A 531999-nucleotide genomic window follows, 5' to 3' on the forward strand; every position below is an offset into this window, starting at 1 on the left:
AACCTGTGTGTTCGGGACACAAGTGTTTGGGACATGCCGTGTGCAGTTTCAGTCGAGACTAAAATCCAAGGTCTCTCGAAGAGAAAAAGGTTGTCCACCACTGGCAATGTCGAGTAAAAGCAAATAAGGTAAAGAATTCCTTTAAGGCACTCAATTGCAGTCTTTTGACATTTTTTAAAAACGAAATCTGATTTCATTCTGTTGATAATGCTGTCTCGAATACAATATCATCAATATTAAATGGATGTTTGTGAATTCCAATGAGGTATATTGGCATTGCATTTCATGAATTTATTTCTCTTTATCTGATTTATGGAATCTCAATTTATTTCACATGCAATGTCTGTAATAATGTTATTGATAAGTTAATATTTAAGCAAAAAGCCACTCAATTCACAACATTTTCTATGTCTGAAGTGTCAAAGTCAATTACTTTGGCAATATTGAATCATAATTTTGTGTTCGGAAATTTGAAAGGAAGGATCATACAAAATTTATTGAATTCAATAAGCATCCTTGACTATGGATATAAGATGCATGACTATACAATCTGTCTATAAAATCTACAGAATAGACTCATTGTTTAAAGTCAATTCACATGAACTAACACTTAGTCATGTCATCAAATTAAAGTAATCAGACATGCCAATTTATGTCCAAAATTATTTCAATTGCTGCTTGTTGTTAGAGTCTAGTTTGGGTTATTGACATTTTATTGGGATGTCTGAAGTCAGTATTTTATTGCTTTGACTTTTGTTAGAGACGATAAGAAGGAGAAATGTCTTCTAATTTATATGATGATGAGAATTTTGGGACTATATAAAGTTATAAAATGTTTTTTATGATAAAATGAAGTCATTTGAGTAAATTTGTAGAACAAAATGTTTGGTGATGACTTTATTGATATCAAAGCTATGAAAGGTTACTTAGAATTGATGCTTCAGGGAAGTTAGGTATGGCTTAGAAGGCGGACAACTTAAGTGATTAAGTTTGTCACTTTTGTCATCTTTTTGTCACTTGTCATCTTAGTTGAATGCCCCTTGGTTCAACCAAAAACTGCAAATCTGAATTTACTGAGTTATGGATGCGCAGGCTTGCTGTATCTTATTATATAATCACCAATACTCAGAAATACATGTATCTATTGAATCTACACAATGATTAACCATTGATTCCAATTAAACATACCAAAACATACAAGAATCCAACATAATGCATAAAATTCAATCAAATAACAATAGACTCCAATCAGTCTGCATTAAAATTGTCACCAAACATAGTCAATTCTCACAAATTAAATCAAATAAATTTAACCTCCAGTTCAATGCCATTTCAATTGAAGAAAAAAGCGCAATTATAGTTCATCATCCAGCAAATCTTGAAAGAAGTAAAAAAAATAAAAGAATAACTTTAGCGATTTAAGATTTGATTCCATCTCCAATCTCTGTACAAAAGTTATACAACGTTCGCAGTATTTATTTATTTATATTTCTCGTCTTCTTCTGCTGCTGCTGCTGCTATTGAATCAAGTGAGTATTTACTCAATTGAGGTTTTGCAAAAAAAAAGAAGAAATGAAAATAATCTCAAGATAAAAAAAACAATAAAAGAAGATATTGATGACTTCATTCTGCAACTCAAAAAAGAAACTTCTATTCTTCAATTTTTTAATCCAAATCAATCAAGATTTCCTTCTCGCTCGATTCTTTAATATTTAATTTTCCGCTCATCTCTTGTTGTTTGTTGTTTTCTTTATTGCCATAAAAAAGAAGAAGTTTTATTCCACACATATATCTTCTCCTTTATGCTGTTTTTGTTTGAATTAGAAGTTGAATTGCATTTGTTACGCTCTTACTTGAAAAAGCATTCATGAAACCGCATTAAAAATATTTTCTTCATTTTACCTCATCATCAGCATCATCATCATATGTTTTCTTGCTACATACTCGCGCTGTATCAAATTTGTTTGTACAGAAACAAAAAATGTTGATGAGATGGTTGGAAATTTTGGGATGTAAAGTGTGATTGTGGCGCATTTTTAATGACTCAGATGCAGGAAATTTTACTGAATGCGATAAAGATGCAGAAATGTTACTGAATACACTAAAGATGCAGAGTGTTACTGAATACACTAGAGATGCAGACAATGTTACTGAATACACTAGAGATGCAAAAAAATGTTATTGAATACACTTAAGATGCAGAAAGTGTTACTGAATACACTAAAGATGCAGAAAATGTTACTGAATACACTTAAGATGCAAAAAATATTACTGAATACACTTAAGATGCAAAAGCACTTCCTAAATACATTTAAGATGCAAAAAGTATTACTGAATACACTAAAGATGCAAAAAGTGTTACTGAATACACCAAAGATGCTAAAATTTAATGAATAATTTATTGAACTGAAATTAATTTTACTATAAGAAACTTGCTGTTGTATCCAATTTCTATCAACTTATTTGCATAGTCACATAGTAATACCATAAGAATCTACAAAGTCAACAAAAATTCTTCATCATGTTCAGTCAGCATTATCTAGCAAAATTCCTTAATTAATTCTGTCAAAATGACACAACTAAAGCACTTTATACTTTGAGGATAAATGAGCTATGTACAAAAAAAATTTCGGGAAAAAGTAAATCCGAAGCGAAGTGATATGTGGATGTATGCAATATATATATTGAGACATACGTCTTTACTCACTCCTTCTAAAAAGTAAAGCAAAGAGTTCATCAACAGAATAAATAAAGAGGTTGATGATGATGATAATGTAAGCAAACAGGTTCAGGTATAAATTTTTTTGTTCTCTCCTCTTCCTTAGCATTATTAATGCTTCTTGTTCCTAACTATTTATTCTGTCGACAATAATATATGCTGATTTTCATGATTCCTTACTTTTCTTGTTGATTGAACAATTGACATGGCAATGTGAATTAAATTAAATTGACTTCATGTTTTATGGATGTATATTCTCAAATTTAGTTAAATTTTTACTTCTCTTTATGTCTCTATCATGTTGTCATTAGACTTATTTATATATTCCCTTTATATCTAATCTTAAGATCACTCATTCTAAAAATGGCATAGATACACACTTGTGAGTTCAACACTTGTGGATGGAAATTTTATTATAATTTTATCACAAAATATAAATTTTATGTGCATTTTGAATATAGGCAAGGATTGTTTAACGATATAAAATTTAAATATATTCAGGAGGCATCAATTTTAATAATTTGCACGTTTTATGTTTTTGATAGAGGTTCTAGACATGTGATTATGATATTGAAACTTATTTTGGGTTATTTTTTAAGTGCGTATTCTAGCAAGTCATTGGGTCAGAAAATTCGAGCATGAAAATAATTTTTAAATGTAGGAAATTTGCATAGCCATAAAAAATATGTGGATTATAGCTCAATTTTGAGACTTGTTTACTGAACGCGTTTTGAGGCAGAAATTGTTACTGAACAAACTTTTGATGCAGAAATTTTTTTACTGAACGCACTTTTTGAGGCAGAACTTTTTATTTACTAAACGCACTTTTGATGCAGAAATTATTTTTTACTGAACACACTTTTGAGGAGAAATTTTTTACTGAACGCACTTTTGAGGCAGAAATTTGTTTTACTGAACGAACTTTTGAGGCAAAAAATTGTTTTACTGAACGTACTTTTGAGGCAGAAATCAGTTCAACCATTTAGGAAACCCCAATAAATCGGTTTTTGAGCACCAAAAAAATTTTCATAACCCAAAAGGCCAACCGTCCAAAAATATAAAACACAGATCTCCACAAATGGACAAAAGTTGCCCTTTACACTTCCATCCTCAACATTAATTCTCTTCATCTCCATCTTCGATAGTTGAAGGAGAGAAAAAAATCTTTTCTTTCATATTTTTTTTCTATCTCACGATAAAAGCAGACCCTCATTGTTGATGTTGCTGCTTGCCCAATTGCCAAATACCAAAAAGGGACTGTCTTAATTTGCATATCATCTGAGATTTAAGATGTGGCAAATACCTGAAATTTGCTTACGAAATGTAAAAAAAAAAAGTTATTTTAAGGCCTATGAGGGAATGTATGAAAAAGCAAAACATTTTCTGTGTCTATGGACGTTGGAATTATTTATTAAAATCTCAGGGAATCGTAATATAATTGAAATTGGAACTGAAATATTAAAAATATGTAAAATGAAATTTCATCTTTACCCTCGTGCAGTAATAACAATTATAGCCAATACCCGAAAAGATGATTTAAATTTTGTGTACAGACATGGACCCGATTGTAATTTGTACCATAAGCCTTTAAAGTGTGCTCCAAATTTTGTTTCATAAATTACCGTCCCCATCGGCTATGCCGATCCCCTTTCAATTTACATTTTCTTCTTTTGTGGCAAGCTTGCTGGCTGTTACTTCACACAAGAATGTCGGGTAATACTTGCGAGGCGAGAAGTAATGGCTTTTGTTAATAGTTTTGTTGTTTTATGATTCCTTAATATTCCTTCATGTATTTTTAAATAGCTTACAGTCAGGTTATATGGTCTTGTTTATAATAGCGACGATGCCTTCATTTCTTGTTATTCTTTATTCTTATTGCAGATTTTTTGCCACAGCTTCTTCTTATTTTCTTATTAGAAGATTTTTTTCTCCTTCTTTTCGTTATTCTTCGAGGCTTTAAGATGCAAAAATAATTTTCTATGCGGAGGGGATTTATAAAAAAAGTTATGGAATTAAGTTGATGACATGAAAATTTTTTTCGAAAAAATTATCACAGCAACAGTAAAAGAATCTTATTACTTGACAACTTGATGGTGAAGACTCGCTTTTTATTGAGTGTCTGAAAATACAATAAAAATTTTAGCTTTAACGTTTGATTCATAATCTATAATTACGATCTCGTGCAGATGTGTGTAAACTTTTTTGCTTTTTTTGGAAGTTTTTTTCTTGTGTTTTTGGAGTTTGTTTTGATTTAAAATTTGTTTTGTGGCTTAAAATGAATTTTACAAATTCACCACGGTTAAGCTAACTTACCATAGTTCAGCAAATTATCTTCAATTTAGCTATTTTACCAAAAATCAGCAAATTGACCTCAGTTTAGCAAATTCACCTCAATTCAGCTAACTTGCCACAATTCAACATATTCACCTCGATTTATCAAATTGACCCGAATTCAATAAATTTACTTTAATTCAATAAATTCATCACAATTCAACATTCTCACCGCAATTCAGCATTCTCACCACAATTCAGCAAGTTCACCACAAGTCAGCAAAATCATTTCATCTCAGACTTGCCACAGACTCGTCGTTCATGAACTAGAACTGTTAATGAAAACACCAAACTTGGCAGAGTTCAGCGCTTTTAGTTCAACTCAATAAATTCATATCCATAAAGAAGATTCAGTTCAATGCATGAAATTCAACCTGCCAAAAATCACAGACGCTCATACACACCTGATTCAACATTCCAAAAATTTTATATCGTCAATGTTACAAAACCAAAAATAATTGAATTTTTACTTTCAAATGCAATTATTGGATTTAAAAAAGTAACAGATCAGCTACTCAAGCACTGATCATGGCGAAAAAACAAGATTAGATACCATAAAATAACTGCAAATAGGATTAACCAGTCAATATCATTATGTGAAATTGAAAAAAGTCTTCTAAAATTGATACTTTGTTGCCCAAACAAATATTCATGAATAAAATGCGTGAATGCAAAGTCAATTTCTTATTCATAGCAACGGTAAATTCTTTATAAGCCATTAAAATTGAATGCTAATGCTGATATGGAGTTGTTGAAAACTGTTATTGATATGTATGTGGGATTGCTGATGCTGTAACTGTCATGGATACAATGTAATATGTCTACTGTAGTTTTTATGCTGATAAATTAATTAAAATTTATGTAAATTTTATGAATTCAATCCAAATTCATGCCTGGGAAGTGAAGAACTGCTTGATTACTTGAAAAAGTATGTCCAATTCTCAGAATTTATAAATTAATTACCAATCAATAAACTCACAGGAACTCATACAGACAACATGATTTCCAAGAAGCTATTGTCAACAAAACAATTAATTTCTCGGAACTGCCAAATTTGAAACTTTTACAAGCTCAACCTGAATTTTTTATCCACATTAATTCAAATGTTTACGGCTGCTTGAGTGATTCAATATTTTTATGCGGACATTTTTTTACGACTGAGGAGATTTGTGACTCTAATGTAAAATGCGTAGCTTAAGGTAGGAGTACTGCCTCGGCAATGATTATTAATTTTCTTGTAACTTGAGAGTTAGTGACTGAAATCATTAATTAAAGAATAGAAATGGAGCAGTTTTGTCTTGAGATATAAATCGTGTGAATAAGGTGAAATCAAGGTTGAGGAAATAAAAGCTTGAAATTAATATTTTGAGACTTAATCAAGCCTTTTTTGGGTGAATTAATTTTTGTTAAAATTTTTAAGCTTGATTTTAACAAATTATGTAAGATTAGATTCAATAGGTGGAGGCAGTAAAGCTTTATCAGTTGACAAGGCTGTGAGGCTGCTTAGTATGTTCAAGGTTATACTTTGCATCGAAGAAGGCTAGTTTATACTCTAGATAAGGCAACATATTAGGTACTTTCGAAGTCACACTTTTAGAGTACCTCTAGAATAAGAATACTCATTGAATTTATGTGACTTATACCGATAAATCTGCGGTCGATTCTCTCCGAAGATGGTTTGATGAGGAACGAATGTTTTGATCCATCACGGATGCGGCACTGTACATATGGTTTGGCAAAGTGGTATGATAGTCCTGGATTAAGATGCATTTCATTGTATATACACTAGATGCTTCCTTACTACCCAACAACATAGAATCAACCATCGTTGAATACCCCAACATAGACCATACCCAAAAGTCTTCCAACCTCCCCGTCCTCAACTATGCAAAAACTGTAAATTTCTATTTTTACTGTTCCTTAATTAACATTAAAATAGAGTCCATAAACATTAAATTTAAAATTCACCGACACTCCTCAGAACATAACATGAAAATAACTACAGCAGTAAGAATCTCATTTAATTCTATTCATAAATTACTTTTTTAACAAAAACAAACTTTGTTTCTTTATGTCGCCAAATTAGTTTCTAGTCTAGGCACTATCAAATCAAAAAATCATTAAGCTATAAAATATAATTTTTTATGACATCTTCGATTTTACTAAACTACTTCAAGACATGCAAAAGTTTTGGAATAAGAAACAGCCGCAATCAAATCGACGTTAAATTTTGTTCCACCTGCCGTTGCCTTCTTATTTTGCGTTGGCTTGCAAAAATTTCATGGTTCCAATACGAATCATCAGCAACACCTTGCGAAAGAGTTGCAAGAAAATCCACTTAGCTGTGTACAGCAACAAAAAGTAAACATTCGTTGTGGATTTAACGCGCACCAAAAAAAAAATCCACAAGAATCTCGGAAAGCATCACAAAATTAAAACCCAATCTTCAATCTCCATCAATTTTAAGGCTAAAGAATTCAGGTTACACCTTTTACAGATTCATCCTAATCGATCTACATGTGAAATGAAGAGTAAGAAGAGATTGAGACAGCAAGAATGGATAATAACAAGAAAGAAAAAAATAAATTTCATGCATACATATGTGTATATGCCATGGTTATACATATATGCAATGTAACGAATATAGTTAGAAAGAAATAAGAAGAAATTAAAAAAGTTTTTTTCTTTTTGTTTTCTTATTGACTTAGACCATATGAAGCCTGAGCGGAGCGAGGAAGATGTGATGGTAAGAGAGTGTGAGAGGGAATCAAACAGGTAGACGAAGACTTGATAAACGATTTTTTTTTTTCTCTTTTGAGAAAGAATGGGTCTGTGTGTTGATGATGTCGAGTCTTTCGGTCCATATCTGTTTGATACTCTCAAAATCAAGTTAATAGGAGTGCGGGCGGAACTGATCTGTTCCGCATCCTTAATAAAAATGAACATATTGTTCCAAATATTCCAATTTGTAGCCTGAATAACACAAAATAGGTGAAAGAATTAAAAATGGAAGTGTCATGAATCATATGCTCAGTTGTGGCTAACCACAATGCTGATCCGTGGCACAAAATAGGTTGCCCACCACTAAAATTGATCCTTCCTACCTCCCAAAACATCATTTCTAAAAATCTCCCAAAGAAATTTCATAAACATCTTCCGTCTCTCCAGCCTTCAACATCCAGCCACTCCTCGTCATCGCTTCTGTTGTTAATGCCTTTTCATTCTGAAAGTGCAACAAGAAGAAAATGAATTTATAAAAATAAAAGAATTGAGAGAGTTTTTCGATATGTTCGAGATATTTATATTTTCATTCCTCCTTTTAAATCGCTGTACTAACTTACAAAACTAAAGAAAAAGTTTTATTCTTATCCCTGCGGATGGAATTTGTGAGGATGTTTATTGGACATTATTGACCGTTATTCTGATTTAATGGATTTTTTGATAAGAATGGAATGTTTTTGAGGTTAAGAAGAGGTAGGCTGGCTGAATGAATGCAGGAATTGTGTCAATTGGGACTGTATAGCAGAAGTTGGTGCTTGGGTATTTACTTGGGTGTTTTTCAGTCATATTTGAGTATTTGTTGAGTTTTCAGAGCAAATATTAAAGATGTGACTAACGAATACTATAGGCTCTATACCCGAGGTAATAAATACCAACTAAATAGCATAAATCAGGTAATCGATCCTAAATCCAAGCTAGAGTCACACAGGCTTGGTGTTGGATTTGAATTGAGTCTAACTCAATTTGAATACAATTTAAATCCGACATCAAGTCAGAGTCACGTCGACCTAATGCTGGATTTTTGATTATTTTACTGTCTTGTGCTTGCTTCGAGTCTCCTTTCTTCAAATTCCTCCAACCACATTAATCAATCCTGACAAAATCACCACAATATCATCAACAATCCAGAAAACGTATTCATAAGATGTTGGTAAAGTTTTGCATCTTTTGTGTTTTAAAGTAGAACTTCCAACTTTGCATGCTTTCGAAGAAGAAAAAAGTAAGAAATTCTGCTCTTCACTGTTTTTTTCATCAACTTGTTCTTGCTTTTCATTTTTTATTGTTCTTAAAATGCCAAAAAAACACAAGTCGCTCTTGCCATGACCACCTGCTCAAATATATTTTTTTCTCAATTTCTTTCTCTTATTCATTCGCTTTTTTTTATGTCTTATATTATCGCATCAAAATAATGTTGAAGAAGAAGTAAAGAATTGTATGAAGCGGAGTGGATGAAAACATAATTTCGTAGTTCTTTTTTTTAATTTTTGCAGACGGTTATAATGGCGAATGTTTGTCGTATATGTTTTATACATATACACACGACTACGACAACGGCAATGATGATGTGCAGAAGGCACCTCACTTAATTCTCATTTCATTTTTTTCTCTTCCTTATATGCTTTTTTTGTTGTTGTTGGCGAAAAGAAGCAAAAAACCTGAATTGTTTGCCATCTGAGACGTTGTACGAAATCTAAATTACATATTCTTGTCCCAATACTTAATTTATGCAAGAACGAACGTTTTTTCCGTTTACAATTTTTCTGCTCTTGATATGGAAAAAGAGACCCGAAATTCTTTTTTTTTGGTAGTTCTTTTATAGGCAGGAATGTTGGCAAAAAAAAGTAACTATTAAGTTTTTAAATTGGTTCGATGGAGTTTCTGATTAGATTTGGAATGGGCTGACAATTTTGGGGAAATTTGGTATGGATGTTAAGCATGGCTTTCAAGCTTTGCTGATCTGAGGCTTCATGGGTGGCTAAGTAGGGTTTGAAGTGTTGAGTCTTATATGTGTGATTCTGTCGATGTAAGATTATAGCATATATTGTTAAAAATCTAGGCAAGAGACTGGAAATTCAATGTTTTCTCTATGTCCTGTGTATGTTCGATTCCTACTAATTAGCTTGCTTTCTTACTTTATTAGCCATACAGATCAATTGTGAAACAAGCCTTAAACTAGTCTTTATCGCTGGTTACGCATGTCTATTCCCGATTCCAAGTTTAATACTCGCTCTATCGACAGCTTCCTTGAGTTCTTGCTTCCAACACAATATAATTGAACCTCATTAGCTCTTCAAACACAAATACTAATCAAAATTACTCAAAAAAAGTCAAAATCCCTTTAAATCACATCTTACATAACATTAAGGCATCCCGATCAGGTACCAAAGAAAAAAAAATCACAACAAATATTCCAGTCCCTCCTTCCTGCCCCCAAAAAAATATCAGTAAATTTATGATAAAAACGTGTTGAAAAGATTTTTTTTCACATATTTGATTCAAATTGGAATAAATTTACTGTCGAAAGGTATTAATTTAATTCCAGTCCACCTCTCTTTCACAATTCAAATTTTTTATATCATTTTTTTTTCTTATGTGCCTTTTCATGCATACCAATTTCAGGTCTCATATTTATTTATTTATACATTTTTTTCATGATGAAACATAAAAATATATTTCTCTGTTGAATTTGAAATTAAATTGAAATCAAGAAAAGAAATTCTTATAAGTTTTAATATAAACAGTCACCCGAAAATTACAGTTACATTTGATTATGTGCTGCGAGCGAATAAAAAACTATATATTGTAAAAAAAGAGAGAGGCTTGATTTAATAGAACAAGTTTTCTTGCGTTAATTTTGTTTTGTTCTCTTGATGATGTTGACTTGCCATTAAATCATAAAATATGTTGTGTGAACTTGAAAGTCACTGATCGCACTAAACGCAGTTTTTATAAAGCATTTTTAAATCAAAATTTTTGAACCGGATCTAAATGATTGATCCGGATCAAAATTATTGAACTAGTTCAAAATTATTGAACTGGTTCAAAAGGATTGAACTGGTTCAAAAGGATTGAACTGGTTCAAAATGATTGAACTGGTTCAAAATGATTGAACTGTTTCAAAACAATTGAACTGGATCAAAACTATTGAACCGGTTCAAACGTATTGATCCGGATCAAAATTATTGAACCGATTCTTACAAAGTCAAATCAGACAAATTTGCTTAGCCATCTTTAAAAACATAGAGACAAAGTGCATCCTCACCGCTCTCATTAAAGATGCGCAAATTAAGTAACCAGAAATGAGAAGAAATAAATTAATGATATTTTAAGAAGCGAAGCGAGATGTACTTTCCTTGTACGTTTGATGATAAAAATCTCATTCGTCACAGTCATCCACCAAAAGAGCATATTATAAAATTTTATTATGTCCATTGTCCCATTCTCCTAAAAGATTCAAAATAAAAAAAAGAATGCGTTAGTTGGCCTTTTGGTCTCTTTTTTCCATATAAGTATGTACACACATATTCTGTTTGCCCTGATAATCTGACATGTTTGGAGGCTACCAGTTTTTATGTTCCAAAAAACTCTTTTCCTTTATTCTTTTCTATATCTTCTCGCTCTTTTATAATGTGGCAGCTGATGAAAAAAAAAGGTTCATAATTATATGCGTGCGCCCTCCTTTTTTAATACTTCTTATTATTAATAATATGTATGGGTCCCTCAACAAGTTGTTGGCTGCTACAAATAAAAGCTCTTTACTCAAACATTAATAAACATTCTCAGTATGTTTTAAGTCTTAAGCCTATTTCGGCTATTATTCATCGCTTTTAAATGTAGTTCAAAATATTTTCACTCATTTTTTGGGTCTTTTGTGTCTCGTGTGACTCTTCCCGCTTTATAATTAACGATGGTATCAACATTTTTTGGGGGTTCTTGGAAGATGCGAGGTGCGAGATGCTAAGTTGACTCATTTATCATAGTTTTGAGATTTTTGGGCTGAATGCTTGAAGTTTTTTGTCATTTTGGTGTCATATTATTAATTGGGATTCGAACCCATGTTTTAGAATTTTGGAACAAGCTTACTTGACTAAGCTACGGAGGTATAAAAGACATGATCGGCAATTCTCAATACAATTTCTAAGTTGACAGCTTAAATGAATAGAATTCCAATCTAGAAACGATTATATCAGCTACATTCCCATAGAATCTAGTCCACTCAAGCATGATGATCCCATCCCGAATCATGAGAACCCCGAAAAAGGCACCCAAATGAATAAAATGTCATAAAATGATATTATAATAATAAATTTTCTCTATCTCTCATTCTCAAACATATTTAATAAATTGATATTCAATCAAAAACACTTTGCCGCTTCGATGAAATGAAATTGACATTCTCTATAGCATTTATTACATACCATTTGTGCATTGTGAAGACTCTTCACCTAACAAAAGGGAGTGTATAGATATATTATACATAAAAGTCATAACACATAGTTGTTTAATTCATTTCCATATGGTTGGAATATTTAAAATAATGATAGTTTTCTATTATGAGAGTGTTATAAGAGGAAACAAGTGCAATAGCTCCTGTGTTCCCCCCATACACAAAAAAATTTATATATTTTATATTCTTCACTGAGAAATAAATTTATTGCATTTTGTGTATGGTTGAATAGAACTCTTTCTGTTGCTTACATTACAACTAAATGTGTAAGTTAAATGTAGGAGAGTAAGAAGACAAGAGAGCATTAGACATTGTAATTTAAATTGCTTTCTTCTCGAAAATTGCCTTGTCTGCCAACATTATCTGCGATTTTGCTTCCTCTGCAATAAAATGGATTTTAAATAGATCATCAAGTGGTGGTTAACTTTATGGGTTTATAAATTCTTACAAGAATTTTAAGTGTTTTTTGCTGTTTTGCATGTTCTGGAATTTCGAAATTAAAAGATTGAGAAATTTGAAATTTTCGAAAAGTAAAATTTTCAAATTTCGAATTTCAAAAATGAATATTTTAAATTTTGAAAGTTAAATTTTTGAACTTTGAAATTGAAATTTCTTTGAAATGTTGAATCTTGATATTAGATTTCGAATTTCGAAAATGTTAAATTTTCGAACTTCGAAATAAAAATTGAATTTCGAAATTTTCGAACTTTAAATTCTCATCCCTAGAAAAGGAAGTAAAAAATTGTAAAATGTAACTTTTTCGATGTATCAGCTGAATAAATGAATAGTAAATGTGATGATCTAATTTTCTTGTTCCTAACTTTCTCATTTAAACGACAAAATCATTTGTTCCTAAGTAGTAAAGTGTTGAATAAAACTCAAAACAGCAAATATATTAAATATATAATAAGCAATAGTTAGAGGATTGTACAACGAAATTAGCCCGCAAATGCCTTAATTATTGAAACCTTAATCAAAGAGCAAAACGAGAGACGAGAAATTATGAGAACTTGTTGAATCAGTAATATAATTTATTACCAACATTAATTCCTTCTTACGCTTTTAGTTTCGTAATTATTGAATAATCAACCGTCTTGAAAATGAATAATTGATGTTTATATCAAGTTCGAATGAGTAAGAGGAACAGAAATAGAAAATTGCTTTAAAAATAATTTCGTGATATAAATCAATAAATTTAAATAGAATTGATATCTCGGGGCTATTTTATTACTTCCAAGGAATTCCTCTTCAGAAGCCACATTGATATCCATTCCATCATGTCCAATCAATTTCCTTCTTCTTATTCTTACCTCATCTTCATCATTTTGTTCTATCCATAGCTGGATATCATAGGTCAAATTATAGAAATTTTAAAAGCATTTTGTCTTGCGGTTAACCTGTTAAGGTAGCATGTTACTTCCCATTTTATTGCACATTCATGAACACATTTTGATATAACGAACAAATGTTCAGTTATAAATTAAAGTAAATTGACTTCTAATATAAGAATGTGCAGAATATTATTGGTGCCGCACCTGTCAAAACGATATGAAATTGCCCTTTGTTTTCTTGTATGTTGATTGACTAATAAGACCAATTGGTGGTCGTTCAGAGGGGATCAATAAATTTAATTCTTTTGTTATTTTTAAAGGTGTTTCTTTATAAGGGTTTTGGGATGTTGAGCATGAATGTCACTTTTAAAGTGAATTGAAAGTATTTTTCTGCCTTTTAAAATGTCTAAGCTGTATCAAGTTATGGCATGTTGAGGCATTTCTGTTTCTAATCATTATCTATCACTTGTCTCAACTGTAATGGAATAAGGCACAACATTGTAATGATTTTATCCACGAGTATGCTTCGTTAGTATAATTGAGTAAGCCTAGAGCATACTCATTGCCTTTCAATGCAGTATCAACATACTAGTAAAGCACATTGAGCCAATATAATCAATAATCTGAAATATTGCTGGTTTAAGGCCAATTCAGCTTAGACTGACTATTCGCTAGTGTTGTTATGCATTCAATATGATGCTCTATAGCATTTGGTAAAGCTACTAAACTACGGCAAAGTAAATCCATAATGAGCATACTCACATAAATGAGCTTGTGAGCATACTCAATTAAGTATAATTAGGATGCTCAATGTTATCAGTGTACCATTTATGCTCATTGTAGCCAGAATACTAGAATAATAGATCCTAACATATACTAAATGATTCCAAACATATTGAGCCAATATAATCAATAATCTGAAATATTGCTGGTTTAAGGCCTAAATTCCCTTCAGAGACAATCCAAAATTCAATACCAATCCGCAAATGCGTCCAGAGCACTCAACTCCAATCCCAAACCTTACTTAATCCCCAAAAAAATGTTAAAACTATCCTACCTTTAAAACAACAACAACCATTGATTCAACAATGAGAATCTTTCCTCTGTTGTATCGTTAGAACAAATTAATCATGATAATGGATTGGATCTAGTGAGATAGTATGTAGTTATGACTATGATGAGCATCCATTGTTTAAATTAATTATTCTGTAACGAATTTTCATTCTCACTCTTTATTTATTACCTTTTTTTATGAATGTAGATGCTGATATGCTTCTTCATAATTTTCACTTTTTTCGACTGTTGCGCACATTCGGATTGTTCTACACTCGCTTAGTTCCAATTCTTAATTACTTCATAATATGGCTTGAAACTTTTTTTTATTTTAGTAGTTCTCGCGGCTGCTATGTGTGAAATGGAAGAAATGTTCAAGTTCTTTTTTCACTTTACGGTTAATTAAGACGGCAAGTTTTAAGTTTCCCAAAAGATTTTTTGTTCATTATCATTATCATCATAATCAGAAGTGCGAAGGTATGAAGTTCTTTCTCGTACTTTTTTTGGTTCGAAAGAATGATTGTTGGTGGTTCATAAAGTACACACTTTAAATCCATTAAGCAGGGAACATCTTCATCTCTGATAACAAGACCTCACTTATAGCACATAAAAGTTGTTCACTTATAAGAGCAATGAGCTACTTATGTACCTTTCTCTCTCTCTCTCTTTTTTAGTTGATTATCTTAATTTTTCTCTTCATTGAGCTAGGCACAATTATTTTCACGTTATGCATGAATGGAAGGAATTAAATGAAAAAAATAATTTTATTCAATTTTTCCATTAATTTGAGCACTTTTTGCAGCTAGCTAGAGCAATTTAAAGAAATCTCTCAAATGTCTTTCAATTTTCACTACAAAAATCGATTATTGTAATTGCTTTTTAAGCATAGAGATAGAGTAATCACTTCCATTATTTCAAGACTTAGCACTATACCAGCAACATCATTATTCAGCCATAAGCACAATAGAAGCTGCATTTTCAGCTCCACTTTTATGCTTATCGCTGTGCGATACAATTAATATCACATTATGGATAAATGGTGAAATTTATTCATTTTTGGACGGAGTTTAATGAATTGTCGCTGGCTTTTGAGTGCTTGACTGCTTGTTGGATACTATGTTGTGAAAACAATTGGATTATGGAGCATTCAACTTGAAAATTGAGCTGAATATTGATTTTCCCTCAATTATAATGGATTATGGTGATTGCAAGACTTAGCAAGACACTGCTTAGGCACTAGATTCCAAAAAGTATACACAGAACCTTACATAACCTCAAAATATTGGCGCCTTATCACCTCAATCCAAATAGTCAACCATAAAACTTTCAATTTCAAACTTAAAAACTACAATTTTGCAGCTAAATTGTTCCTCAATAATTCGAACAAAAAGAAATAGGAAGGAGTCTATAAAAGCACCAGAGGGTCGAACAATTGAATGTGAAATTATTTCTTTCTTTTTCTTTTCCAACTGCAATTCATTTACCTTATCTCATTTTTATCTGCTTGTGCTTCAAACAATCTTTACCATTTTTGTTTCTATATATATTTTATACTACTTCTTTTGCTCCATTTCTTTACCTTTAAACAACTTCCAATTGCATTTATGTACTTTCGAGACATGCGAAACCGTCAGTCATTGCATTCGAAATCTACAATTGCAATAAAGTCGAACGTGCCTCAATATGACTCAGCCAAAAAAAATTGTATATAATACATAAGAAATGCTCAATTTCAATGCATTTTAAGGAAAGGAGTCAGAGTTGCTGTCGTGGATGGCTAGGTGTGTATGGCTAGGTGTGTATGGCTAGGTGTGCATTGCTAGGTGTGTATGGCTAGATTTCAATGAATGTGATTTTGGCATAGATGAGTTGAGATTAGGCAAATTTTTGATCTTAACTTGGATACTCCGATGGCGTCTATTACTTGAGACTATGAGGTTCAGAGACTAAGAGTATGCTAAGCAACTTACTCCTGAACACACAAGTGTCTAGATCTTGTCTATGCCTAGAAACCTAGACGTTCCGAAGTTCTGACACGGGATCAAGATCGATATACATCGGGACTATTTCAGAAGGTATTCCCAGGACTCTTTCGATTACAATACTGCCTTGATCTTTAGTCTATTTCTGAGTGCTAATCCTTCGAAACCATGTCTAATACTAGTATCTAGTTTAGTGCAAAAGATACATTTTATTTAGCCTGAACATCAGAAAGCTCTAGACATCTATCCACAATCTACGTCTATCAAAGACATCCAATCTCCCAACCCTGATCAGAAAAAAATATGTTTTGATTGTCAGAAAGCAAACGAGAGTAAAAAAAAGTATAAAGTTGCAGCTTATCCATGTTGTTCTACAATAACTAATAAAATGAACAAAGAAAGAGCAAGAATTGAATTGAAAGTCCAATTACAAGCAAGTCATAATAGTTAGTTACACAAAAAAAAACTCAATTCCTTGCTATTTTTTTTTTTATTCTTATTGCTTCCACAACAGAAAGTTAATCGACATTATGGCTGGAAATTTTTATTACAATTCCATTATTTGAAGGCCTCGAATTTTCATTGTTTGAAAAAATTATATTAAAGCTGAAACTTGCACGTGCTTTATGCTAATATATGGATCAAGGAGAAGTCTACCATACTGTTCAATCAATTTCATAATAATGGGCACGTTAAGCAGTTCAGTACGACGCCCTTAGTCTTATCTACTATATTGCTTTTTTTACGATTGATCAAAATCTTTTACTACATTTTTGCTTCGTACTCAATTCATTTTATTTGCTTGATACATCTTGATATGAATTAGATAGATTGAGCATTGAAATGGACTTCTTTTATTCTTTATTTCTTGCCTCTACACAGATCCTGAGGAAGCTAAAAAGAAGCTCATGAAATTCAATTCTTTCTTCTGCTTATTCATTTCATATTGAAATGTGTTTGAATATTGATTCTAGTCTGTGCATTTTTTTTTATGCTTGCCGTTTTTGTGCATTAGGAAAAAAAGAGAAATAAGAATAGATTTAAACGAATGCCTGTATGCTACGAGTTTTGAATTTTAATGAGTGCTAGTTTCTTATTACGATTCAATTCAATTGAATTCAAGACTTTTTTCTTAGGTATGTGAGTTGAGACATGATTGATAGTGAATGCAAATTGATATGTAACTTATGTAGGTATCCAAGATAAATCTAATTAAATTTTAACTCGAAATTTTGAGAAACCTTAATAAATTTGAATTTATGGAAACCGTTAAAAAAATTTGAATTTTTAAAATTCTTTACATTCAAAATTTTGAAAACCGGTTTCAGATTCAAATTTTTTAAAACCGGTAAAAATTTGATTTTTTGAAATTTGTTAATAGTTGAAAAATTTTGAAAATCATTGACATTTTCAAAATTTTGAAAACCGTTAGCAAATTTGAATTTTTAAAATCCACTAAAAATTTGAATTTTTCAAAACCATTAAAAATTTGAATTTTTAAAGCCCGTTACAAATGTAAGCTTTCTAAAATTTACATAATTTTAATCTGTTGACGCTAAGTTGACGCTTATCATTAACGATAAATACAGACAAATGTCTTACTGATTGTCGCTTTGAGACTGCTATGACAAAACTAATTCTCTTGAGCATCTTAAGTTAGTCTTAACATTATCGATCACTATTGTTACCTCAAAAAACAACTTCTTTGCCCAGTAAAAAAACCCATAAATTATCTCACATTACAAAAAAAGAGAAGCTTTAAAGCTCATTTTAAACACTTATGAATCTTTTATTATCTGTTACCTTTTATTACATCTAGCAAACTAATCTCATAAATATTACAATACTATATTGTATTCTCCTCATTTACCTCATCTATCTACAAAAACAAGCAGTAAGCAAAATAGAAAAGAATATAAAAAAAAATTGTTTCCTTCCAGTTATTATTACCAGCACATTATGATCATTTTATACAGTATAAAAAAATCTCTCTTGTTACTAAGATAAATAATGGTTAAATCATAATAATCATATCTCTTTGTCTCAATGAGAATTTATACTAAGGTATAAAAAAAAGTATAAAAAATTGTATTTTCCTTTTTTAATATCGCCCATTGTGTCATGATGATTATTCAACTCCATTAATTTCTGTCCCCTCAAAGTATAGGATGAAAAAAGGAGATAGAAAATGGTAAAAAATGAATTTTCAGCTTTTCATTTCCTTCATCCGATTAGGAGCTGGATGAGGTGGAAGAAGAATAAATTCACCCATTTCTTCATCTTCCTTCTTTCTTGTCCTTGCTCCATTCTTCTGAGACTAGGAACAGGTACTTGAAAGCAGGGGAAATAACATGATAATCAATTGAATGTTTAGGGGGGAACTGGTTGAAATAAAAAGGGTTTTAAGTGATGCAAGGAAGTGGAAGAAATTCTAATTAAGGAGATACAATCACCCCAAAAGTCACAATGCTCCTGCATTTATTGGAAGTTGGAGATTTTCATGTTATACGTGTCTAACAACCGAATTTACTTGTTTTAGGAGTTGAGGGATTATTTTGTTAAGTATATGGAGATTAATGATTCAGAATGCTTGACCGAGAGGATTAATCTCAGTTTTTAACTGAGAGGATCTAACCCAATATGATCTAATCTAGTTCTCAGAGAAACTAATTTAGCTCGACCCTAGAGGAGCTAATAGATCTAACCCAGTCTTAATCTGAGATAAACTTACTTCAGCTCACCCAAGAGGATCTAATTTGGCTCGACCCGAGAGGATCTAACTTGTCTCAATCTGAGCTGAACTAATTCAGCTCGACCCGAGTTGAACTTAACTTGCTCGACCCGAGAGAATCTAACTTGGTCAGAACTGAGAGGATCTAATTTGACCTAGTCTGAGAGGACTTGGCTCGACCATAAATAATCGAAAACTACTCTTCCCGAGAGGATCTAATTCAGCTCGACCCGAGAGTATTGAAAATTTCCCATTTAATCTCCATTTCTATAAGCATAGACTCCCATTTCCTTAACTGATAGAATTAGATATAAACAGAAAATAAAGAAAAGCGAAAAGGTCTCTCCTTTTTTCCGAAGACAAGTTGAAGTTTTTCAAGGTAAAATGGAAAACGAAGGAAAGTGCTTATAGCTAGCATCTTACACCAAAAAAAGGGTCATCTGTGAATTTAATAATAATAATCTATATTAGAGAGAATCTGAGATACATCTTCAAAAATTCCACCCTCCATTTTCGCCTGATGCTACGCTCTATGTTCATTTAGCTTTCATCCAGCTTCCCATTTATTCAGTTTCTAGTTTTTAACACGCGCGAGTAGATAAGCTGTACGCCATCCTTTTCAATGTATCTTTTGCTAACAGAATTGCGGATAATCTTTTAAATGGATACTTTTTTATGTTACTGACGACTCGTTGTCTTCTTCCTTTTCTGACTGCTCTTTGATAGAATAAAGGAAGACCATAACATTGAACTTTTCACCTTTTCTATGGATTGCTGATTTTAATTTTCATAGATTAGTGGACTAAGTCAGTGTCTTAACATGTTTGTGATATGGCACACCTTGGTGGTAAGTCACGGCAGGAACTGCACATGGAATTCGATATATGGCTGACACTGGTGTGCTACGCCATATACTTTAGACAACACTGGTCTAACAAGACAGAATTGTAGATTTTCTGGACATTGAACTGGCAATAGAGATTTCATAGATAAACACCCCTACCCAAATATTCAAGTATGTCCACTGAATGACTTTATAAAATCTGAATAAATTTAATATAAAAAACCTTTTCTAATTTTTGCTCCATTGGATATAATAACCTCTTATCCTTTTTTGCAGATTAATTTGTTTATTTTCTACTCAAAAAAAAAAAAAATAATTTCCCCTTATCTGCACGATTTAATTAAAACTCATTAAGGATGCATACAGGTTGGGGTGAATACATTTAATGGATTTAAATCTCAATGAAAATATTTTTATTTTTCAATTACAATTTTTTCTTCCCCAAAACATTTTTATTTCTGCTCGAATAAGTTTCATTGTCTTAATTAAAATAATAAACTACATGAGTAGGGTAGCATGCTCCCTTCATTCCTAATTAAATATATCTGATGTGTAAGTTTATTTAATTTTTTTTATTATTTCGTGCATGTAAGCCTACACTTTGCTTTTGTAAAATATTTATTTATTTATATGAAGACATTTAAAAGGGCTTTTTATCTTTACCATCTTTTATTCGGGGGTGAATTTGTGGCGGAAGTAAGTTGCTCTGGCGTTTTTGCTGTGATTTTAAGTCTGATTTTTTTAAAATGAATGATTTTTTGAATTCAAATTTTTGAAAATTCGTTAAATTTTGAATCAAATTGCTTGTCGAAATTTGAATTTTGAAAATCCGTTGAATTTTGAATCACATAAAAGTCGTTAAATTTTGAATTTTGAACCTCAAAAAGTCGTTAAACTTTGGATCTTAAAAAGTCGTTTAATTTAAATCCTCAAAAGCCGTTTAAATTTGAATTTTTAAAAATCGTTAAATTTTGAATCAAAAAATTCATCAAAATTTGAATTTCCAAAATCCGTTAAATTTTCTTACATCCCAAAAAATGCGCTTAATCCAAGTTTCCCACAAACTTTTCACAACAATCTTCAGATTCCTAGCCAACTTTCCCTTTTCATTCCATACCTTTTAAATTATTCTTATCGTTACAATAAAAATATGTTGGATAGAAAGCTTTCATGGTAGTTTAAATATAGCCAAATCCGGATATTCAAGTTTCTTCTTTGTTCTGTGCCTATCTTTTGTGCAGAAAAAATAAATAAAATAAAATCCCCATAAGCTACTGCTACTTATTTTAACATATATTTCTATCCTCACTCCAATCCATATCTATGAAATTTTTTTCTCAATGTTCCTTAACATGTAGGTATTATTTTATGTACATAAAATAGATTGGTAAGAATGAAAAAAGCTTTCATGTAGGTCTACAGTCTACAAATTGAAAGAGCAATTAAGTTCATCTGTTTCACATAATTGGCATCAATTTATTATGCACGCACGTACATGACCAACAAAATACCTTTTCTTGGCTATCTCACTTGCTCTATCTTCACCTAAAACTATATAAATGTCCAATATATTATCATGTTGAAAATCATACTCAACATAATTTGGATCTTTAGTGTATCAAATTCAATTCACTTTATTCCTACATTTATGTGTTGTTATTGAATGTTTTTCTTATTTTAAGGTTAATTGCTGATAAGATCGGATTACGAGATTGCTTGATATCAAGAGTTAATGTAAATAATCTTACTTGGAATAGATTTTTGTAATATTCTGAACATTTTCATGAGCTTTTATTGCTTTTCATAGGAAATTGTCCAAAAATTCAATTAATTCAGCTGTATTCAGCATTAAGTTGCGTAATTCAGATATTTTTTGCTCAATTTAGAAATGTTCAACTCAAAATTACTTAATTCAGCAGTAATCAGTTCAATTTTTCTCAATTCAGAAGTATTCAGCACTAAATCATCGAACTCAGAAGGATTCACCACAATATTCCTCAATTCAGCACTATTCAGCTTGAAAATACTCAATTCAGCACTTTTCAGACACATTTCTATTAAATTCAGCAGCACTCTACACAATTTCCATTCACTTCAGCTGAATTCAAATGCAAATAAATCAAAGTCATCTATACCCAACTCTAAATTCCTCAATAAACTTGATTGCAGCACAAATTTTAATCCAATTTCAAAACTTTACAAAAATAATCAGGTAAAAGCCTACTGAAATAAGTTACTGAGTAAAATAAATAAATAAATCGACACAAGCCAAATTGAAGGACATAAATCAAGCACTACCTACACTCAACAACTTCCATTTAAGGCATTGTCCATTGTGAACTACATATCAATTACTTAATTAACCTCCTAATCCGACAAAGTGTTTACATAACCTAAAAAAACCTCTTTTTTATTTCCTCCGAAAAATTCAGCCTAAAACACAAGACATCAGCACTAACATGATTTTTAGTATAAATGTATCTCCATCCGCATCTATATGTTGATACATGAAAGCCATTTGCCTTGTTAGTTAGCATGTTGTTTACTGTTTTCATCGCATCTACATGCTCTACATGCTTTTCATGTAGGTGGAATGATAAGAAAGAAAATGGAATGAATCTCGGACTATTTTGTGTATGTGTGGGATGCTTCCGAAAAATCAACACATAACATGTAAAACAATAATAAAGTTGACAATTTCCGAACTTGAGTGCATAGAAGTGATATTATTACAGAATCTGAGTTATGTAGACTGTTACTATCTAACGACTGCAGATGACAGCCTAAGAAGATGATAGTATTGGGTATGGGGAAGAAGGCAATGATAAGATTAAGTGATCAAGTTTAACAGCATCTAATGAATGTTTTCATACAATATCCGTACTTGATGCCTTCCATCCCTTGCTTCATATTTTCCTCATAATCGTACAAAGACACAAAAAATCTTAATATATGTGCTTATGTGCATTGCAATAAATTAAAATTAAAAAGAAAATTGTTAGGGATGTTGTAAACATAAGCATTAAGCGCATTAAGCTACGAGAGTAAAAACGGATGAAGATGATGATAATGAATGAAGAATCTAGTAAAGGGAAATAGGATAAAATAGCAAGAAACATTGTAGACGAGTGTTTAATTAACGATAAGAGATGATACTTTGAGACATAAAACATAATTTTAAGAATCACTGTCAGACAAGTGGGGAAGATATGGAAAAGGAAGAGAGCAATGAATGAGGATCTGGGTGAATTTTATACTAAGGAAAACTTTTGTTGCTGTTATGACATTCTATGTAACATAAGAAGATGTATGCTTGTGATGGGACTATGACATTCTGGTAAAGTTTTATAGTTTCATAGTATTTTCGGATATTAATAGATTGCAGCTTATTGGTAGTGACGGGATTTTGTGGTTTAATGAAATTATTAAAGATTATTTCCTGGTTTTTGGAAGCTTACTTGGAAGTTTAATAGCTTGAGAAATTGTTGCGTCTCAATTAACGGAATATTTAATACTTGAAATTGACAAAAAATGTAACGATTTTTAAAAATTTGAATTTCTTATACTGAAAGTCAAAAATTAAAATTTTGACAAAATTTTTTCATAACGGCTGTCAAAAATTCAAATTTTAACCAAATGTCTCTGTAAAAGCTGTCAAAAATTCAAATATTTCTGTAACGTTTGTCAAAAATTCAAAACTTTAACCAATTTTTGACATAACAGTTGTCAAAAATTCAAATTTTAACTGAATTTGTCAAAATCTAAGTTCAAAAGTTTGTCAATTTTTACAAAAATTTAAACTTTTTTGACACAATTTTTAAAATTTGAATCTCAAAAATCCGTTAAAAATTTAGAAAATTAAATTTTATTCAAAATTGCTTTAATTATCGTTCTTTTATCAAAAAATAAACTCTTCTTAACATTTATCTCAGTCATTGAACCAAATCAGTGTCATTCAAATTCAAATTTGCAAAGAAGTCTTTCAAAAAGTCCCACAAAATCTTCCAACGTCTAGATAACGACCACACGTCAGTCAAATCAAAAGGCAAAAAGTATAAAGTCTTCAAAATCTTCTATCCATACCCTTAAAAAACAAAATCCATATCCAACTATATCTTCTTATTAATCAAACAAAAACAAATCACATAAACTAGACATTCATAGCTTATCTCAGAAATTTAATTAATTAAAATAGTTTATTAATATCAGCATTGAATTTCAAAACTTTCTTGCTTGTTCTTCTTCCACATTCCGTCTCTCATTCTGCCTCCCTTTTTCACATTTTTCAAATTAAATAATCTTTTATAAAATTTATGGTGCTTTAGATTAATGTCATTTTGGAGATGGAGATGGATTCATCCCTCATCAAGCGAAACTTTTTTTCAACGTAAAGATAAATTTTGTGTCTCTTAAAATTAATCAATAATTGATCCATGATCTCTCCCATTTAATATTATTAAATAAATTGTTATGGATTAAAGTGAGAAATGTGAGATGATATACATCAATTATTGCATGCATTCATACACATTGTGAGAACCGAAAGTAGATTTGTTGTGTATATTTTTAATCCTCATCTCCCTAAAATTTTTCTATATTTTTATAAACCAATTATTCACATGAATAGGAACAAAAAATTCAATTTAGAATATAAAAATAAAACTTCATCCAGTCCACAAATGCCACAAAACGAGAGACGTAGATGAACAAAAAAAAAAATTCAAATTTCTCATCACAGGAATGGAACTAAAGTACAGAAAACTTTCTACCCATGACTCATGGTCGAGTGTGTGTGTGTGTTTGAGGGAAAGCCATAAATGACATTATTAACTTTATAAAACTGTCCATTTAATTCAATTTTACCCATCATCAAACTCAAATTTCTAAAGGAATTAGCATTATTTTGTTACTATTACTGTTCTTAATGTGTTTTATTGTTATGGAATTTCTGACTAGTTATTCACTTTTTGGGTACTGATGGGATAACTAGTTAATGATAATGGACTTTTTTTTTGGGTTCTATTTTATATTGGAATTTATTGTAAATTTACAGTTAATGAGATTAAATTTAACTTTAATATTGAATTTTGAAATTGAAATTTGAATTTATATGAATTAATTTGAATGTTCGATCAAATTTTGAAATTTAAAATTTTAACGGTCAAATCATTTTTGAAAATTCGAATTTAAGCGTTCAAAAAATTACAAATTCCGACATTTTCAAATTACAAATGGTCAAAAAATTTCTTTAATTCCAAAATTTAAATGTTAAAGTTCAAAAAATTTAATTTTCAAAAATTCAAAATTTCAAAATTTCAAAAATTAAAAATTCAAAATTTAAAATTTCAAAAATTCAAAATTTTAAAATTCGAATGGTAAATTCAATCGAAGCAACCATTGAAAATTTCATTGTTATTTCTTTCAAAAATTCAAATTTCAACCGTCAAAAAACTCAAAATTTGCAAATTCAAATTCAAATCTTCAATTCTATCAAAGCAACCTTTGAAAATTTCATAAATATTCCCATTTTCCTTCAAAATGTCACTGAAAAATTTCAATATATTGAATAATTAATCGAACAATCTCCAACTACCATCCAAAACTTCAAACAATTTTCACATCCAATCCCACAAAATCTGTCAAACAAATCTCAATTCCGCTTAAAACTTAATTGAAAATTTGACCACAGTGCCAACAAATTTTGCACAAAAACTCTCCATTCATCTTCATATAAGCTCCAAAAAAGAAATGTGTTGATATCAAAATCCTTTTTAAACTCTATCTCCATCAACATTTTGGACAGCAGCACTTTTTATAGCGTTAGCCTTTGCTATCATCATCATGTGGAAGATTCAATTAACATTAATTTTTGATGACGATGATGTGGGGAGGAGAAGAAAAAAAAGGCAAAAAAAGGTTCGACGTCTATTACTATTTTCAAGTCAAATTCTATCCACATACACACTCGACCCTCAATTATGATATAAAAAAAAAATTAATTCACTTTATGAATAGTCGGTAACAAATTGATCCCTTAGTTACTTGATAATAGCGTTAAGGACAAAATTGCTATCATTACGTCTTTGTTTGATTTTTTTTTTCCTTACTTACTTACTTCTCCTATTTCTATTTTAATAATTGTTTTGCTTCTATCGTTTCCAACCCTAAAGGAAATATTTTCATATATTTATAGGATATTAATGGAATAAAAAAATTTCTACTGCATTTATTGGCCTTTTGCAACCCCTCCATGTGCTGCAGCTATTAGATAGAGAATGCATTTTATTACTGCATCCCTATTTACACCTTTAAATTATAGCTTTCAACAGCGAACTTGACTTCGCCTTTTGTTTGTTCCTTATTTTTTTATGAACATAAAAATGAGAGAGAATATTTTTTTAGCCTTAAGGATCTTTTTAGGGTTTTTATGGCGCATATTGCATCATTAGTAGTAATGGGTTAATGAGTTTTGCTAATTGAGTACAGGCAAATGTAGTTTATACAGCATAACGGTCTTGATTTAAATTTACTTGTTGAATTAAGTTGAACAAAGCTGAATTAGGCTGAATTAGCTGAATTGAACTGAATAAGCTGAATTGGAATTTTGTTAAATAAACATAATTGAGCTGAACTAAGCTGAGTTGAGCTAAACAAGCTGAACTAGGCTGAATTGAACTGAATTTCCTGAATTGAGCTAAATATGGTTAATAAGTTAAATTGAACTAAATCAGCTGAATAAGCTTTAAATTATACTGAATAAGAATTGAATAAGCTGAATAAGCTGAATGTGCTGAATTTTGCTGAATGTTCTGAATAAGCCAAATCACCCAAATGAGATACTGAATTTGTAAGAATTCAGCAAAGCTAAGCTGAAATAAACTGAATAAGCTGAATTGAGCTGAATAAGCTTAGCTGTCGAAAGTTTAGCTAAGTATGAAGGAAATATAAAGACATACCGTCAATCCTTTAATTCTGACCCAACTATCAAGGAAATCTAAGCATTTTAAAAAAGGTGAGCATCAACTCGTCTACATAAAAGGCCTTTTTTTTCTCTTCCTTATATCCGTATATATGAATGATAATTTTTTTATGCACCGACTTGTGAAAAATAAGAAAGAATAGAAATTATAATCCTGCAGAACACGGAGCAAAGTAAAGTAAAGGAGTGACTAACATAATGTATGTGCATATCAAAGAAGAATGAACAGTTGTTGAGGCACAGATTGCAGATGCAATTTAAAATTCTCCACCAGTTCTCATCCTCGTCTTCTTCTTGTTTCAAGTTTCGAGAAGCACAGAAAAAAAAAGATTTTTTTAGCTTGGTTCTTTTTTTTGCCTTATTTCCACCGACAGTAGTAAGTAAGTAAGACAATGCATATATATGTACATTACGATTCATGTTGTACATTACGATACACCAGCTTTTGCTGATTAAAGATCCCTTTCAGCTTAACCACAAAATTTATGCCTCAAAGGATTTATTTATGCCTTTGCCTGCTATTCCTTCAGAACATTCAAGCAGAGCATAAGAGGAGAAATTCTTTTTTTTTTATTCCTGTTCATGTCGGTACACAGATCCATTTGAAAAAGGTAAAATGCAAAAAAAAGGCATATACATACATTCATAACACGAAGCATGGATGCATAAATTTAAATGATTTTTTTTCTCTTTCTCTTTAGTGCTGCAAAAAAAGCCATTTTTATGTATTTTTATGCAAAAAAGATGCAAAAGAGAAGTCTAAAAACACGTTTTTCAGGTTCTTTTTTTTTGCTTCCATCAGGTACTTTAGCAATGCTATTTTGTGGATTTGCAAATCTACATAAACACATCACACATATTGCCTGATATCTTCTCCTTAATATAAAACTCAATTTCTCTCTTGAATGATCATCATGCTCTGATCAAAAGAGATCTTATGACTGTATATGTGTATAAGTATCATGAGAAGTGCATAAAAACATTAAGGTAGAGAGTAAGTTAGTCCATAAAAACGAGTTTTTGTCTCACCTTAAGACACACAAGACTTAACCGTTTTTTTCTTCAATTCCTTCATCCACATCCATCTCACACGCACACAATCATAGATTTAAAGTCAAAATTGAGAGTAATTGTCTTGACTAGTCAGCGACACAAGATGTATGTATATAAAAAAATTGAGAATTATTTAGGAGGGGGAATGGAAGGTAAGACAGAAGAGAGAGTATGAGAAGCGGGAAAACCATCGAACGAGACGGACGTACATGTGCAAGTTTATTCGAATTATTTTTTGTGTTTATTAAGAAAAAAAAAATTTTTTTTTGGTGCAGTTTCGGTTGAGCAAATTTTTTTAATGCCATAAAAGGTAGACAAGACAAAAAAAATATTTTTTGTGTACCTGCAAAAAAAAAATAAATTTACGAGACGCGCGCGTAAAAAAATAAGTGAAATTAAATTAATTTCCAAATTAGCAGAAAATTAGATCAAGTCGATAAAGTGTGAAAGATTGCATACGTAGAGAAAATAATTTTTGTATGTGGAACCGTGCGGTGGATATAATAAGAAGTGCGACCGCATGAGATAAAATTTGTATTAAATTAATTAAGTTCCACCTGAAGTGAAATTGCATCGATGACATAAAAAAAATAGTGAAATTTTACGATCGGTGCTTAACAAAAAAATAATAAGCAATGCTTTTGATAAGCAAGTGGATGTGATAGATGAAAATGTGGAAATATTTTTGTGTATTTTATTCTATATTCAGTTGTACAATGATGCAATAAAGTTTTGAGATTATTATTTGATATGTATAGATCCACGCTTGCTCAATTCTTATGGTGAAGCTTGAGATTAAAGTTTATATATATTTTGTGTTATGTCTGTTGAGGATGACAAAAAGAAAATGAAATAAATCTCGGTAAAAAGTTGAAAAAAATAAGAAAAACAAAAAAGTACAAGACAGACGTCGACAACGACGAACTATACACAAAACATAAAACAAAAGTTGTGAAAACATTAAAAATTTTGAGATTAGAATAGGAAAATATAGCACAAAATGGATTTACTCAAACGGATTAAATTTTTCTTTATTTTATTAAATGGTAAGCAAATCATAACAAATAATAATAGATTAATAGATGTATATTCACTGACACCGTGACTGACTGATGTCCATTGTTCGGTGCCTCATAACTAATGTTTATTATGGATGGGATATGCGAATATTTTTTGTGCTTTGTTTTCGCATCAACAAATCTCCATTGAAGCACATATAGACAATATTTCTATTGTCTTGATGCTGCTGCTATTGCTGATATTTCTAGCATAAAGGAAAAAGTTTTTTCATCCGCAAGAATTTAATTTGATTTAGTATTTTTTTGCTGCTCCTCTTTGCTGCATCCTTCGATTTAATATTTCACAATATATATCCAAAAACATATTATTTCGGTTCCAAAAAAGCTGCTGCTGGAAGCGATGAATGAAAAGTTTTATTTTGTTTAGACAATTTCCTTGGTTTTTTATCTTTAAAGTCCTTGATCTGGATGATTTAGATTTTCATGCTTATTAATCTCATAAGTCAGAGTTGCCTAAGGTATGTCAAGCAATAAACTCATGGAACTTACATACATTACAAATTCGCTGGAAATACAGATCAACTGTGATAAATGGCTCTCTCAGATGACGAACCAGTGAGCATTTAGCTATGCCAACTGTAAATGGCTAGTTTGGGGTTAATTTCTGGCATATCCACTCTCCTTCAACAAGTTAAATCTTGAAGCATTGATAAAAGTATCAAAAAAACCTGAAATCATGCACTAGAGCTAACCTAGAAAGGCATCTAGAATCCCTAACAGACAAAGAGCGATTTCTCAAGATCAGAGTAAGCTGAGAGCAACTCACACAAGCATGATCACTTTGTATATTTAAGACAAGCAAGCTTATGAGAGCATTCTCTTTACCTGTTAAGTTTCAAATCCCAAATCGATGATTATCCACTCTAGTAAAATCTGGTAAAATCATCCCCGCTTGAGATTCAAACTCCTCAAATTTCATAGAAATTCCAACAATCCATCAACAATCTGCAATAAAATTCATAAACTTTTCTCATATATCAAAAAACCTGAAATTTAGCAGAACACTTTCCATTTAAATCCAAAACATCCTGTAAACAAATCAGACAAATTTTCACCACCAGCACTTCCTCATATGAATGAAAGTCATGCTGAAAAAAATATATATATATATCCATGCGATTCATTAATCATCAGGGGAAAAATTGTTTACAAATTTGTTTAGCATTTTTACTCTCGTCTTCCTCAATGTTCTCCATAGAGATGTAAGAAAAACAAAAAATAAAGGAACAGAACTGCTATAGAAATTTCTCTCACTCACTTGTGTGTCTTGAAAGGAACAGAAAAAAAATTATAAACAAATAAAAGCTGAACTATTCAATTTTAATAATAATATCAGATGGTCTGCATTTATGAACAGACCGTAAAAATAATAAGAATCTCTTATGTAAACAGACTTTCTCGTTTTGATTTTGTTGTGTATATTCTACATATTTTTTATTCATTTCCTTTTTTCTTCCATTCCTTTTTAAATAATGAACATGCCATGAAGTTTATAGAGCAATCTATACACAAATCTTTCCACGAGTATGCCAATCGTATTGAGTATTATATCCAAAAAAAAATGTAAAAAAGGAACTGAAATCAGTATAACAGGGCAAAAATGAATACTTTATGTTGTGTTATCGCGAATAGATGTATAACAGACACACACTCGCATGTATCGAGAAGTCTTGTTGATTCTGTTTGAAACTCAATTTACCTCTCTCTTTTACTCGTTCTTGGCAATTCTTCTCTGCATGTATATAAAGTATAAAAAAAAATGAAATAAGAAATTCATCCAGGTGCACATATATTTGACTGTGGATATATATATCTCTTCCAATACAGAACGAAACTTCTATTTGAAAACATTTTCACCGCTCCACATGGAGTCTCGATAAAGAATAAGAAGAAGTAGGAAGAGAAAAAAAATAAAGAGAATTGATTGAAATCCAAGGCTTAAGGTTCGAGTATATAAGTCTATAATGTAGGTAAATGTACACATTCGAGAGTACCTTTGAGATCATATCAGAAATTGTATTTTATTCTTCCATTCACTGACTCTCTACATCTTTACATATGCCTTAGTTTTTCATTCTTTTCTTTCGCTTAAAATGTATGCTTGATATCATCGTTGAGCTACGGGGATAATAAAAAAAGAGAGCACAGCCATAGGGAAAATTTACAGCAAATGAAGAATTTTAATAGCCGCCCTATGCTGCTTCCCCCTTTTATCAAATGTTCTTTCTTTATGGCTTGTCTTAGTTGGATGTCGATGGTATGAGCATGCATAAACTCTTCCGTCAATATTGATTGATTTGTTAGGGAACGTGGCGATAAATAGTTCTACTTCTAGCAATAATTTACCTCCACCTGCTTGCCCTTTATTTTACTAATGATTTCTATAATTACATATCAGTTAAAATTCGTTACATTATATATTTTACGATCTAGAGCCATGGGGGTGCACCGTGTAAATTAATTGAATTTTATGGTCGAGCAACAAAATTATTTTCCATGCATTCAACGAGTTAATTAAGAAAATTTTGTTGGGAATATGCTTTTTTATCCAGCTGATTGAATTTTTCATGGGTAATTTTTTCACTGAATACACTTTTGATGCGAAACTTTCGCGTCTTTTTTCACTGAATGCACTTTTGATGCGAAACTATTTCGCATCTTTTTTTATCACTGAATGCACTTTTGATGCGAAACTATTTTGCGACAAATAAAATGTATCCAAACTTTGTACATAATTAAGTTAAAAATTTAATGAATAAAAAGTTTATTTAAAAAAAAAAAAAAAAAAGGTATGAGCCATTAAACAAAATTATTCCACTAAATTCTATCTCAAATTCTCAATCAAATCAACTAAGTAGTTGCCATATCCATCAAAACAAACCAATCTCATTCCTCATCCTCAAATAAAATCAATCTCATCAGCCACAAAATTGCGCTAAAAATACCGAGAAAAAAAAATCGATTCAATTGCATTTAAAATTCAAAAGCAATTTTGATGGGGGTCATATGATGATGATGATGATGATGAGAACGACGAAGAAGCAGCAAAAAAAAATTCCAGTCTGATAAATAAACAAAACATATGCCGGTATCAATTTATGTATGACATTCACTCACTCCACACACACAAAAAAAGAGGAATCTACTTGCTTGCTTTTCTCTATCGATAACATAAAATATTTAAAATCATTTTCCTCATTCTCACATGCTTTTTTATGAGGACTGCTGTATATGGATTGAGTTTGGACGTATGAATTGAGCTAGGACAGCATAAAATTAAGAGCAAACAAATTCCAAATTGATTTCCTTATCAGAGGACACAGAAAAAATTGAAACGGGACATATACAAGCATATTGGATATTGAATGTGCCATAATATGTATGACGGTATGAAGGAATGGTGGAAGATATACATTATACAGGAAAAGGTCGCTAATTAAATTAAGCTTAATTAAAACATTTTTGTGTGTGTATATTGTGTGAGGAATCGATTTTCTGTGATTGTACAAACATAACATAAAATTTCCTCTACATTGAATATAGCAATGAATTAACAAGACCACAAACAAATGTGATGCTGCCTGTTTGCTTGTCTCATACATACTCATTTCCTCCCTCATAACGATTTAATAAAAACGACATACGAAGAGGTGCATTTCTTCCTTCTTTTTTTTCTATCAGTTCTCATTTTCATTTCGTTTTGTTCAATTTTACCATAATATGAAGAGAATTGCTCTATATGGTAGATATACAGAACAGCATAGAAATGAAAAGAAAATCATTTAAGTACACACATGAGTCGATGATTACTTGGAAACAATTTTTACGTTCTCCTTCTATGCCGAACCACAGAATTTTTTATCATGAGTATGAACATGGTACGGTATTTTTCTAATTTTATTAATGGAAATGGCAAATATTTACATGAACAATTTTTGTGGATTAAAAGAGATTTTTTTTATACTGTGTGTATCTTTCGCATACGCTACTGTTAACTTTAAAAGTGCTGAAAATATTCTCCATTTACTGACAGGATGTATATTGTATGATGAAAGAAGCAGGATCTACAGGCATAAATAAGTTCATTAAATTTATTACATAAAAGGTCGCTGTAAATTGTCAATAACGATGATGATAAAATCAAACGGCAATTGATGATGATAATATGTGGGTGATTTAGGAGAAGTACTCTGTATGTAAATATCATCGACTGTTAAATTAAATTATATATAAGGAATTAGGGAAAATCTTCTTCCTCGAAATTTCTCTGTTTGACTTTATGGATCGACGGATTGGATCTTAAAGAAAAAAAATTTATAAATAGAATATTAATGAAGTTGATTTAATCTGTAAATGAGAGCAATTTAGGAAAATTAAGAGAATGTGAATGGATGTATACATACTTAGGCTTGGGTGGTAGATAAATTGATGTTTAAACTTGAATTGGATATATTTCTGTGATGATAATTTGGGTTTTTCAAAAGATTGTCTAAATATAGATATTTTGTTGCTGAATTTGTGATTATTAGCTGAAATATACTGTTAATAATGAGATACTAACATTTTATAGCCACTAATCCTTTGATTTGTCACTGAATTTTATGGATGAACACAATTTTGTCTGAAACACGTGAAATTTTCTACTGAAACTATAAACAAGAATTTCAAATAAATTTTGTCCGTTAAATTCAAAATTTAATCATTCAGCAGCTAACCTTATTGAAAATTGAGGAATTTAAATCATATTTGTCCGTTCAACATAAAAATTCAAACAAATTCAACATTTAAAGCAAATTCTATCATGCTATAAAGCAAATTTGCATAAAACTTGATTTAAAGCAAATTCTATCATGCTATAAAGCAAATTTGCATAAAACTTGAAATCTCAATCCAGAAAACCTTGATATCATTTTTTCTCAAAGCCATCACACTCCTTCGCGTATCGAAAATTGTCAATTTGTTGAAATGTATATAGTCGCATGAATATGATATAAAATAAAAAAAAAATCTATCAGAAAATGGCAAAAAATGTAAACGATAATATAATTTTTTGCTCTCTCTCACTCTCTCGCTTCATTCGCTCGAATTCATCGTGTGAGCGAACTGAAAAACCAGATTTTAATGTGTTTCTTGCTTTAAGAAATCGCATAGAAATTGAGATGAAATGAGATGAGATAAAGCACAAAAAAAGCAAAATGAAAAAGAATAAAAAGGCGATTATCATGATTTCAAAAAAAATAAAATAAAAATGTCGAAGAACTTAACGAACAAAAAATGCTAATGAGACGGGCTAGATGTGATTTGAAGATTTTTTGCTATTTGCTCGTACGCTCGATCATTCGTTATTAACTGTTATTGGATTTATATCAGTTTTGATATTGCTATGATTTCGGATGAAAACGTTTGTTATTGACAATAATTGGATATCTCTGAATAAAATCAAGTTTTCATGTTTTTGCGTCAACTGAGTCCATGGACGAGAACTTAAAATATGAGTTTTTTAAAAACATAAAAAAGCTTATTTATTGCTCCATACGAAGTCCACATCACGTCCAGAATCAGAATTTTAATGAACAATCCTTCGGGCACATTTCAACAGTCCATAAAAGTTGAATATGTGAGATGAAAGAAATCCTTTTTATGTAAAATGTAAATATTTTTATTCCTTTTTCTTCTCCTCGATGTGTGTTCTGGCTTTTAATTTAAAAATAGAGAGCACAACACATGTCACATTTTAAAGGCAAAAAGGATGATTGAATAAAAATATTCTATCCCTTTTTTCTAACAGCCACAAGTTGTGTCTTTGTTGTTTTTATTTTTACAAAACTGAAATTTGAGATGAAAATGTAGCAACATGTTTCATTCTATTCATTAACAACCGATGCATCGACATAAAAAGGCAATTTTGTATCCATTTCAATACATAGACGCACTTGGAGCTGAATATCATTTGATACGATTTGTTGCATGAGGTTTTTTGATAGGAATTACGATTTAATTCCATGCGTGAAATTTTGGGGAAGGTGAAAATTGACAGTTATGGGAATTATTGGGCCTTTAGTTGAAGGAATATTAGGCATTCATTGGAGAATTGAGAGAATTTTGTAAATTTAATGTCATTTAAGCTGAAGTGGTTCTCATCATTGACTTTTGAGGTTATTGCATCATTTGAAGCAGAAATTTGGATCTTTTGAAGCCAAAATAAGCATTAAGTTGCATCTTTCGATGTTTCTTTTGATGTAATACTTCGCATCTTTTGATGCAAAAGTTTGCATCTTCTAACCATTTTAAAACACATGCCTTAACCAAAAAATCATCTCAAAAGTCAGAAATTCTTAACAAAAACTCTTAAAAAAGCATCATTAGCGCGGTAGTAAGCATATCTCGTAACCTAATCCCAATCTAAAACTTCTATTTTGTTTTATTGGCTTCCTCATTTACATTATTCATGCTAGCAATGAATATTCTCATCCCAGCATTAACCCAACGAGAGAAAAAAAAGATCGATTTTATGTATTAAAATAACTTCTTTTATTTCATTAGGCAATAGATGATGGCTATGGCTAGCTTAAAAGGATGATATTAATCTATAAAACATTAATACATATTAAAGCACAATAAATATACATTCAAAACATTTTTTATGTTAATAAAATAGAGTCGAGAAGGCATCGCATTCAAAATATATGACAACAAACATAAGGCAGGGGTGTGCAACCTTATAACCGCGGCACATATTGGTGATAAGCCTCGATACGGAATACGGTTCATGGCATGTCCAAACAATGTGTGCCGCGGACCACAGGTTGCCCACCACTGACACAAGGAGAGAAATTTATTTTATTATTTGGGATTTTTAACAGCAGGGCTCAATAAGTGGATATAACAACAACAACAAAAAGATGGAGGAAAATTAATCAAGTAGAATAAAAGAATTTTTTTTGTTGGATGTTGGATCTATCGTAACACAATTTATATCTCTTCTGTTCTCATCTCCTTCTTCTTATTCTTCATTAAATTTATGTTTTTTTGGGATGCTTAAAAATATTTTTTTAGTCACCATAAATATGTCCATGCTATACAATAATATTTTTTTCTATTTGGTGTCCCGCAGGAAATACCTGATAAAAAATCGTATAGATGCATTTCTTTCTTTTTTTCACTAATTTTATGTTTATTGCCCCTGTCGAATGAATCTTTTGTTAGCCATTAACGATTTTTTTGTGTCTTTTGACTTTTTTTTGTCTTTTATTCTATTTTCAACATAAAAAAATTGTCCAAAAGTTGAAAGACACAATTAAATTTTTGTTTTTATTTCATTCCTTTTTTGGGTATTTATAGAAGAAAGAAGTAAAATTATTGTTGAAAGAGAAATTTATTTGAAATCAACAAATGTATTATATTATTTATTTTGATAGTTTCTTTCACTGTCTCGGTCGTTAACAAGGTATGAACTTTTATGCTTTCGTTTTGTTTGATCCGCTTGACAGGATGTGATAACAATGATTTTTATTTTGAACCTGAATTTAATTTGAAATTTTGCTGGATCTTTATTGGATTTTGAAGTATTTTAAGAGGAATTTTTTCGCATCTTTTGTGAAACATAAACAAAAGTTCGCATCTTGAGAAGCTGAAATAGAATTTCTCATCATTTGACGCGAGATTTGCAACTGTAATTCAATTTTGAATCTTTTGATTCTCATTTGCATCATTTAATGCAACAAAATGGATGCAAATTGTCTGCATCTTCAATCTCAAATTTTGCATCATCTGATGCAGTTCAACAACATCTTCAAATTAAAAATATTACAAAAAACTCAAAACTTTTCATAATTTATTACAAAAACTTCATCTAAAGCACTCAATTCTCATCTTTAGCAGCAAAAAACTTTCACATAAAATTCAATAAAATACAATAATATTTCAAATTGAAACTTAAAAGTGTCTAAACCTTAATCGTCATCATGAAATCCTCATAAAATTTATTGTAAAATATTTTTCTGATCGCTAACGAGAGGAAAGAGTAGTAGTCGAGAAGATGTACAAAATGGCAAAAGTTTATCTTTAGTAGAAATGAAGTGCATGAGAGTTTTAAAAGTTATAGTGCAATACACTTTGACATATTGAGGTTTATTGGTGTGTCTGTACAATGATATTGAATTTAATATAGCAGAAAGGAATAAAATACCATTTTCATATTTGCCAATAAGATTGTAAATAGACATGTCTGAGATGCTCAAAATCAAATAAGTCAATTAGACTGAAAAATTCTTAGGAATTTAATTGAATTTTGGGGATGCAAACAAAGCATTTTCGATTAGATTCGAGTGTATGTTGAAGTTTTGCATTGGATATCCAATTGAATTTAGTTATCTCGACATTGAAATGCTGAGGACGAAAGTTTTCTAATATTTTAGGGAAATCAATTTCAAATGGACACATTTAGCATAAGAAATTGGATTGTACAAGTCAAGACAGACTTCCGTAGCTATTTTAATACATCAAAGACTAGGAATGTCGACAAATAATGACAAATCGATATTGGAACTCCAGCAAGAATCTCTTAAAGCCAAAGAAAAAACAATCCATTAAGAAAAATTCAATCAAATTTCTAAAAATAAACATTTCAGACTTCTTTTATACCTCCAGAATTCCGTAATATTAAACCGTACTATCAAGTAAAAGAACTGATATTTTTCAAACAATAGAAGTGATTGGTGATTTTCATTTTGAATTCATGTGCACAATCTATTTCACATGAATTTTTTGTTCCTTCTATCTCTTTAATAAAAAAAAGAATTTTATGATGCTTGAATGGCCTTTGTCGAAAAATTAGGTGTGCTCAAAATTCTTTTCATTTCATCTCGAATGAAATATGTTGCAATAACCGTAGAATGGAGCAAAAAAAAAAGGAACATAAAAATCTTTGTATGGCATACAAAAGGTACATGCATAGATCCTTGTTCTGTATTTTTCCTTTCAAATTGCTTTACAGCATTCATTTTTCGGACATGTATTCTTTATACCTGCTCAATTCTATGTATGCACCTAGTGTAGGAGTCCGTACCATAGGTATATTGAACATTATTGTTTGCTATTTTTTCTATAAATGAAAAATTGAAGGGCAAAATGTATCATTTGTTATGTTTATGCTCGTTATATGTTGATTCCTCTATTTTTTTTCTATTCCCGTAGCATCATCCATTTTTTATTTAGGACTGAGAGAAGAGAGATGTTGAAAAATTCCCGTTTCGATCAGTTCAAAAAAATCTTCATCATCCTTTTCTCTCGTTTTTTGTTTTCATTACGTCAGAGTTGCTACCTGAGCAACTGTTTTGGGGTTTTTCAAGATATTTCTGTGGAATTTCTGGCAATTAAGTGTTTTGTGATGATCTTGATGTGATTTGCAAATTCAATTTAGCTAAATAAGCGACAAAACTGAATTCAGCTAATTCAGCAGTGCTGAATTCAGCTAGTTCAGCAATGCTGAATTCAGAAAGTTCGGCCATACTGACATTCAGCAAATTAAATGATTTTAAATTCAGTAAATTCAGCTGTACTGAATTCAGTTAGTTCAGCAATGCTGAATTCAGCAAGTGAATATGCAAAACTGACAAACTCTGCTTCTACCTTAAAGCAATCTTAAAAGAACAAACCCGTTCAACATTTCTTTGCTATTGAAACAATATTCTACAGCTACTCTCTTTTTGCCATTTCTTTTGCTTACTAAAAGGTTCGTACATTTTTATTTATCTTTATTGAAAAGTGCTGCTCACTATTTTTCTCATTTGTTTCACATATTCTATCCTTCAATTTCTTCGTATTGAGGAATCTCATGTGTGAGAATTGAATAAAGTACAGTAAAATATCCTTTCCGTCTTGATGAACAATTGAAATTGCAATATTTCTTTTCCTTCTATTTCCAATATAAATGTTAGAGTATATATGAACTATAAAAATAAATATGTACCTGCAGTCACTGCATTAAAACAATATAATACTTAGAAAAAAGTGTTTCATGCATTTGCAAAGCGAGAAACTTTATTTTTTTTTTTGCTCCATTCCTTTCCTTCACTTCGTAGCTGCTTTCGGCAAATACTTACCTCCATTGAAACTCTCATGTTTGAAGAAGTAAAATCTCAATGCAACAATGACGATATTGTATTTAAGTAAAGTCAAATTGAAATATGTTGTTGCATTGCATTGGCTTGAAAGGATTCCTTTTTTTCTCTTCATGCCATTCTCATCATACCGGAGATATTTTCTATAGAGAAAAAAATATTTTACTGCACTTTTCTACGGATTATAGAAAGTGTAAAATAAAGAACTTTTTTTGTGCTGAAATTTATCGCTGTTTGTAATAGAATGGAGGGCAAGACATTTGTTGTGATTATGTTTGAATGCTATGGCAATCTTTTAAATGGAAGTTCAGTAAACTGTTTAGATGTAGTTTAAAGAGCTATTAGAGTTATTTAGTGATATATGTTGCTGATTTAGAGGTTTATTCAATTCATTCAGCTAAATTGGAAGTGAATTGAGATAGTTTATCAATGAATTTAGCTATTTCAGCACTGAATTCAGATAATTCAGCACTGATTTAGAACTATTCAGCACTGAATTCAGTCAATTCAGCATTTATTTCGGTCGATTTAGCACTTAATTCAGTCAATTCAGCATTGGTTTTAGCATTGAACCCAGCTAACTCAGCACTTAGTTCAGCTAATTCAACACTGAATTCAGCTAACTCAGAACTGAATTCAGCCAATTCAGCACTGAATTCAGCTAATTCAGCAAATTTCAAAATGAATTCAAATTAAGAATTCTTATGAATTGCTTCAAAATTAAGAAATCCTGTAAATCCTTGAGTCCAGACACCCTCAAAACTTTGCAAATAAATTGATAATTCTAAAAAATAGCACAAAATCCTTATAAAATTTTCAACAAATTTTAAAGTGCTTCCGAGGAACATTAAATTCATTCCTCGACTGTCTCTATAACTAGAAGCATTCATTCCTCAAATAACTAGGATAAGATAAATAAAAATAGCTCATACAGACAATCATCCACATGAAATGTGCTTCAGACATTTCGCATGAGCTAGCAACATATTGTAATAATGTAATACACAAAAGTAATATAAAAAAAAGGAAAAACAAATATTGAAAAAGCAGAAGAAATAAAACTTTCGAAGCTCATTATGAGCATTACGTTTCAGATTATTTCACTCGTGCTCATGCAAATATACATTCATAATGTATGTGATGGTGTAAATTGCTGTATATATTGCTATGCAATTTACATCGAGATGAACTTTTTTTATTTTTTTGTTTAAAAAGTGCAATTGTAAGTATCTCTCGTTATGTCATTTTCTTTGTGTATTCCTGCTTAATTTAAAGCATGTGTGCATGTTGAATGCGCATTTTACTTCTCACAAAAGAGCGAGTATGCTGCAGAAAAACTTTTTTTGCGCGTTATTATGAGCATTTTAGAAGTAAGTGTGATGATGAATAAGTTGAAAAGATTCCGAGCCCTCTCAGTTAGCTCTACATACATACAAAAATGTATAGAATAAAGGAAGCAAGAATTTTTTTGCTGTTGAATAGAAATCTCGTCCATTTTTGAACCATTTAACACATCTCGAGATTATCCTGTTATTGTATTCTCTCCTATTTTCCTTTTATTCGTACTATTCTTATTCATTCTTGGAATATAATATATATTGCAACATCACACCTTCGGGGCAAATATATATGTATCATGATTATGTTGATGGTGATGTCTGAATTATTTTTTTGAATAGAATGGAATGTCTTGAGCCTCATGTAGATGTGTCTAAACATGCGAATAATGGATGTGAATATATTTTCTCAGAAATTAATCGAAGGCAATATTAAAGACGGAAACAAAAGATTTATATTACCTTCTTTTTTTGTGCCTTTAAATTTAGATGAGGTTGTGGATGGATAAAAACATTTAAGCTACTCAACTTACCTTGTCTAAAGTTCATTAATTATAAATTTTGATGAGCTTCAGAAAATCAGCAAAAATTTTGGTTCTGCTGTTGTTTTTTTTTTGTGTCTGTGCCTATAAAAGCTGAATCTCACATTTTCATCACTACCTCAAATCCTATCTATATTCGTCTATGCTTTTGGCGTGTACAATAAATTGCCATGATATTTCATGATTTCAGGGGGCAACAAAAAAGAAAGAATCCTATCTCCTCATACTTTTTTTCATATTCACCGTTCAAGTCTATATCTCATTCACTATATATTTATCTCTCATACTGCCTAGATTGAAAGATGGAAGGCGAATAATAAGACAATAAATCTACCCCACATTCATCCTTAAATTTAACCCATTTTCTTCAGCTTTCTTCTCTTTATGTTTATCTCGTTCGTTTTGCTTGCTTTTAGGCATTTCAGTTTTCTCACACAAATGCTAATTTACACGATGAAGGATGAAAAAATAAAGCTATAGAACAATTTTATTTGCTTCTATTGTTGTTGATAATGTTCTTTGTTTTTGCTTATTTTTCGAGAAATTCCCTCCTCTTCATTAGGCTTTTTCTGTTTGTCATGTAAAGTTGAATTATGTAGAATGCTGTTAATTGCGATCTGCGCGAAATTTATTTCCTTCATGAATTCGTGAAAATTTAATGAGAAATTTGCTAACGGTTAAATTTTATTTGAATTATTTAAAGGAAAATGAGGCACATTTTAAATTGAGTTAGGTAGTTGATTGCCCCTTGTTGTTGTTTTTAGTTAGAAATTTCAAAGTTTCGCATTTAATTCTTCTTTTTAGTGAGTTTCTAGTACAGTTATCAACATATTCAAGCTCTACTTACAACATACAGCAAGAATATTATTGAATATACTTGGAATTTACAGCAAAAATGGCAATTTAGTCAAATTTTTCATCAAAATATATTACAACCTACAAATTTTGAATATTTCAAGCTACATCCACTTCAATTCACATCAAAACCTCAATCCATCACCAAATCACAGCATAACATGTGACATTTCAAGGTTACATTTTATCCAAGCTAGTCAAAAAGTCATTTTTTTCTCATGATTCACCAAATTGCTGATAAGAACGAATTACAGTACGAATAAAAAAAAAGTCACAGCAAAATAGAATGAGAATGGAAGCTTGTATAATGAATGAGAATTTAAAGAGATATTGCCTCAAACGAGTGTCAAAAACGAGAAAACACACAGAAAAAGGAGGTTTCCGGTTTTTAGTGTGATAAATATAGAACGCAAAAATAAATGAATTAAATTAAGACTTGATAAGTTATTAAATTAAACTTTTTGACAATCTCGTTCATTCAAGGCACAAAAAATAAAATAGAACTTTACAGCACAAGAAAAAAAAAAGTTTTTTTTTTGAGAAGTACCGAAGAGATTTTTGTTAATTGACTGACTGACTGTGGGAGAATTTATTCAGTCTATTGTTTTATTTCTCTCGAGTTTATATAAAATTAAAATTTATAATTCCTTGTGGATGAAACACAACCTTCAAGTCTCATTAAAAGTCCATCTTGAGAAAAATTTAAAATTCATGTCAAAAAAGTTTTGGAATTCTTTTTTTGTTCTTGAAGATGGCAGCTGAAAAGGTGGTTAAAAGTTACTTATTAATCTACAGAAGTTGATCATTTCGACCAAGACACAGAAGAACTTCCTTAACAACTCTTGTGTTAAAAACTTCATCACATTCTTTAATTCTCAAGTCCATTTTTGGATGCGATAAGAAAATTTCACACAATTTCAAGTGCCATACACACAGCACATAATAATAATGATAATAAAAAGTAATAATGTAGTTTGTAGAAGGAGTTCAAAAATTGTTTTTAAATTGACTCAATATTACATTGCCAATGGTAAAAAAAAGGCAAGAATGGCAAAAAAGGGCAAAAAGTGAACAAACGCACACATTCGATCGACAACCATTGATAGATATACTTACATATAGCCAAAAGACCATTTTATGGTCCCATCTATTGTATAAATATTTTTCTTTTACTCCATCCTTTATATTATTTCTTTAAATTCAATTCCAATTCAATCTAGCACTTCTGCGATGGGTTATAGAAATACAAACAAGTATAAAAATCTCTCAATTTGGATCCTTTCCTTTCCTATCCCTATTCAACATTTGGCAATGGCACATATACATAATATATATGCAAGAAATCCTTTAACTTTATAGCCGATGGTCATCATTCAATTCGGGAAATGAAAATCCATTAAAATCATGATCCATTTTCAAGAGATTGAACAGTAAAGCAACAGTCTATCCAATATTTTAAATGGATTTGAAGTCATTTCAATCTGCCGCCCCAATATCCGCCCACAATAAAATATATTTGAAGGAAGCACGACCAAAAAAAGACAAACTGATTTCATATTAATACCCATTTGCTATCAAAACAAATGAATACTTTTCATGACATGTGACAATCCGATCGATTTACTTTTCCTATCCTTTCTTTGTTGATTTTAGACATTTTTTTTTACTCTTCTACTTCCATCTAATTCTAGATAGATACATACATATACACATGCTACTGCTCCATCTCATTTTGAAATGTTATTCTAGTTTCTCTTATTGAAAGCCATATCTAATGGCTTAAATGAATTTGATGTATGGATGAGGCCTTACTCCGTTGAAAATTTGTTTGACGAAATGAAATATAAAGCAAATCGGATTCAATTTATGTCCATATATTTAGTTATTTGTTTAGTTTACTAACCATTTATTTATTTGGATATGAATAATTTTTTTTCTACACTGAATATCCAATGTGATGATACATGTAGAGTGGGGAATATATAGAGTAGGACTATTTGTTGTTATTGATAATATTTTCATAATAAAAATTGCCAATTCGTGTGTAGATATTTACTTATGTTTTATACATCAGCTCAATTTACTTTTCTTTTAATGTATTTATACATTTTGGCTGGATTTTGTTATTGTTTGCCTTATCTTATTTGGCAGTGTTTGCCAATGTGTTCTGAGTGTCTTAATTGATCTTATCGGTTTTTGCTGTATTCAGCTTAGTTGGCTTTATTCAATTCAATGTGCTGAATTCAGCTCGTTCAGTTCAATTTGCTAAATTCAGCTTGTTCAGATAATTTTGCTGAGTTCAGTTTGTTCAGCTGAATGTGCTGAATTCAGCGTGTTCAGCTGAATGTGCTGAATTCAGCTAAATTACCTATGAATGCTAGAGTTGCTGAATTGAACGAAATGCATTTCCTCCACATTCATCTCATCAATATCATCTCCAACTCGTGCAATGCCTTTTTAACGTCAACATACCGTATTAAATTTTTTTGTATATGGCAGTAAACATTCGCTTTCATTTATTTTTATGTCAAACAAGGCATCAATGTAGAAAGGCTCACATTTATACCTTTAATAATATTGACATACGTAAATACATTTATATACGATGATGAGTTTTAGTATTTATGGATGGGTTTGGTGGTGGGGTGAGTAAGAATAAATGTCAGATTTAGATAATGGATCTGGAAAAAAAACAGTATAGCAATATTCGCATCCCGTATGACTGCTACATTATTCGATAAAAATTTCTTTTGACATGAATTATTTGTTCATTATCAGCTTAGAATAATAATAAGAAGACATGTGAGAGGAAACTTTTTCCTTTCCTTTAGATGGCACATCCATTATACTCATAATGGCAATATATAGTAGGAGAAATCAAATAAAACAGTTCAAGATGATGATAACATTGAGGACAATGTTCTTGATGATGATGATGAGTACTTACAAAACTTTGCTTCCCTTCCATCCTACACGACATCCACTTCTTGTTCACATCATCAATAATAATAAAAATAATTGTAACGATAAGTCATCTCCTCCAGTATCGTGCAAATCAAAATGAAATTTAAGTAAAGAAGACAATGACATTTCAACATTAGAATCTTTTCCTTTCAATTTCATCCACATCATTCGTGATAATACGTGGGGTGATCATTGTTTACATTAGTTGATGGTTTGATGATGCCTTTTTTCCATTCAGAACAGCTTTTTCAGACTAACAAATGTTTTCTTTTCATGTATCATGCATTATTACTTTTTATTGTTTTCTTACTTCAACATCACTTTTATTCCACCATCGAGTTAAAGAATTGATGGAGATAAGTGAGAGAGACGGAGGAAATATGTTCGTCGTATGAGCAATTTTCGATATATTTTGTTTGTTCTTTGTTGAATTTTAGGGATGCTGAAGTGTCGCGAAGGATTTTTGATGGAAAAAAATATTTTTTGGTTTATTCAGCGGTGCTGAATTCAGCCAATTCAGCAGTGCTGAACTCTGTCAATTCAGCAAAACTAAATTGAATCATTTTTGCAAATTCAGCACTTTTCTTAAGTTATTCAGTCAATTTAGAATTTTATTCAGTCAATTCAGCACTTTATTCAGCCAATTCAGCACTATTCAGCCAATTCAGCGCTTTATTCAACAAATTCACCATTGATTATCGACACTTATACCTGACAAATTACCCGATCAGAACCCCCATTTAACCTCACTTTCATCTCAATTTATCCATTTCCATTCTTTTACTTTCTTGTTTTTTGTGAGTAAATGGCAATACTAAGAAAAAAAGAATGTTTCCATGTCACACAATTTTTTTGTTTTCTTTTTGCCTTATTTTCAAGCAAAAAGAATAAAAACACACAAAAAAAATTTTTTTGTTCCATTTCATCCGTGAACGAAAAAGTTGTCATCAGCTTAAAGTCTTTTTCTTCTCTCCACTCGCATTTATTTTTTGTGTTCATATTTTATGCTTCGAATGATGATGTGCTGACATATAGAGAATGAAATATTCGGTTTTTTGAAGAAGGATGAAGAAGTAAGCGATGAAAAAAAAAATTGGTTCATTTTCTACACGAATTGTTTATTTTTACAGCACTGTCAATTTCGAAATAGTCGAAAATTAGAGTTGTGTATGTGCTTGGATGTATACATTATCATTAAATACACCATGACTTGACGATGGAATGAATGTAGAACTAAAGAAAATAATCAACAAACGAATTGTTGATGATGCGAAGAGTAAAAAAAGTAAAAGAAGAAGGAACGTATGAAGACAGAAAATAGAAAAATTAAGATAAAAAAATAAACATGACTCGACACTCGACATCATAAAAAAAGAGTAAAGGCGAGAAGTTAATAAGAAAGATTTAAAGGATATACCTTGAGTTATGTATAGAGCTATAAAAATTTAAAAAAAAAATCATTCAATAGGGAATTTTTTGTTAGATAATTAATGAGATACAGCGGAACATTTTTCCTCATTATAACTTCGTTTCCAACGACAACATCACAGCACAGCTATCAAAATGTCGTAATTAAATCAAAATGTCTCATCCGAAATTCATTCATAAAAATTAAAACGCGATCGATGCCTTTCGGTCTTCTTATTATTACTTTTAAAGGTATCTTCAGTCCACAAAATTGTTGACTCAGTTTCGTGCACTTAATAGTTTACTTCCTTAAGACAGAAGACCTGAATCATGAAAATTAAAATCGTATTTTTGGGAATTAATATTTTATGAATTAATATTTGATCCATAATATTCGTGTACGGTCATGCACGTAGCAATCGTAATAATTCGGAAGAAATCAAAAGGCTATGGGTTGAGAATATAAAGCACTGAACTGACTTGACATGAATTTATATTGCTGTAAGCAAGACGATTCTTGAATTGAAGATTTAATGCACTTTTATGATGTATGAAACTTTAACGGAAATATTAATTTTGAAACTAGTTGCAAACCCCTCTCAATCAAAAGGAAAACAATCAAAAGTTTCAGTCTCCGCTATAAATTTCAATCAAATCAAAATCAAATCACAGTAAACTCGATTAAAATAACTTCAAAAAGTCACAAATCATCCATAATTACCGTTTTCTCATTCCAAAAGAGTCAAAAAACAGCAAAGTTCAACAGCACAAGAAATAAATTCCATTGTATCATCTGATTTCATCAAGTTACAGGTGCCTAATTTATAAAAAAATATTTTAAGTCATTCGTGGCAAATATTTTCACAACATCGCGTTTCTACGGTATTGTTATTATTAAGCTACTACCAATGTCTCGTGATTCCCCTTGACTAAGTTCAATAAAATTAAAAAACTTCCAAATTCAATGAGCAAATCATAACTTAATATAAAGAAAATTGAAAGTTTTCGTGGAAGAAGAACTTCACGTTTAGACAATAAAGTGTTTTCGGCTTATTGTTGTGAAATTATAGACAGGCTAAGGTGCTTTAGTAAATGAGATTTGTAGCTTTAATGTTCCGACATGATAGAAAGGTGAGAGTTTGTAATTAGCGGGATTTGACAGTGCTTATTTCAGAAGCATGAAAGTTGAAGAGTCTTTTGAACAAAACATAGTTTATGGTTAGTCAGAGGATTGAGTTTTGGAGGCTATTCATGTGAATAGATTAATGATTCATAATGAATAATGTCAGGAATTTTATAAACAGCTAAATGATTCACAGATATTTCATAAACAGATGTAAATACTTGAGAATGTCTTAAGTTGTGGTTGTAGATGCTCAGACATTCAAGTCCTTCAAACTATGTCCGCATCTACCTTTATCGATGGAATGAAAGATTCTATAATCTACAATTCATATTGAATGTATATCCTGTAAACAAGTCAACAAAATAACTGACAGCAAATGTTGTCAACCACAAAATCCAATTCATTTCTTGTTATTCTTTGATACTAGAAGCTTTGCTCGTCGAGTTTGAGAAAATATTTGAATATTGATGATTTTAACGGTCATTTGAAGTTTGAAAATTTCAAATTTTTGTAGTTTTAACGGAATTTTTGAGTGTAATAATTCAAATTTTAACGGTTTTTAGGGAGAAAAATTGACAGACAGACATTTAATAAATTATATAACAAGATTATTGAAAAAGACTTAAACTGATTTAGAATCATTGAAATAAAAGAGTTAAAAGAACAAGAAAAGACGCAGAATGTACACATAAGAAAAAATATCATGTTGTTTGCTTTTTTCTCCTTCTAAAATGATCTCCATCAGTAAGAACCAGAAAAAAACCATTATTTATTCTATTCGAACAAATATATTGACTTGGGTGTAAGAAAAAAAAAACCAGTTTAGTTCCTTCTCACTCACTCGACTCAATCTTGGAACGTAACGAGAAGAAAACAAAAAAAAAAATATAAATTTTTCTCGAGTATATGTTGAGTCAGACATGGTGATTTTTATTTTTATTCTTTAAATCTATTCAATGGCTCAATAGAGATAAATCTACATACATGTGGCAACCTCAATTCCAATCTATTAAAACACATAAGCATTTGACTCTTGATCGATTGGGTATTAAGAAAAGGCGATTGAAGAGAAAATAAAATAAAAGAAGGGTTTTTCAATGCATCCTCATTTATGCTACGTACGTACATTCTATGCTTGGGTCGATCAAGCAAATAGTTGAAGCCATCAATTTTCATTTAGTCTTGTTTCTTATATGAAAATAAAATGAATATTTTTTCAATACTGAACTTTTAGATGAGAAAAGTTGTCGGGGACGCTTAAGTAATGGCCAATTTGCTTTAATAGTTATGGCAATTTGCGAGGACATGCAGTCATATACATTTGAAAATTGAGGGATTTTGCTGATGTTGAGGTTATTTCTTGCATTAGCAATGATTTGATTCCATTAAATATAATTTTGGAGCAAATAATTGTTTGCATCTTTTTTTCACTGAATACAGTTTAGATGCGAAACTTTTTGCATCTTTTTTCACTGAATACACTTAAGATGCGAAATTTTTTTCACTGAATACACTCTTGAAGCAAAACATTTTTTCATTCCTGTTGACCATTTTGATCAAGTGAAGAAGTAGTACTTCAACAATACCATTCTTAACCTGTCAAATAGAATCAAGCATCCATAGTTCATGGACTATAGAAATATAAATCCGATGAGTCATGACACTTTCAGGAAATCTTCTCTCAATATTTCAACATTTCTTGTCAGATCAAATCTTAAGATGTACAGAAATCGGACAATGTCACTTCCCAACATAGACATCCAATCTTATCTCGAAAGAGAAAGTCATAAGGGAGCACCGCACACAAATGTGATATTAAATTTCATTCAAAGTGCAAGCAAAAAAACATTTCAAAGCATTAAGTGGCATACATTTGCTCGTTACTTACATTTATAAACTGAATACAAATGATTCTCAACAAGCATTTGCCATGGTTTATGCTATTTCTGAAAATGTGCACATGCATAAGAAGTTTTCTGCTTTTTTCTCCGTCTCCCTTTACAGTCGACTACAACTGCTGTTTCAATTCCGAGTGTTATGGGAAATGAAGAGGAAAAACTTTCATAGCGATATGACACTTTCGTGACATTTAACTCTCAAAATAAAAATATATTTATTCATAAAGATCTTTCATCGTTATGTCTGAATATTATTCCCAACTACGGGTTCCATTTTTATTATTTTACTCCTTAATGGGAAACTTATTCATGCCCTAAATACACTCTGACGCTTCAATGCACTTTTAAGAATTAGATTCGAATCGGTGATGAAATTTTTCAATGGGATTTTCTAGGATTTCGATTAGTTGAGGTGATTAAGCAAGGAATTGCTGGAAATTTTTGAATTTATTTAAATTTGATGCTTAAATTTATCGACTGATATTCAAATTAAGTATGGGGAATTAGCATCAAAACACTTTTTGAATGAAAATTAAGAAAATTTTTCGCATCTTAAGTGTATTCAGTAAAAAAAGATGCAAAAAATTTCGCATCAAAAGTGCGTTCAGTAAAAAAGATGCAAAAATTTTTTACATGAAAAATGCATTCAGTGACAAAATTCTCACAATTTTTTCCATTCTCATGACTAACAAGTTGCAAAATCCACCAAAAAAAATCGACATCGCTTGCAATTCTTCGAAAAATTTCAACATTCAGTACGAAAAAAAATATCGTATTTGCATTCATGCTTTTTAATGTTCTACATGCGGTGCAAAAACAAAAAATTTCTTTTCCAATGAATATGCTGACCATCATGCAAAAAATAATTTTCTTCCTTCAACTCAGCTTGAAATTTTGTATTTTTTATTAAGGTCTCGCACATCGCACATAGTACCGTTAAATTTGTATGACTATAAAATATTCTCATATTTATTATTTTACGAAGCCATACAAGAACAGATAAAAGAAGAAGAAGTTGAGCCATAAAAATGCATTTTTTGTGTGCGAGAGGAATGAAAAGGAAATGAAAAAATATTAAAAAAAGGTTATTAATCCATCATGATTTTTAAGAATATGGCGAAAATAAATGAGAAGATTAACAGCCGAGCAATTTTATGACTGCCATTTCCAAAGAATATTTCTTAATCTCCCCAGTTGGTATGATTCTCCATGGCTAAATGGAGCTCATATCTTAAGCTGTTATGAATGAATACAATGTAAGCGATTTGCTCGAAAACTTTACTACTGCTACCTACGCCATAAACTGTTTCGAGACACAAGACAAATTTGCATATTCAGAAGTGCAGTGGCCTTTAATTTTGTTGCTGTTTCTCTTTCTTTTGTTCCAAAAAAATTGTTTAACTTTTGAGTTTATGTTTATAATTGAGTTATACGTTCGGAATCAGCACAAATTGTTCTTATAATAAGTATAAAGTTGGCATTTCTGTTTCAATCATTCATGCATTGCTTGACTGCAATTAAGTGGATTTTTTTCTGAATAAATTCCAATAGATTATGAAAGCAATTTATGTATATCTATAAAAACAATTCAAACTACCCATTTTTTTCAATTTTGTATATATTTTATTTCAATACCTTTTGCATCGCTGAACTGCAAATTGAATTAAATAAAGCTCGTTTGAATGAAATGCAGAACAGAGTATGAGTGGCGAGAATGAGCAGCAACCACTTGCAATTGCATTTTATATTCGAGAATTGGGTTTTATTTTTAAAAAAAATTCTTTCATTCATCCAGTCTGAACAAATAATACACAAAAAAAATGAAATTGAATGTGGATTTTCTGTGTTGGTTTCGGGATTTTAACTTTATTGCTTTCTGTACTCACTCTATACTTACTTCAATAACTCTGTATATATACTTTTTTGCACACAAAATACAGGCATGTACAGCAATGGCAAACTCACAATAATAATAATAAAAAATACGAGAAAAAGAAATGATAAATTACACAAAATCCCAGGCAGTTTCATCCCTTTTTTCTCATCTTCCTTTAAAATTCAACATATTTGACTCTCTTTTTTTTTCAACCGTGCCACGAGTTTCAACTAAATTAAAATATTCTACCATTGACTGTGTATAATTCTCACTCAAACAGCATGATACCGATTCTATGTTTATAATTTTGATTATTTGCGTCTTTTGATGCGAAATGTTTGCGTCTTTTGATGCGAAATATTTGCGTCTTTTGATGCGAAATATTTGCGTCTTTTGATGCGAAAATTTTGCATCATCTAAATCAATAGAAAAGCAATTCGTTATTTGATGCAAAAGTTCGCATCTTTGTTGGCAAAAATGAGTTTGCATCATTCATGCGAAAGTCTTTTGCTTCTTTTATGTCAAAACATCAATTCTTTTCCACGAAAATGATGCAATTTTATAAAAAGATGCAAAAAATTACATAAAACTTGAAAAAGATGCAAAACATGCAAAAGAATCGAGCTTAACACTGACTTTAAAAATAAAGTCAAGACATATTGACAATAACATTATCACAGCACCAATGACACGATGGAGTTGTAAACATTCACAGCATAGCACTCTCTAAGCATCCCACAAATAAATGTCAAAAGCAAACAAACATCATTATCAAGTTTGATAAATCCTTTCCTCTAGTTATTTCTTCTATGACTTTCTTATTCCACTCGCAATATTTTTTGTGTATGATAGCTTAAAGGAAATTAAAATCATGTTCCAGTGCTGTATACACACAAAAAAAAAACGTAAAGAAATTGTCTGCAAAATAAGAAACGTGAATGGTTAAATAAGAGCAACGGCAGCAACGAGTTAGGTAGGAGGATGAAATCCGCCAAAAAAAAAAGTGAGTGTGTGTAGGGGTGTAAAAAAGGAATAAGAAGGGAATTACAAGCAATTCTCAACGGCTGGCGTCGTGAAACATATTTAATCTCCTGCAATATGCGAAATGCTCTAAAAAGCCATTAATTAAAATAAGCAACACTTTTTTTGTTGCTCTTCCGTTCCAACATCCCTAAATACTACAAAACTGCCTTTAACTTTTTTTGTTGTTCACTTGACGCGCGCACACACGGCATTATAGCTAGAATATCTTTATAGCTTCTAGGCATTTTTCATCCTTTTTTTTTGCCTTGCTGCTATTGCTGCTGCTTCTGTTATCATCAAATTATGTTAGGGTATAACATACAATTTATGCTGTATGCTCTACATTCATGAGTGAAAAATCACTTCGCACAATCCCTTTGCCGTCATCAGACTTACCAAATAAATAAATATGAAAAAAAAAATGTTAAGGAAGAACAAAAAAGAATTAAAATTATTATCACATCAGCTACGGCAGAGAAGCTAATTTAATGAGAATGAGAGATAGTCAGGCTGTATATATGTGGTGAATTTGAAATTTATTACACTTAAGGGTGCCGTCGCTGTACACACAAAAAAAAATTGAACCCTCCTCAAACTGTCACTCAAAACTGGCTGCTACTGGTTTAATTTTCTTCGACGCCTTTACTGCCAACATCAAGAGATGATGAAAAATTCCCGTGAAAATTGCACATACAGTGAATTGTCCTGAAAGCCCTTTAATAACACTTGATGTCTAAATTTCGCTCAAATTTCGTCACCCCTCCGCAATATTTCGAATGCGGGATGGGAACTGAAAAAAAAGGCAATAAAATATGGAAATAATGACAGAAGAACGCTTAAAATAAATATTTTATTTCATCTTTTGTCGTGATAGGAGCGCAAATAATGATCATCATATAAGGTCGTGCTGTGCACGACTGTCTCTCGGCACGAGATGCAATTTAGTGAATTATAATAAAAAATTTACTTCTTTTCACTCTTCACAGTCGCTACACCAGACACTTTTTAAAAGTACTTCAATCCACTTGTCTAATGGCTTTTGATAATGAAAAAAAATATTTCATATTTCAACGCACTTGTGGATTTAATTTGTAGAATGGCTGGCTGGATATCTTTCAGGGTCAAAATCTCAATGGTATTTCATTGACATTTGATGTTTCGAGTGCATTGGCTGTTGAGATTATGAGGATTTAATTGTACATCATTCAATTTAAATAGTTTTAATGATTATAGTCAATTTTCAACGGATTTTGAAAATTCAAATTTTAACGGACTTTAAAAATTCAAATTTTGACAAATTTCAAATTTGCCACTTAAATTTCAAATTATTAAAATCCGTTAAATTCTTCACATCATTAAATGCGTCTCAATCCCATCGCAATACTCACAAATCCCTCGTCACATTAATAAAAATGCAAGAGTCAAGTAACCCGGGCCATCAAATTTTAATAAGAGTACAAAGCAGATACTCAACATGGCTTGGTAATTGTCAAAAATTAGAAAGAACATTTTATTCATTTCCCAACGGAGTCATTTGATAAGGCATGGGATAATATTCCTTCAGCTGTGTCTGTCATTGCATCAATTAATGTCTTGATGCAGCAGCCAACAGCATTAACTTAATATAATGAGAACATGAACCTCCGCTTATGTTATGAATAAATGAAAATTTACATGAATGATTAACTTTGAGTCTATGTGTCTAAAAATAAATAGAGTCGTTGCACGATATGAGAGAAAATTAAAAATCTTCGTCCCCCTTCCAGCAGTAAGAATCTGCCAATAAATCATAAATGCATGGACATAAAACAGTAGAATACACGCAATACATGAAATAAACTTATGATTGCCGGGCGGCAAGAAGGGAATGTGAAAAAAATTATGTTCATGCTTAGAAAAAACAAAACGAAATCCCATTAGTGTGAAGGAGAGATGGAGATATAGATTCACATACACAACAGGATGAGCACTTCAAAAAGTTGAGTCATTTTGAACATGAAAATGTAATTATCAGACAGAACATAAATGAGAAGATGTAGACAACATCTAGAAAGGGTTTTTCAGTTATACTTATAATATTCTAATGGTATTTTTTGTCTCAAGTACCTTAAGAACATGCATAAGAGGCACTGACTGTTGATGTGAATGTTAGAAATTCTTGTTCTTTAAATTAGAATATTGGGAATATTTTTGGTGCTGGAATATTTGGAAAATATCACAAAATCACATTTGAAGCAGAAATGTTTCGCATCTTTTTTCACTGAATGCACTTAAGATGCAAAAATTTCGCATCTTTTTTCACTGAATGCACTAAAGACGCAGAAATTTTGCATCTTTTTTCACTGAATGCACTTAGGATGCAGAAAAGTTTCGCATCTATTTTGCGCTTCAGAAGCAAAATGTCAAATTTGGACATAAAATTCATCCTTCCTAAAAAAGCAAAATTCACATTCTACGCAAAAAGTCTCCCAAAATCCCAAAAGTATAAGCATAGAAACATAAATATATCCAAAATGTAAATGAAGCATACGCAAAGAAACAAGCTGAAATTGTAGCTTCTGTTCCATGACATAACAAAGTAGATAATCTTTACGAAATTAAAAAGCCTTAAATTGATTCAGTCCGAAAGGACTTTTTTCATAATTTTTGTTGTCTGTGTAACACGTTATGGATATACACAGGAACAGAATTATTATTAAAAAAAAGCCACAAAAGACAATTTGCATGTAAATGGAAATTTATAAAAGGTAAATAAATTTTCCCATATTTTTCTGTGTTATTCTCACAAAAAAATAATAAAAACAGTCGAGAACAATGAACAGAGACTGTATGTGCGAAGAGCCCATTGAGGTTACATTATGAACAAATTAAGGTTATTTCTTCGATTTTAATCCAATTTTTTTCTCTTCATTGTTTCTGTTTTTTTTTTCGTGGCATTATTAGCTCTTAATTCGACAAAATCACGCACATAGTAAATATATCTGCATATATCTGACGATATTACAGCAACCGCTGTGTTAGCTTATTAAGCCATGAAGTGCACACAAATATTTCATTTCTCACTCTCGTTACGAGACCTTGATTAGAGACTATATTGAAAAATTGTATATACCAAAACAATAGGATTGGCTTATTACACGAAATCCGCGACGGCATCAAGAGAGCCAAAGACACAAAAATTTAGATTTAATACTCGCACGCCGTAGCTGTCTGTTTCTTAATCTATTTCATAAATAGAAGTGAACAAATGGTGTCAAATTAACCTTACAGCATGTCACCATGTGTCTCATTACATGCGTATGTATATACCTACTTTAGAAGAACGATATTTATGACTTTAAATAAGCATGTTCCATGACATGACAAATTTTCGGCCTTGAAAGTAATTCGAGAGTATTTTAATTTATTTACATCTCTCCCTTTACGGATATCGACTTCAATTTCATGGATATAAATTTCTTCTATTCCTAATTTCGAATGGAACTAAACTAATGAGATTCTTGTTTGTTTTCACCGCACATAATTATGTGATTTTTTTTGTTCTTGTTGTTGTTGCTCAACATGACCCCGCCGTGAGCCATACACAACCGCAAATACATATTGCATTCATCTATGCTATTCCAAGAACCTTAGTTCTGAAAAATTTGATTCCAGTGCTCAGACAAATGTGTAATTTTGAAGAATATAATAATTGCTGTGTGCTGCTTCTTCTCCTTTAATTCTTTTAACATTCTTATGCTCTTATGTTTAACTCTTTTCCTAAAAAACACAACACTTTTATAGCATCATCATCGCATCTTATGCCGCATTAAAGAAGAATCGAAGAAAAAAACATAAACTTTTTTATTTTGTTTTTCTGTGAAAATTAAAAGCATTTCCAATTTCTAAGTAAAGTAATTTTCGTTAAAAAGCAAACTCCAATTTTGTGTAGATTGCAATTTTATGTGTTTTATAAGCAATTTTCCTTTCTGTTTTTTGGGTTGCATTTGTTTACTGGAAATATTTTGGATGATAGGAAAGCAGATTGCCTTGGTTAATGGAATTAAGAGGATTTTAAGTGAAGAAGTTTGATTAGGTTTTGTAATTTTGATGGATTTTGATTGGTTTGGACTAGAAAATTAATCAATTTAGGTTAACTGATGTTGGAATTGAGGAATTCTGATATGTTGTGCTGAATTCAGCTGAATTGGACTTGATTCAGATGATTTTGTGCTAAATTCAATTGATTTGTACTAAATTTTGATGATTTTGTGCTGAATTCAGCTGATTTGAACTAAATTTTGATCATTTTTGCTGAATTGAACAAGTTATTGCTGACTTGCTTATTTCTGCTGAACCAAGTACATATTATGCTGAATTTAGCTTGATTGTGCTTAATTTAGCTTCTTTTATACTGAACTAAGCTATTCTGTGCTGAATTTACCAGTTTTGTGCTAAATTCAGCTGAATTATGCTGAATAGCACTAAATTAAACATAATTTCATTAATTTGGTTTTAAAACCAACTCCTCAAAGCTGAATTGAGTCCAAACTACCTAAAAATATCGCTCTATACCAATCCTATCCATCTGCATTCCCAACTTATCGTGTACACGTTAAAATCAAGAAACCAAAAAAGAACAAAAGCGCAAAGATATGGAATAATTCCAAATGCATCCATCGCATGCATGTTTTGATCTCTGATTGCATAATTGCAGCTTCGTTTTCCTCTTTTTCTCAGTTCCTCTCAATCATCATAAGGTGGAAGAGAGAATTGCGCTATTAAATGTGATTGCGTGATCAGAAAACCTTCTACACCGCTGCTTTTTACAAAATATATCACGATAAAAATTCCACTTTTCATCGTTCTTTTCTTCCCTTGACTACCACCGCGAGATGCTTAAATTGCTAGTAAGAAAAGAAGAAAGAAGAAAAAGCATTGCAAGCGATGCCGAAGTTCAACCGCAATTTATTCTGTACATACACTTCTCAAACTATGAATGAGTGTATCATTGAGAAAATTGCGAATTGCAATCGTTAGTAATAAGTACCTGCTTCTCACCTCATCACCACTATCATCAACATGAGCATCATGGTTGCGAATATGATGCCATTTCTATCACACTCAAAACGTCTTGTGGAAATGACACACTAAAAATGTCTTATTTCATCTTGTTATTACTTTTAAATAGAGATTCGAGTAGTTGTTACGTTGTGAGTAAGTGCAATGAAAACTTCAGCAATATAAAGTTGGTAAAAAACTTTTCAATTTTACGAAAAAAAAGAAGAGTCGGAAATGAATTTCTTTCTCTGCTATCACTTACAAAATGAAAGAAAAGAAATAAAAAAATTGTTAATAATGAGATGAATATCTTCTATCTATCTACTTGAAGAAATAACTTTAACAACGGCAATGAATGGCTGAAAAGTATTTCTTTTTTTTTGTATATAAAGAGAAAGGAAGAAAGCAAGTGGAATCGTTTGGTTGACTTTCGTTCGTCACTCTTGACTTATTCAGAACATTTTTAGCTCTCTTCAGAGTTTCTTCCTTCTTTTATTATTTTCATTAGTTAAGAAAAGAAAATTGGTAGTTCGGAAGAATATCTGAGAATTGAACTAAAACGCATTTTTGGTCAATTCAGCTATTTTTGCTGAATTCAGCATATTTTGCTGAATTCCAATTATTCAGCTGAATTTGCTGCGTTTTTCATGTTCGACTAATTTTGCTGAATTCAGCATATTCAGTTAATTTTGCTCAATTCAGCATATCTAGCAAATTTTACTGAATTAAGCATATTCAGACAATTTTGCTGAACTTCAAATATTCAGCTGACTTTGCTTAATTTGACTCATAAATCTGAAATCAGAATGTTTTGCTGAATTCAGCAAATTATATTGAGTCAAGCTTATTCAGCTAGATTTTATTTCTTATTCAGCATTGCAATCTGCTGAACTTGTCTAATTCAATTCTGTAAAAATTTACTTAAAATTCCTTAAGATAATCAAATAATTTCACGAATGTCCATAATTTAATCCATCAACTAACTTAGCCTTCTACCCAGCAATCCAAATGTCTAAAATGAATAATTAAGCACATTACTTTCAAGAAAAGCAAGAGAAATATTGCTAAAAAGTAGAAAATTTTCATTAATTAGACGACACAAGATGAAAATAAAGTTGACGATTGTGGATGGGTTGGATGAAATGAAAAGAAAAGAAGTTAAAGTTGACTTGTACATCGTTGATATGAAACTTAAGTAGTAGTAATAATAATGTTATTTCATCAAATTAAATATAATAACTACACAAGAGAAAATAAACTTTTGCTTCATCTTCTTAATGCCATCCACATCTCCCTTCTTACTGTCTTATTTTATATTTTAAGAGGCCGCTTATTAGACTCTCTACAGCTCTAGAGAATTCATTCAGGACAGACAGTGTCTCATTATTATTATTTTCATTCTACTGTACACAATTTTTCTTCTCTAATAATGATGATATTAAGCGAGTCTATGAGACAGTCAGAATGAAATGAAAAAATATATATATTTTTTATTTACATTTCGAATTATAATTTCATGGAGCATTGAATGGTTGATATTTAATTATGTTGGAAATAATATAAATTGTTATTATTGTTTTGTGTCGGTTTGAGTGCGGTTGACATAGTTTATGGGGAAATATCATTGATTTTTAGGAATTGTGGATTTAATGTGAGTTTGAATTAGATTTTACTGAATTCAGCATATTAAGCTAATCTTGCTGAATTCAGCATATTTAGCTGATTTTATACATGATTCTGGATTTTGCTGAATTCAGCTAATTTGACTGAATTCAACATATTAAGCTGAATTTTTTGAATTCCATTATTTATCATGATTCAATTTAGCTGAATTCAGTTTAATTTCAAGCTAATTCAGCATGATTATTAAGCTGAATTTGAAAATCTTAGGAATTTACACTCAAAACTGTCAATTTGCATTTCTAAAGCATTTAGTACGGCACCCAGCACTCACAGACAATCCCCATTCAAAAAATTCCATAATTTCCTATCCAATGTATCCCAATAAAAGCCAAACAACCTTAAAATTAACCCATATACAGTACAACCGCAGAATATCATCCAAAAATAAAACGATTTGTTCTTCTTCCGCCCCAACTGACCTCGTAAGGATGATTTTCGGTCATTATAAAAACAAGACACAAAAAACCTTTTTTTTTGTATTCACGAATCATAAAAATTTACCACTAAAATTCTATTTTTGAGACTTAATTCCCCTATAAATTGCCAAACAGTCTAATGTTAAAGTTTCATTAATTCCTTTAAATTGTTTCATATATATTTTTTGTATGGAAAATTGTCTCAGGAAATTTCCATCATTTCCACAAACAAAATTGCTTGTCGTAATTGAAAAGCACAAAACGAATCCTAAGTGTGACACACAAAAGAAAGTTTTTTGTCGAACAAGTCCTATAATTACAAGCAATTTGCCACGAATGTAATTCCTTCTTTTTTTGTTTTCTTCATTCAAATTTCCTCTCCTATCAATGACATTAACAACCACCCCGCAACAACCGTTTCTCATCATTCAAAGTTAATTGACGGAAGTGATTACATCAGGTTTCTTCATAGAGTTACACACATACCCATAAAGCCTTTACTTTTTTTTTCAAAAATGAAAGGATAATGTTACAGTATAATGATGGCAGTCAATGGCAATCACATTATAATTTGGAGCGCACTCCTTTTTTCCATTTTTAAAGTTGCGGCTCACTATGTAGACACACAAATAAAAAAATGTATTTGATCATTGAGCGTATTATGATGTGGTTGATGTTGTTCTTTCATTTACATTTGAAACAAGAAGCGCTATATCATTAAGCCGGTAGAAATGAGAGGAAATTTATAATATATTTCTACTGCTATGACTCTCATCATGTCGACGAGGATGAATGGTTGAATAGGAGACAAAAACAGTCGTCATAATTGAAAGGATTAAATGCTCTGACTGCGAGTTTTAATGAATAGGATCAGAGTGATTATCATAATAGGATGACAGTGAAGAAAAAGAGAAAGACAGAGATAAAAATGCGAAATAATGACAAGAATCTTTGTAGGATGAATATTTTTCTATTGTGTCTTTTAAAATTGACATTAAGGTTCTTTTGTTTTTAATCCTGTCTGCATGATTTGAGATTTTTTTATGAAGAGAAATGTGATTAAAGTTGTAAAAAAATTGAAATGTCATTGAACTCGCTGAATTGAGCTGAATTAAGGTGACTGTTTTAAATTACAGTGATTGCTGAACAAGCTGAATATGCTGAATTGAGCTGAATTTGCTTAATTGCATTAAAATTGAGCTAAACTGCTGAACTCGCTGAACTTAGCCGAATATGCTGAATTGAGCTGAATTTGCTGAATTGAACTGAATGTGCTGGATTGAACTGAATTCGCTGAATTAAGCTTAATAATGCTTGTTTTGCTGAATTGGGCAAAATTCACTGAATTGAGCTAAATATGCTGAATTGAGTAGACTTGCGCTGAATAAATTTGAGCAAGCTGAATTCAGCAAAGCACGTAATTTACTGAATTCAGCCAAAGAATGCTTAAATTCGACTAAATTAAATCAACCACAATCCTCAAATTATGCACTTAATTACCCAGATTCCACTAATTTCATTCAGTTCCCATCAACCTAACCTCACTGTTAATTAGCAACAAATGCGTCCAATTTCCATCAAAATATTTTTTTTGTTGACATCAAAAAAATTACTTTCTATCCATCATTTTTGTGATAGTTTTCATAATCAACATAAATCATTGTGTACATCATAAAAATGAGAACAAAAGGCAGCAAAACCGAAAGGTAAAGCATAAGAAGAGGAAGAAAAAAAAAGTATAAAAATTGGGCAATCATTTCATATGAATATCGGCCACAGAAAAGTGCTCATTAGAAACGCTAATAAGCGGATATGAATCGTTACCTGCACACAATTTAGTTGAAATATGATACACATATACAGTCAGTCAGTCCATGTTTGTAGAACAGATTAGTGAATAAAAATGAAAATTAAACTTTGCTTTTTTTATTATTGAACAATAAAGAGTGAAAATTAGAATCGATATGCTCATGAAAGTTGCTGTGGTAAATAATTGTAGCATATAAATTTCAGTTCTCAGCTATTGAAACTTGTGGACCATATGCTGATGATGTCACTTTTGCATTCAAAAACTAGTAACTTAATAGCCAAAGGATCTAGTTTGACGTCATCAATGAACAACTCCCATGTGGAAAAATGCTCATATGCATGCAACTTTCCACGTATATTTATGTAGCATAAAAAAAAGGCAATAAAAAAAAAGAGTTCAAAAACTGAACAAAGAATCACCGAATGAAAATTGCACATAAAAAGCAATTGCTGTGCGAAATGAAAATATATATAAAAAAATTAAATGTTTGCGGCTATTGATTGGAAATTTGTTTGCATGTTGCAAGCAGCAGCAACATAGACAAATAGCAATTGCAATTTTCATGAAAATTGTGTAAATATTAACTCAAAGTGAGGATTGAGGGGTAAATAAATTACGCAAATATACATTGAATGATTTTATTTATTAAAGTGTCGCAGACAGCTTCGAGTGCTGTGTCGTGCATTGCATTTTAAATATTCAATTGATTAAAAAAAATGATGAAAAGAAAAGGACTTAATTTAGTGAGTAATTTATGAACAAGTTGGGGTTGACGACGACGACGACAAAAAAATCCAATTTTGTTCCAAAAAGTCCATAAAAATTCCAATTTGGAATGTCTGATGATGTCGGTCTAATGGACTTTGCAAACTTTAATGCTGTAATTTTGCATAAATTTTGAATTTTGATGATTCATCAGAGATGCTCGGTCTAGAAATTGAGACATAAAATTACTCTGTACCTAGTTAGTAACATTGGCCCATAAAAAGCTGATCTAGTGCCCCTAGTGAACCACTTATCAGTCCATTCATCCATTAACTCAATCATCTGTAAAATCTGTAGTCGTAAAATCTCCAATTATTTCCATTTACCCGGTTACCTCAAACCCCCAACACTTCTGTATTGATCCACTTACTCCTTATTTTATATTAATCCACATACAACATCGTGCACACATGTAGTAGCTGTATGTGAATGCCACTACTAAACAATCTCAATTTTTTATTATATTTATGTGCGTTTTTTCAATTTATTTTTTAAATAATTGAATCAGGACGATGTTGTATGAAGTTGAGTGGAAGTAAAAGCAATTTTCAGGATTCATGACAAACGGTTATCGGCCGTGAGTGCAATTTTTCCTCTCAATGGACTACCTAGGCAGCAAACATGAACCATATTGAGTGTTTTCGAAAGATGAATTATAATGCATTTGGCTCAGAATGGCTGTTGTGCTATTGTTGGATATAAAAATAGCAAACATAAGCTTCAGTTACTGTTTATTATGTATTTTTGATATCAAATAAAGTCCTTTATTATGCTCACTGCCACTTTTTTTATCGATAAACTTTTAGAATAAAAAGAGAGAAATTCACGTTGATACATTATTATAAGGCAGGCAGCAACCAAATGACTTCATGACACAATTTCACGTACAAACTATAAATATATTTCTGCTGCTAATACAATTTTTTTTACCTCCTCTTCCCTAATTTTTCTTTTCCTACTTTTATGCTCTGCGTGAGGTAAATACAATTTTTCCTTTTTTGGACGTCCTTTGGTAGACAGAGTTGGTACCTAGTACTTCTCAAGTTCCCTAAAAACCAATGTGCAAGTAAAGCGTTCCCTCTCCTAAGCCTTAACACTGCCAAGTCATGATCTGAGTCTAATGTCCAGCACCATTGCACCAACTCTGTCAACATCCCCAACGTACGTTAAGGAAATTCACAGCAATCAATCGAAATAGAGAATAATTTTTATGTTGCATAAATTCCCACTGGAAATGACTGATCTCAGCAATATAAAGGCATAATTTTTATGAGTTGCTGTTAAAATCAAGTAGATTTTCTTGTACTTTGTTGCAGTAATTTATTTTTTGGTATGCTGTGCGAGACAGGATTAATGTTTATGAAGTTTTGCCAATGATTTGTAAATTGAATATTGATTATTAGTTGGTCAGAGGCAGGGTGGGGTGGGATTTGATTTGATGTAATCTGGCCGGCAAAGGTTCGAATCCTGGAGGCAATTTTAAGAAATTTTTAAAAATAGTGTTAATATTTCTGTGCTTTTTTTGAACTTAAAGCCTCAAAATATACTTTTTTGCATCCATCCATCCATCAACGAATATCGATTAGACTTCTTGGCTCGATTCAGCATCTCAAACATTTGGCTTCATCATCATATAGATTTTCAGCATCATAAATACCTTCAAAATAAGCTCATATACAAAATATATATGTCTAACATTCCATGCACAGCCTCCGCAAAATATTTCCAATTTATGTACATAAACATGACTTCCATATAATATGAAAATAATAGCAAACAATAACAAAAAAAAATATAATAATTCACGAGATTTCATGAAAAATGCGAATAGTTGTCGGTGAGTCGGCACATTACGTAATCATGAGCTAGGAATTTCATATTCTCGCAAGCTTGCAGGACAGGTGTAGATGGAATTTTTTTGTTTGTTATTACATTGGATGGAAGAAGAGAGAAAATAATATTGAATATAAAATCCAGCGGCACTACTTCTCTACATTTACATTGTTATTTGAATGATTATATGCTTGAGAAATAAAAAAAAAATCCATTTATATCCAACTCGTGCCTCAAACCACTCAAAGATTATAATGTGATTGCGAAAAAGCTGCAGATCTACGGTACTTATGAAATTTCATGCATTTCACTTTAGACATGGAAATTTTCATTTTCAATCTCTTTTTTTCTTCGCTTTATCATATTCCCTGCTATATCCATATATCTAGACATTTTTTATGCCATTTATATTGTTATTTACCATAAAATACATGCTTCTACATAACAATAGAGGAGTCTCAAATACTACTAATGTGCGCCGTACTACATACATATATATTATGGCTTTAGAGTAATGTTCATTCCTTTTACTTCTTCTTTTTTCGGATATTAAAGCTAACACACCGAGAGGTTTAATTTAATGTGAAATGAGAGGAATCAACAGCAACATTGTATGGCAAAAAAAGAGAATCTCAGTATTGCAATTTAATTTAATAAGCCAGAAGCATTTAATGTTTAAAAAAAGGAATGTAATTTCGTACATTAGAGTAGGAATGAATTCTATGCCGACTTAACTGCTGGAAAGGAATCTGATAATTGATGGAATTTTCATCTTCAATGCCATTTTAGACATTTAATGAGTTTTTTGGAGAAAGAAATTATTTGGAATTTAATTTTTGGCAATTTTGATTGATATTGGGCATTGAATTATTAAGTAGCTTGATGTTTCGGGATTATATTTGTCAAAAATCATCATTATTTGATGATTTAGGTCAAATTAAGTCGTTTTCATCAATAATTTGGTTAATTTTCAATTTTTTCAATTAAATATTCAGCTATGAAGCATAAAATTGAGTTTTCAGCTTTGAATTGAACCGTTAAGTGCTGAATATTGAATTTGAAGCGCTGAAAGAATTTTATCGGTTAATTGACATTTAAAGTGCGAATTGAATTAAAGCGCAATAAATCTAAAGCGCTGAATTGAAATTTAAATGCTGAAATTCAAGCTAAATTCTGAATTTAAGAACTAAATATTTAACCTTAAAGCGCTGAATTAAAGTTCGGATCGCTGAATTTGACTTTAATGTCACGAGACACAGTTGATTCATAAGGAACTACAATGAAACAATAAAGCATTACTCAATCAAGTTCATCAAACAAAAAACATATGTCCATGATGACAATTTCCATAAAAGTTCCTCATTAATATTTCCGATACAGTAAAAATCGATTACATTTTCTCCCACGTTCTGCCACTTCCTCATTAATTGATGGGAAATTGAATCTTGTAAAAAAAAATTTCATTTGCAATAAATATTTTAATGAATTTCCATGGCACACAACTGTAATCAGTGTTAAATATTTAACCTATAAGGTCTGTTATAAAATGTATTCGAATTAATTGAAGGCAAGCATCAAGTTGGTGATGTAGACAAATGTCATTCCTGATTTATGGTAAATTATTGCATAAATTTTCATTTCTTATTACCATCAATGGTCGTTTATGTTTTCCTTACTTAATTTCTTTAATGGATGCTCAGGTAGTTCCACTTCCTTATTATTCACAGTTCTCTCATCCCTCTCGAACATTGTCGAGATTGTTGTTCCGGATGCACAGCACTAAAAGGATCGTTGAAGTATAAAGCAATTAGTGAAATTGAAATAAGAAGCTTTCTGAACACTGCTCTATTCCATTTCTTCTTCTTCCTGTTTGCATCACGAGAGTGCAATTGTAAATTTTTTACCCCGGTTTTGCCTTCCGACTTGCAACAGTTGAATGGAAGCATGAAAAAAAAATATTCTGTTGAGTGGAAAAAAAAGTCATTTTCGCTATTTAGCATAATGACATTCATACAAGTTGGCACAGGAGATGGAGAGTAATAAGAAGAAGAAGATGAAAAGTTATTACAATTGTGTACCATTTTTCCGCGTGATGATTCTCAATGAGCATTTTCTGCAAGCAGTCATGAAAAACTTTTTTTTTTTTTTATTCCTCACTTGATAATAAATTGAAAATAATTTTTTATTTTTTAATTTTTCATTCTTTTAGTTGTTATTTAAGAGGAAAGTTTTATTAGAACGACAGAGACTGTGAGGAGAAAAATTCATTACGCAAAGTAGTTTTTGCTAAGACATCGGACGATATTTTTCATTATAATCTTAAGCAAACAAATGTTTAAAGATAAACAAAAGTTTGATAATTTTTAAAATTGAAAAATCTTGAGATTTTTTTTTTATTCCTTTCGACTATAATTTATCTTTACTGTTGAGATTTGTTCTTTGTATTCTGATTTTATAAAGTTGGCAAATTTAAATTGGAGCAGATTATGCTGATTTAGGGATGCATGAGTTGAAATTGGAAAAGTTGCGACATTTTGTCTTCAAAGCATTTTAACGGTTTTCTAAAATTCAAACTTTAACGGTTTTCAAAAATTCAAATATTTACAAATTTAGTTCATTTTAACGGTTTTCAAAAATTCAAATATTTACAATTAAAATTTTATCAAATTTTTGCAGTTCAAATTCAAACGGTTTTCAAAAATTTAAAATTCAACAAATTCAAATTTTAACGGTTTTCAAAAATTCAAAATTCAACGAATTCAATTTATAAATTTTTTCAAAAAAATCAAATCGAACTTAATTGAATTAAGACCCAATCAAGCCTCACAATCTCTTATGCACAGCTAAACTCCATAACAACTCCACAATAGCTTGCATAAACCAACGAACAATTTCCTCAAAAATTAAAAAAAAAAACAAAACGTTCAGCTCCACATGGAAATAAACATTTACATAAATGTTCACTTTAATGGAAATTTCACTTTTTTCAACTAAAATAATTGTTAATTAAAATTAAATTAACAAGAATTTCAATTACTGAACATTATTGCCCGCAAATATGTGCAAAAAAAGAAAGCATAAAGCATATTATTTGACAAATTACAAAGTATGGTCAGTGGTGGACAACATGTGTGACATGACACATTAAAGTGTCGCTATAAGTGTGTGATAACGTCATGAAACGTATGTCACATGTGGCTTCGGTAGTGGTATATCATCAAGATGTGACATGTCACACAGGTCACGCAACACTGCTTTAGTTTGAGCAAAATTGCAATAGTGAACAATAATTTAAATTAATTAATTTCTGAGAATTTTTTTTCTGAAATTTTCCATACAAATTCTCTCACTCATTATTAGTCATTATAACCATGATACTCTTCATTTCAATTTCGTGGTAACATAATTTTCGGTATTAATTAGCAATTGTATTGTTGCTTGTGTCTCGAGACATGGCGCTCACATCGCTTCACTTTATTATATTCTTTTGTTCATTTACTATTCAAGACAGTCGTCGTTTCATTTTTTCGAAGACATAAAACGGCATTCAATTTCAATTGTTACACACAATAAAGTCTTTTTGCTTCTTTTCCTCCTCGGGAATTTGTTTCTTAACTTAATATCTCATTCAAGCATTTTCGTTATGTCTCAGAACTAGCTGAGCTTTTGTCTTTTTTTTTTGGGTGGGAAAAAAAAATTATTTTATAATGCAGAAAAATTCACAAAAATTTTTTTATTATCTCATCCACACTATTTTTTATAACTTAATTTTAAGTAACTATTTTACGACATAAAATAATATAAAATTTGAAGCTAATTTTGTACTTTACGATTCTATTTTTCTTTACAGTGCTAGCAATTGTGACGACAGCAAATGGCGACGATATCTCGATAGACACAAGAGATGGTGAAGATCTTGTGCTTGAATGTCACTTTAGTTCAGATTACTCGAGTAGAGATTTTATTTACTATTGGGCGAGGAGTTCGAAGCAACGATTTGAGAATGTGGCGGTCGATGGAAAATCACTGAGTGCAACATACAAGTAAGTAACCAAGAAAATTATGTAATTTAGGAGTGCCAATGCATGCATAATTTAAACAAAGGATGGACAATGGTCTAAGCATAAGCGGTTGATGATGTCATACTAAATTTTTTATGCTCGAAACAATTAGCAACTAATTGCATTTTTCAAGTGAAACTTAATGAGAGCTCTTTGGAATTTTTGTTTAGATTTGCTGTACATACGTAATGAAATATTCAGAACAAACAGAAAATTTGCAATAATTCATCGAATGATTTAGTAAACAAAAAAAAAAGAATCAAATATGCTGATTGAGTAGAACAGGCTGAATTTGTTATGATTGTTGCTGCTAAGTTTGTGGAAAAATTTAGAATCGTTTATTTGCATTTGCATTTGTTGAAATTGCTTAATTATGCTCAATCGACTTGATTTGTATTTGATTTTTTTGGTAAACCATTTGCTGAAGTTTTAATTAATTTATTCTAATTCAATAAAATGGGATTGGAAAGGTTGTAAAATTCTGTGTGATTAGCTGAATTGTCAAATTCGGGTGACAATCACGTAATATTGAGCTACTGAGAGAATTAGAAATTAATTTACTGATTTCATTGAATTTATCAGGTTTTGTGTCAAATTCAGTTCTATTCAGCAAATTAAAGATGCTGTCATCAGATAAATTCAGTCAAATAGCTGAATTCGATTATGCTAGTTGAATTCAGCTTCAGTTGCTGAATTCAGTCATATTAGCTGAATTCGGTCGTATTAGCTGAATTCAGCTTCAAATGCTTAATTCATCAAATTAGCTGAATTCAGCTTAAATTGCTGAATTTGATCGACTTGGCTGAATTCAGCTTCAGTTGATGAATTCTGTCATAATAGCTGAATTCAGTTTCAGTAGCTGAATTTGACAAATTCAATTATATCAGTTTAATTTGCGAAATTGGACAATTTTCAATTAGTTAGCTGAATTAAACTAAACTTGCTAAAAATTCAGCTAAATAGACTAAATTAAGCACAAACAGACATTAATGAACATAATGCAACATAATTTAATTTCAGTTCATTAACTTGACCATCAAAACTTAAGCAACACAAAAAGTCACTCCAAAAAAATATTTCATAACGTCATTCAAATTACAAACCATATTTAATCGCATTTCCACGAGTACTCAAGATTGACATTACACTGTGTGTCCAAAAAATAATAAAAAGTTGTGCCTAAATCTCTCACGAAACATGATTGTGCAATAACAATAATGCTTTAAAGCAAGACATTAGCATCGGATAGAGAAAAAAAAGCAATAATTACAACCAATTGTCGATTATCACAAATTGCAATGTCATTATTCTGATGATTTGCCACTAAAAATTCATTTTCGCGCTTATTACAGCAACTAATGCTAATATTCATGCCAATTTTCGCTTTCACCAGCGAGAATACTCTTGCATAAAAAAAGTCTCGCTTAATGTTTTCATTTTTAAGCATTTTTCGCCAACATTAATCCCAAATCATTGACTGAATAAGAGATTTTTATCATCAGCAACAGCACGTTCAGTCTATATAGAATAATAATGCTCGTTATTGTGGATAATGTTCATTCAAATATGAAGCAAATGAGCGCTGTAATTATATAATTACACTTAGTTTAACATCAACCACTGGATAGACCGAAAACCAAAAAAAAATCGCTGATAGAAAATTAAAATTGACAATTTTTGTTCTATCCATCTCCCATGAGTCCATGCCATCCTGATATGTAAAATTGAAATATTTTCCACAATGAATAATTAATAACTAAATTCACTTCCCATACTCGTTTTATATTTACAGAGTCGATTTTCGACCGGAGAAAGGAATTTACGATTTGCGCATTACAAATGCATCATATGACCGTGATAATGGACGTTTTGAGTGTCGTATCAAGGCACAAGGAACGGGAGATGATGTTCATCAACAATATTACAATTTGACTGTTCTCACACCACCTCAACCGCCTTTAGTTGCGCCCGGAAATATTGTTGTCGCAACGGAAGAAAAGAAGCAAGAATTGACATGTAGCAGCATCGGTGGATCACCTGACCCAACCATCACGTAAGTTCAAATAGCAATTTTTTTTTAATTTACTAGAAATGAATGCCCAAGCATGTACATATTGTATAGGGACATCATTTTTATGGTGTGCTAGAAGATAGATTCCAATATCCATTAATAAATATTCTGTCACAATCAATTACGCATTACAGTTGGTATCGTGAAGGCAATCAATCGCCATTACAAGCAATCGTAAATCGTGGTGGTACCAAGGATCATCAGACAACAAGCACATTGACCATCACACCATCAAAGGATGACGATGGTGCACGTTATCGATGTGTTGTATATAATCGTGCCATGAAGGACGGTGAAAAATACGAGACAACCGTTACACTCAGCGTTAACTGTAAGTCTTGCAGAAATTTTTCTTATTTAATTATATAGATAAATATAGAATTCTATAGATTGTAACTTCCTCTACGTATGCCATTTAATGATTCAAACTAGTTTTTTTTATTTTCTTGTGAGAAGTTCAATCAATTCTTGACATGATACATGAAAATATTTATTGATGCCAAGTAATTGTAACAACGGAGCTTGAAATATGAGAGAATTCTTACTTCACACATTCAATTCATAATAATAATATAATTACGATTTTTCATCTCTGTCGCTCCTTTACTTGTTTGTTAACTAACGGGAATTGCTACATTAAGTCAGCATTAAAGACAATCTCCTCCCCGCGTGGCTCACTTTAATATATTCCACATTCATTCTTGTAGCATGTTAAGTACATGAAATAAGTAAGGAATTTAATGAGAAGTATGCGGCATAATTAGCGCACAATCGTGTCCTTGGATTTTTTTTGGCAAGCTTCTTGGGTGTGGATTAATATTCATGATTTCACGCCAATATGCATCATTATTCAATTCTATAAAGAGAAACTTATTGCTATATTTTAATGATCTTATTAATGAGTTATTGTAACTTATACAATAGAAACTGCATGATGCTTGAAATTAATTGGTGATAAAATTTAAATACTTTTTTCCATTTCAAAAATTAATATGCTATGATAAATATAGCGTTAATAATGACTCATTTTATTGTAGAAAATTAATTAAATTTTTATTTGAAAAATTTTTTTGAATTTTTAAACTTTTGCAATGAAATTGGAGTCGAATATAATTAATTAAATATAATAATACGGGCTAAGTAGATGCAGAAATGGAGACAGGATCGAGTTTTGGTGTCATTGAACGGTTAACTGCCTTTTGGCTGTAATGAATTGCTTTATTAATCTACAGTAAATTGATTTTAGTAAATTTGACATTAATTGAGTGGTCAACGACTAGTTTCCCGCCAAAAGTACTACAATAGGATCAATCTATACTCTTGTGTGTAACTCAATCTTTCAGAAGTTGATGTGTAACCCAAATTAAAGCTCAAGACTCTCATATTCTTAAGGTTTCAGTAGCCATACCACATTCTATCCTACATTCCCAAATAGATTAAGCCACATCAATTATAAAATACTTTAAGTTCCTACATTACCTCAATTAAATGACTCATTACAACAGTAAATTGGGTCAAAGTGAGTAAATAAGCCAACTTGAACTTCCTCAACAAAAAAAAATTGCGTTTAAAGACATGAGCAAAATAAATTGCGAGAAATGTTTAAATTGCACAATGGACAGAATTTACTTTCTTTATATATATTTTTAACCGAACACTCGCCTCGAAGGTATAAATGGAGGTCAATTAGAAAACGAAATAAAATTGTATACAATATTAAAGAATAGGCCACAAAAGAGGGCAATTGTTGTCTGGAGCAATGCAGAAATAATAATAATTTTTATATATATATATTATGAAAGCTTTTTTTTGGCCATTAAGTTAGATACAAATAGGAAATTGCTATTTAAGCACAAAATCAATTAATCATCAGGAGAGAGAAAAATTATTATTTGTTATTTAATGCTCTCTACTCAGGGGAGTAGCCTTGGCAGTGGGGGCACGGACCCCCCTCTAAGAGATGTAAATCCGTTTATTTTATAACGTATTTTTTTATTTTAAAAATTTTCATAATAAAACAGTCGAAGACCATTTAGTAAAATTTTCTGATTACGTCCCTGCCTCTACCCTCACTCCACGAGTCAAAGTTTCATTCCATCAGTGAAAAATTGTCCTCATTTAAAATTAAATTTGATGATAAATTTTTCTGAATTATAATTCATTAGAATTTTATACAGCAATTTATTTTCAATTTTGGGTGGATTGAAAATGTAAAAAAAAGACGAAAATATTTTGTATCGAGTCGAAAAGTTTTTTGATGAATTATTGATGAATTTTATTCGATGTCATAAAATTTTTATCATTCAGTGACGATGTTATCACGTTTCAGTATAAAAAAAGAGTTCAATCAAAATTATTTGTGAATATTTTTCAATATTCATGACGGTTAAATAGATATTGAGAATGTTTTAAATCATGAAACACTCCTAGGAAGCACTGCCCAGTATTGGCAATAGCAACTAGTATTATACACGCAATCACGACAGTGAATACCAATTCAAATTGTTTCGCAAAAAAGGTCTCGTTTGAGGTGATTAATACATTCCTGGAGTATTATGAATAGCAATAATATTGCAATAAATGGCAAAAACGAGTTTTTTTTTCTTTCCTCATAAACGACACAGTCACAAACACAGTTGAGAGTTGTTTATCGTTGCATGTATGGTGCTGACATACGAGATTTAGCTAAAGCTAGGCAGAAAAAGAGTGCGCTTAATGAAATTATAATTAACTTTTCAACGGAGCAATAAAAGAAATTGCGAATGAAGCCTTTTGGCATTTTTTTGTGCTGCTTCTGTGTTTTTTTCAGCTCAGATTTTTCAAAGGCATCACTAGAGAAATTATCATTAGATGTATATTCATCATCTCTCATCACATTTTTTACCTTCCCTTTTGTATTCTTTTCCCTCTCATAAGCAATGCCTTTAAGTGGCATAAAATTAAAAATTAAATTAAGTCTTAAGGCATGGCTAGATGTAGACATAAAGAGCCTTTTTTCTGTTAATGATAAAAAAGATTCTTTCTCTTTTAAACGTTATTGTCCATGACAAATTCAATGGACATTCATTTAGACTTTTAAATTTCATGAAATGTGAAACAAACGTTCTTGATGCCTTTTCAAAGCCTTTTTTTATAATTTTTTTCCCTTTTTTAGAAATACCCTTTTCTATTAAAACATGCATGCTCATAGTCGTAACTAAACAACGGTCATTTGCGCAATGAGATTTTAAAATTTGTTATGTTAGACATAATGAAATGGGAAGAAAAAATACTAAACATACATAAAAGATCATTAGATGCGGCCATTGTATAATTCTTTCATTCCTATCATAAATATATCTCCGCGTGTGAGTAAATATTCCTCTATCTACAGGTTTTATGATGATTTTTAATGAGATTCACTTTGTCTGAAAAACAATTTTATTATTAATTAGCAAATTGGCAATTATAAACGTCATATCTTATCGAATCTCAATCTTACTAACCTTATCTTGATGATTAATGTATAATCTTCATAATTATCCAATTAGATACCAATTAATTAAATAATTTTTACACAATTTAATGAAAACTGAAAAATAAACAAACTGAGATGACTAAATTTGAATTTCAAATTTAAAATATCCGTTAAAAGTTTCATCATCTCAGAAACACTTTGAAGAAAATCAATTTTCAAAGCTTTAGGCTGAATTTAATGAATAATGAAGTAAACGATAAATGTGTAGCAAATGTGCCCTTTAACCATCCACCCACATAGACTTTTCCAACTGATTTCCCATCGACAAATCGATTTCATCTGTTTAGTAATGTAACAATATATCTCATTGCCATCTCATTCGTTCTTACTTGTTATGGCAGGCATACAGTCAACTGTTATGCGGAACATTAAAATTATGTATCTTCATTCCCAGCATCATCATCGTCGTCATAATATTAATGGTAATATTGAATTGAGTCCGTGATTAAGTCGTTTAGATTTTTTTCTCAATTCAATAATTCTTCGATGCCTCGTTTTGTATCTTCATCAATACAATTCGAAATACTATATGGATATACAATACAGCACACAAACGGCTACGGTTGATTTCTATAAAAAAATTTATTCTCAAATAAGAAGAAAATAATATTTTGGCAGGAAATTCATCGACCAACTCTCAAAATGTGTTAAATGAATTGATGAATAATAAAAAAGAGCATTCAATACATTTTAATTCTTTATGTCTCCATCTTTCTCACTTCTTCTTTATTTGGCTCAATTCATTTATTATAATATCAAAATCATATAAAAATAAAATAAATGATTAAACGATTTCATAAAGAATATTTTCTTTTCTTTTGCATTTGGTGTAGCTTATAGTACCGCTTATAATAATAATAACAAGAGGAGTATGAATGAATGAATAGCATTATTGGGTAATGAGACGCGAAGAATTTCTGGCTCGTTGGAGTCTCATTCAGTTTCTTTTTTGTTTATTCCATTTTCGCTATTTTGTTCCCAATCCTCACACCTACACACAATAATGATGATAAAAAAAGTTCTTTCCGTATTATCCCCACCCCAATTATTATTCAAGTCGACTGAATGACTGCCTTATATCTAGAAAATGCCCCTCTCAAAAATGGCGTGAAAATGAATCAATCAACTTAACAGACATCAATTTCTTCGTTGTGAGAAAGAAAAATATTGAAGGAAAATTTGAAGAGACGTTGAGACTTAACGTTTGAAAGCTTTTCTTATGGAGCTGTCTTGTTATGATGTCTAGTGATTGGGGATATTCAGAGAAATTTAGTTTTTGGTATCTAACATTTTTGCTTTCTCATTTTGTGGTCTGGAAGAGGATTTTGGGAAGTAGTGGGCTACTATATGCGGTTTCAGTCGGAGCTAACTACCTAGGTGTGCCTAGGGTGTGTCGCATAACATGAAAGCTTGCCCTCGACTATTTTAACGTTAGATCGAATAATACAGGCAATGACAACATTTAGAACACCGAACCAATGAGCTCAGAGGCTATAAGCCACATTAGACGTCACTAACGAATGCCCCCCAATATAGATTGAAAGGAAAAAGATACAAAATAACACACAAAAAATAAGAATGCCTTTTTTTCTGCGGTATTCACGAAGACTAAGTGTGAGCATCAAAATAGCAATATTTCAAATTCTGTTATATTATTTTTTGCGGCTGCTTCCATATTCTCTCACAGCTCACACTCTCTACAAGAAGTAGGAAAAGAAGAAAGAAAACAAAAAAAAAGTAATTGAATTGAAAAAATAAACTCAAACGGCTAATGTTGTAAAATATAAAATAACTCGCCAAGGTTAACCGCATTTTCATTTTCTATCTATTTCGCGCGCTTTTAAATGTGTATATCTACATCAGAGATTTAAATGTACTTCATGTACAATTGTTTTGTAATACCCATATAGGCAATAGATATTAATATATAGATACACATATTATGAACAACCGCAGGTATTTATAAATAAATATTGTATATATTTTTATAGTCTTTTTTGAGATAGATTGTATGGCAAAACGAGATGCGGGCCTCTAAACGTGATTCCAAAATATGAAGTTCATTATTACTGAACAACTAATCAGCATGAAAATCAAATGTGCTTATTTGTTTTCATAACTTTTTTAACGTTAAATCATAAAGTTAAAGATCGAATTTGGGCAGTGTCTGAGTGTTTTTTTCTTTTTTTATTAAGTGGATATTGAATTACGTTAGGTATTGCGCATGAGGTTGAGTAATGATCAAGTTTATTGGCTTGTTATTCACATTGATGCATCTTTTCGTGTGACTGAGTCAGTTTAAAAAACTTTTATTCAAAGAATTGTCATTTTGCATCATTTGATCAATTATTTGGTTTATTGATGCGAAAGTTTTGCATCAATGAAGCAAATTTTGCTTCAGTTCACAAACTTATGTCAATTTTTGCTTCAATGATTCAAACTTTTGCTTTAAAGGTGCATACTCTCGCATCAATGATGCAAACTTTCACATTAATGATGCAAATAATTGGATCTATGATGCAAAATGTCGTATTTATGATGCTGACTCTAAATATCAATGAAACAAACTTCCGCATCATTGACGCAAACATTAACATTATGCAAAAAACAGCATGTATGATGCAACAATTCTTAAATCATGAAACAAAATATCCAAAAAAGCAGCACAACATAAAATTCACAAAACCAAAACAAACACATGTTATAAATTATTAAAACCCCACGAAAGAAATAACCACAGCTGCCCAAAAGCCTTGAACTCATGGCTGGCTGTTGTACCGTAATACTTTAAGCTGTACACCTTTACAGTACATAACTCAGAGCGTACACAATGAATTGTAACTCTTTGAAAAACGGGCAAAAACAACATTTAATCTACCAAAAATCCTTTCTATTTAAATTAAAATGCTTTTTTTTGTTGTTGTCTCGATATTCACGAAACCAAACACAATCAACGTTTGAATTAAACGAAAGGAAATCCAATAAGTGAGAGAACAAGCAATAAAAAAACAAAGTTTTCTAGCTTTTTTAATGAAAGTTCACCCTGTTCCACATACCGCAGCACTATTTTATATTTTTGTTTTTCATTCTCTCTCTTTTTTGCATCAATTCAATTGCATTTCATTACAATTTAGCTCCTGCTAGTGAAACTATACATTTTGTTGTTGTGGATAGATATTTGTAGGAGTTGGGGATAGTAATGGCAATTTATTTTACAAGCACAACAATGCTAAAAGCTACAAAAGTTTTATTTCAATAATTTTTTTTTGGGGAGAAAAAAAAGTCGCTCAAAATGAAAACAGCAGCAGCAGTAGCTACATCATCATCATGATTACTTGCAGAATGGCATGATTATGCAACATTTTTCAGCAATTTAAAATGAAAATTTACTAAGTGCGACAATGCAAACTTTTTTTTTTTTGTGTGTACTAAAAAAATCCAATTTTGGATATTACCATTTCCAACAAAGAATGTTCGGGGGATAGTAAGTAACGACTATCATCATATTCTATGACGTACAAGCTGATATCCGCAGATACATGGAAATAAAAATGCAATACAATGTAAATATCCATAAAGCTGACCATTTTACATGAGGCTGTGTCATTTATTCATCCTTTCGTACACAAACACGATATGGATGGCAGGAAAAAAGCCATTCAATCAGATTACTATTGGGATTAGAAATTGACAGAATGAGAAAGTTCATTTGATGCTGTACGGTCAGTCGATATTCAATCAGCAAAATGTACAGACACAAAAAAAAATGCAATATCGTGAGGGTTAAGGCATGGGAAATGTGTACAAATTCAGCTTGTTTGTACAAAGGCTGTTAAATGTATCCTCTAAAAAAAATATACACAAAGCTTATGTGCCCATTCATCAATGGAATTATGATGGTATAAACATTGAAAAAAAAAGAATCTCAATTCATAGTCATCAAAGCCTGACAATATCACTGGATATGATTTTTATTCATACTTAAATGAATTTTTTTCCCGCCTATAAGGGTGGCAGTAAACGTATATCCATAAAATAATGTTCATTAAATTAAATTACGTCAATTTTTTTGTGCAATTGTTGTCGCTTCTTTTTTGACAATCAACACCTCTCTTGGTCTCATCGCATCACATCACATCTTTATGTCACATAAATATGTATAGACATTTTCACGTACATTTGGTGAGTGCCATCGTTCAGTGCCTCATCAGACACTCTCTTTCTATATCACTCTTCTTCATGCATATTTGACTAAGTGCCGAAGGCATCCATAAAAGCCAGATCATTCATATTTATGTTGATGCTATGAGTATTTCATGAGAATAAAAAACAAAATTGCTGTTTCATATGTGATGCGTTTTTTATGTCATAGTCTCATACCTTATCCATTTATCTATTCCCATCAAACTCCCTCGATGATTCTCATGACGATAATGATTGTACACAAATAGATGATAAAGGTATGAAAGAATTTTCATATAATTTTTTTGTGTTGTGTTGTGTCTCATAAGTACATATGAATTGTGTGTTGAGCTCACAAGGGGTATGAGGACTATAGATATAGAATCCATTTGATGCGAACATAAATCATATAAAGCATCATAAAAATATACACGAATGAGCGCGCCAAAATATATACATGAAAAAAAAGCTCAAACATTCTTTTTTTTTCTCAATAGCCATATGATGTATGAGATGGAATTTGTTCATGTTCAGATGTGCTCACTATACTGTACAACATGTATAAGTTTATGGTTGTTCACTACATGATGAAACAATAGACTCACTGACTCTAGTGTCGAAAAATGTGATGAAGCCGTAAAAATACTTTTTTTTTCGGTAGTCTGTAAGGAAGAATTGATGAATTTGGTTAGTCATTTTGTCTGAAATGCTCTTGTAAAGTGATATCGTTGCGAGAGATGTATTTTGTAGCTTAGAACAACTGTAGATTATGATGAAATTTATGTCGCTATTAATTTCAGTTTTATTATAGAGAATTAATCAATATGTTACGTATATTGCACTTGCTATCAATTCTATGAATATAAAATTGCACAAATAATTCGCTTGAAGGCTAAAGTTTATTTGATATTCACTGGTTTTCACGAATTTCCGCTTAATTCTCAATTTTCACGTTGTTTCTGAAAAATATAAACAAAGGGTACTAAACTATGAAAAGAAAGTTTTCAATCAAAGGGTGTGCAAGAATTTTCAAATTTCAAAAATACGTTAAAAACAATTTTGTAATTTTACGCACAAATGCACATCATACACAACATTTTCAGTCTTCATTCATAAAATTGAGAAGCGCAGCCAATAGAAAAATTTATTCAGCCATAGAAAAAAAGACAAATAGAAAGTGATACTCAACATTAAATGTCATAACAACACCTAACAAAAGAGAAATGTCTATCTTTAAACGCTTGTTGTTGCTACGTCTATATCGTAGAAGAGAGAAAAAAATTTAAATATGCTTTAAAAGAGATAATTCAATGATAATCGCATGAATGATGATGGTCACAGACGTTGTCAATATGTGCTTCGATGAGATAAAGATTCTCTTTTTTTATGCTTCACAGCGATAAACTTTTTTACCCTCCCGCGCTTATTTCAATTGAATTGTGTACGATATGCGATAGAAATACAATTTTTTTTATATATCTCCACTATTTAGATATACAATATTCTTTCACAATTGTCATCAACGTTCATGATGTGCACGACGAACCACTAAAAAAACCTGAGAATCAATTTCAATCAAAATCAGTTGAGTGCATTCGAATGCAGGAAAGGCAAATATTTACGGTGTGCGTTTTTTTCTTTTTTTGTTGATTGCATGAAATGCGTGTGTGGCTTGAAACAAATTCCACATCAGGAATATAAAAAAATATGGAAACAATATGCTGAAGGTGTATCATCACACAGACCGGCAATGACTGAAAGTTTTCGGACGTGAAAAATCAATGGAAAGCGATAGGAATTTTTGATTTTAAGCCTTTTTTGCTTATGTCCAAAAATAGTTTTACTTTTTTCCATTTTCTAAACATGAATGAAAATTGGGTTGGATAAAGGAACACGTCTAATGTATCAAAGCATGAGCATTTCTCAAATTAACAAGCCAAACGAATAGTAATTGGAGTTCAATTTAAATTTTTTTACATCTGTTCGATGGATGGATTATGTAGTTGTGTAACTTCTGTGATTCCAATGAACTTTGGCGCTTTTCATCGACTATTCATTGAATATTCTCAAATAACGAACTTTTTAGATTTGAATTCTCATAAATTCCTTGTTTTGACAACAAATGACAGTTGTTTTTCCCCTGTTAGATCAAATTGCCGTGAAAATCATAAAATTATTGAATTTAGAATCATAAATCATAGTAATCATTTGAAATTTATGGAATATCCATAAATCACAAAGCATAGAAATCAAAAATTGTCAATAACTCTTCAAATTTCAAAGGCTAACCAGTAAAATTCATCACAATTCACCGCATAAACAATCCATTTTCAATTTCAATGCCAAAATTGCGTCCAAAAAAAGAAGGAATTATCGTTGACATTACAGATATGTACAGAATAAATGAGATATTCACATAAAATACATATCTAGCCACAGGGCCAATTCGCGGTTATACTCTGTTGATGACCAGAAAATAAATATTAATAAAAGTCTGAATGGGCATGTGAGAGAAACAAGCGAGAAGGACAGAGCGAGAGGAAGGCAGGCACTGATACAATATGAAAGGATTATTGTGATATGCAAACAACAATATTTAATTCATTTCCGCGAGGGGTCATCAACGGTTCTTGTTAACCATGTAGTGAGAGTTTTAAAGGGTGTTATGCTGGTGCTGATGATGGGCATTGAATAAAGGATAATATTAATGTACTTGACATAGCACTCGGTCGCATGTAATTCGAGTCATTCGAATAATATAATGAAATGATTTTTTAATGTTTATTCATAGCTATGTACACTGAAGAATGGCATTTTAATGCATTTTCAATTCCTTTTTTTATACTCTCGCAACCGCACATATTTTAATGCCTTTTTCCGCTCATTCTCGAGATGGAATGCGACAATGCAACAAAAGTAGTAGCAATATCACTAAAAAATTAATGCAATTCTTTCATTTTTAATAATTCTGTGGACATAAACACCCACACATATGTGTATGGCTGAAATAACAAAGATATCACATTCATGTGAACACGACCATATCGGAAAAGGAGAAATTTTTGTATTTTTTCAAGATAGCAAATGACACTTTTCGCACACATAAAAATATGTGAATATTTTTAGTAAAAACCATCAAGTTTGGTATGTCCTGAACCTATAGCGCATTTTTATAAATTATTGGACCACCGCAAGATCCCAAAAACCACTCAATTAGCCCACCCAAAATGACCACACACCACAAAAAATAAAAAGCAATTTGCAAGGCAACCGGCATGGCATCATCGTCACAATTTTGTATTTCATATCAAATTTAATCTTAATGCACCAAAAATAAAAACTACATTTTCATGCACGACAGAATGAAAGAAATTCAGGAAAATGAGAGAGAATGCAAAAAAATATTCAGCGTACTGCACAGTTGTTCAGTCCAATGAAACAAATTATGAGATGAAGGATGGAGTAGAGAACAAAAATTTAAATGAAGTATGAAATTGCATCGCATAAAAAATGATATATTGAGTAGTTCATGTGACATGAAAAAAAGCTGAATATCGAGGCACGGCTTCTGATTTCGCCGGATCAAATGACTGGAATTTTTTCAAATGCCACACACAAGCTGTGAACTGTAATGAAGGGCTTCAAGGATTGCATCTTCAAAATAATTAGGTTTTGGACTAATATTGATGCTGCTCTTGTGCTGCAGGCATCAAAAATGATGGAAATTGGAGGTGCTTCATATGTTTTCCATATTGGAACATCCAATAATGGCTGAAAATTCAGTAAATATAAAGCACTCAAAATACATCAAAAAATTGAAAGCATTTCATACAAAACTGACTAACTTCCTTCAAGTTCCGAGAGATATTTTTCCATATTTTGCTCGAAATCATCCACAAGGCACAAACTACCAAAACTATTTTGTATATACAAAAAAATAAAATCATGATGGTTTTTGAGGCTTCTCCATACAAAAAGGCTAGAGAATAAAACTTTTGTGGAGTTCTTGACATGATACAATAACAGCACCAGAGAAGGAACTCTTGAGGAGGCACAAATAAACCACGACTTTATGAGTTTCTCATAATATGATGATCATTGAAGTCACCAGATAGAAAATTTACCCCATACACAATGCATTACTTCCGGAATTTTTTTCAGTTCTTATTGTGATGTTGATGCCAGCAGATATGAATATGAAGAAGAAGAAGTAAAGGCGATGAACTTTTTTTCCCTTCAACCCACAAAATTTGCCTCTAACCGCACAAAGAAAAACGATATCTCTCCATTGTTTGGATGAGGCATTCATGGTCGTTTTGGAGTAAACTTTATTCTATGTAGCTATGATACACTAAAAAATCATGAAGAAGACTTTGAAGCTGTTGTTGTTAAAGTCGATGATAGGCCACAAACAAAATTACCCATCAGCATCAGTCGACGTCGTCCATTGTCCAAATAATGTTATGGAATTTTCTATACTCTATATTTATACATGTATATGATGATAAATTATGAGAATCGTTGCTACCATCATGCAAACTATTGCTTTTTTTTCTTGTCTATTGTCTTATCACGTCTGCTCCTTACTACACTACTGATACATACATATAAATTGATGGTAATGATTCTCTATACATGTACATGTGATAAAAAGCTGATGCTGCTTTGGCAAATTATCAACAGCTACAAAAAAGAGAACATTTTTCGGTATGGGTATGGGATGTATGGAAGTAAAATTGACTGAAATAATTCAATCTTAATGAATGGATATGAGATTGTTAATGAAGGTATGAGATTTTGATGGGAATATTGATTCAGGTGTGCTGAATGTTTTTTTGATGCCAATTTTTTTTTACTGAATGTACTTGAGATGCGAAAGTTTTGCATCTTTTTTCACTGAATACATTTGTGATGCGAAAATTTTTGCATCTTTTTTCACTGAATGCACTTGAGATGCGAAAAATTTGCATCCTTTTCACTGAATACATTTAAGATGCGAAAAATTTTGCATCTTTTTTCACTGAATACACTTGTGACGCAAAACTACAGCATCTTTAATGGATGAAAAGAACAAGAATCTTTATAGCTTTAAAATTCTTCTTACTTTCCATCCACGAAACATTCTAAAAATATTCTTACACCCAAATAGCCACACTGTAATGGTTTTACAACCTCATCTCATTTGCTATATTGAAAAAATCAATTTATTGAACTTTAAAGATCCCCTTTAAAAAAAAATATTCTTTATTTCCATCTCAACTTACACTCTGCCTTTTCCACATCTAATACATTGATGATGATGGTTGTTGGTTAAACTTTTACTTCATCCTGCCAAAGCCGAAGGCAAACTACAAGCAAAATAGCAATAGAAAAAAAGGAAAATGATTAAGTGGGCATCATCAATCATAAGCTTGAAGAGAGGGAGAGAGAGATAGAGATAGAAAGGGAAAATGAGGAAGAAAAACTTTTTTATTTCTGCGTTGAAAGCGAAAATTCCTGAATTTTTTATGAACACAAAGCAGCTCTCATGCAGCTGATTTTTTTCTGTTTTAAGAAGAACAACTGGAAATGAGCTTTTAAACATGAAAATAGTTGAGGAAATAAAAATGATGATCAGATGAATGTACGCACAATCAGAATAAAAAAAGGCCCCTCATCAACCTAAATGTTCGCATAGTACATTATTCATTGCCTCATAATGATCTCTCACTTAAAAATCATAATGATCTCTCGAAAGAGAAATGAATATACAAGAAATAATATAAAAGAAGAAAAAAAAATGGTTAAGTGAGGCACAAGAGAAAAATTATTGGGTTAATAAGCTCGAGCACGGCTGGAGGGCTTTGAAGATGAATGAATTGTGAGGTTTGAAATGTGCTTGTTATGTGCAGAACATTATACAGTGAAAACAGAGAGGATTAAATCGCTGTTTATCAATTATGTTGGCATGAGCGCTTTTGAAGGCACTGAATGCTCTTATTTTGGTGAAATTTTTCACTGAACGCACTTTAGATGCGAGTTTTTTTTACTGAATACACTATGGATGCGAGATTTTTTTACTGAACTCACTAATGATGCGAGATTTTTTTCACTGAACGCACTAAAGATGCGAATATTTTTTCACTGAATGCACTAAAGATGCGAAATATTTTAACTGAACGCTCTAAAGAAGCGAAAATTTTGATGCAAAACCAAATTTCCTCTCATTTTCACATTAATTCCTCAACATCAAGCCTAATTAAGCATTAAGTGAACAGAATTAGAATCCATTAGCTCATCTGCAGCCTTGATATAACCAGCATTCCATAGAATTTAGGCTACATAAGCCTCTTTCCTTACAGTCAAAATAAAACATTCATCAAATTAGTTAAACATAAAAAAATCGCAAAAAAAACTGTTAAATTGAATGAGATAATGAAGTTCCTCAGCAAGCATGAGTATTGTCTTAATAGCAAAAGTTGTAAAGCCGCAACCCAACCTTTCCTTACACGTATTTTTGCCTTTTTTTCTACTCTGATTAAATTACACAACATCTATCTCCATATACACGTATGTACAAATCCCATCATGGTGTACTGCTGCTGCTGCCGCTGTTGCCGTTAATGAAATAAGTAATTGACTTGTTCAATTCCAATCATTTTGAACTTTCCATACTCAAACAAAGCCAATAAAGTTGATTACATCAAAACTATCTATCAATGTAACAAGTTAGCTTTTAAAGGGAAAGAAGAAAAAAAAAGGCAGCAAGTTCCAATGGAGAAAATACTGCAAATAAAATCTTATTAACATTATTGAAAAGGAAAGGAAAAAAAAGAAATAAAAAATCACGTAAGCAGTAATTTCCATCAAAACATTGACCAAACACTCGTCATCCATAATAGCCATTGATAATTTAACATTTCCTTCCAATAATTTCTTTATTAGTCGTTAAGACAATTTGAATAGATTATGGGCAGAAAAATTGTCAAAAATGCGGACCACTTAAATATGAAACTTTCTAAAAAAAATATATAGGCACGATAAGTGGTCGATTCATTAAAGAAATCTACTGTATGATTAAAATAAGCAAGTAAATAAATAGCTTTAAGCATAAACAAATAATCACTTTATAAATGCATATAATGGAAAATAACTTAATGATTCCGAAAAATTTTATTATACGCAAGCACCTGATCGAATCTCTTATAAGAGATCAATTTTCTACTCTTATGTGAGAGCATGCTTGAGGTATTTTTTGATGATTTAACTTTTTTGGGGGTTCTTGAGTATCGGCATGAGTTTGCAATTTTTTTTAGAGTTGTCTCAAAAGTTTTGTCAAATGTGAGCAACAATTGCTCAGTTTTGAGCAACAATTGCTCAGTTTTGAGCAACAGTTGCTCAGCCTAAAGCTTCGATTGGTCAGTTTTGAGCAACAATTGCTCAGTCTAAAGCTATAATTGCTCAATCTTAAAACTCAGTTGTTCAGTCTTAAGCAACAGTTGCTCAGTCTTAAGCAACAGTTGTTTAGTCTTAAGCAACAGTTGCTCAGTCTTAAACAACAGTTGTTTAGTCTCAAGCAACAATTTCTCAGTCTCATGCAACAGTTACACAATCTTGATCAACAGTTGCTCAGTCTCAAGCAACAGTTGCTCAATCCCAATCAACAGTTGCTCAGTTTCAAGCTCTTTTGTTCAATTCTGAGCAACAAAAGCAAAAAACAATGAAAATTTTTAATTAAAATAAATCAGAATCGCTATTTCTTTAGTTTTAAACTGTCAATTTTAAAAGAATTCCAATTATAGCTACACACCGCAAACAGGGAACAGAAGAATTGAATGAAATTAAAACTGTAAAAAGAAATCTCATCAATATCATTTTAAAAAAAATTAAATTGAAATAAAAAAATCTGAAAATCACTTCTGAGCCATCGCCAATAATTTTATTTTAAAGTACATACTCACATGTATGGAAAATTAAGCATTAAATAAGTGATTTCATCATATCGACATCAACAGAAAAAATAAGTGATGATGATAATTACAGTAGCTGAAAATTTACTCTTGAAATTGTTTTATGATGATGCGAGTGATTCATCCACAATGGCTGCTTTATAGATAATCGGGTGTCTCTCTGCAGGGGTTTCTTATTGAAAAAAAAAGAGTGAAAGCTCTTAAAATTGGCGGAGGTTATCTGAAGTAGAAAGTCAACAATGGGAGGGAAAGAAGGTAAAATGAATAGGGAATTATATCGGTGCGAAATTCAGTTCCATTATTAGAGATGATAACGTAAATAAAGAGAGACAATATAGGAAGAAGGAATGAAATTCCACATCAAGGGATTTTCGATCAATGGAAAATTGAATCAGAATAGACATCCTAATATAACACGAAATAGACAAGATCATGCTCCGGATTATTTCATTCACTTCCTTCATGCTGTGTAGATTTTTCATTTTGATCTTTAAATCACTTAAGTGCGTTTTTCCTTCATTTCCATTTTTTGCCTCAACTTAATGAAAATCCCATCGGCATTATCTCCTGTTTACTTTTGCCTCCTCATCTTTCATTCCATACAACAAGCAAGCACGCTAGAAAAGAAAAATGGACTTACGGATGTACTAAGTAATATCCAATAATAATAATTTAACCTCTCCGGCTCTTCCTTTTTTCCTTACTTTATTCCATTTTCATTCTCATGACTCATGGCCTTTCCACTAGCTACTATATATACAAGATTACCTAGCAATGACTTTGAGGATTAAAGTCAAGACAGAATAAAGAATGAAAATATGAATCTACGGAAGTTGGTTATAATGAAAAAAATATATATATACACATGAACACAAAGGAAGGACGCATCAACACGTGGTGGTTGTTGGTTTGGGAAAATATTATTATTACATGAAAATCCATAAAAGGCATGGAACAACAGAATGTGTGTGCGTTATGAATTTCCTTCATCATTTTTCATTGTATATACTCTAACTCATATATGAACTATCATCATTGTCATTATTGAATTCCATAAGAATTACTCTTCTTCATTGTCATCAGTCCCTTATTCTTGCCTTATCATGTGCGTGGGTTGAAATAATGTAAATCTTGTGCGGAATGTGACTTCTTGTTGTTGACCGCTAATGTATCATGGGAAACAAAAAAAAATAATAATATTTGGTTAGCGGAAAATTGGAATTCCATTCTTATCGTCTGTTCATTTTGTTTTTGTGGCTTGATGAATGCGAAATAAGTTTGGAATTTATAGATTGGACCTTGATTTGAGGATTGAATATTAATGGAGTTGTGTGATTTTGAGGCATAGAATGATTATTAGTAAGTGTATGGCAGGGTCTTTGGATATGTACTTAAATAGTATTCAGTACTAAAATAGTATTCTGTACTAAAACAGTATTCAGTACTAAAATAGTATTTCAGTACTAGAATCCTGAAAGGATGCATAATCGATAATCAGCATCAGTTGCTCATCCGTAATGATACCAAAAATCTTAGTCCATAGCCAATACCATAATCAATGCCACCCAGACAATAAACAACTTCTAAGGTCAAAAAACTACTTTCTTACCCCAAAACACATCCTCCTTTATTCCATCCTCAATTTCCTTTAGCCTTTCAAAGTCGAGACATCAATGCAGGTTTTCTTTGTATTCCTTCCTTCCCTTTTAGCATGTCGCAGTCCATTAATGTGACAGCATTTATTTTCTTTTACAATATTCATTGATATCATTGTAATGCATACATGTAACATCAACAATAATGCCGGCAAATAAACACATATTCACTTGTCACAGCTTAAAAAAAAGGCACGAAAGGAAAAACTGGGTGGTGGCACAATGTTATGTCAAGATTCAAGAAGTCTACATATATGTTCATTTTCTTGTGTATAATACAAAGCAGTGCTAGCAACACCCTATGATATTTTTAATGATACTGTCACATAATAATGTAGAGCCAAGTTGAGGATGATAGAAAAAAAAAACATCCAACAATGCCAACCTGAACCAACCCGTAATGAATGTTTATTCTTTAGCTTAAGTTTACAGTACAAAAAAAAGCACGCTGCCAAAATAAAGGCAGGGAATAAAAGAAAGCAACAAACAACACACAAAAAAGTATGGCAATTGTTGTTATGTTGTTTGTCATTTGAAAAGAGAGCACTGCTCATTTTCCGTGGAACAATATACATTTCAGTATGGCAATATATTTAACAATGGCATTGCTATTGAGGTTCCAAATGCTCTGATTTTTCATTTCTCATAATGGTTATTTATATCTTATGACTTGAGTCAGAAGCCCTAATCCTCCTCAGTAGCTGATATTTGGAAATGTTTAGTCTCATGCTAGATTGTTTCCACTTTATTGTGCACATCTCTTGCTGGATTGTCAAGACAATTTTTTATTTTTTACTAGCTTTTTTGTTGACAAAAATTTTAACGAATTTGTAGCTTTTTGTAAGTCGAAATGAAGAGAAATAGAACAGAAATGATGGCAAATAATGAAATGAATTAAATTTTATATAGAAAATTTCGTGCTTTTTTATTTTATGCTCCTCTCATCTTCTGTGTATACATATTTTGTCATCGCTTTTTAAATTGCAGAATAATGGAGACCATAAAAATGTATTTTTTCGTGAATATTCTTTGAAATTTCTTTTAAGTTAGCTGACTTTTTGGGAAAAATTCTGTCTTAGTTTACTGAGATTTGGACTAAAATTCAACATTTTTAACGAATTTTGATTCAAATTTAAATTTAACGGAAATTGTAGAATTTCAAATTTTGTGCGGGAAAACTTTGTTTACAATCATGAATTTGAGAATATTTGAAGAATTACTTCCTTCTGCTGATAGTTTTAAATCATATAAGCTGTCTATACAATCTATGTGCTATAAACTTCAAGAATTTGTAGTTCCAGATCAGCAAAAGCAGCTTAAATTTAGAAAATTCAAGAAATTTTACAAATTTGCATTCAAATGTTCTTAAATCTTCATTAAGAAGTTTACAGAAGTCTGATTTTTGCAGTCTCAGTGCAACACAACCTTCATCCGTCACCTAGTCTACATGTTGCCATAAGATTTATTTCAAAAAGGTACTTAATCCTTTTCAATATTCAAAATAATCCACTGAGAATCTCCTTAATCTTAATCAAATTCACCACAAAATGCACTTCAGTCACCAACTTCCGACAACATCTCCAACATTTCTCTTACATCTTCTACTTATTTCTTCTAAAGAACGAAATGTGACAACAGAAAAATAAAAATAAAGCAGAAAAAAACGAGATTCTTTTTTTTGTGTGATTTTCCTTACAAGAAATTACTCGGGTGGTGGTGGTTTATGTCAATCCATCCTTAATGGTTTTTCTGTGGCGTGGTAATATGAATTTACGTTACACTGTGTATCTATTTCTCCTTCTTTATTATACTTTTTTTTTCTCATTGCGACGATTGTAAATCACTGTGTGAGTCGCCACTTACCGTCACGTTTCAACATTAAAAAGAATATGGACCATGAAAAATGATTCGAGTGAGATGATTCTATACAGAATGAACGATGTGAGACAAAGATAGACAATGGAGATCCTCAATCAAAGTTAATGTTGTGAAAATAAAAGCCACACCGAAAGTCATTTGCTTTTTATTCCATTCTGTTCTATTCTTTTATATTTAAGATTTTTTTTTATTTGCGTCACTATGTGAAATGTTTTTTAAGCTTCCTTAACATTTATTCATTTTCCTACTCCTACTTATGACGTTGACGGCTTACACGACATTGCGTACATTCATACTCTTGATATAAATAGAAAATCGGATGATACTGAAGAATTATCTCAGATTTAAACTTTATTCATCATTTTTTTGGGATTTCTGAGAAGCTTTTAGCCTGAAACATTTGTGAGCAGAGCTTCATTGACCTAGACAAACCTGAATTCATCCAAATTTTGAAATTTTCATTAATTTTCTGACTTTTAATTGATCAATTAATTAAATATTTAATTTGAATATTGCAGTACCAACTCATTAAACATCAATTGAAATTCACAATGAATTTGACTAATTTCCAATTGCAATCGAGTCCAATCAATTGAAATTTTTCCACAAATATTGAATTTTCTCTCCGAAAAGAAACACAAAGAAATATTGAAAAAAGTGAACTTTTCAGCATAAGAAAATTGATTTTTATTTTCTGCTGCACTAGAAATTAATTTTGCAAAACAGGAGGAATTCCTTTTTAAATTTTCAATAGAAATCAATTCTAATAATTTTTCTGAAGAGAAAAAAATCTTTTTCTGATTCAAAAAGTCTCGCTCATTAGAAAAGGAAATTAAATTATTTTAGTAGAACTTGTTCCGTCTATCTTCTCATTATTTAACTAGCTTGATAGAGTTGGGAAGTGTTATGTTGAGAGAATCGAAGGATTGAGCGCAAAATTTGAGAAAATTTCTTGTAAATCACAAAAATTCTTAAATTTCAATTTAATAAACTAAATTTTGCAACTTACCAAGTCCTTTGGATACTCTAAACTACAATTTAGAGCCTGTTTTGTGATTTAAAAGCTGTTAATCACTTCAAAAACTATTAAATAAGTCAAAATTGAACGAAATTTTCAATTGTTTACAATCTTTAAGTTGATTTTCCCCTAAATTTTGTAGAATTTTTCATTTTGTTGCAAACTTCCAGTTTACAATCCCCTTGTAAATAACCAAAACTTAGAAATCAAATGCATTTTAAAATTAGTTGAATCTGGTTAATCCAAACTCAAAATGTCCACAAATTCCTTCAATTTCAAACTTAAACTAACAAGAACTCCAATTATCATCCATAAATTCTCCTCGATTCTTCACATTTATCTAAAATTAAATAAAGAAGAACAGATTGAGAAATCTAGTTGCTGTACAGAAATGCAGTCACTATGCTTATTTCCTGAATTGAAATTATATATATTTTATTCTCCCTTTATCTATACTGTAAAAGAAAAGTCCATTCAATTGATTTTTCTTTCCATTTCCCTTCCTTTTCTTATAATGACTTTTCAATACAGACTGCAACTCGTCTCAAAGCAGTATTTTTTTTTTTGTGTAAACAAGTTTTAATTAAGAAAATTGTGCAAAAATCTTCAAATGCAGAAGAATATTGAGAGATAGAAAGTGTGGTGAATGAGCACAACATCAAAGACGATTCCGAACTGATATAGAAAAAAAAAGTTAAATAAAATTTCCACAATCTTTCGTTCGATTTCAATTGGAAAATGCAATTTAAGTAAAGAGAGATTTGACTTTATAGAAACGTGCGGTGGAATCTTTTGAGTTTAAAAATCAGCAAATGCGATTATCAGTTCTATATATTATTATAATGGAATGAACTTGTTTCGAATTTACAGACTTAATCTGATGTTGTTGAAAGTTCTCATTTCTAAGAAATCATGCTGAGAAGTTCAGAAGTGGATTATTTGTTATAAATAAGGATATTAAGGATGATATGAGCTTAAAATTGTTCCAGTTTTGATTCTTTAATTAAATTCGATTCCGAAATTAAAATTATTTGGTTCAAAAAATTTCAAAGCCTTCTACAATTTGTTAAAATTCCAATTACATTTGCGAACATAGTAAACAATGTGAAAACTTTGAAAACATTTTGAATTATTTTTAATTCTCTAATTCAAATTTTGTTCCAAGTTTTAATTAAAATATTCGAAATTCACTAATTAATTACGAATAAAATGCAATCATTGCAAAATGAATTAGTTTCGTGTGTAAACTAAACTTTTTTTGTGCTATTTAAATAGAGTTTATTGAAATTCAAATAAAATGAAATTAATTTAATGTTGATTTTCGGAATTTTAGTGATTTTGCAATGTTGCAATTCTGAGAAGCACTTTGTAAGCATTCGATTATGATAGTGACAGTCTATGCGGTTGCTATGGTCATATTCTGACTTCCAGGCGGTGTAACGCTTGACTCTTAAGCATCAAACTACAAATCTCAACTCATAACCTTCAAACTAAGAAATAATTGCTGATCAGCATTCCAAAAATATCACATTCATCTTCTATAGCATAGCACTTCCCTTACCTCGACGTAACATAAGAACCTGCAATGTTCTTCTTGTTCCTCTGTCTCATAAATAATAAAATGAAAAGTGTACATGAAATTTCTGAAAGATAATGTTCTCAATTTCCTTTTAATAAATTTTTTTGCTGCTCTTGTGTAATACGTAAAGTGTGGGAAGCAATTCCACTAACTTGTTTATCCTCAAAGCGTATTTATTCTGTTGGGAACTGAGATTTTTAGAGGTGTTTTTATGTTTTTGTGGTGTCAGATTGGTTGGGAATGGAGAATAAGCATAGATTTAGGAGATTAGATTAGATTTTGATGGAAGCTTGTGCTAGTCGGTGCTGTAAATTGAAATTTAGTGCCAGGGGAACTGAAACCTGGAATATTTTGAGAATTTCAAGTGAATAGGAACACTAGAAACTCTAAATTGGAGTTTCTACTTAAAATTAATGACCTGAAGACTCAAAGCAAGCTGCATACCTTTAGCGACAACATTCCCAACCCTAACCTCAATTCCACATAGAATCACTCCAACCAAGACACTTTCAATCCAAATTCTCACAGTAAATGCATCACAAACCCAAAGAATCCCACCAACTTACTTTTATATAAAGCATTAGAGCTGCAGTAAAGATATTAATGGATTTCCGTTTCGCCTTATGCTGAGAGAGTTTAAAACTTGCACAGAACAGACGTCGAAAAAAGAAATCATAAAATTTGCGACAAATATAAATTTCAGTATATCCAATTTATAAAGTAAGAATGGCAAAAAAAAAAGCAGTAAGCGAGTTGAAGCGGTCATTGGACAACCACTGGTCATCGAGTATTTTATTACCCATACGGTCAACAGTCTTTGGCCCAAACTTAACTATAAATATTCACCAACGATTATAGAAGAGCAGGCGAAAGGGAAGCAAGCTAATATAAACAATCTACCTAATGATTTATGTCCAAATGCCGAGACAATTCTGTTGAAAAATATAAAAATACGTTGCATACATACCATACAGTTTAAATGCCAGAAACCCGTACGTATAGCTTTAAAGCTAAAGTGATTTAGTTACATACCAGTTGTTGGATGTTTGTGTGCGGTTTTTGTTTTCCATTTTTATGATAAAGAAAAAATCGAGCGAATTGCGATACTTTTTTTTGCCGCTGCAATGTCCTGATGATAAACAATATTCAAAGGTATGTGTATGCGCAGGGTTGGAGTCAAGTTGGAGCCAAGAGGGAATTTTAGGTTAGAATCTGAAATTTTCAGCATTTTGGGTTGGATTCTATGGTTATTAGGGATAGTCAAGGTAGAATATGCCTTAATAAGTCTGCATCCTGTGGGTAAGGCAGGAGATACCTTTTAGAGCTTACCAAGGGAAAGCTAGAATAGGCTAAAGTACCATAAGAACCTAAATACACCTTCCCTTAAGACAACATCCCTAAATCCACACCAGACACTAATTTATAGGCACACAATATGGATAGAGATTGCAGTTAATCTCCTCCTCCTTCATCGTACTTGTCACAAACATAAAAATAAAGTTTGTTGCAAAAAGAATTATTGCCTCGCAATAGTTATAGAAACAATTCCAAACGGTATATAAAACAATAAAAATAAATGAATAGAGGAACGAATTTGTGAGGCTTGTAAATCACAGATAAATGTCGAGGCGGTTAAAAGTTGTTTTTTTTTCTAAGGATGAATGGTAAATCACGAGGAAACAAACAAGAAAAAAAAGTGGTCAAAAAGTAGTAAAAATTCTCGACATTCCATTCATGACTCAATTAACATAAATGGGGGAGCGATTAGGGCCAATAACAATAGAGCACACTCAAAAAAAGTATATATCTAATGATCACAATAGGGACGGGGATGCATGCAATAAGCTGATAATGAAAAAGCAGTCTGGACGTAATTGCATTTACATTCAACCTTATTTTTATTATACACAATTTCCTATTCCAATATATTCACACACTTTTTTTGTTCCTTCCTTATTTTATTTTGATTTGCAAATTAAACGAAAAGCTTCCTCTAACACAATACTCATGCCAATTTGTCTAAGGAGATAGGAAGGAAATGTGAAGAATACGTTTGAATTAAAAACTCGTTCATTTTCCATCGACGAATATTTTTTTTTTGTATAAATATCTATAAGTAGACAAAGTAAGCTTTGGAATTTGAAGGTTAAACGCATTTTTGGGTGAAATTCAAATTTTTTAACGGTTTTGTAAGATTCAAATTTTTAACAGTTTTGTACAATTCAAATTTTGAAACGGTTTTGTTAATTTCAAATTTCTAACGGTTTTGCAAAATTCAAATTTTAAAAGATTTTGAAAAATTCAAATTTTCTAGCGGTTTTTCAAAATTCAAATTCTCAACGGTTTTATAAAATTCAAATTTTAAACGCAATTCAATTCTCAACTTCAAGTTTAAATTCAAACCTTTTTCAAAATCAATTTCTCAAATCAACCCCTAACCTTTACAGAACTAATTTTCAATTATCCATCTCGTAAGTATGTCAAACCACAAAACAAAAACCCACACTTTCCCTACGAAAACAAGCTAAAAACTTTAGAAGAAAAAAATAAGGAAGAGAGAGAATAAAAACATTGAATAAGGAAAAAGCTCGTAAAAAAGTAAGAAGTATCGTGGTCTGAAGGGTCATAAATTTGTTTTCCCTCTCGCATTTCGACATTCCATCGTGGTAGGTTGGCGTACGTCTTACATATTGAAAGGAAAAAAAGCAATAGAAGAAGAAGGACAACAAATAGGCTACAACACATAGAAGGGAAGCAAAAAAAAGTCATCAGGCATACAAGGAGGGGAAGCAAGAAAAAAAAGTTTCACTTGGCATATTATTAATTACACTTTCTTAATGGTTTTTGATGGTTTTATTTCTTTTCTCCCTTTTTACGCTTTTGCAATCAGTCTCATGCCATTCTCGGTTGATGCTCCATTTATTTATGTCGAACAGAAATTTTTTTGTTTTGAAAAATTACATTTTTTTTTTGCTTCTTTCCACTTTAGCTGATCATCAAGATTGAAAGGGAAGAAAAAAATAAAAAAAAAACTTCTTGTTCCTTTTTCATTTCCGGAAGGATGGTAATTCCATTTCATGTTCCTTTATGTGAATATGTGTTGTCCTTTTCTTGTCAGTAATTTAATGAACTTTTCTTCTTCGTTGTCTTTGTGAAAGAATCATGTTAATGATGAAAGGAAATTGCTACATTATTACTTGATAAATTGTTATTGGAAGGAATTTTTGCTTTCTATCCTACGATGGATGCTGGAGGATTTGTTGTAATTTATTGTGGGAATTTAGGAATTTTTCCAAAATTTAACGGTTTTGTAGAATTTGAATTTTTAACGGTATTGTAATTTGAATCTTTTAACGGTTTTGTAAGATTTGAATTTCTCAACGGTTTTGAAAAATTTGAATTTCTACAATTTTGTATATTTTTGAATTCATTAGGAAATCAAAATTCTTTAAAATATTTAAAGCACATTTACGACTGCAATTTGTATTAAACCACTAAACTGAACAGAACATAAATACGAATTAAATTAACTGCATCATGTCAAACAAAATCCAATTTCACAATACATCAAATCTAAAGTCACAAAGTTAAAAAATTCAAAACACAATTTCCATCCACATTAAAACTGCATTCCTAAATTCAACAATTCATTAAAATTTAACAAACTCAGAATTTTTTCGTGATTCATCAACGAATGTAATCTAATTAAGGCAAAATGCTCATAAAAAATACATTTTTCATCTCACTGAAAAGCTAAATCAACTCAATTGGAATGTAAATTTATGTGAATGAATTTTATTTCAGGAAAAACAAAAGGAAAATTTTTTTTGTGAACTAAAAAAAAATCTCTAAATATTTTTGTTACAAATTACACATTTTGAGAAATGCTTTTAACTGTGAGTCATTGAAGGCATGTAAAATGCGAAGAGCAATAAACCAAATAAAAACATAACACGATTTTTTTTTTGTTTGAAAATTAAATTTCAATTTGTTTTATGGCATTTTTATCACATACTCGCGCCTTTGCTGGTGCTTTTTTAAGCAGAGACTGGTGGGAAAATTTGGATGATTTCAGAATTGAACGCATTTTTGTGAGAATTTATAGAAATTGAGAATTTAACGGTTTTGTAAAATTTGAATTTGAATTTGTAAAGATTTCAACGGTTTTGTAAAATTCAAAATTCTCAACAATTTTAAAAAATTTGAATTTTTAAAAATTTCATCAGTTTTGTAAAATTTTGTAGATTTTAACGGTTTTGTAAGATTTAAAAATTCAAATCATAGCATTCTTTGAAAGTTTTAAGAAATTAAATTAACATAAAATCCTAAACTGCACCAAAAATACTCATTTAAGCCAGACACAGCTCTTCAAAATTAACTTTACATTCTCATTTTAAAATGAAAACAGGAACAAATAAAAAAAAATGCGAAATAAATGTTAAATGGGGATTATAGATTTTTTCGTTGAATTCGTTAACCTAATTAAAAGTTTTATTCTGTATCTGAAACAGCAGAGAATGTACAAAAAAAACCTCAGAAAATGAAAGAATTTTTCTTCTATTTTTCAATATAAAAAAACCAACCTCTTTTGTCTGCCTTTTGTTTTACATTCTTTTTCACATTTATTTGTATTTTCAATACACTGCAGTAAACTACATTATAAAAAAATTTAAAAATAAGAATACAACATAAACAGCTCTGCTGTTTTGTTAATGGAAATCAAAACCAGTAAAGTTTTTATATTTAGAAATGAATGAAAAATGCGGAAATTGAAAATTCTTTATTTTTTGAACTTAGCAGCCTTTGAGTTGATGTCCTTAAGTCAAAAATTGTGCAATAATTCAAATTTTAATGAACCAGTTCTTCAGAACTTAATTCATGCAATTTTAACCTTAATTAAAAGAAATTTTCCCATTCATCAAAAAATATACAGCATTCAGCATGTAAGGTACCAACAAAGAATATTTTTAAATTCCATTCATAATTGTGGATTTTAATTAACCCAATTTTTCCCACTATGATGGATTCCTACAACAAAAATAAAAAGTCATCCTTAAAACCAAGCAGCCACCGACTCCTCCTCACACATTAACAATGACTCTCGAGCGAGACGAGAGAAAAAAATTGCAAGTGCCAGATGATTTTAATTGCCAAGTTTTTCCTCATTTTACCATCCACAACCACCGTCACCCAGCTATGCTCAACACTCTGTTTTTTTTTATAATGACAACAATGGACATTTTATTTCATCCACTTTAGTATATGCTTATCCTTTTTTTTTTATTTTCATTCTACAGCCATTCAAGATGACATCGTTAGTTTTATCATGGCCCCATCCACCATTTACATTTTAACTCTCGAGAATAGCCGCAGATTTTCATTACATTTTTTTTTTTTTTGCTATTATTATTATCTGCTTTATAAATATATTGCACATCCAGTTGAAAAGGCTGGGGCCGATGGTACAATTAAAATTATTACTATTCACTTTACAAACATACACAACTTTTCATCTCTCATTCCTTTGTGTGTATCTCTCGATAGTACACATTGGGGGATATAATTTAATTAAAATGTAGATGTGGATAAATATATTAACACAAGATAATATTGTGACTGTGTGGGTTTTGGCTTATTTGTTTGCATATCTCGGAATATTAAAATTTCATCATTTTTTTGGCACAAATTTGCGTGCAGGAAGGGATGTCAATTTTTGGGATTTGAACTTTGATTTTTCACTTTTAAAAAGGAATTTTAGAATTTTGAGCAAAAAAAAGAGAGTCAATATCATGTAAAATTTTCTCAATTTTTTTAAGGATTCGAAACCTTCGACTAATACATTTCTGAAGATTTTGATCTAATTTCTAAACATTTACTCCACAAAACCATTTCAAAATACAATAAAAAATTGAATTTTTCCCCAATTTAAACTGCAAATTCAGTCACAACTCAAATATGCGCACATGCCAGTCAACAATCCAAATTTCCAACTTCCAGTCACAGAAATAAAATTTGCTGCAATAAATTTTTTAATGACTTTGTAGATATCAAAGTGAAAAGAAGAAAATATTGCATATGGAAATATGCTGAAGAGTTCCACAAAAGCACAAACTGTAAATGCATTGGAAATCAACATCAAAGGGGAATTTTCAATCGTTCTGTCTTTTTCAATGTATGGAATTTTTAAAATAATTTCTATTCGAGCATATCTCACTCAATGCAACGATAATGTTAATAGAATTTTAATGGCAGATGTATTGGAAATAGATATGTTGAATGTTTTCAGCATACGATTTTACAAGCATGTAAATGTCAGTGTAAAAAAGCATTTTAAACCGCAATATTGACATGAATGATTTGCTCGTGAAATAATCGAGCTTAGCTTTTTCATGGAAAAATTCTCTTTTGAAATTTGAAAAATATTTTTTCCATCCATAAATCATCTCATTCTAGTATCTGATTATTCTAATATAAAACATGCATGCTCAATATTGCGAAAAATATTTTATCGAAAAGTTTTCTTGTATTCCACAAAAAAGCCACTTCAAATAAAACCTCTGTGTTTCTTCTTCTATCCTCATTTTTCCTTCCATTTCTCATCATCATCATCATCGTCTCTTATGAATCAATATTAATTAAATACGATACAACGAAAAGTGGTTTTTGAACTATAAAATATTTGAATATATGTAAAATATATTCTCTGATACGAGAATTGATTGGAGAATTTAAGAGAAAAAACATTTGAGAAAAGTTTCATTTTGGAGTAAGTCAGGGATTAGATTGAGTATAGAGCGCATTTACAATGTATATTTGCAATTTTAAAGTTAAAAATAGAATTTGAACCTCAGAAATCATTGAAAAATTGAAAAATTATCATTTTTGTATGAAATTCTTATACTTCACAAGAAGAATATTCCAAAATTTTATCAAAAAAAAAAAGATGAATATAGTTTAATAATGAAAATTAGTAAAAAATACATAGGATTCGAACCCTTAGCAATCTCTATTATAACTACACTTTACAACTGTAACATTTGAACAACAATTAAATCAATGACAATTTCCCATACAAAAAGCCTGATAACATCCAAAATCCAATTAAACCTCCAAAATGTAACAACTTCCTGCGTACAAAAAGTTCATGTTAAAAATGTTTCTTGTAAATTTTCCTCAAAAAAAAGGGGGGAGAGAGAAAAGACAAGAAAAATATTTAGATATCATGAATAAATAACATTTCATGTCGAAATCACTTAAGAGCTGAGGCCATGTGGCATAAGTAAGAGCTGAAAATAAAAATCTCTTGTTATTCAAGTATTGAGGCAATTTTAAGAGTATTTTTTGAATCATCATATCATGAAAATTTTAAGCATTTAGTCTGTGTGTGTGTGTGTGGATGTGAAGGATGAAAATTGCAAGTACATGCCATTTGAGAATAAAGAAATTTTAGAAGCATTAATAAATAATAATTTTCCATTCTTCGCATATATATCATCATCGTGCATACCAAACAACAACTAAATTAAGATTATAACTTGCCATTGCCATGATGATGTATAAAGTTCTTATTTCTCGTGCTTGCTTCTCCCGGTTTCTGATTCCAATTTTAAATGGTGCTGCTGCTGATGCTGATGCTTCTGCTCGCTTTATGCTGTTTCATCCACTACACACTGCTGTGTATACATGTTATTTATTCTTTAAATAATAATCTCATCTGAGAATTATGACGAATGATGATTAAAATTTTAAAGGCGCATTCGACGCAGTGATTTAAAGAGAAATGAAAAATATTTATATAATTTTTTTTTGTGTTCTGTAAGTATATATATATGTGGATGCAGAGGGACTGAAAAACACAGAGAACAACACAAAAAAAAGATATAAAAGAGTATTTTCAGATATTGTAATTTATTTTCTTTAGTAGCGATAAAAAGGCAATACGAGATGCCATGTTACTTCGCTTGAACAATGTAACAAGCTTGAAAGAAAATGTAGAAGTTAAGCATCAGGCTTTGAGTGGGATTGAAGCGCATACAAGAAGCTATTGTTGTGATTCAGCTAAATATAGAAATTTGATTCATTTTTGAGTATTTTTAAGTATATTAAGCACTCTTGCTGAATTCAGCATATTCAGCCGTTTTTGCTGAATTCAGCATATTATCAACATATTCAGCACTTTTGCTGAATTCAGCGTAATTAGAATGTTTGCTGAATTCAGCTAGACTAAGTGATTCCAGCACTTTGAGCTGAATTCAGCATTTATATAAATTTAAGATGAATTCAGCAGTTTCAGCTAATTCAAATATCACCTCATTCCAATCAGCTCAGACAGCAAGCATTAACATCAATTTTCACTCCCAAAAATAGAATTAAAGACAAACATTGCTCTCTCACCTTAAAAGTAATCTCTTAAATCTCAACATTAAGAACAAAGTTTTCTTGTTATTCTTGGAACATACGCAACATGTATAAATAATCCAAGTCCAATGATTAATTTAGAAGTAAGGAAAAGATGAAAATGAAAGAATAATAATGCCGTTGTTGTTGATCAATATTTTCGGAACAGACAGTCTCGCTCACGTCGTGCTGAAACAAAAGGAATAGAGAAAATTCTTAGCATTACCAAATGAGAATTAATGATCATTTCAGTAGTATTTAGTAATGAAGCTATTATCGTGAATACCTTAAATTGTCTCAGAAGAAAGAAATCTTCGATATTTCTTCAGTAGGAAGCGACGTAAAGAATTTACTTACTTTTTTTTTTAATCCCCAAGAGAAAAATTTTTCATCTCCTCTCGCTGTTGCTTCATATTTCTTTGGATTTATTAAATTGCGGAAATATTTAGATGTGATTTTCATAAATAAGTTTAAAAGAGCATAATGAAGCTTCCTTGTCACGTGGGAGTGCTGACTGGTAGAATTATCCTTATTAATATACTAAATCTTCCTCAATGTCTTACGGTTAACATTTCCATGATTACAATTATGATGTGATTTACATTAATAATGCTGTTGCTATTTATAGGCATGATTTATAATTTATGATGTTTAGCTGCGACCGTCATCATCATCTTAATTGAAATTTTTAATTTAAAAATGACACAAAAAATTTCCATTTAATTTTCATTAGCAGCCCAAACTCATCTAAAATCAATAATCAAGCTACAAATAAATATAAAATAAATATTGATACAGTAAGAGAAGATAGAATGAGACTTGAAAAATGTGTTTTTTTGTTATCTTTTCGTTTTGAAGAAAACACATCAATTTACTGCTTAAAATTCATTTCATACTCTCTCTCTCTGCATGGCTCATGTACAATGAAAAATTGATTTCCAAGTCGATAAAATTTATTTTCATTTGAAACGATTATTGGCCTTTAATTCTATTCCATTCTCACTTTCTGATGTGAACTATGGAGGAGGAACTAGATGGTGATCTGAATATTGAAAAGAGTTCTCTTAAAGGTTATGAGTGGAGGTTGGTTAAGGCAGTAAAAATAAGTAATTGCTTTAATATTTGATTGTTTTCTGTAGAATTTTAGATGTTGAGAATAAACTTCAAGTTTATTATGAATAGTTAAACGTTACTTGTTGCCAGCAAGCAATACTCTGCTCTATATGGAGCTAAAATGTAAGAATATGGTTGAATTTGAAAGAATATTGCAATATTTAATGTTTCTAAACTGAATTTTGCATTATTTAGCGCTTTAAAGCTGAATTCAGCATTACTCAGTGTTTTATTGTTGAACTCAGCATTATGCAGTGTTTTGTTGTAGAATTCAGCATTATTCAGTGTTTTATTGTCGAATTCAGCATTATTTAGTGTTTTATTGTTGAATTAAGCATTATTCAATGTTTTATTGTTGAATTCAGCTTTATTCAATGTTTTAAAGATGAAATTAGCATTATTCAGCGCTTTAAAGATGAATTCAGCTCTTTTTATTGCTTCATTGCTGAATTCAGCGCCTTGCATCAAACTAAATCATTTCAAAATGCAACTGTGTTACAAAATAAGCATCTCAAGTCAAAAAGTTGATTAAATTTGACATTTTAAATGAGTTTATTTTACATCTAGTCTAGAATATTTTTAAACAAAATTGTTCACAGCAGTTAAAACTGTCAAATCCACAAAAATATCAAATTATTTTTTTGAAAAGTTTCTTCAACTTTCAGAATTACTATTAAAAATATATTTCTCTTAATTTTCATCAGTCTCCCATTTGTACATCAGCAAATTCCATCATTTGACTGTGATTTGATGTTATTTAAGTTTTAAGTAATAAAAATAGTAGAAGCAGGAGATAGAAAAAATGGAAAATTAGTCGAAACAACAATAACGACGACGACGACAGATCACCAAAGTCAATTAATTAATTCCCTTCTGTTTTAATACCCACGAAAGAAACATAAAAAAAATTAACAATTTTTGTGGCTTTGTAAACAGATTAATTCCGCTCATGGCGCAGAGATGAAAAATTTTACTTTTCTTCTTTTCATTAGTGATGTATTCATCGTATTTTTTGCTGTGCTATGTGCTGTATATTCCCATTTCTCATTAAATGATCATTTCTAAAATTGTTCATTAAAGGATTAATTGCTGAAAAAATGATTTCTTAACTGTTTCGAATACCTAAATTAATAACAAGCCAAAGAGACACCGAGACTCGAGACTTAAAATTCTCTCAGTCGTAAGAAGAATAAGAAAAATGAATCAAGTCAAAATGCCGAAGTCAATTAATAAATCTCCCATCCAGAACAAAATAGTACTTATTTTTCTTCGTCTTCTGTCATTTACATAAGAACAGCCAGTAGTCAGCAGATGAGAGATTCCACAATGAATTTTAAACGAGATGAGAAATTTTTATCATCATTTCTCTGAATTAATGTCAAAAATCTTTTATAATAAGAATTGACGATGTAGGAAGTCGGTTGAGCTTTAAAATTAGAGCGCATTTGTTGATTGTTTGGATAGCTGAATTCAGCATAATTTGCTTTGAATTGATCGAAATTAGCTGAATTAAGCAGAAACTTGAATTGTTTATATTTAGCTGAATTCAGCATATTCAGCATTTTTGCTGAATTCAGCATTTTCAGCCATCACTTATTGAATCCTATAAATCTTATCAAATCTACAAATCATCACTTAGTCAAACAAGACAAGATAAAACTCTTCCAAATCATTCCTCAAATTAAGCTTCAACTGTCCCACAAATATGGTCCGAATTCCAGCCAAACAACTTCATATCTACGATTCTTTAATAAAATAAGATGAAAAATGGAAGACATAAAAATTCAGATCGCATTTTTCTCAGTCATAAAGATTCCGATATGAAAAATGAAGGAAGTACATAGAGCAAATGGTAAAAGATGACACTTAGAATATGTGGCACTGCCAATGCATTCATACAATATTGCATAGAACAGCATTTTTCCTTTCTTCTACCCCATTTCCTCCATGTACTAAAGTGAATTTATGATCAAAGTGCATGATTGTGCCTCGAATGGTTCATAGAAGTGTAATAAGTAATCATTGTATAAATAACCATTAAGTGCTGCAAATCAACAAAAGGAGAAATTTCCAATTATCGACAAGTAACAATTAAATGAGAATGAAATAAAAGTCGTACATTCATACATTCATTCATGATCATACATATATTAGCTTAAACTCTTTTTCTTCATGTCCGCTACAAATGGCAATCGTTATATGTATAATGATTACTGTGAACGTGTGTAAACGTATGGAGAAAGTAGGACTTTTCACTTCCATTTCATCTCATACGTATATATGCATCTCGCCGGCAATATGCATAGCACATAGTTGTTGTAATTTGATTACATAGAGATGTGATAAAAATAAATTCATGACGAATTATTGTTGATGTTGGAGCTGTGCTGGAAATTTTTTTTTCTTTTAGTCTTTTCTCTTTTTTATTTTCTTTTCTTACGTATGAAAATAATCGTAAAAATGAGCTTGAAGAAAAAAAAGTTTTATTTATGAAAAAGAAATGAGTTTTTTCTCACATTGTAAAAGAAAAGTTAATAATATTTGTGAACTTGTGCAGTAAATGATAAGAGAAATACTTTTATTTTTTAAATGTAATATTTTTTAATGATGGATTTTTAAACTCATGTTGAGATTTAAAATGAGCAATTAGAAAATTTTCACAATAAAAAAAAGTTTGGGAAATGTTGACGAGTTTTTGTGGATTAAAAAGTTTAAGACTTAAAGCTGACAAATCAGATAAAATCGAATATTCAGCTGAATTCAGCTTTATTTATCTGAATTTAACAAAACTCAGCCTATTTAGCTTAATTCAGCTCATTTAATAGAATTCAAGTCAATTTACAATTTAGCGAAATTCAGCTTATACAGCACAATTCAGTTTGTTTAGCTGATTTCAGCCCAATTTAGCTTATGCAGTACAATTTACCTCATTCAGCACAATTCAACTTATTCAGTACAATTCAGCTTATTCAACAAAGTTGAGCTCAATCAGCTCCTTTCAAGTTGAATTCAACACAATTCAGCTTTTTTAATACAGCTCGACCATTCAGCAAGTTCAGCTTTTAGTTGAACTCAACACATTTCAGCTCATTCATTCTAATTCAGCCAATTTAGCACAATTCAACTCATTCAGTCCAATTCAGCTCATTTAGTACAACTCATTTAGCTTATTCACTAGGAGCTTATTCACTTCTAGCTTATCACACTTCAGCTCATTCAGCTCATTTCGGCATTTTCATCATAGTCCAGTTCCCTTTGGCTCATTCAGTAATATTCAGCAATAACTTTAACCAAATCAAAAACATCTTTAAATTCATTTCATATCTTCCAGTCTACTGCATCCATTTCACTAATGCGAATTCCTTCAACTTCAAATTATTGTAAAAAAATACAAAAATATTTTTGGTCCGCAAAAAGCATCATCAAAATTAATCTCTCGAATTCACATAAGCAATCACATAAAAAATAAAAGTTTTGGCCATTTAGTTTAGATTTCTTTTAAATTTATGTCGATTCTTATATTTTTTTGGATTCCTTTTCATGCTTCTTTCTCTTGATGATGCTTAAAGTCTATTTTTTTATTCCTTTTATTTGATTTCTACGAAAACCATTTTTTGAGATAATAATGAGCAAGTTGTGTGGACTGGAAACAAGCCAAAATTAACCGAAAAAAAAAATAATATAAAACTAGAAAAACCTCAAGCCATCATCACATCATGGGTTTCTTCTTAGTCTAATAGATACACAAAAGAGATATAGAGAATAAAATAAGAGAGAGAATGAAAAGGCACCATCATGATAAAGTAGCATAATTTAAATTTTCTCTGAATAGCTCAGTCGAAGAAATAATGGAAAGAAAGGTTGAAAATGACCGGTTGTCTCATATTATCTACTACAGGCCATGGAAGTCCACTCACTGAATTATCTCTACATCTCATTTACTATACATATATACAGCATTAGCAATAACAGTCTATATGGCATGTCAAAATATTTTTTCTAGTTCTTACAATACCTTTAACTCTATCCTAACCCGAAAAAAGCATCATTATTATCATTATTAAAATTATATAGTCAAGTCATCAGTATTGTTAAAGGAGGGCTTTCTATAGCAATTTAAAAAAAATATAGAATTGAATTTTTATAAAGCTTAGATATAACATTCCCGATAACCTCAACTAGCTACAACATCAACTACAAAAGAGGCTGAACAAGAATAAAAGGGAAAAAAGAGCATCGGAAGCATTAACATAAGGTTAAAGAAAATAAAAAACCAATTTTCAAGCCAAATGAATTATCATTTTACTTCTATTGGCATTTGAAATAAAATAGATATTCATCCTTTATCGCATACACAAAAAAATAACTAAGGGAAAAACCAATTTTCGTATTGAAAAGTGAGCACAGCCTCATCTATTGATACACATCTTAGACATGCCTCACACTCAACATTTATTTTTATCTTAAGCTTCATTTCTTATGGTTAGCTGAGTTTTTGAGACTGTTGAGCTTGATAGTTTGTCTTGTTGTCTATTGTGGTTCAACATATAGAAATATAACCTCAAATTGTGGTAAAACATACATAACCTCAAAGTTCTCCATTATAACCTCAAAGTGGCTCATCATAACCTCCAAATTCTTGCCAAAATTCTGCCATAACCCTAAAAATCATCAAACATAACAGAGTTTAGGACATAACCTCAAAAACTCATGACATAACCTAAAAAAAAATCAACATAACCTAAAAATCTCAAAATTCTGCGCCTTATTCCTCCTAAAATCATAATCAAATCCACCTGACACACAAAAAAGTTTGCTCTCCTTTTTTTAAATGCCTGAACAAAGTGAGAATATCCAATGCCTACTTAAATGAGATTAAGATAAATAGACTTGTATGAATGTGTGGGGTGTGGACTGGTATGGCTTCTCTTCAATATTACCGATTTACTTATAAATTGGTTTTGCCTGTCTTCTCACTTTCCTACATCTCTTCCAAAACCACAATCATCATCATCATCATCATCATCGTCAATAGCAAGTGTAGTGAAAAGCAGATCAGCACAAGAAATGGATGATGAGAAATTTTTTTGGAGTTTCACACATATTTTCACTACAGTAGGCATTGAGAAAAAAAAAGAGTGAAACCGAAAGACAAGAAATAAATATCAAAAAAAAAAAGGGAAAATGAGATAAAAAGAGCTGCTAATGACTAGTCGATAATCTATTTTTCAAATGGTTGTTGTTACCTCTCAAGATGAAAAATAGAATTTACTCGACTGCTACACATATTGAATACATATATAAGCATAAAAAACCTATCCGTCATTCATTACACTTCGTTTTTTTCTCATTCCATTCCGTCTCTTTTGAAATGGACATTTCTATGGCAAATGACCGTTGGTCATATGGAGATATTTTTCTAATTTACGAAATAAATGAGTAACTTTCATGATTTCAGGCTTGAGATGGATTCATTATGAAGTAAATGTATCATTCAGAGTTGAATTCAATTCAAGAATTTTGTTTGGATTCGAAGTCGACTTTTCCATACAAAAATCCAAGTTTGCTTTGATCTCTGGATTAAATCTGAATTTTCCAGCCAATTTAAATTCAAATTATCAAAGCAACCATTAAGAGTCAATCAAACGATGTGATGAAAATTTCTCATATCACGGATTAAAATTCCCAAAATACCGTACGATTTAATTTAAAGTCCATAAACATCAATAATCAAAAATTATTCATAAATCATCAAAAAAAAGCTCATTTAAATTTTCCAGATTAGCATTTGTAATCCGAATAGCTGCTTAAGAATCTCAAGCTCAATCAACAACTCTGCAATCGATTGAACGATGGCAATGATCTGAAAGTCGCGCAAACATTGATTGATTGAAAATAAAAGCAATAAAAAGAGCCAATAAAAATATATTTATAGTGAAACCATTAGGGTCTGATTTTCAATTTGGATTCTCTTTTCTTCTCTTGCCGTGGAGCTCAAAGCATGTCTATCACCTCAAAAAATGTGGCCGTGTGCAAGAGAAATGTGAAAAGATAGCGCGAATGTGAAATGAGAAATAAAAACATGAATAAAACATGTCCAGTTAATGAATAGTGACTTGGAGAAAAAAAAAGTATTTTAATTAAGGTTGGGTAACAATCAACTCTTATTTTTGTATGAAATACTGCTAATGAACATCAATTAAAATGAGTTTAGTCTGTAGCACAATATTGCATGTTTTACATGAATTTACACCTGACATGACTTTTGACACTCTTAAGTGATTGAAATTTTCTCTCTTAATTGAATGTTGAACATTAAGTGCGCCCCTCCCATTGGATGCATCAACTCTTCTCTTTTTTTGTTGTTGAATAAACTTTATTTGATTAATGAAAATAATTTAATACAATTTTAATATAAACAACACTATAAAATGAGATATGATGCAAAGTGAAGTCGTTCGTTCACATTAATCGCTGACATTTTGAATAAATTAAAGTAGGAGAAAATGCATCTGACAAGTTTCGTCTCGTACCTTGAACGTAAGCGAGTTGAGGAGGAAGGAAAGAAATTTAAATCAAGTTTAATCAAATTAAGAAAGAAAAAAGTTTCTTTTTTGTGCATTTTTCTGCGTAAAAATGCAGTTTTTAATCATTTTGACGTAACTGCTGTGCCTGGTTAGTGTAAACATGCTGCAAACTCTCAATTTGTTTTTATGAAATGATGTAAATAAATAAAATTATTGAATTTACTGTTTACTTCATCATATTCAATGAAAATTGCAGTAAACATTGAGAAAATTGAAAATTTTGAGTAATAATTGAGTTAGCACGAACTATAAAGTTCTGTAAAATGTCTAATAATTAAATTAAAGTATTTTTGTTGATGTTTACTGTTTGACTTACAAAATCAAAACAAAGGGCATGCAACTATGATTTCTATTAAAAAAATCAAAATCAATTTGACCGTTTCAAACCCTTTCAAGATGAAAAAAAAACTATAACAAAACTTTCCGATTATTTTCAACAAAAGCATCTCCTCAATTCAGCCCGAAGTGACTTTTTAACAAGTTTCCTGTTAGTTTCTTTTGTATAAATTATTTCACAAGTTCAAGTGAGAGAGAAAATTAAACTTTTATTTTATATTCTGAGGTGAAAAACAAAAGCGCAGAGCTGTCAAATCAGAGTAAAAATTTTTCTTTCCTTTTTTTTATACCTGTCACTAGCACGAATCTTCCTTCCTATACTACTTTATAGTGTTTCTGTCTTTAGATTTTTAAAACTGTTTCCTTTAACGAAACACTTCAACCTTATTTCACATGCATAAATTGCAGAAATTCAATTAAAAAAACACAAGATTCTCAAAGTTAAAAAAGAGAGCATCAGCAGACATTGTAGAAGTAACTGATGGGCAGAAAAAATGTATTTTTTTCAATAACATAAAGGAAAAATTAATTAAGCTTTCTTCTAAGTCATTATTATTTCCCCTTTAACGCTTCTTTTGTTCTTATAACTTCACTTATACCTATGAGAGTTGCCTTTGATTTCATTAAAATACAGCATAGATGTAAAAGAATTAATTGTCTTCTATCGCATAAGCGAGATGATGCTTTATTGTCTCTCGTGTAGATATATAGAAAATAATAATAATAATAAAACTAACATCCATTGTCGCTTCCTTCACTACTCAACTCATCTATCCCATCCATTATTATAGTGTTGGAAATATAGTCAAGTCAAGTCAAAAAGGCAGTTAAAAAGCGATGATGATGAAAATTCTCTTTAAACTTTTACTCTTTGCTATATCCATTCAATCATTTATTCATCCATTATTGTCTTACAAGAACTTCCATTTTCATAAATATATTGTTGGATATTCCTTCATTCTCATTCTTCTACAACATCAGAAGTTCTTGTGTTTTTTAAGTGAAATTGCCATCACACTGTGCCATTCTCCTTCCTAACTTTTTTATACTATAGAGTTAGAGTAAAGTATTTATATCCACACTTGAAACGTAGCACAGGGCACAAGTACTTATTATGAGCAATTTAAAATTTCAATTACATAAATGACGGAACAGTTAAAAGCGGAAATTCAAATGAGTTATCATCAACAAAATAAAAAAGAATGCTGTAAGAGAGAGATGAAGAAGTGTAGCACACAGAGGGATGGAAGAGAGAATAACTGCTCCACAATAATAATCATAATAATAACGAGGATGCATTATATTTTTATGACATCAAGTGGCACTTTTGTCATCAGCACTCTCGTCACTTTTACATCCACTCTTCTATTCATTCGATTCAGTCATTTGATGATGCTAATTTTCCACTAACCAAATAGTGTTGAACTCAAAACCAAACGTATATACGTTTGGGGTTGTAGTCAAGTTTCCTGGTAGGCAAATGAATGAAAAAGGCATGAATTGTGGTTTGGAATTGATGTTTGATGCTAGTTTTTGGGTTCTTATAGATTCTTGGAAGTATAGCTACATGCATAACCAACTGGATGTGAATGTTTCCATCAAATCAATGCAAATCTAGCTGCTAAATCCATAAAATTCAAAAATTCACATAAATCAGTATTAAACAAATTTATTGATTCCATTTTTACATACAGCATGAGAACTATGACATGCCATGAAGCACAAAATCCATTAAAAAAATGCAGTGGATTAATGCAAGAATTTTGTCATATCAACATGCTACCACAACTTGCTGTTTTCCCATAAAATTCCTTTAAAAAATTCAAATCTCGTTTCTCGAATGAAAAACTTTCATGCATACACAGCTTAAGGAATGGAACTGAGTATGACGAAAACAAATTAAAAGTGTGGGCTTTAAAAGAATAAAATTTTATTCTTCAAATATTAAGTCTTAAATTGTGCAACAATGAAGAGAGGAGAACCTTAATTTTGATCATGGCAGCAACATGGCAGAGACGAGATCTCCACCATGCGATAGTTTATTTCTTCATTTAAACGTCTCGCGCTGTGTAGAATATTTAACAATAGAAATTTTTGCTTTATTGCCACACTGATTACGCTGTCTATCTCTATCTCTCTCACTTGCTCTCTACGTTCTCTCATATTTTTTTATTACACAAGTATCCATTAGACGATGCTGCGTGCAAAATTATTGCTTACATTTTCATTTCCACTCCTGTTATTTGAGTTTGAATGTCATCACATTTAAAATTTTGATTAAGGTTGTAAAAATGGAATGGAATGAAGAAATTTAATTCGGTAAAAATCACCTTTTTCCTTTGTACACGTGCAAAATGCTATAATCCTCAATTTATTTACGTTTCTTCTTCTTGTTCTCGTTGAAATGGGTTTGAAATATAAATGAGGGGACTAAAGTCAAACTCATCGATTTACTTTTTGTCATGAATATCATGAAGAAAAATTTGTGAAACGACATTTCTGAATCTAATTGACCATTTATGCTTTAAAATAAGAGGAAGTTCCTTTGATGTATTCGACGAAGACCTTGTTGATATAATTATGTAAGCTTGTTGATTGATTTTTGTTTAGATTTCTTACATTTGCAAAATTTAACGGATTTATTGAATTTAAATCAAAGTAAACATACTTGAAGTTAGCTGCAGTTTTCAAATTGAAAGTTCAAAATCTTTAAATTAAATTTATCTAGTCTAGACTGGTTTAAAAATGTTCAAGATCATTCAAAACAGCACAATTACAATAGCTGATTACATCAAACTTCAACATTGCTGCAGGTATTTCTTGTAAATTTCAAATTTTCATTAATTAAAATCCAGCAAAATTCATTGAACTCAAAATTTAAACAATTAGCAAGAATCAATCCTCTGGCATTAAATTTCATGTACTTTTAGGGCAACAAGTCACTATTAGTAACTTATTTACACAAAAGGCACTCATGAACGCTCAAAAATGCACAATAAGAATCATTTTTCTTTAAACATTGTAATGCCATGTAATTTAAAAATAAGTAATGAAAAGAACTGAGGGAATCTCATTTTTAATGTAAATATTATTCTTTTCTGATGCGGTCTAACAAGAGCTACAGAGAGAAAGATTTCATTGTATGCCATAAAGAATAAGGAAAACTGATCTGATTAATAAATTTCATTTCATATTTTTATTCTCAATATGAAGCGAAAATAATTTATGTTGAGTTATTCTGGATATCCAACACATGAACATAAAATAAATGAACTTAATACTCATTCTTTTTAGGTATTATACATTCTTGTTTTTTTCGAGCACAATATTTACATAAAAATAAACATCTCTCGCATACACTCCAGAGCGTGTCATCTTCACTGTGATTTTTTTTGATAATATGCAGATTAAGTTTCTTTTTTTTATAATTTCATTATAATTTTATTCTACATATTTGAACTAAGAGTCCATCTACAAAACATTATCATTATTATTCTCATCTCTTTTTCACGTTTCCTATCAAATCAAAAATCGTATGTGAAACTGCCACGCTATTACCATTTCAGAGTCTCTTTTTTAGATGACTATGTATGATGATGTTAATTAAGTGCCCAATTTCGATTCTTTAGAGTTTGGGATGATAGGTAGAAGGAGAAGTCGTTAAAAAATGTTATGGAGATTGTGTCAAGATTCTGTTTGGAGGAGGATGCGAGATAGGTTTGCTGGGATTTTAAATTAATTTGGTATGAATTGTTCTGAATAGTGCTGAATTCAGATGAAATACGCTGAATAGTGCTGAACAGAGTCAGATGAAATGAGCTAAATAAAGCTGAATTCAGATAAAATTAGGTAAAAATCGCTGAATTCAGCTAAAACGCGCTGAATAATGTAAAAAACCCATGAAATCAGCTGAATCTACCTTTAAATTCTTGCCAAAGAAGCTTCAAATTAAGAAAAGAAGTAATTTTTGCCTGTTACCTTCCACCATCTCATAATAAGAACGTCTTCATGTCATTAAGAAATTCTTTTATGTATGAAATTTTCTGTTGATAAAAATTTCAAGATAACGACCACAAAATGACAATGAAAAAGCAATTCTTATTTCCCCATTTCGTGACAATGATGATGCTTGTAAAGTTTTGTAAGAATCTTTTCCTATCTATTTATCTCTCCAAAAAAATATTCTTTAATAACATTATCCAAAATAAGAATGTGAATATATAAAGAGAATCTCACATATATGTACATATACATGTGATGATGACGATGATAAAAATGAGACCACGAAAATGGAGGTTTTGAAAGGCATTATAATTATTACCTTGTCATTTTGTATCATTATTAAACATCATTAAACTTCTTCTTAATGATATTCCAACAAAAGAGCTCGATTGAAGAATAAGAAAATGAGCAAAAGAAACAACAAGAACAAGAACTTAAAAAAAATGTAATATAAAAGAGCCCCAAAGTGCGGCCTATGATAATGATGACGATCATGTGTGTGTATGCGTCGATATTTTATGTCGTAGTCATTGCCGTAATGCCTTTTTATTGTACAACATTATATTGATGAGAGTTAGGGCCCGGTGTGTAACAAGTTCTTTCTCTTCCACTATTTCATTGTTGTTATGTCTTCAGCACAACAACATTCGACCGCGGAAAGAGAAGCGAATACATAAGAAAAGAAGCGAGAATGAAATGGGCATCATGGATGGGGTTCATTGAACTGTTACACTGTTAAAAGGAAAAAAGACATACAACAACAAACAATAACCCAGCGATTGCCTTTACATTGATATCATACAAAAAAAAATACAATTTGAATGTTTTTTAAAGACATAAGAATTGTGTGTAGGAAGAAAGCGCGCGTAAAAGAAGCAAGATATTCTAAGTGCGTCGCAACATTGACGATTCCTATAATAGAAAAGTATATATAAAAATCCATTAGAATGATATTTCAGAAATGTACATTGAGAATCGAAAATGAGATGAAAATTGAAAAAAATTCGAGTAGCCATTCTATTCTTAAGGCACGTCGTAATGAACAGTCAGCAGAGAAGAAAAAATACATGATGAAATAACAGAATAGTGAAGAAAGAATTAAAGTTCCTTCTGACATTTCTACCGTATCATCATCATAATTAAATGTCCATCTTGTTGCTGCTGGCTATGCTGCTTATTTTTTTCCCTTCGACTCAATTCAAAATCTACATTGAATAGAATGTGCCCCCGGTGTAACGAAAACAAAATAAGAAGTAAATTAAATTTATAAAGTAAACAGTAACTGAAAGGAAGTGGCATGTTTGTGTATCTAGGTTGAAATGAAGTATTTTTTTGCATTATTTTTGACTTTAACATCTTTTTGATGTTTGAAATTTTTTGAGAATTTCGCCGGCAAAATGTTTGTTGATCAACAAATAATGCGTTTTTAAGCTTCCAATAAATATCCATTGAATCGCTGTTAGATATACAGTCAATTTATTTATATCCAAGATGACATTTAACAGCCAAGTTGTGGAAGCATCAAGATTAACCTCAATTCTTCTAATCAGTTGTGGACAACTTGTTGTTTTTCATGGCACACTTAGACTGAAACCCAACACAGCATTAGGTTCATGGCATTCTGTTGTTTTATTTTGGTGTCGCAGCACAAAGGTTGTCCACAACTGCTTCAAATCGACAAGCAAAAGTGTAAATTTATAGACTGTCGAATGCTGCCTTTTAGACGAAGTCTCATGAAAATTTAATTTCATTTATCTTTAATTTAATGTATTTGCTTTCAATACTGAATCTTTTTATCATGTCAGTTGAGAGTTCAACTGCAGCCATTAAGTTCAAGTGAAGTCTTAAAAACAAATAGAATGGAATGAGAATCAAAATAAATAAAATTGTAGGAAGTAAAGGAAATAAGAAAAAGGGAGAGGAAATTCACATCTGGTCAACCAAGCGTAGTTATCGTCGTAGGTTGATTTCAGGAATAACAATGGAAAGGAAGTTTGAAGACGGTCAATTTTGCTTGCTACTTTTTTTTGTGTTAAGCAACAAAACAAATAAATAAGAACTGAAAAAAACGGTGAAACAAATAATTACAAACGAATCGACCGAAACAAATAGAGAATGAACAATAATTCCCTCCTTGATACACAGCGTGAATAACACTGGCTTGTATAGACATCAAGAGAGATACATTTTTTTTATTTCAATTTCTTGAGATTCGGACAGAATTTATTGTAATAACAATAAGAAGCATAGCATAATGGAAAGGAACAATTCTCTGAAGAGAAACAAAGCAACAAAACAAAAGGCGAAGAATCGCTTCACCACCTCTCATTGCACCCGGGCAATGGCAATTCAACTAAAAGAATTAAAAAAAAAAATTCTCGGCGAGCTTGTCATCGCTTTAATGTGATGTGTGTTTTTTGCTTTGGTCACAGCCACAGACATCAAGATACAATTCGTAATGATTATTATTGAGTTCCATTGTTCATTTCGTTCGTAGATCTATTGCTAGCCTTTTCTTGTTTGTCTTAATCACAGACGTTTTCTACTCTCAGTTTTTATGTTCTTAATGTGGCGGAACTGAAGAGCACGTTTCAAGCCATCATTTGCTATCTGATGATTTTCGATTATGTACATACGTTAAGAAACATAAAAAGAAATCAACATCAACCATCCATTTAAATGTGCAGAAGAAATCGATTATCGGATGAAGATAAACTGGCACATTGCGATTCATTTAACAATTGGAGATGATGCTGATGATGCTCATGATGGTTTGCAATTATTCGCGTGAAATTCTTTCTTCTTATCAACATTAAAGTAAATAAACTTTCGGCGATCAGTTACTCTCTGACATCATCCAAACGAGTGTAATTCTAGTCGGGGAGTCTTGGATGTTTATGCCTTTAATTCAACACCAATGACTGGTCACGATTTTTCCATAAAATTAATGGCTTTCACATTACTTACTAGATTCTCGACAGAAAATGTACACAAAACATACCGAATGGATCTTGTGCTGCTTAAAAATTTATTTTTTTTTGCTTCTCTCTCTTTTGAATAGCCTCAACTTTATTGATTCATGCCTGAAAGTTTTTTTTTTCTGTTCCTCAATTTTTGATATTGTTTGCTGCAAATTGTGACAAAATTCCCAACGACCCTTACTGCAATTGTTTACTTATGGATCTTGCGGGTATTTCAAGCAATTCTTAAAGGTTTTGAAGCTGACCTAAATTGAATTAAAGTAAAATTTGATTTTAAGATCCAGTCGACCTTCCAGCGAATTCAACACAAAATCCCTCGAAGGGTACTTTCCATAAAAAATATTTCCCAAATGATTTCCTTTTGGAAAAAGCTTTTTATTAACTTTTTGGTGCCCCTCATTTTTATTATTTCTCAAGAATGAATATCCCTTCTATTGACAGGAAGATTGAAAGAATTGAAAAGTTTCAAGAGTAAAAAAAAGTTTGACATTTTCGTCAGAAGGAGAGAAATGCTGAAAATTATCATTAAAGATTGAATGGGAAAGGAAAAGTCTTCGGGACGGTCAAATTAAATAAACATCAGAGTAAGGAACGAGAAATTTGCTTTTGGCGCGGGGGGTGAAAAAGGTGATGTAAGGAAATTGAGGTGACGTATTGGAATGTAATGTTGACAAGTATTGTTCTCTGAGATTCAGGGGTGGAGCTGGGGGTGGTATTGTGGTACTGGGATGGTATTGTCGTATAGCTGCAACCCTCCCAGAGAGTACACGGTGTAGAAATGATCAAAAATCCAGCATTAGACTAGTGAAACTCTTGTTTTAGGCCATATTTGACTCAAGTTGTCCTGAAACCAAATATCCAGCCATTTCTGCACCGTGCGCCTTCCGGGCTTATCCTACCAGTACAAGAATTCTGAAATTCTATCCAATATTGTCAAATCTCATGAATATTTCAAATTGTCGTCGGTTCCATAAGATTCAACTCAATTTAACAAAATTCTCAATTTAAAAATTTACGACTCAATCCATAAAATCTGCTCCAGAATTCAAGTCATATTCTCCCAAACCCCATCCATTAATCAGAATACAATAAGCATGCAGATCTCATTTAAAAGGGGTAGCCAAAAAGAGGGATCCATTGTCAAACAATGAATATTAAACTTCAGATTGGAATCATCAGCAAAAAGTAAATGACTGATGGGCATTTTAACGAAATTTTTATTTGCTTCTTCATTGCTTCTTTCTCCGAAAGATGACAAGAACGCGCGTAGTAAAAATAATAATATGGAAAAAGATGGGGAGAAGGCAATGATGAGAATAAAGAAGTTTTACAAGTTTTTTTTTTTACTTCATCTCAAATTTCTTCTTGGAAGATATTTACAAGCTTTAACTCTTTCTCGCTTCCTCCTTCTACGCACAGTAACCGAATGCTATGCTCGATGAACCAGAATTGTAGGTTTTTTTTCTGTTAATGTCGCTGTTGTCGTTTTACAAGACGAATAGAGTCGATGATCATATAAAATAATAAACATAACGGCACATCCGGCAGTTTGATTTTTACTCATTCTCTTTTGCTTGTAACTTCTTGTCACATCTTTCTTCACTTTACATGTGCCTATGTGCTTACCAAAAAAAAAAAGTACACAAATTCAAATTCATTTTTATCAAGTAATGGAAATTGAAAATGATTTTACTGGTTGAGTGCTTACAATATCTTGTGATTGTAAAACAGCATAAAAAAATTGGAGAATTTTTGAACTCGTTCACATTCTGATTTGCTTGATGATGATGTTATTTTCTTAACATACATAGAGAGGCCAAAAATGAAAATAATGTGTATAAACATACAGAATGTATATCAAGAAACATAGCAAATAAAGCAAGCGCGAGCGAAACGAACATGACATTTATTTATTTTATCTCAATATTCGTTGACTTTTTGATCAATTTTGTGAATTTCCATTTTCCTCATTCATCTTATTTTTATGTATGTACCATAGAAACTTCTCAATCGTCGTCATTGTTGTTATTGTCATTTCTATTCTTTTTCATTTTTTTCCACTCTTATTTCGAGTGAAATGAAAAAACAATCTCGCACTATAAACATAAGAAATGTGAGATAAAATTGTCATGCATATTGTCAGAAAATTGATATAATGTAGAGCGATATATTTCCATTTTCGAGTAGTAGAGTTGAATAGTTTTCTGTAAATAATATACGAAGGAATTTCAACAACAAAAAAGAAGAATTTTTCACTAGAGAGCATTTCCTGAATCAATAAAATATGTAGCGAGTGTGGATTTACTAGTGGATTTGCTCGTTTGTTTAATTGGTTGATAAGCTTGGCTGAACTTGCTGAGTTGGCTGAATTCAGATAGATTTGTAGAGTTCGTTGAATTCAACTCAATTTACTTGAACATGCTGAATTTACTTAATTCATTAAAAATTGCTGAATTCAGTTGAATTTGCTGAAGTTAGCTTAAGTTTCTATATTCGCTGAATTCAGAAAAACTCAAAAATATTTGGTGAATTTAGCATTAGTTGCTGAAATCGCTGAATTCAGATAAGCTCAGAAATTTAGCGAATCAAGATTTTGTTGCTGAGTTTGCTGAATTCAGATAAATTTGCTGAATTTACTCAAAAATGATTTATTGAATTTAGCATTGAATTTGCTGAATTTGGAATTGCTGAATTCAGCTAAACTAATTGAATGAAATTAAACCTTCTGAATTTATCAAAAATAAACAAATATTCTCACACTTTCTTAACCATACTTACCAAACTACAGAAGCATTCTATATATACATCCTCACATTTCTAAAGATAACCCACGTAAACCAGAACAATAAACATTAAAAATTATACAACACAGAAATTCTCTTACAAAAATTTTGAGAAACAAGAAACAATTTTTGGAGTCGAATTTCAACCCAAAAAATATTCTCAGTCGCGTAATGCTTACAAATGAAACGCTATAAAATAACACAAGATTGCAAAATCAGACAATAATCAAAAAGATGCTTGAAGGAAGCTGCGCAAGAAGATGAAAATTTTCATTTTCATCAGATGAAATTAAGAAAATAAGCAGAAAACCCAGAAGCAATCAAGAGAAGGGAAAAAAAATTTTCAGATGTGGAAATTCTTTAGTGTGTGGAGGAAAAAAGAGTTGTGTGAAAAATGTTATTGCCGTTTATCTTTATGGGTAGAGCATAACATGTATACACAAATTATATATTGCATAGTGATAAAACATCCAAGTGAGAAAAAGAAGAGAACATCATTCAAATCCATTTATTTCAGTTGCATCAAAGTTGATTTTTCATTTTCATTTTTCCCATTCCGAAATGTATCGAGCATGTATAGCATAGAGAAGAAAAAAAAAGAGATAAAAATGATGGTTCTGGGATGTTGTAGCAATTATGTCATGTTCACATTTTAAAATCGACATTTCCTCTAAACCGAGTTCAGTCTATGTCTATAGAAAATGATTTAGATTCTGCTATGTTTATGACATAAATCATGAATCCATCCAAACATTATGTAGACAGATATCGTTGCATTTACTATAACTATTATTTACTATCTCGTTGAATGATTGTTTATATTCTACATCTACAAAATATTCTTCATCTTTACCAAACCTACTCACACGGGGTGGCATTTTTAGTTCATTTCCATTTTTCTCCTTGCACATTCACATATGCTCCCATATAAATTTTTTTTCATTATTTACTTAAATTTGTATGTTCATGATGATGATGATGATTATAGCTCGAAAATCAGTTTTCATTGCACAATTTTCATGTGTAAACATTCATTTAGTCAAAATATGAAATCTCTCTCATTCACTCACTCATTTCCCAATTTTAAAAATGTAAATTAATGCATAAAAATTAAGCCAGATGTAATTACAACGAATGTATATTCATTTCAGGATGTATAAATTGAATAAAGGTATGAGAACAGAATAAAGACGTAAAATTCTGTAAAATTAAAATGTTCAACTTTACCTTTTTAAATTCATTTGATTACATCAGCATTTTAAATTAGCAAATCTATTTGATTTTGATTAAAAATTCTTCGTTTTGCGTATATTAATTAGTTTATTTCGTACATTTTAAACGATTGCCATAAATAATTTTAAAGAGCTAAGAAGCTGCTTACTCATCTCAATTCTCAAACACATTTATTATGATTAATCCTAATTTCTATGGAACATTAAGTACGCGTCAAATTAATTGATTTCATTGGAAGCAGCTATAAACTCTGTATTTCCGTAATATAATTATTGATATTAAGATTATTTATTGATTTTTTCTTCTAACTGATACGGAAATTCATGAAATGAGGCAGAATTGAAGAGTTTTGATGCAAAATATTCAATTTGTCATAAATTTTGATGCAAAAATGATAAAACATTCGGAAAATGATGCAAAAATGATCATTTCAATCAAAAATTGATGCAAAAATGTTAATTTTGTCCTTAAATGATGCAAAACTTCAAATTAAAGATCCAAAAGTGATGCAAATAATCAATTATGATGCAATTTAACCTCAAATTACTTTCAATTGCCCTAGGAAAGCTCACTAGCTAGTTGATAAATTGAATTTTATAAACATAAATGCGAATTAGCAAGAGAATTGAACCAGAACTGTAGAAGCAATTATTCAAGAATGTCAATGTTCTCTTCCTGTTTTTTTGCTAAAGTAGCACCACATACGTGACTTTATTTGATAACGAAATAAAAGCAGAAAAAAATGAAGAAAAAACTTGAAAAATAAATAAAAGGCAAAGAAGAAAGAAGTGTAAAGGAGGAGGAAAAAAACGAGTTCAGAAAACGGTTAAAACCAGATCATAAGAAAGTTCCTCACTATATATGAACATGTGTGCATAAATGTATATATACTGGATATATTTTAAAATCAAATATATAAACATACATTTATATATATGCACATATTCGATAATGTTTATTGCTATATCGATGTGAATAATGGCAGTGCCTTTGAGAGTGCTGGCGGCTGCCTCTCGTTAACAAATAAAGTAACTCGCATATATATACAATTTCTTTCCATGCACATTTAAGATCTCAAAAAAAGGCGAGCAAATAAGATGAAAGTAAAGTAATGAAAAACATATAACAGAAATTGTAAGAAGAAGTCGAAGTAATTTCATAAAGGAACTTTAAATACATAAAAATCATGTGGTGTGAGTTGATACAAATAAGTACAAGAACTAAAAAATATAGCAGCAAATGCAATAGACGTCATATTTTATCCATTTACAAAAAAAGCTTTATTAAATTATTTATGATAGTTCAAAGCAACTGACCCGACAACGACACTGATTATGATGTCACAATGTCACATAAAAAGCACAGTCTAATTCAATACTCTATTAACATCATTGACACATAAACCCTCCCCATCAAACCTTTGCAAATAAACTTGTATAGGAAAAAAACAGCATAAAAAAGGAAAAAGAAAAGAAATGTTATGAAGTTTCACATTTCGCAATATTTTTTTTTGTGCTGCTGCTGTTTTTTACGATAACGAGAAAAATACACCCTTGGAAAATGAGAAATGATTTCGTTTCAAAAAAAAAATATATACAAGCTTCAATATGTATAAATACATAAAACAAGCTAAAGTAAAAAGAAACGCATAAATCGAATTTCACAAAAGAATGAGTCGAGACTTTATAAAAAGCATGAAAAGAACTGGTAGAAAAGTCTTTTTGGGATTTGTGAGAATTTTAAGATTTTTTAAGAAAGAAAAGGTACAAATTTGAGCTTTAAAGTACGTTATTGATGCGAAATTTGAATGAAGAGATGCAAAGGGGTGTGAAACTGTGATTTAAACTCAAATGTGAGTTGCAAGTGATGCAAGAATCATAAAAAAGATGCAGAACTGGGTCAAATTTAATTTAAATTGAAGCAAACATTGACAATAATAATAAACTGATGCAAACATCAATAAAAGATACATAAACGTTACAATTTCAATTTAAATTGATGCAAACATCAATAAAAATGATGCAAAAGCCATAAAAAGCTGCTAAAGCTCATAACTTTTACAATTATGTCAATCCAATAAACTAGCAAAACATCAACAATATCTCATAAAGCACACAAAACAATGAAAATTCCCGGAATAATTCTTCTTCATTTTACAACAACCCAAGAAACAAAAAAGGAATTCCTTAACATTTTCCTCCGTTTGATGTAAATGAAATTGCCAAATGAGCACACATTTCACTTGAATCATTCAAAAAACAGAGATTGAGCAAGAGCGACATTTTACCTTTTGTGTGTGTTTGAGCCTTCCGCTGCTATAACATTAACTTTAAGCTCTGTTTTCCGTTTATGACATATGTATGCCTCTGAGACTTTCAACCCAACAGAACACAAAAAAAAGAGCAAATATAAGTTATAACTAAGCATCTCTCTCCTTTTTTTTCTACCTGCCATACCTTCATTTCCGCCATCATCAAATTTGTCATCAAGCTCTTTCTATCATTCTCATTCCTCATCAGAGTTACCTTTTTTTATGCTCTACAAATGTAAAATTGTCCCGAGGATATAGCCAAGCAACAAGGAATGAAAAAAGTTTCATTGTGAATTTGTCGCTTCTCCTTTGTTGTTGCGGATATTTGCTGTGATTGCGATTAACATTATACATTATATTTTTTTGAGTGAAATGAGGAAGAAAGTTTGAAGGCGTTTGGGGACATTCTGTTGAAATGATAATAGTCCACTGTTGCTGACTGTCCCATCTAACCGCACGATTTATGCTGTAAAATGACTAATGATTCATATAGGGATAGATACATGTGTACATAATCATTTGTCTCGATACATTTTTTTGACCTTTTTATATCCACACAGCAGTTACTTTTTTTATCAAGAGGGGTAGCCAAAAGTGGAAAGATTTCAGGTCATTGTCATTAGGCAGTTAATCTAAACATCGTGTTTAACATGAACTAAAACACATGTTGAAAGTATTTTGGGGTCATTCCGTTCTCCCCCAGTTCCATTCTCGCCAGTTGAATCACTGACAATTTTTCTTTAATATTTTATAATCCAGAGAGTCGGTCCACATAAAAAAGGCAAGCAGCAGCAACAACAGCAATATGAGAATTAATGTATTGGGATATAACTGCAATGAACTAGTTATCTGCAGATATAAAAAAGGAACGGAAATTTATATGAGATTTCTTTTTTGTTCAGTGTTAAGGGAGTATTTTATTGCATATAGCACATAGAAGTGATTTTTTATGACAATTCTGTCCATTGAAAGTATCTCATAAATGCGCTGAAAGTTTAAAGTTTTTTTGTGGCTTTACATCCAAAAAAATTATTTTTTAAATGACATTGCGTCGACAATTTGTCTCATTTTTTTATACAGCAGCATAATACCACTAAAGCCAAAAGCTGTAAACCCCAAAATGAACATTAAAGTGACATTAAAAAATTATCATTCACTTCGTTTCATATCATAACAACAGGCTGATAACAATAATAATAACAACAACAAGCATGAATGGCAAACGTGGAAAGAGTTTTTCCCAAAAGTCATGGAAATGCCTTTTCATTCATTCACAATTTTCTTGTTTCTTGTTTTTTTGGTTCTGAAATCTCGCTTTCTTTTGGGGATAAGAGATAAGAATGTCAGGCAAGATGACTTGAGGAGATGAAATTGTTGAACTTTAAAAGTATATCCAAAAAAAGATCAAAATTTTGGTAAATGTTACTGAATGACCTATGACGTCATTGATTGTATTTTTTAAACATACGTCAGTATGTCATGAATTTTTAATGTGTTGGGAGTGGTTCCAGAAATGTCTTCCAATAAACAGACGTCAGTTCCATCTAGGATTACCGAAAGTCCCAATTGTATTTGGAACCACCAATTCTCATCATCGTCATTCACGTTATGCTGCCTTTTTATCATTTATATTTCTTGTTTTGCAACATGTCAAGTCACAACAAAACAGAAGGATATTCAGTCATATCTTATCTCACATTTTCTCTCTTTTTATTATGTTGGATGTTCATTTGTGATGTTCAGACATAAAATTAAATATTCTGACATCCAATGACTCATTTGACATCACTTCCATACGACCCCTATATGAATTCTATATTTACCAAATGTCACATAAAGATAAAAGTGCTGGAACAGAAAAATTAATTGCATTTTTTTATGTTTTATTTCATTGCAGATTATCCACGTGTTGAAGTCGGTCCAGAGAATCCATTACGTGTTGAACGTGATGGAACGGCAAAATTGGAATGTAATGTCGATGCAAAGCCAAAAGTGACAAATGTAAGATGGACAAGAGGTGGACGATTCATTAGTTCATCATTTACGCACACAATTCATCGTGTATCGGTACAAGATGCTGGCGAATATGAGTGTACGGCTGATAATGGATTAGGACGTACTGGAACACAAAAGGTACAAGTTGATGTCCTTTTTGCACCTGTCGTTGTGATTGAAACGAAAACAAGAGAAGCTGAGGAACGTGAAGGCATTAGTATTAAATGTAATGTCACATCAAATCCACCACCTGTTGAAATTGAATGGGTTAAAGAAGGAAATCCCGATTTTCGTCAATCTGGTGATGTATTATCAATGACTGACATAAGAGCTGAACATGCTGGTACATATATTTGTCGCGGTATCAATAATATGCGTCCATATGGATCGAAAGCAATGGAACGAGTTGGAAATTCAACAGTTGCTGTTTTAATTCGTCATCGTCCGGGTAAAGCTGTTATCACACCAAATAAGCCTGTTGTTCACGTTGGAAATAGTGTGACATTTACATGTTCAGCTAATCCACCCGGTTGGCCAGTTCCACAATATCGTTGGTTCCGCGATGTCGAGGGTGAAATTTCAACACAAAAAGTATTATCACAAGGATCACAGTATGTCATTCCACGTGCACATTTAGGAAGTGAAGGACGTTATCATTGTCATGCAGCAAATGAATTGGGACATGGTGAAATGGCAACAATTACATTGGAAGTTCATCAACCTCCACAATTTTTAGCAAAACTTCAACAGCATTTAACTCGTCGCGTTGGCGATAGTGATTTTAGTGTATCATGTAGTGCAAAAGGTAAACCAAAGCCATCTGTGAAATGGTTTAAAGACGGACGCGAATTAACAAGCGAAGCAAATTTCTATGAAATTACAACGTCGCCAAATGAAGGCCCCAATGGTATGGTTACCGTACAAAGCAATTTAAAATTCTACGGAAAAATGCGTCCAAATTCAAATCAGCTCTTGCCAAACGACCGTGGAACTTATTCATGTGTTTACCAAAACGAAGTTAATTCAGCAAATTCAACAATGCACCTGAAAATTGAACACGAGCCAATTATTTTGCATCAATATAATAAAGTTGCCGCCGATCTTCGTGAAACGGCAGTTGTTATTTGTAAAGTTCAAGCATATCCAAAGCCAGAATTTCAATGGACATATGGAACAAACACGGCACCAATATCAATGAGCTCCGACGCCCATTATGAAATTAATACACAAAGTGATAACAATGATGTCTATACAAGTGTCCTAAAAATCCATAATGTACGTCATAATGATTATGGTGAATACAATTGTCGTGCATCTAATTCATTAGAGACAATTAGAGCACCAATTAGATTACAGCCAAAAGGACAACCAGAAAAGCCAACAAACCTTGACGCATCAGATATCGGATCGAATTTTATCGCATTAAATTGGACACCTGGATTTGATGGTGGATTGAGCAATACAAAATTCTTTGTCTTATACCGTAAAGTGTCAATTCCAAGTAATGAAGTGAATGGAGATTGTGGATCATATTACACATCATCACCGGACTGGTCTGAATTTGACTGTCATCGAAATCATCCATGTAATATAACACCATTAGATCAACATTCCAGTTATGTCTTTAAAGTAAAGGCAATGAATACGAAAGGAAATTCCGAATATTCAAGTGAAATAACGAAAACGACTAAAGTTAGTAAGATTCCATCAGCATTACGTGTCTCATATGATCCATCAACAAAAATGTTGGGCATTAATGTCGGTCAAACTTGTTTAGCCCTTACGGCAGTTGTGGAAACTCTCTTACATGCTGAAACACATGTACCTGAATGGCACATTGTCGGACAAATTCAATTGCAAGCTTCAGGCAATGCACCAACATTTAAGGAATCGATTGTTGAGAATATCATAATGCCAAGACGTAGTGCTGCTCGATCATTAGAGGATGAAGAAGACTTTACAATGGCATTAGAAGATGAAAATCAACCACGCGTACGTGTTAAATTGTGCCTTAGAGGCAATCCTGAACATTGCGGTGAATATATTGGTGCTGAAAGTAAGTATAGAACTGTCCTCTTAGTAAATTTTTTATTGAGTAATTAACTATGTTGATCACTTAAGTGTTGTCATCTACTTTGAGTGCTGCTTTGTGCTTCCTTTTTTCATCCATGTTGATGGGAAAAGTTTTAATATCTGGAAAAAAGTGGCAACATCTAGATATGATAAAGTTATCACTCAAAACCCTGAACAAATTTATATTTATTCATAAGTACACAGCAGCCATCGTGTACCATTATCATCATGAATTATGGCTTTTGATATTGTGCACCATTAAATTAATTATTTATGAAAATTTAATGAATTAATTAATTTCTCATTAATTCATCTCTTCTGTTTTCCTGTTATTTCCATCAATTCAGTTGGTCCATCATATATTCAGGACGTGGCATCAATTAACATGCCAACATTGGTTGCAATTGTCGTATCGTGCATCGTATTCGCTCTCTTTATTGGACTCTTACTCATGTTCTGTCGATGCAAAAAGAAGCAAACAAAGAAGAGTGTACAGGCAAAGGATTATGAAATGGATTCCGTACGGCCATCAATTGTTGCACAACAGAATCAAGCACCACCACCATACTATCCAGCAAGTGGACTTGAAAATAAGGCACTCGAACATTCAATGGATCTGGCATTAGCAATGGAGGATCAGAAGACTGCAATTTATGCAACACAAAATGGATATGGATACAATACAGGACTTCAAGTTCCATCACATAACATACCAGCAGAATGTAAGTAACTTAATTAAAATATTTTTCTATTGGCTTTATGTCATTCATTCATCTCGTTTTACGTGTGTATTGTATGACTGTGAGTATTTTACATTAGATTCGTGTATATCATGTAGACTATAGCTATAAAGGGACATGTAACATCTAAGTGCTGTTGAAAATTAACATTGTGAATTTTTCTTTTCTTCTCTTTTTCTTCATTCCTTTTTGTTTTGATTCCCTCAAATAATAACAATATGCTTACCATAAAAAACCATATAAATGCAAAAAAGGACTAGAAAAACCCATTAAATCATCATCAGGTAACTTGGGCTGTAGGGAAATTGCGAAAATACTTAAATGGCTTAACATCGCTTATACTTTTTTTTGTTTCTCATTTTATTTCCACACCTTTTCAATTCCATCTTATGTTTTGGAATGATGGAGACACACAATCAGACAAGGTCCTTAAAGCTTGAACGTGAATTGACTTCTTGTTCGTTAATCACCTTGAATGTAATTCCGACAGTGATTTTGAATTTATTCTTCATAAGAATTCCAACCAACAGAATCAAAACGGATGTTCAGCGAGTCAAATCCGTCTTTAAATTTCCTTTTTGCAACCACCGAAGCCGAATTCGCTTCACTCATTTTTTTCGGTTAAAGCTCTTTTCCAAAGAAATAAAAATGAAAATTGACGTTAATCTGTGAAACGTGTGGCAATTTACTTCTTTTTTTTCCTCCTCCTTCACGTCCAACACCATCGGTCGCAGTCATCAGGAAAATACCTCGCTCATTGTGTGACTCCACATTCATTCATTCATTTATTCGCATTTATTCACACAATTATAACAGCAGCACCACCGAGTAGCCCTCACCTTTAAGTCCTTTAATCCTTTTTATGCTGAACTTTTTTATTTCCTCGTATGAATTTGATTTCATTATGCTTTATGTGCTTTCGCAGATGTGTCTTTTAATTTTCATTTCCCACACATTTCCGCTCTAGTCCTTCCTTCCTTCTCGCTCACTCTCGCTCTCTATTGTGTGTCCATGTGATGGCGACTTATATCATAGTAGACACAGAGAACTATTTTATTTAAACTATTTTGTCGTCCTTAATATGGATAGAGAGATGAATGGGAATGAGGAAGAACCGGTTGAAATGTGAATTATGAGTTTTATGTATACAGTTTAAGTTTAAATTCCATATACTGGAGAGTATTACCACACATTTAAGCTATAGACAGAACTTTTTCGTTTACAATTTTTTTTTGGTATTAAAAAAATTTCTCTTTATGTAAATAAAAATATGGAAAATTGATTAAAGAATCCTTTGAACAGCAACAGCTATTGAAGTTAGGGAAATTCTCTACCTTTTTAGGTTTTTCAATATTAATTTTGAAAATTCATTAATTACTTTGGATTAATTTGTCGGTTTTCTCATGGATCTTCCATATCGCATTTTTGACTGTTGATTATTCATTAAATATAGAACCATTTGTTGACAATCATGGATGAAAGTATAGAATAGTTAGGAGCAAACGTGATTTTACATAAATTTTCCATTTTCCAGATTGATTTTCATGCAATTTTCATTTAAATGTTTCTTCACACTAGGGGAAAAACAACTTAAATTTAATAAAAATCAGATATTCATTATTAAGTCATTATTCAGCCTCCTACCTCAACATTTTCACAATACATGTACTATATTTCCAACTAATTCTTTCACAATTTCTTCCACTAACTCAATAGTAAAGTACTTCATTTTTGAATAATGAAAAAATGATTTAAAATTTTCATGAGAAAGTCAAAGTTCTTTTTAATGAATGGAAAAAAGCAGCATAGAGATTGGAAAACAAAAGAAGAATTTTTCACAGGCAATGCCTTGTGTTCATAGAAAAAGTTGATGGCAACTTATGGCAGAAAAAGTACTTTTTTTTTGTGAAATATGTATATAAATTATGCTTATAACGGCAGAAAAAAAAAAGATTTCTCCACAAAGTATATAGACAAAAGTTTCCCATGAAAAATTTACATTTTTCTCAATGTGAAACATAAAAAAAGACAAGTGGAAAAAATCTTTTTTTTCGCTCTTTCAACTTTCATTCATCTTTTCAACTTATGTGCGATGTAAAGAAATTATTACAGAGCTTAAAAACATTCAAAGATTGCAAATATTGAACTAAATGTGATGTGAAGTAGCTGGGTAGAGGCAGTAGTTGTGTTGTGTTTGAGAAAAACATTGTAAACAGAGTTGCAAAATGCAAATTTTATAATTTTTATAATTTTGCTATAAAATTTGCTATAATTCTGCTATAAAATATCCTATATTGTACATTTGCTTTGAATTTTGCTATAAATTTCCTCAAATTGCTATAAAATGATGCTATAATTTTGTCATAAAAATTAAAAATTCAAATTTAAATAATCCGTTAGAAAAGTAACACTATAAAATAATTCTCAGTATCTTCCTCAATTGTGAGAACCTAATTATACAATCTCAACTTCTAAAGAATCCATTACAAAGTCAAATTAAGCACGCAACCAACTCTGACGGAAAGTAATGATGAAAAGTGCTGAAAAAAGCATAAAGAGAAAGTTTATTTAATTACCATTTTACATAATATATGTTTTTCAATTCATAATTATTTCCTTCTGTTCGTTCTTTGCGTTTCCATTCCATAGCAAGTTAAGCAACCACTTTACCATTACACTTTTATACTTACTTGCACAGCAAGCATAAAAGAATTAAAAGAAAAGAAAAACTAATTTTAAACTTTTTTTTATTCCTTTTTTTTCAACATTATTATAGGGGTTAATATGGGCTACATGGAAAATAGTTACTCAAATTCAAACAATGGCGGCAGTGTAAATTCCCAGGATTCACTTTATCAAATGAAAATGTCAGCAGCACCAAGTAATTCCGGTAATCTAATTTCACATCAATATGTTGAACGACAACCGTCATATGGTTATGATCCATTGACACATGGAGGTTATGGTACTGTAGATGATTACGCAACGTATCCACATTTAGCGACGACACCATCACAACAGATGATTGCAGATGATTATCATAATCAAATGATGATGGCACAACAGCCACCATCAAGACAAGACTACTGTACAGATCCATATGCGGCTGTACATAAACCAAACAAGAAACGATTAGACTCACATATGGGTAAGATAGCCATATAATTATTTTAATTATTATGTATACAACATGGAGCAAAAAAGTCAAGTACAGTCTCATTAATTTATGTTACTTTTTTTTATACCTCCCCTGTACCTATAGAATCACCGTATCATGATGTTAGTGGCCTCCCCGATCCATATATGGAACAAATGAGTATGGGCGAAGATCAATTAGATCATCCAAAGCCACCACAGCAGCACATGCAACTTGGCGGATATGATGAGAATCTCGAAAGTGGCTACTCAACACCAAATTCACGAAATCGTCGTGTCATACGTGAGATAATTGTCTGAGATCAGCCTCGGGTACGTTTCGCTGACAGTGGGACGTGCCAATAACAAAAATATTAAATTAAAAGTATAACAAAAGTTTTCACGCGCACGTTGATTAGAGAGATAAAAAATAAATTAAAATTAAAATAAGTGTAAATTAGGCTAGAAGGGTAACAAAAATTGTGTGTGGTTTGAGGACGGGTGGAAACGGAAATTATCATTAGTGTAAATTCATTAAATTATAATGAAGCATAATCCAACCTAAAAAAAAGAAAATCAAAATCAAATTTTAAAACATCCCCAAAACTCATCATTATTGCTTATAATTTGATTATCGTCATCATCATCATCATCATCGTGCGGTTGTCCTACTCCACAATCAATCAAGGCATTGATTGTTGTGCAATATTAAATTCAATTTAAAGAACATACACGCGCGCGACATGAATGCAACACTTCTAATTATGAATGACATCCAGTTTGCCTCAAAAGAATCCGCACATCAGATAACAATAACGTTGGCATTATCAGACACAGAATGAATGTGTGGATGTATATTTTATAAAAATTGATGAACTTCCATGTACCACATAATGAAATAATAAATTGATGAGTATGAGACAGATAAAATAGGATATGAGACTGGGGGATGAGAGATATTAAATTAAATACGGAATAAATACAGTATTTTGTATGATATATCCAAAAATGAGCTTAAATTTCATACACTCTTGCTATAATTTTTTTGTAAATTGTTGGATGATGCTTTTATAATAAAATGGATTTTCACTGTTTTTACGTCGTACGCTTTGTGTATTATGAGAAATTATGAGAAAGGAGAGATATATAGACAGCATTGATATACACACAATGTTACTATTCGTATTTAACAGGGTAGCTAGATGAACGCTCATTATCTCTTCTGGAATTTGTTAGGAAATTTTTGAAATTTGATGGAACTGGAACTAAGTTCTGTGCTGGAAACTTGTGATAATCCATAGGAGTCTATGGGGCACTTGTCTTGCACATTTTAGTGCCATTTTCCTCAAATTTTGAAACCATCAATGAATTTTGGCGGGAAAATCAAAGCATCAAGTAAATTCTCATCACTAACGACGTATTCCATCCACCCCACAACCTCCAACACAATCGCCCTCTAGCTACACTTAAGAATCTCCATAAAAAATCTACTTAAGAACAAAAAAGTATCTACTTAAAAGTATAAATATTGCATAAACTTGAATGTCGATGCACTCACAAATTAAGCAAAAAAAAAAATGAAAATTGTTAGGCAAAAAAGAAAATTTGAAGAAAATTCTCATTCACACTTAAAAAATGTGATAATTTTTTTATTAAAAAAAATGTAATGCAAAAAAAAAAATATTTAAAAAAAAATCGCAAGAAAAAAAAATTATGAGTAGCAAAATAGATATGTGTAGTCGCCCTGACATGTGTCACTTAGTTTTCCATAAGGAAGTGAGAGAAAAAAAAGAAATTTTTCTCGAAGAAAAATTCAATTTTAATGACGTGATGGAGAAAATTAAATTAGATTGATTGAATTTTCCCATCATTTCATCACATCACATTATTAAATGTACAACTTAGATAACTAAACAAAATGATATTAATGTAGGACGGATGGATGATAATGATGATTCGAGGAAAATTTTTATCACTAAACGAGGAAGTAACTTTTATTTTAAATGTATAAAAATTATCGTTCAGGTTGAGTTCTTGGAAGATTTTTTGGAAATTTAACGAACTTTTGAAAAATTTGAATTTTTACTGCAATTTTTGCAAACAAAATTACTAAAAATCAAATATTCTCACTTTTTGAGCCTTAAAAGCTCTTATGTTAAGGAATAGATGCAATAAAAAGCTTTGCTCACACTTGTTTAACAATTTGTAAGCACTAAAAATTCTCAAAAATATAAATTCAAGTTGAAATTAAAGAACAAAGTCTTCAAGTGAGAATGTAAACAAACTATTTTTAAATTTTTCAAAGGTAAATTTGTTTTTAATTCCTTACCAGGAAGTTTTAACTAAAAACAAATTCTCAGATATCAAACAAAACAAGCTATTTATTGCTTTGATAAAAAACTCAAAAAATTCCAAGAAATCTTTCAATTATTCATGCCTTTATGACATGAATGAAATTATTTTGTGTAAATAATACGGAAAAAATTCTTGTAAAATCCTCAAAAAAATCCCCCAAACCCCCCGCGATATACATATACTTGCACAATATTGTAAAAGAGGAGATAAAAATATGAAAAATCAACCACCCACCCATTATTATTAATATTATTATAAGTATTTTACTTACATACCTTAATGTTGTGAACGAACAAAAGAATGAACAAGGAAGAGAATCGCAGTAAACAAGAAATTATTATGAGATTCATACATTATAAACAGTAATAACAAACAAAACAAAAAAATGCTACTTGAAAATATTGTACTGCCGGAAGCGGACATGATATAAATATTGTAAGAAAAAAGGTCATTGGAGATAGGCCGGGCCGCGCGATCATATTGAAAACAAAGTAACAAACAAAAGTATTTTACTCACTGACCGTTTCGCTTCGGCCTCTTCGTTGCCATATACTAATTAAATTTTAATTAAAGAAAAAAAAATTATTAAATGAATTGATAAGGACGAAAATGAACGGAGGAAGTAGGAAAATATATTAACGTGCCCTTAATAATTATTGGAGAAAGATAATTTAAATGAAAAAAATTTTAAAAAAATAATTAAAGAAACCCAGGAACGGGGTGGGGTTCAATTTTTTGGCGGGAAATGAATTTTTCCCGCCAAAAAAAAGCTCCTTACCCTGCCCTAAATAAAACTGATGTCATTAATTTTCAACATTTTAATTTTTTTATGATTTTATTTACATAAATGTAAATTATGACTGTACAGCATGGTGGATATAAGAATGAATATATAAATTTTATATAGGAACAAAAGAAAATGAAAATTCGTTGCACAAAAAAAAGGCCATTTAAGATAAACATTAACAGAAGAAGAACAGGAACAAAAAAAATATATTTCAATTTAACTGCAGACAGTATGTTTCATATTCTTACTTCCCCCCTTTGTTCTTTTTTTGTTTAAACACTTTTTCAATTGTTTTAAATGAGAAAGGAATGAGGGAAAATCTGTTACTGAATTATTTACAGGATAAACTCTCACATTACGCACAGTATTTAACTTCTTTTATTATTGTCTGTAATTATCGTTTATTCAATATTTTATTGGTGTTATTAAAATGAGATTTTGAACCTTGAATGTGAATGATCTACACTAATTAAATTGCTCAAATTTTATTCTCTGTTGTTGTGTCTTTATTATTCATTATTCCCGAGTAGCAGAAGGTGGTTGATCGATCCGAAAGTCGACATCAGATCTGCGTGACTTTAGTATGATCTCGGATTTTAATCGATTAATATCCAGAACCAAGACGGAGTCACATCAGCCTTGAGCCGACTATTGGATCGATTAACCAATTTGTGCTATTCAGGATTGTATTTTATTTTGTGTACTTATATCATCCTTTGTTTTCCATAATCAAAACCTATAAAAGGTGCTTATTTTGTTTAAATTTCATATTTTTACCGCACCATGAGATTATCACAAAGCAATCTTAGATTCTTAAATTTCAATTTTATGTTTAAAAATGACACAAATTCTTAAAATATTTTACTTTAAAGCAATTATCTTTATATTATTCTGTTATATGAGCTGATTTGTAATACTATAAGATGAAGTACATACCTTAAAGCATGTCTCATCACTTCCATAAAATGAAGAATTCCATTCAGAGTTGGATATTCTTTTAATTATAGAAATTTGCTCTTTTTTATATTATTAAATCTCTTTGCATCTTCCTGCTAAGCATCCTACTCAGAGAGTCTATACGTCTAGGGTGAAAATTAACTTCTTTTTCATTAGAAATCATCAAATAAAATTTATTTAAATGGGCAGCAACAAAAAAAATGATTTTCTTTGTAAAAAAAAGCTCTTTGAAGAAAATTTCCACTTTACTTTTTTTTTATTATTAAGCTAGAATGTCGAACGGACGACAAAATCTTCCGTCGTTTACGACGAATAAGAATGAATGTACATAGAACGTTTTTTTTAGAATGGAAATAAAAAATAAGATGAAAAATTTTTTGATTTTTTTTTTCTCTCGGATTTGCATGCTGCTAACAAATTGTATATTTTAGATACGACGAAGGAACAAGAAAAACAAAATTATTAAAAAGTTTAATTAAAATTAATCTTTACCTCACCCATCGAACAACAGGAAAAAGAGGAGGAAATAATTTTTTTTTTTTTTTGTGTTGAATCAAATCATATTTTTTGTATTTTTTAAGGCAAATGGGGAAGCACGAATTCAACCAAATGAGAAAAACAGAAAATGTTGTGTTGTTCTTTTAAAAAGAATAAAATTTATGGATATTTAAGAAGAAAACTAAGCGAAATTGTTTGCGAGCTTTAGAGGATTTGACGCTGTGATTTTTATAGACGAGATGTCTGGGATTGAACATTCTTGAGCTTTTCTCAAGGAATGCATTTAATTTTGCAGAAATTTCATTGAAAATGAGTTGAAATTGAATTTTTTTACAGCGTTGCTTTAAGAATTTTCAAATTCAAATTTAGAAAAACCGTTAAAAATTTAAATTCAATTTTTAAAAACAATTGCTTTTGAAAATGAAATTTCCTTCATTGTCCATCCCTTGCCACCTTTTACGGTGGGAAAATTAAAATTTCCTTCCTTCTAGGCTCCGCTACCGGGCTATTTAAAGCATCCGTAACAAAAAACGAAGTGAGAATTTTAGACGCATGAAGGAAAATGAGATTTCCACTCCACATGACATTTCTTTTCATTTTCATTTCATGACAGCTAACAATAGCTGAGCAGCGTCAAAGAAAAGCTCGTGTGACCTTCAATGTGCAATTTTCCAAGTGTATAAAATGAAATTAGAAAAGGACTCGTTCGTGTTAAGTCATTTCAGCGCATTTTTGGTCATAGCGATCAGTAATTGGTTAATAAATGAATGTGAATCCATTCGTAAATCTTCAAGATGAATACTTCAAGTTGTACCCAATAATAGCTGTATTTGATAAGTTTTGGCATGAAAAAGCAAGATACAGTATTCAAGTCACTTTTTTCGCTTAAAAATAATATCCAGTAAACTTCAAGTCACTTCCCCGACCTAAAAAACAAGATCCAGTAAGATTCCAAGTCACTTCCTAATCTAAAAACAAGATCCAGTAAGGTTCCAAGTCACCAATCAACAATTTTTGCGCAAGAAGCATTGTAAAAACATTGTTGAAACATTGAAAACATCAAAACAAGTTTTAAAACTTTAAACTTCATTCAGTGTAAAAAATTTTTTCCATTGCGATCACGAGGCCATCTATAAGTAACAACATTAAGCCGCTTAGTTGAATTTTTAATCAAAATAAAAAATTAATTTAACTAGTAAAATTAGTGAAAATGGCTGGTATAGAAACACAGCAGGAAACAGAACAGCATTATTTGCTGAAACAAGAATTAGTGGCTTTGGTTAGTACATTTTAATTGAAAGATTAGGGAAAATATTTTGGCGGGAAACTTGGCTTCATTTTTTTCGAAGTTATTTACTTTATTTGCGTGGCAATTTAGATTGTCTCCTAGATATTTGAGTTCCTTTAATGGATATCAAGTATTAGAGAAAATGGAACTAGATTCCAAGCGCACAATTGAATGAAAAATTCAAAAATTCAATAACCTCGATTTTAGGACATAACAAAGTTGACACAGCAATCAATGGAAGTCATTTCTCGTCAGGCAATCAACAATATTGGAACAATCGGTCATGTCGCACACGAAGAATCAGCTGAACCGTACACAATTTCAAGTATCCATCCTTTCAGAGTTAAGGATGAATTAGACAGCAATATTAACATCAAATTAGGTGAGTTATAGCTGCTTAGTCCTTTAGTTATGTTCATGTCATTATTTCAAAGCATTATTTCTGTTTTGTTTACTTTAAATTATGATTTATTAACTTGATTCAAATCCAAAACTCATGATCATAATGCACAAAACTGTTTAAAAATGCAATAGAACGACATTAGCTTAATATAGTAATAATTTGGTACTCGGGGATAACAAAACATAACGCGTTGATAGCAAAAGGTTTAATTTTAGGGCAATAGATATATGTCTTGAAATAATGATGATGATGACTATGTTTTTGGACATAATTCTGGATCTGTCAATTGATATCTGCAGATAAACCGGATGATGAACTCATGATGGATGATCAGAAGTCAAATGAGGAACTTGATCCAGTAAATAATGATCTTCTTACTGCATTAGAACCTAATAATAACATCAATAAGACTATACCAATGGGAATTGAAGATTTCCTTCCTGTAGTTAAGCTAGAGAAAATCACGAAGAAACAAATTTATTACTTAACTAAGCACCGTGATCGTCAACAAAATTTGAAAACATTTATTAGACAGAAGAGAAATGAGAAGCTATTATCACGCGATTCTTCACGATATAAGAAAAGTCGACAACATGTTAATGATATCCAGGCTAAATCGCAAGCAATTATTCAATTTCTGGACTATAAATCAGACTCCAACTTTTATCATCTTAAAAGTCCTCGAGAATTTGAATTTTACAAGCCAACTAGACGACGATACTCAGAAATAATCAGTCGTTATTCGACAGATCGTAGCGAAACATCAAGTATAAGTGGAAGTTCTGTCAGCAATGAAAGCTTTCGTCCTCGAAGAAGTCTTTGTTCTCCCAAAAGATTCAAATTTGAAGAATTTGGGAATAAAGAACCTAAATCAAGACGTAAATTGACTGATCTTAGTGCCTCGTACACAGTTGAGAAGATTTGTGGCATAAACATAGCCAACAGTGATATCTTATTCCTTGTTAAATGGGAAAATTATCCTTCACATTCTAATACTTGGGAACCAATGAGTAATATTCGTGATTGTGAGGAACTAGCATTAGAGTTTGTGAATGCAGAATTGGATAGTTTACAAGAAGATTATCAAAAAGTTATTCAGGATTACTTAAATGAACAACAGGATGTCATAGAATCTTATAAGAACAAACCAAAATCTGAAATTATGCAGGACATTGCCAACAAATTTGATGCCTTTGAGTTCCACTGTTCTCAGTTACTTTATATGTATATTTTGAATCAACCTGGCTATTATTTGAACTTTAGAAAGCGATTCCGAGAACTCGTCATTTTGAATCACTTTTTGGAACTAGATAAGCAACAAAAAATAGCTCACGATGCAATCAGTGCTGATATTATGGATAAAGAAAGGAATGAATTTCCAATTTATATTGAAAATAATGTCGACTTTACTGTTTTCGAGCCATTTAGCTATACACGTGAGAATATTCTGCCAATGAATGTCAGGTCAACAGTTGATCAACAAAAGAGTGGCTGCAAATGCTATAAATCATGCAGTCGAACAACAAAATGTTGCCCTAAAATTATGAATGGAAACTTTGCTTATAACGAGTATGTTGATGGCAATCGACTGCGACTGTACAATAGTCAAATGATCTATGAATGCAATGATTACTGTAGTTGCAATAAGAATTGTCTAAATCGTTTAACACAGCAACCAAGAAAGATTCCATTCACAATTTTCTTGACCAAAAATGGTCGAGGATGGGGATTAAAAGCTGTAAAGTCAATTCCACGTGGATCCTACATTATTGAATATACTGGCGAAATTATTGATCAAGAAGAGTCAGTACGACGTGGCGAGAAGTATGATGCAATCGGAAAGTCATATTTATTTGATTTGGACTTTAATGAGAAGCGAGAAGCAGTTTATACCATTGATGCTGCTCATTATGGGAACTTGGCACGTTTAATAAATCACAGTTGTGAACCAAATTGCCGGATCTGGCCAGTTACTACATGTAATCATGATGCATCAATATACAGGATGTGCATTTTTTCAATAAGAAAAATTAAAGCTGGAGAGGAACTGACTATAGATTATAGTGGTGGAACGATAATTAGTGATTATAGTTCTGATGAGGATGAGAAGGTTGAGAATGGCGAGTTTGTTGATGTCACTCATGCTGTTAACAACATTTCTCATACGCACAGAACACTGGATGTGTGCAAATGTGGAAGTAAATTTTGCAAAGGAACAATTTTTGCTTGAATTACGCTTACATACTTTACTCAGCATTTACGCTTAAAAGTTATTTCTACACAAATTAGACTTTAAATTTTTGAATCGTTAAGCTTTAATGGATTTATAGAACAGTTAACGCGAATATAGTTAAGTTTTGCATTGTATTTTTTGAGATATGTACCCAAGATGAATCATGAGTTTTGGATTCTTAAACGTTCGATTCCTAAATAAATAGCTAAGACAATAAATTAGAATTCTTTAAATTACCTTTACAGATTATGCTGTCGTGCTGCATGTAATATCCGTATTCAGCTAATTCATCATGTCCCAATTGTTGATTGTCCTGGTCGCGACACTCATATGACTTCCATGTTGAACGATGCAGCTGTAATTAACGCTGCATTGCTTCTGATTGCTGGTATGTAGTTTCGTACATTTTAATGGTCAAAATGTCCTAACGACCAATAAATTGATGGAACGGAACAGATCCGAGCTAGGTTAGCAGCCTATTGACCGCGCGAACAAAGTGAATCAGTAAGCTCAATTTTCAAAAATCCGCTAACAGCAGCAAGACTTTTCCAGCTAAGAAGAAAATTTGTGCCATTATTTTATATGATTATTAGTACTTTTTTCGTTATTTTGTGATTCTCGTCATGAAAACTGCGCTGCTCTCATTTACGCGTTGCTTATTAATTGATTTAATTAGTAGTCCAAAGCCTGCGTATCGAAGAAGCAAGATAGATATAAAAATTATTATATTTTGCATAAAACATTAAATTAATGCTCATTTTACGAGTGAATGGAAAAGATTCATTACAATTAGTATGGAAATTTGCTATGCCTAGATTAATTAAATCATAAATTTTTCCATCTTCTTTGAATCTTCCAAGTAGAAAGTATGAAAATATTTAGATTGTCGACGGAAAGATGACCTTTGTGATCCAAGAAGGTTTTAAAGCTCAAGGCTGATAAAATGACCATAATGAACCTCACGAACCCACCAACTCATAAGATATTTAAAGTCCATTAAGGCCTCAAGTCTATTTACAATTACTTTATCGTTCCAAGAAGTGCCAGTCAATGTTTTATTTTATCCTCATCCATATCCATAACGTTCTTAAATGGTTGTTTGTTTTTTCCATTTCCATTTCGCTCACTCCCTTGTGGCTATGAACGATTTTCATTAATTCCACATATATAACGTAAACACAGATTTCATTGCTGCTTCATAGTTCCATTTTTTTGTTCTCTGTTGCCATATGACGTTGATGTTGTGAAATCGGAATCATAAAATCACATAGATAAGTGAAAGAGAGAGAATAAGGAAGATAATAGAAAGCAATAGATGGCAAAAATTAAGGCTAAATGGAATTTATCGCCAGTTTCTGTTTGTTTTTCTACATTTTTACTCCGCAATTTTCCTTCCATCGTCGCTTTAATTACACTTGTTCTTGCCAAGTTTTCCTCTCTTTTCTCATACTATCTCCTTTGTTTGCTCACTGCAGCCACTACACAATTTTTTGGGCTGCTCATTCACAGATATGCCAACAGCAGTAATAGCAATAGAACACTCATCAACCATTTAAATGCTGTTTTTTAAGCACTTTTAAATAGGAATTTTAATGCTGTGTTTGTCTTGTCTGATTTGTAAACTGTCTGGGTAGCTTTTCGTACTAAACCTGTTTATTTTGGTGATATTCCAGCAGATTATTATAATTACAAATGTAAACAAGTGATTTCTCAGAGTTTCTGACTTATTCGTCGAATGCTGAATAGATATTTCTGTTAATTAATTGGCAATAAGCTTTAATTGATGTTTACTGATCGAATTATCAAAGAACACTGAGATTTAAAGAAAATTGACTGTAACAAAAAATCAAAGTAAACTGAAAGGGGCACGCAACTAATTGAAAATTGATAAAATTCAAAAATAAATCAACCGTTGAAATTCGCTTTAAGCTAAAATCGCTAAGGACTTTCCATCCTTGAGCTTTTATTTGTGCTTTTTTGTGTCTTCCACTCCCATATCATCATGCCCACCACCATTTTAACGATTCAAGTATATATTTGTCTTGCAGAAAATGTTTGGCATTCATTCACTCATTCATTCATATTTTTTCTGCCTCACTTTCCACTAGATAAATATACAGAGATGAACATATATAGAGCAAACCATATATTTATGTTATTTTCATCATCAGGCAATTGTGTACTGAGAAAAAGATGAAGAATAAAAATTGTGTATTTAAACACAAATATTCAGCCAGCCATCTCCCACATAAATATATCTCTATGCACATCTACAGGAAAGGAAGAGCAAAAAAAAGAATAAATAAATAGGAAGCCACCGAAAAGAGGGCAAAAATATTTTTTAGTTCTATGTTTTGAGGGTTGAAAGGAAGGAAAAACTTTCTTTTTTTTTAGTCAAAACTTTTATCCCTCATCGTATTTTCCGAAATTTTCCCATACTTCAACATAAAGCCAGCAACAAAAAAAAAACAGATGGAAAAAGTTTGCGGTAGCCTTCTTATCTCCTTCCCATCATCTGGTCCATCAATTTTATCTCGTGTTGTTATTGTTGTATCTGGTACCAACATCTTTCTATTCATATATAGACTCAGTCCGCAAATCCATTGGGTAAAATTAAGCTTAATTTCTTTTCTTTCTACACTCACTTGCCCATTCCATCTTATGTATGGATATGGCTATATAAATACTTACTAAACAATCTTTTTTATAAACGAGGGAAAATGAAGAAAGTTTTAAAGTTTCTTGCTTTACCTTACATCCATCCATTTCCCTTTTTCTCGTTAAAAACCATTATGTCATGCTTTTATAGACCATAGAATCTTCTACCTTAGCCGCAATCCACATAAGTAAGAAAGTATTATAGTGTAAGAATGTAAAGTCTATCCACAAAATAACAAAAACTTAAAATTAAATTAAATTGTGAGCGAATGACTGAACATACTTCTGTTCAGAAATTGTCATCGGCTCGTACTCGACTGATTGTGCTTTTAAGAAGGGATTTTCTCTCGATTTAAAAGGTGAATTTCTATGAAATTTTCTTATAACCCACAAATATAACAAGGCATGAAAAGAAATGAAACGTAATTCATTTTCTATAATGAGAATAAGGTCGTCCTTATTCTTCAATGGAAGGGATTTATGCTCGACTTCTCGAGAAATGAAGAATTTAAATAAATCCTTTTTAGAAATGTTACTTTACTTCTAATTTACCTGAGAGACTTCTTTGTGGTTTTTATCAAAATTCCAACATGAAGGGAAAAATTTTAATCTCTAATTATTTTGAGGTTAGGAAAATTATAATCTTACTGTCTTTTAACAGAGCACACTTTATGTTATTACTGTTTATGGCTTAGTTCTGGAGAAATTGTAATTTTGCTTCAAATTTGTTACTGAAGTCACTTTTGAAGCAAAAAAATTTTTTTTTACTGAAGTCACTTTTGATGCAAAAAGATTCGCATCATTTTCAATATCAATTTAATTTACTGCTTCAATTTTGTTACTGAATACACTTTTGAAGCAAAAAAACTTTTTTTACTGAAGTCACTTTTGATGCAAAAAATTACTGCTTCAATTTTGTTACTGAATACTCTTTTGAAGCAAAAATAAAACATTTTTCACTGAAGTCACTTTTGATGCAAAATTATCGCATCATTTCGAGTTTATCGACCTTTAAACCCTAAAATCAACCTCATAGAAATCTCTTTACTTCAAAATCCCATCAATTTCCACAATAGAATGAAAGGGACGAACAGAACAAGAAGTAAATCTATAAATAACAACTCAATAATCGATTCAATCGAGCACTAATCCCTCGAAATCAATGCATAATCAAAAGAAAAACTTTTTCCCTTTGAAATCTTTGTCCATTGATCCTCTTTTTCGCACCCTTTACAATTCCATCACCTGCTATTGCCATTTCCTTCAAAGTCTATTGTGCATTTGCCTATAGGCATTGTATCTTTTTCAATTACAAGCAGGGGATTTTTCGGGATTTTCATTTGTGGTTGAATTGAAAGAATATTGAACTTTCCTTGATTGGTGGACGAAAAGTTAGTTTTGTTGGACATAGAAGGAAAACTTTTTCCATCCTCACAAGAGGGAAAAAAAGGTAGAGCAAGAATGACAAACAACTTTTTTTTGTGCTGCTTCCCTATTAACTTAAATACTTCAAAAAAGGTTCGTTTTACAATTGGAATGTGCGTGTTTCCTCAAAATTGAAAATTCCATTATTTTACTCAACAGAATTTAATTTTTTTGTGTTGTTTATTGTTTGTGTGTCGCCTTATATACAGCAGTACTCTTTTTTGTTGGTTGTGAAATATTGCGGCAGGCAGGAGGAAAAAAACTTAATTAATTTTTTAAGCTCTCTCATCTGGAGCTTTTTTTTGTTCCCTTGCATCTTTAAGCCATTCAGACGAAAATATGATGAGGGCGAGAAACCCTTAACCTTAGCTATTAATTGAATCGTGTACACTCTTTTTTCAATTAATTTCTTTGCCTTAATACTCTCACTTCTCACTCTCGGTCGGTTAATATTTAAAGGATGCGAATAAAATTTAAATGAATATTAAAATGGGGGTAATATTTTTTTTAGATGAAGCAGAAAGTGAGAGACGTGCTGATTTGCATTGCAAATTTATCATTTTTCTGCTCTACTTCAGTCTTTTTAATTTTACTATCATCATATTAGCATTGAAAATGCAAAAGAGATTTAATGCAATTTTCTATCAAACTTATGAATTCTGTACTTAAAGTAATTGTCTATTCTGTCTATCTATACATTGAGCAAGTGGTTATTGTTTGTTGCCATTTTGTTTGTTTTGTATGCTGAATTCAATTATTTTTATTGAATTCAACTCTTTTTAAGTTATTCAGCAAATTTAACTGAATTAAGCCAGTTCAGCAGTTTTTGCTAAATTCAGTCAATTCAGCTTTATTTGGTAAATTCAGCAAATTTTGCTCAATTCAGCTAGTTCAGCATATTTTGCTGGATTCAACTAGTTTAGTAAATTTAGTTGAATTCAGCTAATTTTACTAAATTTAGTCATCTTTATTGAATTCAGCAACTTGAATTGAATTCAACTAGTTTAGCTATTTTTTGCTGAATTAAGCTGTTTAAACTTAATTTGCTGAATTCAGCTTGTTTAGCAAAATTCGGTCATTTATGTAAAATTCAGCTAATAACATTGAATTCAGCAATATGAGTTGAATTCAACTAATTCAGCAATTTGAGTTGAATTCTGTAAATTAAGCGTTATTAAAGCCATCAAGAACTTGTGCTGTTCAGAGTTCATCCTAGTAAAGTAATAACAAAATTGAAAATAAACAAAAAAACTTTCTCCAAATATGAAAATACGAATTGAAAAACTAGAAAAATAAAGAAAAAAAAAACAAATATTTTCCGATGGAAAATGTGTAAGAAAATTGAAGAAAATTTCATTTGATTTGTAAAAATTTGCTTTAAAAGAAAAGTCTTTTTTATAAAAAAACACACACACATAGGGAAACTTACTTAAGCTTAAAAGGAAGAAAGATGAAATAAAAGGAAAAGAACTCATTGTTTTAGAGATAATTAAATGTATTTTATAAAGTATATATATAGATAGGAGATTTTATGAAACACAAGAAAAGTTTTAAGACAAAAAAATTATTGTGCAACAGAAACTGCATTAATGCAGTGCAATGAAGAGAATGGAACTAAAGGGAAGAAATTAAACGTAAAAAAAGAGAAAGAAAAATTGCAAAACTTTCATCCTTAATTATAGCATTTTTCTTTCTCTTTCGCGTCTATCTCTACCCCGGGTACCCTCTTCGGAATTTATGAACATGAAAATTTATGTAAAACTTAAGCACAGACAACAACAAAAAAAGAAAGAAAGAAAGTTATTTTTATTGTAAATATTATTTTAAAATGATAAGCTTTTTATTACGAACAACAAAATGTGGAGAATTTAATCATTAAATTAAATGAAATTGGAATCTCTCAGCAAAAAAAGAAGCTGCTTCTTCCATTACTAATTTTAAGTGAAACAATTATTCAAACCTGAACTTACAAAAAAAGAACAAAAAAAACGAAATTCTTTAATTTTAATCCTTTATATTAAAATGTTCTTAATTAAATACACCTTAGGGATCGTCCGCAAGTGACGTTAAGCATTCAGATCAAGGAGAAGAGGTCTAAGATTTGAGTCAAATGAGAGATTTGAGGTAAAACTCGAGTTTTATGGTTCAACTTTTATGATGCTATGGACTTTCTCATAACCTCAAAAAATGCTACTCATCACTTGCGTACAACCCCTAATTATATATTTTTTTGCATATTCTATTTAAGGAATATTATTTTTTTGCGAGAGATTCTCAATGACTTCAATGTACAGAACTAAATCTTAGTAAGAAATAAGTATAATTAAATTTGTATGTTAAGTATAGTAAACAGCAAAATTATATACATAAGGAAACAAAAAAAAAGTATGAAAAATCGTGAACACAAGAGAAACTGAAGAGAAATCTTGAATAAAAATTTTAAAAAATTAAAAATTCATTGTCTTTTGATCCTTTTAAACTTTTTCAGGTCTAGCAAATTCATTATACACTGGAAATTCCACCTAACGAGAAATTAATGCTGAATATCCGTCAAAGGACCACTCGTGGGGCAATTCAGTCGAAGTTAAACAAAAAGTTCAGAAATTTAATGAGTTAATTTGAATTTTTGCATAAAATATGCATCAGGTTGAGAGCTTTATGGTTGAAGAGAGTTACAGGTAGTTAATTTTCAATGTCTACTTTGAAGTAAGGGTTATTGAGAATTATTTCGTGGTACTTACATCTGTTAATGAGTATGGGTTTTGATGAAATTTTGAGTTGTTTTACTTTTAGGCTTTTTGGGAATGGGAATTGTAAGTAAATGACATTTAAGAGAAGTCCTGAAGCTCTCCGAGTAACCCGAACAGTACAACGTGTTTGTTAAGGTACAGCTTGGGTAGACACAGTAAGTCAAAGCGAATACACGGTATGCAACGGTTGATTTCGACCCACCCAAGTTGTGTCGCTTTGATAATTTGGTTGAATGTAATACTTTAATCAGGCTATTCTATTTTATTTGTTCTCAAATACATATTAAAGCATCCAGTAAATAACATTTTGTTTTTGTGGTTTGTGCATTTTTTTCAAGATAAGTATACTGTTTCTGTGCTCAAAAATACTCACATTTGCTTATCTAAGTGATTAATTCGTCAATAAAAATTTATTTCAGTTCAAGAAAGTTCAATTTCATCTGGTTTTGATCGTGTTCGTTCAGTTCAAAACAGTTCAATTTGGTTCAGTTCAGTTCGATTTAGTCCAATTCAGCTCTCCAAAGTCCGTATTTATTTCAATTCAATCCAATTCAGTTCAGTTTCATTAATTTCAATGCAATCGAATTTATGCACGATTTCCTTCATGAATGTTACATAGAAAGGCACTTTCGGTCCAAAAAACTTTCCTTTCATCATAAATCGAAAGGTTATTAAAACATGAATTTACTTTCAGCAAGTTTCTAAGAAGTAAATTTCATATATCCAAAAGCTCAAGTTTTGACGAACATAAAGTTTGACTATAAAATAAAATGCATATGATGAATATTCCTAGAAGTGTCTGAAAAATAAGAGACGTGAGTAAATACAACAAAATACCCAAAAAACGATTTAATATTAAAACGTTGAGTGTAATTCAAAAGATTTTTAATGTATTTCTTCCATGCTGACTTGAATTAACGATTACAAATGACAAAATTGATTTAATTTGAATCTATGGATGATGATGTACCGTTCATGGTTCCGTTTTGTTGAATTTTTTCTGACGTCGTTCCTTCGGGTGTATTTTTAAGATTCTTTTGGAGTACGTATGCATCGGCAGGCTCGATTCTCTTATAGTAATTTTGTTTCTTGTCCACAACTTCAAAGCCGAATTTCTTATAGAATGCAATTGCTCCTTCGTTATTAACTTGTACGTGTCTAAAAAGAATAAGAAGACATTGTAATGATACAAACGGTACTTATGGTTTAACCATGACTTACAGAAATATATTATCAAAATTTCCATCATTTTCAACATAATTAAGTATATGATTAAGCATAACTGTGCCAATTCCAAGACGTCGGTATGGTGATAAACATCCAAGAGTCATAATGTATAGTCGTCTCTGATGACCTAAGGTATCAATTCGACAACAAACGGCACCGACAACAATGTCATTGTAAAAAGCTAGTTTACACAATTCACCAGATTCTAAGACATCAAGATAGAATCGATCATTATAAGATACAGGAAAGACGACAGAATTGATCTTTTTCAGTTGTTTTAGATTATGATGTGTACAATCTCCTAATTCTATTGCGGCTGTTCTAAAATGTTGATAAAACATAAAAACAAAACAATTAAAGATAGTTTGACAATATAGTGTTAATAAAGCTTAATTAATTTTACAGTAAAAATACGTCCATAAAATTTTGTTAACGATTTACATATTGAATATTTAATTGTACAACATTGACACCACGACCTATGCATAATTTATTTATGAAGAATGCAGCGTTATTACTCATTCACTTAATTAAATACACTTGATTTTCTTTTGAAATTAAATGTGCGAAAACATTTTTATGCTTTTAAGCCGTTATTTCACAGAAATTAATGATTCATTTCAACTGACACTGTAGAACTTCACTTTACCTCGTCATTTTCCTTGTTTAATGTAATTAACTAGAGCTCCAAATGTTGATAAAATCCAGAAAATTAATTTTTTTGCAGGATATTTGTGTTACAGAGAAATGCACGGAAATTTGAATCGGTTACCAGATTTGAATATTTTTTGACCGTTATGCTATTTTCTTACTGGAAACACCGGGTCATTTGCGGCCAAATCTGAGCGTTGTGATTTCTGTTCTGTAATAGTTGACTAAATATCAAGACATTGATTTGAAATTCGTCTGGAAAATCAGGAAAAATGCTTGAAACACCCACACACTCACAGAAACCGGACAAACACAATCACACATAATTTTTAAATTTCAAAAGACCGTTATAAATTTCAATAAAATTAATTATTTTATTCCTAAAATAGCAAAATTTCTTGGAGAAATAACACTATCAAAAAGTTTTACAAGATAAACATGCTCAACATCATTCTCTAAAAGATAAAGATATCTATCTAAATGAATTATAGTTTCAATAGTTTTTGCCGATAAAAGTCTGATAAAATAATGGAAAGTTATTGCTTCCTTATCAAATTTGTGGTCTTCTTCAAGTTGCCTAATCTCCTCCTCTGTCAAGTCATATGTTATGTTTAATCGTTGACATGCTTTCTTGATATATTCCTCTAAACTTTTAACACGCTTGATTTTACCTAATCGGAACACGTGAGGCTTTAAGCCTTTACGGAATCGCTCTCTAAGTAGCTTTTCAAATATAGAACGATAGAACAGTGACTCATCAGGATTGCTAATTCCATTCAAGATTCTCTCAAAACTCTGTGTACCAAGCATGCGAGCATTTCGACCAATTCTATACTTGCGTTCTTTAAGATAATTTGATAATGGAAATCCATAGTCATCTGGATGGTCAATTACTCGTTCCTGATCATTAAAATAGTCAATCTCGAACTCCTCAAACAGTAAGTTATAGCAACATGGAACATTCATAATCATTTTAATCCTATCGTTACTAACAAAATGCTTTAATGAATTGGCTGACAAGTTTCCGCAGGTATGAAGACCAATTAGGCAGATCTCGTCCATTTTCTCATCTGGATATGCTTGATCTATTAAAGTATTTAAGTCTGTATCACCATAAATATAAGATGCAATTGTCTTGTACTTTTTATCATCCTGGACTTCGTCAGGTGAATTTAATTCAGGTGTCTCAATATTCATCCTTGATGCTTCCTTCTTAACTAAATGAGGCCACAATTTTGTCAACTTTGCATTTCGTAACTCAGCTTCACGAGCATTCTGATCGCTAGCATCAATGCCAAGAGTCTTGAGATTGAATTCTAGAGACACACGTGTGGATAAGTATCCTTTACCGTCACCAAAATCGAGAATCAGCGGTTTCTTGTCACGAGTTCTGGATAGAATTCCAACAATTTTTGAAGCAACACTAACTTCATGAGACTTTTTATCCTTCATAAATTCCTTAACATGAACATTTAGGCCTAAGTCAGTTGGCACTTTTAGAGCCTTAAATTCGTCAATCATTTCATCGTGAGTCAAATAAAGCTTGTCAGTTAAATTTTCAAGATAGAATGTTTTTTCCAACTGGATCTTGTTGTGGAGATTTTGATGCTTCTTAATTAAATCAATTGAAGGATTATCTTTCTGGAAAAATAGATCCATTGCTGACCTAACATCCTCAATTGTGTTAATTTCACTTCTAATGTTCTCTGGGACATGCTTAACATACAAATTCTCACAAATCCATGCTACCATATGCATATTAACAAATTCTCTTGACGGTTCCATATGAGTGACTATTCGGTCCAGATGTTTTTGGACAATTGCTATTAATTCTAGCTTATTAACCATTTTTTTTTAAAAACTTAAGTCTGATTTTTGAGGATAAACTAAATTTGTAATTTTTAAAAGTGCTGTAAGCTTCTTAAACTGTGCTCTAATTGTATTAAGGGATTCAAATAGGTCGAATGTATCGCAATTTATCTGTGGGAACTGCTCAATTATTCCTTTTAATTGTGTTATTAAATTAAGGACTTTCTGATCAATTGGTGCTGGAATTTTATGATTCTCTAATACAGCTAAATAAAAACCAAGTTCTGCTCCAATCTCTGCGCCTCTATGAAATCCTAAAATGTTTCAAAATTATGCACGATCTATGGAAAATAGCACAAGATTATTACCGATATGATAAGCCTCCAAATTTCCTTCACTAACTCCTTTCTCGAATCCCTTCTTGTAGCTTTCCTCAGCGATCCGCTCCTCACTTAGAAGAATCTGCTCAAAAGCATCATTAATATCCATAAGTATACTGAAATAATATAATTAATTGAGACGAAAATTATGTGAGAAAGTTCATACTTCGTTGTTTACAAAATGTCAGGGTTGTCCCAACTGTGGATGTAGAATGTTTCAAATCTCCTGTTTTCGCTATTCACAAATGTCTGGTAGCCTTAATAATTTTCTCAGTGTTTTAATTGAACAATAGCTGACTATAGAATACAGTATAATTAACTAAATCAATCAAATTTCATCAAATTAAAAACAACTACTTGGATCAACAACCCTGGAAAAATTCAAAAAATCTTGAGCCGTTTCATGAAAATATTCTAATTTTTTGAGGTTAAGAAAAAAGAAAACAAAAAATTTTCAATTTTCAATAAATTAATTTTTCTCACTTTTCCTGGCATTTATTCATCACTTTCTCACTAAGAAACAATTTCAATCATGTTGAAGACAAGAGCAATGTTAAATTTAATCAAAATCAGCACTCGTTCAATGAGAACGACAACAATTTATAGAAATGTGGAAGCAGCCACAGCAACATCAGAAAAACTCCAGATTCCCGTCCCAGAAGGAAGTGACAAACCAATCAATCCAAAGCTTGACAACATCGTAAATCAAATCGCCAGTCTTAATATCTTAGAAGTTAGTGAGCTAAGTACTTTATTAAAGAGAAAATTAAACCTTCCCGACACAGCAATGATGCCAATGGGAGGATTTGTTGCACAAGCAGCCCCAGCCCAAGCTGCTGAGGAGGAAGAAGAAGCAGCACCAAAAACAGTCAAGACCTCATTCAAAGTAAAAATGACTAAATTCGATGAAAAACAAAAAGTCGCATTAATTAAGGAAATTAAGAGCTTATTCGATGGAATGAATTTAGTGCAGGCCAAGAAGTTTGTCGAGAGTGTTCCAACAATTGTAAAGGAAGATGTCTCTAAAGAGGAAGCTGAGAAATTAAAAGAGGCTCTCACGAAAATCGGTGCAGTCATTGAAGTTGAATAAATTACATTATTTGATTTAAACATAAATACCTAATAAGATTGTATAATAGGCAATTTCGCAACAAATTCTTAGAAATAAAAAGTATGGATTACAGTACTATGACTTTCAATTGATACTTAAACCATTCATTTTTAGGCCGGTAAAGTGAATTAAGTCAAACTGGATGTTATTTTGTGAGTTTGGGAAGTGATTATGATGTCGCTGGATCTTGTTGTTTTGAATCTACAGTGACATTTTTGATATCTTGTTGGAAGCAAATTCATATAAACCAATTTGCACTTAAAGAATCACAATAAAAATGTTTGATGCTCCAAAAAAGAGATTTGATCCAAAAACCTGCATTAATAATTACATGGATGGGGCGAAAACACAATACGAAACAAGCAATCACCTGCTACATCATACTACTCAACTCATCTCATCCAGAAAATAATGTTGATTAACTTATGTTGTTGAAATTCTTGCAACATTAGTCAAAACAAAGCAACATCATTTTTTGATGAAACTTTTAAATGTTTTCCCCAGCCTACCTGATATATCAAAAAAATTAAGCCAAAAACATTTGAAACATAAAAATATTAAATTTTTTTGAACGTGGTTGAATATTATCAAAAAATATTAATTTCCCTGAGTGATATGAGAACTTAATTTGTGCCGCTGGATATAAAAAAAAATAACTGTAAAAAATTCGAAAACAAATGTGACGTGCAACAAAAACACTAACACAATCAACATTGAAGCTTCACTTTTGAGAAATTAATAAAAAAAATTGTTGAAAAATCGAATTAACGTGATAAATTCTGTTCAAAACTATAATTAACTAATGTTAAACGGTAAATAAGTGGTTGAACTATTAAAATAAAATAAGGAACATCAAAAAAAGTTGTAAAAACAACGAAAAACTTTAAAGAAAAACATAGTAGCCAACATAAAAGAAATGCACAACGTTACTGCTGATCAAATTGAGAAAAATAAGCATCTAATAAGACTTGTCAAGCAATATCCTCAAATTTATAATCATGATCCGACCCAACAAACTAATGCTGATTCCATTGAGGAGGTATGGCATAAAATTGGAGCTGATATAGGCGAACCAGGTAAATATACATGAAGTAACATCCAGTGAATGTTTGTTAATGTGCGATTTTTATGATGTTTAGCGGACGTTTGCAAGAAAAAGTGGCGGTTACTGAGAAGCTCATTAATTCGGTATATAAAAGTATTTAAGGATAAATCTACGTCAAAAGGTAATCGCTATCGTCCATATTATCTACTAGAGCATATGGACTTTTTGCTTCCTCATATCGACGATAAGAGTATCATACGAAAGGTAAAACCGATTATCAAATCCCCCACTCAAACACCTACTACATCTACGACTGTGACTTTAGTCAAAAAGGATCGCGACGATGATACTATCTTATATGCTAATACTACACCTAATACAACTATAACTTACAATGTAGTAGCTACAAAAGATAGTTCTCCGCAGGACATTAAAGCTGATCCTCAACAAGACATCCAGCAATATTATGCAGGTACATTACTCACTTACAATTTTAGCTGCTAAAGTGAATTTAAAAATCACTTGTCAAATGCTGACTGGATCTTAATACAATCATTATTGTTTCTCGGTTAGGAGCAGGCGTTAAGATTATAGGTGAAGATTATATTACAACATATCAACCGGGTGAACAGTTGATTTATCAAACAACAAGCAGTGGAGCGGAAGAGCAACAAATTCAACATTCAGAATGTATTCAGGAACAGCATGAGCAACAGCAACAAGAATGCATTCAACAAGAATCGCCATCAAAATCTCAAGTTATGGCATCAACAACATTGATTCCGCTACCAAACATGAGTAATATGTTTTCCAGCACCAATCCTAGTGAGGTGAGGATTTACATTAATTAAACTTATTTTAATAACTGGACTAATGAATTATTTTGATTAATTCCAGGCAAGCGATTTATACTTCTTGATTGGACTTTTGCCTGATTTCAAGAACTTGAATAATGATCAAAAGCGTAAAGTCAAGATTGGAATATTGAAGCTTATCGATGATGTCGTATCTAATTAAATCAGTCCAACTTCCTTAATTTTTTTTAATTTTATGAATTCATTATTTTTAAATATAATTTTTTGAGCAAATTCTGTTCAATTTGATGGAAGTAAGTGACATGCTGAAGTACACATATTTTGATGCATTATTATTGTTTTGTTCATTTTCCCTCCTTTTTGACGATTTTTTTTTTTTTAAATATATATAAACTTGTAGGTCGAGAGAAACATATAAACGTCAAGCATTATACATACTAGTGAGCATAAGCAAGCAAAAAGAGTGTTGTTATTGTTTCCAAAAAAAAAATCGTTCCTACAGTTTTGTTTTGTGTCTGTAAACAACATTATAAAAAGGGAATAACTATATATATGAAATTATACATATATTTTACGTATTGTAATTTTCAAAACAAAAATTAACTAAATTTAAATAAAAGAGAAAAATTCTATTGAAAGTGTAAAATCAGGATGTCTATAAAGAATCATTATTATTCGATTATTAGTGGATTATGTGGAAGTCTAGCTTCAACTTTTGGAAAACTTATGAATTATAATTTTATAAAAACAAACAATTCCAATGTCGATGAGGTAATGTTGTATGTTTTGATTTTTGTGTTATTAATGTTGCACGGACAACTTACTACTTCCAATATTATCAGTCAAGAAATTACAACTTTAAGTTTGAAAAAGTTTAATTTTTACCGATTTTCAAAAATTCAAAATTTAACGATTTTTGAAAATTCAAATTTGGCAAAGTTTTCAAATTTTTTGACAAATTTATCGTTTTTTGGAAAGTTTGTCAAAAATTGATTAATTTACCTATGAATGAGTTCTCGAAAGTGTCTTAAAGTGTCTCAAAACAAATGTTTCAGTGTATTTGAATGTTGCAAGAGTTTTGAATGTGTTAGTCATGTTGTATGGTGCTTCTTCAATGTGTTATGTCGCCATTATGTTTTTCATTTGTCGCTCACAAAAATATTTATAAAAACGCGAAAAATCATTAATTATAGTGAGTTTTAAGAACTAAAAACAGTGCTAATTGATAAAATGTATCAAGTAACAGCATCGCAAACTGAGCAGAATATAAAACTCGTAAGTATTATTGGAGTTTTGAGTAAAATTCAAATTTTATAATTTTTTGTGGGATTTTTTTGCAGATTTCGTGCGTTAAGCAGCACAGATGCCTGTTTGACCATTCTGATCAGAATTATAAAAACTCTGTCCATGTTGATCGTTCATGGCAATCCGTTTCAAAGGATTTTGGAGAGAGTATCTCAGATTGTAAGAAAAAATGGAGACATCTACGATCAAGCTTGTCTCGATACCTGAAAAGTTCAAAAGATCAGGCCAAGAATAAAAATAACAAACTAAAACCGTATTATTTGTTACAACATATGGACTTTTTAGTTCCATACACAAAAACATTAGAGACGAAATCAGAAAATGTTATAACTAAATATGAGTCCAATGATGAGCAGGACAATTTTACAGAGATGAAGGAAGACCCGTCGGCATATGACCATGAAATCATACAGGAAGAATCGCAATCGATGGAAGATGAAGAGGATATTGTCTATGAGGCGTATGAAATACAGGAACAGATCCCAACATCATCTACAGCAGTGACACCGAATTGTGATCGAAAGTCTCAAATCACTTTAGTCCGTTCACATGCAAATAATCAACAAAATGGTTCAATTCCTCAATTGCAACCATTAATGAATACAATGTCAACACCCCCAAAACCGTCGCCGCAAACATTGCAAATAAATGCAGCACAGATCTCACAAATAAATCAACAACAACAATCATCAGGACAGTCTGTAAATATGCATAATCAACAGTCGATTCCTGTTCAAAATACAATCATCCCCATAGCCGATGATCAAGGTAGCGCAGATTTGAATTTCTTCCTTGCATTACTTCCGGATGTACGAAATATGAATCAAGATCAAAAGCGACGACTTCGTATCGGTACCCTTAAATTAATTGATGAGATTCTCGGATCATCGCATTAAAAATGTTTATTATTATTGTTTCAAGTACTGATCATTATGTAAAAAAACAAAGATTTAATAAAAAGTGAAATATTAAATATAGGATAAATTCATTAGGTGCTTGCTAATTTGTCACTAAGCTCTGTTAATGATTGATATCCTTCCAGGAAACATCATGGCTGCAAAAAGGAATATTCTTATGCTTAGTGATCATTTCAAATGCCTTAGTATGGAGATTCTTCGTGAAAGGTCTGCACAACAACGATGAAAGTGCGTTAGTTCCAACAATGGTATCAACAGCTGCAAACTTTCTGCCTATCTGGACTTTTTGGATTCATCATATTTAGTGAAAAAGCAAATCCACTGTGGTGGCTGGGACTCATAATGGTACTCGCTGGATTGTACCTGATCGTGTCTGATAAGAGTTTATCGGAAGTAAAGGATGAGAATAAAAAGGATTAATTAAATAATATCTCTTTTTTATTGATAATTCTACATAGTTTTCATGATTTTGGCAAATTATTAGGATCCAGCTCACTAAATGCCTCAATTATAATCGTATCAAGAAGGCAATAAGCCAAATTTTTATTAAATACAGGATTTTGTAAGAGCACAAGATTATTTGATAATCCATCTTTAATTTTATCCAGTCGTTCCATAGCTAAATTTTTTCTATCCATCAATTCCTTTTTGGTCGGCTGATGTTTTGATTTCTGTTCGAAAATTTTCTCTTCTAGTTCCTTTATGAGATGTGCAACTATTGCTTGATTAATGAGCTTTTTGGCTATTTTTCTAATTGAAAGACAAATCAGCATGTCTGAATTTGGCAAGAAATTTAAGAATCCAGTAGCTATCCTGAGAATAATGTCATTAAATTTTATAATTTCAGCTAAAAAGTACAACAGGCTTTGTGTTGGAGTCTTGATGAATGATGAAATGGTTATTGGAGTTGTCGTCGATTGTCCAGTAATATTAAATAAATTATGATAAAGTTCTATATTTCCAAATTTAATTCTACTACGTTGCCTCTCATGCTTAGTTTGCGTTTTTACAATGTCCTCGCCCATGTCCGCTTCCGATTCTATTGAGTGATATAATGTTTTCATAAAATTGTCTAAATCTTGTCCTTTTTCCTTTCTTAGTCTAACTGCCATGGAATTGAATGGACTTATTGGATTCACAATGTCAAGAGCATCAAAAACTTGAATGTCACCTGAGAAAAAAAATTAAAAAATAACGGTCAAAAAATATTTGAAAAATAGCGGTCAAAAAATATTTGAAATTTTCAAAAAATAACGGATTTTTACCTTCTTCAATGCCGTCAACAGCAATTTTCATAGACATTGCATTTTTGATTCTAGCTGCAAGCTTTTGGCTTGAAATATCTGAAGATCCAGCGACATCTTCAGTTTCTTGTTTATATGTATTAAATAGTTCCCGATCACCATAAATATACTTGTAGTATTCGGCACTTTTATAGAAATCATATTTCCATTTATATTCCAAATATTTTCTAGCATGTCGATAGCAATGAAACAAGTCTTTTGGCTTAGTTCCTTCATCCCCATCGAATAAATTATCTCTATATAGCAGCAATAATTTTTCAGACATTTGTTGAAGATTTGACAGCTTTATTGGATCACTTTCGAGATTTCTCTTGTATAGTTCCGTATTCATGTGCTCTACATCTAGCACAAATTTAAGCACCTCAACATCCTTGCAGTTTTTACTCTTTAAGAACTGCATAAAATTGTACAATTTCTCTTGATCATTAAAAAAGTTGCCGTCCATGCGCTGCTCACTGTTACTCTCGTCCGATTCAATAAGTTTACTAAAATTTGCTAAAAGTTCAACCTCTGTCTTATCATTCAGTTCATTAATAGAATTTGTCTTCGAATTAGTTGCTAATATCACAAGCATATTTATAATATCTGGTTCCGCAATAATATCTGTTATAGGCAAAAATATCCAATTTGCAAAAAGTTCACGGACAATTGTAAAAGAGGATTTACAGTTGAGATTGCTAGTTGAAAAAAGGTACGGGATTAATGATTCTGATAATGCACGCAAATATTTGATTTCAGCTTTTCTACTTGTTGTTGCTGGATGAATTTGATGACTGTCAGTGACATATGACCTTATTTGTTCGCTGATATCACCAGCATTTATGGAATGCTTTATTTCATTAATATGTGTATACACAACAGGTAGCAGTTTTGTTGTAATCACCATTGAGTAATCGATCTGCATGAAAAGAAAGGAAACAATGAATCAATATTGATAGCACTTTGTGTGTTCTCGATAATGTTAGGACATTTATGAGTCATTTTGACTTGCTAGTTGTTGGTAGATCAAAATATTATTTTATAACGGAAATTTAAAATTTGAATTTTTGATCTACAATTTTTTTGGAATTTTTGGAATCGATAAATTTTGAATTTTTGAAAACCGTTAAATTTTGAATTTTAAAAATCCTTTGAAGAAGTTATGAAACAATAATATGCGCCTCAAACATGCATTGCTTAACGTCTTCAAGCAATTTTTAATGTCAATAACACTTACATCTTTGCATCTTATTGCCAAGTTCCGCACAGCATGAGCAATCTCGAATTTGATATTACACAAAAAGGATCTATCATTTGATATATTTGAGTACCAGCTATTAATGAATTGATTTAGTAATCTATTGAAGAAATTCTCTAAAGTTGCGTCAAGGTCTTTTGCGATGAAAATTTTTGCGTTTTTGCTTGCATCGTCGATATCTCGGGCATTTTGATTTGTTTTTAATAAATTAAGTAAAATATCTTGAAATTGCTTCTTAATTGTTGGACTTTGAACTATGTAGAGTACGAGCGATAATGATATGATGAATGCAACAATTAAATATATTCCCATAAAAATACTGCAAAATAGAAAGTTATGAATTCCTTAAATAGAGTTATGCTGGATATTGCGTATGATTTTTACCTGTACATAAAAGTTAATAAACATATTGTCACGGCTACAATAAACGTTTTTAACGCTAAATCATCATTAAATATATTTTTTAGTTGCACTAAACTATCCATTCTTAAAATTTATGCTGCTTTGCATGTCTGATATTTAAAAAATAATTAATCACACTAAATATATATAATAAAACTCTTTGTTATTCACAATAAATAGGAATTTATGTTGACTTTTTAATACTAAAAAAAATAATATTTTATTTGTTGTTGGACGAAATCAAGGTGTGGACACTTTTGCAGTTGTATTCATCTATATAAAATGTTAATTAACTTTGTTTCTGTCAAGTCATTTGATCCATCAGTTACCAGCATTTTACAAACTATTTAATCAATCTCATAAATTAAGCAATCTTAGAAAATACAGAAAAAACCAATAAATTTGAAAAGTTTCCACACCTTGAGCACAACGTAAACAAAACAGATGAGCAACCGTTGCTCAAAGAAAAATTCAAATTATTTTCTGTAACGGAATTTTAACAAGTGCATGCACGTGACATAGGAATTTCTCAAACGACATCCAACAATTTTTGACAATATAAAAAACATTTATTTTTTCTTAAAAAATTTAACAATCCCAGCAATCATATACACAGCTCCAAGTATAAAAAAGTAAATACTAAATACGAAAAATTGTTCTTTTGGAGTCAATTTAAAGCTTGCGGTTTCTGTCACGAATATGATCGTGGATAAAGTTTGTACTGCAAGTGCTACAAGAGTATTTATTCCGAATATCAAGGCAAATGAGTCGTCGGATAGAAATTTGGCAACAAATGCTGTGACGAGGGTGATGATAAAATTATAAACAATGCCTACTAGGACATACATGATGTACGCTATCCAAATATTGGATGTCCATATTGAAACTAATGTTAAGCCACCTTGAAGGAATGAACAGACTGTGAGGAGTAAGATGTCATACTTTTGGAATGAGTCTTGGAGGATGTGACCGCCCTAAAAGATTGATTGATGTAAGTTTTGAGGTTAAGTGACTTTTTGAGGTTAGCATCAAAATCCAATGTACTTACCAAACTAGCACTAAGTGCCCCGAACAGCGTCAATGAAGCCTCAACACCTCCATTATAAAAATTTTCCTGATCGGGATCAATTTCCTGCCATAGTAGCTGAACATAGCTAATAATCTGTAAGTACCCAGCCGTAGATAATGCCCACCATATACTATAAATAAGAACTGTGCGATTTGAATATGACACAATGAAGTGACTCCAAAGAAGTTTTGATGCACGATCCCATGAGAATTTTGGCTTAATATCTTTAGACGACACTTCAACTTCCCTTCCATCTTTTGATTCCACATCCTCTATTTTCCACATATAAAGGCTGACTCCCACAGCAGGAAGCATTAGTGAGACGCCAAATGATATAATTTGTGCTGTGAAAGGAGTCAAAAATGTAATAAAGACACTCCTTAATAGTTACAGCACTTACTTCCAAAAGAGATATAATTCAATTCCCTAACATTCATCAGACTAAATGATACAAGGATTTGAGCAAGAACACCTGCGAGAAATCTTCCAGTTAATAAAGAAGCCCTTGTATATCCAGTAACACGTTGATACTTTTCTTTTGGCACTTTTGCGTAGATGTACGTATAGTCTATAAATTGGAATTAATTAGATTTTTACTGGATATAAGATTTAGGATTTACATACACGCAACTTCTGATGCCATAAAAAAGCCATAACAAATCTGAACGACATAAAGCCATGCTAATGTTTTCGTCCACAATAGCAATGCCCACATAACAATACCAACACATGCTGATGCTATAATGATTGGCTTGTATCTGTAAAGATATAAATACTTGTCATTTTTCATATTGGACAGTTGACATCTAACAATAGACTGACCTTAAAATATCAGTTACCATGAATACAACACATAATTGAATAAGATAGCTGTAGGTCCCAAAAGGATAAATTTCCCTATTGAGCTGTTCCGATGTCACATTTCTCCATACACCATTTGATAGAAATTCTACCACAAATGGCTCGTTCGGCCTCATTTCTCGAAAGAAGCCAAATGTGCAGAGAATTAATGATATCGATATCCATTCCTTCATGTTTGAGTCTATACAGGAATCTATGGAAAGAGAGGGCATTTTGAATGTTTTTTAATATTGTGGTTAGTTAAATCTTTATGAAGTGAAAGGTTAAATGAAGTTGAACGGAATTTACATCAACAGACATCAAGTTGAGTCTTAAGACAGTGTTAAATGTTCGAATGATGAAAATGAAGGTTGCGTAGATCAAAACAATACAATTTGTATGGTTTCATATAAACATTTGTATGGTTTTCTATTTTCGCTGTTGTAGAACTCCCAAAAATTCAAATAAATTCCGTTATAAAAATGCCAATTTTTCAGAATCTCTTCATCAATAAAAACACAAGGCCTATTTTTAATCACTAATAAGTACCTTTAAGTTATCAGCAATTGAATTAATCAAACCAAAATCCATATGACAGAATTTAAAAATTAATATCAAAGAAATTGATAAGACTCGACATTCCAAAAATGTAAACAGAGACAACCTTGAATGTTTTCGCACTATTTTATCGTAGTAAGAGATCATTTTCAGTCATAACTCTCAAAATTTATTCTCATCCGACGATTATTTGATATGTCTGCATTCTTATACACAATAGAATTCACGTTTTAAGTGAAAAAATCTAATTTTAAACGAAATCAAATCCGAGAATGTCTAAAAATAAGTCATGCGACATTAATTTGAGTCAATGCAGCAGGCACTTACCTGCCTATGTATCTATATTATTATTAGACTATTAAAATATATTATCGCAGCAATAATAATCAGAAAACCATTACACGCCGCTTTATGAAACAAAAATAATGCAGCATGTACGTATTCCTTCAATGAATGAAATTGAACTGAGTAAAAATACTTGAGTCAAAACTCTCGTGGAAATAGCTTCCAATAACTCATTCATTCTCTTCATTCTCACATTATAAGATTATGTCGCTTACAACAGGAGTAAAAGTAAAAAAAAGCAGCGTAAAGTCGACAACAAAAATAAAAAGGTTTTATCAGTTCCGTAAACCTTGATCATGTGTTTCTCACGTTAATGATAAACTTTTACCAAATTAATTAACGATCGAGCCCCAATTTTGCAAATCGCGGTGATTAAGGTATAAAGATAATGATGATAATGAACTTGTAAATTAAGTCATTTGATTTTATGAGAAGTAATTATGGACTTGATTGGGTTGTACTGAAATATTTTGAGATTGTTGGACACAGTTGGACATTGAACTTCGGTAAAACCCTTGACTGCTAATTTTAGAGTATCGATATGGCTTTATTACTTCTGTTACAGACGTTCTTCTCACATTACTTGATTCAGCATAACAGGTGAACGACCGATGTAGTGGTAGAATACATCTTAAAATGTACTTGAAGTCTCTTTTGAACCAACCGTCGTCTAATAGAATAAATTAGTAATATCTTTTAATTGACTTCAATTTCTTTTATCTTTCTGTTATCTGGTTGTCAATTTATGAGTATTAAGTCAGTTTACACTTGCTTTGAATGTATATAAACAACAGAAAAGTCGCAATTTTTAAAATAATTCAACTAGGCTGAATTCAGCTGGCATTTTGCTCAATTCAGCTTTATAATTCACTGAATTCAGCTGGTTATTTTGTATAATCTGCTGCATTGAATCTTTAGATTAATTCAGCAGCGAATTCGCTGAATTCAGCTAATCTTTTGTCAAACTAGCAGTCCTTTTCAAATGAAACTTTTGCTGAATTCAGCTGAGCAATTCATTGAGTTCAGCTAATCTTTTGTCGAATTTAGCAGGTCCTTTTGCTGAATTCAGCTTAAAAGCTGGAAAACTTGATATTTGCAAAATTCACATGCAATATTCCCGTACAATTCATTAACTAAAACAGTAATTCCTTTGTGTTTATGCATGTTTAATGCGTTAATTTTCATGTCAAATTTATTCATCTAATCTCTTGTTCATTTCTTTCATTATTTCTCACAGACATTGTAATTATCAAGGTATATTATTTAGGATTTATATTTACATACACATTTAATATAATGAAAATAATATCATATGCCACTTGTCTCATGAGCTTCCATTAATTTATCAAAAAATATCTCATTGTCTGTTTGTCTCTACATTAATTAACATATATTGATCAAGTCATGGAAACTCGTGTGACGATTAATTAATTCATCCATAGTAATATTAATTTGTCTTTTTTTTCTTCCTTCACATTTTGTCACAATTTACATGACTGACTGCTTATATAGTTATTTGAATAATATAAATTCTTTTTGTCATCGTATATATCCATAAAGTAGTTCAAATTTTAATGCACATTAACAGTGGATGTTGACAATGAGAGACTTATATTTGACGGGATTGTTGATGTAAAGTCTATTGAGGAAATATCAGATGTTTGTGGAAATAATGTTGAAAGGATTGTAATCAGTTGCGTTGTTGTAGATGCTGTTGTGGATGTTGTCGATAAAAATGTTGTAGATCCAATTGTTGTTGTATCAATTTCATCAGGATTTTTTGGTATGAATGGATATTGTGGACATGGAAAAGCAAGTGGAGGTCCAAGCATATTTTCAAAAACATATCCGACCATAGATCCAACAGTTAATCCAGACATGTAGGATATTGTCATTATATTACCCGTCATTTCCTTCAATGGAGTTGAGACTTTCTCAGATGCTAACATCATTGGTAATGATCCAGCTAATCCATTAGATAATCCTAATGCTACAGTAAACATAAATGCAGGCAATTCGCCGCCAATTGTTGGATTCTTACGCGGAGCCACGCATAGCAATAAGAGTGGAATTAATAATGCACGAAGTGTTGACATTAAAACCAATTGTCGTCGCGACCACGAATATCGTACAGCTGCCAAAAGTTTTCCAACTACATCTGCTGCATTGAATGTGAACATGAGTAAGACAGGCATCCATGACTTGAGATTGCATGATATGATTTCCGATTCTAATCCCGGATATAAACTTAATGTGACACAGTATGCTAAGGCAATACAAATCATGTATGGGAAAATTGATCGTGCAACTTTAATTCTATCATTGAATCCTTCCTTAATTCTTCTCAAGTTGCTCAAACGAGGCGGTCCCGGTGCCAAAATATGCTCAACTTTATATGCTGTTCCTGAATAATTTCCAGTTGGCGACGATAACGAGTCTTGATTTAATGTTGCAGTAACGGCACTATTAGCTCTACTCGACACCATAGACGATTCACCGGATCTTATTAATGAAGATTCTATGTTAATATCAGCACCACATGTTGGATTAGATAGTTCATAAACGGGATTACTAAAGCTTAATGTTGGAGCGGAATGTGATTGAGCTGTAACGGGTGGAGTATTTTCAAGATTAAGAACACCATAAAGTGATGAGCCATCAGCCTCTTCATCAGGTCTTAAAATTATCTTCGTACATGACTTTAAATGGTATCGTATGTATGGAGAGTCGATTGTTATAACATGTAAAATATAGCTACACACTACGTATGCTATTGAAAGTAGGAAGAAAATCAATGTCGAAATTTTGTCATCTTCAATAAGCAGTTTTGTTATGACTCTATAGAAAAGAATAGAAGCACAATAGAGAGGGGGAGAAAGGAAGGTGTGTTGAAAATAAATTAATTAACGGAATTGAAACTTGATACTTACCTATTTGACGAGACCAATAGTCCGGCAACACTTTCGCCGGTCATTAATGCTTGAGTAAATTTCTTCTTTGGCAATAAAGCAGCAAATCCATAGAAGGAACTTTGCTGAACTGTACATCCGAGTGCGACAAGACTCACAGCTGCCAAGTTGACATTGTATGCTATCTGTGTTGAGAATACATGCCATGCCACTTCGCAGAGCGCGATGAAACTTAGGGTAACGAGTGCAACTAAATAACCTGTGAAATATTCATAAGCATGTAATCCAACTTGCTAAATGTTGACATACTGGATGTGGGATTTGTGGAAAATTTAGGGATTTTCTTTTTATCGTGAGTATTCTCAGAAATATAAGGAAGTGCTTAAAAGTAAAGATCTTCGAAGAATTTATTGTATCTAAATTGTTCAAGTATCATCCTAAAGATTGACTTGTAATATAATCTTTTAATTCCTTATAATATGGCATTTGAATCAATTTCAAATAAGAATCATTCAATTTACAGTAAGAACAGTTTCAAGAGGATTATTTATTCCAATAATAAGAAAACTTTATAAGCATTAATATTTATTTGACTTGAAATTACACTACATATGAGCTTCTTAGCTGTATTTTAATTAATTTATAATTTTTGATCAAAATTTGAAAAGTCAAAAACTGAAAATTATGGAATTTGAATTTTTGAAAACCGTTATTTTTTGAATTTTTGAAAACCGTTAAAAACTCATGATTGTCAATTTTCGTAGAAAAATGACTTCAACTAAGCCTCAAACGAAAATCAGCAACTCCACACACAAAAGAAAAGTGTACAATTAAGGAACATAAAAGTGTAACATTAGTGCTTACCAAATAATATCCTTATACGAAGTGGAGCAATGGATATGAAAACATTATTCAACAAAACAGATGCGAATGCTACCACAATGTACGTAGTCGATAAGTCTAGTTCAACTGTCCGCGATGGAAATCTTTCGATCCAATAATCGCTAGCAATAATGAAACTATTATAAGGCAGGACGAAACCTATTCCAGCTACGACTAAACTAAAGTATACAGTATTTCGATGGTCTTTTGGTGGGTTTGGATTGTGTTCGGGACTTGTGTCGACAAAATTTCTTGCCGTACTACCAAGTGGCTCATAAGTTCGAGCCTCATCATTTAAATCTATTCCTTCCATCATCATTTTGTCATACACAATATGTCTTTTAATATTTTTGTGCTACAGCTAAGTCTTCTTTATTATTATTAGCAAATCTCTTTTTGCTACTTAGGACTGATGTATATGCTGTGTGTATATAGCTTATTATGCCTCTTCTTGTATTTCAGAATAAAATGAGCTATATGAATTATTATTGTATTGTTGTTGTTGTATTATTGAATTTTTTTTTTCTCTTCCTTAGTATGCTAAAAATTTACATATTTTTCACATTAACAACATCAATTGACTACATTAATAATGATCTAGTATTCTTTGGACAAACTAAAAAGTGATGAGTATCCTTTGGCTATTAAATTTATCCCGTTTTATCTACTTATTCCGACTTAAAATTTGCACTGAAAAAATTTTCATTGAATGAATCAATGATGACATGTTTACTGTACGGATTTTCACTTGACTATGTTCGAGAATAGAGAAAATTTGAGAAGAAAGTGAACTTTTTGTGCATTGGAAGTGACGCATGCGCTATGCAATCATTTCCAATTGTTTACATTTTTTCTTTTACATAGAGAGCTGCACTGAAGATTATGAAAATGTTTGTAAACATGCGACTTGGAAGATAAGATTTTTGGAAAGTTGTCATTTTTTTCTTCATTAAATATTAATAATGCCGCACACGTGGTTGTCGGTATTTCAACGGAAATTTTTTAAAATTGTGTAGATCTCGCGGGTAGAACTTGTAGAATTTAAAGTCAGAGTTGGTTTTTCGCAATTTACTCTGTGTAATTACTAACTTAGTCAGGCAGTCATAATACCTTCAAAGTGATCAGGAAAGAGACTAGACCATACTTAACTCAAGCATCCAAATCATCTAAAATTGTGATCATATTAACCGCATTCACAACACGTGTTTGACAACTCTGGCAGTAGACTTTTATATAAAAAATACAATTTTGTTGCCATTTAATTTTTATCATTTTTAAAGTGAATTCATATCATTTTGAGACAATTGACACAACAATCATTAAATATACAATATAAGGTAACTAAAAAATATGAAGTCATTGTAAATATTAAGCTAAATATTGAAAGAAATGAAGATTGAAATTTTTCAAGTTCATATAAAATCAGTCACTTTCTAATCATTTCTTATAAAGTCAAGGGCATTGTAAAGAAGAATATATAGGCGGTATTGCAAAAAGACTATAATCTATTATCGATTGGTAATCAGTTCAAAAGTTAAATTAGCTTATGTGATATTGCATAACAATCTTTTCATAAGAAAAATAATAGGCACTAATTTTTTTGCAAATATTATTTAGCGCATATTTATTCATTAGATGCGGCCGTGAACATCAAGTTCTCAGTCTGACTGTTTCTGTGATTCATTAGTGACTCATTTCTGGATGTTAGATAATTATTATTTAGAATCTGAACTTTCCGGATCTAAAATATACATTGTATTCCATAATTAATTGTTAAGACAGTTGATTTAATCATTTGGCATGCATCCAATAACTTGCAGATGGCTAAATCTGCATTAAAATTAGTGAAATTAAGTGCTTAATTGTTATAGGTTAGGATAAAAACCGGTAAAAATTGACCGCTTAATTTTCAAAATTTAAAAAACCGGTAAAAATTCAAAATTGAATTGACCGGTAAAAAGCAACTGACAACATATACAAAATTACATAAAAGAAAATCGCGTGCAGCTATAAAAATCGCTACGACCACCCATCCGTATGGTCTTCTTGTTACTTGTTTTCCTCGCGCCAATGACATAAAGCACACTAAAAATAGTTCTGTGACTTACATTTTCATATTTCTATTTCATTTCGTCATTCATTAAGATTAATTGTTGTGCCTGCTTTTTATATCTTAATTTATTATTTACCAGTCATGAAGTCTGTGTTGCCGATAGCTGCTGGAATTATAGGTGTAAGCGCCTTAATATATATCTACATAAGGCAGCGTGATAAGGATAAAAAGAAGAAACCCGACAATGATAATAGCAACGGAACATCTAACAAAAATGATACGGCTGTAGAGTCACTAGAATTTAAAGTTGATAATAATTTGGTGCCTTTGATTGTTGGAAGGAATTCGGTGAATTTAAAATTGATTGAAGAGAAGACAAAAACACAAATTAAATTCCGTTCGTGTGATGACGATAATCAGATGTGTACAATAAATGGAAAGATTAATGACGTAAAGACTGCAAAACAATTAATTGATGCTGAAGCACAAAAGCAACCGATAATAACTGACGAAATCTTAGTTCCGACATCATCATGTGGTAAAATTGAAGGATATAGTGGATCTGTATTACATGATATTTGCCAGAAATCATCAGCTAAAGTATGGGTCGATCCAGCAACTAGAAAAGTACAAGGAGAGAATCGTCGTGTATTGATTACTGGAACTAAGGAACAAGTTGCAATGGCCAGGGCATTGATTGAAGAAAAAATGAACGAACCGGCTGTTGAACAATCATTGCAAGTCGATGACAAGAAGGAAAAAACAAAATCTCCAAGTCCATTCGCAAGCAACTCAAGCATTACGACAACGGAAACACCTCGTGAAGTTATGTTGCCTTCACCAGAAAAGTTTAAGACGAATGACGGACAGCTTGAAGTCTATGTTAGTGCGGTTGCATCACCTTCACGGTAATTTATGCCTATATTTTTAGCTAAATCTGTTTCATAACAATTATTATTATTTCGAGCAGCTTTTGGGTTCAAATTTCTGGTCCACAAAATTCAGAATTGGATTTCCTTGTCGATGCTATGACTGAATATTACAATCAAAAAGAAAACCAAGCATTGCATGCAATTCGAGAACCATACCTTGGTCAAATTGTAGCAGCAATGTTTCTCGCTGATAACAAATGGTATGTAGTCACAAAGTATATATTAAGATACGTCCGAACATGCAATTATTTGAAGCGTAATTACAAGAGAATTTGTTATTATTGACTTGGAACATGAGATTCTCAAGGGACATATTTAATTTAACGGTCTGATAAATTTTAAATTTTGCTACCAATATTTTTGAATTCCAAAAAGCCGTTAAATTTTCAATAATTTAAAAGCATCTAACGCCGCAAAATTCTCAAATAAATTACGCTTCTAATAAATTGTTCCTTTATTAAGTCATTCCATTTGACATTCATTGATTATATACTTTTTTTTTTATTTTATATATTTCCTGATAAAAAGGTATCGTGCTGAAATAGTAGCAATTCAACCAAATAGCGATGATTTAGTGCTTGATGTTTACTTTTTGGATTATGGTGATCAACAGTTTGTTGGACGTAAAGAAATTTTGGAATTGAGAGCTGACTTTTTATCGTTGAGATTTCAAGCCATTGAATGCTTTTTAGCTCACGTTCAGCCAACAAATACAGGCAGTAAATTTGAAGAATGGGATCGTCAAGCAATCGATAAATTTGAGGAAATTGTTCAAGCTGGAAAATGGAAGAAAATGATAAGCAAAGTCGTAACTTACAAGGATAAAAAGTCATTTGCTTTGCAACGCCCATCAAATAAGCGTGAAAGCTCACCAGTTCCCGGCGTGGAATTGTATGAAGAGAATTCAGATCGCAATATTGCTTTAGAATTAGTTGATAATGGATTTGCTGAAATGTCTGATCGCTTTGGTGATTTAGCAAAGAGTTCGGTACTTAAAATTGCTGATGATGTCAAGGAAATCTCGCCAGAACCAATGGAAATTGTTGAAAAATCGTCAGAAGTAAAGGATGATTCTAAAAAATCTTCAGACGTTACTCCCGAGTCTATAGAATTTATCTCAGATCCAATTGACATTATTTCGGAACCAGAAGAACTTTTTCCTGAGCCCGAAGATATGTTGCTTGAACCTGAAGAAAAATTTGAAGAAATTTCACCGAAAGGTGAAGAAACTACAAATAATAATGTCGAAGACTCTCCACAATCCTTAGTTCCTGAAAAACCCAAGACTATACCCGAAAAAATCTCATCCGAATCTAATCAGAATACAGTCATAGAATCTAAAGTTCCAGAGCCAACAATCGAAGAAACAAAGCCACTAGCTGATCACAATAAGAATAACATTGATCCACAATCCTTCTCAAATGGTGCCCAGTCACAAAAAGCTAAACCAGAATCAAATTTCTTCGGAGGCAGCAACAGCAGTCAAGTGCCACAAAAGAAGAAGAAAAAGCTCACAACAGCTGATTTTTTGAAAAATGAACAAGAAAATGCAGCAAAAAAGTACAAAACTGATGACTGGAATTCTATGATGGACGAATAAAAAAGTCATATTAAGCAGATTAAGCAACAAAATTTGAAATTGAACGTGCCTTTTTTCGGATGTAATAATTATTTTTATCATCAAACTTTATTGTTTTATGGACGTTAAGCAGCTTCGACGTTCATTTATAACCCTGTACTTTAATGATAACATATGATGTTACTGAGAATCTTTGAGATTTATTAATCGTTTAGTAATTTTAAGTTTTTTTTTCCTACAAACAGAAAAAGTTTATAAAAAAAATTGTTGAAGGTAATGAATAGAACTTTATGAACAGTTAAGATGCATTTTGCAAAGAAAGATTGAATCGAACAATAATAAAAAGTAAAATTGAGAAGCTTATGAACATTAGGATGAGCTTTTTATTTGTTTGTTAGAGCTAGAGATGAATCATAATCGTTGATTCTAATTTTGTTACAGCTTCAACAGGAACGGAAAACTGATAAAACCTTTCAACGGCCAAAAATTAGAATTAATTGCTTAAACCACACAACAGCAAAAGCGGAAACGATATATTTTACAACTCAAATTTAAAACCTTACAAAAGCCAAAACGATCATTTGTATGGTTCTAATGAGATATTTTGATTTAAATGAAAACCGTTTAACAGTTTTAATGAAATGCATTTGTAAGGTTCTCAAACACAATCGAAGATTTTCACATCAGGTAAATATCCTGAAATAAATACAAAATACTCAGTCCATTTACCCTGAAAATGAATATCCAATAATTCTCTTAAAAGACAAAAAGCTCATTAAATATTATCAAGTTAGCGTGCTTCCTATCCATTAGAGAATAATGGCAGTAAATAAAAAAGCCGGCAATATTTTTTCAAATATTTTATTTTTCAAGTTTTTAATTTTTCTTTCCAGTTTTAACTTAAATTAACTTTTCTTTTTTATTTTAAAAAAAAATTCTGTTTTTTAACTCAAAGTTCTTGTTCAGTTGCTTAACAGATATTTTTTTTTTCATATACGTTTTTGCTTGTTTAACTTCCTGCATATATAACGGCTAATCTCGTAAGCGTTTCTGAGGCGCCTTTTTATATTTACTTTATCATCTTTATATTTTTTTCATTTCTCTTCATTGTTTATATTCAAAAAAGTGCATTTTATCCCGAGCTGCACACCAAAATTAATCGGTCGTCTAACAAGCGACTATGCGCATATAATGTCAGCGTAATTCTACCGATAATTTTGTGTAACTGCTCAGGCTTATATTAAGTAAAAAGAAGGAGGCAATGGTAGGAAAATAGGATAATAATATTAATAATAATAATAAGTAAGTAAGCTGATGAAGAGCAGAAAGATACATAGAGAGTAAAAATTGAATTGAATGGAGAGTAAATATTGTGTATGCTAATTGATCAGCATGGAAAATCAAATACTTTGCTTTGTGTTCATTGCAGATAATTGAACGTTGTAAAATACAAAAGATAATGTACATATTTGTGTCTCATATGCCAAGAGAGTATTCGGATGGAGGGTTCAGTCCTCTAATAATTCCTTAAATACCCCCATTGGTCTCATCTCAGTTCATTTCGTATGTATTAATTATTTTTTCTTATTTTTTGCAATATAGTGATTTTTGTAAAGCAAAAAGTCAGATTTTTACGGAAAAAAATTCTTCTATGACATTGTTTGGAGGTGCTGAGGCAGTCAGTCGTCGTCCATCCGAAATTACTCGTCAATATTGAATAAAAAATAAGTAATAATAATTAGCACGATAAGAACACAAAAAGATAGCGCAATTATGATAATTTTGGATGCACGACAATCACGCGTCAACACCTTAATAGCTTAATTTTCACTTTATTCATTACAAATGTTTTTTTTTTTTCATTATATCAAAAAGACGCATTTATTTTTTTCATATAAAACTCCAGATTTTCATATCAAGATTTTCCTTTTGCAGAAAAAAATCTCATAAAGTATAAAGTAGTTTATCATTAAAGTCTGTAAAACTTTATATTATTAATAAATTCAGCGGGAAATGTTCGTCATTTAATTGCGATTTTTAACGGAAATTTTCAATTCAAATTTTTAACGGTTTTCCAACTCTTTTTTTGAGTTCAAAATTTTCAACTGTCATTTAAAATTCAAATTTTAACCGAAAATTTCAAGTTCAAAAAATTCAAATCTAAACTATCCGTTATTTTTCAAATTTAAATTTTCCGTTAAAAATCATAATCAAACTCACAACTCATTATTCATCGAAACTAATGAAAAATAAGAGCAAGTCGTATGCGTTGGGTGAGGAAACTACAGTTATTTAATCATTAATTAATTCACATCTGAGGAGATAGGGGAGAAAGGAGAGCGAATCACGAGAGAAAATTTTGACAGGGAAGAAATTGGCGAGTGTAGACGGTGAAATTTTTTTTCATTCATGAACTAAGAACTCGTTATATCCACTTTTTAATGCATTTGCACTAATCATTTTTCAAAATTTATTTTAAGATTATGATATTTTTTTATTATTTTTTTTTCGCATTTAGCATTTTTATTTAAATAATTTTGCTGTGTTCTCGAAGAATTTCATCATCCATTGTATTTATATTGTTATTAAATTTGTATCCATAATGTATTTCAACTATTTTGATCTCAAAACGATTTTTTTTTTGTGATTAATTTTTTCTTCATTTAACATGCGATTGTGATAAATCAAAGGATTACAATCATTAATCGCGAGCTATGCTTGGATATTTTCATTTTTTCTAAATTTATTGTGAGGTTATAAAAGTATTGTGTCTTTGATTAGACAAGACACAATCCGACAAGTTCAAATAATTTATATTGGGTCATTGATTAGTCGAGACATAATCATAATATTAAAATTGCTTTTGCAATGTGTCTTTGATTAGCCAAAACGCAACGTTTACAAATTTTAAGCTATATTATAACCTCAAAAAGTCATAAAAATCATGATTTATTTAATTTAACTTCATTTCAAATTGAATTATAAGGAAAATATGAGAATATCCAAGCCAAGCTCGCGAACAAAGAGAATTAAAGTAGTTTTTTTCCATATATAATTTGTGAAACACTTTTTAATCATAATAAAGTTGAACTTTAGATTTCCTTCAGTAGAAAAAAATGACAAAACAATTTTACTTCTTGTAATAATAACAGAAAAATTTCTATTTTTTTCGTTTCATTCTATATAAAATCAATAATGAGCGACGCAGAATTTTTAAGAAACTAATAAAAGATCCTAATATAATTTTTATGTATCTCTTTCCCATCTATCTCTAACATTATTACATCATATTTTTTTTACGTTTTTTTCATCATATTTTAATAATAATTTCACTTTGATTACTCAAAAAAGTGTAGAGACAGGATTAATTTTTTTTTGTTGTATCTGAATATGTTATTGTTATTTCTTTCTGTAATGCTTGCGTCTTATTTAACTCTCTTTATTGTGAGAAAATGAAAAGAACTAATAAAAATATACGAGTTCTTGTAAAACTGTAATCTGTGTATCTTCTCTTGTGTGTGTGTATGTGTAAATGTGAAATATTTTTTTTACTTTTTTTTATGACGATGAGTAGAGAATAATAACAACGAACTTAGAGGAAGTAGTCTGGTGTTCTTCTAGTAACGTGTGGCTCTCCACGACGTGGTGCCGGATCGAATTGGAGGCTGCAAAATAAGAATAAAAGGCATTAGTATATTTTGAATATTTAACGGATCTCTAAAGGATTTGAATTTTTGTTCCAATATTTTAAAAATCGTTGAAAAATTTAAATGGACTTTTCAATGCAACAGAATCGAGTTACAACCCATAATAAAACAATTTAAAACAATTATGTTGTTTCTCAAGAACAAACAATTTTAAATAAAACGCGTCGCAGACTTAATTAATTAAATAAAATAAAAGAACAAACAGAAACGATACTCACAATGAAAACTTCAATGAATCGTCTAATTCCATTAATGCTGCTTGATTACCGCATCGATAACAGTAGTTTGGCGCTGAGAAAATTGTGACAACATGACGTTCGTGACACCAATTGTAGCCTTCCATAACTAGCTGGTGAGCGCGGGATACTAAAGTCAATCCATTTGTATGATTAAATATTTCGGAAATGTCCTACAAAAAAAGCCACAACAATAATTGAGCGGTTAGTAAACAATGTTTTTAAATAAACATAAATATGAATGATTGACGTACCTGACCAAAAGTATAGCCAGCTCCTCTTGGGGAAATACCCCAGCCACCTCGGTCATCTGGATCGCTCCACAAAAGATCACACATTGGGCCTTCATGTGGTACTTCTTGCAGTCTATCAAGAGCCCTAATATGGTCTAATGTATCAATTGATGGCGATAATCCGCCGTGCAAGCAAAATATTTGTCCATCAACAAGAGCGGTGAGGGGTAAATAGTCAAATAAATCAGTAAAGTACTTCCACACATTCGGATTTCCATATTTACGCAGACATTCATCATAGAAACCATAAACTTGAGTAATCTGTCTGGATTCATGGTTACCACGCAAAATTGTAATTCTTTCACGGTAGCGAACTTTAAGTGCAACGAGGAGAGTGACTGTTTCAACGCTATAGTAGCCACGATCAACATAATCGCCCATAAACAAGTAGTTAGTGTCGGGCGAACGTCCTCCTATCCGAAATAGTTCCATCAAGTCGTGAAACTGACCGTGAACATCTCCACATACTGTCACTGGACATTTTACTTCCTGAACATTTGATTCTTTTGCCAAGATTTCCTTTGCCTACAAATAGATCAAATAAAATTTATTAATAATACTGTAAAGAACTATGCTTAACGTGAACATCCTATGCATTTGAATGAGTTTTTCATAATTGCTGAAATTCGTTCCTGTTTTGATTATTTTAGCTGGATACAAGTTACAGAATAGAAATTGACACATCAAAGCTTATTTCTAGATTATCCATCTACGACACTTGACTTTTAAAGACGATCATCTATGCCAGACTTTAGAAAATGTACAAAAATAGATTCGTAAAAAATCAATGACGTAGAAAATTTCGCACATCGCCCAAAAACTGGATTAAATCTGGTTTATCTAAACTTACACATTAGCGCGATAAGGTGAGGAAGAAGAAAAGCATTTACTTAAGGTATTTTCCTGATTCGCATTAAAATAAATAGCAAAGACCTCTTGTCTGATCATCAGGGCACTGAACTTGATTCTGTTTTGTTGCATTAATATTTTTATATTTCTGTACAAGAATAACCAGACTACGACAAAAAAAATGGATGCATAGATATTTTTAAACGTTAATTGAATTACAGTAACAAACAAGATTAAAATGCCGGTCAATGTCTCGTTTTAATAAATGACTCAGCAGTGTACATCCTAACAATAAGTTCAGGTGCATACCTGAGTAAATAGAGCAATTCTATACAAGATAAAAATGGGACATAAAAATAGATTCACAGTGAACAGTATTATAACATCCATGAGTTACATCCTCATTACCGCTAATATTCTTAAAACTTTAATTAAACGCCCTCCTTCACTTTCCCTTAATTAATTATCGCACATCGATAAATTATTGTGCTTTCTATTTATTTAATGCTCTGATCCAATAAAAGTTGCATGATAGGAGGAGGAAGGCAGCCATTTGTGCGTAAACAATTAACGCTTTGATTGCGAGTTTTTTTGATATTTTTAGCGCATTTATTCTTGAACATTTTCAGGCATTTCTTTCCTTTATATAAAGATATGCAGCATATAAATAATTATGGATGATATAGTTACTGCTGGATGTCTGTTATGACTATGAATTAAGGATTCAATTTGATCAAATTGCTCAAAAAATCTAATTTTGTGAATTCGTTAAATATTCAAAAATTTGAAAACCGTTAAATTTTCAAAATATAAAAAACGGTTAAAAATTCCGGGTAAAATTAAAAGAAAGGGAGACTCTCGCAATGCTTGCCATCCCTCAGCGATAGTACAATAGATTAAAAACTCAACGACTTTATAAATATTTTTATTTCCATTGCCGTACGAAAATATTTGAAGGAAAATTGCGAAAAAAAAAAATTTCTTCCTATTTAAAAACCTCAATTTTTCATTCGGCGCTGAGAATAGCGTGCAGATGTATAAAAATTAGTAAATAAACCCATTAAGATAATCAAAGTCATATTATTAAAAAGCCATCGTTGCCTTATTTAGTGCAGTTTCTTCATGACATATACGATCGACCGAGAGATTTACTTCTTTGTCTGGGCGGTTATCTATGGATATGGAATGAAATCGCAATAAATCGAAGATAAAATATTACAGCAATGACTTGATATTTTTTTCTTTTTAAGAATGGATTGACATAAAATCTTCAGCTTTTGACTTTTTCATAAATAACTCTAAATTGTCTTATTAAATCAAATTTTCTCAATCCATAAGCTTGCCCTAAAAAATATCTGACATGGAAAAAGCATAGAAAGCTACAAATTTAATGGCAATTGACATAAAGCTACCACCATTCAGTCGTGTGTATTGTTTAACCTTATCTTCCACAGTCATGTGCAAATTTCTACTTTATCATCCTTTATTCAAATGAAAACAAAGACTAACCACATTTATGGTGGATACATACTTATTGCTCAATTGAAAGCAATTTCTGAAATGTATTTGGATCATCGTGGATTTGAAATAGGCTATAAATTGAAGCGCACTTGTTAACGGAAGTTCAAGCTTTCTTGGCGGGAAACTCTTTTGTTTACAAACATTTGAAAAACTATTTTCAAATTTATGAAAAAAGAATTTGGCATAAAACCAATCTATTTCTGTCATAATGTTTGTCTATACGCCTTTCATAAGACTTTGATTCTCCTTTTGTACGATTTTGTTTGGTCTATGGCTGCATGATGGATATTTTTAAGGATTTTGAATCAAAAAGTTCAAAATTTTGAAAAATTAAAATTCAAATTTTTGAAAACCGTTAAAAATTCAAAACTTTAAAAAACCGTTAGAAATTCAAAATTTTAAAAGCCATTAAAATCTCAATTTTCGCAAAACTAGTCCACGTCCAATTCATAATTCAAATAAATTTTCCATAAAGCGAAGGCTACATCTGCCCGTCCAATAGACATAAATTAGCAGTTTTACTTATTCAAAGCGACGTGCAAAGGATGAATATTCATCACTCGACGTGTGCTTCTTATAAACATTAAGATGAATGAATTAAAATTGTTGGTAATTTTAGTACATACAAGGAGTAGAGACACATTAACGACAGTCTTAATTTATTCAATTATAATAGATTAATCATCATCATTATATACTTAATTCATTTCCACTTTATGTATAAAGTCCAATGTAAGACAAAGTGTCTAATGAATGAATGAAAAATACGTCATAAAGGAAGGAATGCTCTTATTTTGTTGTTAAGCAAGTGCAAATAAATAAAAAAAAAAGAAAGAAATTCTCTTCTATTATTTTATCAAGTGCGATAATAAAAGTAAATTGTTTGCGTCAATGACATTAAAGGCACCTTTTGTCGAATGTCAAAAATCCAGCTGAATTATGTTTATGCATGATGTGATGGAATGGAAGGAAAAATCATTATCGATTAAACATTCATAATAGTCAATGCATGGGGAAATGGAACTTAATGAGAGGAACAAGAAAAGTTATATCTTGAATTAATCATTAACCGAGGTAGTATATAAGGCACACGTAACATTGCGCTTGTATTTGCATGTTAAGAAGAGGAAATTATGCAGAAATCTTGCTCATTTTCACAATGACTTTTCTATTGTTTATTTTATTTCATTCAGTCAACTCTTGGAATTTTTTCGAGCATTTGCATGTGCTTTACTATGTCATTGAACGACTGTTAACTGATATGGTTAAATTAGATTTAGAATAATGCAATATAACAAGTTATAATTCTGAAAAACCGTTAAATATTTGAAAACTGGTAAAAATTCAAAATTTTGAAAATCGTTAAAAATTAAATTTTGAAATCCGTTAAAATTCAAATTTTTGTAAACCGTTAACCTTCAAAAATCTAAAAATCTCAATTTCTCATTTTCAATTAAATACAAATCTCAATCATGTAATTTGGCCATGTTACACTTTAAACAATGTGTTGGCGAAGATTATGAAGGAAATTTCAATTTGATTAGAGCCTCAAAACAATTCACTTGGCAACATACGCCTACATATTTTTGCTACCGAATTCTTACACATTTTTAATATAAAACGGAATTAATGTAATGTTTATTTTCATTCAGCAGGTAAGCTTTCTAATACCACAATTATTCCAAGAAAAATTCAATTTATTTTCATCGACCTTGAACTTATGCATGTATTACCGAATTCCGAGAGTAGAGAAAAAAAAAAGTTTTATTTTTACACTTTTCTTTCACTTTAGGTCGCAAAGGATGTTCACGTCAGCGATACGTCAAAAAAATTCTCATATACGTGATATATACATCGAAAGAAATCACATTTGATCCTCGTCACTAACGATCAAGACATAAATTGTTAATAATGTCAAAAATATCAAGCAATTTAAAGCCTTAAATTATTGAAGGTTCTTTTCATTATACGAGTATCAATCAACATCGATTGCTCTTTACGATATTGCATATATGTTGTGCTGTCTATCTATATTCCCTCATTTTCATTTTCTTAAAGCAAATACAAAATTTGTTCATATATCATGAATCAAGTATCGATTTTCTTTATCAATTTATCGTCAAGAGGAAGAACCAAAATCAAGATTTACATATGAGAAGCTCTTTGGATTCCATTCATATTATTCATATGGATTACGATATTCAATTTTAGTTTTCTATAAATTATTCAATATGTTCTATCCAATACCAATACCAAGACCTTGGATTTGAGCATGAATCCTTATAAATGCTTCTACATTATGGCACTTTTTTATTGACATTTAAAACAATGCAATTATACAATCTATCAAAATTAAATTTTATGAATAGAATTAAAATTGATTGCTGTTACCAAAGACCTTTTGCTTCATGCTTCTCTCATGATTGAAAGTCACGCTATGAACGGAAAATATTTTTGATTCTCTCAATAATAACAAAAAATTTACGCAAAAAATAAAGAAAAACACAAAAAATTTACCGTTTTACAGTGCGTAACACAATAAAAGGTAATTTGCAGCATAAGGCAAATGAGATATTTTTTCGTGGTGGGTAGGGGGTATGAACTGTTATGAATTTACGTGGGTCTGCAACTGGTTTCTTGATTGTTTGTCTTTAATCATGGATAACAACTTGGATATTCACTTAATGTCCATAATACTTAGGTTCTAATTATGTCTCCCATGTACAATAAGCTACAATCAGCTACACAAAGGTGCATCCATAACAAATACTATTCTAATCCTGTTTATACTAAATATAACAACTCGTTGCAAATCGATCGAATTTGCCTATATTCATTTAAATCAAGCTTTTTTTCACTTCCTTTGCATTATGCACACATATTATGCTAAAAAATACAATCACTTAGCACTAAGCTGATAAATAACATGACATCATTCTATTTGTTCATTGTAACATCCAATAAACAATTCTCTGAACATTTAAACACTCGGAATTTCCAAGAACTACGGTCAAACTACTGAACCGACAAAATGACCAAAAAAAATATATCCGCTCAGTACAAAAAGAGATGTGAATGAATACAAAATTATATTTTGTTGATATACGGAACAAAAAAATCAAATCACAGACAATTTCAATGCATTGCAACAGCAAAATAATGAAAACAACGGCATTTAACTGAAGGTGATAAAAAGATGTTTGACATATTGCAGTTTTCATTCCTAAGATGATGATGCTGCAATGTTGCCAACTTTGTTCCGCTCATACACTACATTAGTATAAGCCCATACATACATACAGACGACGAGAGATGCTGACGAGGAGGAAGTGAAAAGAAGAGGAAAGAGATTATTTTGAAAATAGTAAATCTTATAGAAGGTAGTGAGAGTTAGACATATTAAAAATGAAAATTTCTCTACGGCTTTTTATTCTGCATGAATAAAGAAAATTTACATTAATATCCTCATAAATTCAATTGTCAGTTCATGCATAAATCCCTCTCTCGATATAATTTCATAACTCACTATTTTGCAAATGAACGAGTTATAAATAATTACGTCTAATTAATAAAGCTGTTTGTCACTTAGATATTATCCTTAGTGTGATTTTATGCACGATTTAAGGCACTCAAAGAAAGCTGTTCATGTGAGGAGAATATGGTTAAATAGACGTAGCTTTTGACTGACAGAATTGGCATAGCTATATATAGCTTAAAATTAGATTTCTGGACCAAAGTTATCCAAATGTTTAAGTAACTAATCGTTAAAGTATGTTTAAAATTTAACGGTCAAAATATATTTGAAATTTAACGGTCATAATGTATTTGAAAATTACGGCAAAAATTTTTTCACTCAAAAATTCAAATTTTTCACCAACAAATGCAAGTCCTCAACCAATCAACCCAAATTTCAGCACAAGGGCACTTAAGACTTATTATTTCTTCTCACCCCATAAATTCAAATTGAAATAATTTTGATTAAAAGAAAATACACACATAATAAAAGAAGAAAAATGTAAGAAAAATATTTTGAGGAAGCTAAATGATTCATCAGAAAGCAGTGAGGATATCCTTGACGCTCATTTTTCCTCTTTATTATTATAACGCTTGGGAGAAATTGTTCATATTATGATTATTATTAGGATCATTTCTAGCTTTAATGCAACAAAAAAAAAAGCATCAATGACGGGGACGACAATGTCTGTCTTAAAAGGTTGATTGGAATTTTGCAAGAATGAAAATAAGAGTAGGTTTGTGTACATTTCATTTTCATAATGCTGTTAAATGTAGGTTGAATCTACCGTTTAGATATTAACAGCCTTAAGCCATGATACTCTTACTTTGTGTATATCTACATCTAATATTATTTTGTATACATTCAAATTGTCTTCGAGTCAAAATTAAAAGCTATGAAATGGCAAATATAAACAAATAGAAATTGATTAATATTAATGGAATATAAAATGGAGAATGAGCAGTAATGTAAAGAGACCCAAAAAACAACAACAACAATAAGAAGTGATCTGCCCAAGGTCAAGAATTTATTTATATTTAAAATACAATTCAATAAATGATGTCATCGTTTTCGCAGTTTTCTTATTTCTCCTTCTTTACACCTTACTCTTTATATATTATGTGTATGGATCGTATATACGATTTTTAATTTTTAATGAATGCCGCTTAATAGCCTTATACAACTGACTGTTTTGTGAGTGAGTAAGGAAATTACATGGTAAATAGTAAACATATGAGGATAATGACGTCATTTAAATGATTAAATAATAAATGAGCGACATGTTACCTTCACTTTTTGTTGTTGTATTACCTTACAATGATCAACGGACAGTAAGGTTCATGGTCAATAATAAATAAATGATAAAAATGCCATTTTTTGATGGTTAATGATGATAAAATAAAAACAGGTTCATGTTTGGCTGTGCCGATACGTGTGAGAGAAATTCAGTTGCTTTTTTTCAGGTTGACCGGCACGTGCTACTTGTTATAGATATATATACAACACTGTTGTGACACAAATTCGCAATTCTTTCAAGTCTCACTAAAAAATTTCTTAAGCAGAAAATAGTAATAATAATAATGAGCAGCAGATAATGGAGGAAAATTTTCCGAGCTATTTATAAAAATTCATATGTGATCTAAATGATGAGACTGATAATGTTAGGAATTTTGCAATGTAGAACATAAACATTGAGTGAAAAACTACGAGTCTGTTTTCCAAGCTAGACTTATCAGTCAGCACTTGACAAATGTTGATTAAATATTTATACTCGATGATTAATGATAAATTTTCTATTTCGATATTGACGACAGACTTTTTTTTATCGCATTTTACAAATAACAATGAGTTGCATTATGTCCTGAACTTTGATTACCTATCATACTCATTGAAAAGGTCAGTTTTTATTGCAATTCTTTTAGCCTAAAATTTTGAAAAACTGTTAAGGTTCGTGTCTTAACTAAATTTCTACTTTAACTTAATTTGAAAACAGAAAACCCGTTAGAAATCTATAATTTTGCACAGAATATCCAGTTGCAAAAATTGAATGCGCACTTGACAATTTCGGCTGCATTGATACCTTTAATATTCCTCTTTCTTATCACCTCTCTATCTTATTTACAATTTTTAAGTCGTGTTTTGTGTGCTGTTAAGATCACGCGCTATCGACCGACCTTGAGGTGTGAGTAATAGTAACAATAATAGTAATAAAAATGAATTAATACAGTTAAAGTGAATGAATGAAATATTAATTATGCACTTTGCTGTATATCCGAGTTAGCATTGGAATATATGCGATTCTGGCATTTTCAGTGAAAGCAAGCGTCGTTTAATGGCATATAAATAAATATGTTAGAACATGCAATTTTACGCTAGAGCACGGGTCACATATATCGATTTAAAAATGAAATTTATAAAGTACAGAGAAAGAAATTGAAAATTATTTTAAAGCACATATGCACGAGACTTTTTTTCATATTAGGTCATTAAAATGATTCAGCCCTCTCTGTGCATGTTTTTTGCCTTTCTTTTTGTTATCAAATATTTATTTATTATTTTTCCTCGTTTCCAACGCACTAATTGAAGCCCGTCATTATTATGAAATTTATAATCATTAATTTATAATGACTGAGTGAGTGAGTCATAAGTTGATGCGTAGATAATTAGAATTTTGGATAATATATAGGCCGTGTATCAACAAATACACGAAGAAAATTACGTAAAATTTCACTGATGATGATTTTCCACCACAAAAAAAAAGTTTTTCTCACATTTTTTTTCACAATGGTTATGGTTCCGATATGATGATTTCATTTCTGACTGCTCTGTACGATTACAAGATTTTGTGAAAAACTTTACATCACTAAATATTTATTATTTTGTTTTGGAAAATTTAAATCCGGAATTCTGAATGAAAACGTTAGCAATAATACTATTTTGGTGATAAATCGCTTCTTTTTGAGATTCTAAAATGTATTTCTCCTTTTTTTCTCGTCAGGTCCGCATTTATATTCGCACACTATGTATAATCGCTCCCTTAAAATTTTCATTCGCAATTTTTCCTATCATTTTGTCTTTTTTAACAACTTTTAACACTTTATTATCCTTTATGGCTATATTAAGCAACCAATTTCACGAAATTACTCAACTTTTGCATAGATTTTCACGTATAAAATGCTGATGTAAAATGTCACTCTTACCTTTTCGCATAAAATTTTAACTTGACTTTCTGTAAGCTGTTTGCATTCATTTAACTGCTCAATCCACGAATCTAGATCCTTTAGTGTTGTCTTATCTTCCATTATTTGTTATTTAGTTATACTTTAAACAATTAATTACTATTGAAAAAATGAAAAATTAAAGTTTCTATCAATTCAATCCGAAATTTTTTTAATGGCGACTAGTAAAAGATCTGTCGTAGTGACGACCTTTCTAATTTTAACGATTTTGCGCGTAGTTTTGATCCCTTCATTTAATCCGAACATAAAGTTTCCAACAAACAACATTAATTCTCAAAATATTTACGAAAATATCAACAAACTTATAGAAAACTTAATAATATTATAAAGTTATCATCATAATCGTACTTGATCGCTCATAATAAGCAGTGAAACAGTGAAAGCAACTGAATTAGTTGTGAATTTTCATTTGGCGGAATTATTTTTCGAACTAAACGACAAAGCATAACAATCCAACGGATTTTTTGTTTATAAAAATCATAAAAACATTAATAAAAGTACAAATTTGGAAGAAATGGCTTCGTCAATACCGTCAAAGATATTCATTCAAGTTGAATCACCTGCTGAACAGCAGGAAAACCTTAAAACTACACGAAAAGTTTTCAATAACCTACAGAAACTTGGATCTCAAGTTGGAACTGACAAAGAAAATTTGGTCGGAAGATCACCAGCGTACATCGCCAAAGAATCATTAGCCAAAAAAGCCAGTCTTGACATGTAAGTACAATACAGTGCTATTTTAATTTATTCTACTAAAATTTATTCTTTTCTCATGCAACATACAGTGATCAGGAAGTTAAGAGGAAATTACCAGCACCAACGACTTCAAAATCATCACAAACAAGCCCAGCACTGGAACCAGGCAAGCAAATTACAACGGACGATCTCACATCTGACAAACCGGTAAATGAACATTACTGGGAAGTGCTTGCTGAGAAAAGACGCGAGGCTTTACAAGAGACGCTATCCGAAAATCAGGAATTATACGAAAGAATTGCTAATTTGGAAGACGAATTGAATCATTCAAAGAGTATGCTAGAGGAAGCACGTGATTTAGTGACTGTTCTTACGGAAATGCTTGAAGAAAAGGAATCACCGAATGGACCTGCTGACAATTCTGTCGAAACTGAAGAACCTAGTGACACCAGTGGATTAGACTTTACCATATAAGCAATGCATTTAGAAGCCCATTGATTAGACTAAGTTCTTTGTTGTTTTTTGGCTTTATTTTTTACATACCTCACGATTTATGATCCTTCTTTATGTATTTCTTTGAATTCATGAAAATCTATTAAATAAAATATTTTTGATCATCCCGTTTACATTGGAACTAACTGTTGTAACTGTTTTTAAATATTTAAACTCTTGCTAGAATTTCAGTCCGTCAATTATGACGCAATTTTATTTTTCAATGAATACTACGATTAATTTTGATACAAAATTGGGAAGTCATTGAACTCTTATCATTCCCGCTTATTTACCAAACATCAAACAAAAAGGGTACGACAGACTGAACGTGATAATTATATATTAGAAAAATCAAGCATCCAGTGCACTACCCTTCGAGCATCAAAGGAAAAATGAACCAAAAAACGGAAGGTCCAAAAGTTGAGGAAAATGTCAGCGAACCTGAAGAGGTTTCTGACCAAAATGTTGCGGAAGTAGACACAAAGACAACAGCCAATAAGAAGAAAAATAAGAAAAAGAAAAACAAAGGTGAGAAATTGTGAAATTTAGAGTTTCAGTGATTTTTGCGCAAAAAAATGTGCACAGAGTATAGTTGCTGACCTCATTGTTATTTTTTCTTTAATTCAATAATGATTGACTTACTGTGTAGCAAATATACATTGCAAACAAGTTTATCTTTATTGGAATATCGACTGAATTGAGGTTATTGATTGTCATTAATATTTTTCAGCAAAACAATCTGAAAATAAAGATCCGGAACAAAATGATACCAAGGAAGAACAACAACCACCTAAGGATAAGGAAGAATCATCTGATGAAGAGGAAAATGCTGCCGATGGAACTGAAAAAAAGAAAAAAAAGCGTAAGCGAAATAAGAAAAAGGGAAATGCCGCAAATGGTAATTTAGGTATTGGAACTAAACCAGCAACTGCTGGATCTCAGTATGGTCAAACCAGTCCACCGTCAATTCCAATTATTGATCTGTTCAAAGATGGCAAATATCCAGTCGGTGAAATCATGAAATATCCAGTTGATGATCGTACTGCTGTCGATAGATTTACTTCCGAAGAAAAAAAGGCAATCGATGCAACACAGGAAGACGTTTATAATGAATTACGCTTAGCTGCTGAGGCTCATCGTGAAACTCGTCAATATATGCAAAATTATATCCGTCCCGGTATGACAATGATTGAAATTTGCGAGGAATTAGAGAAAACGGCTCGATGCTTAATTAAAGAGAAAGGATTAGATGCCGGTTTAGCATTTCCAACTGGTGTATCTAGAAATCATTGTGCTGCGCATTATACACCAAATGCTGGTGATCCAACAGTTTTGGAATACGACGATGTTGTAAAAATTGATTTCGGAACTCATATTAAAGGACGAATTATCGATTGTGCATTCACATTGGCTTATAATCCACGTTATCAGAAACTTTTGGATGCCGTTAAAGATGCCACAAATACTGGAATTAAGGAAGCTGGTATTGATGTAAGATTATGTGACGTTGGTGCTGCAATTCAGGAAGTTATGGAATCATATGAAATTGAATTAGATGGAAAAACCTATCAAGTTAAAAGTATCAGAAATCTTAATGGACATTCAATTGCACCATATAGAATTCATGCCGGAAAAACAGTTCCAATTGTCAAGGGAGGTGACTCAACATTAATGGAAGAGGGTGAATTTTATGCAATTGAGACTTTCGGTTCGACTGGAAAAGGCGTCGTTCATGATGATATGGAATGTTCACATTATATGAAGAGCTTTGAATCATCTTATCAACCATTACGCTTACAATCATCTAAACAATTATTAGGAACGATTACAAAGAATTTCAGTACATTAGCATTCTGTAAAAGATGGCTTGATCGTTTAGGCGCAACCAAATATCAAATGGCATTAAAGGATTTGTGTGATAAAGGAATTGTCGAAGCTTATCCTCCATTATGTGACATTAAGGGATGTTACACAGCTCAATATGAACATACAATTTTATTGAGACCGACATGTAAGGAAGTCGTTTCACGCGGAGATGATTTCTAAGCCATGTACAAAATTGCTGCTGAGTTTTTCATCGAAAATTGTTTCGATTTCATTTTTTGTTTCCTTTTCGTACTCTCCGAAATGTCCTTAATGCAACATAATTTTGAATTAATTCATTTAAAAGTTTAAATAACAAATTATCATGTTAACAATTAAATTTGAAGAAATAAAACAAAATATGCTCGGAAAAGCGTAATTAAATGATGTTTTTACTTACCTTTTTTAACGGTCATTTTGAATTCAAATATAGAACCCTACAAATGATGTAAAAAAAACTGTTGTATTGCTCTGAAAATTTAAATTTAACGACTTTTTGAACAGTTTTCACATTTCCCACAATAAATTGAAAAAGTTCAGTCATTGGCTGAATAATTTGCTTCAATATTGTCAAAATCAGTTCCTTTATGTTCAATTGCATATGCGAAATACCACGAAAATGCAATTATTCACATGGTAATGCGCATAAAGCCTTATTGGAAGCATGATAAAAGCGAGAGAAGAATATAAAATGCATTAAATGCTGCACATTTGTTCATTGGCAATGAGCTTTGTCATACTCAACGCGACTTTATTTGATTCTATTCAACATCATTAACATGTTTTCGACACACAGTTTCGTTTACTTGTAAAAATTATAGTTTTCATATCACTTTTTATATAATAATTAATTAATATATATCTATATATATACTATACTTTTTTGAGGACTTGACAATAATTAACATTTTGTTTTGTATTCTTATCGAGAGCAATAGTGAATGCTTATTTTCCCTTGGGGGTCGTACATAAATGACGTCATCTGATCTCCTTTCACAAAATTGTTTACTCATTCAGTTCCACAGACATACTGCAGACTCCTAGAAACATCAGACGTCATTGATGAATGACCCCATTTGCATTATGCACAACACTTCATATTTATTTTCATTTATAAAAGAGTGAATTCACATGAGTTAGATTAGAATTCGCGAGGTCACAATCAATATCCAATACGTGATCGGCAGGCATATACATTATACATATTCTAAGCGTTAAAAAAGGTTGTAATTTACAAAAAGAGAGTGAGTGAGAGAGAGATACTAATACTTTATAAAAATAAATAATCATTATTATCATGTTTAGGTTTGAGAGCATAAATTACAAGTTCATGGTGGCTTGCTCTTTATATTTGGACTAGATGAGTTTGTGGAATTTTCTGTATCATTTTCTATATTATTAATTATTTGTAAATGAACACAATCCTCCTGATTTTCCGGATCATCCTGATTCTCGTCATCCATTTGAACACTCGAATCAGGTGCTGATGGAATTGTCGGTAAGAATCGGACATTAAGACGTGGTGATGTTGGTTCTTGTGTTTCATCATGAAATGCTGATTGACGTACTAAACGCGGCTTATTGCCTGATATTGATTGACGACTAGAATCTGTGGATTAACATGAAAAGTTTTATGACAATCGCAGTAATCTTAGTTGATGTTATACTTACTACAAGTAGAGAATGTTGGGATACTTAAGCCAGGAATTACGATATTTGATCCACTTGATCTTGAAATTCTCCATGTTGATCCACTCGCTGTTGTTGCTGTTGTATTATTAGAGCCAGATGAATCATTTCGAGAACTTGACAAGTTTGAGTCTTGTGATGTTTTTCGTGTTATCAACCACGATGTATGCCTTCGTCTTGGATCTAATAATCTTAATGGTACACCACAATGATGTGGCGTTCCATGCTTCCACGAATCAGAACGTGATGAGCTGAAATTCCCGTCACTTGATGACATTGACCCAGCTCGCTTGTGATTCTTTTGTTGAACTTCAGCAATGTGATAAGAATAATCCATATGACGATGATTACGTCGTACATTGAGATTTTTAGAATCACTGCAAAATAGGCGTTTCCAAAACCTTGCAAACAAACTTGGTTGTGCTTTTTTCAATTGACGTTTAACTTCCTCATGATCAATAACTTTTCCCCGATTACAGTTACAAGCGTGAGCAGGAAGTAGGGGCGGTATTGCACCGTCTCGAGATGAACGCTCATTTAATGAGTTTGTATTGCCGGGCGTCTGTCGATTCGAAAAATTGGAACTATGTCGACACCTCCCGATACCACGTGTCACCCGTGACTCCTCAATTGCCTTACATAACATTACACAATCTTTTTTAAATTGCTTCGTAAGAATTGCATAGAGAAATGGATTACAACAAGAGTTTAATGGCAGTATGAAGACAGTAAAAACTTTTGCTTGTTCCAATGTAATTAATTGCCATCCGAGGACTGCGGCGATTGAGAAAAAGGCAATGGGTGACCAACATAAAAAGTCTGTAAATACTAATAAAGCCATACGTTTAGCAATCCTTGAGTCATTAGAATTCCATGCCTGTGAGCCACGAATTGCACAATACATTTTTAAGTAGCATCCCATCAATGTGAGGAACGCGACTCCATTTATAAACATTAAAAATATGACGTAGGTTAAACTCCCATAGCCTTTATAAACTTCCATTGGCAAACATACGGAATATTTCCGATAATCGGAAACACCGAATAGAGGTAATACGGCCATGGTCAAGGCAAATAACCAGCCGATACTCATAATATAGCTTGCATGTCGTAATGATAATCTCTTATTCAAGTGCATTGCATGCGTAATTGCATAATTTCTTTCTAAAGTAATTACTGCTAATGTATATACTGACAATTCTGATGAGAGCACAGCCAAAAAGCCACTTAATTGACATCCAACACTCATTTGCCATCTTATAGCAAACATCCTAAATTCACCTAATGTTGATGCATCAACCACAGCCAAAAATCCTAAATAGACTCCCATAAAAAAGTCAGCAGCAGCTAAATTACATACTAAAAATCTCGGCACATCCATTTTTGATCGTGAAAAGATTAACACAAATACAACAATTCCATTTCCTAATAATGCTAATAGAAATACAACCCAGACACCACATCGTAATGTCCACCAGTCAAATAAATCTTCACATGGTAAGAATGGTCCGGGAGTTGGTAGACACTTTACTAATGTTGAACTTGACTCGTAGACATTATGAATCCTTGTATCCTCTCCACTATACAGCTCATTGTCATCTGGAAAATTTGTAATGCTTGGATATCCAAAATCCGCATAGGGATTAGAATATGACTGTAAAATGTCATTCATTTGGGACTGAAATGCATTAGTAACATTTCCATTCAAGTCTGGCCATATATCATTAATTGAGTTATTCCACATAGACATGTCAAATTTCTCGTCTGTTGGAAAGAACACTTCTTCTTTATAAGGACTTTCGATTACCTTCGAGTTGCTCGTCAGCAAAGGTAAGAATGCACAACAATGGTAGGCGTATGATAAAATTAGTGTCCGTATCCTTGGGAAAGCTTTAATGGGTGGAAAAATTCTCAATCGTGGATTATTAAAAGTTTTCAAATGTAACAGACGCTCAAGGCCGCTTGTCGGTAATGAGGAAAAGATGTTGTTTCCAAGATTTCTATTTAATATAAAAACGGAACCAAAGAAAGGAAGAAGAAATAATACTTAAATCTTAAGAAAACGCCAACTGCCGTGATTTTTTCTGCTATACTTACAAATCTTCCAACTGAGTGAAGCCTGAGAATGCTTGTTCATGAATGAAATTGATGTTATTTCCTTCTAGACTTCTATTAAGGAACGTGCAAATAGAATGGAATAAGATAAATATTACTCAAAAAATATTAGCCGATTCCGTAATGGAAGGGAAATATTGAATTAGTTATGGAAATTGATAATGGCTATGGATAATGGAATGGGACGGAACGGAAGTAAACTTACAATGTCTGCAATTTTTTCATACCGCTAAATGCGTCATGTGGAATTGTCTCAATTTGATTATATGGTAATAGAAGATCATGTAGTTGACCTAAATTCTCAAATGGCTTATTATGTATGGACGAAATTCTATTCGATGCCAAATTCAATAGCCTCAATTCGTGACACTGCCTTAAATTTGGGACATGTCTCAACTTGTTGAATTTTAATTCTCTGAATAAACAGAAAAAGGAAGAAGGACAAAATTAAATAAAAGAGAGATAAATAAGGTCAGTTGGAACTGATATTAATTGAAATAGCTTGAAGAACTTACAAACTTTTTAAACGTGGTGAGTGAGTACACAAGCTATCTGGAATATGAGTCAAGTCAGAATGATCAACTCGAAGTATTTCCAAGGAAATGCAACCCTCAAACGATGGCAATTCATTTAAATTGCGAGCATCCGATAAAACTCTGTTGATGGGAAAATAAGTACACATAGAAATTAATACAAGAGCTTAATAATGATGTCGTGCATACTTACAACTTTTTCAATTTTTTTAAATTTCTTATGGCACTTTCATGGATGTTCTTCAATGGATTGGCTCGCAATTCAAGAGTCACCAGACTTGATGGCAAGCTTCCATGTGAGATGGTCATTATCTTATTATTTGAAAGCATTCTGTTTTCATTTTTAAATATCGTTCAAGGAAAGAAAATGAAAATGAAGGAATTTTAATTAATTGAAAGTAGAAATTCATGCATTAAGATATGAATATGGATCTAAGTACTCTCGATAGCATTTTCGTGCGTCAGCAAACAGAGTAAACTGTGCAAAAAATGGTACAAATTTTTAATTTTAAATCTTTGTTTACAAACAATCTGAAAATTGAGATTTTAGATCAAATAATGCCTAATTGACATCATATTATTGATCTTTCTATGCTTATCAACATGATAGTTGGTAATTAAAAGATCCAGTGCTGACCAAATGAACCAAATCAACATAAAAACAAAAAAGCAATATTTTAAGGTTACATTGTGTTGAAATTGAAAAACAATATGTGTAAATTGTACAGAAAAGTAATCAAGAGTACTTAGAATGCAGAAATTATGAGGCAAGTCAAGTAAATGTGTATAAAAATTAAAAGGAAAAAAGTAATAATAAAATGCAATTTACAGCTCTTGTAACTGGGTCAAATTTTTCAATCCACTTGATAAGGACTCGAGTTTATTGTCATCCAGATCTCTGCATTCATATTTGTGGCATATGTTTATCCATGGCAATAGAATATATGCAGATGAAAGAAAAGCAGAAAGCCATTAATTTACAATTCTCTCTAATATACAATTCAAAGAAATAACACTGAATATGAAACTCAATGTATTAATGTTACTGTTTGAGAAGTACGTGTGCATACTTACAGTACTTTTAACTTGGACAGATTTCTGAAAACACCCGATGAAATTTCTCGTATTTGATTACGTTTGAGGAACCTATTAAAAATGCACAAAATCAAATTTCATAACATATATGAACAAAAACTCAATTAGTATGCATACAAAGCCATACATTTGAGTTCGTAGAATAGTTTCCAAGGTACTTACAAATATTGCAAATTTGCTATCACCGGAAAATCTTCGTCATCGAGTCGAGTCAGACGATTATTAGCCAGATTTCTGAAAATGGAAATTCAAAATTGCTTACATTTATTCTCGACATTTTAATGTCTAGTTCTAATTCTAATTCTCTTTGTCTCGGTCATATTTAATATTCACATGCAATAAACTATTAAAAACTGATCATTTTATCCAGATTAATGCAGCAGTCACTAATATTCTTGTTAATTTTTTAAGCTCTATTGTTTCTAGTTAAAAGCAAAAATAAAGTTGTTGTTATTGTAAGCGGAAGTTAAGTCAAGTTAACAATAAATTTCTCAGTGTTATTTGTATATCTTTAAATGCAATGCCAATTGAGTTAAGCAACGAAAAAATAATATTAATGATGTTTTTCTCGTTAATTTTGTTTTGTTTTTGGAACAAAAGGAAATGACTAGGAAAAGCTAGTAACAAAAGAAAATAAAGTAAAACTAGTAACATGGTCATCGGAAGTGGATGACTATGACGCATTTTTGCTTATTTTAATGTCATTATACTCTGATCAACAAAGAGTTAGATCTGTGATTGAGGTTTAAGGAACTGTCAATCACAGATCTAGATGGAGATTAGGGTTGAGTAATGATTCTAGAAGTGCAGATGACGTAACCTCTCAGCATGTTGGGTATGATTATTCTTAGTAATCATCTGGACCCCATCCTAACTCTTGTCATGGTGCGTAACTCTACTCTAATCAAACACGACATGAGGTTCATACTATTCATGGTATTTCCTACACATAGATTGTCCAACACTGTCATAAATTGAATTTTCAAGGCAGAGTTAAACTATCCTAATGTTTTTATTGATTATTTTAACTACTTTGGCTTGAAACAGCTGCGGTTTACCACCTTATCATCATAGCTTCTCTAACCGCGTGTCTTAAATATAGAATACTGTTCATTGGAATCAAATCAACCAAAATCAAACAAAGTCTCCAAGATACACAAAAGTAAAGCTTTTATGGATCTTGAAACATTGATCTATAGCAAATAGAAATGACAGATAATTGGTCAACCGTCAAATTAAGCGCCCGGATGAACAATCGATGCTCCAGAATAAACAATCTATCATTTTCTTGGCACTATGCTGCTTGAATTTCTCGCATTGCCGCCTTCGATTTACAAAAAAAAATCCCATTTGAAGCCTCAATTATCCTTACTCATAACCTCAAAATAGCTTTAGGATCAAAAATAACCTCAAAAAAGCTTTAGGATCAAAATGAATACATAAGCGCATCACGTTATCATGTCGTTGCAAAAATGCGCCAAAATTAAAGAAACAGAGGAAAGGAAAGTTTTGTTCTCATAGCTTCACACTTTCTTTTTATGTAATCATCACATTACTTACAAAGCTTCCAAAGTTGCTGATAAACCAATTGTTAAAAGTTTTGTTGGAACACGTTTCAATAAATTTCCTTCTAAACGTAAATTTTGCAAACTATGAAGATGACTTAGTGTAATGTTATCAAAAGTTTCAATTGCATTGTAGTCTAAATGTCTGTTGAAAATGAGAATGAAAGTGGATTTTTTTTTTTGCATATCTCAAAATTAGATTATGAATGGCTCTTAATGGTTGGGTTGGTATTTTGGTGCAAGTGAGGGGATGAGAATGGTGATGATAATGATGACGATAAAGCTAAAGTGCTCTTTTACTTATATATTAAATAGAGTTAAGCAGAAAAAAGTGTTGTAAGTGCAAAATTTGTATGTGATATCAGAAATAAACTCAAACATACAGTCACAAAACAATCTTCATTCTCATTCATTTCATATACAATTTCTTTGCTCTTTTGTGAGCTGTTAATGATAAAAATGAAAATGAAAATGGAGCTTTTAAAATGTTCCCACAATGGACCAATTTCAAGGGTATGTATATGCTTTTCGTTTGGTGACGAGAAACAATTTATTTTACTGATAAGTAACAAACATGTGCGAGTAAGCGACGATAAACGCATTTTTCCCTGTATAACAAAGTAATCTTCTAATTTTTGTGAATAACTGTCAAAAATTATTTGAAATTTACAATTTCGAAAAATAAGGATTGTTCAAAATTTAAAATTTAACGGTGTTTTGTGAATAACGATCAAAAATTATTTAAAGTTTACCATTTTGAAAAAGAAGAGTTCAAAATTCAAAATTTAACGGATTTTTAGACAAAAAAAAAATTGAATTCAGGTTTCATTCCATCACGGACAGACAGACAACAGAGGAAAATGCGCTTATCAAGGAAAATAAGCTTCTCACATTCCTGATATGTTTATGGTGAGAAGAAGGAAAATGGATATAAAAAAAACAATATTTAAAGGAAGAAAAGAAGAAGGAATAAAAGAATTTTGGATATAAAATCACATGCTACTTACAACGATGTTAGACTTTTGATATTTTCAAATGCTTCAGCCGGAAGACTTGTAAATCCGCAACCTTGTAGCACCAAGCGCTTCAAATTTTTCATACCCAAAAAGGCATTCGATTCTATTGTGTGTAATTTATTATCTGACAATATTCTGTGGGAAAAAATATTATATACAGCAATCATAAATATATTGGAAATGAGAAATGGGAAAAAATTTATTATGATGTTTAATTCATGAGAGAATAGCCTTTTTGCTACATCTCATAGCTCATTTTTAAAAATTGATGGATACATTTATTGATGAGATTTTCATCTAAGCTGTTAGGAAGGTTCCCAACTGATAAATTGGATTTACAGCTTTTGTTGATTTACAAAATGATTCTCGGAAAAAGAGTTTGGATGATATGATAAGTGGCTTGATTCTCAGTAGGCGCAAGGTTGTGAATAATATAGAGCTGCAAGATTCTTGGTATTAAGATACTATGAAGGTCTTTAAATACAGCAGTGGTGGGCAACCTTCGTTTTTTCACGGGACATCTTGGTAGAAAGCTTCGACCAAAACCGTACATATTGTACGGTTCATAGCATTTTGGAAAAATTTTATCGCGGCACACAGGTTGCCCACCACTGAAACAGAGCAAGCTATATTTTCAGCGTATCTATGTTAATTAAAAATCAATTTTGTGATCAAAAATTAGAAATACGCTGATGCAGCTAATAAATATCACTTCCATAACTTAAGTATCGATATTGGAAATGAGATAGGAAGTTCAAAATTCACCTTCCTTCCCTTCCGTCAATCTTATTCAATCACAGGATCTACACAGACACAAGAAATTCTTAGTGGCGATGATAAAACTCACAGCAGTCTATAAACTAGTTCAAGATGAACAGCTCAACATTCTTTTACAAAGGAATTCTATTCCTTTATTCAAACTTAATAATGGAATCTTTTTATAATCACAAAAAAACTTAACAAACTTCTTTGTCGCTTTCAGTTTTCAGTCACTCCTGCCTGAACCTATCACAAATCGTATTTCCCAAACAAAAAAAGCAGCTTTCAACTATAAATCTAAGTTTATGAAAAACTTTCTTGTTCTTATTATTGGCACAAAAACTTCTTTAAGGAGATAAAAATGTGCTCAAAAATTACACTCTGATCTATCCTACTGAGAAGAACAAGATGTATACCAAAACTTTGAACCTTTTATCTTTCATTAGCAATACATGTATAGTTTTTTAAATGAAATATCTTAATACTTACAGTTCCTCTAGCATCGGTAGCATTGTAAACGAATGATTTTTTAATACTGTTATGTTGTTACTTCCCAAATCTCTGTGGATATAATGAAAATGTAAGTAAAAAATGGATAAATTTAATATGGACATGAAGGAATGAAGAACAAGTATAAGTTAACATGCATTGTTAAAGCTTAAGAATAAGAAAAAAATTGTATTTGAATACTAAAATATTCATACTTTTCAGCAGCATAATGCAGGATGGATAAGCTTGTGCTCAAACCAGAGCTGGATGTTGACTTGAATTTTCAATAAAGTCAAATTGACTTGAATCTAGAATGCAGTCAAGTTGACTTGCATTTTAAAATGAAGTCAAGTTGACTTGAATTTAACATGAACTCAAGTTGACATTTTCATCCTGAATCATAGTCAACTATGAGCTCTGGATCAGACAAAATCTTGCTCAAACAAGTAAAATTGAGAATAAGAGAAATTGCTGGATCCGAGTTAAACAGGCAGTGATTAGTCTAGCCTTACAACTAAACTTCCAGTCGATTCATCGAAATCGGATCCATTCAAATAAGAAATCCAATAGAATTCCTCTCAGCTATTTTCATATTCAAACTTGGTTCAAACTAAGTACCAATCATAGTAGACATATCTGACACAAGAACAACAACCCTGTCAAGATGTACATCTTATGGCGAGCGAATGAATTAAAATGAATGGACATGAATAACTTTCTTCATATTCTAACGTTCTGTGCTTTATTGCACATATATGAAATTGCAGCAACAGCAGCAGCACAACTAGAAATATAAATTTTTATATTTACAATGCCTCGGAATGCTTTATCGTGCAGATGACACAAGAACTGTGCATTTCTAAGTTTCTTTTTTTGAAAAAAATCATTGACACAATTTTTCAAATCCTTTGCCTGACTCCATCGACTCATTCTTATTTAAATTTTTTTCTGTGTACTTTACCACAAACACTCCCATTCATGTCTCCATTTTTCATCATTTTAATAACTTGGTCGCATTTGTGGAATCATAAAGATCTAACCAGATGGACTCCTTTTTTTTCTAGTTGACAACCACATGTCAAGCTTGTTTCGTCTTCAATTTCCATAATATTTCTCATATCTGAATAAATTTCAGTTCAAGGAAATGAATAGTCTTAAAGGAACATAAACTAGATGTATATATCATGACAAGAGCTTTCGATCAGACCAATTGCAATGTTATCACACGAATCGGAATCGATGGCAACGAAGCAAAACAAAAAAAAAAGTTTCGATGAAGACACAAAGTATTTATTTTGGATATGAATATTTGGTGTGCAATGAGGCAACGAGCAAGTAACGAAAACAAACTTTCGCCATCATACATTGCTTTTTTGCACATTGTAAACTGCATTTAACCTAAATTAAATGTCGTAAAATGCACAAATTTGCAAAACTTTCATTTTTTTTTGTGTGCTGTGCTGCTTCCTTATTTTTTTGTTCTACTTGAATGATATGAAAAATTTTGATTGGAAAATTTTTCTGTTCTGGTTTGTGCAACTAACTCATGCTGCATGATAAAAATATATATGTGTATATCTGTTCCATACTCTCATTCTCACAATGAGCTTTTTTATTCCTTTACGTTTATTTTCGCTTTATTTTTTTGTGTGGCAGGAGATGTGAGTGAGACTTTTATAGATATAGGAGTGAGGATCATATCTTCAGTCGTGCGATTATAGGTCGTGACTCTGACTTCAACCCCTGAACCCACCACTGCCTTCCAAAATTGAAACTCAAAATGATTCATCTCAAATTGTACAGTTTAGCTTCCTCATTTTATGAAAGCAGAAAAATTTATTGCTTTATGTCAGTGCTGTCCAACCTTTTTCTGCACGACGGCACACCTTCGACTTAAACCATACGCAGCATACGGTTCATGACATTTCTAATGGTTTAATTTTTGCGGCGCCCTAGTGTGCCGAGGTACACAGTATAGACAGCACTACTCTATGTACATCCTCAATCCACTGGATTTTAATGGTGAGCACCCAAATCTCTGTGGATATAATGAAAATGTAAGTAAAAAATGGATAAATTTAATATGGACATGAAGGAATGAAGAACAAGTATAAGTTAACACCGTGGCACATCTTTCAGCAGCATAATGCTTAGCCTCGACTGAATTTTCAATAAAGTCAAATTGACTTGAATCTAGAACAGTCAGTTGACTTGCATGAAGTCAAACTTGCATCAAGACATTTTCATCCTGAATCATAGTCAACTTCTGGATAATCTTGCTCAATTTAGAAAACACACTAGTGTGCCGCGGAAAATAGTTTGAACAGCACTGCTCTATGTACACTCCTCGATCCACTAGAAGAAGAATAATAAGGAAAAAGATATATTGCATGATACCCATTTCAAACTAGAGATATGTGAAATAGATTTTGATGGTATATAGATGAGCTTTTTTTTTCTCTTCCTTCATTTCAACGACAAGGATGCTGTATTCGATTCACCACAGAAACGAGTAATCTCGAATTAAACTAAATTAAAGTGACAAGTCGTGATGTAAATTGAACATGAAAAGATTAAATTAAATTTGTTGTGAATTTCTTATAAATATTTTGTTTGGAACTAACTTTTCTCACTCAGAAAATAGTTAGCGTGTTATTTGTGAATTATGCTTTAGTTCCTTCATTAATGCTGTTGGTCTATATATTGAGATAATAAATTGTAAATTGACCAGTTAATTGACATGTGTTGGTATTATCCATTAAACTTCAATGGAAATTTATAACAATGTGTTATTTTGTTGAATTGATATCTTAAGGAACTAATGTTTGGGGCAGTGGGAATGGAAGCTTTTCGCTACATATTTGAACATCTTTTATGGTATACACAGTTGTGTTCCGCGGAGCACAGATTAACTACTTTTCAGGAAGTAAAGATAGTAAATTATTTACTGTCCACGATCATATTGAGCTAGCGGAAAGAATGATTAAGAACCAAATCAATAGGCTCACATTGAAAGGCATTAGCAGATAATTTAATTAGAATAAAGCGGAGATTCCGCTTGACAGTTAATTTGATTGCCTATCAACTGAATTTGATTGGCTGTCAACTGTCCATAACTACAGTATAATTAGATTGGAGAAGTGTCCATTTAGCAGTGGTTTCCAAGTGGATGTCAATGCAAAACAGACGCTGCTTAGTTTTAATTGGTGAAATGCCTGCTTGACTGTCGTGCGTATCAGTGCATATATTTCAATGTTTAACAGTCAGACAACAAAACTCTAACAAAAGAGTGTATCCAGTGGCCTCATCTCAGAGCAGTACAATGTGTTAACGTCGCTGCTCTGTCACTTTAACTGTAAGACATAAAGTTGCCCTCGAGTTTGCCTCATTGTGCCACTCGAGATCCCGCTCCTCACAAACAACAATCATGCTCTAACTCATTTTTCTAACATTTTTCAAAGCACACTTAGTTTTTCTCAGAAAGTTTACTCATTAGTATGATCACTGCAATGAAAATGTCCTTTGGATGTTAGTACGCATTGCTAGATCCACTAAAACAAGGCCAGCTACCAAAAGTTTCACTCCTTTCTAGCAACACTTCTTTGAATCTCAATTAGATTCTCAAGATGCTTCAGAATAATTCAATTCTAAAGAGAACAAAAAGTGAACTTCAAAGCCTATCATTCTTTCAAATCATGATCAGAAAAATTCATCACGTAATACTCATTTATTCATTCATTGGAACTTGCTCTATAAAAGTGCGCTAAATTCATCATGCTCATTATTAAAGAAATTTCCTACATTCATTATTTATACTTATCCGACGTAGGAGTGTGAAAACAGATACAATATGAGTTAAGAAATGAAATGAATAGGAGAGAAATATGTAATTGGGGTGAAGGATGCAGGAATTAAAAGTTTCTCTTATTTTTTTTTTACTTCCATAAAAAAGGAAAGAAACTTTATCTTTTACAGCATTTATTATTTTATTATTGTTGCTGTTTCTGCCTTATTATTTTGTGTCGATGAATTTACGGCTCTAAAGCATTTATATTTTGCAAAACCATATTCCGAGACGACTAGGCAGGGAAAAAATTTTTCAAGGACTTTACACAACACAGCATCCTCTTTTGTTCTTTTGAGTTTAGGACAAACTAATAAAAACACATCAAGCGTATAAAAGGATTTTGGCTGCTCTATTCAGTCTCTTAAGAAGGATATCCACTCGTGAAGGACAAAAACCTCATATTTAATGATCAAATTAAGCTCTTGTTTCGTTAATAGCTTATCGTCTGTATAAAATAGGATGAAATTTATGAAGCTCATTTGAAATTGGTCATTTGAATATAAAGCTATGGATGTGTCAGGCATTGAAATTTATTGCTGTTGTATGGACAATCTAAGCCATGTTGTAGCTCATGAAATGTCGATAATAAAGTCGAGATGACCATGTCTGAATGATCCTCTAAATGTAAACACTCTATCAGGATTGATGTAAATACTGTAATGTAACATTCAGCATATCCACATCGTATGTATGTGAATTGCTTGTAGCTATAATACCCAGAAAGTGTTCAACAAATATCCTTCAATGATACAGCAATACAGCCATATTGATTTCATCACGCATTTCCTTTATTATAGCACTAGATACATACTTCACAGCTCGTAATCTTTCTCTTTTTGTTTTTATTCCTTTACTTCGCACCCGGACGACATAAAATAGTGTATAGAAGAGCATCAATTCTATTACTGGATGCACACATAGCTACATAAACAGCCATGATATGGTGTTGGAAAATAACAATAAATAAACAGTAGAATGTTCTGCTGTAATAGAGCAGCAAGCACTGGATCGTATGTATGGGAACTTTTCATGGTAAACCAAATTAAGTTGCAAACAATAAGTGAGATGTGAAGAAATTTTTTGTTGCTCACAATCAGGAAAGGAAAGACAAAAAAGAAAACCGTACGTGATCTGTCGTCAGTATGTGTGCTCAGATAATAAGCAGAAGCAGTCAATTTTTAAGATGTTTATAATCATAAAAATTCAATATAGAATAAGGGGTTTTTAAATTTTAATGAAAAATTTTGAGCTTGTCATGTCTGAAAAGCATATTTTTAATGGTACAAAACTTTATAGACTTTAAGGTAGAACAGTTTGAAGATAAACAGTCTATTCCGAACAGCACATCGTGTTTGCACGGGAATCATTATGTCTTCATATTAAAAGGTAAGACAAGAAGTTGTCGTGATGATACTCCGAGTGGACAGAAGTACATTATAACTAGTTAAAGGCAAGTTTCTGTCTAGTTCTAACAGTTTTTTGTTTACTCGGGCACAGTGACGGCTTACTTTGACCCATTTCAACAGTAATAAATGTAGTTCGCCGAAATCAGAACCGGAAGGTACCGCCCGGAGTAATGCTTGCATTATGAGGTATTTTAAGAAACTTGATGAAAATTTTGATGAGACAACGAAGAAAACTTTGGGATATTTCGTAATTCTTGTATATAATACTAACGATAGTGACGCAAGTGATTCACAGTCAACAACAGACGAAGGATTTGCATTTGTAAACATCCCAAATCTATTATGGAATCATCAAATATTGATCAAATATGAAGTGTTTGTCTTCATCCAAATGCAATCTTCAGATTTGTCTCTAAATCTACTGATTCTTCATCATATCATACTCAGTAGTTATCTTTTAATAGTCATCCCCAAGACAAACGAAAATCTTAAGAAAAAAATTAAGAAAAAATCGTAAAAAATGAGATTTAAATCCATACATAGCTTTCGGAATTAAGATCCACATTAATGTGTTTTTAACCCACCATGCGGTATCAATAATGATGGAAAAGCAGTGGAGAGCAATGAAAGCTTCTTGTTTATCTTTTTTGTGTTATAGTATTGTGTGTGACAGAAGTACTTCATAGGATAATAATCGTAAAGCAAATACACAACAAGCAAACTATGGATTTTTGTACAATTTAATCCTCCTAGAAAAAGAAATAGACGATGAACGATTCAGTTGGATGTTAATACCATGAGAAAATGCTATATTATGCGTATAATCCCACCATTGCATTTTGTCAAACTGTTCCCAGACAAATAAAACTTCAAGCATCCATAAAAAATACTCTATCGTCGCTTAAAATTTTTTCATTCCTTCCATTTCCAACATTCAACTTGAAAATCATGATTTTCTTCATTTTTTTCGGATCGCAAATAATGATAATAAAAGAATTTATCGCACTTGAATTCACTTTAAGGAGATTCTTCCACAGCATTTATGATTTTCACGTTTTTACATTCCCAAGATTGCCTTTTTTTTTCAGAGTCTCAAGATAGACAGAAAACTTTTCAACGGTGTGTGTTGCCATGAGGAAGAAAGTGGGAGAGATAGCGACTTGAAATGTCTCACTAAAGGTATACAAATGTTGTATGTAAAGCTATTAAGATGCATCTAGGTGGAAAAGATGCTAATATGACACAAAATTTCCTTTTTTATTCGCGCAATTTTCACTCTCGGGTGTGTAATTTTTCATAAATGCCAGTAAGTGAGGTAAATTTGCTTTTATTGTCATTTTGACTTGATGAACTTAATGTTGATGGAATAAAGTGTGTCTTGAGGGAGAATATCATTGTAGTTATTGACATTTATAAGTTTATTGATGCTTGATAGAAATTATTGTCAATTTTGAATGAATTGTCAAGGATCATAAATGTATATTATGACTTTTTATCTTCTATTTCTAAAAAAATATAATTAACTTTTATTTTACATTACTTCCTTTGACATATTTTAAAGCTTTTATAGCTTTTATAGACTAAATTTGGTCATTAAACTTGATAAAAAAATTAATTGATTTCAATTTTTCAAAGATTGCTATTCAAAATATAAATCAGAGGTGAACAACCTTTAATGTGCCATGGCACATCTTAGTGGTAAGGCTCGATCAAAACCTTATACGGTATACGGATCATAGAATTTCCCAAACAATTGGCAACAAACCAGTGTGCCACGTCACACAGCTTGCCCACCATTGCTCTAAACAATCATAGCAATCTAAGTAATTAATCAAAGTAAGCTTAATTTAACATATCAGAATGCGTTGCTAACTTATACCTTTATCATACTTAATATTCCCAATCTCCCTTTATGAACTCGACTTGCTTATTCACATAGTACATGACTTGACAGGAGTGTCATCAGGGGTCAGGGTGTCGTATATTTGAAATTTTAATGGGTTTTGGGATGCTTTTTGGAAAAACTCTAACAAACTGAAGAATTTTTCTCAAAAAAGGAGTTTGAACCCCAAACCCGCTCCCACCCTGACTACACCCCTGCTAAGTGAACAATCAAGAAGTAGATTTTGTTATTTTAAAATATTCACAAGTCACTTACAGTTTTATGAGCTCTTCAGGAAGATCCTCTGGTACTGTTGTAAATCGAGTGTGTCGACAAATGAGCGACACTTCCTCCGATGTTCCAGTACATGTACAGCCTTTTGCCTTCCATGGATCACAAATTTCTTTGAGTGTTTTTCCCAAGTCACCATATTGTTTGAGAGCTTCATTATACAATCGTTTGGCCTCTTCTTCTGCATTATTTGATGGAATTACAACAGACTCTTTTAGTAGAAATGTGTCTGATAATTTTGTCGAATGCAATTTGGATGATGTCTCATTGCATTTGGTAAAAATAAGTAAAATTGTAAAAATTAGAAGCAGATGCCATCTCGGTACATTATTTTTTGATAGACGTGTAACATGAGCCATTTATAATTATTCTAGGCTTCATAAAATTATGTTGTGCTTAAACTTTTTAATTTATATATTTACACAAAGTTTCACTAATCAACCATCATCAATTATTTTTTAAATCTCATTTTGTCTTGTAACTTAATATATGCATATTTCATAGTAGGAATTATGTCAAGTCACTTCTTATTCTGCACATTATTTCTCACTTTTCAAAAACTGGATGTATTCAAATGAATATCAAATCACTCAAGTGTAAACTTTCTGTCCACAAATCATAAATAACAATCAAATCAACATTTATGAAATTGAACTGGATCTGCTGGTCTCGTACTCGACGTCTTGTGTTGGTGGGTGCTCGAAAAAATGTCTGTAATGAGAAGAAAAGTTTGACAAATTGTTAGAAATGAGAATGAAATGCCAAAAATTGAATGGATTATATCCATAATAGGTTTTATAGTATCATTGACAGGGGGTTGATCGTAAATGACGTCTATTTTTTGATTTTGAGGATTTTTGACTCTTTTTTCCAAATTCTCATGATCAAAATAATTTGGATGACAGGAAGCTTTACCGCCGGTCTTCCAAAATTAGTGGACGTCACTTACGGACGACTCCAAAAGCCATTCTCATAAATTATTGATGAAAAATGGTGATTTGGTTTTGAATGCGAAAGTTTATACCCGAAATATTGTTTGACAAATTTACGTTTTCCTTTACGAATCGGAATTTAGCGCCTGACGGTACTCAAAAAATATAAAAAATCAATTTATTACTAATGTTCAAAGTTTTCTATGCTTTTGACACAATTTCTTTAATAGAACAATTGCTGTAAGGGAGGAAGAAAGTAATGTATTTTTATTGCGGCTTTCGTTCTTATCAATCTATAACTTTTCATGTCATGAATGACTTCTTTATTTTCATTTATAAAAAGAAATTCTCACTCCGTCATGTACTTCCACCCTCTATCCAATTTTCATTCTATATTTTTTTTTTGCTTTCCTATCTACAAAACTTATTTCTTGTCTATGAAGAAGTTTGCAGCCAATTTTCTCAAAAAATAAATTCGCTTATGTTTTCACTTCGCACGGTCGACTGAGTCGGAAGATTATTAGGATCTAGAAGTATTTATTGGATTGATTTGAAAATGAAACCAAAGATTGCTTTGACAAATTAGATTTTTATTTTGGTTAAAAAAAGATTGGTGAACGGAAGTCCGCAAACTTTCGATAATTAACTTTGTTTTTGAATCTGTAATCCTATTCTGTTACAAATGGATACGGAGCTTTAGAATGAGGTTGATTTGAATTTAATTTAAGTTAACGGACGTCGATTACACGAAAAAAGTTATTTTTCCAATCTGGATCTCAAAATTCAATTAGAATTGTTTGTTAGTTGATAATTACTTAGTGCCTGACCTACAGTAACATCAGTTTTACGTTGCAATTACTTGCTATTTCAGCTTTGAATGCCAAAGCCTAGTAAACCCCTAATTTGATAAGCAAGCTTTAGATATGAACAAAATTCTTTATGAATTTTTCGATCTAAAGTTTAAATTGTTTACAATTGTTGTGTGAACAATTCTATAGATCAAAGTCGAGTCAACCTGGGAGTTCCATATCACTGTACCGCTGCACACAGCTTCTCATCACTTCTATATGCAACGATAAAATTCACAACTGTTTTTGGAATCTGCAGATAATCCAAAGAAACCAACCATGAATCTAACAAATATTAACAAACAAGACAACCTTATTGGCTTTCAAATGACAAGTTATGAGACATCCTGTCTATCCTTCCTGCATTACACAGCACAAAATCCCAAACAATTTACAAAATTTAATTTGAAAGCTCAAATAAAAATTTATCGGATATTCAAGAGTAAATCCAAATGAAAGTGAAAATAGCATGTAATGCCTCCTTCTTACAATTTACTCTTCCATTCACCCCTTCCTTCACTTCCTTAAATGTAATATTCTATTTAATAGCTTTTCTCATATTTCTCTTCATTTATTCCCTATTAAATCCACAAAGAAGCGCAATATTTTGATAAAACTTTAATCTCATTCACATAAATCTTAAATTTTTATTTTATGGCACGCGCTCATTTCTTCTGGCATGTATGTAAATGTTATTTTAATGTCAACATTTACATATTAGCATCCATTTATCATATTCGGATAGAAATAATAAAGCTATTTTCACACACGAGACTAAGTTTAATTCATTATCACATGCTGAATGACACTAACAATTTTTTACCGCCTTAACAGCACTTGCTGTTCACTTAATTTCAGTGTTTATGCATTCACTATTCAACTGGTACTGAAAGTGAATCTAAACAGAAATATTATATTTGCAAAGAAATTCACATGTGGCTGCTGAGAGAGTAATACCAAGAGAGAGAGTGACTGACTGGCTCTCGATGTAAACTTATGATGAGAGCAAGGAGACCGCCTGGAGAGAGTGAGAGAATGAAATATATGAGAACCAGCAAAAAAAGCAATAAAATTAATAACTTCATATCATACGCCGCGAATTAATTTTCTCAACACCAAAAATGATTGCATTTTGGACGTCTACGTATGGAATCTCACATTAATAACAATAAAAGTGACGATGAGAATAAATAAATTTGTTTATACTTGCCAAGTAATGAAGGAAAATAGGATTTTATTGTTGTGTATTTAATGTAATGTGGATGTAGAACGAGCAACCTAGATATTTTGCATCTGAACTATTTTTATTGCATCAACACGGTCATGCACGGCTGTCTACACACTTGTTTATAATGTGATCATTAATCACATTAAAAATTCTACTGAATTTCATTATAAAAATGCGTTAAAAATGTCAACTAGCATTCGCCTTCTCATTTTTTTTCGTCCTACGACTATGAAATTTTTATAATTTATGACAGATGACTTTTAATGAATTCCATAAGATCACTCTTTTTTCGTCTACGACTGCAATTCATCGTGCACACATATGTGTGTGCAATTAAAAATGAATTTATTTATTCATCGATGTCATTCACATTAACATTGACCAGCTTAAACTTTACACTCAAGTCGTGAGAGGCTCAATAACGTGCGATGTATTTTAACGCCAAAAAACATAGTAACGAGTTATCTCATGTATGTTTCGTTCCGTAATTGAAATATATGATGTTGACTATACGCTTACATTGCCAACTAAGGTGAGATTATTTTGTGTTTTTTGCGAATTCTTTTATGTGAAAGTTAATTGTTGTGCTTCATATTGGATGGCTTGTTGGATTTTTGGCTATTTTGCTTGCTGGATCTTTTAGAAAATTGAAATTTTGGTGATTTTTCATTTTGTTGGCAACGTTCCTGTATTCTATTAGATTCAGACTGAAGAGTATTTAAATTCCAAGTGATTAAATTAGTTTCTATGTCCTTAATCTTCCTATATAACACTTTTGGACAGAATTTAGAAAAACTGCAAATTTTTGCAATGAAAACAAATTGAAATTTTCACCAAAAATTTCAAATTTCAAAAAGCCGTTACAAATATTCTTCAAAATCTTTCTGGAACCTTCAAAGCCTCTATAAGTCCATGACCCACGATCTCAATTATATCATCTATTGATCAAAAATAGTAAGCGCCGTCATCACCTGATCACTCATTGTCCCTCAATGTCTTTCATGTCAGATTTTTCTATATGCTGCATGCAGTGAAGCTTTTTGAGATTTTTTTATTAATAAAATAAAAATACACAATGACTCATGACAATTTGTGAGTCGACCATAATTGATTACAGTTGGTAATTCATATTACAGTAACAAACACATTTCATTTTGCTGCCATACATCTACAGATTTTACATGCCAACCGAGAGGTGTCATGGTAGGGTAACAAAATGAAATGGCTTTTTTTTCGGAATGGATATACGTATATTTTTTATAGTACAAAATTCAAGTTTTGTAATTTATGATGCGACAGGAAAGGGAAGACGACAACGACCATGAATCACATTTTCACCTAGATTTAGACAATGAAGGACTTCTAATTTATCTCATCAGAAATTAAACCGCAGTAGCCGCAAGAAAATGTGAAATGAAATCATGTTAGGAAGTGAAAATGGCATTGATGATGCTAAGGAATTTGTGGAAAAGACATGTGATAGACATCTTGCGTTATTTTTGATGAAACTCATCTGGATGCACTCAAAATCCGAATATAAACAAATGCATGTAAAATCATCACATTTCAGTCACATCGTCAGAGATAATTAATTATACGAGAAAGTTGCTAATAATAATATTTGCTTACATTAATTCGAATATTTCTGTGTAAATTAAAAGTGCACACGAATCATGAGAGTAAATTGCTTATTAATTTATGTAGCTAATTAAATTCAATTTGTCAATAATGATCAAATTAGCCACATTGGCAACGCTAATTACAACGATTATTGGGTGAAGGTTTAATAACTCTTATTTTATTGCAAATTAATTTATTTACGGTATATGCCCTCAAAACTACTGAAATTTAATTATTATTGGATTCATATTTTAAACTAGCTGCTGTATTGCGAGGATTTATAGGAAGATGTGGGATTTGTGAAGCTTTAATGAAGCATGCAATTGTAACGTGTATTTGAGATTTGAATAATATTTATTGTATGTAGTTGAATACCCCTTTTCATACACATCAGTCTGAATTTTAATTCGGATAAATAAACACATCAGATTTGTAATTAAACTAAATCTACCGCAATTCCAAAACAACCAGTAGCAGAAGATGCGTTTACAATGTTTAGTAAACTGATTAACATTGTAATACATTGTGTAATGATTGTGCGTTCAATAATCCCTATATGCCGAACGATCAAAGTCCCTATTTTGTCATGTTTACTCAGAAAACAGATGCAATTCCTAAATGAACAAATGGAAATTCATTTACATTAAATTTGCATTAATCAAGTTCAAACTCAGAATAAAAGCTTCAATCAACAACATCCAGCATACTTCTAAAGAATTATTCCAACAAACCATAACACAAACAAAGACAACAATCAAGCTATTCCACTCAGACATACTTCACAACAGTATTTATTTCATTCATCTCTCTCAATAAAAATATGTGTGTGAGAAGATAAACAGAGAAGATCAAAAAAGTAAAAATATTTTAGAATGTACATCCATTTTAGCCGAAACCTTATCAGCTTGCATTTGACAGAAACTAATATGATGAATAAATTTGATACGTACTGTTTGAGATTGACAAATAAATTCTCTCGGTGATACTAAATTTTGTAAAATTCTCTGAATTTTTGAAATGTTTCTATTTTTTTGATTGAAAATTAATTTAATTAAATTTAGATGGAAAATGAACTTTTTTTGCTCTTTTTGTGTTGAATCAGTAGATTCAAGGTTCAAGTCCTAGTAAAATTATTATTTTTTCTAGTAAACTTTTTAATTAATTTTAATCAAAGCTTACTTGTTATTTTTTCTTGAAAATGATGTCAACAGTTAATTAAATCAAAGTATATGAAGCACCTGTAAGGATTGTTAATCTCAATAAAAACACATCAGATCCTTGAAACTTTCAATATTATTAGAAAATAGTACATCCAACTTAATATAAACAAATCAATGTAATCAAGTCGATAGCTATAGCGTTATCGGTTATTAAAATCACATCTATAGAATATTTGTTATTATATTTGCACTAGATTGCCTGAATGCTCCATTACAATACAGATATTCATGCACAATACTCCACTCAACTGTTTCTTAAGGACATGAAATTGAATAAAAAATGCTAAACAATATGTATGTTTTCCTGTATCCTCATCGCTCCTTTATATCCATTATTGAGGGCAGGGAAAATGGAGAAAAATTGAATTTGGATTCCAATGCTATGTCAATTGAATTATCTATTGTTTACGAGACATAAGCAGCACAGCTAGAAAATGTTTTTTTCTCTCCATTCATACACAAATTATTGCAAACAATTTCATTCATTCACGAGTTGTCATCAAATTCACGCGACATTTGTTTCTCATTCTTCTTCCATCTCCCCGACCTCACAAGACACGTCATTTCAATAGAACCAGCGGGAAAATGGAATTTATAACAAAATAAGTAAATTGCCATACAAGCTATCACATTTTGTTTACATGTAATGGTGGAGAGAGTAAAGCGTCGGTGATTTGTAGTTTTTAAAATTTTGAGAGAGTTAGCTTATGATGTTTCCACTTTGGTATCGATGATGTCTGAATTTTTGAGGATTAGGGTTCAAAACCCGACATTCTCAAATATCATTGATTACAAAATTCCTAACTGAAGCGCCTTTTTTAATTCTCTTTTAACTGAGAATGCTTGCTTTACTGCTCTTTTTCATGTTTTTTATATAGCACATCCTACAAGTCTCCTCACGTTCTGCTTGACATAATTAATTGTGATTTTTAACTACATGAGGACTTTTATAGTAATTGAGGTACATGGGCAGGGGGACAACTGCTTTTGAAAATTAATTGTAAATTTATTAAAGATTGACAAATTTTGGAGTAGAAACTGAAGGTCGTGGGTTCGAGCCTTGTTCAGTGCAATAACTTTTTTGATATTTTCAACTTTTTTAATTGTTTTTTAATTGAAATTAAGGAATTTTTGAAAAAAATTTAAATTTTTAGTAAAATTAAGCTAAATTATTCAAAACAAAAAAAAATAAACTATCTCAACTTGAAATCCTGTTTCGAATTTTAAACTACGTAAGGTAAGGGGATTCGAACCTCAACTTCTATCGTATTTTTAATAATATTTCAATTTCTGTTGAGTCAGTAAGTCACGAATTGTCAATATATTTACCTTAACACTCAATAAAACAGGCATTATAAATATGAAAGTCATGGACCAATCCTTACAGTCTTGGCATGAAAACTGCAATTTAATATTAAATTCTAAATCAAACTTTCCATTCCCCTATTAGATATCCAGCATAACGAGAACAAGGTACAACCATCTATATGAGAAGAAAATTCCCTTCTCATTTCGAATGCATAACCGTCTCGTGATTCTAAATTGCACTTAACTAGAGCATTGAATAATGTAAAAAAATATATATATGAAGAAAAAATATTGTGCATGCATAAGCTCAAGGACTACTTTTAAATACTACAAAAAAATATAAAAGTAGATAAGAAGCAATTTTGAATAAATTTCTCAGTCCATTTTCAAGTTTGTTCTCGTTCTGTAATTAGCTTCGCTCTCTATGAGTCTATAGATTATCAACATCACAAAATCATCGTCTACTGCTCTTTTTAAATGAAAACAAGTAACTTTTTGTGTTTTCATATAACGTTGTTGCGTTAGATAAATACCCCGACGTGCTTTCACTCCTTCGCATCATCTTACTTTCATTCTTCAGCTTCTAATTGTCCTATTTGTCTGATTGCATGAAATATGACATGAATTATGCATGAGGATGAAAAAGGCTTCATCTTCATATGCTTGTTAGCGAGGATTTATGAGAGGTTTGGTAAATTTTGTGTCTGGTTGTCCAATTTTTGGAACTTACTTGCTATGGAAGAAGCAGTACAGATCAATTGTGATCCATGTCGCCCAAAACCAGCTACCGCTTGCAAATTCCAGATTTCAAATGCAATGCTATCTCGATCAAAAGCTAGACTTAAATTTTTAACGGCATTTTCAATTTTAAATGGTTTTCTTCAATCCAACGTCACTAATTCATCATTTAAAGTCTTATTTTACAAAAATCTGATTAAATTTCTTTTAAAAACACCGACTACAATGATTTTACAATAACTATTTACATCCCAGACACAAAGACGCTCACGCTCTAAAGAGAAAAAAACCTCAAAATTTACCAAATGTTTTAGTCGTGACTTATCCGATGAAAAATTGCACTCTCATCAAATCAACATAGATTTTTTGATTCTTAATACATTTCACGAATAATCAATCCTCTCACTCTCTTCCTTCGCACACACTTAATATTACATGGAAATTTCTACTCGTCGCATTTATTTTCTTCTGTTTGTACACATCGCTTCTCGATACATTTTCCTCTTGTCTAAAAATAAAAATAATGTCTAATTTCTTTATATTATTATTTTTTTCTTTCGAAGGTTGCTGCTTTTTTTATTTTAATTCAACGCAAGTTGAACGACACTGAAAAAATGTTCATTCATTCATTCATTTACGTTTTTGATGATAAAAAGACACCTCACATCCATTCAATAGATACTTTGTAATACTTCAATTCATTTTAGTGACTTTACGTGAATAGAAACGTCATGTTGAAAAGTGGAGCATGTTAAAATATTAAGTATCTAGCGAGACCTTTTGTATCCATCAATTTTGGACGACAATTTGTGTTGAGGCTTTTTATGGCTATTTTTACATCATCAGCTTATTGCTTTTTCAGCATTGAATTACATTTTTTTATTATTTTTATTTCATTCCTTGATTCTGACACATTAATAATAATTAATTGCTAGCATGTAAATATTTTCCATCTGATGTTCCTTTATACAACCTATATGAAAATTAATTTTCGCACCCTTTTCTCTCATCAATGTGATATTTCTATTTTCATATAAATTTTTAACACAGCAATAATGAGTTTTGGCTTAGGCATTTTATTTCACACGAGAATTACCGACACAATTTTCATGTGAAGTCATTTTGTGCGACAAAAATCGTAAAAAATGTGAATTAATCGAGGTTTTATTTAATTTGATGGCAGAATTAAGCGTAATTAAGGACAATGGATATAAAAACGATCAAAAAACATTTGATTTGGCGCCAAATCTTGCCACATAAAGTCATTTCCGTTTGATATTATTAAAGATTAATGATCTCTGCATCAAAAGTTCAGAGAAAACCGTTAATTATTCAATTCAAAAGGGTCTTCAACTACAAGAAACATGGTAACAAAGGGCATCCAACTATAAACAGTCAACAAAAGGATAATTGTTTATTTTGCCAACAGTTCAGATATCCAAGCAATAAAGAAACTAGCTGATTCACGAGAATAAAGCTGAAATGATCTATAGATATAAATTTAGCCATATCACCATACAAATTGACAATACACGACCAAGTTTAGGATTTTTTTTCCTTTTCCTCAATTAATTAATCTCTTGCACTGATTGTTACTGAAAGCGTCAAAAGTACTTAGTCATTTACTCGCTTTTGTTCAACTTTTTACCATTCAGGCAAGCTTACAACAAAAAAGTTGCTGCTTTTATTGAAAACGATCCATGTGAAAAAAGTTTCAATCTCCTTAATTTCATTAATAATCTTGAATGTCATCAGATTCAGTGATCCTTTATAAATCGAATTGTTTAATATCTTTCCAATATAATCGATAATTTCCTTTGTTTCCCATGTCATTCTCAATAATGAAAGATATAAACATGTTCACAATAATGAAAATACTTAGCAATTCCATGGCGTAGGCGATTTTAAATTGTGTACAATAGAACATTAAACTTGAAGCTTAATGATAACTGCTATAAGTAATGAGTCCTTCAAGTTTAACCTGTTTACTTGTGCAAAAACTGAGCATCAATAGAATTCTTAATGATTCTCTATTTACATCATGAATTTTAATGAACAGCAAAATAATCTTTTGAACCTCAAGTTGGGGAAATTTTGAATAAATAAATATAAAAACAGCAACAGTAATTTGAGGTTATTTAAAAATGATTAATTATAGTAAAAAAAACTATATTCAATTTAATGATCTTTTTATATTGTATATAAACAACATTTGAGCAACGAGCACTTAAGTGCGTTGAAATTGAGTGTGAAATGAAAAGTACGATTAGCTGCTCAAAATACGTAATCAAATAATATTACTCATCGACATTTATGCCAGCTATGTATGTGCTGATTGATTTAATAGATTTATAATGTGAATACTTGCATATCTAGCTGGCAATAAAGTTGGCGGACATACGTTGAATTGAAATTTATTCGAAATGAATACTACGATCAAAGAAGGCATGTCTATTTGAACTAGAAGATTTGATATTGAGACGCACGAACGAAAGGATTTGATTGCAAATATTGACATAAAATGAAGCTCTTTGTAAGATTTTTCTATCTTTGCTCCAGGCAAATATGTTTGTATTTTGTTTTCATACGGAATCTAAGGATATATACTTTTAATTCAAAGAATATTTAACTTGCAAACTGGATGTAAACAATATGCAATATTTGAATGATTTAATGAATTTAAAGCTCTATGGGATTTCAAGTGTTACTTTGGTATTGGCTGGTGTCTAAATATTATGACAGGAACAGATTATCATGAAGTTGATTTTTGAAGGAATTTTCAGAATTTGTAAACAAAACATTTAGATTTAGATTTTAATTACTACTAAGCATTCCAAAGTTTCAAGTGTTTTGAGTAAATCCACAAATTAAAATACTTCAAAATCTCTTGATGGAAGAAATCTGTCCAAACGAATCTCATCCACTTGTCTCAGTTACAATTGTCTAATTCCAAAAGAATTTCAAGACATTCTATCCAATCTCAATTTCATCCAATTAAGATTCTTTCCCGTAAATTCAAATTAGACAATTTCTTTAATTAAAACTTTCTCTGAGGTCTCGTGTGAATTAAAATATTCCATAAGATTCGGTCAGATCCAATTAGTACAAAGTTGTAATACAAGTTACTAGCCGCCTACGATTTGTTAATATTTTTCGGGTGTGAATTTTTGTTTGTTTGCGTAAATAAAAGCAGTGAAAATAAAAAATCGAGAACAAATTAGCTCATAAATTATTTCGAAATAACTTAAATAAATCACATCTCATTTCCACTTCATGATCATATTTTATTTTATATTATTTTCGCACAGTTCAAAAGAAAGGAATAACTAAAAATAAAATATCGGCAAATGGTGCTGATTTAGATTGTCGACTGAAATGCCATAAACCAATACAAATTATTTAATGTTGATGTTTGTTCTTTTTGGAAAAGGAATCAGAGCAGATTTTAATTGCTTAGCTTCTGTCATCATTATTCCGACTACTAATGCTGCACTAATGTTTTCTTTCCAATTCATAAATTTTCTCGTCCCCCAAAATAAATGTCAGCCAAGAATACCCTAAGAATAGACGACGATGATGTCAAAACAACAAAAAAGGGGAATTTTTGCATAAATTTTCTTTTTTTTCTTCGAACACAGATCATTCTTGAATTCAGTGATGCAAACTTTTGTATCGATTTGTGACTTGGTATAAAAAAAAAGTCGTAGGATGCGAGAGTAATGTTGTTTATGCGATAAATAATATCGCTTCTTCTTGTTCCTATACATCCATAATATAAGTGTTATATTTTCGTAATGTACTGACAGCTTTTCATGATGTATATATTTCTGTTACATCATAGACTCCTTATATAAATTGTAACATGATAAATGGATAATGTAAACGACTTGAATGGTAATCTGCTGATGCGAGGTGAATTTTCTTTTCTAAAAGATAATTTAATTTAATTAAGTTTTTTTATGGGAGCTAACTCCATGAGGAAAACTCTATTTTCTACTCAGTTTTGCTAAATTGATGTGATGAGAAGCTAATAGACTTGATTTATTGCTAATTTAATTGAATTGATTTGAGAAAATTGAATTGTTTACTATAATTGGAAAATCGTGCTTCTTATAAAACAATGAGTAGAATTCAAATAGTAAAAATCCGTTAGAATATTTTTTCTTATCAAACTATGATTTAAATTACAAAAATCCGTTAGAATATTCATTCATTTGATGAATCTAAACATTTCATTTATAAATTGAATCAGCACAAGTTCATTCAAGCCATCAACCCCCCAGAGACATTTAAACTATAGTCAATGGTCGTTTTGAATTAAATTTGTATTAAATTATGGACGAGCAATTTCCAAGAGAAGCTATAGAACATGAAAAGTTCTTTTTATTAATCCATTGCATACTGACGACCATTCATTCACTATACCCAACAAATTACTCATGCTCAGAGGATGAATGGCGTCAAATTTTGCAATACTCATCAAATAACTGATGGCAAAAATATTCTGAATATTATGCAAAATTCTGTAAAGGCATATCGGCTATCAGCAAGTTGTCATCATCATTCAATTTAAATGTCACTAATCACGATAACATGAGAAAAAAATGTGCTTTTTTTTCCTTTCCCTTTTTTCTGTGCTTGTGCTGTTTATACGATATTAAGCACTTACTTATAGTCCTTCACAAGGGATCAATGGCCTCAAAGTGACGAAAAGAAAGCACTCGAGTTGCTCTTCTTCTTCTTTCTATTATGTGTGAGAAAATTTTTATGATAGGATTACAAAATATCCCTCGTAATGAAAGCCATTTCAGTAAAGGCATGAGCAGTAAAAATGTCGACATTAAAGACCATACCAAAAAAAATTAATTAAAACCATCGTGATGAATGATTTTTTGGTTTATTATATCGCATCATTCTCATCACTTTGGCATATTAAATGTTGCCGTTTCTATATATGTCTGTATAGGAACGAAACTTTTTTCTCATCATCCTTTCATGTCTCGCAGCAGGAAAAATAAAAATAACAAAACTTTCTTCATTTTACTTATGAACAATTCATATATATTTATCTTTTTGCTGCTGTGATAACAGCGAGAACGAACAAAAAACGGAATTCGGGTGGATATCGGAGCTTATGATGGGAAAATAAATAGCTAAAGATAAATTCATTTAAGAAAATAGAAAAAACATCTATAACATATATGCAGATATACATTAGGCGATACGAGAATGAGAATAAAAGCACCAAATTAAGCTTAATTTGATGATAAGAAGGCGGCTAATAGTTGAATAATACATGTTGAGTTGAGTTGTTGAGATTGCAGAAATAAATTCTGATTGGATATTCAGATTTTGACGCGATTTTCTCAGAATTTCTTCAATATTTCAGTTTTTGTTGTTCTAACGGAAATTTAGAATTTGAATTTTCAACTGAAATTTTGCAAAATTTGCAGCAAATTTGAATTTTTAGTGCAATAAAGTGCAATAAAGTGCAACAAAGTGCAATAAAGTTCTAACGGAAATTTAGAATTTAAATTTTTTACAGAAATTTTGAAATTCAAACTTTTAACGGACATTTACCTAAAGTTGTTGAATCCTTAAATTCAATTATCTAGATCACATAAAACAGTTGCACCATAATTTAAATATTCCAACCTCTAACTTTGTTGCACGCTAACTTTATTGCATTAACTGCACTTTACTTTACTTTATTGCATTTAACTGCATTTTGTTGCTACATGAAGCATGTAGATGCAAAATTTTTCCTCATAATTCAGAAAACCTGTATTTGGCCTAAATTTTGCAATATTAGAGTAAAAAACCTTTAAAAAAACCAAATTTCTCCTATATCATGTTGAAAAATCCTCGAAAAAACCAAATTTTGCCATTATTTTCCTATGTTATGGTGAAAAACCTTAAGAAATTTCTAATTCCGTCTCAATTTTTCTATATTAGGGTGACAAACATTTGGAAAAGTCGGAAATGCGTATATCTATTTCCCACCTTGGTTTCCCAATATTAGAAAATACTGCTTGGTTTCTCGGCCAGGGACGAAGTGCAATAAAATGCAACAAAGTAGAATAAAGTGCCAAAGTAAAGCAAAGTACAACAAAATTGAGAAAAGTGCAACAAATTATGCAATAAAGATAGAGAAAAGTGCAATAAAGTGCAATAAAGTGCAACAAAGTGCAATAAAGTGCAGCAAAGTGCAACAAAGCTCAAAGTGCAACAAAGTGCAATAAAGCAATAAAGTGCAACAAAGTGCAATAAAGTAGTGCAATTGCAACAAAGTGCAATAAAGTGCAACAAAGTGCAATAAAGTGCAATAAATTTCGCTAAAGTAGAGAAAAGTGCTGAATTTGCAAGAAAGTGCAGTGAAATCACGGTCAAGTGCAATAAATTGCAATGAGTAGAGTAGAGCTCTCACCCCTTGTCTAGATCACTAAAACAGTTGCACCATAATTTAAATCCCCCAACCTCTAACCTATCGATTAAGCTACATGAAGCATGTAGATGCAATTAATTTCACAATTGCTCTAAAAAATTCAAACCAAAAAAGAATATTAGGATGAAAATCTATAAATTTTAAGCAGCTCGTTCATAGCATGCTAGGATTATCTAAGCTTCTTTTTAGCAATAAGAAAGGTAAAATTGCAGTAGAAAAAATATTCTTATTGGAAGCATCAGCAGAAGCTACTAGATTCCAAACACGTTTTGCAAGTTGTACTTTTTGCTCTCCTTTTCATTTCTTCGTAGTTCTATGAAGAATACACATGGAACAGATTGTTGGCTATTACAATTACACAACAGATTTCATTCCAGACTTGTTCATCATCATCATCATCATCATACTTTCAAATATGTCGATATAATTCTAATAATAAATGGATCATTGAACTTTCATTCTCTTTCGTTCCTTTTTCATCCGTTTTTATTTCCATTAATCAATCGAAGATATGCCAAAATAAATAGATTTATTCATTTTCGGCGACATTCCTTCTTAACATATGTATACTGTACACTATTATAGATTATATATATATGGACGAAAATGAAATGAAATGAGAGAATGTAAAATAATAAAAAGAAAGCACAAATTTTTCTTTTATTCGGTGGATGGGTCAGTATTTTGTTTCTTTATAGCTGCCATTCTCATTTTCTTATTCCTCCTTTTAAGATACTATCAATAGACTTTTCAGCATTTTACGCAAAAAAAAAAAGTTGAATACACAATGGAAATGATATACAGCAACAGTAAGTGGTTGAAATAAGAAATGGAATTTAATATAAAGGAATGAATAAGTTTCTTTAGTGCTGAATGAAATAAATGTATCCCCGAGTTGTGCATTAGTCTTTTGGGAAATAAATTTGCAATTTAAGCCTTTCAACGGTTTTCAAAAATTCAAATTCGATTAATTTTGAACAAATTTTCGTAGTTTTAGCCCTGCAAGCTAAGAAAAATCTCTAATTAAATTTTATTGCATTTTTTAGTAGTTTCTCATAGCATAAACAGCTTAAAACAAGCAAAATACAACTCAGAAATCATTGCTAAATGTCAATGTCATCACAGTAAACAGAAACAAATCGTATGTATACTTGCAAATCTTTGAAGAATTCTTCATTGCATTTAATTGATCTTAATAAACTTTCCAGTCACAATTCATTACCAAAAAAAGAAGAAGATAGCCACGAGACAATCATAAAGTGCAGTTCGGGTTTTTAAAAGGCGAACGATACTTTTTGGCGATGATTTTGAGATTTATGTCGCCAATAAAAGAAAATTAAAAGCAGAAATGAATGAATCAGTCTCGGAGGTCCACACACAAAGAGTAACAGAATCAGTAGCATCAGGAAAAAAAAACGTAATGAGAATTGGATGAGAAAAAAAGAGATTTTTTGGTTGTGTCTCAGTCTAGTCTCGGGTCATTTTCAATGACGTTATTAACTCGCTCGAGACATAAGTGCAAAAAAGGCACTCAACTTGTGCAATGAGCATCTGGATTTTGCTAATGATTACAATTGCACAATTCAATTGAATGACGAAAAGTAAGAGATGTAATATAATATTTTTCGTCTGTACAAATAACGGACTAACAAAAATCAACAATATCAAATTTCATTATACTCTTTTTTCATACTCTACAGACATCATTTGTTGCAAAATTGCTTTTAAATCGTCTTGTAATAAATTTTATGTCCTTCAATTATTTTTTTTTCTTTCTCTCTGAGTATATGGAATTATATTGTTTGAAATTTATGAGTAGATTTTAAAAACTTACTTTTTTTTTGTACTGTGCAAATTCTGTAGTTATTTTTTGTTATGCTTTGAGCGCATTTACACCTTGAGCAATAAACTTCAAGTCAATTAAATGGTTATGAGTTTGTTAAATCCGGTAGACAAATAAATCATAGCTTTAAATATATTTCAACTGTGGACTGCTGTGCTCTATAGATAACTAATGCTGTGTTGTGCTGTATTTTGTTGGATACTCATAAATAATTGAGTTTGGTTTGTGTGGCTTTGTAAAAAAAAAGTTCTAACCTCAAATTTCCACTTGACAAATTAAAATGAAAATTTCATAGACTACTAAGATGAGTAAACAAAAAGTTGAAGTACCCGAACTTGTACGCCGTTTGACAGAACAAACAAATAAAAGTTTTTGAATAAAACAAGCGAAGTTAATGAAGCCAAAAATAATAAAACATAAATAAAAATTAAAATTTCTCGTAGTGAGCCATAAAAAGTGCTTAAAGTTGATCCGACAATCATAGAAAAGCGATGTATTTGACATTCGTAAAAATTTATTGTGTAAAAAATGAGATTGATGAATGAGTAAACTTTATTATAAACTTGTTTTATAGCTGAAATTCGCCACATCTTTTATAGGAGCATTAATAAAAAAAAACAAAAAGTCGAGAAAACAGTTTTTTTGTCTTATTGTAAGGACACAAGTCGCTAATTAATTTCAAATGACATTTCTTAAAAAAACAAAAAGTGAAAATTTATCATAATCGATGAAACTTTTATGATATATAATGAATTAAGGTCATTTAGTAGTATTTGAATAAAAGCTTTAAATAAACTTAATAATAATTACTCTTTATCAACACAACATTTACTAAATGATATTTCCATCATCACTCGATGGGATTAATATTAATATCATTATACTTGAAAGATAATCGTATGACTTTTGGCACAGTTTTGTTGAGAAGAAAGGGTGTCTAGATCAGTTTGGTTCAAGATTTGGATTTTAACGGATATTTTAGATTTGAATTTTTAAAAAATTTCGTAGTTTCAACCCCTTTTTGTTAATTTTTCATAGTTTCAGACCCTTTCGATGAAAATTTCTTTGAATATTTGCTTAATGCCGGTATTTTGTTGGATAAGAGCTTGATTCCAACCACAAACTGGCACTACAATGAATTCTTTACTACAATGTTCATTTACGTTCCTTTTGGGAGCATAATTCATTGAATATTTCAACCAGTTCTGTAAATGCCCCTATTCCTCTCACAAAAAAATTCCAACCAATTACCACAGAATAACATTACAAAAAAATGCACTTTATTAAGCGACGACCGGCGACCGACCTTATAAACATTCTTCTCTCCATTATTGTTTAACTTGATTTTCAATCAGAGAATGAGATTATCGTCATTAAGATAAAGTTTATATATGGATAAAGTATACATAATTGTAAATTTTACTTACTTCAACTCAAGAGCTGGAATTTCACATTGGCATTAAGTATTTTTTATTAATTTACAGTATGCACTCGACAAGACACAGTTTTTCACTTTATTTCACTATGTGATCATAAAATATATTTTTTTTCACTATGAATCCCTTCATCAGACCTCAATAAAGGCCACAAGACAGTTCCAGCACCGTAAGTTCTTTATGTCTTACGAAAAAATAAGAAATATTCTCGATTATTTTTCTTTTCTCGCCTCTTTTCTTATGTTTCTCTTCTTTTTTTTCTTCTGAATTACATTTTGGTATGGCAGAAAGGGCATCGACACGGAGCAAGCAGCAGTAGCATAAGAAATATACACACAGTAATCGTGAATAAAAGAAATTATAGATGGAGGGGGAGGAGGAGATGTGGAAAAAAGGGAGGCTGACGTCAAAAAATATATATATCTATAGATGTATATTTATTTTGGTTGAGGAAGGAAGGATGCCGTTAAAGTAGCAATTCAGATATTTTGGGTCAAAATAAACACACTCGAATAATATAATAGTGCCTCGTTTTTAGTTGTATCGCAAACACGTCCCACTATTAAGCAAATTTACATTGTTTTTTCGTACATTTGTACATATCATAATAAAATTTGACGACGCACGTTTTCACCTTAAATAGGTCAGCACACGTTAATTATCTGTCATTTGTAACTCATAAATTGTAATAAAATATTATACATTTCATATTTCACTAAAGCGCGTCTAACAAATGTTACATTTCAGAAATCACTTTTTTGTGCCTTTTTTTGTTCCTCCTCTCACTTCACTTCGGTTCACACGCTAAATCACCGTGGTTGTTCTTGTAAAATGCTATTGTCCTATGGCTAGGACAATTTGTATAAAAAGTCAAACGATTTGCAATCGTAAACTCTATATTCAATCACCATATGCCTTTATAACTTATTGCTGTTGTTGAATATACCGTAAAAATCCTTGAAAGCACTTTTTTTGTTGATGTATGAACATTGAAAACTTGCCTATAATTGACTATAAATTTCATATATATGAACACCGCACTGTTTTCGAGACTAAATTAAATCATACGACCATTCACCGACAATGATTTTTTACAACTGACTGAAGAGACTCTTTTACTCAATTTCTACTCGGTCTATCTATCTATCTGCTTACTTGCTAGCTACTCTCTGCTGTATTACATTCACATTTTCATTTTTAATGTGAGGAACAAAAAAAAAGAGAAGTTTTGCAAAGGAAAGTAAGAAGAGTGGGCAATTCAGTAAATGCGAGTAAACAAGCTTCGCTTTCGCGTATGGAACAAAAAAAAACACATGGGACATGATTCGCGCAAACGCCGATGTGAATTTCCTCTCAACTCTCATTATTTTTTACTTCTCGCATCATATGGAAATGTAACTCAATTAACATTTAATTCATTCATCCTCACTGCCTTTTTACTGTTCCATACAGGTTGACTTACTCTCTTTCTAGTTTCTGTAGCTTTTTTTGCGGCATCCAGATTCTCTAGCTTTTTTTGTTTACGTCATGAGAGAATGAAAAAATGAAATTTTTGGTAACATGTAATCAAGATTTTTTTATAAATGCAAAGCAGCCGGAACATTAAATTTAATGGTTTTTACAGACTTTATCTTGTTTATTGTAGATGAATTCTATTTGTTTCTTTTATAATGATGCTTTTTATTGAAAAAACTTTTGCTGGATTGTTGATTCTGGATTGTTTTAATTATGTAAGGGGGAGATAATCGCAGAAACGTCTGCAAAAAGGCTGAATTCCAGAATATTGATTCTGAAATGTCGCCAGGATATGTTACTTGAGCATTTGAATGTATGTCAGCAAATCTGTATCTAGAAAGCAATGCTACTGTGATTTAAAAAGTAAATTTGATCAAAATTTCATTTTTTTGAATAATTTGTTTACATTTTGAAAATTGATTCTTACCGATATTTAGTTTATGTTAATTAAAATTCTATGATCACTTTGATAATTTGCAATTTTTATTTCATGAAATTCGACAAGATCTTTACTCTTTGACGTTTCAAAACCGAATGAAAATTATTTTAAAAAATTTTGAGCTTTTATAGAAATTTTTGGCGCCAAAATGTTTTCAGCATCTTTCGTGTTTTTCCTCAATTAATTCCTTCTTAAAGCCTTTAAAAGCATTCAATTCAAAGTCACAAATAATGTCAAAGCCAGAAATAGCCTTCCAATAGCTTGATTTAATCTATTTCTATAGAAATTCTTGAAAATTCAATTTCATAACAAAAGGCAATGAAAATATTATTAAGGATTCAAGCTTGCAATTGTATAATTTCAAAATATGATAGTAACATGATGCCTTTCATGAAATTTAATAAGCATCCCATTCACCTGAAATGAATATAATAGAATACTTGTTATTCAAAAGCTGCAATGAACGAGAACATTAAGTGATGTGTTTGGTACGCAAAAAAAAACTTATTTATTTTGGCACCATTTTGTGGGGGGAAATGAGATAAATTATGAGTAATTTAGTTGAATGAATTAAGATACTTTGTCACTGTTAAAATGTGATTATGAAGAGGAAAAAAAATTGAAATTTATTGTTCATGAAAGCGGAAATTAAATTTTGATAAAAAGCTTTTCATTTCTCATTATTTATTTGTCAAAATATAAGGAAAGATGAAAATGCCGGTAACATGTGATGAAAAGCTTCATTTTCGTTAGTGTCGGCATGAAGAATTGATAATAAAAATTGAAGATGAGACTCGGATGATGTGATCATCAATCACATAATTTTTTGAGCTTCTCTCATTCTCTCACATTCTCAATTTCGTATTTTTTTTCCTTTTCGTCATATATATGCACGCTATGATGATGATGCTATATCACATACATGTGATGATAAATCATTTTTCTTTTCTTTTTTCGTCATCAGCTTTAAGGCATTCGAGATGAGATAAAAAGCGTCGAGAATTAGAGCTTTAAAAGTTAATACCCACGCAGCTTTTGTTCCTTAATTGTTATCATTTATTTTTGTCTCATGTTCAACAAAATACATTTCACATTGCTATTCTGATTCAATAAAATTGCTATATAGTTCCTCATGTAATGTGAATATCATTTTAAAATCATTTAGGTATTAATACTTGGTATTTTCTGTTTTTCTTCATTTTGGCAAGCTATGATTGATTGGATTAAAACCGTACAAAGTCACAGAAATTCAAAACCTTGACAATTTTTGAAAGCCTTTTAAATGTTTCACAGATCAATCTTTTCAGAACCATACAAATGTTTTTATTCTCAAAACCATACAAATGTTTTAATTGAACTATTCAAATTCTCCTCGTAGAGTTAATTACATAATTCACTTGCTGTACCCAAGTTTCTAATTATAGTTACAACAAAAGGCTCCCCATCTGACTCTGTTACCGAGTTGTCTAAATTCGCTGACCGCACGTCATCTATCTAAGATAATCTTTCAAACCATACAAATACTGCCCATAGAACCACACAAATACCAATTTATAATCAATTAATTATAAAACCATACAATTCCGGCTGAATAATTTAGAAATTGTATGGTTTACGTCCTAACCTAATTTCAAAATTGTAAGGTTTTTATCAACAACACTACTAATTTTTGTACGATTTCCCAAAAAAGCAGCATTACCAATCAATCATAGCTTCCTAATTAGTTCATAAAAAATAAGCATCAAGTTTATAGATGCTCATCGGGTAGGAAAAAGTGATCAATTTGACTGTCTGTAAGTCCCTCGTTCCGTCCAAAGAGGAAAAATTCTTTTTTGGCTGATGAAGAGGATGATTCCACCTCGGACTCAGAATTGCGTCGTTCACTTGAACGTCCAAATTTACCGAATAATGTACTTTGAGCAAAAACATCTTCAAGACTTTGTCGTCGAAATGACGAATTTGAAAGCCACTCACTTAGGCCGCCTGACTTTTTATCGTCATCCTTAATGTTGTCTTTATTGTTATTACTTGATGTTGCCGGTTCCTTATTCTTAACTGTCTCATCACCATCGGAATTTTGTGAATAGTTTGAACTTGACGTGCTGTTTGATGCTGACATTGCTCCGGAATTTAATGGGATTTCTGACCAAATGTCTTCTTTCGGCTGATTCTTTCCATCCTCATCGTCTTCATCATCGTCATCGTCAACAAGCTCATAATCATCAGACAAGCTATTTTGATAGCACAGATATGTTTTGTTGTTGCTTGATTGTGGCTTCACTTGTGGAAAGTCCTGGGAAAATAAAATGTAATTATGGCCATACATGATAAGAATGTCAGCCTTACTTCCTCATGATAACTGTTTAGTTTCTGGTCCTCTCGCAGCTTATGAATCTCATCTGATATTTTCTCTAAATTCTGTAAAGCTTCGTTGTATGCTGCTTTCGTCTTTTGCACCTCTGTTTCCATTTCCATAATTTTAAGCTTTAGGTTCCTTAATTTGGCATTGTAATTAGCACGCGTTTCATAATACGGTCTGAAAATTAAGAATTTATTATTCAGATAGCTTTGGGGAACATGAGCATGCATGCAGAATGTATCAGAACTGAATATATAAGAAATAAGCTTGAACAATACTTACAAAAGCAAAATAATTCAAAAAAGATAAATTAAAGGTAGGAAGAGAACTAATGAGAGATAACAGCAATAAATTATGACTCAAAAAAGGGCATTTAAATCACAGAATGTAGTTATAGTCACCTCGACACTTTTATGGAAGCTTTCAGTTGTGACTGTACTTTTGTTACATGAATGTTTGCCATCTCATGTTTCAGTTCTATTATCCTCATGCGATTTTGAACTCTGAAATAGTTTTGTACAAAAATAGAGTTGACGTCAGGATTAAATTAATTAATGACATGAAATTATTCATACTTATTGCACTCGTCTGTGTACTGATTTACACGGCTTGTAGCGTGACTAATCATCTCTTGTAAAGCTATGTCTAATCCGCCCATTCCCTGTGAATTCTTAATGAGAGTAATAGCCATTTAATTAATTAATTAGAAACTCATAATTAACGAATAAAAATTATTTAAAATTTAACGATTTTTTAAAATTTAAATTTTCGATGAATTTACAAAGTTTAACGGTAATTTATTTAGAAAAAATAAAAATCAGTTGCAACTGTGTAATTAAGCACATTTATCTCGCTGGATGAACTCAATTATAATAATTGAATTACTCTTACACAAACGGAAAAGGAAAATGCACTTCCAGAGCAATAAATCACAAAAAAACAGCGATTGCCTTACTTGCGTGACACTTTGTTCAGCAAGATACACCATTTCCTTTGCTGCAGCTAAATTTGTCTTTGCCTTTTCATAATTAACTTGTTCGACCTTCAGTTCCTTCAATAACTCGTTTGCCTGTTTCCTTGCCTCATAAAATGGTCTCGCTATATCTATTGCATTCTTAATCTTACAACTTATCAATCGAATTTCTTCCTGACTTATTTCCTGCAGTTCCTGATAATTACGCTTCAGTTCATCTAGAAAAGTCAAAATATTTTGTGTGTGTGTGGGTGGATGTAAAATAGGAATTTCCATGTTGACATAAGAAAAATTTATGATTTTACCCAAATTCACTTCCAAATTATTGATTTTTTCGCATGAATTGTTCAATTTCTCTAATTCTAAAGCTATTCTAGGATCTACTGTTTGAACAGACATGACTTTATTGCAATAATGAAATCTTTAAAGCACTAAATAACACAAAACAATTGCTTTTATTTACAACCTAAATGGAATTGTGTAACAATATCTATAACGATAGGGTGACAAAGGATGTTATATCCTTCATACTATTACTGTCGTGCTTTGGAATGTGAAAATTCGCCTGATTTTCGTACATTTAGTCACCCATAGAAAATTTATCCAAGACACAAACCATCCAAGGAAAATTGTTTACTATAAAAACAGATGATAAAAGTGGATATAAAGGAACTAAAAAAAGCCTGAAAAATCCTTTGGTGGTAAAAATAAAAACAGAAAAAAATTTATCAATGAAAAATGCTGTTTTTATTTTTCATTATTCACACACATGTTCATTTCTTCTTATTTATAGATTATAAGATGGAATTAAGCAATTTATCGTTTGCCTCCGACTCTTGGGGCTGCCTTTTGTTGTTTCTGGGCTGGTTTTGCCTTTTGTTTCGATGGGGCAACCTTGGCCTTCTTCTCAAGGGTCTTTGCCTTCTTTTGCTCCTTAGCAGCTCTAGAAAATTAATAAATAAACATCCAGCAATTAGATCCAGTGCTGTCAATTTAGTTGAATTAATACTCACTTGATGGCTTGGTCACGTTGAGCCTTGCGAACTTCTGGTTTCATGTTTCTCTTGGCCATAATATCAGCCATTGTGGCACCGACAATAGCTCTTGTGTGTTTCACCGTACGACGTGTTCTTTTTCTGGCTTGTTCTTCCTCAATACCCTTCTTGTGCTTACGACGGTAGAGGACGGTCCATTTAACTTTACGTGGGTTACGCTTCATTAAGAATGATCTCTCACACTTCTTGTTGATGAATGTGAAAGTCTATAGATGATAAAATTTAGTTCCAGTTAGAAATTTGCGCAACTTTTTTGTTCCTCGCATTAAAAACTCACCTTTCCATCAGCTTTAACTAATGTTTTACCCATACCTGGGTAGATTTTGTATCCACTGAAGACGCAAAGGCCGATCCTACAATGAAATTGAATGTTATTAATCAGTTATAATGAGACTATAGTGTAATTAACTTACTTCATTTTGACTTCTTATGAGAATTATATGTCCTATGAAAAGAAAACATTGGAAAAAAGGTTAGAAAATTTGTTTAGATTTCAATTTTTCACTAAAATTGCGTTTAAAGTAATTAAATTGTTGCTAATCATGTTCATCACATAGTTATGTATTGTTTTAAGCACAAATTAATTAAATTAAGCAAGAATTTACTAGTTTAATAAATAAATTTAATTTTACACGAGCAGTACCTCGAAAAAGTGACAGCAAAAAGAACGAATAACGCGTAGCAATCCGAAGGGCTGAAAAATTTGAAATTTTTTTGACCGTTAATTTTTGACAGCATTTTCAATTCTGCCATGTGACAAAAGTTAATGAAACAATATGTTTTACATCTTGCGGTGACAATATTAAATGTTGAATTATGTTTTTAACATACATCTAGCAGAGAAAATAGGAATTTTTATTGCTGCCTTCAAAATGCGATCCAAAGTTATTTTTATGGATTTTTAAATAACAAACCAGCAAACAAAAAACCGCAATTGCATCTACAAACGCCTTAAAAAGTGAATGCCACCCGTATTTTACTGTTTGCAAAAGGCAGGAACGAGTAAATTACGTGTCTATGCGAAATAAACTTGCAAATTTAGAAAATATTCCCATTTAAAATTCATCGAAATCAATTAATTGCTTCTCTACTTCCTTTCTCGCGTGAACTATTAATGCTTGCCTATTTAGATAAAAAGTTCACGTATTGTATTCCATTTCGTCATGTTCCTCTAGTTTCTAGCAAAAAGTTCTCATGCAAAATTATTTTCCAATTCATTCAACTAGAGTACAATGACTTAAATAAAAAGCCACAAAAACCGAAAGCAACAAGTGTCTAAAAAAAATTTTCTTTGGAAAATTGTTTTCGTGAACGAGACAGCATCATTATTTTCTAGCATCTGATTGGTTAGAAATCTCGAGCTTTTGTAAAATGTAAAAATTCATGCGTTATTGCTTCATAGAGAAATTTTTTTCTTACTAATCTAGTGTTCATTTACATCACAACTGCTTTGCATTTCATATAATTTTGTGCAAAATTCAGTTTTAAGAAAGTGACTTGTTATGTCCTGATTTATATTTTTTTGATGATTCATGACGTAAAAATTATCGAAAATTCAGCAATTCTTTATTTTGTTCTACACAAAAGAACTCCGTCGGTATTGTCATAACAAGGGTATTGGAGACCTATGGATTATGAATATTTAATCAGCATTAGAAATATGAGTCAATGTGTCAATGATTTGCTGTTATTTTGGAAATATGAACTAATCAATTTTAACAGAACTTTAAATTTTGAAAATTTTATCTGAATTCAGCAAAACCGCTGAATTGTTCAAAATTCAAATTATATTTATCCGTTAAAAAATAATTTTTTCTTCAAGCTGGAATTAAACAAATGTGTCGAATAAAGTGTCATTTATTTAAGGCATAATTGAATGATAAAGTAATGATTAACTTAAATATGAGAAAATATTATTGAATTTGAAGATATCAGTAGCGAAAACCACACTAACCGCGATTCCACTATATTTTCTTTCAACAACCTTTACTTAATTTAAAGTACTCATTGGATCAATACTCATCCAAATGGAAATTAGTAACTGAAAAGGGAAGAAAAATTAAACATTAATAGTTATATATTTTGTATTTTATCCAACATTAAACAATAGGCACATCATGTCATGAATAGCGTCTTTGATCATTTTTTAAGAGGTGTCGAACATGTAATAGCCATAAAATATATTTAATGTGTAGACACATTGAAGAATGAACGCTTATAAATTAGTTTAAGAATATGCATCTTTCTAAAAGCTTTAAATTAGGGAGATAAATCATATTGTTGTATACAATGTAGTGCCATAATTATTCATTGCAACAAATCTAAATTCTACACACGGCAACATCTTTTTGAGCGTATTTTCCATGTGAAAATAATAGAGTATGTGCGTCATATTGTCTGGGGAGATGCTGTATTTTGATTTTCAGGTGGAAATTAAAGCAATGATCGATAAATTAGCTTTAATATAATCTTGAACAAATAAAACTGTTGTACGGTTCAAAAACCGTTAAAATTCAAAACAACAGCTGTTATAAGGTTTTGAACTTAAAAATTCAAATTCTAAATTACCGTTAAATTTCAATGTTTTAAAATAAACTCCCATCATGTTAAATAATAATATTCTCGCTCAATGCTCACATAAATTTTCATTACTACAAACATAAAGGCAAGAAAAAGGGATAGGAGAAGAGAATAAATTTTAATATGACGTTTTTAAGTGTTCATTGATTGATTTAAATGGTGTTAAGTCTCAGTTTTGCAAAGAAAAAACGCAATTTTCAATAAGTTTATGAGTCTTCTTTGACTCTTCATCCTATATCCACGATGTACATTGCTTTCAGAAAAAAATCACTTCCTTTTGTCGTTGAAAAGAAGAGAAAAAAAGAAGTTCATTCATGAATTTCTAAGGTTTTGTTGCTTTAATTTATTGCACATTATACAAATTAGCTTCAAATGAGTGAATTACTGCACAAGCCACAAAAAGCTAAGTTTCATAGATGTCATTTGATGTAATTAAATAATATGTGTATCACATAACGAAGGATGTCTGTTTTATACTTACATACAAGTCATTAGATTACCAATAAGATGCAGAAAAAAATATGAAATAAAGTTGTTGAGAAACTGCATAACATCCTCAAGTCATATTATTTTACATTCAACTTATACCTCCTCTCTGATGCTCATGATTATAACATGTTCAATGTTCAATCAAACGAGAAATTATTTCTTGAATATTCTTGCTTACTTTATACTTACTTGTTGCATCAAATTATCTCTTTATACATAGATATAGAGAATTTTCAATGAATATAATATTTCATTGACTTACTGCTCTCATATTTGTGTGTGCTGGAGATGGATACTTAACGGACTATCATAATGAGACATTCTAAAGAATGTGAAAGTGTTGAAATGAGTGCCAGTGAAATAAGTTTTGCATCTTTTTTTTACTGAATACACTTTTGAAGCAGAAAAGTTTGCATCACTTTTACTAAATACAGAACAAACTTCTGGATATTTTAATGACGCGAAATTTTTGCGTCTTTTTTACTGAATATTTTAAGGATGCGAAATTTTTGCGTCTTTTTTACTGAATAAATTAAGGATGCGAAGCTTTTTAACCAATACTAACAAATTATGCAACTATAAGCAATCAACAAATACTTTAAATGTCCACTAATGTCACCATGCCATTTAAACAGCTCTATAGTCTAGAAGAAATCAATCAATAATGCAATTAATAAATATCAAATTACCAACATGAAAAAAATCACCACAACTATGGTGCTAAAAGTGTGTCAAAATTCACAATAATAACTACATACTCTATCAAAAATATTTCTATTGTGTGGATTCTTGCCAATTCTGAATTTTCCTCCTTTCTTATATTCTACCTGATTTATGGCCAGACATAATCTATTTCAATCAATCTTGATTCTTTCGATGAAAGGTACGATAATGACGAAACGAGATCAGAGTTCGTAAAGGAATGAAATTGTTTTGGGTGCGAAATTGATGAATAATTTTGTGATGATCTACTTTTGGATGTTTATGGGTTATGATGGTGATTTTCGCACTTGGATGTTATGAGTATTGATGAACATTGTACATATATTAAGGATAATTCATTTAATCAATCCAAAATTTGAATTTAAGCTACAAAACACTCGAAATTTCAATCACAGCAAACTCAAAGATCCAGTATGCCAATTTTTTCACATGAGCACAGAAAACGTGTACAAAAAAGCAGCTTGAAACATTTTCTCATAGGCTTCTGACTCGGTAAAGGGACAAAAACATTAAAGAACCTTTAAAAATCTATTTTTAATACATATTTTCTCCTATCAACCGCCATGTTTTTGTTAAAAAAAATAAAGTCTTTGCGGTTGAATGGAACAATATTAAGAGTCAGGGAAAGAAAGATAAAAAAATATAAGAGACATGAATGAGTGAAGAAGTTGTGCCACGATATGATTCTTTTCTTTTTTCCATGCTTAACCACAATATGCTTTTTTGTGCTCATCATTCAATATGTATTCATAAAATACCGTTTTGTTTCTTCATTTCAAATAAAATGGGTTTTAATTTTTTGTTTTTGAGGGAAATGTGTTGGAAATGGAAGGAATAAGGTGCTTTACGCAATTTTCTTTAGTCTTTTAAAATTTTCTCTTTTTATTTTCTTCAATAAAAGGTAAAAATTCATTTCCTACTTAAAACATAACATAAGGAAAAATATTTAAGTGTGCATTACGGCTTGATGCATGTGCTACTATGCTGACTGACTTGGATACACATCTCAATAGACTTAATTTCAATATTATTTATTTTCAATTTACAAAACTATTCAGTAAGTCAATTAAACTTCATTTCATTTCAGTTCAATTCATTTAAATTTCCAAAAGCCGTTAAAAATTTACAAATTTGCACATCATTTGCTAATTAAGTTTTTTGATCAATATGCTACATAATATATAGTTTGAGAATCTTTACAAGAGTTTCAACTTAATTAATGGAACGTTTGGTAGTTTCTACAAAAAACATAAAATTTCAATAAGGTCGCCAAACACTTTGATCATTGACATCTTGATCGACTGTTTGTTCTTGAAGCTTAACATCTTCCGCTTGCGTAATCATCGGAAGTTCCAGACCTCCAATCGTTCGCTGATTATGATTTATATTATTTGCTATCACACCACTACCGCCTAATGCAAATGCACTACCATCCGATGGCATTGTATTTGTGGCATTACCGAGATACTGTTCAACAAGTTTATCACTTCCGTGTAAATGTAGATGAATTTGATTTTGATTTACAGTTGAATAAACTTGTGGATATAAAAGCATTGTTGTTTGAGCTGATGCAGGAGGTGGAGGTGGTGGATATTGTGGCTGTGCAGCAGGTTGACAAGAGTACGGCTGATAACTATTATATCCATAATTATATTGATCTACTTCATTCGTCCACGGTGTTAGAGATGTAAATTGACCAGCACTAGCATATGATGCTGTATTTTGTCCACCACTTGATGCACAATGATAATCAGATGGATTGTATGTAATTCCATCATTCGGAAGAACTGCCGGCAACATACTTGATTGATCATATGATGTTTGAAATGTTGTAGGATAAGATGAGGCGACAGTTGGCGATGAATATCCCGTCCATTCAGCCGCTCCCATTAAGTTATTTTCTGTGAATGAGGAAAAAATAAAATCAATGAATTTTTTTTTTGTTATTTAAAGTCACACACACACATTTTTTCAGCATGGTAGGTAAGTAAATTATTGGTTCGGCAATAATCGTAAAATTTTAATGAGGAAGGAAAATTTATATTTTGTGAGTCATCTGATGTCGATAAACTAGTATGCCATTTTAATAGCGAGAGATAATAATATCGTTAATTTATGAAAATATAAACAAGGAATGAAGTCATCAGTGCGTCGGAACAAAGGGGTTTTATGTTATTATGTGCGAATATGGAACGATGACTCTATGCCTGTTGCTTTGATTTTGATATTAATAATTGAAGGCAATAGAATTTTTAGCGAACTTTTCTAATTCAAATATTTTGATAGTTCAAAATTATAGCAACTTTGCTCAAAAATTGAGCAAACGTTGCTCAGTTGAATTTTATTTGTTTTGGTGAAAATTCTTTCAAGAGACAAAAAGTTTTAATTAAATTAAGCAATTTACAGCAGTCAAACGAAGGTATGTAGTGCATAAAACTCAGAATAACATCTTAAAGGATCATAACATACAGAAACATTCTAGAAAATCTAAAATATCAACATTTCCTAATGAATTTAAAGAATTCATTGAAAAAAGATTCCAACATTTTAATAGCTGTGCATCATAATGCCAAAAAACTATCGTATGTCCGGAAATATCTCCTAATTTGTCATAATAAAAAAAATACTCAAAAAATCCTTAATAAAATCAAGTAGGTAGTTCGAAAGACGAAAAATCTCGTGCGGAGGTCCGCAATATATAATCATTGATAATGATGTGAGACCGATTATTTACTCATCATCATTAAATTCCTTTCTTTCAAAGCATCACACGTCATCAAAATAAAATTTCGTCTTTCTTCCACTGTTAAATGCTTTTTTGCGGAAATATTTTGGGTCTTCAAAGCGACATGAGACAGCGCGCGAGTTGCTCTTAAACCGATTAACAAGATGATTAACGCTCTAATGTCTGTGGGGTCTGTGTTGATAACTATTTCTATGTAAAAGAAGGCTGTTTTCATTGAGCATAAGCCGTAAATTTGTTGTCACGTTTTAATTCCATTTCATTCTCGCGAATGTGAGATTTTGTCGGTGCGAGAATTTGCATAAATTTTAAAGTCTATTAGTTCCCACCGATTAATCGCTTCTTAGGAATCACGTCTCAATTTTTATGGCACACATAGTTTAGTAAGCGTTTGAAAATAAATTTAGAGATTCGACGAGGATCTAACAAGTTGATTATTAATTGATTGAGAAATTTAACTTTTTTGATTCTCTGAAAATATCTTTTAAAGTTCAAGGAATCAAATTTCATATGTTTTTACAGCATATTGAGAACATTTCAAACTTGATTAATTTTAGAACGCACTTTAGATATAAAATTACATTATGTGTGTGCTTGCTGTAACTGATACATTTTGATAATATTAAAAAATATTCTTATTATGCCTCAACTTCATCTTTCGTTCTTGCACCAACTCAATCATTCATGCGGAAAATAATTTTTTTATATCGATATATTTTAATAAAAAAATATTCTTGGATTATTTTCAATGAATGCACTTCTCTATGCACATTGTGGATTGAATGAACGACTGCACCAATTTTCTTCCATTCATGTAACTACCTAAGAAGTTTATTTCATGGATATGATGGGGGAAAATTGCATAATTTTGCTAACGGCGATTGCTGTGCAGTGTTGAATTTCCTTGATATGGTATTTAGCTTTTATGGTGCAGACAGTTTTGATGGGAAGGTTTGGTTTAGAAAATTTAGACTCTATTGTTGAGTATTTAGCTTAGAATATAATATTTTGTGCTCAAATTCAGAAAATAATTTGTCATTTTCAGCGCTGAATAGTGCTGAATTTTTCTTTAAAGCGCAGAATACGATTTATAGCGCTGAATTCGTCCCTAAAGCGCTGAATTTGTATTAAAAGAGCTAAATTTAGAACATACTTTTAAAATTTAGAGCTTAATAGTGCTGAATAAATTCAATTCAGCTTGGAATACATTTTCAAAACGCTGAATAATGCTTAATACTTCTGAATACGCGCTGAACTGTGCTGAATATCTCAAAAATTCTCAAGTTATTCAGCAATAACTTATATTTGTGCTCAACACAGCATATTAAAGCTACTAATAATCCAAATACCAAACAAAATCACTTGCATACAATCAAATAAAATTGCTCTGTTCATCTGTATTTGTAAATGCACAAAGAAATCATATTAAAGAACTGAATGAACGAATATGAAATATTGAAGGAAAATCAATCAAGTGTTAAATGAAAAAGTCAATAAATAAATTCAAGCACAACTCCATCTTGCTCTCTCAAAATAAAATTACAATCGAACTAATTAGCAATTTTGATCAAAATATATTTCTCATGAACATTACATCCATGCCCAAATTATCTTTCCTCCAAAAAAAAAAAAAAAGGTTTAAGGAACATGATTTAAATTCAATCGATTTACTACATGATACACTTATTACTATCATTATTATTGTTGCTGCTATTGAGGAGGCATGTAAAGGCGAAAAATGTTCATTCATTTCCCTTTACATTCCGTCCATCCATTTCAATTGATGTACATGAATTACGAATGCATGGTGCAATATTGAACGTGTGCAATATGAAAATAACAACAATCATTAATCGACACACGTATAAGAAATGAGTTCCTACATATATGTTCCTTATGCACTTTTCGGAATAAGAGAATCGAAAAACTAATTTTTTTGGGAAGAGAAGGAAGAAGACGAAAACCAAAAAAAGATTGCAGTCGTGTGAATGATGGATATTATAAATTTCTTGGGGTGTGTTGAGTAGTGTGCAGGTAGCTGACCACCGATCAGTTTAAGATAATTTTTCCGAAACCAACCTTTTAACCCAAATTATATGCTTCAATCTTCTGTATGTGCATACATAGTCATATATTAATGTATTCCGATGTCTAAGATAAATGAGAATCTTTACCTTGAATTTGTGGTGCATTTGGCTTATAGCCACACTCAATAGCAGGAATATTTGTATTTGATGTCTGCATTGATGTATTGTTGTTCAATTGTGACAATGACTTTCTTCTATATGGCTCGAGTTCTCTTAGATATGGTGTTGTTTCTAATAGACGTGAATTCAAACTAAATGTCCTTAAATGACTTCCAGGTGATGGAGCTGTAATGAAAGCAAAGTCATTTATTAAGTATTTATTACTTGTATAACAGCATATAAAGAAGATTGTGTACATTAGGAACTGATTGAAGATAAATTGTACTTGGACTTTCCCATCTATTTATAATTGCCAAATATTTTAGCCTTAAAATTGTGCATTTATATTTTTACAAGCCGCATGTATTACATTATTATATTCGTACTTAATAGATTTCGATTTTTGATGAATATTTTGCAATTTATTCAAAAGAGAAATTGAGTATGAGAAATTTTAACGCATTTTTGAGGTTTGAAAATCAACTGTCATAATAAATTTGAAACTAATTTTTGCATCTTGTGAATTTAATTTCGCATCTTTAAAATGCGTCATTCTCGAACGAAAAAAATCAAACAATTTTCAATAATTGTGTTCTTTAATTTAAGAAGAAGCCAGGCAGTAAATTGCAAGTATTTCATTTATTTAGTCGTAATAATTCTTTTACAGACTGGTCATCATGAAAAATTCATTAATTTACATTTAAATATCACAAAAAATTAAAAATGAATTGCAGCCAAATAAACAATTGTGTGATTAATATTTAGTTCCAAGAAAACAAGTACAAGCAATGCAATCTCCCATTTTAAAGTAATATGTACAGTACATATAAAATTATCACATAAAATTAAGAAAATGGAGAAAAGCGCAGCGATTTCATTATATGATGTAAATATTTACTCTATTTTAAATGAATGCTGACATCATGTTGATTATTTGGGTCAGAAAAGATTTAGTTCAAGGATTAAGAAGATAAACTTAAATAAATAATGGCTTATTGAATTCCCATTAAAAATTATCTTAAAAATTTATTATTCAGAAATTAAAATGTACAGCACAATTGATAATAGAATATTTTTACATGTGTGACTTATTTGTTTCTTCCATTCTCACGGTGTTGACGCTTATCATAATTGAGACGTAGTTTAAAAAATATACATTTTAAAATAATTATTATTTATTCTTGCGATAAAACGAAATACATTAGCATTATGGGAATCTGAATCTGAATGAGACTGAGATAAAAAGGCAGAAAAGATTAAAATTTCAAACAAAAATTGACTGGATGCAAAACATACATGTGAGAATGACTTTTTGCAGATTAGAAGAATTGGATATACATATTTTTTGGTCTATTTTATACCTCTTGATGTTTATTATTGCATCAACAACATTTCTACTAACAATTTCATTTCATTTTATTAAGAGTGTTTGTAATTTGAAGATAAATGATTGGAACTAACGTTCAAAATGTATTCAACGTAAAATTGCAGTTGTAATTTTCTCATCCCCAATATTTTTTTTTCTATATATGACATGAGGACCTGAAAAATTCCCATGCGAGAATGGGAATATTTTTGAGGAAAATATAAAAGGTAGAGAGTCATCATCTATCCTCAAATGCACACACAAATTGTACACATATTTATTTTTGCATATGGACATGAAAATTGCACATTTTTCGGTAGGAATGGTTGGGAAAATTAAAAGATAGAGAAATTATTTTTGAACATTAGTTACTCATGCACCGGGAAATTGGATAGATGGACAATACTAAAATCTATTCGGGTTGATTCACAGATATAAAAATTGAAAATGCACAAGAAAACATCAAAAATTGAGAATGGATGGAGAAATTCAGGAAAAAGGATTTTTAATCCGATTTTAAATGTTCCCTCAAACACACAGCAGTGATTATTGTCAAAAACAGATAACGACATTAGAAGAATGGGTGAGAGTTAAATGTACAATTACAGTCAATGAATGTAAACATGATTTTAAATGGAAAATTGTCTCATAAAGATTCACAATTCCATTTCCATCACATCTCTTGCATTTGTTTTGACTTTTAATCAAAAAAATATGAAATAAATGTAGCACAGTGGGGAATTGTATTGAGCAACATGATGGCTATTTTCATCATCATTGCAATATGCTATTTCTATTACTCCTGTTCTCCAAAGTCAATTAGTAAATTTGACTTGACGAAGTGCATTTGGCATCAGATCATTTTACAACAGTCTTTGTTTTGCATGCATTTTTCTTGTCATGAAAGGCAAAGCATTTAATTCTAATATTTCTTAAGGAAAGAGTGGTTTTGGTCATAATTTATCGGGCTGCGATTCGATACTTTAATGAAGGAATTGACTTGAAGTTTGGGATTTAGGTTAAAAAGCTTAAATTTTTGAAGATTGTAAACTTTTCGATTTTCATTTTATAACGTTCATTTGAGATTTGAATAATATTTATTGTACATAGTTGAACACCCCTTTTCATACAAAAATTAAGTCTGATTTTGAACTCCTAAGAATAAACATAATTGTGAAGTTGCTTCGTTTGAAAGTCAACATTCAGTGCTGAAACTGAGTAATAATCCATATCTATGCCAAAATATTGCCAACTTTATATTTTTCCTTATATCTCGTAGAATTATGCGCTCTAGTCCGTATACTAATCCCCATTAAAATCCCTAAGCTCTTCAATCTTCCATACTGATAACAGATGTTAAAATTGCATCGCGTGACAGTAACAAAAGGAACAAATTACTTACCATTCTTACTTCTCGGCTCCCTTGGTCCGTCAACTGTTACTTTTATTGCCTTCGTATAAGTAGCAACTTGTGGCGGTGAAGTTGAAACTGTTATAGTTATTGTAAAGCTTTTACCTATAGCCCAGAAAAAAATAGAGAAAGAAATAGGAAAATAATAAATAAATTTTGTTTATGAGCATTTCATTTTCTTGTGATTCTTCAGCATGACGATGAAAGAAAGAAAATTATTCAAATGAGATGTAACATTGATAAATTTGCTTCAATAATTTATCGTCACTATTCATTTGAATTTTATTTTACTTTACAAAGTGTTAAACGTATTATAATGAGACAATCTCGTGTCAAAAGGTTGAAAAATGTGTACATATCAATGATTACAATGAAATCGAGCACAACGCGTCGAGTATTTCATATTTTTTATAGCGTTGAAATCACTTTGTAAGCTTCCATATGAACCATACGTACAGAAATGAATTATTAGAAGAAATTTTTCATAAATACGAGATTTCTTTTAAACTCCTTTTTGAGATATTTCAAAGTACGTATTTCTCTATTGTTTCGGCTCAGTTCCATTGTCTTTTGACGAATTAATCTTGTTTTGATGATGTTGGACCATAGTCATACATAGTTTAAATATACTCGTATCAAAGAAGAATAAGGAACAAAAAAAATATGAAAAATTTAGGTCTTTCTAGTTCTTTTCTCTTTTTATACACTTGTAAATGAGCGGTAATAATGATTTTATGTACAAAGGTAAAACTTTTTTTTGTTTTTCATAGAAAATAAGACTATAAAGGGTCATTAAAACTTATCATTTTCATCAATCGTTGCAGCATAAAATAATATTCTGGTTCCCCCTTTAAATTAACTCTTTCTTCAAAGTATGTATTTATATAGTCACGTGCTGCGAAAAATAATTAAATTAATCATCCTAAAATTTCACAATTTCCTTAGTTCTTTCAAAAACATCACCTTAACACCATTTAAATCAATCAGTGAGAGATTCAACTTGTCGATTTTATGCTCATCATAAGATTTATGCTTGCTTTCGGCAATTCTTTTCTTCATCTTCTTTGGACGGTAGATTTACAAAAGAATTTATCGACTTTTCAATATTGTTGCACGTTTTTTTGAACGATTTTGTTTAGATTTATTTGCAATTTTGTATGCAGTTAATTTTGGTGTTTTTGGATCATCTGTTTATTGAGGAAATTGAAAGATTTGGCTTTGAAAACGTGACTTTCGATATTATTGCGTCTTTATATGTACTAAATGTAGTGGTTTAGATAATGAAGAACGAAAAATAATTGTTCAAGTTCTGGGAAATGATAAGACTTAAAAACGCGTTAGAATTTACGTAGAACTCGAAGTCGACTTTTCCTTTTAAAATCCCAGTTTACTTCGAGCAGTTAGTTTGAGGATCCTTACGACTTGTATACAAATGAGAATCAGAAGTTTGTTTAAAATCCTTATTTCTTAGATTAAAATTGGTTTTAGATCGGTTAAGCATATTAATAAAAATTATTACCATAACGTTCATTTGAGATTTGAATAATATTTATTGAACATAGTTGAAAACCCCTTTTCATACAAAAGTTCAGTCTATTTTTGAACTCCAAAGAATAAACATTGTGAATTTATAAAATTCGATAAAAGCTTTTAATTACATTTACAATTTACAAAAGTCATTTAAGAATCATTCTGCAAAGGATACAAGTTCTCAGAAGATTTAAAGTTATTTAAAGGATATGATTAAAACAAATTCTATTTCAATTCTTTTGCAAAACGAAATTTTAAATTCACAAGTTGCAAATTGCTGTTTGTATCATGAATTGCTGCAAATTTGAGTGTATTATGAGTAAACAGCAAACAAATTTCATGATAAAGGATCAAACAAAGAAGAAGAATTCATTCTCAAATGTACAATCAAATGTATTAAATTGCTCCATATTTTTTATCAAATATTTTTTTTTAAAATACATCTGAAATTGAAGTTTAGACTAGATTCCCAGAAAACTTCTCATTCCTCTTTAAAACTAGATTTTACTTTTATCTAGAAAAGTAATGACTGATTTCAGATTAATACTTTTTATCACAATTCTTTTTCTTTTTATAAAGTCTAAGAACACTTAAAAGATTTCCACAGATGGAATGATATTGATATTTAATAAAGTCACAATCAGAAGTTACAAAAAGGATTCATCTCGGTGGTTTCGTTCTGTGGTTGCTACTGTATGTTAAAGGTTCATATTTTTTTACGAATGACTCAAATATGATATGAATATTTTACATACATCTGGAGCTGATATTAACTTTGCAAAAGGTCACAAAGTAAATAAGTATGTTTAAGCTAGAACTTTGATATGAGACGTGATTCACATTTTTCACACATTTCCTTCGATTAAAATTTCATCACTATATGACTTTATAAAATATACTGTATTATCATAACCTAATCCGTCGGCTCATTCACATTACACCACAATAATCAAGAATATTCTACTAACCTCGTCCACTTCGTCCCACAAATCTAAGATCATTGAATTTAGCCACTTGATTTTTCATCGTTGCCGTTGAGTTCCTTAATTCACCATGGAAATTTTCATCATTTCCAGCACGAATTGATACAATTGTACCATCATGAACATCACCTAATGCCACAACTTTAAATGCAACTGGAAGTGTCTTATTTGATCGCCAATGATTTGGCAATGCCGAACATAGGAAGTATGGACTTCCCGTTCGAACTAATTCACCTGGATATTCTTCCTGTGCACGAATAACCATTCGATCTGTCCACCAATAATCATTTGTGACTAGTGATTTTGGTGGCGATGCACCACTGCTATTTGTCGTATTTGAACTTTCTTCCACCAACATTTCACTATTTTTCCAATTCCTCTCGATTGCTTTTTGAGGCTCTGCCGTTGGCAGATGCATAAAATTGATATTTTTTGGCGCTATTTTGAATTATTTTTCACTATCTTGAGCACTTGCGATCCACTAAAATGTCACAATTCGTTTGCTTTTAGTTGATTTTTAGTCTTAAAATATTGTGTGATTAATTTGATTCACTTGAAGTCTGCGATAGAAATTGTTTTTTGCTTAATGATAAAAACTCTTATTTGTATGAATTGTATGAAATTTACAATTAAAACACTGTAATACACAACACAATTATCAAAAATTCTATTTTTATTTCATTAAAATGTGTGTTTTAAGTCACATTAAGTGCTCTAATTTTGTATAAAAATTTTAAATTTTTTTTTAATTTTTTTTCCTTCACATTTAATTTTTAATCCTTTTAACTTATTAATTTTCGTCCAATAATGATTCCTTTAACGTTTACCAAAAAGACAATTTTTTGTTCTTAGACCACTCTTTAAAACCACACCGACCGCGAAGACCAACAGACGTAGAGTGAATGAAACTTGAATGAACAAAAAAAAAAAAGTTTTTTTATTGAATGAAGCTCAGCATGCGAGAGTCGCTGTGTATGTATATATTTGTATCAACACTCATACACATCATTGCTTGTGTAGATTTGCTGCTTTGAGAGCAACTTGCAAGTGAGAAAGAAAATTTCCACAGACGATCGTTGCGAATTTTTACAAGATTTTCTCCTCTCATTTTTGTTTTTTGCTGCGTATAGCTATGCTTATTAAAATCAGTAGTTCGTGAATATGATGAAATAAAATTTTCTAGTTTTTTGATGTAGAAAATTACAAAATTGGCATTCGATATTGCTGTTAATAAGAAATAGTGAATAAAATCATAAGAAATAATGCATAATTTCATTTCACACATGATTGATCTCATTCCTTATCTCTTTTATGATCGGAAAAATGCACAAAGTGCATTACAAGAAGTAAAAAAAAATTGTTTCATTAAATTGCACCTTCAATTTTACTTATTTTGGAGCAAAAAGTGCAGAAATGATTATTTATCCATTATTTTTGTACTTTTTTTTAATGTTAAATCTAGAACGGAGAAACTTCTTTTCAGCACATTGTCCTCGATGCTTCATAAAGAACTTTTTCTTTGCAGCATAACGCGTGTTGTTATAACAAGCGCAACATTTTTTATATGATACTTTTTAAAATGTATAATTTCTATGGTCTGATATCAAAGTCAGCTTATGTCATAATCAAGCTTATGAAAATTTATTAAATATGAGATGCACAGAAAATTTTATTCAACATTTACTCTCATTTCTCTCTTTAAAGTTATCGCTCGGATTATGGCTGCCTTTATTTGTTCTCTATTTGTGAAAATTTATTGTAAATGCTTCAAGTTTAAAATTTCCGTTACGATTTTTTTTTTAATTTAAAATTTCAATTTTTTTTAAAAATTTTCAATAAGAACACAAATTTAATATTGACTGGCACATTTTAGTGGCAAGCCTGAACCGAAACCGCACACGACTTACGGCTCATTGCGGCACACAGGTTGTCCATCACTGAAATAGACACAGGATAACTGCTGCAAAGATAATGAATACTGCTGCTTGTTCTTTTAAGATAAGGACGAAGTTTGGGAAACATTAAGACCAAAAGTTGTTAGTATATAATCCTTATAAGGATAATATTAAGGATCAATATCGAATTAAGTAACATCTATCAATGTGTCACTTCGTATTGCTCCTTTTTGTTTAGGATAGTCCTTTTTTCAAACCTTATAAATTTATACTTAATATCCTTTTGTATCCTTGAAAAAGTAACTTTTCATAAAGCACATGGTGTATAAATGGTTGAAAATGCAGATTCAGGCCTACTTGACTCTAGTCTGAGAAAGGACTTCATCGAATCTAGGTGTGTCAAACTAACCTGGTAGTGTTACACTAACCTGGTGTTAAATTTATCTGGTGTCACACCTGCCTGGTGCCACATCAGCCTGATATCTCACATTGCCCTGGTGCCACACCTACTCGGTGCCCCACCATCATGGTGTTACATCATTAAACATATAACTTAAGTTATCCAATCCACTAATACATTGTAATGTATGTTCTCAAACTACAAATGCGTCACAATCACTCATTACTAATGCTCTCATTTTCATTTTTGATATGTTCATTACTGATCTCTTGATCTTTTTTCCTTGATTTAATTTTTTTATTCTCTTGAATTTCGATAATCAAGAAACAGAAAGTGAATAAAATCGATTTTAAGAAGTTAAAAAAAAATTAATGTTATTCTGCACTACATCAATTTGAACCATTTTTCCATCCACACACGACTTGAATGTATCGGATGGCAATTTTCTGCAACTTCCTGTAACAATAACAACAAAGAATGAGTGAAAAATAATATGAATTATTATCCTCTCGCATAAATCGGAACTTCATAAAGACCTCGGTTTTATGATGATGGTGATTTTTTGCTGTTTCCATAAAAAAACAATATGTAGATATGTACATCAAATGGAAAATGCAAAAAAGCGCTCATTGATATCAGTTTGCGGTTTAAATGAATCGATTTTCTTCTGGTTTTATGTTTTTTTTTGTGCTGTTAAATGGAATTCCTTTATCAAAAATTGATTCATGTTTCCGATTTAAAAATTATTATCCTCAAAATTTACTTCGTTCGTATTGTCACATTTAATATTATTCACCTTTATGAGTTGAAGATGGAATGGGAAAATGCGAGGATTTATGAGTCAAATGGATTCATATTGCGCATTATAGTCGAAAAATTCAACAGTAACGTATTTTTAAAAATTGAAATTTATAAAAATTCAGTAACTTTTGTATGGAATCAGTCAATTTACTTGGATTAATCAAGAAAACAATAAATTTCAATAAAATTACACAAAATAATCAAATTATCCTTGAAATCAATAAGAAATTCCGAACTATACAGTATCATAGCAAGCATCAAAGGTATCAAATTCTGATACTTTCTTAAGATCCAAGAAAAAGGAACAAAAAGAAAGGCGAAAAGGAGATGAAATTTTGAACGAGCAAGTAACAATCTGGTGTGTGATGTCAATCATACTGCAACATGTTGCAATTTAAAGTGACTTCATCATAATACTCATACATGTAATTTATAATGCCTGGCAATTTCCGAATGGATGAATTAAAAAGGAATCGATATCATGAAGATGAGACGTGTCTTTTGTTAAGGTTGGTGCAACACATTCGAAAAAGAGTCTTTTTGTGTATTGCCGTTATTGTTGTTGTTGCATGTCTATTATTCATTGCACGCAATCGGCTCCTTTTTTCACACAATAAAACTTGACTTCTATTGCTACTACTTCCACTACTCTAATCACATACCATCTGTTGAATAAATTTCATATATTTTAAAGACTTATTAATTTTTGATAAGTTTTTCCTCATTTCAGGCAACTTGATGTCCTTCTTCAAGCTAGTAAATGACATTCTTTCCAGTCTAAAATTACTGCTTTGAGTGTTAAGAATCAAAATATTATGATTGCATGAAATTAGAAGGGAGGAACTAAAAGAACAGTTTTATTTTTTCACAGTTCAGTTTTCGATAATTGAGCATTGTCGGGAATTGGTTTGAAGAGGATAAACAGTTATTACAGGTAACATACATAATAATACGAGAAAATATTTTTCTTCTCTTCTCTCTGAAACGGATATGCTCAATTTAATTTTCATGTAATTCAATAAACAAGTAAATTAATTTAATTAAATTTTATTATAGATTAAGCTCTATCTTTTGAACATACTTTTTTTTACCTTATTATCTGATACATTTTTGTCTGATATACTTATTTGTACTTGGAAGGAAGTATTAACAGGTTTTTATGAGTTTGATGTGCCAGTTTGTCTGTGTTTTGAGGATATTGTAGTTTTTCTCAATTGTAACACTTAGAACAGTAGGCTTGGTGTGTGTTGGTGTGCTTAAGGATGCACGGTTTTCCTTAGTGTCGATTCACTTGAGTACTATCTAAGCTAGCCTCTCTACGGATACTCTATCTTCCATAGGGGATAACAATCCCCTCCATTCTCCCTCTCACTTCACCCTAACCTTGAATCAACCTAGTTTAAGCTAAATCGACTCTAATTTTAGCTTCAATCTAAGTAGGCGCATAGACATCAAATTTCGGATGTAGGATTGTTCCAATTTTCCATTCACCCCCAAAATCCCTCCCTGGATGCAGTTCTGACACCACTGCACAAATCTAAGACCTTGAAATGCATCCAGAGCACACCAAAATCTCGCATCTAGTAATTTCTTACTTACTTACTTTTTCTAGTACTAAATACCGAGGGAAAATTCATGAACAAAACCAGAAAAACCTCAGAAAAAATTATACAAATTCGGACATTGTAGAAGTGAATCCCACATAGTACTTTAATTTTTCCCACGATATTGCTGTTTGTAATGATTGTTCAGGAACATTGATAAGAGCAAATTACTTAAGATATCTTCCGTTTATAAAATAAATATTGCTTTTTTTTCTCGCTTATCAGGTCTGATACAATAATCTCTGTGGTTTTACTTGTGCACATTAATGAGGAAGAAAATAAAAGTACATTGAATTTGATATGTCGATGAAATTAAGATCAGCATAAAACTCGTCTTAATATTTGCCTAGAATTTGAGAAATTTGCGTGAGATTTTACAAGCATGACTTTTAAGGCTTCCAAATGTGCTGTGTTGAATGCATTCCAATATTATCTTCTTGCAGTGTTGTGTTTTGGCACAAATGGCTAAGTAGGCATTGTTTAAAATCTGTAAGTTGCATAGGGATGGTTTATGCTGACTAAAAGGGATCCAAAGTGACAAAGGGATTTAAATTCGGGAGGTGCCCTCGGGGAAGTTAGATGTTGGTTTTAACTATAAAAAGACACTTTCAAAGGATATAAATTACAACCTACCATATCATATACCACCATGTTGGTAACCTTGCACACCTTGTTGACAAGCCTCGACCGAAAATACACAAGACATAAAGATCATGGCATTTCCATAAATTTTTGGCGACAAACTAGGATGCAGCGGCTCACAGGTTGTACACCACTGCCTTATACTAGATACCAGATACCGAATATGAAGGAACAGTATAGGTATAAGGAGAAATTGGATTAAGATTAGTATTATGTGGACAAAGATTACCTGGCTTGCGCATTTGGCTGCATATTTACATGCCTAGATGTGTAATCAAGGAAGAAGGATCAGCTGATTTCTAAGTCTTAGATTGAAATATTCAGATCTGATCCAGCCAAGTCATTACATCAAAATTAACAACACTGATCACCAACAATCTGTAAATTGATCCAAGTATGGAATTCGCAAGTAAATTATGACAAACTTTATGTATGTTTCGCCATAAAGTGACACAAAGCAAGCACAAGAGTAAGAAAAAAAAAGTTAATTAAATGTTGAAATGAATATTTTTTCTTTTTTGCAATTCCAAATGCATTTCAATCTCTATCTCTGTGTTATTTCTCTCGCTCCTTTCCTTCGTTTCTGCGTTTCTTTGCATTCGATCATAAAAATGTTGCGGTTGAGCACAAAAATCATAAACATTTTCATATTTCATTCATAAAAATTCGCAATCAATATTTTATGCCGATGGTTTTTCTATCTCCGATGGTATGTATGTATCTCTTCCCGTACTCAATGATATACCCTCTCTTAAGTCTCATGCTTGCGAGATATGTGTACAATACACATTAACCACAAATATTTTTCAGCAATGGCGGTCTGTGCAATATTTTTTATGTTTATACTTCAAGGCGTTGGCTAAGATTGACTGACTATATGATGTGTTACAAAAAAAATAAAGCATGATATAAATGCAGAGTAATTAAAATTTATTTCACTAAAATCAATTTGCAAGCTATTTTTGGGTGTACCATCTAGACATTGTGGAGTCTTTTGTGGTAAGAAGAGTCTTTCCTTGTGGTTCGTCTTTGTCTGATGTTGCTGGGCTGACTTGATGTGTTATTGTTGGCATATTGATTATTATCTTGAGTATGGATAATTTGAAGTTTCTTATATTTTTGGCACTAGGACTAAGACACTTGGCATTAGACCTTTTGGAGTAGGACAATTCTTCAGCTTATTTGTCACCTTCTAGTCCAAAGCCAATCACATATCAACGCTATATTTCAATGAACTAATACAGAATCCTGATGCTTAACTTTTTCACGGTACACCTTGATGATTTGCAAGGACCGAAACCGACACACGATTCTTGGCATTTTCAACAGATTTTGACAGCACACAGGTTGCCCTCAACTGAACTAATACATCTCTGCTGAGTAGCCTCTTTTATTGGATTGGAAGCAAACATTCCATCAATTGAATGATTCGAGAGCTGCATATATCTTGAGCATATATAGTCGAATAACTCTCAATAGCACAGTGGTAGGAGAATGCGACCGGAAATTGTAGGGCATGGGTTCGGATCCCATTCTGGATGCCTTATACTTTTTCTGTTAGATCAGTTGCCAATTTCAATAGCGAGACTGCTTACCGGTTTCGGATTTCATAACAGGAAAGAGCGAAGTTCGGAAATTATCCTTCAAGGAGCTTGAGAGGTTTAACGTCTTATTCCAAAACAAGCTTAACAAACCATTATTTATTGCAGAACTTTAAAGCGTCGAACGTTACAATTCAAGCCTTAATGCAAACGGTTGTGTTTATGTTTACACACAATTTCAGTCTTCCTGCTCTCATCCATTCAATGCATTAAAATTAATTTTAAATTATCCTCAACACTTTCCTTGACGTCTTTCTTCTTAAAGATCCATGAATAAAAAATCTCAGCTTGTAAGACATTGTATGTTATTCATAATCATAAAATGTTCATGTTCATGACATCATTCTAATTAATCTTTTCTATTTTTCTTGTCAATAACTTTACATTCTCACCCTTCATTCATATTTTCCTTTCCTTCATCCCCCCATCAAGTCACAACAATGACTAAAAAATTCTTTATTCAATATAGCTCTACTTACATGCGACTCCCCATTCCTACTTTCTAATTATTTTGTATAAAAAATATTATTATGAGAGAAAATAAAACGTGGATACGGGTGACATGTTTTTTGAAGCATGTCAATTAAGAAAAACATAATTTTCTCAATTTTTCTTTTCTCAAAAAAATATAAAATAAAGCGAAAAATTCCATTCTATATTAATCAAAAATATGCTGATAGAAAGGATAAGAAAAGCTCATCTGACACGAGCAGTTTTCATTAAGAATTTTGAGAACATCGATTATGAAATTTTCTTACACAAGTAAGGAAATTATCAGATTAAATTTCGAAAGCGCATTTTTGAATTTTCAATGATAACTAAGTTGTCTATACTGCATGTTTACGTAATTTAATCGATTATTGATAACATTTCTTATCTAAATCAGTTGTATGCAACCTTTTTTTGTGTCACGGCACACCTTGGAGATGAGTCACAGCGGAAGGAACATACAACATGCGGTTCTTGACATTTCCAAAAAAATTTGGTGGTACGAAGGTTGACCACCACTGTCTTTGATAAAAAATTTTAGGCTATCTGTATAGAATACCATTAACTGTTAAGTGCTTAAAGGTGTGATTCATAGTAAATGCAATAACTTGAACTTAGCCTCACGTACAGATCAATTGTTATCCATGACTTCCCTTATATGTTGCTTGATTATTGCTGATACCAAGTGCAATAATGACTAAAGTCAGCATCTTAATGATCATGACAGTGCATCCAATAGTCATGATTATCCAAGTTGATTAATCAAACAGACAAAACTACCCAAAAGCCTACTTAAATATCCTTGAAAAAACAATTTGAAACCTTTTAAATAACACAACGCAGATTTATGTCTAATGGAATTTGAGATATCCATTCTTCACGTCCTATGTATGTATGGCTGCAAACAAACATCCTGAGAGATGTGAAAAGGAAGTTGATTTGTTGCGGTTTTACTGTAAAATAAAGAGAGTTAATGAAATAAGTCTGCTAATTTTTCACAAAATTAAATTCGCAGCTTGTGTGTCTGTAAAGGAAATTCTAAAAATAGCATTTTATGATCAATCAAGCAAGGCAATTTAATTAATTTTTATTGACATTTTTTCAATTTATTTGCAAAAAAATTAGTTATCATGAGAAACACTTGTGTATTGTGGATTGGATGAGCAGGTAGGACTATAAAACAATTAACAGTATAAAAGGAATAAACAAACACAATTACTTGATAATAGCGAACTAACTTATTGACATTTTCTTGCAAAATGTCTTTTTTAATGCTAAAGTATGTATGTAGGTATTGTGGGCTGATCTCATTGAAAAGTTATTTTGTTTTTCTCGAATATTTTTCTCTCTGTGTATGTGTGGGGTTTATGGGTGGTCAGTTCTGTTTGCCGGTGATAATTTATAGATAAAACAGCACGTGTCATAAACACTTTATTGTAGCTGCATCTTGTGATTTAAAATTTAACGTATTTTAAAATTTTAAATTTGCCACTTTATTTAGTTCCACAGCAATCAAGCCACATTTAATATAAAATTATTGCCGTTAGCTAAGTTAATAGAAATGTCAATTAGAAAATTGACTCCACAAAGATAATTGATATGCAAGAAAATGTCACTGGGTACCAAAAACTAATTCGTTGAATAAAGAAAAAGACTTCCATTTCCATGAAATACGATTATAAATATTATTAAAAATCATACAATTAATGTTACAAGAATTATACGGATGTAAATTAAAGTATATCCATCTTACCAAAACGACAATTGAAAACCCGTCAAAATGACTCTTTTCATAATTTCAAAAAAAAATATATATTTTTTGTAACTTTTTACTGAGCATGCTGTTGTGGCTGCATTTGTGGTGCCAAACGATTAACTAAACGGATAGCACCGTGTAAAATTTTTCCAATTACTGGTGGAGCTTTTGGATTATTTGCAATATTCTCAACTGCCAATCTCAATTCGTGGAACATGTTGCGAGTATGTGGATTACGACGTGATGTGTAACGCAAGGTCAAGAAGTGGTAGTAAATAAATGGTGTCATAAGTCCAGCGCGTCCACTAAAGATTTATAGATATAAATTTTAATGAGTATGTCTATACATAGTAATTAGAATAATGATGACTTACGTAAAGGTTGAGACAATTGCGATGGGCATTAGGAAAATCTCGGAAAAGGCAATCAATCTCAAAATGTTTCTTTGTTGGAATTCAACAAGTGAAATCAATAATCTTGCACCCCACCAACTATTCTGGCCGAGTAACTGGATATAAGAAAATATTAAGCATAAATAAAATAGAAATTAAAGAAAAAGTGAGATATTAAATCAATGTACCGCAACACCATAGCACGTGAATATGTATGAATTTTAAGCCGCACGCAAACTTTTCATAAAACCAGACACGAATAAGATGATGATCGAGTGATCTTCACCAACCATCATTGACACATCTGATTGAGTTTGCCACAATTCGTTCTTTTGTGGCCATGAACACATTTTTTACGACATAATTATATACATCGCCTGTTTGTAATGACTGACTGTAGCTTATTACTTGTTTTTTGAAATACCGTTATAATTTGAATATTTTGGAAAAAAGAACAAATTTTTAAAATTTTGAAAACCGTTAATTTTTAAATTCTCAATAGCCGTTAAATTATAATTTTTTAAATGCGCAACAGCCACCTTTATACGGCTAATTTCATACAATTTTCACACTGCCTGGCCAAACGCGGCCATAAATATGATGATGAGTCTGTGTGATTTTAACACCGCACGAAAATAATGACGTAATCAAACTGTTGCATATACTTACATCAAGCATTTTCAATGAATAACTAGCCGAATGGAGTACGGCAAATAAAACAACGGGAAATAGAACTACGATGAATGGTTGAACGTATAGGAATATGAGTGAAAAGAAAAGGTAGTGACATGAATCTTCAAGTAACAAAAGTGCCAAAAATTCTCTTGTAAATTGGATTTGAGGCAATCTCTGGTGCAATCGAAGCGCTGATGTTGCTGCATTCGAAATTAGGACTTTGTAGAATGCACTTTGGGAACTTCTGTAATAACAAAAAGTTATGTTTTTTACGTGAGAAATTGACAATGTGTATATATGAATTGAATAATTAATAAAGATGATGGGAAAATAATCAATAATTTATATGTATGTATTTTAACTTACCCAAATATTGGAAGTAAATAGCCAATTGCAAATACTATCGAAAGAACTCTCGAAACCCATAATGCAGTCTCAATTTTGTTTTCCATCATATGGATTTTCACCGCCTCAATCCCACGAGGCTGATTTTCATTATCTGTAGAATTGTTATCGCTCATTTTTCTGTATGTTGTATTATCTGGAAGGTAATGTATTGGAATCTATAGTGGATAAAATGAACACATCACCGTTTTGCAAAATTTATGAAATCAACATTTCTTAGTCATAAAATATAATTAGTCAGCATGAGAAAGGTATTTTCTTTTGTCTTTTGATCTCGTGGAATATCCCATGTCCTTGACAAAATGCTAACATACTTATCAGATACGTAAACTTTCCGATAATTATAAAAGTGAGAAAAAACAGGTTTTTAAAAATTCATGGATTATCTATTTCACCTTTAAACTTTAACTATTTCTCACAACTTTTAATTAATTTCACTATATTCTGATGGCTTTTATGGCTAATAATATACTTACAATATGTGTTATTCAATTACTCCGTGAAATTTGTAGAAAAATGAATTAAGATTTCTAATAAATTTTTCTATGAGAATATTCGAACTAGCATGAAACTTGATCACTGCCTTAAGCGCTTTTTTTCGATGCTCATATGATTTAAATTAATTTAATTAATTTTATTCAACAATTCACTTTTTTAATCACCGTGGACACAATTTTTACCCAAATCCTTGTACTTCACAAGAAGTTCCTTAAAGAAACAAAGACGGACAAACTGTAAAAAATATTCTTAAAATTAAGCTAACATTCGAAAGGCAATTTAAATTTCAAAAAATCGTTAATCTCAAAGACAATTTATTAAGGAATTTGTTAAATAAAATGAAATTTATTAATGAGTAATTAATGAAAAGAATGGATTAATAATAATTTATTTAGATTCCTTCTTCTTGGCATCGACCAATTCTCGAAGTGCATTCTCCTGTTCCTTCATATTCTTTTGCAGAACTTCTTTTGACTTGTCGCAGCTATCAATAACTCCTTCCAATTTGTCCTGCTTTAATTTCAAATCATCCTTTATCTCAGGAACTGATGACATTACAAACATACGTCCTACAGCAGCATAAACATTACCATTCTTGCTCAATCCATTAAGTTCCCTTGATGTTAATTCCAATCTTTGTTTTGACTTCTTAAGGATGTCAATTTGTGAATCTAAGATACGGACCTTTTTGGTTGTTTCGATTTTGTTCACTTGCATCTCAGTGAATGCCTAAAATATTGTTAATTAAAGTAATTCTGCGGTTTAATATAAATTTTTAACCTTGCGGTACCTTTTTTAATTCTAAATCCATTTTTCAGCTTTGTTTCTTTTGTTCCACAAATTGTTTATAGTTATTTAATTGAATATCAATTTGATTATGCTGTGTAATAGCCTAGATAGCTTAATTAAAGTGTACAAAATCAAGGAGAATTAATTCAGATGTTGATTTTCACAAATTTCCTAAAAAACACAGAAATACCCCTTTTAAAACAATTTCAAATATTTTATGTCCGTTATATCTCGATCGATTCCATCATAACAGATTTATGTTTTATTCACCTATACTCTATACATATTAGCATTAATTTTTAGTTTTTCGGGATTTTCTTACATATAATTTTTGTTAAATTTAGATCCTGACATATTATAAAGTACCCACGCAGAACTTATAGCAAGACCAAGACCTCCACCAATTGCACACTTTCGAAGTCCTGCCGTTGATTTATAGAATAATCCCGATGCTGTTCCGGCCAATATTGTATTTATTTCATCATCCTCTCTCACTTGTGACAATATGACACCAAACAATGAATACATGACGGCGATTGTTCCAAGTGTATTTGCAGTTCCAGCTCCTTGCTTCATTATATGATTAAGCATTTGTGTTCTTCTGAGTTTTCCGGTCTGATTTGCTAAGGATGTAGCTCTCATTCCATTGTATAATCCAGCAGCGCCTCCAATTCCAGCACCAATCATTACGGCAGATCCAATTTGACTGAATGCCAGCTCAAATCGACCTCTTTGTTTTGATGCACCTTCTGGGAATATAAATTCAGGCTGCGCCTGCCTCATATATCGAGTATCATAGTTGAGATAAGGTGATGTGAATTTTGGAACTGTTTTTGAAGGTGCTGAAAATACAAATTTGATTATTTTCCACTGTGGCTTGATAATTCTCTTGAACTTAATTACCTGGAGCGAGTCCAAGGTCACTACCACCGATTGATAATGGTTTACTAAGATAATCGTCACTCATTATGGCTAGAAAACTTAATTAATTGAAATATTGAAGATTATGAAATTTATGGTGAATTATAGAGGTATTTGCACGTTGAAGATGTTTTGGTAGAACTCGGTAGATATTCTTGTAGATCAAAAAATTCATAAATTAGCGGCAAAACAAAATTTCACAATTTAACAAAAATAAGTGATAACTAAGTTAATTATATTAAGTTTTAAAATGTCTATGATAAATAAGTTAAATATACAGGGTATTCGATCATTTGGTGATGACAGACAGGTCAGTTAATTGCTTTAATTCATAAAATAATATTTTTAACAGAAATTTTCAATAGAAAATCGAATTTAGTACACCTTTAACATTAATTGTCGGAGAAAACGGATGTGGCAAGACAACGATCATTGAGTGCTTGAAATATGCTTTGACAGGAGACTTTCCGACTAATTCAGACAAAGGAAAGAATTTTGTACACGACGTAAAATTAATGACAAACCAAAAGAAAAGCGATGCAAGAGTGGAACTTACAGTAAGTTTTATTATTCATGCCTGACATAATTGACAACATTATTTTTATAGATTACAGATCCGAATGGCGTTGACAAGACAGTTTTCCGAGCAATGCGAGTTGAGATGTATAAAGGAAAACCCAAATTCCAAACTTTTGACTCGACAATTAAATACAGCGATAGTGATGATAGTAAGTTTATCAGTGGTCGTGTTGATGACATCAATAACCATATGTGTGAATCAATGGGTGTTTCAAAAGCCATCCTTAACAATGTCATATTCTGTCATCAAGAGGATTCGAATTGGCCACTTGATGAAGGTAAAAAGCTGAAAGAAAAGTTTGATGCTATTTTTGGAACTACGGAATACAACAATGCAATTAACAAGATCGGCAAAATAAGAAAGACATATGAATTAAAATTAAAAGAAGCGGAATTTGAGAAAAAGGCTCAAAAGGAATTGAAAATTGAGGTAGAACGGAAGGAATTTAAGATTCAGGACTTTCAGAGTAAATTAGAGAACATTAAAAAGGAATATGATGAGTTTGAACAGAAAATGGCTCCATTGGATGCAAAGAAGGAACAAATTATGATAAAAGAAAGAGATTTTGCCAAATTAATGATTGAAAAGAAGTCATTTGAATCAACGTAAGTTGGTTACTTATTTTTCGCTATGATTTAATTCATAAAACTAGTTTTCATTCACAGAATCATCAACAAGGAAGAAGAAAGTGCCAAACTTGAAGGAAAAATCAAAAAGAAACTTGTCGGAACTATAGATGACTTGGAATGCGAAATGGCAAATTTCATTGAAAATCAGCAAGAAAAGAAGGATGAATTAAAGTCATTACAGAGTCAGCACACAAAGTTAGTCTCGGAAGAACGTGAAAATCAAAAGTCATTGAGTGATTTAAACTTAAAAGCTTCAAACATTACTGATAAGATTCAAAAGCTTCAGGAACTAAAATCTGAACGTTTTGGAAAAGTCAAAGATATTTGTTCAACTTTGGAGCTTGATTTTGACTATGATGCAGACCAAGCAGCAGATACACAAGATATCGGTGACACTCTTAAGGATATTAGGAGACATATTGTCCTAAAAGAAAAGAATATTCAGTCATTAAAGAAGCTTGAAGAAAACGACGAGCAAAAGTTTCAAGGCAAGATTGATGAGCTGCGTGAGGAAAGAACGAAAATTGAAACAAATCTCAAAACTCAACGTGATTCTTTGAATGTCAATAAAGCTAGTGCTGTAAAGATTCAAAAAGAACTGAAAGATTCTGAAGAATCGATTCCGATGTTAAATGAATTAACTCCAGCAATAGCAAAATATGAGAAAAAGTTAAACAAGCTTAATGAGGAAAATAAAGTCGATGAATTGAGGGAACAGCAAGAAGGTATTGGATACGATGTCATTGAATTGGAAGATACCTTACATCAGCTTGAGAATGACATTGAAATTTTGCAGTCAGTATCCCGAGTCTCCGTTGAACTTGATTCCAAACAGAATGATTTGTCAAAAGATCAAAAGGAATTTGATAGAATTAAGAATAAACTTTCATCAAGTCTGAAGAATTTATTCGGAAAGCAAACTGTTGATGCCAACTTCCGTTCAAAAGTTCAATCGAAACGTGAGGAACTAGAAAGTGAAGTGAAAGGGATTAAAGATCGTCTGCAAAATATTCAACGCGAACATGATCGCATGCAAGATCAACGTACAAATCTTCGTGCTCAACAGAAACAAAAAGATCAAGAGATTCATAAAATTGAACAAGACATTGGCGATGTATGCATGCTGGATGAATATCTTGATTATTTAGCATCACAGAAGGAAAAAGTTGAAAAACTGAATATGGAACTGGCAGTGAAAGAATCATCCAAAAATACTTATAAAGACTTTATTGATAAAATTAACGACACTCCATGCTGTCCGCTATGTCACAAGAATTTGGAAGATGATGCAGATAAACTGAAAGGTTTGTAACGGTCAAAATTTATTTAAAATTTTAAAGTTCAAATTTTGAACCTCTAGAAAACAAAATTTAAATCCTAAAAATACGTTACTAATAAAGTTATTTTAATTTCCATTTACAGCTGAGTTGGAAGAGAATATCGAGGAACTTCCCAGAAAAATCACTGCATTAAATACCAAATTAACACAAGAAAGAAAAACATATGAAAAGTTACTACAGCTTAAATCATCATATGATAATTTGGATAAATTAAACAAGGAAAAGTCAAAGCTTGAAACACAACAAAAGGAATTCGAATCTAAAATCAAACAGAAGGCTGAAGAAAAGGAGAATCTCGAATCAGTTGTTGCTGAACCTGAAGGCTTATTAAACATTATTTCACAATCATTTTTTGCTGATATTTGTAAGCTTGATGACTTGCAGCGTACAATCGCGACAAAAACAAAAGATGTCAATGCACTGAAGTCAAAACTTCCAAGCAATGTTCCAAAAAAATCACTACAAGAAGCACAAGCTGAAAGGAAGGAGTTATCAGAGAAAATTAAAGCAAATAATGAAAAAGTCAAGCAGCTTAATGAGGAAATCAACAGCTTCCAAGCTGAATTAATGAACACTCGTGAACGATTGAATGATCTCAATCAAAAAAAGAATGAATATCAAGAACGTGTCCAAAAAATGGATCTCCTTAAAAATCAATTGAAGCAATTGAAGGAAGATCGCAATAATCTAGAAGAAAAAGTCAAGGAAAATGAAGAAAATTTAGTTCCAACAATCAAAAAGCTCGAATCGTGTCAAATTGAAATGAAGAAAACTCGCGATCAGCATAAATATAAAATTGATAAGGAACAAAACATAATAAATAAGCTCAAAGTTGATCAAGCAGAGATTGAACGTTTGGAAAGGGATATTGATGGACTTGAGAAGATGAATTTAGAAAAAGATTTGGAAAGACTTAAAAGTAATGTTGATAAAATTAAAGCTGCTGAAAAATCGATTCAGGAACAAATCAAAAAGAAGGCAATTGAGATTCAGGAATTAAATAGTGTTTTGGCCAACGAGGAAACAACCTACAGAAATATCATGGACAATATTGATTTATTGAAGCTAGCTGAGGACAAAGTTGAAGCTGAAAAGAATCTTGCCAAGCTAGAAAGTCGAATTGGCAATTTAGATTTCAAAAAAATGAGTAAAGAAAAGAATGAACTGCTTAATGAAATCGATAAAATCATCACAAATCGACAGAAAATGGCAGGACGCGAAGGTGAATTAAAGAATCAATTAAAAGTTGTTGAAATGGAAATGAAGGAACCAAAATACAAAGAAGCAAAGAAAAAGTACAATGATGCTGTCATCGAGGAAGCAGTAATGAGCGCTGCTGTTGATGATTTAAAGAAATATGCAGCTGCATTAGAAAAAGCACTGCTTAAATATCATCAAGAGAAAATGGACCAAATTAATCAAATCATGAAGGAACTATGGAACAGTATTTATCAAGGAAATGACATTGATCACATTATGATTAAGACTGAAGAGGAAGAAACAGCAACAGTCACAAAAACTGAGAAATCTCGTCGTTCTTACAGCTATCGAGTTGTTCAAGTTAAAGGAGGTGCGGAGATTGATATGCGCGGTCGCTGCTCTGCTGGACAAAAAGTCCTTGCATCCTTAATTATTCGTATTGCATTATCTGATACATTCAGCAGTTCCTGTGGTATTTTAGCTTTAGATGAACCGACAACAAATCTTGATCATAATAATGTAACAAGTTTAAGTAATGCTTTAGGACAGCTGGTTGCTGAGAGAGATAATGGAAGATTCATGTTGATCATCATTACTCACGATGAGAATTTCGTCAGAACATTGGAAAGAGCTGAAAAATATTATAAGCTATCACGTGATAATTTTGGATGCTCTGTTATTGAAGAATATAGAAATTATTAAAATAACGGTTTTCAAAAATTCAAATGTTGACAATTTGTCAAAAAATTCAAGGGTTGTCAAAAATTCAAATATCAGAAAACTAAAAAGAATTCAAATCTCAGAAAACCGTTAATTATTCAAATTCAATAAAGTTGTTAATGGCTGAATGCATTTATTGCCGTATTAAACTTGAGCTGTAAGAAATCGGAAACTTTTTAATAAAATATTTATGGACATAAATTAATTTTTTATATTTCTTTATTTTAATCTGTTTCTTTTATGGATTTATTCTTTTTTTTTAATTACAATTTTCTTCATTCGTCTCATCAACATAATAATCTCTAATTAAATCTTTTGTTCAAATAACTTTGCGGAATGGATGATACAAAATAATAATAATAACGACAAACAAAAAATAAAAAATGCATTTACATGGTAAAGAAAGCTCACTTTAGTGGATAGAAACAAAATTTTGAGTGTCGTTGTAAACTGAAACCTTTCATGTCTTTCTTTTTTAAATAAAAATTGGATTTCCTTTCATCTAATTTAATGAAACAATAAAATAATCGTGAGCTTATAATAAACGTTAATAATTTTACACATAAATACACTGTTAATTATTGAAATTGAGTATATTTTATTCGAAAATTTAATTTCTTTTCATCTACTTAAGTCTTAAGGGACCTAATTACTTTCTTACTAACATTTTTCCCCCAATTGCTTTTTTCCCAAAACAAATTTTTTAATTCAATTTTTCTATTCATGGATAATTAATTAATTCATTTTTTGATAAATAGAAAAATCGAATTAGCATTGAAAAAAAATTTCTTTGTCAGTTTTTATTCTACAAAAAAAATGTCACATAATACCGTTATACATATCGTCGAGACATTCTTCGAGAAAAGTCGTTTTCATTTCTACAATTAGCATTAATTTTCATAAATTTTACATTAAAATGTTTTAAGTAGAACGTGTCCGTATGCTAATTGCTTTCATTAATATTTTAAAGATTCGATCTTTCTTTCTTTCTTTGTTGATTAAGTCAATATGTCTATATCTTCTCATACGATGAATTAACTTTGAAATATCAACTTCCTGTGCATTAATAATGGCTTAAATCGATTAAAATTTGACGAAAAAATTAAATGTAAACAATGAATTTTTATAACCTTAAGTTGGCTTTGATCAAGTATGACATGAAGTTGACTTCAAATAATTTGAAATTTCCGTTATTTTTCATAGTATGAGAACATATTGACACATCTTATTAAGTATTAAATTGCGAAAAATTCAGGATATAAAGTTTATGCACACAGATTGACCAGATTTAAATTAATTTAATTTACTACTTGGAGCTTAATTTGTGCGTATGTGAATTTGTTTTTTTGATGAATAAAATTAATACCTTTTTAGTCTTCTCTCAAATCTAATCCTACTGCCTACTGTCCTTCACTGTCACTGTCGCTCTTCTCTGTTATGGACGAAATGGAATTAACAAAATATTTGATTAGAATCAAGGTTCATTAAATTAATTAACTTACTCATTTGGCTTTTACCTTTCTTTCCAGTATAGGCATGTCGTTTCAATCGATCATAGAGATCATCTTTGTTACCATAAAGTGATGCATTTGATCTAGCTAGTGAATTTAGTTTACCATTACTATGTAAACCCTCCTTCATGTATCCTTCATTGTAAAAATTTGGCATCTCCCAGCCATCTTCTTCATCATCATAATAATGAGCATAAGTGCTGTGATGTGATGGTGCTATACTCTCAGCATATGGCGTATGAGCTCCATAATAGAAGTTCACTTGCGATCCTGTTTGATCGATTGCTGGTGAGAGCATTTTCTTTGGATCTTTTCGTCTACTGGCACGTGCACAAATCATCCATATGAGTAGGACGATGAAAATAACAAATATAACTGTGGCTGCAATACCACCTGCAATATATGCGAATTCTGATCGCTCTGAGCATTTTGGACCTGTAAATGATCCTCTGCATCTACATGACGGACTTCCCTTGATGTCTTTGACACATTGACCTGAGTTTTCACAGAAGCCATCACACATGTCTGAAAATAGAACAAACAAGTTATTAATCATGTCTAGTAACTTAAAAGTTGTGAATTACTGACCTGTACACTGAGTACCAGTTCCGTTAAAACCTGGCTTACATTCACATTTAAAGTCAGATGTTTCAGGAACAAGAATACAGTAAGCATTGACATCACAATGTTGATGACCTTCTGTAAGAGTTTCACATGGATTTGTACATTCAGCCTTTGATGTGGCGGCAGTGTTTTTGGTGCTGTGATTAACTGGACATGGTATACATGATGTCTGTTGTGATTCTGGTTGATAATATCCCTTACGGCATTCAATACAAACATTAATAGTTGCATTAAGATAAGTTCCAGGTGTACAGACTGGAAGTGAGCATTCTTCAATGGCAGATGAGCCAACTTTAGGTGTCGTTCGTCCTAATGGACATGCTTGACAAGCTGCTTGAACTCCCTGAGAACGGTAAGTACCACGTGGACATGGCTCACATTTTCCATCAATTCCTAATTGCATTCCAGATGTACATTCGTCACGACATTCAGAACGTGACTTAGCCTCTGTTGATCTTGTTGTCTGTCCAAGTCCGCAAAGTTCACATGAGAAGGAACCTTCATTTGGTTGGAAGAATCCATATCCACATGATCGACAGAATCCAGTTTCAGCATCAAAGTATTTTCCTGGTGGACAACGTTCCTTACAATCGCTTGCAGAACGTGCACCTGTACTGATTGTTACACCTGGACGTCCAGCAATATTTGGACATTTAATGCATTGTGTTTGACCAGTCTCTGATTGATAAGTTCCTCTTGGACAATGGACACAAGTCTTATTAGTTGCTTCATAGTGAGAACCAACAGCACATGGCACACAATCTGGAATCATGGCAACTTGACCAGCTGGACAAGCATATTCCGATGTCAATTCTAATGATGCTGGATCTGGCACTGTATTTGGCAGGATATCCTCTACAGCAAATTGATCTTCTTCAAGAATCAATTTTTGCAGTAATTCCTTCACCGATGAACGTTCGCCGGACGATGAATGGATAATTGGATCACTAAAATAATAATCAGCATAAAGTAAATTGAATTAATAAGCCATTCCATTCACGAAAGTCATTCAAGGTAAGTAAATGTGCAGAAAAAAAAAGTTAATAAAAGATAGAGAAAACAGAATACCCAAAAAAGACAAAACAGACTTAAATCCAATATTAAGGTCAAGCACCAAAAAAAACATGTTTTTTTGTGTAGCTTTCTTGTTTTAGTAGAACTTTTTTTGTTGGAACTAGTTCCGTTAATTTGCAAAAAAAAAGTAATAATTAAAGTAGGCATAGGTAAATAATAGAGTGCAAGTGATTATTCATTTCTGTACAGGTCATTGCTTGTGTTAATTCATTTGCGAATTTCAAACGTACTTAACAGCTGGGAATGAAATTTCCAGCAAGTAGGTGTCACCGTTCTGTTGTTGACGTCCATAACGACTTCTACTGTCTGTGGCATCACTTGTTCTATAAAATTGTATATAGTTGTTGGAAATAACATAAAAATTGACATTTAACACAGTCTATCCATTGGGATGCAACACTTTTATGCACATCATTCAATTGTGCATTCACATGAAAGGTACAACAAGGTAGGAGGAAATCAATAAAAATAAATATAAAACTTACCGTTCAACTGGAATCAATGCCTCTAAATTGTATACACCAATGCCATCATCCTTATTCGATTGACGTTTAATGCGGTTAGTGCCACGATAATGATCACATTTAACATTAATTTGGATCTCTTTGCATTCTCTTGAGCCTTCAGTTGAATGTGAACAGAAGTTCCAATCTCGATTTAATGAGTTCACGGCATTCTTTACACGTTGTCTCAATACACCTTGGCCTGCCTCGTTACATAAGACATCGGATGGGAAGAGCATTTGGATTTTGAAGACGCGTTGTGCTGGTTTAGATGCTGTTAAGGGATATTAAGTATTAGCAATGGATATAGAAAGGTATAGTTCAATATAACTTACGTGAACATGATGGATAGACTAATGGTTTGGTTGGATCACTTGTTGGTCTCCAGAAACCTTCAGCTCCGCAAGTATAGAATTCAGGAACTGGTTCTGAGAATCTCAAGCCACTCTGGCATGTAATTTCACAAACTTTGAATTGTCCTCCTGCACCCCAATCTTTACAGCTTTGTGAACCACCGAGTGGATCTGCCAATGGTGGACAGAATTCTGATAGAAGTGATACTTTGAAGCTACATGTAGCTGTATTTCCAGCAGCATCTGATGCAATATATGTGATGTCATAGACTCCCCACAATAGTGTTTGACCTGATCGATGTCCATTCTTTTCAACAATCTTTGTAACTCCAACATTATCACTAAAGTGTGGCTCATCCCAATTGACAAGTGCTGATCCATTTCTAGCAATAATCCATAAATCACCTGGACAGTATTCAACTCTTGGTGGTTCCTTATCAAGATCTAATTGTTGACATTGTTGTCCTGAATATCCAGCAGCGCATTTTCTTGTTCCGCATGATGATGGAACTGAACGTTCAACTCCACCTGATGTAACTTCATATCCAGCCCAGTTCAAGATTAATCCTCTGTACAATACAGGTTCACTTCTGCAGTCGCGTACTTGTTTCTGAATTTCTGAAATTGTGTCTAAAGCTCGTCCCCAGATTTGTGCCTTTGTAATACGTCCTTGGAATCCAGCTTCCGTATATGCAAGTGATGGTCCTTGACTTCCATCCTCCGGTTGTGGAACTCCCAATACAGCCCATGCACTATTTTATTTATAAATGTCAATAAAGTCTATGTCTCATTATAAAAAATCTAGGTGTGACTTACTATTTTGGTAAAGTTCTTCCTATTCCATATTCGACCTTGCTAGCAATCAATCCCTCAGTGATCAATTGTAATTGACCAGTCTTTCCGTTCCAAACGACAGCAACATGATGCCATTGTCCGTCATTAAGTGTAGCATATTCTCTAAATGATAAGAATGCATCCTGGATGTCTGGGAAGAATGATACTTGAATACCACTGGAATGTGCTTGAAGCATAAGACGACGTTGAGATGCAACATGTGCTGACGAGACTTCATATAATGTAAAGTAAATTCCTGAATCGTCTTTCTGAGCAAATTGCACCCACATAGCTACAGTAAGGCTATCACTTTCACTTGTTGGGAATGGAATAACCTGTGCGGCAGTTGATCTTGTTGCATCACTGAAGTAAAGGTCATAATCAACTTGGATTGCTGTATGAATAGAAAATGTTATGTCATTAATAAATTTGAAAAATGGATATGCTGATAATCTCTTACTTTTACGGCAATCATCACCAGTTAAGTTGAATGAACATTGACAGAAGTAACCTATGGATTTATAGACATGATAATTAGTTACTCAAGACTATGAAATGTCATCAAAAGCTTACCTTGATTCAAATCAATACAAGTTGCTCCTGGTGGACATGAGTTATCCTTACAGTCAACAATATCCTCTTCGCAGTTCTTTCCTTGATATCCAGGTGGACATTGACATGTGTATGATGGTCCATTATCAATGCATGTAGCACCATTTTGACAAATGTTATGTTCACAGGCATCAAATTCATATTGACATCCAACACCAGTAAAGTCTTCAGGACATGAACAATTAAGACCAGATCCAAAGTCGCGACATTTTCCATTATGCATGCATGGATTTCCAATACAACGTTCAGGTGCTACTTCACAGTTCTTACCATCAAGGCCTTTCTCACAGACACAGAAGTAATCTGTGGACACAAAAAAAATAGTAAAATTAAAATTAATGACTTTGCTAATCGTGTGGAAAATTAATGAATTTTACCTTGGAATAAGTCGATGCATGTAGCATCATTTAGACATGGTTGCTGTATTGAGCACATTTCAACTTCTTGTTCACATCTCTTTCCAGCCCATCCATTTGGACATGTACATTCATATGAGCCAACACGATCAGAGCATACGCCACCGTTGATGCAAGGTGATGATTCACAGTCATCAATATCGACATCACAAATTTCTCCAGTATAGCCTTCACGGCATAAGCATGAAAATTTGTTGTCTAAATCTAAACATCTTTCAGTGCCAGTTGGATTACATGGATCATTCAAGCATTCATCGATTTCAGCTTCACATTGAAGTCCAACAAATCCAGGTCTACATTTGCATGTAAAGCCTTCAAGTTGATCAACACATGTGGCACCGTTTTGACATGGATTGCTTTCACAATCATCAATTGAATGTTGACAATTCTTGCCGGTATATCCTGGTTCGCAGTTACATTGGTATCCATCGACCATATCAATACAGACTCCGTCATTCTCACATGGCTCAATTGAGCAGTCATTGATGTTGATATCACATGAAGAACCAGTCCATCCTGGATGACAGACACATTCGTGGTTGTACAGACGATCAACACATGTACCATGCTTGCATGGCTCCGATAAGCATAAATCAATCTTTTCTTGACAACGTTTGCCTGTAAATCCTGCTGGACAGTCACATCTAAAGTCATTAATCAAGTCAGTACAGTTGGCACCCAATAAACATGGATTTTCAGCACAGTCATTGGTGTTAATTTCACAAGTTTGACCTTCCCATCCTGGCAAGCAGTCACACTTGAATCTTCCTTGTTTCAATGCTGTACATGATGCACCATTTCCGCATGGATTTCCATTGGCAGTACATGGATCAATTGTGACATCACACATTTCACCAGTATATCCACTTCGGCAGAGACATGTGCTGTGGATTAAAGTATTTATAGACAAATTGTATAGATTCGTACCTTCAAGTATACTTACATGTTTTTGAGACCAGGTTCATCCTTACACATTGCACGTGCTGGACATGAGTCTTCCTTACATTCTGATATTTCTTCTTGACAATTGATGCCTGTATATCCTGGTGCACATTCGCATTTATAATTTTGTGGAGAATCCTTACAGACACCACCATTGTAACATGGCTGAGATGCACATTCGTCAATATCAATTTCACAATAACGTCCTGAGAATCCAGCTGGACAGAAGCATTGAATATTATGTCCCATTGGTACACAAAGTCCACCATTTTGACAAGCATTCTCTCCGCATGTTACTGCTTTACATTCTTCACGACCAGTTGCACCGGCACTGTCAGTCTTCATATTTGTTGGACATTCAGTACATGCCATCATTCCTGGTAAGTTTTGGAAGAAGTTTTGTGGACATGGTGAGCATGGAGCTAATCCAGTTGATGAATAAGTTCCTGGTGCACATTTTGATCTACACTTATGTTTGCCTGGTGCTGATGGTTGGAATGTATAAGTATTTGATGGACATGCTTGACAATCTTTGTAACCTCCAGTTGGTGGTTCAGCAGTGTATGAATTTCTTGGACATTCTAAGCAAGGAACTAAACCAGTTGGTGAATAAGTTCCATAGCCGCAAACTGGTACACAAGCTTGAACAGCTTTAGAACCTTCTTCCTTTGTATATGTGCCTGCTGGACATTTAATGCATGATCCTTGACGGTCGCGATTTTGATAGAATCCTCGTGGACAGTATGTACATGAATTTTGATTTTCACCAGCATATGTACCAGCTGGACAATGAAGACAACGTGGAACATCAGTTGAATCCATGTTCAATACTTCACCAACGGTACATTTGAATCCACGAACAGTATTACTCTTCAAAGCCTTCAATGGTGGACATTGATTTCCAATACTTGATACGGTAACTAATGGTTCAATTACAGCACTTGCTGATGGTACACTCAAGTCGAAAATAAGTTGAAGTGATGAGCCACACAAATCGAATAATTGCAATTGCTTAACAGCAGGAATAATGACTAATACAAAGTCAATGTTGACTACGTTTTCTTCGACAAGATGTGGAACAGCCTTGATGAATGAAACATTTGTATTTGGAATAACAGCTGAACATCTTTCAGATAACAAACGGTTCAAGTTTGGATAGTATTGGGATAATAATTCTTGATATTGCATCAGACATGAAGAAGGTACAGCACCATTTGCACGATAATTAATTGATGTAGTAACATGATAATCAGCTTGCTGTGTATTTTCAGAAACACAATCTGGTACAACGGAGGTTGGTTTCCATAAACGTTGAGCCTCACATCCAAATGACTTGATTGCCTCGCCATCAGTAAATCTAAATCCAGTCTTACATGTTGCAATACAATCAACTCCATTCTTCTTATTCTTTAAGCAATTAATTTGTCCATTGGCAGGCGGCTGTAATTCCCAATCGACACAAGGCGTTGGTTGTACGGAAACTTGGAAGTTACACATTGCCTTATTGCCAAATTTATCAGTTGCCATAACTGTTACATTCTCAAACATACCAATTGCAATATTAGCTTTCTCGGGTATGAATGTCAGATGAACTTCTCCTGAGTTATCAGATGTCTTAATTTGCTTTCGTGTCTCATTGAAATTTACAAGATATACATCTTGTCTTTCAACCAACTCAATAACATAACTTTGAGGACAACTCAATAGCGGAGGAGTGACATCAGGCACGGTTATATTAATTTCACATATTGCAACATTACCGTCATGATCAAAGGCAACATACTTAATAACTGTGTCTTGGAAGATATATGATGGTGTTCTGAAACTTGGTGGTTTTACTTCTAAACGTGCAATAGAACCTGAATTATCAATTGCGGTTGGTTCTGTGAAATTTACTGCCATAACTGCGCCATTTTCATCACGTTTAACCACAATTGGCTGTTGTGGGCAATTCTGGAAGATTGGTGGCTCATTATCGACACATGGTGAATATCCATAATCATAACCTAATGTTGGTTCTTTTTCAGGCACATCACATCCCATTAATTCAAATTTCAAACATGCATTATCCATGTATGATACAATTCCGAGAATAACAAAGCGTGCTTCAACATATTTTGGTAAAGTAATCATTGCCAATTCACCATAATTTCCTGGATCACGCATTGTAAGATTAAAGTTGGGGAAGTAAACGACATAATTTTCACTTTCAGATTTCTTATAGAAGAATCGAATTTCAGTTGGACGTCCAACAATATCACTTGTTACTACACCTTTCACTAATATTGCCTTCACACGATAAACTTTACCCATATCAACGCTCACGTATGTAAAGGCTTCCTGTTTTCCACACCATCCGGTAACAGAATTAAGACGAATATTACGTGCTTCATAGTTTGGTCGTTCAGAAGTTGCATTGATTGCACTGTCGGGAATTTTACCTGAGGTAAGTCCAAGTGGACGAATAATTTTACATTCTGGTTGACGGATACATGTAATTGGACGTGGATTAATAAGTATATATCCAGGTCTTGAACATCCGAATGTAACTTCTGATCCTTGTTCATAACTCTTTGCTAATTGGAAGCCATCACTTGGTCTGCCTGGATCTTCACAAACTGGACCTTCACATCTTAAATCTCCAAAGTCCCATACGCCATCAGCTTGACATCTTACAACATTATCATTACGTGATGTTTGACCAGCAAGCTTGAATGTATTTTGACATCCAAAGAAGAATGAGCTTTGATATTTAGTATCAACATATTGACCATATTCAGCACCTGGAGTAGTCATTGGTAAACCGCAATCAACACGTGGACAATTTGGTGGTAAACCAGAAAGCCAATAATCAGGTAATCCAACCTTTGGATCATAAACACACTGTCTGAATGATGACGATGCTGTATTTCTCAAAGTTCTTCCTGGTGTGCTGCATGCGATTGTAACATTTTCTTTAAATGGCACCAAAATGCTTTCTTGATCTGATCGTAAGACTGTTAATCCTTCATTTTTGTCATCAGGAAGAGAAACACACTTTGCGTCTATATATGTAGGAATAGATTAATTATAAGCTCATTAATAAGCAACAAAAAAATTTATTGGAATTAGTCAAATAATTGGGAGATTAACTTACACATGCACTCAGGTACAGTTGCATTCCATTTTCCGCTTGACATACAAAGCAATGACGAACTTCCCGACATTATGTATCCAAAATTGCAACTGAAACGTACTAAATCGCCAAAATTGTGTTGAAGTTTACTAGTTAGCAATTGTCCATTTTCGGGTGCGTCCAAATTTGGACATTGCACCGGTACACAAGTTTTATTCACTTGATATGTGTCACCATCTTTTGTGCCTGTTTCTGTTTTTTCAACAAAGAAACCAGCAGTTCCATTCTGTGTATATAATTGATAGCCTGTCGTACATGAACATGAATAGCTACCCGGTGTATTGACACATTTTTGATCGCAACCTCCGTTCTCCTTTGCACATTCATTATTATCTACACATTCCAAACGAGAACAACCCATAACTTCCAATTTTAAGCACGGATAATTGGAATAATCTTGGATTTTAAAACGAAGATAACGAGCTTCAATTGGTAACGGGAGATTAAGAATTGAAAGTGTTGGCTCCAAAATTCTAAATTCAACGGCTGTTCCATCGGGATTAGCATAATCTTTAAAAACATCTGTTAAGTCATCAGAATATTGTAAACGAATTGCGGATGTAAAAGCGGTAGTTCCATCTGATCTTTGTACTTGCATTGTTCGGAAGCCCTTAATCAATGTTGATGCTTTAAAGTCAATCAAAACCCAATTTTGACCAGGTTCCTGTGATGCTCCACACCATCCCATTGAATTCAAACGAATCATCTATTGTTGAAGGAAATTGGATATGAATATGAACAGTTTCTCTTTCCATTATATGCTCATTATACTTACATTCTTGTTGTAGCCTTCTTCTGTTGATGAAACGATGATACTGTCATCTGCAATACCATTTGTGGATAAACCTTTATTTTTAAAAAGGAAGGAAAGTATTAATAATCTTTGGATACATGTCTATACTTTTGTAATTGCCGCAATCATCATCATCATAATCATGATAATAATCTTAAAGCAAGGATTAATAAAAAGTAGAAAATAGTATATAATTAAGTACATACCTAAGTCGTTAACTGGCCTACATTCATTTGTTGAGGAAAAGCCTTTTTTGCATTGACAATAAAATGAGCCGGGTGTGTTTATGCATTCTGTAGATGCAAGATCACATTGTGTAGTAAGACATTCATTAATATCGTCACATGTAGGTGGGTTATGGAACGATTGATCACCATCGCATTTAATGATATTAGTTCCATTCAATTTAAATCCCTTATAACATTGAACTCTAAGCTCATCGCCGTAATAGTATTGGCGTGTAGTATCAACAACAAATCCATTCTTTACTTCTGGGAATGTATAGCATCGTTTTCTTACGCATGTTGGAACTTCGCTACTCCATGTGCCATTTGACATACAAATTAATACTGGAACTCCGTGTCTTTCATAACCTGGCTCGCATTCAAATCTTACAATTGTTCCATAACTTCGTCCACCGCCATTTAATAATGTTGCATTTGCATGTGGCACTTCAGGCAATGGTGGACATTGCGATGCCAAACATGAGGGCGTTCTCTCCCATCTACCATCAGCTAAGCATGAGATTTTTTCGATAGCATTTCCAGTTGGAAAAGCAAAACCAGCATAACATTGATACATGGCAACACCGCGGAATGTAACATTCGTTGATCCAATCGAAAAACCGTTATCGATTTGTGGAACTGGTCCACAATAAACTTCTTGACATTTTGGAATATAATCTAAGCTCCAAACTCCGCCTTTCTGACAAACGGTAGAAATTTTATTTTTGCCAGTAGCAAATTCTTGACCGATCGGGCATGTAAATTGAACATTTGTACCGAAAGCTGTATCTCTGTTTGATGCTAATGCGCCACTTCCTGGCCGGAGATCGGGGCAGTCTGCTGAAAATGTTGCCGACCATCCACGATTGCTGTGTAATGCGTCTGATGTGAACTTTATAAGCATTTCACCGGATGAAGCTGTCAAAGTTAATTTTGGTACTTGCATGCCACTAAATCCATCGCCAGAATGAAGTCTTAAGCCATTAGTTGTTGAGCCATCATAAATTTGTACAAAGTCACTTGAATGAATTTTGAAATCATCAAATCTCAATGACAGTGGACCGCCTGCTGGGTTCTGAATCTTGAACATGCATTCTTGATTATTTGGATAATCATCAAGTCCAAATGCTGGTGAACTAACAGTTCCATTTCGTCCATTAATTGTTGCTTTACAACCTTGTGTATATCTTATGCTGAATCCCTTCTTAGAATCACCAAGACTTGATTTAAAGTAAATATACAGTTTATTACCGGTCGACATAACAACACGAACATTATCTTTTGTATTTCCAGTTAATTTTGCAATTGGTCTACTCATTGGTGTACTTCCATCTCGTACTAATAAGTAATCTCGTTCATAATTTACTTCTATATCTTGAATTTCTAATGATATAATCTTTCCAGGTTGTGCCTCAATGATATAAAGACATTCTAATCCACCTGGATAGTTCTTTGGATATCCAGGACTTGTCAATATTTGTCCTTGTGCTGTTGCTCTCAATGTTCCACCACAATTTTGTGGTTCAGTCTTCCATGTTGCACGGAAACCTTTTCTCTCAACACTTCCATCAGATGTGAATTTGACGATCATGAAATTTGATGCTGTCACAAATGGCTTATTTGATAGATCAGGTTGCTTGCCCGAAATCGTTGCTAATGAGACCGATTTCTCTTCAGTACGTCCACCAACAAGAATTTGAACGGTATCGAAAGTCTTCTCAGTATCAAATTCTTGGAATTGAAGGATTATGTTACTTCCTTGTGGACCTTCAAGTGTCCATTTACATTTTGACAAAGCACCATATTTGTGTGGGAAATTTGGTGATTCAATAACATCACCACCGGATTGCATATGGAATTGACATGTTTGTGGACAATCGAGTTCATCACTTCCGTCGCCACAATCATCAGATCCGTCGCATTTGAATTTTTGATTAACACATTTTCCATTTGAACAATGTATTGAATTTGATGGACATGCTGATGCTTTGCACATAAATGGCAATAAACTTTCACATGTTCCAAGTTCCCATGATTGAATGGCACTACTACTTGATACAGCAACACATTCTCCTGCCGTTGGATCTGGCTGATTTAATGACCAAAATCCAGAATATTGTGATACTAATGTACCCGATGCTGACTCTAATGTATTTGTTCTCAAATCATCTAATGAGGCTAAACCAAGCCAATATTTATCCGATGTTCGTCGACTTGCCTCAGCTATTGACGCTACATTCAATGTCACATTGTTTTCTGCATACGAATCAATCGCAACTAGTTCAGCACCATATCTAAATTTTTTTGAGAAAGAAGAAATGGAGGTAAAGGAAAATGAAGAAATTTTAATATATCTGATTTGAATTTTAAATAATAAATGATTGTAGTTAAAAGCGGGCCTATTAAGCTACATATTTTGAGTATACTGCTGAAGAAATCAATAAGATTGGTATGGAGAGGTCGATGACATGGCAATATATTAATATTTATATGCATCGAAATATGTTAATGATCAGTCGCATGCGTGATGTCCAAATTATTTTACATCGAATGAACGGCATCAGGTAAGTTCACAAGAACTACGCGTACAAGCGAGAAAAGATGAAGAATGAGACAGATAGAGATAGAAAGAAGAAATAATTTTGATTCGTCACAGTAGCGGAAGATTTAAGTCGGGCATTGTCTTATTTTCTTCTTGTATCTAATTAGCTTGTCCATGACATTGTATATATTGTAAACGCATTGCACAGCGGCTGAATGGAGTAAAAAAAATCATGTTTTATGAACTGTGTGAAGTTAAGTTAGATGCTCTTTTTCTCTTACTGCCTCACATATTATTAAGATGAGATGAGGTAATATGCATAATAATTTAATGGATATTACAGCCAACAGAGAGCAATGCAGAGCAAATGAATGAGATAAAATAGCAGAATTATAATTGTCGATGCACTTGCATGCTTACATATGCTCAGATAAATAAAGATATATATATTTCTGTTCATGACGCCTCTATGATATCTACTATAGATGTATATGTAAATATGATGAATTATAACTGCAAGCATATACATGTTTGTATATATATTAAGAACATATTTACAACTATATCAAGAAGAAAAGAAAAATGAGTTGTAATTGAGAACCAAAACCGTATTACGATTCATTCTCGTGATTTTCCAAAGTGTGAGTCTTTTGTGTTCACTTTAACTGATCTGGAAATTTGATTGAGCTTGATGGTCTTTCTTTCGAATGGATCATTTAGAGAATTCGTTTTACTATTTTGTATTATTTTGAAGAATATTTTTTCTAGAATAGAACTCAATTATTACACTACATGGTATTATTCAGCATTATTTATTTTGATTGAGGAAATATACAGCTCAACTCAGCAGTCAAGTTTGTTATTATTCAGGACAATTTAGCTCAATTCAGTGTGAATTTCGATTGTTGAATCAAAATTAAGCAATTATTTTGCTGAATTCAGCACAGTTATACTGAATGAAGTAGAATTGTGGCTCAATTTAGAGTTTTTGGTATAATTTTGCTGAATTCAGCGTTTTTCATACAATTTTATTGAATTCAGCATTGTTTGGTAGAATTCAGCACTTTTTTTTTACTAAATTAAGTTCTACTCAAAGCCAACTTAGTGCAATCAATTTAGAATTTAGCACTATTCAGCAAAAAACGCTTTATTCAGCACAATCACAGATTGCTTCGATCTAAAAACTCTCAAAAACAAAAGGTTCAATATTCCCATTATATCAGCGGACTTTTAAACTTGTTATCTCATTCAATATGTGATTTCTCATTCCGGTATGCGAAGAACGATATAGATGAGTAAGGAAAAGAATAAGTTATACATGAAATTGCGTTAACGCTTGAGAATTATAAGAAGAAATTCCTCATGTTTTCTTCTTCATTTGTTCATTAACTTGTTACTTTAATCTGCCTGCTGTTGTTATTACTGCCATGATTATGATTATTTCTATACACGATGAAGAACTAGGAAAAGAATATAGAAATGTTATTTATAAATACGACAGCGAATCGCTATTCTTTATCATACACACAAAACACATTTCGTACAGTAAAATAAAAGAGAAGAAAAATCTTGTCGTACGAGAGTTGCTGGATAACAGTAAAATATTTTATCATTCAATAAATTCTTTCTGTCATTTTCGGAAATCTCTTTTCCCAGTTTTTTTGTAGGTAAGGCTTAATGAATAAACAAAAAAAAAAGAGCTTGAGAAGAAGTTGGAATGAAAACGATCAGAGCAGAAAGAAAGAAGACCTTCTAATGATAGTAATAAAATGTAAAGAAATAACAATAACAACAATAAGAGAGTCATTGCCAAACAAGTAAGTTATGTATGCCAAATATCTCGACTGAATGATTCAAATTAATAATTAAACTTTAGTCTATTCTTTTCATTTTCATCAGCTGCTGTTGTGAGTGTGAATAACATGTGTGTATGTGTGTAAGTACATTAAACTTACTTTTATTTTACTTTTTAATGAAGACGATCATTAACAATCGAATAATTGAGTTTTATGGGATTTTATACTTCTTTTATTTTATATTTTTTCGATGGATGGAAATGAAGATTTTGAATAGAAATAAAAGATTTCAATGAGCGACGTTAACGGAAATTGGATTGTAAAGAGAATTGAAAAGTGTAAGCGATTTTGAAGCTACAAGACGATTTAGTCATGGATATTTTTGCAACAAACCATGATTCACTAATCCTAAATACTCAATCTATTTGATTTATTTCTCATCTTTCTATCTGTGGAATATTGGGAAGTCAAAGAACTTTCTAGTATTGTTCAAATTAACCTTTTAGTGCTTTTATGGTTAGGAACACACAAATTTGACTATGATTGCTCAAAAATTATTGATTGATTATGCTAAACGAGATAAAATTGAGATTAATTTGGTTTTAAATTTCGTTAGGGAATTAGTCGAGTTTCTGATGCTGAAGCATGTGTGGACTCGATTTTTTTAAGAAAATTAATGATATGTTGAGAGTTTTGGCAAATTTGAGAATTGAAATGGATTATTCCAAACTGGATTTCAATATTCGAACATAAAAACATCAAATATCTACCTATGTTGTCCTATGATGTCCACCTCCCAAATGCCCTTAAATAAGATCTATTAAGTTGTAGTTCCAATTTAAAATCCCGTTAGTCATTGAATATTTCACCAATCAATCACGTTGGTTTATTTGACTCATCCGTTAGGCTAGAAATAATTATTTTGCTTGTGCAAAAAGCGATCGATTCTTAAGGCATAAAAAAGTAGAAATCAAAGAAATAGAAATAAATTAAAAATTTAAATCACGCAATTTAACATTTTCTTAGTTCCACTGCTTTTGAATTTTAAACGAGCTATCTTCAAAACGATTGAAAAGAGGCAAGTAAAGTTGACAAATGTTTCATTTCTGCGTGACATTAAGTCATACAGGTATTAAGAAAGTCATAGACAATACAGTGAATGCACGATGTTGATGAGTATCATCAAAAATAACAATAAGCAGCTCAATTTTTGTAATAAGAGGAAGGAATGATGTGACGAGTGTGGCCATCATCGTCGTGTCTCATCTGCTATTCATTTTAAATTAAAGAAGAAACAACAAACCGATTGAGAATCACATCACATCACATCATGTATGAATTAGTTACATCATATACATGAGTATACATCATACCGATTATATGTTAAATCTCAAAATATCCGAGATCAAAGCTACAATAGACAGTAATTGAGATGGGTCAAAACTTACCTTCGACAAATTTCAGCTGCTTTCTCCCATGAATGCTTAATATTAAAATACTTGTAACAATTTAATCCTTGATATTCCCAACCTGTGAAAGGTGATAGTAAAAAGAGAAAATAATTAGATAATTAGTAAAAATGATAGAGCTGTTGTATTGTCAATGGACATATATCATTGTGCTGTTTATAAGCTATAAAATTGCATAATATCATCACTTTTTTCGCGTTTCCTAGAGTCTTTTGCCTATGAAATCTATTCAGCTATTTTAAATTGAATTTTAGTTATGAAAAGAAATTACATCAATAAATATATTTTACGATACCAATCGGTCAATCCAACTTTGTATCTCGCTCATGATAAATTGCGCCAACAAAGCCCAATATGAAGTCTTATGTCCATGCACGACGATTATATCATGAAATCTCAAATGAAATGAAAAAAGGTACAAAAAAAAACTTTTGCAAGTAAATTGTCGCGTCAAGTGGACATTATATAAGCAACGCATTCTTTACTTTCATTGATTGGACGAGATGAAGAAGAAAGTGATTAAATGAATACGATTTTACGGAAATATTACATGTTTAATTGAATTTTTAATTACGATTTCAATGAATTGATTTTAATGAGTTTGTAATAGACAACTTGACAGCTCTTGGCTGTTGATTCAGGATTGTAATAGCAAGTTAGTCAACATCCTACGCAGGATGAGCTCATAAAACTCTTACATAATTGACAGATCACAAACAATATGCAAAAATATTGTTTTTAATCTCCTTTCAAACATAACAAAACACACCGGCTCTTGAAATTCAAGCGATTGAGTCACAAGACGTCTACACCCATCCTTGCGAGACTCGTTCGTGACGCAAACAACTGAATTGACATGCAAACAGACAGACAAATAGACCATTCATACAAGTCCACCAGACAAACCGCAGACAGTAAATTAGCCAATTCATTCAATTCGGTAAAATGCACTAAAAATTGATTCGACAACTTTCTCTCTCACTTATTTCTTTCATTCCTTTATATATTCGCATTAATATTTTTTGTAAAGCTGAACCTGCTCTTGCCAAGAGTTATTGAATACGATATATATCTTTTTACTGACTTCTTATGTTGGAAAGTGCGTCATTATGCTCTGCCAAAGCTATAAACTGCTTGTTTCATTAAGCATTTCAATTACCTCGTTTTTTTCGGTAATGAATTTATTACTACTTCTGTTTCTTTCACAATAATAAATTTAATTTGCATTTCGAAATTAAATTTTATTTATTTCTAGGCACTCTTTTCACTTGAATGAATTCAAAATTGAACAATTTTCACATCTATCAAGTTGACTTTCAACTCCAATAACTGCGTGGAATGAGTAATATCTTTTGGCGCAATTTTTGGCCGAGGAAATATTGCTTAAATATTTTATAGACTGATAGATTTATGATTAGAAAACTGTAAACAAGGCTGCTTGTGTTTTTAATTGACTTTCCATTGTTGACAGGCTAAATAGCCTTTGTTTTTCGGTAATAAATTTGAATAATTGATGTTGACGCTCAAAAATGTAAAATTTGACTGAAATTTGTGTAAACAAAACAGGGGTAAGCAACTATGTAGCATAAAATTATCTTGTCAACATTCAAATTTATTTTAACCGTTAGATTTTCATTCAATTTTAATAGTCAACAAAACATTTGACAGCTCATGTGAAAATTGAATGGATATAATTACGACGTTTATTTAACTGAGTTTAACATGATTACAATGTTTATCAAGGCGTTACAATCTTATCTGTAGCGTAATGAAAGAATGAAGCGATTTATAAATAAAAGTTAAATGACTTGCATGCTCTTCACTTTTGTCAATAGACAATAAAGTAAAGAGACATCGGGTAAAAAACACACGAAACACAAAAAGATGTGTATCGCATGAAAACGTAATAGCAAACGAGTTGGAGGGAATAATAAGAAGAAGTCTCAAATGAAATTTACATTCTCATTTTCGCTAAATTTGGTACAGTGGGTCACAATAACATACCAACGACACTGGCAAACAACAGCAGAAAAAAGTATGAAATGGATATAAAAAGAAGACGAAAATGAATACGAAGAATTAATAGTGGCTAGGTAGTCGCAATCTTAATGCTTTTGTCATATTTAAAGAAATAAGCTTCTTGGACTCTAATTTTTTTTTGCATTCTTCTAATGCCGACTGTTGTTCTTCTTAAGTCCATTGTGCTGGATAATAATTAAAATTCATATTCACTTAAAACAATGGAACTAAAAATGTCCGACATTGCTGTGTATCAATAAATAAGATTCTGACTTCATTGCAAAATAGCTAAATTTAGTTGTGATTCAACACATTTTCATCTGGCATAAGCATCACCATTATTATTATTATTGCTGTATGCATTATTATTAATTTTTATTTTCCTTCCATCATTTAACCTCGATTTTGCTTTCGAGATTTCTTAGCCATCCAACAGCCACAAAAAAGAATTCACTTACGCTTGCTTTTAATGAACAGTGGAATTTTGTAACTTTTTTTGTGCCTTTTTCTCTCCATCAGTGTTTTGTACCTTTTTCGGGTGGCTTTGAATGGAAATTTGCACAAATAAAATGCTAACGTTTAGGCTAGATTGAGTAACACAAATCATACTGCTTTGTACTATTTGATCTCTGCCTATTGTCTCGATTGCAAACTTGCCTGCGCACGAGCATATTTGGCATCGATTAATTTTTTTTTTGTTTTAATTTTCGGGAGTGTCATAACTGCGTTGGCACTTTGGGAAAAATCAAAAATTCAATTCATCAGAATGTAGGCACGCAACATTTGCATCTATGATGAAGTTCAAGATGGAAGTGCTTAGAAATCTGGTTTTTGAATCTTACAGATGATAATTAAGATAGATGTAGGAGCTTTTCTATTCATTCTTATTGAATGGTTATAAGAAGATACATAATTCTTCATAGAAACTGCTGTAAAACTTGCTAGCAAGCACAGCCTTTTAAAAAGTGAACATTTCTATATGCGGTCATCAATAAATTTAGTCATAGATATTAGATTCAAATGATTCTTATATAATCGTGTTTTAGAACTGTCTTTAAAGCTTGGAGATGATGATAGAGTTTGACACATCATGAAGGAATGGTGATATTTTATTAATGGATGTGTATGTGGTTATTAATTGTGTGACTGTTGCAGAAACTGATACAGGAAGAATCAATAGAGGATGAATAATCTTAAAAGCCTTCTCAAAGTCCAATTCTCTTTTTTTGTCTCCAATCTCTTAATTCCAATACATAAGTCAATTAGGGATTGTTCATTTATGACGTCCGACAGTCATATGGTGTCAGCAACAGTTGCATCAATTTGACATTTTATTGATTTTCTTGATTATTGACATAAATTAGTTAAGAATCGTAATGGACGTCATTCCTTAACGACCCCTAAACAACAACCAGATAAAATCCAATAAAATAACCATTATTACAAGCAAGCAAACGTCTGAGTCACAAAGTTGTTTGTGTTGCATAGGTCATATGTCATATTTATAGACCACAAGACAACCAATCACGTTCCACAGCAGCAAAATTCTCGAGTTTCAAGGCGATTGGAACAAGAAAACATTTTTAAGTTCAATTTATTTCACAAATTTTAATTTTTCTATAGCAAATTATTTCATTACTGTAGTCAATCAATCGGTGTCGAGATAATTAAATTAAATAATATATATTTTTGTTACTTTTTAAATGTTATGGATTGAAAATTCCATTGACTTGACTCTTTTTTATGGTACTTCACTTAATAGCGCAGCGTGTGTCTATAAAAATTCATCCAAAAAAAGCAAATGCCTACTTTATGGAAATGTTAAATGTTGATGTTTTAAAGTTCAAAATAAATTTTTTTCACTGCCATTTTGGTCGTTAAACGGAAACCGATTATGACTTGATGTTGTGCATATTCAATATGACAAGTTTAATGCACTCTATTTGTGAATCAAGTATTAATTAATTAAGAAAAAAATAAGTAGCCTGGAAGTGACGTTACACATTTCACAAGCTCATTTTTGTATTTGCAGGGTGTCCACGTATAGCTAAGCCAATTACGAAACAAGGAAATGATCAAGAAAGTCAAAACCTACCCATGACGAGTGTCTAATTTATGATTCAGTACATTTCGATTGAACAAGGAACTGCATGCAATTTACTTTTTATTTTTGATGCATATTTCATTTCAAATCTGTATGATATTGCTAATTTCCAGTCGACGTAGACTCTCACGCCGTGTGAGAGTATAAAAAATGGCATATAGCAACTCGATGTTTGAGTCATCGATTGGAAAAGAAATACAAAAAAACGAGTTATTCGAAATGCTATGCGGCTTCACTCTCGCACATCTACTCTCGCCGAATATTGGTTAACTGTTACAAGGCATTTTAACGGTAAACGACTAGTTAGCCCGAGCGGTAGAAAAACAAATGAAGCGAAAAGCAGAAGAGATTCTTTTGTCAATCTTTTTAAAGCAATTTCCATTTCATATTTTCATGCATCTAACTCGCACACGAAGTCATGTATATACATCGATTGAGGTGTTTTGCTATTTTTTTTGTTCATTCATTTGTCTGATTTTACTTTCAATTGAATATGGTAAGAGCAACATGATGTTGAGCGTCGATGATAAATACTTTAAATAGTGAAAAATCTTGAATTTTCACATTCAATTGGAAATGTAATTAAGCATTAAAAATTCATTTCACTAAAGCAACATGCGTTTATTTACTTTTGTATTCGATCTATCCAAATATCGCTGCATGTATTGAGTCAAATTGATTGTAAATATTAAAAGATATCAAAAATTGGGACAATCGAATGTTTCTCTTTTCATTTCATTTACTTCTTTTCGTGTGTCTTAACATACGGTTCTTCTTAATGAATCTATACACTCACATACCATACCCTAAAGATAATGTGCTTGCTTGTAAGAAAAGAGAAAGAAAAAGTAATTTAAGAAGGAATGGGAGAAAGACGAGCGATACAGATGAATGACAATTTTCATTTTGTAATGTAATTTAAGCAGCTCATGTCAAGCTTCTTTTATGGAATTTCGCACACAATAATGTTTACAATGAGAGTCACTTTCATTCATCGCCATCAGATCACAGTTTGATCTTATTGTGAATACTTTTTCGTCTCAAACTGATGAAAATTAGGTGAACTTAAATCAGTCAGTACGTCAAATCATGCTGCCCCATACAGAAATTCTCGTGCTGAGAATTGTGTCTTGTGTCATAAATCAGAGTTTTTGCTGACATTCCAGTATCAAAATTATTCATGAATAAATTAGAAATGACACACATTTAAAATCAGCAAGTCATAAAATTGGATATTTCAGAATATTTTAACGGTTTATTTATGTTTGAATATTTTTGCAATTTTAATTAGTTGTAAGCCCCTGATTATTATTGTTTATTTTTAGTCATAATTGTAAACATCATTTATCAATTTTAAGCAACAGTTCTGTCCCGAAATTTCATTAATTCACGCTGAGACAATAGAGGTAGGTGTACACATAAATTTGTAAATCCTTGGGCGCAATCTCTAAAGTCATATTTCTTTTCCTAGACAGTAAAAAATTCTCAAACAAGTACATTCCATGACGTTAAACCGCGTCGAAATAAAATTTAGTCTTTGTTGCTAGATCTACGCCTGTGAATTAGTAAACATAATGAACCTTGAAATCAACGGCGAGTCAATTCTATGTAAGTAAAGCAAAAGTATGTAAAATGGAGCACAATTTCGTGAGCTACGAGAGTCGTGTGGCAATAGTCAGCTGGTAGTAAATAAAGCAGAACATAAAAGAAATATAAAATGTTCCTGATTCTTGCTTTGAGTTGTATTATATTATACAATAAGTGAAGGACAGCATTGTTATGTGTATATATTAATGCATCAAATGCTTTTAAATCGTGCGAAAAAAATGAATTGCTTTTGATATTTCTGCTTCTTTTATAGCTTAATAATTCAACTTAAATTGTTGAATAACACTCAAATTTATTAAATATTAAATCAGCACTAGTTGAATGTGTGAACTTACCATGAGGACAGGAAAATAGTTCCTGAAAGAAGAGGAAAAAGAAGAATTAATTATAATATAAATAACTGACATAATCAGCTGCTTAATTTTAAATTAATGGACAACAAATGATTCAATTTCCTTGGATGTCATAATGAGGTCTGCTGTGAACAATATTCGTAATTGACATAAATTCCCATGGAAAAATAATGAAAAGAATATGGTCAAATTTGAAAAAATGCTGATTTTGAATGTACACAAACAATGAGTAACAACCCACAAAGTGCACAGACAAGAAACTTTCTTTATTCAATGAAAATTTTTCTTCTTTTCATAATTTCCATTGCGGTTTAGTCAAAAAAGAGCTATTACAACATCACAACAACTAATTACGTCAAGAATTTGGAAATGACTTAAAATCATCAACTGTCCAAAAGATATTACATCTTTGCAAGCTAAACGAGGATGAGATGAAAGTGTTATTGTGATCTGCTTACCTCCGCATAAATTTGTGAAATTACAGCGGCCAGCCAACAAAGGCGTATGGCTGCCGAAAGACGCTTCATGGCTTCTTCCTTGGCAATTTTCTATAAATAAAAAAAAAGAGAAAAAAAGAAAAAGTTAACAAACGAGAGGAAATTTTTTAGAAACCTTAAAAATGCAATCATGTGCATCATTCATCAATCTAACATATCTTTCCATCTTTTCTACCGACTAAAATCGACTGCAATAACCTTTTCTCTTTGTTTGGACCTTCCAAAAAATGTTTATTTGCCTTTTTTTCATTCATGACATACCTTTTTGGAAAGAATTCAAATATTTATTTGATGTACAGGTTAAAATGATACGTTGTTTAATTATTTGGATTTTCTTTCCTCCCTACTCGTCGTCAATATGTAGACATGACTAATATATATTATATTTCAACTTTCAGTTCCGATAAATGTGTATATGAATTTCTTATTAGACATATTTTGAGTCATACCCGACATTGACTTTCATTATTTTTGAACAATTTCCTCAATTCTTATTATTTGTTAATATTCAATCATCAAGCTATTGAATTGTTTTGCTCAAATTGGCTGCATGATGAATTTGTAATAAAGTCTGAATTGTAGATTCCATTGAAATATTGCAGAATAAATGATTTCTATGATTGTGAGAAATTTTTAATACAAAATGAACCTTTACGATAATTATTTAGCAAGAAACTTCCAGTAGATGTTGCAAAATGGCTGATTACCACCCAAAATACAAACAATGGCAATGCCCCAATAATATGCTTACATTACTGTGTCAAATACAAGAAATTAAGTAAAATGGAACGAAATTTCTATCTACCCGGATTATTGGATTTTCGTGATATTCTTAGCCTTTCCACAGCACATAAACCAAAAAACAACAACAAAAGTTGACAAAAATATCCATCGATTAAAATTATTCGCATTCCATACTCAACTTTTCTTTTTTATTTCTTTTCATTTTCTCCATCATTTTTATCGTCTTCACTCTTTATTCATCAACAAATGTGAATGTTATTGATATATTCTTAAAGTTGTATGAATGGTGTTAACAAAAAAAAACTTGATTCTCTGCTCTCCCGAAAGAGAAAACACACATAAAGAAACAAAAATGATGTGAAGAATCTGAAAAATTCGTTACGGGACCATTGATCTAGTGAAGATGATTTTTTTTCTTCTCTAAGCTCCCATTCAAACAACTCTACTGGATACAATATTTATTTTTAGTTTTATATGTAGAATAAATTTACTCATAGCATGCTAATGAAATATAAATTAATATGGGAACGAAATGTGGATCTAAAGTCATTTTTTATGGATGTTTTATATCAATCGAATAAAAGAATTCTCGTTGAAGAGATTATCCGAAAGCATAAAAGATTGATGCAGTGAAAGACAGCAGACCGTATATCCACCACATGTAAATTAGTAACTAAGTATGTTTGTTTCATTTAATTTTGTTGCTTCTTTTCATTTTCTTTTTAAATATGTAATGTCTTATGAATTGCTTTGTCTTGTCCGGAGATTAAACAAATCTTGGATCTACTGTTTGTCACATAATTTGCCATAAAATGCTAAATTTTGCGGTTGTAAATTTTATTTCCTTGATTGTCACATTTAATTCTGAATTTATTAAGGTAAATTCATTAAGAATTGTTAATTAAGTTCCCTGATTGCTTTATTACTACTTAACATTCCAGAGATAAGTCAAATTAAAGCTTAACTTAATCTTATTAATGTTCACACCTTGAATTCTCAAATTAAACTGAATTTGTCAACAAAAGGGTCTACAATTGATAACAATGTGGGAATTAATGAAAAATTCAAATCCAAAATGTCCGTTAAAATGCAATGGCTACTACTCATAAAAATGCATCCACAAATATTTTCACTAATTTATCACATTCGACCGGTTTATTTCTTCTACATTCTCGTCCGTAAAAAAAACTTTTTCAATGTCTTGACATCTTATCGCATCTCTCGCATGAGATTAATGACACAGTCTCAGCAGTTTGGGTCAAGCAGTCAGGCGTTATTGTGTTTATATAGACGATGCAATGCAGAATAAAACAAAAATTGTTTTAAAAACGAAAACGAGGGGAGAATGAAAAGAAGTAAAAGGAATAAGACGATTAATAAATGATACCTAGCACCAACAAGTGACTGAAACTTTGTTTCTCTTTCGACATACTGTACAGTGAAACCTGTTCGTAACGTGGGATGTTGTAGGCAAATTATGAGATAACAGCTAGATTGATCAGTTACTTAATTAATTCATATTCCTACTGTCCTCGATGATTTATTAGCGAAAAATATATGGAACAAATGTAGTGGCACACGACACTTCTAGTAAGTAACTGTTTATAGCGTCCCATTATTATTATTGAGAAAACATTAACAATTTCCTGGCATTGACCGAATCATTTTGTGAGTGTGACACTTGCCAGTGAGTTTACCTGTCATTCATGTCTACAGCAAATGATTAACATCGAAAGTCGTGTCATGTTCGCAATTTTAGCCAATAAGTACTGTCCCCATTTTCTCCTTTGACTTTCAATCTTTTTTTCGTCTCTTTTCTTCCTCTCTTTTTCTGACTAACTCATTCGGTTACTCACTTTTATAAATAGGCTATAGAGTCATAGTTTATGCTGTTTATTGCGAATTATTTGTGTACGGTATTTGATAAATTTAATATTTTAAGTGGAAATGATTACGATTAAAATCATTTCTTTTCCCTTTATGGGGGTCATTGAGCAGTGACGTCTAGTAACATCAACTGGATCTAGTTACGTCTAGCAGTTGTGGAGATGATTGCTAGTCAGTTATATAACAGATCAACAGAAGAACTTAACAATGGACGTCATATGTGAAGGATCCATTGGAAGTTTCACAAATCATATTTTTTGGAACAAGACGTGAGGACGCTAGTGCTAGATATTAATCAGCCATTCATATGAGAGAGTAGAGCTAATATGTGAAGAATGTAAATACAGAAAAGTAAATATAATATGAAATATTTTATGGCCGACATAATGTACTCAATTTATCTACGGTAAAAGTGTGAAAAATCTTGAAATCACGAGAGAGACTGCAAATCTTATGATCAGAATTTACATAATTTGTTGATCAATCTGTATCTCTATTAAAATTCATTGCTAAATTATTAATCAATTAGATTTGGTACTTTAAATGTGGTTATTTCTTGCATTAATAAGTTTCACTCTCATAAACAAGCCAGCAAACAGCAACATTGAAAATAATAATAGTATTATGTGCTACATTTGCGGCTACCGTAGAAATACCTTATTTTTTTCCCATCGGAAATCATTCAAAAGTGCATTTGCTAGTCATTCACAATGGTGGCAATGATGGTGTCACAATAATTTGTTCATTCGTCTCCCACAAATGAGAGGTTAGGTATGAGTATATGCTGTTGCTGTTGCTTAGTCAAGTTATAATATAAATCATGATCATGTGAACTATTCACACAATATTTTTAATTTCTTTTGAATGGTCTTTTATTGCTTAATTCCAAAATATTTAGTCAGTTCTACATTTTGAGGTTAAAAAACAATTAAAAAATTACTTCAAGTGTCTGTTCAACAATCATGTACGGTTCGGCAAAAAGAAACAAATTCTGAACAAAAGCAGCAGTTGACATAAGTAGATGGCAAAGAATGCGGGTAACTGTTGTTATTGTTTGCATACATAACTTTATTTAGTGAAATTAACTGCTGATATGCAAAAAAAAAATTTTGGAAAGTTTCATTCATTATAACTCTTTAAAATTGTTCCCAATATCGGCAAGCAAGGCAGACAGGTAAAGCAAACATTGTAAAGTAAGTTAGGTAGGGAAGAAGAGGGAATGTACAATGCGATTACAGTTAGTAATTTTCGCTATCTTTTAGTAAATCTCGCATTAGTATTATTATTTCATTATTGGCATGGTAAAAACAAATACGAGAGCATTAATCAAGAACAGAAATGAAGGAAAAATGAGAAAATAAATATGGAAATGAATGGAGAGAAGAACAATTTGCCAAATTATAAAAAAATAATGAAAAATTATAGAAAGATTTTCTAATGCCGATAAAAAAAGTGGATTAAAATGAGAAAATACGCAGAACAACATCCAGCTGGATCTAAGATTATAATAATAAATTGCATCAAGTCATGAAAAATTGCACACACCATAAATGACGATGTTTAATTTATAACTGAAGATGAATTCAGGTGTGCCAATGGCTCTTGATCTTGGCCTGTCTTGAGCATACTCGTGGGATTCTTTAAAAGAGGTCGATATGAAAAATGATTTAGACTAGCCTGCTGTGATGATTTTATTCTCGTTCCTATAAACCTTGACATTTTCAGAAGTGCCAACAATCCCACCAAAATCTCAAGTGCCCTAAAATCATGTCACTCAGCACACCCCAAGTCTCGTCTTTTTTTAATTAGTAACAACGCATACTTGATGTCAGAAAGGCAAGCCAAAACTTGCAAGGTGTATCATTTTTGCGCGCAACTTTTAGTTCCCGCGACTCGAGGAAAAACACAATTGACGGAACGTAGCAAAAACTCATTTTCTATGAACTCGCGCGACTCGATTCATATATATTTATGAATTGTGGGAACATTTTTACATGCCGTTTCATAATTATGATAAGGCAACAACAAGTTAGTTTTAAAAATATATTTTAAAAAAAGCGTAGCTTTTAGTGCTCTAATACAAGGCTTAAAAATGCAGAATGGAGGAGAATTAGTTAATGTATGACATGATGATTTTATATCGTAGATTTCCAGACGAGATGAATGAATGACGATATGAAAAATAATTTTTAAATTACGATGAGAGTCGTTCATTAATGATGTCCAGTATTTAACAAAGTATGCAGCTACCGAGTAGACAAAACAGTTGACACGTTATAACTAGTTGGTGGCAAGTTAATGTCGAGTTTATGACTAGTTCTAACATGTTGTTGTCCACTCGGGGCTATGAATGTCTACAGACATGATGGAATTCCAAAAATCCATTTGACATAAACGTCATTAATGAACGACCACTGATGTTTTGCCGAAAGATAGATGATGATAGGGTTTACTCACCTTATGTAATCTAGTAATAATTTCGTTAATCCCTAAGTGCTCCTATGTGAATTTTCTCACTTCAATAAAAATTAAGAACTTCTTTGTAAATCTTATTATTATTATTTTTTATCAAATCTTCAAATCCACGTCAATAACTTCACATACACTGAGAATATTCTCTTTTCTTTTACTATAATCGTGATGGAAGCATTTCCATCAACAGTAAAATGCTTGAGGAAGATAAGGAAAAAAAGAGGTAGCTATTATTAATTAATTCTCACATAACATCATCAAAAATGTTTATTTAAAACTTAAAAAAATAGAATCGATCATCAACACTTGATGCTCATTTCAAATAGCAATAAAATAAAGACTTTTAGCATTCATACAAATTAGCGAACAAAAAACTATAATAACGGTAAAGTTCACAGTTTATTTTCATAAAAAAACGCAAAAGATATTAAGCACGATGATGTGTTTATACTATATAATTTTTATATATATATATATATGCAAAAATCACACAGCACTTTGAAAACAGTGGCTTGAAGATGGAATCGTAGAAAATAATTTGATTTTCTTTACTACTTTATAGCAGTCACAGATTTTTTCATGTTATTACTCAATCATTATTATGAAATTAATCTCCAGTTATCTCTTCTTTCTAATACGGAGATGATGAGATTAGAGGCACAAGGCATAAACCGCAAGAAATTTTCAATTTTCTTTCAAGAATAAATCAAAATGAGATTGAAATGAGATAAATTTGCTTATAGAAGAACTAATTATGTGTATTAGAATGTATGTTGAGAGTCAGAGTTACGTTATGAGGGCCATTTATAACTCGGACTTGAAAAGATACAAAAAGAATCAAAAGAAGTACACGCAATACTCTAAAAATTTGGAAATTAGATTTTTCCTTCTCAAGATTAATGAAACATGGAAAGAGCTGAGATAAATACGCAGCAACAGCAACAATGAAAATTAATTTTCGATTAATCGAAAAAAGATTTTTTAATTCGATTGCTGAGCAAAAAAGTCTTTTATTTTCATTCTGTTAAATAGGCTCCTTAACCCACTTCCATTAAGTGTATTTCTTTTCATCCAATATTATACATTCAACATGACTCATTGCATTTACAGGCAGATAAATTTATGTTTTCATTGGCACATTTACTTGAATAATATTTTTCTTAGTAGGCAAAGTAAGTTTTTTTAATTATATATACATTGATTTTTACTTTAGATGAAAAAATAGGTGTTTGATTTTGATTTCTTTGGAACTGGCAACTCTATTGGATTTGTGTCTTTTATTATATGCAAAAAGATTAAATATTACTTCTGAGAAATATCCACTTTTAAAAGTCAACAACAGTTGTTCCAATATTTTACAGTCTCTTTTTCGAGTGATATTTTGCAAATTATTAGTTGCACAGGTAGAAATTCACTTTGACTACTTGACAAACACATTCCTTATTGTCTTATGTACTGATTATGATGAAATTTATGAACTATTGTGACTGCTTTGATTGAATAAAATTAATTGTAAACACACAAAATGATTGTAGATCTTGGTAGATCAAAGTAGAACTCACTGATAAAATTCAAATTTTAAAAATCCGGTAAAATTTAAATTTCACAAAGAACTGAATAATTCAATGTTCTGCACCTTTTGTGCTAGTTTTAGTGCACTTTTGCTATTTTTCAATGAACAAAATACTACAATAAATATTTTGCCTATAATTTTTCCCTCTTTTGATACATTCACTTCTCTCAATGTAGTGTTCAAAATGCCAACGTTATATTCTTTTTTCTTTCTTCATCTCTTATTCATGTATAAAAAGGCTGTTGAAATATTTTTTTTTATTCACCTTCTCTTTTTTTTGGGTTTAAAAAGAATTAAAAGTTATCGTCCATTTTATCAATTCAAGTCCATTAATTATAATTTTTTGTTCTTAATATTTTATGAAATGCTAAACGACATTAATTGTGAACTCAATAATTTAATTTATGCACAAATTAATAAATTTTTTTTAATTTTATTTATATGAACTACGCGGGGATTGTTTTCTTCAAGTTACCTTACTTGCACGACGGTTCGTTACTCACTGAAACAGTCGAAAAAAGTTTCTTTCAAGAAATTCTTTTCCAAGAAAATTCAACACATAACGAAATTGTGGAAATAAAAAAAATCTCTCGTCGTATACCAATACATAAGCATGTGCAAGAGACGATTGAGAAGAGAAGGTGTATATGCACATGAAGTAAGGTAATAGAAGGAGAGACATACCGCAAAAAATAAAAATCTTACTTCTTTCCATATTTTTTTCACTTCATTTGTATTGGATACGTGTGTCTACATTTGCTACAGGCACAGACCCGTTTCATTTCTTTTCATATAGTTTGTGTATTTCTCTCCGCAATATTTTCAACTCTAGCTTTCATGTATGAATAACATATTTATTTTTAATTTATGGCAAATGAACCACTTATGGACATATTGGTATTTTTATTTCTCACAAAAATTTTCATAGTAACTAGATATAATTAAATCTACATTAAGTTGTAATTAAATCATAATAGAAGTAAATCATAATTTATGCTTGTCTTGTGCGCTCTCAAATCCATTATTCAATTACTCAACATCTTCAATAACATGAATTTTCATCCTAGAAACTCTATTGCAAAATCTTCTCTTCAGTATTCAAATGTCTCGATCAATGTTCAAGTATTGATTGAATGAATTGAAGTCGATAATAAGTATGCAAGAGATTTATTTTTAAGGTTCGTCGCTTCATCGTCATGCAATTCTTTTGAATTTGGATATGTGTGCTCTCAATTTTGCTTATGCATTTTTGTATTCAGCTCTTTTTCTTGGAAGTTATTGGATATTTGGGTGATATGTCGGATGTTTTTGATTTAAATCCGGGTTAAAAGAAAATTGATGACAATCTAGAAAGGTGTGCTTTTTAGCTAAGCAGGTAAATTGTTCTGGAATTCCTCAAAAGGAGAGATTTGTCATGATAAGGGCCGGGCTGCACAATGCGGTGAATTTCATAATTGGTCGTAAAATTGGGTCAAAATACGTCGTCAAGGTGCCGTCAGGGCTATTTCACATATTATCGCTAATGGATGTCCTAGTAAACACAGTGTGCTTTGAAAGAATTTTCTTGAATTCATTTGAAAGTTCATTGATTGTAATTCTGAAAATTTTAGATTGAACCTTATTTTCTTCAGTATATAGTGATGCAAGGATTTGTAATTGTGGTAATAGTAGTTTAATTAAAACTAGTTCCTTAAGAATTTTATAAATTCTCAATGATGTTTATTCTTTGGAGTTCAAAAATAGACTGAACATTTTGTATAAAAAGGGGTTTCAACTATGAACAATAAATATTATTCAAATCTCAAATGAACGTTAAAAGACAAGACTCGGAGTCAGTCTACATGATCTAAGATGTAACGTAGAGTCCAATTAAGACATTGGCCCTTGTGGCTCGTCTGGTATCTTCAACATTCAATCAAATTGTTAATTTTAGTCACGATCGATAATGTAAAGATGATCATCAATTCTGTCATGCAACCCATTACACAGTCTATCAACTACTACACATGGTCTTAGATGTTATGTTTCAGTAAGCAATATACACACCAATCATTCACAAATTTCAACATTTCTTAATTAATTAAATACTTAAGAACAGATTTTCCGTAAAATTCCACCAAGCTCGAGTTTGCCGACTTTCCAACTTAATGTTGATTGAGATGGACGTGTGTCTTGAAGCGATAAATTTAACAAAACGAAGAAAATAAAATAAAATTGTTTTGATTCCATTAAACAAATTTTTTACTGTACAAAATAATAATAATGAAGTACCCAATAAGTCTAAAAACGATTTACTTTACTCCCATTTAGATATATTATAATAAATGTAACAAGCACACACCTGAGACTACAAATTGCAGGCCCAGCATTTTTTTCACAAGTCATAAATAAATAAAAAATCAAATAAACAGGTTTAGATGGAAAAAGCCTTAATAAAAATATGAGGAGAATAAACAAAAACACAATAAAAAGGAGGGAGGAAAAGAGGAACAAAGATATCCCATTATGTGCATTTATAAAGTAAGCACAGAGAGACAAAAAAGGAAGAGAGATAAGAAAATCTCAGAAAAAAATGAATTTTAATTACTTTATGTGCATCAGTATCTTCAGTAGGTAAATTTTTTGAACCGCCCATGTCGTTGATGGATTCTTCTGACATATGAGCATGCAGCATGTAGTAGCCCTAACAGCAGACGTGATATTTTGACTCTTTTTCATGTAAAAAATACTTATTTGTAAAAGAAAATGAAAAGAAAAGCTCGTGTGGCTTGTTAATAGCAACAACAATAAGAAGAAAAGTCATCGAGAAGAGAAAATTGATCGGTATGTAAGGTGCGACAGAAAATGATAGTTGCTGATTCGAGTCGCACACATTAGGCTTTTTGGTGTGGTTTTCAAAACAGAATACTTTCTGTTTGGTCGAGTGGATGGCTGGCTTAATGAGTCAAGATATAAGAGAAATTCAACAGATTGCAGCATTTTGAGTTGAAGCAGTTGATGTGGGCTATCAGGATATTGTCTATAAAGTAGTCAAAAAGCAAGTAATCATTGCTAATTCTGAGATTCAATAGATTTGAACTTTGTAAACAAAAAAGTTCAAAATTTTGAACTCGGAAATTTCAAATCTAAGAATGTCGTTAAAATTTGAATTTTTAAAAACCGTTACAAATCAAAATCTTAAAAAGTGATAAAATGCGTTTTGATCTCTTGATCAATAACAAGACGACTTTAAGCATATATTTTCCTTTCTTTCGTACACATTTTACCACATCGGACCCCGTCTATACTAAAAAATAAAATAAATTTCTCGAGAGTACGGAGAGAGAGCGAGAGTTTTGGAAACAGGTTTTCAAGTTAAAGAAAAGAATAATATGAAGTATGTAAGAAGGCTTATGTTTATATGTATTGAATGGGCTTGTAGTGCTTAATCGTTACATGAAGAAAAATTTCTTCTTAAATGAATTTCAATGAATTTTTATGCTGACATGCTTACACAACCGAATGAATTTTTTTTTTGTTTCTCTACTGTCATTCCTAACTATGCACTAAGCACATGGAAAATTCATCTAATATTTTTTTTCGTAGTGCTGTTTTATGAAGTGCATGGGAGATTTTTTAAATAGATAAGTTTGAGTAGATTTCAATGAACTGTGTAGAGATATTGTTTTTAAAAATATGTATATGCATGCTTACTAAATCGTTTTCAGGTATTTAAAAAACGAACACAATTATAAAATGATCTTGGGTTGCATTCTAAACAAATTCCAATAAGATGGAATTCATATTCCTTCTCTTTCACTTTTTTTCGTGCTGCATTTTTAGTCAGTATGGATGACATTTTGGGTGATGAAATATTTCATAATTTTTAGGAAATTTCGAATGATCTGAAATTTTAACGGAATTGTAGGATTTGAATTTTAATACAAATTGTGTCTTGGCTAATAAGTTCAAATTTTAAAAGTCCGTTAATATTCAAATTGCAAAAAATCGTTGAATATTCCTAAAAAATGCGCTTAGCAGACAAAATCTCCAAAATTTCTTGCATAAAGTCCACTCAATTTCATTTCGTTTCATTCTTTTTCCTTTTTGTTTAAACACCTGTACAGCAATATATACAACTAACGTGTCCCATATAACATTACCTCGTGTAAAACAGAGAGAGAAACTCTTTTTTCTTCACTCGTCGAGGTAGTGGAAGGAATGCAAAGAATGATCTCATTTAAATATTTAATGATTCTGACACATATCCTGAGCTGCAAAACTACATCCAATATTTTTTTCTCACACTACTCTATAATCTTATTTGTAATCTTGGGTTGCTTATTGTTCGTTCGATTGCAAATCTGTTATGCTGCAGGGGTTAATCTCATCTACCTGACTAGATGGACGAGACAATGACAGAAGAAATTGTAATAGTATTAAGCTTATTTGTACGAATTAAAAGATGATTAAATTGAGAGAAAATTTGTATGGTCGTTAAATTGATGACAGCGTTCCGGTTACATAAGTTAATTTAATTATTGAATAGAAATCTTTATTTATGTTGTTGGTTGATGCGTTATTGATGTCCAAATATTGTGAATCATGAGAATTAAATTAAACGGCTAAAATAAATTCAAAAATTAACGGTTTTGTAGAATTTGAATTTTTGTATGAAAAATATTCAGACGCGTTCACATTTTTAACAGGTAAAATGAATTCAAAAATTAACGGTCTTGTAGAATTTAAATTTTTTGTCAGCACCAATTCCAGCTAACCTCAAATAAAAGACGTCATTCATGATCAGCCTCAAAACAATAAAAATAAAAGATTTCTTGCATTTTATAATATGGTCAGTCATTAATAGCACTAAACGATTTAGATGCCATACCATTGTTTGGATTAGAGAAATTTAATTTTCTTCATTTTATTGGCAGCTTGTGCCTTGCATGCTTGTATTGTTGGCTGATCAAAATTCAAGTCATGTTTGGCACTACTTGATATGAATGTTAATGTGTGTGATGTGCGAAAATTTTTGGGTGAAAACAAATAAGAGAAAGAATGAAAATATTTATCGATACTTAACGGATTCTTTAAAGCTTTTTACGGAGAAATATTTGATGGGTCTGAATGGCATCATGAGTATGGAGAGAAAGGAGAGAAGAACAACTCAACGTAAAAAAGTGAATTTTTGAAGCATGATGTAATTTTAGCAAGCACGAAAGATTGGATTGGAATCTACGGGAGTTATAATAATCGACTCTAATTCATGCCTTAATAGATCTTTAGCTCAATTCATTTGGCGTAGTTGAAATATTAAATTCAGCTATAAACAGTATGAAGTTGTGCAAAAACATTAATAGACTTTTAATGAGCTCATTTCAATAAGGATTTGAGTAGTAGAATGCACAGAAATTCTTTTTGCACACAATTTTACAGTTACCAAGTTCTAATTAAATATATTTTCATAATTAAGCTGTCGCTTAGCTTCATATCAATACCGATGACTCAAAATAACATCTAACTGTTCACATTCATGTGATGAATATTTATTGGGTACCAATTGTGGATTTTAAATTTTGAATTCCGTTAAGACTTTTTCGTAACGGATTTTTGAAATTTGAATTTTTAAAAATTTCGTATGAAGTTTATTTTTGATTTTCGACAGAGTTGGCGGGTGGACTAACAAATGCGCATGTAAAAAGCCGGTTGATGAACATGCTGACTGTAAAGCTTCTTGATGTTTATCTGCTTTATTGTGGAATTTATTAATTAAATTTAATGATTTTAAGAGAAAATTTGAAAAGAAATTAAATTTTCAAAGCATCCTTAGATAAATTTAAAATAGATTTTCATTAAATCCTTAAAGTTCCAAACAGAACTTTGTTTTGTTTACGATTAGCACATAAATTCCTTAGTTAAGGCCTACGTGGTTAATTAATAAAAATGTGTTTTGAATTTCAAATATTTTCAATAAGCTAAAATTTCACTTGTATCAATAATATCCGAGTATGATGATATAGCAGAAAACTGCGATCATCATGATCAGTCTATCTTCAGGAGAGCCTTCGAAAAGTTTGCATAAATTTTTCCTTCAAAATTTAAACAATGAAATATTTCATTTTATTTTTGGTAACTTTTGCGAGTCTGAATCTCGTTTCGTCGAGTGACAAACCTGGTATGTAAATTTCTCTATCTTAATTCTAATAGTCGTATCCTCAACAAAATATACTATAGGTTCAGACTTTGGCAAACCTGGTGGAACCTCACCACTCCGTGACGCCAAAGATGAAGCAAGAATTGTGGAAATTGTCCGCAACAATTTATGCAGTTTCAAGGGATGTTGGGAACTTGAAAAAGTTCAAAAAATCGAGCACCAAGTCGTTGCCGGCTCGTTATTTACTCTCACTGGCGTATTTGAAGAAGTAATGGAAGAGAAGTTCTATATCGGAGTTGTTAGAATTTGGGAAAAACCATGGGAAAAATTCCAGGAAGGTAATTGAAGATTTCACTTAATATTTTAAAAACCGTTAAAATTTTGAATTTTTGAAAAAGGTTTTAAAAAATTTGAATTTTTGAAAACCGTTAAAATTTGAATTTTTGAAAACCGTTAATTCACAAAATTTAATATTAAACAATTCTCATCCATTAAAACTTGGTCATATCAATTTGACACACATTCTGATAATCTGATCTGAAACTGTCTGGTTTATATGACAATATTACAATCTTTCATTAAGATTTATGAGCATCATAATTGTGGTCTACAACTCTTATTTCCCAGTAATTTCTTTATTTCAATTTTAATCTCCTTTTCTTATGAACAATTCAAATATTTACATTGACAATTTTTTTTATCTAGAGGTTAAAAGAATTTTCGCCAAATAAATTGCACATCGTAAATCTTTATGACTTCTGTTGAATCATAATACTTTTTTGCACTTGTATCCGTAAACATTTGCAACAATATTTAATATCAACTTAAGCGTGGACAATTTTTGAACAGTTGAAGCAACGCTTCGAAGAAGTTCGTTAAATTTTTGAATTATTCAAAAATTAAAGCAACACTTTGAAAGCTTGTTCGTTGAATTTTTGAATTGTTCAAAAATTGAAGCAACGCTTTGAAAAATTCTTCGTTAAATTTTCGAAAATATTTTATACGTTACTTAGTCACGTGTTTGTAAAATTTGAATCTAATCACATTAACGACTCATACAACATCCAATTTGCTTCATATCTAAGCTTTTAATGTTTTTATTCTCTAATTTTATTCTAGTTAAATTCGAGAAAGGAAAGAAAGTCACTAAGTGGTGAATAATGACATAAAATGCAGCACTTAACATGACACGTGTTATCATTAATATAATTTCTTGTCCAAATGAAATTGAATAATAAAATAATAAAGTTTAATCTGCTGTTTTTATATCGATTTTCGAAGCGACTTTATAGTCATTTTTTCCGGCATGTGTTCATATTGATATCACTTTGTATTTATATATATCATAACACAACTTTTTTTTTGGAAGTAGGTACTATTTCAAACTTATCTTTTATCTTTCCAAAGCAATTGGGTAAACAATATATTGTTTTTGTACAAGTTATATATAAGATCCAATTATAATGTAAGGAAAACAGTTATTTTAAAGAAATTACAGAAGAAACAATGAAATCAATTTTGCTTTTTAGCTTATTTTTGGCTGTGATTGCAGCTGTGGAACCACGCGTTCTTATAGGTATGTCTGATACCGAAGAAATTGACGGTATGTCTCATAATTGATAGTGGGTATCAAAAATGCATTGTAATTAACAAAATTAAAGGCGGTATTACCATCGTTACTGATGAAGTTCGTCAAAGGGAACTCGTGGAACTTTTAAGAGAACATATTGGAAAATTGGAAGAAGGCAACTGGGACATTATCCACATCTTTAAAGTCGGCACGCAAGTTGTTGCAGGAATTAAGTATTATTATTATGGAACATTTATTGATAAGAATGAAAACAAACTATACGCATCAACTGTAACACTTTATTTGCGACCTTGGGATCGATATACTGATAGTGAGTTAAATAAATTATGTCATTAATTAAGAGGTAGCTTCAAGAGAAAATTTAACGAGAAAGAATATAAAAATATTCAAGAATATAACGGTTTAAAATTATTTGAAAAATAACGGTCGAAAAATATTTAAAAATGTGTGTCAAAAAAGTTTTTTGAAAAATGACCGTTAAATTTCTTTTGAAGCACTTAAATACAGTCAACAGCAAATTCATCCCTTACATCACCTGAAATATGAAATGTTTTATGTTATGTGATTTCCTTTTAATTTTTTTCTCAAAAAATTTATTTATTTTCGTTTTAGTCAATATGCAGGACAAAACGCAAATTCAGTAAAGGAATTTGACAAGTTCCAAAATATCCAATAATCAGTATTCACCGAGTTTAATGTATCATGCTAGTACAAGTTTATAAATTGTATTAAAATATTTTTTGAGAAAATTTACATAATTAATAAAAAAAAAATTAAAAATATTAGAGAAATGTTTATTCTTCTTCAATGGATGGGAGCCAGAAAGCTAGATTTGTACAGGCTGATACCATCATCATGTATTTTGGATTAAATTGAACGCATTGAACAGAATTTGGATGATCGCCATTTAGTACACATACTTTAAATCCAGTGTCTGCATTCCATACATGAACTCGTCCGTCAGTGCTACCCGAAAAGATATATTGTGAATCTGGACTGAAAGATGCTTCGATTGGAATTCCTTTATTGTTTGAATATCCTGAAAGTTCTGATATGTTAGAAAGTTTCTTAAAAATTGAGAATTTCGAACTTACCTGTAAATGTTTGTAATGGAGTTCCATGAAAAGCATCAATTAGACGAATAATTGAGCCATTTGTGCTGATTAAAATTGTCTTCCCATCCTTTGAGAATTTCAAGCCTGTCCATTCACATTCCTTTTCTTGATTCAGCATAAAAGTCACAAACGGTCCCTTATCAAACGATCTCAAGTCATACAATTTGATCGATTCCGAATTTACTCCAGCACCAAAAATTAAACCTTCTGGATCAAAAGCAGCAATTGGCTTGCCTTGTAAATGCATTACACCTTGACAATTTGGTGATCTTAGATCCCATAGTCGGAGTGTTTTGTCTAATGATCCAGAAATGAATGTATCGTCGATCGGTGAGATGTTTAGTGACGTCACTCTCTTGGTATGTCCAGGAAAATACCTTAAATACTTGTTATCGTGTAAACTGAGATATCGTATTGTGTCATCTACTTTTGTGGAACTGTGAATTGCGGTCTGTAAAATATTAAATTATTTGTGAAACAAATTTACAATTACAGGTAGTTCCATTGAGGGAGGAACTGATCGTGTACTTACCATTGAGTTGTGAGTAAAACAAATAGCATCGACGCCATATTTCTTTGAATTGACTGTTCTCGTCTGTGTGCCTTTCTCACAGTCATATAAAACTATTTGATCATCTTCCGAGCATGAAATGAGCTTCTCGCCATTAGTTGAAAAATCTATTGAATTCGTCTTTTCTTGATTTTCACGAAATACTTTAGCAACTTTAAAACTACGAATTACTGTATCGTTTAGCTTCATACTGAAGGTTCTTCTAATGATATTTTACTGATTGTAGTCCTTATACTTTTAATTATAATTCAATATTATTGAATGTTAGAAATTATTGTGGATTTTTGTTTACCTTTTCTAAATATTCAGTCGTCTTCACATGAAGTTTTTATTCACATAAGCCGCATTCACATTTCAGTATTCAAGCTTAGCAAGGTTCTTGACATCATTATTTTACAGGTAGTATGTATTATGATGGAACTTATGACTGACTGTCTTCATAAAAAGGAAACTTCAATCATAATTTATTCTGAAAAATATTTTTTTGTTCAGAATTTAACGGTCACAATTTAAATTCAAAATTTTGAAAGTCGTTAAATTTTTGAAACTTTGAAAACCGTTGAATTTTTGAAAAATCATAGAAACCATAAAATTTAATTAAAATGCGCTTTGCACATTAAGTATGGAAAGAAATGTTGACGTATTAATTCTTTAGTGACTTAAATTTAAGTGATTAGGAAATAAGTAGTCATTTGTTGACCTTATAACCTAATTAAGTAGCAAAATGTCAAGGCAATTGGAGGAAAAGGTTGAAAAATCACTGGATGTAATTAATGAAATCTCTTAATTCATACATAATCCATTAATGTAATCAAGTTTCTTACAGATTTTAAAGGAGACATTCCAAAATTATCAATCAAATCAAATATTCTTATCCTTTAATGGTGGAAAAGACTGTACAGTGTTACTGGATCTTTTACTTAAACGGTGCTATTTAAATGAATCAGATAAATTAGGCATTAAAATTTTATATTTACGACAAGTTGATCCTTTTGATGAGATCGAGAGCTTTGTTAAAGAATGTGAAAGCTATTATAACATAGAAATTAAGGAAATTGAAATTTCATCGATGAAAATTGCTTTGACAGAAATCTGTAAAAATGATCCAGAACTACAAGCTGTGCTAATGGGATGTCGAAAGAGTGTAAGCTAATACCCAAAAATTTTATATAACTCATTTTTAAGGCTTCTTCATTAAACATAGGATCCAACATACAAAAATCGTGATGAATTACATTATTTTGAGGTATGCAGCATGTCAAGTCATAGTTAATTTACCTAATTAATTATTTTTTTATATTCAGCCCACAGATGGTGACTGGCCAAAATTGATGAGAGTTAATCCGCTACTTGACTGGTCATGTAAAGACATTTGGGACTATTTAATTAGCTATAAAGTACCGTACTGCTCTCTGTACAATGTCGGATATACTTCAGTTGGTAACCGAAAAAATACCGTTCCTAATCCACATCTTCTTAATGATGATAAGAAAACTTATCGACCTGCCTTTGAACTTAGTGATGATACTTTAGAAAGAGCTGGTAGATTGTAAAATTAATTAAAATTTAAATTTTTCGCAAAAAATAACGAATAAAATTTGAACAAAAAATTTAGGGGTACTTTGATTTTCTCTTTGACATTCAGCCGTATTTACCATTCTCCTGTTATTCCGTGTGCATGCTTTTTGAGCAATAATTAAAAAATTAAATTACTCAATAAGTACGCAAATATATTAGATAATACACATTAGTTCCCGTGTAGATTATCACTATCTACAACATCCCAGTGATCATTTTGTTTTTTCAATAGAATTAAGTAATTCTTTATCAAATTGTGAAATTGCCACGAAGGAGGAAAAAAAAGTGAAAGTAATAAATACTTTAAATTAATCCAGTTCTAGTTAATTTACATTTTCAATTTTTCTGCATAGCAACATGAATACGTCACTAACTGCTGATGAAATCCGTAAACTGTTTATGGATTATTTTGCTGAACAAAAGCATATCTATGTCCATTCATCGTCAACAATTCCTCTTGATGATCCAACATTACTCTTCGCAAATGCAGGAATGAATCAATTTAAGCCAATGTTTTTGGGAACAGCCGATCCAAACTCTGAAATGGCCAAATGGGTTCGAGTTGCCAATACTCAGAAATGCATCAGAGCAGGCGGAAAACATAATGATTTGGATGATGTTGGCAAAGATGTTTATCATCATACCTTTTTCGAAATGTTAGGTAAGTGAGTCATACTTGTTTTTCTCACAATTATTATTATGATCAATAAACTTGTTCCTTAATACTAATATCTTTAATAAATCGGATTTATATTTAATCCAGCTTTTAATCTTCGGATTTAATTTTAGGAAATTGGTCGTTTGGTGATTACTTCAAGAAAGAGATTTGCTCATGGGCTTGGGAATTCTTGACTGATCGTTTGAAGCTCCCAAAGGAAAGATTGTACGTCACATATTTCGGAGGTGACGAAAAATCCGGTCTTGAACCTGATTATGAATGCAAACAAATTTGGACAGATTTAGGAGTTTTGCCTGCACACATTTTGCCAGGTTCAATGAAGGATAATTTCTGGGAAATGGGAGAAACTGGACCTTGTGGACCATGCAGTGAACTTCATTTTGATCGAATTGGTGACCGTAGTGTTCCTGAATTAGTTAATATGGATGATCCAGATGTTTTGGAGATTTGGAATCTTGTATTCATTCAATTCAATCGTGAAGCTGATCAATCACTCAAATTGTTGCCTAAAAAGCATATTGATTGTGGTATGGGATACGAACGTCTTGTATCAGTCATTCAAAACAAAAGATCCAATTACGATACAGACATTTTCATGCCACTTTTTGATGCTATTCAAAAAGGAACTGGAGCTCGCTCATATACAGGAAAAGTTGGTGCTGAAGATGTTGATGGAGTCGATATGGCTTATCGTGTTTTAGCTGATCATGCCCGTACTATTACAATTGCATTAGCTGATGGAGGATATCCAGATAATACAGGAAGAGGCTATGTCTTGAGGAGAATTTTACGTCGTGCTGTTCGTTATGCCACAGAAAAGCTTAATGCTAAGCCTGGCTTTTTCGCAACATTAGTCAACACAGTCGTTGAATTGCTCGGAAATACATTCCCAGAATTAAAGAAAGATCCATCACATATTATGGATGTAATCAATGAAGAAGAACAACAATTCTTAAAGACATTGACTCGTGGACGTAATTTACTTAATCGCACAATTGCTAAACTAAAAGACAGCAATGTTCTCCCTGGAGATGTTGCATGGCGTTTATACGATACTTATGGATTCCCAATTGATTTAACTCAATTGATGGCTGAAGAAAGAAACTTGACAATCGATATGGTCGCATATGAAGAAGCTAAACAGAAGAGTTACATTCTATCGCAAGGAAAGGCAGCTAATGCTACAGACACTATCAATTTCGATGTCTATGCTATTTCCGAACTTCAAGAAAAGAAAGTTCCAGTTACAGATGATTCCTTCAAATATCGTTATAAAGCTGAATCGACAGATCCAAAAGCTGAATATGTTTTTGAAGGATGTAGAGGAAAAATCTTGGCTATCCGATGCAATAATGCATTTATTGATGAAGTCTCAAGTGGACAAGAATGTGGCTTAGTTTTGGACAAGACCAACTTCTATGCTGAATCTGGTGGTCAAATTTATGATCAAGGATATTTCGTTAAAGTTAATGATGAAGGAAATGAATTTACTGTTCGCACAGTCTACAATAAAGTCGGCTACATCGTTCATGTTGGTGTCGTTGAAGGAACTTTACGTGTTGGAGATGAAGTTGATATTAATTTGGATACAGTTCGTCGTTCATTGACCATGAAAAATCACTCAGCTACTCATGCTTTGAATCATTCACTCCTTAAAGTTCTTGGAAATGATACTGAACAACGTGGATCATTGGTTGTTCCTGAAAAGCTTCGTTTTGATTTCACAAATAAGAGCGCAATGACTGTCAAGCAAATTGCTGAAGCTGAAAAACTTACTCAAAATGTTGTCGAGCGTAATGTTCAAATTTATGCTAAGGAAGCTAATTTAAAGGTTGCAAAATCAATCAAGGGATTGCGATCAGTCTTTGATGAGGTGAGTTGATCTAACGGTCATTGAAAATTTGAATTTTTAACGGTTTCCATAATTTTGAACTCAGTTGAAAAATAATTTTCAAATTAAAATATAACGGCTAAAACTAATGAAAATTCATTTTTAGGTCTATCCTGATCCAGTTAGAGTTATTTCATTCGGAGTTCCTGTAGAAGATCTTGAAAAGAATCCAGAAGGTGAAGAAGGTGTTGAAACATCTGTTGAATTCTGTGGTGGTACTCATTTGCATCAATCCGGACATATTGTTGATTTTATTATCACAAGTGAGGAAGCAATTGCTAAAGGAATCAGAAGAATTGTTGCTTTGACTGGACCAGAAGCTGAAAAAGCTCGCAAGAAGACTGCCTTATTGGAAACTGAAACAAGTCGTTTAAAATCTCAACTTGAAGCTGCTGGAAATGACATCAACATTAAGGAAATGACTAAATTGATTGTTGATTTGACTGAAGAAGTGTCACAAGCTGTAATTCCTTACGTAAAGAAAGATGAGATTCGTAATACATTGAAAGATTTGAAAAAGATATTAGGCGATAAGGATAAGGCTGTAAAAGCTGCTGTCTCGAATGTTGTTGTTGAACAAGCCAAGCAGCTTTGTGAGGAAAATCCAGACGCAAAATTCTTTGTTCATCGATTTGAAGCTTTCAATAACACAAAAGCTCTTGACTCTGCCTTAAAACAAGTAAAGACATTAAATGCTGAAACATCTGCTTTATTCGTGACTGTCGATGAAGATTCTAAGAAAATCTTCTGCTTGGCTGCTGCATCAAAAAGTGGAATTGAGAAAGGACTTAAAGCTAACGAATGGGTTCAACATCTATCGGCTGTTATGGGCGGCAAAGGAGGCGGAAAACCAGATTCTGCTCAAGCACAAGGAAGCAACTTTGATAAAGTTGATGAAATCTTGGAATTGGCTAAGCAATTTGCCAACTCAAAGCTCGAGTAAATCTACTTGAATAGTTAGAAACTTTATTTGCATTTTTAATCTTCATTTATTCATGAATTTTATACCTAAATTGTTTCAATCGCATTGAAATAAAAGCTTTTATCATCTGCCATTAAGAACTAGAATTTTATTAATTGCTGCTTCTTATTTTACAGGAGGAAATGATTGCTTGAATCTTAAGCCTGAGAATTAATCCTAGGATTTATTTTTAATCCAAGGATTAATTTAAGCCGTATTAAAAGTTTTCCCCAAATACTCAGTAATTATTCATTTCAGCCTTTTTCCTCCTCTCAATTTCCTTCTGTTCATCATACATCTTTCTAATGACTTGCAAGAGTTCTGTGATGTTCTTTCCAGTTTTGGCACTAATAGGAATTATTGGAATATCCTTAAGCTTTTCTCTAAAAAGCTCAATATTCTCTGCAGATTCTGGTAAGTCAATCTTATTAGCTGCAATGATTTGCTTCCTATTAACAAGTTCCTTACTGAATTTCTTAATTTCATTAATCAGCATAAAGTAGTCTTTCCATGGCTCAGGAATTGACACATCTACTACGAATAAGAGTGTGTTACATCGTTCTGCATGCTTAAGGAATTGAATGCCTAATCCACGATTTTCAGCAGATCCTTCAATAAGTCCAGGAAGGTCAGCAACTCCAATTTGTTCATAATCACTGTAAGGTATAATTCCAATATTTGGTCGAAGAGTTGTGAATGCATAAGGTGCTACTTTTGGTTTCGCTCGTGTTATTGCTCTTAGTAACGTTGATTTTCCAGCATTTGGAAGTCCAATAAAGCCCACATCAGCCATGCTTCTAATTTCTAAATGATAACTTATGTCCTCGCCTTTTGCACCATATTCACAAATCTCTGGAGCTTGTTGATCATCTGTACAGAAAAATTTATTTCCTCGTCCACCGGCACCACCTCTAGCTGCTATAAACATCATGTCCTTCTCATTTAAATCTCCAACTATTTGTCCACTTTTATTCTTAATTATAGTTCCTAATGGCACTTTAACAATCTTATGATCTGAAGTCTTTCCATGACAGTCTTTGTTCATTCCTTTCCCTCCATCGGCTCCTGTTATTATTGATGTCAAGTGCTTAAAATCTGAGGTATTATTGCATGCTTGAAATATAACATGAGCGCCATTCCCTCCGTCACCTCCATCAGGTCCAGCTCTATCATTTGCGAATGCTCTTAAAAATGAACAACATCCATCACCTCCTTTTCCAGCTATTACTCTCACTGGTCTTGAATCCATAAAAAATTGTGACTAAAAAGATCCAGTAGATATTATGAAATTAATAATTATGATTTTTAAAGTATGTAAGATAAGTGAATGCTGATATATTATGCAAAATGTAAGCTTAATATCAGCACCAATCATGCTAAAAACAATTAAATTAACAAACTTACAGTTTCTCGCGATGATTTTGCTTTTAAGCTTTTTAAAGCTACTGGTGACGGCTTCTTTGCATAGCTTCTGATTTGTATGCCAATTGTCCGTCTTATTGTTGCGAACATTGTGTGTGTCAATTTAATTAAACTATAAAAATCACTAAAACTGATGAAAATGCTTGCCGATAAATTTGTAAACAAACTTTCTCAGCTGAAAAAATTCAAAAAAATTTCGACCGTTAAAAAAGCTTTAACAATTTTTTTTTTTAGAAAGCTTTTGTCATAAAAATTTTCCCATAAAAGAGCTTTTAAAATTAAAAGGTATCCTCATGATTGCGATCATAAGCATATAAAGACACTAAAAATCTAAAATAAATATTTATGCAGGGAAATCATAAAATATTCATGGATATCCATCGAGAGAGAGTGAGAAAATTTTCATTCATAAATTTCTTTTTATTAATTCTACGCGATGAAGGAAAATTGTGAGAGCAGCACATACACAAAAAAAAAGTCATGAATGAAAACAAAAAAAAAAAATATTTTTTTTCCTCTTCACCACACTCAGTTTACTTTTGTCATTTGCCCAAAAAAGATTGAAGGAATTTGTGTCTCGTCGGTTAATATTAAAAAAAGCTATTTTTTGTGTTTTTTTATAGACCTTAAAAAAGTGAGAATAAAAATTATAATAATTAAGTTTTGTTGTCAATCCATCAAGAAAATCGTGATAGATTAAGTGTAAATAGAATTATCTTTTTTTTTTTTTGTGTACCGTACCTACATATATCGTTAGCTATTAATTAAAATTAAATTAACGAAAAAGAAGAAAAAAAGCAACAAAAAATATTTTCTATATGATCGTAAGAAAATCTATCATAGCTTAATGAAAATAGAGGGAAAATTATGTAACGTTATAATTATAACTTATAATCATGAGTCATAATCTAATCTTATCAGAAATGTGTATATGTGCATTGGAATTAGGCTTGGTGTCCCGTAATGAAAAAGTTGTTATCTATATGGAGAAAAAAATTCCTCGATCAAATGATAAGCGATGCCAAAAATGTCATAATGTGCGATAGATTGATATTGTTTTATTTTCACCAAAATATATATTTTTAAAAACAGTTTACGATCGGTTTGTCACGTTTGAAGGAAAATGACTCATAAGTTCGTAATGATAAGGTTCAAAGAAAGCTTAATGTTGATTTTATTGTTTTATTTAAAAGCTTAGAATTAGAAATTTGAATTCTCAACGGTTTTGAAAAATTTGAATTTTTAACGGTTTTTGAAAATTCAAATGAGGAAAATGAACTGAACTGAAATGAACTTTGGAGGACTACTGAACAAATTAAAACTCAACTGCTGTTTTCTCGCTCAATTCTTACTGTAATTAACTGATATTTGCACATCATAATAGTAGCATATTCCATACTGCTACTATCTACTCCCTAGTAAATCAAGTTTACAATTTTCCATCAACGGCAAATTAAGTTTCAAAAAATTCAAATTCATTGATAGAAAATAAATCTAGTACTCAAAATATTTAGTTTGAAATAATAAAATTCGTTAAAAATTTAAATTCTAAATTAATCGTGAATAAGCCAATTGGAAGTTAATAATAGCATCTGAGGATCTGCAAAATATTATTCACACATCTCTAACCTAATTACTATGCATATATAATACATTCAGTATCTTGATGACAATAACAAGTTATTTAATTCAAACTGGGGACCTAAAAGTATTAAAACAGATCTGAATCGAATGTAAAGTTTATAGCTAGTCTCATTTGCTTAAAGCCAAATAATTATTTAAAAACACTTGTTTCACGCGAATTTAAAAGTGTAAATAAAGATGACTGCAGTAGAGGATGTAAATGGATATTTTTAGATATAATTCTATGGAGGCAGTTATTAAGAGACAAAAAGAAGAAGATGAGATTCATTCGACACGATAGTTGTCGCGAGACAAAAAATATTATTCAATGTAGAGATGAAGCAATAAGAAAACAATTTCACCAATTCATATACACAGCGGACTATTTATCATCAAAAATTCAATTCAATTAAATAGAGTAACAGAAAAATCATGATTTTTAGGCTGGGAGAGTAGAAGCTGATGATATAAATCAGTGGTGGACAACCTGTGTGTCACGGCACTCTATTGTGTCGCAATAAAATTTATTAAAAATCCATCAACCGTATCCCGTGTGCGATTTTGATCAAAGCTTATCAATAAGGTGTCCCGCGAATAAAAAGGCTGTCCACCCCTGATATAGATGATTTTTTTTAAACAATTTATTTGTTGTATAGCGGAGTAGAGTCATAATATAAATATTTTTTTATGATGAGCACACGCATTTTTTTTTGGCATTCACTCATAATTCCATTTAGAATTTCTATTTATTCTTTTTCACTTTCGGCAGTATCAGTACAATATCGGAAATAAAAAATCATATTTAAATTAATATAGAAGGAAAACTTGCGGATTTTGGGAAATTTTGATTAATATCTCTAAGAAAATATTGATGATATATTGTCTGACAGCAGAGATTTATTGATAATGATGAGGATGTTCTTAAAAGGGGTCATTCACTTATTATGTTAAGGATTTAGATCAGTGGTGGGCAACCTTTTATTTTTCACCGCATACTTCGGTGGTAAGCCTCAATCAGAACCACTCACAGCATACGATTCATGATACACTAGTGTGTCGCGACACACAGGTTGTGCACCACTGATTTTTATTAATTTGACCCCTAACCTCTTCCTTTCAATATGTCCCTGCCCAGTCGTTAAGCACCGCTAGTTCACCGCACTAACTTGAAAAGGTCAAAAGTCTAGAAAACACTTTGACTGCTATAATTAATAATGGATCCCAAGTGGGAATCAAAATTAACTAATTTCATTAGGCATCCTCATGAGGGACCCACCACGAATTGCATAACTTAATAATTGTTCATAATCCTATTGCAATTTCTAGTCAATAAGCAAATAAGTCAAAAGAACAATTTCAATATCTAGATTAAGATATGTCATAAATATTATTGATGCCTTTCCCCTTTGTGATATCAAGGCCAGACATATCGTCAAATAATAAAACTGATTAAGACATGTATTCTTCGAATACTAAATGAGTATTGATAGAATTATCGATCACAATACCATTGAATCAGTGATAGTACCATTGTATAAGCAATAAAGAGATAGAGACCCGATCGGCACAGGTTTCTTTTTTTTTTGGCATTACTGGGATGTGCTGGAATGTACTTCTTGGACTAGGAGGGAAAGCTTGAACCAAGTTGGAATGGATTTTACCAAAATCCTTAAATTTGAACAGAATTCAGTATCAAATGACCAAATATTCAAATTTGAGGTAGTCATAAATTTTGAGGTTATGCTGCTTAACTTTGATGTTATAAAACTTGAGTTTGAGGTTATGTTGCTTAATTTTGGTGTCAAACTGATCAAAATGGGTGTTATTTTGCTATATTTTGACTCAATCTCTAAATTTGATCATTAAATTATCAAATTCGAGGTTATGATACCTAACTTTGAGGTTATGATACCTAAATTTGAGGTTATGTTTCCTAATTATGAAGTTTTAAATGAAGTGATTAATTGAACGATTTGGTTTAAAGAACTCTGTCAAGTCGGCGCCTAGATAACAACAATTTAAATTTAAGTAATCTGTCAATCGGGACATCAAGACTCAAAATTGATAGGAAACGGCCCATATATCAGTCTCAAGCTGATGTATCTTAAAAGAAAAACTTGTGAAAGGAAACGGAAACAGTAAACGAAAAAGAAAAAAAAAATCTGATGATTTTCACGTGTGAAAGAATTCAATTTCGTGTATAAACATGAAGATGTGATCGTAAACATTGATTCACAATTTAATGAAATTTTCATCTCCTCTTTCCCCTCCATGTTTTTCTTTCTATTTCATCTGTCAATGCGTCGCCTATCACTTACATCTAAACGCACACGAAAAAAAAATGTCAATTTACATTATGGAACTACATGTGTGCAGCAATGGATATCATTAGCATTTCGCCGTGTTCAAAGAGAATATCGAAAGAGGCTGGCAAAGAGCTAAATGATTGTCACATTCCCAGTGTATCTAAAAGTGAAATACAAAATTTTCTTGCGGTAAGTCAGGCATTAAATTTTCATATCCTTTATCCTGGTGGAGCTTTAACATCTGCAGTTCAGTTTTAAGGACGCTGTCAATGTTTTATTTATAGTCTAAATTGAATAAAGAATTTAAAGTATAGTTAGGGTGTGCAATTGCTATATTATTCAATATCAAGCAATTACTGTCCATGGGAATTTTACAGTTGTTCATTTCCAATTCCAATTAAAGCTGAAATTTCATTCATTTTAAATTGAATTATTTAAGGACCTTCTTTTTTTTCATAGTCAGCCTTTTTAATCACGCAACAGTTTAAGAATGAATAATTAAGCTATAAAATTTCATTTATTGACTTTTATCTACAGGCACGTCCTGTAAAAACAGATCAAGAAATCATTAGAAGTTCTATGGCTGAAGATGATCCCAAGTGTATATCAGAAACAGACAACAAGAGTTCGCCGCATCGCTGGGGTAGACACCATAAAGGAGCAAAAGAATTGGCAAATTTATACAGCACAGGTGAGCATGTCATTAACATTTATTAGCACGGCTCACTCGATTGAACTTTTCTACGTAAAATGAGCTTTAAAGCTCTTTGATTTTTGTTTACAAATTGTTTGTATTATTTTTGTTGGAAAATCATCTCCAAAAAGACCATTTTGTTGATCTTAGGCTGTTTTATGGTCCATAGTTTATCATTCGATAGATCCAGTAAGAAAAGTCTAGACAAAAACAACAAAATTTTCAATAGTTTGTTTTGATAACCATAAAGTGCCATAAAGCTTGCCTTGATGATTACAATGACTACTTAGGCTACTATTTTGCTTAGCCGCAATATCGTGCAGAATAATTTATCCTGCAAATTAGCATACAGACATAATTTTCACCGCAATAATTAATTTATTAGACATGAATGGAAATTTTTGAGTTCACACAACGTAATGCTACTTACTTCAATGTAATGTGTTTAAATTGTTGGTTTATCATCCATCGCCGCATACTACAAAATTTTTTACTTCTATTTTACACAATAAATAATCTAACTCACGACATATAGGTTCTTTGGAACTGTAAATTATTGATGGACACGCATGTAAACACGCACATACATCATGTCCATAGTAAATTGAATTGTCAATGCATCAATAATCGACTTGATATTAACAGACAATATCAAAAAGTTTAACTTTTCATATTAAAATGATTTAACCATCCAAAATTGATCCTGTTTAATGCTAAAGCATGCATACAACATAAATCAATATGTAGGAAAATAAAGCTACGTGAAAATGTTGATAGCAATGTGATATATGCGTGGCACGAGCTTACAATAAGATTTAATAATGTGTATATTGCCCATAATTGAGGTTTTTATTCGATTCTTGTAAAAGAAATAGACTATCGAGCATGAAATCTAGATATTTCTCATTATCAGCAGTCGCCACATGCGTAAAGAATTTGGAGTTGGGGTGGATTTTAAAAGGAAACTCAATTCGGGTCAAGTTCACTATTGAAACGTGATGGGAATTAACGATTAATCGGAACATTTGTTTCTGCTTTTAAATAATTTTTCTTTTTCTTTTCATTAATGTATATATGTATTAATCCTCGTGAAGTTAGTGTGCTTCTTTTTTGTTCTACTGGTTATATTGTAGTCAATAATAGGCAGTCATTTAACGTTTCCATTGAATAATCATTAACGACGATGACGAGCATTGAATGAAATGTTTTGTGTGGAACTGATCCAGGTAGTGTTATAGATTATAGATTAATTGCTATGACCATAGCCTATCGTTAATTTATCAATCCTTAGCAACACAAATTAGGCAGCAACAACAATATTTTTAACTCCAAACTCTCAAGTTTGTTATAACGTTCATTTGAGATTTGAATAATATTTATTGTACATAGTTGAAAGCCCCTTTTCATATAAAATGTTCAGTTCGCTCTTAAATTCCAAAGAATAAACATCTCATTTATTTATAAATTTTAAGGAAGTCGTTTTGATTAAACTACAGTTACTACAAATACAAAAAGGTCGTAGCTATCAGCTAAATATCTAAGCTTTTCTAGTCCTCATAAAACCATCATAAATTCTTTCAAAAGAGCTCATTGATCTTAGTATTAAGTCAAAAGGCTTAAGTAGCTAGTCTAAACAGGTCTCATCCTGATATTGAGATAACGCCAAATCCGCAAGTCAAAACAACTGAATCATAGCAAGCTTGATATTGCGAATCCAAAATATCACAAAACAATAAATTTCAATCAGAGTCTAGAGATAATTATCGCCACAACTGCATAAAGGATTATCTATGAATCATAATAACAACATAAAAACAAATAGTAACTTTGTACTGAACTGAATGAAAACATCTGATGTTTATTTTTGGAGCTTATCACTTCTTCTTTATATGGATCAAGTTCTTGGTTATCGATAAAAAAATGAGAGTTGATAACAAGCAGTGCAAAATTGATTTGAAGTTAATTCCGTAAGGAAAGGTTTTTAATTGCACGTATGCTATCATCTGTACTGTGACCTGAAGTGGTTCTATACCTGGAAAAATATAGGTTTGATCAAGGTATCCAACGATTCCTTATTCCTCAACGCCTTTAGTATTGTATAGCATATAACGCACAGTCTTATCTTAAGGCCACAATACTTAGTCCTCATCCTTCCTAGTGATAACTAAAAAAAACAATTAATTAAAGCAACTCCATCATACCCGATTAATATCTTTCACGAAGTAATTCGACATTGCCAATAGCGTGTTGATCAAGTCTGTTATAACAATTAAAATGAAAGAATGCAGCACGTGGAGTAATTATTTAGTCAGCATGGGGTAAAAATTTTTTACAACCAATTGATTTTTCTCAGGAAATGGCACCAAAATTCGAAAAATAAATATAATTTATGGATCTATTCATTAATGATGTCTAGCATTTGGAATATCTTGGTACTTAAATTCCTTATGATGTGTCTATCTCCAGCTAGTTACTATACCAACAATCCTTCAAGACGATAAACAATAAAAAAGCACAATCAGGTCAGCTAAAACACTATATTTTGATAGACGTCATAAATGACTGATCCCAAAAGTATCAACTAGATGGAATGCTTAACCCTACATAAGGCTGCCTTACGACACATCAACATGCAATGATAGTAAATTTTTATTGTCATTTTTAATCAGCATTATGCTTTTCGGAAGCCCCTACCGAAAGGATCTAATTTAAGTTGATTTAATTTTCTCACATTCACTCATTCCTCTCCGAGAGTATTTATTACAGCTGCTCTGTCGTTGTTGCTTCTTTAATCGCATATTTATTTTTGGCGTGCGACAATTCGCGTCTATGCTGTTCCTTACAGTCGTACAAAGAGAAAATAATATAAAAAATGTCATAAAAAATTTCTATTTCAATGTCATTAGGTCTAATTTTAGACATTCGCGGTAAGCGTAAAGGAACTGATATTTAAAGCGGTTTCTATTAATAACACTCTTGACCGGTCAGCCATTATGCAGAGCTCTAATGTCTTGCAAATGTCATTACCACTTTCCTTAGATTAGTAAATAAAATTTTTATGGATATCCAGGTGGGCATTGAGGAGTCAGGCTTACTATTTTGAGATTCGTAGAAAGCTCTAGACTGTCAGGACATCTTTGCAGCATATCTAGTAATTCCAATGATTCTAGACAGAAATCATAGTAAGCCTCAACTACGATCCCAATGAGCATGCTTTATGTCTCTTTGTTCTTATTACCCCTAGATACACCTCTAGTGTCTCCTTTCTTTCGTCATCAATTTTATGAGTGGAAAGAACGAAAACGTTTTGTTTGACATTTCTGTCGTCATCAAACTGTAGCAATAGCATGACAATAAGCCTTTTATTTCTTAGTGACACAATAAAAGTGTAATGTTAAGCCTTATTTACATAAACATACTTCATGACTTTTTCGGCTAGATGTAAGGTCTGGTGTGCGTTTAATAAGGAATATAAAAAATTATGAGCTTTGATGGAAGCTTTTATGTATGAATGTGGTTAAACACTAGAAACAGGCACAGAAAGCTCTGAATATTTTGATTTTTCAAATCAACATGAGTCGTACAAGCCTCGCATCACGCTTCTGTATCGATTACAAATTCCTTTTTGACTTGAAGGATTCTTGATGCTTCAGCAGAAAACTTTTCTTCTTTGTCCATCCTTCTTTTATTTCTATTCAAATGACGGTTTTATGTTGGTTAAGATTCTATTCAAGAATACAGATGTCCTTTTATTGATTTTATTGAATATGTTTGGGTTTTTCCATCGGATTTTGAACTGTTTTGGGTTTTATAATTTTACATTTGTCAAAAAGCTCAATTTTAGAATTGTCAAAAAGTCCAATTTTGAAATTTGTCAAAAAGCTCATTTCTAAATTTGTCAAAAAGCTCACTTTTAGATTTGTCAAAAAAGCTCACTTTTGAAATGAATTTTACCTCAAATTTAATGCAATGCTTAATTAAACAGACTGCTACAGATGAACACTTGTTACACATCTAGTTTAGACATTGATTTATGCGCAGATTCTCATTACATATGTCAGAAATAACTACATTGCACTTACAAAGAATCTTTACGAGTCTCATTTTCATAAAGATTTATTTTTAAACATTTTTAAGCACATCACAAAAAAATTAATTAAAATTTTTTTCACATTAATGTGAAAAGTAAGCATGCGGAACATAAATCGATCAAAGCTCTTTACACCTTCCTATAAAAAAGAATACTTGTGGTATGCAGTTAGTAAAATATTATTTTACGTTTCGTGATGAAAGTTTGTTTACCGGTCTTTTTTTTCCTTTTGATGGAAAATGACTCACAAGCATCTGAATATCAGATGTAAGGCTGTGTAAACGAAAAAAAAGAAAGAGTATACATGTGCCGAAACAGTTTGCGAGTTTCTCGCACGTACAATGTTACGACCGGCAGTTATTTAAATTGTTGTTGTTATGTTAAAAAGACTTTATGGCGCCACGCTTGTGAGGGATGACGGAGGAAAGGGAGCACGGCAACACCTGAGACCTACATAAAGTATTTAGGCTGCTCATATTAGAATCGGAATTCAAATTAGAAGGGAATTTGATTTTTATTGTTTCATTTGATGTTATTTTTTGCTGATATGCAAAAATTGGGGAAATTTATGCTCGGGACATAAGTGAATTGATTAAAATCATCAGAATGAACATCATAATAGACATTGCTGTAAAAATATTTAGATCCAGTAGAGGATTTAGTGCTGAATTTCAGAATTTTTCCATCTGAGGTTAAATTTAATGATTTTCATCAAAGTAAGCATTGAAAACGACAATGAACTTCCCTAAAAGCAGTCGTAAGTTAACTCTTCTTGCATCTTCTTCCTAAAGATCTAGATCCAGTGCTAAAACTTATCAAAGTCTACAAAAATTCTTAATTAAAAAATTCCGCCAAAACGAATGTCATGTATGTGAGCTATCTGTTATTTATTATACTTTATTTTTCCATTCTCGACTTGTAAGTTTGCAGACATAAAGTCACCAAAATATTTTTGAACTTAGTAAGTTGCAATTAATTCATAGTAAATATAGTTTTGAGTGAATTTTCAAGCTACATGCCCGAACTACTTCCATAAATAAATATGTTTATATTTCAAGAATATGAAAATTTATCGACTTGAACAGCTATTTACTATTATGCAAACAATAAACGCGTTGTTGGCATGTAAAACTTTTTTTGTGAACAGCAACAACATGTTGTGTACTTAAAAAAAAGGAGTAAAGCATGCATCGGTGAAATATCCATGAACCTATGTAATTTCATTTATTTACATACCAAACAGCTACACATACATAATACGTAAAGAAATTACAACAGACTGTACACAATGTATTTTCGTGATGTCGCGCGAGCCGTGCTTTCTTATGTTAATATTCCATTGCCATTTTCATTGATTTCCTTTACATTTTTCTTCTTTTTCTTCTTTCCACTCGCACTCGCACTTGACTTGATTTTATAGGAAAAAGAGTACAGGAAGTGATTTGCGTATATAGCTGCATTGGTCTCATGCTTATCAATTTATATTTAATACTAAAACACTTGAGGATGGATCGAATTAGCGAAGTGATATTTTCAGCTATTTGTGGTATAGTCACTGCTGATTTTGGCAGTGGATTTGTTCATTGGGCAGCTGACACATGGGGATCTGTTGAACTGCCAATTATTGGAAAGAATTTCCTTCGACCATTCCGAGAACATCATATTGATCCCACAAGCATTACAAGACACGACTGGATTGAGACAAATGGAGATAACTTTATGATTGGCATTCCCATCTTGCTAAAATTGACACTCATCTTCTACAACTCATCAAACACTGAAATTCAGGCTGAATATCCATTCTGTGCATATCTCTTTCTATGTTCAATCTTCGTGGCTATAACTAATCAAATTCACAAGTGGAGTCACACATATTTTGGTTTACCTATGTGGGTACAACTTTTACAAAATTATCACATCATTTTGCCTCGAAAGCATCATCGTATTCATCACGTAGCACCACATGAATCATACTTTTGTATCACGACAGGTAAATTACATTTACATTAGGGATTATTAAGGATAAATATGTAGTTTTGGGTGTGCCAATGAGTATGTGTTTGGGGATATTTGATTTTTGGCGGGAAAATTGTTTGAGGTTATGTGTTTTTGAGGTTATATCTCCTTTTTTAATTGTATGTCCTGTCTGTCGTGGAATGTTCCCAACATCTTGTATTCCGTGTTATTCATGGAATCAAGTATGTCAGTTCCTTCCTTGGAAAGTCTGTTGACTCTATGAATCTTATGGTAAATCTTGAGACTTTCCTTGACACAATGTCTTTGAACCTCAAATGACTTAATAAGTGAGATATTTCGACAGCAATACACAGTTCCAAATGCAAACAGCACAAAACTAAATCCATTGGCACTCCCAATCATTTATATCATGAAAATAATTTTGATAACACAAACTAATTGCTTGATATTTCTATTTTTGTACAGGCTGGCTTAACTGGCCATTAGAAAAAATTAAGTAAGTGATAATGAAATGATTATTATCTTTAATATTCTGGACTAAATGACTTATTTATTTTGATACTAGATTTTGGTCAACACTAGAATCAATTGTGACATTATGTACAGGATATAAGCCACGCGAAGATGATTTAAAATGGGCAAAAACATCATAAAATCCTTTTATAATTCATTTCACAGCGCGCTACACATGGAAAGCAATCAAAAAACATGTAGGATTCTTTTTTTTTATTATTTACGCTAAAGAGAATGGATACAATTACCATAATATATAATAAGCTTTAAGGTTTTTAAGGCTGTGCAACATAAAAATGAAAACTTTGACAAATTCACGCAAGAAACTTTTAATAAAATATTTTGATGGCTATGAAAAGCAAGAAAATGGATTGAAAATGTATATCCACCCTATGGGGGCTGTTCGCTTGTTACGTAACGCTGTAAGTAGGAGAAGGAAGGGGTTGGGTATGGTTGGTTCTCGAGAAAATTATTTTTTGGTATAGAAATAAGGGGGAAGATGGAAGAGTCAGTAAGTCTATCCCTCCCGTTACGTAACAAGTGAACAGAACCTCTAGCTGCTTATGGAATTTCTTACAGGTGCAGACGAAAGTCATATTAATTAAAAGAAAAGAAATGTAAGGTAAATATCAGTTCTATGGCCAGTATATAATTTTCATAAATTAACTTTTTATGTTCGAGCAACATGTTATAAGTTATAAGTAAGTCTCGTAATTTTTTAGCATTTTTCTACACCTTAATAATATTTCAGGCTTTTACACGTTCCTCAAATACTTTCGTTCATAATTTATCTACCATATTTTGAGATTAAGGCACGTGATGGGTTGGATTTTATGATAATTTCAGTCAAGCTTTTTACAGGATGTATGCTTTATGTCATTATTGATCGAATATATCGATATTTATATGGCCATTTCCCACGTGTTTCATTGGAATTAGAATATTAACAGCCATCGCATTTCAAAAAATGCGTAAAAATATCGTTTGCGCTACTTCCATCAACATTAATTCTATCTCAGTAAAATTCCAAGCACAGTATGTACGAAATTTATTTATGTAATAAAAATTCCATGTAATAAAATGAATAGGAGTGAACTGTATAGTGTTTCTTCGATTTCAAGTCTGTCTAAAGGACATGAAAAAGAAACTCAAAAATATCGAGGGCAATAAAAGCAGAAAAAACGCATTTGAAATTTTCTTTCTTTTTCTTTTCGTGCTGATAAGGCTGTATTTTAGTTTTGTGTAACTATGTCAAAGGACACAGCGCATCTTCGAGTAGTTTCCATAAGAAAAACTGTTGTTTGGATTTTAACGGTTTTCAAAATTTTGAATTTTTCAAACTTTGAACTTAAACGGTCAAATTTTAAATTTTTTGAAGGAATTTTGAACTTAAACTGCCTCTTACTTTCAAACTTTGAACTTCAACGGCTCCATAAGGTTAAGCTTTGATAATTTTTGAACTTTAAATCTTGTCAAAACCAAAAAGCGTGTAAAAAGTATTAATTAATGTTTTAATTGTTCCCCAGTCAAAGTGACCAGACCAAAACACGCAATTTACTTCAAAATCTGCGTTTAAAAACTGGCACAATTTACTTTGTGTATTCAAAAAAGTGGTGGCAAGAAGCAATATTAAAAAGGAATCACGCAATGTCTTTTTTCACTTATGCGATTGTACGCTTGTGTTTTTCCACAAAATATCAAGTCGAAGAGAATTGGAAAGACGACAACGACGAGGCTTCATAAATCTTTTAAAATGTTTATCGCTACTTCTTGTGGGAATTTTTCATTTAAAAAGGAAAGAAGGAGAAGGAAAGCATGTGAACTGAAATGTTGCGTATAAAACATGTGTTGTCATGTGCTTCGATATGTGATCGATTTTTTGGTCCTTTTTCTGAAAGGAATAGACACTATTTTCGCGTTCTGTCCGTCCGTCTGTTTCAGTTTTTGTTAATTTTGCTATAAAAATTTTATCCCGATGAATGGGATAATTTTTTAATCCAAATGCGCTTCCTTCGGTCTCGTGTGACCATGTCTATGCTAGTTTTTACGAATGACAATACTTTACACACTTCCATCAATTATTAAGCATAACATAATAGTTTATTTACAATAGAAACATTCCAATGTGCCTATTAATGCTCCTTTCCTCTTGATGATTTAGCATAATTAATCAATAATACTATATAGGACATTTTTGACTTAATTCACGCACATACGTAAATGTCAACATGTTTATTCTTTTTATTTCCATTACTTACTATGAATAAAGGAAATTCTGCTATGTGCTTGATAAATATGTGATGGATATTGATAATTACATTTTCGTAATTAACAGTTTCTACACATTCAATCGGACCTTATCATGAGTCATTCACTGCTTGTGGATATGTTGAGTAAATTACTCCTGTCGGAACTGATTTTCTGAGAAACTTGTCATTTACCAAATTGATTTGTCTGGCTTATTTGGCAAGAAAATGCGCTCTAATCCCAAAAGGCAGGAACTTATTGATTACAAACTACGGCGAATTACTATTCAAGTTAATTTTATGTGCTTTTCATGTTATGTGATCGAGGTTTAATGTAAACAGTAGAAAGGCTGAAAAAGGCGTTTGCATGTCAAGAAATTGTAGGAAAATAAGGTTCAACAGTTTTCACCATTTTCCTTTCAAAAAGATTAGCATGTAAATTGCTGCTTTGACTTGTTCCATGCCTACACTTTTTTTGAGTAATTCTTTCTTGACTTAATTATTCATGTAAAGTGTTTTTACAGGAAATTTCAATATACAAATCACATATCTTAATCATTTTGATTCCTTTATGTAGATTTATTGTATACTTAATAAGCTACACGACCAATGAGTTATCGGATTTATTAAAAAAAAATTAAATATAATTTATTTTATTCTAAAATGTGATCACTTTAAACATTTTAATCAGGTAAATGTATTAGGTATATTTTGACAATAACAATTTTTTCACTAATTAATCAGACCATTACTTTCGAATTTCTATCTCACAATCTTACTATCAATCCTTACCATTCTATTCTTATATTAAAATTAAAATATGTTGAAAAAAGTAAGACAATTTAAATATTTTAATCAAGTAGGATCAAATAATGCTTTCTATATTGCTGGATGAGGTGAAGAAATTGTGACTGTACGCAGTTGATTGGACATTTGTTGCAATTTTTGATTTAGGCGATTGCAATGATCTCGGAGGTATTCGATGAGGTCACTTTGCTTTTCGAGGAGATCGTTAACTGTAAAATACGATAAATATAATTAATTAATGATTAATTAGACTAAAAATTCCTTTAAGTACCTTCACTTTGGCTATGAACGAGTCCCAATGACCCAATAGTAGAACTGGAAGATCCACGCATTGCATCTGGACTAAGTTGTAGATTATTGAACCTTACAACCCGAGCAATGTAGCTTCCATGAACAAAGAAGAAAATTAAACTTTCGGTAACATTAAAAGCTGTCAAATAAAATAATGGAGTATAGACAATTGTCGCAAGACATTTAGCCATAAAATCTTCTCCATAATAATGATGTAGACCAGCTGCAACTGCCAGAATTGTGCTGTTCCATAAGTTAACAATTCTCAATGGAACTGTATGATGATCTCCCATATCTCTTGAGAAATCATGATAACCATTGAGTCGTAGCTGTTTATGATGACTTTTGACAAGATAGTCAAAGATCTGATAAGAAATAAATAGATTTAGTATTTTTGTTCGGATGAATCATCTAAATGACCTTGTTACTTACAACAGTGATCACATAAAATCCAGCTCTTAAATATAACATAATAAAATACGCCTCACATCGCTTACTTTCTGGCCAGACAGAAGCCAGAACAATTCCAGTGATAGAGATAGCCGTCGATATTAGAAGGTGAATGCTGTAAAACGGAAATGACCAAAATTCTTTATCTCAAACGCAATTTTCAAACCATAAACAAAGGTTCTCAAATTTCAATCTCTATTCTTACCTAAAATGTGGCACTGTTCCTAATTTCTTAGCTCTTGATGTATTCTCTGCAGACAAAACTGGAATTCGGTCATCCATTGTTCCTCTTTTTACGTTTAATAAATAAAATAATTAATGAAATTTAAAATTTTAAAACATTCACCTAATTTGGGAAATTTCCCCCTACAAAACAATACACAGGGGAACATCGACATACATTGCATTTTTAAATTTTTAAAACACGTTATTTTTATTTCATGTCTTGCAAATAGTCTTAGTAGTCTATCAAAATTAGTTAGGAATCTATGAAATTAGCTTCATATTCAAATCAATGACAGTTCGTGTGTAAAAATTGTCATCCAAGTCCACAAAATCAGCAACAAATACGTTAACTTTTCCATCTTCTCCATTTTTAAATTGACCAGGAACTTGATCTTCCAAAAACGATTTACATCCGTTGAGGACATCTCTGGCACAAGCAGTTTTCAGAGTAAAAGGAAGATGTCCTAGAATGTAAGGTCCATCAGGCGTCAAAATGAGTTGAAGTAATTATTGTCCTGTTCCACAAAATCAGCAATGACAACATTAATCGCTTAAATGGAGTTTCACTGGCATAAATCCTCTAACAAATGGACCTGAAATTGTAGAATTTCTGACAATTTAGAATTACAAATTCGTTGGGAGTCTGAGATTTCAAGTAACAGCCTAAATTATTCATAACATGCCTTGAGCATGTATTTTTCAATGATAAGTGGAATCTTGCAGCAATATAATTTCCATCTGGTGTCAAAATTAATTGAGTGCAAAATGGAAAGTCTGGATTTCTTAATTTGATCTTATTTTCTAAAAAGTCTTTAAGCTTTTCTGTGCTTGTGGTATTTGCCCATGGATTAGGACAATAGCTAGATCTGAAGAAACTTTCAATCCAATTCGGATGATTCCGATAAACGACAATTACCTGTTTCTGTATATCTTCAGCCTTCGAAAGTGTTAAGTACGATAGATCTTGTGGCTGTAAACATTCATAATTTAGCTGACCACTAAGTAAATTATTACGTCACCGAATAGACTCATGTTTATGTACCAAAAAGCCTTGAACTTTTCATGATGATGAGTTTCAAATTGATATCTTGAACTTCTGGCAATCTATAAATACAAATTCATTTGGATGGCTCTTAAGGACAACATTAATCTTGGGAGTTTCACCTCTAACAAATGGACCAGGAGTCTGAGATTTCTGCAATGAGCATGTATTCTTTCAATGGATCTTCAGCAATATAATTTCCATCTGGTGTCAAATTAATTGAGTGCTGGAAAGTCTGGATTTCTTAATTTGATCTTATTTTCTAAAAAGTCTTTAAGCTTTTCTGTGCTTGTGGTATTTGCCCATGGATTTGGACAATAGCTAGATCTGAAGAAACTATCAATCCAATTCGGATGGTTCCGATAAACAACAATTAGCTGTTTCTGTAGATCTTCAGCCTTCGAAAGTGTTAAGTACGATAGATCTTGTATGCTGCTAAATATTACGTCACCGAATAGACTCAATAGCAAAGCCTTGAACTTTTCATGATGATGAGTTTCAAATTGATAGAACTTCTGGCAATCTATAAATACAAATTCATTTGGATGGCTCTTAAGGAAGTCTGCAATTTCTTTCAATGGATTCGTCACTTCACAGCTATAGACACCATGAACAAAATAGATATCATCACCTTTTGGAGCTAGTCTTAGGTCAAAGTATCTACAGAATTCAGAGATTAATTAGTATGGCAAAGGTGAGTACTTCCTTTTCGTTACCTGATTCCATTGAACAGTTGCTGCTTGAATGTATATTCTTGGGTCTTCGCCCAACAACAAATTCTTTTCGGAAAGGCTTTATGCAAACCAGGTGTACTTCCATCCGCATCAGGTGCTATCGCAGACATTGCATTTATGGCAAAGGAACCTGTCAAATCAAATTAATGAGTTTCTGTAGAAGTGTCACAAGCAGTCAAGTACATACCTGAATTGTGAGATCCAGGAATTGCCAAATTAATGATTGGAACATTGTCTCTAATTGAATCTGGAAGTTTTTTCATCCAATTTTCCAAATCATAAGAAAAATCATCGACACTTCTTGCTGTGGATGTAAATACACAATGTGATACACATGAGCAAGTTATAAATAAACTTAATGACGTTGTTCATCATTTATGTGTCCGAAAATTTAGATATCACTTACGTTTATGATTTTTTGAACAAGTTGCTTCACTGATTCCTTCAATTACGGAACTTATAGGCGAGACAATGCTGTCAGGAAGTGAAATTTGAGAACTTAAGATCTTAAAGTATATTCTGATTAGGACTTACACATGATCAACAATACCGGTTAGAAAATTTAATGGATTCATTCTTAATTAACACACAAAAGAATATTCGACTGATCTGTAAGAAAGAAAAATTAGCACTGCTGAATATTTTTTGTTTGTTTTTTATTCGTCTGCTATTAATTTTTAAAAAATAAAATCTAGCTCTTAAGCTGCATGCACAACAGAATTTTATATATTTTTAACCGGTTACTGAATCATCACAATAAATTGCTGCATAGAGATCAATACTTGAGAAGGAATTAAAAATGATTTATGGATTAAGAAGCTTCATATTGAGATCAATGATTGCTTTTGTGAAGTAATTATCGTCCAAATCAACAAAGTCTGCAATGAAGATATTAGATCTTCTACCTTCATAGTCCCGAAATGGACCAGGCTTTCGTGACTCGATGAATGCCTTACAGTTATCAATCACTTCTTCAGCACATTTGATCCTCAATGATGAATAGATTCTTGCAATAATAAATCGATAATTTGGTATTAAGACTAGCTGCGTGACATGTCCTTGATATGGTGTCCTGGACATAATGGTGATGTCCAAAGCTTTTTCCAATTTCTTAACGTCCGTCACATTTGGTGATGGATTTACGAAATGATCAGATTCGAAGAATGCCTTGTTAATATTTTCATTCCTATAAACGACAATCACTTGCTTATGAAGGTTCAATGCTCTGCAGAGTGTCAAATTGGAAAAGTCTTTTTCATAAGCATTCCTTTCGTAAATTCTGGTGCCAAATAATTGAAGAAGAAGGTCTGAAAATTTCTGATGATGATAAGGTTCAAAGTCATAGAACTGATGACAATCCAAAATCACAAATTCTTTAGGATGATCTATCAAAAAATTTCGTATTTCCTCCAATGGATTAGTTACTTCATCACAATAGACACCATGGACAAAGTAAAATTTGTCATCATCAATGCTTGTGGACATCCGCAAGTCAAAATATCTAATTGCAATTGGACAAATTAATGTTTCTACTGTATATAAGAAACACAAATCAATGCCTTACCTTATACCATTCTGAAGCTGTTCCTTAAATGTATATTTCTGTGTCTTTACCCATCGATGTAGAACCCATGGACTGAATGCATATATTTGACGAATAAAGTCTGAAGCATCCGGTGCAAGTTTAGAATCTGCATTAATTGAGTAGGTTCCGGAGTAATGAGTACCAGGAATAGCTAAATAAATAATTGGAATGCCTTCTCGAATCAAATCTGGCAAATTTCCCATCCAATTTACCAAATCATCTGAGTAACCACTGCTTTTCACTGTTAAAGAAAATAAGAAGTTCAATTTAGAGCTTTAAAAGCTTTGTTTTGACAAGTTTGTGAGACATTTACTTTTAATCTGTTTATTTCGTTGCTGGAAGATAGTAACAGCCATATGAGACATCCTATTCAAGATGTCTGTAATGTAATGGATGCTGGAAAGTAGACAAATTTTGGATATATCAACAAAGTTCCAATTCAATTAGGAATTGTCATCTTTTACCCTTGATCCACGGTTGGATGGTTCCTAATAATTGATATGACTTGATTAGTTGAATCCATTTTGCTGCCTGAAAAGAGATAACAATTTTTAGTGACATTTCTAAACTGGATGTTTCAAATGAAAAGGAAATGACAAGTATTTGAGTTTCATTTTCTTTATTAAGCATTAAAAATAATCACAAAATAAAAGCAGCAGTCATGTAAACTTTTATAAAATTAGGTACAATAATGAATTATAATTATGGAAGGAGTTTCATGTTAAGATCAACGACTGTCTTTGGGAAATAGTTATCGTATAAATCTACAAAATCTGCGAGAAATACATTCGACTTTCTAGGCTCATCATCTCTAAATGGACCAGGTTTTTGTGCCTCCAAATATGCTTTACATTCTTTGTCAACCTGCTTCGCACATTTGTTTCTGAGAGATGAGTAGAATCTTCGAATGATGAAGGAACTGGTTGGTGTGAGCACTAATTGAGTGCACCATCCTTGATATGGTGACCTAAGCATAATTCTATGATCTAGAAACTCTTCCAATTTCCTTATATCTGTTACGTTTGGCCATGGGTTTTGGAAATGATAAGACTGAAAGAATGTCTTATCAATGTTTTGGTTCCGATAAATGATAAACAGCTGTTTCTGAAGGTTCAATGCCTTCGATAAAGTCAAATACGGGAAGTCTTGTTCATGTATGAATCGCTCGTATATTCTTGTGTTGAATAATTTCAAGAGCATTTGTGTAAACTTTTGATGATGACGAGGTTCAAAATTGTAAAAGTGCTGACAGTCCAAAATCACAAATTCCTGTGGATGATCAATCAAAAAATTCAACATTTCTTCTAGTGGATACATTGCTTCGTCACAATAGACACCATGTACGAAATAAATTTGATCATCGTCATCGTTGACAGCCAGTCGCAAGTCAAAATATCTAATTGGATGTGAAAAAAGTCAAAACAATGAGCATGACTGTATTACGAAATTGCGCAGTTTACTTTACCTTATACCATTAAATAGCTGCTCTCTGAATGAATACTTTTGTGTCTTTGCCCATTTACGTACAACCCAAGGAATGAATCGATACAATTGACGAACTACATCTTCAGCATCCGGTGCAATCTTTGAACGTCGAGTCACTGCATAAGCACCTAAATTAATCATATTTAAATGTCTTTAACTGTGGCTTTATATGCTGTGGCTGCAAATAATTACCGGAATCGTGCGAACCAGGAATTGCCAGATTAATTATAGGTATCCGGTCTCTAATTAGATTTGGAAGATTTCCCATCCAATTTTCCAAGTCATCGGAAAATTTATGAAAATTAGCTGTAAATAGAATCAAGTATATAACAATTAAGGCTCAATGTCTGAAGATTTTATTTATTCGAGAAAAGTTCATAGCAGTCAAGGTTCTTGTCAGATTCCTTGTAGCGCTGATTAGTCAAATATTCAATTTGGTCTTTCAATTGCGCGATTTGTCCTTGACATCCATTAAAATGTCCACACAGAGTATTCAATTCCTGTTGAAGTTGATTGATTAGTTCTTCCTTTTCTGTCAATGACAATGAAGCTGTTGCACGGCATTGAGCAAGTTCAAATTCAAGGCAATTGATTTGTTCGTGAAGAATTTGGCGATTCTTTTCAGCTGTACATTTACTTGTTGTGATAATCTTTGCTGAATCTCTTCTTAAGTCTTCAAGTTCTTGCTTCATACTACATAATTTATCCTCAAGGCATTCCTTTGTCTTTTTCAGTACACAATACTTCTTCTGTTCTTCTTCCATTGCAATCTGTAATTTCTCATACTTTTCAACAACTGAGTCATTTGGTTGATCCTTTAAATTCTTCAATTCACATTTTGCTTTCCACAACTCATTTGTTATGTCCTTGAGATTATTTTCAAGGACGACAATACGAGACTTTGACTTTTCTAATTCACTACGAGCTTCTGCATACTTTTCAGGATATGGACACAGTTCATTTAATTTCTCTTGGAACTTTTCCTTAATTCTCTCAATTTCTTCATTGACTTGATACTCAATTGAGTTCTTTGAGCATTCAAGCTTTTCAATTCGAAGCTTTTGTGTCTCAACCTTCTCTTGTGCCTTCATAAATTTGTCACGATACAAGTCAATTTGTGACTGTAATTCCTTAATTAAAATTCGATAATCTTCAATTTCTGATATCAATTTTTCTGATTCCTTCCTTAGTGCTTCATTCTCGACTTTTTCAATATCACTTTCATTGTTTTTGAGACATTTTTTCAATCGATTCGTCATTTCTTTGTGCTCTTTATCTTTCTTACAGTATTCTTGTAATAGCTGTTCATATTGATCTTGTATACATTTAACCTTATCATTTTTGGAATCATCGTCTGCACAATTTTGTTGAGAATCGTCTGCTCCATATTCTTTAAGGAATTCTTTGTCTTTTTTGATACAATCAATTTCACTTCGTAGTTCCTTCATTTGCGATTCGGTCTTTTGAAGATTACTTGATAAGAAATTGGCATTTTTAGCACAGTATTCAAGCCGTTCCTTTAATCTTTCATTTTCTTCATTTACACGCTGTGATTCCTCAAGTTGACAAGCTATCATGTCATTTGCTCTTGACAGTTTATCGACTTGATTCTGAAGACATGACATCCTTCTGTGTAGGTCGCAAATTGAATCATCTTGTTCCAAGACAGTTTCCTGAAGACTAAACCTTTCATCTTCCAATGCCTCATTCTCTGACATCAACAACTCAAGATCAGCAATACCAGATACACTCGATATATCTGATGGAGTTTGGGGCGGTTTTACGAATTGCGTATAATTCAGTGATATTGGACCCCATTCACAATCGCTGTCGTCATTCATGCGCGACTGTTCAATCATTGCAATTTTAATCATTTTCTCCAATTTACAACGTTCGTAGTCTATTTCCTGGTTTAATTGATCGATGCACTGTTGAGGGAAGTTACTGCACATTCTTGCTTCTAGTTCCTGACTTAATTTATTTATTTTGAAATTTTGCATTTCAATTTCATATTTGACCTTTTTGTACTTTTTGCACAATTTTGAATTTTTACATTTATTTCCTTCTGTACATTATTGTTGATTAATAACTAAATAATTTGATGCCTTTATAGCTACTTACCACTGGATCCTTGGCCATTCTTTCCTTTCAACTCTGACATTTTCTTAATTTCACAAAATATTACTGATTAGAAAATTTTCAGACTTGTTAATTCAACAAAAAAATTTACACAAATAAATTTCAATGCCTACTGAGAGATAATTTTTATACAATTTTTTCTCACTCGCTTGAAAATCTCGGAAAATTGCTGTAATTATCTCTCAATTCTCTATTGTTCTTAATCAAAACTCATTAGAATGTGAGAACAGCCGATAGACTAGCTATAAATCTTATTATGTAATTATGCCATCAAATTGGATTTTAATAAACTTGGAATTTTTCTTTAAAGGAAAAACTTTTTTTTTTTGTAAATAAACAAATTACAGAAAAGCTTTATTGAGAGAACTGCTGAATAACTAGCAGTTCATTAGAGGGAAGACTTTATGTTAAGCGGAGGAGTGTATGATCGAACCTTTTTTGACTTGATTTGATTATGATTGATATTGAAAAAGGGAATGGAATTGAATAATGGATCCAGGATAGGAATTGACCTAAGACACTATTCCAAAAGTTCCAACCACTGAACATCACGATACAAATCAGATGTGACTCACTCATCTGACCATATAGAATTCTACTGGAATATTGGGGATTCATGAGGATCCCTACCAAATTTACCTTGATTCTGTGTATAAAGGAGTCAAAAAATATAAAAATTTAAACCGTCCTGGTTTTGAATCTGCTGAAACTTTTTATTCAGCAACAAGTCCAACAAGTAAACAAAGTTGAGAAGACATCGCAGTAGACAGTATAAGACTAAACAAAACATCACAAATATCGATCATTTCTAATGAAAATCTGTCGAAATGAAGAACAATATTAAGTTATTAATATTTCTAGTGTGTTTTACATTAATTAGGGCACAAATTGTAAGTAGTAATAGTGAATTAAATTAGAGATTAGAAGAAATTATCGCAATTTTATGAATGTTGATTTCAATTTTCCAAATAAAAATAAATAATCTACGCATAATGTGAGATTAATTAGTGTATTTAATTGATTAAAAGGAAAAAGAAGAGGTTTCTTTAAAGTTTGAGATACAGAATGATCAGCATCAAGTAAGTGGAAAACTCTGTAACATATGGAGGACATTTAATTATCATGGGAATCAAAATAATCTAACACACAAAAAAATATATATACCTAAAATAAATATCAATTGGAAGTGTCAATTTGTGCAACAAGGACGGGAATAACAATAAACCTGCTTATGACGCATTAAACGTTAAATTTTTTTGTTGTCTAAAATACATTTACGAACAAAGAAAGCAAAGAATGATTTATTTTATGTAAATGTAAGAAGCAAATACATGAAACAGAATTGAGGATTCTGTCATACTTTACTTGATTCATTATCTGCTCGCTCACGCTTGACTTTTTTCATTTTCTTTTATTCATTGAATAGATTTGAACTTAAATTAAGATTGTTTACTAACTTATTTTAACTTTATGAATGGACTTGTGTATATAGGGATTGATAACGCTAGCAATTTACTGTGAAATGGAATGAGAATTATCAATTATTTATTTTATATTGAATTATCAAATGAAATTAACACTTTATGGCTAATTTGACTGTATATATGAAATTCTGTTTGTTGATAATCTTACCTTGGGGCTTTATAACTGCTTGAATGGATGATCATCCAGTAAGCTGGATGATAGACTTGAGGTACAATCGAATGCATCCTGATTCCTCAAGTCTAAGGCACTAATTTTGGATCATATACATAATACTGGGATCTACAACAAAGTATTTTTATTAAATCCGTAAATTAAATTAAAGGAATCAGACGAGCAGTTTGTTGCTGTTCATGTCAATCAAATGGGAGTCGACATGCTTAATCCTAACGAGAGCTTTGCACAAGAAATTGTTCAGCCATTCCTGCCGAATCATTTCATCTTCCAATATGCCTTGAATCTTACGAGGGAAATTGTGAATGGATTTAAGTACGAAATTATCTTTGTGATGAAGAATGAGAATGAAGAGGACATATATTGTGAAATGGATGTGCTTGAAAAACCTTGGCTTACAAGAGACAATAAAAAGTATCGAAAAATGGTTTACAATAACTGCTCATTAGTCAATTCTGTGGATGACGAGGATCGTACGAAGTTTGAATATGATATTAATCCAATATTCATGAATCAGCGAACGGAAATGAGTAGCGATGAGATTCGTCTCATGGAAGATGAAATAATTTCAGAAAGGACTCAACCAGATGACACAGCAGCTACAGAAAAGGCAACAACAATAGTTTTAGAAGACGCAACTTTATCAGCATTAGATCCATCATCCAAAAACATCCTCGATAACTTTTTCAACATGAATCATTATTTCCCACATACCACATCACCGACCACAACGACAGCAAGCTCACTAGATAATATAGACATGAAAGTCATCGATGAGATGCTGGAAAGTCGCAAAATAGAAGAGTCACAATCACAACAAACACATGAATCATCTACAATTAGTAATACAGAGACAACAACACAGCTTGATGCTGAAGCTTTACGTAATGAAAGAAGAAGGAACAATGAAGCATTAAAGGAATTAGAAGTTGAAATTAAAAAGACCTTTAGTGAACTCTTCCAAACAGATCCTGAATTCCAAATGAACATTATAGCACTAATAAATCGCAAAGATGACTCAAACGTACAAGTCAATTATAATTACGTAGTTAATATCTTAGCGAGTAAGCTTAAAGATAAAATAGAAGCATACAATGAACGACGTAATAATGAATCACAAGCTAATCGACGCAAGAGAGCAATTGATTCTAATGCAAATTATGTTACAAAAACAGGAAGTTACCTACCACCTCAGGTAAATTAGAACTAATTAAGAAATCGTCCATAAAATTGCGATAATTATTCTAAATCAAAATTTGTTAAATTTTACATTATATGCCGGCTTGCTTTACATTTAGATGATGCTTAGTTTGTTGACATTTATGCGACACAGATTGTTTATTTTTAGTTTTTAGAAGTTGACTACGATGCGGTTTTTTTGTTACTCGTTTTTGAAAGTCTGTGCACTCAGAGTTCAGGGCTATTGCTTAATAAAAATGAAGAGATATTAACATGCACAGTCAGCAATCTAGTTTGTAATAACTTGAATTGAATTGAATATTAGTTTGATCGGGAAGCAATGTGATATGCAGGCCTACAGTATATTTAGAACCAAGTCGCCGTCGGTTAGCAAACATGTTCCAAGCGCCAATTGCTTGATTCTAAGTTAGTTTACTGTCTGCTTCATGAATTTGGCAATCGGAGTAAGACAACATCCCGAAGTTCGATGCTTAAGTAGTCTCCGCATGAATTCCATGTGGCTCCTCTTGCCTTCTCTAAGTGTTATAACAAATATCCATCATACCCGTTCAAGTCACTTTCTCAAATGTATTCAGATTGAAAAAACAATAGTCGTGTATTACGTACGATTCTGGTATTATGAATATCAATGAATACTTGATTAATTTTTGAATATTTGTCACAATTCCTTATCAATTTAAGCTTCATTTCCAAAGAATTGTTATGAAATCTACTGTCATTTAATTCTATTAAGCATCATTGTGTGAAGTTGAGCCACATAAAGATTTAAATAATCTCAAATGAAATATTTTTGACGTTTTCTTAAATTTTATAGGGATTGCCCGGTGGAATCAGCCCAACAAGCGTTGATGATGAAGAAGTAAAGCTTTTTGTAAAGGAAGCTGTCGATGAGGTCAATGTTAAGGAAGAACCTGATTATGTGTAAGTTACTAATATTGGGATTATGCTACTTGTTACTTACAAATCTCATTCAAACTTATTTTCCAGCATCAAACAAATCATCTCAGCATCCAGTCAAGTCGTTCAAGGTATCCGATACAGAATCAAAGTTTTGATTGATGCTGGTGGTCAAGATGTGGTCTGTGACTTGGATATTTGGGAGCAATCATGGATCGTTGATGGACGTGATGTAACAATTAACTGTGACAACAGAAAGCTTTACAAGTTCAATCAAAATCCAGTTTATCAACGACAAAAAGTTCGAAATCGTAGACAAATTGTTGGTGGAGAAAGTCCAATTGATTTGAATAATGATCAAGTCCAATTGTATTTGACAGAAGCAGTCGATGAGGTTAATGTACAGGAAGATCCTGATTATTCGTAAGTTTCGTACTTAGTTCCAATTTCCTGCATTGTTTTAACTTTACTTCCATTTTTAGAGTCGTTCGAGTAATCTCAGCAACTTCTCAAGTTGTTGCTGGTGCTAAGTACAAGATAAAAGCAGAATTGAGTGCCGGTGGAAGTAACGTCATTTGTGATTTTGAAGTTTGGGAACGAGCATGGATTAAGGATGGCCGTCATGTTACAATAGTCTGTGATAACAAAAAACTTTACAGTTTCAAGCAAAATCCAGTCAGTCAACGTGAACAGAGACAACGTCGTCAAATTGTTGGCGGTTCCAATGACATATCACCAGATGATGAAGATGCTAATAAATTATTGAATGAACACATTACACGATTGGATTCAGGCTCAGACTCTCCATTGGAAGTTGTTAAAATTGACAAAATCTCAAAGCAAGTAGTTGCAGGCCTTAAGTACAACATTAAGGGAGTGTTCAAAGCTGGAGATGATGAAAAGACTTGCTCAGTAAGCATCTGGCATAGAGCATGGATCAAAACTGAAGATGGAACTCAAATTGAAGCAACATGCGACGACGGCGCTCAATTGAAGCAAAAATCTAGAATAAAGCGTTCAGCTCATCATCATCATAATCACAGACCATTGCACGATCATGGCGATCATCATGAAAGACATCATCACGTCTCAACAACAGAACAAGTTAATGAAGTTAAGGCTGAATATTTATTTGAAGAATTCACTAAAAAGTACAACAGACGTTATGGAAATGACCTTGAACAAAAAATGAGAATGAGAATTTTCAAGAAGAATTTGCATAAAATTGAAATGCTTAACAAGCACGAACAAGGTACTGCAAAGTACGGCATTACTGAATTTGCAGACATGACTGAAAAGGAATATTTGAGAAAAACTGGACTTCTTGGCAAGCGTCGTCATGATAATGAATTAGACAATCCAATGGCTCACATTCCAGATGTTGAAGTTCCAACTGAATTCGATTGGAGAGACAAAGGTGCCGTTACTGGTGTTAAGAATCAAGGAAATTGTGGAAGCTGCTGGAGTTTCTCAGTCACTGGAAATATTGAAGGACTTCATGCTATCAAAACTGGCAAATTGGAAGCTTACTCAGAACAAGAATTGCTTGATTGTGACACAACAGGTAAATAGTCCAAGTTATTTTGGTGCTGCATGTTTTGAATATTAATTTACACATTATGTGTCATTGGAACTTTTCAACACAAAATTATGACTGATTATTATTATGAGTCAGTCTAAATAATTCTGATGTTCTAAATTTAATATTATTATTTTTTTGTCTAATTGCAGATAATGCTTGTAATGGTGAGTAATGAACTTGAAAGGATTGTAAATTTTAACGGATTTTTAAGTTTTGAATTATTTTCAAAAAATAATTTAAATTTTTGAAAGTCGTTATTTTGAAAATCCGTTAATTTTATTTATACTAATTTAGGTGGCTATATGGATGACGCATTCAAGGCAATCGAAAAGATCGGTGGATTAGAATTGGAAGATGAATATCCATATCAAGCCAAGAAACAAAAGAAATGCATGTACAACCAAACAATGAGCCATGTTCAAGTTAAAGGAGTCGTTGGTAAGATTCAAAGCATGCTTCATTAGAACTTCAATATCCTTAATATATACTCAATTCCAGATCTTCCAAAGGACGAAGTTGCAATGCAGAAATTCTTAGTCTCAACAGGTCCTATTTCAATTGGAATTAACGCCAATGCCATGCAGTTCTATCGAGGTGGTGTTTCACATCCATGGAAAGTCTTGTGCAGGAAATCAAACTTGGATCATGGAGTCCTGATTGTTGGATTTGGAATCAAGGAATATCCAATGTTCAACAAGACTTTACCTTATTGGTAAGACACACATTTTTAATTTATATCCAATAAAGTATAATACATGATGATTTTTTACAGGACAATCAAGAACTCATGGGGTCCAAAATGGGGAGAACAAGGATACTATCGCGTCTATCGTGGTGACAATACTTGTGGTGTTAGTGAAATGGCCAGTTCAGCCGTACTCGAATAAATCCATTTGAGATTACAAAACAAAACAATATGTTGTATAAAATATTCGTAGATGATGACATTTAGGATTGAAAAGACAACGACAATAAGACAACTAAAAATGTTATAAGACTAGCATGTGATGAAGGAAGGAACAAATATTTCTTTTTTGTTTAATTATACTCGAACAATATAAATCTCTCTGTAATGTGAATGAAATTAAAGTTACTTAAATAATGTCAGGATTGATACTTTTTTATAGACTGGATTGGATTCGTCTATCCAATCAGCAATCAATGTTTGAAAAATTGAAATTCTCGGATTAAATTTTTAATCCGATGGATTTATTTTAATCTGATGGATTAAAGTTTTGAATTAATCCTATATCAATCAATACCAATTCAATTCAGCATACATCAATCCACAGATCTATCTTTTACATAAAATATCTGAACAAACTCTATTTTTAGATTAATCTATATATTTTTTCCTGAATTTTGTAAAATTGGATCAAAAATTTATTACAAAAATAAAATTAATATCTTCATTTACATCTTTACTTTTTAAAGGAACTGGATTTTTATTTTCGTCGGGGGCAATAAACTCTCGGTAGAGTAATTTTTTGTTGTGAATGAGCGTAAGAGAATTGACCAGAAATGATTATGTTTCTAGGCAGAAGATGTGTCAATTTAGACACAAAAAAAATCTCACGTTATGCTTATTTAGGAATATGCAAATTGATTATATGCCGTCGAACTTTATATTTTCAGCTTCTTATTCCACTCATATACATCTATGCTTATCAGCTGCGAATTTTTCGGCTTTTTGAACTTCAGTGTCTTTAATGTGTTGATTTTGGAATAAAAAAAAGCGTGGAAAGAGAACGTGATCAGCTATGGACATAATTTCTACATCAGTCGCATTTGATCGCTCTAAGGATTCAGTTCGTTCCTCAAAAAAGCAAAGATGAAGTTTATAATTTGCATTTTTATTGTTGCTATATCAGCTGTTGCACAATGTGGAGTAAGTTAGATATTACAAAAGACTAGACTGTGTTAATCAATATCCAATTACCTTTAGATCCACAGATCTTCATACTTCTTAGATCCTGAACAGAACGAGATAATGACTGATGAGACAGAAGAGATCCACATACCGTTAAGAAAAGACACAAAAGTAGTTGGTGCTCCACGTATAATCAATACAGATGATAGCTATGTCAACAGAATCCTCAATCAGCATCTAGGACGACTCATCACTGGTGACAGCAACAAAATCACAATTGACAGAATTGAGGAAATTACTCAACAAGTTGTGGCTGGTTCACTTTATAGAATCAAAGGACATTACATTGTTGAAGGTCAGAAGAAGTATTGCGTCGTGACTGTCCTTGTTCAGCCTTGGATAACTGAAGAATCTGTGATTATATCAGGCAAATGTGATGATGGATCATGCTATGTTACAGACGCCTACACATGCTCCCCCGACTCACTTTATTCAACTTTTATGAAACGTGAGAAGCGATTAATGCTGTTTTCGCATCTGTAGAAGGCTCAAGTGACATTTGACTTGCAAACTAGTTTCATTGACAACAGATAACAATTTAAAAGTCTGATAAATTCGGGGATCTGCGACCTCTGTTTTTTAATTTTTATTATATCTAGCTTTAAGTGTGAATCATAGCATTTGAATATTTTGTGCTTGCTACAAATTTGAATGTAAACATGTCATTTAATAAATGTTTTTACATGATAAAATTATAGGCTGTGTAGCTCATAATTTGAATTTTATTCTGACTGAAGGTTTTGTGGTCATTTTGGCTGTTATGGCTTCTAATTTTGTTACTTTCAGGTACTTACAGTCGAAATGCGTTTTGTACTCTACTGAGGTAGCTACTTCTTGTTACTACCCTACATATTAATCAATGTTGGATGATGCTTTTCAGTAAATTTTAGACAGTCAATCCATAAACTACCTGAAATATGCAAAAGACAATTTTACTTCTCGTCATTTTTACATTCACAGCGGATGCAATGAAAGTGGGTGGAATCCAAGAAATTGACGTAACTGACGCGAATGTTCTAGAACTTCTTAAAATAACTCTCTCAGAATTAGATACAGGAACTGATAGAAAATTGGAAGTTGTAGAAGTAACATTAATCACCAGACAAGTCATTGGTGGAGTAAGATATTCATTTATTGGCACCTTTAAGTTACCAAATGGAAGTGTAGAAAAATGCACTGTGGTTATATTCATACAACCAAGAAATCAAGCAGATACCATTACTGTAGCTGCATGCCAAACAAAAACATATCAGACGAATTGTTGCACTGATAAGAGTTCCAATTATAATATCTCGATTGTTGCTTAATGAAGCTTGTTTGTGTCAATTTTTTTTATCAAAAATGTAATGAAAAGTGTCAATTTGAATACAATTTAATTTATTTTTTTATTCATCTTCATTTATTAACTGCGTATTATCTCAAATCATGAGGACATACTCAGCTAAACTTCCCAAAAAACTACAGATTTTTTTTATTTTTATTTCATTATTTTGCATGATGATAAATGTTTTGTGGATCTTTTTTCATGGTCTACAAAATGTTGTAAATTCATGGACATAAGAGTTTTAAGGTAAAAATGACTAATTTAAGGCTGGTCATAGTCATTGACCATCAAAACTTGAAATTTTATAAACAAACCCAAAAGTTAATGCGATTTAAAACTAAATCCTTCGATCAAAAAAAGGTAAGTAACTGACTGTGACACTCCACAATGATAGTGAAGCTATATGCTGAATAAATTATTCAAATAACCAGATGTGCTTTAATTTATCAACCAGAAATAGAATTCCTACTGTACAGTTCATTTGTTAGCCAAATTTATTCTATTCTTCCTCAATGATCAGCACTAACGGTAAAACCTGAGAAACACGTCTTCACGAAATCATAAACTTGACACAGTAAACATGCCAAAAATTTGCATACCAAAATCCACAAAACATCTTTAATCGGCTATATTATTTTTCTTAAGTTCCTTTTCATTTTTTTTTTCTTGTAAAATGCAATTTCTTATTAAAAAATCTTCAGTTTAGTTTTAATTTAGTTGAATTAAGGTATTAGGTTCAAAGGGAAACAGTTGTTTTAGTATTTTTTCGTGTTTATAAAATTGCAAAAAAGTCTTCAATAAGTGAATAAATATTTTTTTTATTTTGAGTAAAACTAGATTTGGATGGAAATTGAGATTGATTGTGAAGGTTGATAAGATGTTTAATCCTTCGATTAGTGACTTTATTTAGATTTAAAATGCAAAAGCTTTCTGTTTTGGATGCGCTTTGATAATGTAAACAATAAACAATCTTAATTTCAGGTTATGTTTGTAAATTTTATGAATTTTTCAAATTTTGGGTTGATTTTTCTATGTTTTGAGTTTTCTCCATATTGTAGCTGTTATAATAACTTTGTTGATGACTTTCCACTAATTTGTGACTTATTCTTTCACTTCAAAACTTAATTTTTCAAAAATTACAATATTTTGTCGCTTAATTCATATCAAAACTTTCATTTACAAATCCAGTTCTACTCAAAATTCTCAATTGTAAAAAAATTAATTTAATTAATCCAAAAATAGGGAAATTTTGGGACATGAAAAGGAAATGGAGTGAGTGTGTGAGAGAGAGAGAAAATAAATTCACTTTTTAACAAAATAATCAACAAGATTTATCATTTAGCTTAAAATTCAAAAGGCTTCAATGTGAAATGCAATTACTTCTCATTTCATGCAGTTCATACATCAAAGATAGTCTTACACTATAAAAAAGTTATAGATGTGCTTCATTTTTCATCATTTTTTTTTAAATAGAAAAGAACTTATTTACATACTTTATGCACATGTGAGGATTTTCATTAGTTAAGTTTCATTTTTCTTTATGAGAATGTGGTAAACAAAAAATAAACAAGGTAAGAAGGTAGGAAATACAGCTGTGCAATTATAATAAGACAAGTAAACAAAACGTCAGTAAATTAAAAGAAAAAGGAATTGATTCCTTTCTTTATGAGATCCACGCATTAATTAACGTTAGAATGGGAAAAAGTGCTAAAAAATAAGTAATAATTTGTGTACGTATGAAATAATTACTAGGGCTGCAAATTACTTCTTTCTCATACATAAAAATGGCATCTATTGTTTGAAACTTCTTTTTTCGGGGAATTGAGAAATTAAGGAATAATGATAAATTAATAATGTGATGATGGATATATTTACATAAACTTAAATTATAACGTTTCACACACGAAGCCAACAATTCTATTTCTTTTTCCTCGCTTTCTTTCTGTTGCCGCCTTTTCCAGAACGCCTGCGTTTCACTGATTTCGGCGAGCGCTCGTTTGCCGTTGTGCCATTTGTTGTTGAACTATTTGTTGTGCCGTTTGCGCCCTTCTTCATTGGCAACTTTAATTTATTTAATCGAAGTGCTCCTAGCTTTCCTTTCGCTCGCAAATGCTGTTGAACTAATTCACCTAAGGCACCTTCTTGCGCTAACATTGTTAAGAATGTTGTGATGAACTCATCATAGTTGTGTGTCCGTCTGCAATCGTCTACCTGTAAATCAGAAATTAAAAATTTAACGACATTTTGAAATTTAAATTTTAACGATTTTTCTAAATTCAAATTTTGAACTTAACGAAAGTGAACTTGAATTACTGAACGATTTTCTGTTCAGAAATCATAGTGAACATAGATTTCATACCTTATATTTGTGTCTCTTGTCATTTTCATCATCAAGATGCTGCTGAGTTACGGAAATTTCATTTTCAAGATTCGCCAATAATGTACACAAATAGCTCTGCGAAAATGCTGTCGATTCAAAATCATTTTGTTGGGACGGTGATGTGGATAAATTACCACTCGACGATGTCGATGATGCTGACGAAGCTGGTTGATTTAAATGATGAGTATCATTCGAGACAATTGCATTGCAATTTATATAGTTCTGCTCCTCATTTTGATTATTTATCGCATGCGATTCTATGTTACTTCCATTGCACTCTCCGCCAACTGCTGAATCGACAGATGATGGACCGGTTAATGACAGATCTGTCGCAAGATCAGCAGTTGAATTTAAAGGATTATCACATGTTATCGATGCTATTACTGAAGGTGTCGCTGTTGAAAGATACGATGATGAATTTTCTAGTATATTGTCATTTGAATTATTAGTTAATGATGCTAGATTCGCTAGTTCCTCACTAAAATTATTTGATGATAAATTAAGGTTGGTTATTGTTGTGGACGTTGTTGTAGATGACGTTGCTGCCGTCGTGAACTGCGTTTTGATGTCCTGAAATGTCAATTATGAATTTAATGGTCTATAAAGATGGATCTTGTTACTTACGTTTTTAGGTTCTACATCATTGTCGTTATCGTTAGGATTGATATTATTTTCGCTGGGATTATGTGAAGAATGCTCTTCTTTCAACATATCTACATTTGTACCATTAACTAATTTTTCTAATGCCTCCTCAACAATTTCCTTATTTCGACGTAAAATTTTCAATTTATGTGAAATGCAGATTCGTCGGTCGGGCACAACAGCCATTAAATTAAATCTAATATCTTGTTCACCATTTGAAATTTCTATCCGATTTGTAATAACTCGTCGAAATTTGTCTGTCCAGTCCTCATCTGAATTCCAAGTACCATGATTCATTGGATATGGTTTAAGACCGTCAAGTTCAAATAAGTGACCATTGATTGGAACAAAACTTATAAAGTGAAAAGCCTCGATACATGCAACTCGACTACTTGTTGGAATTCCAATTCTGGAACTTGTTGTAACACCTGCAATTCGTTCATGTCGCCTCCTAGCTTGTGGCATTGCATGTGAATTGTGTGCAAATGCAAGCTCTGGTGTATTTCCAATCGCATATCCTTTATTCTCAGGCGTCATATCTTTTGTGTGATTTTTAAGTCGAGTTAATGTTGAGCCCAAATCAATGTTTGAGCAATTGAGTAAAATTGATAGTAGTGCATGTGTTGCACAACTATTGGGCACAATTTGATGTGCAAAAAATATACTATTAACAATGTTTTCATCCTTTTGATAAATATCTATTGATTCTGCTAGCTTCCGACGAGCTCTTCTCTCTTCGATCCATCGAAAAAGAAATATGAATCCATATACAGGACCCTCAATTGGCTTCTTTAAGTCATATATCTCTTCCACTTGTACACCATTTACTCCAAAATCCTCAAGAAGAAGTGTAAATAATCCTAAAAGCATTAAACAATAAAAAAATTTAATAAAATTAATTTTTTTAAACACTATTATCAAATTTCTCACCTGGATCACTTTCCAATTCAAGCCAACCTTCTGTTAAGGAGTTTAAATCAGCAGGCATAGCTTAATTTTATGATTAATATGCAATATTTATGCAAATTTCAATAAATTATTTTACACCTCAAAAACACCATTTTTCTACGTTTCTTTGCGCACTTTCATTAATTAAACTTGTTTTTCACAATGCAAAAAAGCTTATTTAACGCTGAAAACTGTAGAAATTAATTAATTTAATGAATTCCCTTTTCCTTGATTTAGAAAAAGTTTTCCACCCAAAAATATGCACAATTTATATTCAAAAATTTAGCAACCGTTGATTTTTGTTAAAATTTTCAAAGTAGCAAAATCATAATTCAAAAATCTAAAATCCGTTAATTTTTATCCAAATTTAAAAAGTCAAATTAATGGTGTTTAAAGGAGGAAAACAAATGCTAATAAAATTGATTGAGTGCTGAAAACAAGTATCTTTGAAGATGTTTACAACTAAATTCATCAAAAAGGAGAATTTCATTGATTTTCAATTGAACGTATACAAGTCACATTTTCAATCTGTTTACATTAATATTTTCACAAAGATCCAAGATTTATTTTTAAAATTATTTAATTTTATACACATATACAATCTTGCTGGAGCGTTAGTTTAATTCTAGACCGGAAAGAAAGCACATCAACAATAAAATGTCGAAAAATCAGAAGAGATATAAAGGCAAATTTGGAGTAAAGAATCAGAATCGAGAATTTGCTGAAACATTTTCAGAATTAACTGTTAAGGATAGCTCATCCAGTGAAAATAGCAGCGATGATACTGATAAGGAAGTTGACGGAGTTCCATACTTCCCGATTGCTATGTGGGATTTAAATCATTGTGATCCAAAGAAATGCTCTGGACGAAAATTACAAAGGCATGGATTGATAAAAAGTCTCAAACTAGGTCAACATTTCAAGGGACTAGTTCTGTCACCTGTTGGAATTTTGACAGTCAGTCCATTGGATCGATCAATTGTTGAATCAGCTGGTATTGCTGTCATAGATTGCAGCTGGGCACGAATTGAAGAAACTCCATTTAGCAAGATGAAGTCACCATATCCACGCTTATTACCATTCCTGATAGCTGCAAATCCAGTTAATTATGGTAAACCATGTAAATTAACATGTGTTGAAGCTATTGCTGCTGTTCTACATATTTGTGGATTTCCAAAAGAAGCAAAATATTATCTATCCAAGTTCAGTTGGGGTCATTCATTCCTCACACTTAATGAGGAGTTGCTTGAGCTCTATTCAAAATGTGATTCCAGTCAAGATGTTCTGGATGTTCAAAAGAAATATTTAGAGGAATCTGATGAAAAACGTAAGGAAGCACGAGACAATATGTGGCCAAGTTCCAGTGACAGTTCAGATGATGAATACGAAGAAGGCGAATCGAATAATGACGAGTTAAAGACTTGAGTTTAAGTTAATAAAGTTTAAATTGAACACACAATTGAGTTGCCTCTCACAAATTTATATAAGCAAATTAATCAAGTTTTGTGCATTAAAGTTCCTCATGATTACAAGTTTGCGATGATGTTAAATCGAATTTAAAGTTATACGTAGCAATATTGTACTGTCTATAAAAAATATTTTGAAGGGCATTTTCACTGAAATTAGCTCAATAGTCTATCAAACATGCTTAAGTGTCTGTGCGATAGAACTTTAAAGTGCATTTTGCTGAGGGAATTGTAGCTCTGTAGTTTTTAAGGGATTTGAAAGTTAACGGTTTTCTTGAATTTGAATTAACGGTTTTTAGAATTTTTGAAAAAAATATGAAATGAAACAAAATGAAGTGAATTACTGAATGACTTTCTGTTCAGTAATTCATGAATTATGCTAACTTCATCTCATTTTGGTTGACTGAATTGGATTAAAAATAAATCTCAGGATTTAAATTAATCCAAGGATGTTGTAGTCAATCAATTGAGATGACAGTTGTGCATGAATGAAGTGCAAATACTCAAACTAAGGACTAAGTAACAAAGGATAATGCTATTTACTCTATACTTACATATAAAATTTCTATTAGGATCTCATATTGCCAAATTAAATATTTTGGTTGATTTAGTGGCTTGTGGATGTATACTAATAGCAAATACCGTAGCAATTGATGTCTAGAAGTAATAATTTAGTAAATTTTGAAGTGTTTACAATATTTTATATTTTAATACTGGATATTTTACTTTTGATCCGTCCTGTTTTGATCAATTTATGTACCTAATTGAAAGATTTTTATTACCAATACTGACGATTTATAGCCCACCAAGTAAGCAAAACTCAGGATAAACTTTACTTTTTTGTATTTCCATTTATTCATTAATTTTGCAATCATCTCAAAAAACATTACAATAATTACTTTTTTGCAATTAAAATTATAATTCTTATGTCTTGAAAGTTTCTGGATATTTATATAAAATAAAAAACTGATTTCAGTGTCCATGGTATGGGAAATAGATGGGAGGAGGGGGGGTTGTGTGTATGGAGAAAATCAAAATAATAATAGTAATAGGTAGTAAGAGAAATGGAAATATTCATAATTACTTATTCATCTAAACATTTATCTGGATTTAATCTTCTTTTTTTCTACCATCATTATTATTTCGTGTTTAGTTATTTTTTTGTAATCAAACTGTAGCAATCCAGAACAAACATCTTAAACATTATTGAATCTTAAAAGAACTTTAATATGAAGTTGTTCTCAATATAATAGTTATTAATTAATAAAAGGATTTTTTCTGCTTATTTAAATTATCAATCAATCTTAATGTTGTACGCAAATAATTTATTCCTCCCCTTCAGAAACTTCCTCCTCATCTTCCTGAACTTGACTTGATTGTGTACCATTAAGAGCATCTTCCTCTTTTTTCTTATCGGCATAGCTTACGTATGGTTCCAGATCCAATTCGTGGAATTTGCCGTCAATACATGTCTGTTCAATTCCATCAATGTCTAATAATTCGACTTTTGAGTCGCGTGTAGAGTCTTTGCCTGTATTTGCGACACATTTTACTTTCACTTCGAGAAATTCATCCTTACGACGATCTTCCCAACATGAATAGACCATTGATGAATTGAAGAATACAGAATTTCCTGATGATTCCTTATCACGTAAATACTTTTGAAGGAGAGATTGTCCATCACGACGCCACAAACAGATATTTGTATTAGCTCTTAAGCCATTCTTCAAGTCTCCTTTGTATGCGTAGAGTGAAAATACTCCTTGACGATCGGGGAAGTTTCTTGCATCAGCTTCAGATGATACTTTTTTATTACTAGACTTCTTGCTGCTTCCTCCTTGTGATTTCGTGCTCTGCAAAAATGTTAAATGTAAATTTAGCAAACCTTCATGTATTAGATAAATTTAAGTAACTTACAGTCTCCATTTCCTCCTCCTCGCCAATCTCGTCATCATCATATTCCTCTTCATCTTCCTCCTCCTCCTCAGACTCAGATTCGTCCTTTCTAGCCTTCTTTTTTTTGGCAGATGTTTTTGTTGCAGTTGCTTTACGTTTTCCTCCTTTCTTCACTTTTTTATCCTAAAGTAAATACAACAAAATCATATTGTTAATAAACAGTGAAAACTATAGCTATTCAGATTATTGAGAGCTGTACTTTTTTGATGGCGTCTAATGATTGTTTACCAACAAAGGGTACGCCAAATTTTTGATCTCAGTAGATCCAAAGTTTATAGTGGGATCAAAACTTTTGCTACCTGTAGCCTTCAAAGTAAGGCTGTGAGTCGCGTTTCTAATACATGTAACTCTAAAGGACAAGTAAAAAATCTCTAGGGTCGGTCTTATAACACTTAGGTACCGAAACCACTTGGACTCACTAGTATAAATAATAAGCTGCTAATTATGCGGTAAACATGATGATACAGCAAGTATCAATCGTTATGTGCAGTTTTGAAATGCCGCCATTTATACTAATACATGCACAAAGAAAACAATTTTCTCGAAATAGAAAATACGAAGAAAATTTTAAATCAACTTACTTCTGGATCTGGTTTCCAGTCGTCCGAACCGTCATCGGCGTCGAATTCTCCTTGCTCCTCATCGTAGTCGGATCCAGTGTTTGTGACCAATTCTGTTCTGTTTCTCATGATTTTTTTTATTTTTTTTCGCTTGTCTCAGAGATTTCTGTTTAATAGAAGCCGAAAATGTCGAGGTTATGGATACAATTTAATATTATTAATTTTTTATTATAATTATCACTTACACTTAAAAAAATTTGTATTTATTTGATTCTTAGAATCTTAATTGTTACTTTAAATGTACTTTAATTAAGTTATTTTGCGTTTTTACTTGTCTATTTGACGTTTTAAATTGTTCTGCGATAGTTTGTACTCGAAGAAAAGCAAGTAAAGGCACAGTTACAAAGTTTCGAAAAGTTTACTTTCGAAACTTATGCACGGCGCTGGTAAACAACACAAACAATAACAAAGTGAGTGCGAAACATCCAGAAAAGTTTATTGCCTGGTGAAAAATTAAATTTAAATATAATTAACGGATATTAGACATGTTTGAAGCATAAATTAGCAATGGTAAATGTATCAAAAGGAGTTCTAGTTGAGTGGTGAGTTAATTTGGTGAGAAATAGTCCAATTCTGATGGAATTCGAAATTCTTTTTCTAATTGTGCATCCTCAATGGCTGGATATTTTCTCTTAAACCAGCTTTTCATGTTAAAAATGTTGTCTGTCCAACGATTTACTGCAACAGTCAATTCCTATGTGAAAATTCAAATTATTATAAGATCCAGTAAAATAAATTTAATTAATTCACTTGCCTTAGTGCCGGCACTCAAATCCTTAATCTCGTCCACGCTTGTGTTATTGTCATTATTAAGATAATCCAACAAATCCCTTTCCTTGACCTTCAACGCTTCAATATTTTTCATAATCTCATCACGTTTTGTTTTCTCATAATCGCCAACTTTTTCCTTAAATGAACATGTATAGCATGTGATGGAAATGATAATATGGAGTATGAGTTGATTTTATTTATTTAGGGTATGAGTTAGTTCCTCTGGATTTCATTAAAAAGTTTTATTTTGAGATCCAGTAAATCAATAAATTACCTTAGCTTCCTCCTGTTCCTTTACGGCAACCATTAGTGCAGATATTTTGTCATTTAATTCCTTATTTTTCCATTTGAGTTCATCACTCTTTTTCTTGTCTTCCTCAATCTTTTTCTCCGGAAATGACCAATAAAATACTGTTGATCCAATTTTGTCACTTTGTAATTTTCCATCTGAGACTAGAGACTGCAAAATGTCCTTCAATTCATTAGTAGCAATTCCTTGAGATTTTGACAATTTCTCAAGTTCCTTAAGGCTTAAAAATCCATCATCCTCGTCATCAAATATTCCCATAATTTTTATGCATTTTATAGCATGTTCCTTACTAATGTCTTTCATCTTTTCATTCAACAGTGATCCGGCGATGAAACAATTTCTACAACATTTGGATGAGAAGTTATTACTAGGTCGAAAATTTATTCTTCAGGATTTAGACGATAAACATTTATTCATATCTGCTGATATTGTGGAACTGCTTCAATCGAAAATTGATGATTTAATGGACAGATTCAGTTTTCCGTTACATGAAAAGGACGCATAAAGTGAAAATACATAGTGTGAAGCATAAACTTGTGAATTAATATAGACTTAAAAAGCAACAATTATAAAACAATAAGAAGTGAAAAATGGCAACACGTGAGTCAGGGAGAATTAAGGATGTGGAAAAGCGAAGAGTTCTTGATGACTTGACGCGAAAGAGACGAGCTAGAAAAGCTCTTGAGGCACTCGAGCAAGACAATTTTCACGAGGATCCTCATGCGGATTTAGTGATGTCAAAAAAGATACCAAAATTTAATAATAGTTTAGACAATCCGCGTAGAAAAGGAAGAAAGTCTCGTGGGGCTGATTATTATCGAATTAAATATCGCAAGACATTCCAACAACTTCTCGAGGAAGATCGTCAATTGAATGCGGACGGACCAAATTATTCAACAGCACAAGCACCAGAAACAAACTTTCCACAGCGTCACTTTTGTGCTGTTTGTGGATTCCCATCAAATTATACTTGTGTATCATGTGGAACAAGATTTTGCTGCCTCAAATGTCAATCGACACATCAAGACACTCGATGTCTAAAGTTCGTCTCTTAAATATGGAAAAAGCTCTCATTTTTTGATCCTTGTAAATTCAGTTAGTTAGGGAATGTGTTGGAAGGGCCATTCAATAAAGTATGAATATGGAATAAGAATTATTTTTGGTTTATTTTTTGAGAATCTAAGTAAACTTTGAATTTTCAGGGATTTAAAGAGCTTTTTGAATTTTTAACGAGCTTTGTTTGCATATTTATGAAAGCTCTGCTTATTAATACTGAATTAAGTCATTAAGATCTTCAACAAGTGCTTTTCATTATTAGAATCATCACTCATTCACGACTTTCTATACAAAATCTCTCCGTCTTATTGTCACATAATATAGTGCCTTTTGTTACACTTAATGGAATAGAATCGAAGAAAAACTACATAACTTGTTGAATCTTTTGACTTCTTGCCTTCTTGATGTTCAGAATTGATTAAAGGATGAAAATTCTATTGAATAGATATTGAGGGGTCATCCATGAGTGACGTCAAGTGAAAATATGATTTTTGCAAAGGTTACTGCTTCGATTCTGGTAAAAATTAGTATTGAGTAATAAAAAGCTCCTAAAAACATTCTCAATACTGGACGTAATTTATGAATGACCCCTGTTTTCATCGTTGATATGGGAAAGGTCTAACAAATTTTTTGATGACATGTAAAGGTATTGAGTGTAAATGTAACATAATACATTAGAAAAGGTACTGATATGTGTCAATGGGAATATCATAACAGTTACTATGAATGATGCAATCTTGTCTGAGCTTTAAGGATTGATGACATGACTTTAATATTAGTCAACCAGCATGTTTATGTCACTCAAGTGAATTTTCTCTATTTCCTTATCACAGACGATGACAGAAATGCTCTGCAATTTAATAAACTTCCAATTTAGATCTCTAACAAGCTTATTGTGTCAAGACACTCAATCCATTCCAATTTAAAGTTCTTTAAAGAACAAAAAAAAATCCAATCTAGTAAACTTAGTTTACATTCAGTTCCAATTTTACAAAATAATCAAACATTCAAAATGCAAGTATTTGCACACTATTAGTGAAATAAGATAGAGTATGGGGGATATCCAAAAAAGAATCCAATCATGTCAATACATCAGAAGTCGCAATGATTTCATCATTCGTCAAATATTGATTCAGATAATTTATTTTATACACAGACATATTGAAACAATATGATTGAGTAAAAATTCAGTGAATCCAGTTGAGTTAAAGATTTCACCAGACGTAGTAGCTTCAATGGAAATTTAAAGTACATGAAATAAAAAATTTTCAGCACTAAAAAGTAAATTACGACGAAAGTATAAACTTAAGCCCCAAGCGTTCCTTTTTCATAATAAATTTATATGGCACTGAAAATCTCAGATTCAGCATGACATTTTATCTTAATTAGATTTGCTTTACTAATCTTGTAAATAAGCACTTTTTGGAGTTTATTATTATTTGTTTTTATGAGTAATTCCCACATAATGAATAAGTAAATGACGAAAGGAACGTGAAAAATTCTGGCTTTTAATTAATTGAATGGGAATTTTCAAGGCTACTGTGTCTGATGGAACACTTGTTCTTGGGAAATTCGCTAATTAGAGGTGGGTTGGATTAAGGCATTTAAAGAAATATTTGGAGATAATCAAGGACGACGCAACACCTAGGTGGTATACCTCGACGAAAACCGTACAATGCATATGGTTCGAGCATTTCTTAGAATATCGGCGGCACAGAGTTTGGACAACATTGTTCTATGGGCATGGCGTAGTGATCAGTTCTATCAATATTCCGTAGCTCTCGATTCGATTGTTCGTGCTACACTAAGAAAATCAGAAGGGGTCAACTCCTTACTCTTAAATAAATATCTTGTGCATACTTGCAGTTACTGTCCTCAAATCAATCAACAGCTACAAAGAACATTCCTATTGATTCTTTGCGACTTAAAGCATCTCTTTTAGAGATTTACTTTGCACTTTGTGGCACATTAAACTCTTTCAAAGAAATGCACTCTAACAAAGCTTATTTGAATTGGAATCCTATTATGCAGCTACCTTATTCTGTCGTGACTTGCTACTTCTATTCTATTTGTTTATTTGACATGCAACAAAGTAGCCATTGAACTTTCTTCTCTATTATTTCTTTATCGTCGTTCCTATCAATCTCTAGATTAAACTGCTAAATTGCATTTGACTTTAAACTGTGAAAATGTCATGTATTATCACATAATTAACGGAAAATTACTTGCCATTAACAAATGAATGCTGAGTTAATTAACAATCAAGATGTTACATTACTAATTAGAAAGTAATTCCAGAAAATTTTATAATGTTCGAAAATTGGTTGTAGCAGACATTGAGCACAACTTGAATTTTATATGGAATCACGTCGACTGGAGTCGCTGTTCAATACAAAAATGACTGCAGGATCTGGGTTGAAGTTGTATCATATAAAAACGAAAAATAAGGATCACGAATGCCACTAACAAATTATTAGGAATTTTCTTTGAAAACGCAGCAACCTTTGCAATTACAAAAGCAACCCTAATAATGCATCGAACACTTCCCACAGACCTAGACTACTATCACCAGATATTCAGTCAGTGTTGAAGCTATTTTAGTTTCTTTATTCCAGAACTTTCGATGACAATGACAACAAGCTTGTCATAAAGATTGATAAGCTTAGATAAGTTGGTCATCCAGTATAAAAGCATTGCTTATTTTAATGACTTTTTTAGTTTCGTTAAGCAATTCAAACTCGTTAGAAATGAGGTTGTTAATATTTTTGGCATTGTTTGCAGCTATCATGTATGCTGCTTGTGCTAAGGATTCCAAAAAATCTGAAGAATCATCAGCTAATACTGTCAGTTTGGATCCAGGCAATGCTGATTACGAAAAGAGTGACATTATGCGTTCAAAGCGTTATGCTAGTTAGTGTTTATAGCTTAATATTGTTGTGTTTAGTTACTTATTAATTTCCTTCTAAATTTTACAGGAGGTGGACATGGTGGGGGTGGTGGGGGAGGGGGTGGACGTGGGTAGGCAGGAGATAAACTCTGAAGAACGCTAAAACATATCATTTGGAGATCTTAACCTTAAAAATTTGATTTGTTGATGTATAGTTCATTTATACCCAATAAAAGCTTTTTAAACAATTTCAGAGCCTTCTTTGACTTGACCCTCTACCCAAAAGTCTTCCTCTATAATCCACAGAATCTAAATATAAGCTTTAATTTTTATCATCATTCAATTAAATGGAATTAAATAAATAATAATGGAAAGCCATAACAATGAGCACTTAACTTATGGATAAAATAGATCGAATTACGTATGTTTATTAACAATAAAGGAAAAGTATTGGATTATGTGGAATGAAAATGAATACAGCTCCTTTTTAAACCCTCCTTCTTAAATTGCCAATTGTGGGGATGAATGAATGTCAACGGGACAATAAGTATTGGATAACAATTAATTTTATAGCAGTTCCTTCATTTGAAATCATGTTAAATGGAAGTTAAAGTTGTTTCGATATTACTAAGCTGGTAATTTGATGCTGTTGTCATTTTTGTTGTCTCATTTCTATTTATTGATAGACATTAAAGTAATTAAGTTTTATTTGCTTTCTGTCGTTATAATTGCGCATTGTTTTAAGTGCCTCAAAACTTAAGATCCCCTTCTGTAAAGCACAAAGCTTTCAATTAAATTCCAAGAATTTGAAACGCGTCAAAGCTTACTAAGAGAAATTAGAATTGTTATAACACAAAAGTAGAAAGTTCCAGATGTTATTTTCTGCGAAAATTCATTAATTGTATCTGATGTAACGAAAGCTACATTATCTAGTGTCAATAAGCATCAAATAATAATACAATCAGCGTTGACTGGAATCGAAAAATAATTATTATTGACATTCTTACTGTATTTGATGTATTGGTTTTAAAGCGTGAAAATGTTAAACTTTATTTCAATAACGAGGGGTGTAATATGTTCACTACAATATGTATATGTGCTGCTGCTATATGGTTCATTAAATATGTGAATGTATGTGCTTAATTTCTATCGTGTCGCAGAAAAACTTGTTCATTAATATAGTTTCAGTTTTATCATTAATTCACTTTACACTTCGTCTTCATTACTGTAACGTATAATTAATTGTATGAAACGTATAAGTGTCATGTGTCATCGTCGTACATAATTTCTATATCCATGATAGTTTGGATTATTCTTCATTTCTCATTCATTTATCCTCATTAAATGAATATATTTATTTTTTACTGTTTTCCACCGCATACTAAGATGAAGAAATATAAATGGATGATTCCACTACGATGATAAATAATGAAAGGAAAATATTATGCAAAAGAACGGAAGTTGAAGCTTTCATGATGTTCCATCCTCATCCTTTAATTTTACTTTTTCACAATTGTGACACAATCATCATACTGCATTGGAATTCTTAACGGATCACGGTCTAAAAACAATGTATATAAACCGAGTACAACCTCTTCCTGTACTGTCTGTAAATCCTTCCTTCCGTCCTCTGACATCATTCCAAAATACAATAGTTTCTCTTCTATATTACGATATGTTTGAATTTGACGATCCATCAGATCTTGTGGTACTTCAAATCGTAATGATACACAGCATGTATCAGGTGCAATTGTTCCCATTTTTGGATGTTGTGGTTGTGCCTTTGAATTGTATGTGACTCGTGATTTTACTGTTATTTCCGGTAGCTTTTCATCTTTGTCAGCTTTCTCTGTCGTTGATACTTTTTTCCGTCCACACATTTTTATTCCTATTTTTATGCAGTTTCTGTACGTCTATATGCTTAAACAATTTATTCCTCTGTCCCAAAGCGATCAGCAGTCGCAGAAAATGAAAATAATTTGATTTTGCGGACAAAATTGTGTATGTTTCGCTTTTGGCACTGCTTTTTTATGATTGACTTATGAAAGCTTATCAAAACCACAATTTCACTTCCTTTTTTAACTCAATTTCAGTTGATAACTATGTTAAATGGTGAGTCTCGCACTCTGTAATCAAAATATAAACACCAAAAAAAAAAAAAAAATGTTTATTTTACAGCTTAAGGACATAAGAATGATAAGATATGATAAGTATTTTAAGAGGTCACATTCGACTGTTCTATTATTTACGTATAAGAATCAGAAAGGCTCGTGACTTCTTCTTCTTTAATCACATGATATCCAAAAATAAAGAGTACCCTCACAGACAGGACTTAAAGCTGTTGTTAGAGTTAGGCAATGGACTTGAATTTGAAATTTGAGAAGTAGTTCTAACAAGGCTTACTGACATTTTTATATTTCTTACTGATAAGCAACATGGCGTAGGACGGTAATGAAGGAATGTCAGTTAAATGTCAAAACTGAGAATTTGTACAAGCTTTGTGAATCGGCCAGTAATAAAGTCAGATGGAAAGCCTTTTGTAGCAACCTAGAATCCAAGTCGGAGCATGATTCCAGGAAGTTAGTAAGTTACTGATATTTTCAGATATCAACATTATTATAGCCACTAAGAATCCCATCTAGGTATTCACACTACCTGACTTTCTGTGACAATTTTAAAAAATCGATTCTTTAAACAGCTTTAAAGTTCCAATTCCGTTCAGAATGTTCAACAGGCTTGAAATAATGATGACTGTCTTCTTCTTGCCGTCAATTAAAGCTTCATTTAATTTTTTGACCACAAATTTTGTCATAAAGCACAAATCCATTACAATAGAAGTGATTAATTATTAAATAGCAGCACAAGAAGCTTCTATAATTGTCACATCATCCATGCCATAAGAAATGATATAATAGATAATTACTATGTGATTACTACGTACTTTATACTGCTGTATTAAATTAAATTATTCCATTATCATAATCTCCGTCACTTTAATTCTTGAAATGTATCTATCCACAACAGATTTCAATTCCACAATTTATGATGAGAGAAAATTAAGTGATCTGACTCTTGCGACGACTAGAGATAAACTATAATGTTTATGACTGAATCCTGTTGAATTGTTCTTTGTGGAACAGAAGAGAAACAGCTTTTCGAGAGAGGAAATGAGCACATGAGTTGGGTATAATGTCTCAATGCTGTAACATGACATTCTACAATCAAGTCCTAGCAACCATATAAAGCTCAGGTGACAAAAATACAAAAGCTCAATGTTGAAGCTTGCGCAGTAAAAGCTCTCTCAAAATGCAATTCCTCTCAGAATTTGTTCCTCATTGTTGATTGTACGTTTATGCACGCTTTTTATGGCAAAAAGACATAAAAGATTTAGCATTGTATGTTGGGAAGTTTGTCATTGTTATTGAATTTATTATATGGACTGAAAGAAAAAGAACAGTTTCCTCGGATGTTAGAAAACATGACTCAATGTCAGCTTCTGGCCACAATTTTTTTGAGCGCAAACTTTGTCATTCCTACTGCTTTTGTTACGAGATGGAATTCTATTTTCGTTCAATGTGCATTAAATGAATGTAAAATTGACTTCCGCATGGATGTCCCATTATGTCTAACATTACAGTATAGTTGAGTGCTCATAAATTTCCTATTTTCCATACCAGCTTCAGTAAAAATAGCTTTAGAATAACATTATTACACTTCCGATAACTAAGTATTCATTCTGATATCAAACAACCGCATATTACAATTCTCATATGCTCATTGCATTCAAGCTTACAGGCATTTATATAAAAATTTTCCTCTGCACAGTAATCAAGGAGATTGAATGAGGCAATGCAATGTGCCATCAACCGTAAAAACAAGTGATGAGGGAATTGAATTCAATATTTGATGAACTTGCTGTTTTTATTGCGACATGTGCGCATTATTCATTATTTATTTCAATCACAATTCAAGCTATATTCATAAGTTTTATGAGTGTGTCTGCCTGCTTATGTCGATAATCGCTATACTTTTAAAAGGGATGGAAGATTACACAAGTTATGAATGAGCTTTCGTATTCATATTTAATTAAATGCTTGGCATTGTTTAATAATACGTAATATTTTTATCTGGAATGATGCAGCTTATTGAAGCTGTAGGTCGAGTGTTGCTCAATAGACTATTTTGATGGGTTAATTTTAAGGGCTTTTAATACAATATGTGATTGGTACAATAGCATTCTTCATTTGATATGCATATAATTGGCTTAAATGTCATCGTATGCAATTTTATGGCTTTAAATATGCTGTTTAATAAGATCCAGTAGGATTTTATAAAAACTTAATTTTAGCTTTTGTTTTCTTATTAGAATTACTGACTCAGTTTTATTGCTCCTGAAAGCTCATATTTACTGATTAAAAGAGTCAGAAACCCCAAAATTAAGACATGTTAAATCAAAAACAAGTATTCTGTGACGAAAATAAATTAAAGCACAACAAAAATCACTTTTCTGAATTAAATCCACAATTTTCAGTTTGCATTCCATCGATTCTGGTTGAATTTAATTATTTAAGTTAACTCACCTCTTAAAACATTCAATAAATATCGTCTTTTTGCTGTTTTTAATTTTACTTGTACATCCACAAAAATAAACAACTTTTTCTAACGAATTTTTAAAATTTGAAAATCAAAGTAGCTTGCCCTTAATTCTTAAATGTTTGCGCAACTTTTGTCTCGCGATAAATTTTTCATACAAAATTTTTGTTGTCGACCGAAAGGGTTTTGAAGAACTGATTCAGTGTACTCGGGCGAAAAGTTCAGTTCACACAGTGTTCCACAATTTCTGTCTTTAATTTAATTAATTATAGTCAACGATGGTTCATTATACGAAATTATTAACACAGCAGGTAAGACCAATATTTAAATATAGAAATCTCCATAAATTTCCACGTATTTTCCTTAAAAAATTGAGAAATGAAAATTTTCCATTCCGATTATCTAACCATTCTATTCAGGATTTTCTTGTCGTTTCTATTTTGCATATTTTTTGCGTTATCTGTGGGAAGTATGAATGTATAACATTATTACGGTTTAAATAATTAATTTATGAAGTATATCATTCAAGATTCGCGATAATATAATTCATATCATCAATAAAATATTGGAGAAAAAGAACTTGTCTCCTGATATTAAGTAACATTTTTTCATTCACTAGTGCAGCGTATACGATTAAATATATATATAGTTTAGTATACCTCACTTGTGCCACATTCTCATTCTCAATTAACAGATAAAACTTGAACTTGTCGTCGTTTTATTAACGATGTTTTTACGCTATGTATTTTAATACATACATTCTAATCTTCAGTGTATAAATAGATCAATCTCTTCCTAATATTTTTCGGCAAGTTGCAACAATCAGCTGTTTACAATGTATCTAATGTTTTTGTTATTTTTTTTTTTGGTTAGGCGAAACGAGCGGCATTATATGCTGTCGAATCACAACAAAGATGGTTCCACGCCAGTTGTGCAATGAGCAGCAAAGTTGCTTTATCGAAATTCGACAACAATGTATACATGCCATACGAGAAACTCGTTCAACGTCTTGAAATCGTCAAGAAGCGCCTTAATCGTCCATTGACAATGTCAGAAAAAGTTTTATACTCACATTTGGATGATCCAGCAAATCAAGACATTGAACGTGGTGTTTCATATTTACGTTTAAGACCTGATCGTGTCGCTTGTCAAGATGCTACAGCACAAATGGCTATGATGCAATTTATTTCATCTGGATTAAAACGCGTCGCAGTTCCAACAACAATTCATTGTGATCACTTGATTGAAGCACAAATTGGTGGTGAACAAGATTTGGCACGTGCAAAGAAACTCAACGAAGAAGTTTATAATTTCTTGGAAACAGCCAGTGCTAAATACGGTGTTGGATTCTGGAAACCAGGTTCTGGTATTATCCATCAAATTATCTTGGAAAATTATGCTTTCCCAGGTCTTTTGATGATCGGAACTGATTCACATACACCAAATGGAGGTGGTCTTGGAGGTTTGTGCATTGGTGTTGGTGGTGCTGATGCTGTTGATGTAATGGCTGATATTCCATGGGAATTGAAATGTCCAAATGTTATTGGAGTTCATTTGACTGGAAAGATTAGTGGCTGGACATCACCAAAGGATGTTATCTTAAAGGTTGCTGACATTTTAACCGTCAAGGGAGGTACTGGAGCTATTATTGAATATCACGGAAAGGGTGTTGATTCAATGTCATGTACTGGAATGGCTACAATCTGTAATATGGGTGCTGAAATTGGTGCTACAACATCAACTTTCCCATTCAATGAAAGAATGGCAGCTTATTTGAAATCAACTGGTCGTGATTCAATTGCTGCTGAAGCTGCCAAATACCAAAAAGCCTTATTGCAAGCTGATGCTGGTGCTAAGTATGATCAACTTATTGAAATCAATTTGGATACATTAGAACCACATGTCAACGGTCCATTCACACCCGATTTGGCCCATCCAATCAGCAAACTTGGTGCTAATGCCAAGAAAAACGGATATCCAATTGATATCAAAGTTGGTCTCATTGGTTCATGCACAAATTCATCATACGAAGACATGGGACGTTGTGCCTCAATTGTTAAGGATGCCATGAAACACGGCGTCAAGTCAAAGATTCCATTCAATGTAACACCCGGCTCTGAACAAGTTCGTGCTACAATTGAACGTGACGGAATTGCACAAACACTCCGTGACTTCGGCGGTACTGTTTTGGCTAATGCTTGCGGTCCATGTATTGGTCAATGGGATCGTCAAGATGTCAAGAAAGGAGACAAGAACACAATTGTTACATCATATAACCGTAACTTCACAGGACGTAATGATGCCAATCCAGCAACTCATTGCTTCGTTACATCACCAGAAATGGTCACAGCTTTGTCACTTGCTGGTCGCTTAGACTTCAATCCATTGACTGATGAATTGACTGGTGCTGATGGAAAGAAATTCAAGTTGAAGGAACCATTTGGTGATGAATTGCCCGTCCGTGGATTCGACCCAGGTCAAGATACATACCAAGCACCACCAGCTGTAAGTAAAAATCACTTATATTGTCAAAATATACAATTAACACTTAATTATATTTTTTCTAAAAATGCTATAGGATGGAAGCAAAGTCAGTGTTGTTGTTGATCCAAAATCACAACGTTTGCAATTGCTTGAACCATTCGAAAAATGGGACGGCAAAGATTTGACTGATATGACTATTTTGATCAAAGTTAAGGGCAAGTGCACAACTGATCACATCTCAGCTGCTGGTCCATGGTTGAAATATCGTGGCCATTTAGATAACATTTCGAATAACATGTTCATCGGTGCCACAAACTCAGAAAATGGTGAAATGAATAAGATCAAGAATCAAGTTACTGGAGAATGGGGTGGAGTTCCAGACACAGCCCGTTTCTACAAATCAAAGGGAATCCGTTGGGTTACAGTTGGTGATGAGAACTACGGTGAGGGAAGCTCTCGCGAGCATGCTGCTCTTGAACCACGTCATTTGGGAGGCCGTGCAATTATTGTCAAGTCATTCGCTCGTATTCACGAGACTAACTTGAAGAAACAAGGTGTTTTGCCATTGACTTTCGCTAATCCTGCTGACTACGATAAGGTGAGCCAATATTGCTTGTTTGATAACTTTGTACTTATATATTTAATTAATGTGATCCTTTTTATCGAAATTTCCAGATTCAACCATCCGATAAGATTTCAATTCTCGGATTAGCATCATTCGCTCCAGGCAAACCATTGACCGCTGAAATCAAGCATGCTGACGGAAAGACAGAGAAAATCACATTGAACCATAGCTTTAACGATCTTCAAATTACATGGTTCAAGGCTGGTAGTGCATTGAATCGCATGAAGGAAGTTGCAGCACAGTAAATTGTTAATTTCATTTATCGCTCGTCATAATTTTCTTCGTCTGTCCACAAATGTGGACAATAATTTTATAAAAATAATAATTTATAAATCGCTCCAATTAAATTTATGTGCGATACAAAATTTGTTTTAGAATTGATACCAAAAGATAAAAAAAATATCGTTTCTATCCAACGTATATAATGAACCACTAGTGAAACTCCGTAATCTGAGTAGTGCAAATTTAAATGTCTGTTAGATATTTCATTATTTTAAATGAAGTCAGTAACTCTTTCTTTTTTTTCTCACGAAAACAATACGAACTTTGTGTGTTTTGAAATAGTTGCATGCTGATGCAATTTCGATGGGGGAAAATGTGCAGCATGTGTGTCTTGCTAAATTTTTATCAAGATAATAAATACCGATAATAATATGTACATTAAAGCATGAAACTTGTCTAAATATTATTAATTCTATCGAGTGATTGAAGTCGACAATAATAAAGTGATATTGAAAAAATTTAAAAATTCTAATTTGGAACTGCTAATTATCATTTATTGTAGACTTCATTCTAGACTTGCAGAATTTGTTTTATATTAATTTACTATTACTAATTTGCACAGCTTTTACAGATCCACGAGTGTTTTCTTTGATAAATCATGCAAGTGACAGATGATCAGCACGAGAAATTCAAAAGCTACTTACAAGTGCAAGTTAGCAGGTGTCTTGATTTGTTTGCCGTATCAAACTGATGAGATAACCTGGTTTCGTTGTGATCTACTTGAAAAATTGAAACGAGGACAAATGAAGGAACTCCTTACACATCAACTGCCGAAAAAAATTGATATTTATTAAGGACACTACAATATGATGGAAGAATTTGAAAAATAAGGTTAGAATCCATAAATTGATGTTCGATCGATTTCACACAAGTTAGCTACACAATGTATATCGACATACTTAGTTTTTCCAAGATAAGAAATTAGATGAGTTGCGTTCTGCATACCTTTGGTAACTTGATATGATATCAAAGGAGACCGTAGACGTGTCATTCATTATGACAGTTACTACAGATACTCTATTGCAAATATTTTAATGCGTAGATGCACAGATGCAATTAAAATAGATTATTCTCAGCTACTTTCACATATAAATAATGGAATTACATAAAATTAAGTTAAATGCACAAAAGTAGGAAAAAAATGTCAATCAAGAATTCAAAAATTTAAATTTAAAGACTTATTATCTCATCCTGTACTGTATATTACTTAAAAGTTCATCAAACCACAATGATTGACTACTAGCGCCATCTCTTGTAAGTGTATAGGAAGTACAGCTATGAACAGTTGCAGAATGAATGTTTCGTTACTCTTAATTTATTCTGCATTCATGCAAATAAAAAAATCTCAGTTTTGTGTACGAACGCATGCAGTTCATTTACCTCACGAAAAATATTTTTAATGTTGCAAATTACGTATTGCCAAAAATATGCGGCATACCACATCTAATTAATTAATTAATATAAAATGAAATAAATGGGATGAAAAATGCATAAATGTTTATGAGAGGAAGTTGATGTCTAAAGTCATGTTAAATTTTTGATGATTTATTTAACTGATTGTGGGTGGATATATCGAGGATAATTTTAGTCTCGCATACTTTTCAACTGATCAATTTAAGTCTAATGAAAATAAATTGTCTATTTTAAATTCTCGTGCACAAATTTTTTTTTGTCTTGCAAATTTGTGAAAATGAAAGGAAAATGAAATGAATTGAAATAGAAAATAAGTACCAAATGTTTTGTGAATGCGGCGCCAAATGAAGTTTCCTTCTTCTCGCTTTTTCTCTTTCAACAGTTTAAGATTTTTCATTCTCAGACTAAGACGAAATTTGTTTTTTGTTATTTCTTTAAGAATAGCTTGTAGCTGTTGTTTTCGCAAGTTGTGGTGTTATGACTGTGATTTGTCATGAGACGTTATGATTGTGGAGATTATTGCTTGATTAAATTCAACTTTGAAACATTAACACTTTTAACGGATTTTTGAATTTCAAAATTTTCATCTTTTGAATTCGATTTCGCATCCTTTTTGAATTTGCCTTTGCATCTTTTTAATTTTCTTTTGCATCTTCTGATTTCGCTTTTGTATCTTTTGAATTTGCTTTCGCATCATTCTTGAATTTGCCTTTGCATCTTTTGAATTTGCTCTTGAGCCATTTCAATATGTTCTTATGATACAAATTTTAGCATCAATTGAAGCAGACTTGAAAATTTGGCAATAAATTTTCGCTTCTAATTGTTCAAAAACAATCAGTTCCTATCTCTTCGTCCTCAATAGCCACAGCCAAATGCAATGCATAGATGGGAAACATAAAAAAACGATTCCAATAATTTAAGCAGCTCAAATAAATCTCACAGTCTGTAAAATTTACATATCCGTTCATCCAACTAAATCCCCCAGACTTAATCAAAAAACGTCTCAATTCATTCATTCACAGCAATAACTTTTATGCTTATTGTTCTTTACTCTTTCCTTTGCGGCATTCGATAATATCAATTGTGTGATGAATCGAGAAAATTTCATTCGTCTTCAATTTTGAGTGCCAAAAAAATTTTTTTTTGTCATCGCTGTCGCAGTTTTCTCTGTTCATCGTCCATTCGTGTTGATATATCAATGACCTATATCTGTATAGAATCTTTTTTCTGCTGTTGGGTATGAATAAAATAAAGGAAAAATAAAAAAAATTTGCATCAAAATTGCAGAACATCAATCACATCGTTGACTCTTAATGAACTCAATCAGAAGTCAGCTTCTTCAATTAAGAATTGCCTGTGACTGATGTAAAGTCCTATAATATATTTAATTAATTAATTGATCACGGCTGCATCTTACAAACTAGATTTTAGCCCTTTAAATAACTTCTCATTGTTTTTTTTTCTATTTTTATATAATAGTCTATAAACGTGAATGCAGACTGACTGCATTCTGAGTAAATTAAGAAGAAATATAACGTGTAACTAGACACAAATGCTTAAATCGCGTAAGCATTTTTTAAATGATGCGATTCACATGAAAAAATTCCTCATTTTATCCCATGAGAATGCGATTGATTTTCAACTGTTATTCCTCATCTCCTTTTACTGTCTGTGTTGTACTTCTTTTATTTTCACATCCAATATACCTAAAACAAAATGATGATCAAGAAGAAAAACAAAGAAATTAAGAGGCAGTTAAGGAATATTTTGGCAGCCGATCAAAAAATCATCTTGAGACGACGATGAAAGGAAATTAGACATGTGTGCATTCTTTTAGTAAGTAAAGCAAAATGACTAGAAAGTTTTTTTTATATTTGTTTTTTATGAAATTAAAAATCTGTCGAAATATTGAGGAAAAATATGTTGTAACTACACTTCTTAATTAGCTATTCACATAAATAATATGAAACAGAAGTGAAATGAGATGGAAAATTCTTGATGGCATTTTTAAGATGCTTGAGCGCATTTCCTTAGTTGATCTGTTAAGTAAATTGGATGTTAATGATCATGGTTTGTTGAATTTTATAAATTAGCTAGCATGGATAGTTAAAGATTGAGGGTGGGTGGGGTTTACGGTTTAGTTGACATTCTTGCAGTTTGCTACTTAATCATGAAATTGATATGCGTCTTTTCTCAGGAAGTAAGCATGAAATACTAGTCTTGACTTCTAACCAATTAAAGCTAGTACATAACCTCAAATTTAAGGATTCCCACTATCATCATGTCATTTTGTCAACAGTTGGAATCTAACCGATGTACCTTTGATTAAGACGGATTAAGGCTCAGAGAATATCATAAGCATGCTCTGTCCGCTTCGTAGCAAGCTTGGATATGATGTGTAGGAAAGGACAATGGCATTAATACTCGAAATGGCACATATCGCTTAATCAATCCGAAATCCGTCGTCATACCGGATTTTCCTGAACCTGGATTTAAATAAAATCCGGTCACACCAGACTAACATGGCTGTCATGATGCCGGATCTAATCCGAGTCCGGTCACACTAGCCTGGGGTCGAATTTATGAATTTAATCATTTTGTGCTTTCCGGGATATTTTTGACTGAAGTGTAGAGTCATCAAGTAGACACATCAAATTCAGGAATTCATCAGAAACTCAATGTATCTTCATATTTACGAAAACAAAATCTCAATCAGTTTTAAGATCATCATCACACAACTCATGTGCTTAATCATGAATATCTCACCACCATTCATAATTCAGCCTACAGCCGATGAAAAATGACCACGAAAATATTCATGACTTGAACAGAAAACATGCTAAAGAAATTAAAAATTAGCGGTAAGTAATTTTATTTTTTTGAAATATTACATGCGAGAAATAAGACGACGGGAAAAGAAATAAACTTTAAAATATATACTTTTTTCTCATTCACAGATGTTCGACATTACGACGCTTTATGAACTAAAGAGTCTGGCATCTTTCCTTGGCCTTGAAAAATTATTAAATATATATATACAGTCAATGATTAAATGTAATATATTTCATATACAATGATGCCTGACTATGATATACTTACAAAGAGATTATTCCTTTCCGGAAGTCCTTAAGGATAGTTGCGCAAAAAAGAAGAAGAATGGACAATAAATTGAAAGAAAACATTCCGAATCAATTGACCAGGACCTGAAAAAAAAGAAGAAGAAATTTGTTCCTTTAAGGTAGAAAGTGATGATAATGATGAGAAATTCAGGCAGGTGTAGAACCAAGAATATTCTCGTCAATAATAAAAAATAACATTTTCATTGTTGGACATGTATGAGGAGCAAATGAACAATAGATTGTTCTTTTTACTGCACCTTCCGTGCCTCCTTTTTTCTGATGTTAAATTACGTGACGTAAATTTCTTATGATCATCAAATAAAAATTGAAGATGTTATTGGGATGAATAAGAAGAGATGAAGAAGTAATAAGAAGCAATAAGATCCTTTTTATACCTGCTTTCCTGCCTATCTATTATTTAGTTCTTTATGAAAGAAATTCCACCTTTTGACTTCAATTTCCCGTGAATCATTCAACCCCAACAATTATCATGCAACTCTGCAATTCGAATAATTCATGTGGGGATCATTCGCTAATGACGTCAAGTGTTAGATGTGTAAGAGCTTCGGCAGACATTGCCATTTATGATCAAGTACTAGATACTACTGGATGTGATCTAAAGCCAACAATTGTATGTATATTGACGTAACTGATGAACGCCCCCAAGAATGATGTTTATGGAGAATCAATTAATATTAAATAGCGCATCGCAGGTGTAAGTATTGGTAGTGGAATCAGTCAATTTCGATTAACCATTGTTTGTTCTACATTTATCCATCCGTAACAGAAACAAATGTGTATTCGAAAATTGAATTTTGAGATATTCGGCATTTTTTTTCAGGGGATAATTACAGTTCTTGATTTGACCACATTTCCTTTTTGTAATCGATAAAACAAGCCATTGAATTTTTATCACGTATCACGTATAATGCTTCATTTGAGGCCGGTCACATCATATTTTATAAATTATATTGCAGTAACCACATTTCAAAAAACGCGGTTTTCTTGTTTATTTCGTTAAACGGCTATGTGGACAAGATAAATGTATCCATAATGACTCGAGATCTTCGCATGTCAAAAAAAAGTTTTACACCTTAAAATTTATGGTCGCGACTGAATCTTTTTTAAAAAGGTGATGAATTTTTTTTAATTGCTGTGAAGCCACAGAAATGTAAATTAAAAATATTTTGGCACTATCTTACTGGATCTTTGTATTGAGCAGTATTGGAATCCTTGAAATGGGTTTTAATGGAGCTGCTGGATTTTACTTTTTCATATCTTGGTATGAGTAAGCTGTTGACAGAGACACTATCCCTAACATAGACTAGCATTCACTGACTACATCTCGACTATGCTTACTATGATGAGTATGATCTTTGGAGGTTAGGTTGTTGTATCTCTAGATCTTATCTCGAATAGCACAAATCAACTGATCGATCAGAAATCCGACTTCAAGTTGATGTGACTCTGATTTGGTTTCACAATGCGGAACCACTTGGCACTAGGCTACTCAACCGACTTGTGCTATTCGAATATGATAATGCATATAAAACCTGTGATAAGTGTTGATATGTAACCATAGTAGTCTTTTGAATCCACCAAATACCCAAAAACTGCATCATGGGAACATAAACAAGAACATTCTCTAAACAATCAATGTCCCTAAGTTTCCCAGATTCATAAATCAAGCTTAAAATTCCAAAGTAATAGACCCAACCATTAACGACTCAAAATCTACATACAACAATGTTTGTTTACAAATTTTAAGCATACATGCCAAAAGAAAAATTAAAAATTCGTTAAGTCAGAAGGGTAACCTGACTCCTATTTATCATAACTTAACTTAACATGTGCCTTTATAAAATACAATATTTATGTAGTTCCTTTTAATTGTTTTCATTATGATATAAAATATTTACAAGCAGTAGTTGGAAGGAAGAATAATTTTCGTGTAGCCAAAAAACAAAAAAACATCAAGCAGGAAACATAAATTAGTCCAGTAGATGTTAACCTTCTTTCTCGCACACTTGTGTCAGTCATATATGAGAGTGAGAGAAGAACAGCGATATCCACATGAATAATAATGAACTTGAACTTGATCTTTCATCAATGACTGACTCTCTTATTATGCAACCTAACTAGCGGTGGAATGAAAACGGAGCAAAAAAAAATATATACAAAGAGTGAGTGAAGAAGCAGCCTTGAATTGAATGGAGGAAAAAAAATACAAAACCACACACCGCTGCTACACCTGTTCAGCATGTGAACTGGATATAATGCTTATGAAAATGAAATTGGTAACATCTGATTACTTCTTATAATGCGCATTTTTCTCTCTCATTCTCATTCCATCAATTGGAATTCATCATCAATGGATGGATGTAAATTTGAATCATACGATATAGGACCCAAGCAGCATAAAAATATTCTCACACACAAGAAATGCATTTTAATCGGATCAAAGTAAGCTTTTTTTTATATTTTTAATACTCATCTTACATTAAAGAAATTGAATAGAAGAAGGAATAGCAGGCCTAGAAGGAATTTTTTATGAGTCATCAAAATAAAAACAACCATCGCAACTGTATCGAATCTGAAATCGCCTTAATTTACCTTCTTTCTTTTATTGACTTCTACTTTACAATATTTAAGTTTTTAGTGCATTTTTACAGCTGGATGAGATGCTGTTGGTGGATGTGTATCTGGCTGGGTGTCCGGGTGATGAGTTTTGACTGGCTGTCTGTCCGAATGAAGATTTTAGGCTGTAGATTCTTGGCTGACTGTCCTGGTTGCAGATTCTTAGATGCCTGTCCTTCGGTGAGTAGCTTAATACTTCAAATTCTTTGTCCTCAAAAGCAACAGTTCACAAATGACAATCAGCAATAATTTGAGTATTCTACTTCCTTAGTAAATGTCACACAGCTGTGAATGACTTCCTAACCTCTAATTTTCAAAGTTAATCTCCTTTGATTCTCATAAATTGCGCTTCTGTCAATCAAAATTGATTCACTTCCTTTCATACTCCTTTTTTTAATGCCATCAATTGGAAAAGATTATTATTAGAGAAGAACACACCTGAATGGACGACATAAAAATAAATTCCTTGAATGGATTGTAATTTAACAAAACAAGGCAATTTCCTTTTTCCTTAAAAACAACAGTTCTACATTTTTTTATGTCTAGGTAACAGAGAAATAAAATTAAATAATAACAAGTGAGAGAGACATAGACATTAACGACACACTAAGTTCCAGACGCTAACATTTGCATGAATATTACTTGCTTATTATTATTTAAGCCTTTTTTATGATGCATTATGATGTTTATAAGGAAAAAGACCTGAAGATAAACACCAAAAAAAGCAGTTAAAAAGAACAATAAAAGTATATCGCAGGTATGATGTGAATGCATTTCAGAGTGCTAAACACAAAATATTCGTTAAACTTGTTGTATGCAGATGAATGATTGCACTACATTATCCATTCCTTGCACATCTTATACTCTTTTTGTTGTGTGCATTTTCTGACAGTAAAAAAAATATAAAGCAGGCATTGAAGAAGAATAAAAAAAGGCATCTTCATCTCATCACAAACAGGTGTCTTGAATTTAATACATTCTAATAAGCATTTTTGTGATGATGCTGATTTGACTGTGCATTCAGACTTTATCATCATCATCATCATCTTTATAATTATAAATAAGTGAATAGGAAATCTTTAATGAAGCTTTTAGAATTGTGGAATGAGCTTTGAATATTAAATTATTCAATGATCAAGTCAGATGTGTCATTTAGATTATTTAAATTCAGAGGAAGCAATTAAAATTGTGAATTTATTCATTATTTTCTGTGCTGATTGGAATTCTGTACGTAATTCTACTGTATATTTATTCAAACAAACCCTTGATACAATTTTCTTTAAACTTTTCTGCTTAATTAAGTTAAATGATGTTAAATGCTACTGATTTGCAACAAATGAAGGTAAATTGCGGGTAATTGAAGCAAATTTAGTTGAATTATGGAAAATAGAGTAATTTATTTCAGGATCCAGATAAAACTGCAAAGTAACTATCACAATGCTTGATTCAGTTGCAAATAAATTAATATTTATTGTTATAAAAATAGTAAACATTGAAAAAGGGGAGTCAACTATTAATTAGATAATTCAAATTTAAAATGACCGTTGACGTCAATTCAGACACTTAAAACTCAAATTAAGTTATTGTTTAGTCAAAAATCAATCCTGAGACTTTAGAAACTACCTTACATTCCCTTAAACAATACATAGAGACACTCCCATTGTAATCAGTACTGTTTATTGATTTTATTCATTTCTATTTCAATAGTGCTTATCATAATAAATAATATTATTCATTTATATTGACCCTAAAAGGCAGAATTAACCTCTCAGCTTCATAAAATCACGAAATTCCCAACAATTGATCTTGTTTGTCAACATAGAAACAGTAATACATTGTAATTGGAAGTATTATAAGCTCATCTTGTTGCCATCCAATTCTACTGTATATATTAAGTTTAAATGCATCAACCTGCAGTAAAAATATGAAAATATCCATAAAAATACTACAAAGTTTCCATCCAATTTCTTATTAATTCAATAATTTTAAATTCCAAAAATATGATAATCAGCCTTCATGCAATGAAATTCATAAGATCATAAAATTCGATGATAAGGAGACAAAAGAGGAATAATAATTCATATTTATAATGCATTAAGTGCCATTTCAAATATTATTTTTATGAAATCATGTATCAGTTTGTAACAATCGCGCGATATACATGATGTCAATTTTTGTTTTCTTCCCTTTTTATCGCATATCATTCAAAAAAGGCTAGCTATGGATCGTTTGTGAAAAAGAAGGAACAAAAAAATTAAATTTTTTATTATTCAATTAGCATCATTGGTGCATTGGCAATGCAGACATTTTATTGATATCAAAAAGTAACCTACATTAAATTTTTTAATGCGATTTGAAAGTTGGAATGCGATGACTGTTGGGTTTGCTTTGACTGAGTGTCTTTGGGGTTTTTTAGGGGAATGACTTTGCTGCTCTAGTTAGCTAATGTCACTGCACTGCAGACTACAGACTAAAGAGATCAGTTAATGGATCAAAAATTTGACTCCAGGTTAGGGTTGAACCGAGCACCATACCAGAGTCCAAGCACAATGCTAGAGTCCGAGCATGCCAAACCGAGCACCATGCAAGAGTTCAAGCACCATTCCAGAATTCGAGCATCATGCGAGAGTCCGAGCACCATGCCAGAGTACGAACATCATGACAGAGTCCGAGCACTATGCCAGTCTGATGCCAGATTTCGGATTAATTAACAACCTTGTGAAATTCGGAAGAGATTGATCTTGCAAAAGTTAAATTGGATACAACACCTATATTCATATGCTGTAGGCATGATCTTGACAAGCTTGGTTTGCATATCAACTGCAACTAGTTGTATTTGCACTAGTCTCTAAGTGCCTAACTAACTTTTCATCCTAAATGTATAGAATCAACCTTATAGACCTCTTAAGATCCCAAAAATCAACTCTAATGCGCATCAAGATTCTCCGCATACCCACAAATGCCCTCAAAACTTTTCCTTTTAATTTTCATTTGCTGATGACCATAAAAAATGTATAACAACATCACAAACAAAAAAAAAAGAGTTAAAGTAAAGAAGCAAATTTGTTTTTCGCGATAGAGCCGCACTGTATATTTCTCATGCTTTTGCTCTGTGCCTTCTTATGTGTTTCCAATAAAACTTGCGTCAACGATGGACAACAGAAGAAGAAAAAAAAAATTTCGGCATGTAAAACGCGATAACATTTCATGATAAAGAAATATTTCACGACAATCAAGGCATGTATGGCAGAAGCAAAAAGGAACCAAAAAATATTGAAAAATTTTCGATATTGAAAACCAGAAGGGAGAAAAATTCCAAAAATGGCCAATGAAGCAATTGATGCATTGTGGTTGTGAATTTTGGCAAAGAGAGGCTGAAAATGAAATTCTTCACAACCTATGCTTGGCGTGATGTTAAACATAATGAAAATATTTTGATTCGCTATATATGCACTTGTGTTGTATGTCTGCAGAAGACCTTTTGGTTGATTCAGAATTTGTTTTTCATCTCATTCTTGCTAAGGTTGAGTATATGTGCAGGATAAGGTGGTGTATGGTGATCATTTTGAGTGGCTGGTGGTATGGGACTGTGGATTGATGCCAAGTGTTATTGAGTCTTCAAGAGAGGATGTTCAAATCGGAAGTAGTGGATAGAGTTAAAGATCGACATCCAGCAATTTATTTAATGGTAAATTGGCTAAGATATATGGAAATTCCCTCAAGTTTAAGAGGAATCTAGGACATCTTCATCTACCTGACACTCCTAACTCTTAGAACATAGCGCAAATTGGATACAATAGATCAAATCCAACAAAATACAAATGCTTACTATAATTCATCAACTGATCACAAAATCCTATAACTTTGCAATTAAATCATCCAACCAAGGTAAAAAAGGCTTCAAATTCTCGATCTTCATCGATGTCTTTGATACTAAATTAAGAGTAGCGCAGGCAAAAAAGCATAGGCTAAAAGGAGAAGGCCTTTTTGCCAAGTTTGGCATAAACAAGCCATTTCACATTCCAACTTATCGGTCGTGAAACAATCTTTCAGTTTCGAATGGCACAATACAATAAGGCAAAAGGAGACGAGACGAGAGGAGAGGAGAGGCACCAATTTTTAGCGTGCATGATGAATTTAGAATTCAGAGCACATTGTGCAATTTTGTTTTATAATATTTGTGTTGTGTTTCATATCGCTTCAGGTTCTTACATCTATCTCCCCTTCTTCTGTTGCATATGAAAAATTTATGGATGGAACGACACAACAGGTAACACTTTGCTTTATAAAAGACAGCGAAACTTACTTTTTTTTTGGTTTGTTGCTTCATTTTCTCTTAATTTTTTCAACTTGCGCTTTCGTCTCAAATTTCGTCGCATTTTTTTCTCGCTCTTCTGTTGAGGAACAACGAAATAAAAAAAATTATTGCTGCTGTTGCTACTGCACCGAGAATGAAACAACTCAAGCAACATTTCCAAGAAAGAACGCTTTCAATTGTAAGGAATAAAAAAAAAATTTCTGCAACTTCTTAACACCTGTTTTGCATTTTTATGAGCAACGACGAATGAAGGCACACTGCATAAATACAATTCTTGATGCTTGCACATGTAATTTTGATGTAATTGCTTGCACTGTATGTACAATTACCATGGTCGCCTCAACGTCGATGGCTTGTCATAAGCACGTTATGGCAATTAATCTAATGTCGATATTTTCGTTAGAAAGAGATGAAATATATCTCATATGTTAATTAACTTTTATGAAGTAGGTGATTAAAATACAGTTTCGATGTATACTTCCACATCACTTTGATGTTAATCAATAACATTATTGGAAGTTGATGATATAACATCGACAATTTGCGAAAACTGACTTATTCTTAGAATAAAAAATTTAAATAATGGAATTTCCTTATTTATTCTCATCTGTCCGGTGCTATTAAATTATTCAAATTTAAATCAATGAATAGAAGCGAAATGACTCGTGAAATAATGACTCGTGCATGCTATGTGAAGCGCAGTTTGTTGTTTACAATTAGTTGTTTGTGGATAAAAGAGACGTCAATATCAAATGTTGGGTTCAAAAGTTCGGTCACTGAATATTTTTGCATCAAAAGGTCGTTCAATGAACTTTTTTGCATCTAAAAGAACGTTCCATAAACATTTTCGCATCAAAATGTCGTCCAGTATATATTTTCGCATCAAAAGTTCGTTCAGTAAACTTTTTTGCATCTAAAGTACGTTCAGTAAAACTTTTTGCATCAAAAGTACGTTCAGTGAATATTTTGCATCAAAAGTATGTTCAGTGAAGTTTTTTTGCATCAAAAGTGCATTCAGTAAACACTTTACATCAAATTTACATCCATTAAACTTTAATCCTTCAAAATTCTATTCCTAAACATTTCTACGTCAACAATGCATTTAGTAAATCTTTTGCGTCAGATCTACATTAAGTAACATTCAACTATAGCACACCCCGTACGAAACAGAACAAATGGCTCTACTTTTTTCAATCAAATATAAGCTTACAAATCGTGAGACATTAATTAATCGCATGTGCTAGTTAATTTACGAGATTTTACGTATCTGATATTTTCAGTTTTAAATAAAATAAAGTTGATGTAATAATTACTAAGAATTTCTAATTCAGAATAATTAGTCATGACTAAAAAAATATATAGTAATAATAATGGAATAAACATTTCATCTGTGAATGAACGCGACGCAATTGCAATCGATATAGATTGATTGATATTCATTAGGGGTCGTTCACTTATGATGTGGGAAGGGCAAGTATAAAGTAGCTAGACCTAATTCATGAATCAGCCCTAATAAGTACTTGAAAATGAATAGCTGTATATTCAGCTGTGTTCTTATTGATCTCTATTGTTTGACTAAATCTCTTCTGACCTATTAAAGTGATATTTTTACATGATAAAGCAAGTAAATCACTCAGATACAGTCAAGTGTCTACAATTTATATCTCATTAGAGTTTTTTTTTAGAAAAACGATTACGTCTAATTAATAAAGCCATGCGAATGTAAAGTGTTTTTATGCGGTAAAGATCAGGTGTCACATGAAATTAATTCTAAGCACATTCAATGTGATTTTACCTCCTATATAGTAATTGCATATCTTATGACTTTAAATTAGTAATCTTTTATACAAACAAATGAATTTGAATTATTAATTATTTTACATTTTGTGCGTACGTGACCCTTGTAATGTAATTCAAATGCAGCTATGTCTAATTGGCCCTTAGCAAAACATTATGACATGTACGACAACTGACCAGAAAAAGAGACTACAAACCGGCTCATACAAATTAATAATAATGATAATGTGACTTTAAGGAAAATGAAATAACATTAAAGAAAACCTGTTGATTGAAAGCCATCGAGCGTGTGAAGAAGGCGTTAGGAATTGAATTAAATGTGATGTACGCACCAAAACAATCGATGCCGAGAGAGAAACGGACTCAACAAACAATTTTAGGCGGAAAATTTTATGATACGCTTTTCCATGCATTGCAATGGTTAACTGATGGAAAAAATTTGAATTTTAGATGAATGATGATCGTCATGATGATGGGTACGAAAAAGAAGGAATTACAAAATGCAATGCCTGTAGATTGTTATCAACTAAATATGCATGTTATGCCGTGTATTTTGTTGCATAAAACAATGATTGTGCAGACAGCTTTTTTGTTACTTCTCATCTCTTTTAGTTTTTTTTTTTCGACGACATTCTTTTCATCTTTTTTCATGTGGAATGCAAAGATGGATGGATGGACTGTAAAAACGTAAAGGAAACTTATTTTTTGGACTTGTGATATGCGACAAAAAAAAATTTTTTTATGTATTTTTTATAGCATAAAATAAATTTGTGTCTTAAATCAAATTCATTTTGCAGCAGCAGCGTATTGATCACTTGAGAATGAAAACATTCTTTAGTCGTTGCTTCATGCTTCGTCTCCATTTGGGAATTGAGGTAAAAAGCAAAGACGAAGAAAAATTTGTTTTTTGACAATTCATTGCAATATATGGCGATTGAATTTTTAAAGAGATGTGCGTCCATAGGGGTTTAATTTGCTCACTATAAATATTTTCGTATGAAACATCTTCTCCATTGAGACACAGACACAGCACACACAAGAAATACTTCTTAGGAAAATAATTTGTATAACAAATCTTCTTAAATTTCATCTTGTGAGTAAATGAATGCCAGCTGTAGGAGATTTTTAATTGAAAAATACGGAGGTGATTCATTTATTTATACAAAATATTTATTTTCTTTCATAAAAAATATTTCAAACCACCGAAAATCTTGACTACGTGCTATTTGGGAGGTTCTATCGCTCATAATCAAATTATTTTGTAAATCCAATTCGTTTATTTAAATAATTTATTAATTTAATTATAGACTCTATTATTGTGAATTGACGAATATATCTGAAAGCTAAACAATGTTAATTAAATATTATTTAATAAGTAATTTGATTTATGCAAACATTTATGACGTTTTGAAGTTAAATTAAAGTTCCTTATAGTTGCACCTTAAAGATTTATTAGCTTGAAAATCCACTTTAATGAATTAAAACAACACTTTGCTTGCTTACTTTGTTGCATTTAAAGGTTAATTGGAATCCATAAAATCCTTTGTACGACGCCTGATACTGATTTTATCATTGATTAGTATTTCTATTTCTAAATCACTTTAAGGTGACTTTAATCAAACTTATTTTCAATAATCTTGAATTTTTCGCCTTCAATATTCTAAGATGTTTCTATTTGATTAAGTTCTAGATCAAAATAACCAGTTAATTTAATTAAATACATTCTTTGAAACAATTTTGTGCAATTATTTCTGTACAAAAAAGTAAATAAAAAGGGGTTGAAACTACTAATTTGTTAAATTAATCTCAATAAAATTTAAATTCTGAAAGTACGTTGATTTGAAAATTCAATGTCAAAATGTTTCTGAACAATGAAATTGAAATGCAATTTAATACTTTATGACACATGATTTGTAAAGTGCAATTACTCAGAACATTACTAACTAACAACATTTTTATCTTAAATTTGCTATCAAACAAATTCGATCGAAGTAAGCATTTGAAAATGTATTGATATTTGCAACACTTAGTCAGCCAGAGTCAAACGCCAGATAATCAGATTACTCAGAATTATCTGGATTGATATGGATCACATGATCACTCTATAATGCGCATACTTTAAATTCTTGAATAAATTTCTCACTTACCTCATACATAATTCAGATACAAAATGTAAAGCAATAAATTTATGGCAAATTAATTGACAGCTACAAATAACATTTTCATCCTTTTAAGTTTTACAAGAATCTTTTAAACTTTTGATTTCTTTATTAAAGCTTATTAATTAAATTATACTTTTCTGTGCAAAATACTGCACGTCATACACATTTTTTATTAATGTTTATTATTATCGTTAAATAAATTTTCCATAAATTCGCAATAATTTAAATGTTAAAATATACAGGTGTTCAGCAGTTGCAACGTATTGAAAATGAAAATTCTTCCTTTCTACGAATTAATGAGGTTGAAATTAATCAGGCAAAATGGAATAATTAACATTAACATTTCACAATCAGTAGCTGCAGTGTCATAAAATGTGATTTTTAATCACCTGCATATTCTGCATTAATTTTGACGCATCTTTAATAAATTAAGTACCTGTCGTGTCGAGATACCTACAAAAGGCTCATATTAATTAGTAAGGAATTCCTTAATGTTCACAGCAAGATATGTGTTACTCCTTAATTATGTGTAAAAGGGCAATTAAAAAATATCATCCATAGAACGAGATTGTATACATGGAATTTAATAATAATCATAAATAACGTTTCTTTATGAATTCATAAATTCATCATCTTCAATCGATCATAATTAAGGAATGCTTTTGAGGAAAAAGATCATTGTCATGTTGCAAAAAAAAATGAGGAGAATACAAATAGAGGCGAGAGAGAAAGACGTGATTCAATTTAATAACTTCTTTCCAGCATCATCATGCGCCTTTTAATATTGTTGGACTTGATCGCGAGATGAAAATTGTGAGAAAGTATATTTGATTCTGAAGTTGTGGATGATGCACAAAACGCATTAAATTGTTGGATTTGATCCTTAAAATTATGGAAAATTGTGTTTAAAATCTAATTGCTTCAATTTTATAACGGTTAAAATTCAAATTTGCATAGTGAATTACCACGCAAGAGAAAAATCATAGTATTCATCCCTTTTAAATCAAATATTTTTTAGTTGAAATTTAATTTGTGTTGAATTCATTATTTAATCAAAAACGAAGTGTAGGTAAGTATTTACATAACTTTTGGATTATATATTGAAATATTAGAAGGAGTTCAAATAAGATTGTTGAAATTACTTGAAACACGCATTTAAAGTCAAAATTTTGAGTTTTTAAATTCAAAATCAAGATTAAATCAAATTGTAGGTTTTCGAATCAAAATTAAGGACTGAAGTGATTGCAGTATAACCTTTAGAATGTAAAACTTGCTGTTTAAGTTTAAACATTTACGTTTTGTGATTCAAGTTTTAATTTTAAAGTCAAACAATTTTAATCTTGAGATCTTGAATTTAAGTATTATGTAGAGCTTTATCATGCACAAATCAAAAACCCGACTTTTGTTATCAAATTAAGACAAACCGTCCATAACAAACCACTCAACTTTCCCTCAAAATTGCTCAAAAAAATCATAAATTTCTTTTTGATCGACATTATTTTTCTCAGTCTTTTTAAATTTTATAGTACCCGCACCACAAACAATTCAGGATCACTAATCAAGTGAATATTTCTCTTTATTGATTGAAGGAGAGAAGAACAATGGGGCAATTAATGTCATTTCATTTCAACGATGTATATGCGCCAATATATTAATAAATATTCTTTTAATGTGTATGCTACATATAGCATTAAGTTCAATACGTTCACATTATATATTTTTCTTCGGGTTTTTGTTAAGATAAAAAAAAGTTGCATTAATGAAATCATTGATGACCATTCAATGAGTTTGATATGCAATTTAATGTATGTATAACATTGCGAAGAGAAAAATGTCACTTACTTTAAATGGGAACATGAACTTTTCACGAGAATCAAAAGAATGCATCAAATGCAGTACTTTAAAAAGTCAGTCATTTATTGCGACAGCAAGTCAGTAAATTTTCTCTTCTTGCAAATTGCAAGTCTCTGTATTGTGATGTCTTTTTGAATTATTATGAAATTTTTCATTCATCTGCATGCGCAAAAACATTTTTAAAAGATGATGATGATCAATTATAAGGAAGATCCGAGTGCTGACATCTGGTAATTTTTCTGATCCATTTTATATATCTCCTTGCTTTAATGATTAATAAAATAAACAAATATTCATGAGAATGTCAAGAGGAAAGGGCAAATTTTTTACATGATTACTGCTTCTCATACATTTGCTCTGTTAAACGCCAGAGACGTAATCTTTAACACTGTGTTTATGAGAACAAAAAATATTTTCAAGGTTTGGGCATAAAAGTTTTTATTTTTTGCCAGATGCAGTGTGTGTATGCAGACGTTTAGTTTGAGTCATAAAAATTTTGTTATTTTTTTGTGAATTTCTGAAATGGATATTAGTTTTATCCTTGTTCTTATTTCTGCATTGTTTATTTTCGTTATCGTTTGGATATGCTGTGAGGAAAATTGATGGTCTGGTAGCCATCTGATAATCTTGTTGACTGAATTTTAGTTCTAGATTTTCATAATATAATGGAAGTAAGATGTAAGAAATGTAGTCTAGTGAGCTGAGCTTTCTGCAGTTTCACTTTATTTTAGTTTGTACTTAGACATGCATAACTTAACATTTGAGACAAATGTGTATTACTGTTAGGATCAACCAGAATTTAAAGACTTTATGACACATTAAAGTTTCGTCTTCACGGTAGCCAAACGGACGGTACAACTGCTTACTAGTCCCCTGGAAATCAATGCCAAGCGCACGCTTTTTAGTTCTAATTATGCTGCTTACTTGGATAGCATCTCAATGTATTCCAATCATACCTAATCTAAGCGATTACAAAATTATCCAAATTCCAAAATACTCAAGTTCTTCCTTTACTTTAGATGACTTTTGAAAGAACACACTTCCCACCTTTACATCACTTTTCCACCTTTTTGCTCGCATCAAGCTCCTCTGATATAACATGACATTTTTCAATAATAAGAAGATCACAACCCTCAAAAAAGTAAGTCAAATACTTCTTCTCACATCAAGTCATAAATTTCATTAAAATTTCCTCCCGAACCTTGACATTTTCACAATTCGAAGCAGTAAGCAAATGGTTTTAAAAAATGTTATATAAATTATTACACATCAGCCTTTCATCATCTGGTATATTCTTTATTTCCGAAGAAAAGAAAGAGGAAAAATATGCTATAAAATAATTTTTTTTTCTTGTTGGATATATGCAAACGAAAAAAAAAACATACAAATTTCCTGTTTCGGGTGGCAGATTGTATAACTCTTCAATATTTCTTTCATTCTTTTATTACGCTCTGCTGTTGCTGTTGTTGGGTTGAATAAAGACGAAAAAAACTTATGTACGTATGTAAAGATATGCTGACGGCTTAAAGAATGAAGAATAAAGAAGTTTTTAGAAATTCTTGTGCCATAGTCCAATAACTGAAGTTATTGTTGTCAAAAAAATATTTCTTTCCGGCAAACTTCCCTTTTTTTAAAATTGATGACAAAAATGCTTTGCCATTCTTATCATGCTATATAATGGATATGAACTGTGCTAAACAAGAGATCAATTGAATCTTCATCCATATGTAACGGGAAGTTTGGGAGGCACTTGAGGTTGATTGCTAAAAGTGCATTTTTGAGGAGTTAGATGCGGTCGTTATTCAATGAATGCATACTTTATCTGTTACTGGAGGTTCTGAAGAGTTAGGTTGAGATGAGGCAGAAGTGGAGTAATTGTCAGCATGATTACATTCTACGCTAACAATCTGGGTTTGATGCAACTGTGCAAACTGTGATTTTATTATAAACAGGAATGTTGAAGTGTATGAATCAGAACATTGAGGATGTAAATGATGTCAAGATAAGACAAGAGGAGAGATATGGAATTTTGGAGTAACTTCGACCTCCACCCCCATAGATTCAACACATGGGCAGCAAACAAGTCTTGGAATGAGGCTGTTGATAGAGACTGTGTAGCAGACGCCAACCAAGAGAGTCCATTGATCACAGTTGATCTGCATGACCAGCGAAATAAGTAATTAAGTAACATGCATTGATATACATACCATGATATACCTTATAAATCAACAATCCTTAAATTCATAAAATCCAGCACGACATTCTGTCCACATTCCTTTAGAAAAATAAAATCATAATTCAAACAGTCCCAGTCATCCATATCGATACATCAAATGTAAATTATCGATAAAAAGTGCACAAAAAAAATGAAAATTTTATTTTATATCCACACAGACTGTAAATATGTACGGATAATAATATTCAAGTTCTAAAGAGAAACGAAATATATATAGAAATTGATATAGAAGAATAACATATTGCCAATTCAAATACATCTGTTTCAATTTGAATATATAAAAAATTTGTGTTGATATCTCTTTTTCAATTTTTTATATTCCACGATTGATCCTGAAAAATGTAACGAAATTGAAAGAAAAGAATATATATAAAAAAACGCATCTGTACGGAAATGAAATCACGGAATGAAAACTTTTACGACTATATGATAAATCGTTAAATTCAAAAAAATATTTCTGTGTTTGCATATATGAGAAGGAATTGGAAAGAAGAGAAAATAATAAAAAAATGAAGGCCATGTGATAAAAGTTTGCACAAGCAACGGGTCGATAATGTTTGATTAACACATATTTATCAATCATATCAATCAATTTTATTGTGCTCTAAATAGAAAATTTGAATATTCATTGTTAAAAATTTTTTGTCAGATGTCGATTGGGGGTAAGAGTACAATGTGCTGATATGAGGGTCTCTATACAGTTTTTTTTGACAATTTAAACCACGTCAATGACTTTTACTGTAGTTAATCGTAATGAACAGTTTTAAAAATGAGTTTCTGTGTATTTTATAGAGACTTCCGCTTCTAATTTTTTCATCTTTGACTTTTCATCTTCTTAGGAAAAAATAAAAATTACGAGAATGAAAGAAAGTGTTTGACTCAATTGGAATAGAACATGAAGTTGGAAATTCTGAGTAGTTCAGTTCTATATTAGAGACGCATGATTCAGATCCAACTAAAGAATTCTTGGAAGGAAGCTGTCAACAGCGACAATATTGCATTTGGTATTGGAAACTTGCAGACAGAAGTCAGCGATAGAGCCAGAGTTAGGTACCATCTAAGGGTGACCATGGGTCCCTATTGATTTGGACGGTCAGAGAAGTATGGAGGTAAGTACACATTGAAATCATCATACCGAAATTGAATCAAGCCTTTTGCGGATCACTCATGGTGCCCGTACCATAGAGACCACATTAGGCTACTCTAGAGAGCCTCTTTGCATCCAATAATTCTTCGGCAATAAATCCTAAACAATTAGCTCCAAATTTAGAATAGTTTTGTACCCCTTAGCACGTGGATACTCAAAAATCACATCAAAATGACAAAACGCAACCAAAAACTCCAGTTCCTACCAAACATCACACACTAAATTAAGATAGATAGAACAAACTAAAGTGTTGACAGACACGAATCGCGTAATAATATGTATCTACAAGATTATTTGAATAAATGAGAGCTGCCTGTTGTTGAACTTCCCATACAGTTCAATTTATAACAATCGATGAAAGATGAATTTCTAAAATAAAACATTTCTGAAATTCTCAAGAGAGAGATCACACACATATTATGTATATCACGCGCGCACAGAAGAAAAAAAAATTCAATAACTAGCGTGGTTGAGTGAGAGATTTAAACAACAAACAGTCTTCTTTTTTTGAATAATTGAAGAACAGATGGGGGATTCTTTTTTGAAGACTATAAAAAGAAGAAAGATGCGTTTACAAGCAAATTAATAGCCCGTTGAGGTTTTCATAAAAATAACAATCGAAATTCATTATTGTAATGATTTTTCTTTTCTCTTTGTATGTGATGTTTATTTCCTTAGAGAAGTTTTTTTAGTAGCTAGATAAAGTTCTGCGTCGGTAAAAATGTAACGCAAATTTTGTTTGATTAAGATGATTGATTATTCGTGCTAAAATAACGTATTTGTAGAATTCAAATTTTAACAGTCTTTTATGATTCAAATTTCAACGGTTTTGTATTTGAATTCAAATTTGTAGAATTCGAACTTTAACGGTTTTGTAAAATTCAAATTTAAATTTTCAACGGTTTTGTTAAACGGATTTTTCAAATTTTAACGATGCATTTTTAAACTTTTGAAACACATATTAAATGTGTTTTTAGTGTTTAAAGATCTTAACATAGTTTAATTAAATTTTGAATTTTGTAGAATTAAGTTGTGTTTTCTTCAATTTTCTCCTTAATTACAGTAGTTACAGGCACAAATTAGATATAAATACAAAGCCTAGACATTTTCAAATGTATTTTGTGTAATTTTATCGCACGAAAATGTATATTTAAGGAAATATTGACAATTGAAAATTTAGAATTTTTCGAAAAGTTAACCGATTAAGTTTAGTTTTTCTGAAAAATCTTTTGTTATATGCCTCTTTGTATTCTTGTGAATTCTTGTGGTTATATATTACAAATTTCATAACGTAAAAATAGTTAATTAAAGAAATATTCATAAAAAATTTTTAAGACAAATTTTTTTTCACTCATGGAATCGCTCTAAAATCTTTCAAATTTGAGATCAAACTGATTTTAGAATTTCCAAAATCTAGATATGTTCGTGATAAGATCATGATTCTTATATAATCAGCCTGCCCACCAACTTCTCACTGAATCAACAAAACAACCAATCATCCAGCCACATTGATTTCTATCACACATTTTCTTCTTTTTCTAAAAAAATGTGCTAAAAAGTCAAGATGCACGATTTATAAATTTGTTTCAGTTTATTTTTATCGTCCATATTTGGAAATCAATTTTAGCTTTTCCTCATCTAGATTTGAAATTTATTTTTAACGATGACAACTTTACGGTTTGTAATTGTAGTAAGGGAAATAAGAAAATGCTCTGGACAGAGTCGAACAAATTATCAAATCGTGGGCCACATGGCATGCTAATTTAATTTACAATTGCTACAAATTGTCCATGACATTGTTGCACAACTAAATTGAAATTGAAAGCAGATGGAAATTATTTCTTTTCTCTCACTGAGTCTCGATTGGCAGTTTGCAAATTGATTCCGTCCACATATAGTCATTGTGCATAAACAATGTTGCAATTTTGTGTTACTTCATTTCAATTCCTGGCTGCCGACACTTGCTTGATATTGAATAAAAAAGATTTATTCATGCTACATCATTATAATTTCCATTTTCATCACATTTTTATAAAATAATCACCAAGTGCTTCTTATCATTTTGATAGAATTATGAAAAATAAGCATCCGTGATGAAATAAATAATCTTATTTATTTATAACAAAAAAATACTATTTTTTTTATAACGATGTCGATTAATGCTGATCTCCTCGGCTGACCTTTCAACATTCAATCAGTTTTGATGTCCATGCAACAACTGGACTGATTAAAGTCATTTTAAGTTTCGAATCTTATCAATTACTACTGTCTGGATTTTTAATTAGTTAGTTACGTAGTTTATGGAAAAGATCTGGAATTATTTGAGTTTGATGCGATGAAATTGAGAGTTTGAGAGAAACTTCTGGGTTTTTGGGGACTTAAGCAATAATATTCTAAGAAATGAATCTACTGAACTAAGATGCTCAAAGTAGGAAGAAGACTTCACATGAACTCCAAATGGACTCTGAACTCCATCAGGCTTCCAAATGTTCGATCACAGGGAAAGTCTAATTGGATTCGAGAGCTTTTTGGCTGTTTCCAGTCACATCTGCACACAGTTTATGTATTCGCGACGGACAAGTTGTGGCTAGATACGTTGCATTGGTATATAACTGGTCATGCGGATGATAAAACAATTCGGTATCCTCAACATAGCTTCATATGTAAGGTGACAGCATTATATTCAGGTTAGGGGTAGTAAGGCAGCTGACACTTGCAAATTCAAATGTCAAAAGAAAGCAGCATAAGGTAAATAGACAAAAAAAAACGATGATTAGGCATAAATGGCAATTGATATTCACAAAAATAGTTCCTCTACTGACCACAGAACTTAATTATACATGATAACCTCCCATTTGTCCAACAACTCCCCTTCCGATCCAGCTCATCACACCCAAATATTTCAAAATAAGATGCTTTATTTCACCATTGAGTTAATGACATAAACAAAATTGACATAAATCGAAGCCGGAATCGACTAAGTATCCATAAAAAATATTTTTATTTGAATTTTTGCATTGTAATTTGAGACTGGAAATATTTCAAAATTAATATGATATTAACCGTTATTAATTAATGCTAGGCTATTAAAAGTCGTTAACACCTTAAACTTTGAGTTACATGCTTAAATGTGAAGCTTTAGATTACCACCTAAGGTTACTTCATCACCTTATTTCTTTCATGTAAAGTCATTGAAATTTGATATTTGCGGATAATAAGCTATAAAAAAAGCTAAAAGGTAATAAAATTCTGGATTTGATTTCCATCGCGAATATCAGCGATAATTTAGAACTAATTACTATAGTCGATGCAGAAGTGGCTGTTTTTGTCTTAAAAATATTTACATATCTTTATTTTTATACGATTAATTCCCAGAAATTAAATCTTTTATTTGTCTTTCTGCATTCCAACTTCCAAAACAACTCAAATATCAAATATTGATTAAGATTCTGACTGATTCCGAAGAAAAAATTTATTCATGTTGCTGATAAACTCAAAAATAGTCTAAATCACATGATTAAAAATAAAGTCAACCAGACAGGCTTATTTATAGACGCGATAATAGCGACTCATTCTTTTTAGTATGAGATGTATGGGATTTTTCTGCTTATTAATTTAATATAAGGTGTGAAACCTTCGTCTAAATAGAACTTTGTGGTTGTCATATGATTCATTGCCGAGTGGATAACTTGACATGATGTCTAGGATGTTATCAGACCTATGGTCGACTAAAGTCATTTTCTTCGGAACGTTCCATACAGTTTGTCATAATTCGACCGTTGGTCTGGTTATCAACTAGACATTATGTCAAGTAGTCCACTTGAGATTATGAGGCTTTTAGGATGCAAGGATGTATATGACTAGGTAGTGAATTATTGACTTTGTGTCATTTGGATGCCACATGGATCCGGTTTCATAATTTTAGTGACCTATATTCATCAATTTTCCATTATTCCTGATCAACAGCCATACTAAGTAATTACAATATTTACCTAAATGACTAGATCTTTAATACTTACTCTAAATATTTGAAAATCCCCAAAAATATATATATTTTAATAACGTGACACAACTTTTATTAGCCAGATAAGAACCAGATTGTAAAATAATTTCCAACTGCTCCACATGATGACAAGAAATTCCCATCATTCGCATATTCATAAATAAAGCACATGACAAATTGCAGCTTGAATTTTACATTAAAAGGATGCAAAACATTCTATGATATAAATTTTTAGCTATAATTTTAAAACATTCATAATACTTTTTATGCAATATGTTGCACAGATACAATATGCTTTCATAAAAAGCTTCCAAAAATACATGGGAAATGAGAATTTATGGCTGTTTTCTATTTTATTTTTTGTGGAAAATTTATGTCGCTATCAAAAAATTCTTTCTAAACAGCATAACAATAAAAGTCATAAAACAGAAACCTTTCGGACTTTTGTGCGCGATTTTCCAATGTTTTGAGAATTTGGAGTGTAGTCAGAGACAAAGATTAGGCTAGATTGCATAATTTTTGATTAAATCCATTCGGTTTTGACGAAGTTCGATGAGATTCAATCGGTTTCGATGAGATTCAATCGGTTTCGATGAGATTCAATCGGTTTCGATGAGATTCAATCGGTTTCGATGAGATTCAATCGGTTTCGATGAGATTCAATCGGTTTCGATGAGATTCAATCGATAAGATTCAATTGATTTCACTCTTAAGAGCACCTGCATCTCTTCTGACTTCATCTCTGTTTTAAATGCTCTAAAATACAAAAGAAATTTTTTTTTTTTAATTTAAATTTTCCAAAATGTGCTCGTGTCTCATAAATTTTCAGAATTTCTAACATACCCGATGGAGGCCATTCCTACACACATATTTGTCTTTTAATGAATTAGTCATGTAAAGTTTCGTCAAGAGAAATTGATGATACTATAAATTTTTTAACGGATCATTAAAATATGTAAAGTATAAAAAATTTACGTGTTTTGAGCTGTTTCTGTTTTAAAGCTCATTAAAATCATTCATAACTTTTAATAATTTTCATATTAAGAATTTCTTTTCTTTCCTTCCTCTTCGAATAGCTATAAAGAAATAATATTAAGAAGAATTAAAAAAGAGTTGCGTGTGATCATTATTATTATTATTAAAATCATTCCACGTGGGTGAGAAGAATAAAATTGGACGAAATGAAAATATTTGATTGAATTTTCCGTAGGTAAAGTGCCAGTTGTGGCGCATTTAAATACACGAACTCATCATGCAAATATTGTAACTGAATATCACATTATTTACTAATTGATAATTTTATAGTCACGAGTTTTTTGATATTAAAATGCATGACAGATGGACAAAGTCTTGAAAATTGTTGTGAACTGTTTGGGATTTTAGGTCACATTAGGAAACGTTTGGATATTAATTGACTCTCAGGGTGGAAGGAAGATTTTTACAGTTTTGTTTAAGCAGAGTGGAATCTGGAGTATATAACCGAATCTGCCAGTGTAAGAGTAAGGCTTATATTGTCGAGTGGTTATCCAACAGAATGGAAATATGTATCACTCTTTTGTGAGTCCGTGGGTTCAATTCCCATCAGATGCTGAACTCTATCGCGATTTCAAATTGAATAACACCACTCCATACTTCTATATGTCTGCCTTTATATTATCATGTAGCCTCAAAAACTCTATGGAATTTGGCCAAAATATCACTAAGCCAATTCCCGTGATTTAGATAATTCAGACAAGTTCCAAAATTTTGATTTAAAAAAAAAGACTTTGAGTTTTAGATAATTATGGATAATTCCAAGAACCAAATTCCAAGTGCAAAAATGAGCTTAAAATTCATATCTTATCGAAATTGTTTTTTTAAAAAAGAATTTTTGTAAAATTCCCGCATGACCATTGATTAAGCTCGCAAAATTGAGCATGTTCAAATATATTGATTGAGTAAACTCATGTGCACGCTCATTTACATGAGTATGTTCATTGCCTGTTAAGAGAATATTCCTGGAATGGCGTAGAAATACCCAAAAATTAGGCCCATGACCGACTTGAATGATCCCTGAGGTTGGATTTTATCGAATCTAGTCATGCCAAAGTCATGCCGAGATCCAAATTTAATATTTCCCCAAAACCTCATCACCAGAATATATAACATCAAGTAAAGCCAAAAAAACAAGCAAATTTTTATCGCCATTATAATTTATAAAAAAAAGTCCATGTGACATGACGTCTTTATTTACACAATTCAATGTGATATTTTTTATTCTCCTGCGAAATTCAAGACAGATCATTTTTGGAAGACTAAAAATAGACACAAGCTATTTTCAACCTCTTCAGATGTGTTAAGAAAGAGACAAAAAAATTATCGGAATCATGTGAAGCACTAGGGACTGGTTTTAATTAATTTATTTGTTAATTTGCTAAATTACGGAAAAAAATGAGAAGAAAAAAACTTGAAAATTTAAGATTCACGATTATTTTTCTGTTAATTCCCACCTTCCCACCTGTGATCATTTTAATCTTTCAACGATTCCAAAAATATCATCCAAAAAGTTGTGATCAAGATGGAATTTACACGTTTAATTATTATGAAAATAAAGAATGACTCTGTTAAGCTATGAATATATTGTAAAGCATGCCTGATAATTCACTTAACTGCTTATAACTGGATCATAAAGTCGTGAGACTACGATGACTAGACGTATTGTATGAACGGGGCATATGTATGATTATGAACAGCATACTGTCAAATCTTATCATCTTGGAAGTTTTTGAGCTTTGAAACATTTTGTTTGAGTTACGGAATCAGTGAAAATCTTTTGAGTCAATATGAACATCTCTTCTAAGCTCTAATTAAATTCAAAATGTTACAATTTGTTGACTTATCTATTGCGACTTTGTACTCTCTTTACATTTTCATGTGCTTCAATTTTGGTTGGTCACGATTTACCCGTCAACAAATAATTTGTTTTCTTCTTTTTTTTCGGGGAACAATTTGTTGAAATGTACAGGTGCTGGTGACTGTCGTTTGTCGGCTCTGTCTGTCTCAAGTTCTTAAATTTTCCAATTTTTAGTTCATTTTTTCAAATTTTTTGTGACCGTTATTTTTCAAATAATTTTTGACCGTTATTTTTCAAAAATATTTTGACCGTTAATTTTTAAAGTACAAGCTTTCTAGTCATGTTTGTCTATCTTTGTAGCCTTTCTTGTTCTTAATAAAATGCATTTTCATGGTTAGCATGTAAAATCCATTCATACTACATTTTAGGCGACTCCAATTTTTTACTATTTTTTTAAAACTATGTCACATGTTTTTAGGAATGCTTTTAATGGCCCGTTTACGACCGAACGGAATTGTTTTTTAAGTAGAGTAATAATAGATGCAATTTTTTAAGTGCTGTCCGTCCAGGCAAAAGATGAATTTCGTGATTCATGCTTTTGGAAATTACTACAGCTGATTCATGCCTTCAAATCGTAAAAAAGTTGCATTGATAAAATGAAATGTTTCACTGGAAATAGTCAAGCATTCAGTGATTAATAATTATGATGAATTGCTTATTCTGAAATACACACATGTGATGAGAAATGCTTCTTCCTGTAATAGCTGAATTTTTTTTATCTAATTACGATTAGAGAATTTCACCATTCTAGTCACATTTTATCAGCATGGATTATTCAGTACAAAGTATGTTGTGGGAAAAATGTGATTCCATTATGAAACATCAAAATTTTATTTGATTACGAGACGTGTGTCAGACAGTAATTATCAGAGGAATCACTTCGTTGATTTGTATACATTTAATTTTATATTTGCTGATTAAAAGTTTCTGCTTGATACCTTGTCTGGGGTTCTTTTTTGAGATTATATTTTTAGGCACATAAAAGCTGTTGATCTGTTGACCTTTTTTTGGTTTTTTTTTTTTTTTTTGAAATTTTTGTCGATCTTCTTAGAAGAAGTTGTTGGGAATAAGAATGAATGGCTAAGGGTTTAGCAAAGGGGAACTAAAGGGTTAGTTAAGGAGGAGACTAAGGGGTTAGCCACTTGACAATTCTTAAATTGCAGTCAAGAGTTCACAACCAGATTTTTTTCTCAGCATCCATCGCTGTACACTCTGCATCCATCGTTGTACACCTTGCAGCCATCTTTGTATACCCAGCAACCATCGTTGCACACCCTGCAGTCATCTTTGTTCACCCTGCTCACTATTATTCTGCTACACTCTACTTCCTTAAACTACAATAAACACTTTACATAACATACAATGACCGAAAGTTCACTGAACCTCATTCCAGAGCTCCAAGTCGACATATCTCACATCGATTTAGAAGCATCTCTACTCAACATCAACCTCTGTACTAATTCTAAAGAAGGACATTTCCATCTAAATCATCAATTTATTCTATAAAAACATGTTTACTAGAAATTTAACTAACTAAGGAAATTCTAAGGAAAAACAACAAGGCCTCTTTATGGAACTTTAAACTTTTGAGCACACTCCACGCGCATGCCATGATCTTCAACTGTTCATCATAAAAAATCAAGATAGCTGTTGCTTTTTATCTCTTAATGGTAATGAAACTTCAATAATAAACTTTTTTAAAAAATTCCGCGATAAGGTATATCATGCATTAGTGCTACTAGTCGTAAAAGCTGATAATAGAGATGTAAAAATAGAATTAGATATAAAATATGTCATACCAACTGTGCTTGTTTGTTTGCAATTTTTTTGGCATATGATTGATTTTTAGCTGATAAGATTAAGATATTCATTTGTTAATTGACAACTTTAATCCATGTTAAGATTCAAGTGTACTTGATACTAAGTCCATAAAAGTGTTTCTCATACTCAATAACAAATTTGTTAAGATGTGTGGTGCTGCTAATACTGAATATAGGTGAAAAATTTATTTAGTATTTGAGTTCGCATGTACTTTCGAGTGGGCAAAAAATCTTTTGTTATCACCACCTGCTTTGAAAAAGTTTTTATTTTCAGTCATAGACCTCTGCGTATAATGAAAATAAATGACTTGGATATATTTTGAGATTCTAAAGAATATTTTGCTAACTAATTCGAAGAATTTAGTTTAAGTTATGAGTTAACGGATTTTTGAAATTTGAATTTTGTAGATTAAACATTCGTTAAATTAGCGAAAGTAGTTTTGTCCCTTTTATTTACATAATTTTGTGAAAAATACAATATTTCTCTAAAAGTAAGTTTAATTAAGTTTTTGTGAACTAATTTATACAAATCTACTTAGATCTAACTGTAATCTGAAGAAGGATGTAAAGCAAGGTACAATTGGGTAATTTTAAGCGAATCAGACCAAATATTAAATAACCTTGTTGATAAACTCAAATAAGTGTGTACGACAAGCTTAAAAATTCATCTCATCACCTGATTCAAGAGATAAAATCCACTAAATTACAACACTCTTGCCTGAATAAGACCAGATAAAGTATTTCAACTTGCAAAAAACCAGCAGTGAATAACAACAAAAATCTAGTCAATTCCAGTTATTTTACAATCGTCACTTTTTATCGTGGATAAAATAAATCCTTCGGGAGTCAAAATATTATGATTTGTGTACTTTAAACCGTGACATCTTAAAAAATTCTGGGTTTTGGATTAAAAAGGAATGTTTTTATCGTAATGTGTAAAGCTTTATCTTTGTGAAATAAGACAGTTGAGTGACTTTCATAAAACTAAGCTTGACGGTTATGCAGGGGGTAATTAGAGTCAAATTTAGAGGATTCTGATCTTTAAACTGAGGAGATATATGGAGAAAGTGTAGTTTATAGGTAGGCAAGCTTGTTGCAGTAGACTGGACCTATGTGAACGCTCGAGTGTATGGACAAGTACATGCCCAACTCAAATGCGCAGCAATTTTATCAACAAAAGTCTAATGTCCGAGAATTTCGAGAATCTTTCATTATCTTAATGATAATCTAACTCCCTTAATTCCAAGCAAACAAACCTTGCTCTATATATTTTCATAACACTTTGTCACATGCAGTTGGCGTCTATCAATCACTACGTCTACTCATCACATTGAGTTCCCAGTGTTCGTTTATTTTTATCATCATTGTAATTTCATTGATAAATCTGAAACAAAAACTGGATATTGGAAGTGAGGGAAAAATTGTACTTTGTATATTAATCCACCTGTGCTCACTTATTATCGCGTTGACAGAAAAAAAAGTATGTAAGACATAGAAAAATAATTTCACCGATAATGATCCACGTCAGAAGTGTATTTTTACTGATAAAACACGTTGTTTTCTTTTTTTTATCGAATATTTCACTTGTTTAATTTTCATTATCGGGGAAATATTATGACATGAGCTCAGGTGCATGAGTACTTGAAAAATTTGTAGTGCTTTATAGGAAACGGAGTGAATCTAAATGATATAATACACTTTGATTAATTAAATGGATAGAAAACATGTTTCCCACTTTATTTATTGATGACTTCATAAAAAGCCGCATCAATAATTTCCTCATTTTATTGTTTTTCACTCATCTGTTTTTGTTGTTTATAATCATATGGTGTGTGCTACATGAGGAATCTAATCAGTATGTTATGTCTAAAGTCTTGTTAATTGACTGAATAGGACTTGACCTCTCGCGTGTGAAATTATTAGGAAAATATTTATGATCTGAGAATAACGGGAATCATCTAGGAAGTTTTTGCATAGGTTACTTGGTTTCCCGATCAATTTCTAAATTTTGAGTTAAAATCTTATATTTTTTCAAATTTTACATTGTCGAATCGTTACAAAAAGCTTTGTTTGCATGCGATTAAGCCATTAATCTAGTCTTGTCGCTAAAATAAGCTAGAATTAAGTAAATTTTAATGTAATTTTTGTCATTGTTTACATTTTAAAAATTTTATTGGTTACTATGATGACTTTGCAAAAATTTGAATATTTGAATTAAATTGCTTAATAATCTTTATCTACACAAATGTCTAGCAATGAAGCTTCACCACCCGCACATCATAATGTACGAATCTTCATAGTACAAATTTCACGCAACAATAAAAATGATAACGAGTAACAAGCTGAATGTACTTGAAATTCTAAATCAAGTTAGTTCTTCCTTGTAGAATTTAATTTCATCTTTGCATTAATTTATTTAAGTAAATAAAAAAAAACTGTATAGATAAGATATTATCATCAGCTACAGTACTTTTTGTTATATTGTTGTACGATATGGCGCAATTAAACGAGATCGCACATCTGTTTACTTCTCATTTACTTCTGAGAATTTTATTTTTAGATGTTTTTAAAAACGTTTGGAATTTTTTGTTGTTGCTTTAGTTTTTCTTATCTGCAATCGATGATGTGCAAAATAATGTGAATCTGTAATGAGCACAATTAGAATCTTTTGTTGATTTTCGTAGGAATTAATTTTAACTTTTTTGGTGTTTTTTGAATTTCTCAAATTAGAATTGATAATGTCCTTAAAAATGAGTGGGTGGTAAGCAATTGAATATGAATTGGAAATAGCTTTATAATAATAGAAGTTGAATTTCAATGAATTTTTTATCAAAATGTTAATTTAGACCTAACTTTTGAGTATCCCAATTTTAGTTTCAAGTCATAAACATCAGGTGTCAAACTTTAATAGTTTGGTCCATTTTAATGACTTTTTTAATGTTTCATGCCGCTTTATCATCAAAGAAGATTAAAAGTCCATTCAGTCCAATTTTTATGTTTATTAAAAAATTGCTAATTTTGTTGCTAATTGGTCAAAAGCTCCTGTTGTGTCATTGTTCAACAAAAATAATTTATTTAAATTTTTAAAAACAAAAAAATTAAAGATTTTATGATTTTTTTGTTATTAAAAAACTGTCAAAATTTTGGAATTAAATCTAGGGTTGTAATAAATTTTGAGGCTATTTAGTTAAATTAGTTGTGTCGAAATATATTTTTTATAGTTTGGCATTCCGTGTTTTAAGGACAATAGGAAAATTTTGAAAAAGGTTTTTAGTGTTGTAAAAAATTTCGTTAATTACGAGGTTAGTACATCAAAGCTTATTACGCGGTACTTTAATACAAAATCATGGCAAATTGTTATCTCATTCAGATATGACCAGTCGAACCAAGTTTTTCAAATAAAGTAATACAAATGAGACAATTTAAATAGAATTGACTTTAATTGACATCGGAATTTCCAGCAAATATTCTAATTGACAGTTCATGATACTTAGAAAACTGCTATTGTTATAACGTTCAATTTAGATTTGAATAATATTTATTGTGCATAGTTGAAGACCCCTTTTAATACAAAAATGTCAGTCGGTATTTGAACTCTGAAGAATAAACATTATATTTATAAAATAATTATAAATTAATACAATTTCAACTGCTTTAACATTAGTTAAATGATGACTCAGCAGTCTATATCTGAAATATAACAAAAATTAAACTCTGAAAAGTTAAAAATACAAAAAACCAAAGAATTATTTTAATTTTTTAAATGTTTTATTCATAATTTTATTTTTATTTGACTTCATTCTACCTAAAATGTTTATCAAAACTCTTCTCATCGTTTAATTAATCACAATTAACCACCTTAAATTAATTTTGAGATATAAATTTTTTTGAAAACTTTATACAATAATTGTTTAATGACTACATAATTTAAAGATCCTTTTCAAGGCTTTTTGTTGTTGTTTCGTCTGTCTCATTTGATATTCTAAAATAAATATATCAACTTAGTAATTATTAATGACAAATTAAACTCGATGAATTTTTTTTTTATTTTTGTGAAATTTGAGGATTTTAAATTAATTAATTAGTCTTGTTGTGAACTTGATTCATAAGAATTTTTGTAGATCAAAAAGCCTTGATTTAATTTTCCTTATTTTCTTTATTAGAGGTGGAAAAGCTAAAGATTGATGTGAAAATGTGAGATTGTAAAATAACTTTTTGTAGAATTCTACAAAATTTGTAGATTTTTTTTTACAATTTTTGTAGATAAATTTACAAAATTCGGAAAAAAAAAATTTACAATTTTGTAGAGTTTCATTCGTTTTTGACAATTTTTAACGAACTTTTTGAAATAAATCTAAAAATTTTGTAAAAAATTCTACAAAATAAAGTAAAAAATTTAAACTCATAAAAAACCAATTTAAAACTGAATTTCCCACATCAAATCAAATTATTTTCCACCTCACATTAATTTTAATTGAAAAATTTTGTGCGAATTTAATCCATATTAAAATTTTTCACATAACATTTTGGCATTCCTGTTGCAATAATTAAACATCTGAGTTTTTTGTTTGTATATATCATTTTTTTTGGCACATTTTTGCTAATTGACAAAGTCATTTATTGTCATTAATTATACAATATTTTTGTAATCTCGCATTTTAAAAATGCATTTTGAATGAAAAACAAGTGCAATGGAGAGTTCAAAAAACAAATTGTGCCTGGAAACAACATTCAATTTCGTTGTTTATTTGTACTGGATTTTTTTTTCTTCCTTTTCTTGATTCTTATCAACATTAGTTTTGTATTTCTTATTCGAAAAAAGAAAACATTTACAGACTCAGATCTCAAAAGAGAAAAGTTAAGGAAAAAAACAAGCTATAAAATAATAATATTTTGCAAAGTCACGTCCTTGTCATTGTTATTAAGTCAAACAATCATAATAATCAGTTGACTTGCTTTATCCTTTCGCGTTATTATTTACAGTGTTTTAATTAGCGGTAAGTCCCCAAATCAACTCAATAAGCGTTCAATATTTCCAAACCAGTTGGAAGCTTCATTTAAAAAATCAACAAAATATTCTAAAATTCAACCCGAGCAGCTCATGATGACTGTAACTGAATGACAGCAATGATGAAATCCATTTCAATAATGAACAACTCGGGAATCAGCGAGACTCATTCACTGGAAGTTGTGCATCTTAAAAAATTAATTTTTTTTCTCCATATTTATTCATCCTTCTTCCGTCGGAGTTTACCTTCAGTCTGAATTGTTCGTGTGACATCATCAACACAATCTTGAACAGGCGGTGAGCTTTGATCAATTGAGTAGTCTTCACCAGCCAATCGACTTAGTGTCATAATATAGGAACATGCGATTCTTAACACAGACAATTTTGATAATTTTTGTGTGCTTGCATATGATGGTACGGATTTTCTTAATGTATCATATGCTGCTGAGATTGTATGAACTCGCGTTCTTTCTCGTGCATTTGCCTCAATTCGCCTCTCACGAGTCATATTCTTATAATTACGTTGCGATGATTTTGACTTACTCATTATGACGGATGGTGGAGATGAAATCTCTGATGGTGCTTGAGGTATTAATGTTGGTGATGATGGTGAGGTGAAGTTTGAGGAGGTTATTTGTGTCACAGCTGCTTTTGATGTTACATCAAGTGCTTTCGCTTGAAGTTTATTGATTTGGGTCTTCTTAATTAAGCTCTCAATTGAGTTCTCATATGACATCATGTGGTGTTGTGGCTGCTGATGATGATATTGTGGATGTTGATGACTTTTACTACTGCTAATTGAAGTTGAAGGCTTTTTTGCAATCAACGCAAGTGGCTGATCTTGTTCCGTGTCAATGATTGCACGATGAAGAGTCGTGACACCGGGATGCCTCAGAAGAATATCAGCTGGATTTGAATGTTGTTGTTGTTGCTGTAAATGTGATTGTGCTGCAGCTGCTGCAGCAAGGGCCCAAGGTCGATGTAGATGATTGTTATTGTTATTTGTGATTGTTTCAGACTTTTGTATTCTTGATTCTTCATATCGGAAGCGCTTCTTTAATGGACCTTGATCGGGATCAGGCAGAACACGTGATGGCTCGGAACTTTTTCTCTTATTTTTCAAAATTGGTGTGAATTTCACTTCTACTGAGTCCTCGGATGCATCTGTTGGACTATGAAGTCCATCATGTGAATGATGATCATCCTCATGCTCAGAACTTCCTGAGCAAAAGCCTGCATCTTTTTCCAATAATGATGACATTGAATTGACACCTGGCAATGAAAAATAATAAAAATAAGTATAAATATATAATCGTCTCAATAAAAACTCTTATTTGATGTCAATAATAAAAATATTTTTTTTTTCATCTCATCTCAGTCATGCATGTGTGGGAGAAATTCAAGAAAAATCGAAATTGATTCTATCACCATGTGGCTTCATCGACTGCACATTTGCACAACTGCAAGCTGCTGTCAGTATTAATTGTTTGCATCATTAGTCGGTAATTAATCAGAAGCACTTGTTGATTGATTTTTTATAAATAACTGTCAAAAATATTTTGAATTTTAACGGTTGAATTAATTTTGAATTTTCAACTTGTTTTAAAATTTACAAACCAGTTACATGGAAAATATTTTCTCACATAATTAATTAGCAAGTTTGTTCGACAAGCACTTGAATTCTAATCAATAATACTAGTCTCAAGTAGCTTCGCGGCATATTGAATGTCAAGACGAATGTTAATAGAAATAAGGAAAACCCCTTGTTGTAAGATGTCCGTACGCTTTATGGGCCATAAAAAGTCACATTGAAAAATTAGCTAACATATTGCACAACACGGTAAAGGCGACTTTTAAGCATGCACGTTTACGTCTGAATAATTAATCATCTCAGCTTTAAAAAATATTACTTATTGCACCTTCAGTGACATATTAATTTAACGCTCATTTAAAGCACAAATCAATTTTTATTCTCAAAGTGTTGTTAAACGCATTTGACAGCTAAGGAATCAGCAACTGAATTTAATAGCTTTGCATCCTCCAATAATTACGATAAATTTATTACATTTGTACATGAATTCTGATTATGGCGTTATTAAATGCAATTTTCACACACTCTGACTTCATATTTATGCATGGTAGTTTCGTCGTCGACGATCTGAATGAGTTGCTTGTAATGTTATTGCAGTGAGAATAACACATGTTCATAAAAAAAATAACAAAATTCCACAATGTTTATAGGCGGAAAGAAGTTTTTTTTTAAAAATTTTTCATTCATTTCTTTCTCCACGAATGAAGCAAAAATTGTTTTAAATTTGAGACGCCTGCGACAGCACAAAAAAAAGTTTTTTAGATGACGCTTTATTTACCATACTTATGAATATTAAATGAAAATTATTGTGAATGAAATGCTGTGACATTTCGTGGTATTTATGAAGTCAAGACTTTTTTTTTGCTCTTTTGGCATATTGGAGCAGAAAATAGTAAACACGTTGGTGTATTTGGATCAAATCATGTGGTATAGTCTTGGGAAAATTAATCTAGAAGGCTTAGCAAGTGAATCCTCAATGATTTTGTAAGATTTGAATTTTAACGGTTTTGTAAGATTTGAATTTTTTTAACGGATTTGCAAAACTTGAATTTGCATCGAAAATGAGATTCTACATCAGAGCAACCCTAATTAGTCACAAACCAATCAATCAACGAGACAGTCAATTATACAGTCATTAGACTTAATTTATAAAAGGCATCAAATCGTAAAATTATTCATTTAATTGTGTTTTCCCACCCGAGAAAAAGCAAAAACATCAACAATGTCCAATAAAAATAAATTTTCGTCCCAAATCCTTTATAAAATTTATGATAATTGCCATTGAGATTCCTTTCCTGTTTTCATAATTAAAACCTCTTACATTGTTGTAATAATTCAATAAACATTTTTGTGTCTCGAGTCCTCATTACAGACGAGATAATGTCACTTGACACATAGGGCAACAATGTAGATCAGATTCTATTGACGGAAAAGTATGCAAACAAGGTCTTTATTAAATATTGTACACATTTTTAAATATCCCCAGACGTAACCGCAATGCCTTTATTTTCGCACATTTTCATCTCATTAAAATGAGAAATAAATATATTCAGTGTGTGAAATGCATGCATAACAAATAAAAAATAAGGAAAGAAAGAAAGAAAGATGCAACAGAAAATAAATCTTGTGGAATGTTGTATCGCATAAGTGGTGGAAGAGATGAATAATAAGAAGTTAGTTAAAGTTCATCGATGTTATTCTTAATATGTTTCTCAGGCAGAACAGAAGGCGCACTTGAGAATGCAAAAAAAGAGAAAAAAGGAATAAAACATAACAGCAACAACTTGTGGTGACCGTAAATGTCGCTTTTATGGCGTGTTATTCGTTCTTTTTTTAACAACATTGACCCATCTCAAAATATATATTTTTTTTTTGTGGTTCTGTTCCTTAATCGCCAAACATTTCTCGTACGTATTCACTTTAATGGGATGATCAAGAGTCCATTTGGATGAGCGCGATAAATCGAGGAACAGAAAAAAGAAAATACCGAAAACAATGGTGCAAAAGTTCGTGCAGCGGGTGACCAGAAGCACAAGAAAAATATAAAAAAATATAAAAATGTGCATTGTCAATTCAGCGATTGAATTAAAGAATCAGAAGGAATATATTCACCGCTTTTATTGTATTAAATCCAAATACACAAGAGATAAAAAGCGGTATGAGCAAGCAAGAAAGAGAGAAAGAAAAGAAGAAATAAGAAAAATGTATTTTTAACTTACGGCGCCAGATTTTTGCTAAAATGTCTCGACTCGACAAACGATATTCTTTTTGCATTACACATTTTTCGCTTTTATATATATATTACCATACACCATATATACACACATTTCTCTCTGTTTCTGCGATATTATATTATTATTATTCTCGGTGGTAAAGATTTGGGCGCTTTCAATGAAAATGCGACGCGCTGAGTGAAAGAACCATAAAAAAAATCTCCCCAAAACAAGCATTGTTGAATTTTGTTCAGGCGCAGATTTTCGAGCCAAACAACAATTACTGGATGACAGCAGATAGTTTTTGCTGTAAATGGTCGTATTTGATTTTATTTTCTCCGAAATTTATGAGTCATTACAAAAGACATCAAAAATGATTTGTTGAATGCTTCTTTTGGGCAATAAGTTGCAGTATAAACTTTATTATTGGAGCTATAAAATCAGAATTTTTTAACGGTTATGCAAAATTCAAAATTTAACGATTTTGTAGAATTCAAATTTAAAGGGTAGTAAGCTATGAAAAAATTCGTGAAGTTTTGTGAAAATTTAAGTGAATTTCATTAATTAGTGAATTTTAAAGGAATCAGACAGATCGGTAAGTACAAACACATCAAATTGTACCTAATTAATTGCAATAAACATGCTAATTTCAAAAACAACATCTCTAATTAAGACATTAGCCTCAAATTAAGCCCGCGAAAGACCCATCTGTATTTACTCAACACAATAAATCTCATTCCGCTTGTTTTTGTCTTTATTATTCGTTTATCCAATGCAGACTGACTATCCTCGCTCATTTCTTTAATCTTCTCAAACATACTTTTCAACGTCAGCACATGTTGTATGTATATCCAACATTTACTGATCATCGTTATTATTCTTTCTTGTTCATATTGTCTTTCTCTCATCCCACTCTAATATTCATTTGTAGAAAATAATATATATGTGCACATTAGAATTGACATTTGATTTTTTTTTGTTTGTTAGTTATATCTCTTGCTCATAATGCGCCTTTTATGCAGTCATCATGTGTATATGTCTCGATTGGCCTATGCGTTATTGTTATTGTTACATGTCTGTTCACAAAATGTCAAATGATTATTTTTTAGTACTTTTTTTTATTTTAAACAACAAAAGAATGAGTAATTCACGAGATATGCGAACGATACAGAGCCATAATGAGACTGGGTAGGAGAAAAAAAATGTATAAGAATGAGAATAATAAGCATGTGTCATTTACAAGCACATTGCGTATTCTTCTCCTTCATATTGACGACACTAATTATTTCGTGCGCTTACTACTGCTGTTTATTTGCGTCCAATTAAATCGTTCACGGGACAGTTGCTCTATAACGAGCCAATTCAATGCTCATATTAAAGTAAGAGAATTGTTTATTTACGTGACATCAGTTACATTTGACAATAATAATGTTACTATTCACTTATATTTAACTGAGACAACAAGAGATGCACTCGCGTCGTAAGGTAAATGACGATACTGAGTCATGCATGTGGGTGGCATTTTAATTATTGCAAATTTGTGTTTAATGAGCAGTTGAAAGAGCAATCTGACGCTAAATAGTTAAACATGGCAGGCAATTGGATGTTTCTGGTTTCCATCGGACCAAATTTAAAAGGCATCATCATTTATTTTCATAGATATCCAAAAGTAATGTGTTTTTTTTTTCGCGCAAATTTTATGGTTGGAAAGGAAAAAAAAACATTTGGTTGAAAATACAAAAAGGCAATTATCGGACTCAATCAAAGTGTTTCCACATGGTGCGAAATGCCGTAGCATATTGTAGAGAAACAGAAATAAAAATGTGTATATATATAAATTTATGTGTATAAAGAGCAGTAAGAGAGGATAAAAAATTGTATAAACAGTAATTTTTCGTCTATTTCACTCCAAACAGACCATCCATTGAACATCTGGTCGAGGTTTCAATTTCCTTTAATTTCTACTCATTCCATCCCCCCCAATTCAACATCCCATAGATACACAGAGTTATCTCTTTTTATCATCATTCCGCCCTTGCCGCTGTCTGATGGTTTATTTTTCTCATATTTAATTGAATTAAATTACTTTACCCTCCGAGTCATTGCTAGTTATCTTTGCATGGATCGTGAGGATTTCACTTGAAAAAAAATATTACTAAATAGCGGGAAGTACAATATCAGCTAGATTGTGTGATTAATCAAAGCCAATCGCCTCGAATTGACTGTTTTGTTAATACAGCCAGTTATTTCCAGCCAGACAAATTCTATCCTCAATGAAATAAAAAAAGTGCTTAGCTTACTTATTTCATTTGAATATTAATAAACGAACCTGTTCAGCGTTATGATTTTGTAAGTTGAGTCAATAATTGCATCAGATTCAATTTTCATCTGATTTCCATACTCGATGTAAATAGATTTGTTTATTTTTGGTGATTTTACATATTTTTTTATTTTATTTATTACATTTCAACTTGTTTACAATCTCGCGTGAATCAATGTTGACTTCTAACTTGACTTGCCCTAAACGCAAATGTCTACTTTAAATTATTTTTGTATTTAAATAAAATTTTAATTAAATCTAGCTGTTTTTCAAGGTGGATATGTGTCTGAGGCTAGCCCTAAATCTACTCTTGTCAAGCTTGCGACGTGGGTTGCTTTTTCCTGAATTGTCAGGGCTGATTTGAATTGATTTGTCCATCAAAAGTACTAAGTATTCTAGACACATGTGCACCTATGATATAAATACCCAAAAATATTCAATGGATTTATTTTTAAGCTTTCTGGTATTTCAGAAAGAATTTAAAATCAATTGATAGATATGACGCAATACGTTGTTGTGTTTTCAATCGACGGGAATTTCCAGCGAAAACAATTGATTCTGTGAATTTTAATGCTTAATTTATCTGTAAATATCTTTTGGAATTTGAAGATGAATTTCGAATATTTTTGAATAATTAAGGTTAAAAATCCAAACATAACCTCAAAAATGTAGAACAAAAGTAGCTAATTTAGAATAAAGCTACCTGGTCTGCCTTATAATAATTTATCGCAATTTCAATCACTTAGATTTATGTCAACTGTCATTCAAGAATTTTTTGCACAATTTCAACTTTATCTTATGCTTAAAATCATCGCAATTGATTATTCATTGCATTGATTCAGTTAATTTATTTTAATTAAATCGGATAATTTGTTTAAATGAATGAACTGTCAACGAATGAGCGAGGCTTGAATTTTTCATAATCATCAATTTTAAACCTTTTTAACTTTTTTAGTGCTTTAAACTTACAAAGTTGCATTCAAAAATTCTTCTAGGAACGTCATTTCTCTTACTTAAACAAATTTAATATATATATTTGTGCTTATCATGCGAGACATGAAAAAATGTCAATTGTGAAAAAAATATATTATTCGTGTGAATGAATAAACGTGCTATGTGTAACAGGTGTCATTTACGGACCTTTTTTATTGCCATTTCATGCACATTATAATCTTTTAAAAAAACCTTGTTTCATCCATTTTAAATTTTAATTCGACTGAACTGATGAAGAATTTCATTATTATTGTCTATAAACAATAGTATGACATTCCACAATGTGCATTTTTCTATGAATATTCCTTTTTATTTTGTTATTATTTGCGGTGCAATGGCTTGAATATATTTAACATGAGAAGTTGTATTGACTACTCAAAAGCGATATCGTCATCAACTACACTTATCGCCTGATTCATTGAAATGGAAAACAATTCTTTATTGTATATCGTTAAATGTACACAGTCAGCGGGATTCTGCGGCTATTCATTGAGATAAAAAAGTTTGAATTTGCACATTTTTGGATGATTTAATTTTGTTTGGAAGCTTTTTGTCTTCAATTGATTTTTGATTTTTATGAATATTTGTCTGAGTGGATGAATTTATTTACCGAGGGGATGTAATTTATGATCTAAAAGGATTGAATTTTCACTGAGATGACTAAATTTCCTACTAAAAGTATTGAATTTGTTACTGAGAGGATAGATTTATGTATCCTTAATTACCGAGCAGATAGAACTTTTCTTCCAAGATGCATGAATCATCAATAAATAAATTTAAATTTCTAATTACAAAGATTAACTCTTAATGAATGAATTAAATGCTTTAATACCCAGATTTATCATTAATCAATTAATACAAATGACAGTAAAGCTAGTTAACAACATTGGCATTTTAAAAGCATTTGATTATAAATGTTATTTTCTCAATAATTCACAGTATTAACAGAATTTCAAATCTGTTCCAATCGATAGACGATAGAGAAGAAAAAGAAAAAAAAGTTTTAAATATTTATGAATATTTCTCATTCCTGCCATATGATGATATCTAAAAATGTAATATAGCACAATAAAGTATGAGAGAGATGGAGCGAAAATATTTCTAGAATAATAAAATTATACATCTAGGAGTAGCAAGCAACAGCCAAATGTGTAGGCTTCTCCATCTTTTCGCATATATTTTCCATTTCTTGGCGCCATCTGTGCTGTCCAATTTTATATAGCTTGAAGTAGGAATATTGAAATTCATAAATTTTCTCTCTCACTCTTTTTTGTCTTTTAACAGCACCAAATGCTATGTAGTAGCAAAGAAAATTCTTATGAATGCGGTGTGGCGTATATCACTTGAATTGTCTGTTATAACTTTTATAGTTTAGCCGTTTAGTACTGCTGCTGCTGCTACTTTATTTCTTCTTCCATTCAATGTGTATGTACATAAAAGAAGATTTTTTGGATTGCTTATAAGCAGGCATAATATGACTCATTTATACACTTAACACATCACAAATATTGTAGCGAAAATTGACATTTTTTTTTTCATCGATTTAAATTTATTCTAATTGAATTCATATTGTTGATTGAATTCACATTCTCTTCCGCGGACAAGTGATTTATTGATCTTTATTGGCGCAGTTACTAAATGCTATAATTGCTAGTTTTATTATGCGGTAAAGTAGCACTAACAGCAGCAGCAGCAGTAAAAAAAAACAAAACAAATTGTCTTTTTGGCGACAAAAATCAAAAAAGTTCGTCTCACAATTAATTTGTTTTCAACTTTGTTCTTTTGCGCATCTAATATCGTTAATGGGAACCGCTAAGCGCCATACAATCATGTATTCCGTCATAATCGTTAAAGACGTCTTTCCTTTCAATGGTTCGAGACATAAATGCCTCAATATATTTCGCAGATATCCAATAATCATTGATTTTATAGTCAAAACAAGATGCGATGACACGGCAGAATAGAACTTTATTAATTAAAAATCGCGACTTTTGTGACTGAGATTCATGAGAATGACGCGAAAGAATGGCACCAAAAATTTTCCCGCAATTAATTACGTTATCTGCAGTATTTTTTTTTGCTTAATCATCTCATCAAGTGATACTGGTAGTCTCATTCATACTCGAGTAACCAGCAGATTTCTAGAATTTTTATCAAGATGATGAAATTCAAATTTTTTAGCTACTTTAATTTTTAAATGAAAAAATCTGATGGTTGGAATTAAAGTTTATGACAGTGAAATTGATTTAGGATGTTACGCAATTTTTTTTTTTGAATTTTTTTGTAAGTCAATTTGATGGATTATTGAATTAATTGGGATTTTAGTCAATGTAAAATTCATAAATGCTTATCCAACACAAATCCATAATTTATTAAGTTTCTCAAAGTTTCTAAATGCAAATTCAGCGGAAAACTTTATTTTTTTATTATGGTAGTAGCCAAAAAAGCAGAGGACACAAAAAGGACAATTAAGAGCCATCAAGATTAAGAGATAATATTTTATCGATGCCAATAAATCCGTGACTAATGATCAACAAAAAATAACGCCATCAAAAATAATTTTATGATGAATTAATCAGGCAAGAATATTTTTAGAATTTAAGTTGTAGACGCATGATAATCAGATGTAAATTAAGGTGTAGCGCCGCTCCATGTGACTACAGGTTTTTATTAAGAAATCGCATAAATTATAAAAAATTCTCGGATTTTCTCCCATGCACAATATTGACTTGATATTTTTAACTTTTCAATTTAATTTATTCGATTTTGATTGAAAATTGACTTAATTTTTAGAAATTCTAGAGAAAAAATAGACAACCTACCTTTTCCTTTTAAAATAATATTTGATAACTCTTCTGCACTCATGGCTGGATACATTCTTTCAATTGAGTTCATATTTTTTGAGTTCTTGACTTTATATTTTTAATCCTTTTTTTGAATTCTTTTTAAATTACACAAAAACTTTTGGATTTTCTTGAGCCAAAAATATTTAAAAAAATTTAATCCTTTTTTTATTGGCTTTTCAAGAAAATTTCCTTTCCACTTTTTCGCACAAAATTTTCCTTATTTTCTTGTCAATTTTATGACAAAATATTTATTTTTTTTTTTATTTTTTCAAGTCACTTCACTTAAAGAAATTTTTTTCTTATAAAATATTTTATATTTTTAATATCTTGAAGAGAATTAGAAACGTACGTCCGTTCAGTTGAGTGAACAAAACTTGTATGAAGACTTTGAAAAACAGAGAAGCATGCTAGAGAGTAAAGGCAAAAAAAAAATAATAATATTGTGTGTTAATGCAACGTGCTCAGTAAAATATGAGCAATCGGCTTTTTGTAGACGGTCGGTGAGCGAGAGAGAGAGAGGACATTGAGTACGAGAGAGGACCCGAAGATGAATTCTAAGTGAGAGAATCGTGAAACATATGTTTTTTGTAACAAAAAACTGCATGCATGGCTATGGATATCTGGTTTGTATGTAATGTGAGAAGATTACCGGCAAAAGGCGCGCGAGAGAAGGAAGACAGAATAAAGACAGAAGGAGAGAAACGTCGACACGCTTTAAATTTTTTTATTTTATTTTATTAAAACTTATAAAGAGGCAAGAAATACGAATGGAAAGGAATAAGAAGGAGAGAAATTGTTATTACAAGGCGCCCATTAACCTGCACTTGCCGTGCACAATAATTCAAGCGTGTAAAGTGCAATAATGCTCTTTTCATGATTTTTTTGTTGTGCTGACTCTAAATCGTAAAGAAAGGCACATTCAATTCGTTTAAAACTGTCAACAGATACACAAAAGTATCATAAAATTTATCATTTAATTTCCTCTCTGATCTTGTTTAATGAACCGAGAAAGCGATTCAACACACACTTGACTTAATTAAGTCTCGCGAGCTAACGCATTTCAAGATTTTTTTTCTCTCGTCTGTCTTGCCTTTTTACTGTCATTTGATCTTTTTTGTCAGTCAGACAATTTAATTTTGAAAAAAATAAATTCTATGTCAGCCATAAAAAACCATACTGGCCGAGATTGAGACATAATTTAATGGAGCTGATGGTATCTTCTGATGCTCGTTCTATCTGAGTTTATGGATATAAATTATTATGAAATCGTGTTGAAGCTGACTAATGATTTTCATCTGTAAGACTAAATTAGTATCTGGGATTTGTTGTTTTAGGCTTAGAATCATTAGTCAGCTAAGTTTAACTCTTTTGCTGAAGTCAGCACAGTCTGCTTTATCAGAATCAATCTGCTGAATTCAGCTTATTAAATCTGACTTGCCAGAATCAGCTGAGTAAGATAAACATTGAGTAAATTTAGCTGAGTTCAGCTAATTGAGTTTATTCAACTATTTCAGCACATTCAGCAGAGTTCAGCATATTATATTCAGCTAAGCTCAGCACATTATGCTCTGTTTACCGTATTCAGCTGAGTACAGCATATTTGCCACAATTAGCTGAGTTCAGCACATTCAGCTGAGTTTGGTATATTCAGCTAAGTCTTGCATTTTCAGTAGAGTTCCGCGTATTCAGCTAAGTTTAGCTAATTCAGCATTTTCAGCTGAGTTCAGTATATTCAGCCAAGTTCAATCAAACTGATCAAATCATCAAGAATTGTAGATATGAATAGACCGACAGATTCAACACAATCTGCTCTCAACGTCAAACTACAAAATCGCACATGCATTGCTGTCCTGCTAATAAAATACAGTGCCATAAAATCATTACATATTTAATCATAAAATGAAAATTACAGTGTAAAATTTGCAATTATGACACTCGAAAAAGAGCTTTAAAATATTATTTTACAGTTCCTGTATAAATTGTGTATACCTTAATTATTGTAATTGCTAATTAAAATTCTTGTGTTCCACAAGAAATTATGCGTAATATGATACATAAAAAAAACTCTCGGCCACTTGACAGTGCAGGAGAGAAAGACGGAAAATAATATTATTGTCGATGAAAGAAGATTCCATAAAAAAAATGTTCATCAGCAGCTAAAAAAATTCTTTTCTGTCTTCTTTTACGCCTTCCCGAAAAGTTTTTTTTTTGTCTTATTTTAATTTCGTATCTAAAGCATCTGAAAACACCTGCTCAATCAAGCAAGTCACATAAGAGTGAATTTTCTTATATTTTTGTATATATCTTGCTTAAAAATTGTCTAAAAATGACTTTTTTTTGTTTTTTTTATCGACTTTTATTTGACTTCTCATTATTTTTCATGCTTCTTAATATTTATTTCTGTCTTTTATTTGTCCAGGCAATTGAATATGTGATCAAGTGGATGCAGTTCTGGATAGAAGGATTGTTTAGATACTAAAACTCTCGAATTTATTGTAAATTTAGGTAGTTTTGTAAGAATTTAATGTTATTATATGAGAATGGTTTGTTTACGTTACCACATGAGAACTTTAGTCTTTCATTTTGCATTATTTAACTAGAAATTAGTAATATATTAGATATTATTGCATTAAAAAAGAGTGAGCAAAGCTGTTAATATCAATATCCACTAATAATTCATCTTAAAAAGACTAAAAATTGCAAATTTTGAATTTCAATCTTTAGATTTGATTTGTAAACAGAGTTTGTTCGGGAAAATTCAAATTTCTCAATAAATAACGTCTTATAAAGTTAAATCCATCAAATGACCAAATCAAAACCAGTTTGACACAACAAAGGACACAACTGTGCGACATAAGAAGGAAGAAGGAACAATATAATTTTGTTTATTATTCTAAACGAGTCTCCAATAATATGCCCGCACATAGAAGGACTAAGATCTACTTACAGTCGGATAGATAAACAACAGGAAATGAAAATTGAAACAAAAAGAGAGATTTGGAAATTTTTTTTGAAAAATTTCTCGGAAGTAATGAGTGACATAATAAGTAATTTGTTCCTGATTTTCTTACAACAATACAATTTTTCATTTATAATGAGATGAATTGACTTTACACACTGTAAACTTTCCACAAAATTATGTTTGGTGATGATTATTCTGTTCATGTAATTTGATATTTTTCATCGGCATTTCTATTCTGGATCTATTGATTCTACAAATATCTGATGAAATGAGAAATAGAGAGTGTCGGCTTCAAATATCACACATAAATAAATAAGAAGAATGTATACATATCGAAAGGAAACTGCCAATTGAGCAAAAAAAAAAGAAGAGATATGGCATATAATATAAAATATTTATCGTTATCGCCTTTTTTCTGCTTTTATTGACTTTATAACAAATGATATTTGCTTCTATGATGTGTAAGTCTATGGTCTCTTGATTTATTTCCACACATATTGCCATCCCAATTATTATTATATGTATCTCAATGGCCTTCATTCATATCTACAATATAATTTTATTTATTTATTCCATCCTTTAAGTTATCTGCTCTCGTTCATATATTTTAAGGTTAGAATAAATATAAACACAAGGATCGGCACATAATGCTTGCTAAAAATACGAAAAAGGGGATAAAAACTTTTTAATAATAATAACTTAATGACGTTATGCCGCAAACAAAAAAAAATGCATTTTCAACACGTGACTCTCTTGAGAGTAAACGTCTAGAATGTATGTGCTGCTAAGTACGATCAATTTATATCTCTCACTACATGATACTTACTGTGAAATCTCTTCGTGCGTCATTCGGAATTGAAGATAAAAATGAAGGGGGATTGATGATAAATATATGAGATGAAAATAAATTATAATACAATTAACATGAAATATATAGATTGTTAACAGGGGATGCTTTGGATTCACGTTGCAGTTGAAGCCTTTAATGAATTAAAATATAAAAATATTGCGTATGATTCTTGTTAAGGAGTTCATTGTTTCCTAGTGGTTCAATGCTTTTGTGGATTTTAAGTGGATTATTGGAGATTAACAAGTTGAAAAATCACAAAAAGAGTTGAATTTTAACGGATTTCCAAAATTCAAAATTTAACGGTTTTCAAAAATTCAAAATTTAACGGTTTTCAAAAATTCAAATGTCAATAAATTACAAAATTCAGCAATTTGTTCTCAATCAAATCTAAAATGTCAGTCCATCCTACAATAGTATATCCTTAAAAATAGTACAATACCTAAAACTTCATCCCATTGAATCTAGTAATGAGATATGAGCATCATTGGTTTGCATAATACAAATCTTTTCGTTTTTCTTCCCCTAAATAGATGGATAAAGAAGTGACGCAAATGGTGATATATTGCAGCATCTTTATCGTACACAATTATGTTGAACAATAATATTTTATGTCCAGTTCAAGTCGACTTCGTGTTGAACATAAGCAACATATGATACATAAAGATATGTTAACCATATAACAATAGATACATACGTTAGTGCACACACACGTTGTGTCACCATTCATAATGATGATAAAAAAAAGTATAGTAAAGAGAGTGACATCGACAATGCAACATCTGAATTATTAATTAAATACTGCATCGATTTAATCATTTTTACATGGGGGATGGAAATGAATATAAAGCAAAATTTCATATTTTTTCCAGTCTTTATCGCAAAGGGTGAGGGAAGCAGTCAGTCTCTGTAGTATATTGACACGTGATACTTCAAAATTTCCTCCTTCATCTCACTCTAATCACGTGGTTCTATCCATGTTGTTTGTTTCATGTTGAGGATGGAATAAAAAGAATTAAAAGATGTATAAAAAAAAAATGTTACTAGGAATGGGGAATGACGCAAATTGTTGACATATAGGGAAACTTTTTTTCGTATTTTCCTTTGTTATGACAATAGAAATAAATGTGAGCAATAATTGGCAGAGAATATGATATTTTAGTAAAGTTATGAGGCTTTATTGTCCAGTTTTTCTGTTGTTGTGGAAATTTTTTTTTATTTTTATGTAGGATTATGTAAACTGTTTTTTGGGGAATTTTGTTTGTTTTAGGATGAGACTTGTGAATGGAATTTAATAACTTTTTGTGAAACTTAAAGTTCAAAAACATTTTGTTTCTGTTTTTTAAAAAGTAGACAATGGAAAAACGTATTTTTGAGATTTAAATTTCTCGCAAAATTTTGTTCAGATTTGTTTGATTTTGAAAATTGAAAAAATTGGAATTCTAAGCTTACTAGTTCGATTTATTGAACGATTATATTATTCATAGCTTTGCTCACTTATGCTTAACACTTTATAATAATAAAAATTGCAATTTAGCAGTTAATTTAGCCAAATTTTGACATCAAAGTCTTCAGGTGGAAAAATAAACAAAGAAAATGGCGGGAAAATGAATAAATCAATTAAAAAATGCTATACTTATCCTATAAATTCAACAAATAGACCCAAAATTAACTATTCAATTAACAATTTCACTTTCCATTCCTCTTTAAATTCCTAATAATAAATATCCAAAACGATAAAATTGAAAGACAAATTTATTACTGAACATATTTAAAGACACACTTGAAACAGATACACCAATTGATAAAAACAAATGTGTTTAAAAGGATAATAAAAAAGAGAAACGCGAAGAAAAGAAATTCTAACCTAAATTTTTCCAAATAATTCATTTCCATTTGACTGGTGTCAGGTGGCATTTTTATTCTTGCATCTTCCTTTAAATATTTTTTAAATTTCCTCCCTCTAAAGAAATAGAAAAAAAGTTTTTGGAAAGTCACATGGTCGGAAGGAAAAAAATATGTTAAACTAGGGTTGAATGCCGTTAGATTATTAGTAGATTGTATTACATGAAATTGGCATTTTATTAAAAAGTAAAAAGTTTAACATTGCAGCCGGTGTACATGGCATGCGATGAGAATGAAAATGAAATTTCGGGTAGACAGGTTGCTCCTTTCTTATTATTATTGCTGCTATTCCGCCTATGTATATGTATAGAGAGCAATGATGTCATACGATTGGACTAATGGGAATGCAATGCGGATAACAATTGAGACATTTTATTGTATTGTTGCCTGTTCTGTCGAGGATTGTCGCATTCATTCATTTTCTACCTGGAAAAACCCAGACACAAATTTTTATATTCGCATTCACTCTAGGTATGCACTTATCATAAATTTTTATGATTTAAATCTCATTTCATGCCATTTGCTATGTCCTTATCTCTATTTTTCTATGAAAACATCTTCTTTTTTTGGAGACAACAGGCAAGACTATTTATGGTGACTTGCAGGTCTAAACACTTGTCTCGATTAAAAATAAAAATAAGTGCATATGAGACATAAAGTCAAGAATCTATAAAAAGGGATTAAGGTTGTGCGAAAATCATAATCCTCACTAATTGTGGCGACGACAAACATTATAAAGACCAAGAAATTGTCTCATTTAATTCCATCATGCTTGTTTGTCGTACAGGTGAAAATGTTAAGCATTTGAAAAGTATAATAATGATGATGATGATCGATTGATATGAAATACACAAAAGTATATAAAGTTGTTTTTAACACAAATTTTTAATTAAAGACAACGGTAAGAACAGCTGTACATTCCGTTTTTATGACGCTTATTTCATTTGCAAGACGTGACGACATTAAGTGCTGTATCATTTTTATACAAAAAATTTATTGATACAACTGATAGGATGTATACTTGATCAAATTCTTGGTATTTATACATCTTCTCGATATTTCCATATGCTCATACGTAGCACTCGAATATGATAATCATCCTGTGTGTTTTTATTTAACAAACTTTTCATATTTTTGAATGAAAATAATTTCGGCAGTAAAGTAAAGTTGACACAATTGGAAATTTGTATAGAGTCATACAAGTGTTATTTAATTATGACGTGCTGGATGTGATGCTACACGAGTTCATAATCGAACTTGAGATCAAAAATAGAAGTCATTTTATGAATTAAGAGCAAATAGGAACATTTATTGAATAAGCTGGAAATATTGTTGAATGAAAAATGTCGTTATTGAAGTTATAAGGCTAATGTGATGAAATGCAACATAAGTTGTGAATCTCACGTGCTTAGCGATTTGTCTTTATATGAAATATCGAGAACATTTGACTTGTAGTATAGAGAATTCTTCGAATTGTTGCTAAATTATAAGATTAAGGACTTGTGGTTATCTAGTCATCATTGTGTGGTCATTAGTGCTGTCTGGTAGACATGAGGTGATGAGAAGTGATCTGATAGAATTGACTGTAATTAGAGGTTTGCTGATGATCGAATAAACATTGCAATCGATGGTCTAAAGTGCCATCCTTACTATACTACTATCCTAGATCAGTTGTTGACAACCTTTTATTTTTCGCGGCACATCTTGGTGGTAAGCCTCGACCGAAATTTCATTTACAACACTTTTTGGGCAGTGCAATACACCGCGGCACACAGGTTGTCCATCTCTGTCCTAGATAATACCCAACTACAGTACAGATGACCACTTTAAGAATAGATGCTTCATCTTTTGCGAATCCAATCATTTGACGTCAATAGGATGTTGACATAAATGTCCACGTGACAACAGATACTGCGATATCTAGAGACGATTGTCATAACATTCGGTCAATACACTCGACAAAATAACCTGCTTTTTATTTCGAGAAAGCAATGGATATCCAATTGATTTTCAATTTATAATCTAGTTCACTGTTGTGGCTTGTTGTCTCACAATGCAGGATATAATTCACAAGTTACTCGCATTGTTCAAGTCACAGCAAATGTGAAGAATAAAAATAAATTATAAAATTAATTCACACAATCCATTGTATGCAAAGAGCCTCAATCAAACATATTGCAACGTATAGAAGAAGATTCTCATTTAATTCCATTTGCTTACGCGAAACAAACACAAAAAAATTCTTCGAATCATTAATTGAAGTATTCATGACACTCTTTTAAGAAATAACAATAAACAGTTCAAAGATATTTGAATAGCTTCGGCCTCGTCACGATATTCAGACACAATCAACACTTGGTGGATGAGAGGAAGAAGACATATTCATTAATGGTACGGGAGACAATAATAATTTAATTTATTTATAAGAATCGGCTGTGATTTCCATAAATATTTTCGCTCATCATACATTTTAGTGACTGTACGCATATATAACAACAAGAAGACATATTTATTATAGAATATGTGCACATATATTCCATCCTCTGTACTCTTTTGTATACAAAAAAAGAGAGTCAGTTGACATTTGGCGTGCAACAGCTTGTGTTGTTTTAATTAAATTTCAAAAACATGACATTCAATGTTATTCACTTTTCTTCTCGAAGGGGTTGATTGGATATGATGTCTAGCTGTCAGGTAAAGATTAGGAACTATATGGAATTCGATTAGGTAGCAATTTTAATATGAGCACCTGCAAGAGCACTTATCGTGAGTTTATTAAAGAATGCAAGTTCATATCGGTAATGGTCGGCTGTTAAGCTTATCATCCCAGCCTGACTATAGTGCTGCTTTCCTACCTCAATCTACATTGCATGTTTTATAAAGGTTTTTTGCTGAATATTCTGATTTTATAAATAATAAGTTTTGTAACGGTCTTTTCAAATTCAAAATTAACGGTTATTTAATTTTTGAACTTTGAATTTTTTTGTGCATTGGTCGGAATGTAGTTTTACTCCCTTCAAGATTCCTATTCTGTCCTATTGACATTTTCACATCTCTGGACTCCAATGATTACGTTGTGTCGCTAGAATCACTTTATATAGCTGTTTGATTCTAGCATCCTTCTGATCTAAACATCCAAATTCTATACGTAACCTATGAACAACTTCCCTACCGACAACAATGTACGATTGACGATGATCGAAAAAAAAGAAATTTCCTTATCCTTTCGAGGTTCCCAAAATATATTTATTGGATATATTCATATCATGATGCATGTAATATTGTGTGTGCCTGTTTTGTTATTGAACACAGAATTTCAGTTAGTGAATATATTCTCGATATCTGTCAAAATGGTGTGCGCTTTTCATGAATTATTTTTGAATGTTTTTTTGAAATTTATACAGAAAGTCTTCGTTTTTTTTTGTTTTTGTTTTATGGATATAGCTTCGTGTAATTTGCATACAATAATATTGCATTGAATGAATAAATTTTTTTGAGACACAAGGAACAAATGCTTTAAAATGTGTCTTTTTTGGAATTTGAAGAAGAGATATTTGGTGCTTCAATTGAAATTTGCATTGATCGAGTCTGCTATAGAAAGGTATTGTCAATTTTGTGGCCAATAAGTGGTTCTGGATGTTTCATTTTTAAGGATGAGAATGTTTTTTTTGGTGGTTTTTAAGTTTGGTCAGGCAATGCTTATTGGGGAGACAATAGGGTCCGTTAAACTGCAATTTCAGTCGTCAAACAATGCTTTCTTGCATGCCGTACCTTAGTGACTCTGTTGTGATATTTGGAAATATCAATAAAAAGCGATGTTCCTCCAAATTCAGATTCTAATGTTCAAAGACAGGAAAAGACATGAATCGTATGCCGTTTTGTCGTAACTTATCACCAAGGCGTGCCGCGGCACACAGGCTCCCCACAACTGTGCTAGACAGTCAGAATCAGCAACAGCTTAGTTCCATATTCACTTAACTTCCTAATTTTTGACAAGAATTCAACAAACTTTCAAAATTAATAACTTCGATCGTATCATAAATTGAGCAATTCCCATTAAGCAACTATCTCCATTATTCAATCTACAAACTCTACTACCCTAGTGCCTGAAAAACATCCAAATGCTCATAAATTGAACGCAAAAAAAATGTTCCTTGTTTTTAAAAAATAATATAATAATAATAAAAGATAAGAGGAACATTTCCGGATTAACTATGAAGTATGGCAAAATTTCAATACACATTTTCGGACCGACGAAGAGGAAGTTACAAAGAAAATTAAGAACAACAAGAATTTTATTGCTTTTAAATAAATAAAAATAACTTGAAAAGAAATAACATACCTAAGGAAGAAATTGACCATGTAAAAAGGTGGAGACGAGTGAGGTAACAAAAAAAAAATGTTTATAAAAATGTGCAGCAGGCAAATTGGTGAGACCTGTGTATCAGGTGTTTAGATATTGCTCTATCAGCCGTAACACAAAATTTATTTTCGTATAAAAAAATAATGAAATTCAAATGGCGGAAAAAAAAGTTTTTTTTTCTGCTGTTTTGCTCACGGAAAATGTATGTGATTCTTTTTCTGTATGTTCTATTAGTCCTGAATGATGCTGATTGCTCACAACATGTCTGTTTGTCCATTAAGAGTGCTAACTTTTGAATTTAGGTTTTCAAATATTTTCTGACCGTTAATTTTTGAACATTTTTTGATTGTCGTTTTTCAAACAATTTTTGAACATTTTATTCAAATATTTTTCGCCCGTTATTTTTCAAATTATTTCTGACAGTTATTTTTTGCAATACGTTTTGACTTTGAATTTTCAAATAATTTTTGACACTTATTTTTCAACTCTTGCTTTTCAAATATTTTTCAACCGTTATTTTTCAAATTATTTCTGACCGTTATTTTTACAAAATTCCAAAAATGCTTCTGTTTCAATTGCGTATGATCACATCCCAACTAAATTTCTGTGTTAATATCATTTTCGTTGTTTTCTTTTTTAAAAAAATTCACATTTTTTTACGAAGTATTTTCATTTCAAGAACATCTGTTGTGTATATTAAATTTTCCTCGTCTGCCTTTTTATAAAAACAGTATAAAAAAATTTTAAAGTAAAAAAAGCCAAGATTTCTCTGATTTTAAAACAATTAAACTTAAGTGGGATTTCTTACTCATCTTGTTGCCTTTTCTATATTTCATCATGTCAGTGCTTTATAATTTGAGGTATTTTTCAGGATGATAAATTTCCTCACATGTTCATCTCTCGTTCTCATGATGATTTTATTATTGTCACTGTGACGCGTACGCGTATTGTTGAGAGACAATACATTATGATCCGTTTATAAATGAAAAAAGTCATTCAAGTATACATTGTCGAGAATGATGATGATGTTCGGTAGGTGGATTAAGTTGTAAGAATTTTTATAGCATTTGGCATTTGATTGCTTATACAAAAAAAGAAGCTTCACTCACAGACTGTAAACACAAGGGTCTTTCACATTACTCAGCCTTAATGAGCAAATTCTTTTATAAAATTGAAATTTATTTTTGAAAAAAAAAGACTTTTTTCTCTTATTAAATGAAGCGGGAAATCTGTGTTTTGTGGATCAATTAAGCAAAATATTTGAATCCCGCAGAGTATTATTAGCGATTTGCTTGGTAATTGATACGTCGATGAAAACAAAAATTTTTTGTTTATGTTTGAAGAAAATTTGCAGAGTTAAAAATAATATTAAGACATGAACATGCTGTACATAAATTAACTTTTCCGGACTATGCGGTTCTTTGATCTGATCGGAATGGTATTGCATATGGATTAAGTTTGAATTTAATTTATTTACATAGGTCAATCACTTAATGAGGTTGGGCGGAAGAAGATTCATGAAATATTTTGGCAAATTGGATGATGTTGTTGCTGAATATTCAGTTAGTCATGCATTTAATTACTGTTGCTTAGAATTTTTGTCTGTTTATGAGATATTTCTAACAATTTGTGCTTTAACTCTGAATTGAAACTGGAATTTGAAGATCCAGCAGCTTACACATCATTTGACATATTCCTGATTGTACTTGATACTTTAGATAGACTTGAAACTACTTTTTTGGTCTATAAGGTAGTCTATAAACTAGTTTATCCTTTTTGACACATTGTTAGCTAACTGAGCAACTAATATATGATTTAAAGGGCTCGTAAAGGCTTCAAATCAAGAAAAAGCATAGATTCGCATCATATGACACTTGATCATGCAGCAATACAGTCATTTTAGAGTCAAAAAGTCTCCAAATCTCTCCAAAATCTAAATAAACTCCAACTATAATTCATCTATCCATCCAAATCACCAGATCCAAAATTAAACATCCAAATACTATCCAGCACTTGATAAGCATATTCCAGCTTTCAACAATGAACAAATTAGCTCTTAATTTTATGTATTTCATTCAGATTTATGCATATGTATCCACAAAGAGTATGAAAAAAAGATGAAAGATTGTAGACTATCATGTGAATCAACATCCAAGTCGTCTAAATTTTTAATTCAACATATGTGAAAAGAACAGCATATTCATATAAATTTCAATTAGTAGATAATTCCTGCAGATATACGACATCCAGAATCTACTTAATTCATTAAAATTCTCTGCGTAACTTTTTAACATTGACAAAGCCTCCTAAATATCATTTCCAGATGTTTTGGTTTAATAAGCTAATGCGGCTGTTGCTGCATATTATTGAAAAGAATTTCTCACAACCACTTGAAGAACAAATGAAGCACTTTGTAGATGAAAAATTTTTAAATTTTTGTGTTTTCAATCAAATAATTAAACATCAAGTGCTTTAACACTGCATTAGTTAGACATTATCCTGACATAAAATCTCTTATATGTGATGCCGGCATGAACTGTGGGAAATTTTATATGAAACACAAAAAGGGATGATTTTTTGTTTTTGTTTTAACTTCTATGCTTCAATCTCTTCCGAATATAATTATAGATATGAGTGTGTGCCTTTTAAAGATGCGCCTGAGAGATATCTCGATGAATGTTACAGATTTTTTTGGTCTTTTAGCGATTTTTTAGGGAAGAATGAGGGATTAAATGGTTTTGGTTTGGGTGCTGTTTAGTGGCTGAATTAAAAAATTGGTTTTTGAGTAATCTCAAGTTCACAAAACCGGTAAAAATTCAAAATTTAAAAAATTGATAAAATTCGTTAAAATATTCAAATTTTACAAAACTGTCGAAAAATTTAAAATTTACAAAATCGTTAAAAATTCAAAATTTACTAAACCGTTGAAACTCAAAATTAACAATTCAGTCAAAAAAGTCTCAAAACTCATTTATTCCTCAAAAATCAAAATACAGCACAACTGAATATCAGAATGCGCTTATATCCAACACCTCAATAACCACGACCTCATTACGAGTTTCTCTAAAACAATAAATTAATGAAAACGAAGGAAAACAAAAAAAAAATCCCAAAATAAAAAGGGGCAGCAATGGATCAAGATGATAAAATTCCACATTCCTTTGATTGTATAAAGTTCCATTTATGAATGGTGTATAATTTTCTCCATCTACCTTTTTTTTGTTTAAATAAAATTTCCGTTTAAATAAAATGATATAGAAAATTATGAAGGTTTATGCTTTTTGATGAGATTTCGCGGAAATTTCCAAGCATATTTTCTTCTTATGACTGCATTATGAGATATTTCCGAGAGTTTATTGTGCCTTTAATGTCTATTATTTCGTGAATGCAGTTTTATAACATTAAATGAGATATTTTTTGGAACTTTAACTTTAAAGAGGTTGATAGACACATTTTGCAGAAAATTAGATACTTATCATGTCTTCAGACAGAAACTTTAATGATTCATAATGACAATGTTGGAATAAAAAAAAGGAATGAACACTAAAGTATAGCTTAAACATTTAATTTTAAGAAAATCAATTTCCATAATCAATAAATTTAATAGCCAATAACATCAAAATAGTACCTTAATGCTGTATAACATAGAAAAAATAGCAACAAGCTCTTCTGCTTCATGTTCTCCTGGTAAAGAATAACGTGGTATGTCATAATGTAAGTTGAGTCAGTTTGCGTTTCGCAAAAACACATTAAGCATTTTCCAGTACAATTTTATATGCGAATAGCAACTCTCCATACAAACACGTTGTATGGATCGAAAGTTCGAGACATATCGAGCATGAGAAAAAATTGAGATTTCATACTTTTTTGATGATTTTCACTAAAAAAGTGTGGTTTTGAGGATTTTAGAGACATTTTGTCAGATGAGAGTTGGAATTGAACTCGCGACCTTTCGCTCAGCAGGCAGAATCGAACTGCTGTGACTTTCATCACCTACAAGTTTGAAGCTTGCACCATGAACCATCATAGATCAGCTGAGCGATTGCTTAGATTGGCAGAAGCTTAATTTGAATTGTAGAAAAATTCAAATTTGAAATTTCCGTTATTTTTTGAATTATTTTAATTATTAATATTTAAGATTTGTTTGTCCATATATAGTCACAAGTATTTAATTGCCCTCAAAGTCTAATGACATTCAGCATGCTCATAGACATACATGACTTAACTACTAAGCCTCTTAATGCCTTAATGTCGTTCATTAATAAAATTTTTCATTTCCAAATACACCACATAGGCTTCACATCAATCTTATTATAAGCATATTTACATGGGCATAGAAGGAACATTTCATCATAAAAATTTATCAAAAAGATCATCATCGTCATCACGTTTCATAGTGAAACTGGAATATCATAACATGCCTTTCAACATAAAAAAAATGCCCCATTAGAATGCTTAATATTTATTTATGTCTGCTGACATGACTATAACTATGTATATGCATGTAGATCCAACAATGTAGTCGCTCTAGTCTCAAATTGATTTATGAGTGTTGTGTATATATGAAAATGTACAAAAGAAACACCAGACATTGGATGTAAAGCAGCAGCTCTGCTTTATGTTAAAAAAAGTGAATATTTATTCTTCTTTCGCGCCCCTTCCACTTGCTTTTTTTTCTCTCTTTTTTCCTTTGATGGGTTTATCTTTCCGTTTTTTTATATTAGTACGACGATGGGTTAAAGGAGAGTGTTGGATTGATTTTAATTTGTTTGGTTGTCTGTTTGCTGCTTATTTGGAAGGTGTTGTTCTGCGAAATTGTGTGTTATTGGCTATTTATTGAGAATTTTAAATGGTTACTTGATTATTGTAAATTAACTCTAATTATAAGGTTCATTCAAATCAATTCAATTTGAATCCCAAGAAGATATTGCTTATTTGAATTTTTAAAAACCGTTACTTTTGGAATTTTTGAAAATTGTTGCTTTTTAAAATTTTGAAAACCGTTATTTTTGAATTTTCGAACATGATTTTTTTTTTGAATTTTTGAAAACCGTTACTTTTTGAATGTCATTTAAAATCTAAGTAGGCTGATTTCCATCACATTCAAATGCGCTGAATCCTCAATAGTCTACACAACTTTCCCAATAACTCATTTTGAACTCATAAATGAATTTCATTTTCACATCTGAGCCCTTTTTTAAATTCAGCAGCAAGAAGACTGTTTACAGTTCATTTAATAAATCAGAAAGAATTAGTCTTTCAGATATTTGTTCAAAACAAGAAATAATTAACTTTATTTATTACATATTTCATCATTCCAGCTACTTCTATCAGCTTTTAACACATTCGATGACACTTATACAGCCGATAGATGAGGACGATGCTTGATTTTAATCCTCTTGTCTATTAATTTTACAATCAATGACACATAAATAGTCTTTTTATGATTTTTTTCTGTCTCTCATTTTTGGCGACGATCGTCGGCTACGATACATTTGTTGATTGTTGCAAAAAATAATCTTTCGGCCTTTCCAACTGTTCCGAAATTGCTCAAATTCATCAAATTTAATCTTTGATGGAGGTGAAAAAAATGGAAAGACATAAAAATGAATTACTTTTTTTTTTGTTTTCTATCCGTCTGGATGACCCGACAATTGTACAATAATAGAAGAAGAGGAAGGAGAAGTAAAAAGAATCAAAAGATTTTTTTTTCAAGAACCTGCTGATCTTTTGTAAAGTGTGAATACTACACAAGTGCGAACGTTTTGTGTATTAAAGAAATCAACCATAAAAGAGCATGAAGATCCATTTTTTAAATCAGAATCTTTTGTTATACAGAGTCTGTGGCTATGAACTATGGCGCCGTAAACAATCTATTATTCTCATAACTTCTTTTATTAACTTAAACTCTAATGAAGATCATCATGAGATTTAGAATGTAAATGGTAATTTGTTTGGACAGCTTCTTATCATAAATACAATTTGTGGATGAATATTAAGTTTTCGATTGTAAAAATAGTATGTCTGAAAAAAAAATTCGCTTGCATGCTTTTGGGGACGTTTATAAATGATATTTATTGGAAATTGGATTCTTTTGACTGCTGATCCACTTTGGTCTTGACTTGCACTAATCTAGAGCTTTAGAATCCTTACCTATGAATATTAGTATTTATAAGGTTAATAAAAGCCCCGTCTTGGGTAGCTAACCATGGAAATAGAGAGTGAAACACTGAGCAGGGTCTGTCGAATCAATGAATTGGGAAATAAGGCTTTAATGTGCTTTGTGCCACGTTCTTTAACAGCTCCTTGGTAGCTTAGTGGTAGGAACATGTGACTGAAAATCGTATGACATTGGTTCGAATCCTAATAGGGCTATTTTGTGTCAAGTGTCCTCATTAACCTAGAATCTCAGAAGTAGTTCGGTTCCGAACAAACTTAGTAGAACCCAATTGGTTTTAAGTGTAAGTGTTGTCTCGTCGCCATAGTAGCAACATTTCAATATGTAGCAATCTGAGAAAGGATCATCAAACATTATTGAGCACAAACATTATTCGACATCAGAAAACGAAATTCTCTTCCTTGCTCCTCCACTCAAGGCTGTGTGATACACATCACTTGTGGATGACCTCTATGCTTTACTTCTTCTTATTCTAATGAATTCCCCAAATGTTTATTTAATAAAAATAATATGATCGTGTTTCTCTTTTGAATAATTTAGCGCTTCGCGTGGACGTTATTAAGAATTTTATTGTCCAGAACATAACTATCGAATTTGATGGTGATTTTAATATGATAATGTCTTCAAGTCATAAGTAGGACAAATCTTAAAAATAAGAGTTTTATGATATGCAGGACTATAAAATCTAAGCATATTAAGGCTGGGAATTGGAAGGATATAAAAATTAATTTTTTCTTAATTGAACTTTGATCGTCTCGAGTCAGCCTGACTTTTATAGCGTGTGATTTCGGTAATGTGATTGAGTTTCGCCGATTTTTTATTGGAAATGTCAAGAATTTGTCGAAAATTCTCCAAAATATCCTCGGCACCAAATCTTTGTCTCATAATATATGCATAACATCTCGACTTGATACCAATTAATTTTTAATGGCAAATTAGTCATAAAAAGCCAAAATTCATGATTGCGAATTAAAAAATTTTGCCGACGAGGAAGTGTCAGGTATGAAAAATTTGCATGTCCATGATGTGCTAGATATAAAACAATCAAATAACTTAATTGATTATAAAATTAGAAATTTTATGCAAATTCTCAAAAATATTAGAAATTTAGCAATATTAAGTATATTAACATCCTTAGTGACATAAAAAATTGGAAATGATTTATTGGTCAGCTGTGTAATAAATGCATATAATTCATAATATGATGACAAATTGACTTGAATTTATTAATAAAATCCTCTTAATATTTGAGTCAATAAAGATGTGGGTAGGAATGTCATTTGAGTATTTATTGGATGACTTGGGGATTTGGCAATTTTGGATATTGTAGATTTTAAATTTTGAATTATTAAGTTTTAGTGGTTCATTTATGGTTTATTAAGGAAACTGAAGTCGTAATTCAACTGATTAATAATAGCTTCTTCTGGATTACTAGACTTGCCATGAGAATCATTGTCATAGATCAGTAGTGGTCAACCTTTCTAACTTAAACATTCTGTACAATGACTCGATGTTCAGATCGACAGCCTCTCCAACTCCCCAATTTAGAGAGTTGTGAGTCATCTAACTGCAAACAAAGCCTCGACCTTCTTTGTCCTCGATTAGCTCTCAACTCATCCAATTGATCTCTAAGAGACTCAAAACTGAGATTCTAATGCTACCCTTCCCTCAAATGACACCTAAAGCTGATTCTATCGCTAGCTTCCCCAAACTAACAACCTTTAAATCCCAGTTCCTTCACAAAATTCAAAAATACACAAATTTACCCTACAAAAAACTGCAATAATCATCACTAAAATTCACACAAAAAAGTAAATCCCTAACAATCTTGCTTGCTTATTAATTTTACGACTGCAATACTGCAAAAAATATATATAAATAAAGTTTCCCAAGTTCCTAAGCTCATAACAACTAATTAACCTTTTAAAAAACATACAAATTTTTTTTATTTTATTTTGAAACTTGATTTATATCATCATTAATCAATTAACAAGCTATTGTAAAAATGTACACTGATAATGACTTTTGTGCTTAATTTCAAAGACATTTTATGTGTTTTAGTCTTGTAAACTTGGGGATTGTTCGTTTATTAGGTTACAGAAGTGGAGGGCAACTAAAGAACAAAGAACTCCTTGAAGGAAGCTATCGATAGAGACAGTATTGCATTTGGAATTGGCAATTTGAAGACGGAGTTAGCAATAGAGCCAGATTTAGGCAACATCTGAGGGAGGCCATGGATCACAGTTGATGTACGAAGTGAGTAAGTGGTGGGAAGCCTATATTATTTTTCACGGCACACTTGGTAGTAAGCCTCGACCGAACCCGCACACAGCATACGGTTCATGGCACATAGGTTGCCCACCTCTGCGTTACAGAAAAAGGAACTTTTTTCAAATATTAACAATGAAATTGCCATTCAATTTCTATTGCTTGAATCAGATGTCTTTCCCATCTTCCCCCAAGGGGCGCTCTGAGCTTAATAAGGGGTCATTCACTTAGTACGTAACGCTCTTAGGAGGCGAGGAGGTCGAGATTTTGTTACGTCTCAAACAATTAGCCTTAAAGTGGGTAAAAGCCATAGAGGAGAAGGTAAGCTGGGATTCTGAGCCTTAGAGGTAGGGTGGAGATTTGCGTTACGTAACAAGTGAACAGCCCCTCATGAGATTTTTGTTTTACATCCAATAAAATTGAGAAAAAACGTAATTTGCTAAATATTTTTTTTTGTGTGCCTTAAACTATTAAAGTAAGACAACAGCAGTCATCCTTCCGATCATTTAAAGTTGAAACAGAAGAGATCTACGATATTTATGTCCATAATAAATTTTAATTTTATCGAAGGAAATAAAAGACACAACTCATGAATGAAAAAGAAATTAAAAAAAATTGAAATTATGCAAATTTTTTCAAGTCATCTGTTTAGATGATGATCATTGGCACATTAAGGAGTGAATATAAAAATTTTTTTTATATTTTTGGCGACGCGATGTGTGCCTTTTTTCTCGTTCAGCATGATACAATTAAAAATATTGTGTCTTTTACGAGTAGTCATGAGAGTTGGTCAATGTATGCTTGTTATTTATTCCACTCATGTTTTTGAGTATATTTTATTATTATTTGATGGTCAAGAGTAACATGTGCTATACATACATCGCTTTCCTTCATACTTCTCATTTAATTTTTCGAGGAGTTTCTTCTAAGCTCACATTGAGTCTTTTGACAAGCAGCAAATGAAAAGGTATGTAAGTTTATGTTCATGTTTATAAATTAAAAAAATTGCTGGCTGCCACCGTGTTGTCTTGTTGGTTAGTGTCTATTGCTTCTTCGTTTTCTAAATTGTTTTTCGTTCTTGCTGCTTCTTGTTGACTTTTAGATTCGGGGATTTGGCACTCTTGTTTAAGTTTGGTTGAGGAAAAATTGGTTATGTGAACGACAATCGAGGTTTGGAAGGAAGCTGACGATGGATATGGTATTGGACTTGGTATTGGAAGTTGGCAGACAGAAGCCAGCTTTAGGTGACATCTGAGGAAGGTCATGGATCACAATTGATCTGTATGTCCAATTTTCAATTTTATTGTTTCTTTCTAGTTTAGTTCCTCGAAATTGAAGATGATTAGATCCATTTCATCCGCTTTGTCCTATATAATCGTGGCCAATCCAACCTCATCCTATTCTGCCGATCTTAGTTGAGACTTAATAGAATGACATCACTGTATAACCTCAGCAATTTAATAGTTTGTGTAACTATTTCCAAGTAGAGATATAGGAAGACTATAGTAAACAAATAATGACGTAAACATATCGCCATGCCTTCTTAGTATCTCTTCAACGACAACAAACTAGTAGCCTAGCAACTATATTGTGCCGATCAGGATATTAACTAAGCAACTAACTCTTTCCAAATTAGTTCCATGCTTAGTTCAATTTATTTATGAACATTGAATCCTCTGACATAGCAATAAGTCTCTGCATCCTTAGTATCTTAGTATCCTTAGTTATCTACAATATACCAAATTCTAATGTCCCAAAAGAAGGCTACGGTTGCACAAATTTTCAAATATTTCAAATCTTTATGCCTCAAGCTCAACACGTCCTTAAGTCTCTAAGCAAGCATAGTTATTAGAGCAACACCACCTTGTAATTTGAAGTGATGACGACGAGAAAAACATGCGGATATTTTTTGTGGCACACAAGAAAGAGCAACTGCGTTTTAGCATAATTATCAAATTTAGTCATTTTCAAATACTTGCGGATGAATGGGCAGGTGTAAGCATTTAAAATATTGCGTTTAACATTTTATTGCCTTTTCACATTCCATCTTGATATTTCTAACAAAAAAAAAGTTTGTGTTGTGTTTTTGAAGATAGATGTGATGCAAAGATAGAGACAAAAGGCAATAGACGCAATTTCTTTACAACTTCTTTTATTATATTTTATTTCTCACAGACCTTCGACGCTATCAATTCACGTGAAATTTCTTTCTATAGAAATCAAGAGAGGGAATAAAAAAGGCTGCATGTCTTGTGGGATGATTGTGAATGATGTGAAGGTTGATAATGACATTTTTTAGGTTTTTTCAACTTCCATGTGTAACTGGGTCTTGCTATTCTTAGGTTTAGTTACTCATAACATTCAGAAAAAGCTGAATGTCTTAAGGGGATGATTGTGGATGATATAAATTAGATTTTGGAATTTTTCAACTTCCACGTGGAAGTAGGCTTTGCTATTCTCAGGTTTAGATACTCAAAAAGCTCACAAACGATATTCTTGAATAAAAAATACTACAAATGGATATATTAAGCCATTCCTCATAATAATAGACATCATTTAAGTACGATCCCATCACGTACTATGCATAACACAAGAGAACAAAGAGAGAGACCTGACCATATCATTTCTCTTACCTATTGTTGTTCAAATCGACTTCTCTATCTCCTTTATTTCTCTTACTTCTATTCATTCGAATATAATTTATTATTTTAGGATGCACACTTGTTCCTTTCCATCCTTACACAACACGAGATATTGTATAGGAATGAGATTGTATGAGTATTAAGGACTAAGATACAGAATTGGGTCGTATCATTGTATCTTCTTATTTGTGTCTGCATGCAAGGACGATCAGATTTCAATGTAATAAAAGAACTGCCTTTTTCACGGTTGAATGTGATGGAAATAATAAACGAGATGATTTTAATGAACGGTGTTATGCAACTGTGGATTGAAAAATAGTCACAAGACATTTTTTTGGGGAAAAAAATTTATTGGATACACCAGGTGATGTAGCCTTTTTATTACTTTGTAAACCTTTAATCAAGCAAATTTGAAAAAGGTGAAATTGGATTTCTTTCTCGAAATAAGTCCTTAAAGGAGTTATGTAGAATCGTTGTCAGATGCAATCGATTTGTTGCATCCTTTAAAGGTGTTCAAGGTACGATTAAAATTCTATTTGATTTTAGGAAAGTTTTGGGATGAATTTTATTGAATTTCTTGGTAAAAATAGAAGATTTTCTAGATTTCTGAAGGGGGTAATATACCTAAAAATTCAAGAAAATGCTTACCTTAATGTTGATTGATTCAATTTCCAATTTCCTAGTTCATCTAAATTTTCAATATTAAATTAAAAAATTCAAATTTTCAATCAAAGTAACCTTTTCACAAAAATTCCAAACCATAGACTCCCCCTTTAAAATTCCCCAAAAATATCACAAATCCTCTTCATCCCCAAAAAAATATTTTCCTGACATCCTTCAAACCATTCCCAAAAATTGCATATTACATAAGACTATTTAAATATAAATTCCAATTTTGCCTACCCATGTTCAATAATAAAATATGTAATATCCAAAAGGAAGTAAAAAATTGAAATAAACAACAAGCTTCAATGTGCTAAGTGCACATGTTGTATTGTCAAAAAGTTTATTGTTTTACATACCTTTCAGCAAATTTTAATATCATAAAAGGATAAATTAAAATAATAACATGAATAAAGTTAAAATATTTTTTTTAACATTTCCTATAAAGTCACTCAGTTTCATGTGCTGTTGCTAATCCTATTGTGTGTTAAGGGGATGGCCATAAGTGAGGGAACTGGGTGGCTGTTTTAAGATGATTATGCAGGGTTATGATGTCCGATGTAGAGAAGTAAAATGTTGAAATTATGAGCTGTAGTTGAAGATTAGCACGTGGACGATCTAAGAACTGTTGCAAGGAAGCTATGATAAAGACTGTGTTACACATGATATTGGAAATTGGCAGAAGTAGTCTAGGGATAGAGTCAGCTTTAAGTGCCATTTGTAGGAGTCCATGTACCGCAATTGATCTGTATAGAGTCAGAGGAGTGATCATACCTTAAGGTTGCCATGTCCTAAGAGCTATCTAGAAATTCATACTTCGTCTTGCCAAAACATAGACCATTGCTCTCCTAGACATCATAAGTCCATAACCCCATAGACGTTATAAAATACATCCCATTGCAAATAAATGTATCCATGAATCAGAATAAGAGACGATAAAAAGTATAATTTTTTGAAGTAGCTCCAAAAACGAGAGAAGATAAAGCCACACATCTGTCATAAAGAGATGGCATAGGATATATTTTATAAAATGATATATATCTTGTGTATTCATGGATAGTTAGTTGTCTCATAATTTTTGGGATTGCATTTATCCACATCTAACACACATGTTAGTGGCAAAACGGGAGGTCCACATATGAAAATTTTTTCTAGGAATTCTTAGTAGTTGAACATGCATGCTACAACATGCTACAACATCATTTTGCATAAATTTTTAGTCTTTTTTGATATTTTTTTGTTTCTAAAAAAAAGGTCACAACAGGAAATTCAGTAAAAAAATCAAGTTCCAAAACATATGGAGCACTTGAAAAGGGAAATGTTGGCACATAAAAAAATATAGAAATGAAAATTATCTATTTGCTAATGAGTTAAGGGCATGCGGCTGTTAAACACATTTACCAGATCCGAAAAAAAAGTTATTCTAGGAATAAATTGTCGTCGATGTCGGCAGTAACAGATATACATACACATGAGTCCATATGATCTCTGTTTCCTTCTATACTCTATCCCAAATTGCCCCATTCGGCCTCTCAACATATGGATGATTTTTTGCGTTTATTTATTCTATTACTCTCGAGATGTATCTCTTCTTTTGCCGTTGCCGTTGCTGTTGCTGTTTTTTTGCTTTTTCGACCTTTTTCTTCGAAATTAAAAAAAAGGAACAAAAAGTTTGTTGAGTGCTCTTTTTGTTTTCTGCACACAAAATTCCAAGAAATTATTCAATTTTGGAAGTCGGCAAGCAGACACAATGCTGTGCTATTTGATCAGTATCGCAAAAAAAAAAATATTATAAAAGGTAAAAGAGATGATGAAGAGCACTTGATGACTCATCAAAGCATTCCTTATGATGAAAAAAAAATTCAAGAAGCACAAAACATTTAATTTGCCAGTGCATGCATATCGCAGCCAATTGTATTGTGTAAAAAAATGATGCATAGCGATCGCATAAATTTGTGCCCGTTGGCTGTCATGGAAAGCACAAAAATTACATGGAACAGAAAATTTTCCCACATTCTTCTCAATTTTTGCCGATTCCTAAATTACAATTGGATTGCATTTATGTTTACGATCTATTTTGTGTATGCAATTTTCTAACATTTTGCAATATGCAGTCAATCGTCCAGAAAGATGTTTCACTTTTTTAATGGTTGCTGATGAGTGTTGATCATCATCGATGGTATTTTCCATGATGACCTTCGTCAACTTAGCTGAATTGGAGTGTAAAGTGTCAAAATTGATGCGGCATGTTGGGTATTTTTATGGTTTTTGAGCATTTGAAAGCCTTAATCTTTTTAACGGTTATTTAAAATTCAAAATTTTTGGAGAAAATTTCCAAAACTTTGAATTTTTGAAAACCGTTAAATTTCAAATGTGACAAAACCGTTATAATTTCAACTTAAAATTTCTAACTTTTAAGCAGATTTTATCGAAAGTTAAAAGCCATAAATGCGCAATAATCCTTAAATATCCCACAAATTGCCCAATCGACCAACAGTTCAAACTTCTTTACAGAAATTAAACATGAAATTCCAATAAACCGCTTTGAAACCGTAAAAAAGTCTCAAATTTCAACTGGATATGTTAAAAAAGGACTTTCTGTTAAATATCCATCTGTTGAACACTCTGTTGATGGCACATAAACATCAACAATGAAATGATCATCCTCGAGTTTGTTTATTTTCATCGCTGGAGAAAGAATTGGAATTTTTAAAGTCAATAATTAACGAAACTTTATTCTTTCCTTTCCTTTTTTAAAGCCTGTAAAATTATCGTCATATACTGCATCTCTTCTTCTTGTTCGTTCCTTATTCCTCACATTTACGTGTTGAGGGATTTTATTGGGCATAATATTCATAAAAAAAGTAAATAAATGTGAAACAGATCGAAGTTCTTTTTTGGGTATTAGAGAGGCGCCTGTTCACGGCAGGGAACTGATTCTTTCAAATTATACATACACAATTGCCTCTCATGCTGTACTCTTTTTCTGTGCTGAATTCTTCTTAAAAGAATTTCTCATTGTTTATTTCGAGTGTCTGATTTGCTATGGAGATGGAGATGAGAATATTGAAGATTTATTTTGGGATCCAGTCAATTGGTCTTTTGTCACTAAGGGGTTAAATTTTGATTGCTTTTCATGATAATTTGTTGACACGTAGACTGATACGTAGAATTTTTCACGAATTGACTGAGATTTTAGGTCTCCTGTGCGCATAAAGTGTCAATCTATTCTTAATTTAATATGTTCCTCAAATTACACGTGTTTTATGGTATCATGCATTGATGAACCACTACAAATAAGCTGAATTGGAGTGTAAAGTGTCAAAAATGATAAGCCATTGTGGATTTTGAATGAAGATACCAGAAATATGTTGTTTTTGAACATTTAAAAGCCTTCAAATTTTCAACGGACTTTTATTTTTCAAAAATTCTCAAAAAATTTGTGAAATTTTGAATTTTTGAAAACCGTTAAATTTTAAATTTTAGAAAACCGTTGAGTATTGTGAAAGATGAACTTAGACATAAGTCCACATATGTAGACATATCTGACAAAGTGAGAGTAAGACCAGATACTGAACTTCCAGCCCTCCTGAACATCCCGCCCAATTAAAAATGTTTACAGCTGACATTCATGATCTCACGTCTTAAAGCTATACGATTATTAAAAGAAAGTAAGTCCATAAAACTTGCCAAAGTTAATTCATCAACGTGCCAGTCATAATTTTGAACCTGCAAGAACATCCGTCAACCTGCAAAAAAAAAGATGACTTTTATTTCCATTTTTGGAGAATTTCAAGTGCAATTTCTGATGAATTGTTAAAAATGTCCTCTGACAACCTTTTTACATACTCATTATAGCTTTAAAAAAAAATAATAATAATAATTTTAATGCTCTTAAAAAGCCAAACAAAATGTCATTTCTTTCACAACATTCGAGTCTGAGAGAAAGGAGAAGAAGAAAAATTAAGAAGCGCCTTGAATAATGCATTTACACATTTTTGTGAGCTTCTTCTTGTCTTCCTTCTTTTGCTGCTTCACATGGTATATCCAAAAAAAGTATATAAAGCAGAGAAACATAAAAAGAAATTCTAAATGAGATACTTTAAAAAAATAAAATAATTTTTTTGAGATCTTACAAACGCGATAAGTCACACCAAGTGGAGTGCATTTCCAGAAAGGATTTTCATGGTCTTTAAATATTTTACAACATTTTAGAATTGTCGCTTCAGCATTATTCCTTCATGTCTCTAAAAGATGAGAAAGAATATAAAAAATTTCATGTTGTTGTCGTTCCTTATCAGTTCCAACAAAATCTTTCTGCCTTTAATTGCTTAATTTTCAAATGTATATCTAAAGTATAAACGAGAACAAAGATTCAGGGTTAAGCATATGGAGAGCATTTACATGTTTATTTGATTTCATGGCATGGATCTTTGCAAAAATGCAGCAACTTCTTTCCATCTTGTATCTCATTACATGTATTTTATTTGCATCGTTCCTTAATGCTTAATATGATGCCGAAATGCCACTAAATTAATGCAAATTAATTAAAATTTTTATTTTTTTTTATTTTCTGCAAGCTCATTTAGTTCTCATTTTGTGTGGTTAGACTTGACTGTTTTTGCGGTCTTGAACATGAAAAATGTGCACGACATTAAATAAATTTTGTTATCTGTAAAATGTGAAATAAACATCTTAATCATTCATCAACACCTTGTGCCTATAATGAGAATATATAAAATGCAATTGCACTGACAGAAACTGCATCGATGGCATGTGTTATTTGTTTTCAAATGATGATGATTAAAATGTATTTTTTATGACTTGCGATAAAAACATTTGAGGAATCAACAAGTTGGAATAATTTTTTTAAACATTTTAATGGAACATTAAAAATTCAATAAAAAATGTGCATCTAAGGCAAAAAAATAACAGTTTTAAGGATATCATGAGTCTTGATAAATTGGATATAATTAATGTTTATTGATAGGATATTCAATTAAGTTGAAATTTATTTGAACAAATTCTTAAAAACCACAGGTTAATTGACTATAATTATTGACTGGAAATAAGAATAATTCGTTGGATATTTCACTTTTAGGGATGATTAGGATGCGCATTTTTTGTTTCTAAATTTGAAATATTGAACTTTAAATTCAGTTTGATCTGGTTTGATTACAGATTATATAAATGTAGTTTTCATTCAAAAACTAAAATTTAAGTCTAAAATCTAAATTTGAAGTTCAAAAAACAGAACTTTGTATTCAAAAATTGAACAAAACGCTCAAAATTTGATTTGAAGCATCAAACTTTAAGTTCAAAAATTGAAGCTTTTGCTTAAAAATTGAATGTTTTATTTAAAAATTGAATGTTTTGTTCAAAAGTTGAATGTTTTATTCAAAAAATGAATGTTTTGTTCAAAAATTGAATGTTTTGTTCAAAAATTGAACATTTTGATCAAAAATTGAACTTTTACTGTGAAAAATCAAAGTTGAAATTCAAAATATGAACTAAAAAACTGAATCAAAGGATCAAAATTTGAACTTTAAAGTAATATGCAGGATAAAAAGTCACTTAAAGTTCAAAGATTGAACTTCAAATTCAAAACAATAACTTTAAGATCAAAAACTAATCAAATTAATTCAATTCCATTCAAACACTATCCAATTCGTATAAATTACCGCTCATATCCAACAAAAAACTTGTGCTAAATATTTTTAAGTCATAATAAATATATAGTTTTGCAGATTGTTTTTGCCGGAACTCGATAGTTTATCATATAAAATAAAAATATAAGAGCATAAAAAAAATTTATAATTTATGACCCATCAGTTGTTTCCGTTCCGCAACAAGTCTTAAGACAAAAATATTTTTCTAACATAACAAAATATCCACAAAACCACCAATGTCTCTCTCACTTGCCCATCCAATTTTTGTTTTATTTTATCTCGTCTGTTCAACAATCATCTATACTTATTTTGTCATAATTAATAACCAAAAATTGCACACTCGCATGCATGCATAATGATGATATTATGAAAATACAATAAAGGAATGAAAATTTGATAACAATCAGAATGAATTAAAATTGCTGTGTGCATCAATTTAAATATCATTTGATCCATTGTGTGATGATAAATCTAGCGAAAATTCCATTTGATTTGATGTTTCATTGGTTGATTGACTGACAGTCGACAATTTTCAGCACGCGATAAGCATTTTTTATATATATTTATGGACCAAATTCTCTATCATAAATTGTTGCATTTGCATTAGCTGACTTCGCCAAAAAAAAAATTATTTTTCATCGTGCATCAGCCGCCAGCAATTCCAACCATGTTTTAACTATAAATTATCATTATGATAATAACATTAACATTCATCATATCCACATATATTTTCCCACACTTGAAAAGAGACGCTCATTTTATTATGTGTACGTATTGTTGCTGGATGATTATGATGATGATCGTGTGGAGGACATGATCGTGATCTTCAAGTAAAGGAAAATCTCTTTTTTATCCCTTTTTCTACCCGCCATGCAGACATCAGAAGCTGGGAACATTTCCCATTGCCATTTCAATTTTGCTTGTCTTCACTAAGATATCTTTGCCGTCAGCAATTCATGCTTCAATCATTATTCTACTGTATTTCGATTGATTTTTCATTATCAATAATTTTTCTCTTCATACTTAACTGCTGAATTCGAGGGAAACATCAGCAGCCAACAACAGCAGTAAAATAGTTTCGAGAGATGAGATTAAGAAGAAATGGAAGGAAAATAAAAAATTGTGTGGGAACGTTGTGAACTGACTGCCGTCGCCATCACATTATAAAAGTTTAAGTCAATTGAGATTAAGTGCAATCTGGCAATATGCTTTCCTCCTTGGCTTCCATGTATTTTAATAGAGATGAGTGTATAGGAAAAAGTTTGGTTGAGATTGCATGATGGATGGGTGGATAAGGTGCATTTTGGGGATGAATTGAGGATGTTTCTTGAGGAATGGGGATTTTTGGATGTGATTTTCAGACATGGACTATGAGCTAACTAGGGTAACTACAAGATATACTGGAAATCAAAGTGGTTAGCCAGTGACACTGCGATGCTTGATTATCCTGATAGAAAATCAACCATTCAATCTTGGATATCAGCAAGAGTTCCATATGGCACATAGATGATTCAGGCTGAGCTTATTAATTGACGTTACTCTCAGGATTTACTCTTAGAGCTCGAATTTGACTCGATCTAGACTTCAGCCATCATTTCTATACAAAAATCTAGTAGGCTTTGAGCTCTGCTTACTCCCTTGGCTGTGGAGCACACGAAGAATGTTTGAAGCTGGCACTGTCCTTTGAAGCCTTGCGTCAGTTAAGGATATTAGAGACTTTATCATTATTTTCAATATATTCAATCCAGGAACTGATCCACAAACAATAATTCAGAAATTGATAATTTCTCTAAATTCCAGCCTAATCTAGCTCCTTATAGACTAGAGAATCCTTAAGAGCAACTCACCTAGTCACCAAAAGCAGCAAAGTGAACATCAAACCGCATCTCCTCCGCAAACATTCGCTAAAAATATCATCAGCATGTTAGACATACACAAAAAAAAAATGAAATAAAATTCTTGCCTAAAGACACAAATTTGTTGTAGGAATTTTTTTTGTTAGCTGCGACATGACATTTGGGTTATTGTAGAAGTTAAACGATGAGAAAAATTTGCATAAATTATCGAGAGATTGAGTATACAAAAAAAGTCGGGCCACATTCCGAGAAAGCAATTAAGTGTCGGCTGCTATTTACTTGCCTCAATTATCATCGTCTATTCTCGAACCTTGGCAATCAAAACATGGTGCTCCTGCTGATATTTGTGTATTAAAATGATTCCTCACATTCAATATATTAAAGCTACAGCAATTCATGCCAAAATAACAAATTCTTTTAGAAATTTGAGACGTGATTGCTGAGAAACAAAATAAAAATAATACATTTGAGAGAATTAAAAACCACAAAAATTAAGGCAACAGCTGGTAGTATTTAAGCATTTGAATGAAAATACTCATCGCCATCAATAAGCTACTTAGTTAGTTTGCCACCTACAAATATTCATAAAATACATTCAAATTACAGTCGAAAAGTCACGAAATTATTCTCATCAAGCAATTAATAAAATCAACTCTAACGACAAAGACATATGCTGTTGCTGTTGTTTCTCCTTCTATTTCCATTTTGATGACTTTAGGCTATTTTTGATATTTTTTTAATAAATATTCTTGGATGTTGTTTTATTGATTTTTGGGAATTTTTTTAACTCTTCATATTCAAATTCAATAAGCTGATGAATATTCAAATGACAAGCAGATACAACAGATGTTTTTGTATTTTTATGTCGCGGCTGCATTTAGCTTTTAATTCACATTTAATGTTGCTTTGGTTTTTCTATTTTTTTCTTTAAATTAATATAGTTTTTATTTGATAACCCACATCCGCAATTAATTTTGTTCAGTCAGATGACTCATTTGTCTATATTTTTTATGCATGTGTGGTTTGTGTTTGAGCTGTAAATGGGAATTGTTCTGGTGAAATATGAATTGTGATTCTCGTTCGAGATGACAAATTCCAAATTCTCGAAACTAGCAGTCAATCTGTCAGAATTGTATGGTCAGCAGAGTAAGTGGCTATGTGAATGACTACTTACAGAACATGATAAGTCAGCACTTAGTTACCAGTCAAGAAATACCAATTCTACCTACCAAACTCAATGATTTACAATTTAAACCATCCCGATCAGCACAAGTTTTTTCATGGCAGTTAGATGGCGGCCATATGGCATTCAAATGGCAATTAACATGAAATTTGCCACTTGGACGCCTCTTGGTTACCATGAATGATTTGTGCCGATCGGCAGTGAAATTTTGCAATCATGATAAAGAGGCGCAGCCTGCTTAGCATCCAAATAAGCTAAACCTTCAAAATTAGCAGATTAAGTGCCACATGATTCTAATTTTACATTGTATCCTCGTCATCGTGGTTGCAACATTTCATAATATGCTGATCGGGAATCTAATCCAATCCAAAATCAAACAAGTAATTCACCATCTGCTATATACGTGCTTCTGTTCAGATAGTTCCCCATCAGATATGCTAAAATATTACTGATTTTATCAGCAACAACATCACATATATAGAAATAAGACGTAAAGAAGATTTACCTTAAAAAGTTGAAATAATTAATAAAGCAGTGAGTATGCTCCATATAGACTCAAAGATGACCGACATCTCAAAGCGATTCCGACAATTGATGACCAATAATGATCAAAATGTAATCATGTGGAACCAAAAATTGCCATTTGGAATTAATTAATTTTGTTAGGAGTCAAAATCAGTTTGATTTGGACATAAAGAGTTATGAATATTCATATGTGCTATAAAGATCAGACGTCGAGGTTTCATTCGTCAATCTACAAGAAGCTTGATGATTTTATTCCCATAATAAATAACTTTTAATAACAGCACATCAACATATTTGCTACCTCTTTTGAGATATATGAATTAATTAGTGAATCAATTCAAGAATTAAAATACCTTTCGGCATATTCCATCCAAAACCTGAAAAAGTTCTAGAAATCCATCACAATAATTTAATTAATGGAACAAAGGAAGATCACATGGTTTGGAATATTAGAGAAGGTCCATTAAATCCTAATCAATTCTCTTTCTAAAGGCAATAAAAAAAAAGTTCAGACGAAATGGAATGTGGTACGGAATACGGTAGCCGAGCATCTCTTAATAGATTTAATATCTAACAAAATAATATGTAATTTTTTATGATTCGATGGAAATTATTTAATTCTCAGGTAATACGAGAAGCAACAGCACAAGGAAAGCATATCATAGTCCACGTCCATAAAGAGTCTTCATCGAGACAAATTATCGACAATTTTATTATTTTTACTGTTGTGTTCTCTTTTTTGATTTCAAGGGAAAATGATGCTGTTTTTTTTTTTTGGTGCTGTGTTCCTTAAAATGCAATTTATTGTTTGTTTCACATATGCAATCATTAATAATCCATTTCTGATTTAAAAATGAAATGAAATGATGGTCAAGATGGACTAGGATTGGATACTTGTACTGAAATACTGAGAGGGAAGTGGGGAAGCCGATGTTTGATTCCTAAAGTGACCAAATGTCTGGTACATACCCACGTTGTGGTACATATTCCCTGTTACCACTAAATGAACCGCAGACGATCCAGAGTTCGATGCTGGGATATAAAATTGAAAGAAAAGATTAGAAGTCTATTCAAACTAGTCTATCTGAAGGGTGGCATCCCCATAATCAGGATAGCCATGGTAAGGTTTCCTACCTATCATCTCCGGACCCAGCAATCTTAAGAGTCTCTTTAATTATAAGAGCTAAGCAATCCAGGAACCTCTAATCGGCGTGACTCTGATTTCCTACCAGATTATAGATCAAACAAAATGGCGTGACATCCTGCATCTAGAAACAAACCTTCTTGTTGTCAGATTTTAGATCAATCAACCGATTTGCGATGTTGGCCTGAAGTCACGTGACGATTGATTTTGATCCATGACGGCTGCATTGTGTCATTCAGGATAAAATTGTAAATCTAGAAAACAACTTAATATCTGATGTAATCTGCTTCCTCAATCAAATATTCCGCAATGACTTAACAAAGAGCCAAACTAATTCAACATCCTTAAACGCAAGGTGTTTTACTAGATTCCATAATTATGAAGGCAGATGCAATTTTTTGCCAAGTCATGCAATGTGGGTGCAAACTCAAAATTGAGATTTAGGAATGGGAGTACCCTTGAAAGTTACAGAAAATCCCTTAATAGCATAAAATCAGCTCATAATCCTTGATGAATCTACAAAGCATGTGTTATCAAGAAAAATCATGCTGAAAAAATAATTCTGTACCGCCTATGAATTTTGATGAATTTTTGATCTACTAAGGAGAGAGAAGCACATATAATAAAATAATTATAAGCTTGAATGCATTCGTATTTGAGAAGACCATAACTAGACCTTCGTCCATTAAGAACCTTCTGCGAAAAAGAAGATATACATATATATGTGCGAAATCACGATCGGTGCCTTGCGACCGAAGGCTATAAAGTGATTTATCAAAATACATCATTAATACAGCATATAAAAAAATTAATGATTCCCATCATAAAACAATATTTAATTCTGATCTCTTACTGCCCAGTTTTTTGTGCAATCCCATGATGAACAGTTTTTGTAGCTGTATGCTGATTTTCAAAGGAAATTTTGTACAAAACCAGCAATTGTGGCTGAATAATAATATTTTCATTTTCCCGTTAATTTTTCATCTCCTTATAAATAACGGAATTCACGTCTCGTGCTAACCAGACACAGACAACATACGCACATAGTGAAATTCTTTTACCAGAAACTCCTTTAAAATTAGACGGTGAAATTAAAATTTATCACAATCTAAAATTAGTTTCCTTTTGAATTATTTCCTGTTTTTCACGGCACATCCAACGGAAATGTTATGTTTTCTATGTCGCGGTGCTACACATTCAAAAGCGACATTAGGATGAATATGTTTTCCTCATAAATGCACTTGAGTTAGTCTATTTTTGGTTTTTCATTCCATATGAAGCATGAATGGATTTTTTAACACCCTTTCACATCCAACTCTTGTTTAATTTCTCTATTTTAAATGAATGAATGACTGCATGATGAGAAATAAAAAATAATTTTATGGATTTTCATGTTTTACTAGTGCAGTGCTGTCTAAACTGTGTGCCGCGGCACAAAATTGTGTTTTTAGGAACTGTCATGACTCACTGTGTGCGACTTCAGTCGTGGCTTAACATCAAGGTGTGCCGTGACACAAAAAAGGTTGGGCAACACTGTTCTACTGAGATTCATTAATGGAATGTCGATTTGTGGAACTTGGAGCATTAATTTAATTCTTGTGTGGCTGCAAGCTAGGAACAACTACAAGTTACAGAACCCATCTCATCCAAATTACCCTCTGATCCAATATCAGCAACTTCTAGGAAGAACATTCTCATCTCTTCCGCAAATACTCAATTTCATTCATATTTATTAGATCCAGAAGAACTAGCCGACAACAACAAGGCATTCTCAAATGTCCATTGTATGTTTTATTCATGTACAACAACAAATCTTTGGGAATGTTCTACACGTGCAGTCATAGACAAACAATTTACAAACTACATATGGATATCCTTAAGTCTCATCTCCATATTTCAATTAATGGCTTTTAATATTTTTCTCTTTTCTACTTCCATTTCTATTTATTACTCATCACATCATATTTACAGTCATATCTAAAAGAGTTCAGGTCGAATGGTATGTTGTATTTTATGTTCATGAATGTTATGCCCCTACGCATGGTTTATGTTACATATTTAAGCCATTAAATATTAATAACACATCTTGAACCGACATGAAAGTTAATGCCATGAGGGATAAACAGGCATTTAATTGAGGAAGCAAGTGGATAAAGGGAAGAGAGCTATTTTGTCATATTTGTTCAAAATTATTTTATGTGCTGTACATACATACATATCATGTGCGTCTGCTTCTTACATCATCTGATACATATGGAATAAGATTTCCTTCCATATCCACATAAATTTAAATTAAAGATCAATTTCATTAATGCTATGTGACACGAGAGTTCATCGCGTCCGTAAAAAAAAGAAGTCAGAGCAAAAGGTGAAATTAATAAATTTTCCTAGCAATGTGATTGCAGCAAGCCATGATTTATTTATTTATTTTGTAAACAATTTTTTTTTTCAACATCCAACTGTTGACAGTGTCTGTTCCTCAGCATTCTCGTGAGAGAAATTTGAAAAATTATTTTAATTTGCAACAAAATTAATCACGAGGAAAATCTACAAATTATTTATTTATAAGCACATACATTCACATACGTACAGCATGGTCTTTAAGTAAGAAATGAATTACGAAGTTGAAAGAGAAACATGACAGTTGAGACTGGCTGAGGTTACAGAGAAATGTACATTTATTCAACAAATTGAATCTGCTGGAAGTGAAATTGAGAAAGATATGTGTCATATAATTGCAATTAATTATACTGTAATAAATAAATTTGGTTTGCGCGTGCTATTTATTATCCAATTTAAACAGTCGCAGAAGCTTCATAAGATATGATTTATGGATCTATCGGAACTTGGAATGGGTTAATGAGAATAAATCACAGATTTCAAAAAAGGCAGAAGAAGCAGTTTGTAAGTATTAGATGTAATTGGCTTAGCCAATGTGCTGTTTTATGTAGCTTGTTGATTTTTTCCAGAACAAATTGACCATTTTCAATTGATAATTTACAAAATTCAAATCTTACAAAACCGTTCAAGATTCAACACGACTGTTAAAATTCAAATTCTACAATATCGTTAATATTCAAATTCTACAAATTGCGTTCAAACTCAAATTCTTCAAAACCGTTTAAGTTCAAATTCTACAAGATCGTTAAATTCAAATTCCAAAAGTTCGTTAAATTCAAATTCTACAAGATCATTAAAATTCAAATTCTACAAAACCGTTAAAATTCAAAGTTGAAATTCTTTACATTTTTCCTAGTTTAAGCATCTTTTTATTCATTTTCATAGCGATTGCCGTAATAAAAATACTTGAAAAAGATGTTTCTCATGAGAAATTCCTGAGAGATCTTCAACCCTTCCTAAATTTAAACATCAACTTCCACCAATTTAACAAGATCAGAAAGGAAAACATTAAAACATTCACGCAGTAATTTTTCATTCATATTTTTTGTTGTTTATCACGATTGCGGTTAATATTCAATGTTGAAAGAACGGCACGTCCCGTCAATTTGAGGTATATGGCATGACACCTTATGGAAATTTATCTTGTTATTGCTATTTATAATATGAAGGAATGAAGAAATGCATTAAGGGTTACTGCCGCCGATAGAAAATCTCGACTGTATTTATTTTAAAATTATTTTCCACTTAATTAACGCACGTCTTAGATGAAAATGCTTTATGTCTCGTCACTTTTTCATCGTCAGATTATAAACAACATGCATACGTTCACAAGATATTTCTCTAGTTTGCTCGGAGTGAGAAACAGGTGTGGAATGTTTTTTAATCTCGGTCGAGGAAAAATGAAAAGCTATAAAAAAAATTTCTAAATATCTCATCATCAAATGAAAAATAAAATAAAAAAATCTCGCGGATATTTAAGTAGGAATCATGTTTCAGCTACTGCATGCAAGAAAATTTATCTTTTTCATGTTTATGAAGTCAAAACACATGAGATGTGGAGCAGAAATGTGAAAGAATTAAGTTCAAATTAATAAATTTAAAAACATCTTTATTTAAATGAAGAAAAAGTCTTCAAGGAAACGAGACAATTTAATGGATTTTACTGAAAAAAAGTAAAATTCTATGACATTGTCACAATAAATTTTCCAATATTCGTCTAACTGTTGCCAGCTTGTGCGATCATCATCATCATGATAAAGTGAAAAAGGCATAAAAAATAAAATTTACAAAGACACCAGACATAATAAAAATATTAAGGAATTGGTCATTTGCATCAGACGGAAATAGAAGCAAAATTTATGGATTACTGACAGATGAGGACATAGACATAGACGATTTTGGATGTTCATTAATTTGAAAAGTTGACTATACTCAATTTGTGGATGCTATAAATTAAAAAAAGTGAAAAGTTTTGTTCCTGATCACATAAAATGACACTTTTATATGTTGTATTAAATTTGACATAAAATTGAAATTTATGTGGCAATAATTCAAAATTTGTTAGCTGAATAGAGCTGTGTTGACTTGTTCCTTGATCATGTTTTAAGTTGGAAATTCGAATTATCAAATTTTTAGGTTATTTTCAAATAGATTCGGATTATCTTCCAGTAAATTCGGATTATCTTCCAGTATATTCGCATTATCTTCCGGTAAATTCGCATTATCTTCCGGTACATTCGCATTATCTTCCGGTAAATTCGCATTATCTTCCGGTAAATTCGCATTATCTTCCAGTAAATTTCGGATTAAATTCCATCAATTTCGGATTATATTCCAGTAAGCTAACAATTCCAAGTTAATTCCATCCCAAAGCCACAGCAAAATTCATTCATAATTGCATCCAATTCACCTTACAAGAATCAATAATAACCGTGCAAAAGGTGTACTTGTTACCCAAAAAAGAATAAAGAAATACCAAAAAGTACTCCATCATATCCATTAAAGTTTTTAACTTGCCCTTAAATACGATGTTATTATTAATATGTTTTTGATAAATTATCGTGATGTGTTCATCGGTATTCATGCTTATAATAATATTATATGAACACATTTTTTTTGCTGTAAATTTTGTATTTTTCCTTACTGCTGGGTATGCAATTTTTCATCTTTATTCTTCCTTACATTGATGATCAGTAAATGGTTACGCATTGGTAGTTTGAAAATTTTTCATTTTCTTATTCTTTGCATCCTAATTGTAACCAGCTGATGGCCACAAAAAAATTGTTTATTATTCAATAAGATAGCCTGTCATTAGAGTTGTTCGAGGAACTCACGTCATTTGCGGATGGTAAAGATGTTTTATTCCTTCAATTCTAATGTCTTATAAAATATTGTTTAAAGAACACGAACGTGTTTGCAGAATGGAAGGCTGATGTATGAAATTCAACTAATTATTATCATTCACAAAAGATAAATTTTCGACACTTGAACAAGAGACCGAATATTAAAACAGGTGAAGTGAGAGACAAGACACTTGCCAAATAATTTTCATCGTCATCTTCAAATATGATAGTTTTAAAATGTCACGCCGACTTGTTAATTTAATGGCGTTAAAAGTATAACGTGAAGATGATAATGATTTTAATATAATAAGTGAAGGAATCATTATTTGATGGATGGTATGAGTGCATTTATGATGATTATATGACCAAATATTTTGACATTTAATATACAAAATTAACGGTTTTGTAAAATTCGAATTCAACGGATTTGTAAAATTCAAATTTAACAGCATTGCAAAATTCAAATTTAGCCGTTTTGTAAGAATTTAAAATTCAAAAATTTGACGAACGTTACTTCAAATTTTTCAGCAATCCAGACAAACTCATCACAAAACCAAGCATCCAACTGCAAAATAGCAGCTAAAAAGTAAAAACTTTCCATCATTCCAATTATACTTTTAAAAAATATTTTTGGAGACAATAATCAAACGCTTAGCTGTGACTGAATGTTCATTAAAAACTCCAAGTCGTTTGCCATAAATTGACTCATTCCGGTACCAATAAATCAAGCAATGATAAAGACACACTCTCACAAGCATCCTGCAATTATATCAAATTATCCAATTAATAAATTTATTTTCACTCATGAGCTGATGAGCTTTTATGTGACTTTTGACACCCTCGCGTTTGTTTTTTGTCTGTTTTGATAATAATTTATTCAGCTACACATGTCGTGCATCATTTCGTCACCATTATATCGTTAAGTATGAGAATTGATCCATTTAGTTTAAAACTGTTTTATTGTTGTATTTTGAGACATCACGAGGTGCTGAATTTTATTAATAACGCAGAACAATTATTTCTTATTTAACTTGAATGTCTGTTTTAAGAAAAACATTCATGATCGGATGTTTGTCAGTTCCTAAAATATTATATTTAAGATAGTTGAGAATTTCATTGTTCTTTAAAATTCTGGAAATTTTGATTTTTAACCGTTTTGTAAAATTTGATTTCTTTTAACGGTTTTGTAAAATTTGAATTGTCTTAGCAGTTTTGTAAAATTTTAAGTTTGCAACATTCAAATTTTTCAATGCCGTTAAATTTCACTTGCAGTTCGTCTGAAAATTTGCAACTTTTAAATTTTACAAAACAGTAAAGAACTTCTCAAAACTCAAATTTCATTATTTGAATTTTACAAAACCGTTGCATTTTTTTACAATATTAATCTGCAAAATTCCAAAATTCATCATAGTAAACACTGCGTCATCATTTCAACCAAAATCCTAAATTTGACTCCAAAGAATTCATAAACAGGAAGGTTCGACGTCTTAATTACATCTTGTGTTAATATGTGAGTATTAAAAATTCTATTTATGTTTAGAAAAGACTCAATATTCTATTACAATACATCTTATTTACATTAGGCCACACTATCGCTTTCGATTCTTCGCCCGCCTGTGCGTTCTGTCTTTTCTTCTTTTCAGCTTTCAAAAATTCCATCAAAAGATGAATAAAAAATTTAATTTTACAACTTCTGCTTGCTGCTGCTGTTGCTTTGTTTATTTGTTTCATTTATAAAAACGACTTTAAACAATTTCCTTCCGGTATCATACAAATATGAACATAAGATGATGATGATGATGATGAAATGTGGCTAAATTAAGCATCGAGTTAATAGGAGCCGTTTTGAGTATAAGAAGTAGTGAATATTGCATGACTCTTTCAATTCGCATTGGAGTATGAAAATTTTTTTCAATTAAAGTGACATTTTATCACTTACTTTACATCAATTCTTAATGTGTTTGCCATCTTCACAGTAGAGACGGACAATAGGCATATCAAACTCACATCTGGATGTGCCAAATTAATTTTTTCTCTTCCTTCCTTTAATAATTTTTTGTGTTTTATTCTGAAAATTAGCGTTTTTATGTGGTTTTTTCCATTGCCGCATGCCAACAATCGAATGTTCATTATCGTTTAGCACAAAAAGTCATTAGAACAAAGCAATGAGAATGTGTTCTGCTGCCTTTTTAATGAACACCTTTAGCTCCTTTAATTTTTATTTTTTTTCCGTTGCCTTTTTTCATGCGCCAAAAAAATTAAGAAATTGGTTTTTGAAAGGAAATTGTGAGCCTGCTGCTCTACTTTCCTTGAAATGGAATCAATAAAAATAATTTTTTTTGATGCTCGAGGAAAACATCTGCAAAGTTCCACTAAATAGTTTGAGAAATTCTTTTTATCTACTTTGGGGATTGTTCGGTCCTTATGGAAATCATAATGGGATCAATGTGGAGTTTTGGATGGTACCCTGAAAGGACATGACATTGTGAAGAAATGGCAGATCAAGCCAACCCCAGATTGACTTGACTCTTGTCTGAGGCTGGATATCATTGGATCTAGCCCGACGCCAGAGGTATATTGAAGTTCTGGTCATTTATTTGCCGGATTGCCAAGTCGGCTTATTGATCCAAAATCTGGTATCAAGCCTTTGTGACTCTGGCATGGTAATGCCTGAGGATACAGCCTGGGGCTGGAAGTTTGATCGATTCATCGCTTTGTGCTATTCTGGTATGCTATCAACAGCAGATTGAGTATGAATTAACAAACCCACGTCAATAGCTCAACGAGGTGCAAAACACGATAATGGAAGTGGCAATTAGAACTCTCAGGTTCAAATTCCATCTTATAATTATACCTAAAGTCATAATTGACGGATAAACCCATTAGAAAAATAAGCAAAATTTAGATGAAAGGCGAATTGAGTCATAAATTTTATGGCTATTGTTATAATTTCTATGATCAAGAACCTGTTTACTTCATTCAACAATGTATATCGATAAATCATAATCAAACTAATCTGTCCATACACAGCTCATGATAGAAACAAACAATTCACATTTCCTTAACATCTAGCAACAACAGCAGCTACACATTTTCTTCATCAGAATAGAATTTTAAAGACTAATAATTATAGCATTCATGATCGGCGCTAACATCTGCTGATGATTAAAGTAAGAAAATTACTTCCACTGAATAGTTTGATGTTAATTTATTCCACGTAGATTTTTCCATTGCTTTAAAAATAGATTAGCATCTGATCGATTCGTCAGAACACTGAAGGAAACATGAAAACATAGAGAACGCAAAAAACAGGTGCTGTTTAGCGCAATAACAGAGAATATATCATGAGAAGTTGTATAATTATTACGAAAAATGTAGATATGATTGTGCTGAAATATACATTAGTGAAATAAGCTTGCATATTAATTGAATTAAACAGAGGTGAGCATTTAGGTATGTTTATTTTGTTAGTTGTTATGTCTTGACCTCTAATTTTCTAGTTCCTTTTAACGATACCGACAGGAATTTGATGGAATTTTGAAGGATGTCATCGGAATTTTTGTTGTATGTATTGCTGGAGGGTATATTCATGTTTCTAAGTATCTGATCAAGATCCAAGATAGGTAATTTGCGTTGGATACAACCAGGCACAGGAAATCATACCAAATTCCAGTCAATTGATAGAAATCAGCTCTAATTGTAAGTTTGAAGACGATAAAAAATACTTTAAAGTACCTTATAGCTTTAACGACTGTCAATCGAGTAACTAACTTAATAATACAACTACTTTATATATCCATCAATTCTAACTGTCGATGCAGATGGAATCAATTATCTCCTGACAATATTGAGAAAGTGTACTTTAGACCCCTTTTCGATATACTCAGAATGACAAGCGAAATTCACTCAAGTAAGCGATATACTTAGTAATTTATAGGATCATTAAATATAATGTGAAACCTCAGTAGTAATAAGAGTATGAAACGTGAGCGGTAAAACTATCTACGACTTTCCCGACAAGTAGGTATTAAACTTTTTATCTATGGTTTAATTTTTAGTGGGGAGATAGTGCCTTGTTAGTGATGCATTGACTTTTACTTGTGACAGTTTGTTGAGAAGTTTACTCTTATTTTGAGGATATGGAAATGTTGATTGTGGATGAAGAAACTGTGGGAAGGAATCATAAGAGTTAGAAGTCATACAGTTAGAAGACAATTCTGAACCTAAAAGCCATACCATCCAGGACCATTCTATGAGTTGGATTTCAGTTCAAGTCAACAGCTAAATCGACACCAGATCGGTTTGAAACCAATTATCAGAACTGACAGTTTTCTCAAGTGGCTCTTCTTTGAAAAATTTGGGTAATAAATCTATGTCTAAGGTAAAAATATAGAAATAGCGAAGCAACAGTTCACAAATGATCATCAAGAAACATTAAGGATTGAAACGCACATGCCAAAGACTGCAGATGCTAAACTATCTAATAATTTAGGTTTAAGTGCCTTTTTTGTCAGCATGTTGCAAGGAAACCCACAAAAAATTATGATCATAGAATTGCAGCATTTAAAGATACCCAAACTATATTGCCGACCATCCACTGATCATTATTAATCCATAATGAGCAAGCAATTAGCCAAATCAGCTTCAAATCCCACCTCTGATTGAGATTACATTGCAAATCCCATGTCAACAAGCAAAACAAGATTATAAATCTGTCTACGTTTTCTCCTTGCCGCGTAATTCAATGACTCAGACTAAACATGCAAATTAACATGGAAGTAAATTGATCTTTATTTGTCAAAAGCTAATTAAATTTGTTATTCAGTTTCCACGCCTCTTGATTCTCTTTTTTTCAAGCTAAAATTAGCAAGAATTAATTGAATGGTCTAATTTTAAAACTTTATAGCTTGCTAAAAATAACATCCATGAGGATAAGTTGATTATCACGTGGGATTGCTTGTTTTGTTCTGCAATCTTTCCAAGACACGATCCCAAGGTTTCTTATTAGAATGCAGCATTTGTTCCAATTTTGAATGTTTTAAACAGTAAAGCACTTGTCATGCCTTGTTCCTTATACTATTCATCATTGCAATGCTCAATTTATTGAAGTTTCATTTTCTTTTTTGCTCAATAATGTGAAAAGTTTGTGTCTTATTTCCATCTCTTTCTAAAGCTTTTGATGCTCATCCTTCCATCTCTTTTCATCTTCCATCTCATTCACTCTAGTGCATCGATCAGCATTCAACAATAAAACAATGATAAAACATCAAACAATTGCACAAAAAACATCAAAACAATGAGTAAAACATTGTAAACATTCACGAAAACATCAGATCACATGAGACAGCAATAGGAGGTGAAAGAAAATTTTATTTTTTGAAATTCATCATTTATGAACATTGCTGGATGTTATGTGTTCTTGTTATTGAACGCGCGTTGCTTGAATTTTTCTTCCCAAGGCAAACATTTTCATACAGCTATAAAGCAAAGTCGCATGTTGGATGGCAAGTGAATATAACAAAAAAAAAAATCGGCAACTCTGCTCTTCTCTCTCGCTGGAAAAGAATATTATTACATATTTATTATGTATATATAGAAAGACATGAAGGAGGCAAAAAGAATAATAAATATATATATAAATTTTTTTATCAATGATTGTTGATGGTTAAAGTGAAAAAGGGAATGCGAGCAACAAAGAAGATATATATACATATATGTATGGTGCTCAGTGGAGGCCTGCGTTAGGCCTCTCATTGTGTGTAAAGTACATAAATATGTCTTCTGGATGTGTCAAGGTCACTTTTAAATGATCTCTAAAACCTCCCGAAATTACAGCAGTACTGTACACAGTATGCGACCGCGATTTGTTTAGACAATTATATGATGCCTCAATTGATATATATAGTGAGCTTCGCTATTAGAGTCACGTAAACAGGAGAAAAAATTTGCGCCGCTTCCATTCTATATGAAAAAATTTCACTTTCATTTTTCAAAATAAGCACAAATTATTTCAAAATAAGGCACTGATAATGTGACCACAAAGTACTATGAATGATTGATAAGCACAATGAATTGTAAGGAAATGCAGGAATTATCACGAAATGCCAACTTTGAAAAAAAATTCCTTCTTTATACAGGCAGACGCTATTGAAATACGAAGCGATGCCTAAAACTCCCTAAATTAAAATAAAAGAAAAAAATGGATTGCTGTTTACGATACGTATATATATTTTGCCTGTGTTATGATGTTCACCAAATATATACACAATCCGATGTGCTGTTTGAATTTGTAGCGCCTGGTACTCCATACTCGAGTGTAAAAAATGCAGTCAATTTCTTGGTGGCGGAAAGATTTTTAAAATTTTGAAATAATTTCTCGGATCTTTAACTTTATTGTCAGATTTTGATAATTTTCGACTTAATTCTTCACAATTTAACAATTTTAATGGATATACTTCAACTTTTCATCCTTTAAATTATTTATTTTCACCCAAACGTCCCCGAGCAACGATAATAAAATTGTCAATGTGATGTAAAATTTTCACTCGAGTATTTTGAGCACATACAACAGTTAAACGGCTGTTTCATGTGCGTGAAATAAATGAATAACACAAAAGTGTATACAAGCTATATGTCACATCACCAACAAAACATTAATGCCTGCCACATTTCATGCTTGCCTAGTAAAACTCACTCTTCTCAATTTTCGAAAAAATAACTTTTTTCTTTCTTTTTTTTTTTGTACATTTTGTGGGAAAATTGCAATGCATCGCATCTCGATTTCAGGTCACTTCTGTGTATTATGTATATAGACTCTACTCATACGTCACCGTTCGTTCTTTGACTTGAAGATTTCCACTGTTGTTCTTCCCCCTTTCCAAAAAAAAAAGACAGGAGAATATGTAGCATGTTAATGTTGTTGCTGTAAGTGTGGGAAATAAATAGTAATGTTCAGCTTCCACATGCAGTTAGTTAGAAGTAGTTGACAGCAATGAAATTTCCATTGAACTATTGAAATGGCTGGCGGCAGTGCTAACTCAATGGTGCTTTTTTGGAATGAAGAAAGAAAAAAATATTCATTAATAAAAAAATACGCCCAGAAAAGCATTGCCATTGCTATAATGCTTGAATATATTATGGCTACATTATAACAGAATGAAATGAAAATGTAACACAACAGCTACAGATCATATAGACTGTATTGCTTTGGAGGTTTATAGATTGTTGAGTGTTGCTCAACACATGAGATTGTTTATAGTGTATGAAGGAACAGAAATAAGAAAAGAAAAGGAATGAAGATATGCAATAATGAGCTTTAAAGTGGAAAATGTTCTCTCATTGGAAATAGACGTAGTCATTGACGATTGGAAATCATCTTTAAAATCACCCAAAAAAATCTGAATTATTAATTCCCGCGGAATTATTGACAGCTTATAGACCAAAAATTTATATGTAGTCACATGAAACACTTGGAAAAAAATTTACGGCACGTGGCTTATAGCATTTTTACCAAACTCTCATACTCATCACATACAGCACAAAAATTTCATTGTTTTCAACGCATTCATTCAACATTTTCTATGTGCTTCGTCGTACGATTCCAAATGTTGTGCTGAACATCATGTTCGCCTATTACATACGTTTCGGTACCATTCCAAAAAAACTCCATTTTTCTCAACGGCAGTCGAACTAAAAATGTATGAAATCTACAAAATGTATGAAACAAAATGGCGCAATTAAATTTCAAATTGACTGTCATCTGGCATGCTGGACATTATATGCAATTTACAATAAATGATCATCATTTATAGAAAGTGGCAATCATGCGTGACATCAATATCCTCACATTGGTCGACGATATCATCTCAAAATCTCATCAAATTTATAAGAATTTTTCAATTCTTACTTCCTTCATATTTCTTTGCTGTGGCTTGTTTTTTTTTTTGGATAATTGAATGTGAAACATAAATACAATTGTATGATAGATATCTATACATTGTTCAATGGCTATAAAACAATTTCCAGCCCACAATGTCGTCCAACAACAATTGCAAGACATGACAATTTTCCAATCTATTGATATGGCACCTATGGCATTACATTGTCAATGACTTGTGGACGATAAGATTTACATTTCCAGATATAAAAAATGTGTGTACATGCATAAGTTTTCCAACAAGCTATTCCCAAAAAAAAGTAGATGTATTGATGATGAGTGACTTCCTTTACTTCCCATAAAAATGTATTAATGCCATTGGATTTTCTCAGAAGTAAATAATCAGCTATGCATTGATGGCATGTAAAATATGATGGAAAATGGAATTTCTATCCGAAATTCACTCCCAAACCAGTCCATTCCTTCCATTGTTTCTCACCTATTGAGTCAGACATAAGAAATTTAAATTCACTTCCATATGATTGAATTAAGCAAGTTTTAAGCTTTCCATTTCTCAGAAATGACTTCTCATTCCAGTTGGAAGAACTTTTATGAATTTTAATTAAGTCTATCCATATTGTTGATTTTAGTCAAGTCAAATAAAAATCCATCAGATATCCACCATTGAATTTCACACAGACCACCATGTTGATTTAATATTCTTTACATTTTAAATTTAATGAGGCGTTAATGACTGCACTGGAGCTCATAAATTGTTAGTCGTGTGGAGTGTTTGATTTTTGGATATTTTTAAAGTTGCTGTGCATTCCAATGGATGATATGGGTATCAAGTTAGTTCATGTTGATGAGTATGAGGAAATGCAGTATAGTAGGCATAGGTATGCATGAATATATTTTAATTGTGTGAATTTCTTAGTAATTGAGAGTAAGTAGCATGCATGTGCTACAATTTATCAAGTTTGCAAGATTCACTGTAATATTTTGCAATGTGAACTAAGTCTTTGGGCTATTAAATGATAATAAATATGTTCGGAATGGTGAATTCTGCGTAAATTCTGATCATAGACTTGTGTCTGTAATTATACTAACTAATTAATTAGTTGAATCAAGCTCAATGTTGATCAATATGCTTACAACTTAATTGTCATGATTGTGTGTACGTAGCTCATACTTGAACATTGATATCGAGTAACTGAATGTTTTTAGATAACATAAAAATTGATTGTCAATAAAAATTGATAATTATAGCTGTAAACATTTAAATGCTGGTGTTTGACTTGTGTTCTCAGTGTTATTGGTGTTCAATTGGTATTTTATATTGATGTACGATAAAATCATAATTAATGTGTTAGCATTTTACGGCTTTTATGGCATGTATCAGTGCAAAAGGTGTTTAGCATTATTAATCAAGATTATAGAATTTATATAAGGCATTTGGATAAGAGAATGTACAAGACTTATTGATAAATGTCTCTAAAACATAGTAATTCGTGCTTTAGGCTTTCTCAGGTCCAGGCAAAAGCTTTACATTTCAATTGGATTTTCCTTTGCATTTACAAGATAGATTTTCGTGTTTGATATGGCAGATAATCCATAAGCGTCAACTCTGGTCTTTATTAAGTGCGAGAATCTAGTTATTGACTTATAATGATTTATGGTGGAATTATTACATAAAGCTTCAACATATTGTACAACCTACCAACATTTTCAATAAAACCGAAGTACATCCCCAATAATTATTGTAATAAACAGCTTGTTTTGAATTAAATGACTATATTTACGAAAATTGCTAGTTTATTCTGCATATTGCTGAACACCTTCAAATTATGAAAGCTGAAAACGATTGGATTATGGCCTATGGGTGGAATATGAACTTATGAATGTGGGTAGAAGAGTATCAAATATGATAAATTGATGTTTTTGACATCATTGCCTATCGAAATTATACAATTAATTGATGTCATATCCAATCAAAGCATATGACATAATGTACAGCAATTAGATCCAAAAAAATTCCAAAAGTGACTAAATTTCCTAAGAATTTTTCTAAATTTACATAAAATCTAATCATAGCAAGCAACAATAAACATCAAATTATCAAAATGCAACAGTCCATTGTCACTTCCAACAACTTTCTTCAATGTTGCACAACTCGCTACAGTTTAATTTTTCAAAAAAAAACTTTAGACGTAGAATACTACACAATGAGAACTTTACAAGAAATGAAACAATATACGTAAGCATCAATGTTATGACTACTAGGTGTTCAGCACAAAAGAAACATTCTACTCAATATTATTTTTTGTGTTCATTCCGCATCTCCCTCGACTTTGCTGTTGAAAATATTCTTTTCTCATTAAAGCGTAACAAATGTGAGCCACAATGATGTGTGGCATAAAGAGAACTACAAAACAATGAGACGGTCTCATTGAAACAAATAAATCGTGAGTTTTTGCAGCGCCATTAAATTCCCACTTCCATTTTAGATATCTCACACTTCGTCGACAATATTTTTTTTTTTCATTTTTTTTTTCTCTGCTATTTGCTTTCATTTCCTTCATCTCTTTTCTCAATACGTGTTCTGTGACTTTTCTCTCTGCGCTCGTGCTTTGTGCTTTTATTGAAATTTTCCCCATAATGTGTGATGCGCGGAATAAAAGCAACAGCAAGGAATAAATTTTGGCAATGGCGATGGGACCATTTGTGAAATTTTTTGGGTATGCTGATGATGTTGTTGGATGTTGTAGAGTGTTTTATGACTGCATGGCCAATGAAGTAAATAACCAGATCGACTCAAGTTTTCATGGCTGTTAAATAACGACCATGTGCCATCCATGTGTCAATTATTATGGCAGTTAACATAAATATTGCCATTTGTACGCTATATAGTCATCAATTGACAGTCATGAATAATTTGTTCCGATCGGGTAAGCATTGACAAACTGAATATTTCTAGTTCTAAATAATTCTTTTCCTTTATTAACTTCCAAAATATTAAATTTTAACTACAATCAAAGTAAGCATATTGAAATTTTTGTACATCCACAGTAAATAAAAAATACTAAGAACAACTTAATGTCCATCATTAGCATCAACTTGTTCAGCAGAGCTGCACAAAGCTGGATATTGTGGATTAGATCCACTTTTACAACCAGAAGCTGGTGGACCAGAGATGTAAGCCTTTCCAGCGAGATTACCGAATGCATAATTACAGACAATGTAAGTCATCTGATCTCCGTTGTAAGGAATGATTCCAACAGCACATCCAATTCTGTTGTTTCTGGCTTGAACGACTTGTGTGAAATGTCCAACTTTTAAGTCGCAGCAATTGTCAATGTTTTCTTGGGTTGAGTCGTCAACTTCTTTGTACCAGTTCTCAACTGCTGAGTAAGCGATTTTCTTCAAGTCTTCACCATGATCACCAGCGATGTTTTGTCCTGAGAATTTCATATCAGGAAGTGAATGACAATCATGAGCAAAGTCGCATCTCATGACATTGAGAAGTGCGTAGTCAGCAAGTGTTTGGTCCCATTCCTGAAAATTTAGTTCTTTAATTTTTGTTCCTTATGGTTCCATAACTAATACTTACAACTGTGGACATCTTTGTAGCTGATTGGAATCTAGGTTGTTCGCCACCAGCAATCAAGTTTCTCTTCTTGTTATGGGCATCAACAAATGCTTGTTTTGCCTCATCATCCAAAGGAAGTATGCGAGCACAGCCTGATGCTGCTTTTTCTTGAATTGCTGACATTTCGCATGTGATGTGCTTTGGTGACTTGCACAATCCAGAATCACAGTAGTCAGTAACTTGGAGAGTTTGTTGGGACATGACATGTCCAATTGCCAAAGTAATGAAAACGAATTTCAACATGATTTTTGAGGATGTTTAGAATGCAACTCAGAATGACTTGATAAGCTTCAATTCACTGATGATGCTTCAATTGAAATTCGATGCTTTTATAGTAACTGAATCTTTATTGATAAGAATCTCCAATGCCTCAAAATTATATGCACAACAATCAATAGTAATTGGATCAATAATTATGAATTCCGTATCAGATTTAAAGTCTTTTGAATACGAAAAGTACTTGAATGTTTACATGCCTGGTTCCCAAGAATATTAAATTTAATTACTGATCCTTTTACAATCTGTTAGTCAACAATTATGATATAATTGATATTGCGTGAGAATTCTCACACGTGCATTCTTACTTGAGAGGTCAGATCCTCCCAATCCCTTCCCATAAAATAGCTTGCGGCGCTCATGACTGTAACCGCATGTGTATTTTAAATTACTTAATTAAATCCCGTGCACAAATTGATTGAGATTTCAATTAAGTATATCATTGTTCAATTAGGGATTTTGAGGCTTTAAATAGCTTCAAATCACATGCAAATGTATAGTCAAAGCATCTTCATAGTAATGCTTTATTTACTTTAAGATTCAAATATTTTGCATATTAAAATGTATTGTGGATTAAAGTTATGCAGATTTTATAATTTCTGATCCAATTAATTGCTTTATTCTAGATATATAGTCATTCTAGATTCTTATCGATTAGTTGTGAAGCTTTTAGAAAGCTCTGTCGATAAATCTTCCTAGCTAGATTTAACTTAATAATTTGCGCCTTTTGATATTTATTTGTTGACCATACCGTCGAATTAATTAACATTAATATTGACTAATGATGATTTAGATGAGGTCCTTTCTATTAATAGTCCACTCCGACTTCTACGTTTCTGCTGCAAACTCAACTGATAACAATCTTTTGCTACTTGAACATCTTTAATATTTGAATGTAAGGCATTCAATTGTATCAAATAATTATTGATTGTGCATAGAATTAATTAAAAGATTTTTGAGTATGCAAAGGACTTAAATGTTTAATGAGGAAAGCGTACAAATAAGTGTTATCGAGAAACACCTTGCAATGAAAGTACTGCTGCTACCATGTAATTATCAAGTCATTGAAAATGTAATTAAATCAATATTTAATTTGATGGTGCTAGAAAATCGGAAGTAATGTTGAAATAGTTTAATTTTGTAGAAGATAGAACTGGATAGAACCATATTGATTGAGGTTAAAGACGGTTCAAATAACAATATTATGATAAAATCCTACACCCGAGTAGACATAAATACTATATAAGAAGTCATTAACTGGGCATTAACTTGTCATCAATCATCTATTTAATACGTGTTTTTGTCCACTGGTGTTCCGATTGGACCGGATGTCAGATAAAAAATTTGGAGCAGCTTTGCCAAAATTGGCACAATTCCATATCTATCCTACAAATCCGTATATTACATAAAAACTAAACCATGCAGTCACAAAATCATCCATATTGTTATCCAACATTTAAATTGGAATATCATTTTAAAAGTTTATCGACTTTTTTTTAAGTCCAAGAAATTATCGTGCGAGAAATCTTAACAATTGCAATTAAATTTTGCATAACACTTTGTTTCCATTGCATGCAGTTCCAATTAATTTAGTTCACATGATCTACACGCTTCGATTGAACATTTTAACAGTTGCCGCTTACATGTCAGTCTACACGTGCCAACGAAATATGTTACATTTTTATCTATGCCTTAAACGACTGATTCTGTTGTTTTGGCCATTTTATATGAAGCTTAGTAGACTTTTTCATACAAAATCCAAGTCGACTTCGAGCTCTGCATAAGTGTCTTAAACATCAGATACGAATACATACGTGATATCATCCATATCACCATCAATACCAAATTATACCTTTATCAGTCGTTAAGATTTAATATGTTTCCAAAAACAGCAATTTTAGTGCCTAATTTCCCTTGACAATGCCTCTTTATTTGACATTAACTGCTTTCTATGACCTTTTATAATCATATCAATTTTAATGAGTATATCAAGTTTTATGTGTGGCTTTAAATCTCCAAAAAAAACAACAAGGAATTACATCATAAATGCATATGATTATGATAATCATGCTGTATGCAATAAAGAAGACCTTTACATTGAACGGAAGTTACTTTTTCAAGATCTTCATCAATAAAATATTCAAATGCGTTTCCTAATCTGCATAATCTCGTGTCAGTTATGGATTATGTGCATAAATTTACGAGTGCCGTTACTATCATGACCTTGACAATTTCATAAGCCAACGAGCCCATATGTTTATTGGAAATATTTGACATTTTTGATTAAAATCGAGATTCTTCATCTCTGCCAATAAGCATCAGCCCTGCCATAACAATTCAAATTCATAACTCAATGGACGTAACATAATTAAGAATATTAAACTTTATTTACATATAGAAACTTCTCTTTGGATATATACAGCTTATTAACAATATTATGACTTAATATATTTTACTGACCAGCCCAGTCACGTTTAATCAGATCAGCTGCTTTCTCGCCTAGAAATAATAAATCAGAGATTAATTAAAATAGACAGAACACTTAAGATATTAGATAAGCTAATTACCGATCATAACAGATATTGCATTGGTGTGCGCTGTTGGAGATTCCGGAACAATTGATGTATCAACAACACGTAATCGGCTTATTCCATGAACTCTTAATTCTGGATCAACGACCGCTTTAGGATCTGTAATTGGTCCCATTTTAGCAGTTCCGACTTGATGTTGGATTGAAAAGGCCATCATGCGGATGACACATCTCCAGTAATTATCGGATCCGAAATGTAGATGTGCACATTGTGGTAAAGGAATTGAATGAAGTCTAGTTCCATAGCGTTGGAATGGTTCTTGTTTAATCAGTTCCAAGACATACTTGATGCCATATAAAATTGACTCAACATCTTCTGGATCATCCAAGAGATTCTCGTAGATTTTGGGATCATCTAATGGATTTGCACTTGGAATTCTTATTTGACCGGTTGACTTTGGATGGAACAGCATCAATGATATCATAAAAATATCTTTTCTCGTTCCTTCCATTGGCTTATAAACTCGATTGTATATTTCCCTTTGCATTCTCCCGCCATTTACGATTCCAAATCCACGATCAAAATGAACACCTCCAGGAATGAAGATTAACTCAATATCAGGAACAGTCTGTCCATAACTGTTGTTTGTCGGCACTTTGATAAAGCTAAAGCCTTCAACGCCACTTGGCAAGGTCATTAAACCTCGTCCACTGAAGAATTGAAAAAAGTTATTGAGGTAGGTCATGAATGGAAAGTTTAAAGTCTTGTTTGTAACAAAACACAATTCGGCAAATGCAACATGATCATGCATATTATCACCTACGGGCAGGTCTTTTATCAATGGAATTCCAAGTTGCTGTAATGATTCCTTCTTTCCTATACCAGAAAGTGTTAAAAGCTGTGGCGTATGGAATGTTCCTGATGATAAGATTACTTCTCGTCTAGCTAGTACATTGTAGTTCCTGTCATTCCTTCGGAATCGAACACCATAAGCATTTTTGGTCGTTGGATCAATTAAGATTTTGGTGACTCTCGTGTTTACTAAAATATGCAAATTAGGTCTGTGAAGTATTGGCTCTAAAAAGGCTTTATATGCTGAATGTCGTTGTCCATTTAAGACATTCGATTGGACATATGAGACACCCATATTTTGATCACTGTTGTAATCTACTTCTTGCATGCCCATCATTTTATTTGCTGTCATAAAAGCTTCAACAAATGGTGTACGGTCATTGTTAAATGATACGCTCCACGGGCCATTCTTATTATGGAAAGGAGAGTATGAGTATTTGCCAATGTTTGCCTTTTCGGACTTCATAAAGTAAGGCAGCACTTCGTTATAACTCCATCCATAATTTCCGGCTTCTACCCATCGATCAAAATCTCTTGGATTTCCTCTAGTATGCATCATAAAGTTTATTACACTGGAACCACCTAAAGCCTTTCCGCGTGGTGTTGCACATCGATGACCTTGACGTCCTAAATAGATGCTTAATGTTAAGTATTAGATTGAAAATTTTTCATGACTTCTTACCTGTGCAGGCATTCTTCTGTGGCTCAGCAACATATCCCCAATTGTACTTTGAGAAGACAAGATATGGAGCTGCAACTGGAATATTTTGGAATGGTGTCTCAACATCTCCTGCTTCTATTAAAAGAACTGTCCATTTTGGATTCTTTGTCAAGCGATTTGCTAAAGCACATCCACCTGGATTTATGGAATATAAAATGTTTTGGATTATGGATCGTTCCTAAATGATGTCGAGACATCAAGACGTCACTTATGAACGATACCTTAATGCATCACTAATGATCAAGATAATTATTAGATAAATGCAGATAAAGTCGGATAAATGACATCGATGATGAAATTTTGTTTTAATCAATTAAAATATGATTGATTACCTGGACCAGATCCCGCTATGATGAAATCATACTGGTTGTAATATTGACTTTCTGTAATGTGATGGATTTTTTTCGAATTTATTAAAACAGTCTAACTGGTGTTGAGAAATAATTTCAAAAGTCACGAACAGGAATCATAACAAAATATAAGTCATCATTAATCAGTTTTTTTGATGTAATATTCTGCAATATTTATTTTGAGTGGATGTCCCGAGCAGCACAATGTGGTGAACTGCATTCTTCGCAGTAAATATGAACCTAAGTCAGCTGTAACAGTGATGTCAAGGCAACTACGTGAATTACTCTTAATACGGCAACGTACCGATACCCAAGCAATACACTGTGCTGTTCGGGTGTAAAGTCCTTTCGTGTTTTGCAGCACGTCGTATATTTTAAATCACTACATAATTTAGTAAGTGCTATCTGAGCAGCGCAATAAAATCCCTAGCGACACCGCTCCATTACCGTTTTGACAGCAAGACATTGAGAAGCTCAGATGACAACATGTTGATTGTAGTTGTCCCATATTGTACAATATAGCAGCATAAAATAATATTCACAATTCTCAATGTGACAGGAAGAGTTGCAGAAACCCAACTTCACCAAGCTAGACATCGGAATGTCTCGGTCTCGACAGATTCTCAAAAAATTAAAGCCTCCCGGGATATAAATTTCGTTGTTAAAACCCTTACCAATAATTCGAGACAGCCTACTTATTACAGACATTTTAGAAAGGAAATTTCATACCCGAAATGTTATGCAAGTAATTAAATTTTTGCAGGCTACCTTGACCCATGATCCATTAAAAATGTATATGAAGATGTTCTTGTTATGCAACTTTATTTTGCGCACAATTCTAATTCTAGAATTCTAGAATGTTTTTATGCATTTAAATCTTCTATTTTTAAGCACTGCTGATAATCATTTAACTTGATTTTGTTAACTGAATTCGATAATATTTACCTTCCACATGACTTCGATCTAATCCAAATAGGAACAAATTCTCATTGCCGACTTGACGCCTCGCGCGACTATTAATATTTGTATTATTTACTAAGCAGTTCCCATACCGAAAGTAAAGACCAATTGTCAACAGTACTATATTTATTTCAGACTTCATGCCAATATGGCAAATAAAAAATAATATTTTTTGACAGAAAGAGACTCGCGTGTGCGAACGGGACGAAGTTTTAACCAAAACTAAAGCTTGTATGACTCAATTTTATCGATCGCATAAGCACCGAATATGTTTCAGTCTGAGACTTTCAGATATGGTGGAGGCTGTACGCACATAAAAATTGATCAAGCGCCCATCCATTGGCATTGGGAAACCAGATCAGTAAACATATTTACGAGCACAATACTTTCAACAGATGCCTGCTCAGATGCCAATATTTACATATTTTTCGCGCCCATCCATAAGCTGACCACAACTCGATCACGTCTGCAAAAATTGTAATAAATTTTTATCATCAAAATACGTAATTTTTGGAGAAAGAAAGAGGTAAGTAGGCAGGCATTTAATGCATTGAACGAAGAAGATGCAAAACATAATAGGAAACCAGACAAGGTTATTGCTGCTGCTGTGATTGTCGTCTTTTATATTGTTTATTAATTCAGTAAATTTTATAATAACAAAATCAGCTGTTTCGTCGTTGATACAGAAATATTGACATAATTTTTTAGTGCTTATATGGCATTTAAAGATTGCTGTCCCAATTTTGTCTGCATGTCAAAGAAATTGCTTGCTATGATTTGAATTTTGATTACTAAATTTGAATTTTAGCCGTTAAATTTTGAAAATTGGCAGGTAAATTTTCAAATTTAATCATAGGAACCATTGAGTTGAAAAGCGCTTTAGCAACTCCATAACTTATTACATCCAAAAACCAGTCTAACATTGTGTAAAAGTCACGATATTTGGGCATAAATTAATCTGTCTGTAATCAAAAGAGATAACATTTTTGTTATGGACATAATATGAATAATAAACACTTTTTTTTGTTGTTTTCAAATGTGGGATGACGACAAGTTTGTTGACGTAGGTCAGTGTTCATTTTTAGCTGACATGCATCTGTCAATCTAATTACATTGGTATTATCTTCTTGCTCTTGCCCGAGGGCATGTTGCAAAATTAAATGTGATAAATATGACTAGTTAGCAGGTTTAAAATTTCTTTTTATTTTAGGTATTTAGTATGTCTTTAATATAAAATTTTTAGTAGTTCATGTCTTTTAAAAAGGAACGGAATATAAAAGATAGATAATTTTGAGAGTCTAAATGCATTTTTGATCCTTATAATATAAAATTATATAATGATATTTGCTCATATCCATTCAGTTTCACATTTCGCATTCAACTTAACATATCCACTTGCAACCAGACGTAGTGCTTTCGGGAATGCAATATGTTCAGCTACGTGTATTCTTTCCGTTAGAGATTCAACAGTATCATTTTCCAATATTGGCACGACTTCTTGTACGATTATGGCACCTGTGTCAACATTCTCATCCACAAAATGAACTGTACATCCCGATTCGTTGTCTCCAGCCTCTAAGGCTTCTTTTTGAGCTGTGATGCCTTTATATTTTGGCAAAAGACTTGGATGAATATTCAGCAAGCTTCCTTTCCATTTCTTCACAAAGCCTGGGGTTAAAATTCTCATAAAACCAGCAAGGCACACAATATCAATGTTGTGCTTAATCAGTTCATTATGTAAGGCATCATCAAATTCTTCACGTGTTGCAAAGTCTTTATTGCTTATCACTGCGGACGGGATATTAGCCTTTGCTGCTCTCTCTAATCCGAAAACTCCAGCTTTGTTGGACAGAACAAAAACAATTTCTGAACACATTCCCATTACAGTATTCTTCGTTGCATCAATCAATGCCTGAAGATTCGATCCACTGCCAGAGATTAAAACACCGACACGCTTTTTTGGAACAGATAATAAACGTTCAACACGTTCAAAACATGTTGCAAAATGTCTAACAATAACTTGATGTCCCTTAGGCTTAGTTGGGATTACTTTGCCAATAACAGAAGCACTTGTTCCATAAAGTGATTTGAGGATTTCCAATTCGTGTTCTTTAGATGCAATCATAATCATTCCAATGCCACAATTGAAGGTTTTCATCAGTTCCAATTTATCAATATTTCCATTTAAGGATAACCAAGCAAAAACGGGAGAAATGTTCATTTTCTTTCCATCTAGTTCAGCTGTCAAATTGTAAGGAAGTACTCGTGGAATGTTATCCCACAATCCACCTCCTGTAATGTGTGCGAGAGCCTTAACATATCCTGTCTTAAGAGCTGGTAAAACTTGCTTTACATAAACTTTTGTTGGCTCTAAAAATTCTTCACCAAATGTCTTTCCGCATGCACTGAATGGAGCAACATCAGTCCATTTATATCCAGTCAATTCAAAAAGCTTGTGGATTAAACTAAATCCATTACTGTGAACACCATTTGATGGAAATCCAATTATAATGTCACCAACTTCTATACAATTTTTCTTTGGTAAAATATCTTCATGTTCAGTAATGCCAAGAGAGAATCCAGCAAGGTCATATACATTTGGACTATATAATCCAGGCATTTCTGCAGTTTCACCTCCTAATAATGTACTATTACTTTGGAGACATCCTTCAGCAATACCAGATACAACATTTGTAGCTACATTTACATCCAGCTTTCCACATGCAAAGTAATCCAAAAATGTAAATGGTTCCGCTCCATTGCATAGAATGTCATTATTGCACATTGCGACCAAGTCGATTCCAACAGTATTATGAATGCCAAGTTGTTGAGCAATTTTTAATTTCGTACCCACTCCGTCTGTGGCTAAGACAAGCATAGGATCTTCAAATTTCGTTCCACAGTCATTGATTCTAAATAAGCCACCGAATGATCCAAGTCCACCAATTACTCCTTTCCTGTTTGTTGATTTTGCATGTGGCTTAATATTGTCAACAAGTGCATTTCCAGCAGTTATATCCACTCCACTATCTTTATAACAAATTGATGTTACTTCTTTATCTCCTTTCTTCCAATGAGCTACTTCCTTATGTAAGACTTCCTTGAAATTTTTAACAATAACTTGTGGTCCATTTTCATCACATTGTGTTACACTTCCAATCATTCGAGCTTCAGGAATTGTTTCCCATTCAATATCGTTCCTTGGCATGATTATAATCATTCCAATACCACAATTGAATGTTCTCAACATTTCATTTGCATCAACATTTCCATGAGCTGCTAACCAACTGAAAACTTTTGGTATTTTCCATGTAAGTGCATCAATCTGAACTGATAAGTGTTTAGGCAGAATTCGAGGATATTTTCAAGAAGACCTCCACCAGTTATGTGAGCTAATGCCTTCACATAGCCATTACGAAGGAATGGAAGAGTCTCAGCTACATAAAGTCGTGTAGGAGTTAAAAACTCCATACCATATGATTTTCCACAGTCACTGAACTCTGCAATGTCTGTTAATTTGTAGCCAGTTTGTTCGAAAATCTTGTTGACTAATGAAAATCCATTGCTATGGATACCACTTGATGGCAATCCAATGACAACATCACCAACATGAATATCATTAATTTTTGGCAACAGTTCATCATATTCTGTGATTCCAACACAATATCCAGCTAAATCATATTTTCCTTTTCCATACATCGATGGCATTTCTGCAGTCTCTCCTCCAATTAATGCACAATTAGATTTACGGCAACCATCAGCAATTCCTCTGACAATTGTTGCAACTGTTGGAACATCCAAATGACCACAAGCAATATAGTCTAAAAATCCAATAGGTTCTGCTCCATTACACAGTACATCGTTAACACACATTGCAACTAAATCAATGCCAATTGTATTCCAAACATTCATTGACTCGGCAATTTTAATTTTTGTGCCAACTCCATCAGTTCCTTGTACTAAGACAATGTCTTTGTAATTTGATTCTTCTCCACTCGAATTGATGTACTTAATGTCATTAAGTCTCATAAGTCCACCAAAACTTCCAATTTGTCCAACAACTCCACTACGATGAGTGCCATATGATAGAGACTTTATTCTTCCAATCAGAGAGTTTCCAGCTTCAACGTCGACGCCACTCTCTTTGTAGGTCAATGGATGTCTATAGAAAATAAAAAAGTTCATTGATTATAATGAGCTATAATATTCAATATGATTAATACTTACATTTGGAAGGCTTTCTTTGCAATATCGTGACGATATTGTGATCCATCAAATTTAATGACATTACAAGCATTTGTTGCCAAGTCAGCAGCCTTTCTCAAATTATCAGCTAAAGCCACACTAATTAATACACGACCACCATTTGTAATCCATTCGTCTTTGTTATTTTTGGATGTACCACTGTGAAAAACGATGTGATCATCCATAGCTGCAACGGTTTCAATGCCACTAATTACACATCCTTTTGTTGATGTTTCAGGATATCCTTTTGATGCCATAACGACACCTACTGCGTTAATATTTGATTTTATTTTCAATTCAGGAACATTGCATAAGTGATTTGTACATGCTGCCATCATTATATCGTATAAATCTTCGTCGAGTAACGGCAAAATTACTTGAGTTTCTGGATCACCAAAACGACAATTGAATTCTAATGTTTTTGGTCCATCAGGTGTAAGCATCATTCCAGCATAAAGTATACCATTATATACAATGTTTTCTTTCCTCAATCCATCAACAGCACGTTGTAAGACTTGAGTTTTAACGATGTCAAGTTCTTGTTGACTGATTAATGGACATGGACAATAAGCACCCATTCCACCAGTATTTAAACCTTCATCATTGTCTTTTAATCTTTTGTGATCTTGAGCTGGTGGAAGGATTCGTACAGAATTGGAATCAACAAATCCCAATATAGAAACTTCTTGTCCAGTAAGTTTTTCCTCAACTACAACCACATCACCAGCTGTTCCAAATTTGTGATCACCCAAAATTTCATCAACAGCTGCACATGCTTCTTCAATAGTTTCTGCTACTATGACACCTTTACCAGCTGCTAATCCACTAGCTTTAACTACGAGAGCATTTGGTGTGTTTCGGATGAACTGTTTAGCTTTTGAGGCATCTGTGAATGATCCGTATTGTGCTGTTGGAATCTGATGTCTGATCATAAAGTCCTTGGACCAACTTTTGTCTGATTCAATCCTCGCACCAGCTTTTGATGGACCAAAACAATAAATATTTTCTGCCTTTAACACATCTGTGATTCCTTCTGCAAGTGGATCTTCTGGTCCAACAATGACAAGGTCAATGTGATTAATTTTGCACCATGTTGCTATGCCCTAATTATAATAAAAAATATATTTTTGTAAAATCTTTCAGTTTTGAGGAAATAGACATCTCCATTGAATCAGACGGAACGAGATCGAATGAAAACAATAACAATAAATAATCAACAAGTTGAATTATTGATAAAGCAAATAAGACGCAGGGGTCAAATCAGAAAAATGCATCAATAAAGACGTCACTAATTGTACGATAATGTCGAGGCAAATATTATTGATAATACACACCTTGAAATCTTTGAGATTCATTTCATTGTTGTTTAATATTACAGCTTTTTGGAGTTGAGATATTCCAATAGATCCAGGAAAGACGAAGATCTTTGACACAGATTTGCTTTGTTGTAACTTCCAGGCAAGAGCATGTTCCCTTCCTTTAATGAAATATTAAGAAAAATTGAACAAACTTCCTTCATGATAAAATCAAAATAAACATTACCTCCACTACCAATCAACAATAAATTCTTTCCAGTCATGTTATTAGCTTAAATAATATGATCTCCTTAAGGAATGAAGCCGGTCACTAACTTGATTAAAATAACTGTCTATTAGTGATAATGCAATTAATTGCAATTGATTTGAACTGGCTCAGTTGTGGATTTAAACTGAATTAAAATTTATTGTACTTGATAAATAAGAGCACATGTGTTTACTGTTTTACTCTTTTTGTTGTGGTGGAGTTGCTGAAGTTCAGCTCTATTCAGCAGAATTATAATAATAATTAAAGAAGCTTTTATTGAAAATGAGAATGACGCTTTTGGGAAGCTTTAACGGGATTTTCTTATTTTCCTACCTGAAAATGTTTTCAATGAAAAACTTTTGTTCCTTTTTGTCTGTTTAATGCCAATTTTCCATTCATGCACATTTTTCTTTCCTATGCATCTATGAAATTGCTGTCTAGAATGGAAAATGGGACATCGAGCCATATGTATGTCAATCTATCATCTGCAAGGATAAGGTTACTATGATCGAGTAGTAATGCAACAGACCGGATATCTGCAACCCTCTTTTTTGATTCAAACTTCATAGAATGTTCAGGATGGAATGCTTTTAATTAGATCAATGTCAATGTTAAGTGTTACATCATGTCCAACCCAGTAATAGCCATTGCATGCCAAAAAATTGATGTTTTATTGACAACAATTGTGACTTAATTAAACGCAGGTAGTCGCAAATTATTAATAACGAAATAATCAAACCCAGAAAATTAATGATGTGTGCATGATTGAACCTACAACGCTAATAGCGATAAAACAGCATGATTATTTACATTTTTAATGTTTTGTATGATCTCCATTCATAAAAACTGTTAATTTACTCTCTTTAGTAAACCTTTTTTTTATGATTGTTAAAATTGTATTTTTTGTTATTTTCAGCCACACTTACGTAATATGTCTGCAAAATCTTATGAAGTCTCAAGTACATGCAAGTTTTTATACCTTTCTGATTATATTAACCTGGCAAATGTTCGACTTTCATTAAAATGCAGACATCGCATCTGCGTATCAGATTGTTTTATTGGATATAACTTATTTATTTATGAATTTGCGCCTTAATTTACCACGAAATATTTAAAGTATGTCAATTATTGTTTTGGTTTCATTTGGCATTCAAAATATTCAATCTGAATATTTTAACACTTAACTTCCCTGGAATTCCAAAAATCTACATGATCTGCATACCTTCGAATTTGTTTAATTTCTTCTTTATTAAATGCCTACTAATCCTATTTTTAACTGATTTACATAATTGTAATTTATTGTGTCACGGCAACGTCGACCTTCTTTTCACTTTCTTCCTTAACATCTTTCTCTGCTTCTACGACATACGTTATTGGACGTGGTTCTCTTGCCTTCATCCAGTCTGGGATGATTTTGTCGTGTAATTTCCACACGCCGTAAAGATTTGCTAAATGTTTCTCAAATACGACATATTCTAGGACATCTTTTGCAATAATTTCACTACCGTGCATTAGTCGTCCGAAGCGATCATAGATGGCTAGAGTTTGTTGAGTATGGAACCGAACTGTAATTTGACCAAAAAGATTTTCTTTTGAAATCATTTCAGTGCATCGAGCATGAATGACTTTTGGTGGTTCCAATGACTTGATGAATCTCCATCTTAGTGTCTTATCTTTTGCATTGTGCATCATTTCTGGATATACACGCTCTGTGACGAGTTCTCTAAGTTTATGTTTGTCCTTATTTGCCAATGCTTCATGTGCCTTTAAATAAATTTCTTGAGCTTGAACAGCGAAATCTTTTGAATCGAAATCCTCGTCATAGCTTCTAATTTTTCTTACAGCATTCCATGACTTTCCTTTCTTCTCAACAAATTCAGCTTTTTCCTTCAAAACTCCAGTAATGGAACTAGTTTTGCCATCACCTTCTGGTGGCACGTATGGCTCGAAAATACCTCCAGTTGCTGAGATATAAAAAGCACGTTCCATGTACGGTCTTGGTGGTAAAATTCCTCGTTTCTTCATCTTGGATCTTCGTTCATCCGGTGACAGTTCCTCAATATTTCTCTCATCTAAATCCGGAATATCAATTTTGATAAATTTTTGTGCACGCATTCTCTTCCATTTTGGATTCCAGTGACGATTGTTGATTTTATGACGACATTGAATTGGGAGAATTTGGGAAGCAGCAGCAAGAATTGATGTATTTGGTAGCTGTAAAAAATTATGTATAAAATTTATTTGCAATTTTCTATTAATTTAATCGACAAACCTGCAAGAATTTAATTCCACTGGTTAGCGTTAATGCTACTCGCGACATTTTACTATTTTGATAGTTTAATTACACTATAATTAAGTCGGAAATATTAATAATTAAGAATTAGCCTTAACTTCCTCATTTGTTTTGCGTTTAAGGCTGAAAAGCTGAGCGTGATAGTGAAAAATTTCAAAAATTTAAAAATCGTTAAAATAATTTTTTTACTGAACGAATTTTTATTTCATTTTCTTGTTCGATTCATGCTTTGAAGTTTCACCACGTTTCCTCTTGTTCAACGGATTTCTTGGATCATAAATGTCATACCAGTCATCAGCCTTCTTTGATGCATCTCTGGCAAGTACAGCATCAGCACTTTCAGAGAAATCTAACTTATGTCCAAGCCAATTTTCGTCGTCAGAATTATCGTTGTCATTACTTTTCGTTGGTGCTGCTGAATGTAGCTTCTGTTTGAATTTTTCAAGCAATGCAAGTGTCTGTGCTTCTCTTGATGATCCTTTTGCCTTAACTTTACAGCTTTTGTATTTTTCTTTCTCATCTAAATAGCTCTGAATTGCATTATTTTCGGGTTTTGGTGCTTCCTCCTGTTTTTCTTTAGTTTTGTCCTTTCTGTCGCTGTGATATTGCTTCTTTAGGTCCTTAATTTGATCCTGAATTTCTTTCCGTTTCTTTTCAAGTTCAGACATTTTCTGTTTTTTCATCGATTCCTCAAAATCACTGTCTGAATCCTCCTCATACTCAACAACCTTTTCAGGTTCCTTAGGTTTTGGAGGTGGTGTCTTTTGTTTTGGAAGTGGTGGCGTTCTGGATCTTTTCGAGTCTTTTTCTGGTGTTCTGGATCTTTTGGATTTCTTTTCTGGTGTTCTGGATCTTTTCCTGGATTCTTTCTCTGGTTTATCTTTTTTCCAACTAGTCGTACTTGGTTGATCTATTTTCTTGGATTTTGTTGTCACTACCTCAATTTCATCTTGTTCCGCTTCCTCACCAAAGGATATAAGCTTAAAATTTTTAACTCCTTCCTTTTTAGACTTTTTCTTGTTTTCACTTGACTCGTCTTTTGAGCTGGCTATTTTGTCAAATCGTGGTTTTAAGTCAGGAAATGGATTGTTTAAAATCTTTACTTTATTGATCTTGTGTGGATAGATGACACGGTCGTTGTGGTCAGTTTGGGAATCATTCAATTTAATCATATTATAAATCGTATCTCCTGTAACTTTTCCAAAAATTGTGTGTGTATTTTGAAGTTCTGGAGTTTGATCCAGTGTGAAGAAAAATTGCATATTATTGTCACTTCCTTCATTAGTGGCCATTCCACATAATCCACGACGTGAAAAACGCAATCTTGAATGAAATTCATTCTTTATTGGCTCAATTAGATCCGCTTGCTCAGAATTTTCACCTCCTTGAACGATAAAGCTCTTTACTAAACGATGAAAGATTGTGCCATTGTAAAATCCATCGAGACATAGTTGAACCTGAATAGAAAATGAGACAATTAATTTGATATTTTCCGGTTTATGAAATTTTTCTACTTACGAAATTTCTACAAGTTTTTGGAGCTTCCTTTGACCACAATTCAATTTCTATTTCGCCGACCGTCGTTTTTAATAGTACTTTTCCATTTGAAGGAGGTTCTTGGATATAAATATTACTCATTTTAGCTGATTTTATTAAATTTTTAAAATTTGTTATCAAAAGCTTGTTTTGTTTTGATTTTTTGAACTTGGTGTTGCCCGATTTGAAGAAATTTCATTTAACGGTCATTTAAAATTCAAATCTATTAATATCGAGTTCAAAAGTTGATCAACTCGTGGAATTAACACGAGGTTACTAAAATTTTATAAAATAAAGTTTAATAGTGTAATTAAGTAATATTTAATAATGGGAAAGACGAAAAAGGGCAAACCAAAGCCCCATAAAAAGAATCCAACTGGTTTGCAGTCATTAAGAGATTTAGAACACGATGAAGATGTCTCAACATCCAGCGGCCCAATAAATACCATAATTGACCAACTACAAAACCCCAGCAATGATGAGAAAATGTGTGGATTACAGTCATTATCAACATTATGTCAAAGAGAAATGAATATTAAGCAAATTATTGATAGCGATTTAGTCAGAATTGCAGCACCGCTATTATTAGACCAAGATATAAATGTGAGACAAGCATGTTCTGGATGTCTTCGAAATTTGTCCTGCATATCTGTAGAGATTTGCGAGAGATTAGTAGAACAAGATGTTTTCACACCGCTTCAAACGCTTCTAGGTCAATATGCTAATAATGAATGGCTACCAACATCAGATAAGAAAGACAGCATGCTGGATCAAAAAGCAGATACATTTCTACAGGCAGTTAATATTATGTGGAATTTATGTGAAAGTACTTCAGTTGCACTAGAATTTTTCAATAATTCACATTTATTACAAAGTTTCGTACGATGTCTGGATCATGAGAAATTCGGAATGGAAATCTGTAAGTTTACTTCATTTTAACTTACTGGATCTTTTAAATCATTACTTATAATTTGCAGCTATATCAGTCGCTCAATGCTTATTAGTCATATCAGAAGATAACCCAACAGCTTGGAGAATTTTAGCTGAATTTGTGTCAGTTTTCCAAAACGTCCTTAATCTTGAAGGCTCTGATTTTAAAACAGTCATTCTACGAACAGTTGTCGCTGGAGTAGCTTCAAATGTCCCATCTCTCTCCATGCAATGCCTTCCATTAATAATGGACACACTCAGTACTACAATCGAAATTAATCACAAACAAGTCCTTAATGAACTCACAAGTCGTTTACCATTAAATGAGAATGAAGCACAGGAACCAACACCAGTGGAAATTGTGGACGATGAAATGGGAGAAGAATCGGAAGCAGACGCGTCAGCACGTAGATTAAGAGAAGACATGCCAACAGAACTTGATAATGATATTAAAAATGTCGGATATTTATTATCGGCACAAAGGACGGCTGCTGAAATATTGACAAATATTTGCTCATCTGAAGGAAGTGAATCGAAGGATGAAATGGAGGATATATCAGATGCTGAAAGTGTCCACGACTATGACATTAATGATCATCAAAACGGTAATGGAATTTGCGAAGATAAAATTCCTGTCGAAATGTCCGAAGCGATCAAGGCACATAAAATCGTGGAAAAAGTAAGTTTTGCTTTCTATCCTTCCTAAGTTCGATCCCCGTCAAATGCCAAAGTTAGTCAGCAGCTTGAACTTTTTCAATAGATCAATCAGCGTTACACTTTTGGCATATTAAAGGCTTCATTGCGACTATACTTCTTGGGATTTCCGTCAAAACTGTTTTAGTTTGGAATGAACTGGAAGTGCAGTGAAGCAACGTCTTTCAGAGTATGTTGAAATCATGTTTGACAATTTCAACGTTAGTGCTAAGACAAACATTTTTTAACAAATTTAAATTTCAACGGATTTTGTAAAATTCAAAGTATTCTACAATGGATTTTCTGTTGAATTTTAAATTTTGAAAATCCGTTAAATTTTATTGCAAATTTACTATCAAAATTCCTCATATCAATGCTAATAAAATTTAATTATTACTTTTTGCAGCTATGGGCACGATCACAACCGCTTCCAGAAAACGTTAAATTAATATTAATGACAGCTGAGAAAAACCTTTATAAACGACAAAATTCACTTAGAGTTTCATCGCTAATTTGTCTTCATAATCTATGCAATGTAATGACAACAGAAGAATTGGGAGGTGCAACAGCAATTTATAATGTATGGCTAGATTTAGGACAACAAATATTCCAAATTCAACAAGATTATGAGAGTTTAGAAGCATCAACATCACTTATGCGTGCCACATTAGAGCATTTAAAGAAATCTCGCGAGCTTTTCCAACAAGTATCTGACAGTGACTTACAATTAATACTTGATGGTATTCAAAATTGTGATAAATCAGAAATCAGAGCTAATTGGTTGAGAATGCTCGGATCACTGGGATGTTTGCTTGCTGAACCGCTTGTTAAAAAGATCACAGACTTTATGTTGGAAACGACATTGAAGGAAGACGATGTATGGACAATATCGGAATCACTTGACAGTTTTATGGATATGTTCTCTGACAATGACTGGAATCAAATAGTATATGAGTTGAATGTGGTAGCAAAAACAAAAGAACTGGAGAAAATTCTTAAGACTAAGGTGAGTTTTGGAAATGTCGTTAAATTTTAAATTTGAATCTCAAAAAGTCGTTAAAAATTTGAATTTCTAAAAACCGTTAAATTTTAAAATTCACAGATGAAGCAAAGAAAACGTGAATTAGGGGATAGATATCCAGCAATTGTGACGATAAAGACCAATTTGACAAGGTTCTGTAAATATCTGGAGACGCAACAAAAGAATTTTGTTCCAAATCCAACATCATAAATGTTCCTTGAAGGAATTATTAATTAACTGAATTATTTGTTAACTATTTTAAAATGTAAATTAATTAATGAAATAATACTAAAAGTTTGAATATTCATACGTTAAATTGAGCTTTATTGACTTGACTAGGGAATACTTGAATATTTTTATTTATTTTTTACAGTTCAACAGTTTAAAATTTTTGTAAGACCAATGAAAATATAAATTAATTAAAAATTAAGCATTTTTGCTGCAAAGTTCCTTTACATTACCCTTCTTGGCTTGGGTATTGGATTTATATCATCTCTACTTAGTCGTTCGTGAGGAAATGATGTAGAATTATTATTTGTGTCTCGTTCGCTGACTGGGAATTTATGTGAACGTCGGATGTCCGCATTTTCCTTACTAAAATCCTGTAAGTCATCTAGAAGTGCATTAATCCTTCTTTCACTCTCAGCTTGTCGCTGAAGTTTAAGTAAAACGTTATCTTTTGGTGCTATTGCTGGTTTTTCATGGTATGAGAACTTTTGTTCACCATAGTTGTACTTCTTTCTTGGAAGTTGTGGTGATGGAGGCTGATTAATCTTTAATAATTGCTGTGAGCGATTTATCGACTCAATTATATCTTTAACTGAACGTCGACGTTCTGGAACTTTTGGTGGCTGATCCTCATTTCTTAGCACCACTTCATCGTCATTCTGGGAACTTTGACGATAGACAACACACTTCTCGAATTCATCATATTTGACAGGCTTATCTACTTTGACAAAACCTTGCATTGACAATTGACTTTCGACTTCAGTTCGTGCCAATGGAATTGGCGTTCGATCTCGACTTAGTCTTGGCTCTTTAATCGGAGGTGTCGGACTAATAACTTTAATTTGAATCGGCTGAATATCTCGTTGAATTTTTATTGGGGGTGGAAGGGATTTCTCTTTGGGTTTAATTACTTCTGTTTCTTGAACCTGTACATTGACTATTGACTTTTCTTCCTTTATGTCCTCAGGCTTCTTATAATCATTTTCATTCTCTTCTATTCTTAAAACATCAAACTTCTCCCGAACTGGAACTGGAATAAAATCAGGCGTCTCCTCGCGAGATGGTGTAGGTGTGGGCGTAATGCGTTGATATTCTGGAAATTTACGTATTTCTGTTGTTATTTGATGAACTTCTAAGGTTTGTATATCGGGACTTAATTCTCTACTTTTTGACTTTTCTGCTTCGCGAATTTCCACAACTTTTTCAATCTGCGAAGTTTTATTGTTGTTTACTTCTTCTAGTGCTTCCTTTATTTTCAACTCATCCTCCTTGATTTTCAATTCAATCTCCTTAATTTTTAAATCCTCTTGAATAATTGCGATGGTTTTATCCACCGATTCTATTTCGTCTCGCACAATCACGTGATGTTCTGTTATTCTTTCGACATTTTCAGTCGTTGACGGTGATTGTATTTTTTCAACATTTAAAGATATTGTTCTTCCAACATCCACAGACACTTGCGGTGTTTCTTCTTTTTCCACATGCCTTGATTGACTCGTCTCAACAGTCATTATCTCTTGATTTTCAGCTTTTTTCTCGTGAGCATTATCGTGCTTAGTGATTATTTCATCTTCATCGATAATTAATTTTGTTTGTTGCTGCTGATGAGTGTCATCCTGTGAACTTTTAACAAAGCTTTCAAATTCAGCTGTCAGTCGACTTAGCTCATCTAATCCATTCTTGGTATCGCCATTTTCATTTATTCTTATTTGAATATTTTCACTCTCGGAAGTGCTTTTAGGAATCTGCAAATAAGAACATATATACGCGTGTTACTTAATGTACATTTTTGCTGCTCTCTCGGTATTATCAATTAAAAGATAAGGAACTAAAGTAGACAATCGATAAGATAAGAAAACATTTGTAGACATTTCTGGGTACAGAAATAAAATATGACAATTTACTTGTGGAAAAATCCCTTTAGCTGCATATAAATTAATTAAAATTTTGGGTTTAAATATTGATACTGGGAAGAATGTAGAGCATTGTTGCCAAATTTCAAATTTTCACTAACACAATCAAAAAATTTCACAAATTTTGTCTGTGTTAGTTTTGTTTACTTTGCAAAATTTGAAATTTAGAAATCAGTACTGGGCAAAATTCCATATTATACATACAGCTACATTGGGAGGTGGAGGAGCTCGTCGCTTCTTCTTTCTAGCAGGCTTTTTCGTCGACGATGACATTGAATTTTCTGTTTGTGTAAGATTATTTGAAGTAATTATTCCCTCAACATTCTCGTCGTTATCATCATCATAATCATCGTCAAATGGATTTGTGCTAATAGAATTCATAGAGGAACTAGATGCGAAATATAATAGTTGAGATAATTAAGACATTAATGGAAATTCGAGATAATTATAATTAGCTTACCCAGGCGTCATTCGAGGTGTATAATCAGTTAAGTAACGACTCTTTGGTGTCGATGTAATCGAGCTAGGATACATGTAACGTCCATCATTTCTCAATGTTGATATATGCTGTAATGATGCACCATTCTGTATTGTACTCCTATAACGATTGTTTCTATTGAATGTTAAATCATTTGGTGCATTATTCATGTTCTGCAAGGAAGTTCTATAAACAGTATTCCGTTGGAAAGTATTTGTGTCAAGAGTATTTCTGAAATGTGGATCGTAAGATGCATATTTATCTTCATCCTCTTTATTGTAGCTTATAAAATCCCTTCTTAACGGAGGTGGTGATTCTGATGTTGTATTTATTCCCAATGTGGATGACTGCTTCTTGGTTCTAAATGATCCCATTGAACTGGAATGAGAGAATATAAAAGTTATGATTGAGTATAGAGTATCAGTAGATAGATGTGTCTAAATAAAGACAATAACTAGGTCTAGGTTTGACTAGAAAAATGCAAAATCTGCGGAAACTGATCAGTAATCCTCTGAAAATCCGACTCTACACAGACGTCATTAATAAATGACACATTGAGGCTCACATTATTCTATTTTAAAAAATGTCATGCATAGAGTAATTGATGCCAAAATAAGTTTCACTTTTCATCCATTGATAATGTCCGAAATATAAATTCCTAAATTGATTTGAATGTTTACTAATTCTATAAATTGTGCTCTTTTATGACTCTTTTATAGCCCATCATTCTGTGTGACCTTTAGCTGTCTTACTTAAGTATACAAGTCGTTGCCTGCATGACGCAATTTACGACTGTTTTCATACGATTTAAAGTGACTCACATTTTATTTTCATTTTGTTTGCTTGCTAAGGTAGCTTAGATTAGAAAAATAGAAGCTGTATATATTGAAGAGAAAATAGATCAAGTTCAACTTGGGTGTATAAAATTAATTTATCCGTATTATGTGTTAAAATATGTAAGCAAAAAAGGAACACTTTGCTTTTTTGTTCATTTTACATAATCCCCAGTTTGAGCTAGATGAAAAATAAGAAGGATAAAGATAAAAAATATTCTCAAGCAAATAGTGATTTAAAATTTAATGGCTCGTGAAATTGAAGATAATCTTAACAAGGTCGGGAGTTTAAGGAAAAATAATTTCACTAGAAATGAGTCGACTCAAAAATTTCCAGATCATTTCACATAATAATTTTCATCCTTAGGAGTCTATGGCAAGAAAATATTGCTTGCTCTACACAATTTTTCCTTTATGTCCTTCCTTAAATCCCACGGAAGATTTTCATCCTGATTCTCTAAGTTTGCAAGTGATTTCGTTTAATTTTTTCTACTTTACTTTTATGTTCCTTTCTCTTTTTTTGTTCTGAAATGTTTCCATTGTGACAAATCGCAATATAAACAGCATTCTACTGTATATTCTTCTGTCTTTTTATAGATGTGCAAATTAATTCAAAAATACTTTATGTACAATTTTTCGTCTCGAATCACATCTCTTCTTCATTTTTGGCGAATTAACAAATAAAAAAATACTTGGAAGAAGCAGTTCTGTTGTTCTTGGAATAAGAAGTTATCTCAATTATCCACACTTTGTCTGCTCATTAATTTCTCCTATAAATTAAATTCGTCTGCTTTAATGCACTAGTAATTATGGGAGCAATTTAATTACTAATTTAAGCAATAAGTTGACTTCATGTAGCTACGATTATCTTCATTTATGTTGGATTCGACTTGATGAATTAGAGATTTATTTGGATTGAGAGCTTTAAGAGTTTTTTATCCATTAATTATTTTAAAGAAGATTTATTGTTTATTTTTAGATAGCTGAATGCGAACAATCGTCTCTGTTTCCTATTGTTTTTATCACAGTAATTTGTTTCTTAATTTAGATTTCAGACGCTTTGATTTTAGTAATTAATAAATTAATTTTTGCTAAAGTTAACAAAAGACGTGCAAAACTGCGAATAAGGGTGCTAAACTATGAAAATATTATTATTGCAAGGGTGTGAAACTACAACAGTTATTTTTTGAATATCAGAAATTCGTTAGAAATTAATATTGGTTGTGAAACAAAGTAAGCATCAATTAAATGATTCTGCAACTTCTTAGTAATGCAATTCACATCATTACCTCAATATTCAACAATTATTGCTCATAATTACGATGAATAATCATCAATCTATAGCAGAAATTACTTTTATTTATTTTATGTGTTTTTCCCACTCGTTCCCAATAAATGTATTGCATGATGATTGTTAATAACACACTCAACTCGACTACAATGACATTTGTACTTATTCTTTATAATAACAATATACAGAAAAACTTTCATCAGAGCCTGAAATAACAAAATTTCATTGAATGAAAAATTCATTTATCTCCCACTTCTGCTCTTATTGCTGCCTTTGTCGACAAAAAATTATTTTCCTTAAATTGCCGCTGGTCATTTTGTATGTTAAACTTTTTTTTTTGACAGTTTGAATAGTTTTGGAAACACAGCAAATTGCTGAATAAATTCTCTCTCATGTTTTCTAGTTAGGTAGATAATGATAAACTTCAAATATCAACAGAATAGCTCAAAAGAAAAACTTTTCATAGGAAAAATATATGCACAAATGAATCCTACTTTTATGAAAATTATCATTATTTTTTAGAATAATTTATATATCTGCAAGTTAAATGTTCATTATGAATACAGCGAATTTTAAGAATATCCTAACGGTCAAGTAAATTTTGAATTATATCATAATTGCTTTCCCCTTTTATTTTGATAAAATTTCAGTATTATTTTGAATTTCAATCAATAAACATCAATAAAAGTTACTTCCAGCTCTTATCAGCTCTTATACTTTAATTTAATTATTAGAAAAGCTTATACAGCAATAGATATTGCATAAATTTAGAGATCAAAAAACCACAAGAATTTTAAAATAGCATAAAACTTAAGAAATTATAAGAAAACTTCCAGACATTCAAAGACAACCGCACAAAATGCAGATAACTTTGCCTTTTCTTCTTCAAAATGCATTAAAAATATCAATTTTGAAAATGAGAACTTTCTCATCACTTAAGAGCATACAAAAATTTCATTTCCATCCGTTTATTCGTTATGAAATTGCAAGCAATAAAAAGAAGCATTTCAATTATAACATCAACAAGACAATGCTGAAATCCACTTGAGTTTCTAATGGACGAACGTTTTCTTTTTCTTTCGTGATTGTTCTACGTACGCTGACACTCAATTGCCTCATTCTCATCATACTACAACTTGGCAAGTCATACTTGTAGAAAGTATTGTGATAGTAAAAGTTTTTATTTCGATTGAAAAAAATAAAGTTCTACACAGAAAAAAATTGTGCTGGAAGAAGCGACGCCAATCAGACATTTTATATTAAATAAAAAGTGCACATAATGCTCAAGGTTATCACGAACAAAGTGACATTGTGGAAATAATCGATTAAATTCAAAATCAGCAAAAAATGAAAAGTACATTTTGCAGCCCATTGTAGACTCTCTCTAACAAGATACGATAATCATCTTTGTACAACAATCGAACTAGATTTTAAATGCATTGTCTGTGAAGAACTGCAAAACAATTTTACTAATTGGTTGTATCATTCAAAACAATTGTTGAAGTGAAAAATTGCTAATTGCTTGCTGGCAAATGCATTTATCGTAAATTGTTTGATTACTTAACTTGCAATTTCACTTAATTTTCTAGTCTAACTAATCTTTTGTGATTAATTCATAACTCAACACATCTATCAAGTAAATGATATTGTATATCATGCAATTGTATAAACAAGAGTACCGCAGGCAATTTACCCATTCCGAGTAAATTTTTATTTAGTAACAAAAATTTTCATGAAGTTTTAAAAAATCGCTTTATGAACATTGAAAATGTTTACTATACAGCACAAGATCAAAGAAAAATTGTTTCCATGTACATTAAATGCAATTTTAGATAAAAATATTTTTCCTCTCATGCATCTCCAGCACACATAGTATGTTTGTTTTCATATTGATGAATTTTCCAGGGAACTAGTTAAAGGTCGATGCTTATTGAGTTAAATTATTGAAGGCGCATCTGTTTATTTTAGATTGACAATTAAAAACGTCAGTTTAAGATAAATTATCTATTGGAAACTATACTGACCTCAATATGCTTTAGTGGAAATATCAATTAGCTTGATTGGAAATTTCTAGAATGACAATTTTGATTGAAATTTCGTTTAAAATGTTCAGAGATTGCTAAGATGATTTTAAATTAAAGCTGGTTGGTCATTTTACTTGAAATAGATTTTTAACGGTAAAACTGTTTTTGAATTATGAAAAAAATTTAGCAGTTGCGAGCCCCTTTATTTACTTTTAGCATTTGAGTGTTTTTCAGCAAAAAATATACTTTATTTTAATTATTAGACACAACATCAACAAACTAACTAGTTATTGTGTCTACGAACAATATATTTAGCTATAAATCCTTGTAAAACATCGTTTAATTGCAATATTGAATCTAAATCAATTCCACGTGAACTGTACATTTTCACAATCAACAATTATCAAGTCAATCTCTTATTTACTGGAATTAAATGATCTGTTTCAAAATATTCACGTGATTAACATCAATACAACCTTATTCAAATACAAAGCTTCTTTCTTAAACAATATTACAAAATTCAATCGGCAGTAAAGTGTTGAAAAAGGCAGCTTTTACTAATTTCCAAAGTGCTAATTTTGTCTCCAATAATTAAATTAACACAAGACATCTTTATTCGATGATATAATGGATTTTTACACGCTTATTAAGGCATAAACAATTTATTTTGTAAATTCTCATTCAAGATTCCATTTCTGACAGTCAAAGCTATTCATAGAAATGTATTTACTTCAGAAAAACATGCAGTGAAAAATTGTTTAATAAAATTAGACGAAGTAGAAGTAGGGAACGAAAAGATAATTCAGTTTATGTTTAGAACGGTTCATTCAGTTTCCAAAAAAAGACATGAACATGTTTAACATGTTGTACACTATCGGTCAATGCATGTTAGATGCAGAGATTTTCATTCTTCTGGTTATTTTTTTTTTGGATCTCTATTTAACTTTTCTATTAGTAGAAATGCATGTTTGCTAAGTTAGCTTCAGTTTTAGCTCGAAAGAATTTGTTTGGTTAAAAAATGTATTTGAAAATTAATGTTTTTCTCCGTTCATTTATTGAGTTCGACACACATTTGCCATTTTCAGTTTTTTTGTTCTTTTCAATTTATTTTTGGTAAATATATTTCGTGTAGGTGGCCTTCTTTTGTTTGTCTCTCAAATTCATTGCAAATATACTATTTTGTGACTTGAAAGTTTGTTTTTTTCGACTTAACAGATAAAGTACATAAAGATTTTGTTTTATTCCGTATGTACACAGAACCCCAAATGAGATTGAATCAAATTTATACAATGAAGATGAAACCTATGAGATAATGTTTATTCTAGATGTTATTGTTCCTTATAACTTGACATTTTCCTCTGACAAAATGACATTGTTCGTGATATAAAACAGATAAAAAGAGAGAGAATCATGTTTGTTATTTCTATTTTTCCTCAAGAGTCATAAGATGCGACAGAATGACGAAGAAGAACGATGATGAGGAGCCTCACGAGAAGCTCCTATGGCCTATTTATACTACGAAACATGGAACATTTATGAATTTTTTTTTCGTATTTTTATTTGATGAGAACTAAACTGATGGGAAAATAAGTGTCAATCTTTTTCTATTATTTCTCTAATATCCTTCAAGTGTCTTCTATAATAACATCATACATATGAGACATGCATTTCCATAATCTAATAAAACCAAGTAAATAAGTCTTATTGTAGGTCAATGACTAAAGTGTACTTTTGTCATAACTGATAAATAATATTTATGATGTATTCAAGCTGTGACGATAGTCACGCAAATTTCTATAAATCAATTATACAGGGGAATGTTTGCATTGTAATTGTAAAGCTATCATAAAAGTTATTGTTTTTAGAAGTTTATGACTTTATTTCTGATCAAAAAATACTGGAAAATACTCGATAATTATATGGCTATGGAATTGCCGGTAATTCATTTTTATGATGTTTTGATGATTGATTAATCCAGTGGTGGACAACTTTTGTGCCACGACACACTGATACGACTATGATATGAGTCTTTAGTCGTGTGCGGTCTCGGCCAAGGCTTTTCACCAAGGTGTGCCGCGAAAATTCAAAGGTTGTTCACCACTGGATTAATCATAATTCATTAATTGTTTTGAGTGTCTGTGATGAATGGATGCTTATTGATTATCGAGAATGTTAAGGCTTAATAGCGTATTCAGACACCTCGCCCCCACGCTCTGTAACAATATCAAGATCCAAAAATTGGACTCCGGACAGAACTTCTAGAATGTAGAGTTCATTCACATTTCTTTTGTATAGCTTTAGAACAAGCTGTGAGATTTTCACTAAAAATTTAATAATATGACAAGCTTAGACATTGAATCTCACTGAGATTCACCTAAAATAGCTATAAAGCTTCCTACAATCTTTTCATTCTTAATATTAATGGCTGTAAATTTGTAGCAAAGATTATTACCCAAAGCAACCGTGTGCTTAGAGACTCAAACAATAACATTATGGATGGAAATTTTTTTATGTTTTCTTATTCATAAAAAATTTTACCAGACAGTCAGGTTGACAGTAGGAAAACCTATAAAATATATTTTTCTCAAATCTACGTGATAAGGTGAATTTCATAATTCGTTTTTACGACTAAAGGAAATAAGAAAAAATCTTGAGTCAAAAAAATAACATTGGCAAGTATTTTATTATTGAAAAAACTCGTCACTTGCCAAGAAGTTTTATTTATCAGAAAGAAAACAGGAGGAGAAGAGCCATGCATGACATAAAAAATTAAATGAAATTTTTCCCGCAATATATGCTTCAATTCTCCTTTTCTTTTACTCTATCTTTGCTTGCATTTCTTATTTCATCACAACAAATTGCTCTCATGACTCCCATTTATAAAACTTTTGCTGTTTTTCTTTATCATCATCGTGTTTGCTTCTCTTAGAAAACATAAACAGTAGCCAAAATGAGAAAAATGTGTAAAAAGTCAGAGGGCGGTCACGTTGATTTTAGAATCTGACTGAGATTCTCGTCAAAATTTTGTAAACAAATGAATGTTTTGATCTTTTTGATAATTTGATTAAATACCAAGCAAATCTCAAAAATTGAACGTATCCCAAAAAACTGAGCGTATTCTCAAAAACGGAGCATATCCTTAAAAACTAGACTCATCATCAAAACATTGAACTTATTCTCAAAAACTGAACGTATCCTCAAAAACTGAACGTATCCTCAAAAATTGAATTTATCCTAAAAACATTGAACTTGTCCTCAAAAACTGAACGTATCCTCAAAAACCGAACTTATCCTCAAAAACAAATCATATATTCCAAAACTGAACTTAACCTTAATTATTTTCCCTCCTTGACAAAATTTACTAGAAGTTAACTTTCCCCAAAAAATCTCCAAAATCCAAGGGTCAACATGACCATTCCCTGATGGCAAAAGTATCAAAGAATGAGTGAGATATGAGAAAACTAAAGTGCAATTTGTTTGTCTTCTCTTTTATCATTCTCATAATAATCATTATCATCATAAATGCTGAGCACTAAATGTCAGTCATGATATTATACTCACAATAAGTCTCGAAGTGATCCGAAATTAAAACTCCCACGTCGCATACCGCTACTACCATCTCTATTCTTATTGCTGTTACTGCTCTTTTTAATCTTCCAGAATCGCAATCGCTTGTGTTGTTCATCTTCATAAAATGGATTTAAGTGTTCCGGATAATTGTACACAGATACTTGACTTGATGAGCGATAACTTGACATTATGATGTGCCGTAACTCACACGAACTTATTATTTTTTGTTCTTTTTAATTCTATTCCTTTTTCTTATTACACTTTTTAGTTCATTTCAAGCTTTAAAAGCAATAAAAAAGTCTTTTTTTTCAGTTCTGCAAAATAAATGTAAAATCACGTTGTAATTGATGATAATTTAATATACACTCGCACAACATCGTCATTTAATTAGCATTATTTCGAGGCTATATAATGTTCATTTCATTTCACAGTTAATGGATTTAATTCTGTGCCTTTAATTAGCAACAAAGAAATAGGATTTAAAGTATTAAATTTATTTTGACTTGCAGGGGTCGTCCGTAAGTGACGGGAATTGAAAGTTCTATTCTCTTTTAGGTATGTCTAAGACCAAGACATCATTTCCAGAACAACCTTAAAGGTGTTGCTGTTTAAAGTATGTAGAAGCGAAAGCATCACATCTAATTAGCATAGAAATATTCAAAACAAAAAAGTTTTCACCCGTCCTATGGAATAAAATTAATCATTCGAGCTATTCCTTGACTGCTATCTTCATTCCATTGTTCACCATTCAATCTGTTTTGTTGCTCAACATAATTAACATTTTTTTTTGAAAAATTAAACGAAAATATTTCTTGCTCTATTTGTAAAACAATTGTGACTGGATGGTGTGAGAAGGAGAAGGTCTTGGGGATGTTTTGTGAAGAATGGATTAATTAAGATGTGAATTTTAGTCTATGCCTTATAGCTAACTAAGCAACCAAAGGCGGAATTCTGTGAATGCCGGTATTTAGACAATTGCCGTTAGCTACTAAAGTCTGCAATTAGTGGCGGTGATTTAGGAGATGAATCCGAAAAAATAGCAATTTGACAGCATTTAGAATTAGGCACAAGCATCAGGAACATTTCAGAATTTTCAAGTATTTTGTCACTTCCAATGTCAATAACTTTATCATAGACAAATTGTAGTGTCTAGCACATCAATCATTTTCCCAACGTAGAATGCATCTTGTCAACTTTCAAGCACATCAACTTGCTCCCATTGTGTCGATCATTTCAGATTCAAGAACAGAATCCATCCGCAATTAAGAGTAATTTTGCAAACGAATCTTGACTTGAATCTTAAAATAAGTAATGTTTACAATAAATTCCATCCAACAGCACACATGAGTATGCTAAGAACTTGAATCGGTCGGAAGTAACAACTGTTCGGCATCAAATTGTAATGTATTTAAATAAATATTTTTCTTCTTTCTGTTTTGCCTCTTTTAGCAGAAGCGAAGTCATGAAAATTATCATCATCATCATGTTAAGAAGTTGTTATTTAAATTCAGAAAATTTGAAGTACTTAACAGCATAAGCGTATTTTCGAGTACTTATTAAGAGCTCGTGAGAGGCAATTTTTCAGCACTTATGAAATTTTGTAAGCAACAAAATAATTAAATTTATTTTCTAGAGCACTTCTTATGTCTGTAGCATTAAAATGTTTTTTTGATGCTTTATATTCGCACATGTTTTTCTGTACTGAAAAATTTTACGCAACTTTTTCATGCTTTTCACATCGTTTTGATGTGAATGTGTACAATATGCTTATTTAATTTATTTTGAAAAAAAGTATCGAATGTAGCGCATGTTATGAAGGATATTGCGGAAATTGAAAAGCAACTGTATATAATTTGATGCTTTATTTAGACAGAATGTAAACACGTTTTAATGATTTTTGTCGAAATAGTTTCAAATAGTTCATTTAATTGAATTTTTCTCAGTTTAGAATATTTCAACGATTAATTAAAATTTGAATTGCAATTAAAGTAAACTTAGTTGCAAACCCCGATCATTTGTTTACAAAATTCAGTCTTCATTTTGATTTCAAGCAATAAACATCAATTATACTTTAATTTAATTATTAGACATAAAATGTAACAAAATTAGAACTGATAAACTCAAGTAAGCTACGAATTTTCAAGGCAGCAAAGCGATTATAATTGAATTTATTATCTAAAGGTTAAAGATGCAGAAAAAGATTATGAGATTTCAATTTATCAATCAGCTGCTCGCTATCTCACTTTTCGATAGATAAAAAAGCTACAATGTCAAAGAAATAAATCAAAGCAATCCTCAAAATATTTTCGTCTATAAATTAAGCAAGAAATATCTTCAGTAAGTAGCAGGAACATTTTCAAATTGCAAAGGAATGTTTTTCAAAAAAAAGTCTGCAGTCATCTCTTACAATTCCTATAAATAAACATTTTTCATTACTCAATGACTTCTTCAAAACCGGTCTCAGTAAGAATTTTGAATACATTGTCATAAACTTTGAAATTTTTTGTTGTTGACACAGAAGTCGAAATATCCAGAAAAGAAGAATGTGCCTTAAAATGACATGAAAATTAAATTTTCGGAAATTTTCTTCCCACTTTAATGCAAAATAGATGATAATTTTATTGGTGAAAAGAGAAAAACAAAAGCATCGACTGTGCTCATAGGTTTATAGCACGTTAGAAATTAAAACAAGCTGACATTTCAAACTCCTACTCAAAAAGTACGAAATTAATCAACCTTATTAAAGAGTAAAATTATTCTTGAGATCGCATGTCGAGAGCTAAGGTTCCCACACGTGATGAATACTTTTTGGAAACTGTACTAGAAACTAACTGAATTTATAATTTTTTTTGTAGTTTGTACTTAACACACTAACAGTAAGCCATTCTTAAAATAGCAAAAAAAAACCTCATTAATGCCGAATGAATAGCGAAAATTGAATGTGTGACACGAGCGATGAATTAATAACTATCGTTAATGTATTCTGCTCCATAAAGTCGCCGTACACAATAACACAACGTGAGTCGTTGATTTGCAACGTTTACTATGCGACAAAAAATAAGTCTCAAATGCTGTGAGAATCTTCAAGATTTATTTTTCAGCAAAAAGGCACAAATTGCAAGAAACAAAGAATAAATGAGATGAAATAAATCTCAATATAAATCAGCCATATAATTGACAATCCAGTTACTCCATTCACCGCACAATGCACTTTGTAATGAAATTCATTCTCTTCATTTTATGCTCAATTTAAGAATTTAAAAAAGAGGAAAAAAGGAGAAAAACAATCTGGGTTTTGAAATTGCTCTGGACAGTTAATGAAGGGAGACAGTTCCGTTAGAAGAATTTTGTAACATTTTTGGTGATCGCTGAATGTAATTTTCATAGTTCTAGAGTTTACATTGCTTAATAGTTTTTCATGCACTGATTTTTATGGCGGAAATTTCTGAGAAAATGTTGTTGCTGGTGTGCTTGTTTTTCCTGGAATGTTTAATGACTCTTTGAGTAAATTCTGGAAAGTTCTGGATTTTTATGTAGCTATTAGTTATCTTGAGTAATAGGCTAGAGTTAGAGTCGTTTCTCGTCATCTAAATGTGCCGAAACCATTATTCATTGCGATTCCAGTAGACAATTGCAACAACGTTGCTTGAAATAGTCCAAATTTTCCTAAGCTTAGATCTAGCTTTTTGCTGGTTAGGATATTAGAATCATTTAATTAACATCAAGAAGGCATCCAAAAATTTTTAGAATATATTTTGAAGCTTAACCTCATGATCTCATCAAAAGTGCTTCCCACTCTTTATTTACACTCAAAGTTAGCTGTATATAAGCTGCACTTATTAGTATTTGTAAATTGTTATTGTTTTTTTCATTCACAGGTGCAGCAATCAAGCAAGCAGTTAACATTCAACTGAACGAGTAATGAGAATAGACTTATGGAATTGAGCAAATTGAACGACTTAGGTGGGATTAATAGCACGAGGATCTGGGAATTTTTAAATGATTACGTCACTGGTAATCCCACATGCAAAAAGCCGGCACCAGATCGACTTCAGGTCAGTGTCAAATCGGATTCAGCATGAAAATGGCACAAAATTAGCACAACTCAGCTTAGTCACTACATTTTTGACCTTTATAGTGACGTGTGCCATCCAGGTCACAAATGCTACCAGGAACTAACTAGTAAATCAACACCAAACTGCGATTCCAAAATTGTATTTTATTACTAAATGAACAGTTCAAGATGCAAATATTTTGAAAAACAGCTGCCAGCAATGATATAATGATCACATCTGCTATTACCAAATTGTTTTAATTAATGAAAGCTTATCAGTCCAATTGAGCTACTAAAAAATTTAAATAATTTTTTTGGCAATTCATAACCAGCAGTATCTCCACATCACAATCAAATTTGCATCACAATAATCCCAAGGGCAGCATAAGAAATACAACAAAAGGCAAAAACTTTCTTCATCAAAACTTTTTTTTTCATCTTTTTAAATTATAATTAAATGACGACGAAATGGCAAGCGATTGTTGCTTTATATTTATAGAACTTTTGTTGAACAACTGATGATAATAACAATAAGAAGAGAAGGCATTTCGCCTTTCAGGAATTTTTTTTCCGTAAGGAACAAGACGATAAATATTTTGTGCTATCGCACTTCATTTATCTGTATTACATTTTAATTCCTCTGTGCTGTATCTAAACTTGATTGTCACACACCGCATAGATTTTTGCTATCGTTATAATTGTAGGAACTTCTTTACCACAACGACACAAAAAAAAGAGTTTTTAAAAGTAGACAAAAAATTATTTTTAAGGCACGTTCGAGCAACGCGATTTCTTCAGTTAAACGATTTCCGATTGACTGACTTGAATTCTTTGAGAGCGAAAACATTCAAAAGTATTTTTTTATTTCCACATTCACATCTTTAATCGTTCCTCTATGTATTGAACGCACACCGCGGATATTTTCTATTCAATATGTTTATATTTATGTCGTTGTCTGTATAGGCTGACATGGTGAGTATGAGAAGATGATGTAGCTAGTAATTAAATACGATGAAAATGATCTCGTCTTCTTGACTGTCACGAGGTGTGGGTGAATGACTCAAATAATTTTGGTTGCCTTTTGTTTTTATTCTCACCAGATCCTCTGGCCATCTCTTTCAAGCTGTATGTCAATTTTCATTTCTAGTAGTAATAAGCTAAGTTACTATTCAAAATAAATAAACGATATGTGTCTGTAAATGAACTTATAATAATAATGTTTCAGTGTGGATGAAAGAACTACTCTTTTGGCTGTAGATAGCCGGGTATATTGTAGCTTTGAAAACAACCTCATGATGATGATATAATAAAATAAATATTAAAAAAGTAAGCTGATAATGAGCGAAAAAAAAATTAATTTCATGCATTGGCACGGATTCAAAAAGGCAAAAGGTCGTACTCAAAAGCCCTGAAATAAGGCATTTATAGAATGTGTGTAATGTGCATATGATTCTAGCACATCATTATTATTTTTTAACACATTTATTTACATATGTACTCTCTTTTCATCATAGCATGCATGTGAGAAATATGAAAAAAAAAGTACCGGGAATGAATGACACTTCATGTTGTGGTTAAATGTAGGGAAATAATAAAGAGATGACAAGTGGAAATTGTTTTAGTAATTATTCTGTCTTTAAACGCATTTGTGGAATGTATACAGCTTGTGAAACCAAAAATTTGGTCATTTGAGGTTCTGTTAGGTGTGGTTAAAGTAATTTTCATTTCATATTTCATTCTTGATATGAATTTTGCTCACATTGAAGTATTATCTGTGTGACTATCAACTGTAGTGACTACACAGAATAATACAAATCATTTAATCGGTCAAACATCCGGCCCCAGATCAGCGTGACTCTTCCTTGATTTCCATTGATTTCCAAATTTGGATTTGGATTCAATTCGAGTTCAATCCCCAGTTATATCAGAGTCACGCCGCCCTGTTGTCGGACTTTGGATAGATGAAACAATTTGTGCTGTTCGGGTACCATTGTCAAGGTTCTAATTGAACTGTTTGTTTGAATGTCATGTAGACAGAGAATTAACATGTGTTGATTCACCATAAATTTACTAAAGAATAGCAACTTGGTGACGTAATAGTTAGAATGTTAAGCTTCAAGTGTCCGAATATTCCTCAATTCAACATCAAAATCGGAGAAACATTTCCATTGAAGATTTCATTGACCCCAGATAGCTTCCATCTGTATTATTCTCCGAAATCCAGCATCAAATCATTGAACTCAGCATAATAATAGCACACAATGCTCAAAAATATCAATAGCACCATCAATTTTCAGCAGCATCATCAAAATCACTAACAGCAGTGCTTGAAAAATTTAAATACAATATTCAGCATAGCTCCAATTAAATAAACACCTGTGCAAACAGACAAAAAGCCATACACATCATCGCCTTTTATATTCTAAGATTGCATCCGAAAGTGCTCACATATTGAATTGGATGTATTATGTCATAAGAGATAAGCTTAATAATTAACACATAGAAGAAAAAAAAACTTTTTTTGACGTCAGAATTGATTTTGGCGTGTGCACATGTGAATATAGCTATAGGAAGATAATAAATAAGTAACCGGTTTATGTGAATATTAAAATTGACATGAAGACCATCAAAAAAATTAGGAATTGTGTATTGATGCGCAAGTTCTGTCGATAAAATTAATGAATTTATTACGCTAGCGGCATTGCAACAGTATTGATCGATTTCATACTTCTTTTCTATACGTGTACAGTAAGCATAACGAAAATAGTCATAATAGATAATAGATGTAACAGCAGTATACGCGTTTTCAATGCTCACATCCATATATGTGCAGCATAGAAGAGGCTATTGTAAAATTAATCAAAAATATATTTTCAATTCTTAACGGGATATGGATGATGATAGAGTTATATATTGAAATATTTGTTACTGTATCTTTTGACCGTTTCCATAATATTGCATAATTTATTAAGAGTCTAATGAGTATGTCAGCTGGCTATCGTAATTCCATATTCGTAGGAAAATTACCCACATAAAATTAATTATGAGAATAAAATGGTTGTAGAGTCATTGATTAGTGACGTTGATACACTTTGATATGCTTACTACGTGGAAGTGAATTCTGATTTCTTTTCGAGGAAAGAGGGGGTCAATCCATATTCAGAACTCATCTAAGAGTTCATCTACTCATCTAAGCTCATCTACTTCCTAACAGAGATCTATAGCTGTGTGTTATATGTATCACAAGGCTTATGATAATTGGACGAGTGAGGGCTTCCTTGACCTCCCACTCTAACCTTAAACTATAGCATATAGTGGGATTCGAACATCTTCTTTGATGATATCCTACAAAGTTAGCCATCCAGTATATATTATTTGAAAAATGAGACTTGATGCCTATTCATGTCAAGTTTCGAACCCATGATTCCATGGTCGGATTGCATTAAGTCACCAGAAACAGAACTCCTACACCACCGAGCAACTTCATTTCAACTGTATTAACAATGGTAAAATTGAAGCATCACAAAGTTCAAAACTTCCAAACTTCTCTAAGTATGAAGACATAAAGACGTAACTTATGAATCACCCCCAAATGAATACAATCGATTCCAATTCAATGAATTTAAAGTCATTAAATTTTATATTGATTCATAATACTTTCTTATCAGTTTCACTTTTTTTCCCCACGACAGTCACAAAGACATCAAATTGAAAAATTGTATTGATACGTTCTGTTCCTTTATATGCACTTGTTTGGAAATAAAATTATTGTTATAGTGTTAAGTTGAAATAAACGACACAATAAATCTCCATTTCTTCTACTGTAATGGTATTCTTACGGGCTACACGACTCGTGTTCTGTTATCTTTATTACTTCCACTTAGATTTATTTTTGAAATTTTTTCCCCGCATTCCTGCTTTGAAAGGAAAGGTGCTATCACTTAGTTGCTGATGATTTCTCTTTTTTTGCGCTGATTGGAACTTCTGTCTTGATGACTTTTAATGATTCTCGCAAAGTAAATATTTTAATCATCGAAAAACATTTTCTTGGAAATAATCGAACGGAATTATCTGTGCTTGATAGTGTGTTGGAATCACGTAGGCAATTTTGTGTAACTGCTGTTTACTGTGAGCAATTATTGAAGACGTTGTGTACGATGTTTGGCAATTATTTGATTAAATTCAAAGTTTGAAGTTTTTCCTTCCGGTATTTTCGGAATCAGTGTTGTTTATGCCTTATTAATTTGGATTACTTTAAGTTTTGTTACAAACTTGCTATCTAAAATAATGCTTAGTTTTAACATTGTTGCTGATTTGAATCCCGGCGAGCTAAAATGTTGAAATCGGACAGACTCACTAGAATGCTGTTCACACGGCAGCTAGGTGGATTATGAATTTGGAACCAAGCGACGATCCTTTGACAATCACTTGCTAGTCACTTATAAGCGAAGCCTTTTGGTAACCGTGTAGACAGTACTTTAACGTATAACTTTCGTGTAAAGTACTCTCAAATGAACAATGTCTTCAAGACAAGCTTAGACATTTAGGAACAAGAATCTATCAAGTTTAATAGCTTTCAAAAATTGCTCTTTTATTGTAAATCCGATTTTAGTTCAATCACTCTTCAAGTATGCTTACAGCAGTAAATGATTTGCCTGATTCTGACACGTTTTCTGCTGTTCAGTTGAGCAAGTTCTTATAGATTCCGCTTCCGTTCATCAAAATAAACAGATTTTCTATTCATACAGTCTCTAAATATTCTATCATTATTGGATATAATAATTTATAACTTCCACTTTAATTGAAAACTTTTCCTAAATTTTCAAGAATTCCGCAGCTTTAAGTCTTTAACATGACATTGTAAGCTGATGAGATTCAATTACAAAACATTCTTGATAATTCCATATATTGAGCTATAAAACTGACTCTCTTATTATTCACAATATCAAGGCACAACATTGTATCTTTGAATTAAGTAACAGCATTCAGCCATAAGCTGCACGATTGCCTATGACTTCATAAAAAGAAAGAAATTCATCAAACATTCGAGGACAAAGAACTTTTCCAAGTAAATCTCATCAGCTATAAAACATCACGAAAATAGATCCACATGCAATGGACATGAAATACAGTAAATATCATTTTGTCGTTCCTCTCAAAACAACAATTTGATTCAATCATAAATGGAGATGGTAAAATCGAGATATACAGTATATAAAATGGCATCATGATGTCAACACTGGTGCTGTTTGTTTTCCTCTTTCGCTTCAATATCGCATCTGACTGTGCAACTTGAGTATCTATAAGAATATAAAACTCAGAATCGAATTTAAGCTGATGTGGTCATTATTTATTATGAAATACAGAAGATAATATTGGATGAATACATTCAGATGGATATACAACAAAAAGCAACATGAAGCTTTTTTATTTTGTGTATGTTGTCCGTCCACACAAAGTAAAAAATGTGCAAACTCAATCAGTAACTCAATTTTCTGCTCCTTTTCCTCATGAGAATAAGAAAGGTCAATATTCAGTTCTTGACATTTAAATTGATGAATAATGTGTGAAAAACAGAAACAAATAGAAATGTCAAAAATTAATAAGAAAATTGCTTCCAATAAAAAATGGTTCTTATTATGAATTTCAGAGTTGCAGCTTGGATACTGGATGCCATATTGGAAGCATTGAGTGTTACCATTTGGGTATTGATGTGACCCACAATAGAGTAAGATGATGATCCAATCTTGATCTCCAAGTTGGAGTATGGATCCAATATTAAGGTATTATGAAGGTATTAAGAGTATAGAGAAGGAGGTTCTGAAATTCTGAGAATTAATGACGAGGGGAAGTTGGTGTCTCAAAACTAAACTGTCGATTAAGTGAGTGGCCCTTCTGTAACAGGGTTCTAATTTCACAACGCACTGTGAAGCGATGTTACATGTACATCTGACCTAAGAATGTGCCCATCTCCCTGAATAGGAGCTTAAAGTCAATTTCCTTCTCATTTGGTTCAACCAACCTCCTTCCCCAGTCTTGTATGTTCTTCATTTCCCAATCAAGTATTTACTTCTGAGCTAAGGACGTTTTCAGGTCCCTGGATAGAAGCCTATGGTCAATATCTCCTTCATTTGGTTCATCTCCTCCTTGCAAATGTGCACTTTTTTAAAAAACTCTCAAAACCCAAAAGTCTGTCTACGCCTCTGCTGTAAAATCCAAATCACCTACACTGATGCTTGTTTACATCGTGTCTGTACCAAATAACAAGCAACAATCAACTGAAGCAATTTTATTGGACATTTCATAACTTACGGATGTCAAGAGCAACCTTTTCTTAAGTTCAAAAAATTTGATCTTGAACCTTAAATCACCATGAAAATTCAAAAGTTTTTTCATGATTTACCAATTACTCTATTGAGTACCTTATGAAATAATAATGAGGATGTCATCACGAACACTACATCAAAATATTATATCCACAAATTTTCTAATTTTATATTTCTAATGAAAAATGAGCAGCAATCAATCGAGTCTTACACAATACCTTTCATTTATATTTTGCTGGGAACTATAAAGCAAACAATCTATTATAATCCATAAGAAATCATGAAAGTAATGTTCTTCATTCAATGCATATACAGCACAGTAAAGTAAAAAAAAGAGGAAAGATATGAAAAATTGATTGATAATGATTGGCAAATTATGTTGATGTAATAACAATGAATAAAACATTCTCAAGGTCATTGTTATCGGGCTTGTGCTTGATGACGCTTCTTCTATGTGTTCATTGTTATGATGGAGAATTTATTGCAATCAAATTAATGGGTAATTTGGTCTAATCGTAATGAATGTTTGATAATCAGCACAAAAAACAAAAAAATACATATCATAAGTGGTATGCTGAATTAGCGGGATTTTTGGATATTTCGATGAATTTTTGATGGTATGAAATTTGAACAGATTATGGATTATTGATGATGCAGCTTCTGTATTGATGAAATTTTATCTCCCATAATGATTGTTTTGATTCAATAAAAATATTGTTTGGATAAGAATTAACAAAAATGGAGATGGAAAGATGAAATGGCAATAATAATGGATTGGGGATTAAGGGTTAATGATCGATTCTATTTTGGCTAGTGGTTTAAGTGGTGAGGGTCAATTCTTTTTTTTTGGGTTAAATGGATTATTGCTCGTAGCTATTACCAAAAAGGACAGTGATTCATAGAACTGCTTGAGTAATTAATCGTATCTAATTTATTATAAATTAGCATGATGTATTTTATTTGACCTTCGGATATAAAAGGAAGATTAATCATGCAGAGTTTTGTTGGTCAATCAATTCCTCATTCTGCTGTGAGTAAATGTCAAGAAGAAATTTTTAGTGACTTCTTATCCATGACTAAGGTCAGAAATTTCTTTCTTCATGGAATTCTATTCACTTCCATTTAAGTTCAATCACATTCAATTTATGAATTTTGTGCATGTGTGAATATTGTCATTTCAGTCTATCGCTTTTTATGAGATTTTCGTAGAGATTACCTTTATATGACGCATAAGTATGCTATGCAATATTATTATTATATGGTATACAACAGTTGCGTGTATGTCACACAACAGTTACGTGTGTGACATGCAACAGTTGAGTGTATGACACACAGCAGTTGCATGTGTGAAACAGAACAGTTGTATGTTTGACACACAACAGTTGTATGTCTGTCACACAACAGTTGTATGTGTACCACACAACAGTTGTATGTGTACCACACAACAGTTGCACGAGGAAATATTGCCAACACGGCAACGAGACGACATTTTATTTAAAACTAAGTGGCAGCATACAACAGTTGCATTGACAGTTGTAGCAGCAACACACTCGAAACTAGATTTAAGTATTAATTCATCAAAACAATCAATGACACCACACAGATATTCCTTATATGTAAGTCAACCTCTAATTAATTTCTTGTTTTCCCTCTTACATGACAAAAGCAATCAGCTTATCTGGATTTAATTCACTTTACAGCTTTTTGGATTTCTTTTCAACTCTTCTCATACCATTTTCTATGTATAAGCACATAAATTAATATTAAGTCACAGATTACTTTTTCATAGAAAAAAAAGTTTCTTCTTTTATTTTCACAGAAGATTCAAAACTTCATCAATTTTATCGTAATTAATATGCAGTAAGCCATTGGACTAAAAAATCTCGTTACAATCAGAATCACAAATTAGATTCGAAATCTTATTTGAGTCCTCTTTACGACTCTTTCTGTCATTTCTCGTTTTCTCAATTAAATAAAGATTAATTTTCATGGAGAAATCATCAGTGGAAGACAAGAAAGGCATGTAAGCAACTAAGATGATGAACGAAATTCTTTGATGTCAATTTTCTCTTTCATAACATGACGAGATGATAGAACCACATGAATAGAAATGACGAAGTAGGCAATGAAACAACAAAAGATCTAAAAGAGATTCGAATGGAAAGACGATATTTTTTAGACTTTCCTCTTTTTAGACTTTATCGTCGTCATCATCATCATTTACACACATATAAACATGAAACGCATTGCAGATTAATTTTGTTATTCTTCTTTGACTTTCTTCTTCTTCTTCTGCTACTACATGAGGATGATATTAAAGAGCTTTGTGACTATCTGCAGCAGGCTCATTAATGTGAATGTCATAAAAAATGGATGAAAAAAAAGCTTTTAAAGACATTTTGTATAAAAAGAGAATTTAGGGAGGAAAATATTCACTTCCTTTCTTAAAATATCAAATTCGGATCCAGGGGAGGCATTAGCTTAATTGAAATTACTGATTAAGATATAGCTGTAAATTCAGATAAAGGATGTATTTTTTGGAATTTACAGTTCTATGCCTACTAAAAAAAAATTAGATATGTTCAGTCATGAATTCTGAAAAATTCAAATTTAATAGGTTTCGAACCCTCACATGTCAAAGGCTGTATCTTATAGTTCATATTAATGATTATTGTCTTATTGTCTCAGTTAAGTTCAATGATGACAAAAGTGTAACTTAAACAATAATTAAACTTTTCAATTTCAAGCATTTCATGGACAACACTAGGCTCACGGCACACTAAGGTTTCCCGAAGTCTCGATTTCAACGAGCTTTCCAAGATCAAGACAGGAATCTAGACTACAAGGGAATTCACCGAAGTTTTGATCACAACAGTTCCTTTGGATCTTTTAAAATTTGGTCAAAATGAAGTTCCTTCCCCTGAAACTCGAGCTTAGTAAGTGAACAGCTATACATTCACCCCTACTCTTCTCCGCCAACACTCAAAAAAGCTCCACATCCCCCTGTTTACGACAACAACAACAAGACAATAAAAGAAACAGAAGTTTACATATTTTCTAAGAATCATCAGTCCTTAGTCCTTTATATACATATATAAGCTCCAATATACATAAGCAGCACAGCATTGCCATAGAAATAAAAAGAAAAACATAACAAATTAATGCTTCGTTGTGTCACGAGAGCCCAGATGATGACATTTTTACAATATTAAAAATTATGTCGTAAAAATTTATGTCTCTTTCTGCTCCGGATGTTATTGTACTGAGTTTTGGTGGGGGCCAATGAAGGATAATGGTTCATAGGAATGAATATTCTCATTCCAACATCAAACGACATTAGTCGTCGACGTACATAATAACAGTCCCATGCCACAACAAATTTTCAATTAAAATATTCGGTTCTTCCTTACTGTATTATTCTCTCATGGGCTTTTTCACTAATCTCCTATGGGAAATGAGGGAGAGAGGAGACTGAGGTAAAGGGCATGGACAAAAAAAAAACTGTGAAAATGAATGGAAAACATCTCTCAACAGATAACAAAGTAAGCATAAATTATGCTTATGCGGAAGGGAGATTAAAGGCACGAATTGTTCCGGTATCATCATAAAGCGTTTCAACCTCAGTGGAATTAATTAAAGTATCCGCGTGTACGCGCGTGAAAATTTTTTTTTTTTCTGGTTGTTCGTAGAAAGCATTATTAATGGATGAACGGCCATGACCATCAGTCCATTAAATAAACTGATATCAAATTTATCCTTCACTTTTAATTATCGTTCTTTTCTATCTTCGTCTACGATAATTGGAAGATAAATTTAGTACGAAGTATCTACTTAAGGTTAATGGACAGGGGATGAGAATTTGTGGTGGATGGAGGTGAGCAGATGTGAATTTACTATTTAAAACCAATATTGAGGAACTGAATTTTCAAAATTAGAACGGACTTGATTAGAACCAAATTAGAACTAGACATGACCTTGCCATTAACATGTTAAAGCGTATTTTCGTCCACTCTGGTGCTGAATATTGAGGAATTGACTTTTAACAATTCAGAGTTCTTAAAGTATTCTGAGTGACGCAGGTCATAGCAATCTTCGAGATCAGCGTGATGTTAACTTGGAGTCGTACTTACGCTTGGATCCAGTCCAAATTTAGCCCATTTGTAATCGAATTCCATTCATTAATTTTCCAGGAAGAAAATTACATTTCTAATAGTAATGTCTGTAATTGAGTAGATTGAAAGTATTTTTGTCTCGTAATTTCTTCTGAGAAAAACTTTTTGCGACAATTGAATGCTAATTTTATATTGAAGGATGAAAATAAGTCTGAAAGGAAGTAATAATAACTCTAATTTTGATGAATTTCATGGAACTTGATATTGAGTAATTGATGATATAATTGGAAAATCTATTGCTGTATTGAATTTGATGAGTCTAAATCTGGAATTTCCTAAGTATTCAATTGACAATGTGATTTTGTGACTATAGGCATCATTTAGCATTATCTTGTGGTTTCTGAGTGGATTGGAATCTGAGGTATCATGCCTGCCACATATAGCCGAATCTGCCATTGGGAGACTAAGACATCAGTGGCCGAGTGGTTAGTCAGCAGACCGGAAATCTGTATCACTCTTTTGTTGAGTACGTGGGTTCGATTCCCACCAGAAAGACCGTTCTTCTCAATCATATATAGAAGTAACCTTGTCATATATTCAGTGCTGTCATATTTATATGACAAGGATTCGCAAAATCCTTATTACTTAATACCAAATGGAAGCCTACTTCGGTTGTGTCGCTCGGGTCTCCTATAAGTGAATTCACAGGAATTATAAGCAATGCCAACATTTTCTAAAGAATTCCCGAAAAAGAATCCATCAAGTTTAATCAAAAACTAATTCATAATAAAAAGAGAACAGCTGAAAATAGATTACAAGCTTCATACTGAATATCAAATTACCATCTCCATGGAATAAACTGTTCGACATTAACTTGTCATCCTATCATTGAGACAAATTAAACCCATTAGCATACTTTCCTCATCAAAAAAAAATTTTTTTTTTTCCTCTTAAAGGATATCTTAATTGAATTATGGCAATGATGTGACATTGGTGATATTGATGGCAATCCTAAGAGTGACATAATTAGAATCTTTAATGAAAAATTTATCTTTTTTGTCGCTCTTTTTTTATCGCTCAATTTTCACATTGTGTACGAAGAAAAAGGAAGCGGATTAGTTCAACATTCGAGTTCAATTCAGGATCTCATTTATCATTTTCAAGAAGTAAAATTAAATTAGTTTTGAAGTCAAAGAAAAAACTTTATTTTCTTATGGACGGCAGTGAAGCAGAGGAGCTTGCTACGCCACTGTCTATAAATATGCTACATGCTTCCCCTTGAAGTTATGCAAACTTTGCTACAAACATGAAAATATTCATCAATAATGCGATTAGATAAATGGAACTGCAGAAATGTCTAGCAGCTGCATTTGGTTTTGATGTGGATGGATGAGTAGGTGGAAGAACTGGTGATTCTGTTGGACTAACCCAACTTGGTATAGATGGTGGTGGAATAACTGTACGATTTTTGTCAAATTGAACTTCTTCTGTTGTTTCCAATAGCCAGTCAAGATACATTGTAACATTTATATAGTAAGCTGTCGTTTGTTGGTTCAAAATACATTTTTCAACATTCTTTGGTGGATTGACGTCAGCCAACAATCCCACTAATTTATTGTTGCAAACGTAAGCTGTACCACGATCATTCGAGTATTTCAAGCTAATGGATGAAATCTGAAAAATTGTTAAATTAAATGTGAAAAAAAGGTAGAAAACAAATTTGATAGGAAATGAAGGAAATTGATTAATTGAATTTTACTTACATTGCACTGCATACTATTGGACATGAAATATTCCAGACACAAATCCATTTCCCGAATTAACGCTGTATCATTTATATCAGCACAAATTGAATGTTGAAGGTTCGAGGGTCTTTTTGAAATTGAATAAAGTCCTTCGTTTTCCTAGTTATGTATATTTTTTTTTGTACGATAAAAATATACGACAAATGTTGTGGTTGTGCAATGGAAATAGCGAGAGTGGATGTGAGAGAGAACAGGAAAAATTCAATTAGTCAAAAAGCAAAATGCAAGATTAAACGAGAAATAAGATTGGGGAAAATATAATGTTGGAAGTGAATGTAAAGAGGAAAATAAAAAAATTCAAATTAAATAAAAATTGTTATCCAAAAACAGGGTTGGAAAGCTTGAATGCTGACTGGATGACTAACTACAGACTTTCTTAAACATCCAGTAACTAGCATCTTTTGGAATTGTTTCAAATCGAAGATTCTGGATCAAATATTATTACTGGATCTTGATTATAATCTTAAAGAACAAAGGAATCTTACTAAAGTAAGTGAAAAATGACCAAAAACCACAAAATTCAGCAGATCCAGTAACTTTACAATTCAAAATGTCAACATTAACCTATAATTTGTAAATCTCAAAAAGATCCAGTAATTATCAACAATTCCATGAATCCAATAAAAAATCACATCCATAACCACTACATAATTTCAAAACCAATCACAATCTCCACCTCTGCCTCGAATCTTACCTGTGAGCTGTTAAAAACAGTAGCAAAGCATGATCCGCTAGTTCCAACAGCATCTCTACTGGTTGCTATATCTAACCACTGTGTTTCCGTATTGTTTGCCAATGGAAGAGCCATATCAAGCTACACAATCAGCATAAAAATAATTTTCGAAATTGTTTTTACTCACTCACTCACCAAACATACATTAAATTTACCTTCAACACCGCTATGTCGTTATCGTATGTTGTCTTGTTGAATTTATGATGCGGAATTATTGAAACCACATTACGATAAAGTGTACTATTGCTCGAATTTCGTAAACCAGCAACAACGGTAATATCGTTGGCCATCAGTTTTGCACTACATGTTTTCATATATGTTTAATAGAGTAAAGGAAGCATTTCTTTTTCTCGAATAGAGATTTAATGAATGTGAATATATGAATGTATGTTTGCACTCGTACGTACGTACGTATGCATGATGCTTTTAAAATTGGAAAATGGTAAAAGGAGGGAAAAATTTGCTTTGGGTAGAAATTTAAATCGAAATGAGCAGTAAGACATACATACATCCTCGTATGCAATCTATAGCATAGAAATATTTTATAATACCATTACTATAAATTTTCCTTTAAAGTGCTTCAAGCTACCATAGATCTCCCTGTATCATTCTATAAATGTTTGTCAACTGACATGAGAGACATTCATTTTGGGGAAAGTTTGTTCCTTTAAATGCACATAAATTTTATATGTTTTCAAGACAAAATTTATCCATAACTATCAAAATATTATGAATTATGAAGAAAAGCCTTTAAGCTGTAGAGAATATTTGGGAAATAATTATATTTTCTTATTTTCCTGTCTTAATAAATTTTAAAAGTTGGAAGATTTTGATAATAAATTTCAATATTAAGGAACAAATATTTACAAGTTTGATTTATTTTTCATAAGAAAATGGAAGTCATCTTAAGTAGAAGACTACACAAAATAATATAAGAGTATCTTGATGAAGGACTGATCACATGACAGACTAATGAGTCATGTATTTTGAATGACTGAGTAGACAGAAGATTAATAACGACTTTTTAGATAGGCAACATATAGTTATGATGTATGAATATTAGATTGAAGTATGTTTATTATTTTATAGGTCGTAAAGCTTCAAACTATCTAAGATAAGGATTTATAGAATAGTTTGGTAGGAGCTTAGTGACATAGTGCGAACTAATTGCGTTCGAAGTAAAGCTCTTAAGCAGTTTTGCCCAAATTATGTTCCATGGCACCAATGAGTGTCATTCCCCATCCTGTGTGAAGCAGCAAAATGTGTCGTGGTACAATAACATTTGGACAACACTGCTTTGAAGCTCACAGAAGTTTAATACCCAAATACCTCTAATGAGGGATCCCCTACTCTTCCCTTCCGCTCTGCACTCACCATTTCGACCCTATCCTACCCTTCCGCTCTACACCCAACTTCCCACACTGTCCTTCCCTTTGACATCTGCATATCTTCTTGAAACACTTACTACCAAACTAATATAAGCACTAAAAGACAACGAAAACGTTTTTGGTATTAATTTGCTTCTCATGGACGTAAAAAGATCTTTAACCGCTCCGGGGTAATATTTAAAAAATCTACTCCCTCTTCCCTTCCATTTAATTTTGCAAGATCATCTTAACCCGTTAAATTCACACCCAAGTTGTACAGCATAATGACAACGTCATTTTATTTCGAGTAAAGCAACAAAATAAGCACACAAATTTGTCGCAGTGTTTCGCTCGGGACAATAACCTCAACAACAATGAAAAATGATTTTCCTTGCAGCCACAAAGCGAAAATTCTTTGACAATTTTCATGAATATTTGACACATTTCAAAAAACAGCCTCATATGTATGAACTCATGTATGCTAAATATTAAATAATGATTCAACGTGACATATGAGAGTTATGAATATTTAACTAAGCAAATTATTGCTCATAAACATTGTTATCATTATGCATGATTATACAGATAACAAATTTTGTGACAATAATTTTTCAAAAAATATAAATTTTTGTGAATATTTTGGAACTAACCACAATGAATTCCCGTAAATATATTGTACCTTGAATCAATATGAACGGAGACGAATCATACGGGAAAGCGGATATTGTATAAATATTTTATGTCTATACTAACCTGAAATTTGTATTCATAACGGGGATATATAAACAATTTGCTGTTGTCAGTATGTACATTTCATGAATTATGATGCCATTGCAAAGATAATATTGGCTTGCATTGGTCCCTGATGTCTTTGAATCGTTTAGTATGATGGAAACCTTGTTTTTATCATTTAAAGGTATAATAAATTCTCATTAAAGTCCTTCTTTTGTGTGATGCTTTAAAAGCACATATATTATAAAATTGTACCTGATATGGAGCTTTAGACTCAACATGTGTAACTAATGCAAATGCTATTGTTGCTAAAATCACAAATCCTTTCATAATTACACTCGGTAATGTTCACATACAACACCTGCAACAGCATACGAGCAGAAAATTATTACTGTAGACGAGCTATCTCGAAAATAAATCTCTAAAATGCAATTTGAATTTTTAATTAAATTAAATAACCAAAAAAATGTAATTTACTGAGGAAAAATGTGGAATTAAAAATTCTCAACTCAACGGCAACTTTCCCGTTAATAATGTGAATAACAAGTTTGTCGCTGAGCATCACAAGTCACATCTTTTGTTTGCTACTTAAATATTTTATATCTTATCTGTTTCACTCTTTTTTTACTCTATGCAAATGTTGTTTGAGGTTATGACTATACAATAGTGTAAAAAAGCCCCTTTATATGCACTCTTTACAGAGTTTACAGCCTCAATTTGAGAACTATAGATAAGAGTAGTTTTATTAGGTTTGTTATTTAGTTTATTTGAGGATGGAATTGTCAAGGATTTTGGTTATCAGCTGATGGAGGCTGATTTTGAATTTACTGCAACTGATATGTAAGGAAGTCACCAGGTTGACAATGAGTTGGTTTGAGGTCAAGATAGTCACTAATAAAGAGTAAGTTACTGAGTAAATTCCTTTTATGTTCAGATTGTTTGGAAAAAAGGTGACATTAAGGAAACTAGGGACGGAGAGTACATATACTATGTAGCGGAGTCTAAGGGTGAGAGTCAAACCCCCTTCTTTGGAATTTTGAGTACCGTATACATAGTTCAAATCAGAAGAGGTCAGAAGATAGTCCTCGAAGTGTTTGTCTAGTGTTGCCCCATTAAGGTATGTATTCCACGGCACACTTTGGTAGTAAGCTTCAACCAAAACCATACACGGCAAGGGGTGTATATCACATCAATGTACCGCGGTACACAATTTGCCCACCACCTGTCTAGACATTGAGTTTAATTGCTTATTTCCAATAAACTGACCCTTAAAAAGCAGATTTAAATCTAATTTATTCAAAAAATACACAGTTTACAAACTCAATACTCAAGCCAAACAATGCTGTTCTGTAGAATATAAGAACTCTATTCATCTCACCACTCCACAGCACTCTCTGTACACATACTTTAAAGAAATAATTATTTCAACAGAATCAACAAATTTTCATTTAAGCTCTTCGTCGTCACCATATTATAATATCTCATGGATTATAGTGCACAACCAAACATGGATTTAACTTTACATAATGATACTCATTTTGAATATTAAAGGATATCCTCGTCCATTGAGCTCCGGAGAGATTTTTAGGATGAAATTATATCCACAAAGTAACTAACTAATGTAAACTGTTAATTAAAATTTTAATACTTCCAACATCAAAGGATTAAATTCCGTAATTTAAGATTAATCCAATAAACTTTTTGTACAGTTATTCAGCATTAAAGAATGGATGCTTTGGAACTTTTTCCCCAAACGTTCATTGAACTTTTCATTCTAAATCCTCTCGACTGCTGCAACAGATTTCTTTTAAATGCATTTATATCGTCATCGTTGCTCATCACTGTATCGAAGGTGAAATTTTTATGATCACTCGAGACTTGCTTGCATCCTTCACATTTGGTGAGATTAAATTGAAATGATAATTAAAGTTTATCACCGTCTGTCTCTGGCATGAGACACTTCATCTATCGTATAATGATGACGATGCGAAACTTTGTCATATGGCACCGAAAAAAATGGAAATACTTCATGAAAAATAAATGTGAATTATGACACCTTGAAATATAAAGCACTAAATTTCCTTTTTCTTTCGTTCATTTCATGCTTCATGCATATTCGTATTAGAATTCTCAAATGAAAATTAGTAGAGTCAACTCTTTTCGATGCATATATGTGAAGTACAGTATACAGTATGTCATGAAAAATTAATGTTGAAAACGGAAAAACCGCAACAAACGAATGAAATTAAAAAAAATTGCAGGCTTTTCAAGTTCTGCGGTTAGCGGAAAATAATTGCAGCCTTTATGCAGCATAGTGCGTCCGGTGTCACCATCACTACCACTTCTGGTATTTTGTACGCTTATTTATTCAATTTTTGTCTCTGTACAGGAACATGACTAGAAATTCTCTTTTTTATATTCATTTCCAACTGCTAAAATCTATCCTATGCAAAGCTTTTTCGAGAGAATAACGAGCATGCTGAATTAGTTTCTCAAAACTTTCAATAGAATGAAAAACATTTTCGTGAATAGCAAATATGCATCATTTAAAGTGAATCCTTTGTGCAGGCATTTGATTATGTTTGGAATTCGAAAAACTTGTTTCATCCTCCTTTTTTGGACGTTTTAATGGCAAGTTTGGGATGCTTTTTAAATTTAATGACGCAAAAGTTTTAACGGTTTTTGAAAATTTGAATTTTTGTTACCAAGAAATCTAAGCAATTTGTGACAAAATTTCACTTATATAGAACACCTACTTACCTCGTGGATTGCCACAGATGAATGAACCAAAATCGATGTCCATTTCCTAAACGTGCTTGCTACTCAATAAGCTATTTAGTATTCAAAAAACCACAATATTCAATTCAATAGCCTACTTGGGTATGACAATATGCAGACACGAATATCGTCCGCTCCAGATAATACACTAAATCACATGTATAAAGCTATTTGTGCCATATTTCATCCAAAAATATCAAGTACGAATTTAATGAATCTGTTCCTGATTTAAAACATTTTAAAAAAATTGAAAAATGTTCCTTTTTTTCTCACAAAAAACAGTTTCAAAATAGTTTTATTTAGTAAAATTGTGAAAATTTGTTGAAATTAATTCACAATGCAGAAAACATACATATTTATGTAGACACAGGCATTTTTTTGTGTATACACAGATGTATAGGAATACAATTGCAACAATGAGCACGCGAAATATTGGTAAAATATCCTTTTAATTGCAATTGACATCATTTTCACTATTTGCGGATTTAAATTAGTGGCTTTGTTAAGTTTTCATCACAAATGTGTATTTCATTGTGTTCATCCTCTGGCTGTTCATTTTCCTGTTCATTTCCATTTTCATCGCTAGGCTCTGGCACTGCATACTCATTATTTTCAATATCTAAATCGTCATCGTCTTCATCTTGCTCCGTTTTCGATTCCTCATCAACTTCCTCGTCGTCAACCTCCTCATCGTCGTCAATCTGCTCCCCATCATCATCGTCATCATCATCATCCTGTTCTTCCGTTTCCATTTGACGTTGAATTGTGAATCGATGCTTCCGTTGCGGTAATTTATGTGACTGCTGTTTTTTCTTAAAATTGGGTTTCATATCGTACATGTTTATGGGATTTGATCGACTCATAGGATTGCACATCTTCTTTTGAAGCCTATATTTGGAAAGGAAATTGTATTTTTAGAGGTTATTGAATGATATTGTTATGAATCATCGTAATTCAATTTGGATTTCTACTAAAGTCTTCAAGTTTTTACAGCCCGACCGAGTCTAAAACATTTTCATGCTCGACGAAATTCATTAGGAATTTTCCGCAAAAATTTTCTCATTTAAAATTGCAAATTCAGCATTTTTCAATTAGCCATGATAAATGAATATTCACAAGCTGAAGCGATGGTTCCTTTTTAATAGCTTTTTCACCTTTTGATTTTTTTCTTTCTACTTCATTAGAAGGGAAACGTGTAAAATTTCTCGAAAAATGAGTTATGCAATTCATGAAAAAGAAAACGAAAGATATAATTTTCCGTTTGTGCTGCGTCAGCTTACAGCGAAACCTTCTAGAGAATAGCGCAGTGGTGGATAACCTTTTTTTCGCGGCCCCCTTGGTGGAGAACCTAGATCGAAACTGCATTTGACATTCACTTCACGGAATTTCCAATTTTGGTCGTGGCACACAGGTTGCCAAACACTTTGGTGCTGCGACACAAAGGTTGACCACCACTGGAACACCACAAAAGTTTATATTTAATTTGCTTACCATTTAGCGAAAGCCTCTTCATTAGCCTTCGCAATATTGTCTTGTTTCTCAAAGTGCTGACTGGATCGTCTACGGTAGACTTCGACATTCTTGCGCAGCTTTTCTTCTCGTCTCTCGATTTCATCCTTTGAAAGTCCATAATGTGAATAGAAACCATTATATTTTGGTAATTTTTGTTTATACTCATCAGTCTCTTTGAATTCGCAGCATTTTTTCGTACGTGTCCTTCTCTCATCGACCGGAATGTTGCCAATTGGATTTATTCTTGTGTGAAATTTCCTCTTAGCTGAACTAGATTTTTCTCTCGATTCCGATTTTATAATATTGTCTGTAGACATTGTGGCATCTCTGATATCGTCGTCCTTGTAAAATTCATCTTCCTCATATTTCGCTTCCTCGATGTCCAAACTCTCGTTAATACCATTGGCAAATGCTCTATTATTATTATCACTTATATCTAATACTTCTATTTCCTCACAAACCTCTTCAATTTCTATTGTTTCAATGATGAGTCTCTCTTCTGTCGATGGATCGAACACATCATCGTCTATATAGCCATCATCTGATGATTCCTCTTCCTTTTTAAAGCTTATATTACTTAATTGTGATGATCTACGCCTTTCCATCATTTTTATGCCATTCTCGTCTTCTGGTTCGTAATCGACTAGTTGATGATCTCGAAATCTTACCTTTGGCTGAGAACGTTGTGAATGTTCACTTTTATAAAGCTGTTGGTTTGCCTCCTTTATTTTATCACTGATGTTGTACTGATTGCTGACAGGTTGAAGAACTTGTGTACGGATTGGAATGGGCAGATAGAATAAAGAAAAAAAAAAATAAATATCGAATGAAGAAAGGAATCTTCTTTCAGCACGAGTGACAGAATAAATGGAAATAGAAGTAAAAAATGGATGAATGGATGATTTACTCACAGTATTCACAATCATCATCATCGCTATCGTTTTCCGAATGTTGTGACATTGACTGTCTTTTGTATATATATCGCTATCAATCTATTTCACTTCCGTCGCTTGTTACCGTGTATTGTACTGCCTGCTTCTTCTACTTTCGTTTACTTTTCTTTTCTATTTCGCAGAAACGAAAGTCCTTATGACAAAATATAAGCACAAAAAAAAAGTAAAATAAATATAAAAGAAATGCTTTACTTTGTCGTATTCTTAAAGTTTTTCAAGCGCAATAAACGATGATGAACCTTTTCGCGTGGAAACTTTATTTCTATTTGAACAACTTCGACGTCAAATGTAGTTTTTTTGGGCCTTTCTTCTTTATTTTTGCATTCACGTTTTATTCCTTGTTTTCATGTTTTTTTTAGTGGATGAAGTTCGATTTCAAGGCGTTTATATTGATTTTGACGATATGCATAACGCCCGTTGCCTGGTCACGATTTTAAATTTCCTTTAAAAAAAACTTTATTTTATAGTAATTTGTTTATATGTAATACGTGGATATGGGTTGTTGTTGTGGAAGCGTGTTTGCCAATTAACATTAACAAGTTTGTTTTGATTTCATGTCTTTAAATGACTACTGTGTGGATTTGAGCTGAAAAGCGACAAAAAAATTGAAGAATTTTTCTTTTCTTGTGTTGACAAACTTTTGAATCAAAACTTTTATAAAGAATGTTCAAGAACTTCTTAATTTGATTTCTATTTTCAAGCACAGTTTGCGAAATGAATTGCTCGTTAGTTTCACTTTGGTTTCGTGCACAAAACAAATTGTTGATAGCAATAAATTTAATTTTGAGATGTCTCACGATTTTATTTTATTCACAATTTATCAATAGCTTGTTTAAAATGAAGAATGTGTATTGGATTCACTTGTTATCTGTTTAAAATGTCGGATTTTGTGGTATAAATCACTAAAAAGAGTTGAGCACGCAAAAAATGCAAATAAATAAAATTTTAAAATCTCCGCTTTAAAGTGTCGCTTTAAAAATAATCAAAGTGTCAAATTTAAATCAAAAACCATTGGAATTTCAGCAATAAATAAGAATTTGACGATTTAAGGCTGTTGAAGCGTTACAATAAACAAAAACAGACTGAATTCATGTAAACAACAAAAATAACTTCTAGAAAATTTTCGATACAATTCTCAATCAAGCGGATAAAAGGCACTAAATCAAAAATATTTCGTTTCACGTGAATGTCATTTCAACTTTATATTGATCAAGCATATATTTATTGCACTTTATATTTGCTCTTATATTTTTTTTACGACTATCCACCGTGTGACTATATACATAAATGCGATGTCGTAAATAACACAACATATGATGAAATTTGTCAACGTTTTACCACCATAACAATTCATAACGTAAATTTATATCAAAAATGCTGTTGTCATCATCATACTTTTCCTCACTTCGCTCACTGGCATTCCTCTTCTTTCAACATTATTAAAATATATGAGCGTGTATATACATATATAAAAAAATATCAAATTTATATGCAAATGAATTCATTCGCCAATTAAACTTTTTTACTGACTGTTGATGAGTTAATTTTACAGCAGTGCCGACGCACAAAATAAAATTAATTATCTCCACACAAAAAAAGAAGAGAAGGAGACTTAACAATACATCCACTTCAGCCAGCATCGCTTTCCTTCTGATTGCGTCAAATCTCAAAAAAATACTCCCGGTATATTGCGTACGATTTTGTATTTTTATGGCTGTTTAACGAGACCATTACTTAAGTGAAATAAAAATGCCGTGGAAATAAAAGAAATTCAAGTTCGAGAATCGTCGAAGGGTGGCTTGGGGTGAATTAGGTGAAAAGTGACTTTTTATCAATTTCACCTCCTTCACGCCCTGCTGTATGAATATGTGTGAGTAAATTGTATCAAAAAAATATTACATCCCTAGCGCGTGTGAAAAAGTACTTCGATTGTAACAATCTGTGCTTCTTCCCTTTATTACCGTCATTTTCACTCGCAACATGAAAATAATCTTTTTCGTTTAAAAATTTCTCATTGTAGATTCTTTTTTTGTGCTTCTTTTACTCAGAGTTTAAAGAATTTTTATATTCTAGTTGTGCTGATTTTTTTAAGGGTTCCTTGATTTTTTTCGGTGGCATTTGCTTTCTATCGGGGGTTAATTATACACGTTCATAGTATGATGTAGTTCAGTATTCAAGAAGAATAGAAAAAGCAGCATTGGCTGAGTGGTTAGAGTGTTGGCTTACTGTTCAAACGACTCAGGTTCGATTCCTGGAAATCTTTAGTAGGATTCATATTCTTCAAAGGTTTTTTTTTCTCCCGAATAGCACAAAAAGTTAAATGATCAAAAAATTCGATCTCAGTCATATGTGACTCTGATTTAATGGATGGAATCGCTTTAAAACCCAATTCAAGCAGGCCTGGTGCAGGATTTCGGATCGTCTAAACCGACTTGTTCTCTACGGATCGCTATTCTAGTCATGCAATTTGGTTTGACTTTCATCTGAATAAAATCATATTAATTTATATGATTCGTCTAAAATTGAACTCTAAAGTATCCTTCAGAAAAATGCAGGCCTGCACATCTAAATCGCAGGTAACTGTGGTTGCTTCGGTTTTTAGCTTAACCGATTAATTCATAACCCACCTAACAAACCTTAATGAATCCCTAAAATATTGAATTTTAAAACTTCTAACTCTGTAAATCCATATAAATTAAAAAGTACATACCAGTGCATGCTCATTTCTAAGATTACTGTAGAAAAATAAAAAAAAGAAAATATAAAATTTAATTCATTAATTTCTTTCCATTCTTCTATTTCTTCTGGCAACTTATTGAACAAATTAAATTTGATTACATAGAAATACACGTGCTTAAATGATGAGAATGCGTTTTGACTTAAGGCGATTCCAATACACTTAGAGATAACAGAAAAATAATGTACTTTGAAAGTTCGTAATATCCAACCATTAATCTTCAATCAAGAAAAGCCATTAACGTTTATCTCCGCAAAATCAAACCTAATGATTGTATTTTGTGTATTTGGTAAAGGTGGTTTCGGCAATTCGAGCGTCACTAAATTGTGCCTTATCATCAGAAAATACTATTTTGTATAATCAAATTACGGGCAAATGAACGGTTCGATAGACATTAATTGGCATAATTTCTGACAATTGTTTGCAATTTGATTTCATAAGAGGCTGTTATTCAATTATATTTGAGATTATTTGACTGTAGGAATGAAAAGGGAAAGCATGTTTTATTAGCATATTTAAGATAGTCAATGACTTGATGATTGAAAAGCTTTTAAAGTCTTTGAATTACACTTGAATTGCTTCAATCGCTAAGGGCATCCTGTTTTATATTTAAATTGCGTTGCAATGTATTTGTTGTGTAGTTGTGAATTAACATTCAGGTTGTCAGTTCGTCTGTGACTTAACCTCAAATAATGTCAAACGATGCAACTTGCAAACACCTCGTCTTACTTATTTGCGTGAACGACACGAAGTAGGCTGGATTGAGATCCAGACGTTGCGCTAAATAGCTGGTAAGATAAGAGTCTAAAGATACTTACTGGAACCATGCTTCGATGTTGAGGTTAGGTTACCCTACAAACCATTTTCCATCTGACTAATTCACTTGGTTGGGTTACATATGTAGTAAAAATAGCTACTAAGTGGAATCTTTTGTCACCCGAGTCATATGACCTTGAAACTTACCTTAAATACGCTCGATCCAAAGACTTAACCAAAAACCTTCCCCAACTTTTTTGAAGCACCTCAAATTAAAATTTTCCTGAAGAGATGATTCTTTTTTCTCAAATTTCAAACTCCTTGATGCGCTGAAGAATCCTTAAAGCAATTGAATCAGTGATGAAAATTTTATTTATATCCATTTTGCTGTTTACTGCGATGAAATAATGATTATAATGAGATAACTCAAATCAAAGGTAATCAGATTAGCTCAAGTACATATGCGAATTTTCATATTTAAATTTTATTGCTTACAAGCTTCCTTTTGATATCAGAGCTTATTACATTTTAATGATTTAATCCTTTTTTACATTTTTTCAAAAGAAATCGTAGCTCAAGTTGTGCTTTCATGTAAGCATTTTACGACTGAGATTTTTTTATTTGCTATGGAACTTTATGAAAGCAAATAACAAGTTCAAACAGCAACGAGTGCAAGAAATCCAGTTCAACAAATTTTTTTTATTTGATAATCTTTCCTAAAACTATTGGATTTGTTATTTTATGTGACATTCTTTTTGCAATCCCTTACTCAGCAGTATGTTGAATTTTTGTCAAAGAATTTCATACTTTACTTAATCGTTCAGTCTTGCCAGTTTGTAGAAGTTTTATATTAAGTTTATGGATTGCAGGGGATGCAATAAGTAACGCAGTTCATGTGGGACTTGGAAAATTGAACTGACAACTTATGCATAGCTTCTTAGTCAGCTAAATTTTTCAATAATAAGCTTATCCAAGTAGCATGCTGCAGATAATTTAATATTTTTGTCAAGATGAGTCAGTAATGGTACTGTCAAGCTCCTTCCATATATTATTGCTGTTTTGCAGACAACATGGCGACGTGGTAGTGTTCTAGAGACTGTGTTGGGCCAATTGAGTAATATAGCTTGATAAGTCTTTGTCAGTACCTATTGAGCCATATAATTTAGATGTTTTACTATCAACAAAGCAGTTTAGCAATGCTTTAGCGGATGTATTGTGCCAAACAGATAATATAACTAAATGTGTCGATGACGGTACCGTAAGGGCACTTGTTTCTTATACTTTAGCTGCCCTATTGTGCCAATCGGACTATATAGCAAAATATCATCTTAAACTGAAGTCATTTACAGTCAAAAGGATATAAGTCCTTCCTTAAATGTCGGTCAACACTACATCATCTACAACTCTAAAAGATTTAACTGCAAATCATCACAATTGCTAACTAAAGTTCTAAAATATTTATAAAAAATCCCCATAGTAAGTCATTATGCTTGCAATGTCATCATTGTTCATTTCAAGAAAAGCTCTTGAGGGATGAAAGTTGTAATAAAGATTTTAATCGATGTGATAAGAAACTCAAATCCTTTCTGTTCACTCCCATACTTTATTATCTCTTCATGCACTGGCACTTTCCAACTATGTGAGACAAAAAAATTGCGAAAGTTTCCTCTGTCTTCATCGTATATCCAAAACTCTAAAGCAAATAGTGAAACATTGAAGGAAGAAAATCCCTGCAGAAATTAACATAATCAGAGAGTAGTGAGAGAATGCATAAATATACATAGATATATGTCCTTGCCTTTATATACAGCAAGTTTAAAAAAAGTGTCATTTGTGGCATGAAAGTAATTCAAAATTATATTAAGTATTCATCTGCATTCAGCCAATCTCATTGGCACCCTTGTCGAACGTGTTGCATTCCAAAAGATGGAGAAATTGCATGAGAAAGGTATGTGAGTGCTGAACATTTATTATGTATTCACAAGAAATATGTAAATGAAGTTTAAAGAAGGAAAATCTTTACTCAAGCATGCTAAAAAAATGAGGAGAAAATTTATTCGCATACATTGTTGTTGTTGCATGATGCACCTTAAATATTCATGGACTACCCAATGACATAACTCACGAATGCTTCGGAACATAAAAAAATGCAAATGATTCTGTTTTGAGGAAGCTTGGAAATTCATCATTGTAGTGCTCTTTAAAATGGAAAGAATTTAATCCAAACAATCTGACAAGTATCCATCAGGAGCTGAATTGGGTCGCAGAATTGGAACCAGAAGAAATCACTTTCACCACAATTCAGCTTTACTCACCACTAATTACCACAATTCAATTTCATCACAATTCAGCACTCTCACCACAATTCAACAATACTCATCACAGTTCACCACAATTCAGCACTATTCACCACAATTCATCATTACTCATCACAATTCAGCATTATTCACCACATCACAAATTGTGATTCACAATTGATTTGGGATTGATAAAACAGTGATTTTACCTCTTAAGCTGCAAATCATTTTAAAAAAGCTTTCCTGTCCCGTTAATTAACAAAAATTCCTAACTCACAACTTCATCATAAAACACAGCACTTCAATACCTTTCATTATATACAGTCTGAACATAATTACATAACAAAATATTCATAGAATTGAATGCAGGATAACAAGCATCATGAAAGGGAGAAAAAATGTGCTTGAAGTAGCTATCTTCATACTTCATACAATAAAAGGAGACGAGATGAAAGTTGAAAAAAAGGTGAATGTTCTGTGAACACCGTGGGAGCATAAACAACAACTGAACTCGACCCAGAGAACTACGGAGAGGAAAAAAAAAGAATAATTTTTATGTTCATCATGGGAACGATTCATCATAATTAAATGAGATTTTTTGCTTATCGCTTTAGAGAGTCGACTTTGTATTGAAAGAGTAAAGTAAAAAAAAAAAGATACTTTGTAATTTAATGGCTTGACGCCTTAACTCAGTATACAAATTAACACGAATGTGCTGTGTATATTAAAGCTTTTAATTAACTGTTTGTGTTAAGCTTTTTTTTCTGCTGCGCTTCTCGTTCTGTTACTGCCTCATGAAAAATTTAATAATGATATACAGCATAGTATTCGAAAGAAAAACACTATTAATGCTGCCGTGGGCTAATAGTGCTGATTGATGATAATGGATAGAGCGCATTCTATTTTGTATATTTGTTTTAAAAATGGAATTTTTAATGGTTTTCTGAAATTCAAAAAATTTTAAATTTGAGTTTTGTAAATTTAAATTTTCAACATTTTGTAAAATTCAAATTTTTTTTGTTTTGTAAAGTTCAAATTTTTAACGGTTTTGTAAAATTTAAATTTTTAACGGTTTTGCAAATTTCTTTTTAAAGTTCAATTTTTGAACAAATTTCCATTTTACTTCTTTTTTAGCTGAAAACTCATCAAACTGACTGCAAAGCACATCTTTTATTGAAAATTAATGCACAAAAGATAGTAGGGAAGTACCTATAAGCCTCCCAGAAAAGCACAGATCTTTTATTTATATTTTTCTCACACGAGTAAACGACCAGGAAATGAAAATTTATGTTGAAGCAATTTCACAAAAATTACCCGAAAAAATTAGTACAGTAATTCCTAATTATATCAACATTACACTATCACAGCAAAGTAAAATTAATTTACCATCAAAATTAATTGCGATTGTGGATGTTAAATGTAGTTTTTCTTCCTTTTTTTTCTCTACCGACTCATTCAGTTATTCATTCATTCTTTCATTACGTAAGTAAGAGGATGTTCTGTATTTTTTTGGGTCAGAGAATTGAAAAAAGGTGAAAAAATTTGTTTCAAATTTGTTCCTACATACTGTATATATGTAGGACTGTAATGTGAGTTAATTTCAATAAATTTTTTGTCATTGATGAAAATATGTGAACAATTTTCTGCTACATTGACTATAACCAGAATGAACATGTTGTTTTTTCACAGAACAAATGAAACTTTTGTGTAATGTACATTCATGAAGTCATACCGAGCTGTAACAGCACTGAAAAAAATTTTTTTATGACTACGAATAAAAAATTTTTTTTTTACATCCTAACACGGTAGACAATGGAAATGGAATGGCGAACGAGTCGAGGAAGAGAAATTGTGTCAGCCATAAATTATTTATGAGGAAAATGCAAACTTTTTTTTTGTGCATTAAAAATTTATCGTCGAAACTGAGTGTTAAATTTTTTTTGACTTTATTTCTCGACATTATTTTGCCTTCAACCCCATTATATTCATTATATATACATCTTGATGCACTTTTAAAATTCAAAAAGTCATCTCGGGTGGAAACAATTTCTATTTTATAAAATATTTATTTCTTAAAATTCAATTTCACGAAGTGTTTTCTGCTGCAATAATGCTTGAATTATGGTGACATTAAATGTATTTTTTTATTTTTTTTAAAAGGGTTGAAATTCAGCTCCTGACTATGTTTTTCATCAAATGAAAAGTGCTTCATCCTTTTCAATTATTTTGCACTTATATTTTGAAATTTAATCAAAAATTTAAGGTGCAAATTGAATTGACATTGTTTGAAGACTTGCTAACTAGTTAGTTCCGAGCGACACATAAAAGGTCCACCGTAGAGCTAAAGTTAAGGACAGCCTTTGAATTTTTGTGTATGGATCGCAAAACGCACTAACGTTGCCCCTAGCAAATCGAAGAATTTTTTTTCCAAAAAGAGAAGGAGGTGCTTAATTCCCAAACATCCCCGCTCCCTTCGTCCATGAATACGTCCCTGTTTTAAGGCTCCGTTGCAACTCATTTATTAACACTAAATGTAAGCCGTCTAGCAAATTTGTTTTACTATCGCTCGGCCGAGATATTTCATTTTCTAACTTCCGCTCAAAGTGTTGATTGCACGTTGATTTCTCATTAATCCTTTCAAAATGTAAGTATTGCTCAGTTGTGGACAACTTGTGTGCTGCGACACTGTGCAATTACGGTTGTGACTTACCCCCATGTAACCAAAAGGTTGCCTACCACTGCTTTATCTACTTATAATAAGTAATTTATCTTGTTATTAATTGCATCAAATAGCTTTATTACAATAGATAGTAAGCAGTATAGAAATTCCACAATTATAGTCACACAACAATACCAGAAATAAATGACATTTGAAATCTTGGCACTAAATCATCCTTTATTACAGAAAACAAAATAAATTTAATAATTTTAAAGCCTACAATAATTTTAGGTCTTAAAGGTTAAACTCTTTTGCCTAAAGCTCCTGTTAATTGACTTTAAAAGATCAAAATTGTGGGAAATAATATGTTGATGCTACAAACAAATGTTTTCCTTGAATTATGTAATTCATCTGTTGATGAAAAATTAAATATTTATTCCACGAATTAATATGATCAGATTTCACATTTGAATTTAACTTGAAGCATGCGTCAGTTCAAATCAATTTAGTTCCGAACAAAAGGTAAACGAATTAATTCTCAGTTCCAAGAAAATGTAATCAAGACATTTTGCAATTATGTAAATTTTGAATTATTTAATAGCTAGAATCTAAAAAGCTTTTAGACCAGAATATCAAGCTATATGTAGACGAGTTGTCAGTAAGAGATTAAGGACTCAATGGCCTAGTGGTTAGGCAACAAATGGAAATGACTCCTTTGTGAGAATGTGAGCACGTTGGTTCGATTCCCACCAGAAACTGATCTCTCAATGGTTACACAGAGTGCTGTCGATGTGTTGATTTCCACAAAATTGCACATATTGTCCTTATTACTGCGTCTGCCTGCCTGTTAAAGCTTGAGAAATCATTGACGTAGCCTTTGTGCTATCCCTTTATATCTAGACTGACACCAGGAGTTGAACCTCAACCAAAAGGTTGCCTACCACTCAATTTATTCAATTCTTATAGCTAGCTACAGACTGATATACCTACGTGTAGTTACATTTGTTATTAACCTTAGGCAAGTTACAAATGTACTTGTAATCAATAATAAGCACAATATCTCAACAAATGTTAATTTTGATGCTATTAATAATAATCTCACAATCTTTTACATGCACAAAATTTACATATACCAATTAAATAATTTTGATAATTATCAAGTGCCATTTTCAAGTATCTCATTGTACTTTAATAGTTTATATGTAAAATCCTTGAAATCTATGGCACTAAATCATCCCTTTATTACAGAAAACAAAATGAATTTAATAATTTTAAAGCCTACAGTAACTTTAGGTCTTAAAGGTTAAACTCTTTTGCCTAAAGCTCTTGCTAATTGACTTTAAAAGATCAAAATTGTTGGAAATAATATTTTGATGCTACAAACAAATGTTTTTCCTTGAATTTTGTAATTCATCTGTTGATGAAAAATTAAATATTTATTCCACGAATTAATATGATCAGATTTCACATTTGAATTTAACTTGAAGCATGCGTCAGTTCAAATCAATTTAGTTCCGAACAAAAGGTAAACGAATTAATACTCAGTTCCAAGAAAATGTAATCAAGACATTTTGCAATTATGTAAATTTTGAATTATTTAATAGCTAGAATTTAAAAAGCTTTAGACCAGAATATCGAGCTATAAGAATTGTCAGTGCGAGAGTAAGGACTCAATGGCCTAGTGGTTAGGCAACAAATGGAAATGACTCCTTTGTGAGAATGTGAGTGCACGTCGGTTCGATTCCCATAAGAGACTGATTTCTTAAAGGTTCACAGAGTGCTGTGGATGTGTCGATTAAAAACGTCTCTAATCCAGGTGACATAAGAGTCGATATTTAGGCTACTTGGTATATGGATTCCTTATTATTGCGTTTGTCTGCCTATTATAGCTTGAGAAAGCATTACCGTAAACTATTTGCTACCCCTTTATACTCTGGACTGTCACTTATTTAGTTAAATTCAGGAGTTGATCCTCAACAATTGCAAAACTTTTAGATGTACACTCAATTTATTCAATTCAAAGGTTATAGACAGCTTCAGACAATACCTACGTGTAGTTACATTTCAACACACACCTTAGGCAAGTTACGATGTACTTGTAATCAATAATAAGCACAATATCTCAACAAATGTTAATTTTGATGCTATTAATAATAATCTCCTTTATCTTTTACATGCACAAAATTTACATATACCAATTAAATAATTTTGATAATTATTCAAGTGCCTTACGGTCATTTTCAAGTATCTCATTGTACTTTAATAGTTTTCCATGTAAAATCCTTAAATATCCCACTTAAAGCTTCCTTTATCATTTATTCATAATATGTACATCATTATGTAATTGAAGCAGAAGTAACGCACGAGAAAAAAAAGCGTACATGCTGTAAGAACAAGATTACAATTAAAAATTAAACAGGTTAAAAAAAATTTAATTCAATTATGCAGCAGAGGCACCTGTGGCATAATAAAAAAATATGAACAATTTGTAGACTTAAGCGGATAATGTAAATTGTTAGCACTTCTAATGAAACCAATTTTCCAAAATATTAATTTTCAACGTAAATCCATTCATAATAAGCTACATGATATAATCCACAAATAATAAGCATCGCGTGTGTGTATATGTGTAAATTTCAATAAAATTGTATGCATACATTTCAGACATAACAGAAAACAAATAACGAAAATAATTTCTTTTGAAAGAGTATCACGCATCCTTCCTACCCTCATCTCATTTCGCATTCAAGCATCAAAAATGAATTTAAAAAGCTGTACAATATTTCCCATAGACTAGATGAAGATGCAGAGTTGGGGAGGGAAATTATTATTGCAAATATAAAGGGGGTAATAGCTTGTTTGAGATTATCCTTGACAGATTCCAATGTGAATATTTAATGGAATTGTCGAGGTTGAGGTTGGAGGGCTGCTTGGATGGAACCATGAAATTAATTATAACAGACACAATTTGCGTGAGGCTGTCTAGAATTGTTTGTTTTGTAATAAATAAATATTGCGTAGACCTGGCAACGTATCGCGTGACTAAACTAACCAGACAACAAGTTATCCTTGCCTGCAAACTAGAAACTGCTTTGTTTTTAAATTATTTTGATTTAAATCAAGTTCCTGATCAATTTTGTTTATTGAGGAATATCAGTCTAGGTCAGGGATTGCATGTTTTGAGATTTAGTTTTGTGGATGTGATTCAATTGAGCTGCTTAATTGTTTATTTCGGAATACAAGGGGAAGTGATGGAATTAGGCTTATTTTTCGGGGTTTTAACACGGAGTTCATGGTTTAAGTAAAGAGTCAGTTCTCTGTTACAATCTGGATATTTTGTCAATGCTGTACACACGACGACTTTCACAACAAGTATTAACCTAGAATAATCAGAAAACCTAGAATTTACGAGGTGCAAGTAGAGGATGCTGGGTTTTTATAATAAGCATATCTCAAAGCGTCTAGCAGAACCTCCATATAATGAGATTCGAACCACTTCTTTGGTGACATTACTACATGATGCCCACAAAGACATGTTATGAATCGCGCTTCTAGTGCATATGATTCGACAATGAACACAAATAGACTCTCCTATACTGAATTTCGAACCCATGACTACATACGTGCTGTAATTTCATCCGAATAACGATCCTCTAATAGAGGACTCATATGACTCCATCCTAAAATATATAATCCATGCCTAAAAATGTACGCTCAATAACACACAGCTACACATACAGCTTTTATGTCATAATCAACCTATCCCAATAAGTAATTCATTTCAACCCTGATAAAATATATGTGCAATAAAAAAGGGAAGAGACAAGTGATAAATAAATTTCCATTTTAGCTTCAATAGGCATGCAAATGTGTTATTCAAAAGCGCAATCAAGCAAATTTCAAAAAAGACAATTTGCTTTTGTTTCATTCATTTTTGCCTTTTTTGCTCCTTTATACTTTATGCTGTTTTTTTTATATTCTCTCGCACATTTTTCCTTTCACAATTGAGAATTGTCTAGTTTTGTTGTTGTAGCTGGCACAATGAAGAGACATTATTTCGCCTTTTATCTCTCTCAGGACTTAATGCATTGTTTGTTTTTGTTATTTTTTGCACTTGAATTGTTTAGCTGGAAATATTTTTTTTATACTTTTTTACGTGAGAAAATTGAGAGAAAATTTTGTATTTTTTTGAGAGCAAAAGCTCACTTAGATCCAATAAATAAAAATTTCCAGTCAAAGCTCTTCCACATGACATTCCATAAATAGACATTATATTGAAAATTTGCGCATGACTAAACTTCCAAAACAGTTTGGATATTAAAAAAAAAAGTTGTAATCAGAAGAGCAAGAGATTGACAGAAAAAAGAAGGCGACACAGAACAGCCAACTTTGTTGCCGTATCATTAACAATGAAATAATTTTGCATAAAAATGAGAAACTCAGGGGTTGAGAAGAGATGATGACAATGATGATGATGATGAGATAAGTTTTATCCATGACTTTTACATCGTAAACAGATTCACAAGGCACAGACGATTATGAGAAGAAATTTACTCATTGTCATAACAATTTGAAATTGAATTGAGGAAGACACAAGACGAATTGGGACGCATAACAAAAAAAGTCCCAGCAGCAATTTTTTTGTGTATTTCAGGAAATTTTCTTTTCTCGCTTTTTGTTTGTAAAACGTGCGTGAATGGCAACACGAGTTTCCTTAAGACATTTGCTACATAAAACTTAAATACATCTGATGAAATTCGAGGAAGATGAAAGGCTGGTTGAAATTATGTCATGGTTATTATGGCCTGAATACATGCTTTGGGAATAAAATAGAGAAAGTTTGAATCTTCAAATAATTTGTCAATTTTTAACGGCTTTTTCAGATTTGAATTTTTATTGAGATTAATCCGACGTCACTTATGATTGGAAATTGAAATTTTTGATGAATTTTAAGAAGCAAGCATTTTATACTTCAACAATGTCTCAACAACCGTAAAATCCGAGATTTCTATAGAACTGCTACAAATAAATTCACAGCCACAACAACCAAAAGGCAAATTCTAATTTGTAAATATTTATTAGTAATTTTTTCGTGGAAGAATCTAATTTTGGCGCGAAAATTCTTCCGTAAATAAATTTACTGCAAATCTAATTTGTGCTAATTACATAGTCGGCAACATAAACAGCAAACACTTCCAGCTGTCAGCTATACAAAGTGAAAGATGAATAATATTGATGAATAAATTCTATATAAAGGTAAGAAACATTTCTCAATGCTTACTTATTCAAAAAACAAACTTTTATTAGGTTTCTTTACAGCATATTCAAAACAGGAAAAGTTATAAGCACACAAATATTTTTGGAAATGAAAAGATGAAACATTAAAGAGTAGGAAATTTTCCGTGTATTTTGACAGGTTTATTTCTGTTTTGTATTGAGAAGAAAAAAAGCCACAAAATATGTAATTTATAACAATGATGATGTTGTGTACAAAAAGCAGCATATATATTTAAAGAAATATGATAACAAACATGCATACACGCGCTCATTCAATAAGCAAACAGTAATTTTCTTTCTCTCGTTTTAACGATAATATGTGTTGGGGGTCGTAAAGGAATTTTTTTGATATAATTTAACTGTATTCATAACATCTACACAGTACATTCTCATTTTCTAGAGGCAGAATGCAGCAATCTTTTCTCCTCAAAAGAATAATAATATTATAATGTGCTCGTTCTACCAAAAATGTTAAGGATGAAGAGCACGGATATGTGTGTATGTTTCGAGTACATGATAGGAGGAAGCTAACGTAAAATGAAATATATGAAGTACCATTAGGTTTATGTGTCATATTTTAAAGTATATACTTCAATGATGACAAGCTAAGACTCTTTAACAAAATCTTAAAACAAATCGTGAATAAGGAACAACATCAACAACAGATACATTCACTTCCTACATTAAAATTTACTCAGACATCTTATTGACGCTCAAAACATGCTGTGATTAATTTTCTTCTGTTTGATGACTATTTTTAGAATTTTAAGAGCTCATCAAGCGGAATAATTGACCTTTTAATGCTTCAAATTCGTACTAGTTGGAACTATTACTGAATGATTACATTATGCTTTATTTACTCATTTAATATTATCGAGTATCGCAGACGGTTAGTGAGCTTTGGATATGATGACGTAAACTTTCTAGAAAATATGTTTTTGGCTGGGCCTAATAGCAAGTGACGTCCAACAACAAATACATCCTAAATGTGCCACTGAATCCAATACTTAACAGTGAGCTGTAAGTAATCCACAATCTGTCTAGCATCTATTTTAAGTATGTTATCTTGCTGATAAGGAATGAGAATTTAAGAATATTAGAAATACATCAATAATGTACGATTCCTAATCGTAATCAGTCATTATCAAATTATTGCTAAGTTTTATCTTTTATTTTAATTTATCATTCCTTAATTGAAGCTTGCAGACATTAGACGTGGTTCTAAAATGTTTCGTTATTTAATTTTATTAGTGATATTGTGTGTCCATAATGTATTGGGTTTTCCACAAGGTGCCGTAAGTGGAACATGTGGCACGATGGTTCCTGTCCATCAAGGGCATCAGCCACAGCAAGGAACTCCACCGGTTACTGTAATCGTTCCGGATCAAATAACCGCAGGCTCACAAATTTCTGTCATAATCAGAGCTAATCCAGGTCAAGGCTTTGCTGGATATAAAATTTTGGCAAGAGATCAAGACAACAATTTCATTGGAAGATTTTTGCCGACGACTGGCGTCGGTTTGGTTGAATGTGGTGAAATTCAAGGCAACGCAGCAACGCATACAAATCGTGAAGCTAAAACAGAAGTTGTACTTACGTGGGAAGCTCCTCAGATAGCAGAAATCACAACGATAACTTTTTTGTAAGTCCATTTTTTTGTGATTTGTCATTCTTGATTATCTTATCGTAAAACAATCTAAATTCTTTGCCGACAGCGTCACAATTGTTCAGTCATTTGCAGTATTTTGGGTAAATTATCAAACTTCATCGACTATAGTGCCAAGCTATGACGTTTATCAAGGTTGCGGTATTACAAAAACTTGTTTCGGAATTCCGTCTTTTTGCGTACCGAATAGAAATTGTGCAATGCTTGCTGCTGTTACGTATGATAATCCTGACTTTACATTTGAATTGTTATCGACTGGTAAGTGCTGTATTAATGGGTAGAGTTGAAATTTTAGGGATTTTTGGATATGACTGGTCAATATACTTGCATACCCAGCATTTGTTGTATCATTGCCATTCGTGAGGAACGTATGAAGCTGGTTCTATTCTTGGAAATCATCCAGATCCTCTAATACTGATGAATATAGACTATATTGTATTTTTGAGCAATTCTACAACTCAGGCTTCAATTCCAAGAATATTGACAATATCCAGCTCCTAGAATCTGTAGATTAAAATGTCACAATGGATCTGTAGATCAAAATGACTAGATTAAAATTTCATCATTATTTCTCATATAGCTAATCACAACTACGTTGCAATGGGCTTATCAAATTCACAAAGTATGGGTGACTCATCTGTTATAGAATGTGTGAGGCTTCAGGCTGGTATACAATCGTTTAAATCATGGACTATTGGAATTACCAGAGCAGAAAGATCAAACATAGTGAGTTTAATTGAAATTTGAGAAGGCAAATGAATGAAATTTCCATTCAATTAAAATCTCTTTGTAGGATGCAAACATCATTGACTTTATAGCAGGATGGGATATCGATGGGAGAATATATTGTAAAGTTCAAAGAATACCTGAAAGTGTCGTTCGAGGCGTAACATTTGATCTCGTGAACAGCAATTACTATTTACTTTTGGCGGGCGGAATGCCAATTGGGCCGACTGGCGTTGGAATGCATGCAAATGAAGGAGTTTCTCATGCTAGAATTTTATTGACTGAGCCACAAATTGTTGATGTTGAAACGTCAAAGAATCCATTGAAATTGACTCATGGAGCATTGATGATTATTTCATGGATAGGACTGTCTTCTATTGGTATCGTCGTTGCTCGATACTTCAAAAAGACATGGCCAGATACGAAATTGGGTGGAAAGGATCCATGGTTTATTTGGCATTCAGTTTGTATGGGACTTACCTTTGTACTGACTATTGCTGGTTTCATAACAATCTTCGTGTATTGTGGTGAATGGAGAACTTCAGCACATGCAATTATGGGATGCATTGTGCTTGCATTTACAGTTATTCAGCCAATTGGAGCTATGTTTCGGTAATATTTGAGAATTATGCAGCTATGATTGTTTGAAATTGAAAATTTTATTTGATTTCTAAATAGCCCTGATCCAAATGATGCTGCACGTCCATTATTCAACTGGTTTCATAAAGCATTCGGAAATATAGCTCATGCATTGGCTATAATTACGATATTCTTTGCTGTTAGATTTCCAAGAGTTGGATTACCGTACTACACACTGTACATTTTGGCTGCATTTGTTTCATTTTATCTCCTCATGCACATAATTTTCATGGTAATTAGATTATAATCTGTAAAATTATTAACTGGATATTCATGTCAGATAAATCTTTTGCAGGCGATAAACATTCGTGGTCAAATGAAGCGGGACAGCAGTACGAATAGTTCCTCGAAAAAGCAACCTGTAAGTATTTAGGAATAACGCCTGACTTAAAATTATTAATCACTTCCATAATTTCAGTATCAGGTTCTGCTAAAAACACTTTTGGGACTATTCATCCTGGTGATTTTGGCATTTGTCGTCATATTATGTGTCGTATTCATGATGGACTTCGAGTGAACTGTAGACAGATTCTATAGATTTTTAGTGAAATTTTCGGAAGCAATTTGAATGTGATCCTTGGTGGCAATGAAGTGTTATTTATTTTGGAATGTTTTGTACTGTTAAAGGTTGAATTTTAAAGATTAAATACAGTATTATACAAAACATCTAGTCTATATATTTTATAGTAGCTGGATCATTAATAAGCTAGTCAAAAGCAAGATTATGAACACAATCATCACAATCACTAGGGCGAGGCTACGTCGCTGGGTTGACGGCAAGAAGTGAGAAAGCTTTGGTTACATAGACTTACTTAAAGCTTGCCTAAAACTAACTTTTTAACGATCTGGTTGCTGAGCCTTAATTTTTTATTACATGCTGTTCACAAGATGTTATTTATTGACAGTTGAACAAAATGAAGCTACGAGATGATTAATGACAATTTCTACAAATAGACGACATTCCTTTACAAATCATACAGATGGTCAGTCTATGGTAAGGACTGAGACTATCTCTATTTACCCGTACAATTAGAGACTAAAGACCTCTGTTGACTGTATTGAAAATTGCACAAGGATGCTGAATTTTATGTTGTCCCTTGACTTCCAGGTACAGACGTCTGTTTTGCATCATAAACGACAAAAGCTATACTTCTTACATGACTAGACTGTGTCGATGTCTATGTAGACGATACAATGAACGCTCACAATTATGTCGTTCCGATACTACAAGCAATAACTAGTTTACACCCGAAAAATCTGACTCTAGATACTGCAAAAATATATATTTTAATTCCAATCTGTGCAAACATCCCTCAGACATACGCAAAGTCTCCTTAAGTTGATGAAAATAATTTTACGAAAATACATTGCAGAAGCTTAATAGAGCTTATGAAAGCTTCTCATAATGATTTATTTTTTTTTTTTTGCTATTAAAATGAACGAAAATAAACTTTAAGTCAGGTCTGATAATATTCAAGAAGTTTAAGAAGACTTTATAATTTTCTTCTTTATCCTTTGTGAAGCTATGAAAGAAATTTTTTAATAATCCTCATCATGATTGTATAATAATGAGTATAGAAATTCTTATTCTGTATCAAATCCTCAATACAATTTTCATATGTGAATGAAATAATGGAAATACATATATAAGGAAATATTTAATCAGCATTTACTTGATATGTGAAATGTAATTGAAATGCTTCGCATGAATTTCTTTTCATTAAAATTTATTTAAATTCTATCCGATTGTTTTACATGAAAAAATTCTTAATAAATAAGGTATGTGCTGAAGCAATGGAAATTACGTGCATGTGATTACATGAAGGATACATTGTAAGTTTGTATTTAGTTGACAACTATACAAGAAAAATGAGTTTTTAAGGATTGAGTTTCAACGGTTTTGTAAAATTTGAATTTTACAGTTTTCTTAAATTTGAATTTTAACGATTTTTTAAAATTTAAATTTTAAAGATTTTGTAAAACTTGAATTTTAAAGCATGAAAAGTAATTCAATTTTCTCGGTATTGATTTCCATTTTTTCTCCAGCACGACCTACTTAACGCAATACTTTACAAAATTCTTTCCCATAATTGCCAAGAAAATTTTGAGAATTTTCCTCGAACACAGAAAGTAAACAAGATACTTGAATGTAACATGAATCCTCTTCAACCTGAAAATTACAACCAAGATGAAAATGACTAAACAGATTCTCAAAAGATAATAAATAAAAGTTATGACATGTACCATTGGTAATATGCTGCAAGCCTCTTCACATTATTCGTATTTTCCTTGAAATAATGTCTTTTTATTCCGGGAATGTAATGGCGAAAATATTCCGTCCAATTTATCTTTCGCATGTCAAAATCGAAACTGCCACGTTGATAGCTGAAATTCTTTGTTTTCTCCACCAGCATTTGGATGTTACGATTACCAAAATTCCATTCACGTAAACCAAAAAACGACATAATAATAAGAATTTTTTCCGTTTTTGCATTCAAACGACGATAAATCATCTCTTTACCAATCATGAATGCTAATATATCCATAATAAATGCCGGAATGGTGTGATAAGTGAAATGTAATATTTTGAACATAATCTTCGATCGCACAATGAAATACGAATAATACCTGAAAAGTACACATAACATGTGTTATTATCATGATTCTGTAATGACTGTTTTCTTTGAGAATTGTTTGCATTCTTTAATCCAGTGGTGGACAACCTTTCAGCTTCCGCGGCACAATCTTGCAACGAGGTACCACCAAGGCCTTCGCGGTAACCCTCGACCAAAACCTTACACGTTATACGGTTCATGACATTTTCAAAAAGTACACTTATGTGTCACGGAACACAGGTTACCAACCACTGCATTAATCCGTGATAATGGAATTTTGTAGAAATTTAAAAAACTTTCTGCCGGCAACAATGTTCATCCTTTGTAAAAATGGTCAGCAATTTGTAATTTAATTTGTTAAATAAAAAAGGGCACGAAAATTCATCAAAGCAACCTCTTTTTGAAAGTCACACTCGCGTGGGCGTTGTTCAAATATGATGTCAACCTACTTACTTTCCTTACTTACTTCGATGGCCATATAGATTAATTTTGATCCATGACCTGAATATATGAGGATGTCAATATAAAAAGGAATATTTGTAACGGTTATTCGAAATTCAAAATTTTGAGTCAATTTATCATTCGCAGTCAACTTCAGGTATGTTTACAAATAGAAGCTTAAATAAGGAGGATACTCAAGTTTTCCTATGTGAATGGCAAAGAATCACGTTAACAAACGAAGAACTCATGGAAGCCTCAACCACATGTCTCCACATAAACAATTGACATCACACATGAACAACCCCATACAAAGTAATTCAATTACACAAGGACTTCCCTTTGATCCTTTTACAAAAAAAAATAATTAAATGAGAATAAAGGATAAAAAATTACCATATAGAATTTTGGAGTGGCTCATGAAAGCCCAATGGCACTAAATCCATTAATTCCTTCCACTTCAAATTATTTTCATTAAACATGTGATTGTAAATGGGAATGTTTGAGCAGGTCCTTAAACGCTCTTGATAGCTACATTCATAGAGTATGGAGTAGATTGATGTCATATATAAATTTTTTGTTGGAAATGGAAAATGATAATGTGAAAATGAGTGAATAATGAGGGTTAATGTGGAAATTATCATACTTCTCATGAATATCCCATGCTGTAGCTATGAGGGCATTGATACAATAATCTACAGGCATGAGATTTGCACGTTTTGTGACATCTCCATAAATACAATGAATATGACCTTGTACAGTCGACACGACTACACCCGTTGGTCCATTAATATTGTCAGTATAACCAGGAAAGTCTTTGTAACTCGGTGTCACTATAAACATAAAAATATGATGATGATAAAAAAAGTTCAAAAAAGATATTAAGTCCTTACCAACTCCAGGCCTAAAAATTCCTGATGGCATGGAAAATGTCTGATGATAAACGAGTTTTTCAGCAAAATGCTTTGTAAGCGTGTACGTGTTTGGGAGATTTTGAAATAAAAATTGCTCTGCATTCACTCTGCCCTTCAAGTTGTGAATAACCTTAGCAACAGGAATCAATTCATTATAACTCAGTATATGATCGTAGATTTTCTCATCAATATCCTGTCGATTGCAATTTGAATATAGAGTTGATACATGAACAAAGGATTTTAATTTTTTGATGCCTAAGGCGAGCCTGACAATCTTCTTTGTACCCAAAAAATTAATCTGAATGGCGTCGTTCAGTGATTCATTGAATTTAACAGATGCGACTACATTAAAGACTATCTAAATTGTCATAAAAATTTGTGTTAAAATGAATATTTGGATACAACTTTTCTCTTATTGGATGTGCTTGCTTACCTGAACTTCTCCATGAAGACGTTCGAGGGTCTGACGATCTATATTCAAATCATAAGTATTGTAATCTACCTCAATGGGAATAATTTTACGAAGCACAGCTGGATTAGTCTCACGTAACATGTCAAATATCTACCCCAATAAAAATGAATATTAAATTTTTAGAGAATATTTTTTTTTTTGTTGCGTTTGTCGATATTTGTGCTGTGTCAGCAGGAAATAAGGAGATGCGGAGGTAAAAAAATGTTTTTAGGATAGGAAAATTGATTTTTTTAGATGGATATTAATATTTTACAGTTTAACGGTTTTTTAAGATTTGAATTTTTACGGTTTTGTAAAATTTGAATTTTCAATGTTTTTGTCCATTTCAGTAACACTTGAATTTTCAATGTTTTTGAAAGTTTTTGTCCATTTCTGTAAAATTTGAATTTTCAATGATTTTGAATGTTTTTGAAACAATTGAATTTTCAATGTTTCTGAATGTTTTTTTGTCCATTTTTGTAACATTTGAATTTTCATTGTTTTTGAATGTTTTTGACCGTTTTTTTTTGTTAAATTTGAATATTAACCGTTTGTGATTTTCCAATTGAGCTTCCTGAATCATTTCTATGACTTCTTTTTCATGCAAAATATTAACTTAAATCCTTTAACAGCAGTCTATTAGCACAGCACAAATAACCACAAGAGTGAAAAACTCACAGTTTCATTTAAAAATTTTTCCATTCTCCTCTCGACACTCTCGTTATCTTTACTCCGTATGAACAGATAAATTTTCTCCACATCAAAGCATCGTAACAACTTTTCAATTAGCACTTTACCAATGAATCCATTGCCTCCCGTTATCAAAATAATTGAGTCCTTGTAGAATGTTTCAAGTGGATTGAAATCTATGTAAATGACATTCATAACTCTCTATATATCCTCTACATAACATACTTGAGATGAACTAATTGAATTAATAAGTAGCACTTACTCATTCTGTTATCATACATGTCGTCGCTGATGATGATGATGATGTCAAGTTACGAACCTCTTTGAATGACTTCTCCTTTGAAACTAAAATTAAATTATGTTAAAGTAAAAGAAGTTTCCATCAAAGACACAGTTTGTGAGTGATGTTACGAGCTCAAGTGCTTACTACGATATGTTTAATATTTGTTTTACATTTTTAAAATAGTTAGCTGTGCGGTTGAAGCATGAAGTTAGTGGTGCGTAAAATAGCTCCGACAATACTTACTGGAAGAAGCCCGAATAGCACAAATCATTTAGATGATTAACAATCCGGCTCCAGACCGGCTTTAAACTAACCTTGTGCTTTATTCGACTCAAATTCGGTAGCAAGTCAGTCCACCATGTAAATGTGAAATTTAGATCGATTTGCCTTTTTGGAAGGAGGCTGTTGATATAGATAGTGAAGCATTTGATACTGGCAATTGGCAAAGGGCTATGGAATACAGCTGATCTGTTCGGCCAGTGAACTAAAGTAAATTAAGTAGCTGACATGTGCTACTCGGGAAAGCAATTATATGAAGCAGTGGCCAATTAAATTTTTGAGTTTATGGATAGTTTAAAATTCAAAAAACTAACAAGTTCTACTTAGGGTCATACTTGTCATGCAACCACACACGTGCTGCTATCATCCACTATGTCCAAAAAATGAGGTTGTGCAAATAAACATCACATTACTGTCACACAACCCCAAATGAGAAATTTATCACATTTCCACATATTTCCCCATACAGTATCGATTTTAAAACTTTTCAATCGAACCATCCCACGAAATTATTAAATAATTAAAACCTACATACGATACTCAATATTTTTTCAAAGCAAAAATAAAAAGACACTCAAAAATGTGTTGCTTCATGAAAAGGGGAAGTACAGAGCATGTAATGTACAACTTTAAATCTTCAAACAAGAAATGCACTAATGTACTCGAGTAAGGAATATAAAGTTTGAGTTAAAAATGAACAAGGAAATATTTTGCATTAAGGAAACTTATTCTTTGAACATTGAATATAACTTTACAGCACAATATGTACAGCTCAAATTCTTTTTTGCACTTGAATTTTACTTGGTAGTTTCAGCATGTACTCTACTTTTACGATAAGTATGTAATCTGAACTATATTCAGTCTCGAGAAAGATTTTCTTTTGAAAACTATTGATTCCTTTAAAGTTTAAACAGAAGTAAGCATCAAAATTGTACTTTAAAGCATTGATCTTTAATTAAACATCTCAAAAGTTTTCTTTTCACATAAATTTTAGTTATTGTAAGGTATGATGAATGAGAGTTACATTGCATAATCATACAGCATGCAAGTTCTAGTATCATATCAAATTACACAATGCAAAATGTTTATAAAGGATGTATTTTGTGCAAGATGATTTCCATTTTGTCTAGGTTACATGTTGTTGCTGTTAATAGCTGGATGTAAACTGAGAAGACCACAATTTATTTACTAAGAAAACTTTTTGCATAGTTTGAGGATAAGGAAAGCTTTTAAGAGTTTTGAAGGAAACAAGAGTGCCATTGAGTCTAAAATTAGATTCCATTGAAATTCTTCTGACTTTTAGTAAATTATACCCGAGCGATACATCAGGAAGCTTCCATTTGATGTTACTAATCTCGAACATCCGGAAACTGGTAAAAGTCTGAGTACGAAACTGACCAAATGTCAAGTGCAAACCTTTTCGTGATACATATTCCCTGTTACCACTAAATAAACCGCTATCGACCGAGCTCTTTGTCGGAACATGCACCTGGCAGAATAGATGACAATCCTATCCAAACAACTCTGTCTGAATCAGGACAGGAATGTTAACAGTAAGTCGTAAAGTAGCCCTAATGACAGCATGATGGTTGATTTCAACAAAAAGGAAGGTTCACTGCTGTTTGTTGCTAGGTAATAAAACTTGGCGGAGCCTTCTTCATTTGTGTCCCTCGGGATAGATTCTCTCAAGATTTGCTCAGGATGTTTTTAGTTCCAACAAAGTTTTCATTCATTGAAATGTTTTAATTTAGAAGTTATGCAGTTATTAAATGAAGTCATGAGATTTTCTTACATTGATATGCACTAGTTGGTACTCAAGTAAGATTTGTGTAGCTGACAATGATGCACCTTACATCCATCATAATGAATCATAAAATCTCAATTAATATTCCAAGAATGTTAAATTTATCCACAATGACTTTATCATATACAAAAGTTATTTTAAGATTTTCTCCAACTTCTCCCTATCCATAACATGGCAAGACCTTGAATGTTGTAAAACCATATGCGTCATCTCAATTCAAACTTTTTCTACACCTACATCCCAACTTTTTGAATCTTACTTTCTTATGAAGAATATATCATATTTGCATATTCCTTTTCATAGTTTATTACATCTTCCCTTAAACATCATCATCAGTAACATCATGAAGCATATATAGTTGTTAAAAAAAATATGAAATATGAACTACTCAGAAATATGAGAAAAGGATTTAAATTTAGATTCACAAAAGGAAACTCGTTTAGTTCTTTTACAAAACCTTTTTTTCTATTCAATATCAACAAAATATATCCATATGTGTAAAAGCTAGTAAATGAACACAGTCAAAACGTCCTTCTTGATGTTTTCAGGTCATGATTTTCCAGAATCAAGTTCTTAATTTTCTCCTCGAGAGTCTTTGTTAATTCAACAATAACAACTTTCCATTTCTCTTTATTCTTCTTGTTATTTTCTATTATTGCACGTAATTTCTCCACTTCATATTGACAGAGTTGCTTTGCTTCCTTCTCATCAGACATCACAGATTTAATTTTCTTCAATTCCTTGTCAGTATCGGCCTGAAAATTCAAGTGAATTACAAATTAATTAAATGTCTATTTACATTGGAAGTTCCATAAGTATGAGTTCATTGATTCATGTACAAAGGAACTGGCACAGCATGTGAGAAATTAATTAAGTTCCTTGAGATTAGAATATTTCTTGGAAGATTTGCTTACGCTTTAGACTTTTAATGTTGGATATACCTTTGTAGCAACTAACCCAGAAAGCACACTTCGTAGAAATGGCTGAAAATCCAGCTCCAGGTCAGCGTGATGCTGCTTCCAGGATAGATTCGATGAAATTTGACCTCAGTCCCTAGTCAAGTCGGCATGATGCCGGATTTACACAATGTGCTTCCCGGGGAATATGCTTGATAATTTTATCAAAGATCAAAGTCAGCTAAACCTAGTCAAACCTAGCCATCCTACCTTCCTACTTTCCTTAAAGTAATTTAAATCTTCAAACCATCCCTTACTTAATATCATGTAATTTCAAGTGAATATCCATAGTCACAAAGAGTAACTAACTTGAACACCCAGTTGTTGCTGAATAGTCTATATATTTTTTCTCTCAGCAACAATCTATCTGACCATGGCAACATACTGTGAAATAAAGCTTTTACTCTTACAAAGCAATTCCAATTAATCATTTCCGAGCGGCACGCTCAGTAGAAAGTATTGCACTAGTATTGATAGATGGCAAGTCACATGATAAAGTCAGCTTCAAGAGGTTTCGGTACTGAGGGTGTCAGGGAGGTCATAGAGCATGGTTGGTATGTACAGCCAACAAAGTAAATAAAGTAGGAGCAATAGCATATGCAGGGGGTTTTTTGTCCCTGAGTTTGACAATAGACTTCATGTTCACTGCATTGACAGGATGCGTCCATGCATTTCTAACTTCTTGTCATCAGTGCCACATCAAGCACTACTACGACAACTCTATTGTACCAAACAACCATTATTGACAAATCAATCTCAGAACTAACCCACAATCAACTTTACATTCCATCCTAAATCAATCATGTGTCACTTTGAATAAACAACTACATATTCAAATCATACATGCCGTCGCGATACTTACAAGTGTTTTCACAGCAACTTTCAAATCCTCGCCGAGATACGAATTTGTCATTTCAATAGAATGCAATTTCTCTTCAAGCATCTTGACTTGGTGCATTGCAGATGTTGTTTTGAGTTTTTCATGTTCCACCTCCTGTTTCAGACGTTCAATTTCAATTTGAGAATATTCCATTTCAACTTTATGCTGTTTTCGCATGTCTTCTATAGTCTTGTCGACTTTTTCAGATGCTTCCTTCATTACCGAGCCAATTGTTCGTGCCAAATTGTCATGCTCTTCTTCGAGCAGTCGTTTCTCTTCCATAAGCTGCTCAACTTCCGCCATGGCACCCTCGGCAACTTTAATCGTTTCCTGCATCTTTAAAAATGATTCTGTTGATTTTTGCATTTGTTGTTTGTTGAGTTCATTCGACTCGTCAAGCAGTCGTTCAGTATCGTCCTTTTCTATCTCAAGGTTCTTTATTTTCTCTAAAAGCTGATTATTGCTGTCTTTTAATTCCATATTTTCTGTTTGGATGCATTCCAATTTTTTCATCAAAATTTTAAAATTCTTTTGTAAAGTCGCATTTATTTCCGTTTTCTTCTTATTCTCCTCATGACATTCATTCAATTTCATTTTCAGTTGCCTCACTTCCATATCATATTCATTTTTAATCTATGAAAATGATGATTTATATCCTGTTTTTATTGTGATACATGTTATATAGAAAATATGAAAGGAAATTACCTTTGCCATTGAGTTCTTTGGAATTTCATGCTCCAATACGGATGCAGTCTTCTGCCATAAATTCTCATACATTTCCTTTTCCTTGGGTATTTATGATCATGTTACAGGATATTGCGTAATGTGCACATAGATGAGTTGAGAAAAATGAATTTTAATTTATGGATTTAATTTGTATCAACATTTTGATGCTCTAAGCAGTTGATGAATGGAAATTGAATGTTATTAAATTGATAGCAATGCTTGCTTTTGTAGTTTATTGAAGTTGAGTTGGCAAATTATTTATTACAAGCTTATGAACATGGTATTATACATAATAAAGCTAATTACTTTGTGTGGTACTTTAATTCATCATTACTAGAATTTGAGGATGAAGAGAATCAACTGTTGGATTTAAGCTGTGTATCCAATAAAATAGCTGTGTATTGAGAACTGGATAGAGAAAGAAGGTTTAAGTGTGCTTTGTGCCAAACTGTCTAACAACATCTGGTAGCTCAGTGGTAGGAGCATGCGACCAGAAATCGTATGATGTGGGTTCGAGTCCCACTCGGGCTGTGTTGAAGAAAAGTGTGTTTTTTCTTCTAGAACCTTAAAAGTAGGCAGGACAATCAAAAGGATAGCAAAAATCTGCTTTTATGTCACAAAAGAGTTCGAACTTCAATAGAAATTCTTTCAAAATGGAATCCTCTTAGCTCTAAGGTAAGCAGCCCGACCTTAACCATTCAACGCTGCAACAGCCACAATAATACATCACAAAGCATAGTTTGAGTGTTCTAACTTAAGATATACACGAGATATTGATCCATGGCCATGCTCAAATCATTTCAATCAAGTTTTAGCCAGTGATTCTCTGATAAGCTGAGCTTTCCAAATTCTCAGAGCACAAATCTTCCTACACTCTAAGTCTTATTCTTCAACAAAAACATCAACATCACTTCAATCTGCCACTCAAGCCAAAAATTCTCCTTTATGCATATTTACCTTATAACACAGCATAAGCTGATTCCTCATATTATTGAATATTTTATCAGCTACTTCAATATATGTACTTCTAAATTCAGCTATAGGATCATCAGGAACTTGATTTCTAAGTCTTACATTCTCAGCAACAACATTCTCAAGATCTCTTCGTAACTTTCGATTATCTTCTTGAAACTTTCTCGCTTCATCCTGTATTTCAATGACTAAAGCTTCATAGTTATTCATTAAGTTAAAAACTTCCCTAGAAAATCCAAATTGATGATAACAATAAAATTAGTAGATTGAATGACACAAATGAATATAGATGAACATACCGAATACTGTTGTCTGGATTCTCTTCACATCCCGTAATTGCATCTTGATCCAATGATTTATTTTCAACTTTCTCCGTCATTCTTTCCTTATTCACTTAAAACGAAATTCACGCTTAAATAAATTAGAATTAATCAGACTTTATAAATGCGGATATAACCATAAGTACGGAACAATCTACATACAGTTCACAAAAAATATATATAAAATGCAATGCAGTATAAAAAAAAGGGGGAAGTACTGAAAAATATGAAAAAAAAATTATTTTGTTTTCGCTTTTTTTATTATTATTTTTGTATGTGCCGTCATAACCCAAAGCAACGGTTGCTATGGCAAAAAAAATTTCATTTGTTTTGAGCGCCGAATTTTTTTGTTCATAAAAATTCTGATTAAAAAATATTTTTTTCTGTGCTGAGGAATAAAATCCAATTTAAATTAAATATGCCAATATTTCCGCAGCGGAAGTTTACTTTCAAGCATCCGAAACAGAGAGAATTAAGATTAAATTCAGTTCCCAAATATAATGAGGATATAGACGATTTTAAGAATATTAAAATAAAGTTGAGTAATGAAAGGGAGCTTCAATTTGTTGACGGAGAGTGGATAAGCATAAAGAAGAGTCAGCAAGAAGGATTTGATGATGTTGTAAAATTGGTGAGGGAAAATAAAAAATTAGAAAATGAAAATTCTATTTTAAATGTTAAAATGGACATCATGTTGGATTTACTTACCGAGTGCATATCCGAGAAGGAAGCAATTACGATAAAATGAGTGAATATTTGCAGATATTTTTCATTTTAATAAATGCAAAAATGTTTACATGGACGGGATGCAAATTGAATTTCAATTTTTAGATGATAATTTGATTCTGGTGAATTATGAAGGAATAAATTAAATTTTAAACACATTTGGAAGATTAATAATCGATTTTTGAGTGTATATTTCAATATTTTTACAGGTTCCACATTCGAATGTGCTGTTTTTTGTTAAATTCGATGAAAATTTCGCCCTTGAGGAAATATTTATATTTTCATAACTTTTCTCGTTTAGGTGTTTCTCAGGAAATTGCTTCAATTGCGAATGAGGAAAGCTCCAAAGTATCAAAATTGAATTGTTTGAATTTCAGATTTTGATATAAAAGTTATGCAATATTTTTGTGTGTTTTGTTTCAGCCATTTTGCAGTATTTCGAAATTCAAAAGTTTTGAAATTTTTGGAAATTTAAGTTTTGAAATCTTTGAAATGTTAAAATTTTGAAAATTTGAATTTTAAAATTTTTGAAAATTTAAGATTTGAATTTTTTGAAATTTAAGATTTGAAATTTTTGAAAGTTTTAAGATTTGTTTTGAAAATTTAAATTTGAATTTTTAAAAATATAAGTTTTGAAATTTTTGAAATTTAAGATTTAAGAATCTTTTTCAAGTTTTAAAACTATTGAAAAATTTTAAAAAAGTTTTGAAATTTTTGAAAATTTTAAGTTTTGAAAAAAATTTGAAGATTTTTGAAAATTTAAAATTCAAAACAGTAAGCATTTGAAGTTTTTATTTTATGTTGTTAAACAAATTCAAAAAAACATTATCGTGATAATTAAGATAATTAAATTGAAACATGTAAGAACATCTTCAGCATAATTCTTTCCATAATTAATATTATTTTTAAGTGCCAGATATTCTCAATGTAGACAAACATTCGTGTCAGTTTCAAATCCCTACCTAAATTTTAAAACATTTGATAATTAATCCTGACAAAATCCTTTTAATTCTCAAACTCTCGTTCCCATACATATCTCCAAAATATACACATTCAACATTTATTATATTTGAAAAAGGATGCATTAACATGCTACATAATCATGTGAATGGAGCTAGTTTGTGTATTTAATACTTACACTTCTGTAAGTAAAATTAAACATTTTCTCAAATATTAATATCAATTACTCAGCTACAACGTTGTAAGTAACAAGCTCTCTTGCACTAGAACAAGTAGTAAGGAATGATGATGATGAAGAAAAAAGGAATTATATTTATACTATTCTCTCTCTCGTGCATCATATATCGTAGGAGAAACGTACAAATTATGATTTATGCTCAAGCGGCAAACTCATATTTCATTGAGTCCTCTTAATTCATCCTTGTTAGCGCTGTATGTTTCTCATAGCAACATGTGTTGAATGTGTGTTCCTCAACTCGCTCATTTTTTTATTTATTTTCATCACTGTGTCTATGAAATGATGTCTTTTATGAAAGCATGTCTTATACTTCTTATCTTTATCCATCTCATACTCCTGCTTTTTGAGTGCACGACTTGTTTAATTACCCGGAAACATTTAACGAAAAGTTGAAGAAATCTGAACATTTTTCTACCACGACTTTAAATAGACGAGAAAAAGTAGCATTTTTACTTACCTCATTAAATTTCTCTTTTCTTCTTTTTCTGCAATTTCGCGATAAAAAAATGTACTTACGTGATTCTTTTGTGTGATGCAGACGGAAGGCTTTGTTGAGTCTCATGCTTTTTTATCAACATTAATTTTGAAGAAAATTTCTGTTATTTAGTTAGTTAGTTAGTTAGTTAGTTAGTTAGTTAGTTAGTTAGTTAGTTACGCAGCCGTTCGTGGATTGCTTTGTTGTCTGGATTGTGAATTTTCTGAGGAATTTACCGTAATTTCTCAGTTATTTGAATTTTCCCGCGCTTTTTTGGATTTTTTTTTTATAAATTTGATTTGTTGTTGTAATTTTGAAAATATTGGAAAAAAGCAAGTTTGGGGTTAATTAAGAACAGTTTTATGATAAAATATGCTTTGCTCTTCTAAGAATCTGATAAAACATTTTAATCAACGATTGAGCTTCTAAATAAGCTAAAATTGAAGTTCAAAATCTCCATGTGACAATGTAAACAAAATGTTTTCAAATTTTTCAATTTTTATTTGGTTTTTGTAGCCTTTTTAATGTCTTTCAAGCCTTCTTTATGACTTTTAAAATTATTTCCTCAATCTAAGACTATTTTAGCGTCCAAAATTCCACCAATTACCTTCTGAACACCAACTCTTATACTATGACAATTTCACCATCCAAAACACTTGCATTCAGCTCCTTCAGGTTGATTTAGTCTCATTCAATTTTCTCTCGTATCAGTTGTGCTAACACAGCTGTGCTGACCTCATAATTACCCGTCAATTTCCTGTCAGCTAACTGTGTTGGAACCCATGGGACTTATGAATTACAGTTTTGTGACGATGATGTCCTTGAGTCAAGTGACTTGAACAGCTTTCAGCATGAGA

The 531999-nt window shown here is 31.7% G+C and overlaps 57 protein-coding genes, 3 long non-coding RNA genes and 1 other non-coding gene across 74 annotated transcripts; 22 read left to right on the plus strand and 39 right to left on the minus strand.

The window, feature by feature from the left end:
• The first annotated feature begins 28437 nt into the window (after positions 1–28437).
• Positions 28438–134096, plus strand: ed (hemicentin protein echinoid). Its single transcript, XM_070639016.1, has 8 exons — positions 28438–29297; positions 67877–68069; positions 69880–70140; positions 70293–70489; positions 123577–125730; positions 126095–126469; positions 129264–129635; positions 129750–134096. The coding sequence occupies exons 1-8, from the start codon at positions 29252–29254 to the stop codon at positions 129941–129943; spliced, it is 3792 nt and encodes a 1263-aa protein (XP_070495117.1). The 5' UTR covers positions 28438–29251; the 3' UTR covers positions 129944–134096.
• A 142-nt stretch (positions 134097–134238) lies between these two features.
• On the plus strand, positions 134239–138372 carry Su(var)3-9 (Suppressor of variegation 3-9). Its single transcript, XM_070639017.1, has 3 exons — positions 134239–135498; positions 135715–135889; positions 136210–138372. The coding sequence occupies exons 1-3, from the start codon at positions 135430–135432 to the stop codon at positions 138138–138140; spliced, it is 2175 nt and encodes a 724-aa protein (XP_070495118.1). The 5' UTR covers positions 134239–135429; the 3' UTR covers positions 138141–138372.
• A 7472-nt stretch (positions 138373–145844) lies between these two features.
• san (Probable N-acetyltransferase san) lies at positions 145845–146971 on the minus strand. Its single transcript, XM_070638951.1, has 3 exons — positions 146853–146971; positions 146198–146524; positions 145845–146134 (listed from the first exon to the last, which is right to left on the minus strand). Exons 1-3 carry the CDS (start codon positions 146858–146860, stop codon positions 145918–145920), a joined length of 552 nt encoding a protein of 183 aa, XP_070495052.1. The 5' UTR covers positions 146861–146971; the 3' UTR covers positions 145845–145917.
• A 230-nt stretch (positions 146972–147201) lies between these two features.
• On the minus strand, positions 147202–148702 carry LOC139089340 (probable methyltransferase-like protein 25). The gene has a single exon (XM_070638841.1). The coding sequence runs from the start codon at positions 148700–148702 to the stop codon at positions 147224–147226; it is 1479 nt and encodes a 492-aa protein (XP_070494942.1). The 3' UTR covers positions 147202–147223.
• A 6-nt stretch (positions 148703–148708) lies between these two features.
• On the minus strand, positions 148709–149231 carry LOC139089341 (protein LTO1 homolog). The gene is made up of 3 exons (XM_070638843.1): positions 149222–149231; positions 149032–149159; positions 148709–148977 (listed from the first exon to the last, which is right to left on the minus strand). The coding sequence occupies exons 2-3, from the start codon at positions 149150–149152 to the stop codon at positions 148709–148711; spliced, it is 390 nt and encodes a 129-aa protein (XP_070494944.1). The 5' UTR covers positions 149153–149159; positions 149222–149231.
• A 244-nt stretch (positions 149232–149475) lies between these two features.
• mRpL12 (mitochondrial ribosomal protein L12) lies at positions 149476–150226 on the plus strand. The gene has a single exon (XM_070638942.1). It carries the CDS (start codon positions 149576–149578, stop codon positions 150131–150133), a length of 558 nt encoding a protein of 185 aa, XP_070495043.1. The 5' UTR covers positions 149476–149575; the 3' UTR covers positions 150134–150226.
• Positions 150227–150847: 621 nt separating this feature from the next.
• Positions 150848–154664, plus strand: LOC139089335 (uncharacterized). 3 transcript variants are annotated; one of them, XM_070638836.1, is made up of 6 exons: positions 150848–151230; positions 151294–151671; positions 151773–152029; positions 152097–152307; positions 152415–152785; positions 154362–154664. In XM_070638836.1, the coding sequence occupies exons 1-4, from the start codon at positions 151071–151073 to the stop codon at positions 152214–152216; spliced, it is 915 nt and encodes a 304-aa protein (XP_070494937.1). In that variant the 5' UTR covers positions 150848–151070; the 3' UTR covers positions 152217–152307; positions 152415–152785; positions 154362–154664. The 3 variants fall into 3 exon arrangements, with proteins under 3 accessions (XP_070494937.1, XP_070494936.1, XP_070494938.1); XM_070638835.1 differs by having other exon boundaries at positions 152097–152785; XM_070638837.1 differs by having other exon boundaries at positions 150849–151230; positions 151779–152029; positions 152097–152785.
• On the plus strand, positions 152979–154303 carry LOC139089336 (uncharacterized). Its single transcript, XM_070638838.1, has 2 exons — positions 152979–153289; positions 153355–154303. The coding sequence occupies exons 1-2, from the start codon at positions 153245–153247 to the stop codon at positions 154213–154215; spliced, it is 906 nt and encodes a 301-aa protein (XP_070494939.1). The 5' UTR covers positions 152979–153244; the 3' UTR covers positions 154216–154303.
• Positions 154653–157381, minus strand: LOC139089334 (uncharacterized). The gene is made up of 4 exons (XM_070638833.1): positions 157162–157381; positions 156757–157096; positions 155502–156438; positions 154653–155407 (listed from the first exon to the last, which is right to left on the minus strand). The coding sequence occupies exons 1-4, from the start codon at positions 157260–157262 to the stop codon at positions 154698–154700; spliced, it is 2088 nt and encodes a 695-aa protein (XP_070494934.1). The 5' UTR covers positions 157263–157381; the 3' UTR covers positions 154653–154697.
• A 343-nt stretch (positions 157382–157724) lies between these two features.
• LOC139089365 (thiamine transporter 1-like) lies at positions 157725–160105 on the minus strand. The gene is made up of 6 exons (XM_070638886.1): positions 159974–160105; positions 159071–159302; positions 158873–159006; positions 158649–158816; positions 158228–158592; positions 157725–158153 (listed from the first exon to the last, which is right to left on the minus strand). Exons 2-6 carry the CDS (start codon positions 159280–159282, stop codon positions 157749–157751), a joined length of 1284 nt encoding a protein of 427 aa, XP_070494987.1. The 5' UTR covers positions 159283–159302; positions 159974–160105; the 3' UTR covers positions 157725–157748.
• A 1019-nt stretch (positions 160106–161124) lies between these two features.
• On the minus strand, positions 161125–164524 carry Ent3 (equilibrative nucleoside transporter 3). The gene is made up of 3 exons (XM_070639033.1): positions 163765–164524; positions 162922–163159; positions 161125–162829 (listed from the first exon to the last, which is right to left on the minus strand). The coding sequence occupies exons 1-3, from the start codon at positions 164099–164101 to the stop codon at positions 161563–161565; spliced, it is 1842 nt and encodes a 613-aa protein (XP_070495134.1). The 5' UTR covers positions 164102–164524; the 3' UTR covers positions 161125–161562.
• Positions 164525–165277: 753 nt separating this feature from the next.
• On the plus strand, positions 165278–168718 carry papi (tudor and KH domain containing protein papi). Its single transcript, XM_070638948.1, has 4 exons — positions 165278–165300; positions 165975–166743; positions 166806–166967; positions 167296–168718. Exons 2-4 carry the CDS (start codon positions 165977–165979, stop codon positions 168365–168367), a joined length of 2001 nt encoding a protein of 666 aa, XP_070495049.1. The 5' UTR covers positions 165278–165300; positions 165975–165976; the 3' UTR covers positions 168368–168718.
• Positions 168719–169191: 473 nt separating this feature from the next.
• Positions 169192–181883, minus strand: mts (protein phosphatase 2 catalytic subunit mts). The gene is made up of 4 exons (XM_070638759.1): positions 181667–181883; positions 172544–173107; positions 172272–172462; positions 169192–172011 (listed from the first exon to the last, which is right to left on the minus strand). Exons 1-4 carry the CDS (start codon positions 181766–181768, stop codon positions 171939–171941), a joined length of 930 nt encoding a protein of 309 aa, XP_070494860.1. The 5' UTR covers positions 181769–181883; the 3' UTR covers positions 169192–171938.
• On the plus strand, positions 181836–183035 carry geminin (geminin DNA replication inhibitor). The gene is made up of 2 exons (XM_070638760.1): positions 181836–182422; positions 182491–183035. The coding sequence occupies exons 1-2, from the start codon at positions 182220–182222 to the stop codon at positions 182873–182875; spliced, it is 588 nt and encodes a 195-aa protein (XP_070494861.1). The 5' UTR covers positions 181836–182219; the 3' UTR covers positions 182876–183035.
• Positions 183036–183242: 207 nt separating this feature from the next.
• und (methionyl aminopeptidase und) lies at positions 183243–185140 on the plus strand. The gene is made up of 2 exons (XM_070638811.1): positions 183243–183421; positions 183624–185140. The coding sequence occupies exons 1-2, from the start codon at positions 183286–183288 to the stop codon at positions 184937–184939; spliced, it is 1452 nt and encodes a 483-aa protein (XP_070494912.1). The 5' UTR covers positions 183243–183285; the 3' UTR covers positions 184940–185140.
• Positions 185141–185467: 327 nt separating this feature from the next.
• rk (G-protein coupled receptor rickets) lies at positions 185468–220180 on the minus strand. 3 transcript variants are annotated; one of them, XM_070639156.1, is made up of 14 exons: positions 219053–220180; positions 201429–202154; positions 194018–194089; positions 192761–192904; positions 191749–191898; positions 190351–190422; positions 190168–190239; positions 189923–189991; positions 189287–189424; positions 189076–189216; positions 188766–188975; positions 188543–188614; positions 186428–188445; positions 185468–186365 (listed from the first exon to the last, which is right to left on the minus strand). In XM_070639156.1, the coding sequence occupies exons 2-14, from the start codon at positions 201800–201802 to the stop codon at positions 186085–186087; spliced, it is 3813 nt and encodes a 1270-aa protein (XP_070495257.1). In that variant the 5' UTR covers positions 201803–202154; positions 219053–220180; the 3' UTR covers positions 185468–186084. The 3 variants fall into 3 exon arrangements, with proteins under 3 accessions (XP_070495257.1, XP_070495258.1, XP_070495259.1); XM_070639157.1 differs by lacking the exon at positions 219053–220180 and adding an exon at positions 204037–204176; XM_070639158.1 differs by lacking the exon at positions 191749–191898 and having other exon boundaries at positions 219053–220179.
• Positions 220181–222048: 1868 nt separating this feature from the next.
• Positions 222049–224868, minus strand: LOC139089588 (SH3 domain-binding protein 5-like). The gene is made up of 6 exons (XM_070639162.1): positions 224653–224868; positions 224330–224565; positions 223950–224044; positions 223776–223877; positions 223362–223551; positions 222049–223308 (listed from the first exon to the last, which is right to left on the minus strand). The coding sequence occupies exons 1-6, from the start codon at positions 224744–224746 to the stop codon at positions 222763–222765; spliced, it is 1263 nt and encodes a 420-aa protein (XP_070495263.1). The 5' UTR covers positions 224747–224868; the 3' UTR covers positions 222049–222762.
• A 203-nt stretch (positions 224869–225071) lies between these two features.
• On the minus strand, positions 225072–225881 carry RpL24 (ribosomal protein L24). The gene is made up of 4 exons (XM_070639166.1): positions 225816–225881; positions 225680–225755; positions 225361–225608; positions 225072–225290 (listed from the first exon to the last, which is right to left on the minus strand). The coding sequence occupies exons 1-4, from the start codon at positions 225818–225820 to the stop codon at positions 225164–225166; spliced, it is 456 nt and encodes a 151-aa protein (XP_070495267.1). The 5' UTR covers positions 225821–225881; the 3' UTR covers positions 225072–225163.
• A 4288-nt stretch (positions 225882–230169) lies between these two features.
• On the minus strand, positions 230170–239823 carry LOC139089587 (protein lozenge-like). Its single transcript, XM_070639161.1, has 4 exons — positions 239399–239823; positions 236892–237005; positions 234112–234309; positions 230170–231095 (listed from the first exon to the last, which is right to left on the minus strand). The coding sequence occupies exons 1-4, from the start codon at positions 239769–239771 to the stop codon at positions 230452–230454; spliced, it is 1329 nt and encodes a 442-aa protein (XP_070495262.1). The 5' UTR covers positions 239772–239823; the 3' UTR covers positions 230170–230451.
• An 8491-nt stretch (positions 239824–248314) lies between these two features.
• On the minus strand, positions 248315–250707 carry Kr-h2 (Krueppel homolog 2). 2 transcript variants are annotated; one of them, XM_070639163.1, is made up of 5 exons: positions 250550–250707; positions 250035–250209; positions 249663–249912; positions 248976–249109; positions 248315–248906 (listed from the first exon to the last, which is right to left on the minus strand). In XM_070639163.1, exons 2-5 carry the CDS (start codon positions 250187–250189, stop codon positions 248675–248677), a joined length of 771 nt encoding a protein of 256 aa, XP_070495264.1. In that variant the 5' UTR covers positions 250190–250209; positions 250550–250707; the 3' UTR covers positions 248315–248674. The 2 variants fall into 2 exon arrangements, with proteins under 2 accessions (XP_070495264.1, XP_070495265.1); XM_070639164.1 differs by having other exon boundaries at positions 250035–250231; positions 250550–250683.
• A 142-nt stretch (positions 250708–250849) lies between these two features.
• Positions 250850–251527, minus strand: Pfdn1 (prefoldin 1). The gene is made up of 2 exons (XM_070639167.1): positions 251362–251527; positions 250850–251300 (listed from the first exon to the last, which is right to left on the minus strand). Exons 1-2 carry the CDS (start codon positions 251380–251382, stop codon positions 250959–250961), a joined length of 363 nt encoding a protein of 120 aa, XP_070495268.1. The 5' UTR covers positions 251383–251527; the 3' UTR covers positions 250850–250958.
• Positions 251528–251571: 44 nt separating this feature from the next.
• On the minus strand, positions 251572–252408 carry Tim23 (translocase of inner mitochondrial membrane 23). The gene is made up of 2 exons (XM_070639165.1): positions 252264–252408; positions 251572–252202 (listed from the first exon to the last, which is right to left on the minus strand). The coding sequence occupies exons 1-2, from the start codon at positions 252325–252327 to the stop codon at positions 251679–251681; spliced, it is 588 nt and encodes a 195-aa protein (XP_070495266.1). The 5' UTR covers positions 252328–252408; the 3' UTR covers positions 251572–251678.
• Positions 252409–252453: 45 nt separating this feature from the next.
• Positions 252454–256935, plus strand: rad50 (DNA repair protein rad50). The gene is made up of 5 exons (XM_070639056.1): positions 252454–252591; positions 252647–252838; positions 252889–253466; positions 253527–254794; positions 254913–256935. Exons 1-5 carry the CDS (start codon positions 252532–252534, stop codon positions 256730–256732), a joined length of 3918 nt encoding a protein of 1305 aa, XP_070495157.1. The 5' UTR covers positions 252454–252531; the 3' UTR covers positions 256733–256935.
• A 48-nt stretch (positions 256936–256983) lies between these two features.
• Positions 256984–287372, minus strand: uif (sushi, von Willebrand factor type A, EGF and pentraxin domain-containing protein uif). Of its 4 annotated transcripts, none has more exons than XM_070639153.1 (19): positions 287351–287372; positions 285288–285499; positions 280161–280250; positions 279685–279706; positions 273598–273679; positions 267794–270105; positions 267570–267640; positions 266756–267500; positions 263621–266663; positions 262639–263561; positions 262223–262564; positions 262110–262160; positions 261632–262043; positions 260798–261567; positions 260445–260736; positions 260190–260282; positions 258850–259832; positions 258268–258786; positions 256984–258182 (listed from the first exon to the last, which is right to left on the minus strand). In XM_070639153.1, the coding sequence occupies exons 3-19, from the start codon at positions 280227–280229 to the stop codon at positions 258151–258153; spliced, it is 10761 nt and encodes a 3586-aa protein (XP_070495254.1). In that variant the 5' UTR covers positions 280230–280250; positions 285288–285499; positions 287351–287372; the 3' UTR covers positions 256984–258150. The 4 variants fall into 4 exon arrangements, with proteins under 4 accessions (XP_070495254.1, XP_070495253.1, XP_070495256.1 ...); XM_070639152.1 differs by having other exon boundaries at positions 258253–258786; XM_070639155.1 differs by lacking the exon at positions 260190–260282.
• Positions 287373–292883: 5511 nt separating this feature from the next.
• On the plus strand, positions 292884–294264 carry LOC139089415 (uncharacterized). The gene is made up of 3 exons (XM_070638960.1): positions 292884–293032; positions 293092–293349; positions 294131–294264. Exons 1-3 carry the CDS (start codon positions 292963–292965, stop codon positions 294166–294168), a joined length of 366 nt encoding a protein of 121 aa, XP_070495061.1. The 5' UTR covers positions 292884–292962; the 3' UTR covers positions 294169–294264.
• Positions 294265–294469: 205 nt separating this feature from the next.
• LOC139089346 (uncharacterized) lies at positions 294470–295393 on the plus strand. Of its 2 annotated transcripts, none has more exons than XM_070638859.1 (3): positions 294470–294614; positions 294673–294912; positions 295215–295393. In XM_070638859.1, exons 1-3 carry the CDS (start codon positions 294518–294520, stop codon positions 295244–295246), a joined length of 369 nt encoding a protein of 122 aa, XP_070494960.1. In that variant the 5' UTR covers positions 294470–294517; the 3' UTR covers positions 295247–295393. The 2 variants fall into 2 exon arrangements, with proteins under 2 accessions (XP_070494960.1, XP_070494961.1); XM_070638860.1 differs by having other exon boundaries at positions 294471–294587.
• On the minus strand, positions 295376–296597 carry Wdr82 (WD repeat domain 82). 2 transcript variants are annotated; one of them, XM_070638858.1, is made up of 4 exons: positions 296581–296597; positions 296250–296522; positions 295697–296168; positions 295376–295641 (listed from the first exon to the last, which is right to left on the minus strand). In XM_070638858.1, exons 2-4 carry the CDS (start codon positions 296475–296477, stop codon positions 295397–295399), a joined length of 945 nt encoding a protein of 314 aa, XP_070494959.1. In that variant the 5' UTR covers positions 296478–296522; positions 296581–296597; the 3' UTR covers positions 295376–295396. The 2 variants fall into 2 exon arrangements, with proteins under 2 accessions (XP_070494959.1, XP_070494958.1); XM_070638857.1 differs by having other exon boundaries at positions 296250–296581.
• A 316-nt stretch (positions 296598–296913) lies between these two features.
• Positions 296914–297897, plus strand: Flad2 (Flavin adenine dinucleotide synthetase 2). Its single transcript, XM_070639112.1, has 4 exons — positions 296914–297054; positions 297115–297432; positions 297493–297534; positions 297593–297897. The coding sequence occupies exons 1-4, from the start codon at positions 297013–297015 to the stop codon at positions 297839–297841; spliced, it is 651 nt and encodes a 216-aa protein (XP_070495213.1). The 5' UTR covers positions 296914–297012; the 3' UTR covers positions 297842–297897.
• A 67-nt stretch (positions 297898–297964) lies between these two features.
• On the plus strand, positions 297965–301498 carry AlaRS (alanine--tRNA ligase, cytoplasmic). Its single transcript, XM_070639109.1, has 4 exons — positions 297965–298157; positions 298220–298527; positions 298656–300418; positions 300543–301498. Exons 2-4 carry the CDS (start codon positions 298224–298226, stop codon positions 301377–301379), a joined length of 2904 nt encoding a protein of 967 aa, XP_070495210.1. The 5' UTR covers positions 297965–298157; positions 298220–298223; the 3' UTR covers positions 301380–301498.
• Positions 301487–302980, minus strand: LOC139089557 (GTPase Obg). Its single transcript, XM_070639110.1, has 2 exons — positions 302802–302980; positions 301487–302658 (listed from the first exon to the last, which is right to left on the minus strand). Exons 1-2 carry the CDS (start codon positions 302907–302909, stop codon positions 301636–301638), a joined length of 1131 nt encoding a protein of 376 aa, XP_070495211.1. The 5' UTR covers positions 302910–302980; the 3' UTR covers positions 301487–301635.
• Positions 302981–303356: 376 nt separating this feature from the next.
• Positions 303357–314404, plus strand: Kua (Plasmanylethanolamine desaturase Kua). 2 transcript variants are annotated; one of them, XM_070638946.1, is made up of 6 exons: positions 303357–303453; positions 306819–306937; positions 307286–307439; positions 312953–313522; positions 313975–314005; positions 314075–314404. In XM_070638946.1, exons 2-6 carry the CDS (start codon positions 306821–306823, stop codon positions 314160–314162), a joined length of 960 nt encoding a protein of 319 aa, XP_070495047.1. In that variant the 5' UTR covers positions 303357–303453; positions 306819–306820; the 3' UTR covers positions 314163–314404. The 2 variants fall into 2 exon arrangements, with proteins under 2 accessions (XP_070495047.1, XP_070495048.1); XM_070638947.1 differs by having other exon boundaries at positions 303381–303521.
• A 2422-nt stretch (positions 314405–316826) lies between these two features.
• Positions 316827–318185, minus strand: LOC139089375 (transmembrane protein 192). Its single transcript, XM_070638899.1, has 4 exons — positions 318022–318185; positions 317799–317931; positions 317347–317731; positions 316827–317284 (listed from the first exon to the last, which is right to left on the minus strand). Exons 1-4 carry the CDS (start codon positions 318096–318098, stop codon positions 317148–317150), a joined length of 732 nt encoding a protein of 243 aa, XP_070495000.1. The 5' UTR covers positions 318099–318185; the 3' UTR covers positions 316827–317147.
• Positions 318186–318302: 117 nt separating this feature from the next.
• Positions 318303–320480, minus strand: LOC139089503 (PI-PLC X domain-containing protein 1-like). The gene is made up of 7 exons (XM_070639058.1): positions 320352–320480; positions 320224–320291; positions 320005–320121; positions 319800–319947; positions 319311–319743; positions 318725–319011; positions 318303–318549 (listed from the first exon to the last, which is right to left on the minus strand). Exons 1-7 carry the CDS (start codon positions 320390–320392, stop codon positions 318303–318305), a joined length of 1341 nt encoding a protein of 446 aa, XP_070495159.1. The 5' UTR covers positions 320393–320480.
• LOC139089305 (PI-PLC X domain-containing protein 3-like) lies at positions 320475–325375 on the minus strand. 2 transcript variants are annotated; one of them, XM_070638796.1, is made up of 5 exons: positions 325172–325375; positions 321867–321933; positions 321716–321798; positions 321382–321643; positions 320475–321318 (listed from the first exon to the last, which is right to left on the minus strand). In XM_070638796.1, the coding sequence occupies exons 2-5, from the start codon at positions 321923–321925 to the stop codon at positions 320622–320624; spliced, it is 1101 nt and encodes a 366-aa protein (XP_070494897.1). In that variant the 5' UTR covers positions 321926–321933; positions 325172–325375; the 3' UTR covers positions 320475–320621. The 2 variants fall into 2 exon arrangements, with proteins under 2 accessions (XP_070494897.1, XP_070494898.1); XM_070638797.1 differs by having other exon boundaries at positions 325140–325375.
• On the minus strand, positions 322005–324999 carry LOC139089304 (myosin heavy chain, clone 203-like). Its single transcript, XM_070638794.1, has 3 exons — positions 323080–324999; positions 322868–323015; positions 322005–322798 (listed from the first exon to the last, which is right to left on the minus strand). The coding sequence occupies exon 1, from the start codon at positions 324885–324887 to the stop codon at positions 323244–323246; it is 1644 nt and encodes a 547-aa protein (XP_070494895.1). The 5' UTR covers positions 324888–324999; the 3' UTR covers positions 322005–322798; positions 322868–323015; positions 323080–323243.
• On the minus strand, positions 322105–323028 carry LOC139089504 (PI-PLC X domain-containing protein 2-like). The gene is made up of 2 exons (XM_070639059.1): positions 322868–323028; positions 322105–322798 (listed from the first exon to the last, which is right to left on the minus strand). The coding sequence occupies exons 1-2, from the start codon at positions 323026–323028 to the stop codon at positions 322105–322107; spliced, it is 855 nt and encodes a 284-aa protein (XP_070495160.1).
• Positions 325376–325766: 391 nt separating the features above from the next.
• LOC139089302 (uncharacterized) lies at positions 325767–331794 on the plus strand. Its single transcript, XM_070638792.1, has 10 exons — positions 325767–325916; positions 326055–326105; positions 326834–327877; positions 328697–328803; positions 328870–329202; positions 329262–330343; positions 330511–330525; positions 330656–330799; positions 330860–331073; positions 331134–331794. Exons 1-10 carry the CDS (start codon positions 325854–325856, stop codon positions 331246–331248), a joined length of 3168 nt encoding a protein of 1055 aa, XP_070494893.1. The 5' UTR covers positions 325767–325853; the 3' UTR covers positions 331249–331794.
• Positions 331795–333657: 1863 nt separating this feature from the next.
• On the minus strand, positions 333658–337838 carry caly (ubiquitin carboxyl-terminal hydrolase calypso). The gene is made up of 4 exons (XM_070638793.1): positions 337568–337838; positions 336620–337497; positions 335975–336565; positions 333658–335826 (listed from the first exon to the last, which is right to left on the minus strand). Exons 1-4 carry the CDS (start codon positions 337623–337625, stop codon positions 335533–335535), a joined length of 1821 nt encoding a protein of 606 aa, XP_070494894.1. The 5' UTR covers positions 337626–337838; the 3' UTR covers positions 333658–335532.
• Positions 337839–338099: 261 nt separating this feature from the next.
• LOC139089307 (uncharacterized) lies at positions 338100–340353 on the plus strand. Its single transcript, XM_070638799.1, has one exon. It carries the CDS (start codon positions 338243–338245, stop codon positions 339008–339010), a length of 768 nt encoding a protein of 255 aa, XP_070494900.1. The 5' UTR covers positions 338100–338242; the 3' UTR covers positions 339011–340353.
• On the minus strand, positions 339883–341972 carry LOC139089306 (pre-mRNA-splicing factor CWC22 homolog). The gene is made up of 4 exons (XM_070638798.1): positions 341813–341972; positions 341589–341733; positions 340969–341130; positions 339883–340904 (listed from the first exon to the last, which is right to left on the minus strand). The coding sequence occupies exons 2-4, from the start codon at positions 341694–341696 to the stop codon at positions 340377–340379; spliced, it is 798 nt and encodes a 265-aa protein (XP_070494899.1). The 5' UTR covers positions 341697–341733; positions 341813–341972; the 3' UTR covers positions 339883–340376.
• Positions 341973–342049: 77 nt separating this feature from the next.
• Positions 342050–343044, minus strand: LOC139089308 (meiotic nuclear division protein 1 homolog). Its single transcript, XM_070638800.1, has 3 exons — positions 342673–343044; positions 342382–342534; positions 342050–342321 (listed from the first exon to the last, which is right to left on the minus strand). Exons 1-3 carry the CDS (start codon positions 343009–343011, stop codon positions 342175–342177), a joined length of 639 nt encoding a protein of 212 aa, XP_070494901.1. The 5' UTR covers positions 343012–343044; the 3' UTR covers positions 342050–342174.
• Positions 343045–343166: 122 nt separating this feature from the next.
• LOC139089309 (zinc finger HIT domain-containing protein 1) lies at positions 343167–343861 on the plus strand. The gene has a single exon (XM_070638801.1). It carries the CDS (start codon positions 343299–343301, stop codon positions 343761–343763), a length of 465 nt encoding a protein of 154 aa, XP_070494902.1. The 5' UTR covers positions 343167–343298; the 3' UTR covers positions 343764–343861.
• Positions 343862–347719: 3858 nt separating this feature from the next.
• Positions 347720–349776, minus strand: LOC139089471 (uncharacterized). The gene is made up of 2 exons (XM_070639026.1): positions 349593–349776; positions 347720–348777 (listed from the first exon to the last, which is right to left on the minus strand). The coding sequence occupies exon 2, from the start codon at positions 348529–348531 to the stop codon at positions 348151–348153; it is 381 nt and encodes a 126-aa protein (XP_070495127.1). The 5' UTR covers positions 348532–348777; positions 349593–349776; the 3' UTR covers positions 347720–348150.
• Positions 349777–351415: 1639 nt separating this feature from the next.
• LOC139089292 (probable aconitate hydratase, mitochondrial) lies at positions 351416–355038 on the plus strand. The gene is made up of 4 exons (XM_070638784.1): positions 351416–351555; positions 352118–353749; positions 353823–354326; positions 354404–355038. The coding sequence occupies exons 1-4, from the start codon at positions 351523–351525 to the stop codon at positions 354596–354598; spliced, it is 2364 nt and encodes a 787-aa protein (XP_070494885.1). The 5' UTR covers positions 351416–351522; the 3' UTR covers positions 354599–355038.
• Positions 355039–388442: 33404 nt separating this feature from the next.
• On the minus strand, positions 388443–399350 carry net. Its single transcript, XM_070638925.1, has 2 exons — positions 398982–399350; positions 388443–390314 (listed from the first exon to the last, which is right to left on the minus strand). Exons 1-2 carry the CDS (start codon positions 399052–399054, stop codon positions 389260–389262), a joined length of 1128 nt encoding a protein of 375 aa, XP_070495026.1. The 5' UTR covers positions 399055–399350; the 3' UTR covers positions 388443–389259.
• A 13685-nt stretch (positions 399351–413035) lies between these two features.
• Positions 413036–413122, minus strand: TRNASTOP-UCA (transfer RNA opal suppressor (anticodon UCA)). The gene has a single exon. It is a non-coding gene; the product is annotated as a tRNA-Sec (tRNA).
• Positions 413123–437788: 24666 nt separating this feature from the next.
• LOC139089424 (uncharacterized) lies at positions 437789–438402 on the plus strand. The gene is made up of 2 exons (XR_011544297.1): positions 437789–437963; positions 438037–438402. It is a non-coding gene; the product is annotated as an uncharacterized lncRNA (long non-coding RNA).
• Positions 438403–439327: 925 nt separating this feature from the next.
• Positions 439328–440603, plus strand: LOC139089423 (uncharacterized). Its single transcript, XR_011544296.1, has 4 exons — positions 439328–439623; positions 439699–439894; positions 439954–440152; positions 440275–440603. It is a non-coding gene; the product is annotated as an uncharacterized lncRNA (long non-coding RNA).
• Positions 440604–441220: 617 nt separating this feature from the next.
• Positions 441221–442987, minus strand: LOC139089377 (uncharacterized). Its single transcript, XR_011544291.1, has 2 exons — positions 442689–442987; positions 441221–442629 (listed from the first exon to the last, which is right to left on the minus strand). It is a non-coding gene; the product is annotated as an uncharacterized lncRNA (long non-coding RNA).
• A 4435-nt stretch (positions 442988–447422) lies between these two features.
• Positions 447423–448221, minus strand: LOC139089505 (venom allergen-1-like). The gene is made up of 2 exons (XM_070639060.1): positions 447940–448221; positions 447423–447884 (listed from the first exon to the last, which is right to left on the minus strand). Exons 1-2 carry the CDS (start codon positions 448219–448221, stop codon positions 447423–447425), a joined length of 744 nt encoding a protein of 247 aa, XP_070495161.1.
• Positions 448222–450614: 2393 nt separating this feature from the next.
• Positions 450615–452272, minus strand: LOC139089357 (glucose dehydrogenase [FAD, quinone]-like). The gene is made up of 2 exons (XM_070638874.1): positions 450822–452272; positions 450615–450753 (listed from the first exon to the last, which is right to left on the minus strand). The coding sequence occupies exons 1-2, from the start codon at positions 452194–452196 to the stop codon at positions 450707–450709; spliced, it is 1422 nt and encodes a 473-aa protein (XP_070494975.1). The 5' UTR covers positions 452197–452272; the 3' UTR covers positions 450615–450706.
• A 33-nt stretch (positions 452273–452305) lies between these two features.
• LOC139089506 (oxygen-dependent choline dehydrogenase-like) lies at positions 452306–453889 on the minus strand. The gene is made up of 3 exons (XM_070639061.1): positions 453654–453889; positions 452691–452741; positions 452306–452493 (listed from the first exon to the last, which is right to left on the minus strand). Exons 1-3 carry the CDS (start codon positions 453808–453810, stop codon positions 452306–452308), a joined length of 396 nt encoding a protein of 131 aa, XP_070495162.1. The 5' UTR covers positions 453811–453889.
• A 967-nt stretch (positions 453890–454856) lies between these two features.
• Positions 454857–459673, minus strand: LOC139089426 (trifunctional purine biosynthetic protein adenosine-3-like). The gene is given in 5 exon segments (XM_070638969.1): positions 454857–457028; positions 457031–457830; positions 457896–459016; positions 459248–459390; positions 459456–459673. Coding segments are annotated over 5 exon segments (4113 nt in total). The 5' UTR covers positions 459493–459673; the 3' UTR covers positions 454857–455016.
• A 1036-nt stretch (positions 459674–460709) lies between these two features.
• On the minus strand, positions 460710–461895 carry mRpL45 (mitochondrial ribosomal protein L45). Its single transcript, XM_070638891.1, has 2 exons — positions 461749–461895; positions 460710–461690 (listed from the first exon to the last, which is right to left on the minus strand). The coding sequence occupies exons 1-2, from the start codon at positions 461794–461796 to the stop codon at positions 460773–460775; spliced, it is 966 nt and encodes a 321-aa protein (XP_070494992.1). The 5' UTR covers positions 461797–461895; the 3' UTR covers positions 460710–460772.
• Positions 461896–461949: 54 nt separating this feature from the next.
• On the minus strand, positions 461950–481168 carry LOC139089507 (uncharacterized). Its single transcript, XM_070639062.1, has 8 exons — positions 480969–481168; positions 476278–476600; positions 468551–468946; positions 468295–468478; positions 466406–467922; positions 463560–463581; positions 463288–463473; positions 461950–463226 (listed from the first exon to the last, which is right to left on the minus strand). Exons 2-8 carry the CDS (start codon positions 476472–476474, stop codon positions 461970–461972), a joined length of 3759 nt encoding a protein of 1252 aa, XP_070495163.1. The 5' UTR covers positions 476475–476600; positions 480969–481168; the 3' UTR covers positions 461950–461969.
• LOC139089570 (HEAT repeat-containing protein 3) lies at positions 463555–466265 on the plus strand. Its single transcript, XM_070639126.1, has 4 exons — positions 463555–464224; positions 464283–464914; positions 465335–465934; positions 466031–466265. Exons 1-4 carry the CDS (start codon positions 463633–463635, stop codon positions 466157–466159), a joined length of 1953 nt encoding a protein of 650 aa, XP_070495227.1. The 5' UTR covers positions 463555–463632; the 3' UTR covers positions 466160–466265.
• Positions 481169–491959: 10791 nt separating the features above from the next.
• On the minus strand, positions 491960–495976 carry LOC139089367 (trypsin eta-like). Of its 2 annotated transcripts, XM_070638888.1 has the most exons (7): positions 495893–495976; positions 495671–495776; positions 495437–495579; positions 493472–493616; positions 493278–493397; positions 492542–492682; positions 491960–492452 (listed from the first exon to the last, which is right to left on the minus strand). In XM_070638888.1, the coding sequence occupies exons 2-7, from the start codon at positions 495743–495745 to the stop codon at positions 492063–492065; spliced, it is 1014 nt and encodes a 337-aa protein (XP_070494989.1). In that variant the 5' UTR covers positions 495746–495776; positions 495893–495976; the 3' UTR covers positions 491960–492062. The 2 variants fall into 2 exon arrangements, with proteins under 2 accessions (XP_070494989.1, XP_070494990.1); XM_070638889.1 differs by lacking the exon at positions 495893–495976 and having other exon boundaries at positions 495671–495795.
• A 2593-nt stretch (positions 495977–498569) lies between these two features.
• On the minus strand, positions 498570–501503 carry LOC139089447 (probable serine/threonine-protein kinase kinX). Its single transcript, XM_070638994.1, has 3 exons — positions 500617–501503; positions 499685–500474; positions 498570–499081 (listed from the first exon to the last, which is right to left on the minus strand). The coding sequence occupies exons 1-3, from the start codon at positions 500663–500665 to the stop codon at positions 498679–498681; spliced, it is 1242 nt and encodes a 413-aa protein (XP_070495095.1). The 5' UTR covers positions 500666–501503; the 3' UTR covers positions 498570–498678.
• Positions 501504–515590: 14087 nt separating this feature from the next.
• LOC139089408 (putative ferric-chelate reductase 1 homolog) lies at positions 515591–518081 on the plus strand. Its single transcript, XM_070638949.1, has 7 exons — positions 515591–516026; positions 516100–516308; positions 516631–516776; positions 516844–517388; positions 517455–517647; positions 517711–517776; positions 517834–518081. Exons 1-7 carry the CDS (start codon positions 515611–515613, stop codon positions 517930–517932), a joined length of 1674 nt encoding a protein of 557 aa, XP_070495050.1. The 5' UTR covers positions 515591–515610; the 3' UTR covers positions 517933–518081.
• Positions 518082–519467: 1386 nt separating this feature from the next.
• On the minus strand, positions 519468–521935 carry LOC139089508 (fatty acyl-CoA reductase wat-like). Its single transcript, XM_070639063.1, has 6 exons — positions 521816–521935; positions 521362–521740; positions 521115–521301; positions 520865–520999; positions 519660–520043; positions 519468–519585 (listed from the first exon to the last, which is right to left on the minus strand). Exons 1-6 carry the CDS (start codon positions 521933–521935, stop codon positions 519468–519470), a joined length of 1323 nt encoding a protein of 440 aa, XP_070495164.1.
• A 3475-nt stretch (positions 521936–525410) lies between these two features.
• Positions 525411–528824, minus strand: LOC139089509 (girdin). The gene is made up of 5 exons (XM_070639064.1): positions 528723–528824; positions 528409–528649; positions 527431–527511; positions 526708–527358; positions 525411–525644 (listed from the first exon to the last, which is right to left on the minus strand). The coding sequence occupies exons 1-5, from the start codon at positions 528800–528802 to the stop codon at positions 525411–525413; spliced, it is 1287 nt and encodes a 428-aa protein (XP_070495165.1). The 5' UTR covers positions 528803–528824.
• Positions 528825–531999: the final 3175 nt, after the last annotated feature.

Source organism: Chironomus tepperi, unplaced genomic scaffold, assembly GCF_022539635.2.
Source record: "Chironomus tepperi strain 1889 unplaced genomic scaffold, CSIRO-AGI_Ctep_v1 contig_177, whole genome shotgun sequence".
In the NCBI taxonomy this organism is placed as follows: domain Eukaryota; kingdom Metazoa; phylum Arthropoda; class Insecta; order Diptera; family Chironomidae; genus Chironomus; species Chironomus tepperi.

What these genes read in the sequence shown, in the direction of transcription:
- LOC139089408 (XM_070638949.1), top strand. Translation starts at nt 515,611, where the DNA reads ATGTTTCGTTATTTAATTTTATTAGTGATATTGTGTGTCCATAATGTA. An exon ending in CCAATTGGAGCTATGTTTCG is followed by an intron (nt 517,389 to 517,454) that starts GTAATATTTGAG and finishes ATTTCTAAATAG; the next exon opens with CCCTGATCCAAATGATGCTG. An exon ending in GTTCCTCGAAAAAGCAACCT is followed by an intron (nt 517,777 to 517,833) that starts GTAAGTATTTAG and finishes CCATAATTTCAG; the next exon opens with TATCAGGTTCTGCTAAAAAC.
- ed (XM_070639016.1), top strand. Translation starts at nt 29,252, where the DNA reads ATGGATTTACTCAAACGGATTAAATTTTTCTTTATTTTATTAAATG. An exon ending in TCACTGAGTGCAACATACAA is followed by an intron (nt 68,070 to 69,879) that starts GTAAGTAACCAA and finishes TTATATTTACAG; the next exon opens with AGTCGATTTTCGACCGGAGA. An exon ending in ACATAACATACCAGCAGAAT is followed by an intron (nt 126,470 to 129,263) that starts GTAAGTAACTTA and finishes ACATTATTATAG; the next exon opens with GGGTTAATATGGGCTACATG.
- geminin (XM_070638760.1), top strand. Translation starts at nt 182,220, where the DNA reads ATGGCTTCGTCAATACCGTCAAAGATATTCATTCAAGTTGAATCACCT. An exon ending in AAAAAAGCCAGTCTTGACAT is followed by an intron (nt 182,423 to 182,490) that starts GTAAGTACAATA and finishes TGCAACATACAG; the next exon opens with TGATCAGGAAGTTAAGAGGA.
- LOC139089504 (XM_070639059.1), bottom strand. Translation starts at nt 323,028, where the DNA reads ATGATTAATTTAGGTGCTTATGCAGTGACTCGACGTTCAAAGATTGCA. An exon ending in CAGCTATTTAATGGTATAAG is followed by an intron (nt 322,799 to 322,867) that starts GTAAAGTAAACT and finishes ACATCCAATTAG; the next exon opens with ATATTTTGACTTGCGACTGG.
- LOC139089341 (XM_070638843.1), bottom strand. Translation starts at nt 149,152, where the DNA reads ATGGATATTAATGATGCTTTTGAGCAGATTCTTCTAAGTGAGGAGCGG. An exon ending in TTTGGAGGCTTATCATATCG is followed by an intron (nt 148,978 to 149,031) that starts GTAATAATCTTG and finishes GAAACATTTTAG; the next exon opens with GATTTCATAGAGGCGCAGAG.
- LOC139089375 (XM_070638899.1), bottom strand. Translation starts at nt 318,098, where the DNA reads ATGGATGACCGAATTCCAGTTTTGTCTGCAGAGAATACATCAAGAGCT. An exon ending in GGAACAGTGCCACATTTTAG is followed by an intron (nt 317,932 to 318,021) that starts GTAAGAATAGAG and finishes TCCGTTTTACAG; the next exon opens with CATTCACCTTCTAATATCGA. An exon ending in GATTTTATGTGATCACTGTT is followed by an intron (nt 317,732 to 317,798) that starts GTAAGTAACAAG and finishes ATTTCTTATCAG; the next exon opens with ATCTTTGACTATCTTGTCAA.
- LOC139089508 (XM_070639063.1), bottom strand. Translation starts at nt 521,935, where the DNA reads ATGTTACGTGAGACTAATCCAGCTGTGCTTCGTAAAATTATTCCCATT. An exon ending in GCATGGGATATTCATGAGAA is followed by an intron (nt 521,000 to 521,114) that starts GTATGATAATTT and finishes CTATGAATGTAG; the next exon opens with CTATCAAGAGCGTTTAAGGA. An exon ending in CCACTCCAAAATTCTATATG is followed by an intron (nt 520,044 to 520,864) that starts GTAATTTTTTAT and finishes TGTACTTTTCAG; the next exon opens with GTATTATTCGTATTTCATTG.
- san (XM_070638951.1), bottom strand. An exon ending in AATTTTGATAATATATTTCT is followed by an intron (nt 146,135 to 146,197) that starts GTAAGTCATGGT and finishes TATTCTTTTTAG; the next exon opens with ACACGTACAAGTTAATAACG.
- LOC139089357 (XM_070638874.1), bottom strand. Translation starts at nt 452,196, where the DNA reads ATGATGCATACTAGAGGAAATCCAAGAGATTTTGATCGATGGGTAGAA. An exon ending in TGCAATATCTGTTATGATCG is followed by an intron (nt 450,754 to 450,821) that starts GTAATTAGCTTA and finishes TATTATTTCTAG; the next exon opens with GCGAGAAAGCAGCTGATCTG.
- LOC139089447 (XM_070638994.1), bottom strand. Translation starts at nt 500,665, where the DNA reads ATGTCACAACATTCGGAAAACGATAGCGATGATGATGATTGTGAATAC. An exon ending in TGATGATGATTGTGAATACT is followed by an intron (nt 500,475 to 500,616) that starts GTGAGTAAATCA and finishes TCCGTACACAAG; the next exon opens with TTCTTCAACCTGTCAGCAAT. An exon ending in GAAGAGGCTTTCGCTAAATG is followed by an intron (nt 499,082 to 499,684) that starts GTAAGCAAATTA and finishes TTCCAAATATAG; the next exon opens with GCTTCAAAAGAAGATGTGCA.
- LOC139089306 (XM_070638798.1), bottom strand. Translation starts at nt 341,696, where the DNA reads ATGAGAAACAGAACAGAATTGGTCACAAACACTGGATCCGACTACGAT. An exon ending in ACTGGAAACCAGATCCAGAA is followed by an intron (nt 341,131 to 341,588) that starts GTAAGTTGATTT and finishes TATTTACTTTAG; the next exon opens with GATAAAAAAGTGAAGAAAGG. An exon ending in AGGAGGAGGAAATGGAGACT is followed by an intron (nt 340,905 to 340,968) that starts GTAAGTTACTTA and finishes ACATTTTTGCAG; the next exon opens with AGCACGAAATCACAAGGAGG.
- LOC139089570 (XM_070639126.1), top strand. Translation starts at nt 463,633, where the DNA reads ATGGGAAAGACGAAAAAGGGCAAACCAAAGCCCCATAAAAAGAATCCA. An exon ending in GAAATTCGGAATGGAAATCT is followed by an intron (nt 464,225 to 464,282) that starts GTAAGTTTACTT and finishes TATAATTTGCAG; the next exon opens with CTATATCAGTCGCTCAATGC. An exon ending in CACATAAAATCGTGGAAAAA is followed by an intron (nt 464,915 to 465,334) that starts GTAAGTTTTGCT and finishes TACTTTTTGCAG; the next exon opens with CTATGGGCACGATCACAACC.
- Kua (XM_070638946.1), top strand. Translation starts at nt 306,821, where the DNA reads ATGGATATCATTAGCATTTCGCCGTGTTCAAAGAGAATATCGAAAGAG. An exon ending in AAATACAAAATTTTCTTGCG is followed by an intron (nt 306,938 to 307,285) that starts GTAAGTCAGGCA and finishes TTTTATCTACAG; the next exon opens with GCACGTCCTGTAAAAACAGA. An exon ending in ATACTTTTGTATCACGACAG is followed by an intron (nt 313,523 to 313,974) that starts GTAAATTACATT and finishes ATTTTTGTACAG; the next exon opens with GCTGGCTTAACTGGCCATTA.
- Pfdn1 (XM_070639167.1), bottom strand. Translation starts at nt 251,382, where the DNA reads ATGGATTTAGAATTAAAAAAG. An exon ending in TGGATTTAGAATTAAAAAAG is followed by an intron (nt 251,301 to 251,361) that starts GTACCGCAAGGT and finishes ACAATATTTTAG; the next exon opens with GCATTCACTGAGATGCAAGT.
- LOC139089367 (XM_070638888.1), bottom strand. Translation starts at nt 495,745, where the DNA reads ATGAAAGGATTTGTGATTTTAGCAACAATAGCATTTGCATTAGTTACA. An exon ending in AGTCTAAAGCTCCATATCAG is followed by an intron (nt 495,580 to 495,670) that starts GTACAATTTTAT and finishes GATAAAAACAAG; the next exon opens with GTTTCCATCATACTAAACGA. An exon ending in ACGACATAGCGGTGTTGAAG is followed by an intron (nt 493,398 to 493,471) that starts GTAAATTTAATG and finishes CTGATTGTGTAG; the next exon opens with CTTGATATGGCTCTTCCATT.
- LOC139089308 (XM_070638800.1), bottom strand. Translation starts at nt 343,011, where the DNA reads ATGAAAGACATTAGTAAGGAACATGCTATAAAATGCATAAAAATTATG. An exon ending in AGGAACAGGAGGAAGCTAAG is followed by an intron (nt 342,535 to 342,672) that starts GTAATTTATTGA and finishes TGTTCATTTAAG; the next exon opens with GAAAAAGTTGGCGATTATGA. An exon ending in ATTTGAGTGCCGGCACTAAG is followed by an intron (nt 342,322 to 342,381) that starts GCAAGTGAATTA and finishes ATTTTCACATAG; the next exon opens with GAATTGACTGTTGCAGTAAA.
- LOC139089346 (XM_070638859.1), top strand. Translation starts at nt 294,518, where the DNA reads ATGAAATCAATTTTGCTTTTTAGCTTATTTTTGGCTGTGATTGCAGCT. An exon ending in TGATACCGAAGAAATTGACG is followed by an intron (nt 294,615 to 294,672) that starts GTATGTCTCATA and finishes ACAAAATTAAAG; the next exon opens with GCGGTATTACCATCGTTACT. An exon ending in TTGGGATCGATATACTGATA is followed by an intron (nt 294,913 to 295,214) that starts GTGAGTTAAATA and finishes TTTTCGTTTTAG; the next exon opens with TCAATATGCAGGACAAAACG.
- net (XM_070638925.1), bottom strand. Translation starts at nt 399,054, where the DNA reads ATGAACTCAATTGAAAGAATGTATCCAGCCATGAGTGCAGAAGAGTTA. An exon ending in TATTATTTTAAAAGGAAAAG is followed by an intron (nt 390,315 to 398,981) that starts GTAGGTTGTCTA and finishes TTTCATTGCCAG; the next exon opens with GTGTCAATTCAATGTCATCA.
- LOC139089335 (XM_070638835.1), top strand. Translation starts at nt 151,071, where the DNA reads ATGCACAACGTTACTGCTGATCAAATTGAGAAAAATAAGCATCTAATA. An exon ending in CATCCAGCAATATTATGCAG is followed by an intron (nt 151,672 to 151,772) that starts GTACATTACTCA and finishes TTTCTCGGTTAG; the next exon opens with GAGCAGGCGTTAAGATTATA. An exon ending in CCAGCACCAATCCTAGTGAG is followed by an intron (nt 152,030 to 152,096) that starts GTGAGGATTTAC and finishes GATTAATTCCAG; the next exon opens with GCAAGCGATTTATACTTCTT.
- LOC139089334 (XM_070638833.1), bottom strand. Translation starts at nt 157,262, where the DNA reads ATGGATAGTTTAGTGCAACTAAAAAATATATTTAATGATGATTTAGCG. An exon ending in TGGCAATAAGATGCAAAGAT is followed by an intron (nt 156,439 to 156,756) that starts GTAAGTGTTATT and finishes CTTTTCATGCAG; the next exon opens with ATCGATTACTCAATGGTGAT. An exon ending in TGTTGACGGCATTGAAGAAG is followed by an intron (nt 155,408 to 155,501) that starts GTAAAAATCCGT and finishes TTTTTTTCTCAG; the next exon opens with GTGACATTCAAGTTTTTGAT.
- Wdr82 (XM_070638858.1), bottom strand. Translation starts at nt 296,477, where the DNA reads ATGAAGCTAAACGATACAGTAATTCGTAGTTTTAAAGTTGCTAAAGTA. An exon ending in GTTTTACTCACAACTCAATG is followed by an intron (nt 296,169 to 296,249) that starts GTAAGTACACGA and finishes AATATTTTACAG; the next exon opens with ACCGCAATTCACAGTTCCAC. An exon ending in TCCATTACAAACATTTACAG is followed by an intron (nt 295,642 to 295,696) that starts GTAAGTTCGAAA and finishes CAGAACTTTCAG; the next exon opens with GATATTCAAACAATAAAGGA.
- und (XM_070638811.1), top strand. Translation starts at nt 183,286, where the DNA reads ATGAACCAAAAAACGGAAGGTCCAAAAGTTGAGGAAAATGTCAGCGAA. An exon ending in TAAGAAAAAGAAAAACAAAG is followed by an intron (nt 183,422 to 183,623) that starts GTGAGAAATTGT and finishes AATATTTTTCAG; the next exon opens with CAAAACAATCTGAAAATAAA.
- Ent3 (XM_070639033.1), bottom strand. Translation starts at nt 164,101, where the DNA reads ATGATGATGGAAGGAATAGATTTAAATGATGAGGCTCGAACTTATGAG. An exon ending in TCGTATAAGGATATTATTTG is followed by an intron (nt 163,160 to 163,764) that starts GTAAGCACTAAT and finishes AATATTTCACAG; the next exon opens with GTTATTTAGTTGCACTCGTT. An exon ending in CTATTGGTCTCGTCAAATAG is followed by an intron (nt 162,830 to 162,921) that starts GTAAGTATCAAG and finishes TCTTTTCTATAG; the next exon opens with AGTCATAACAAAACTGCTTA.
- LOC139089557 (XM_070639110.1), bottom strand. Translation starts at nt 302,909, where the DNA reads ATGTTCGCAACAATAAGACGGACAATTGGCATACAAATCAGAAGCTAT. An exon ending in CAAAATCATCGCGAGAAACT is followed by an intron (nt 302,659 to 302,801) that starts GTAAGTTTGTTA and finishes GGATCTTTTTAG; the next exon opens with TCACAATTTTTTATGGATTC.
- LOC139089505 (XM_070639060.1), bottom strand. Translation starts at nt 448,221, where the DNA reads ATGTTGAAATTCGTTTTCATTACTTTGGCAATTGGACATGTCATGTCC. An exon ending in CTACAAAGATGTCCACAGTT is followed by an intron (nt 447,885 to 447,939) that starts GTAAGTATTAGT and finishes CTAAATTTTCAG; the next exon opens with GAATGGGACCAAACACTTGC.
- LOC139089588 (XM_070639162.1), bottom strand. Translation starts at nt 224,746, where the DNA reads ATGTCTGTTCAAACAGTAGATCCTAGAATAGCTTTAGAATTAGAGAAA. An exon ending in CTGAACAAAGTGTCACGCAA is followed by an intron (nt 224,045 to 224,329) that starts GTAAGGCAATCG and finishes ACTCTCATTAAG; the next exon opens with AATTCACAGGGAATGGGCGG. An exon ending in GCTTCCATAAAAGTGTCGAG is followed by an intron (nt 223,552 to 223,775) that starts GTGACTATAACT and finishes CTTAATTTTCAG; the next exon opens with ACCGTATTATGAAACGCGTG.
- LOC139089305 (XM_070638796.1), bottom strand. Translation starts at nt 321,925, where the DNA reads ATGGATTCAACTAATCAAGTCATATCAATTATTAGGAACCATCCAACC. An exon ending in CATCCAACCGTGGATCAAGG is followed by an intron (nt 321,799 to 321,866) that starts GTAAAAGATGAC and finishes TCTACTTTCCAG; the next exon opens with CATCCATTACATTACAGACA. An exon ending in CAGCTTCAGAATGGTATAAG is followed by an intron (nt 321,319 to 321,381) that starts GTAAGGCATTGA and finishes AATTGCAATTAG; the next exon opens with ATATTTTGACTTGCGGATGT.
- LOC139089336 (XM_070638838.1), top strand. Translation starts at nt 153,245, where the DNA reads ATGTATCAAGTAACAGCATCGCAAACTGAGCAGAATATAAAACTC. An exon ending in CTGAGCAGAATATAAAACTC is followed by an intron (nt 153,290 to 153,354) that starts GTAAGTATTATT and finishes ATTTTTTTGCAG; the next exon opens with ATTTCGTGCGTTAAGCAGCA.
- rad50 (XM_070639056.1), top strand. Translation starts at nt 252,532, where the DNA reads ATGTCTATGATAAATAAGTTAAATATACAGGGTATTCGATCATTTGGT. An exon ending in CATTTGGTGATGACAGACAG is followed by an intron (nt 252,592 to 252,646) that starts GTCAGTTAATTG and finishes AATTTTCAATAG; the next exon opens with AAAATCGAATTTAGTACACC. An exon ending in AAGAAGTCATTTGAATCAAC is followed by an intron (nt 253,467 to 253,526) that starts GTAAGTTGGTTA and finishes TTTCATTCACAG; the next exon opens with AATCATCAACAAGGAAGAAG.
- LOC139089507 (XM_070639062.1), bottom strand. Translation starts at nt 476,474, where the DNA reads ATGTCAAGTTATCGCTCATCAAGTCAAGTATCTGTGTACAATTATCCG. An exon ending in CTCCACCTCCCAATGTAGCT is followed by an intron (nt 467,923 to 468,294) that starts GTATGTATAATA and finishes TCTTATTTGCAG; the next exon opens with ATTCCTAAAAGCACTTCCGA. An exon ending in ACCTCGTGTTAATTCCACGA is followed by an intron (nt 463,474 to 463,559) that starts GTTGATCAACTT and finishes GGCAACACCAAG; the next exon opens with TTCAAAAAATCAAAACAAAA.
- LOC139089307 (XM_070638799.1), top strand. Translation starts at nt 338,243, where the DNA reads ATGTCGAAAAATCAGAAGAGATATAAAGGCAAATTTGGAGTAAAGAAT.
- LOC139089503 (XM_070639058.1), bottom strand. Translation starts at nt 320,392, where the DNA reads ATGAATCCATTAAATTTTCTAACCGGTATTGTTGATCATGT. An exon ending in TCCTGGATCTCACAATTCAG is followed by an intron (nt 319,948 to 320,004) that starts GTATGTACTTGA and finishes TTGATTTGACAG; the next exon opens with GTTCCTTTGCCATAAATGCA. An exon ending in TAAGAAATCCAGACTTTCCA is followed by an intron (nt 319,012 to 319,310) that starts GCACTCAATTAA and finishes GAATGTTTACAG; the next exon opens with CCACAAGATCTATCGTACTT.
- mRpL45 (XM_070638891.1), bottom strand. Translation starts at nt 461,796, where the DNA reads ATGTCGCGAGTAGCATTAACGCTAACCAGTGGAATTAAATTCTTGCAG. An exon ending in GTGGAATTAAATTCTTGCAG is followed by an intron (nt 461,691 to 461,748) that starts GTTTGTCGATTA and finishes AATTTTTTACAG; the next exon opens with CTACCAAATACATCAATTCT.
- LOC139089292 (XM_070638784.1), top strand. Translation starts at nt 351,523, where the DNA reads ATGGTTCATTATACGAAATTATTAACACAGCAG. An exon ending in CGAAATTATTAACACAGCAG is followed by an intron (nt 351,556 to 352,117) that starts GTAAGACCAATA and finishes TTTTTTGGTTAG; the next exon opens with GCGAAACGAGCGGCATTATA. An exon ending in CATACCAAGCACCACCAGCT is followed by an intron (nt 353,750 to 353,822) that starts GTAAGTAAAAAT and finishes AAAATGCTATAG; the next exon opens with GATGGAAGCAAAGTCAGTGT.
- LOC139089415 (XM_070638960.1), top strand. Translation starts at nt 292,963, where the DNA reads ATGAAATATTTCATTTTATTTTTGGTAACTTTTGCGAGTCTGAATCTC. An exon ending in TTCGTCGAGTGACAAACCTG is followed by an intron (nt 293,033 to 293,091) that starts GTATGTAAATTT and finishes AATATACTATAG; the next exon opens with GTTCAGACTTTGGCAAACCT. An exon ending in ATGGGAAAAATTCCAGGAAG is followed by an intron (nt 293,350 to 294,130) that starts GTAATTGAAGAT and finishes ATTTTATTCTAG; the next exon opens with TTAAATTCGAGAAAGGAAAG.
- Flad2 (XM_070639112.1), top strand. Translation starts at nt 297,013, where the DNA reads ATGTCAAGGCAATTGGAGGAAAAGGTTGAAAAATCACTGGAT. An exon ending in AGGTTGAAAAATCACTGGAT is followed by an intron (nt 297,055 to 297,114) that starts GTAATTAATGAA and finishes AGTTTCTTACAG; the next exon opens with ATTTTAAAGGAGACATTCCA. An exon ending in TAATGGGATGTCGAAAGAGT is followed by an intron (nt 297,433 to 297,492) that starts GTAAGCTAATAC and finishes CATTAAACATAG; the next exon opens with GATCCAACATACAAAAATCG.
- uif (XM_070639152.1), bottom strand. Translation starts at nt 280,229, where the DNA reads ATGAAGCGTCTTTCGGCAGCCATACGCCTTTGTTGGCTGGCCGCTGTA. An exon ending in TAGGCCAGTTAACGACTTAG is followed by an intron (nt 267,641 to 267,793) that starts GTATGTACTTAA and finishes TTAAAAATAAAG; the next exon opens with GTTTATCCACAAATGGTATT. An exon ending in AACTGTACCTGAGTGCATGT is followed by an intron (nt 266,664 to 266,755) that starts GTAAGTTAATCT and finishes CTACATATATAG; the next exon opens with ACGCAAAGTGTGTTTCTCTT.
- LOC139089340 (XM_070638841.1), bottom strand. Translation starts at nt 148,702, where the DNA reads ATGGTTAATAAGCTAGAATTAATAGCAATTGTCCAAAAACATCTGGAC.
- rk (XM_070639156.1), bottom strand. Translation starts at nt 201,802, where the DNA reads ATGGCTCATGTTACACGTCTATCAAAAAATAATGTACCGAGATGGCAT. An exon ending in CTACCGATGCTAGAGGAACT is followed by an intron (nt 192,905 to 194,017) that starts GTAAGTATTAAG and finishes TTTTTCCCACAG; the next exon opens with AATATTGTCAGATAATAAAT. An exon ending in TTAAAAAAATTGAAAAAGTT is followed by an intron (nt 189,217 to 189,286) that starts GTAAGTATGCAC and finishes TCCCATCAACAG; the next exon opens with AGTTTTATCGGATGCTCGCA.
- LOC139089304 (XM_070638794.1), bottom strand. Translation starts at nt 324,887, where the DNA reads ATGCAAAATTTCAAAATAAATAAATTAAGTCAGGAACTAGAAGCAAGA.
- LOC139089309 (XM_070638801.1), top strand. Translation starts at nt 343,299, where the DNA reads ATGGCAACACGTGAGTCAGGGAGAATTAAGGATGTGGAAAAGCGAAGA.
- AlaRS (XM_070639109.1), top strand. Translation starts at nt 298,224, where the DNA reads ATGAATACGTCACTAACTGCTGATGAAATCCGTAAACTGTTTATGGAT. An exon ending in TACCTTTTTCGAAATGTTAG is followed by an intron (nt 298,528 to 298,655) that starts GTAAGTGAGTCA and finishes ATTTAATTTTAG; the next exon opens with GAAATTGGTCGTTTGGTGAT. An exon ending in TGCGATCAGTCTTTGATGAG is followed by an intron (nt 300,419 to 300,542) that starts GTGAGTTGATCT and finishes ATTCATTTTTAG; the next exon opens with GTCTATCCTGATCCAGTTAG.
- caly (XM_070638793.1), bottom strand. Translation starts at nt 337,625, where the DNA reads ATGCCTGCTGATTTAAACTCCTTAACAGAAGGTTGGCTTGAATTGGAA. An exon ending in TGAATTGGAAAGTGATCCAG is followed by an intron (nt 337,498 to 337,567) that starts GTGAGAAATTTG and finishes TAATGCTTTTAG; the next exon opens with GATTATTTACACTTCTTCTT. An exon ending in ACAAGAGACACAAATATAAG is followed by an intron (nt 335,827 to 335,974) that starts GTATGAAATCTA and finishes TCTGATTTACAG; the next exon opens with GTAGACGATTGCAGACGGAC.
- Tim23 (XM_070639165.1), bottom strand. Translation starts at nt 252,327, where the DNA reads ATGAGTGACGATTATCTTAGTAAACCATTATCAATCGGTGGTAGTGAC. An exon ending in TGACCTTGGACTCGCTCCAG is followed by an intron (nt 252,203 to 252,263) that starts GTAATTAAGTTC and finishes TTGTATTTTCAG; the next exon opens with CACCTTCAAAAACAGTTCCA.
- LOC139089509 (XM_070639064.1), bottom strand. Translation starts at nt 528,802, where the DNA reads ATGACGGAGAAAGTTGAAAATAAATCATTGGATCAAGATGCAATTACG. An exon ending in AGCTTATGCTGTGTTATAAG is followed by an intron (nt 527,512 to 528,408) that starts GTAAATATGCAT and finishes TAAATACCCAAG; the next exon opens with GAAAAGGAAATGTATGAGAA. An exon ending in AAGTTGCTGTGAAAACACTT is followed by an intron (nt 525,645 to 526,707) that starts GTAAGTATCGCG and finishes TTGAATTTTCAG; the next exon opens with GCCGATACTGACAAGGAATT.
- LOC139089365 (XM_070638886.1), bottom strand. Translation starts at nt 159,282, where the DNA reads ATGAAGGAATGGATATCGATATCATTAATTCTCTGCACATTTGGCTTC. An exon ending in TATGGCATCAGAAGTTGCGT is followed by an intron (nt 158,817 to 158,872) that starts GTATGTAAATCC and finishes TCCAATTTATAG; the next exon opens with ACTATACGTACATCTACGCA. An exon ending in GAATTATATCTCTTTTGGAA is followed by an intron (nt 158,593 to 158,648) that starts GTAAGTGCTGTA and finishes CTCCTTTCACAG; the next exon opens with CACAAATTATATCATTTGGC.
- LOC139089587 (XM_070639161.1), bottom strand. Translation starts at nt 239,771, where the DNA reads ATGTTGGTGGAAGAAAGTTCAAATACGACAAATAGCAGTGGTGCATCG. An exon ending in TGTGGGACGAAGTGGACGAG is followed by an intron (nt 237,006 to 239,398) that starts GTTAGTAGAATA and finishes TCTGGGCTATAG; the next exon opens with GTAAAAGCTTTACAATAACT. An exon ending in AAATGCACCACAAATTCAAG is followed by an intron (nt 231,096 to 234,111) that starts GTAAAGATTCTC and finishes CCTCATTCACAG; the next exon opens with AAAATAACTTAATGGGAGCG.
- LOC139089506 (XM_070639061.1), bottom strand. Translation starts at nt 453,810, where the DNA reads ATGAAGTCTGAAATAAATATAGTACTGTTGACAATTGGTCTTTACTTT. An exon ending in AGATCGAAGTCATGTGGAAG is followed by an intron (nt 452,742 to 453,653) that starts GTAAATATTATC and finishes ATCACATTACAG; the next exon opens with AAAGTCAATATTACAACCAG. An exon ending in CATAGCGGGATCTGGTCCAG is followed by an intron (nt 452,494 to 452,690) that starts GTAATCAATCAT and finishes CCATAAATCCAG; the next exon opens with GTGGATGTGCTTTAGCAAAT.
- mRpL12 (XM_070638942.1), top strand. Translation starts at nt 149,576, where the DNA reads ATGTTGAAGACAAGAGCAATGTTAAATTTAATCAAAATCAGCACTCGT.
- mts (XM_070638759.1), bottom strand. Translation starts at nt 181,768, where the DNA reads ATGGAAGATAAGACAACACTAAAGGATCTAGATTCGTGGATTGAGCAG. An exon ending in TTAAAATTTTATGCGAAAAG is followed by an intron (nt 173,108 to 181,666) that starts GTAAGAGTGACA and finishes ATCTATTTGTAG; the next exon opens with GCAAAGGAAATCTTGGCAAA. An exon ending in GATTCATTGAAGTTTTCATT is followed by an intron (nt 172,012 to 172,271) that starts GTGAGTATCGTT and finishes CTTATTTTGCAG; the next exon opens with CCTCCAATTCGATCCGGCAC.
- RpL24 (XM_070639166.1), bottom strand. An exon ending in TAGTTAAAGCTGATGGAAAG is followed by an intron (nt 225,609 to 225,679) that starts GTGAGTTTTTAA and finishes TATCATCTATAG; the next exon opens with ACTTTCACATTCATCAACAA. An exon ending in CAACGTGACCAAGCCATCAA is followed by an intron (nt 225,291 to 225,360) that starts GTGAGTATTAAT and finishes TTAATTTTCTAG; the next exon opens with AGCTGCTAAGGAGCAAAAGA.
- Kr-h2 (XM_070639163.1), bottom strand. Translation starts at nt 250,189, where the DNA reads ATGAGCGATAACAATTCTACAGATAATGAAAATCAGCCTCGTGGGATT. An exon ending in ATTCATTGAAAATGCTTGAT is followed by an intron (nt 249,110 to 249,662) that starts GTAAGTATATGC and finishes TCTTATATCCAG; the next exon opens with TTACTCGGCCAGAATAGTTG. An exon ending in GCAATTGTCTCAACCTTTAC is followed by an intron (nt 248,907 to 248,975) that starts GTAAGTCATCAT and finishes ATAAATCTTTAG; the next exon opens with TGGACGCGCTGGACTTATGA.
- LOC139089302 (XM_070638792.1), top strand. Translation starts at nt 325,854, where the DNA reads ATGAAGAACAATATTAAGTTATTAATATTTCTAGTGTGTTTTACATTA. An exon ending in CATTAATTAGGGCACAAATT is followed by an intron (nt 325,917 to 326,054) that starts GTAAGTAGTAAT and finishes ATTGATTAAAAG; the next exon opens with GAAAAAGAAGAGGTTTCTTT. An exon ending in AAGGAAGAACCTGATTATGT is followed by an intron (nt 328,804 to 328,869) that starts GTAAGTTACTAA and finishes CTTATTTTCCAG; the next exon opens with CATCAAACAAATCATCTCAG.
- LOC139089471 (XM_070639026.1), bottom strand. Translation starts at nt 348,531, where the DNA reads ATGTGTGGACGGAAAAAAGTATCAACGACAGAGAAAGCTGACAAAGAT.
- papi (XM_070638948.1), top strand. Translation starts at nt 165,977, where the DNA reads ATGAAGTCTGTGTTGCCGATAGCTGCTGGAATTATAGGTGTAAGCGCC. An exon ending in GCGGTTGCATCACCTTCACG is followed by an intron (nt 166,744 to 166,805) that starts GTAATTTATGCC and finishes TATTTCGAGCAG; the next exon opens with CTTTTGGGTTCAAATTTCTG. An exon ending in TTTCTCGCTGATAACAAATG is followed by an intron (nt 166,968 to 167,295) that starts GTATGTAGTCAC and finishes CCTGATAAAAAG; the next exon opens with GTATCGTGCTGAAATAGTAG.